Below are 486111 nucleotides of genomic sequence, written 5' to 3' on the forward strand. Positions count from 1 at the left end.
TCAGATCCCTTGTTACCATCACATTTATCAACCTCAGTCTAGGAAGTTTCAATTAACTCAGCAGCTCCTGCCTTTGGGAAAACTGCCTCGTAATTTTTCTCTTGAATTCCCTAGGTATAGTATTAAGGCCTTTCATTCAGGATTCCCTTCCAAAAACAGACAGTTTGGCAGAAAGGATCTGACAAAAGCTCCCAGCTATAGATGCAGGAGTCCTTTTAGTTCTTTTCAAAGTAGGTACATAGGGTCTTAGTCTAAAATGGTATAGCAACACCATTTTGGCAGTCTAAAATGAAAGGGCTCTGATAAAGTTTATCATATGATTGTTACTATGTACAAGTTATATTGATGATAGACATTGTTACAGCGACTAAGAGGATAGGTGTTATGACTTCAAGATCCTAAGTTGATCTGACACCAAGCCCATTACAATGGATGGTGCTTAATGTATCCTTCAGCATTAAGCCTTTCAGATTCCTATACCACCACAAGTTTTCTACTATTAATATGAATCTTATTCTACAACTACTCCATCCTCCCCAAAACACTGACTTCTCAAACTTAGACCACCTGGGGTTTCACTATTCTCTCAGAAAGCATTCTCTTCACACTTGGATGGTTGATCAGTCCCTGAGTTGAAAACTATTGGACTTTGATTCTATTCCTGCATGTGTGAGTCCTGAGAGTCCTTTTAAACTGGAAGGCCTTGTGATCTCTTGATTTTTCTTTGGGGAAGATGTCTTTCCTGCTGATAAAGGAAATGAATCCACTGCAGTATCAGGTGGTGCTTAAAACTCATGAAATTTTCTTCAGAGGGCTGCTGTTTTGTGCAAACAGGTAACTGTGTTTTTGCAGTAAGCTAGATTGATAAGCAAATTCTTCCTGAATTCAGAATCTTAGTTCTGAAGGAAATTTGTCTTTCTTCTCAATGGTGGCTTCCATGGAACAGTCTGCACAAGGTCTTCGATTTGTGTCAGCAGATTTTTATTCTCAAATTTGTTGATAAATCGGTGTTGAAGTTTGTTGCCTCTTTGCCTAAAATTGTTGTTTAACTTGGACATGGTCCTCAATTCATGGTGATGAATATATTTGAGAAACCAATGTGCTCACTTCCTCAGTTGTATTTGAGGGTTGTTTCCTGTTTAGCATGAGCTCTGTCACTGCTATTGAGGATTCTTCCTGGAAGGTAAAGAAATGAAAATCTCAACAATGTTAAGGAAGTGGTTTGTTGCATGATAACAATAATGTGCAAGTTACACTGTTGTGATAAATACTGTTAGAGAATGAGGGAGATAAGGATGGCATTTCTCACTCCCTTGTTATCCTAAACTCCTTCCATACTAAGTCCATACGACATCATAACTGTGACTGGTGCTTCAGCAATGCCTCAGCATTAACCCTTTCAGACCCTCACATGCGAAAGCAACAATATAGCTTCACGGGCACCATTCTACATCAAGCATGGGGCAAAATAAAGAACCAGATGTCCATGAATTATCACAGTGCTACAGGGATCGAACCCAAGATGGTATTCTGTCCTGCAGTCTAGCCAACTAGCTAATTAATTAAAGTGAAGGCAATGGCTTAGCGTTATTATCACTGGACTATTAATCCAGAGATCAGGTAATGTTCTGGGGATCTGGGCTTGAATCCTGCTACAGTAGATGGTGGAATTAAAATTGCACAAAAATCTGGAATTAAGAGTCTATATGATAACCATGAATCCCTTGCCAATTGTCAGGGGGAAACCCCATCTGGTTCATTAATGTCCTTTAGGGAAGGAAAATGCTACTCTTACCTGGTGTGGCCTAGCCTACATGTGACTCCAGATTCTCAGTGGCAGCTGACTTTTACCTGCTCTCTGGGCAATTAGGGATAGGCAGTAAATGCTGGCCCCGTCAGCAATGCTGTCATCCTGCAAGTTATAGAGTGATAGAGCTATATATAATGGATACAGGCCTTTCAGTCCAACTCATCTGTGCTAACCAGATATCCTAAATTAATCTAGTCCCATTTGCTAGTATTTGACACATATCCCTCTAAACCCTTCCTATTCATGTACCCATACAGATGCCTTTTAAATGTTGTAATTGTCCACCACTTCCTCTGGCAGCTCATTCCATACGTGCGTCAATCTCTAAGCGAAAAAGTTGTCCCTTAGGTCCCTTTTAAATCTTTCCCCTCTCACCTTAAACCTGTGCCTCTAGATTTGGATTCCTCCACCCTGGGAAAAGACCCTGACAATTCATCCTATCCATGCCCCTCATGATTTTTTTGAAAGTTCTGTAAGAAATTAAAATACTTCATATTAATGAGTGGTCATCTGAAGCTATAGCTGACAAAAAGATGCTAACAGGTAGATTTTGAGATTTGAGAATCCAGCAAGGGCTGCATTTTGGCTCACGTTCTATAGGCCAATTCTCGAACAGGTTTTTGGGACAAGGAGGAGATTCTTACATTCACAAACTAATCTGGTGGTCAAGCAACTCTGGTAGGGCGCTGACTACTAATCTAGCCCCATACTGATGAGAGAGTGGGATTGAGGTAAGGGGAAGCTTCACGCTCTGTCATCAGGGAGATAAGTTAACTGCTATCACGTGGTCCCCTTTCCAAACAGGTCATATTTAACTCACAACGTGAAAAATAATCTTTTTTGAGGGGGTGCCTAGATGGTGGGGCTACTGTCTGAGCACTGGGGCACAACACCCCAGCGATTTGATGAAGAAAAATGAAAAGATAGTGGAGGCATCAGAGGTGATCTTTCAGGGATCACTGGAGTCAGCAAGAGTCCCAGAGGACTGGAAAATGGCTAATGTAACACCCCTGTTTAAGGGAGGAGGTGAAAAGCAGAAAATTAAATGCCAGTTGGCCTGACCTTGGTTGCTGGTAAAATTTTAAGAGTCCATTATTAAAGATGAGATCGCAGAGTACTTGAAAGTGCATGATAGAATAGGGCTGAGTCAGTACTGCTTTTTCAAGAGTTGTGTGGGGGAAATGAGGTGGCGGGCATGCCTGACAAATATAATGGAAGGGTGGCATAGTGGCTCAGTGGTTAGCAACACTGCATCACAGGACCAGAGACCCGAATTCAATTCCAGCCTCGGGCTGTATAGAGTTTGCACGATGTGCCTGTGTCTGTGTGGGGTTTCGTCCGGGTGCTCTGGTTTCCTCCCACAGTCCAAAGATGTACAGGCTAGGCAGATTAACTGCAAGAAATGGAGAATTACAGGGAAATGGTAGGGGGTGGGTCAGGGTGGGGTGGTCTTTGGGGTGGGCGGTTGGCATGGGCTGAATGGCCTGCTTCCACTCTAAGGATTCGATGAATTCTTTGAGGAGGTAATGAACAAGTTACATGAAAGGAGAGTCAGTGGATGTGACTTATTTGGATATCCGCCAGGCATTTGACAATGACCTGCAAAAGGAGGTTGCTAAATAAGATAAGAGCCTGTAATGTTAAAGGCAAGATTCCAGTATGGATAGAGAATTAGTTGACTGGCAGAAAGCAAAGAGTGGGGATAAAGGGGTCTTTTTTGTGATGGAAGTTGGTGACGTGTTGAGTCCTGCAGGGGGTCGGTGTTAGGACCGTGTTAAACGTTAATGATCGGGACATAGGAACTGAGGATATTGTTGCTAAGTTTGCAGATGATACAAAGACAGGTAGAGGGACAGGTAGCGTTGAGAAAGTAGGGAGGCTGCAGGAGGAGTTGTTTAGGCTAGGAGAATGAGCAAAGAAGTAGTAGATGGAATACAATGTGGAAAGGTGTGAGGGTAGGCACTTTAGTGGAAACCATAGAGGCATAGACTATTTTCAAATAAGGCTTCAGAAATCTGAAGCACAAAGGGACTTGGGACTCCCAGGTCAGGATTCTCTTCGAGTTAACATGCAAGTTCAGTTGGCAACAGGAAGGCAAATGCAATATTAACATTCATTTTAAGAGGGCTAGAATACAAAAGCAGAGATGCACTGCCGAGGCTGTACAAAGCTACTCCGGATAGAGATAAGGAACATAGAACAGTACAGGCCCTTCAGCCCACGATGTTGTGCTGAGCTTTTACGCTAATCCTAAAGATCTATCTAGCCTCCACACCTACCTTATACTATCATCCATATGCCTATCTAATAGCCACTTAAATGCCACTGTGGCCAACTCCACTACCCTCTCCAGCAATGTATTCCACGCCCCTACCACTCTCCGAGTAAAGAACCTTCCTTTGACGTCTCCCCTATATCTGTCTCCACTCACTTTAAAACTATGCCCCGTTGTAATAGCTACCTCCACCCTAGGAAAGAGTCTCTGGCTGTCTACTCTATCTATATCTCTGATCATTTTGTACACCTCTATCAAGTCACCACTCATCGTTCGTCATTCTAAAGAGAAAAGCCTGAGCTGTCTCAACCTTTCCTCATAAGACCTTCCCTCCATTCCAGGCAACGTCCTGGTAAATCTCCTCTGCACCTTTTCCAACGCTTCCACATCTTTCCAGACCTGGACACAATACTCCAGATGTGGCCGAACCAGACTTTTGTATAGCTGGAATAGATATGATGGCTGTATGCTGGAAAAGGCACAAATCTTTGCCTCTTTAATGCAAAGTAAATTCCAAATTTCATGTTCATAATCTCAATTTTTCCATTCCCTGCACTTCCTTCCCTAGTCAAAAATGACAATACTTTGCATCAGTGTTTAAAGTGGAGAAGGATATGGAAACTAGGCAGCTTGGAATAGGGATGTCTTGAAAAAGTGTCCACATTGTGGAAGAGGAGATGCTGGAAGTTTTAAAACACATGAAGGTTTAAGAAGTGGAGTAGAGACAACCCTGGTAATTATAGACCAGTGAGCCTTACCTCAGTTGTTGGTAAAGTGTTGGAAAAGGTTATAAGGGATAGGATTTATAATCATCTAGAAAAGAATAAATTGATTAGGGATAGTCAGCACGGTTTTGTGAAGGGAAGGTCGTGCCTCACAAACCTTATTGAGTTCTTCGAGAAAGTGACCAAACAGGTAGATGAGAGTAAACCGGTTGATGTAGTGCATATGGATTTCAGCAAGACGTTCGATCAGGTTCCCCGCAGAAGGCTATTGTACAAAATACGGAGGAATGGAATTGTGGGAAATATAGCAGTTTGGATCGGAAATTGGCTTGTTGAAAGAAGACAGAGGGTGGTAGTTGATGGGAAATGTTCATCCTGGAGACCAGTTACTAGTGGTGTACCGCAAGAGTCAGTTTTGGGTCCACTGCTGTTTGTCATTTTTATAAATGACCTGGACGAGGGCGTAGAAGGATGGGTCAGTAAATGTGCAGACGACACTAAGGTCGGTGGAGTTGTGGATGGTGACGAAGGATGCTGTAGGTTGCAAAGAGACATAGATAAGCTGCAGAGCTGGGCTGAGAGGTGGCAAATGGAGTTTAACGCAGACAAGTGTGAGGTGATTCACTTTGGTAGGAATAACCGGAAGGCTAATACTGGGCTAATGGTAAGATTCTTGGTAGTGTAGATGAGCAGAGAGATCTCGGTGTCCATGTACACAGATCCTTGAAAGTTGCCACCCAGGTTGACAGGGCTGTTAAGAAGGCATACAGTGTTTTGGCTTTTATTAATAGAGGGATCGCGTTCCGGAACTAGGAGGTTATGGTGAAGCTGTACAAAACTCTGGTGCAGCCGCAATTGGAGTATTGTGTACAGTTCTGGTCACCGCATTATGAGGAGGATGTGGAAGCTTTGGAAAGGGTGCAGAGGAGATTTACTAGGATGTTGCTTGGTATGGAGGGAAGGTCTTACGAGGAAAGGCTGAGGGACTTGAGGCTGTTTTCATTAGAGTGAAGAAGGTTGAGAAGTGACTTAATTGAAACATATAAAATAATCAGAGGGTTAGATAGGGTGGATAGGGAGAGCCTTTTTCTAGTATGGTGACGGCGAGCACGAGGGGGCATAGCTTTAAACTGAAGGGTGAAAGATATAGGACAGATATCAGAGGTGGTTTCTTTACTCAGGGAGTAGTAAGGGAAAGGAACGCTTTGCCTGCAACGGTAGTAGATTCGCCAACGTTAGGTACATTTAAGTTGTCATTGGATAAGCATATGGATGTACATGGAATAGTGCAGGTTAGATGGGCTTGAGATCGGTATGACAGGTCGGCACAACATCAAGGGCTGAAGGGCCTGTACTGTGCTGTAATGTTCTATGTTCTAAATCCCAAGGACCTGACCAGGTGTATCCCAGAAGAGACTGCTGGTCCCCTTGTTGAGATATTTGATCATTGACAGCCACAGGTGAGGTGCTGAAAGACTGGAGAGAGGCTAACGTGGTGCCATTATTTTAGGGGCACAGGTACACAGTTCCTTCAAAGTGAAGTCGCAGATAGACAGGATGGTGAAGAAGATGCTAGGTACTTTTGCTTTCATTGGTCACAACACTGAGTATAGGAGTTGGGGTGTCATGTTGTGGCTGTAAATGCCACTTTTAGAATACTGCATTCAATTCTGGTCTCCCTACTATAGGAAGGATGTTGTGAAACTTGAGAGGGCTCAGAAAGTTTACAAGGATGTTGCTGGGGTTGGAGGGTTTGAGCTATAGGGAGAAGTTGAATAGGCTGGGGGAACTTCTCCCCAGGAGCATTGGACACCAAGGGGTGATGTTTTGAAGATTTATAAAATCATGAAGGGCATGGATAGGGCGAATAGCCAAGGTCTTTTTCCTAGGGTAGGGGAGTCCAAAATTAGACAGCACAGGTTTAAGGTGAGAGGGGAGAAACTTAAAAGAAATTTGAGGGACCGCCTTTTCATGCAGATGGTAGGTGAGTTTACAGAACGAGTTGCCAGAGAAAGAGGTGGAGGCTGGTACAATTTAAAAGGTGTATGGATGGTACATGAATATGTCGGTTTAAAGAGGCCTATGGGCCAAATGCTGGCAAATGGGACTAGGTCAGATTGGATATTTGCTCAGCGCAGACAAGTTAGACAAAGGGTTTGCTTCCATGCTGTGTAACCGTATGACTGTGATAAATTAACATGTAGTTTGTGCCTTTGGCTTAAATCGGCACTTGGCCTTTTAAATCTTCTGCAACTCTTTATCAGCAGTTTCTTTTTCCTTGCATTTCAGTCTTCAGAAAGTGATCTAAGCATTCCAGTGATAAGTCTGATCTGTCAGCTCATATCAAACCGTCTAGGAGGTCTGCTGGTTAGAATAAGGGCCCCTTTAACATGTATGCTTCCTTTCAAAAGTATAAGCAATCTCCTGGGAAAAAAGTTTCTTAGCAACCATCGCATTAAAAAGGTATCCACGGCTGAATAAGTGACCAGTTCTAAAGAAATAGACAATGAGGAAATTTTCTCTTTACAGATAAAGGAGTGGCTCATACAGCAGGAGGTCTGAATAATGGGTTTGGTAGAGGAGAGGAGCTCTAACATTTAAAACTGATATGTGAGTGTATCATTGAAATCAGTCATCATTACTCGGTGTTCTGTTCACCGAGTTTTCTAATCAACATGTTCAGAAATGTAATTACACACCGCTGGAGCAGGTGCGACTTGAGCCGCAGTCCAGGGGTAGGGACGCTACCATGGGCACCACAAGACCCCTCAGTGTTCCATTCAACAGCCAATTACTAATTGTCCTCCACTTGTACTCATTAACTCTACAATTGGGTGTTTTAGCAGCATCATAGTAATCCGATCAAACACACTACAATCTCATCATCTCCAATGTCACATTTCGCCTGGCACATCTACTGCATCAAAATGACCTGATAATGGATAACAGGATGCAAGACAAGCTTGAAGCAGCCTAATCCAGTTTACGGAACCTTGGCTCAAACGCTCACGCTAACTGGGCAGCAGCTATTTTGAATAAGCCCTTGTTTAAAATCAGGTGGAAGATGGTATGTCAATTAGGAAGACATTAGATAGATCAAATCCAGAGGCAACATATGCATGGATGAGAGTTTCAGCAGGAGATGAGCATAATCAAATTGGAAAGGAAAGGTAAGCTAGGACTGGCCAACGACAATATCTTGAAGAACTTTGGAAATAAAAAAAAGAGGGTTTTTGGAGATTGGATATGCTGTGCCATCAATGAAATCATGGCTGATCTCATCATCCTCAACTCCATAACCTTAGATTCCCTTTCTGATTAAAAATGTGTCTATGTCAGCCTTGAATTCACTTAATAACTCAGCTCTACTGCACTCTATGTTAAAGAATTCCACTGATTCACCACCCTCAGGGAAAAAAATCTCCTGCTCAATGTCTAATATGGGTTACCCATTACTCTGGAGATTATGATCTCTGACGCCTAGACCTTCTAACAAGGGGGAAAAAGAAACTCTCAGCATCTACCTTGTCAAGGCTTCTAAGAATCTTGTATGTTTCAATAAGGTCGCTTCTCATTTTCTAAATTCCAAAAAGTACAGGTCCAAACTACTCAACCTCTCCACAAGTACCCTCCATACCCAAGATCAACCAGGTGAACCTTCTCTGGACTGCCTCCAATGCCTGTATATCTTTGTTTAGGCAAGGCAACAAAAACTATTCATGGTACCTGAGGAGTGGGAGTTTTAAGAGCAGGAGAAGATGGTGTATTTGTTAAAACAAAAAGGGTAGGAGTAAGTTGATGAACTACCTTTTGCACTGTGTAGGTTAGGACAACCTGATGTCTCTGGGATGTGGTTTTACCAGTGCCTTCGTTAACATGGCCAGTACCCCTTTTCCATCAACATGGTATCTGCTTAACCACTGTGCTGGCAAGCATCCTGGAGCTGCCATTCCAAAAGATTGGCAGCACAGGTAAAGCAGATGAGTTATCTGTGTGACCCTAAGCTCAAGTGACTCGTAGCATTTGCTATTTTCTTTTGAGAAACAAAACTAAGGGTTAAATACAAAAACTTTTCACAAGGATTTAAATAATTCCATTGTACCTAATCTAGATCCCATTCATCTCCACATTGATGAGCTCACAGTCTGTAACTCAAAACCCCTGACTTTTGACTGAAGATAATTGGTCAGCATAGTGTGGATTTCTCTGACCTGGTACAACATCAGTCAGATATGCTGTATCCTATGTGAAGCCAGGTCCACTAACCTTCGAATGCAAGAAGGAAAACACACTAAAGACTATGATTCAGGTCTGCACCTTCAAAGAAAGGCCAATATGAGCTTCAAGCCTCTAATAAAAGTGGCTGAGGGGACATTTACAATTTCTCAGTTACAAAGCATCTCCTCACTCCTAATACCCCAACACCACCAAACGTGCCTTCATCATTGCCTTTCCTACCACAGATGAGCTTCACTCCTCCAGGCTCCTGGCTACCAGTGGCAGTTTAGAATGGCTGCTTAGCAGATGAGTATTGTCTTGAACAAAGCATCCATGGGATAGTCTCAGCTCAAACAACAATTCCAACAATGTGTTCAAGCCTTCCAAGCAAACATCTACAGTCTTCATGTTGGAAAAGCTTAGATTGTTTTTAATTCATGGTATGTTGGTATCATTGTCCAGGCCAGGGTTTAATGCCCAGCAATTAATTAAGAGTCAACCTATTGCTGTAGATCTGGAGTTACAAGTTGGCCAGACCAGGTGAGGACTGCAGATTTCCTTCCTCAGAGGACATTAGTCAACCAAATGAGTTTTTATGACAATCCATCAATTCACACGGCCAATAATTAGACAAGTAATTGATTCCAGATTTCTCCTGAATTTGAATTTCACCATTTACTACAGTGGGATTCAAACCCATGCCCACAGAACATCATCTTAGGGTTCTGGATTACAAGTGCAATGAGATTAACATCATGTCACTGCCTCTTAAGATTGTCTCAAAGCAGCTGGAAACCGTTCAGAGACAGCAAAATAAAAGATGGCAATAAATTGTCTTACAAACAAAAATCTTTTCCTTCACACCACCTAAACAGTCTTGGTCGGCTTTTGGTGCAGCTCTCCTTCACACAGACCCCTCCATGATCTGGCTCTACAGCTTCACAATGTAGCAGCAGATATTGAGAGGTATGAAGCAAACGAACCGCAAAAAGAAACCATTCATTCATTTAGAGGTCTACACCTCATTCAAAGGATAGAGGTGTTTAGTAAAGATTTTTTCATTTTTCTAGAAGTTTAAGTATCTGTTCAGGAATGACAAAAACAAACTCCTTCAATCTGTTCTGGCTATTTGCTTGCTAGCGAGTTTTGAGAAGATTTGCTTGCTAAAAGGTTGAACAAAAAAATAAATCCAACTAATTTGCTGTGCTAGATTTTGTAAAATGCAACCTAAAATCGCACATAAAAAATCTTAATAAATATGCACGAGCAAACTCGAAACTGGTGTCCTGACACACACCTGGCATGTATCTTCTTTCAGATTGTCTCCAGGGTATAGGAGCTCAAAGCCTGCATCCCATTTTCATTGGTGCTCTCTTTATTGTGCCATCTCAATAACAGAAAGGATTGTTTGACCACCAGATTCTCCATGGACCACACAAGGTATCTTGATGTTTTCTTATCTAGCGCTAATCCTATTTTACAACTGACATCTGGCATGAGAGTGAAGTTAGAACATCATTCAAAAGCATCTGGGATCACTTGCTAATGTCAACAACGGCTAACAGCATAAAGACCAATCCTTAAACAATACCACTGAAAATAAATCATTGCATGTAATACTAACATGTGGTCATGATGAGATAATTCTAACTTGTGCACGCACTGACAAACTACAAAATACTTGAGTGAAATTGTATGAACATGACTAACTGCTAAAACACCCAAAGAATCCTCTCTCCATCTGCATGGGGAGGCAGGCAGTTGCACTTTGTTCTGGTAATGATGAGCTACCCTGGGTGCCATTTGGCATCCACAAAGCTAATAAAAATGCCAATGAGGTCCAAGGCCCAAAATTGGGGGAACTTTTGACTATCAAATCTCTGGCATACTGTCACAACACGCCAACTATTTCCTGTTCGAAATTGATGCAGACAGATTACTGCTTTCTTTGAGGTGGTAATTGGTAGCTCTCACCTGCCTATATGGCTCTGAGACATGGACTATCTACAGCAGACACCTCAAGGCACTGAAGCGGTACCAACGCTGCCTGCGCAAGATCATGCAAATCCGCTGGGAAGAAAGACACACCAACACCAACATCCTCCACCAGGCCAACATCCCCAGCACTGAGGCACTGGCCAGCCTTGATCAGCTATGATGGGCTAGGCACATAGTCTGCATGACTATCATAGGGGTGCTGCTGCTCTACTCCCAGCTTTGAAATAGCAGGCAAGCCTTTGGGTGGATAGAGGAAGCGCTTCAAGGATACTTTTACCGGTCCCATCGCCACCTGGGAATCACTGGCCCGACGCTGCCAAAGCAGAAGAGGAGCATCTGGGAACGCGTCGAGCATCTTGAGACTTGCCGCTGGGAAAAAGGCAGAAGCCAGGTGAAAACTGTGCAAATGACACGCTGCCACACCAATACCCCACCTACCTCTTCCCATGACCACCTTCTTCCCCAAGTTTAACAATGCCTTTGATAGCAGCATCAGTCTGTACAACCACCTGTGGACTGAACCTGTAAGCAGAAGACAGTCATCCTTGTTTGTGAGTGATCACCAATGAATGAATCATGGAGAGATTTCTCCTGGTTGTGAATCCAATGAAAGGATATTCCTGAGAGGATGGTCCAGTGAGCGGTCACTCCAGGACAGGGATCCAGAGAAAGAATATACCCTGTGGTGATGCAATGAATGGACAATCCTGAGGAGGTGGCCCAGTGAAAGAACCCTTACTGGATGCAGTTCTGTGACAAAAAACATTCCTGGAGTGGTTTTTTTTTTAAAAAAGGAAATGCAAATAAGAGCTGTTGTTAGAGATAATGGGAACTGCTGATGCTGGAGAATCCAAGTGTGGGGCTGGCTGAACACAGCAGGCCAAGCAGCATCTTAGGAGCACAAAAGCTGATGTTTTGGGCCTAGACCCTCCATCAGAAAAGGGAGAGGGGAGAGGGTTCTGAAATAAATAGGGAGTGGGAGGAGGCAGACTGAAGATAGATAGAGGAGAAGATAGGTGCAGAGGAGTGTATGGGTAGGGAGGTAGGGAGGGGATAGGTCAGTCCTGGGAGGACGGACAGGTCAAGGGGGCGGGATGAAGTTAGTAGGTAGGAAATGGAGGTGCTGCTCGAGGTGGGAGGAGGGGATAGGTGGGAGGAAGAACAGTTTAGGCAGGTGGGGACAAGCTGGGCTGGTTTTGGGGCTGCAGTGGGTGGGGGGAGGAGTGATTTTGAAGCTGGTGAAATCCACAGTGATACCATTGGGCTGCAGGGTTCCCAAGCGGAATATGACTTGCTGTTCCTGCAACCTACAGGTGGCATCATTATGGTACTGCAGGAGGCCCAGGATGGACATGTCATCTAAGGAATGGGAGTGGGAGTTGAAATGGTTCGTGACTGGGAGGTGCGAGGGGGGTGGGGAGTTGCGGCCCTTGAAGAATGAGGACATCTGGGATGTGCGGGAGTGAAACGCCGCATCCTCGGAGCGGATGCGGCAGAGGCAAAGGAATTGGGAATAGGGGATGGAATTTTTGCAAGAAGGTAGGTGGGAGGAGGAGTTGTATTCCAGGTAGCTGTGGAATCGGTGGGCTTGAAACGGACATCGGTTTCTAGCTGGTTGCCCGAGATGGAGGCAGAAAGGTCCAGGAAGGTGAGGGATGTGTTGGAGATGTTTCAGGTGAGCTTGAGGTTGAGGTGGAAGGTGTTGGTGAAGTGGATGAACTGCTCGAACTCCTCTTGGGAGCTATCAGTGCCACCTCATGCCTGCCGACTCCCACAGCTACCTGGAATATACCTCCTCCCACCCACCTTCCTGCACAAATTCCATCCCCTATTCCCAACTCCTTCGCCTCCGCTGCATCTGCTCCCAAGATGAGGCATTTCACTCCCACACATCCCAGATGTCCTCTTTCTTCAAGGGCCACAACTTTCCCCCCACAGTGGTCAAGAACGCCCTCGACCATGTCTCCCGCATTTCCCGCACCTCATCCCTCACACCCCGTCCTCGCAATAACCACCCAAACAGAATCCCCCTAGTCCTCACATACCACCCCACCAACCTCCGGATACAACGCATCATCCTCCGACACTTCCACCATCTACAATCTGACCCCACCACCAAAGACATTTTTCCATCCCCACCCTTGCCTGCCTTCTGGAGAGACCACTCTCTCTGCGACTCCCTTGTCCACTCCACATTCCCCTCCAGCCTCATCACACCCGGCACCTTCCCCTGCAATGGCAGTAAGTGTTAGACCTGCTCCCACACCACCTCCCTCACCCCCATCCCAGGCCCAAAGATGACTTTCCACATCAAGCAGATGTTCACCTGCACATCCGCCAATGTGGTATTCTGCATCCGCTGTACACGGTGTGGCTTCCTCTACATTGGGGAAACCAAGCGGAGGCTTGCGGATTGCTTTGCGGAACACCTACGCTCGGTTCGCAGTAAACAACTGCGCCTCCCAGTCATGAACCATTTCAACTCCCCCTCCCATTGCTTAGACGACATCTCCATCCTGGGCCTCCTGCAGTGCCACAATGATGCCACCAGAATGTTGCAGGAACAGCAACTCATATTCCACTTGGGAAGCCTGCAGCCCAATGGTATCAATGTGAATATCACCAGCTTCAAAATCTCCCCTCCCTCCACTGCATCCTAAAACCAGCCCAGCTCATCCCCGCCTCCCGAATCTGTTCTTCCTCTCACCTATCCCCTCCTCCTATCTCAAGCTGCACCTCCATTTCCTACCTACTAACCTCATCCTGCCCCCTTGACCTGTCCATCCTGCCTAGACTGACCTATCCCCTCCCTGCCACCCCACCCATACTCTCCGCTCCACCTACCTTTTCCTCTATCTTCAGGCCCCCTCCCCCTATTTATTTTAGAACGCACTCCCCATCCCCCTTTTCTGATGAAGGGTCTAGGCCCAAAACGTCAGCTTTTGTGCTCCTAAAATGCTACTTGGCCTGCTGTGTTCATCCAGCCCCACACTTTGTTATGAAGAGCTGTTGTTGTCAGGGGCAATCCAGCATTTATTTGTCAAATTGCCCTCAAGAACTAGTGAGTGAATGTCTGTAAAATGCTGCATTCCATGTGGTGTAGGTACAGTCACAGCACAACTTTGAAGGGAGTTCCTGGATCTCACCCAATGAGTTATTAAACTTAAAAGTGATAGACTTTTCTTTTATTAACTAATGGTATCAAGGGAAATAGGCCCCAGGGCAGGCATACAGAATCAGGCCATGGATCAGCCAGGATCTTATTGAACCGTGGAGGAGGCTTGAAGGACTGAATGGCCCACTCCTGTTCCCAAATTCCTACAACTAAAACATCAAACTGAACCCTGTCGTACTGAAGAAGTTCTGTGGAAGGGCCACCGGACCCGCAATGTTAACTCTGATTTTTTTTTCTTCACAGAAACTGCCAGACCTGCTGAGCTTTTCCAGCAACTTCTGCTTTTGTTTTCATTCAAACTGAGGCTGGCACATGAAAAACAAAAAGCTCAGAACTTGCCAACAATATTTTTTTTTTGAAACAATAAAATAAAAGCTTGTTTGTGTTCCCAACTACAGTAAAAGCAGAGGTAGCAGCTCAAATGACAAGGTTTGGAATGAGGAAATAAAAGGTATCCATGTCAGAAAAATGTATTGTGGGTTGATGAACTGACTCAACGTTCAAAGGAAGTCAATAAACCATCCCATCTTCAGCATGCATGCCCTTCACCTGCGGCTGCAGTGTGTACCAGGTGATGCACTATACTATGTTACTAAGATTCAAGCCACAGCACCCTCAAACCTGCGACCTCTCACTTATAAAGACCAACTCATACAGGAGAAAACCACCTGCAAATTTGCCCTTCAGCCACATCCCAACCAGACCTGGAATTATATCCCTATTCTTCACCGTCACTAGGTCAAAGTCCAGGGACTTTCTTCCAAACTGCACTATGTCTGAACCTACCTGCTCCTCTGATGCTACTTGGCCTGTTATGTTCGTCCAGCTCTACACCTGGTCTTCTCAGGTTCTCCAGCATCTGGGGTTCCTACAATCTCTAAACCATGTCGAATGCAGCGGTTTAAGAAAGCGATTCACACTCCCCTTCTCGACGGTCAATAAATGCTTGCTCAACCGTCCGGCATGATGTGGATGCCAATCGCTTTCGACTTCAAGAAGTGCAACTTCAAGGAACAAACGTTTAACACAGAAAGAGCATCGTTTTCAGAGAAGGAAACAGCTGGTTCCCTGGCTCTGAGCTCCCTCAGGCGGTCATTCGGGAACTTTTCACTCTCATTGACCCGCTGTTGTGTCCAACACGGGGTTCTTTTGATTTAAAGTGTTGAGAGAAACTTATCAGTTCCTCACGAAACCACAAGTCAAAGCTGTTACCAAAAAAAGTACAATTTCGTTCTACTCGGTCTGAGAATGGATTGACAGCAGCATTAGCTCCATTCATGACATTAAACCAGAAGAGGTTGGGAATTCCCTCCGGGTCAGTGAATGGAATCAATGGACGATATTTCAGCTCCAGATACTTCACCAGCAAAGACTGTAACACGGGGTTATCCCTCTCCAACCGTTAACCTGTTTTAGGCACATCCGCAGCACATTAACCAAGGCTACGCCCCAACATTCGACCTGAACTTCACTCCCACATTGCACCCCAATATTCACCCAGACTACACCCTAATGTTAGACTTGAACTTCACTCTCACATCACACCCCAATATTCATCCAGACTACACCCTAATGTTAAACCTGGACTTCATTTCCATCCCGCATCCCAATATTCAGGCAAACTACACCCTAATATTAAACTCGGACTTCACTCTCACCGAAGGGCGGCACTGTGACTCAGTCGTTAGCACCGCTGCCTTACAGCGCCCGAAACCCTGGTTCAACACAACCGCCGGGAGACTTTGTGAAGTTTGCACATTCTCCCCGTATTTGTGCGGTTTCCTCCCACGGTCCAAAGATATGCAGGTTAGGTGGATTGGCCATAGTAAACTGCGCGTCGTGTTCAGGCCATGTGTAGATTAGGGGGATGGCTCATTGTGGACTTGTTGGACCGAAGGGCTTGTTTCCACACTATAGTCATTTTATGAACTCGCAGACTACACTACCATTTTCACCCAGTTCCAACCTGGTTTTTCCCTAACTCATTCATCCAGACTAAATGCCAATATTAACCTGCATTATATCCTTTCCCACCCATGGACTGTTTAATTTCCCTGCAGACCCCTCCCCGCCTTGTGACTCATCTACTTCGGTTTCAAGTCCCCCACGCTGTGCCTTAGATACACCTTCTCTGTTTCTGCAATTCCTTTAATGCATTTTCCATGACCTCACCGATCTGCCCCAATCCCCTCTCCTCCTGTGTACTTTCCACTTCTGTCTCTTTATTCATTCTCGTCTCTTCTTAATTCGGACTCCAATACGGCAGCGTGGAGGTCTCTCATCCCTGAGGGACTGTGACTTTAACTAGTAGGGGCTGTGAATTGCTGAGGTTGTTTGGTTAGTGCGGCTGTCCGTCATGCAGATCAGGGCCAGGCCAGGGGTCTTGTCCCCTCCCTATTCTCAGGTAGAGTTGAGTGCAAAGGGTAACGAGGGTTGGGGGTTCTGAATGGCGCAGGAAGGTGTCAGTCGGGGGTGGGGAGAAGGGAGAGGGTGGGGCTATGTTAATGAAGCAGGCTGATTGAAGGAGGTGATTTGAAGAAATGTGTGTTTCGGAGGTGAGAGTTTATTTAAGCGACAGTGGGAGAGAGAAGACGAGTTTACTAGCCTGGTGAAAAGTGTCCAGTCTCCCATACTTTTGCAGTTACCTCTAGCCCAGTGAGGTTCCCGGGGCACGTTTGGTATTTCAGGAATTTACGACAGGCTCTGCTTGCCTCCACGCCTTCCCCAAATCTGTGCAAAAGATTTTTTCCGAGTCCTACTGGTGATGGTTTGACCTGAGAGGTGGCGGGGGCGGGTGAGTGGATTTACATTAGACTGCGTTCCTGCACCGTCTACACTCATCACACCACCCCCCCCCCCCCACCCCGCCACGACCTTTTTTGTTTTAAATGGCTAAGGGGCTGAACTAATGTTGTCACGTAATGGTCAAAGCGGCAGGGTTCGTTTGGGCTTCCTGACTTCTCTGTTTTCTTTTGTTTGTTTTGTGTCTCTCTCTCTCTGAGGCAGGAAGTCTGGGAGCTGTGCGGAAGGAGCACGGATGAGCCAGGTGAGTTACATTGTGTTCCTCGTGCTGCCGGTGGCTCCCAAATTCCCAAAGTTTTTAGGCTTTTCCCAGTTTCGCCCCCGTTCCATTTTCCAAGAAGGAATTTCTTGCCCACGATGGATGCTCTCCTTCGGGTGCGAGAAATTAGAGGAGTTAGCAAAAACGTGGATTTCCAGGTCTTGAAGTTCCTCACATTTCAAATCTCCCCGAACGCCGGCACCTGAGAGTTTTGTTTTAACCTCTGTGAAAGTTCGTTTCTGCACCACCTTCGATTTGTGGGTTCAGGAATGGCGTGTGTTGGAGGTTTCAAATGATTTGACTTGTCCTTACAATAGACACAGTACAACATAGTTGTTACTTATTTTAACTATTGACTGTGTCGCTGGCTTCAATCCTCCATGAAAGTGCACTCTTTGAAAATACCTTAATTAAAAGCCGACAGTGTCGGAAGTACTCGAGGTTTGGAAGCATTTGGGCAATGTCAGGTGAATGAAGATGGTGTGTTTTAAGACTTCACTTAAGAGTTTGCCTCAGTCACTCCATAATACTACAGTACAGTTATAATAGTTTAGCAGGAGGAAGAATTTTGATTCTCAAAATCAATAAATTGCTAACTAACAGCTCCAGTTATAAATTAGGTTCTTGGCAGAAACTCCAGAGCCTGATGGTGCTGCATGTTTCCAATTACAAATACTTGGTTACATTTTCATGAATTTTTCTCTTTAAATGGGAGTGAGAGCAGAATGTGACTTTGTTCACCCTGGCCCCATGCAGTTATGACTCATTCAATGTACTGCTCATGAAGAACATCCCTTTGCCAGCGATGACGCCTGGAAGAACATTCCATTTGTATACTTGGACACTTGCTGGCCCTTGACAAATTAACCAAGATCCAACTGAATTTAGAATAGTGGGTACATAGCATTGAACTATGCAGTTGTGCAATTCAATTGGTCTACGCCTTTGATGTATTATGAGCCACAAGAACAAAATATTTTAACTTTTCTTGCTGTGAGTCTTGTGATTATTTTACAGCCATTAACTCATAAATATGGCTTTCTGCTTTGTGTGTTGCTCATGTGATACCAGTTGTATTGTCAAGCTTGATGTCAGTGTAGAGTTCCTGGGATATAACGCACTCTATTATAATGAATCATTGGATGTCTTTTGTGGTTTTGGAAGAAATGATTCTTATCAGTGGAATTGCCTGGCAAGAATTTCAGTAGTTTGTGGGGCTTTTGAACAAATGACACAGTCAATGTCAAAACAGAAGCCATCTATTCAGTCCCCTTAGTCATAAGATTTAATGTCTTGCCTGCAAGTTGACTACTTTTGGCCCTCCCTAAGTACTGCACTGGAATGTGCACCCAGACAGCGTGCCCTGGCATGGGGCTTGAAACTATGATATCCTGCCTAGGAGGTGAGACTTTTTCCATTTTGAGTCCTGGTTGCTTCAAAGAACAGATTGACATTCAAATGGGTATCTGCTGAAACTTTTATTAAAGCATTTTTTTCAGAAGTGTATATGTGCTGATGGGGTACTGCTCCATTTGCTTTTTTTTCCGCTTGATTGTCACTTAAAGTATCAAGAATTTGATTGTTATGCTTGAATCCTATCAATACAACTAGATTTAGTGGTGTTTACCTAACATTTCTTTCTTCTGCCGCCCCACCAGTTGTTTTTTTATTTGCTGTGATTTATGGTTCTGGAGGTAAGATGCTAAGTCCCACGTTAATTTTTGTGCACTGCTCGAAATGCCATACTGAGGAGTATTGTGCCATCGGAAATAGGATCTTTTCTAGTGAAGCATTAAACTGAGGCTCTGTCTGGCCCCTCACGTAGACGCACAAGATCCTTTGACACCGTTGCTAAGAAGAGCATGGGAGCTGTCCCTGCTAACCGAAACAATACTTACCTATTGGTCAATGCGGGACTTGCTGTGTACAAGTTGCAATATCAAAACGGTCTAGCCAATGCTGTGCCATTGAGCATTGAGAATGCAAAAGTCTTGCGGGTCTTTTTTCACTTCTACTTGGCAAAGATAAATACAAATGTTGTATTTGACCTTGCACTGTGGTTTGTTCTGGGTGACTGCACTCTGTAGCATGGTGGTTGCTTTATGAGGGCTGAACTGGTGACCTAAGAATGGGATCGATTTCCAGCAAGGCAGCTGAGAAACCCAAATCCCATGAAATAAAACTTGGTATAATGAGGTAGCATCAATTATGCTGACCACAAAAACACTGGTTTGCTGTAAATATCCATCAAGTTAATTGAAGTCCTTTTCAGGCAACGAAATCTGCCATCCTTCCCTGATTTTTAATTTGTGTGTGGTTCCTGACCTACGCATAACTGCCCTTCAGAATACTCAGCAAGTCACACCATTGTAGTTACGACGAACTCAGTACCGTCTATTTGTCTAATCTGTTTGGGTAGGTAATAAATGCTGGCTTTGCCAGCAATGCCCACATCCTGTGAATGAATTTTTAAAAAAAACCTCTGTTTATCCTTTCCTTTAGGTGACTGGCACTACAAGCACTGACTACGTTTTGGGTTACTCCTGATTCTTCAGTCGTTCGATAGACTACAACCTTAGCTTTCTCTGTTGGAGGAACTATTAAAAGAACAAAGTTTTTGACAATGCTGCAGCAAATATTGGAGACCATGTACATTGAGCCAGAGCTTCTGGCTGAACTGAATGAAGAACAAAAGCAGATTCTGTTTTTTAAAATGAGACAGGAACAGATTCGAAGGTGGAAGGAAAGGGAAGCAAAACTAGAGCCAAAGGAAAAAACAATTTCAAAAAGTAAGTTTGTTTGTTTGTCAGGTCAATTAAACACAAAAAGCTTTTAAAACAAAAGCCCACATGGAATGCATTTTATTTGTTTAATGTAGTTCTCGTGAGAGCAGAAAAGATTGATGGGAAATTTAAAATCTTGCAATCCATGCACCTCTTTTTGATAGAATAAATGAGAAGAAAGTGTTTCCAAGGATGAAGTACTAGCAACAGAGGGACAGTGGTTTAATGTAATTGTCGAGGGGGCAAATACTTTTTACACAGCAAGATGTGTCCTTGGAGCAGATTGAGTTGTAACTTCCAAGTTTAGCTAGGATCTCATCTTGAAAGGGAAACCTTTGCAGTGCTATGGGTAGACAGTGAAGCAGTGGGAGAAATGGAGGGTGGAGTGGGCAAAGCATTCACAGTGGGCTGAATGGACTTTTCTGCACAGTAAAATTCTAAGTCAACTAGCTTTCCAAGCCTTTTGTGTCTGATGGCACTCATGCACAAGATGTGCTCATCGGTTTGTCAGACTACTAGAAAATGGAGAATTGAATGATTTAAAAAATACTTTCCTATGTGCAACATTCTGCTGCCAAGTAGAGCTCTCATAAGGAAACACAACTCGATTTAAAGAATTCAAGATTTTATCTGTTCTCCTGCAAATCAGCTGTGTTAGTTACATCATTGCTCGTGAAACAGAAAAGGCCGCAATGTCTCACTAGCATCTTTTGTCTTCGTTCTGGAGCTATCTTCAGTAAAAGAATTTTTCCAGGGTCAGTATTTGGTCTTGGCATACTCCTTGTGGTCTGTGTTGAATCTCACACCAAGGTGAACGTCCAACCCCCTATTCCCTCACCATTTATTTTTGAATAGTTTGAATCAGTGCTTATACCTGCTGTCTTGCTGCATCCTTGTTTCAGTAGTTGGCTTATTGGGCTGGACTTGAGGAGCTGGATTTTTGATCTGCACCCTCCACCTGTCAACTGCCCTGTTTGAAGCTGGGGAGAGTTGTAAAAGGAAGTACATGATGGTCATGCCCAGCTCTACCTCCCAAACTACGGACAATGGCGAAGGGATTTAGCAGCCTGCCCACGTTTGTGCCTGTCAAGGCCATCAGAAAAGACCAACTAATTGCCTTGATACGCTCTGCTTCCATGCTTTTCTTTGCATGTGGCCGGAGAAGTTGGAATTGAGATGGAAGCTGCTGGTGTCCTATTTGCCAAACTGTTGTGGATTTGTTCATCCCACATTCACACTCAATGTGTTTATCCAACTATGGTTTCTTCTGCATTCCTTTATCTTGACCCAGTCGTTGGTGACCACCTTTGACCACTCTATGACCTTGCACTCAGGAATACCCTCTTGCAGGCACTTAACCTTGGATTTTCCATCTTTTTAAAATGCGTTTAAAATCCCATTTCTGGTCATATCTCTTTGTGATTGAGTTCCTGTGCAGAGGCATATTGGTATCTCTTTTAAAAATGAAGGTTTTGTATAGTTGTATGTAGATTTGTGTTTAGCAATATGGTCACCTGACTTGTGTATACCTTAATATTAAAGATACTTCAGAGTGTGGCACACTGAAGACCACCTTTTAATTTTCGAGTCATCTGAGTTTGTTGATGTGGAATCAGTAGAGAGCTGGTGTGGGACTTATGCTGCCCCTTTGGGCAGGGTTCGATCATTCAGTGTATGAGCCTGTTCTGCCACTTGATGAGACCATGATCTGACCTGTGGTCTCATCTCCACGTTCTTGTCTCCGTCTCTGTACGTGAATCCTCCTTGAATTGTCTGTGATTTTACATGGGCTGGTTTGATGTAGTTAATGTTTTCAGCTCGGTTAGTCCATGCTTCTACTTGTTCACAACGTGAGCCACTTCTCAATTCCAAACATAGAAAGATATACAAGAAAAATTGCAAATTTCAAACGCCTTTTCCCTCATATCTTTGCTTCCCCTGCACTGCATCTATGTCATTCATCTCGATTACTCCTAATCGGCGTTGTAGTTACTCTCTCTGGATTGGGTGTTTCTCCTGAATTCCTAATTGGATTTATTCATATCTATTTTCAATCTTCATATTTTTACGGATGAGTTCTGGTCTCTCATAAGTTGAAATATTACTGTATCGCACCATTTCATAATCTTAAATTTTCAACTGATGGCCACACAAGGATCTAAAAGCAGTGTGCCTTAAGCACTACCCAATAAGATCTTAACTCTGTGAAAGAACAGCTCATGTCTCAAAGGGGTACGATGTTGTGTCTAGGACCTGGTAGTCTCTGCAACGGTGTCCGTCACGTCAGTGTAACTTGCTGCTAAGGAATAAGCTACTTACTCAATCCGGATGTCTCTTCTAGTTAGACCGGTAAGTGACTTTACCAAGTGAGACTAAACAGACTCTGTAGATCCCAACACTAAAGAGGACTGCGGGAGCAAAGCTACCACGTGGTATCGTGCAGGCTTGACGTAATTGCATATACAACAAAGCCCACCCCCTCAGACTTCATACTCCTTTTTGGGAGAAAACCATTGTAACCCTTTCTCCCCATTCTGCTAATTATAACCCCTTCCTTTCCGGTTTAATCTTGGAAAATATTTTGATTTGCCTTTTCCAACACCTCCATATTTGTGTTTTTTTTAAAATTAACACGGAATCAAATCATAGTTGCTCAGCGAGATGCCTTTTTAATGACCGGGCCGGGGCTGTGACATTTCAAGCCAGTCACCTGTGACTGTCAGTTGTCTTGCAGAACCAAGGATTCCTCAATTGAATTCACACCCTAGAGTCATGCTTCACCTTCCTGCTGCTACTGTGGTGAGAGTAAATTCTCTTTTTTTAGTTTCTTTCTCACCTGTTGGTGAGTGTGGTATTGGAGCATGGAACAAATGCATTGTTGATGTACAATGTCTCTGCAATGATTTATTTGTAACTGATTATTGTTCTCCATTTTCATTTGCAACTGCTGATTTTTGAGCATTGAAGCAAAATATTACAGATGTTGGAAATCTGAAACAGACTGTGTGCTCTGAACAGTCATGTCAACTTGAAACACTGTTTCTCTCCATAGTCCTGCTGGGTATTTCCAGAGTCCACAAAGTGCTAGATTGGCTGCAAATAAGAAATGAGAAGCCTGGCAGTATGAGTGGAGAGAGGAAAAGTTCTTAACAGTTAAGAGTCCAAGAAGACTTGCTCCTTCAGAAGTGGCTTGTATTTATTACATAAACTTTATAAGTTTGCTCATTACGTAAAGCCAGAAATGCATGGCTCTCTGTCTGAGAGTTATCCAATCAGTTCCATATACCTCTGGCTTTCCACAGAGCCCTGCAAATCTCACTCCGTCAACCACCTTAATGAAATTGTAAATTGCAGGAAAAGAAATCATAATTTTAAAAAAATATATATTGACTGTAGCTGAAAGTCTTCACGTTCACTGCGTGCTAGTTTTTTTAATGCAGCTTGAGGGAAAATAAAAGCAAAGTTTGGTTTCGGTTGGAATTCTCAGGCAAAGCATTGAGGCAAATCCAGTTGCCTGTTTTAGAATCGGCAGGAAAAATGGACAGGATAAAACTTTTCAGCAATTTTGAGATCATGCTTAACAAAATTTCCTTGGAAAATTAAACAGCACAAAAAGCAAGAGCTTGAAGGCTGGAGTTGTCAATGTATTTAAAATAGGTAGCAGGCTATTCAGCTCCCAACGCTCTGCTTCTGACCCAAAGGAAGCTGATGTGGGGGAATTTGCTGCTTTGCCAAAGCTGTCGTTTTGTTTTGTAAGGTCTACCCAGCACCATCGAACCCAGTATGTGATTAAATTAGGAACTGATGCAGAATGGAGACTTGTGGCTCAGTGCTATGCTATTTTCCCTTTGGAATGAAATTGACTGGAACTGTGTGAAAATATCAGTCAAGGACAAGTGAAGCCTTCATTTAATGTAAATATGCCAGACCAGTGCCTGGTTTGTGGGTGAGCCACGTTGACACTAAATTAAATTGATTGAAGCTGATCTCAAGAGCCTCAAATTTTGAGAGTGCAGAGAGAGCAATTTAAAATTAAATAAGGTACTTTATTCCCGTGGTGTCGTTTGTGATCTCAAAGTCTCAAGCATTTTACAGCTAATGAAACATTTGAAATGTAGCCACTGTTTTAATGTAGGAAATGTGCCATCAATTTCCACCATGTTCAGTGTGATAATGTCTGGAATATCACTTCTTAACAAAAGCTAAGTACTACAAATGTTGGAAATCTGGAATTAAAAACAGAATATGCTGGAAAACTCCAGGTCTGGCAGCACCTGAGGTGTGTGAAATTGACAATTGCCTCCAAAGGCTGTTGTTCAGAGTTGTTTCTTAAATCTTGGTTGAGGAGTTAACACTATCTAGCATTTTGTTTTAAAATATTCTGGTGTCTCAACCAAAAGGAGAGGGATTCTGATTTTTTTTTATAAACCTAAGCTTGATTAAATTTTTGTCTGGCAAGGATATCGAGGAATAAATAACAAGGGTGGGTGGTTGAATTTGAAGTACAGATCAGTCATGATTGAATTCACTGAAGCTGACTTGTCCACTGTTGTATCAGAGATAATGGGAAATGCAGATGCTGGAAAATCCGAGATATTTGTCTACTCTTGTCCCTGTTTCCCCAGATCAATGGGATTGGGCTCAATTCTGTATTTCTACATCAAATATAGTCTGGATTTTGGCCACAGGGCCAAGACCTACAATGCTTGGTTGATTAAATCAGTGAATGTATTATTGTGGGTTAGCCCTGGTTGAAAACAAAGACTGAAGGAGAAATGAAAGCTGACCTGGGAAATGGGAGTGTTGGGTTGAAGGAGTTTCTGAGATCATCATCAAATCCAGGGAAAAGCAAAATGACGATGAAAATGGATGTTATTATCTGGAAATTTTATGTCTGACGCAAGTGTATATTTGATCAAGAGAATCAATAAATCTGACTATGGTGGAGGAATGAATTTAAGTGGAATACTCGTCCACCTATCCTACCATCTTTTAATATACGTACACACCAGGTCCTTCTAATTCTGCATGGTCTGTTGAATAGCACGGTTTATTCTACATTGTTTATTTTTAAACTAAAATTTATCCCTCCGACGCTGTTCTATATCGAACTTCATCTGCAACTTTCTGCCCAAACCACTAATTTTTCAGTGTCCTTTTTTGAAGTTCTACACTGACCACCTTGCCGTTTACAGTTCTCCCAAGTTTTGTGTTATCCTTAAACTTTGAAATTGTCCCTGGCACACCAAAACCCAGATCATGAATAAATATCTTTTTTAAAAAAAAACAACTGCTGGAGAGACTTGCCACTTCTAGCCTGAAAAATGGCCATTTACCATTACTGTCTGATTCATATTCCATAGCCAGTTTTGTATTCACATTGCTAAAGAGTACCTTTTTGGAAGTCCATGAACACCACTTCAACAGCCTCCCCCTCACCTATATCCCTCTGTCACTTCAAAAACCTCCAGCAAATTTGTTAGATGCTATTTTTGCATAACATCTTTGCTGGTGCTTCCAATTTAATCCATATTTTCCCGTGTGACTTAATTATATCGCAAATAATTGTTGCCCACCAACTAAATTAAACTGACTGGTCTGTAATTGCTGGGCCAATCTTTACAAACGTTTTCAATGAGGATGTGATGATTGCAATTCTCCAATCCTCCAGCACCACTCCTGAATCTGGGGAAGATTGAAAGATGTTGCTAATAGCCTCCACAATTTGCACCCTCTCTCTTCCTTCAAGAGCCTTGGATACATTTCATTCAGTCCTGGTACCTTGTCAGCTTTTAAGTTGTAACAGATCTCCTAATGCTGCCTGTGACTGAGTTTTCTATTGTCAGCATAGCCTGGAAAGCATCTGCCTCAGATGCAAAGAGATGAAAAGTATTCATTTAACACCTCAACACGTCCTCTGCCTCTATGTACAAATCCCTATTTTCATTCTTCATTTGTAAAAGGATGGCAAAAGAAGAATTAGAACAATTGATGTGCTCACAGAAGACCTTGGCTGTCTTTTTTGGTAATTCCTGTTTGCTTCTCTTATTTGATTTTTAATTTACATCTGAATCTTTATGTATATTATATAAGCAATATTTTAAAAAAAGAAGTCTCCTATGTCATTCAGGAAGCTCTTGATTTGTTTGATTCAGCTTTCTCTTTGAGGGACTATGCCTCGACCGTACTCGTACCATCTCCTGTTTGAAGGTTGCCTATTGTTCAGCTGTTAATTTTCCCCATCAACCTTTTGGTTCCTGCCTACCCTGTCCAGTTCTGTTCTTACCCACTGAAGCTGCTGTGTGCCAGTTGTTTGGTCAATTTTTTTTTCTCCATCATCCTAAACCCTATGATACAATGATCACTGTTCCCTAAATGTTCCTCCACTGTAACCTGATGTACTTGGCCCAGGTCATTACCAAGAAGCAGGTCTAGCAGAGTCTCCTTTTCTAGCTTTCATTTTGTAATCTACCCTTGCAGAGTGAGATTTGAGCCCAGTCTTAATGCCAACAGCACCTGGTTGAGACAGGATGGGATTTCTGCTGTTAATGTTCCATTTAACCCTTTCGTGAGGATGATATCTGTTGAGATTGAAGTCCGTCTCGACTCTGACATTCCTCATAGTTGGATTTTCTGTTGGCAGTGGAAGAACGGCGACTCAAACTGTGTGCTCGATGTCTGCCGGAAGTTGTGGAATCTTGTATGATTTTAAGAGCTTGCAACTCCCGGGAGAGGCAGAGAAAATGGGATTCAGTAGGAAGAAACTTTCAAATGGCTATTCTCATCCCTCTTGCTTAGATGATGTGTCTTTTTTTTAAAACACCAAAGTCTCTGCTGTGAATTCATCAGAAATCAGATGATCACCCTGCAGTTCATTTGAAGGGAAATCCTAAAATAGAGAATAGAAACTTCACTGTGTACTCGCAGTAGACAGTGCTGACCATTCAATGGAAAGCTTCTTATTTGAGACTGTGCCTTGACCTTGCTCTTCCCCAACCCTGCCACCATCCTGTAAACACACACTTCCTTTCTTTCTCTCGCCCTTGTGCCAAAAGGAGGAATGCAAGGAAGACTATAGTGACTTGTGGTGCAGAGACAGTGGGGACTGTAGGGTGGTAGGGGATGTGTAGTCAAAGAATCTCTCTTACCACCCTCTTCCCCCACGTTTCTGATTTCCAATTGCCATCTGCTGCCTTCTTTCATTATTTATTAAATTTCCCAGTTAAACTCTGCGAGTCAGTACACTTTGCACAATAGCGCACCCTTTGCATTGGCACTGCCAGTGCGCACATATCTACACTTATAGAATCCTTACAGTGTGGAAGCAGATGGTTTAGCACCTCAGGTCCACATTAATCCCTCTGAAGGGCATCCCACCTCTCTAAACATTTATTTTAAATGTTTACCAGCTTTCAAACTTTTCCTTGTTTCACATACAGAGAATGGGAAATCAGTGAGCTGGTTACTGGCAGCTGATAATGACGTGTGGGTCTGGGTAATGGGCGAGGGCCCAGGAGACAAACCATACGATCAAATTTGTGACGAAATTATTGCAGAGAGAGCAAGACAACAGGCACACAAAGAGGCAGGAGAACTGAGGTAAGGAGCACCCCTTTTAGTATTTTGCAGTAACATCATTCTTCGCTCACTAAAGGCTGTAAATATGAAAATCGAATGTACAGTGCAAAAAGGATCTTTTTAAACTGTCCTCAAAAAGGCAAAAGCTGTGTTCTCTGGCTCATATGACACAGGAGCAAGAGTAGGCCATTTGGCCCTTCAGCCTGTCCATCCATTCAATAAGATCATGTTTGATCCGGTTATGGTCTCACCTCCTATTTACTGTCTGCCCCTCCATAAGCCTTAACTCCCTGGTCTATCAAAAGTTGATCTAACTCTGCCTATTGGTACCATTCCTAATTCTGAATCAGCATGCACTGTATTTGAACTCCAACCTAGACTGTCCAGAATGGTGGAGGCTCACAACTTTAAATCTGAGTTGATAGTGAATGGGGCACTCGTGATGATTGTGCTTTGCTCCCTCAATTATCTTCATTTATTGCCCATCCCTAATTAACTCAACTGCCGACTTGGCAACCACGTTGCTATGGGCCTGCGGCCACACATAGGCCAGACCAGGTAAGGACACCAGTTCTTCCCAAAAGGACATGGTTTTGTTGTTGTCATTGGATTCTTACTTTGAGATTTAAAAAAAAATGAATTCGAACGCACTATCTGCCATGGTGAGATCTGAATGTGAACCCTTCAGAACATTACCTGGTTAACTGGATTAATAACCAGTGATGACACAGTTAGGCCATTACTTCCCCTTCTATCAGAGATTTCGTTGCAAGTTCCCAGAGCCTGTTTGAACTGTGCTGTTCTGTAGCATTAAAACTTGAGAGGAGCAGAGCAGAAGTAGGCCATTCATCCCTTGGGTCTGCATTGCCAAATGCTGAGATCACTGAAAGTTCTCATGTATCTGAGTATTTTAATATGTTCTGTGCACATTGATGTAAGCTGTGAATTATGTTGGGGGGGGGAGGTGCGGTGTCAGTTACATGCAAAGTTATGGAAAATGTCAAAAGGGAGGCTCAGCAGAGGCTGAAATTTCCACAACAACTAATAGGACAGAGTATAGACAGTCAGGAATCTAACTTCAGTCACAGCAGATAAGGGGACAACTATGAGGAGAGGGGCAGTCAACACAGGACTGAGGGTGTTGCACTTAAATGCATGTGATATACGAAACAAGATAAATGAGATTGTAGCGTGGGTTGGAATTGATGGGTATGATGCCATGGGTATCACAGAGAAATGACTGCAGGGGGTTTGGGGCTGGGAACTAAATATCCAAGGATACGCATCCTTTCAAAAGGATAGGCAGGTGGGCAAATGGGGAAAGGCTAACTTGTTGGCAAGAAATGAAATTAGCAAGAAGTGATGTAGAGTCAGAAGGCATAGAATCGGTGTGGGTAGAATTGAGGAACCACAAAGGAGAAAACATCCTGATGGGAGTTGTGTACGAGTGGTCTCGTTACACTCAGGATGTGGGAAGTAAATCAGGTGATAGCAAGGCATTCAAGAAAGGCACTGTCACATTATCTTGGGGGACTTCAATATGCTGGTGGATTGGTAAGATCATATTGATAGTGGATCTCAAGGCAAGGAATTCGTGGAATGTCTAAGGGTTTTGTTTGGGAGAAGCTTGTGTTGCAGCCCACTTGGGAACAAACAATTCTGGGTTTGATGTGTAATGAGGCAGACTTGATTAGGGAGTCTAAGGTGAAGGAACCCTTAGGGGGCAGTGACCGTGATGTGATAGGATTTATCATGCAGTTGGAGAGGGAGAAGCTAGAATCAGATGTAACTTTATTACAAATGAGTAGAGGGAAGGGCGTAAATCTGAAATGCCGACTTACCTGCCCCTTTTCTGCTGCTTGACCTGTGTTTCTCCAGATCCTCACTTTCTTAATTACAAAGACATGCCGGAGAAGATGGGGGGGAAAGCCTAGTATGGAAGATGGTGGAGTGCAATAGCAGAAGTTTCTGGGGTAATTCAGGAGGCACAGCAGAAATTTTTCCCAAGAAGGAAGAAACATACTAAGGGGAGGACAATGTAGCCATGTCTGACAAAGGAAGTCAGGGACAGCATAAAAGCAAAAGAAAGAGTATACAATCAGCTGAAGAATAGTGGGAAACCAGAAGATTGGGAAGCCTTTAAAAGCCAGCCAGGGATAACATTTTTAGAACAAAACAATAAGGGTGGGGCCAAAGATGATGAAATGAGTGAGCTAGCTAGTAAGATTAAAGAAGATTGCAAGACTGTGTTTTAGATATCTAAAACACACAGAGGCAAGAGTGAACATTGGACCGCTGGAAAATGAGGCTGGACAAGTAGTATTGGGGAACAAGAATGGCAGAGGAACTGAAAAAGTACTTTGTGATCAGAGATAATGGGAACTCCAGATGCTGGAGAATCCAAGATAACAAAGTGTGGAGCTGGATGAACACAGCAGGCCAAGCAGCATCTCAGGACCACAAAAGCTTTTGTGCTCCTGAGATGCTGCTTGGCCTGCTGTGTTCATCCAGCTACACGCTTTGTTATCTTGAAAAGGTACTTTGCATCAGTTTTCATTGTGGAAGATGCAGACAGCATACCAGAATTTGACAGTCAGTAGATGGAGGTGAATGGAGTGGCCACCAGCCAGGAGAAGGTGCTGGGGAAGCCGAAAGGTCTGAAGGCTGATAAATTACACAGCCCAGATGGACTACACCCCAGAGTTTTGGAGGAGATAGCTGAGGAGATTGAAGAGGCATTGGTGGTGATTTTTCGGGAATAAGAAGTCAGGGAGGGTCCCAGGGGACTAGAAAATTGGCTAATGTGACCTCTCCATTTTCATAGAGAGAGAGGCAGAAGACAGGAATCTAGTTAGCCTGACCTTGATGGTAAGATTTTAGAGACCATTATTAAGGATGAGACTATGGAGTACTGGAAAATGTGTTGTAAAATAGGACTAAGTTGGCACAGATTTGTCATGAGGAAGTCACACCTGACAAATCTGTTTGAATTCTCGGAGAAGGTAATGTGCAAGTTAGACAAAAGAAAGGCAGCAGACGTGATCTGTTTGGATTTCCAGAAGGCTTTTGACAAGGTGCCACATAAGAGGCTGCTAAATAAGGTAAGAGCCCATGGTGGTTCGGGCGTGGATAGAGGATTGGCTATCTGCCAGATAGCCAGAGTGTGAAGAGAGAGGATTTTCTTTTCGGGATGCTACCTGGTGACTACTGGAGTCCTGCCGGGGTCAATGTTGAGACCAAAACTATTCGTGTTAAACAAGCCCACACCAATACTCAGAGCATCCCATCCAGACCCACTTAATCTATCTCTCCCTGAACACTGTGGGAAATTTTAGCATGGCCAATCCACTGGCTTGAACAGGGGGAAAGGCTTTGAAAATCTGAAGCAGAAAGAGACTTGGGAGTACAAGTTTGGGATTTTAAGGGTAGCATACAGATTCAGTTAGTTAGGCAAATGTAATGTTAGCATTTATTTCAAGAGGGCTAGAATACAAGAGCAGAGATGTACTATTGAGGCTGTAAAAGCTGCATTTGGAATGTTGAGTGGTTATGGCCTCTGCATCTAAGGAAGAATGTGACTGGAGGCCATCCAGAGGAGGTATACAAGAATGATCCTGAGACTGTAGGACTTGTCATACGAGGAGTGGTTGAGGACTCTAGGCCTGTATTTGGAGTTTGGAAGGATGAGGGGAAATCTGAAAGTTACAAGCCTGAATGGAGAGGAGGTTTCCACCAGTAGGAGCAGCTAGGACTCGAGGACATTGCCTCAATGAGGGATGACCCTTTCAAACAGGTGAGAGGAATTTCTTTCAACCCTTTGGCACAGGTGTGATTCTTGATTGGTCAGGGATTCTTGATTGATCAGGGGTTACAAGGAAAAGGCAGGACAATGGGGTTGAAAAACATATCTGCCGTGATCAAATGGTAGATTAGACTTGATAGATCAAATTGTCTAATTCTTCTATATGTTGCAGTTTGGAATTGTTTTTTGAGTGCAAGTGAAAATTGTGTTTTGGGTTTTGTGTAAAAGCTGTTGTTTAAAAATTTTTAAACGTAAGTGGAGTATTTTGGAATTATTTTTGCTGCATGTCTTCAAATACCTGAATGTGTTCTATGTGGAGACAGTTTGTTTTACCTTACTTTCCCCTATTAATAAACTTTTTGTATTACTCGAACAAAGTCTGCAACATCCGATTATTTATGTTTCAGAAACAGCAGCACTATACAAACAAAACTGAAACCACGTGAGCTACAAAGCCAGTCTGGGATCTGACTTGTTCAGCAATAATATGTACATTGTGGACCAAAGGGCCTGTTCCTGCGCTGTACTGCTCTAACATCAGCTGGGACGATAAGTGTGGGGTGAATTTCAGGCCCACAGGTGGTAGCTGCATGTTCCCTCTCCAGGCCCTCAATGTAGTGTACAAGCTTCTTGTCTTGTCTTTTCCCCTCCTACTTGTTTTCTGAAAATGTTGACTCGGTTGGTGTTAATTTCTAGGTGTCAGATATCCATTGATACCTTTATCTGAATCATAACTATGTACTTGTTTAATGTTGGTGCACTGGCGGCTGGTCAAGGAACAGGAGCATTTGTTTCTAGCTAACTTTTTAAATGCCTAAACTATCGAGATTGAGATCAGTAACGGTCACCCCTAGAGAGGTGTTCTATGTTTAACTTGGATTTGAAGATTGAGTCTTTCCAGGATATCTCAAGCACCCAGTAGAGGCACTTGCCGATTTTAGGTTGACTTATTTAATAAGCTCTTTCTTTGACAGGAAGGTGAAGGAGAAGGAACTGATCCGAAGATTCTCGACCTCACTTCGGCTGGAGAACAAAGGTATCAGCAGACAGAAGGAGGCTGAGAAGAAAGCTGAAATGGATCAGGCCACAAAAGTGGCTGCAGAGCAGGAGCGAATCCAAATGGAACTTAAGGTAAGCTACACACCCCTCCCCTTGGTTACTCTTGTAGGAGTACAGGAGCGGCACTAGCTGCCAGTTCCGCTCTAGGCTGTAGGCCATTCTGCCTCTCAAAAATATTGTCATTTGCTTCGTCTACTTGAACTGCAGTACTCTTGGTGTATTTACAAGAAAATTGCTCATCACCGGTTTGATGGGAAAATTTGGGGTGGCAAGTAAATGCTCGTGCTATGAGAACAAAATAGTCTAGCTCCAATGTAGGCACTGTGGAATTTTGACTACGGGCAGTGAGTGTAAAAAGACTGGTGGAATATTGGGGTTTATTGCCACTATGAATGATCTTGACCTATTGTGGGACATCTCATGATGTAGCAATGGAATCTTTTTACCCACTTCTGAACCTGTCAGCCAGGATTTGTCCAAATCTGGACAACAACCTGAACCATTTAGGCTTTCCAGTTCTCTTCCACATGTGCTGATTCCTGCAGGGATAACTTGGCTGAGTAGCAATGAACATCTCAACAGTGTGGCTGTTCATGCCAAAGGAAGACAGTAGCCAAGCCAGGGGTGGTTGGTTTATTATTATTATTTTTTAAAACTGTCCCTGGTCCACTTGATTTAATAAGTAAGCAGGGCTTACTTGGGATTAACTTGAAGGTCAAGAAGCCTAACAGGAAGCACTTCCTACCTCAGTTTGATTTGTAGCTTTTATAACTGGTATGGAGACTGAATGGAGAGCGAGGCCTGAATCTAGGCCTTGACTTATGCTAATATGTCAAAAACCCATTTCTCCTGAAGTGTGTTTTAATTCCTAAACTGAGGATATTGTTTGGACAAAATCTACTTTCATTGACTTTTAATAATCTGGATATTCAGAAAGGTATTTGAAAAAATATCCCATTTCCTGGAACACAATATGTTAAGTGTGAATCGCAAAGATGTTTAATATATTTGCGTTCTGAAAGGAATCTTTCAGTTAGTAATTTGTTTCCAGTTTTGTTGATTAATCTGTGTAACATATATTTAGAACCTTGATTCCAAAATGCTTATCAAAGAATGTAACACCGGGCATCGCTTCCTTCCCTTTTTTCTGCAGTTTGAGAGCCACTGTGTGTTGTTGGCTACGTTGCTAATCTCTGTTCAGTAAAAATATTTCTATTAACTCAAACTCATAAGTGAATAAAATTAGGTGTAGATTTGGATGAACACAGCAGGCCAAGCAGCCTCAGGAACTGGAAGGCTGACATTTCGGGCCTAGACCCTTCGAAACATAAGCCGGCCTGCTGCATTGATCCAGCTCTGCATCTTGTTATCTTGGATTCTCCAGCATTTGCAGTTCCTACTATCAGCGAACAACATTATCTACTTTACACTTAATTTATGAATTTTAACCTTGCATGAAATTTGCTATTAAATTTTTATTACCTATTCTCCTGTAACAGATTAGTAATATATCTCGGTTAGTTCGGGTCTTTTATTTTGGGTTTTTGTTTTGCTTAAGCTTGCAAGTTATTTTCATTTGCGTCTAAATTTGATCAAAATGTGTCTTTGCTTATTGGCATACAACCAGATGAGTGTTTAGAACTATTTTATCTTCTTGGACTGTGGGCCTTGATTCTCATTGCTTTGAGCTCCTGTACAACCCAAATACAAAGTGAATAAAAGTTTAAAGGTTCTTTTTGTCCCCAGTGATCCCATTATAATCAAAAGTGAATGAAATTTCACATGTCCTTTAAACCAAGATGGTGATCAGAATAGCAGCTGGCTCAATAGATGCCATTTTTAAAATTGCTTGTTGAAATAGGATACATATTTAGTTTTATTTAGTCTTTTTACTAACCTTCAGTACACTTGTTACATGCCATAGGAAGTTACTTCCATTCAGCTCCCTCAAATGAAGCTTGTAAAAATTAAGCAGGGTTTTAACCTGTGTGAAATGAGCATTCCTTTGCACAGAGTCTAGAAATACATAACCTGCATCATTGCTCCCCAGTGTAGATACTGTAAATATTGACCCCCTTCAGTTTGTTTACTTTGGGAGCCAAGGAAACGTGAGCTGGAGGGAGTGTCAAGGTTTAGGGTAAAGAATTAATGCAACATGAGCCTTAGATATATTCTGCTCTTTTTTTAAAGATATGAGTCTTTTGATGAATGGATGGGTAATTTTTAGATTGGTGGGTGTGTGAGGGAGGAGAGAGAGATTTGACAACACTGAGTTAGATCAGTTACTAACCAGTGGAGTGCTTGCAGGGTAACCGAATGAGCAAGTCCAATGTATCTGGTCTAAGTCTCAGACACTGAGCTTGATATTGGACATGTTTGTGGAGAATTGTGGCAATCGGCCCATTGAAGGTTAAAACTTTCTGGGCAATTCCAGCGTGCATGTACAGAGCAAAATTTTCCCATGTGGTCCTGATGGGCATCTCTCAATCCAACAAGACACACACTGGAACATGTGGGCCATCGTTTTTTTTTGATTATTAACAAATATGTCTGAAACCCATTTTTACATGGCATTGTTTTGAAATCTTCCCCCTCACTCTTTGCAGTCTTAACAACAAAACATCTGAATAGAAACCTTAAGTTTCAGCTAACATTTCAGTGTTGTGCTCCAGATCAGCAGGTCAACACTTGGAAAAAGTCCTTCAGTCAAATCATGTCAACAAATTCTTTTGGATAGTACAATTAAATGTTACAAATCTCCTGTCCAGCACTACTTATTTTGCTTACCTGTTCAGCTTTGTACATAGTTGAGCAATGGAAGGGAATGCGAATGTGTTCTTAGTGGTTAGAATTGTTTGCTTTGCAAATAAAGAATAACTAAATGATGAGTCAAAGTGAATGACTGGAGCTCCTGAGAATATGATGCAAATGGAGATTACACTTCAGTGTAACTGGGAAATTATTATCTTTATTTTTGCACAGTATATTATGCTGGGATGTCTGTACAGTATTACTGCTTTATCATCAACTGTTTCTTAACACCAAGAACTTCCCAATCCCACCTCCCTAACTTGAGTAAAATTGTTCAAGACAACTTCTTAAAGTTAAGTTTTAAATATAAATGTTCTGAATAATTACTGAAACTAATCGATTCCTACAAAGCAAAAAGAGGAGGAGGAACGGAGGAGACAAGAGGAAGAGATTAAGCGGCTAGAAGAGGAGAGGACCCAGCAATTGTACATTAACTTAAAGGAAGCTCAAGAGATGGTGCAAAGGAATGAAAAGGAAGATCCTGAATGGCGCGAGAGCTGTAAGTGTAAATCACCCCCAGCACATGTCCAGCTTTGAGCCAACTTGTCATTGACCTGCGGTTTCGCATTGTCTTTAATTGTCTTTGTAACACTTAGTTGCAGAAAAGAGCCAATGTTATATTGGAGGTGCCTAACCCCTCAAATCATAAAGGCAAGAAAATGCTGGCTTAGCAGTCATGTCACTGGGCCTTGTAATCCAAAGATAGCAGCTGGCAAAATTTTGATGTGGTTAACGAATCTGGAATGGAAAGCCAGTCGCTTCGATGTTGACCATGTTAGATAGCATTTGATGGAATCCCTACAGTGTGGAATCGGGCCATTTAGCCCATTAAGCCCACACTGATCCTCTGAAGAGCAGCCCAACACCCCACCCTATCCCTGTAACCCTGCATGTCCCATCTCTAATCCACCTAACCTAAACATCCCTGGACACTATGGGCAATTTAGCTTTGCCAATCCACCTAACGTGCATGTTTTTGGGAGGAAATCGGAGCACCTGAACAAACCCACGCAGACGAGGAGAGAATGTGCAAACTCTGCTCAGTCTTGCGAGGCTGGAATTGAACCTGGAACCCTAGTGCTGTGAGGCAGTAGTGCAAACAAATGAGCCCATATTGATTGTTGTAAATCTCACCTGGTTCACTGCCCTTATTTTAGGGAAAGGAATTTGCCATCCTTGCCTCGCCTGGTTTACGTGTGAATCCAGACCCACAGTAACATCTGAATCTTAACTGTCCACTGAAATGGTGTAGTAGGCCACAAGGAATTAATAGGCAGCAAATGCTGGCCTCTCCAGTGATGCCCATATCCCATGTAAGAGTAAATTTTTTAACGAAGAATGTCTCTTGCAAATTCTTCGTCCTGAAAATGTTTTCCAAACGATGACCAACTCTGGAAGGTATTACTATTGTAATATAGGAAATAAAGCAACTGACTTGCGCACAGCAAGGACCCACAACCAGCAGTGTGTTTTTATGGTGTCGATTGAGGGATAGATATTGGCCATGACCTTGCTGAGAACACCTGAAACATAAGATGCATGAAGTCACATGCCATGTCCTCTGAAAGCAGCAGGTAAAGATACTCCCTTTAGTTACAACTGTTTTAAAAACAAACATGTCAGTAATTAGTGTTCTTGCTCATGTGGTGCTCTGTTGCTGGGGAATTGAAAATGCAAATGTAGACGTGTCGGTTTGAAAATATTCCACTGTGGAATTTGTCTTCATATCTGGGTTAGAGCATCTTGACTTTGCGTTGACATCTAACAGCTAACCTTTACAGCTGCTCCATTGACTCTGGAGGCTTGATGCCTTGAGGGAACTGTGAGCTGCCACAAGTCTGCTGCGAAAAAACGCAGGTCTCCTCATGCCTGAACCCAGACTCGTGCTGACAACTGACCTCCTGAACTGATGTCCAATTTTGAAGGCAGATTCACAAAATAGCAGGTAGAGGGAATTCAGTGTGTTGTGGAAACGGTGGATTGTGTAATGGATTGAAGTATCAAAGGGTTTTTTAAATTCATTCACGGGATGAGGGTGTCGCTGGCTAGGCAGCATTTATTGCCCATCCCTAATTGCCCAGAGGGCAGTCTAGAGTCAATCACATTGCTGTAGGTCTGAAGTCACATGTAAGCCAAACCAGGTAAGGATGGCAGTTTCCTTCCCCCAAGGACATTAGTGAACCAGATAGGTTTTATGACAATTGACGATGGGCTCATGGTCATCATGAGATTCTTAATTCCATATATTTTATTGAATTCACATTCCACCATCTGCCCTGGTGGGATTCGAACCTGGGTCCCCAGAACACGATCTGGGTTTTTGGATTTACAGTCCAGTGATTATACCACTAGGCCATTGCCTCCCTATAACTCCCCATTTACTACTGAGTGCGGTATTGATTTGTGAAGGAGCCAGAAGCTTGCAGTATGGCAAAAGAACCAGGCCGCGTTGGCTGGACTTGGCTCATTTTAGAAAAAGTGTAATTGAAATAACCTTATGACCATTTTATCTCTGCGTGATATGTTTTGTTTTAGAGGTAGGAATTCACCTGAAGTTCACGAGGTCTCCAATTAGAAAAGGTACCAGGTTGCAGATTGTGCTTTGCGGCCTGGAAGGAGCCATTTGTGTTTGGATAGTTTTCATTTGTAGCCCCTGTTTTGTTTTCTATGGTGCTGCTTTTAAATTTTGGTTGTGCGTCTGCCCCATGTGCCTGATCATTGGATATCCCGTGAATTATGAGATGGGCATATTTGGAGGGTTTCCTGGTGGGTCTGACTGGTGCAGGCAGTGGGCTGTGGAGGGGCTGTTGTAACAGAGTCTGATACAGTTTCCATGGTTCTGTCCATACTCCTTTCCATGGAGAAGGAGCATGCAGAGTTCAGAAACTCAGTACAAACCTTAAAAGGGCCAGCAATGCATCCTGTTTGTCTTTCTGACCTCCCCTTTGCGGTGACGTTTTAAAGAAGTTAATTGTATAGTCTTTTTTTGTGTCATTATTGTTGCTGTGTCCAACCAGGGCCTGTTTAACTGGTTGAAGGCTTATTTGAGCATACAAATGGTGTTGATATATTTTCCCTTGTGTTTGGTCAGAGATGAAAATGCCAAACAATGTGAATGGTGGTTTCTTATGTAGCAATAGGGACTTTGTGTTCCTTCTCCACAGATGGGAATGTGGTGTTCTGTTGGCAACGACTATATAATTGAGTATATCCAGAGCATTGATCCTGATTCAAATGTTAATAACTTATCTGTGAAGATATTATTTGTCTGGTAGCTAATCCTGCTTGAGTTATTTTGAGTTTTGTTTCTGATGTGACAGTACCATCAGCATTAAGAGAATCCCCCTAGTCCTCTCATACCACCCCACCAACCTCCAAATACAACGCATCATGCTCTGACACTTCCACCATCTACAGTTCAACCTCCCCACCAAAGACATTTTTCCATCCCCACCCTTCTCTACCTTCTGGAGAGACCACTCTCTCCACAACTCCCTTGTCCGCTCCACACTCCCCTCCAACCCCACCACACCCAGCACCTTCCCCTGCAACCGCAGGAAGTGCTACACCTGCCCCCACACCTCCTCCCTCACCCCCATCCCAGGCCCCAAGATGACTTTCCACATCAGGCAGATGTTCACCTGCACATCCACCAATGTGGTATACTGCATCCACTGTACCCAGTGTGGCTTCCTCTACATTGGGGAAACCAAGCGGAGGCTTGGGGACTGCTTTGCAGAACACCTCCGCTCGGTTCGCAATAAACAACTGCACCTCCCAGTCGCAAACCATTTCCACTCCCCCTCCCATTCTTTAGATGACATGTCCATCATGGGCCTCCTGCAGTGCAACAATGATGCCACCCAAAGGTTGCAGGAACAGCAACTCCTATTTCATTTGGGAAGCCTGCAGCCCAATGGTATCAATGTCGATTTCACAAACTACAAAATCTCCCCCCCCACCACTGCATCCCAAAACCAGCCCAGTTCGTCCCCACCTCCCTAACCTGTTCTCCCTCTCACTTATCCCCTCCTCCCACCTCAATCTGCACCTCCCTTTCCGACCTACTAACCTCATCCTGCCCCCTTGACCTGTCCGTCCTCCCCTGACTAACCTATCCCCTCCCTACCTCCCCACCTATACTCACCTCTCCACCTATCTTCTCCTCTATCCATCTTCGTTCTGCCTCCCCCTCTCTCCCTATTTATTTCAGAACCCTCTCCCCATGCCCCTTTTCTGATGAGGGGACTAGGCCCGAAACGTCAGCTTTGTGCTCCTGAGAAGCTGCTTGGCCTGCTGTGTTCATCCAGCTCCACACTTTGTTATCTCGGATTCTCCAGCATCTGCAGTGCCCATTATCTGTGAACACCATTCTGAGATCTGTGTTCTATGGTCACTGAGACATGTATTGAATTTGTATTTTTCTAACTAAAGTCCTGCAACTTGCATTCTCACCAAATGCCTCCTCTTCATGGGTTGGGCCTCCCAGCAGTGGCCAGCTCTTGGCACTGTGTTTGGTATTTTCATGAAGGAAAGTGCTTGAAATTCCCTCTAAGACTGGGCATGAAGTCTGCACGGTATTCATCAGCTTTGTAGAAAGAATGTTAAACTTGTATCCTGCTACTGATTCAAAGAATCCCATTAAACTTTCAGGCTTGAATTGTAACATTAGATAGGAAGCCCCTGTTCTCTCACTGTCTCCCAATCTGACTTTGCCTCCCTTTTAGCGAAACCTTGGCTCTACAGACAAATCCTGTTGGTGTGTGCACAGAAAGGCATCAGGTGTTTGTCCCGGATCAACGTTTAGCATAGGAAACTTTAAATTTACACAGCAATGTACTGCTGCTTGGTGCACTTACCGCACAAGATAAAATTGACTAATCGTAAGGCAATGATTGTAACTTTGCGTGTGATCAAGATGATGCAAACACTCAATGACTGATCCAACTTTCAGCTGTGGAACAATGCAGCTCTTGAACCTTGTCTGAAGATCGGCAATGGTCAGACTCAAGAAAGATGGAGTCCTAATCTATCTTGTCCATTATGACGGAGTTTGAATTTATTTTATGTTCTTCTTACTACTGCAGCAAATTGATTTATCATCATTATATAACAACAGGTCCCAAGGCTCTTCATTGGACCGTTGTGTGGCATGGGGGAAACCATAATGATGTAGTGGGTCACGCTACAATTGGGAATGCGAAAGTGGCCAGATCTGGAGCACTGTCTTGAGGTTGGGAAGCTGGAACATATTAGAGATGGGGAGGGGATGAATGGATTTGAACCAAAAAAGTGAGAATTTTAAAGTGGACGTTTTGCTCAATCAGGAGCCACTGTACATCAGCAAGCTCACGAGCAATGGTGGATCCATTGTGAGTTAAGACCCAGAAGCAGTTTTGAATGATCCTGAGCATACAAATTCATTGAATTCTTAGGGTTCTGCAGGGGAAAAGAAATCTTAGTTTTCTAAAACTCTCCACTTTTGAACAGAATGCGTTTTGTAACGGTCAAATATGTCCAACTTTGTAGGAAGTTGTTTCTTATTTACAGTGAGACCGGAGATTCAAAAGAATTGATTTTTCTTGTTTGCATGTTAGTGGGGATGAGATCATGCAGAAAGTTCCTTTAATTGGATAAGTTAAATAGTTTTCCTAAGCCAAAATGTACAGGCTACAACCTAGAAGAGTTAGTGTGAGAAAGAACTCTTTAATTTGTTTAGCACCTTTTGCATTTTAAGGATATTCCAAAACACTTGGCAACAGCAGTCAAAATTCAGAAATGTAATGTGGGAAAACTTAATGGCCAAGTATCCTGTTCACGCGTTCTTGATCTGTGAGCATTATGTACAAAATAGCAAAATTCTTCTTTTTGGCCAGCGTAGTTTCGCTTACTGTGGCATCTCATAGAATCATAGAGTTGTACAGTGCAGAAACAGACCCTTCAGTCCAACCTGTCCATTCTGATCAGGTTTCCTAAATTAATAGTCCCATTTACCAGCATTTGGCCCATTATCCCCCTCAACCCTTCCTATTTATGTACCCATCCTGATGCCTTTTAAATGTTGTAATTGTACCAGTCTCTATCGCTTCCTCTGGCAGCTCATTCCATACATGCACCACCCTCTGCGTGAAAAAGTTGCCTCTTAGGTGCCTTTTAAACATTTTCCCCCCCATCACCTTAAACCTCTGGTTTTGGACTCCTCTATCCTGTGGCGAGAAAGTTGGCTATTCACCCTATCTATGCTCCTCATGATTTTATAGATCAGTGCTATTTTCTAGATGCTTGTTAAAAGACTGTGTGGCCATTACTACGTCCATTCATTAAATGGAAATTCCTTATCTGAAAAGGCAGAATCTTTTATAACACCCTCCCTGATCTCTTGCAGTGAATGGAACATTTCCTGTTTAAAAACAGTTGTAAAATAGGGAGAAACAACTTTTGTTTTACCTCCCCGTGATATCCAATTTCAGAGCAGGAATAGAATTGAGTAACTTCTTGAAACCAAGAAAATGTTTTTGTTTCAGTTTCACAAAACTTGTCAAATCTTGTCCTTTTGTGGTGGGGTAGAAACCAAACCGGGGATTTGCCTGCTATCTTTTCAACATGCTGCAGTGAAGTGGGACTTGTCGTTGATGGCTCACGGAAACGTTTTGAAAACCAGAATGTAAAATGTCCTTGTTGCACTCTAATTATGAAAGGTTAACCAAATTAGTAGTAGCAAAGCCTTGATACTTGCTCTGTTCCTAACTTGTTGCCATGGTTACTTTATTTACTGACCGTTCCTGAATCTCCTCGCACATATGCGTATTTTTAAAGATGTGAATTATGTTCGGTCAATCTTCTCTTCCACCACTGCCACTCAAATACTCGAGGCTGAGTGCAACAGGAAGTGCATCACTCTCGAGCAGATTGTATTTTTTGTTTCCCAAAGCGCCCATGACTTGCTTGGACAGCACACTGGAAATCAAGCCCCATTATTCCTGGAGTTGTTGCAAAAGCTAAGAACGTTTTTCAAAGTATGCAAAATACCTAATTTGCCTGTTGGAATGATATACAGGCTATGTGTACGTAACAAGAGCTACAATTTGTTATAAACCGATTGTAGCAGCTGGTAAACAACTATACCTACAAATGTAACACTCTCTACTAGTTAAAACTCTCATCCTCCTCTTAACCCTCCTCCCCTCTGGATATGGATATACAGACAAAAACGAAATTTAGCATTATGGCTGAAGAGGGGAAATACTAAGGAAATGGTTCAATACAACCAATCTTCAGCATTTGATGGAATGTTCCTTTTTGTTTCCTCAAGTTTTTCAGTTCTCTAATCGTAAGACCAACAATTGTGGATGCTGGAGATCTGAAAGAGAAATGGCCGGAAAAGCTCAGCAGGTCTGGCAGCATCTGTGGGAAGAAGGCAGAGTTGAAGAGTCAGCAGACTCTTCATTGGAACTGTTGGTAATGAGCTGTTCCTAGCTACTAACACTTCTGATGAAGAGTCACCAGATTTGAAACATTAACAGTGCTACCTTCCCACAGATGCTGCCAGACCTGCTGAGTTTTTCCTTCAATTTCTGTTTCTCTTTTAGTCCTCTCCATCTTTCCATGCTGCATAACTGGCTGTACGAAAACAGACCCTTCAATCTAACTAGTCCCTGTTCCTAAACTAAACTTGACCCACTTGTTTGTGTTTGGCTCATATCCCTCAACCTTTCCTAGTCATGTACTTCTTCAAATGTCTTTTAAATGTTGTAACTGTACCTGCAACCCCACTTCCTCTGGCAATTCATTCTATTTGCTAATCACTCTCTGCATTGAAAGAAGTTGCTCCTCATGTCCTTTTTTTTTTAATCTTTCTTCTCTTACCTTAAAAATATGCCCCCTAGTTTTGAACTCCCCAACCCTAGGAAAAGGACCCTTGTCATTTACCTTATCTGTACCCCTTGTGATGTGATAAACCTCTACGAGGTCACCCTCAACCTCCTATGTTCAAGTGAGAAAACTCTCCACCTATGTTTATAACTCAAACCCACCATTCCTAGCAACACCTTAACAAATATTTTCTGCACCCTCTCCAGTTTAGTAACTTTCTTTTGGTAGGATGACCAGAACTGCATACACAACTCCAGAAGAGGTCTCACTAATGTCCTGTACAATGTCTACATGATGTCCCAACTTCTATACTCCAAGGTCTGAGCAATGAAGGCAAGCTGCTAAATGCTGCTTTAACTACCATGTGATACAAATTTCAAAGTGTGTAACTGAACCCTTGGGCCTCTCTGTCCAACAACACTACCCAAGATCCTACCATTAATTATGAGTTCTGCCCACATTTGTTTCACCAAATTACAATATCTCGCATTTATCCAAATTAAACTTTACCTGCCACTCATTGATCAAGATCTCTTCGTAATCCTAGACGACCTTCATCGCTGTTCACTATACCACCAATTTTGATGTCCTCTGCAAACTTACTAACCATGCCTCCTGTATTTTCATCAAAATCATTTATATAAATGACAAATGAGGACCCAGTACTGATTTCTGCATTTCCCCACCACCCCCCAACCACTGGTCACAGGCCTCCAGTCGAATCACAACCCTCTACCACACCCTCTGTCTCCTGCCTTCAAGCCAATTTTGTACCCAAATGTCCAGCTCATCCTGAATCCTAAGTGATCCAACTTTGCTAATTGGTCTACCATGCATATTTCTATCAAAGGTTTTACTAAAGTTCAAGTAAACAGTGTCTACTGTTCTGCTCTCAAAAACCTTTTTGGTTATTCCTCAAAAAACTCAATCAAGCTTGAGACCCAATTTCTTTTGCATAAAACCGTGCTGACTATCCTTAATCATTCCTTGCCCCTCCAAATACATGTAAATCCTGTCTTTCAGAATCCTCCAAGAACCTACCCACCACCAGCGTCAGGCATTCACGTCCATACTTCCTTGGCTTCTCCTTACAGCCTTTCTTAACAAAAGACATAATGTCAGCCATCCTCCTGTCCTCCAACACCTCACTTCTGGGTATTGATAAAATCAAATATTTCTGTTTGGGGCCCCACAATTTCCTCCCTAATTTCCCACAACATCCAGGATACCTTGATCGGGTCCCAGAGATTTATCCATCTTGATGTTTTCGAAGACTTTCAGCGTTTCCCCTTCTCCAATGTGAGCTGTTTACAAAACATCAATATTTATTTTCTAAGCTCTCTCGCCTCCATTTCTTTTTCCATAGTAAAAAGAAATGACACAAAATATTCATTTAATATCTCTCCCGTCTCGTGAGGTTCAACACAAGGACGACTTTGATCTTTAATGGCTGTCACTCTGGTTTCTCTTAAGTTGCATCATAGAATCCTTACAGTGTGGAAACAAACAGGCCACTCAGCCCAACAAGTTCACACTGCCCCCTCCAAAGAACATCCCACCCAGACCCATTCCCCTACCCTTTCCCTGTAACCTGGCATTTCCCATGTCTAATCCACCTAACCTGCACATCTTTGGACTGTGGGAGGAAACCAGAAGACCCGGAGGAAACCCACGCAAACACAGGGAGAATGTGCAAGCTCCACACACGCAGTTACCCAGGGTGGAATCGAACCTGGGTTCCTGGCGCTGTGAGGCAGCAGTGGTAACCAGTGAGCCACCGTGCTGCCCGTTTGTAGAATCTCTCGATTATCCTTAGCCTTGGCAGATAATGTTATCTCTTATCTCCTCTTTGGCTTCCTGATTTCATCTTGAGAATGCTGCTATACTCTTTATTCTCTTCAAGAGATTCACTTGATCCCATTTGTCGATATCTAATGTCTGATTTTTCTTTTTAATTCTTGACTGGAAGCTCAATACCTTTATTCATCCATTATTCCCTAGTCTTAACAGAACTTTCACTCTAACAGGAACAGAATGCCTCTCAACCCTTGTTTTGAAAGCAACTCACTCATCCCTTTACCTGCGAACAGCCTATTCCATTCGACTTTTGAAAGTTCTTGTCTCATATAATTTAAAATTTTCCTTCCTCCAATTGAGAACTTTGTCTTTTATGGAAGGCTTATCCCTTCACATCTCTCTTTTTAGCACTGGGAGAATTATCATCGCTAATCCCAAAGTGTTCCCTTGCTAACACTTCAGTTACTTGCCCTGCCTTATTTCCCAAGAGAAGGTCATGTTTTGTTCCTTCTGTAATAGGAACTTCTACATTTTGGATTAGAAAATTTTCTTGAACACATTTAACAAATTTCTCACCTTCCAAACCTTTAACACTATGGCAGGCCTGGTTATTGTTTGGAAAATCAAAATCCCCTATAATTACAGCTTATTAATTTTGCATATATCTGAGATCTCACTACATATTTGCTCCTCAGTTTCCAATCAGGTTCTTTAATTTCTTCCTAGGAGATGCAGGGCAACTGGGTTGCATTAGTTTCTTTTGACTTAACTGCCAAAATGCAACAACGTGCAATAATTGATGGAGAAAATGAACTGACTTTTTTAAGGTTTTAGGTATTTTTACTTGTGAAGAGGAGAGACACCTTCTTCCTTTTCCACAGTCCAAAGGCTTCTGCCAGTCTTGTGCACGCCCACAAGCTGTTCAGCTATCCAGGAGCCAGAGTTACCAGGCAAATGACCTTTGACATCCACAGCTGGTCACAGCTCTGCAAACCAATTAGCAACCTGTAGCTAGTTCACCTCTCTTTGTACTCTGATGTCCAGAGCTGGATGTCAGCAGGCATCTTTCACCACTACTTTAACAAAGTATGATGGGTATTGTTAACTTTTCAAAAAGTACACCAGCTCTTTCCCTAGTCCTATGTTGGAAAGTCTTGATTCTAATTCAGTCCACAATTAAAGTTAATGCACTTCCCTTTGGAGCGCCAGTCCTAAGTTGAACCCCCATTCCAAAGCATTCAGTACATTGTCTAGGTTCATTATAGTACTGATGGAGTGTTGCAGTGTCAGAGGTGCCATATTTCAGATGAGACATGAAAACTGAGGCTTTGTTTGCTACTTTGGGTGGTTTTAGGGAATTATTCAAAGAAGAACAGGACCTTGGACTACCCAATATTTATTCTTCAACCAACCGCACTGAAACATCTGCTACTTGCTGGTTTTTGTCTATGGGTCCTCATGTACAAATAGATATATTTTTCAATTTACTTCATTAGCTCTAAAACATTTTGTGACATGCACAGGGCATTAGCAAATGTGTTTTGAACTATAGGAACTGCCTTTAAATATCTAAATCAAGACTTGGTCATTTGAGTTCACTTTGCACTTAAGTGGCTGTATCTACAAAACAGCCAGGACGTAACCTGTGAGTGTGCATTTGGATCAAAGCAAAATACTGTGGATTCTGGAAATCTGAAACTAGCACAGAAAAGCTGGAGAAACTCAGTAGGTCTGGCATCATCAAGGTGAGTCCTGATGAAGGGTCCATGCCTGAAACGTTGACTTTCCTGCTCCTCTGCTGCCTGACCTGCTGGGTTCCTCCAGCTCCACACTATATTGACTCTGACTCGAGCACCACAGTTCTTGCTATGTGAAGCCTGGCGTCCTCTCTGGAGAGAGAAGGAGTTAATGTCAAGTCCAGCATGACCCTTCAGAACAGAACTGATTCTGAAAGTGTGTCATACTGGACTTGACATGTTAACTATGATTCTGCACAGATGCTGCCAGATCTGCTGAGTTTTTCAAAAAAAAAGGGATAGCCAAACCACAATTCTCTATTCTTGCTTTGAATTAAATCTGGAATTTTGAGGAGAAAAGGACTTGAGCAGATCCATTGCATTTTCAGCTTTTTTAAAAAAAAAAATGCAAAGTCCACACACAGTTAAGTATTCTCAAATTTTTCTGTTAAAAGTAATGAAGGGTTAAATTATGTACCCAGTTATTTTAAAAAATTTGATTATGGTGTAGGACTTCTGGTTGCTAGCGGTTTGATCTTGGCATACCATAACTCTTGATATTCAACGGTTCACATGTACCAGTGTATTTTTTTTGTCATGTGGAAAGAGTTTCATTGATATTTAAACAAAAATCAGAAAATATGATTGCGTTTACAGCAACAGATCTTCAGAGTTCAATGCGAACCATCCTAATCCAGCCTCGTTTTTAATGCACTTTCTTTGGCAGTAAGGAAATCCAAGGCAGCTGATGAAAGGCGGAGGTCAATAGCGAAGCAGGCACGGGCTGACTACAAACGCCATTCTCTGAAGGCGATTGAGAGGGGAAAAGTGTCTGCAATGACGCAGAATTTCCAAAATACTCAGCCTCCAGTGAGGCCTCCCGTCCCCCTACGTAAAAATGCAGTCAATCGAAAGGAGTGCAATGTGAGGTGAGCGGCTTGCAAAACAATGGAGTTTGATTTGTAGCAAATATTGATCACAAATGACTCTTTTGATACACACATTCTATGCTGTTCCCAACTGAATTGGTAGGATGTTTAATTTGTGCAATACTGGTAATATTTAGAAGGATGTGGTGGGTTCATCTTCATACAAAATCTTTAATCCTGTGGTGATTCAGCGAAGTAGAAGCAGGAATGTGTCTGTTGGTCCAATAACTTTTGGCTTTTTTTCCCCCCCAAAAGTGCTGTTAAAATAGTCACAATACAAAAACTTTTTTGTGAATGCCTAGTATGGGTAGGTCAAGGTCAGTGGTGATCACTTCCTCTTGGCAGGGTGACTGTAACATACAGCAGTATAACTGAACCATTCTTGATCACGAATTCTTAGGAGTCAACAGAAACTTACGTAAGCATAGCAGATTACACAGTAACATTACTGAAACATCTTAATCCACATCACAGAGCTGTTTTCGAATCAAGGTTAGGACTGAGGTGAGCAGAATGACATTCGGTGACCAAAAATTTGGTCACAAGGATGTACTTTTTTTAAAGGAGTACCTTTTCTTAGAGTAGGAAAGGAAAATGAATGGTTTAGGAAGGGAATCTGAGGATTTGAGAGCTCGTGCAACTGAAGGGAAGGTTGCTAGTGGAGTGATTATGCAATTTTCAGTATGCCCAAAATAATCAGTGGGAGGTGCAACTGGAGGAGATCAAAGGAAATGCCCAACCTGGCCCCAAGCTATGATTTTAAAAACTAGGCTGAGATTTTAAAATTACACCTGTACAGTGCAGGTTCAGTCTCTACAAAACCAGTTAAAATTTCTGCAAGTAAAGAGAACCTGGGAGTTTGGAGGTGGTGGAATTTGAGTTGCAATGGAGAGACCTATGGACCAGACCTTAAACTGAATCCATATCCAAAGCATGGGTGAATGATTTAGGATTTTGGGATGGATGGGGCTGTACCTGCTTGGTGAATTAGGTTAAAATCATCCACTGAGATTTGTGCGCCGCCACCCCTCTTCCCCCCCCACCCAACAATGTTCTCTTTAGGTGAATAGCTGAGAGACTTGCTTCTGCACCTTAACCAAACTGCCCCTCCCCAAAGTTGGACAATTGAAAACATGCCAGAGTGACTTTGGGCTGCTGTGTGTGTACATGCAAATATAGCCAGCCATATCAGACACATTTTCATTGTCAAAAAGGGGGCCCTGGTGGCTATTTCACATCATCAGCTTTCCAAACAAAGCTTAATCTATTTGTGGACACCTTTTGAAGGCCTTGTGCCCAGAAAAAGCCTAAGTGTTGCTTTTGCACTCGTGAACAGGTTGGCGGGGGCCGTACACTGAGTGTTTGCACTCCAGGGCTGTTTGCTTGGTGAGTAAAGATAAGCAGCCGTGTGTTCAGTGGAAAGGAATGCAGTGCGTGTTTAGGTATGTTTGAACATCTCAGAAAGGCCAATGAATAATCACCAATTTCCAGCAAACAGTACAGATGTGTGTCAGGGAGCAATAGGAGAAATGGCAAAATATGAAGTAAGCAGTTAAGCCCTCAAACTTCATAGCCCTGTTTTGGCTTGTGGATGCCTCACATTTGGAGGGCTTTAGGACACGTTTTCCCTGAATTGCTGCAATGCATCAGGACAGCCATTTGGCCAAAGCTTTATCTGTACATAAAGTACAAAGAGCATCCCTGATTTTTATTTATTTCTTTCATTTTGTTGGACAAGGGGTGGGGTGTTCTATGAGTGTTCTACTGCTCAAACCAGCGTAAGACTGTGAACTTTTTAAAATAGCGTTCTGCTTTTTTTTACTCTAGGAAATAAGCCTCTAAAGTGGGGAGGGGAGGGAGTGTTGAAATTTCCATCCTAAATTTACTAAGTGAGCTCGAGGAATGGGGAATTCTGACTGCTCAAGTTCTTGACCTGTTCTCAGGCAGCGATTCTGCGACCTCTGCTCCTTAGATTGAGTTTGATTGCTGATATATGGAAGAGTACCCCTGTCAATTGCAACAGAAACCTCATTGTCCTTTTGCAATGGAACACAGTACAGTGTATTGTGCAATTTCTTTATCAGAAAATTGTGAAAAATCTCTGTTGAACTTGATTTGTGTTTTAAAAGTAAATAGAAAGTGAAGCTGTATTCTTAAGACATTGATAATATTTACAAAATCCTTGGGAAAAGGGACAATGCCTCCATGGGATTATGCTAGACGGGTTAAATTTCTTGCCTATCGGTGAGCCTGTCAGGAACTATATTGCCATTCCTTCGCTATCACTGGATTGAAATACTGGAATTCCCTTCCCAACGCACCCTCACCTGAAGGTATTCCAACACCTTTACAGACTGCATTGGATTAATTTCCTTCTCTAATTGACATTAGTGAATCTGGGTTTTTTTTAAAACAACACAGTCACCTTTTAGACCAGTTTTGCCTTCTATATTTCTATTCGATTCAAATTTTGCCATCTGCTTAGCTGAGACTTGAACTTACGTTACCGGAACAGTAGAGCATGAGGCTCCAGGTTAGGAGTCCAGCACCCTGACCATGATGCCAGCACCCCTTTGATACATACAAACTGCGAACTGAAACTTTGTTAAATCTGAGAACAATGATTGAAAATGCCCTGCCGTTGTAGATGAAAAGAATGTCAGTTCGGTGGAATTACCTGTTATTGGTGTACATTCCTTGCAATCCTGGCCATTGGAAAAGCTCCAAGTCAAAACATCAATTGTATCATAAAGTGTATCAAAAAATGAGAGGAGGAAAGACAAATTCACACAGGGCCTTATGAAACCTCAATGAAATGCTTTCGAAGTTTAGTCACAACAGAATTAACAGCAGGATGAAGGGTCTAGGCCCGAAACGTCAGCTTTTGTGCTCCTGAGATGCTGCTTGGCCTGCTGTGTTCATCCAGCCTCACATTTTATTATCTTGGATTCTCCAGCATCTGCAGTTCCCATTATCTCAGAATTAACAGCAGTGTTTATTTTTCCTATTACTGCCACAGAAGAGATGCACAAACCCAGAAATCAAGTGAAAACAGCCATGAGAGAATCATCAGATGGTTCAGAGAGCAACAGATCCCACTCAGAGCAGGTTATGAGAGGGACAGTGACGTCATAGCACCCTGGTTTCATGGTAAGCTGTTGGTTAAATAGTTTGGTATAATTTAACTGTGGCATCTATTACTGTTTTGTGTTTCTATCCTATTTCCTGTCCTGGCAGTTATCCTTACTCCCCTGCCATCTCAACCCCTACACGCACTTCTGTAAGATAGCTCAACTAGCATATCCGGTTTTGGCATCAGATGCCATGTTTAGTTCACGGTTGGTTCTTTCAGTGGGATGGAGTTAGAAGTTGGCTTTATTTCTCTGTCTGTTTCTCTCTTTCCTTTTTTTTTCCCCACAGTTGCTACTTTCTTCATGAGCTTTCCATAGTAACTTATCCAGCAACCATCTTAATATTTTTTGGTTGGAATAATTCTACTTAACGTGCTTATTTTCTTAAGTTTTTCAAATTATTATTTGAATCACATTTTACCACCATGAGGGCGGGGTGGGAAAACATTTCAGTATCAGCTTAATAACTTTCACATTATCCTCTGTTCTGAAGAGAATGAGTTCCACTTAAATCCAAGTGTGTGCCATTCAGCCCATCGTGGCTTTACTGGCTCTTTTGAAGAAACACTCCAATTATTTCCACTTCCCTGCTCTTTCCTTGTCGCTCTGCATGTTATTCCTTATCAAGTATTTATCTAATTCCTTTTGAAAGGCAGATTCTGATGCACATCTTTTTGGGCTGTGCATTGCTGGACTACAATTCACTGGGATCTTGTGGAGCAGTGGTAGCACCCCTACCTCTCGGCCAGCAGGCCCAGGTTTAAGTTCCACTTGCTCTGGAGGCATGTAGCAATATCGCCGAACCTTTCGAATGGAAAATATTTATAGCTTGCTGCATAAATAAACTGCACAAATGAAATTTTCCTAATATGACCTCTTAAAACTTTGTCATCTGGTTATAGGCCTTCCTAACACTGGAAATTGTTTCTCCAAATCGATTTTAAATTTCCTTTTTTCTTTTTTTTTGAAACCGTTGCCTTAACCTGACTCACTGATCGTCATTTGTCCCACCTATGTTTCTATTCCTGTAGCAGTAATAAACTTTTTTTTAATGTGCTTTGAAATCGATCCCTTTTTTCTATTTCTGCCATGAATCAGTGTCCCTAAGGCTAAAGTACCCGAGGTATTGCTGACGTGTTTTCGCTGATTGTGGGATTTATTTGCAGGAGTTATCACCAGGCAGGAGACTGAGGAGCTTCTGGGAAAAAAGGGAGCTGGTGCATTTTTAATCCGAGTCAGTGAGCGTATAATCGGTTATTGCCTGTCTTACCGAAGCAGCGATGGGTTCAAGCACTTCCTGATTGACTCTTCGAAAGACTCCTACACCTTCTTTGGGGTGGACCAGTTGCAGCATGCCATGCTAGCGGACTTGGTGGAGTACCACAAGGTAAAGCATGAGTAAAAGTCCTTCTCAAATGTTTTTCCTCCTGTTGTTTTTTCCCCCCCATGATGCCTCCCAGTTTAAAAGTTGCTGTGACCCCGGACTCTAGGGGTTGTCCATCTAAGCCGTGAGAGCATTGATGTGGAGGATTGGCTGGTAAAACACAGCCCTGTTGCAGTGGCAGTGGTGGTGGGCAGAGAGCTGAGACACCAGGGTGTTACTCAAATGCTGGGTTCTCCCATCAGAGCTTTCTCACTGGACTTTTTCAATCAAGAATTGGTTCTCTCTGGTCTGTTGGTTGGACTGCTCCACTTCTTTTTAATAAATCGAGAATTTAGAGGGTACTCACAGCTGTGCTTCACGGCAACCTTTTGTGCCTCCAAATTCACGATGGTAAAATTTCAGCTTGTGGCCCCAGTGGGAGACCGATAGCCATGCTTTGGAAAGTTCTGCACTCCAGGTCACTCCAGGGATTCTTCTTGAGTAAGCTGCTTGTTCCTCCATGTCGGTTCAGTGGGTAAATATGATCTTCGGCAAGCGAGGATGGCTGGGGTCTCTGCTACTCGGTGTCTAGTCTATCACAGGTAGGCAGGGTCGGCTGAGGAAGAGTGGTGATAAGTTGGTCAAGGGCCTCTGCCCAGTGAATATTGCTAGTGATTGTGAGAATTAAAGGCAGGATCTTGAACCCCACTGTGATGGCGCCGAGAGGTCCGCCTGCTTATCTTCAGCTGAGGGAGGTCTTGACATTCACTGGATGTATTCTTTGCCCCAGCCTCCTCCATAGCTAAATGCTTTTGGCAGGAGATGCCACTTGTTTTTGCAACTGACACTTGTTTCGATGTGACTCGCTGAAAAGTCTAGTGACTCCTACACAGTAAAGTGTCAGAAGTTTCTGATTTTAAAAAAAAGTAATCCTGTGAGCTAAGTTTTAGGGTGGAGGGGGAACCAGGAGGTCCCTATTCTAGAGAGATCATTAATGACGCCCATCCAAGAAGCTTAGCTGCATTGTGTCTCTACAGTATTTGTGCACTTGTGCAAAAAAAATACAAGTTTTCTTTGAAATTCCCTGATGTTTGACTGAGGTTGAATCTGCTGTCAGTGACTCATCAGCCAACCTCCACTCAAACAACTACATTGAAAATTCTCATTGTCAGTGAAGCCGTGAGTAAACATTCCATTGCAGACGGCCAAAAGCAGAATTTGCCCATGGACTATCTGGGTCAGTTCCTTGCAGTAAAGACCATTACACCTGGTCAGAGTGACAAAAAATTGTCCTCGCTGTAGTTTTAGTACCTTGCTTCAAGTTTCCTTTCAGAGAGCACTTAATTGCATGTTACAACCAAAGTCAGTTACAGAATTACTTCAGTCAGTACTTGAGGTGAAATTTGACTGGAGTTCTCCACTGTTTAACAGGTCCCACAGAGGCGGTTGAAGCCCATCTGGTGTAGGTTAGCATTAATCTGATAGTCACCATGACAAGTAAAGCAAAGCGAAATCCCAGCTGGGAGCTGAGATACAATTTCAAGATCCCTACTGGGGAGATTTTTTGTAATTTGATGGGTTAGAAGAGAAGATTAATATTTTACTCTTGCCTAGGCAGTGTACTCTGAACCCGCTCTGCCTATTATCCCCTCCTGTGTAGAGTTTTTTTGATAGCGGAGGACATGGTCTGGTTGTCGTCTGCCCTTGTTCCAATTCCCCCTCCTCTTCCAACCCCATCCCTTTATCAGTCTTCCCTATATCCCACGGCATGCACATTTCCTCTCACTATTTCCTCCTTCCAGTTTTATTTTGAAAGGCCACACTCGGCTGTCATTTTTTAATTCAGCAGTCCAGAGTTTGATCTCCTCTTCAATATCTTTCTATGCTTGGTCCTCGTTACCCACTTCCAGTGGCTTTCCTAGTCACCTTGTAGCCCAAATGGCTACTCTTCTCCCCATTTTCCACACTACTTAATTTAAATTGGTGGCATGAGATGTTTTACATCAGCGTTGGAGAAGCATGATGGCTTAGTGGTTAGCGCTGCTGCCTTTCGGTGCCAGAGAACTGCATTCAGTTCCACGCTAGGGCAACTGTGTACAAACTCCACACAGACCTCCTCCCCATGTCTGTGCGAGTTTCCTCTCACAGCCTAAAGATATGCAAGTTAGGTGGATTAGCCATGCAAAATTGCCCTTGCTGTCCAGGGTATATGAGAGCTAGGTGGATTAGCATTCGGTAGAGTTACAGGGATAGGGTAGAGGGATAAGTCTAGGTAGAATTCTCCTCAGAGGGTCAGTTTGGACTCAATGGGCCAAATGACCTATTCCCACCTTTGTAGTGATTCATTGTCCGTATAATGGCACACAGGCAGGTGAACAGTGTGCCTACGGAATTTTACATTGCCCTATACCTTCAAACCTACCAGTGGGGAGATTGTGGTCCAGCCTAAGGACTCTGTATCCTAAATTCAGTTTCCTTTTGTTCCAGCCACCTAGCTGTATTTCATAACAAATGTAGAGATATGCTGTTCTCCAGACAGAACCAGTATGTTGATCACCCTAGTTTATCGCTAGTTTGGGTTTGATGCCTTTCTCAGTGTCTGCAGTTTAAAATGCATTGGGGAAACATTGAATTTTCCAAATCAAAGCAACCATAAGTGATTCGAAAGATGTGAAGAAATAACAAGCCTGCTCCAGATTTTAGAGGTGTGTACGTTGTATGTTTGATTTACTAAACACTATCTTCATGTGGACAATATATACACTGCTCTGTTTTCTAAACTTTAGCCTTCCTGTTTACAGGAGGAGCCGATCACATTAGCAGGTGCTGAGCTTTTACTTGAAGCATGCGGCCAGTGCCGAGAACCCCCAGACTATGCTCATCTCTTCAACTGAGTCTCTCCAAACCGAGATGCTACCACATTCAGTATACTCTTCCTTCAAAATGTTCACTTGAGTGGACAGTCGAGCAAGGTAGCTTGAGCCCCGGCGAAGTATTCATGACCCAATTATTCAAGAACAAATTAATTTGCATTAGGGTCTTAGCTGTTACTATTTTGCTTTGAAGGGACACAGCATTTGTTAACAAAGTTTTATGGTACATTTTTGTATATTGTAGGGTAGAAATCCTTTTTTTTTGGGTAGCGTGCAAAGTTAAACTATATCAAGTCCATTTATTTTACTAATATAAAATGGATATAGTGTAAAGCTGATCTGTAATGTTCCATTCTCTTACTATATATTAACAATTAATCAATATGTAGTGGAAGAAATGTATTTTCACACAACTGCCAAGATAAACTGTGACATTCAGATGATTTTACAAAATAAAGGACATGAAAAGAGCCACGTCTGTGTAAGTATCTGTTTTCTGATGAGTATAACTGTTGTCTTTGAGATGATGTCTGCTCTTGCTACAGAGTCTATCTATCTTTACAGGGGCCTGGAGAAAGTGTGTGTCTGGGAACACAATAGGGAAGTCTAGGGACAGCAGGAAACTGGACAGCTAGCAGAGAACCAAGAAAGTACGACAGCACCCTGTTTCAGAATATTGTGTGCATTTCTGGCCTCCGTGCTATAGGGAGGATGTTGTGAAACTTGGAAGGATTCAGAAAAGATGTACAAGGACATTGTCAGGGTTGGAGTGTTTGAGCTACGGGGAGAGACTGAATAGGCTGGGGCAATTCCCCCCTGGAAGGTGAGGGGTAACTTAGAGGTTTATAAAATTGAGGGGGCATGGATAGGGTAAATAGACAAAGTATTTTCCCTGGGGTGGGGAGAGTCCAAAACTCGAGAGCACTGGATTAAGGTGAGAGGGAGAAGATTTAAAGGGGACCTGAAGGGTAACTTGCTCATGCAGAGGGTGGTGTGTATATAGAATGAGCTGCCACAGAAATTGGTGGAGGCTGGTACAATTACAACACTTAAAAGGCATTTGGATGGGTACATGAATAGGAAGGATTTGGGCCAAGGGCTGGCAAATGGGACTAGATTAATTTAGGATATCTGTTCAGCATGGATACATTGGACCGAAGGGGCTGTTTCTGTGCTCAACAACTGTAAGAATGTGTCTGCATCAGGTGCTGTGGTGTTTTCCAACAAAATGCAGCCCACAGCTGAGGGTATTTTGCCGGTTGCCATCTAGCCCCAACGCCCCAAACACTAGAATTGTATTCTTCTTCTATTTAGAGGGGGGGTAAAAAATTCAGTTGTGCCCCTTAGGTTACTGAGCCAGCAATTTATCAGAAACATGATTCTGCTTTGCCTTCCTGTCTAGGTTGATGTGAGAATTGGAAAATAGGTGGCTGACAAAATGGGGAAGGGCACTTTTAAGGTGCATGCTGCTCTCCAACCTGGTAAGGAGGTTCTGGAATTGGGAGGTGGAGGAAATGTTACCTTGAATCACAATGGCCCCTCCAGTAGTTAAAAAGCACACTGCAATGTAGAGACAGGGTTATGTTTATTGTGAAACTTGTTCATTGTTCAGCGTTTATACAAAACACTCTAAACAGCACAACTTTAGCTTACCTGAATTCAGTTACTGTACAGTATTTTACAGTGAACTTAAATTATCATCATTAAAAAGTAAATGCATTAAAATCTACAGAACAGCAAAGGATACAAAAACTTTTTTCAGCAATGTATTTCAATAGAGCTGGGCAAAGTTCAGTTCTCTGGTCCATTTAATTTTGTACCAAGCTTCATCACGCCAGTGGCCAAACTGAAGGAAAGTTTTTGTGTATCAAGTTACCCGGCCTGAGCCTCAAATTTTGCACACTATTCTTTAGCTGCAAATGTATTTACAAAATCAGTGTGAATTAGGAAGGATTTTGAGTAGATGGAGAGAACTGATTCTTAATGGCAGGAGGGCCAGTAACTAGACACAGATTAAGATTAAAAGTAATTAACAAAAGATCCAGGGAGAATGGGTTACAGTCCTGTCAGGGAGCTGGCAACTATGGAAGATGTAGTCAATGTGAAATATGTATCAACCTGCAAATCTTTCCAAAACACCGACAGTGGCAATAAGAGTGAGTGACTCACTTGGTAGGGTGTTCTTGAACTATAGCTTCTGGCTTCAATCTAGTGACCTATTCCAGGAATCATGAGCTAAGGAAATAGATGCAAATGTGTGCTTTTTCCACATTGTACATCTGCAGCCAGAGGAAGGAAGAATACTACAGGAACTGAGATTTTCTTATACAGCAATCTATGATCTGGATTACTGACTGAAAAGGTGATGGAAACTGATGCAATAGTAACTTTCAGAAGGGAACCTGTTTAGCATTGCGTTATGGGGACGGAGACTAATTTGACAAATTGTTCAAAGAACCAGCATGAGTGTAAAGGGCCAAATGGCTGCGTGCTCCCTAGAAGTCTAAATGAATCAGTATTGAGTTGAAGTTTACAACAGGATAGCAATGTGTTATTCATATCCATAAGAAAGCAGTGGACCACAAGTCAGCAGTAATTCATTTGATCAATAGCGAGGAACTTAGGTACATTGTTTAAGTTGTGAATGCCCAGGCTCTGGTTTGAGCAACTTAAATCCAGTTAATGTAAACATTTGTTTAACACTGAAGCTCTTTATAAAAGTTCAACAACACTTCACAAACCTGAAATCCACAGATGACTGTACAAATACTGCATAGATTTTAATTAACATGTTCGGTCCAAGGTATTTTGCAGAATTACTGTAACATACCTATATTTAAAAAAAAAACCCTGGATGTATCAAGTTTATCAGATTCCACTGTTGCTAGAGGAGGAAAGGTTTGTCTTTTCCTCCTCGTTTGCCCTCACCCACTCATACCATCAAGTATGTCATTCTAGAGGAAACACAAAAAGCTGAGTGTCTGCTTGGGTCCTGTTTTGTGATTAGTGGGGAGTCCATATGTAGGCCACAGCTTGGGAAATGCGCTATCATTGGGCCTACTTAGCTGGAGCATTTGTGGTTATAAGAGTCTCAATGGAACAGGTAGTAAACATACGCCTCACCAGGAGGTCATGGATGTAACTAGTGACTCTGTCATTTAAGAAATCAGATGCCCGTTTACACCAACTTTGAGATTACAATTGTAAAGTGCAAACTAGTTTTAATGAGATCTGGTTTCAATCATGCAGCCTTTGGTAGCTTAATTTTTGTGTATTCTGCCCTAACCCATAGTCTCCTGAGAATAAGTACAAACACACACATTATCTAATATACACTTGTTCTTGAGGAGCGACTTCTCTCAAGGCAATCTTTCCTGAAAATTTTGAACCAAATTTATTTGTGATTGGTGCTGCTGGAGATAGGATCTCCACGTTAATGGGGCTATTGTGACTTCTGATCAATTGCCTGCCAAAACCCAAATCATCTCTGCATTTCTAAAGCTGCTGAGAGACCAAAGCTCCTGCAAGATATTGGTTAACCAAATGCTCGCAGCCTCTCAGCAAGACCTTCAAATGTGTAAAAAGAAACAAATGCTGGAAGTCTCTAGAATTAACCATTATTTTTTTTCTCTCTCTTACTTGATATGACTTTCTAGACATTTGCTGTTCTAACTTCAAATACTCAAGCTCAAATTCCATTTTAATCTTGACTTGCTTTGCTTCTTGAAGCCAACTCTTGTGTGCATTCACCAAGGCTACTTCTGCAGCATCTCAAAGCCATGAAATCCCACCCACTTCAAATGTCAAGGTGCGCATGGGTCATGTCAATACCAGCAGATTCCGGTCCCATAACATTGGGTTGGACATAACTTAGCTTTATGGAACCTGCTAGCTAACCTTTCCTGCAAGAACAACGAGGAGATTGCCAGTCAGAGTCCATAGCCCAAACAAAACAAAATCTCCTCTTGATAATCTATAATTCCTCTCTGCCTTGGTCAGTTACAACAGAGATACAACAGAAATAGCTGACAGTTGTTTTGCCTCTAAACAAATTACAGTGACTTGAAATAAATGGATGACTGCAGTGCAATAGTTCAACACTATCGTCAGCTTCATGATTTGAGTAGAGATGAAACAAATCATATGGTACATTCCTAGGGGTTTTCCTAATCTATTTCCTGCTCGACCTGACTGTAGAAGAATAAAAGGTGATTGTGAAATGTAATTTGTGATGGAACCTGTTGGTTCAGCTGCTGTTAAAACAATGTTTGCAGGAAAATATCATTATATCAATTGACAACTTTAAGGCAACAATGCGCACAGTTCATTACCATGTTGTTCATACATGACCTCACTAAACTGTAGAACGATTTTATTTTTTCAGTAAGGTTTCCACTTTCTACACAGCAGGCTGCCAAAAGTCAGAAAGCAAACAAACAAAAGTGCAATTGCAATAGCTTGAGTCATTAATTCACTGGAATATTCAGACTTGGAATTGCCCCTGTGTGTCCAGTATTAGCGAGAACAGGTTTGCAGAAGCAAAGCTGTCAGCCACATCTTTGGGAGCAGGCTTTGCTCTCCTGGAATCTGTTGGCCATCTGACGATCCTTTTTACTTTTGGTCTAAGCTCAACACTTGGATATGTTGCTGCCGCGTTTGTGAGGATGCAGGTCAAAACAGTCCCTCTGCTTTTATCTAAGGAGACAGAGATCTGCCCAAGGGGCTAGATACAGCAGGTAACTGATTAACCTCTGCATGGAATATTGCACATAGGACTGAAGGAAATGCAATAGCAATGCTTCATGAGTTGGGGGGGGTGGGGGGGAACATGCAAAGCAGTGAGGAATCTTCACAAACATTTAACAAGCAGTAAACAATTCTGCTGACAAAGCTGCACAGCATATTTTGAAGCAAGTCCTTCAACAGGTCTTTGAAGGGGAAAAAGATATTGTTCAACTGGCTGTAAAGGTTTGTACGGCAGAAAAATAGCTGTCACGTTTCCTCCTTAACCAGCTACTTCACAGTAAATAGTTATCCATCCAAAAAAAACCTTTGGGCCATTCAGAGACTTATGATAAGGTGCTTTACAAATTAAGCTGTTTGACAGTGCGCTGGTCAGAATGCCCCTTGACATTACGTCTGGATCACAGGGGAAAAGTGCATTTTGTTGAAGGCAATGCAGACCAGAGCTTTGAGGCTAATTTCCCCATTGTCAGAGGACTGAATTAGAAAGCGATCTCTCCAAAACTTGCACTCTTCAGGCTTGAAGGGAGGTCACTGCAGGCAATCTTAGAGTTACAAGATAGCAAGCAGAACAGAAAACGATACATTAAATTGTGAAATAGCCTTTGGGGGTTGCAGTCAAAAAAGTCAATTTAAGATGATCAACTGATGGAGTGAACACAGTATAATGGCTGGAGACTAACAAATAGGATGTTGTTGGAAGAATTAGCTGGAACAAGCTAAATAGGCTTCTTCCTCCATACTTACCGTAACATTTACAATTGACCTAAGTGACCATTCGAGCCATGAACTGTTGATTGATTCTTCAGAGCAAGTCCTTGACAAAACGAAGCCATCCTTTTAATGAGAATATTTAAGTACTATACACGTGCACACTGCAGTGTCAGTGACCCAAGGGGCCAGCATCCAATTTCATGTCTCTTTCTGAGCAATGGAATTTATCTTAATTAACCTCTGACTGACCCTGAAGCTATAGACGTTCCAAACTGTAAATCTAACTGGTAGCATGCTTGACTTTCACTTAGGTCGAAGGAGAACAGCAAACGACAGTGGAATGGAGGCGTTTCACATTGCAGGACGCAATTTGAAAACTATTTGTTTCCGGGTTGCCTGGCTATCAACATCAGGTTCCCCCCCCAGTGCTAAAGGAAATGCAGCCTGGGGCTGCTCTTACGTTTTCTTCACACTGGTCTTGTGTCGCTGTTTGCGGAGGTGAGCTTCAATCTCATGCCTGAAGACCAGCATTCCCAGCTGGGCATGGGAGGCCTCGTTCATGGCTTTCGACTGCATACACATGCGGTACTGCTCGGGGGTCAGCTCATCCACACAACGCTTCTCGTGCCAAAGGTGGAAGAGTCCGCGGACCGGTGTCCGAATCACTATCAGGTCACTGTGCAGGTATTTGCGATACAGGTGAACATCCTCACCACCCCAACCTTTTATGTCCAAGTCAAAACCACCTGGAAGGACACATGTTCAAACATTTCACAATCAAACTGAAACAAAGTTTTGCAACATGTCCCACTTGAATAGAAAATGAGATAGGCTCTGATTTAAGATTAATCGAACTATCAAAATATCAAGGCAGAGAAGTGTAAATATTAATGAAAACTCCCTTTAGCATTATACTTCTAGCTATTCAGTACTTTGAGCCAGTTTCAACATCCAATAATGTACAAGGTTTTTGAGAAGATTTGTAGCACGGGTTGTTGACTTGGTTGTCGAGCTGGTAAGTTTGTTTCCAAACATTTCATCACCGTGCTAGGTAACATCAGTGCACCTCTGGTGAAGCCTCGGTGTTCTGTCCCACTTGCTATTCATGTGTCTCCGTTTGCTGGAGTTGGTTTGTTTCTCAGTGGTTAGTACATGGGGTTCAGTTCTACATGTTTGTTAATGGAGTTCCAGTTTGAGCTCTAGGCCTCCAGGAATTCTCGTGCGTGTCTTTGCTTGGTTCGTCCTAGGTTGGCTACATTGTCCCAGTCAAATTGGTGTCCATCATTGTCTATGTGTATTGAAATGAGTGATAGTTGGTTATGTCTCTTAGTAGCTAGTTCGTGTTCGTGAATGCTAATGGCTCGTTTCTTTCCTGTTTGCCCTATGTAATGTTTTGGGCCGACTTTGCATGGTATCTTTATATAATGTTGGTTCTGTTAGTTGTGGCTGTTGGACCCTTTATTCTCGTCAGTAGCTGTTTAGTGTAGATGTCAGTTTGTGGGCTACTATGATTCCTAGGGGCAGAGTAATCTGGTGGTCATTTCACATATGTCCTTAATGTATGGTAGGGTGACTAATGGCTCTGGATGTGTTGTGTCTTCCTGTTGTGTTGGTATCAACAGATTACGCTTTTTGGGTAACCACTGTTTCTAAAGACGTTGTATAGGTGTTCTTCCTCAACTTTTGTAGGGTACTGCAGTGTGTTGCAGCTCACTTGAGCAATGTTTTGATGCAGCTCCGTTTGTGGGTTTTGGGATGATTCTAATTCGAGCTGCGTGCCTGCTCTGTACAGGTGGCCTTCCTGTGTACACTGGTCTGGAGCTTGCTGTTGGCCATATGTTCAACCAGTACATCCAGGAAGGGAAATCTGTTGTTGTTCTGCCCTTCCCTGGTGAATTTTATGCTGGTCAGAATACTGTTTATCAGTAGAGGGACAACGTAGCCATCCTAGGACGAGCCGAGCAAAGATATGCATGAGAATTCCTGGAGGCCTAGCACTCAAACTGGAACTCCACTAACAAATATGTAGAGCAAGACCCCCCACACCAACCGCTAAGAAACAAACTGGGAAGTGATGCCACCTGCCCCAGCAAACCAAGACACAAATAGCAAGCAGGACAGAACATCGATGTTTCACCAGAGGCGCACCGATGGTGTTACCTAGCACGGTGACAAAACATTTGCAAACCAACTTACTAGCTCGGCAAGCAAGTCAACAACCACAATGAATGATGTAACTTCCATCCCTCAGCAACGTTGCCTAACAAAAATCCATTAATCCTGAAAATTTCAGGCGACCTACAGTGTTGTCGTCAGCTTTTGGGAAAGAGATTTTTCAGATGTCCACTGCCCTGTGTGGGGGAAAAGTGCTCTCAACTTTCTGTCAAATGGCTTAGCTCTATTTCTGAGTTGTGTACCCTTGTCCTATATATCCCTACAACAAGGAATAATTTATTTGTAATTACCCAATCTAATTGTTACTATTGTAAATGCCTTCTCCCATTAAATTACATATCAATCTTACACAAAGAGCTCAAAGGGATTCACAAACTGTTTGTGCAGCCTTTTCCCCAGTATTTAACACCTTAGCATCTATCTGGTGAGTGTGGATTGTAGCTCCTGAACTTCAATGCAGCTTTTCTGCGGTTTGGTACATACAACAAAATATGGTGAGGGACTGAGGAGGCGGTGGGAGGGATAAGAAGGCAAGAGACTTTTTCCCCAATACTGGGAGCCTGCCAGCCTGGCAAGGTAGATATAAAATTAGATGGCATGGACACTGCCTCGCTGCTCCTTGCCAATTCAATTCTGTTGGTATTTTACCTGCTGTGTGGCCTGCTCATTCCTGGACCAATTAAGACACCTAAATGCCCACTTAGGGGGCCCCTCTCATCATTACAGGTGAGACCATACGACATAGGAATGGAAGTAGGCCATTCAACCCATTGAGTCTGCTCTACCATTCGTTTGAAATTGTGGCGAATAATGCTTGACTCCAGTTTCCTGTTTTCTTTCCCTGTAATTCTTGACTGCCTTACCGATTACAAATCTGTTTATCTCTGGCTTGAGCACACTTAACCACCCAGCCTCAACAGTGCTTTGCAGTAAATAATTCTACAGCTGCACTTCCCTCTGAGAGAAGACATTCCTCACCACTTCTCTCCTAAATGCATGACCTCTCATTCTGAGATTCTGGTCATAGACTCTTCCACACGGCAAAATAGACGTCCGACAGCCGCTCTGTCTCTGTCTCTGTCTCTGTCTCTGTCTCTGTCTCTGTCTCTGTCACTCACACCCCCTCTCCTCCCCCAATGGGGCAAAAGTCTCTGTATAAATTAACTGGCCCAGTGTCAACAGGCAACATGGCCAAGAGGTGGTCATCCCACCCCTAACACTTAAGGTGGGAGTGTGAGGCCAATGTCTCTTGGCATCTGAGTTGATCACCAACATCTGGCTTAACGTCAACTTTCAACTCTAGTGCAGACTCCAAAATCTTGATTTTTTTTTTGTCATGCTTGATGGAGTGTGGATGTAATTATATGGACTCTGCCATCTTGACTCTTGTACCTCACCCTTCCTCCCCTCCCCCCGTGACTAACAGCTTGGCCCAACATTGCCACTTTGCTAATACCTGGATTGGTTGCAGAAAGTACAGTTCTAATGAAATGTCAAACATAAAAGGGAAAATTAATGCACACACTGCATCTTATTTACATCTTTGTTTCTTCAATCTCTCTCATTCAGTTGAGTATCATGCATAGCTCAATGGTGGGATGTTTAGTTCAGAGGTAATGGAGGAGGTAATGGATTTAATTCTCACTCTGAAGCCTTGAGCACACAGTATAGGCTGGCAGTCAGTGTAATACTGAAGGAGTGCTTCAGTTTTTTTGTTGAGACGTTAAACTGAGACCGCATCTTCTCAAGCAGTGAATGTAAATGACCCTAAGCTACTGTTCTGAAAAAAAGCAGGGGAGCTCTGATCAATAGTTAGCCCTCAGTCAACTTCTCCACTGGTGCCTGTGGGATCGTGCTGTGCAAATGTGGACTGAAACATCTCTTTCGTTATAAAAATTATGACAGTTTGTAAGTATGTCATTGGCTGTAAAGTTATTTGGGACATAAGAGAATGTGCAAGGTGCTATATGAATGCTAGTCTTATCTTTTTGAGTGGACAACGTAAATGAAGGGAACATTGCTACATAGAGTATTCAGCCTGTAGGGGGAAGGATAATGTGTCGCAGAGAGGGAGGGGACAGCAGAAGTGGATGAAAATAGACCAAAAGAGACTCTCATACATTTTCCCTGCTTGTTGGCCCTACAAGTAGCCATAGACAAAATGTAGCAGATCAAATATATGGGGCTTAAAAGCAAATGCATTTGATGCTTTTCTTCCGATTTCAAATACATTCCCCTTTCTTCAATCCTCAGAAATCAATATTCTGGACTCGGTAAGGGTGGAGAGGTCTGTGAACTGTTCATGAGACTGAGACACACACTATGGCACAAGCCAGTCAAGATTACATCCTACAATACAGCAACAATGCAGTAGGTGGCAGTCTTTCAATTGCTTGAACAAGAAATTACATGCTTTGTCACAATAGTTTGTACACCTACCTATATTGATGAAGTCTGATCTATATTGGCAAGTCATTCCAAAACCAAAGTCCCTCCAGAAGCCTGAATCTTTCTTAATCACCTTTAACAAAACAAACAGTCCAAGTTAATGGTTGCTACAGACTTTCTTCTCTTCTTATTGTTCTCCCTTTTATTTTATTTCTGCTTTCAAAACAATTGTAGCTATAATCACAGAATGATCACCACAGCTATATGGCCATTTCCACTTGGTGCCTGTGCACTCCACTAGGATGATGTGAACTCTCAGTAAAAAGCTCTGTCTCCCCCTAATGGCTTGACTTGGCTCTGGAATGGGATGACAACACCGGGAAGGAGGAAGCTCAGTGTCTGCTGAGGAACTCAATTCCAGGTGAGGGCAATGACTGCTAGACCTGCCCTTGACTCCTAAAGGCAAGATAAAGAAACGAAGATTTATTGCTCCTCGTCACTGATCTAGTGACTCCTGCTCGAAAGGACATGTGGGAATATCAAGTGGGAATAGAATCAGTTCCGCTGTCATCCTGCCCTGTGATCATATTGCTGAGATTCTCACACAGCGCTGGGATATGGGAACCATGCTCTAGAAGAAGGTAGAGAACATGAGCATTAATTTTCAGCTGGCTCACCACATAATGGCAGCACTTCATGATCATTGACCCGTGAATTGTGTTGTGGATGAGATGAAGAATCCACACATTCCCAAAGCTCAGCCTGGGCAACACAATGAGAAATTACTTTTTAAAAGTGTACTGGAGGACTGATGTGACCTGTACAAAGATCCCCAGCATGTCTGCCTCCTAGTCAACGGCCACTCTGTCACATCCCTAAAAGACATGTTCCATTGGTGTTCCTGCTGTTGGCACAAGGTCAACAGGTCACTCTCGTTGGCAATACAGGCATATCAAAAGCAAGACCTCATGTTGACCAGGATTGGTGTTGATGTGTGGGGATACTTTGCTGATGACCGGAGTGCTTGGGACACAGCAGCGTGTAAGGACAAAGGACGAAACCAACAACCGAAGCAAGCCCTCTAAACTTGAAAAAAAAGTTGACCTCAGGCCAGTATGGTTGCCTTAAAACGCCAGGGACCTGGATTTGTGTCCAGCCTCAGATGACTGTGTGTTTGTGTGTGTGTGTGTGTGTGTGTGTGTGTGGAGAGTTTGGACATTCTTCCTGTGTCTGCTTGGAAACTCCTGTTTCCTCCCACAGTCTAAAGATGTGCAGGCTAGGCAAATTGGCTGTGCTAAATTTCAGATGGTGTCCAGGGATGTACAGGCTAGGTCGATTAGCCATGGGAAAAGCAGGGTTACAGGGATAGGTTATGGGAGAGGGGAGGGGCAGGTTTGGGTAAGATGCTCTTTGGAGGGTCAGTATGACTCGACAGGCTGAACGGCATATTTACACAGTGGGGACTCTGTGACAAACACCCTGATGCAGTACATCATCTCTGGAGACAGATGGAGCAGTTGATCTTACCAGCTCTGGGAGGTGAGAATATATTTGAAAAGCTGACACATTATAGCTTCTTTGGCTCTGCATAAAGACTAATTTTCCTACTTTATTCCACATCTACATACTGTACACTGAAATACCACACTTACCAACTGTTGTTCAATCAGTGGAATGGAGTCATGACCACCATAAATAATGGTAGGGTTATATTGGCTGAAGAGGACTGGGTAGAAAACCTTCTTTCCTGCAAAGCAGAAAGAAAAATGTTCAACTCCTAGCAAATGTTCAGCAGGATGCTAAAAGTGTGCTACAGTTTCCTTTACTGATGCTCAGTGCGTTTCACTCCCAAATGAAAGGCACCAAACTGTAGGATATAATGGAGACAGGCAAAAAGAATTGGGAGGGGGAACAAAGCAGAGAAGGAGAGCAACTATGTTGTGGGAAGGATAATGTACAGATTCCTGCAACATTTGAAGGAGTCCTGCCTATAAGAGTGTTCCATATGGGTTCACCCTACCAAAGCTGGGAACAACACGTAATGATTCTTATGATGGAGGGTGCAAGCTAAATGGGAGGGCAAGGGAACAAAATGAGGTGAAGGTTCAGACTGAAGAGTAAAGTAGGTAAGGGAGGTAAGAAACAGAGAAAAGACAGCCTCTGTCAGTGTACTTGGCAAGAGGATACATTAGTTCTTGGGCCCACTGAGTCTCATTCTTCCACTCAGCTGCTGAGATTTTCATGTTCTTTGAATCATAGAATCGCTACAGGTGTGGAAAGACTACATGAACCCTCTAAAGAACATCCCATCCAGACCCACCCTGCATGGGGTTTTTAAACCAGGGCCAATTCACTAAACCTTTCATCTTTGGACAGTGGGGGGAAACTGGATCACCCAGAGGAAATGGTGAGGAGAAGAACATGCATAATCTACACAGGAAGTCGCCCAAAGCTGGAACTGAACCTGTGTTCCTGGCACTGTGAGGCAGCAGTGCTAACCTCTGTGCCACTGTGCTGGCCTAAATGGTCAATTAATCCAGTTCCTTGTCAATTGGAAGAGCATGTCACCATGCCAATATGGAGAGTGTGCTCTGTACTATAAAGCAACCGAAGAACTGCAGATTCTGTAAATCAGGAACAAAAACAGAAATTGCTGGAAAAGCTCAGCACGTCTGGCAGCATCTGTGAAAAAGAAAAATCCAAGTCAACGTCTTGGGCCCAGTTCTAAGGAAGGATCACCAGACCCGAAATGTTTACTCTGACTTTTTCTGAACACAGCTGCTGCCAGACCTGCTCAGCTTCTCCAGCAATTTCCATCTGAACTTTGTATTATATTCATCTAATTTAGGATATGCTGCATCACATCAGATTTATCTTTAGATAAACTGTCAACTGACCAACTTTATAGTGAAATGGAACCAAAACTGTAATTGTTGCAGAAACTCAGCAGGTCTAGCAGTATCTGTACGAAGAAAGCAGAGTTAAAATTTTGACTCGTCATCAGAACTGTTACTGACTAGGAAAAATTGCTATTTCTGCTGAAGGCAAAGTTGAGAAAGTTAGTCTACAGTGTTCGCTGTCTGCAAATGTGGTTCACTCTGCACTGAGGAGCTGAAACACAGGCTGGGTGACTGCTTTGCAGACATCTACATTCTGGTCACAAAAATGATTGAGTGTCCAGTTGCCTGCCGTTTCAACACACCAGTGTGTTCTAATGCCAACATTTCTGTCTGTGTTCCACTGAGCCTCAGCACAAGCTCAAAGAAGAACAAAGGTCTAGGCCCGAAACATCAGCTTTTGTGCTCCTGAGATGCTGCTTGACCTGATGTGTTCATCGAGCTCCACACTTTGTTATCTCGGATTCTCCAGCATCTGCAGTTCCCATTATCTTGAAGAAGAACATCTCATTTTTCACATGGGGACACTGCAGCCTCCAAGAGTCACAGCCTAATTCCATCCTTCCATACTTTTTACCCACCCACACCTGATGCTGTTACACCATGTGTTGCTTTAAAAACAATCCACCCATTTCCATGTATTCATAGTCCCATTATCACGTTATATGGGTTGCATTCAATTGCATTTTCTCACTCTTAGTTCATAGTATCCTTTATTCAGCTTTTCTTCTGTCCTGGCCCGCTATTCAATATCTCCTTGTTTACCTATCCCTTTCCTATCTTTCTCTGTCTGGCTCTGTCGCCAACTATCAGCTCATCTCTCCCTGTTTCCCCATTATGACTCAGCATAAATGCCACCTTTTCCTGTCTGCTAACAGTTCTGAAGAAGAGTCACGGGATGTGAAATACTAATTCTGTCTTGTCTCCACAGATGCTGTCAGACCCACTGAGTTTCTCCAGCAATTTCTGGTTTTGTTTCAGATCTCTCGCATCCTCAGATATTTGGTTTATTTTACGTAGAGAAGTGGATATCGCTTTGTCTGCTTGCTGCCAAATGCCACACGTGTCTGGGAATATGTCAAGAGAAAATAATGGTTTTCAAGGCTCACAACGTCAAGAGTCACTGCAAAATGCGGCAGCCTCCTGGAATTCTCACCAGAGTTCTGACGGAACAACCAAGGTCAGCTTTTTTTGATGGCCGTGACAGGGAACCAGTAACCTTACAGGGAATTTGTGAAAGATTTTTTACAGCTGGGGCGTATCTTGATAAAACCTTGATGGAAGAGAAAACAGGTCTTTCACATCACATTATTCTAAGAAGAGTAGACGATGTAGCATCCAACACTCAATGCTCTCTGAACAAAGGGCTCAATGCCTGTTGACTTCACATTCTCAGTCTCAATCTCAGTGAAAGAACAAGGTGAGAGAGTGAGACAGCTCAAACCTACCTTTTGTATGAGGAACTCCCAAAACTTTTAATGTAATTGACGAATTGCTGGATCTGTGTTCAATAAAGCGCTAAACATGGGGATACATCATTTTTATTTCAGTAAAACATGTCTTGTTGAAATTCGCTCGTTCAGGGGACAAACTCTGCAGTCCAACAACTGATGGAGCTTCTGCACTGAACAACTTATTAATGTTCAAATCAGAGCCCCATGAAGTAGTCATACATTACCGCCCCATTCAGCGACAGCAGATGCATGAAAAGACCTTCGAGATGAAGCGTGTGATGGAAAAGATTGTTTCTACAATCACTTTCATAAAGTCCAAACGGCTGAACTTAGAGAGAGAGAGACTGCACCGAACCATGATGTTGTCATTTAACTCAGCCATACATGCTGGCTCAGCAAGCTGGCTACATAGCCAGCATCTGGATACTGCTTTTAACCTTAAAACCTTCATGACAAACAAAAGACGGTGATGAAGAATGACTAAATGAATACTTGCGAATGACTTGGAATTCCTGTTGCCATTACGAGTACCTTGCAAATTCAGTTGTGCAACTACAATGAATAGATCAATTTGGCAACATCTGAAAGAATGTTCGGACCTGCTCATATGTTAAAATTAACTGAGAAAAGGTTGATTTTATATGAAAGTTGTCCATTTCCCAAAGGTATCAACATGCCAAGCTCAGTTGGTAAGCCAAGAAAAGTAACATACACTGACTGGCAGAGAAACACCAGAAAATGGGATCTGTAGCAGATCGTTCAGCCTCTCTAGCTTGTTCTGTCTTTTAATGAGGGATCTGTGGCCTAGCTCCGTTAACCTGCCTTTGTGCCATACCCCTTAAAACTACTGCTTAACAAAAAACTTAACTATCTCAGATTTTAAATTAACAACCAATCTAGCATCAACTTCCGTTTGTGGAAGAGAGTTCCAAACCTCCACAATTCAAACAAAGATTGTGGAATTCAGAGAACACAGTGATGAACCGAAGCAGTCTGTAGATTGTGGACTGATATGTGCCATCTGGAACTAGTTGAGATCCAACCTATCGCAGAGCGTGACCTCCCGACATTTCATAGTCAATATGTTCCCTCGATGTCTTATCCCAATCTATCAAAACAGGCTCTTCAATTCTCTGCAATGTTTGGCAGCGCATTTTATTGTAAACAGCTTTTCTCAAGAATGAAAAAGCATCAAAATATAATCAATATTTTTTCTGATAAATGGACATCTATCCAGAATGCTCCATGTTGCCGTGTCAAGTGTACAAGCAGGCACTGACTGTTTGTATAATAAGCAAAAATAATGCCAGAAATCTCACCAAATCCTATTGCGATGTGAAGCTAGGCCAACAAATTAGTTGTTGCTTTTGAATCTCGTACATAAGAATGTGCTTTCCTATCATTTTGATTGATAGCAAGATGAATTTTCAATGACTTGTCTTTCAGAAATACAAAAATACAAATTAGGAGCAGGAATCAGCCTTCAATTAGTCAAATGAAAGATTAAAAATTTGAAATCTTTCCCTCTCACGAATGGGTTGGTATGCCTATTTTAGATTAGAGGTCGAATAAATGCCATGGTCCTAGAGGACATGGATGAGATCACACAGGCAGCAGCCGACTGCAGTCACAATAACAATAAGTAAATAAGTAAATTCCAAGAATCAATGATTGTTCAAGTTGCTGCAAGTATGTGAAGAATTCTGTCATTTGAAGAATAGGGCTCCACATAGTAGCTAACCTTACTTTACTGGAATTTCCTGACATCTGGGTGTACAGATGAAAGCAGGAAATGACTAAAATAAGCCACAAACCAGACTTGTCAATGAGTTCAGAGCCTGGGTCTCATGATTAATCAGCCCAGCAAACAAAACCAATTTTTAAATTTCACACAGAGCTCAACGAGCCATCTATTGACCCGATTTTGGAATAACATATTTACACTTCAATATCTTGGCTTTCATTTGTAAAGGTGATCTCCGCCACAGCCTCGCATTTTGAAGCAGCAAAGTCTTCAAGTCGATTTTATTTACTGTTTTCCTAATCTCAATGTTGTCTGGTCATCTAACTAGCAGGAATCCTGAATGCTACAGGTTATACCAGTGGATCGAGAAAACGTCCAAAAATTGGGATGGAATCCATCACTTGGGAACGTGCTCACCCTCCCAAAGTGAAGCAGACTAAATGTAAATACAAAATTAAAATAGAGAAAACTGGAGTGGGAACAAAAACGTACATTATTGCTGCATTAATATAGGTGATAGGGTCACAGCGATGTTAGCAGTATCGTGCTGGTTGAGTAAAGCCTTTTAAGATGTTAAAAAATAAATTCAGTGTGTAGCATTCCCATTATCTATTCCATTATGACATTTTAAACATGTTGGTAAATTGAACAAACACAGCAATATAGTCTTCCTCTACATCTCAGATTGAAATCCATAATGTATGCAACTTGTGATGGGGTGCCCAGCACAGTAGACTTATCGTTATATCTTCTAGTTCTGCATTGTGACTGCAAACTGTTTAACATAAAGGGAGGAAGGAGAGAAGGAGTCGGCTGCTGTTTATTCAGCAATAAAATGTGCAGGAATTTTGTGGGATCAGTCTGAATTCTTGGAACTTGCTGCTGCTCTCATGCCAAATGGCAGCTTCTCAGCAAATGCTGGAACTGTGGTACGTGGAACCACGTCTTAGTCTTAGACTTTGGATTTTGACAAGAACAGTTCAGACAGGTCCATATCAACATTGTGGCAACAAAAGGCAGGGTCAATTGAGGCTTTCAAGTAGGCTTTGGTGATTATTTGGCTAGAAATCATGTGCAGGGTTATGGACAATCATCAGGACATTGGTGCTACATAATATAATGATGACAGTATAATGGGCTGAATGGCCTCTTTCTGCACCAAAACAATTCTGTAAAAAACCAGATGGAGTGGAGGTCCACTCTGATAAAGGTGGTCCATCGTGCCATGTTAGATCCTCAACCAGGGGCTTAGTGTCAGGATAGCTTGTCACGCTTCTGATTAGATGCAGTCACCGCAAGGTACTCGCCCATCAACAGCACAGGAATATGTCTGATCAGTTCCCCTGCCACAGGAATCAATTTTCAATCCCTCCCTCACCAATGCATTGTGTACTATCTTCAGGATGCATTGCAGCAACTCTCCAAGATTACTTCAATGACATCTTGTAAGTGTGCCTTTGACGTGGCAAGAAGAACGCCCACCAAAGACTCCTTCATATCACACTATTCGGACTTGGACCCACTGTCGCTGGGTCAAATATCTCAAGCTCATAAACCAACAGCACTCAAATGTGTCAATCACAGGCTGAAGTGGGAGGGTGGGGCGATGGTGTACAAGCAATGTCACTAGACAAGTAATCCAAAGGCCTAGGCTGAAGGCTCTGGGGACACGAGTTCGAATCCCACTGTGTGAAGTGGGAGAAATTAAATCCAATTAATTGTGAAGGAAAGAAAAACTGGAATCAATACCCAGTCTCAGAAACAGTGACTGTGAAGCTGTCATTGACTATCACAAAAACCCATCCTGTTCATTCATACCTGCCCTTACTACAGCTCGCCCTGCTCTGTTTTGACACTTGTCATGTTGCCTGTTAAAGAAAAATCACATTGACTGGGAGCAAGAGACATTCACATCACACTTAAAGAGATAACTAAGATTTCTAACATGTGCAACACCACTCCCCAACAGCTTCGCCAACTTGAAGTAGTACTAGCAAACACTACGCACTTTTAGCCTTGCCCAATAGAAATTAAGCAGAAATAAATCCAAAATGCCATCCATGCTCCACCTAAAAAGCTCTAGTGGGGGTCCTGCCTATTAAGAGCAGGTTCAGCTGCACATGTATAAGAAAGGGTATTAAGTTGACATGTCGATTTGAAAAAATAGCACTGCTACTGACTTTGAGTTCTTAATCCAGTTCTACTTCACCACCCCCTACTCCAGCTGAACAAATGGCATCTGCTCAGCAGTAGAAATGTGCACATGTAAAGCGAAAGACACTTTGGGCCCAAAGCAGCAACTTGCAGTCCCAAACATACGGGTTCTGTGTAACTACTTCTATAGCCAGTGTCAGCCAGAAAGTGGTCATTCAGCCCATCGATTGTCACGTGTGTATCTTTGAAACAGCTGAGATTGTTTTTGGTTTTTGTACATAAAAATTAGCTACTACCTGGCTGGGCGTTCAATCTGCATGTGTTCAGGAACTCCGCTGTGAAGTATATATCGACGTCGCAAAAAAACAGCAGGACATTGTTCCCTTTCCAAGCCCGGGCACCAACATCCAATCCTTTCCCACGTGAGAAATCCTCCTTCAATAGAATGAAGGTGTAGTTCCTGTAATTTGCTTCTCTATATCAAAGAGATGAAGACAGGCAAAAAATTTACTTCAATTTCTTTCTTCAAACAAACATTCAGTGGTTAACTTACCTAAATTACAAGACAGCTTTGTGAATTGCAGCATGTGGGTCATTGAGACATTTTCCTGTACAAGAAGGATGGGTTGCCCCTAAACTGGAGGAGCGCCAATATCCTGGCAGGAAGGTTTGGTAGTGTCACTCAGGAAGGTTTAAACTTGTGTGGCAGGAGTGGGAGGGGGGAACCCGAGCAGCACATCAGTAAGTATAGAGACCGAGGAAGAGCTTGAGACTACAGTAAATGTAGCTAATAGGAAAAGCAGAGGTTTCTGAGCTCAATGGAACTAGAGGGATGTATTGTATTTGCATCAATGCAAGAAATCTAACGGATTTACGGATGAACTTAGAGCCTGAGTTAATGCATGCAACATGGCGTTGCTGCTATCGCAGAGAAATGGTTGAAACAGGGACAAGATTGGCAGCATAACACTCCAGGATATTGATGTTTTAGACGAGACAGTGGAGGAAGCTAAAGAGTTGGAGAAGTTGCGTTACTGGTTAGGGAGCGTATCATAGTTGTGATAAGAGATGAGAGGGATCTTGCAGAGAGGCATTATGGGGTTCAACTCAGGAATGCAAATGGTGAGACTGTGCTACAGACCTCCCAGCTGCCAATGGGAAAAAGGGATATGTAGCCAAATTCTGGAAAAATATGAAAATAACAGGGTTGTTGTGGTGGGTGCCGCTAACTTTCCCTATATTGACTGGAATTCCCTTAGTGGCAGGCATTGGATGGGGAGCAATTTGTTAGGTGTGTCCAGGAGGGTTTTTTGAAACAGAATGTGGATTGTCCAACCAGGGAAGGTACCAAACTGGACCTGGTATTAGGAAATGAGTCCTGACAGGTAATCAAAGTTTCAGTGAGGGAGGATTTTGGGAATAGAGACCATCAATCTGTAAGTTGTCAGATTCTTATGGATAAGGTCAAGAGTGGACCTCGGATGAAGGTGTTAATTTGGGGAAAGGTCAACTGTAACTGAATTAAGCAGGAATTAGACAATATAGATTGGGAACGGTTGTTTGAGGGTAAATCCACATCTGACATGTGGGAGTCTTTTAAAGGCCAGTTGATTGGAGAGCAGGACAGGCATGCTCCTGTGAAAATGAAGGATGGGAATGGCAGGATTTAGGAAATTTGGATGACAGGGAAAATGACCAGTTTAATAAAAAAAGCAAGTCTAGGCAACTAAAATCAGACAAAGTCCTTGAAGAATATAGAGAAAGTAGGAAGGAGCTCAAACAAGGTATCAAGGAGTTCTAAAAGGTGCTACGAAATGTCCTTGGCTAGTAGGGTTAAGGCGAATCTCAAGCCATTTTGTGCATATATTAGGAGTAAGACAGTAGCTAGGGGATGACTAGGTCCACTCATGGATAAAGGAGAGGGACAGGATTTGTGTGTGGACTTTTAATGAGTACTTTACATCGGTATTCAGCAATGAGGGGGACATGAGAGATGTTGAGGTTAGGGAAAGGTCAACGTAATGAAGGAGGAAGTTTTGGGAGTCTTTAAATGTATTAAGATAGTCAAGTCCCAAGGGCCAGATGGGATATATCCCAGGGTATTGTGGGAGGCAAGGGAGGAAATAACTGTGACCCTTAACAGATATCTTTGCATCCTCTTTGGCCTCAGGGGAGGTTTCAGAGGACTGAAAACAAATATAATCTAGGTAATTACAGGCCAGTGAGCCTGATGTCAGAGGTTGGGAAGCTGCTGAAGAAGTTACTGAGAGTTAGGATTTAATCACATTAGAAGCAAATGGACTTGTTTGTGTTAGGCAGCGTAGGTCTGTGTGGGGATGGTTATGTTTCACCAACAAGATTGAGTTTTTTGGAGGAGGTGACAAGAATGATTGGTAAGGGAAGGGCAGTGGACATTGTCTTCACGGACTTTAGTAAGGCATTTGATAAGGCAGACTGCTAGAAAAGGTAGAGTCTCATGGAACCCAGGATAGAGCAGGCAAGATGAATACAAAACAGGATTGGTCATAGATGAAAGAGAGTGGTGGTAGAAAGGTGCTTGTCAAAATGGAGATCAGTAACTAGAGATGTTCTATGGAGATCAGTGCTGGGACCTTTGCTGCACGTAATATATATATATAAATGATCTGGAGGAAAATGTAGGTGGTCTGATTAGTAACATTGCCTGAGTTGTAGATAATGAGGAGGATTATCAAAGGATACAGCTGGAGATAGATAGATTTCAAACAAATGCAAGCTGATACATTTTGGAAGACTAAATTCCGTGCGAATTACACAATAAATGGCAGAACCCTTAGGAGCATTGACACATAGAGGGATCTGGGTGTACAAGTCCACAGATCTCTGAAAGTGGCAACACAGGTGAATTAGGTGGTTAAGGCAGCACATAGCTCGCTTACCTTCATTAGCTGGGGCATCAAATATTAAATTTGGCAAGATATGCTACAGCTGAATAAAACTTTAGTTAGTTAGGTCAGATTTGGGATATTGCGTGCAGCTCTGGTTGCCACATTACTAGAAGTACATGGATCCTTTAGAGATGGTGCAGAGAAGGCTTACCAGGATGTTGCCTGGTATGGAGGATTTTAGTTATGTGGAAAGCTTGGATAAACTTGGATTGTTTTCACTGGAAAATTGGAGGCTGAGGGGAGGCCTGATAGAGGTCTACAAAATGATGACAGGCATAGATAGGGTGAATAGTCAGAGGCTTTTACCCCAGGGTGGAAAGGTCAACTACAAGAGGGCAAAGGTTTAAGGTGAGAGGGGGAAAAGTTTGGGCAAGAAGTGCGGGGAAGATTTTTCACACTGAGGGTGGTGGGTGGCTGGTACTGCCATTGGAGGTGGTGGAAGCAGACGCATAGACACGGGGAATGGAAGGTGAACAAGAGGAATGGAAACCATGTATAGGTAATTAGTAGCGGATCTAAATAAGGATTAGGAATCAGTGCAGACTTGATGGGCCTCTTCCTGTGTTGTGTTGTATTGTATTTAAATAATTAAACACCAAATGAGTTGCACGTAAATTAGACTGGAGCAACTTGTGCGCAAGGAAAGCTGAAAAGTGGGATATAATTATTGGCAAAAAATAAAATGCATTTCCCAATGAGAATTCATTACCAGCAAGTTCCCCTGCTAGGCAGAGCTAACTTACGCATTTATCGCTCACTTTCTATTGTTGCTGTTGATATACTGGATTCCCTTCGTAACCTTGGGGTGGGAGGGAGTACATCACCACATGCATTGCAATGATGCAAGGTAGCAGCCCACTATCAGCTTCTTCATGGTACCTTGGGATGGACAATAAATGCCACCCCTATCAGTTACACCCATATCCTAAGACTAACTATAGAACAAAATAAGGGATATCTCACACTTGGGATAGAACACTTCCATCCCTTTTGACATCTCTCACCATTCTTCTGGCCAATTCAATTTACTTTAATCTGATGGCCAGAATGCACACAGATCACAGAAGCAGGCTCAGTTAACTTGTTAGCTGTTTTTCACTATTGCCGCTTAGAATGTGCATTGTTTCAAAAAAATGTTTGCCTTTAGGTAGAACTAAGACAAAGATTAAGGAAAGGGGTTGGGCTACAACTCAATACTAAAAACAGAAATTGCTTCAGAACCTCAGCAGCTCTGGCAGCATGAGTGGAGAGAAAAGAGAGTTAATGTTTCAAACGCAATGACCCTTGTTTAGAATGGTCACTGGGTTTGAAACATTGACCCTGCTGCCTCTCCACAGATGCTGTCAGACCTGTTGAAGTTCTTCAGCAATTTCTGTTTCTCTGTTCTTTACCAAACAGATCAGTATCCATGCCTTTTCCCATTTAGTTATCAGCCATTAGCAAGGCGTGTTAAATCTGTTAGCTCAGGCAAACAGTCAACGGTACAGAATGAATTATCTCCCCTCACCAACATTATTAGGGTACAGATACTGAACCACAAAGAGTTCGATTTTCTTCCATAATTTACAAAGACACATGGCACAGTATCAGCAACCTGTCACACTTCTGTGTGCTATTTATAGAGACCTTCATTTCTATTATTTCCAATCTAGCATTGGCTTGTATTTCACTTTTTTTTAAGCCACGAGGTTTTTAAATGCAAGTTTAGCTTGCATGGCAGAAATTGTCCAGTTTCATCATGCTTTTCAGAATTTACAGAAGACAGGGACAGGTCTGTAATGATCTTACTAATGTTGACTTCCACTCCTGTCACAATCCAGTCAGTGAAGAAATTTCTCATTTCCATCAAAGATGCATTACAAACACTGGACTTTACAATCTGTCTTCTTTAACTCGGGATGAAATTGCAAATTGGGAAGCATTTAAGTTTGGAGACAAGTGTGATCCAGTTACTCTAGGGGTGAAGCTCAAGTAGAAAGCTAGTGATAATTTTCACGCCTTTCCACGACAAGTGGAACAGAGACCAGAACCAGCTCAGCGATGATCTTATTGACTGGTGAAGAAGGCTCGAAAGGATTAAATGCTAAGACCTACTCCTAAGTTGTTATGTTTGTAGATTTCTGCATACAGCATACAGGAGTAGTAAAATAATCAGGACCTACTTGCTTGCTGACAAAAATACATGGCAGTCATGGGTTTTCCCCTAATTTTGTCTAAACTTCCTTGTTCTAGCCTCCAGAAGGTTATTCAGCTTTGCTGGATACAATCTTGCGTAAGAGTCAGCCCTGCGCATGTTCAGCATCTACAGCTAATGTTGCTGGGCTGCTCAAGTGATGTATCACAAGGATCGTCAATAGTGCTTGACCCTCCCATAGACCATGCTCACCTAGATATGTATTCAAGTATGGATTTTACTTCAGTCATTTGTTCTGTCCCAAAGTAGACCACAGTGAGGTGAACTCGGCCATCCAGTCGTATACACACCTCCCTGTAAAATATATACAGAAACAGAGGATACATTCAACTCAATACACATGATTTGCTATCACCCTACTGCACGCAAAGTACAAATTAAAAATAAAAACATCAAAATGGCATACAAGAAGAAAAACACTGCTGAGGGTGGAAATCTGAAGTAGAAACAGAAAATTCTGGAAATACTCAGAGGGTCAGTGAGAATTTATGGAGCAAAACAGAGCCAATGTTTGGCATTTATCATAACAATGACTTCCTCTTCGCTTAGGAAAATCATATAACTCAACTGAGATTGAATGTAATCCAAAGCTCAATTGGTACCTCTCATGCCTATGATTGACAAGGCCAATCCCTCATGGATAGGCATGTTCTTTTCATGGAGATGTTAAGTTGTAGCCAGATGCTCTCTTAGTTTGAGATAAAAGCTCCCATGGCACTAAAGCATGTCAAGGAATCCTGCCCACGTGTCCTGACCAATAATTATCCCTCTCATCGTGAAGTCACTGGAACATGATATCCGGTCATTATCACATTGTCATTGCACACTGAAAAACACAATCTGTTGTATTTACTACCTTACAACAGTAACAGTGTAGGTTAATGCAAAGGCCCCATCTCTCAACCTTGCACGAGGTATGGTAATCCTCAGGGTTCAACAAGTCGTCTCTCTCTCTCTAATGAGAGAGCAGCTGCATGGTTATCCGGGGCTACAGCAACTTCATCATTATTCATTTGGCCATAACGTGAATTAGGACACTGAGGACAAAAAAGGTGCCACGTAAATGCAAATCTTTGCTACCATTAGAAGCTCATGTCTAAAAAGAACAATACTTTTTAACAACTTAAATAATTGTCCAAATGCCAGCCATAACTCTAACTCATTAAATCATGTCTTACTTTGAAACCTGTCACCTGTGAGATGCAGAGTAGGTACCACAGTCAGAGATGACTGGCGTTATCAGTGAAGGAAGATTCTAGAATTAGAATTTGATTTTGCTGTCATGTATACGCAAGTACAGGAGTACAGTGAAACATGTACAATGTCATTACCATCTTTGGTGCAAAGGTACCTTAGGTGCAAAAGCTTAGGCATAAGGTAGAAAAGTAAAGTTAAACACAACCGTCCTTCTTAGTATTAAGTTGAAAATTAAGGACATAAACTTAAAATTTCAACCGTCTAAACGGGTTGTACGCCCTCCAAGGGCTTAGCTATGCTGGGCATGTACGCCGTCCAAGGACTTGATCTCCTCTGCTTTAGACCTCAGGCTACCCGCTCTCACCACCACTGCAGATGGTCAGGGACCCTTCGCACTGCCCTATTGGGATGACTCTCTGACTGTCAAAGTCCCAATCCAGGCCCCCAACTGCTGCCACACTATGGGCCCAATAAAGCTGTGCTGCTGTTGCCTCCATGACTGAGCTCTCTCCAGAATGTAAGCAAGTAGGATAGGAACAAACTGAGAACAAAAAAGAGAGAGAAAAGCAGAAAAAAAAGGAGAGCAGATGGAGTGGATGAGCCTGGTCCGCCACCATCTCTGGGAGAAAGAGAGATATTGCGCGAGTCTGTAGGTTTCTGAACTACCTTCATTATGAAGTAAAATACACTGCATTTGCAAAAGTGGAAGAGCATTCAGCCACAATAAAGTTCACAGTTGGCCATGTCAATTCTTTAAAAAATATTCCTACATAGAAAATAGGCATCTTGCTCCTACGTTCTACGCTCCTATGTTAATTTTCAAGTGACTCAGCTGCTACCACAATGCCGCAAAATCTTTCATACTTAATCCAAAATAAACAAGAAATCAAACAGAATTTGAAACCAAGGAAACAAATAGTCATTGGATCCACTAGAAATGCCAGCACTGCAAGTTTCCAGTTAAATAAGCTTTAAAATCAGAATTTGGTAACAAATGGCTGGTATGTATTGCCACATGGGATTATGGCAGTGCCAAAGAGACGGAAAAGAACAGGGGAATATTTGCTTTGAGAACAGGTCGCATATTAGGCACAAAACAGAAACGGTCCAGAGATAGTAAGGACTGCCGATGCTGGAGTCTGAGATAACACTGCGTGGAGGTGGAGGAACACAGCAGGCCAGGCAGCATCAGAGGAGCAGGAAAGTTGACGTTTCAGGTCAGGACCCTTCTTCAGAAATGGGGGAGGGGGAAGGGGCTCTGAAATAAATCGAGAGACGTGGGGACAGTGATAGCAGGTAGGAAGTGGTGGGAGGAGTGGATCGTTGGGAAAGACGACAGACAGGTCAAGGAGATGGGGATGAAAGGGGGGATGCTGGTCTTTTGATGAGGTCAGGGGTGGGGAGATTTTGAAGCTACTAAAGACCAAATTGAGACAATTAGGCTGTAGGCTTCCAAGGGAGAATATGAGGTACTGCTCCTCCAGTTGCCGGCTGGCGTTGTTGTGGCACTGGAGGAGGCCCAGGATGGAGATGTCATCCAGGGAGTGGGAGGGGGAGTTGACATGGTTCATGACTGGGAGGTGTTGTTGTGTGTCGCGAACCAAGCAGAGGTGCTCTACAAAGCAGATCCGCTCATGTGGTCTATTGTATCTGCTGTTCCCTGTGGCCTCCTCTACATCAGTGAGACTAAGCGGAGGCTCAGAGGCCACTTGTAGAGCACCTACGCTCGGTTCACGACAAACATCACCTCCCAGTCACAAACTATTTTAACTCGCCTTCCCACTCCCTGGACGACATGTCCATCCTGGGTCTCCTCCAGTGTCACAACAACACCACCCAGCAACTGGAGGAACAGCACCTCATATTCCACCTTAGAAGCCTACATCCCAATGGTCTCAATGTGGACTTTATTAGCTTCAATATCTCCCCACCCCCAGCCTCATCCCAAGACCAACCCTCCCTCTCATCCCTGCCTTCTTGACCTGTCCATCTTTTCTCCCAACTATCCGCTCCTCTCACCTTACTAACCAATCCCCACCACTACCTATCTGCTATCACCATCCTACCTGTCTTTCCCAGCCCAACCCACACCCTCCCCATTTATTTCAGAGCCCCCTTCCCCTCCCCCAATTCTGAAGAAGGGTCCCAGCCCAAAATGTCAGCTTTCCTCCTCCTCTGATGCTGCCTGGCCTGCTGTATTCCTCCAGCTCCACACTGTGTTATCACAGAAATGGTCCAGAAGTGTTAGCTAGTTCTTGCTAGAGTTCATTCAACTTGAGCCTCCTAACACCCTACGTTAGCTAACCTTATCAGCATATGCCTTTGTTTCCTCTCCCTTCTGTGTTTACCAACCTCCTCTTCAATGCAGTTATGCTACGCTATTCTCCTTAACTACTACCAAGTGCACTACCAAGTTCCACATTCTCATCATTCTGAGCGAAAAGTTATGGAAAAGAAAAGCCCTTCAGGCTGTGTCAGACCCACGTGAAAACAACTTGAAGAGATGAAGGGTGACACAGGATATCTACTGTAATGAGTCTCAGTTTCCCTCTGATCTAGTCATTGAGCATGGAAACAGACCCTTCCATCCAACCAGTTCATGTTGACCATAATCCCAAACTAAACTAGTCCCACCTGCACTTGGCCATAACCTCCAAACATTCCTTATTCATGTACTTTTCCAAATGTCTTTTAAACATTGTAACTGTTCCCGAATCCACCACTTCTTCTGGAAGCTCATTCCACACATGAACCACTCTGTGTGTAAAAGAGTTACCGTCATGTCCTTTTTAAATCATTCTCCTCTCACTTTAAAACTATGCCCACCACCACAGGGATAAGACACCTGCTATCCACCTTATCTATAGCAGTTATAAGTTTAAAAACCTCTACAAGGTCACCCCTCAACCTCCAGTGGAAAAAGTCCCAGCCTATCCTGACTCTCTCTAACTCAAACCTTCCATTCCTAGCAACATCTTCGTAAATCTTTTCAGAGCCCTCTCCAGCTTAGTAATATCCTTTCTATAACAGGGTGACCAGAACTGAAAACAGTCTAAAACATAGCTCCAGTTTAAGCTTGTGATTGGATGTCCCCTTATATATATTATTTCTCTGACAAATGATTTCAGAACAAATTGGTTGAAATAGTTATGCTTTAACAGAACCTCATACTTTGACTGAGTGACTTGCAAATAAAGATTGTGCTAAGTATATGATTTATTTCATCTCACCAAGAACCAGTCTAATTCCTCTCCGTTAACATGACAATGGAATTGTCGCTAAACAAGTTCTTCAATTATAGCACAGGCAGTGATATGTTTCAAACTAACCTCTAAATAAACTGCTACTGTCTCAATACCATAAGTATCCCTTGCTTATTAACTTTTATTTTCTAAATTGGCTCCTTAGCATAACTAGCAGAGAACCAATCAAACAGCTTCAAAGAAAATCTCCACCATGTCTACAAGATCTGGGAGAATGAGATAAGAGTGAGGAATGATAAGGAGAAGAGTGCAGATGTGAGGAATAGAGCAAAAAAGAGCAATGTTGAAATGAGAGGCATGTTAGCAAAGCATTGTATCTTGCACTTATCAGGAAAATTGCAAGAATGCCAAATTTCAAGTAATCATAACAAGTTATACTTCACAAACAAAAACAAATTGCTGGAAAAGCTCAGCAGGTCTGGCAGCATCTAAAGTCAAAGAGGTCTATAGTATGAAAACAAGCCCTTTGGCCCATCTTGCCTATGCTGCCCAGTTTTCACAACTTAAACTAGTCCCATTTGCCTGTGTTTGGTCCACATCCTTCCGTACCGATCCCATCCAAATACCTGTCTAAATGTTCCTTAAACAACAAAATTGTACTCGCCTCCACCACTGCCGCTGGCAGCCCATTCCTGACACTTACCACTCTCTGTGTAAAAACATTGCCTCTCTGGACCCTTTTGTATCTCTTCCCCCTCTCACCTTAAACCTATGCCCTCTAGTTTTAGACTCTCCTACCATGGGGAAAAGCTGTCTGCGATCTACCTTATCTACATCTCTCATGATTTTACATGCCTCTACAAAGGTTACCCTTCAGTGTCCTATGCTCCAGTGAGAGAAATCGGAGTCAACGTTTAGGGTCTAGTGATTCTTCCTGGTTTTATACTTTGTGAACAATCTGTGACTTTGATTGGCCAATGGTTTCCCGCCGAGGGATGACTAGAGAATTAAAGTGACACCCAACCCCTGCCCACCCAGTTCATCAAGCTCTTGGGATTATCAAAACAGGGTGCAGAGTTTGAGCATGTTCCCACTGTTACAGGGAGAAGCGTATAGAAATTGAAAGGGGGTGACAGAATAGAGAGAGGATGAGAGAAAGAAACAGACTGAGATATGGGTGGGGGGCGGGTGGGAAAGAGAGGTGGCACAAGAACATGGGAAATAGTATTTCTGTCTTCAGTGAACAGCAGCTTCCCACCCAAAGGAAGTTAGCTGGTACTCAAAATGTCAATGATCCTTCAAACTGGGGAAAAAATGGATTCTCAAATTCAACACAACCTGCAGCTTACAGATAGGTATTCAAATAAAAATCAAATAAGATACCAGAAAAAATCCACAACAAATTTGACCAACTGTTTAATATTTTAGTCCCCATGTTTCTCCTGAAGGATCTGACTCTCTGCTCGAGTGTTGCCGACTGAAAGAGTAAATTAGGAGGACAGGTTACAGAAACTTAACTTGTATATCCCTGAGTTTAAGCGATTGAAGAGGGATCTCACTGAATGATTTAGAGCAATGAAGAATGGGAATCTGGAAGACAGAAATCAGAACCCAGGGGGTCACAATTCTGAAATTAGCCTCCTGCGATTTACAAGTGAAATTAGGAAGCATTCTCTTGCACAAAGAACAGTCAAGAACTACCTAAGTTGTTTTTACGCACAAGGCAGTAGACATTGGAGTCAGGTGAAATGAGTAAGGCTGAGATCAACACAAATTTGTTGAGGGAGGGCTCCTGCGACACAATGACAGTATCCCACTGTCTGAGCCAGGAGACCAGAGCTCAGGTCTCATCTCCTCCAGAGATATGTAATTACATTGCTGGACAGGCAGATTAAACAATATCTTAAAATTTATGGGGAGGTGTTATTCCAGTGCAGTAGTAGTATCCTTACCTTTGGGCCAGGAGGCCTGGGTTCAAGTCCTACTTCATTCTGGACATGTGTCATAAAATTGCTGAACAGATTTATTAAAGGTATTGAGGAATTTTTGATTTGATTTATCATTGTCACATATACTGAGATACAGGGAAAAGTATTGTTTTGCATGCTATCCACTCAAATCATACCTTGCCTAAGTACATCAAGGTAATAGAACAGAACATAGAATATAGCGTTACGCTATGGAGAAGGTGCAGAGAAAGGTCAATTCTAATGTATAAAAGGTACTTGCATAAGTCTGAAAACAGCAGGGAAGAAGCTGTTCTTGAATCTGTTGGTAAGTTGGTGCTTGGTTAATTGTAACAGGGAAATGACACAAAGCAGGTAAATTGAGTTATCAAACAGGTTGGTAGGCGAAAAAAAATATAATAGGTCTTTTGGCAGGTTAACTAACAGTTAGCAAAGACAAGGGAGATTTGCCAAGAGTACCGATGGACTATTCCAAGTAATTAATTGTTGCCATAAACAACAGCATGCTTTCAAGAGTTCTGGTGAATTTTTGAGAACGAACGCTCTTATCTTGAGTGATGATGGATAATCAAGAGTGATGGAGTCTTATCATAAGTGAAGCTGTGTTATCATGAGAGATCGAGTGTTGTAGTGAGTCATGGTGGATTATCAAGAGGGATGGAGAGTTATGGTGAATGATGATGAATTATTGAAAGGGAAGGAGTGTTATGGCGAATGATGGTGGGTTATCAGGATGGAAGTGTTTTGTGAGCACTGGACGTTATGACGAGCAGAATTATCAGAGCTGGGACTAATCACATCCTCTCTACATACAAACTCTTCCACGGGGTAACCAGGTAACAGTCAGTAGCAATTCCAAATGTAGGCGCCAATGCCATTGGTCCAGGGATGAAAACAGTGTCCTTCTCATCAATTGAGCTATTATTCCCAAATTCTCCAGGGATTGGTTAATTTATAAAACATAATGAACACCTGATTTATTTTCACTGCTGGATGCGATATTTAACAGAAGATGAAGTATCTTGCTGCAGTTGGTGTCATTTATAGACACAGTGGGACAGTTAGCTGTGATACAGATTGGCGACATGTCACATTTGTGAGCAAAATGTCCTCACAGGAGTCTAATTCCATCACGCAAAGAAATAAATGCATTGCATTTACATTGTGTCTTTCATGACCTCAGGATATCCCACTGCACTTTATAGCCATTGAAATATTTTTAGAGCATGGTCTAAATGAGAAATTGCAACAGTCAATTAATGTACAGCAAGATCCTGACCAACAGCAATATAATCATTGTTATGTTATGTATCCTAGTTGCTATTGTGGGATTTGCAATTGCAGCCTTTCAACAGAGAAGTAAGACTGTACTGAAGCTGAACTACAAATATATTCTTATCAAGCTAAAATGGGAAGTGTTTTTCAGGTGATAAGGTGCTTTTGGGAGCTGACAGTAGAGCGAACAGCAAAGTGATAAAGGGAGACTGAAACAGCTTTTCTTCCTTTGTGTACATTTTACAGCACATTTTGCCTCAGTGACAGGTGACCTTTATATCTCTCATGATGAACGGCTGGTTGGAAGATGAGGCTCCATGGCCTGTAAAACACAACCCTGGTGGTAAATTGTAGGCTGATGGATGAGCCCTCTTCAAACCTGAAAAGAGTAAATTTCTCTTAGCCTGTCACTCCATCCTTTATCAGGCAATGTCAGTGACCGTAGATCACTCCACAGCCAAATGAAGTTCAAGCCTCCAGTTTTGCCTTTGATGATTTTTCAAGAGGAAAAAGAAATAACTCAAGAGAGTGTCGAAAGTGGTCTTCAGGATGTCTGCAAGTAATTAAAATTAAGTAATCAACTCAAAACTTTTTTAAACCCTCTGAATACTGATTGGACACATGCGCTAAGTTAAAAATTACAGCAGTAGTTGCTTCAGTTCAACATGACAAAATGAAATGATAAGGGTCCAAATGAAAGCTGTGTTCTCAAAGACAGATGAGCTACAAAAACAGAAGTTGCTGGAAAAGCTCAGCAGGTCTGGCAGCATCTATGAAGAAAAAGAGATAACTTTGATTTTTTTTCCTCACAGATGCTACCAGACCTGTCGAGCTTTTCCAGCAACTTCTGTTTTTGTTCCTGATTTACAGCATCCACAGTTCTTTTGGTTTCAACAGCTGAGCTGCTGGTGTGGATTGGTACTTCATCATTTTAAACAGACAAGTTCCTTTAACCTTGCGACAATAATTTGATGACAATGTCATTTGACCTTCTTTTGGCATGACTGCACAAACCATAACAGTGGCTGTTTTCTTATAAAGCGAAAGGTCAGTGAAGCATCCCCTTGGTAAAAAGAACCAAACTTTAATCACAAGATGGAATCTTTTGGGGTTTGCAAACTTCAGCAGCTCAAAAGAAACTGGATAGTCTGAGTGTGGTTTTGGGGAGATTCCACAGATGTGCGAAGTATAGTTCCTGACAGTCACTTAAATGGATATCCACATTACATAAGAGGCAGAGTGGATACAGCTGTTATAGTCACAACATGTTGTTACAATTAGTGAAAACCCTGACCTAGTTCTCTGACACTGAACTATATGTCGACTAGCAGATGGTTTGCTGGATGAAGTCGTTGTATGGGGTGCTCGATCTTCAGCTCCAACATTTATAATGTTAACAAGCATCAAGAGAATGGATAACTGTTGCACCATAACTGTGGGTCAAATACTCAGCTCCACATTTAGAATTCATCATGTGCTTTACAAACTGGATACTTAACTGAAGCAATGCAGATCTCATCCTTGCTTTCAAATCCCTTTATGGCCTCACCCCTTCCCTTTCTCTGAGCACCTCTAATTTTGGTCTCTTGCACATTGCAGATTTTGATCACTTCTAATCTTGTTGACCATGCCTTCAGTGCTCTCCCAATGCTGTGAGATTCCCTCCTTCAACCTATCTGCCTCTCACTTAAGATGCTGTTTAAAAAACTTGCGTCCTTAACTAAGCTATTGATCACTTGTCTTAATGAGCTATTATAAGCCTGTGTTAAACTTTCTCTGATAACTTTCCTGTGATGTTCTTTGGAACATTCTGTCTCCTGTAAAAAAGTACTATATAAATGTGAGCTGCTGTTGCCAAACTAAGACGGGCATTAGGAAGATTAAAATTGGGAATCAATGAGTGAGAAAGCAGCAAGCAGGCCAGGATTGCTGTTCTTGTTAGCAGTCCTGTGATTATCTCTAAAATTGTGTAGATGGATTCAGTTGAGGAGTGGATCGGTCAGATTTTCAAAGCCTCAACAATGAAACAACATTCTGGGGCATACAGCCAACTCTCAGTGTAAACACCTAGCAGCAATGACTCATAGCAAAATAAATTCCTCTTTACATCGCCGTATTATTTATAGTTCTTCCAGGCTTTTTCAATTCAAAGTTCCAATCTCCTCAGTTTTCTTAATACTGTCTAGTCTTCAATCACGACACACTGTGTCCAGATGGCCAAATTGTATCTGCTCCACCAGGCCCTGTTTTCTCAATTCCTAACAGACCAATGTTCCATGGAGGTCAAAGAAAACACTTAATATGCACTTTGAAGCTCTCCTTGAAAGCACCTAGCATGAATATTGATGTCAGAAATGAACTTGGCTAGGTGTGGTATGCAATCGGTAGCATCTCTGCCTCTGAGCCATAAGCTGTGGACACAGGCCCTTCTCCAGGACTTTATGGTCAAGGACAACCCAGCCAAATAAGGTGAACATCAACAGGCAAATCCTTCCAACACACATGAATGTGAGACAATAAGAGTGGGAGTGTTCTGGTCAGCGTAAATGTTGGAAACTGTCACGATCATTCGCTTTAGGCTACAACATGCACGTAAAAGTGTCGGTTATGAAAGCAACTCCAATTCCTTGTTTTGGGGGGTTGGTTGTCCAATATGGGTCAGACTGATGCCAATGACATGGGATTCAATCTCTGTTCTGGTCTGGGTAAGATGCAGAACCTGCCTCGTTTACTACCTGCAGTGGACAGATGTGGAACAAGAACAGAAGCAGAGTTAATATTTCAGGTGTGTGTGTGCATGTGTGTTTTTGTGCGCGTGTGCGTTTTTGTGTGCATGTGTGTGTGGTCAGATGCAGATCGTGGAAGACTGAAGAACAAGGAGTGTTCAAACAAGCAACAACTTGTCCATTGAGCTTCATCACCCTTTGAGTCACTGCGTCTTGATGACTTGACAGCGCATTGGAAGAGAAGGCAAGTAAAAGGAAGCAAACTGTGCACTCTAATCCGATTGTCACATGTGACATCCTGCCCTGTGTGTGAAGATCTATAGGTTAAGTATCAGTCCAATCAATCATGTGAAAACCAGGGCGGAAACCTGTAGCCCCGAGAGGATATTGCACTCAAATTGGTGGGATAGCTAAGAATGATGAGTTCAGAATTGAACTGCTGCTTGTGCGTGGAAGTAAAATCCTGTTTACCTTTGATATAAACATTTAAGATACAAGCAGCATGTCACCAGATATATCGTGAAAAGGTTTAAATTTTTAAAAACATACTTATGGTGCTTAGGAGCAAATATTCAAGACTAATGGGCATGATTCTGATACAAAACGTTACATTTTTAAAAACATACTTCTGGTGCTTAGGAGCAAATGTTCAAGACTAATGGATATGATTCTGGTACAAAACATTTCGGATTTTAATTTATAAAATACATGGTTGACACTTCTCAGTCGTGGGATCAGAGAGAGGTGGAGAAAATACAAGTCAATCTCTGGACCCAATTTATGATTAAGTAAATAACGGAAACTCATTTTCTCACTAACTTTGTGGCGATGTCAGCTATTACTTAGATAAAATGTGAGGCTGGATGAACACAGCAGGCCAAGCAGCATCTCAGGAGCACAAAAGCTGACGTTTCGGGCCTAGACCCTTCATCAGACCTGTCTGATGAAGGGTCTAGGCCCGAAACGTCAGCTTTTGTGCTCCTGAGATGCTGCTTGGCCTGCTGTGTTCATCCAGCCTCACATTTTATCTTGGAATTCTCCAGCATCTGCAGTTCCCATTATCTCTCAGCTATTACTTATTTGTCGTTCATTATAAAAGCCATCCTCCTTTTGCGAATGAAGAAATTCATAAATGATCAGGGAGAGGAAAGAAAATTGAGGCAAACAAACAAGCTTGGGTCACAGATCACAATCGTCATACAATGTGGAAAGTCTAACAGCGGCCATCTCTAGTACATTGTAACAACATATTTATTTGTGTGGCTACCATCACTGGGAGAACAAAAAGTGTATGGGATCCAAAAAGGGGCCACTGTATGGGTTTACCCAATGTCTGTTGTTTGCAGCACAGACAATTCTGAAACTTTGTATTCATATAAATGAAGACTGATGGTGCTAAATTATTAAGTGGTTGACTATCAGACCAAGGATGCAAATTGTCAGAAGTTAGCACAATGTAAAGTTAGTCAGTACTAAAACAGGATCTGCATTCTGATTTGAGCCACAGGCCAAAAGCAACAAAGATCACAATATGTTCAAAGTTAATCCTTCTTCTGTAAATATTGTTGATATTGTTTCCCTCTCTACCCATAACCAACACCCACCCTGTTTATGTTTACCTTGCCTTCAAGAGAACCCATCTTTCAGAACTCTAGATGTTGTCTGTATACAATGCTGTGACTCTGCTTGGAAGTTAGCTTGCCATAGAGCTGCAAGCTGTACACACAAAACATCAGATAGTCAAGCCTGCTTTGTAGCTAGTTAGTATTTACTGACTTACACATAGTTGATCAAACCCTGGTTAATGACTGATTATTGCAGCATTATAATTAGTGTGACACAGCAATAGATCCATAGAATCTGTGCAGTGTGGAAGCAGGCCATTCAAGCCCAACAAGTCCACACTAACCCTCTGAAGAGTATCCCACCCAGACCCATCCCCATCCTCCTACGCTATCCCGGTAACCCTGTATTTCCCATGACTAGCACACCTAACTTACACATCTCTGAACACTATGGCCAAACCAACTACTTTGCACATCATTAGGCTGTTGTAGGAAACCAGAGCACCTGGAGGAAACCCACACAGACAAGGGGGAGAATGTGCAAACTCCACAATTACAGTCACTCGAGGGTGGAATCGAACCCAGGTCCCTGGCACTGTGAGGCACTTGATTTTGGGGGAACACTGAGTGCCCCACAGCCAGGGCAGGGCAGGGGAAAGAACAATATAAATGCCTGCAGTCTGGAAAGCAGATGAGTCAATTGAGTACTAAACAAAAATTGCTGGAAATTCTCAGTAGGTCTGGCAACATCGGTGGAGAGAAATCAGAGTTACAGGAAGCAGGGTCTGAGGATGTATAGTCAAGGTAACTGTGGGAGTCAGTGGGTTTGTATTGAGTCAGTTGATTACCTTAATGGGCAGGCTACATGAGGTAGTCATAATGAAATGTTAGATTGTCTCTGTGCACAGGTTGGAGCCTATCTATTCCAGCATTGGAGGCTATGGTCAACACCATTAGTATGTATGGGACCTGCCATGTTATAGTGAGTGATGACCAATGCCTCACTTTCCCTAACAGCACAAGCTGAAGTCGCTCTGTATTTTGGTGCCGTGGTGGAAATTTACACAGCACTTGTGAGCTTAGCTGGCTCCTGCCGACGTTTAAAAGGGCTGCCTGCAATAGGGTTAGGGCAAAGGTTATTTTGACCTTAATCCTATTGTGGCTGTGAATACCAGTGTTTTAAAGGAGCTCACAGGATGGCACAGCTGTCCAGCAATCTGTCTCCCAGCAATCAAATCTGATCACTGAAATGTGGCCTCAGGCCTTTGTAGGGTTTGAGCCAACTGTCCTCCTGGTGGATGACAGAATCTTTTCCTTCATTTCAAAAATATATTCTATTCATAAAAATATCTTTATGCACATGCACAGTCACTGACACAGTTTGGTTCTGTATAGTAGCATATGTAGAAACAAATAAATATTGGAGTTTGACTCTATCCAGCAAACAAACCAAAGGTATTTCTTACTTGTAGATGGCTATATTTAGGTATATTAGAGGCACTGGGAGGGTCTGGTAACTGAATAGACCCCCACTTAACTTCAGTAGAAAGACCTTAGGCGGCGGTCTTTCCCCAAACTGTGCCTTGCAGTGTGTCCCTCAGCACATAGTCCCAAGTCTTGGAAGGTGCCAGTCTGTAACACCTGGTCAAGGTCAACTCCTTGCCCTGGAAGACCAACATGTTTTGGGCAGACCACAGAGCATTTTTCATCGAGTGATGGTCCTCCAGGCACAGTTGATGTTTGTCTCAGTGTGGGTCCTGGGGAACAGACCGTATAGCACAGAATCCTGCGTCATGGAGCTGCTCAGGACACACCTTAACAAAAACCACCGCATCTTTCTCCAGACCTCCTTTGCAAAGGCACATTTCAGCAGGACACGCGGAACAGTTTCTATTCTACCCTACCCCTACATTCCTGTGTCCCCACCCTGCAGCCACTTCAAGGGCAGAATGTGGTGGTGCAGAGTGTCCAGGCACATAAGGAGGATCTCACAGGTGGTGCCTTTCTCACCACCAGCCAAGCAATGTCTCTGTGCTTGTTGGAAAGTTCTGGCGTTGAGGCATTCTGCCAAATGGCTTTGACAGTCTGCTCAGGGAACCACCTGACAGGATCCACCACCTCTTTCCCCACAGGGTCTCGAGGACGCCATGTGCTGACCACTTCCCGATTGACTTGAGGTCAGAGGTGTTTTCTTCACAAATTTACCACGAAGGACAGGTGACACGGAAGAGTCCAATTACTTACAGCGTTCCACAGCAATGAAACTAGTCCCATCTTTTGCAACACTGGGGACAGGTAGAACCTCAGTACCTAGTGATACTTAGTGTTTGCATATGGAGGGTCGACACAGCTTGATGCAGCCACACACAAAGGCGGCCTTCAGAATGTGGTTGGGGCTGGGTAGTTTGTTTTTACCCCTCTTATCCAGAGTTTGGAACATGGTGTCCCTGCAGAGGCAGTCCATCTCAGACCTCCAGATGAAATAGAAGATAGCCTGGCTGACTGCAATGGCGCAGGTTCTGGGAATGGGCCAGACCTGCAACACTTACAACAACAGACAGAGTAGCTCACAGCTGATGGCCAGGTTTTTACCTACAATGGAGAGGGAGCGGTGCTCCCAAAAGCCCAGTTTCTGCCTCACCTCGGCAATATGCTCTTCCCAATCTTTTGCGCGCTCCCCAGGCCCTCCAAACCCTATTCCCAGCATCTTCAAGCAAACTGTCTCGGCGGTGAAGAGGATAAACAATCAGTTGGCCCCGTCCCTCCAGAACACGGCCTTGCTCTTGCCTGATTTACCTCGGCTCCTGATGCCAGCTTGAACCGGTCACAGATGCTCATGAGTTTGCACACTGATAGTGGATCCAAGCAAAAAACGACAATGTCATCAATGTACAGGGAGGCTTGCATCCTTCCTGATGGACTCAGCAAAAGGCTCTATACAACACAAACACACAAGGCAGAAGAGAGTGGGCAACCCTACCTGACTCTGGATCTGACTGGGTAGCTTTCTGATTCCCACTCATTAATTGAGACCGCACTAATGATGTAGTGTAGAGCTGCTGGATCCAATAGCCGATTCCCTCCTCAAAGCCCACTTTGGACAGCACATCCCACATGTAGGTGTACGATATCCTGTTAAGGCCTTCTCCAGGGGCAGCCTGGTGAGGCAGGTGTCAATCCCGCTTTCCTGCACGTAGGTAATCGTCTCCCTGAGGAGCTCAAGGCTCTCAGAGATCATTATGCTTGGTACATCACAGATTTGTTCTGGGTGAATCACCAATCCTAGAGCAGACCTGACCCGGTTGGCAATGACCTTAAATAGGATTTTGTAATCTGCATTCAGAAGTGAGATTGGTCACCAATTTCTAATTTCCTGTCTCTCCCTCTTCATCTTGTAGATGAGATTGATGGTACCTTACCTCATGGATTCACATCTGCTACCTGACAAAAGCCACACTGTCATTCTCCTCCATCAGGTCTTGGTCAAAAAAGTCTCACAGAGGAAGAGAGAATCCTTCATGCTGCTAACTGAGTGTTTGGCCACGAATGATTGAGAGAGTGCGGAGCATCGAGCTCCAAAGTGGCAGAGTTGGCACCATATCAGAAGCACACTGATTTAGGTCATGATCCGTCTTCTCAGTGGTTTTCTGCCAAATATTCATGTGTACGCGCCAACACTCAGACCAACGTGGCAGCCCCAGCAAGGGGCACACTTCCAACCTGTGCCACCTGTAGCACCACAAATGGAAATTGTGCAGCTTCAGTTTCTTAGCCGAGAGTACTGCACTCAATTCTGAAGGCCATAAATTTAATCTTTAGGGCACTGCATCATTCCAACTCTACTGCCCCGACAAATCATCTGTGTCAGCTTAAACCAGGATGCTATGAAAGGCTATGAAAAGGCTGTCATTTTCATTTTGAGGGAAAAGATAGGGATTGCCTCCACAATTGAATTGAATTGAGTTCTAAGAGTTATGCAGACAGTGTGAGTGCATTAGCAGCTTTACAATGAGGTTTGGAGTGAATATATACACACAAATCTAGTCAAGAGCTAATCTTTGCTTTTTAGAAAGCATAGCATGTCAAGGCTGTATGAACATCTGGAATTAATTTAGCTCAAGTGCACATTTAATCTTCTATTATTTTCGCCTTGAACAGCTGAACAGCCAGAGGACCATCAACTCCTCCGTTGAATGATCCACAATCGTCAAGATGTTATTTATATTCCTGCCTAAGCTGGAAAGCATAAAATAAAAATATTCAGCCATCCTTGTTTGGGTAGACTCAGTGAGCTTAACTGTTGATACGGGGCTCAAACTTGAGGCATTTACAAACAATAGCTGTGGAACATTACAGTCATGGTCTTCTGGAAGCCTTTAGGAGTTTGGCACCACTTTTGAAGCTTGACCTTTAATCTTTCTTGTCTGATCGCATGCAAGGCTGATGGGATAAACAATAAACGAGGGTTGACATTCTTTTCCATTCATTCATGGGATGAGGGCTTCAATGGTTAGGCAGCATTTATTGCCCATCCCTAATTGCCCAGACAGCAGTTAAGAGTCAACCACATTGCTGTGGGTCTGGAGTCACATGGAGGCCAGACCAGGTAAGGATGGCAGTTTCCTTCCCTAAAGGACATTAGTGAACCAGATGGGTTTTTCCCCAACAATTGGCAATGGGTCCATGGTCATCATTAGACTCCAGATATTTATTGAATTCAAATTCAACTATCTGTAGCGGCAGGATTTGGACTCAGGATCCCAGAACATTATCTAGGTCTCTGGATTAATAGCCCAGCAATAATACCACTCCTCCCCATGTTTAATACCTACATGGCGTGGGCATTGGCTTGGAGTGCAACTGAAAGTTTAGTAAAAGATCTGAACAGAAAATCTATGCACAAACTCAAGTTTAATCCCATTAAATAAAGATCTATTTTAATTTTTCTCCTTGTGATTAGACTTGCCAAAAAGAGCATTATCAGGATGTGAGTTTGCTCGCTGAGCTGGAAGGTTAGTTTTCAGACGTTTCAGAGCATTATCACTCGGGGGTAGTGATAGTGTCACACATCAGCTTTCAGTACCCCAAAGCAGGGAATGGGTTTAAGTTTGCCGTACAGTTTGTTCCTTACCTGAGCCAGAATAAACAAGAGGTGTTGATCAAAGCTTGCATTATGTACTGCTTGAGAAAGAGGCAAATGCAAAGGCATTCAAAGGAGCTCTCTGGTGCCTCCTGTTGGCCAGTCAGAGGATGCGGGCACAATGCTTATATTATTTAGTGCACTGCGCCAATGCAAATAATTGAAGAAATGTGCAGAAAAGCAAGGGAAAAAGTGACCTAAGATAATGTGAATGGAAGAGAATGCTGAAGCCATTCTATTTACTGACAGGGTTTAGTGACATCATTACTCCTCATTACCTTGCTGTGTGCAGGAATGTGCAGATTAGGTGGAGTAGGTTTGGTAAATGTACAGTTAAAGGGATAGGGTGGGTGATTAGAAGTCACTGTCCTCTTCTTTAGGGTAAGTGGAGATTCAATGGGCCAAATGGCATCTTTCCACACTGTAGGTTTTCTACGATTCCTGCCTACACTCTCTTAGAGAGGGAGCGAGAAAGAGAAGGTGAGTGAGAGACAGACATACACAAACACTCAGGAAAGACCACTGAGGAATAAAGTAATTCCACCTTTACCACCATCAGAATCTAGTTTGTTGCCTACTGTGGGTGACGCTGGTTTAGGGCATGAAGTGGACTGGGGTTGATCAGAAGCATAAATAAAACTCCCTTAACCTTTCCATTTTACAAAGCCATGTTAGTTGGCTGGAGAGGAGTAGCAGGGCTCTGAGGAGTAAGGGGTATTACGAGCTTTAGATGAGATGTTAGTAGATATGCAAAAATCCCTGATTAGTGGGTCATACTCAAATGTGGCATACAATGAACTGGCTCATTGCTTTTGGCTCTGACTACGTGAATCAATGCTCCTTGTTTGCATCAACATTAATGTGTGGGCTCTAGATTCAACCAAGTTCTGGAATGGGAGAGAAAGACACAGCATTGAAAGGGCCATAATCAGAAACATCACTGTTATGGAAAAAGGTTGGAACATAACACAAAAATGTATTGATTCTTCAACCCCTTAATATACTTTCAGTGGCAAAAGGGTCATATCTATTCAAAGTTAGACCACTCTGCTGCTTAAATCAGCTAGCTGCTAAATATTGTCTATTGGGTACTGATAAACACTTTCAAACTGAGAAGAAAGATCAGTTTCTTTAGTACCTTGTTAATTCAACTGGAGCTAAACAGTTGATTGTTAATAGTGGCAGACACTGAGCCAGACTAATAGGTCCAGTGGTTTACTTTACTGACACACTAAATTCAGACTTGTGGAGACTACAACATGCCAACAAAATTAACTGGGGAAAATCTTCAGTTGTCATCTGTACGAAAGTACATCCCCCTCCCTTAGAATAAAAATCTACACATTCAGACAGCATCCTTCCCAACCTGAAGACATCTCAATGTGCCTCACAGCCAATGAACACTCTTTAATACAGTCACTCTTGGTACTTAGGGAAGCACAGTAGTTGATTTTAGCTCAGCCAGCTCCCAGGAACAGCAAATGATAGAGTGATTGAATGTTGAACAGTGACCAGATACAAAGAGGCTCTTAGTCACTGGTAAATGAAGTACTCTTGAAAGGCAGTCACTAAGGTTTTTGAGTAGATTTGTAGCTCGGGTTATGGGTGTTAAGGTTGGTTGGCTCGCCAAGCTGGTTTCTTGTTTTGCAGATGTTTCATTACCATGCTTGGTAGCTTCCTCAGTGCAGCCTCTGATGAAGCGTCAGTGAGTTTTCCTGCCTGGTTTTTAAACTCTGGGGTCTATTGAGATGGATAGCCTCACTTCCAGTTTTCCATGGTAGTAGAACATATATGGGGTCGATTTCAATTTGTTTATTAATAGCATGCTTCGTGGAGGGCCAGGCTTCCAGGAATTCTTGTGCTTGTCTCTGCCTAGCTTGTCCCAGGATTTTGGTGTTGTCCCAGTCGAAACGGTGGTTCTCCTTGTCCATGTGGATTGAGATCAGTGACTATTGGTCATGTCTTTTTGTAGCCAGTTGGTGTTCATGTGCTCTTGTCGTTAGTTTCACTGGTAGTCACTGTTGTAATGTAAGAATTACAACAGCAAACTTACACACAAACCATAATCAGTTTTAGCAATATCAGTCAATGTTGGATACATGCTCTCTTAAAGACAAAGTTGTAACACCCCCTCCCCCTCCCACTTGAAGGCTGGTTAATTGCATGCTCAAGACTCTAGAACTTGACTTGACTCTAGAACAACTTCTAACTCAGAAGCAAGAATTTTAATAACTAGACTACAGTTTATGCTAATCAATTACCTGTGCTGGTATAGCTGTGGTTTCAGTTGGCTAATCTCTAAGATAATCCTACGTCAGCGTCCTAATATTTCATTCTCCCTAAATAGAGATGATTCCTAGTATTATTTTGGAGACTCATACTCAAAACTTGGTTTCCATGAGTGTCAAATGTCTAACCGTTCAATTAAAAGAAAAATCTCCAACTCTCGCTGTCTAACTCAAACCTTTTAATCAGAGTCATAGAGATGTAAAGCACAGAAACAGACTTTTCAGTCCAACTCATCCCTGCTGACCAGATATCTTAGATTGATCTAGTCCCATTTGACAGCATTTATCTGTCTATACCCTTCCTATTCATATACTCATCCAAATGCCTTTTGAATATTGTAATTGTACCAGACTCCATAACTTCCTCTGGCAGCTCATTTCATAAATGCACCACCCTCTGAGTGAAAAAGTTGTCCCTTAGGTCCCTTTTAAATCTTTCCCCTCTCACCTTAAACCAATGCCCTCTGGTTTCAGACTCCCCCACCATGGGGAAAAGACCTTGTATATTTACTCTATCCATGTCCCACATGATTTTATAAATCTCTAGAAGGTCAACTGCTGCCTCCGACGCTCCAGGGAAAATAGCTCCAGACTATTCAGCCCCTCCCGAGAGCTCAAACCATCCAACCCTGGCAACATTCTTGCAAATCTTTTCTGAATCCTTTCAAGTTTCACAACATCCTTCCTTTAGCAGGAAGACCAGAAATACATGCAGTATTCCAATAGAGGCCTAACCAATGTCCCGCACAGCCACAAGATGACCTCCCAACTCCTATACTCAAAGCACTGACCAGTAAAGATAAGCATATCAAATACATTCTTCGCTATCCTATCTACTTTTTACTCCACTTTCAAGGAACTATGAACCTGCACGCCAAGATCTCTTTATTCAGCAATACTCCCCAGGACTTATAAGTGTATAAGTCCTGCCCTGACTTGCCTTTCCAAAATGCAGCACCTCACATTTATATAAATGAAACTCCATCTGCCACTCTTTGGGCCATTGGCCCATCTGATTAAGATCCCATTGTACTCTGAGATAACCTTCTTCACTGTCCACTACACGTCCAATTTTTGTGTCATCTGCAAACTTACTAGCCATACCTCCTACATTCACACCCAAAGCATTTATACAAATGAAGAAAGTACCAGAAACAATGGCAGCAAATGAGAAAGATAACACTTCAATAGGACAGAAGAATAGTTAAGACAGTCAGTCAATGAATGACCAAATGAGTGGAACTTGAGTCAGTCGATTGTCAGTCCCATCTCTACAGGGACAAACTCAGTCTTACTGATCAAAAGCAAAGTAGCTGGAAAAGTCCAGCAGGTCTGGCAGCATCTGTGAAGGAAAAAACAGAATTACCGTTTCAGGTCCGGTGACCCTTCCTCAGTCTTACTGATTCTCTTTAACTCCCAAAAGTATGTTGATTTATCAGAACCCTTCCAGTCTGCCTGAGGTTATCCCTTCCTGCAGCTTATGCATCCTTTCAACTTTTCCTTCTTTGACTCCATTTATCCTTTTCAACGATCATTGTTCCTTCGCTTTTCCCCAAATTTTTATTTGGGCCCCCAATATCTGTTTTTTTTAATATGTCTTACACATTTCTTTTTACAGATTATTTAAAAATGAATGGTTGCCGTCCACCTACCCAAGGTATTGCTATTGCCAAGCAATGTCATAAGTTTTTTTCTTTATTTCAAAAATGTACTTATGGATAAAAAATCTTTACATAAATACATAGTCACTAGAGCAGTTCAGTTCTGTACAGTCTTAGCATATGGAGAACACACAAACATTGGATAAAAACCAAAAGAACTGCGGATGCTGTAAATCTGGAACAAAAACAGTTGCTTTTCCAGCAACTTCTGTTTTTGTTCCAAACAAATATTGGAGTTTGATTTTCCCAACAGTTCCAACAAATAAACCCAAAGACATTTCTCACTTATGCAAGATACTATTTACATATACTTGAGGTGCCAGGAGGATTCAGTAACTGAACAGACCCCCACTGTACCTTAAAGAAAATCCTTAGACGGTGGTCTTTCCCCACTGCAATGTGATAAGTTGCTCCCAGACCATCAGAACTGATTCCAAAAGCCACCAGTGCTTCTGATGGATACAAGTACTACAGACTCTTGTCTGCTTCGGCCTGGCTCAGAGTAGGCAGCGAGTGGAGAGAAATCCCAATGTGCATTTACCACCTCTGCAACTCTGAGCTAATGCTTGTAACTGTTCTCTGTTCACACCCTCCTCATTCCCCCTAAGCTTGAATATTACCTCCCAGGATTTCTCATCGGCTTCTGGCTTGTACCATATGATTGCAGGGTATCAGTGAATAGTAGCCTCAATTCTGAGCAGAAGATTTCAGCTTCAAGTGTCAGACCAGCCACTTGAATGAAAATTTTGGCTGGCTGTGATCTAATGGAGTTCTCCCAATCTCTTAGCCAAAATTTATTTATCTGTCAACATTGTTAATGCAGATTATGAATGATTGAATTTTGCATTCAGTTTGAAAGGGAGAAGAGGAGATTTAAGGATACTATTTTAGTAATTATGTGATCTTGAAAGCCAAGAGAGCTGAAATGAACTGAGATATTAGGCTGGGGATGGATCAATGCAGAAGCAATGGCAGGCATTTAAGGGAGCATTTCAGACCACTCAGAATAAATATATTATCACTTTAAAGAAAAATTCAAAGGGGAGGATCAACCATCCAATCCATAATTAATTAAAAAAACTAAGCAAAGTGTTTACCAAAGGAAAACATATTTATTATGCAAAGATGATTGGTAGGTTAGCCGATTAGACAGAAGGTAAAGAACAGCAGAGAATGACTAAAGGAAGAAGGTATTACAGTTTGAGAGAAAGTTAGCTAGAATTTTAAAAATGAATAGCAAGTGTTGTAACAGGCATTTAAAAAGGCAAAGAGGAAGTAAAGCAAGTGTTAGTCCTCTAGAGAGTGAGAATGACGTGCTGACAGTTGATAATAAGGAAATGGTGGATGAAACGAACAAGTATTTTACTTCTGTCTTCACTATAAAGGATACAGAAACCAGTCCCAGCAATAATTGCAAATCAGAAGTTGAAGGGGAAAGACTAACTTAGTAAAATTATGAATCAGTAGGGAAACAATGGGCTGTCGGCAGACAATTCCCTGGATCCTGATGGACTCCAACCTCATTAGGTAGATGCACTGGAGTTAATTTTCCAAAATTTGCCTGGTTCTGGAAAGGTTCCATCAGACCAGAAAGCAGCAAACATAACCTTTCTATTTAAGAAGGAAGGGAGAGCCAGTTAACAAAACAAATACTTGGAACTCACTGTTATTCATCTATCTGTCAATATTGGAATGAACAGATAGAATAGGTTAAGGGGAAATTCAACATTGGATGGCTCGAGGCCAATATCCTGAATACATGGTAAGGAAACTAGCAAATCGTTATAGAAGTGCATGTCACATTGAAAACTGACTTCACACTCAAATTCAAAATCTTCACCTTTACCTGATGAGTATTTCGAGTATTTCAATTATTTCAGATTAGGCACACACCCCAACCGCTCCCTGGCACAAGATACCATGCTCCAAATGCAGGAACATGTGTAGAAACGCGAAGAACAACCGTGATTCACACAACGAGTCTGCAGGATTTTCTACTAGCTCAGCTGCCTTCCTGGGACGGCTCTAGAATAATTCTGCACACAGTTCAGACAATATGGGCATGTCAAGATTGTATCCTGACTGGGCTCCACTCCCTCTTGACAAAACATTTCAGCAAAAATTAAATCCTATTAAAGAGGGCCTTTGCTTTCTAAAGGATTCTTTAAAAAAAGTTAAAAGAGCAATTAAAACAAATTCAATATGATTCAGAGACAAAACAGCATAGACTCCTAAATGCAGCTCAAGTTGGTCCTAACTGATTCATAAGGCTGTACCTTCAAGTTCCATTCCACTAACCTGAACACAAAATCTTGGCTGGACTCCAATGCAGAACTAAATGTCCGAGAATTTAGTAATGAAATATTTAATCAAGGCTCTGTTTTCAGGAGAACATTATTGATCCCATGGAAATTTTCTGAGGAACAGCAAGAGAAGTTTCCATTTATCTCTAAATCAACATCAGTAGATCAGACCCTCCCATTATGATCTTATTAAGGTTTGGGGCCTTACCATGGATAGGCTGTCGCATTTCCTACATTACCACAGTGACTTCATTTCAGAGGTCTTTTTTTCAAGAAAAAAAATCATTAATGCAAGGTAGGCATTGGGGTATTGCCCTTCCCTAATTGTCTAGAGGGCAGTAAATGTATCATTAGGGTTCTGGAGTCACATGTTGGCCAGACCAGTTAAGGATGACAAGTTTCCTTTCCTAAACAGAATTCAAAAACAAAACTGTGATCAGAGATAATGTGAACTGCAGATGCTGGAGAATCCAAGATAACAAAGCGTGAAGCTGGATGAACACAGCAGGCCAAGCAGCATCCCAGGAGCACAAAAGCCGACGCTTCGGGCCTAGACCCCTCTCTGATGAAGGGTCTAAGCCCGAAGCGTCAGCTTTTGTGCTCCTGGGATGCTGCTTGGCCTGCTGTGTTCATCCAGCTTCACGTTTTGTTATCTTATTTCAGAAACAAAACTGTTTCTTTTAGAATAAATCAGCAACGGTTGCGCGGTCAACATTTAGCCATTCCTTCATTTCCAATTTTTTCTCAAAAACTGAATTCAAATCTGCCATGTCAGGTTTTGAACACTGCCGCCAGAACATTAACCAAGGATTTGAGATTATAGATCGAGTGACATAACGACACCGCTGCCTCCTCTTCACTGGGCAATTCCGTATTGGCACATCATGAAAGATGATGCTGGCAGATTTTCTTTAATTCTTTTAACTGTACAAGACAAAATGATAAATAATCGATATATTCTGGAAACAAATAAATATCCACACCTCACAAATTGCTGGAAAAAGAAGTGGTGTTGTTCTATGCCTACCTACATATTGTATGGACCGTATATACCGTAGGTACATGACCGGCTCCCTGCCAGCAAGTTGCTCTCTCATGTGATGAGATGACACGCTGAGCTTTCTCAGGTTTTCAACTGAGCAATTATCCAGGAGATTTTAAGAATCCCTTCATTATAGTAAGGTTAGAAATCCTCTTGGCAACAACCTGTCACCTACACAGCTTGCAGTCCTTATGGAACACATATACTGGCATCAGCCATGCAGTAAGCAACTAAGTGAGACTGGGAGGAGGAAGGGGGGATGGGGTTAGGAGGTGTCTCTATTTAGTCCATGACTCTCAGCACTGCCCCGATCACATCTAAATTGCAAAAAACTGTTCAGTCAGGATTAATGATCAACCCACGGGAGCATAAAACCACCCTCCAGCAAAACCCATCTGAAGGGAATTATATATTTCCTCATTAAATATTTGCAGGCTTTATTTATTGCTTGGTTCCATTTACGGGCTTTATTTTTCACATAGCATCAAAAACACAAAATGAATTATAATCCTTAGCTCCAATGCTTCCAAACATGAAACGCTGTACACTATTGTAAAGATGAACTTAATTTTTTATATTAGATATCAAGGAGAATCTCGGGCATTTTCAAATAAATGGTGTCAATGTCTTCTAAATTTTGACCCACAGCTGGAAGAAAATATTTTTACTCAGCAAATCCTAGCCAGGATGGGAAATAACTTATTGCAAGTAAATATTGTAAAGTGAGATATAATGGTAGGCATCAGCATGAAATCAAAAACACAGCTCCAAAGTAATTAAACCAAAAGTCTTACAGAGCCAGTCATGAAAAGTGCTGGACACTGTCCTATTCTTTGCAGTGGCAGCTAAATAAATGAATCACTGCAAAGACAAATGAACAAATTAACCCATTCTGAGGAAGGGTCACCAGACCCGAAATGTTAACTCGGTTTTCTTGTTCACAGATGCCGCCAGACCTGGTCAGTTTTTCCAGTAGCTTTGTTTTTGTTAACAATGAGAGCAACCAGGAAGCTTTCCATTTATACTGCAGAGCTGCAGCTGTCTGAAGTAGCTCTACAATGCTGTCATCCCTTGATGGTCTCAAATCCATCCCATTAAGATTGTGGACAGAATTCAAACGACTTCGGGTAAACCAAGAAAGAAGATTGTGGACAATACTGCATTCAAGAAACCAGAGGAGGCTATCAGCCTTTGCTGCTATTCAATATCAAACCATGTTAGTCACCTTTGATCCATTTCTCTGCTCACTCTTACCGAGAAATATCCATTGCCCCCAGACTTGGATATCTAACACCCACAGCCTTTTGAAGGATAGCATTCTAAGTTTGTGGGAAAAGTACTCTCTGATTTCACTCCCAGCTGGTTACCCACATTTTGAAAATAAAGATAGAGATCCATTCTTCTGGATTCATCTATCAAAAGGAAATAATTTATCTTATCTACCTTATCAAATCCCTTCATAATTTTAAGCATTACAGTTAGATGTTCCTGCTGTGTTCCAAACTCCAGCTCGCATAACCTATGTTCAAAATTTACCATTTCAAAGGTTCCTTTAATTTGTTTCAGATCATTTTCATGACATTGTTCGTCCTAGTTGAAGAACACCTTTGATGTTGGTTACATTCTCTTCCAACCTCTTCTGTTAGGTACAAAAGCTTAAACACACACACCAACAGATTCAAGGACAGCTTCTTCCCTGCTGGTATTAGGCTTCTGAATGGACATCTCAAATTTCAAATTTAGTGTTGACCTCACTCTTTGTGCACCATCTCTACAGCTGTCACATTATATTCCGCACTGTTCTATTACCCTTATGCACTTTGTATGGTATGATCTGCCTGTACTGCACGCAAAACCAAACTTTTCACTGTATCTAGGTACATGTGACAATAGTAGATCAAATCAAATCAAATACTGGGCCCTGATAATAGCACTGACGGTGCTGCTGCTTCTGGCTATTTATATACCATCCCATATACAAAACACTTCCTGATGAGTCTTGTGTCCAGCATCGAGATCAATGACTCTTCATCTGTATTCAAGAAACCAACCAGTGGCCATGCATTGAACTATCCTCAGAATAAGCCAGAAGCTGCATAGAAAATTTAAATTGGTGAGTTTTGCAGGTGTGTAAGATAATCAAAGACTTATGACCATGCTCAATCTGTGTCTCAGTAAGATTGATCCCATGATGTTTTATAGAGGAAGGCAGAAGCAAAAAAAAACTATTCCCAGGCACTGGATGATACGGAAATTATTGAAAAAGTTGGGAAAATCACACTAGAATGGCAATGACCATTCAGCCATTGGGTTCACTCCATCATTCAACAACACCATGGCTGATCTGATAACCCTCAACTCCACTTTCTTGCCTTTAACCCAGAGCCTTCGATTTCCTGATGGGCCAACCAACTCAATTTTGAATAGGCTTAGGATGAGAGGGGAAAGAAAAGGGACCGAAAGGGTAACTTTTCACACAAAGAATGGCGCTGGTATGAAATGAGCCACCAGAGGTAGTGGTGGAGGCTGGTACAATTACAACAGCATTTAAAAGGCATCTACATGAGTAAGGGAACAGAAAGGGTTTAAGGGGAATATGGGCCAAATGGTGGCAAATGAAACTAGATAAATGTAGAATATCTGGTTAGCAGGGAGGAATTGGACCAAAGAATCTGTTTGCATGCTGTACTTCTCTATGACTCTATATTTAACAGACTCTGGGGTTAAAAAAAATCCACAGATTCAATATTCTCAAAAAAAGTGTTCCACATCCTTGTGCTAACCATTGGACTCCATAGATTATGCCCTCTTGTCCTAGACTCGCCCACAAGGGGAAACAACCTCTCTGCATTTATGCAGTCGAGCTCCAAAAGAACCTTATTATGTTTCAATAAAATCTCTTCTCATTCTCTGAAATGAGTACAAGCCAAACTTATTTAGCTTAATAAGAAAACCCCTCCTCAGCTAATCAATCTAGGGAACATTCTCTCGACTACCTCCAATGCAGTATATCTTTTCCTTAGATAAGAGGATCAAAATTCTCAGTATTCCAGGTGTCGTCTGATTTGTGCCATGTACAGTTTAAGCAAGACTTCCCTATTTTTATTATGTTATTTCCCATGTTGTGTTCCATCAGCTAAGATTTTGCCCATTCATTTAACTTGTCGAGATTCCCCTATTGACTCTTTGCGGCATCCTCAACAATAATCTGCCCACCTGTTTTTGTGTCATAACTCCATTTAGGTCAGCCAGTCTTGAGTCCTGGACCTTACAGCCCCCAGGGCTCAACACAAAGTTAAATGCTTCCACAGCACAACCAACTTCCTCCATGCTTGTTACCTACCTGTGCACTTAAAGTCCTGTTCTGTCTTGCTCTCAGCACAGCCAAGCCATTTTCTACCATTCACACTCCCTGTTAGCACCTGTTCAGCATTTACATCTCTCTTGGTTTCCTATCAACATAAGTAATGAGGCAGGTTTGGGAAGATAGCTTGAGAAATCTCATGATTCTTAACACTGCAAAACCCTCCAGGAAACTTGAAAAACTGGCACTTAGAGCCAATTTCTAGTGAAATTAATTCCTTTATATTTTCTTTGAAATTTTGTTTTAAGTTGGGTCTAACTCAAAAGGCTTAAATTTGATGCTACCGCCTTAGACACGGTTTTGTTATGCTACTCAACTGGCAACAGATACATTAGTAGTCTGGGAGAACAAGTTCGAGAATCATCAAGAAAACGAACAATGTTGCTGCTGGCTTGTTGCCGAAACAGCAACTGATTCACCAACATCCTACAGGGGGAGTAACTGGTCGCTTATTAGAATTTAGCTGAGAGACCAGCCCTCCTATGTCAAACGGGTGACTTTAATCGCCATCCAAAACAAACTAACAAGCCACTTAGTTGCAGCAAAGTACTGCAAAGAATCACTAATCACAGCAGCTTAAGGTGTCTACCATCACTTTCTCAGGATAAATAAGGAACAACAATAATTGTCGTCCTTATCCATGATGCTTATACACAGAGAACAAAATATGCACCAGCGGCCTGGATTGATTTTGCTCCTGTTCTATTTCTAAGTTTTTGTCCTGCTGAACCTAGTGACTCCAGAAGGAAACAGAAACTTAGAAAATGTTTTGAAAGCAGACAATGGCACTGGCATTGACACCAGGAAGCAGATGGATTCCAGCAAAAGCCCTTTGGCTTATGACACCATAGTTACATCTGTTCTGTTGTTTAGCTACTGAAACAGATTGTCTGAGCAGAGCTTGGAATTTACACTAGAGTTCAATGCCAATCATTATTTCATTACCAGTCAATTACAATTTACAATTACCACATTCTCAAAGCTTGATTCCCCAATGCCATGATGAAATTTGAACTCTTAATCTTGCAGGTCTAGCAATTTAACCATAACATCCAATAAGCAATTAACCTTTTACTCAATTTGCATATTCAGCCAGATTTTGAACTCCTATCTGCTTCTCATAGGGACTGCTCACTCTGCAACGCCCTCGTCCACTCTTCACTCCCCACCAACCTTTCCACCACACCCGGCACCTTTCCCTGCAACGCAAGAAGTACACTTGCCCCTATACCTCTCCTCTCACCTCTGTCCAAGCCCCAAACAATGCTTCTGAATCCAACAGAGATTCACCTGTATGGCTTCTAACTTGGTCTACTGCATCCATTGCTCTCAATGCAGTGTCCTCTCTCTCAGAGAGACCAAGCGCAGACTTGGTGACCAATTCGTGGAGCTTTTGCGCTCTGTACGCTCTGATCAACACCACCTTCCAGTTGCCAGCTAGTTCAACTCCCCCTCTTACTCCCTTGGTGACAACCCTATCTTAGGCTTCCTCCACTGTCAAACTGAGGCCACACGTAAACTGGAGGAACAACACCTTATATTCCGCCTTGGGGGCTTACAGCTCATTGCCCTCAACACAGAGCTCACTTGCTTCAAAATCTCCCCACCTCCAGCCTCATCCCATGTCCAGCCATCTCTCTCATCCCTATTTCCTTGATCTGACACATCCTGTCCACCTCCCTTCTCACCTTTCCTCTCCACCCTCCCCACCGATCAATCTCTACAACCCCCTGCCTGCACCTACCTAACATCATCTCACCTAGCTTTCCTCCAACCCCACCCCACCTCCATTTATTTCCGAGCTCCCTTCCCTGTTCCCAGTCTGGATGAAAGGCCCAGACCCGAAATGTCAACAATACTGCTACTTCAATGCTGTCTGACCTGCTGTGCTTCTCCAGCTCCACATTTTGTCAACTATGTTCACCACTGTTTCACATGAAACTTACAGCAATTCCTGTTTTCCACACAGGTATGGAATTAAATGTGGATTCTTTTTAAATTCAGTCATGTGATGAGGGTGTTGCTGGCTAGGCAGCATTTATGGCCCAGCCCTAATTGTCCAGAGGGCAGTTAAGAGTCAACCACGTCCTCGTGAGTCTGAAGTCACATGTAGTCCAGACCAGGTAAGTACAGTAGTTTCCTTCCCTAAAGGCCATTTGTGAGCCAGATGGGCTTTTCTGACAATTGACAACAGATTCATGGCCATCAATACTTCACCATTGGCTGGAAATTCCAAGTGACTCTCTTGGGATATGCATAAGTTGCTGTACAGAAATTTCCACAGAAAGTACTTAAAAAAATCACTCAAGCTGATGTATACTTGTATGCTTTACGCCACTTGACTGAAAAATAACAGTTTAGAAAACCTATGTTTTGTCAAATGAGGCATTTTTGGGTTTCTCATGGTTTATTAAGTCATAATTACTAAGCAACCTATCAGGCACTGAAAAACGAATTCTAAGCTTATCGGATATTAAAATTCTCCATCACATTAAAAAATTTCTCCATCATGATTTTACTATTTTTAAATGTTGGTTTACAATATTTCAAATCCTAACTTAATAAAATATGCAGGAGTCAATCTTTAATTCCTTTTTTGCAACATAATTAAAACAGAAAGGAAAATCAGTGCTTTATTTCCCTTCTTGGTTTTCTGCCTGTAAGAAGCTGTTATGTGTTGACCTGCTCATGCTAGATAATATTTCTGCTAGTCATCAACAGGAGAGCAGAAAAGGTGAAATCCGGTTTAGAGACATCACCAAATCTTTATCAGCAGTTTTCTTAGGGATCAAAATGGTAAGTGCCTTCACTTTGCTATTGACTGGAAATTCATTATCCCACTTTCTCCTACAAGGATAACCTATGTTTTGAATTTGACCCTTACCAATATTTAATCAGATAATACTGTAAATTAGTGGAGTCTCCAGGCATAAATTAGGTACTTGAATTTCAAATACGCTGTTCCAATTGTCCCAGAAGCTCCCTAACTTCTGCCTGAAGTTACAATCAAGTGCAAGTTGACAAAGTGGCGTATTATACAACTGTTGTATAATACAATAATACTGCGAACATGCAGAGCAACATTCACAGTAAATCTCATTCCACCTTGACTTTTCCGTTTCTGGAATAAAAGACAATCAAAATGTGACACTGTGTCCCTTGCAGGAGGTTAGACATCTTTTCTGTTCAAGTATTTTACTTGTGATGACTGAGAAGGTAGCCATGCTCACACTATGACTGTGCCTCTCAATATATCTTCTCAAAACCATCATGGGCTAATTGCCCTTTATGTCCTTTGGCAACCTGCTGGAATGGAAAACCATCAATTTGACCTCTGACTAGTTCTAAATTCTCCCTACCAGTGAATCTGTATAATGCTGCTTATGGTTGTTGACCCTGCCCTTACATGAATTGGAACTTGCTGATACCACAGGGTCTCATTGTGAAGCTTCAGTAGATGATATATCTGCCCATTCCTAGGTGCTCTTCCCTCCCATTAAGAGAGATTCCACCATTGCAAGGTGCAGAATGAGTAAAATCTCAAAAGAAAGGAAGTTCAGTATTTACACAACACCTTTCACAGCTGCAGTGTATTCCAAAATGCTTCAAATCATTTATGTAATTTTAAATGAGCAAACATTGTTCCGATAAAGTGCGTATAAGATATATCTATTGATTTCACTAAAATTTAAAACATAAAATAGGGGATGATGGAGTTGGTTACTTCTGTGAATGATTTTGTTTTCTTAAAAGAAATACAAGGTCAGAGAGTCCTTTCAAAGCAGTGACTAAATCAAGCATTTATTACAAGGCATGTGTCTAGAGATCTCTGTCATGTCAATGGAAAGATGTTTATATTGTTGACAGGTAGGTTAAACATGTAAGGCCATTAGCTTTGTTTTCAGTTCAGAAGATTTTAGAATGTAATTTTATTTAAAAATTCAGTTCAGAAGACGCTAGTGTTTAGTTTGGAAGCAACTTTATTTTCTCCATTAGGACAGGTGGAGGGCAGCTCAGGGACCAGTCACCTCAGAAGAAGGGTTTAATTAGTAAAACTTCTAAAGCAAGAGAAAGTTTGGTTAGAAATTTTCAGGTTATTAGAACCAACAAAGTTTAGGCTCTCAGATGTGTGACAAGTTCATGTTAGCAGAATTGGAAAGAACTTCTTAAGCTTGTCTTCACATTACACAGCAAAGGATCTACAAGAAGTAAATTAAACATAAATGCTAAGAAGAATTGAGATGGGGTGTAATTTCTCTGAATTTGAATCTCTGTAAACACTAATGTCAGGTAGCATATTAAAACTTTGTTGTTTTGTGTAATTAGATAATTTTAACTGTCCTCTATATTCAGATCATACAATCCCGACAGTGTGGAAGCAGGCCATTCAGCCTACACCAACCATCCGAAGAGCATCCCAACCAGACACATTCTACCCCTGTAATCCTACATTTTCCATGGCTAATCCACTTAACCTAAACATCCATGGACACTGGGCAATTTAGCCAATGCACCTAATCTGCACATCTTTGGACTGTGGGAAGAAATTAGAGCACGTGGGGGAAACCACGCAGACATGGGGAGAACATGCAAACTCCACACAGTCACCTGAGTGGAATCAAACCTGGGTCCTCTAGCATCACAAGGCAGCAGTGCTAACCACTAAGCCAAGTTTTTTTTTTGTTTTTCTTATTTTGTGCAATGGTTTTCTGTTCTGTTGTTAAAGACAATTGGTAGTCTTGTTTGAATATGTTTGAGTGACTACCACCATGTTAACTAGCTAAAAAATGTGTCAAGCCAGGTTACATGCTGGGATCTGACTTGTCCAAAAGAACCATCAGTGAGGATCATAATGCTGTTGCAGTCAGCAGCCAATGTGTGTACAGCAAAGCGTTACAAGGTCCAGATCTTGGTGGAAGGATAAACATTGGTCAGAAAATGAGGGGAGGACTTCCTTATTCACCTCCAAAAGGGTGCTGTGGGATCATTTATATCCACTCTGCAGGCAGGTGACTGTGCCACAACACCAGAAGAGCCAGCAAGATGCTGTAAAGGACAGGGAAATACCCAAAGCTTATAAAGACTTGGGGGTGAAGTCTAAGTCTAACTAGATGGGAGGGGGTTTGTGCAAGACTTCCTTTCCACTTTTTGGGTAACTCTGGGCAGAGTGTAGTATTTGGCTATTGGAGTGGCTGGCTCTTTTAAGGGTATGCCCTTCAATGTGTGGCCTCCACACCAAAACACAAACAGAGGTGAACATCTGATTTTATACTCTCTGTAAACTATTTCTGTATTGCTATTTCCACTAAATTATAAAGCAGGTGCATGCAATGAGGGAAAAATTAATCACTGAGCTCAGAACAGTACTAACTTTTTTTTGTTAGTTACTTATTCTAGAAGTGGGGACCTCTAGAAACCACTTCTTAATTTGAATGGTTTTAACAAAAGAGCTTATAAATTGATGATGAAAACTTAATACTGTACCTGAAATTGTGCATAAACTGTCGGAATTTATCAGCTCTTTTCGCCAGAGGCACTATGATATTAATCAGCATGTTGGATGTATCCACTTTTGCCTTTTTCACTTTTATGATGGGGCCAAAGGGACGAAATAAAACTAAGCGTTTGAACTCATGGGCTTGGTCTCCTTTGAAAGTCAGCTCATACAAAGTGCCTTTATCTTTCTCAGTGCGATAGATACCTGCAGAAATGACAAGAAATTGAACATGGTGTGTCAGCAATGGGACTCAAGAGAGAAAAGCGCACAGCAATCCTTCAGAAACAATTTGCTGGACTATCAACATGGTCAACTACAAGCAGCACAATGAGCGTCAAATCACTACCACCATTTCCAATGGTCGGGGAGCCCAGCAAAACGAGGCATAACCTTAAAGTTGGACATAGGCCATTCAGAGGTAATGACACAAAGCAATTGTTCACATTAAGGCCAATGGAAATCCCAATTCATGCCCGTCCCCCCAAAAAAACTGGGGAACCAAAAGATCAATCGAAAATTTCAATACTAAGATCAAAGGATTTTTTTTAATGGGAAGGGTATTAAAAATTGGGGAACCAATGTGGGAAGATTATCATGTGTTTTACCCCAAAACGAACTTGCATCAATCCATTCATTTCAATGCCAAGACTTCCTCATTCAACATCTGCATACACAGACCCTGTCTCAGTTCATCTGCACTGAGATTCTCATCCATGCCTTTGCTATTCCAACTGATTATTCCAATGTTGTCTTGATTGATCTCCCATCTTCCACTGTACCCAAAGTTGAGCTCATCCAAATCTCTGCTATCCCCATTCCTAATGTGCTAATTTCATCAAATCTATCCTCATAAATGAAGTTCCTAATCCCTGGAACCATCTTGTAAACCTTCTGTCCTGAAATCTCCTCTTGTGACTCAGGGCCAAAAATGATTTGTATTGGTAGTGCCCTTGTCAAACGCTTGGGGACATGTTGCTTTGCTCAGTCTGTTATATAAATGCAGGACCTGTTACATAAACGTTTATTGTTACTGCAGATGGAGTTAAGGCATGGAAAAGCTATGATTCAAGTGATCAAATCCTGCTCCCTATGGGACTCAGCATGACCTGCTCAAGACAGACAGTCACAACAAACATAGCCTCTCCTCCCATGAAAGATACAGCAATGAATTACAATCACCTTTAGGCTCGATATCATTCTGTATCAGAGATGCACCAGCCTCTCTGAACCAACATGACAACTTTGCAGCACAACTGACAAATGTTTGACAAGATAACTGGACAGAAAGATTGATAATAGTGGCCGTTTCTGTGGTCATAGGTAATGGAAAAACAGGTCACAGTGTAGCGCTAATCGTGAACTGAACCATAACAGTACTCAATTGAAATAGAGGGCAAATGATGAATTCAGAAAGAGAAATTTACTATCAGATTTTTTTTTAAACTGGTAGAAGTCAGAAGTCCGCAACTCTTTATAAGCTAATGTACAATTTCTAATTGCCAGTGTGTTTGAAAATTTGAATACCAGCTTCCAACTGAATGTTGCAAAGCATCAAAAAAACCACATCAGGGAAACAAGGGGACCAGTCAATGTCAAAACAAAGCAACATAAATCAATGTTGAACAGTAAATGCACTGATCTCCCAGTTTTAGCATGAAGGGGCAACAAATATTTGGATGCTAGTTACGTAGCATTACATTCAACATGCACTTCCCACAGCATGGGAGTGGAGCACATAAAATTTTCCATTATCAGAGTGTATCACTTCCCACACTACCTCTATTGGTATTCATCATGTGGGCATAGCTACTTACAAATCAGAATTATGGACAAAAAATAATAATACACGCACAGGAAGAGGCAGTCCAGCTGCCACCTATTTATATATTGCCTACACTACCGCAACTAAGTGTGACTTGTCTTGCTATTCCTCTATTGATGAGCCTCGCAGGTTAGGCTACCATAAGGTTCTGAGCAAGTTGTCTAAAGACTGCTCCCTTAGACTGTACTGTCTCCATGAACTTAATAGCCTTCCTCAAGGTCGCCGCTTTATTGAGAGGGTGTACTGTCTGACATTAAGAAGTTTTAAGAAACAATCTTATTTACACAATTACGATTCATACTAATCTCTAAAGCTCATGTTCCTTTGTATTCCCTCTCCTCAGAGACTCAGTTGCTTGTGACTGCCACATCTTCTCATGCATTATGTTATGAGGATCTACATTCTCATTAGACTGCTAAGTGAACACATGAAGTAAGAACAGGAGTAGGTCACTTGGCCCATCAAGCTTGTGCCAACATTCAAACAGCATCACGGTTGATCGGATTACGGCCTCAACTGCACTTCCCTGCTGCCTAGATAGCTTTTCTCTCCCTTGTAGCAGAGAGTCTCTCACTGCCTTGAAAATATTCAGTGGCTCGGCCTCCACCATTCTCTAGGAAAGTAAGTTCACAGAGTCACGACCCTCAGAGAAACATTCTCTTATCTCCATCCTTTAAATGGTGCCCTCTAGTTTCTAATCTCTCTCAATTAGGGAAAACATCCCTCCAGCATCCACATTGTCAAATACCCTCAAAGGTAAAACACTTAGCTGAACTGGGGCATGTTTGCTTTTATATTTAATCGTTAATTGCCAGCATGGTACTAACCATGAGATCAGAGAAACGTGTAGCATGAGTAATACGTTTATCAATAGAGGTCTTCAATCTGTGTAGAGACTGAGTAAATATAATGGCACTAATGCTGTTCGAGAATACATCACTACAGTACGTCAGGAATAGTTTTCTAGAGCAGAATGTTCAGGGCTACAGAACAGACTATTTCGGATCTAATGCTATATCACAAAGAGGCGTAATTAATAATCTTGCTCTAAAAGCAACTTTAGGGATAAGTAGAGATAACAAGGTGTAGAGCTGGATGAAAACAGCAGGCCAAGCAGCATCAGAGGAGCAGGAAAGCTGACATTTCAAGACCCTTCTTCAGACCCTTCATTTCTGAAAAAGGTTATAAGCCTGAAACGTCAGCTTTCCTGCTCCTCTGATGCTGTTTGGCTTGCTGTGTTCATCCAGCTCTACACCTTGTTATCTCAGATTCTCCAGCATCTTCAGTTCCTACTATCTCTGAAATAAACTTAGAGATAAGTAACCGTTCTGACAGAATTTTGACCAAATAGTCTTTTCTACTGAGGAATCCACAAGAAATCTGACAGAATTAGAAATCTAAGGAACACAGGAGAATGAGGATTTGAAGGAAATCAGGAATAGGAAGAAGGATGTAGTGGAGGATTAAATGGGGCTGGAAGAAGAGGAAGCTGTGGAGATTATTGATGCATTCAGGATCACCTTCCAAAATTCCTATGATTCTGGAATAGGAATGATAGGAAAAAGGCTAGAATCCATTATAATGAATGTGATAAATGGTAACATGGATAATAATGATCTGATCGGGCATTGTCAACATGGATTTTGAAAGTGAAGCTGGCATTTGATTAATTTGGAGGTTTTTTGAGGACAGTATGTGGAACATGTACAAGCTGGATGGGTTGCATCTGAACTGGAATGGATCTAATGTCCTTGCTGGGAGGATTCCTTCTGTACTGTTTTTCAACTGATCTGGCAGGGAGTTGGGGCACAGTGTAGACGTAGGTCCAATTAGATATAAAGGAATACCAGGACTGTCCAGCGGGGGAAAAGACATGGAACGATATGGCCCTTGGGAGTTCCAGAAAGCTAAACTGTATCCATTTTAAGGAGCTTGATTGGGAACATGGTATTGTTGCAGTCATTAAGACATAGTTGAAGGAAGGGCAGGACTGGCAGTTCAACATTGCAGGATATAGAAGCTTCAGGCACCATTGTTGGTGGGATGCGAGAGAGATGGGACATTGCATAATTGATAAAGGAAATCATCAGTGCAGTAATGAGGAAGGATGTTCTAGAAGGTTCTTCAAAGTGAGGCCACCTGGATAGAAGTTATACAGATATAAAAAAAGGCAATTACTTTGCTGGGATTATACTACAGGCCTCCCAATAGTCAGAAACAGACAGAAGAGCAGATATATCGGCAAATCACAAAGGTGGGAGAAAAACAGGGTCAGAGTTGTTGGGGATTTCATCTTTGCTAACGTTAACTAGGATCCTCCTAGTGTGAAGTTGTTAATTTCAAAGTGCATCCAAGACAGCATTTTGTGCCAGATTTATATAGATTGTCCAACTGGAGATGGGATAGCACTGGATCAAATCCTAGACAATGAAGCTAATCAAGTGGTTGAAGTGTCAGTGGGCAAGCATTTTAGGGACAATAACTGTAATGTCATTATGGAAGGGATAAAGATAGTGCATAAATTGGATTTCAAAATTAAGGGAAAGCCAATTTCAATATTATTAGACAGGATCTGGCAAACAAACTGAGAGCAGCTCCCTGAAGATAAGTCTACATTTGGGAAGTGGAAATCTTTCATAAGTAGCACATACAGGAACATTCTAGTCCTCAATTCTCAAAGAGTTAAAGGGCAAACACAGCAAGTCTCAGGAATCTGGATGTCAAGGGATATTAAGAGTTCAATAAAGAAGGAAGCATATGTCAGGGATAATGGGAACTGCAGATGCTGGAGAATTCCAAGATAATAAAATGTGAGGCTGGATGAACACAGCCGGCCAAGCAGCATCTCAGGAAGACAAAAGCTGACGTTTCGGGCCTAGACCCTTCATCAGAGAGCTCTGATGAAGGGTCTAGGCCCGAAACGTCAGCTTTTGTGCTCCTGAGATGCTGCTTGGCCTGCTGTGTTCATCCAGCCTCACATTTTATTAGCATAGGTCAGGCACAGCATATTAAAAAACAGGGGAAGCCCTTCAAGAGTATACATTGCAAGGGTTTGTTTAAAAAAAATAAATTCAGAGGGCAAACAGAGGCCATGAAATGTCATTGACTGATAAGATGAGGAAAACCCCAAGGTATTTAATAAGCATATTAAAAGTAAAAGGATTACCAAGAAATCAGTAGGGCCTATCAGAGACCAAAGCAAAATCTGTGCATAAGCCAGAGGATGTGGATGAGGTCTTAAAATAATATTTTTCATCTGTATTCACAAAGGAGAAAGGGCTGCCAGGGATTTCATTTGGGATGGCAAAGTTCTAGCACATGTTAAGAGTAATGAGAAAGAGGCATGGGATGTTTTAAAGGGCATAAAGGTAAGATTTATCCCAGGCTGCCATGGGATGAAGGAAAGAGATTACCGGCATCCTGGCGGGGACTTCACTGGCCACAAGTGAAGTGCCAGGTGACTGCATGATAGTTAATGTTGCTCCTTTGTTGAAGGGCAGCAGGGAAAGGCCAAATAATTACAAACCAGTTAATCTAACATCAGTAGTTGGGAAAATATTGGAAATAATCTGAAGGACAGGATTAATCTTAAGGATTGACAGGGATTTATCAGCAGTAGTCAGCATGTATTTGTTCGAGAGAGATCCTGTCTGACTAATTTAATTGAATTTTGTAAGGATGGCTTAATATATTCATGAGGGCGGCGCTGTTGATGTGGTTTAATTGGATGTCAGTCAGGTTGCTTACAATGTCCCACATGGAAGGCTGGTCCAAAAGGTAAGGGTCCATGGGATCCAAGGCAAGTTGGCAAAGTGGATCTAAAATTGGCTTACAAATAGTACCAAATGATGACGGTAGAGGTTTGCTTTTGTGATTGGAAGCAAGTGATCAGCGGTGGACCATATGGGTCGGTGCTAAGACCCCTGCTATTTGTTATGTACATTAATGACTTGGATGTGAAACCAGGAGGTAGAATTAGTAAATTTACAGATGGCTCAAAATTTGGTGGTGTTGTTGCTCGTGAGGAGGATGGTCTCAGGCTACAGGTCGATATTGATCAGCTGTTAAATCGGAAACAGAACAGCAGATGAAGTTTAATCCTGTTAAGTGTGAGTGATGTGTTTTGGGAGTTCTAACAAGGGAAGGATGTACACACTGAGTACTGAGGAGCAAAGCGACTTTAGTGTACAAGTCCATAGATCTGTGAATGTGTCAGTACAGGAAGGCAGGGTGGTAAAGGTGGCTTACGGGATGTTTGCCTTTGTTAGCCAGGATGGAGAATATAGTAGCAAGGAAGTCTTGTTGCATTTTAATAAAACATTGGTTACATGGAATACTGTGTGCAGTTATGGTCGCCACACCATCAGAACGATGTGATTGCACTGGGGAGAGTGTACAGGGGATTCACCAGAATGAACACAGCAGGCCAAGCAGCATCAGTGGAGCAGGAAGGCTGATGTTTTGGGCCTAGACCTTAGTAGGAACTGCAGATGCTGGAGAATCTGAGATAACAAGGTGTGGAGCTGGATGAACACAGCAGGCCAAGCAGCATCAGTGCAGCTGGAAGGCTGACAAAGGGTCTAGGCCCAAAACGTCAGCCTTCTTGCTCCTCTGATGCTGCTTGGCCTGCTGTGTTCATCCAGCTCTCCACCTGGTGATCTCAGATTCTCCAGCATCTGCAGTTCCTACTAAGGTCTAGGCCCAAAACATCAGCCTTCCTGCTCCACTGATGCTGCTTGGCCTGCTGTGTTCATCCAGCTCTCCACCTGGTGATCTCAGATTCCCCAGCATCTGCAGTTCCTACCATCTCCAGATTCACCAGAACGTTGCCTTGGATGAAAAGTCGCAGTTTTGAGGAAAAGCTGGAAAGCCCAAGTTTGTCTCCCTTGGAGTAGGAGTTGAGGAGGAGATCTGATTGAGGTACACAGAATTATGAGGGGCACAGACAGGGTAGATCATGAGAAACATTTCCCCATGGCAGGCATGTGTAAGGCCAGAGGACATAAGTTTAAGATGAGGAGAAAGTGTTTGAGAGAAGATCTGAGAAAAATCCTTTTTTCACCCAGATGATGATCAAAATATTGAACATGCCTGAAATGATGGTGGAGGTAGATACTTGGGCAATATTTAAGTAGCATTTGATGAGTGCTTCAGGCCATAATATGCTATGAATCAAGGGCGAGTAAATGGGGTCGGTATGGTTTGGTGTTTATTGTTTGCCAGAGACATGGTAGGTCGGAGGGCCTGCTTCCATGTTGTGTGACTCCTTGACTAATTAATAAAGTAGTTTCAGTGGACATAATGTATTTGGATTTTCAGAATGTATTTACAAATACTATGTATTTTTGTTTTCTATTTTTTGAACTGTCCGCTAGAAAAAGGAAGATACGTGTTAAACCAAGGAGACTGTGTTTTAGTTTTAAAAAAATTGTTTACTGGAGCACATTGTGAGTTGTATACACAATTTCCTATTGAAGTGAGAGTAAAGGCAGACAGAACAAAACCGATGAGTTCTGAAATAAGGGATTTCTGCAAATAATGTTTTGATTGGCTCATCAGATGATCTTGGTTGGTGTGAGGGCAGTGCAACCGAGATACTTAGCCGGCCAAGAGAAAGAATCAGACGTCTCTTTTCCTCTCTCCTGTTTGGAGATGTGTCAGAAAGGTTCCCCACAGCAACTAACTTGTTTCTGATCACCTATCTCTGTGAGCTGCCTTCCCTGCAAATTCCCTGTTAAAGGAGGAATAAAGTGCCTTTAATGACATTGGAAGGAGAAACTCTCAACCAGTGAAGGAAAGGCTGAACATCGATGTGCAACTAATCTTGTCAACATCAAAGAATTGAAAGAAAACAACTCTAAAATTGTGCTCTGGATTGGTGCTGTTCAGCTATCTTTCCCTGAATTTTGTTTTCTTTCTCCACCCTTTAAATCCACATCTAGTCTGTCTTGTGTCTATATATGAAGGAAGGAATATAAGAAGTGATAGAGTTTATTATGGAGTTATAAGTTAACAATTCATATTCCCTTTTGGCCATTGGATAAAGACGTTCCCAACCTCACCCTCCCCAACCCCACAATGTTTAATTATTTCATTGTTAAATGTATGAACCTGATGTGATTGTTTTTTTTAAAACAGAGCATTGTCAGGTATATTGGTAATGTTATCTGGTTCAATTGAATTTTTCACATTTGTGATGAGTCCAGATTTTCGAGCAGATTTCCAGTGGGTTTTGGCACTTTTGAATTGATAAGTTTAATCTTAAGTAAATTCAGTTATTTTTATTGATAGTTGATCAAGCACTGAAACAGCAGATTAATAAGTAGAATAAAAGCAAGTGGAATAGGAAGTAATATATTGCATGGATTAAGAATTGGTCAACAGGCAAGAAACAGACAAAATGAATAAATGGGTTATTCTTGAGGTGACAAGCTGTGACACTTAAATGCCCACAAGGATCAGTACCTAAGCCATATGGTTCTCAACATATAAGGATGTTTTATTTTTATTTTGTTTTACAAGCATTTAAATAAATAAAACATTTCCAAGTTTGTAGATAATAAAGCTCAGTGCAAATCTACGCTGCGAGAAGGACGCAAAGTAGCTTCAAGAGAACTAAGCTTCGTGAATGTGCAAAAACATAATAGATGGAAAATAATGCGGGAAAATGTGAGGAACAGATGTGCAGAGGAAATCTTAAATGGTGGGAAGTTAGAAAGCGTAAATACAAAGGGTCCGGATGTTCCTCATCACTAAAGCACTAAGAGCTAGTGTGCAGCTGCAGCAAGCAATTAGGAAGGCTAAATGTTTGCTTTTCTTGCAAGAGAATTTGAGAACAAGAATAAAGTAGTCTTGGTTTTACTGGATAAACATTCAAATGCAACAAGACCTGAACAATATCCAGGCTTGAGCTGATAAGTGGCAACTAACATTCACACCACACAAATGTCAGGCAATGGCCATATCCAATAAGAGACAATTTAACCACAGCTCCCTTGACATTCAATGGCATTACCATCACTGAATTCCTCCACTAACGACATCCTTGGGGGTTACCAGCTGTTGCCAAGGTGCAGTGGGGAAAGACCACTGTCTAAGGGCAGCATAGTGGCTCAGTGGTTAGCACTGCTGCCTTACAGTGCCAGAGACTCAAGCTCGATTCCACCCTTGGGCGACCGTATGCGTGAGTTTCCTCCAGGTGCTCCAGTTTCCTCTCTCAGTCCAAAGCTGTGCAGGGTAGGTGGATTGGCCATGGGAAATTGCCCATAGTTCAGGGATGTGTCGATTAGGTGGGTTATACGGTTATAAGGGGATGGGTCTGGGTGGGATGGTCTTAGGTTCTAATGTCAGAAGTGCCATAGAAATTCGCTGGACTTATTACCAGGATGACAAAACCATCCCGGGAAGAGAGACTGAGGAACCTGGGCCTGTATTCTCTCAAGTTCTGAAGAATGAAAAGTGACCTCATTGAAACCTCCAAAATTCAAAGAGAAATGATTTCTAAATCAGGGGAAAGCCAAATTAGATTATGATGATGAGAAGTATTCTGATATCTTTGGAATTCTCCACACCAGTAACATTTTTGTCTCAGAGATGTAGAACTGAGCAGGAATAACTTAAAAATGAGGTATATGCTGATCAAAAGTGCTGCTTCATTTGTAAAATTTCCAAGGATGCTGTAGGTTGAGGAGAACATCAGTGCACTATAAGTTAGTTACATATCATGATGGACTCTAATGAATATAATGGAAAGTGCAATGGTTAATTCCGCTCTATGATGGGAAGTGGATTGAAGCACAGCAGCCACTCTTTTTTTTTGAAATGTAATACACTGGTCACTCAGACAATGCTGCACCTTTATTGGGAGATTGCTCACGCTGTCACCACTGTCATGGTGGAAAAGTTGCTGAAGGTACAAATCCACAGCTTGGAGTAGTCTGTGGAAGCCCTCCAGTATTGTCCAGAGTCAATGGGCCACACCATCCTGGCATGTTGTGCTCAGCACAATTAAAGGTAACAAGGCTATTTGACAGATGCTGAGGAGTGGGCCTCTCACCAATGGCAGTCATTAAACGATGTGATCTCCCTTTCAGCCTAATATGCACTGAAGTTGAAAGCCCCAATGCCTAACTGGAATCTTCCAGGTGAATAAGACCATGTTGAAACAAAAACAGACAATTCGGGAAACAAAACGGTAGAGTTTGTTGGGATTATTGGAGTTTTGCAGCAGTGCCAGGTGAAGAGTTAAGAAACATTTTGCTGAATGGCTACAGCACCACATACTCGTGGGAGGTTGTAATTACAGGGTAACAAGTTTACATACTGATTTCACACGACAGTGGAAACTGCCTAAGATGAAAACATTGCCAGGAAGCTCAAATATGCTAAGATTTTGTACATCCATGTAAGGTTGTTAATGCAAAAGAAATAGATACATATTATTCTAAACAGAGTGCCAAGTTATCTGAGACATACTAATTATACATGCAAAACATTTAAAAATTAAAGTGGAACCAGTTACTTACGACTGTGTATTTTTTGCAAGGTATTAGTGATGATTATCCGCCCACCAACACCCAGCTTGTTATTTGTCTGATTCCTAACCAGCACCTTGTTCTTCTCTGGTTTCCCAGTACAACAGAAATAAGACAGGAAATATTGCCGGCTCGTCTATCTGCTGCTGGGGAATGATGTACAAGGTCATGGTTGGCATGAAGGGAAGGGAAATAATTGAGAAGACAGTGAGGGATGGCGGTGAAGGGGCGGGCTTGGTGGACAGACACATGCTTTCAACGGGGCCATGAAGAGATGATAGTTGGGGTTGGAGGAATAAAGGAGAAAAGAAATTGTGCTAAGGGAGCAGAATGAAAGGAAGATGCAGGGCAAGAGGATAGTGGAAGGGAAAAGTGGAGAGTGTGGCAAGGAAGGACATCAGACACATGGCAGCAATTTTTCTGCACCCCACTTGCTGTAGCAGTCCACGCCCCCACACCCACATGCCCTGTTAAAAGTCAAAGGAAGGTGTGAAAGTAAAAGGAGGAAAACAGAAAAGTGTGAAGATGATCAGGAAAGGGGGAGGGGAGGTGCAGAGATGGAGAGAGAGACAGAAGCACAAGAAATGCTGACAGAAAAAGAGCAACATTAATGAAGACAAAATTAACCTATGAATAGAAATCTGTCTAATGTCTTAATCCCACACGTAATAATATACATGTCTCATACTCACACGTTGCACAAAATAAAAGACAAATTACAGCAATATGCAGCAGATCACACAATCTCTTTGGACAGGAACAGAGTAAATTGGCAGTTTTCATACTGAAGTAAAATGTATTTGTTCACAAAGGCACAGACAATTATTTGGCTCCTAGTAATGATGCCTGTACGAACACAGGGACTCTGCTTGGCCTTCTGTGTTCATCCAGCTCCACATCTTGTTATCTCCGAACATAAATAGACTGGCCTAGCAAGCTTGATCTGTTCTTAAATATTGCAGCCTAAGATCAGCCGTGACAATTCAAAATGCCTTGACCACTCCCCCATCCAGCCCCTAAAGAATCCTATGTTTTAATGAGATCACTTCTCATTCTTCAAACCTACACTAAGTAGCATCCCAAGCTGTTTAGACTTTTACTCATAAGATAATCCCTCCATCCCTGGGATCACGCTAGTGAACCTTCTCAGAACTGACTCCATAGGACATAGGAGCAGAATTAGGCCGTTCAGCCTATCGAGTCTGCTCTGCCATTCTCCCGTATTCACTGTGTAACACTCGATCACCTTACTAAACAAGGACTTATCTATCTCTGTTTTAAATAGACTCCACAGCCTTCTGCAGCAATGAGTTCCAGAGATTCACCATCTTCTGACTGAAGACATTCCTCTTCATCTCAGCTCTAAAGGGTTACCCACAAGGCTGTGCCCTCAAATCCTAATTTCTCCTACTATAGAACATAGAACATAGAACATAGAAAAGTACAGCACAGTACAGGCCCTTCGGCCCACGATGTTGAGCCGTGGAATAATCCTAATCCAAAAATAAAATAACCTAACCTACATTCCCCTCAATTCACTGCTGTCGAGGTGCATGTCCAGCAGTCGCTTAAATGTCACTAATGACTCCACTTCCACGACTACCACTGGCAAAGTATTCCACGCGCTGACAACTCTCTGGGTGAAGAACCTCCCTCTGATGTCTCCTCTATACCTTCCTCCTAACACCTTAAAACTATGACCCCTCATGGCAGTCAATCCTGCCCTGGGGAAAAGTCTCTGGCTATCGACTCTATCCATGCCTCTCATTACCTTGTACACCTCGATCAGGTCACCTCTCTTCCTCCTCCTCTCCAGAGAGAAAAGTCTGAGCTCAGTCAACCTCCCCTCGTAAGACAAGCCCTCCAGTCCAGGCAGCATCCTGGTAAACCTCCTTTGCACCCTCTCCAAAGCCTCCACATCTTTCCTATAATAGGGCGACCAGAACTGGACACAATATTCCAAGTGTGGTCTCACCAGGGTTTTGTAGAGCTGCAGCATAACCTCGCAGCTCTTAAACTTAATCCCCCTGTTGATGAAAGCCAAAACGCCATATGCTTTCTTAACAACCTTATCCACTTGGGTGGCAGCTTTGAGGGAGCTATGCACTTGAACACCAAGATCCCGCTGTTCCTCCACAGTGCCGAGAATCCTGCCTTTAATCCTATATTCAGCATTTAAGTTTGACCTTCCAAAATGCATCACTTCGCATTTATTCAGGTTGAACTCCATCTGCCATTTCTCAGCCCAGCTCTGCATTCTGTCAATGTCTCGCTGAAGCCTGCAATAGCCCTCGATACTATCAACGGCACCTCCAACCTTTGTGTCATCAGCAAACATGCTAACCCACGCCTCAACCTCCTCATCCAAGTCATTTATAAAAACTACAAAGAGCAGAGGCCCAAGAACAGAGCCCTGTGGGACACCACTCAGCACTGACCTCCAGGCAGAATACTTACCATCTACAACCACTCTCTGCCTCCTGTCAGCCAACCAATTCTGAATCCAGAGAGCCAAATCACCCTGTATCCCATACCTCCTGACTATATGAATAAGCCTGCCGTGGGGAATCTTATCAAATGCCTTGCTGAAGTCCATGTACACCACATCCACTGCTCGACCCTCGTCAACCTGTCTCATGACTTCCTCAAAGAACTCAATAAGATTTGTAAGGCATCACCTGCCCCTCACAAAGCCATGCTGACTCCCTTTAATCACGCTATACTTTTCCAAATAGTCATAAATCCTATCCCTCAGAATTCTTTCCAAAACCTTGCTGACCACAGACGTAAGACTGACTGGTCTGTAATTTCCCTATTCCCTTTCTTGAAAAGAGGAACAAAATTTGCCTCCCTCCAATCTTCCGGTACGACTCCTGTGGAGAGCGAGGAAGCAAAAATCTTCACCAGCAGCTTAGCAACCTCCTTTCTCGCTTCCCGGAGCAACCTAGGATAAATCTAGTCTGGCCCTGGGGACTTATCAATCTTAATATTTGCCAAAATTTCCAGCACATCAACTTCCTCAATCTCGATCTGTTCAAGCCTGTTTTCGTGCTCCTCAAAGTTCTCATTCACAACAAGGTCACTTTCCTTAGTGAAAACCGAAGCAAAAAACTCATTTAGGTCTTCCCCTATCTGCTCAGACTCCACGCACAAGTTCACTACGCTATCCCTGATCGGCCCTACCTTCTCCCTGATCATTCTCTTATTCCTCACGTAAGAGTAAAATGCCTTCGGGTTCTCCCTAATCCTTCCTGCCAAGCCTTTATTGTGCCCCCTCCTGGCCCTCCTCAGTCCACTTTTGAGCTCCTTCCGAGCAAGCCTGTAATCCTCTAAAGCTGTGCTAGACCCTTGCTTCCTCCACCATACATACGCTGCCTTTTTCTTTATGACAAGAAGCACCTCTGTACCCGTCATCCAAGGCTCCTTAATCTTACCTGTCTCAGAGGAACAAATTTATACATAACTCGCAACAACTGCTCCTTAAACAGCCTCCACATGTCTGCTGTGCCCTTTCTGTGGAACAATTGCTCCCAATCTGTACTTCCCAACTCTTGTCTGATAGCATCATAGTTTCCTTTACCCCAGTTAAATATCTTCCCCTGGTAACTGCTCCTTTCTCTTTCCATGGCTATGGTAAATGTGAAGCTGTTGCGGTCACTGTCGCCAAAGTGTTCTCCCACCACGAGATCTGACATCTGTCCTGGCTCATTGCCAAGCACCAAATCCAAAATGGCCTCTCCCCTCATCGGCCTGTCCACATACTGAGTAACGAAACCCTACTGGACACACCTGGCAAAAATGGCTCCATCCAAACCATCTGCACTAAGGAAGTTCCAATCAATATTGGGAAAGTTGAAGTCACCCATAACAACAACCGTGCTACGTTTGCACTTTTCAACAATCTGCCGGCCAATGAGTTCTTCGATCTCCCTACTGCTATTTGGGGGTCTGTAGAAAGCCCCCAGTGAGGTGACTGCTCCCTTGCTGTTCCTAACTTCCACCCATACTGACTCAGTCGATAAACCTTCCTCAGCCACCTCAGCCCATACCACCTCAGTAGACGAGTCCTCGTCAAAAGTTCTTTCAGCCACCGTTATACTGTCCTTGACCAACAAAGCCACACCCCCCCCCCCCCCTCTTTTACCACCTTCCCTGACCTTAATGAAAGATCTAAACCCTGGAACCTGCAACATCCATTCCTGACCCTGCTTTATCCAGGTCTCCGAAATGGTCACAACATCGAAGTCCCAGGTACCTATCCAAGCTGCAAGCTCACCTACCTTATTCCGAATACTCCTGGCATTAAAGTAGACACACTTCAATCCAGCTTGCTGTCTGCCAGCACGCTCCTGTGACAGTGAGGTCCTGACCATGTCCTCCCTACGCTCATCCTTCTGTGTACTAGGACTACACCTCAGTTACTCATCCCCCTTCTGAGCTAGTTTAAATCCACCCTAATAGCACTAGCAATTTTCCACCCAGGATATTAGTGCCCCTCTGGTTCAAGTGGAGACCGTCCTGTTTGTAGACGTCCCACCTTCCCCAGAATGAGCCCCCATTGTCCATGTACTGGAAGCCCTCCCTCCTGCACCATCCCTGCAGCCACATGTTCAGCTGAAATCTCTCCCTGTTCTTTGCCTCGCTATCACGTGGCATGGGTAACAAACCAGAGAAAACCACTCTGTTTGTTCTAGCTCTCAGCTTCCACCCTAGCTCCCTGAAATCCTGTCTGACATTCCTATCCCTCTTTCTGCCTATGTCGTTGGTGTCTATGTGGACCACGACTTGGGGCTAGTCACCCTCTCCCTTCAGGACCCCAAAGACACGACCCGAGACATCACGGACCCAGGCACCTAGGAGGCAACACACCAACCGTGAGTCTCTTTCGTTCCTGGCAAACCTTCTATCAGGGAAAATATTGTCCACATCCTCTCAATCCAGGCCTCTCAGCATTCTGCACATTTCAGTTGGATGCCCCCCCCACCCTTCTAAACTCCATCGAGTACACACCCGGGTTTCTCACTGCTCCTCATATGACAGTCCCCTCATCCCTGGGATCATTCTTGTGAACCTCTTTACAATGCCCTCCAAGGCCAGCACATCCTTCCTCATAGTCAGGACCAAAGCTGCCAACTATATTCCAAATGTGGTCTGACCAGAGCCTTTTGCAGCCTCAGCAGTACATCCCTGCTCCTATAGCCTAGCCCTCTGGAAATGAATGCTAACATTGCATTCGACTTTCTAACTGCCAACTGAAACTGCACGTTAACCTTAAGAGAATTCTGAACAAAGACTCCCAAGTCCCTTTGCACTTCAGATTTCTGAAGTCTTTCCCTTTTTGGAAAATAGTCTATATCTCCATTTTTCCCCATTCAGGAAATTCATTCCCACATTGTATTGTGTCTGAACTTCTTTGCCCACTCACCTATCTTGTCCATGTGCTTTTGCAGCCTCCCGCTTGCTCAGGACTGACTGTCTCTCCACCTTTCTTTGTGTCATCTGTAAACTTAGAAACAATGTCTTCAGGGCCTTCAACCAGATCATCAGTGCCCAACATGAATAGTTGTGATCCCAACACTAAACCCTACAGAACTACACTTGTCACTTGCTGTCATTCTGAAAAATACCCTTTATACCCACTCTCTGCGTCCTGCTAGTTAGCAAATCGTCTATCCATGTCAGTGGCTTACACTAACAACATGCGCTCTTATTTATCAGCCGCCTGTGCAGGACCTTGTCAAAGGCCTTCCAGCAATCCAAACTGATCACATACACTGGCTTTCCATTTTCTAGCTTGCTCGTTAACGTCTCAAAGAATTCCACCAGTGGGGGTGGCACGGTGGCTCAGTGGTTAGCACTGCAGCCTCACAGCGCCAGGGACCCAGGTTCAATTCCAGCCTCGGGTGACTGTCTGTGTGGAGTTTGCACGTTCTCCCCGTGTCTGCGTGGGTTTCCTTTGGGTGCTCCGGTTTCCTCCCACAGTCCAAAGATGTGCACGTTAGGTGTATTGGCCATGCTGAATTGGTGTTCAGGGGTGTGTGGGTTATAGGGGGATGGGTCTGGGTGGGATGCTCCAAGGGTTGGTATGGACTTGTTGGGCCGAAGGGGCTGTCTCCACACTGTAGGGATTCTATGATTCACCAGACGTGTCAAATGAAATTATATATTTCCTGAAAGGAAAAAAGGGGGGCCAAAACTGCTCAAATTCCCCAAATGTGATTTCATCAACACCTTGTACAGTTGCAGTAAGACTTCCCGACTCGTATACTCCAACCCCACTTTCACTCTCCAATTAGTCTTCCTGATTATCCCCTGTACCCGTGTGCTAGCTTTCTGTGTTTCATGTACAAGTACCCCCAAGTCCCTTGGTGTTGCAGCTTTTCTCTACTTAAATAATGCTCTGTTCTTTTGCTCTCCCTTCCAAAATGAACAACTTCACATTTGCCCACATTATACTCCATTTGCCAACATTTTGTCCACTTTCTTAACCTATCAATAGCTCTCCACAAACTGTTTGTATCCCTCTCCCTTCCACCTATTTTTGTGTTGTTTGCAAATGTGACCACAGTACGTTCGCTTCCTTCCTCCAAGTCATTAAAAAAGAGCCATAGAGATATACAGCACTGAAGCAGACCCTTTGGCCAACTCATCCATGCCAACTGGATATCCTATATAATTCTAGGGCATATGTACTGTAAATGGGCACAGTGCCAGTGACAATTCCTGTGAAACTCCACTGTTTACAGGTTGCCAACCTCAAAAAAAACCCATTTTCCCCACTTGCTGTTTCCTGCCCATGAGCTAATGCTCCACCCATTAGATTAGATTCCCTACAGTGTGGAAACAAGCCCTTCGGCCCAACAAGTCCACACCGCCCTTTGGAGCATCCCACCCAGACCCATTCCCCCTATAACCCACACACCCCTGAACACTACGGGCAATTTTAGCATGACCAATCCACCTAGCCTGCACATCTTTGGACTGTGGGAGGAAACCGGAGCACCCGGAGGAAACCCACGCAGGCACGGGGAGAATGTGCAAACTCCACACAGACAGTCGCCCGACGCTGGAATCGAACCCGGGTCCCTGGCGCTGTGAGGCTGCAGTGCTAACCACTGAGCCACCGTGCCGCCCCATGCCAACATATTACCTCCAACACCACAGGCTCTGAGCTTATAACTTCACTTTTTGTGAGGTACCTCGTCAAACGTCTTCTGGATTGTTCTAACCTGGTTTTCTCCAGGCAGTGGCAGAAGCCCACCATCTGACAGTGGGGTTCTTGGTCTCCCAGACCAAGACCCACACGCTAAACTCCCAGACCCACATGCTCCTTTTCAGTCCTTCCACCAGCAGAAAACGTCATCCCCTGCCCTACTGCCCTTGACAGAACAGGTCACCCAGAGGGCGTGTACATGGACTCCTCTTTGAAAATTTCTTCCAGGCTCTCACCGCAGCCAATTCCAGGATCCTGACCCAGAAACCAGTCCTGGCATTGAGGTCGGGATCCTAGAACTAAAGTTCAGCCTGATATTTCAGGTCGATGAAATATTTTCATCAGAAAGTAAAACCTGAGCACTTGAGTTGCAGCCCGAGTGTTACGGGCAGGTACCAATCATCTTCCAAATGACCCCTAGACCAACTGCACAAGGTGCCAATTGCCTGGAATGGGCCTGCCACATTCATGGTTTTAAAGGCACAAGCTGCGATAGCAGATAAATGTAACAAGAGTTCTCTGGCTCAGAAACTATGTTTGACTAGTGCTAGCAAAGATTTGCAGTGCATTTTCTTAAACTTCAAAAATCAATAAGGTAGGGTGGGGTTTAGGGAGGACGACATCAAAATTGTCTGAGTTACACAAATCTGAGTCATCATTTTCAGCCTGCAATTATTCAGTTATTTGTAGCTCAGAAACAGTAACTGATCTCTTCAGAGGGCTTCTGTTATTGGAACTAGTGGTTGGAAGCTGGAGAGGATGAATTATTCAAACTGCCAAATGGAGAAAAGCCAAAGAATGCAATTAGACACTCTTGGTTTGAAGTAAAACAAATCAGAGCATGCTTGTCTGTTGATGTGCGCGTGTACATGTGTCTGTGTGTGTGTCTGTCAATGCATGCGTGTCTATTGGTCTGTGTGTGTACATGCGTCTGGGTGCGCGCATGTGCCTGTGTATGTGTATGTGTCTTACACACCTTGAGTGTCAAGTCAGGTGACCTCACCACAATTTTAGAGCAACTTACCCAATATTACACTTTCACTGGCTTGGGAATTCCTGTTATCATGGAAGACATTACACAAACATAAGTCTTACTTTCAGCATTTTTTGTATGAGTTAAGAATGCGTAGCTGGCTCCTGTTTAAACTACGTTATCAGTTTCATACAGGGTGAACTTAGAGTGGAAGGATTAGCTATATTATATTGGGATAGTTTAGCATGGAAAATGAAGGCAGGGGTGGGGGAGTGGGGGCAATCAAAAAAGGCCCTCTGCTCTAATAATCCATTCAAGTTTCGTTTTTAAATTAAAATTTGTTTCCTGCACTTCGTTCCAAACGGGATTGTTTTATATTTTTCTAATGTGAACTGTTTCATTTTCCAGCTACCCAACCAATCCTGCAATTTGTCACAAAGTCAATTTCGTGGCTTGAGAAATTTTGGTTGCGTCTCCTCAATTCTTATGTCCCTGTCATTACTGCATGTCGTAGTGATGAGTGCCTCCTGTGAAACAAAACATGTCAATTTTACAATGAGAAACCCTTCATGTTGCTTTCTGCTTTGCAAACATTGATCAGGCAATACCAATTCTGTCTGTCTTCCTTTCTGGGTTTGTTTCTAACATTTGGAACTCTGGTACTCATAGAAGTCCCATATTCCAATTGTTTGTCCATTCATTTCATTATTGGACATAGAGGTGGTGAGCAGAGGAGCCCCAATGTCACCTCTTCTGGGACATACAAGAAGAGACCATCTTTGAAGAGATCAAGAGGAAAGTTTTTGGTTTCATTTGGAAAACCATTGCAACGAGGAAATATGAATGGAACATCATGGGAGGCAACGTCCTGGTGTCCAGTTTTCCAAATGGTTAAATGCCAAGACAGAGTGTTCACTAAATGGAAAGTGGGTGGGTTGAGTATTTCCAACCACTGCATTTCAAAGTAATTTATACTGAAATAAACATATTCCCTGGCCAAACTACAGATCAAAACAAATCATTGCAGGCAGCCAACTCCCAGAGACACAAGACGCTGTGTAGAGAATATAATCAAAGGAAACACAGCATGATTGAGACAGGAATCGAAGATCAGTAACTTCCAACTCAAGGGATGCATATATAAAAGTAAATAAGTAGTTTAAAGCACATTGAGGTGTATGATGTTAGGGTTTTGCTGAAGTTAACACACAAATCACTGCCCCACTGGGGTGGCACAGTAGCTCAGTGGTTGGCACTGGTGCCTCACAGCACCAGGGACCCGGTTTGATTCCACCTTCGTGTGATTGTGCAAACTCCACATAGACACTCTCTTCTTACCTGTGAGAGTTTCCTCTGGGTGCTCCAGTTTCCTCACAGTCCACAGATGTGCAGGCTAGGTGGGTTAGCCATGGGAAATGCAGGATTACAGGCATGGGGTGGGTTTGAAGTGGAATGCTCTTCGGAGGGTCAGTGTAGACTCAATGGGCCGAATGGCCTGCTTCCACACTCTCGGGATTCTATCATCATAAATCCCAGGCACATGCCAAACTTGAACAAGACATGGAAGAATCTGCTCTTCCAATTAGATGTGGCATCATATTGGCGCAAAATAAATACATAAAATGTTAAATTGGACATAAAAGTAAACTTCTGTTTGAAAACTGCAGCCTAAAATTTGACTCTGGATTAAAGTTTGATCAGAAAGCAAATAATATTCCAGAATGTCTGCAACATAGTGTTATGGCCAAGATTGAGGTTCCCTTGATGCCAAATATGTTAATTTAAATGTTGTCACTGTATTCATAATTTAAAAAAAACAAATATATCCTGCAGGCAGTATTAGAACAAATTGCTACAATGACATCAAAGGTATTGGTGAATACCCACTGCCAAAGGTGCTGATAAATCAGAAGTATGAAAGATCAGAATGTACAAGGCAATAAAACTGCTATTCCATATCAATCCCAGTTGAGTCTCCAAGATTTCTCATGCTGCTCATGCTCAACAAAGCAATTAAGATTAATTTTTAATAAATGTATAACTTCTTTTCCCACAGCACTAGAATTCTTAAAATGCAACTTTTAAAAAAAATTTGCATAATCTCATTTCAAAGTTAATGACTCCTAAGAATTTATCTGCTGTAAAAATAGAAGCTGCTGCAGAAACTTATCAGGTCTAGCAGCACCTTTGGAGAGCAAAACAGAGTTAAAGTTTTGAGTCCAATGGTAACCCTTCATTCTTGGCATCCTGATGGAGGGTCACTGGACTTAAAACATTAACTCTGCTTTCTCTTCACACATCCTGCCAGACCTGCTGAGTTTCGCCAGCAATTTCTGTTTTTGTTTCAGATTTCCAGCCTCAGTACTTCATTGTTTTACATCAACTTGATCTAGTCTATCTGGGCTAAAGTAATCCAATGCTACACTGCTAAAAAATATCTAAGCAATGGACAGCATGACCTGCACACCTCAACACCTTCACATAGTCCTGTGCCATGGGATTCAAACTTGTGATTCTTTAACATATTTGTTTGAAACTCCTCTCTTTGCTATTCTGGCTGGCTCATTAACCTATTTGCTTTAAGGGGCTGAATGCTGCTGCTAAATTAGCAGAAGCAGTAATCTCAGATTAAGCACAAGCAACATTATCATCATGTCCTAAACTCTATCAGTGCCTATTAAGACAGCACGCTTAGATAGAAGAGTCATTGGTCGACGCTCATTAAGTAACTGTTGAAGTCTTGTCTTATATAAATTAAACAGCCTTGTATCATTCAGTCCTGGCACACACACCTTCAGTAGCCAGATCACTCAGCTTGGCGATTTAAAGATGAGCAGTTGAGCAATCTGGTGCATGTCCAAAACCAATTATCTACAATACCTACTTAACAACATAGCACAAACTTTCTGATTTAAAGTGCTTATGTTTAGTGACGAACAATACTCTGAAAAGAAGTAAAGTTTAAAAATACGACAGGAACGCTTCCATTCATTTCTCAGTCTTTGAGTATAGGAATCAGGAAGTCATTTTGAGGTTCTACAGGTTGTTGGCGAGGTCCCTTCTGGAATACTGTGCCCAGTTCTGGTTGCCCATTTATAGAAAGGACGTTATTAAGCTGGAGATGGCTCAGACGAGATTTACCAGGATATTGCCGGATATGGAAGGTTTGAGTTATAAAGAAAAGTTGGACAGGCTGGGACTTTCTTCACTGGAGCATAGGAGATTAAGAAGGGACTTTACAGAAGTTTATAAAATCATGAGTGGTATAGACAAAACGCACAGTAGGTGTCTTTTTCTTAGGGCGGGGGAATTCAAGACAAAGGGGTACATATTTAAGGTGAAAGGAGAGAGATTTTTATAGGACATGAGAAGTAAATTTTTTACACAAAGAGTGTTTTGCATGTGGAATGAACTTCCTGAGGAAGCAGTGGATGAGGACTCACTTACAATATTTAGAAGATATTTGGATAAGTACATGAATAGGAAAGATTTGGAGAGATATGGGTCAGGAGCAGGCAGGCGGGAATAGTTTAGTTTGGGATTATATTAGTCATGGACGAGTTGGACCAAAGGGTCTTATTCCATTCTATGTGACTCCATGACTACGACTCTATACTTTTTGTTTGCAGAATCTTGGAAAATGGTGAATCCGCAGAGCTGGGTTTCAGCTGTGAGTCAACATAGTGAGGGATCACTGAGCTTCTGGCGATGCAGACCAACATGCCACTGCTCCCACATAGCACATAACGTGATGTGTACACTCACAAGACTACTAGGGAGATGGTGGCACATGATCCCAGCAGATGGGGGATTTCCAAAACTCACATTGCAGCCATTCTGTATGGCCAAAGTTAGGCTGGCAGTGAACAAAGGGACCCATTGAAAAGTAAGCACTGTGTCATCAAGCCAAAGAACAACGTAAAACACTTTAATTTCAACATTGCACCCTTCCCGAATAGAACCCTAAAAAGGTTTTGAACATACGACCACACTGAGAATTGTTTCTGTCCTCTAAAACCCACCGTCAAAACAGTACCATACACTGGGGCTTTTCCGGTCAATTCCAGCAGGGTTGCAGCACATCGCTTCCACAACAGCTTATTAGCAAAATACATCCGCTTCCCTCACTTTTATGTTATGTCCACATGACATTTTTGCAAAGCAACCGATATTCCCCACAGATAATTTGTAGCAAGCAATCTTAGACATTCACAATCCAACAATAAATTAAGCAAGAGCTTTGCCAAATAATTCACAAATCCCACAAATTGTTGCACTGCTTTCACAGCAGATGGTCGCTGCCTCTTGGCCATGTTTTAGCCCTCCTACAGGGATTTTATCTATGACACAAGACTTGTTGTTTTTCAGCTGCTGTAGGACTGTGTGACCCCATGGTGAGTTGGGGGCACACTGAGCTGGTGACGGGTGCATGTCGCAAGAAGGTGGCCAGGCCACTTTCCGTGAAGGCTACATCTTGCTCGAGAAGGTCATCAAAGAGCTGTCCCCAACAGGCACTGTCTCTCAGCCTTTCGTGAGTGACGCTCTGTTTTAGGTGTGCAGTGGATTAGGTCTCTGGGTACCCGGACAGTAAATAGGTTTGAGTGCACTGAAGAAGCAGTATGTATCGTAGTTGTTGGCTAGTTGCTGAACCTCCTGCACGGCTTCCAACTAACATTTATTCCGTAGGTCATGGGTCTGTCGTTTCATCTCATCTTCAGTTGCCTATGGGCTTGCTCGAGTTTAGGTGGAGCTGACAGTTCTGAAACAACCTGATAAATTTCTTCTCCTCAGAGCTGCAAATTCTTAATTCTATCAACAATTGACAACATCAACTTTGGTATGTCAACCATTATATAGAATTATTTTTGCAATCAACAATTTGCAGACATTTAAATAGTTTCCTCTTTATTGGTAGGATTAAAACAGCCACATTACAGAAATGGGAGAAGCCTATCTTGCTGTGAGCACTCAGAATGGCAGGCTCATGACTTACTATATATGCTCAGTTGGCAAAGTACATTATCTGTGCTTGAAAAATCTACCCTCAAGACTAAAACTAATTAATTTTCATTTGGGATAGTAGGAACTGCAGATGTTGGAGAATCTGAGATAACAAGGTATAGAGCTGGATGAACACAGCAGGCCAAGCAGCAGAGGAGCAGGAAGGCTGATGTTTCGGGCCTAGACTTCTTCAGAGAACCCCAGAAAAGGGTCTAGGCCCAAAACATCAGCCTTCCTGCTCCTCTGATGCTGCTTGGCCTGCTGTGTTCATCCAGCTGTACACCTTGTTTTCATTAATTTTCACAAGGGCCCATTTTGATGGTTCTCTGGAAGAAATTTCTAAGCAAAGGCTGAACTGCATTTGCAGTCTAAGAGAGCCTGGATCTCCTGAACATTCTCATCAAGACAGTATTCTGTGCCTGAGAGGCGAAGTGTCTCCATGCAGATGCTGACCCTGGTGCCTTTCAGGGCAGACCAGATGCTGTCAGCTCTCTGTAGCACTGGGACATTGGTGCTCCAGCTCCAGACTGTGTTATCTCTGACTCCAGCATCTGCAGTTCTTACTAACTCTTGATCCTTGCCAGGTTGGCTGTGAATCGCCACCTAGGTCAGTCATTCCTTCTTTTCGAGTCCGGCAACATTGAGTCGCTTGTGGCAGAGGTTTTCGGGCCAGGATTTGGTAGATTGGATTAATGGCTAGTAGCCCAGCAGCCATCCGTTCTGGTTCATGGTGCTTTGATGCAGACACCTTTGCATTCCTATACTCAAACAATGTAGTCTATTACCAGTGCTTGGAGTGTGGTGCTGCTGTGGTGACTTCATGTTCTGGATACTTTGTCAGAAGGAGGACTCTGCTCAAGATCGTTTTCCCTACACCTTCCCTGTCCAACACAGCTTTCCCAAAGATTTGTGACTGTCCAGACTCTGGCCTTGAAGTTGCCAAAAAAAAATCGAGCCATCTCTTCTGGGGATGTGGGACAGTGATTAGTCAAAGGTGATGCAGACTGTCTCTTTTGTCCCCTCTAGTGTTGAAATATAGGCACTGATGCTGTCATGTACTGCCTCTGGGTCAGGGTGAGCCACGGGGTCATGGGACGCTCACTTACCCAACAGGAGACGCACTGAGACATTCGATCAGTTTTGGTCTTCACACCAAACCTGATCCTCGTCAAGACTGGAGAATCTCTAGAACTGGAGTACAAGGACATCGACATTATGCTCCAGTTTTACAAAGCCCTGGTTAGACTGCACTTGGAGTACTGTGGGCAGATCTGGGCACTGCACCTTAGGAAAGGTAGATTAGCCTTGAAGGGAGTACAACATGGGTTTACAACAATGATACCTGAATTTCAGGTGATAAGTGGAGGAGAGATTACACAAATCAGGCCCATTTTCTCTAGAATGTAGCGGGTTAAGGGGTGATCTAGTTGAAGTCTTCAAAACATTAACAGGAAAACTCGAGTAGATGAAGACAAACAATTTTTACTCATTAGTTGTTTTAGAACTAGGGGGCACACACTGAGAATTAGGGCCAGGGTACTCAGGAGAGATAACAGGAAGTACTTCTGTGCACAAAGAGTGGAAGATGTTTGGAACTCTCTTCCACAAAGCAGCAGTGGATACTGCATCAGTTGATAATTTTAAATTGTTAATTTTTGCTAAGCAATGGTACTACAGGATGTGAGCCAGAGCTAAGTTAGGCCACAGAGCAGCCATGATCTCACTTAATAGCAGAACAGGCTCAAGGTGCTGAATGGCCTCCTCTTGTTCCATTGAGACGGCTTTTTTGATGTGGTTTATTGCTCAGGAGAAGGTTCAACCCTCATTCTTTAAGCTGGTCGTCTCCTGCCAGTCATGTCTCACTCAAGGCAGTGATGTCACTGTAGTTATGGAGGCCCTAGGCTATGATGGCAGTGTGGCATTAGGGTTTGTCACTGTTGGGGCTGTCCATAAGGGTCATAATGCCCCATTTGGGCAGTGGGTATGGCAGATGGCAGCACATGGATTCTTTTAATGGGGAGTGGCCGCACACCACCACGTGGACCCAGCAGGGCAAGGATAGATCCAATGGCAGGGAAAGTCCAAAGCAACTGAAGACCAGGCTTGGCTGTAGGATTAGGGTGGGGTGTGTGTGGTGATGGGGTCGGTGGAGGGGGGGGGGGTATGGGGAAAACAATATTCATTGTCCATTAACCGCTACCATTGTGAAGTCTCAGGTTAAGCCTATGGTGGTGGTGATCAGCAGTGACAGTGTATTGAAGGGGTATCCTGGGTCACCTGCATGACAGATACCAAGTCAGGATGGCACATAGGGGGCTGGGGAGATCATCTTGAGCTGTAGCTCAGGGATGTTTCGCTGAAGATTTGTCCCAAGCTGATCTTGTCTGAGTTGACTGTGTTGGTACATGTGTGACAGTCAGTCAGTCAGCAGAATACTCCATGCTTTGGCTGTCAAGCAAGATTACAACAAGAGTGTGAGCCTGATACTGAGTCGGAAACATTGTGCACGTGCGGCTCGGGCTCTTAGAAGGGTTCCCATCTCTGAAAGGGAACTTCGTCAAAAGTGTTGGCCAAAGGTTGAATGGGACAAATGATGCCCTTTGAAGACAGTAACATTATTTTTAGGCCATTAGGAGCTTGCACTGAGGATCCCTGGAACACTGCAGCAGGCCTGAGACAGAGATGTTGGCGTGGGAACACTGGTGTGTTGAAGTAACAGGTGATTGGAAGCTTGGGATCATTTTTACAGACCAGTGTTTCAGTGAGCCTCAACAACATTTATTTTCTACTTGGGGGCCCTGTAGCCTCTAGGATTCAACATTGAGTTGAATACCTTTACAGCCTGATTCCATCTTTCCATTTTTTTTATCTGCCCCACTCCCAGTCCTGTTAGGACACGGGTTACATGTGCCACAGCCAACCCATCCTCAACCACTCTCAGGCCCATTATCGCATTACATGGGATGCTTTCAGCAGAGACCTCTCATTCTCTGCTACTGTCAGCTTCTCTTCTGTCCTGAGCTGCCATCCATATTCCACTCATTTACCTATCCCCTTCAAATATTTCTTCATTTCTCTCTCTCGCTTTCTCTCTATCCTAGCTCTCCATCTCCACTTACCCACTTACCTCTCTCTTCCCCCAACACATCCTCCAGTCTTGTCTTCAGCACAAATACCAAATTTTCAAAGCTGCTATCAGTTCAAATGAAGCGTCTCTGGACTCAAAACGTTAACTCATCTTTCTTTCCACAGATGCTGCCAGACCTGCTAAGTTTCTCCAGCAATTCCTGTACTCTTACTGGTACTTCCAGACAAAGAAAGCCTTAGGGTCAGAGGGACGTGGAGCACAGGAGCAAGAATGTTTTGGCTGGTTTCAACATCTGACTTGGTTTCATTGCGAATTTCAGAAATAGTGACAGCAGATAACCTGTGTCGATTCCTTCCTGATAAATGGGAAGGGCAGCAGGTGAGGAGCTGGAATATATTCACCTCCTTTTGGAAGAAACAGATGGACATAAAAATGCTTTCTATCCCAGCTGTCTAAATGGACAGGCTACACAAGCTGAGAGCTGCTCTCTGAACAGCAATGGCGGTTAGGTCATTGGCATTATGCATTTACTTACACTCTTTTCGCTGAGGCAGAAGGTTGTAGCTTCAAGTGCGACGAGAGTGATCTACTCTCAGTGCTGAGTGAGTTCTGCACTGTCAGAAACATTCTCTTAACTGAAGCTCCGTCTGCTCTCTCAGGTAGGTGTTAGAATTCTAGCTCTCTGGTCAAAAATAATGCACATTGTTTCACTTTCCTGGTACCATGTGGTATTTGCCACATTCACCAGTATGTAGGGCAAGGTCATTTGAGGTAGGTTGCTATAAACAATTATCCTGTTATCTTAGCCTATGTAGTGATTGCTGTATTCTTAACACTACTGTAGACAATTTACAGAAGAGGCACTATTCTTAGAAAAGGAGGAGGTTTATTGAATGATGTCATGCATCATCACTAGGACCACAGGGAGCTCATACAGGTACATGTGCTCCCTCTGAAGGCTACAGTAGAACTCCGTGACTCTTTGACTGTACCCAGTCTACTGATGTCAGACAGTGAAACACGAGCATTAATCCCTTCAGGACCATTATACAAAACAGATAACATCACCAAAACAAACCAACTGACAGTTTACCCCACAAACAGCCAGTCTATATCACAGAAGTGACTAAACTTCCAAAGTACTTAATTGGTTGGAAAGCTGAAGGTTGTGAAAAGCCCATATCAGTGCAGGTTTATCTTTAATTCAATTTCCCGTCCCTCAGTGGTCTAACTCCTGCACACAGTTTCACAAAGGCAGCACTGAAGTTGGTTTGAAAATGATGACACACACGTACCCGCTTACTCCACTCCATGACATGCAATGAAAGCTTAAAAGTTTGTAGCTGAATGCAGTGACACTCCTTCCCCAGATTCCCTCAGCCACTTTGTCTAAACGGGTATCAGGTCAGTATAAATATACAGAAAATAACATATCTCCAGCATGCATTCGGTCATTGAGCTTCCAGCCCAAGTCTGAGAACCGACAGAATTGAAAAGCTGATCTGGAAATGGGCAGAATCTCATTAACTGGAACTGCTAGTAATTTTTTTCTGTGAGGATGAGTTTGGAAGACTCGATCAATAGACCATCAATAAGGCAATTCCTTGAGACTTCTCACATGTCAATCCTGCATCACTTTTGCCGTGTGCAATATGGCTGGAGCTATTGGACAGGTTTTATTATCCATTAGCAGCCCTGCAGTCACAGATTAATTTTATTAGAGTTGGACAATAGATAATTGCAATTAGACCCTAGAAATTACAGGACAGCTTTAAAAAGTAGTTAATTGCACAGAACCAGTAATTGCAGTCTTTGTTAACCCAGCTGTTTAGAAGGAAGTATCTGGTGTAAGCAGCATCCACTATGGCAGGTCCTTCTGAAAGGAAATTACACAGAACTCTCAGGAAACTCTGCAATCCATTATCAAGGTAGCACTAATCCTCTAACATATTACTGTGCACTCAGATGCTCCCAATTTATTGGACACCCAAAATCAGCCGATGTAGTTGTGGTTTGGTCCTAAGGCTTGCCCTAGCTGCCCACGCAAAGGGTAACTTGCTGGGAAGGGTTGACGAAAAAATGGCTAAACAACAGCCCCAGAAATTGGACAACATGACTAAACTGCTTCCCAATACATTCGATACGAACTCCACACCAACAGAACGGAACTATATTGCCAAAAAACAGTAAATCCCTCTTGTACTACGGGTATTTAGGAACATTTATCATTTTTTAAGATGGGGAGCCAGGGCTTTAATTACCATTACACACCCCAAATCAATACATAAAAGGACTGTGTGCAGAGACAGCAAGAACTGCCGATGCTGGAGTCAGACATAACACAGCGTGGAGCTGGAGAACACAGCAGGCCGGGCACCATGACAGGAGCAGGAAAGCTAACATTTTGGGTCAGAAAACTTCTTCAGAAATTGGGGGGGTGAGGGGAAGGTGGCTCTAAAATAAATAGAGAAAGGAGAGGTGGGGCTGGGGAAGGTAGGTGGGATGGCGATCGGTGAGCGAAGGTAGGTAGTGGTGGGGCTTGGTCAGTGAGGTGGGATGACTGGATAAGTGGGAGAGAAGATGAACAGGTCAAGGAGGTAGGGATGAGAGGGAGGGTTGGTCATGGGATGAGGCCGGAGATGGGTGGATTTCGAAAGTAGTAAAGTCCACATTGAGACCATTGGGTTGTAGGCTTCCAAAGCGGAATATGAGGTGCTGTTCCTCCAGTTTCCAGGTGGCGGCGTTGTGACACTGGAGGAGGCCCAGGATGGGCATAGCGCCTAGGGAGGGGGGAGTTGATGTGGCTTGTGACTGAGAGATGTTGTCGTATGTCGTTGCAGGTATAACATGTAGCAGTCTCCAAATGTCCACCTGGTTTCACCAATGTAGAGGAGGCCACATCGGGAACAGTCGATACAATATACCACATTAGTGGATGTGCAGGTGAACATCTGTCTGACGTGGAAGGTCTTTTTGGGGTCCTGGGATGGGGGTGGGCGGGGGGGGGAAGGTGTAGGGACAGGTGTAGCACTTCCTACAGATGGAGGGAAAGGTGCCAGAGATGGTGGGGCTAAAGGGGAGGGTGGAGCAGACGAGGGAGTCATGGAGAGAGCCGTCCCTACAGAAGGCAGATAGGGGTAGGGAGGGAAATACATCCTTTGTTGTGGGGTCAGACTGCAGGTGATGGAAGTGGCAGAAAATGGTGCATTGAATCCGGAGGTTAGTGGAGTGATAAGTGATGACAAGGGGGATTCTGTCTTTTATTGCAGGGAGAGGGTGTGAGGGCTGAGGTGCAGTCGAGAGTGTTTTTGATCACTGAAGGGGGTAGAAGTTGCAGTCCCTGAAATGCGAGGACATCAGAGATGATCGGGGGTGGAACACCTTATCTTGGGAGCAGATGCAGCGGAGGTGGACGAATTGAGAGTAGTGTATTGCATTCTTGCAGGAAGGGTGAGTGAGAGGAGATGTAGTCTGTGTGCAGATCTGGTCCTCTGCTACAGGAAGGTTATAGTTAAATTGGAGAGGATTCAGAAATGATTTACCAGAATGTTGCAGGCAGTGGGGTGTCTAAGTTATAAAAATAGGCTGGATAAGTTGGGACTTGTTACACTGGAGTGTAGGAGGTTGAAGGATGACCTTTCCCTAGGGTCTTTTCCCTAGGGTGGGGGAGTGAACAACTAAGTGGACATATTTTTAAGGCAAGAGGAGAAAGCTTTAAAAAGGAAGTGAGGGGGAACTTTTTTTTGTTTATACAGTAGTTCACGAGTGGAATGAATTGCCAGAGGAATGATAGATGCAGGTACAGTTACAACATTTAAAAGACATTTGAATAAGTATATGGTCAAAAAAGGTTTGGAGGGATATGGGCCAAATACAGGCAAGTGGGACTAGTTTAGTTTGGACAGTGTGGAGTAGTTGGGCCGAAGGGTCTACATCCATGCTGCGCGAGTCTAGGGTTCAATGCACACTCTCACAAATGTATATTCTCTGAAAGGCTGCACACTACTTAAAAGTAATAGAATAGGTCAAACACATCAAGTTCAACTGTAAATACATGAGGATGGGAAAGTTTGTGTTCAGTTGTGCATCAGCTTCTCAAGACTTTTGGAATCAAAGTTACAGTTAAATTAAGCCCTAAAGATGTGAAAGATAAGAAGATTTTCTCTGGTGTGAGTACTGTAGACGAGTATTGTTGGAATTAATGATATTATATCAGGTGTTACAAAGATTTTAAAATGTCTTCTTTTATTCACTCATGGGAGGTGGGTGTCACTAGCTGGACCAGCATTTATTACCCAACTCCAGTTGCTCTGGAGAAATTTATGATGAGTTGCCTTCCTGAACTGCTGAAGGTAGACTCACAATGTTGTTGGGGAGAGAACTCCAGGTTTTTGACGCAGGGACAGTGAAGGAACGGTGATATATTTCCAAGTCAGGATGGTGAGAGGCTTGGAGGGGAACTTGCAGGGGGTGGCGTTCCCTTGTATCTGTTCCTCATGTCCTTCTAGGTAGTAGTGGTCACGGGTGTATACAAAATATATGTAAATAGTTTGGTTTATTCTATTTTATCTTAATTTCGCTGCAATAAATTTCTGTTTTACTGGTCAAACCAAATCTGCAGCATTGCACGTTTATGTTTCACTACCTCAAATCCAAAACACGATCTGTCAAGCTGGACTTCAATCTGCAATTTGATTGGTCCAATAATAACATTAGCTGGGATCATAGCAAGATGCAGAAAGGATGGTGAGGCAGCGAGAGGCTCTCACTGAATTTGATTCCCATTCACACTGCATTCGGTCACAAATTCAAGAAGTTTTTTTTGAAGAGGCTGAAATATTCTGTAAAAAAAGACGAGCACCAATAACGTCCATTGTGACTCAAAAAAAATGCAAAAAGAAGCAAAGTTCAAGGCTTTCCTAGCAAATATTTTCAATGAAATTACAATAGCAGCCTTGAAATTGGTTTCCGCCCTTGCACAGTGTACTTTAAACAGCAACATTTTAAAGCTGCTACTCTTCTAGAGAAGTATCGTTTGAAAAATACAGGCATTTCTTGAGACTTGAACCTATAAATTCAGACTGGTAGGGTCAGTGCAGCTTTAAGTTGAATGCAGCTGTTTGGACGTAAAGATTTTGGGCTAGAAAGTAACTGAGCTTTATTGACTAATTAGTTAGACTTCCAGATTTGATGTTTTCTATATCACAACAAAGGGGTCTTTTGGCAGCACGGTGGCTTAGTGGTTAGCACTGCTGCCTCACAGCACCAGGGACCTGGGTTCAATCCCACCCTCGGGTGACTGTCTTTGTGGAGTTTGCACATTCTCCCAGTGTCTGTGTGGGTTTGCTCTGGTTTCCTCCTACAGTTCAAAGATGTACAGGCCAGGTGGATTGGCCATGCTAAATTGCCCACAGTATTCAGGGTTGTGTAGATCAGATGGGTTACAGGGGATAGGTCTGGGTAGGATGCTCAGAGAACCAGCGTGGACATGCCTGTTTCCACACTGTAGGGATTCTATGATAATGATTGTTACCTTCACCAGCACCAAAATTAGGTCAATTTATCATTCACTTCTCAGTGAATTTGCCACATGCAAAAAGGCCTGACATGTTTGAAGAATGATCACAGTGAGATGACAAAGTAATTCACAATAGACTATCAGATACAAGATAATCAGCAAAGGGGAGGACATCTAGATTTATCCATCCAGCAGAAAACTAACATTATATAATCTGATTCTGTCGCCACTCTGACATTTTTGCCTCAATCACGCTGTTCGGAAGTTTAGAAACATAATACAGCGTTTTGCCCTTCAAGCCTACTTTGCCATTCAATGTGGTTGTGGCTGATATGTCCACTTCCTGCTTTCTCCCCCAACCATTTGACTTCTTTAGCCCCAAGTTCTATATCTAACTCCTTCCTGAAAACCTTCATGTTTTGGCCTCAACCATTTTCAGTGGCAGAGAATCCCACAGGCTCACCACTCCCTGGGCGAAGGCATTTCTCCTCATCTCATTCCGAAATGGCCAAGGGCAGCAGATACATGGGAACGCCACCATCTGCAAGTTCCCCTCCCAGCCATTCCCCATCCTGACTTGGAAATATATTGCCATCACTTCAGCATCACTGGGTCAGCAGTCAGGAATTGCCTTCCTGAGGGCATTATGGATCAACCTACTGCACACAGATTGCAACGGTTCAAGAAGGCAGCTCGCGTGCAACTTCTGAAGGGCAACTAGGGACAATAAATGCTGGCCCAGCTTGTGATGCCCATGTCTCATGATTGAATAATCTAAAAGAAAACTTCCTTGGCCTTGGGTTGAGTGACTTTACTTGGGCTATTTCAGAACCCAGTTAAGAGTCAGTGAAATTGCTGCAGGGCTGGTGTAGTGTGTACGCCAGACTGGGTACAGAGGTCAGATCTCTCCCTGAGGAGCATCAGTGAACCAAATAAGTTGTTACAATGATCGATGGTCAACTTAACTGAGGTTAACTTTCAGATTCGGGTTTAGTAATTAAATTAACTTATATTAGGTGCCGTGGTGAGATTTAAACCCAGGGGCAGAGGGCATTAGCCTGGGCTTTGGAATTACTAGCACAGTGACGTTGTCATCACACCATAATCTGCCCAATTTGAGTCATTTTGCTTTACTCTTGTGGTTTAATTTAAAGCAGCGTCATGGGTTAATTTTCTCTCTGCCCTTCGCAATTTTACACATCCCTTATAAGATCACCAGTCTACGACAGACACTAATTCTTCCAGCTGCTAGAATCTAAAGGCAGCTCAATGCTCCATTGGGCTGGTTTGAATTTGAAAGCATATAGTTTAGCATTGCCAATCAAGAGATCTTCACCCTTTTAGATCAAAGGGGGATTCTTGGAGTTAAGTGCTACAGACATGCTGCCAATTCCTCAGCTTAGTTTTGGTTTGACTACAGAGCATGAAGGTAGATGCAATTCTGGGTACATGCAATTAGAGACGTGCTGCAGCAGGGACAGACCATTCAGCCCAAATGGTCAATGTTGCTCCATCTGAGCTTTCTCCCATTCTAAGGTGGGATCACCATAAATACTGCAATAATCTTATTCCTTTGTTCATTATGGAATCAGTCCAATCTCTATCTCTCCTTCTAAAAGGTACTTATTTTCAGCAGTTTTCTTCTCTGACTATTCTGATAGTTTGTCAAGGTTAACTGTCACCAAACTGCTGCATTTGAACTGTATCTTTGATTTAAAATTGGTCCCAACAGGAAAGGATAGAGGCTATCTTAAGATTAACAGTGCAGTAAATATGAGGAAAGTGGTGAGTTTAAATCATTCGGATTGAGTGCCTGCCAGAAAGTTCTCAGTACTTCCCTCCTACATGATTTTAGCCTGTTCTGCTGAACAGGCAGCAAGGACACTCGTTCAAAGTTGTACAAAATCCTGTGTCAGTGCACATCAAGCGCTTATGATATCGATGAGATCTGTTTGCAATTTCAATCCAGGCTCGAGAGGAAAATAAAATTTGCTTAAAAGCCGACCAGCTCTTGAAAAGGCTCGCACTGACTGCAATTGTTAGCAAAGTAAGGACTGTATCTGAAGTGTAATGTAGGAAAGTTAGCAGCAACATTACAGTGACCAGCTAACCATCTGTTACAATAATGTCTGAAAGATAAACACTGACCAAAAAAACTGGGGATAACGCCCTTGCTCTTCTTAAAATAATCGCTTCGGATCTTTTAACGTCCATCCGACTGGACAGATTGGATGTTGACTTAGCATTCCATCTGAAAGATGGCTTCCCCAATATTGCAGAGCTCTGACAATGCAGCGTTGGAGTGTCACCTTGACTTCTGTGCTCAAGCTCTGGAGTGGGAAATGAAGCTATAGAGTGTCATGAGGCAACAGTGCTACTACCGGAGCCATTGCTGATATTCCAATTCTTTTGGTGCCTGGTGGAGGAGGAAGCAGATTTCTCTGATATCAATGGGTAGTCTCTAGATTCCAAAATATTTTGTTGTTTCCCGTCAATCATAGACCATGTGTAAATGAGTTCAGTGATTTAAAATAGACCACCCCGCCCAGAGTTAAGATCAGGGCCAGTGTCTTGAAATGGAGAGTTGCTTCTGTATGGAACTTCATCGACGGAGAAACAGATTTTTAATAGTTTAGTCTGTTACGAGCATTGCTTGCTGTCACTGAATGTCCATTTGCTGAAGTGATGAGAGATATAATGGAAGTCTTACATCGTATGCAGTAGCAGTGAAAAGGTTCATTATTCACCCAGGGAAAATCAACACAGATTACATTGTGCATCAGGTTACTTAAACAGTTCACAGAGTGTGAGGACTCATCTATGAAAGGAAACCTTGTACATTGGCCACGAGAAATTTTCAAATCGATGTCATGAAAACATAGCAGTGTTAAGCTTGTGATCCGAAACGCTGAGACAACAGGTCCTTTTACATAGAATATACAGCATGCCAACAGGCAATTCAATACAACCAGTCAATGCCTCTATTTACATTGCACTGAAGCCTCCTTTCATCCAATTCAATCAGCATAACCCATTCCCTTCTCCGTCATCTGCTTATCTAGCTTCCTCTTAAATGCAGGTATACTATTTGCTTCAACCATATTGTGGTTAAAAAGTTCATACCATTTCTTCCCAATTCTTTTTTGGATTCCTTGGTGACTATCTGATGAGGCTACGTGACAACTGACATGATCAGTCTACAACTCAACTTTAAAGTGGATGAAACAGTTACATTGGAAACGTGGTACTGGTTCAAGCATTTCATAAGTTGCATGGTCACCTTGTAAAACTACAGAAAAAAAAACTTTGTACTCATGAAGAGGTGATACTTGAAAAGTTAGTTGAAGTGAAGGTGAATAACTCCCTGGGCCATATAAGTGCCACAGTTTTGAAAATTTGGCTAGACATAACATCACCATATCCTAAACTATCTTTCAGAATTCTATACACTGCGAAAAAGTCCTTGTGGGCTGAAAGTAACAATTGTAACCCTATTATTTAAGGAAGGAAGGAAAAGAGAGAGGGAGAGGGAGAGGGAGAGAATAAAGAATATACAGAAATACAGAGCTGTTAGCTTGAGGTCAGCAGGGAATCTGTTGGAATAAATTAGAAAGCTTGTGATAACGACATTTAGAAAGGAACAGGCAAATTATATTTATGAAAGGGAAATTGTGTCAATGAACTTGGCGTATTTTGAGGATGTTATTTCTAGCATAGATAAAGGAAAACCAATGGAAATGGTATATTTGGATTTTAAGGAGGCTTTTGATAAGGTGCCACACAGGAAGCTAGTGAATAAAATTAGAGTGCATATTACCAGCGGGTAATATACTAATATGGAAATTGAATTGTTTAACTGGTAGGATGCAAAGAGTAGGAATAAATGGGTGTCTTTCTCAGGGTTGCATAGTAAGATACTACAAGGGTCAGGGCTCGGTTGACAACTGTACACAATCTCTATAGATGATTTGGATGTGGGCACTAATTATAATATTTCCAAATGTGCTGTTTACTTCAAACTGGAGAGGAATGTAACTTGCAAGGAGGGATAAAAGGAAATTTCAAGGGGGACTTGGCCAGGCTAAGTGAATGATCCAGAACATGGCAGATGCAATAATGTGAATAAATGTGAAGGTACTCATTTTAGTATCAAAAACTGAACAGCAAAATATTTCTTAAATGGTGTCTTGTTCATGGGTCACTAAAATCTAGAATTTAGATGTAATTAGGAATGTGAATGGTCTATTGGTCTTCAGTACAGGAATGCAGCTGTATAGAGCTTTGCGGAGGTTTCACCTCAAAGTGTGTATGGTTTTGGTCTCTTTATCTAATTAAGGATATACCAGCCATAGTAGGAGAGCAATAGAGGTTCATCAGATTAATCCTCGGAATGGTGAGATTGTTTTAAGGAATTTGAGTTTGTATTCCCTAGAGTTTCAGGGAATGAGAGATAACTTCATTAAAGCTTACAAAATTCTGTGACAGAGTGGAGGTAGATGTTTCCTCAGGCTAGTGAGTCTAAAACCAGGGGACAACATCTCCATATAAGGGGTTTAGTCAGTTAAAACTGAGAAGAGGAGTTTTTTCACTCAGAAGTGATGAAACTTTGGAAGTCTCCAGCCCAGATGGTCTTGTCATCTCAGTCAGTCATCGAGCAGACTCAACACAGAAATCAAGAAATATCAAAGGACATGAAAATAGTGTGAGAAAGTGGTATTTACGGAGATGATCAGCCATGGTCTAACTGAACAGTGGAAAAAGGCTCAATGAGCTAAATGGCTGACTCTGGTCTCTTTATTCCTAAGCATCATATTCAATGGCATTACCAAACCCTCACTATCAACAGCCTTAGGGGTCACTGTTGACCAGAAACTGAACTGGACTAACCATTTACTTACTGCGAATACAAGAACTGGCCAGAGGGTAGGAATCCTGCAGTATCATCTACCATTTCAAAAGCATGTCTACCGATAATCATGGCACAACCCAATAGTGAGATGGCATAATCAGCATTTGTGTCAACGAGTGCAGCTTTAACAACACTCAAGGAGCTCGACACCATTCGGATCAAAGCATCTTGTTTGAGTGGCACCACCGTCAATATTCACTCCCTTCAGCACTGACACAAATGGTAGCCATGTGCACCATCTTGGTGATGTCCTACTGAAATTCACCAAGGTTCCTACAACAGCATGTTTGTAAAAACTTATGGTCACGTAGATGGGCAAGGGAAGCAGAGCCATGGGAACGCTATCCCCTGCTAGTTCTCTCAAAGATGGACATGATGCTGACCTTGGAATGATATCATCATCCCTTCACCATCACTGGATCAACATCCAGGAGTTCCCTTCCAAACTGCACTTTGGGTGTCTCTCCAAACCAAACTCTACAGCAGCTCAATGCAGCAAGTCAACACCATCTTCTCCAGGGCAATTAAGGGCAGGTAATAAAAGGCAGCCTAGCTGGCAATATCTACACCCCACAAATTAATTTAAAAACTTGTCTGACAGCATCAAAATAGATTTTCCAAATGGCAACCACTGGGATTGCCTCTAAATGTTTACCTGGGGAGGGTGGCTTGATTACAGCCTGACCTCACACCACACCCCATCCTACAAAAATCCCATTTCCCCACATCATTCTCCCAAGGTGGACAGGTAAAGTGGCCAATATTCCCCCAATCCCACAACATATCGAGAAGATGCAAGTCCAGGGCTAAGGACCTTCAATATTACAGAGGCTCTTTCATGGTCTGCTATATTTGCACACAAGTTATGAAGCAGTATTTGTCTTCAGGATTCATATGGCTGTATTCAGCAAAAGCAGAACTAGGGCAGGATTCACCCTAAGGCTAGCTTCAGGATGATTGGGCCATCTGCTATTATGGAGTCTGCTTGGATTGTGAATTTGAGACCCCATCCCTAAATGATAGCTTACTCATGTTCAGTAACAACATTGATCACTCCTCTACTGTACAAATAACTCTTTAGCTCTTTCCTTTAAAGGTGACTTTGGATATTCTCCAGACAAATCATTAGGTGTTTTGGGGTGAACCCCATTTCACGTTTATCTTGACTTTTGTTACTATAATAATCATGAGAAATGTTATCCATTGCATTTGAAAGATGTTGATGTAATGCATGAACAGCAAAATGTACACTGAACAGTCTTAGAGGGCGGCACAATAACTCTGTAGTTAGCACTGTTGTCTCACTGTGCCAGGGACCCAGATTCAATTCCATCCTTGGACAACTGTGTGCAGCTTGCATATTCTCCATGAGCCTGTGTGAGTTGGTACTCCAGTTTCCTCCCACAGTCCAAAGATGTGGGAGTTAGATGGATTAACTATGCTAAATTGCCCATAGTGTCCAGGGATGTGCAGGCTGGGAGGATTAGCCATGGGAATATACAGTTATTGCGTAGGGGAGTGCATCTGGGTGGGGTACTCTTTGGACGGACGGCGTGAACTTGAAGGGCTGAATGGCCTGTTTCCACACTGAAGGGATTCTACGATTGAGCTGAGGAAAAAGCTTATTTTAAAAATCCCAAAAATTCACAGCTCAAGTTGTGTCAATGAAAAGAACTAGACATATCTAGGGGGAAATTCATCACATTCCCAGTGTTTAACTAGAAATACAAGAACTGCCAATGAAAATAGAGAGGAAATGGTTCACATCAAACGCAAACACTCAAGATGCTGTCAGTCTCCAAGGCTGCCTTTGCAGCAGTACATAAACAGTTTCTTGTGGGATAGGATTTGAATTTTGTTTTTTAAAAAAAGGCCCTTTTGGAACTGATGAGACCATGCCAGTTTTACTAAATTTATGAAGTGCCCACAGCTGGGAGAACAAAAGTGGCACTTTGACACACCAATGACTACATGTGGTTTCAGGACAGCCTTCCAACTAAGCACAGCTGGATGATTTTTCATCTGGGAACATCGGATAAGATGCTCAGGTATTGTTAACAAATTTTTAATCTTTCACTTTTGGCCCCGTGTAGCGGAAACACATACCCAAGATCACTATTAAGGCTCACAAGTGGCCTGAAAGCAGCCGTTTTCTGCTATTTCCTCCTCCTACGCAGGTTCAATTTTCTTCAGTTACCTCACAAATATCCGACAGCCAAGTTTATATGCAGATTTGACGCAAAACCGTTTATCCTCCTTTTATTGCTGAATAACACTATACCCAAATCTCCTTTATTGTAGCTCAGGAGTCAGTTTAGTCATGTAAACAGTTGAACTCTTTTCAGGTGCATTCATACTGCAGTAAATGTTACCAGTACATTAAACCTATGGTCACCCTGTCATATTTTCAACATATCTCCTTATAATGAAGTCTATCATCTTTTTTCACTCCTAAAAGGGAGCAATATATTTTCCTTGATTAACATAACCTGCCAAATAGAAGTCCGCAGATCTTTCTTGTGTAAAGAAATCTTCACATTAACATCCCCGCATTGTTTTAAAAACAGAATAAAAAGCAAATTTTCAAAAGGAAAATTTGCTGGTGATGAGGAAAAAGGGAAGGGAATGGAGCTGATTGTGTAACTCTCCTAAAAGAGCCAGAATGTCCACAATGGGCCAAATAGCCTCATCACGTGCAAGGTTATACAATTGTCAGCATGTTTGCCAATTTTCCGTCAGACAACGGGGTCTAAAGAAAAAAAAACTACTGGCTAGCACTGGTAAAACAGTCAGTACACTGAATGATGGATAGATCTGCCAACCCCTGCCGATCAGTATCAAAGAAATAGAATAAGGGCACAGACTGCAAAATGAATTGCCAACATTCGAGTGAAAGCCTCTGGTCAGTGCTATGCACATGGCTGAGCTGTTATAAAGCTTTTGAGTTTTAACTGAAGTGCTGGTGTCAAGTAAGATGGAAAAAACACTTGAGTCAAGCTGCTTCATTTTGATAGAATGCTGGCATTGGGCCATGCACTGGTAAAAGTCAGCTTCATACTCGGATTTTCCTAAATAGCTACTTTGGACTCAGCCAGTCCAGCAGTGCCTCAGTTTTCACGTTCTCATCCTTTTCTTCAAGTCCCTCCATAGCTTTGCCTTTCTGTAACTTCTGCATAATCCTCCAGGGAGATCTCTCTGTTTATATCTAACTTGAACCGTCCCTGGTTTGAACTGCTCAAAATCGGTGGTGGTCAGGGTTTCAGCTGAGCGCTCTGGAATTCTCCCTGCAAACCACTATGCCTCACTACCTCTTGCTCCTGCTTTAAGATAGCAATTAAAAAGTACCCCCATAACCAAAGGCTAAAACAGAAAGTGCTGGAAAGCTCTGTGGAAGGATCACTCGCACCAATTCCTCTCCACAGATGCTGCTAGACCTGCTGAGCTTTTCTAGCAATTTGTGTTTTGGTTTCTGATTTACAGCATCCACTGCTCTTTCAGATTTTGCTTCCAAGAACAAGCTTTCAGCCATCTATCCCAACATTGTCTCATGTGATTCAGGGTCAATCTTTACTCCATAAGGACCTTAGGGCATATTACATTAAAAGCACTGCAGAATCATCCAGTGTAAATAACCTTAATTATAAAAATCCAATATTTAAAGGCATTTCAACATTTATAGTTGACATGAAGTGACCGGATTCGTTCAGAGTATGTTAGTTTCTCCCAAGTTCTGCTGCAGGCCTGGTGTTGTATGGAGAGGATCACTGACATGGTGAGAATCAGGTAGAATGTCAAAAAAATTGGTTGAATAAAGCTGGCTGATTATTAACAATGACAGACATGTCCCGTAACTTATGGCACAATAGCCGTACAGAAAGCAAGGGTTACATTGATAAAGCAGGTAGGCCCTATGAGTGGAATAGTGAGAGACAAATTGTACAAAATAAGCAAAGATTTTGGAGGGTGCTAGAAGCCAGGTAAACCTCTTGAGGTTTGGAAGGCTGTTCCTGATTCACTTCAGCTCTACTCATGTTATGTCTTATTTTCGTAAGCCTGAAAGCTTACTTAAGAATAGCTATCATTGCTCATTTTAAATATTTTTCTCTTTTTTTTTAAACACATCTTGCATTTTATGAGGCTTGAAATATTGAACTTAAATCTATATTGCTCACCGTCCTAAATGGAAAACATTTATGCCTGTCCAAGGTAAAATCTTAGGATTATTTAATTAGATTTAAATAGATTAAATTAGATCTTACACCTAATTTCCATCCATCTTCTGGCTGACTTTAGGGCTATTCCAATACTAAAAATGCTCTCAAGTGTGGCAAAAATGCACTTGGATTTGGAAAGTGATTCATCAGCAAGGTAGTAAGAGAGTAACTTTGTAAAAGATTTGCGAGACTGACCTTTGGGTTAGCAGTCTGCACTATCCTCTTTAAAGGCTGTTTTAGTAAGGGTCATTAACACAAACACTGTTCAGAAGTATATTACACCCTTATTTGAAAATACACTAATTGGAAGATAAAACTTACGGCTCATTTTTCCACTAAAACATTGGAACAAATTAATAAATGTCCCTGGGGACAGTGAACTCAAGTTACTGAAAAAAGGAAATATTAAAGGTTGGGAAGATTCTTAATTACACCTTAAGTTTTTTTTAAAAATCAGCTTATAACCGTGTTACTTTACATTCCCGTTTTAAAATTATGGTTGAAATTAACAATTTCTTTAATTTGGACAAGTAATTACAGAGCAAGGATATCAATGAGAAAAATCAGGTGGTATTTGACCTAGATTTTCAACAAATGTATTTTACGTAATTGTATTAATTTCTGATTCCATCCATGCAGTTGAATTATGAGAATTGTTTCTTCACTCCCAGTTGTAATTTGGCGTGTTTCTATCATTAGCTTATTCCTTACTTCTTTTGATGAATAAATTCCTTGGTTGTTTAATTGAGATTTGTCACTTAATGAACATGGCAATGGGGTGACAGAATTTACCTCCAACAAGTGCAAGAGGCCAAATATGCATTAGATGTATGACAGGCTGACATGTCTCAAAGTATTCCACACAGACAAGATAAAGTCTAGTTGTCAGTAGAAGCTGATTGAGAGAGCCAAAAATAGCTTGACTAGGGCTATCCTTCTAGAGGCATACATATTATCATGACGTTTGTTTATTTATTTTGTTTTGTGAATTTCTACATCCACATTTATCCTAAAAGATTCCCTGTATAATTTGATCATGCTGCATGTACACCCTCCCATCAGTGGCTACAGTGTTGGGCAGCATGTAGACTTAGAGTCATAGAGCTGTACAGCATGGAGATGGATGCTTCAGTCCAACTCATCCATGCCAACCAGATATCCTAAATTAATCTAGACCCATTTTCCAGCATTTAGCCCATATCCCTCTATAACCATCTAGATAGTACAATTTCAACATTTAAAAGCTGTCTTCCACCACTTCCTCTGGCTGCTTGTTCCAAACATAAACGACCCTGTGTGAAAAAATTTCCCCCTCTTTCCACTCTCATCTTACACCTATGCCCTCTAGTTCTAGACAACCCTACCCTGGGGAAAAGACCTCTGCTATTCAGTCTATCCATGCCTCTCATGATTTTATAAACCTCTAAAAAGTCACCCCTCACCCTGTGATGCTCCAGGGAAAATAGCCCGCGCCTATTCAGCCTCTCCCCATAGCTCAAACCCTCCAACCCTGACAACATCCTTGTACATGTTTTCTGAACCCTTTCAAGTTTCACAACATCCTTCCTACAGCAGGGAGACCAAAAATGAATGCAGTATTCCAAAAGTGGCCTAACCAATGTCCTGCATAGCTGCAACATGACCCCCAACTCCTGCACTGAATAATATAGGCAAGCATACCAAAAGCCTTCATAACAAAGTGTGGAGCTGGATGAACACAGCAGGCCAAGCAGCATCTCAGGAGCACAAAAGCTGACGTTTCGGGCCTAGACCCTTCATCAGAGAGGGGGATGGGATAAATAGGGAGAGATGGAGGTGACCGAAGGTGAAGAGAAAAGAAGATAGGTAGAGAGGAGAGTATAGGTGAGGAGGTAGGGAGGGGATAGGTCAGTCCAGGGAAGACGGACAGCTCAAGGAGGCGGTAGGTAGGAAATGGAGGTGCAGCTTGAGGTGGGAGGAGGGGATGGGTGAGAGGAAGAACAGGTTAGGGAAGCGGAGACAGGCTGGGCTGGTTTTGGGATGCAGTGGGGGAAGGGGAGATTTTGAAGCTTGTGAAGTCCACATTGATACCATTGGGCTGCAGGGTTCCCAAGCGGAATATGAGTTGCTGTTCCTGCAACCTTCGGGTGGCATCATTGTGGCACTGCAGGAGGCCCATGATGGACATGTCGTCTGAGGAATGGGAGGGGGAATTAAAATGGTTCACGACTGGGAGGTGCAGTTGTTTGTTGCGAACCGAGCGGAGGTGTTCTGCAAAGCAGTCCCCAAGCCTCCGCTTGGTTTCCCCAATGTAGAGGAAGCCACACCGGGTACAATGGATACAATATACCACATTGGCAGATGTGCGGGTGAACATCTGCTTGATATGGAAGGTCATCTTGGGGCCTGGGATAGGGGTGAGGGAGGAGGTGTGGGGGCAAGTGTAGCATTTCCTGCCATTGCAGGGGAAGGTGCCGGGTGTGGTGGGGTGTGGAAGCGGACAATGGAGTCGCGGAGAGAGTGGTCTCTCCGGAAGGCAGACAAGGGTGGGGATGGAAAAATAGCTTGGGTGGTGGCGTCGGATTGTAGATGGCGGAGGTGTCGGAGGATGATATGTTGTATCCGGATGTTGGTGGGGTGGTGTGTGAGAACGAGGGGGATCCTCTGGGGGCGGTTGTGGCGGGGGCAGGGTGTGAGGGATGTGTTGCGGGAAATGCGGGAGACGCAGTCAAGGGCTTTCTCGACCACTGCGGGGGGAAAGTTGCGGTCCTTGAACAACGTGGACATCTGGGATGTGCGGGAGTGGAATGCCTCATCCTGGGAGCAGATGTGGCAGAGGCGGAGGCATTGGGAATAGGGGATGGAGTTTTTGCAGGAGGGTGGGTGGGAGGAGCTGTATTCTAGGTAGCTGTGGGAGTCAGTGGGTTTGAAATGGACATCAGTTTCTAGCTGCTTACCTGAGATGGAGACTGAGGTGTCCAGGAAGGTGAGGGATGTGTTGGAGATGGCCCAGGTGAACTTGAGGTTGGGATGGAGGGCGTTGGTGAAGCGGATGAACTGTTTGAGCTCCTCTGGGGAGCAAGAGGCGGCGCCGATACAGTCATCAATGTAACGAAGGAAAAGGTGGGGTTTGAGGCCTGTGTAGGTGCGGAAGAGGGACTGTTCCACGTAACCTACAAAGAGGCAGGCGTAGCTTGGGCCCATGCGGGAACCCATGGCTAACCCCTTTGTCTGTAGGAAGTGGGATGTCCATTTCTTCCCCTCCCCCACTGCATCACAAAACCAGCCCAGCTCGTCCCCTCCCCCCACTGCATCCCAAAACCAGCTCAGCCTGTCTCTGCTTCCCTAACCTGCTCTTCCTCTCACCCATCCCTTCCTCCCACCTCAAGCCGCACCTCCATTTCCTAACTACCATCTCATCCCGCCTCCTTGACCGGTCAGTCTTCCCTGGACTGACCTATCCCCTCCCTACCTCCTCACCTATACTCTCTTCTCTACCTATCTTCTTTTCTCTCCATCTTCAGTCCGCCTCCCCCTCTCTCCCTATTTATTCCAGTTCCCTCTCCCCATCCACCTCTCTGATGAAGGTTCTAGGCCCAAAACGTCCGCTTTGGTGCTCCCGAGATGCTGCTGGGCCTGCTGTGTTCAACCAGCTCCACACCTTGTTATCTTGGATTCTCCAGCATCTGCAGTTCCTATTATCACTCATACCAAAAACCTTCTTCACTATCCTATCTACCTGGGACTCCACTGAAATCAACCAGTTCAGATGTGTTTAGAGAGGTCTTGGGAGCAGGTGGGTCTTGAACCCAAAGATTGGGGCACTACCACAAGATCCTGTAACATCTGCAATACACCAGAGAGTGTGGCATCTGAAGTATAATGGGTGATGTGCAATTGAAATAAATGTGGGATTTAAACTGCACAAGAGACTCATGAGAAATGGAACTGTATTTTAAGTGTCAAGAAAGTTATGTTATGACAATATAAGTACAAAAGCAAAATACTATGGATGCTGGAAATACTCAGCATGCAATGATGCTGCTCCTACTCACCACAAAATATCTCAATTATAGAAGGTTATCCATTATTGCACAACCATGACATGTCCACGTTCTAAACTGTTGAACTTCTTTCGGGATTTACCAAATCATGAGCAGTTTCATCCTGCGGGTTAGCAACCATGACAAACGAGATCAACACCAGCTTCATATCACAAGGGATGTTTAAACCAAAAAGAGGGTATGGGGGCTGGGAGATGGGGACTTTTCAATCCCACTGGTGAGGTACAACGACAGATCCAGGATCTGGAAGGACAGCGTCCCTGGACACATCAAGCTGAAAGAGAAAGTCTACTGTTTGGTAGAACTGTAAAAGTGACACACCAACCTTCAACAAAGTCAGCAGCTGCATGCATGCGCTGATTTGTCGCTCCTTCATCTTCAGGGGTGTTCAGAAATTCTAGTGCAACCTCAATAGCTTCCACCAGCTCGTCTCGTTTATCCTTTCGGACTGGTTTCTCCTCAGGGTGCCGCGTCAGGCCCATTTCCAGCTGGTACACTTTCTGTAAAGTGAAGCTCTCGAACGGTATCACTGAATATTCCGTGGGCAGTCTGACTGCAGAGTAGACTTCTGCTTTGTCAATCTGAGAGTGCAGAAATTCAAGCAGACCTGCTGGTGTCTTTTCCGGGCTGCTCCGGTCAACATGAACTCCGAGCGAGTCACCATAGTGATCCTGTGCAGCCTTCAGCTGCTCGCTGCGTTCCTGCAGTTCCTCCTTCAGTTGCGCAATTTGTCTCTTTAAACTGGTGATGTAATTACGGTGTTGCTGCTCACGTTCCTCAAGCAGCACCTGCAAATTATCCTTACCAGTTGTGCCACCCACCCTCGGCAGTATGGGCTGGCCATCTTCCACCTTTGGAGTGCATGCCAACATGTACAACAAGGAAACTATGCAACACAGTAGAACCAATACCATAGCGAGTCGCCAAATCCATGTTGGCATTCCTCTCCGCATCATTCTTAACCACATCTAGCCTATCTGGAGTGCCAGTCTGGTTAATCAGTCCAGATCGATTTGACAGTGACACCATCACTCCCTGAACTAAGTGGTTCAGTTCTTGCAATTCTCCACATTTCCAGCGAGGGTCTTCCTCTGACGAACACTGGAAGGACAGAGACAAAAAAAAATCAGCACCGACTGCACGTCTCGAAACGTTCCCTCATTTAAGTACAACACATTTTGTTCTCTTTCTACAAAAAGAATGTTTATTGCTTTTCTGTGGTCAGTATGTCCACCAGACCAGAGTTTTATTAATGCAAACTTGTTTATAATGCTGAAGAAAAACTGTTTTGAGATCCTCTTAAGTGGACATAAATCCACTTGTGTTGCCTTCACATCTTAGTTCTGGATTTCCCCTGCAGAGGGAATGGTTTCCACCCTATTGAGTGTCTTAATTATTTTAAGCACCTCAACCAAGTATGTTCTAGATATTCTAAGCACCAGGGAACATAAAGCAGCTCTATACAACACTTTCTCCTAGTTTAACCCTTTAAGCTCTTGCATCCTTCTGTGCAGTAGATCAGACAAAGGGGCTCAATCTTTTATCTGGACCACTAGTTGTTTAGAAAGCAAAGAAAACAAAACAAAGCTCCCCACATACTAAGTGAAAAAGCTGGAATTGTGTATAACCATTGCACGAATGATTACTCAGAAGTCTCATTCTCAGTCTTTCTCTTCAGTTGAACTTCCAAATAAGCTTTTCTAAGTATGGCACGTCGCTACAGCTGTTGAGAATTAAGATTGATGGAATTGAAATCTCTTCACAGTCAGTGACACTCTTCATGACGGGTTATGGAGTCCTCAAACAAGGTGAGAAGTGTTGCTTGCAGTACTTAGAAGCTATCAAAATAAATTAATATAATTTCATCTGCAAACTTTTGCACTATTTTCTTCTTAGCCTATCAGCCCATTCGTTTGACACCTTCTTTACATGAGGAAGATACATCCTTGTACTGTCTGCTGGCTGCTATTCAATTTCCACATTGTACCTCTGCAAAGTTTTAAAGGAGGCATCATAGTGTGTAAAGACTTTTTAAAACTTCATTTATAAGGTACCGTCTCTAGTCATTCTTCTGCCATACAGAGTCAGGGGATGGACACAAGAATATTTACTTTAACTTTCAATGGCAGTCGTTACCAAGTCCCTCAGGTCCTGATATTTATATTAGGCCAAACATGGCTACACTTATTCCTATCAAGCAACAAACCTCGTGTTGTCTATTTTGCATGTAATCTGATGGGTTTTAAAAATTCATTCATGGATTGAAGGCCTCACTGGTTAGCTCAGCATTTGTCACCCATCTGAAAGGGCAGTTCTGAGTCAACCACATTGCTGAGAGTCTGGAGTCATGTGTAGTGCAGACCAGCTAAGGATGAGTTTCCTTCCATAAAGGACATGAGTAAACCAGATGGATTTTTCGACAACGGTTTCACGGTCATCATCGGACTCTTAATTCCAGATTTTTATTGAATCCCGGGTCCCCAGAACATTACCTGGGTCACTGCACCAACAGTCCTGTGTTAATACCAGGGCTATCACCTCCCTTTTATCAACTTATTCTTTCTCCTTTACCCCTAATACTGAAGAAACTCAAGAGGAAACAATGCAAAAATAAAGGAGGGTTTGCAGCACAGTAGCTCAGTGGTTAAGGACCGAGGTTCAATTCCACAGCGCCAGGGACCGAGGTTCAATTCCACCCTCGGGCTACTGTCTGTGTGGAGTTTGCACAATCTCCCCATTTGTGTGTGGATTTCCTCCGGATGTTTTGCTTTCCTCTCAGAGTCCAAAGATATCCAGGTTAGGCTGACTGGCCATGCTAAATTGCCTGTAGCATCCAGGGACATGCAGGCTAGGTGGAGTTAGCCATGGGAAACGCAGGATTACAGGGATTGTACCTATCTGGGTGCAATGCTCTTTGAGGGTCAGTGTGAACTCAATGGGCCAAATAGCCAGCTTCCACGATGCAGGGAGTCAACAATACTATTGAGTTCTACGAATCCTTACCCATTACTATATACTGACGAAGGTGCCAAATACCAGAAGATACGGGGAGTCATCACCTGGGACATGTTTGTAGCTATGCGAACCTGACCCCGCCAAAACAAGGGAAAAAAACATCCAGAAGACCTAAAATAAAACTTTTCAGAAATTCAAGCAGTGAGAGAGTTTATACTTTAAGACCATCACAGGAGATACAATGGTCAGGCTGCAGCCGAAATGAAATTACTGACAGAAAGAGTAGCCGCTGCAGAAGTGAAAAGGCAAGCCTTGCACTCTAACTGCGGAACTTCATTCAGTAGCTAGCAAGAAGCACAGAGTGTAGGGAAGGAGAGAAAGCACAGCTACTTTCTGAAAATACTGAGGTTTTAATGAAGGAGGATCTGTAAGTAGCAGGCTTCAAGAGGTAATTTTAATTTACAGGAGCAGGAATCATTAATTGAATCACAGTTTTGACAGGAACATTTGTAAAGGCCATAGCCAGAAAAGTTTATGAATAAAGTTGTGATTAAGAAAGTACTTATTAAGGTAGACCATAAAATAAAGGAAAATGGCCGCTTTTTCTGGGAAGAGAGGCGAGAAAATACCATCTTGGCTGCTACAAAACCCAAAAAGAAGCTTTTAGCCACCATGTGATCATCATCAAAAAGGTAGGAATTCCCAGTCGGCCTTACATGGATATGGTATACAAAGAAACAAATTCAGAAAGCTTCCAAGCTGTCAGTTACTGCAGAAAAGCCAGTAACGTGGTTCAAAACAGCATTGCCACAGTCCTACGAGACTATAGGGCGGCTGCCTTACTGCAGAGAGTTGACTCGTGGTGGTTTAACCCGACAGTCACCACACACAGGCAAGTGGAAAGGTTGAGAAGGAGAATCCTTCAGGCTACTCTCAGTCAGTGTGGGAATTGAATTCACGCTGATAGTATCATTCTATATTGCAAACCATCCATTCAGCAAACTGAGCTCATCAATCCCAATTTACAATGTTATTGAAATAATTCAAGGCAGTATTCCAGAAACAGAGTTTTCTAACACTGGCTAACAAAAAATTTATCCAGAGTCTAGCAAATTCTTTACTCATTAATTTAAAGCAGCACTGCTGATACAGGAATACAAGTTTAAACAAACAGAGGTTAAAGTATAGCAGATTTAATATCAAAATTATACAGATTTAAAATACCTTTACAGCAATAGAGTTAATCAGGACATTGAGGAGAAATTCAGATTCAAAGTCTAAGACAGACTGTACAGAACTCAAGTTTGGAGTTATTTTAAGACAGTTCAAGATACAATGATTAATAATAAGGAAATGCCAAGTCAAAAGCTGAGCAGGTAATGCGCTTTAATATTGAATTGGGTCCACTTATGGACAATGACATTGACAGACAAAAATATAAAGAGTAAAAGACACAGATTTTGATTATTACTTCAATTTATGACCGAGTAAAATCCTTGAATGAGCAAGATTGAACAAAGTTCACAAATCCAGAAGAATGCATTGATAATTCCATAAACGTCCCCTGCAGATTAGTGGAAAACTGTTATTATGAAGCTGAGAATTCAGAACTCTTAAGAGACAGAACTATTGCTGGAATTCTTGAATGAAACTCGGTCAGATTTTTTGAAGACCGATGTTATTTTTAAGTTTGGAGAAACCTATTCAAATCATGCTGTAAGCAGAAAGCAGAAAGATTGTTTGAAGGATCCTGAAAGGAGATCAATACCACCTCAAAACAGCAACAGAGTATATTAACTTCATACATTGTGGACACCCTGGACAGACACGTGACAAGCTGACACAGAATAGCATTTACAGAGGGGCAATAGAAGTTTAAGTTTAGACATTGACCAGCCATCACTAGAGAATGCTACAATTGCAAGACTATATGTCAGCTTTAGAAGACATGCTGACGTCTTTCACTGTTTCAGAACTGAGGAAATACTGGTGGTCACACGTGCAAAATGGCTTACGTTATAGAACATATATCACCACTTGAAAAGATAACTTCATTTGATGAGATACCTCCATTGGAGAACATATTCGAGGTGTTCCTAAGGGAACCAGTTAATCCTGACAAGTCAGAAAAGATAGAATTTGTCTGGGTCAATAGATGTCCTGTTGCTCAATGCAAGAGCAACTGTTATAGTCCTACCAGGCTGGTTACCATGCCTGAAGATTCAGGAGTTACATTTTGGAGAGAAGACTCCACAGGGTAGGTGGAATAGTTAACAAAAGCACAGAAATGCTTCAATTTTACGCTAAATAATAACACACAAGTTAAAATGTGTATGCTGCTTGCAATTATCTAATTCACCTTTGAGCTCCCCTGCATGTCTCAACCTCAACTTCATCAGAAGAGTGGGAGGAGATGAACAGCCTCCCAGAGAATGAAAGGTACCAGAAACAAACAACTATCAGCACACTGGCCCATGAATAGACCATTCTTGACCAGTCAAAGGGCAGCCAGTAGAAGATATGACTGGGATCCCTAGCTTCATGGGAGAAACAAAACCGAAGAAACAATTAAGTGAAATCTGCCATGGTGGGATTCCAACCCAGGTCCCCGGATTAGCAGTCCGGTGATAATACCATAAAGGAACTAATAACCATTGTCAACAGAGAGGAAGTTACAGACTTCACGAAACTTTAAAACTGGACAGTCAACACCAATGACAGAGACTGTGCTTAGAAAACACCAATCTTTCAGTAACATGACAGAGACCAAACAACTTATTTCAACAATCAAACAACCACAATGAGTGACTGGAGATATACAAGCTGATTCACAACTCAAGGGAGATATGCTACGCAAGATTCCACGGGAACTAGACCAATTGGCAAGACAAAGAAGAACAACAACCTGGCAACTACTTGAGTCAGCAAAGGACAGTTCCCTCTGAAGGAAATTTCAGGTGATCAAGGTGCCTCCAGATAAAATAACAAACTAATGGCAACGTCTACGAGGAACGACGTTCTCTGCAAAGGATAGGAAAGATATAAAAAGAGATCCTTCGGAAATCTGATGCACAGTTCAGCACCAGGATCAACAGTCCTCAAGCCAGAGACCTATCATTTCCCCAAAGCCAAAGAGGGTAATGCGTAAGCTGTTCCAACTGACAGCATTTATGAAGTCAGAGGCTTGGGGGAATGGGATAGTGCCAAGTGCAATCTAGTTCATTGACATAATTGTATAATGGGAAAATTGGGGAGTTCGTGTTTGGGAGAAGGCATATAAAGGTAATGATTCTAAAAGGGTTAATGCTCATAAAATTGGTGCCACCCATTTTACTGATATCACACAGTCTGTAGGTGGAGACAAGGAGTTCTACTTTAAATTTTGGAGGGAGCTAAAGTACCTGTACCAGTTCCCAAAGTTCCTATTAATTATGTCTGACCAAATGTAGTTTTAAAGATTCTGATCATACAACAAACCTTCTTGTCATCTAAGGAAAGCACCTCTTCTACAGATACTGTTAAGCATTATAACATTTATCACCAATCATTACACAGGTCCAAAACAAAGCAAATACATGAATAGGATTGGTGGCACCAAATCACTTCAAGTAACTCTTATCCAATACAACATTAGGGGAAGGCAATGGCCTAGTGGTATTATCACTGGACTGTTAATCTAGAGACCCAGAGCATGTTCTGGGGAGAGATACTAGGAACTGCTGATGCTGGAGAATCTGAGATAACACGGTGTGAAGCTGGATGAATGCGGCAGGCCAAGTAGCATCAGAGGAGCAGGATAGCTGACGCTTTGAGTCGAGGCCATAAGAGTCAAATTTTATTTTCAAATTTTCTTTCTCTTGACGAAGCTTTCCTGCTCTGCTGATACTGCTTGGCCGGTGTTCATCCAGCTTCACACTGTGTTATCTCATGTTCTGGGGACCTGGGTTCAAATCCCATCACAGCAGATGGTGGAGTTTGAATTCAGAATCTAATGATGACTGTGAATTCATTGTCAATTGTTGGAAAAACGCATCCGGTTCACTAATGTCCTTTAAGGAAGGAAAACTGCCATCCTTACCTGGTCTGGCCTACATGTGACTCCAGACCCACAGCAACGTGGTTAATGCTTCACTGCCCTCTGGGCAATTAGGGATGGGCAATAAATGCTGCCTAGCCAACGAGGTCCCTCATCCTGTGAATGAACAAAGAAGAAACATGTACTGCCAGAAGTAGTAAATATCATAAGGTGACAGCAATAGTTATCTGGGAAAATATTCCAAACATCCTATTTCATGTTGCGAACACAATTGACTACCTTTATGTCTGTGCCAATAATTACTAACAGAACATGTTGCCCACAGTGAGCATATTTACTGATGAGATTTCACTGTACCTGCTGCAGAACAAAAATTGTTTGATGTGAAATGGGACTTCCATTTCAGCAACCTCTGTCAGAAGCCTATGTGTCAATGTGGCAACTCACAAATAGCAAACGGAAATGTTAAACACAAGAAAATATAAAAAGTCAATTCAAAATCTTCAATAAAAAGTACATGGTCAAAACACAATGGCCACTGCATACTGAAAAAAACAGACCAACTTAGTTTAGAAAGCTTATTTGCCAACACAATTAATAACATTCTCTGTTTTCTCAGCTAGTCACATAAATGTACACAGTTAGCCAAAGTAGACATCGGTAGTGTGCTGTAGTAATTGATGTGGAGGTACAGGTGTTTGTCTGGGGTGGAATAAAACCAGTCTGACTCCAAAGCAAAACACAAACACATTCCAAACAAGGTCTCACACCTAACATGCATTGTCTGACCTAAAATATCACCTCTTCTTTACATTGATAAAACCTTTATTTCTCTCAGGACTGTAACTTCAGAGGAGTTCAGGGATTTACATATACACATTAATCAACTAAAACTTTAACTGATTAAAGATTTAACAGCATCTTAGGTTTGTTTAATACATCCTCATCAGTGGTGTGACCCTTTGATCTTTTACTTACAAATTCTGTATCAGATACTACCTCTCTCTCTAACATCTGAAGATGAAGTAAGCCTCCAAAAGCTTGTGTTTTCAAGTAAACCTGTTGGACTGTAACCCTGTATCGTGTGATTTCTGACCTATAGCAATTGTAACCTTTCATCATCTTCAGGAATTATTTGTAATGTTTCACATACAAAAAAAAGCAATGATTCATTATGAAGACCTGAACTGTCATAACACCAGCTCTCTCGTGCAGTTTCCCAGTGGACAGGTTATACTAGAACGTGTCAGCTGAAGTGTGACATTACAAAAATACGCCATTTATGAGAAGTGCGACATTTACAGGAAGCCTATCACAAAATAAACAGCAACCTTCTGTTGCAATGGATTCATTTTTTAAAACTCAGAACATTGAATTATTCACTAAGTTCAAATAAACAACAGAAATACCACTGCAAAGTGCAAATACATTGCTTAAAAGATTACATTTATTAATAGTTTCAAATAAATAAATTCTGAACTCAGGATAGATTTATTACTGATATCCTACATGTTGACATATTATCAGTGATTTATCTTTGAGCCAAATGCCTTGCCATGAACAGCTAATGTGCACCACAACATTTCTTGAAATAGCATCTCTACTTTCAAGACTTGGTCTTGACCTACAATCCTCACTATCACCACCTTAACCATTCTTAGTCTCTAACCTTCAAATTTACTGTGCTCCTTTACTCTCTAAAACTACTCTTCTGATATAGACTGTTACTCTTAACTATGCCAGATCATGCACCATCACTTCTTCAATGCAGTTACCACAAATAAAACTATCTCTGATCACCTCATTAAAATATTTCCCATTCCTCACTGGTACCCCTTATCACCCTAAACCTACCTTCTACACTATCCACTCTTGGGAGGAAAAAAGGATCACTCTCCAATGAATATCACAACCCATATTTTCCAGCTTTTGGCCCATGATTCATGCTTGCATCTCTGTATCTGCTGATCTTCTCAGTCATACTCTTGCCTGCATTTTTGGCGGTCACTTTCTCAATGAAACCATTTCTCCTGCTTGGCACAGTCATTCTCCAGAACACCATTCATCTCTACTCTCTCAGTCAACATGTTTGGACATCTATGGCAGAAAATTGGTTCAACAGACCATTGCCCAGGTCTGGGACGAAAACAGAAGTTGCTGGAAAAGCTCAGCTGGTCTGGCAACATCTGTCAAGAAAATAAAAACAGAGTTAATGTTTCGGGTCCAGTGACCTTTCCTCAGAACAGTTCAGACATAGGGTCAGCAGACCCGAAACATTAACTCTAATTTTTTTCTTCACAGATGCTGCCAGAGCAGCTGAGCTTTTCCAGCAACTTCTGTTTTTGTTCCTGATTTACAGCATCCACAGTTCTTTTGGTTTTTAATCACCCAGATCTGGTCCAGCTCTGCTTTGATAAAAAGTCCACAATCCAAAGATAATCTTAAATGCCAAAAATAATCTCCCAGTTTCTGTTCATCATACAACATCATAAGTAACCCGCCTGAGCTCTCCCACGCTCACCTTCAATAACATGAAAAAAAGAGTTGATGCACTTTCTTATCAGAAATTAGTACTATTATTTAGTTCTCCTTCCCCTGGTCCACTAGGCCAAAGTTCTGTTAATGATGCCTACTGTCCTATTTGTGAGTTCACATCTTTCCTGAGCTTCCATCCCATCTCCAATGTGAACATGTCTTGTCTTTAAGACGCTCCTCCTGTTCCTTTGACCCTATTTCCAAAGTGCAGGCCAGCCAACTTTCCTTCCCAGCTCCCGATCTCAACAAAACTTTTAAATGATTCCCATTCATCACGTTTTGTCCCCTACCTTTCAAATCTGCAGTGACCACCCACACCAGTTCAAAATGACACAAACTTAACCTCTCTGATCTTGCAAATTATCACTGCACCTCCTGATGTGAAGTACCACCATGAAACGTTGTGGCATGACATATTGATGATCCAAACTATCGCGCTGTGATGCTTATGGTAGCTCCCATAACAAAATGATGAGACACGTTGCACAGTTCTAAAGAAAGCAGCAATTTTTTTTAGTGCAGCACCTGGTAAAGGGAAAGTTAGCACAGTTTTACTGGGCCATAGGGCTGCTCTCTCAACAGACAGAGCTGACTGATGGTGACTTAAACAAAGGGGCACCATGCCATTGGGAAAGGGGAGAAGTTAAGACGAAGAGTAACCTTGGTTAGCACAGGAACTGAACTTACACTATCGGGGTCCCAGACCAGCCGCCCAACCAAATGAACTTACCAACCCCCAGCATTTGGTATCTACATTAACAATCATAGCCTCTTGTACGTCTGGGCTCAAGCTGATCAATTCATACATATTGCAGAATGTTTCCTTCAGTGTGTCATACTGCAAGAGAACTAAGCTCAATAAGGTGTAAACCAGAGTATTATCGATAATTTTTAATTACTCTGTTCAAGCACATTATAACAAACCTCTGGAGAAAATTGGACTTAAACCTGCCCCTAAGAATCCTAGAATCCCTAGAGTGTGGAAGAAGGCCATTTGGCCTATCGAATCAACACTGACACTCCAAAGAGTATAAAACTATCCTACGCTATCCCTGTGACCAAGCATTTCCCTTGGATAATCTACCTAACCTACATAACCCTGGGCACTACCAGCCATTTATCATGACCAATTCACCTAACCTGCACATCTTTAGACTATGGGTGGAAACCCACACTGATACGGGGAGAATGTACAAACTCCACACAAACAGTTGCCCTAGGCTGGAATCAAATCTGGGACCCTGGCGCTGTGGGGCAGCAGTGTTAACCACTGAGCCACATTGCCTCTTGGCCCAGATGTAGGGGCACCACTCCTACACCACCACTGGCAATTGGCAGTAAAGATTTCAGTTATCGAAGGCTGGAAGTGCATTGCTAAGCCTCTTCACCTCTTTACCAGTCTCTTCTCCTTTAAGATCCTCATTAACTCCAATCTCTTCAACCATGAGACTGCTTCATCCCCTCTGACCAGGTGTCAGATTTTTACCAACAACATTCTTGTTAAAGTGCCTCGCTGTACTTTACTATATTAAAAGGTGCTATGTAAATGCAAGTTGTTACAGTTGATGAGCTGTACTTTAATTAGATAACAAATGGATCTTAGTGCCGAATGTGAAACGTTTCTTTCAAACAAAAATCACGCATCCCATTCTAACACCGATGATAACATTACTACTTCATAATGTTTATTTCATAATATTTGCATCATTCATTCATTGCAGACTAAACATGAAGAACGGAAAGAGAACATTACAGAATTACTGAAGCAGCTAACAAATATTTCTCTCAATAACAAAAATACTTAACAGTCAGAGCTCGGAAGCAGAACCTTCGGTCCCACCAGTCCACGCTCAACATACTACCAAACTAAACTGGTCCCACCTGCCTGCTCCTGGACCATAACCCTCCAAGCCCTTCTTATTCACATACTTATCCAAATGCTTATTAAACATTGCAACTGTGTCCGCATTCACCGCTTCCTCAGAAAGTTCATCCCACACACGAACCACCCTCTGTGTAATAAGCAGACTTCGTCAGATGGGACTCGGTGATATCATTCTCATGCCAGTCAGAGAATCACAGCTTCATGTTCCACTCCAAAGATCTGGAGTAGTGTGGAAGTGCAAAACTGTTTAAGGTGACAGAGGTTTTTAATTCAGGAATCCATCTCTCCTTTCAAATAGTAAGAGCTCTTACTCCACAATCTGGAGAATTGAAATGCTCCCCTGAACATCCTGGTCAATATATACTCTGCAACCAATCCCAATAAAATAGATTATATTTCATTTTGCTCATTGCTGTTTAATAGACCTTGCTATGCACAAGTGGATGTAAAGTCTCCCTGCATTTCATGAGTGGCTACACTTCAATAGTGCTTCATTGTTTGGGATAAAAAGGGATTGAGAACAATGGTGGTTAAATGCAAATGCTTTTTATTATTTAGTATAAGTACAGGATACAGAGTCACAGTAATTAGTTATTTGGGCAAACCATCAAGAATGGCAAAGATTCACATGTGTGTTGCGCTTTGGGACTTCTCCTTTTCTCTTTATTCTCTTGTGGGATGAAGGACTCACTAACAAGTACAACATTTGATGTCTGTCCTTAATTACCCTTGAATCACATTGGCTGCTTGGCATTTCAGACAGCAATTACAGATGTGGGTCTGGACTGCCATGCAAACAGGATTTGTGCCATGTAAACAGTTAAGGAAAGAAAACTTCCGAAAGAATATTAACATTAGACCAATCAATGGCAGATTCATGGCAATTTCAGATTTATTAATTCCCATGGGAGGTGATGGCCTAGTGATTATTTTTCTCTGCTGGACTGTTAATCCAGAGAACTAGATATGTTCTGGGGACCTCGGTTCAAATCCTGCTATGGCAGACGGTAGAATTTGAATTTAATAAATATCTGGAATTAAAAATCTAATGATGGCCATGAATCCTTTGTCGCTTATTAGAAAAACCCATCTAGTTCACTAATGTCCTTTAGGGAAGGAAACTGCCATCCTTACCTAGTCTGGCCTACATGTGACTCCAGACTCTCAGCAATGTCATTGACACTGAGCTACCCACTGGGCAATAAATGCTGCCTGGCCAGTGATGTCCTCATGCCATGAATGAGGAAAGGAAAAAAAAAATGCCCCGTGTGCCTGGACCTCCAGATTGCTAGTCCAGCAACATTACTTTATGCTGTCACTTCACCCTGAATGTAGAATCATACGTTATCGCTGAGCAGAGTTCCGCTCTCATTCAGTGAAGGAGACCATTTCTCCTGTTAAGTGGCAGGTCTTCCACAATTTTCCCATCATAAACCAGAGATCACCAATGCTCTGCTGCCTGTATCCAAATTCTCATCAGTTTTGGTTTACCTGTCAGCCCATGCCCACTGACCTACAAGTATTCCCCAGCAAAACGATACCTTGACTGTAAAATTGTTACTTTCAAATTCCACACCTTGGCCTCATCCTTGATCATCTCCAGTAGTAGTGTGTCCATGCCAGAAAAACTCCAAGTTATCTGCACTCATCTAACTGCTACCTCTTCAGCATTCATGGATTTAGTTGTTCCATTTCTCTGTGATCTCTTCTTCACCTTGTATTACTATTTTATGACACTCCTTACAACCAACCATTTCAAGCAAGCCGTTGTTCAACTGACCCAATATCTCCTCGACTGCGACTACATTTGCAGGTCAACCCTGGGTTGTCAAAGGACATCCAATTCCAGACTCCTCATATTAGAAAAAAGTGTAAAAAGAAAAGCTTTATTAAAATCAGCCATTTGTAACGTGTGCATCGTGGACCTAGAGGAACTCTCAAAAGGCAGCTCTCATCTCCACACCTGCCACCTCACTCGCTGGTGAGATTAGTAACGTGCAGGACGGCAGAGGGAGCAGAATGGTGAGCAGTAGGTTGAGTGGGGTTAGCAAATGAACCAGAAAACAGGTCAGTTGCAGGTGGTGAAGGAAGCTGCAGGCACAACAATCATACCTGTTGAACCAACCTCCGGCACTGTGGAGCGGGTGCATAATGATCTCGTCATGACACAGTGTGTCAGGTTCTTTCTGTTCCTTAATGTGATGTTTTCCTTTATAATGCTTTTGTGAAATGCATTGGGAACTTTTATCACCTTAAAGGCGGTGCATAAATATTGTTGCAGTTAATTTAATATTGTATGACCTTATACTGAGGATCAAAACCATTATTAGTTTGGTCAGTGCCATTGCAATTAATGCTTCAAACTGAAGCTATTACATCAAAATATCAGCAATGCCTCAAAGTATTTCCATGAATACGAGATGGAAATAAAAACAGCAAAGATTATTTATTTCATATAATACCCGAAATCATCCTAGACAGCCATCAGTCACTCAGCACCTTTTTAAACATCCACTTCCCTTTCAGTAATGCTGAAATCTATCTGGTCAAAAAACAAAGATTAGAACAAAAGGACTAAAAAATTTTAAAACTTAATTTCTCCATAATCAAAGCACTATGAAAAATTAAACTAAAAGCTGTCCAACTCAGATATTGTTTGAAGTAAGAACATAGAGTCAACTCCTCAGCCAGCCCATGACTGAAGCTTTTTTTTTGTTGCCAATATTTGACTACTCTACATTAAAGTCGGAGAGACCTTCGGTGTAAAAAGTGATTTTTTTAAAAAAGAGAGAGAGCAATGAAGAGAAGGCGATTGTGCACACTGTAATATGGTAAAATTGGAACTGGTCCACTTTGGTAGGAAGAATAGATGTATTCCTCAAAATGGAGATTGCAGAACTGGAAAGAACTGAGGAATCTGGGTGCCCTGGTGCAAGAATCACAAAGTTAGTATGCAGGTACAGCAAATATTTCAGAAAGAAACAGAGTGCTTTTAATATTTAATATTTAAACCATTTCAACTCCCCCTCCCATTCCTCAGATGACACGTCCATCCTGGGCCTCGTGCAGTGCCACAACGATGCCACCCGAAGGTTGCAGGAACAGAAACTCATATTCCGCTTGGGAAGCCTGCAGCCCAATGGTATCAATGTGGACTTCACAAGCTTCAAAATCTCCCATCCCCTCACCACATCCCAAAACCAACCCACATCATCCCCGCCTCCCTAACCTGTTCTTCCTCTCACCTCAAGCCCCACCCTCATCTCCTACCTACGAGCTTCATCCCGCCCCCTTGCCCTGTCTGTCCTCCCTGGACTGAGCTATCCCCTCCCCACCTACACTCACCTTTACTGGCTCCACCCCTGCCTCTTTGACCTGTCTGTCTCCTCTCCACCAATCTTCTTCTCTATCCATCTTCTATCCGCCTCCCCCTCTCTCCCTATTTATTTCAGAACCTTGTTCCACTCCCCCATTTCTGCAGAAGGGTCTACGCCTAAAACATCAGCTTTCCTGCTCTTCTGATGCTGCTTGGCCTGCTGTGTTCATCCAGCTCCACACTGCAGTTCCTACTATCTCTGTTTTTAATATTCCATTCCTCTTTTAATATACAATTGGGGTTATTTTTCTCGAGTTGTACACAACATTAGTGAGACGACATTTAAAGGTACTGTCTTTTGTTCTTCTCATTTCAGAAAGAATATCAGTGTTTTAGAAGCAGGTCAGGGAAAGCTCATTTAATCTATTCCTCGGATAAAGGGTTTATCTGATAAGGAAAGATAGAGTAGTTTGGGCCAGTGATGACTGGCGTTTAGAAGAATGAGGGGTAATCTAATGAAAACACAAGATCCTGAAAAAATCTGAAAAGCCAGACGCTGAACAGCTTCTCCCTGGTTAGGTGCAATTGGGACAAATTAATGAACCATTTAAAAAAAAAGTTCTCCTTCAGATGGAGATGAGGGGTTTTCTCAAACCCTCTTGAAAGGATTGCAGATCAATGAAATTCTCCCCCCAGAAGGCAGTGGAAGCAGGGTCATTAATACTTTTCAGGCAGAAGTAGATTGACTCCCTCGTCCATCAATTACCTAAGGGTGTGGGGAGTAGCTAAGAAAGTCAGCTGAGAGTAGCCATTCATCTTATTGAATGATGTAGCAGGCCTAGGGAGCCAAAATAACCAGTGTGCTCTTTTACACATAGAAATTCAATATGCTGTGTTAATAAAACGTGAGGCTGGATGAACACAGCAGGCCAAGCAGCATCCCAGGAGCACAAAAGCTGACGTTTCGGGCCTAGACCCTTCATCAGAGAGGGGGATGGGGAGAGGGAACTGGAATAAATAGGGAGAGAGGGGGAGGCGGACCGAAGAAGGAGAGTAAAGAAGATAGGTGGAGAGTATATAGGTGGGGAGGTAGGGAGGGGATAGGTCAGTCCAGGGAAGACGGACAGGTCAAGGAGGTGGGATGAGGTTAGTAGGTAGATGGGGGTGCGGCTTGGGGTGGGAGGAAGGGATGGGTGAGAGGAAGAACCGGTTAGGGAGGCAGAGACAGGTTGGACTGGTTTTGGGATGCAGTGGGTGGGGGGGGGGAAGAGCTGGGCTGGTTGTGTGGTGCAGTGGAGGGAGGGGACGAACTCGGCTGGTTTAGGGATGCGGTAGGGGAAGGGGAGATTTTGAAACTGGTGAAGTCCACATTGATACCATATGGCTGCAGGGTTCCCAGGCGGAATATGAGTTGCAGTTCCTGCAACCTTCGGGTGGCATCATTGTGGCAGTGCAGGAGGCCCATGATGGACATGTCATCGAGAGAATGGGAGGGGGAGTGGAAATGGTTTGCGACTGGGAGGTGCAGTTGTTTGTTGCGAACTGAGCGGAGGTGTTCTGCAAAGCGGTCCCCAAGCCTCCGCTTGGTTTCCCCAATGTAGAGGTAGCCGCACCAGGTACAGTGGATGCAGTATACCACATTGGCAGATGTGCAGGTGAACCTCTGCTTAATATGGAAAGTCATCTTGCGGCCTGGGATGGGGATGATGGAAGAGGTGTGGGGACAAGTGTAGCATTTCCTGCGGTTGCAGGGGAAGGTGCCAGGTGTGGTGGGGTTGGAGGGCAGTGAGGAGCGAACAAGGGAGTCATGGAGAGAGTGGTCTCTCCGGAAAGCAGACAGGGGAGGGGATGGAAAAGTGTCTTGGGTGGTGGGGTCGGATTGTAAATGGCGGAAGTGTCGGAGGATGATGCGTTGTATCCGGAGGTTGGTAGGGTGGTGTGAGAGAACGAGGGGGATCCTCTTAGGGCGGTTGTGGCGGGGGCGGGGTGTGAGGGATGTGTTGCGGGAAATACGGGAGGCGCGGTCAAGGGCGTTCTCAATATGCTGTGTCGCAGTTTAACTTTTAAGAACCAACGTACGTCATGTAAAATCAATGGATGAAAGTCGCATAACAAAGTGTGTGCTGCAAAGGAACTGCAGATGCTGGAGAATCCGAGATACCAAAGCGTGGAACTGGATGAACACAGCAGGCCAAGCAGCATCTTAGGAGCACTCCGCCTCCCCCTCTCTCCCTATTTATTTCAGAATACTCTACCCATCCCCCTTTTCTGATGAAGGGTCTAGGCCCGAAATGTCAGCTTTTGTGCTCCTAACATGCTGCTTGGCCTGCTGTGTTCATCCAGCTCCACACTTTGGTATCTCGGATTCTCCAGCATCTGCAGTTCCCCTTATCTTGGATGCAAGTCACATGCTATCTACGGGGAGCAAAGGAGAATGGCAATTCACACCAGGCTGGCAAAACATCCCTTTTCATGCCCAGTGATAGAGGAATAGGACTAGCTTAAGGTTGATGTATCTGCCTCGTTGCAGCATTTGCCTTCAAACAGATCATGAAGAAGGGAAAGGGAGGTGGGAGCTTTATTGTAAATATGCACTGACATAGTTAGCTACAGCCAAAGACTCCACTATGCTTCTACGTTACCTAGAGAACAATAAATCTAGAATTACTTCTACAGTTGCCAAAGAAAACTGAAAATGCAGAAGTCACTGTTTATCTAAAATGGAGGACTTCTTTCTGAACCACAGATTATATCTGATGTTTTAAAACCATTACTTGACCAAAGTCCAAAATAACTGTGAAATTGAAACCCACTGACTGCTTTTAGAGCTTCTTTACAAATAGTGAAAAACTCCTCTGTTTAAACAATATGCCACACATCACAAACATTACAATTTATTGAATTACATTTTTAAAGCAATAATGCAACCAAAATATAATGTTTCATTTCAAGATTTTCAATGGAGATGAATCAAATAACCTAATAAAAATAGGTGGGATTATACCTTTACTGTAAAGTGCAAATGGCCTCCAACTCACATCTTCCTTTAAGCTTTCCTTGCATCATACACAGGAGAGGACAACCAGTGAATCATCTGTGAGGCCCCTGGTAGGGTCAGTGGAAACTTGGCCATCGGGGTACGCACAAAGCCTGAAGTGGCATTTTCCAGCATTTAACCTGGTTTGTCTCTGCCTCAGTGCAATTAACTCAGATGTCGGTATAAATGCCAGATTCAAAGCGTCGCCAGCTCCTCATTAAAAAGAGCTCCAAACATAAATAAATGAATGATAGATGTTCACCTTCATTCTGCCATACGAGTAAATGACTGAGCTGGCACTTTGAAACGCTACACTGCTTTTCTGAGTTTCCTCAGATCACAAAATGTGTCTTAGCTCCAGGCATTTTAACTGCAGGAGCAGGGACTGGGATCGAATCCTGAAAGAAATGCTAACAAGGCCACGTGGCTTTGAGTCAGCTCCAAAGCTACAAGGGTTGGATTATGAAATGAAATGGGCTCTTTATTGCAAACTCATTTCTTCCACTTGCAATCCACCCTGCAACAACGGGCAAGGTCTCCAACTGAGTCGGCCGCCAAATATATATATTTCTCTACGTTCGGTTCTGAATGACACAAGCTCTTCGATAACTTGCAGTTCATTTGCATTTCATAATGACTTTACATAAATATACTGTCAACTTTTTAAAAGTTCAGGATCCTTTATTTCACAGGCAAAGATGTGCAGGTTTGGCAGCAAGTATTCGGCACCCACTATCTCTTAATGTGACAACCAAATATCTGCCATGCAAAACCTTCTACATTAAAAAGTAAGAGAGGTGCAATCAGAAGGCGGAATCTTAACTGTTGCCATAAAAATCAAAAAGTTCTAGAACCACACTGCAAGACCAACAGGAGTTTTGGCGAGAGAAACCATGTCATCATAGCAAGTCCATCATATCAGCGTAAAATTAAGAGCATAACCACATAAGAACTAGGCGTAGGAGTAGGCCATTCGGCCCCTCGAACCTGCCCCGCCCTTTAATAAGATCATGGCTGATCTTTGAGATTCAGCTCCACTGACCCACCCACTCAGAATAACCCTTAATTCCCTTACTGTTCAAAAATTTATCTAGCATTGCCTTAAACACATTCAGCGGGGTAGCTTCAACTGCTTCACTGGGCAGGGAACTCCACAGATTCACAACCCTTTGGGTGAAGAAGTTCCTCCCGACCTCAGTCCTACATCTGCTTCCCTTTATTGAGGCGATGCTCCCTAGTCCTAGTTTCACCTGCTGGTGGAAATAACCTCCCTGCCTCTACCTTATCAATTACCTTCATAATCTTATGTTTCTCCCCTCATTCTTCTGAACTCCAATGAGTATAATCCCAGCAGAATGCAATAGATGTTGAGCAAATGAAGTTGGGGTGGGGAACGTGGAAAGGAAGACAAAAAGCAGCAAAGGTTTGTGAAAACATGCAGGACAGGAGAGATTGAATGACCGAAGGTTATACAAAATGACATGTGAATTCAATTCTTGTACTGGCTGAGGTTACCATGAAGGACTCTACTTCTGAATCTCTCCCTTTGCAGTCCTGGGTACAGTCACCCTCTGGTTAAACCATTACCAGTCATTCTTCTCTCAGGAGAGCAGCAGCTCTGTGACCTGGTAATACTATGGCAACTTTACCTTTATCTTTTTACACGAGCACCCATACAAGATACAGGTGCAGAAGTAGGCTATTCAGCCCACTGAGTTTTCTCTGTTATTCAATGTGATCATGACTGATCTAATAATCTTTGCAATCACTTCCTTGCCTTTTCTTTATAAGCCTTAATGATTAACAATCTATCCACGTCAGCCTTGAAAATATTTAACAGCCCTCTATGGTAAAGAATTCCACAGATTCACTATGCTCAGAGAGGGAAAAATAACTCCTCTACTAATATGGAAACAGTGTTATTTTATATCTTAAAGTCCATATGTTAATATAACTTTAAGAAACATGTTCCAGATATTAACACTACTTCATATGAGGGTATAAAGCTCCATGCTACTTCCAATTGCCTGAGACACAACACTGCATTTAGAATCATAGAATCCCTACAGTGGGGAAGCAGGCCATTTTGGCCCATCATTTCCACCCCTCCAAAAGGGCATCCCACCCAGATTCATCCACTACCTTATCCGTGTAACCCTATATTTTCCCATGGCTAATCCACCTAAGATGCAGACCCCTGGACACTGTTGGTAATTTAGCATGGCCAATCCACCTAACCCACACATGTTTGGACGGTGGGAAGAAACTGGAACACCCGGAGGAAACCCACGCACACGACAAAACCCATGGAGAACGTGCAAACTCCACGCAGACACTCACCAGAGGATGCAATTGAACCCAGACCCGGTGCAGTGAGGCAGCAATGCTAAGCACTGAGCCAGTGTGCCATGCTAACAGCATGATGTTCTGTTTGTACATAATAGTTAGTTGTAATAAATATGTTGGACTAATCAATACCCAACTTTAACACACAGCTTATGTTATGTAAGATAATGCAAGTATTACTGCATCTGAGGCCACAGCCCAACAGTAAACTGAGACTTGGCCTTACCTACTTCCAGGTGTCCCCATGCCAGCACAAATTATTGGTCTCATGCACTATTTATTGGCATCACAGATTACCCTTACAAAAGATGTGTCCAGAAGATTTGTGAATGAGTAGCAACTACCTGAATGCACAAGAATTCAGAATGAAATAGAAGTGAATACCAAACTACAAAGTAATGAAACAAAATGGGGGAGAGGTTATGAACCAAAATTGTCAAACTCAAACTCAATGTTGAGTCTGGAAGTCTGTAATCTGTTAAGTTGCAAGATGCTTTCTTGGTCCTTGAGCTTGAGTTGAACTCCCTGGAACAGTGCTCCAGGTTAAGACCAAAAACATCATAATGGGAGTATGATTGTGAAGGGAGTCTGCCTCCAGCAGTATGTTACCAATGCCCACGTGAGCCTCCATAACACAGAAACTGTCCATGGATATCAAGTGAGCTATACAAACTTAGCCAAAAAACGTAAGATTTAGTCCAATGTAATATGTCAGTTTCAGCAAGTTTCTTGTATCAGAGATAATTGGAACTGCAGATGCTGGAGAATCCAGATAATAAAGTGTGAAGCTGGATGAACACAGCAGGCCAAGCAGCACCTCAGGAGCACAAGAGCTGACGTTTTGGGCCTAGACCCTTCTTCAGAGAGGGGGATTGGGGAGAGGATTCTGGAATAAATAGGCAGAGACGGGGAGGCGGACCGAAGATGGAGAGAAAAGAAGATAGGTGGAGAGGGGAGTATAGGTGAGGAGGTAGGGAGGGGATAGGTCAGTCCAGGGAAGACAGACAGGTCAAGGAGGTGGGATGAGGGTAGTAGGTAGGAAATGGAGGTGCGGCTTGGGGTGGGAGGAAGGGACGGGTGAGGGGAAGAACAGGTTAGGGAGGCAGAGACAGGCTGGGCTGGTTTTGAGATGCAGTGGGGGGAGGGGACGAATTGGGCTGGTTTTGGGATGCATTGGGGGAAGGGGAGATTTTGAAGCTGGTGAACCAGCTTGTAACTGATGTCCGTTTCAAGCTCACCGACTCCCACAGCTACCGAGAATACACCACCTCCCACCCACCCTCCTGCAAAAATTCCATCCCCTATTCCCAATTCCTCCACCTCCGCCGCACCTGCTCCCAGGATGAGGCATTCCACTCCCGCACATCCCAGATGTCCAAGTTCTTCCAGGACTGCAACTTTCTCCCCACAGTGGTCAAGAACGCCCTTGACCACGTCTCCCGCATTTCCCACAACACATCCCTCACACCCCGCCCCCGCCACAACCGCCCAGAGGGGATTCCCCTCGTTCTCACACACCACCCCACCAACATCCGGATACAACGCATCACCTCAGACACTTCCACCATCTACAATCCGACCCCCCCACCCAAGGCATTTTTCCATCCCCACCCTTGACTGCTTTCCCGAGAGACCACTCTCTCAGTGACTCCCTGTTCACTCCACACTGTCCTCCAGTCCCACCACACCCGGCACCTTCCCCTGCAACCGCAGGAAGTGCTACACTTGTCCCCACACCTCCTCCCTCACCCCTATCCCAGGCCCCAAGATGACTTTCCATATTAAGCAGAGGTTCCCCTGCACATCTGCCAATGTGGTATACTGTATCCGCTGTGGCTTCCTCTACATTGGGGAAACCAAGCGGAGGCTTGGGGACTGCTTTGCAGAACACCTCTGCTCGGTTCGCTGTAAACCGCACCTCCCAGTCGCGAACCATTTCAACTCCCCCTCCCATTCTTTAGATGACATGTCCATCATCGGTCTCCTGCAGTGCCGCAATGATGCCACCCGAAGGTTGCAGGAACAGCAACTCATATTCCACCTGGGTACCCTGCAGCCTAATGGTATCAATGTGGACTTCACCTGCTTCAAAATCTCCCCTTCCCCCACCGCATCCCAAAACCAGTCCAGCCTGTCTCTGCCTCCCTAACCTGTTCTTCCTCTCACCCATCCCTTCCTCCCACCCCAAGCTGCACCTCCATCTCCTACCTACTAACCTCATCCCACCTCCTTGACCTGTCCGTCTTCCCTGGACTGACCTATCCCCTCCCTACCTCCCCACCTATCTTCTTTTCTCTACATCTTCGGTCCGCCTCTGCCTCTCTCCCTATTTATTCCAGAACCCTCACCCCATCCCCCTCTCTGATGAAGAGCCTAGGCCCGAAACGTCAGCTCTTGTGCTCCTGAGATGCTGCTTGGCCTGTTGTGTTCATCCAGCTTCACACTTTACTATCAGCAAGTTTCTTGATGGGTTTCCCAATGCAAGACCGAGTGAGTTTTCTCACTGCATCTTACCAAACCCACCTCATTAACTGCCTACCCCTCACTCACTGCAGCCCCCTTAGCCGACTCTTGCCCCATTCTACGCCCTGCCATTTCCTGAAGAACTCTCCATTCACCGGATATCCTCCAAAACATCACCATCCCTGATGCACACACCATATTTAAAAGGCCAAGGTGTACCCAGACAAACACTGGCATTCTAAAGCTTCCCAGCTCAAATAATGGATGAAGATGTCAGGCATGGGGAAAATAGCGCTCCAATTCTCCACAGGGACCTGGGTCCAGGTGGAAGGTGACCCTCTTCCCAGAGGATTGGCAAAGGAACCCATGACAACCCTGGCCTCCTGGACCAGCGTGGTGAACGCTGTTTCCACAGGCAAGAGCAATGGTCAGCAGTGTAAGGTGACCCCCCTCTACTCTGCCAGGGCAAGTGTCACTCTCTTCCCTCTCTCGTTATCTCATTCTATCTGGATGGGTCTCATTCCACCTCCCACCAAGGCTCATGCTCTGCCACTCTCACTAGCATCTGTAATATCTTCCCTCACTTGCTCTTGTTCCACCCACAACCCCCACCCCTCACATCCTATGTGGCCTCCGAGCTCCCTCCACCCTTGACCCAAACATTTCACCACCTACACCAACACTAACAGCTGTGCCACCCTCTTCCATTTCATTCAATGCCCACCTTTCTCTCATTCCAGAATAATACAGCCCATGGACAGAAGCAGCCAGAACAGGTATAGCGGTGTTTAACACTAGGCTCATTGAAGACAGAATTCTGGCCCTGTCAGAAGACGACTGGAGGACAGGGAGAAGTTGCCAAGTGGACGCTGCACACCAGCCAAGTATCGCTCTCACTCTCCCATCGGTGCCATTCATTGCCCAATACTTGAACCTTTAGCCACAATGCCAATTTGTGTATCACAGGTGCCAGTGGGATGGATATTGCCGTGAAGATATTGGCAGGCTGCCACAAAGTACAATCATGACTTCTGGAGGAAGAGTGTTCAGAGGCCTCAGGAAATCTCAGCAAGGTGTCTCCTGCTCTGTCCAGCTGCTGCCACCTTGGAGGGGATGGCAGAGGCAGAACATTTGGGAGAACAGGCTGGTGAGCTCCCCTTTGCAACAGCTCCTCAGCTGGCTGAGGAGACCCATCCCCATACAGGAGAGGACTCTATGGACTTGGCCATCAGAGACTATGTCCAAAAGCACAAGGAGGACAGGAGCAGCAGGCAGGTATGTGGATGGCAATGTGCCTCACGGTATAATCCTGCAGCTCGTGCAACATGGGACCCAGCAACAGCAGCACCACCCTCCCTCCTTGTACCCCTACAGCTCACCTCCAAAAACACCCTCCCCTTAGTTTTTTTTCTCAAATGAACCAAACACACTGATTGTTACCCATCCCTTTGAGTGACAGAAGCAGACAGCCCAGGAAGAGGGGGGCCCAAAACCCTGTCTGATGTTTGAACATCAGACTCGTTCATACCTAACCCTGTGGACTGACCGTCAGCCACTCCCCAAACTTCCAAAGCCCAGATCGAGTGGCTGACAAAACTCTGACTGGACTCCTGACTGTGGCCAATCCCCTGGACTGGCATCAGAGGCAGCTTCTGGCTTACTGTGCCAAAAAGTAAAAGATGCTTCCCTAAACACTGGTAAGGACCATTCTCATAAGACTTTTAGACATGGCTGCACACTTTCATGCATAAGCTGCTGGCACACAGTGTAGCTGCAAGATTGTTGTGGCACGGTGCCATACAGCGAGATGCCTGGCCCCTGGGCTGACCACTGTTAACCAGTACGACAAGCTGCCAGGCTGTGTGACTATGTCAACAGTCAAAGTAACACAATGCAGGACGAGGCAGGTATGCTGTGAGCATCCAGGTAGGCAGGGCACCACAAAAAACATATCGGCAACCAGGAGATGCAGTCTGGTCCAATCCGTCAGCTACGTGTCTGACAAGGAGCACAGAGTGTCCCTGCTGGTGTCTTTTGATGTTAGTTACCCATTTGCCCTGAAGTTCAAGTGGTGTTGAACTTCAGAAAGACACATCTCTGTCTGTATCAGTGGTGCTGAGTTGGAGGTGGTCGAGAGCTTCAAGTTCCTAGCAGTGAATAGCAACAATCTGTCCTGGTCTGTCCATGGTCAGGAAAGCGCACCAATGCCTCTACTCCCTCAGAAGGCTACAGAAATTTTCCATGTCTGCAATGACTCTTACCAACTTTTACAGGTGCACATCCTATCTGGTCATATCACAGCTTGGTATGGCAATGGCTCTGCCCAAGGCCACAAGAAATTAGAGAACACAGCCCAATCCATCACGAAAACCAACCTTCTTTCCATTAACTGTCTAAATGTTCCGTTGCCTCAGAAAAGCAGCCAAAATAAAGACTCCTCCCACCACAGTTATGCTTTCTTCCATCCTTTTCAATCAATCAGGCAGAAGATACAAAAGTTTGAAATAAAAATGTACCAACAGATTCAAAAACAGTTTCTTCTATGCTGCTTTCAGACTTTTGAATGGATCTCTCATATTAGAATTGATCTTTCCCTGTAGCTGTAACACTATATTTTACACTGTTATGTTACCCTGATGTACTTACGTAAACGTATTACTTGCTTGTATACCAAGAAACAATATTTTTCACTGCATTTTTGTACCTGTGACAATAACAAAATGAAATGAAAGAAGATCCTAAGGAGTTAACAATTATCAAATGCAAATGTCCAAGGACAAAGGGGTGCATGGGGCTGGTGCCCATGGTATCGTGCCTTTTCATGGTGGCCAACATGGAGGTCTTTTGGTGTCAGCAGTGAGCTGAAGTCACCAGGTACCTGCTCTGACTTCTGTCGAGAACTCTTAATGCCTTGTTTGCTCGCAGCAGATGGAAAACTACATCTTAATGAGGTGAGATGCATAGGTAACAAGGTCATTAACGAGCAAAAGTTTGCTGTTGATCAGTGGGAATCTCACTGCACCACATGTTGCTTTGAGAGAAGATTGGCAATTACTCAGCCTAGGTTCGGTATCCCCATTAAAGAGGAGATCACGTTGTGAGAAAAGCTAAATTCAAAAATCGAAAGTCGAACAAGCAAATCTTGTTTCAGTTGGAAAGAGTTTTGTTTTTAGAGCTTGGATAGTGAAAAGGGAGAAAGGTTAAAAGAAACTGCATGTGTTACCTCTCCAATGCTTATGTGGTCAGAAGTCAGGTGATACCATGTTTATAGTCCAACAAGCTTATTTGGAATCACAAGCTTTCATAGCATTGCCCCTTCGTCTAACTTCTGACCTTGCCCAACACGAGCATCTCCACATCTATGCTTACATGATTCATTAACTTTGTTTCTACCTTCACAGATGCGACCTGGCGTACTGAGAAGTTCCTGCATTTTCACTTTTTACTTCAAAATTTCCGGCATCCACACAATTTTGCGTTTCTATTTAGCTTTGAGGAGCCTGGCAATCATTACTCACTTAACTTCACGCCAACCCAGCTGGAGATTTCAGGGTAGGCATGCCACTTGCCTTTTCCCAATCCATTATACCTGCAGCACAAGGACTGACAATTTCAGAGGTACAGAGATCCACAACAAAAGGCTGATGAAGGGTCTAGGCCCGAAACGTCAGCTTTTGTGCTCCTGAGATGCTGCTGGGCCTGCTGTGTTCATCCAGCCTCACATTTTATTATCTTGGATTCTCCAGCATCTGCAGTTCCCATTATCACTCACACTGCCTGGAGCACTGTGTACAGTACAGATCTCCCTGCCCAACAGAAAGAATACACTTGCAATGGAGGATGTGCAGCAAAGATTTTACCAGACTGATTCCTGGGATGGTAGCTTCATCATATAAGGAGAGATTGGTGTGACTGAGCCTCTGTTCACCAGAATTTAGAATGAGAGAAGATCTGACTATAACAAATTTCAAGCAGGGTTAGACGGACCAGATGCAGAATGGAGGCTCCCTCTGTCGGGGAGTCTATTAAACCAAAGGGTCACTGTTTCATTCAATGGGGTAGGCCATTTAAGACCGGAGGTGAGGAAACATTTCTTCAGTCAGCAGGTGGTCGCCCGTGGAATCCTCTACCACAGCAGGTTGTAAATGCCAGGTCACAGAGTATATTCAAGAGAGAGAGAGACAGAGACAGAAAAATACAGAGAGAAAGAGAAAATGACAGTTTTTTTTATAATAAAGATATCAAGAGGTACGAAGAGAAAGCAGAAATATGGTATTAAGAGAGGGAATCAGTCATGGTGATACTGAAAGGCACAGCAGACTTTAAGGGCTGAGTGGCCTACGCCTGCTCCTATGTAAACAGCGGTGTTTTAAAAAATGATAATCTGGCTGAAGACACAAGAACACACTGCAGAGAAGCAAATAAGAAATAGCGAAAACTGTAATCATGAAATAGTGCAAATGTGGAGCGGCTTGTTTCAATCACGGGTTTGAATCAACGTGTTAACATACATTTTTCCCTTTCAGCGTTGACAGACCTGCGAATTTATTTTCCATACAGAGACTGAGCCAACGGAGGTCACAGCCAAGGTGAACCACTCGTGAACAACGACAAATCCTCAATTTCCATCTGCAGAAATGATTCACTGCAGGTAGCTATAGATCAAACACCGCGTGTACAACTAAACAAGTCTGACTGGGGTGTATGCAAAAGCTTCACAGCTGAGAAGCATTATAAACATGATTGCAAGATTAAAGCAGGCTTTACTGAGCGAATATGCAGTTGTGTGAGGTGGATGGTACAGTTTGGCAGCTATTCTACTTGAGAGCTCTGTGTGTTGTGGCCGAGTTGGGGCGATGCTGGAGGATGATTATCACAGGCAGTTTCTCCAAATTCGTAAGATTTGTAGTGATCACAATATCATCAGAAGGAACTGTGATTTTTTTTTAAAACCAGGTACAAAAGTACGTCTGTTTGAATCATAATATTATAATAACTGTAATTAAAATTAGACATACTCTGATACAGCTGGAGATAGTAAGAACTGCGAATGCTGGAGTCAGAGATAACACAGTACGGAGCTGCAGGAACACAGCAGGCCGGGCAGCATCAGCGGAGCAGGAAAGTTGACATTTCGGGTCAGGACTGCATGTCTGCCATTTCTAATTTGCATAGTCTCTCGTTGTATCCTCAAGTGGCTCCGTTTTACACATCACCACACCTGAATGCATATTTAATACCAACAAATTAAGGTAAAATTAAAAATGGGAAACCTTCCTATCACCATCTTGCTCACCCTTGATCTGTCTCCCGTATTCAGGTAGTCAGGTAAGACCTTCAGTCTTTTGAAATCCTTAGTTGGCCAATTAATGGTCACATTGAAAGGGAGCTCCCTTTGCCTAATGAAGTGCATCCTCCTTGCTGCAGAAAAAAAATCATAAATCCTTTTAATAAGGGCTCTTGCGATGCAGTGGTCATTTCCCTTCCTCTGGAGTTAGGAACCCTAGATTGAAGTCCTACCTGCTCCAAAGGCATGTAATAACATGTCTGAACAGGCTGGTCAGGAAATATTAACTCCCTTTAGCCTTCACACTGGCCTCTAAATCCAGCACCCCATTCTTCTCCTCTGCACAGGCCACCATTCAAACTTGGCACTGCTGGCACTACAGAGCAGTCAGTTCTCTGGGGAAGATGGGCCTTCTGTCAGGTTCGGTTCAAGTCAGTCACACTCGGATCAATTTAGGCCGTTCCCAGCACCAGATAGCTATCAGGTAGCAGATTCTGAATTGGCGCCCTCATGGGAGACTTTTCTGTCAGGGGTGAGCTGCATGGGAAATAGGTTACCATGTCAAATCCACCTGGAGCTCAAATACTGAGGATTTTGGAAATGTAGCTATTCTCGAGTGAACATAAAAGATGCCATGCAACTATTTAAAAAGTAAGGTACGTGAATTAATCCTTGTATCCTGCCTAATAGTTAGCTCTTAATTGGTACCGCAAGAGTAGATGGCGACTGTTATATTAATGTTTGTAGAACTTGCTGTCTGTAAATTGGTTGCCCTGTCTCTTACTTTGAAGTGCTTTACTGGCAATGAAGTACACCAAACTATCAAATAGTCTAAAAGGTGCAACATCATACGAGTTTTTTCCTCCTGTATGGCAGCACGACAGTCAAATTCTACGCCAATGTATTACATATAGTATAGGAGGCATATAATGTTTTCAATGGCATTACGTAGATGCGATCCTCCTGAGGTCCTCTGCGCAGGTCTCAATGTGGCATGCTGCTGTGCTTTCCTCTTCAGTTCCTCATACCAGCCTCCCACTTCTACTTCAAGGAGGTAACAGAGCTACAGAGAAGAATCCACAAGGTGGTTTCCACAGCCTTCTTCACACGTCTGTCAGGGAAGTGCAAATCTTACTCCCAAAGCATCCTCTGCCTGTAAGGCGACATCGTTCCTTAGTTCAAATTCTGCCCGCATCACTAAAAATGTGCTGGTTTTGCCGTTAGGTAGGTTTTGTAAACTAAAGTAGGGAGCCGACTCAAAAGGTTGATCACTAAAGAATTAAATCTCCCACTGGGTAAAAGACAAACATTTTATGGACATGGGAAGCACTGCCTACTCTTTAGATAGTTCCTTGCAGCTTTTTAAGTCCACTTGAACAGACAGACAAAATTGCAACACGCGAACGAAAACCACATTTTCTTTTAGTGGATTTCTATTATCCGAAACTGCAGCACCTCTGACAAAGCAGTATCCCTCAATATTGCACGGGTTTTTGGCCTAAACTGTTGCGAAGTCTGCGGGACAGGACTCAAATCCCACGTCCTTCTAAATTTTCACTCAGTGATCCAAGCTCCCACTCATCAGAATTGGACAATTGCAACAGCATTGAATGCTTTTGAATAAATATATCAGATTACAATGAGCAGATCCTCAATGATTGTTGCTTTTTGAGATAGACGCAATCATAAATCTCCTGTAGACAAGGAGAAATTAAATCGGCCAGTTCAGAATGGCATAAAAGGAAAATTTCCTCTATCAATCACAATGCAGCACATTGGAAAACGGGCACTGAGTCTTTTGTGAAAAAACAAGTGCATCAACAACAGCATTGTCAGTCAGTCAAACAAATCACGGGCCAATGAATGAGAAGAGAAAACTACAAAAGAGTTTTTTCTGATCATAATGGTCTACTTCACCTTTAAAAAAAATGCAAAACACAACAGATAAATCAATCTCTCTGACAGTCATTCAGTTGACTCCACACCTCCGCACACCTACCCTCCAAAGTGCGTGAGCTAGCTTGTTGCTTGCTTGTGCACTGTTCACCTGAAGGTATAGATAAACAAGTAGGTATAGATATCCAAATCCTCATATTATTATTTCTGGAGCTGATGGACCTGTAGTATTTTCACTAGGCCAATAATCCACAGACCTCAGTCATGTTTTGGGAGTCCTGAATTCAAATTCTGTCATGATTGGATTCAATTTGTATTCAACACAAGTCTGGAATTAAGTATTTAATGATAACCATGAGCCATTGCTGATTGGTAAACCAGATGGGGTTTTTTCCCTCCACCAATGTTCTTTATGGAAGGAAATCTGCCATCCTTACTGGGTCTAGCCTATGTATGAGTCCTGACCCATTGCCATGTGGTTGACTCTCAACTGGCCTGGGCAAAAAAATGTTGGCTTGATCAGCAACGCCCACATCCTCTGAAGGAAATTTTTTAAAAACCCCACCCACAAATGAGCTGAAAACCACACCTCAGCACTGGACTAACAATGTTAATAACTATTCAAAACAACACCATGAACAAGAGATGACAGTGTTTAGAACGATATTACATCATTTCTCAAATTCCACAAATGCAATGATTATAAACCGGTTTGGTTCCATTCGTGATGAGCCTCATCTGCAGCTGAGACACTGCAGAAAATATGTTCCACTCTGGTTTAATACATGGCAGATAAAATTGAATTGTGGCTATTCAGGAATTGCTTTTTAAATCAGAACTCAGACCAAATGCTTGGTTTGTGTTGCCACAGGGCTTTTGGTTCAGGGCTCTATTCTGCACACTGGAGAGATGGCTAAACTATCCCTGTTTCTGCTTGGTAGTACGAGGACCCAGATGGTTTCCCTTCTTCCACGAGCGGTAGGCTGTCTAACGCTGGTAGGTTGCTGCAAGCTTATGTCTATTATACGTAGGTAGTCCTCTCACTGATATGCAACGTTCCATCTTTTCTTCACAGTCTCTTGCATGTGACTGTCGGTTTTACCACATGCTTTACATCACCATCTCAGTATCATATCCATTCTGATTGTACCACAACACCAATAATATATCGACTGAGCAAACAGCCAGCATCCATCCTCTGGCCAAACGTGAAACGTGCACTTGTCAGAATGAAACATACAGGAATATACAGTTGAGGTTAAAAACAGATCAGCCAAAGGGTGCAGAAGGCTCAATGGGCATAGAGCCTACTCTTGTTCCTTGTTCGGGCTGTTAACACGGGAGTAAAACTGAGCAACAAATGTTCAGATTACATTTTGTGCCTTCTTCAGGCACTTGTGGGCCAAGTACTGCTCAGAAGCAAGAGGTTATTGGAGATGAAAACAAAAATCCATACACCAGACACCTCCTGGAATAGCAGATGCTTTATATCATTTGTGGCTTTGGCCAGACATAACTCATTCATGACTTTATCATTTCTGACAATGGATCTCAGTCTGAAACATTGACTGTCTTTAACCTTCCCAGATGTTGCACATTTCTGGCATATTTTAATCATTACTTTAACCCTTCTGTGTTAAGCCACCAGTTCCACCGCAATTTGAAATATGTCACATACTAAAAACTTGGTCGTATGACGTCATTTTAATTGTGGCAGTGAGCTTTGAAAATTCAAATGCCATGCCAATTGTTTGCTGTCAGATGTTAATAACATTTCCTCTATCAGCAGAACCACCTTAGAAGAAAATGCTTTGACAATTATTTCCTCCTACTCTCCCATGAAGAGATCCGAATATTCAAAAAACTTCAATTCCGTTCCATCAACATTACCAATGCAATCTAAGTCAAGATTAAAAGCAATCATGGCTATAAAATACCCTTGTGCAAACACTGCTTCATTATATAATGGTGGTGGGGGCTGGTGGTGATGGGCGGAAAATACAAGGACCTGAATACATTTTGTTCTGCAGGCACCAAGGTCTCTTGTGTGACAGCTAAGGTTGAGTTATTACTACACATCAGTAGTCCACCAATAGAAGCCAGCACGGTGTTGATATGGTTATAAAAAAATCCTAAATGGAACTCCGAGGTTTATCACAAGATCTACAGAATACAAACACCAAGCAGTGATGATGAATTTCTATTAAATATTAATAAGATCTCAGAGTTCTCTGTACAGTATTAAGCTCCGCATTTACAGAAGGATACTAAAGTGTTTGTGAAGCTACAATACAGACTCACTAGAATGCTGCATCATATGGGGAAACACAAATAACAAAGACTTGGAAGAAGTGTTATAATAGAACACATGGTGACAGTATTAAAGTGTTTAATTATGATTAAGAGACGAGAAAGCGTTGCTGGAAGTAAACTGTTCCTACTAGTTGAGGGCTCTAGAAATAAAAAATTTGGACATCAGATTGAACGAAGAGATTTGGAATAAACAGCACACTGAGAAATGTTCATGATCATGACTCAAAGTATAAATCTAATTATAAGATTTGATTGGAAAGACAGACAATGGAAGGGTAATGGAAGGGAAATGTAACAGAGTGGATAAATGCAATTAGACTAATTTGCTTGAATAAAGGGTAAATGATGGTTCAGATTTGGCACACCAAATTGCCTGCTTTTCTGTTGTAAATTCTGTGCTATACAATAAAACATTTGCCACTGATGGCAGCATGTTCCATACTGTTCACAATGCTGTCCTTGCCCACAGGTAACAAGAATATTCAGGCTTAGGTTGTTAATTAGCACTTGCACCACATAAAACCACAGAATCCTTGCTGTCTGGAACGAGGCCATTCAGCCCATCAAGTCCACAATGACTCTCTGAAGAGCAACCCATCCAAATTCAGCCCCCCACCGTATCCTGTAACTCCACATTTACCATGGCTAATCATCCTAGCCGACACATCCCTGAACACTATGGGCAATTTCAGTATGGCCAATCCACCCTAACCTGCACATCTTTAGACTGTGGGAGGAAACCGGAGCACCAGGACGAAACCCACGCAGACCCAGGGAGAACGTGCAAACAGACAGTCACCCAAGGCTGGAAGCGAACCTGCATCCTTGGCACTGTCAGGTAGCAGTGCTAATCATTTGAGTCCCCATGCAAAGGGCAGCACTTTACTGGCACATTTTACCTGGTACATGGCTGGGCTTTAAATATGGTACCAGGAGCCCCAGGAGGTTTGATACAGGAAGAAATCTGCAGTCCTTAGCTCAGCTGTCTTGGTGTGGCGCTTAGAGTTACTGCAATATGGTTGAATACAAGTGGCCAAGCAAGCCTCTCAGATCAAGGCCAATTCAGAAATGTGTGACCTCGCACTTGTCTCATGAAAGAATTTTTAAGAACAGCACAAGTAAGTGCAATCCAGCCAGGCCATTAGTCAGTCAGTCTCTGGTAGGAGTGTCATCTTTAATGTCAACATGAATTTTATCAAATATGGGAATCAAGAAATCAAATGGACTCTCCAACCCAAGTTTTCTTGCCCCAGAAACTTGTTGCCATACACAACATCCCCTCTACCAAAAATGGCTCAAAGTGTACTCCTGGATCGGAGAATTAAATCTCAGCCGCTGAGAAAGATTATAATCCGTAGAACTCAGTCGCTACGTGCTACTGTAATGGTCAAATTAACTGATATTGCCCATTCTGCGCCACTGCCAAGACCAATTTCTGCCTCACTCTCTAAAGCATCGAGAAATATTTTCCATCATCTATCTTGGATATGTTCTATGAACCATTAAGTCTCCAAATCCTCTTTGAGTAGACATCTGAGGTTGCGAAGGTCAGACACAAGGAGGAAGAATTCAACCATGTGGAAATGAAAATAAAAGCAAAAATAGAAATAAGATATTTTTGGGCTTTGGAGACCTGGAGACTGAAGGAAACTTGATTACTTTCTAGTCACAACATGCAAGCACAGTAACGCTGCAAGTGTGTTAACTATCTCTGCCACAAAGCTGGAGTGTATTATGGCTCTTTTCTGAGATCATCTTACTCTAATGGATACAACTGTACTCTACATAAAGATGTGAAATGATTGTTAGAGAGCAGCAGAAAGATTCAAAGCGTATAAACCCAAGGGTACACCAGGAGGCAATGCTAGAAAATACTAAAGGGATAGAATTAAAGACACTGTGCTTAAACACGTGCAACATTCATGACAATATAGATGAATTGACAATGCAAATAGAAATAAATATAGTTATGCTCTGATAGTCATTTAAAACATGAATTGGCTATAAAGTAACAAAAATACTGGCACCCGAGTATTCAAGCATATTTCAAAAGAATAGGAAGTCAGGAAAAGATGGAGGTGTAGCTACGTTAACTTAGGGATGACATTGCGACAGAGAGAAATTACCTCCATTCTGGAGATGAAAGTGTAGAATCAACTTTGACCGAGACGAAAAACGGCATAGTTTCGTGGGAGTGGTACATAACACCCCACTAAGCAGCAATGTGGCAGATTAGGGTACAGAAGAATAAATAATTGGGGTTTGTGAGAAAAGTATGGTGAAAATCATGGCCAATATTAGTCTATGTGTAGAGTAGAAGAATCACATTGGCAAAGATGACTTGGGTGATAAATTCATGGCTTCATAGTAAAAGAGCCACTAGATAATAGTGACCATAACATGATTGAATATCACATTCAATTTGAGAAAGATTCAATCCAAGGATTGAGACTTAATAAGGCAATTAGGAAGACATGATAACAGACTTGGCTAAAGCAACTTGAAAACTAGGTTATGGAGTAGGTCAGTGGAAATGTTGCAGTAGACATTTAAGCAGATATTTCAGAATACTCAAACAGTATATTCCAGTAAAAAAAGAGTCTAAGGAAAGGATGCACCATCTGTGGCTGAGAAAGTTAAAAATAGTATCAAACTGAAAGAAAAAGTGTATAATTGTGCCAGGATGAGTGGCATGACTTTGACATCAGCAGAATTTAAATAAAAAAGGCCCTTTAGCTCATCATATCTGCATGAGTCAAAAGCAATCATCTAACTATTTTAATTCCATTTTCCAGCACTTGGCCCATAGCCTCATATGCCTTGGTGACTGCACATCTAAATACTACTTAATTGTTGAGGGTTTCTGCCTCTACCACCCCTAAAGGTGGTCACAAGATTCAGAAATAATATAAATGAAAGTAACAAGTGACTAAAAGATGAATAAAGGAGGGAAAACAAGTAGCGAGAAACATTAAAGTAGACAGCAAGGGTTTCTACAGCTATTTAAAATGGAAAAACGTAAAAGATAGTTTTATCATCTGGAGAGCGAGTGAGTGAGTTTGGGAATTAATAATGAAAAATAAAAAATAGCAGATGAACTGTAACAACTGTTTTGTATCTATCTCCACAATAGGAAATACAAAGAACATTGCAGAAAAAAAAACTTGTCAATCAGGAAGTGAAAGAGACGGAAGATCTGAAAATAATTATGTTCACCGGGGAAACAATATATAGAGAAGATTTTTGAACGGAAAGCTGATAAACCTTCGGGTCTTGATGGATTTTATCCTACAAATATTAAAAGAAGTGGCTGCTAGAATAATAGATTTGTCTAAAATTCCCTAGATTTGAGAAAGTCCCATCAGATTGTTAAATAGCAGATGTGACTCCTCTATTCAAAAAAAAAAGTGGGGAGATGAGTTACGGGCAACATGCTCATAAAGAAAATGTGTTGAGAATAGTCTGGCCCAGCCTCTGACAATGGTAGAGAGATGGACGTAGTCAGTAGTTCATAGAATATAGTCAGATATTATTTTACAATTTAATACAATGGCAGATACCTTTCCTCCCTCCATTCACATTTAGCAGGTTCCTGGACTGTATGTATCCTAGGAGCTGGCCTCTGCTCAAGTGGGGTATTTCGACAATACACACAGATGTACCATGACAGTACGACTGGATAATACACATCAGATTATCAAATACAGTGCAACACTCATTAATTACCTCACTGTCATAATGAGAATTAATTTTCCAACACCAAATCTTTACTATTGGAGAACTCATTTCTTTGAAACAGGGACAGTGGGACATAGCGATCGTCAGTGCAGACCTATTCAGAGGTATAAATTGCTGATGCTGAGATCCATGCTGAGTTGTAACTGATCTGATGAGGTATCTCATTTCGAATAAATGAGCTCCTTGCTCTCCATTTACAGCATGAGCAAACAATTCAGATGGAAAAAGTTATTTCAGGTGTGCAGACACTCTCAGAACTAACAGACCTGACAAAGGAAGGTAACCCTCAAAAGAATGCAAAGCAAAATCATTTCAATTTAAAATGTAAGATGACTTTTCAGGGCTTTTTTCAATATGGGCACCTAATTCAAACAATTTCCAACATCCTTCAAGATAACGACAACTTTTGTTATCCTGTCAAACACAGAACAAGCAAGATTCATTTTCAACTCCTGAGATAGTTAACAAGATCTAGCAATACAGCGGCACAGTTTAATATTTTCCCCATAAACCTTTTGCTACAACAGCAAACCTCTCAGATTTACTCGATGGTTTAAACAGCACATTTCAAGGGCAGCTTTTGCCCTTATGATGGAGCTTTGGTCAGGAGTGCACAGCAGCCATCACTGACAGAAATTTCAATAGTTAGGTAGGAACAGGAGTGGCTCAGAAATCAAACTCAGGAAACAGAACTATTTAAGAGGGAAGCAAGGTGAAATCACACCCTTCAGGACCGAAGCATTTTGAGTTTCCAAGTCAAAAAATAGATTGGGAATTTATTAAAACAAGGGAATGCAAGAACTTGCATTTGTACGGCACCTTTCACAAGGTTCCCCGTGTTTTACAGCCAAAGAGGTGTTTTGGCAGTATAGCCACTGTAAATTGGGGAAGCACGGCAGACAAGCAAAAGTCCCACAAGCAGCAATGTGGTAATGACCAGCTCATCTGGTTTAATGAAGTCAATTGGCCAGGAAACTGTCCTTTCCTTCTTGAAGTGTACCCAACTGGAAATGTCAAATGAACGTGTCCTCCAATGGCAACAGGAGACCAACAGAATCCCTGGAGAAACCCAAACCCTAACGTTTTCAGAGGGATTACAATGGGTAGCTGGTGGTTCCTGTCAGATAGCAGTCATGCTGACCCTCGCTCAGACATGGCAGAAAACCTGGTTATGTGTAATCACCCTTGTTGCCCTTTTAGTTACGCACATCATCTCGTCTAGTATTCGGTCAGGAGACCTCAAGATCAACTCCTCACCTTCATGGAGTTAGCCGACACACTTGAGGTGCAACAATTAGCTTCAGATCTCAAGCTCGAGTCAACTCATAGCAGTTTAGAAGCAACTTCACCTCAACACCACTAGGTTATGGGTAGAAGCAGCAGGGATGTTTAGAGTTGTGGCTATGATCCAGTGGCCTTTTTGACAAGTTAGGGATCATTTTTGAAAAACAAAAATTGCAGTAACGCTTTTAGAGAGGAGCCACGTTGTGGCACGAGGTCCAGACAATTCGGGAGGGATGGTAGGAAGCACTTCTATGCAAAAAGTATAGTAGATCTTCAGAACTCTCTCCCACAAATGGCAGTGGATACTTGATCAGTTGTTAGTTTTGAATCCGAGATACGTAGTTTTTTTGTTAAGCAAAGGTATTATGGGATTTGGGCCAAAGTCAGTTCTGTGGCGTTAGTTAGTCCTGATAAGCCTCCACTGCACCCTTTCCAGTGCAATCAAATCCCTCTGATAACTCAGAATCCAGAACTGCACATCGTTCTCTAGCTGTGGCCCACTCATTTTCTTTAAAAAAAACAGTTCCAGCATAACCTCCCTGCTCTTGAACTCTCTGCCTCAGTTATTAAAAGCAAGTATTCCATATGTCTTCTTAACCGTTTTATCCACCTGTCCTGTTACCTTTAGGGACTAGTGGACAAGCTCCTTCTGATTGTCAGTGCTTCCCAGGGTCCTATCATTCATCATGTATTCCCTCGCCTAGTTTGTCCTCCCCAAATGCATAACAGTGCACTTATCTGAAACGAATTAGATTTGCCACTAATCAGCCCATCTGACCAACCATTCCATATCCTCTTACAATCGAAGGCAATCTTCTTCACATTTGCTACCCCACTAATTTTCATATCATGTGAACTTACAGATTAATGCTTCTACATTCAAGTACAATATATTTAAATATTACATATATACCACAAATAGCTAACTCCCCAACTTGGCCCATGTGAGACCCCAATGGGCACTGGTTTCCAATTGCAAGAACAACCATCGACCAGCATCCCCTGCTTCCTGCCACCCTGCCAATTCTGTATCCAAGAACAGCTGAACTCAAGGGGCAAAAAATGAGTGCAACTATTACATGGCCTTCTGGGCAACTTAGAGTCTTTTTTAAAGAAAGAATTGGAATACCACTTTAAGAGAGAGTAGCTACACTGTAGTAACAGGACATTGGGCCTAATTTTTTGGATTACTTATGCCCTAATAAAACAGCCCAATACTCCTCATTGGAGCAATTGCTAAACTGACGTCAACACCAGGCCACAAATGGATATGTAAAGATGGGCAGCTGTAGTCTTACACTAAGAGATAAGGTTTTATGGAGCAAATGAAAAGGAGGAGAGTAAGAGATGGGAAAACTTGAGGGAGAGAATTCTGGTTCCTAGGCAGCTAAAGACATGGCCACTAATGACAAAGTAACAAAACTGAGATGGCCGAGGAGTCTGGGAAGGTGGTGGGGCTGGAGACTGTTACAGAGATAGGGAGGGGTAAAGCTATATATGAATTTACAGACAATTAAAAGATTGTAAACTGAGGCGTGATCAGGCCAGGAGCCACGTTACATACATATCTGGGTAGGAATTTGCTTACAGACAGCGGGGGCTCTAGTGAGCTCACACTTACAGAGGGTGCAACTGGAAAAGGAAAACGAACATAAGCCAAAAGAAAACTACTTCTAAATTCCATTTTATGCTTCCCCCAATGCAACCTTAAAAGAAGGACAAAAATTGGTCATTTTGATGAAAAGGCCAGCCCACAGCAATGACATGCTCCCAATCAGCGAGATGGTACATTGCAGACCATTCAGTCCATTGTGATTGCACTAGCTCATCAAATGAGCATCATCTAGTGCTAATCTTCCACCTTTTCCCCAGAATCGTGCACACTATTTCTACCCAAAGTCTACTTGAAAGCCTCAGTTGGGCCTGCCTCCACCACAATCAGAGGCAGCACACACTTCCATACCTTAACTGTCACTGAGTGAAAAGCATTTTCTCACTTCAGCCTTGCTTCTTTTGCAGATCACCTTAAAACGCATGCCTTCTTGTTCTAGTTCATTTTATGAGATTACAGTTTCTCCCCGTCTACTCTATCCACCCTACTCACGATTTTGAAAACCTCCATCTAATTTCCTCTTAGCCTTCTTCTCTCCAAGAAGAACACAGTCAGACTTCTTCAATCTATTCACAAACTGAAGTTCTTTATCCCAGGAGCCAATCTTGTAAATTGCATCAGCAACCTCTCCAATGTCTTCACATCCTTCCTATAGCGTGGCACCCACAGCTACACATAATTCACCAGGGGACCCCCAACAAGCTGAAGTTATGTACCTTGCACATGAGTGGACAGAGGTCCTGCCTTTAAGAGCTGCCAGCCAATAATATAGTGGGCACTGCTGAGCTGGCAAAGAGACCCCATAAGGATAATCAATAGCATCCGGACACAGGTAATTCCCAAGTTATCAGGGCAGTAGAGTGGGGAATCAATGTGGGCCTAAGGGAGGAGCTGGATTCTGGAGGCCAAATCTGGAAGCACAAACCAAGGGTTAAAAATATTGGGATGGGAGGGTCCACAGAATGCACCACGAATGATACTCCACCACCAACCCCAACTTGGTTCCTTTAATCGCCAAAAGGTGTTTTAAAAAAAAAGCCCTCTCGCTCACATCACTGCATATTATGGCAGTAATGTTGGATTGAGGGCCTTAGGGGAGCAGTAATTAACTACTCAAAGCCCTCAAAAGGGCCAAGGGCAGGAAGGTTGGGAAATCCAGCAGGTATCTTCCCCACAGCACATCGCACACACCATCTCCACACGATGGGGACTAGGTTAGGCGCAGGCAACATGGTAGCCTGTTAGCTGCCTGACATTTTTTTTAAACGTGCCCTCACACCCCAAACCAAAAACCTCACCCAAGTGGGGTCCGTAATATCCAGGTCAATATGTATAACACAATATAACCTTGCTCTGAACATGAAACATTACATTCTCAAACAGCCAGAGCAGTCTCGAATAACACAAAAGGCTTGAAGAGAGAATTTCATACTGATGGCACACATTAATAATTACGTCCCTTATGCCTCCTTTTTCCTATTACTTTGAATGTTTTACAGCAAGTTGGTTGACAAAGCAATTTGGTTGCGATGGGTTACGAACATGCACGTAACAAAGCACACTCAGAAGTAATACGAACTGCCAATGCTGGAGTCTGAGATAACAAGGTGTGGAGCTGGATGAACACAGCAGGCCAAGCAGCATCAGAGGAGCAGGAAAGCTGACGTTTCAGGTCAGGACCCCTCTTTAGAAATGGGGGAAGGGAAGGGGTCTTTGAAATAAAAAGAGGGGGGAGGCGATAATAGAAGGAGGATAGAGAAGCAGATAGGTGCAGAGAGAAGACAGACAGGTCAAGGAGGTGGGGACAAAACCAGTAAAAGTGAGTGTAGATAGGAAGTGGGGGTGGGGATTGGTCAGTGAGGTGGGAGGAGCAGATAGATGGGAGAGAAGACAGGTCAAGGAGGCGGAGACGGGGGGGGGGGGGGTGGTTGCTGGTCTTGGTAGAGAAATTTTGAAGCTCGTAAAGTCCACATTGAGGCCATTGGGCTGTAGGCTTCCAAGGCAGAATATGAAGTGCTGTTCCTCCAGTTTTCGGGTGGCATCATTGTAACACTGGAGGAGGCCCAGGATGAACGTGTTATCCAGGGATTGTGAGGAGGAGTTGAAGTGGTTCGCGACTGGGAGGTGTTGTTGTTTGTCACGAACCGAGGGGAGGTGTTCCACAAAGCGGTCTCTGAGCCTCCGCTTGTCTCCCCAATGTAGAGGAGGCCACATCAGGAACAGCGGATGTGCAGGTGAACATCCGTTTAATGTGGAAGGTTTTCTTGGGGCCTGGGTTGGGGTGAGGGGAGAGGTGTAGGGGCAGGGGTAGTACCTCCTGCGGTTGCAAGGAAAGGTGCCAAGGATGGTGGGGTTGGTGGGGACGGTGGAGCAGACGAAGAAGTCATGGAGAGAGCAGACCCTCCGGAAGGCAGATAAAGGCAAGGAGAGAAATATATCCGTCATAGTGGGGTAAGATTACAGGTGATGGAAGTGGCGGAAAATGATGCGTTGAAAACGGAGGTTAATGGTGTGATACGGGAGGACAAGGGGAATTCTGTCTTTGTTTTTATTGTGGAGAGGGGGTGTGAGGGCTATGCGAGAGACATGGTCAAAGGCGATTTTCCCCTCCACAGTGGTTAAATTGCGGTCCTTCAAAAACGAGGATATCTGGGATGTCCAGGAGTGGAATGCCTCATCTTGGGACCAGATGCGGCAGAGGAATTGGGAGTAGGGGATTGCATTCTTGCAGGAACGTGCGTGAGAGGAGGTGTATTCTAGGTAGCTGTGGGAGTTGGTGGGACGAAGTAAATATTAGTTGCCAGGTGGTTACTGGAGATGGAGGCAGAGAAGCATCAGAAATGGTCCAGGTGAACTTAAGGTTGGAGTGGACAGTGTTAGTAAAGTATCTGAAGTGTTCGAGCTTCTTGTCAGAGCACGAGGCAGTGCTGATACAGTGAGCAAAAGCAGTAACAAAGCACACCCTTAGGGAGCATCTAAGTGTCCAATAAGTAGGTTAATTTTATTTTCTTCTTGCAATATAAACCACACCCTCCAATCACTGTTTAATCCCTTTCTTCAAAAAGGAGTGGAGTGGATGTATATCAAATTATCCGAGAAAGCAAATTATCTCAAAACTATGAACAACAGCTGTTTCATGCTGTTACTATGCAGTGGCTATACAAGTGGGTTGGTTCTCCCCACTAACAAGACGCTGCTGTGTCACCCACACACACACACACACACACACACACACACACACACAGAGCAACATCACATACGAGTCTGTGTTAGTACGATGTCACATAGGCCATATGTTTCAGTAACTGACTAACAGCATGTTGCTTTGGTTGTGTGCAATAGATATGCTCAATCAGCCCACACCTGGAAAACCCAAAACCAGACACCTACTGCGAGATGCAATTCCCTGACAGTTCAGCTAGTACTGCCCAGAATACGGAATAGCCACCCCAACAACCAATTTAATATCAGTCAAGCTCATAACATATTTGGTACAGGCAGCATCCAGATGCCACTTTTGAAGTTGCATCTTAACCAAAAAAGTAATCAGAGCTGGAATCAACTCTTAAAAGATAAACAAGTTGAAAAGGGGCTCTCATGGTAAAATAGTGGTGTCTCCACTTCTGAGCCATTATCTACAAACAAAGGGGCCTATTCTTTGCACGTAAGGGGTCTGTTCAAGCCTTGTGCCTTTTTCAAATTACTGGGAACCTGAGGAACCTATAGCTAGCTCCCTGTTGCTTTCTCTGCAGACTTGGCCAATTGTTGTCAACTGGCTAGCCAATCGGCACCCTTTTGTCCTGCATAGTAAGCTGAGAGATTGTTTGAAATTTGCTTTACTTGCTTCTGTCTTAATGAGTGCAAGACAAAGCTTCCACATGTCTCACTTTGAAAAAAATACTCAATCTTGTTCTTGTTGAGCACAGTATTCCACAGGGCTCCAGCGCTACAATTTCGCGCAAATTCTGATTTCCCAGAGGTTTCATTAAGCAAAAGGTCATGAGGTCACTGTGCTTACAGGATGGCTCAAACAAAGTCCACCTATAATCAGTTATTTTGCCTTGTTCATTGTGTTATCTAATATCAACACTGAATACTTAGGGACCAGCTACATTTAAATGACAGCTGCACACAAGTAGTTTTCTGTTAATTATTTGGACAAAAGGAATGTGAACCAATAGTAATATGAGAAGTGCATTTAAAATTGGAATCTAGTTAGGGGTTAGCTTCAGAGGTCGACCTCAATTTTAGGCTCACCTTGTCATTCCCAGATGCTGATCTCCACATTCAGTAGTTCCTACCTAACAAAAAAAAAGCCCGTGAGTCAGTACTGCGTTGTATGAATTTCTCACAGTCTGCTTCGCCAATGTGGAAATTCCCAGCACAGCAATCCAATTTTCACCGAGATGAGTTGTGAATTCTGTGAATAATTGAATTTTCCCTACTCCTGATAAGTATCACGAGAGAGGCAGGAAGTTTGACCAGCCATTGGAAATGCACAAAGATATTTCATTAATGAGTGAGAGCTCATGACTACTGTTCGTGTCTTCCTCAGAATGGACAGCAAAGACTTGTTCACATGTCACTACAGCCCCACCCCTTAAAAAATATGACCAGAAATTGAGGCTGATGTATTGGACAGATTTGCAAGTTTGTTCGCAGTGTCAACAGCAAAAATTAAGTTTTCCAAGGACTGAACTAACTACAACAGATTAGTGGTTTACTGCAAAACACCACCTTTCAATTTCCTGAACAATGCCTCCTTAATGACACCTAACAGTCTCAGGGCAGTGGTATTTCTGCAGGCCTTGGTGACGTCCCAACAGAGCAGGTCGCCACACTGCAAATAAAAATGGATAAAGCACATATAGCAAAACTGCAGACAATGTTTTCACGAAGAATGCACACCAAAACATGGAAAGAACCTGCACTGCACATCCCATGAAGTAGCTGGAGATGAAGAGCTGTGCACTGAATAAAACTTATGGACAAGTAAGGAGACTTTGTGAACTTGTTCCTGTGAAAAGGGACAGAACGTGGCAGTTTACTTGATGCAAGTTTACAAAAGCCTTTTCTGGTCGAGCATCCAAAGCAGACAGACATTTAGCTTTTTCCCCTTAAAACACGCAAGAAATCCGACTGAAGCGCAGCTAGAAGCCATAGCAAGTTCGGAGATGCAGTTAACCTGCTGAACATCTGGCTCAGATGACCAGAGAAAACGCTACTGGCACCACACTCAGTGAGAAAACACAAAGAGGATGCGTCTGAGAACAGCACACAGGAAATCAGAGTATGTGAAATATAGAAGTGATTCTAACGTAGCCTGCATTTTCCCCCCGAGCGAGCTGCACGTCCATGATATTTGTTAAATCTGATTTACAAAGCTCTTTACTTCTTGGAAAGCAATAACTCTAAGAAATTTATCTAGACTGGGAATGTCAAAACTGCAGCCACAAATGACCTCTACAATTTGGACCCCAGACCTCAGGTTCCATTGCCAATCCATTAGGAAGCCTTCCCTGGTTTTGTGCCCAGTCTCGCCACATTATGCGGGTAAGTGGTAGGTCAGAGCCCTCCTGAGTGAGTCAGTGCAAGCAGGCCCCAAAAAGAGAGAGAGACTGGAATATTCCTTTGCTGATCATTTGACATCTTCAAATTTTGCTACAATCTGCAGCACTTCAGAACTGCAGCACGTCTTCTGTAATAGATGCTTGTTTTTTCCCTTTCAGTTATATTAGCACAAGAAAGGAACCGTGCCTTAAAAACACATCTCCTTCCAATCCTTCCAAGTAGCTCAGTGTGTTCTGGCAGTGAGAACAGCTGAGCTACAAATGCAGTTAGACCTCATGTTGAAAAGGGTGCTGAGTTTGGTCAAGTACAATTGGCCCCAGGCTTCCAAAGCTGAACTGAGAAAATATGCCAGAATGGGTAGGGGGTCCTGATAACTATTCAGTAAGTCCTCCTGTTAGCGCTTGGGGTGGAGGAACACATTCGGAAGTGAATCTCCTAACCATTTTGCTTGAGCCACCTGCTCTACATTAAGGTTCAGACGAGGAATGGTCACTGAGTTCAACAGCTCCTGGAACTACAAGTCAGCAGCTGAGACACTTTTTTTTCTATTCATTTGTGGACGTATGCATCGTTGGCTGGCCAGCATTTCTTGCCCATCCCTAGTTGCCCCTCAAGAAGGTGGTGGTCAGCTGCTTTCTTGAACCGCTGCAGTCCATCTGCTGTGGGTTGACCCACAAATGCCCTTAGGGAGGGAATTCCAGGATTTTGACCCAGCAACAGTGAAGGAACGGCAATGTGTTTCCAAGTTCCAAATTATTCCCTCCCTAAATAGCATTGTGGGTCAACCCACAGCAGGAGGACTGCAGTGGTTATCAAGGGCAACTAGGGATGGGCAAGAAATGCTAGCCAGCCAGCGATGCCCACCTCCCACAAATGAATAGGGAAAAAAACGGTCAGGATGGCAAGTGACTGGCAGGTAGCGGTGTTCCCATAGATCTGCTGCCCTTGTCCTTCTAGATGGAAGTGGTCATGTGTTTGGAAGGCGCTGTCTGACGATCTTTGATGAATTTCTGCAGTGCATCTTGTAGATAGTGGACACTGCTGTAACAAAGCATTGGTGGTAGAGGAAGCGAATGTTTGTAGATGTAGTGCCAATCAAGCGAGCTGTTTTGTCCTGGATGGTGTCAAGCTTCTTGAGTGTTGTTGGGGCTGCACTCATCGAGGCAAATGTGGAATATTCCACCATGCTCCTGACTTGTGCCTTTAGATGGTGGACAGGCTTTGGGAAGTCAGGAGGCGAGTTACTCGCGACAGTATTCCCAGCTTCTGGCCTGCTCTTGTCGCCACTGTGTTCATGTGGTGAGTCCAGCTGAGTTTCTGGTCAATGATAACTCCCAGGATGTTGATAGTGGGGGATTCTGTGATGGTAACACCATTGAATGCCATAGGACAATGGTTAGATTGTCTCTTATTGGTGACAATCATAGCCTGGCATTTGTGTGGCATGAATGTTACTTGCCACTTATCAATCCCTGAGGTGTGAAAGCAGGCTGTTCAGCCCATTAAGTCTAAACTGATCCTCAGAACAGCATCCTGCCCCGGCCTGCCTCCCACTTCACCTAACACTTGTAACCCTGCATTTCCCATGACTAACCCGCCTCGCCTGCGCATCCCTGGACACTATGGGCAATTTGGCATGGCTAATCCACCCAAACTGCACCTCTCTGGACTGGCAGGAGGAAACTGGAGCACCCAGAGGAAAGCCACACAAACACAGGGAGAACGAGGCTAGAACTGAACCCGGGTCCCTGGTGCTGTGAGGCAGCAGTGCTAACCACTGAGCCACCGTGCCGCCCCAAATGGCAGGAGAAGTCTAATAAAGGGCCATTTAAGTGTCCAATTTTGCCCAAGAATGGCTTGGTAGCCTGAAGGAAAAACAAATTGTCTTTTCATTGAGGGTGGGATGCAAGTTCAGCTCAGTCGATGGAATGGAAGTTTATTCTTCTCCTTTGTTAATTATATTTTTTTTCAATGTCAACAACCAAAATTTCACATTTATTCAAAGCCACTTAACTGCATGTCATTGTTTAAAAGGCATGCTCGCTCTGCCCAATGTCATGGAGTAATGATTATACGCAATCACAGGCATGTACTCATAGCCCACATACTGGTTGCTCAATATTTAGAAAGATTCCAGTTTTCCCCCACTGATCCATTAGAAGTCAAGGGGCTAGAGCAACTCCGTACAGACAGCAGTGATGATGAACAGAATGGAGCAGGAAGTGGAGGGGAAAAATAAATAATAATCTCTACACTCCTGGCTGACATCTCAGTAATAATTCTTACCAGCAAGATTCAGGCGAGCATATTCCCAGCTCTGAGGAGGTGCGTAATTCTGAAAAAGAAATGCTTGATGTATTCCTGCTCTCTGTACTTTACCTGGAATGTGCTTACAATGGCAATCACTCAGCGGCAAAAGGCAGCCAATTAGGTACACGTAGCCCCAGTTTGATATTAGACAAATTAAGTCTTTCTCCAGGGGAGATAATGGCCTAATGGCATTATTGCTAGCATACTAATTCAGGTAACTTTCTGGGGACCCAGGTTCAAATCCTGCAATTGATGGAATTTGAATTCAATTTTTTTTTTAAGAAATCTGGAATTAAGGGTTGGGCTGTGGCAGATAATAAAACCCATAAGGTTCACTAATGTCCTTTAGGAAAGGTAAACTGCTGACTTTGCTGGTCTGGCTTATACATGACCACAGACCCATTGCAATGTGCTGACTTTTACCTGTGCTTAGGGCAATTAGGGATGGGCAATAAATGCTAGCTGAGCCAGCATACCCACATCCTGCGAATGAATAAAAAGAATTGTACAGGACTTTGGGTAGATGACACAAAGTGTATCTTGCAATACAGTAAATAATTAGGAAGTCCTACAGCTACTCATATTCTTATACCGAGCTCCTCAATTCAGAGGAAACAAAATCACAGTAGGGTGGAATAAGTGCATTAAAAACCACAATGAATAAGGCAGGAAGGATCAGGACAGGGCAACATGAACTAACAAATTAATCAGAATGAAATCTAAGGCAAGAGTAACATATATAAATCCTACAGTGCGAAAGGTAAAGGCGTGCACTGCAATGAAAACAGAAATGTCGAGGAATTTGGTGAGAATTTGAACACGGTCAAAAAAGGCCCCGTTAAAGTCTGTAAGCGGAGATTTAAGATACAAGACTAAAGTTGTATGTCATCTGAGTAACAATAAGAAGGCAGGTAAAGAGATGAGGAATCAAAAGGAACAGCCAAAAATAATAAATGATTCCTTGCCTAGTGAGTACAAGAGAAAATAATTACAAATATGCTCTCCCATTAGTAATGATACTCCAAGATGGACCAAATCCAATATAAAATGAGTTGGAAGCCCAGACAGACTAAAAGGTTCAAAACAAATGAATTTATATTTAGTAGGTTCCTTCTCCAAGAGTAGCAAGAGAGCCAAAGGAGTAGATGTGTGAAATAATGTTGGACATTTCTGAGACAGTCAGGTCAATATCATTGTCAGGCTGCTTAAATCCCTTTCAGAATAGCCCTGCTGCCTACTCATTCTCTCGCCCGCTGACCCTCAGTGGATGGCGAAGATTGAAGCAGTCAGTTAATTAACTGTGACCCACAAAATTGCGCTGGAGGATGGGTCACTAACCCAAACAGACCAGTGACTCAGAAGCAATCCCAACACCCAAGAATTTTATGTTCAGAAAATTCTGGTCATCATGGTCAAACATTAAGATTAACAAGTCGCCAGGCCCGGACCAGATTTGTCCTTGGCTGCATTGGGAAACGAGAAATGCAATTGCTTCGCCACTTGCGAGGATCTTTGCATCCTCGCTCTCCACTGGAGTCGTACCTGAGGACTGGAGAGAGGCAAACGTAATTCCTCTCTTCAAGAAAGGAAATAGGGAAATCCCCGGCAATTACAGACCAGTAAGTCTCACGTCTGTCGTCTGCAAGGTGTTAGAAAGGATTCTGAGGGATAGGATTTATGACCATCTGGAAGAGCATGGCTTGATCAAATGCAGTCAACACGGCTTTGTGGGGGGCAGGTTATGCCTCACAAACCTTAGAGTTCTTTGAGGATGTGACTAGAAAAGTTGTTGAGGGTCGAGCTGTGGATGTGGTGTATATGGACTTCAGTAAGGCATTTGATAAGGTTCCCCATGGTAGGCTCATTCAGAAGGTCAGGAGGAATGGGATACAGGGGAACTTAGCTGCCTGGATACAGAATTGTCTGGCCAACAGAAGGCAGCGAGTGGTAGTAGAAGGAAAATATTCTGCCTGGAAGTCAGTGGTGGGTGGTGTTCCACAGGGCTTTGTCCTTGGGCCTCTACTGTTTGTAATTTTTATTAATGACTTGGACGAGGGGATTGAAGGATGGGTCAACAAGTTTGCAGACGACACAAAGGTCGGAGGTGTCGTTGACAGTATAGAGGGCTGTTGTAGGCTGCAGCGGGACATTGACAGGATGCAGAGATGGGCTGAGAGGTGGCAGATGGAGTTCAACCTGGATAAATGCGAGGTGATGCATTTTGGAAGGTCAAATTTGAAAGCTGAGTACAGGATTAAGGACAGGATTCTTGGCAGTGTGGAGGAACAGAGGGATCTTGGTGTGCAGAAACATAGATCCCTTAAAATGGCCACCCAAGTGGACAGGGTTGTTAAGAAAGCATATGGTGTTTTGGCTTTCATTAACAGGGGGATTGAGTTTAAGAATCGTGAGATCTTGTCGCAGCTCTATAAAACTTTGGTTAGACCGCACTTGGAATACTGCTTCCAGTTCTGGTCGCCCTATTATAGGAAAGATGTGGATGCTTTGGAGAGGGTTCAGAGGAGGTTTACCAGGATGGTGCCTGGACTGGAGGGCTTATCTTATGAAGAGAGGTTGACTGAGCTCGGTCTCTTTTCATTGGAGAAAAGGAGGAGGCGAGGGGACCTAATTGAGGTATACAAGATAATGAGAGGCATAGATAGAGTTGATAGCCAGAGACTATTTCCCAGGGCAGAAATGGCTAACACGAGGGGTCATAGCTTTAAGCTGGTTGGAGGAAAGTATAGAGGGGATGTCAGAGGCGGGTTCTTTACACAGAGTTGTGAGAGCATGGAATGCGTTGCCAGCAGTTGTGGAAGCAAGGTCATTGGGGACATTTAAGAGACTGCTGGACATGCATATGGTCATTGAGGGTGCATACATGAGGATCAATGGTCGGCACAACATTGTGGGCTGAAGGGCCTGTTCTGTGCTGTACTGTTCTATGTTCTATGTCTAACTGTACGCACAATGGGTCAACACCATTTCAATGAACGTATAGAAATTTTAACAAGGTGTTCACATTTATTCACATTCAGTACTCTTTTCCCCCTTTCCTTCTCACCCCACTCACATATCCTTCTGTTCCTTCAGGCGCATGTGTTTATCTATATTTCTGCAAGTGTGTTTTATCTCAGCCACTTCCTTTGGTAGAGAGTTCTACATGCTAATCACTTTTTGAATGAAATAAATTCATGAATATCCTGCTGAATTTATGACTACATTACACTTGTAACTTCCCCCCACCCATGGGGTAGAAACATTTTCTCCTGGAATGCCTTAGCACGCTCTGACAGGCACCTTGAAGTGGCTCCTCAGTCTTCACTTTTCTGGAGAAAAAAAACACTGGTCACTCTTTTCCGAGGTTCTGCCTACCATCCTTGCAAACTTTTAATATTGAGGAGCAACGGTGATGACTGTAAGAGAGCACAGAACAGAACTATCTTCATTAACAACTGGTGTTGGATTTATTTACAAATGGTGATCAGATTGTGCTACTTGGAGGCAACTCCAGGCCGTTGATTGGTACAGATGGTGGGATTTACCCCTCTTCTTTCTAATCCACATATCAGCGGCTGCTTCAAGAACGATGAGCTGCAATATTAATCGTCCAGAGTACACATCAATCAATCAGGACCCACGATAAGAAAGAGCCTGCAAAGATATCAAGTTGCCCTTTACTGATATGCATACACACTCAGCAATTTGGAGCCAAGACAGTACTTTTGAAACATGGTCACTGTTGGGATGGAGGGACTGCAGCAGGAATTGATCACACCCAGCCAGATCTCACAATCCACAATGTTGCCCACGCATCTTCTGTGTTCAGCTGAGTGGGCTTCTGGAGCCACAATCAAAACACCATCTAAAAGGTTGGCACATTCACTAATGTGTCTGGATTGCATGCTCACACTTGAGTTTCCACAGAAAGATGCACGAGTTCACTGGTCTTCTGATTGACATGTAAGGCACAGCTGACCATCTTGGTAAAATCAGCAGAAAATCTCAAAGATGCCACCAGTTTTTTATTACTACAAGCTCATAGTTTGGAGAGAGGCCAGATAGGGGCAAGGAGTAAAATTAAGAATATCCAAGAACATAGCCGGTAGCCTACAACACTCACGCTGTGAGGAAACAGTGAAAGCACGAAAGAAAATTGGATCCAATTGTCTCAAATCTCACTGTTCTTAGTTTTCACACCTCACCTGATGGGTGACAACCTAAACTTATCACAGGATTGCTTCAGTTCCAGGACTCCATTTGGGCAAAATCTGTTTTTGTTATGTAACGCAAATCAAAGACATTTTTCACGCTTCGCATTATTATGTCTTCCTTTCTTAATGCGCACAAACGCTTCACTTTTACTGGTTCGTCAGTACCAAGCCCAAAGCAGCAGCTGATGGTATCTCATCGCTGTGCAACTAATATAACTGGGTGCGAGTCCACACATATAAAGGTTACTTGAGTTTTAAACGTGCTGTGCTCCCATCGTGGAGAGGCTTTACAGCAAGAACAGCAAAGCCTGATTGGACACAAGTGAAAACTGTTCATGCGTAGCCACTCAGAAATTTCTCAAGACTCTTATTTTTCTGAGCACTCACCTTTCCGAATGTATACTTTTAACTGCCAGATTCCATTACTGTTAACACATCTACATTACGAACAGCACTCGAGGGCATCGGGCATTTTTAAACTGCAGGTATTCCTTTGTCTCTGAAGACTCCTGGATGGCTGTCCAAAAAGTGTGCGGAGACAAAGCAGCAAATGTAAAACGTGACTGGATCCGTCCTTTGCTGTCTTGTAAAGCCACTAGTTCCAGTACAAAAAGACGACACGAGCGTTAAAATAGTATCAGAGATAATGGGAACTGCAGATGCTGGAGAATTCCAAGATAATAAAATGTGAGGCTGGATGAACACAGCAGGCCCAGCAGCATCTCAGGAGCACAAAAGCTGATGTTTCGGGCCTAGACCCTTCATCAGAGAGCTTTCCAGTAAAGCTGAGTGGAACTGGGTGTTCAGTCTGTGGATCCTGCGGAGGATGAAAAACAGCAGAGGTCCTTTGCAGGTCTGGGAGAGGGAGGATCTGAGCTGGGGCAGGCTGGATTGCAGTGCCTGGAGGTGCCGGCACATGGCTGCAAGTGTCTGTTTCAGGACTTGCAGGGAGAAACGCTTCTGAAGGGTCTGAATATTCTGGGTGCAGAGGTGGTCACGGTTGGGGCCAAATTGGGAAGGCTGAAATGTGGACTGTAGTCCCTTGGGGATGATCTGGTTCCGTAGGCAGGTGCTGAGGAAGGTGATGTGGCTGTGGTACCTGGTTTGCTTCAGGACATGGTCGAGCAGTTTCGAGCGTTGCCTCATTAACATTGCAGCTCTGCTATCCTAAGACAGGACTACAATGCAAAGGAGTGCAGCACAGCATTCCAAATTAACAGAAAAGGATAGAAACCATTTGAAACTGCGTGGAAAATTAACAGCACCCACCAGGGTTCTGACAATTGAACGTAGATCAGCTCGGGGTTTTATTGCTGCACTTGGAAGATTACACTACATAATTTAAACGGAAACCTGGTCTGCATGAGATCATTTGCGAGTTTTCATTGTCATGTTGTTCCCTTCAGGACCCACCCCTGTTATTCTCAAGTGTCTTGGATCAATTCCAGGTCCATTTCATTGAAGGGCTACAGGCTTTTTATACAGCAAGTCTTTTTGACTGCCTCCCACATTCACGTCTACACTCTGATACTACCTTGCCCTTCCTCCTTCTGTCAATAGGCAGTTCCATTCCTTCTTTCTAAAGAAAATTTAACACCATCCACTGGAAGCTGCTTTTAGCAAAGCCATCCTGCGTTATGCAACAATTTTATTCAAAATTTTGACAGAAAAGTTCCAATAGAAAAATAATGCAGACTACAAACAAGTATGCAGTGTTGCGGTTATGATTTTGAAGAAAATTCAGTTTTTGGCTACTTAATCCATTGAAAGCTAAAAAAGTAAGCAAGGTTAGAACAGCAGAGATCTGGGAATGGGACAGATACGTCTCATTGAAAACAACTGTAAAAAATTGATACAACCTCAAGTACAAAAAAAGCATTGAGATTTATTTGTGAAAGAAAATATTAAAATTTCAGATGAAACCTTGCATGAAACATATTCAGAGTGCTGCATGCAGTTCTGGTCTCCCTGCTACATAATGTTCTTCTGTTTCATGATTCTTTATCAAATTTAATGTAACTATCAGGACAGCCTGAACTGGTGGCGGCTTCTTTTAGTGGATAAAGGACCAAAAAGGAGAATGACACAGAGCCCTCTAAAACCCTGAAGTGTTTGACAGAGTGTGGACAAACTGTTTCTCTGTGTCCTCAACCATTGGTGTAAATAAAGATGCACACTTAGCAAATCAAGTAAAGAATTTTAAAAATGTTTCTTTGCACAGAAAGGCCCAAGAATGTGGAGCTCGTTGCCACATGAAGTGCATTACATTGATGCATTTAAAGGGAAATCTCAAGGCACATGAGGGAGAATGGAGCAGAAATGAAAAAGGTTAGGATGAGAAGAGTGAATTAGAACAGGAGGAAATGCACACTATCAACTCTGGTGGACTGAATGGCTTGTTTGTGTGTTGTAGGCTCTGTGCAATTCCATGTAACATAACAATTAAGTTTACATAATTCCATCAAGTAGAGTTTCATAAAGGAGGTAATTTTTCAGCTGGATCCTAAAAAAAAAACAAAAGCCGTCAGTTTGCTTTTACCATGGTGCCCAAAGTGGAGACCTTATCTACATCTACATCTGTAAAAGGTTGGAGTTTCACCTGAAATTACACCTGAGCCAATGCCAGTAGATACATTTCTGACAAAAGATTCAATGCGGGAGGTCACAAACACTTACCTGACACGACAAATTTGAATTTGGGTGAACTTCACCTCACATCCATGGCTACAATTTATTTCAAAGGAAACCTACCAAGCAATAACTCCACACTCAGGGAGCAGCGAGTCAGTGTCAGCAGCTACTGCAAGTACTGCCTAAGTCATTAAAATTCAATCAACAAATCATCAATAATTAATGCCAGTCAATAGTAAAAGAAAAGGTCAGTTATTCACAAAGGCATCAATACACACAATTTCAAGATTCAGAACAGCAGCAAAACTCGCATTCGTATGGTACCTTGCTACATCACTCAACCCTCCCAATGCACTGGATAACCTTCACTTATTAGTCTGAATTAACTACTTGTCAAGTAGAATAACTAACAGGCAATGTCTCCTCAGCAAATTCCCCCAGCACTGTATGATTGCCAAGTAATGATTGTGGATTTGGGTGCCATAGAAGAATCTGAACTCATGGCCTTCTAGCTAAGATATTATAGCAACACCATCCAGAGCAGACAAAGCCTATGGTTTCACAATGCTGTTAACTCTAAACCATTAGAAGTCAGCTGAGTGGTAGGGGTGGGGGGAGCCTTGCCTTTAGGGTTGTTATTATGCATTTTCACTAGGAGAAAAAGAAACTAGATAACTAAACTTATTTCCACTGAAAACTTTGAAGCTCTTCAATCTGTTTTACCGGTTTTCCTAAGCTCTTATGTTAAAGTTCATCTCATGACTAGACATCGGCTAATGATTCTTGCCTCCCATGCAGAAATAACTGGAACACAGCTCTGACAGCAGAGATAATGGGAACTGCAGATGCTGGAGAATTCCAAGATAATAAAATGTGAGGCTGGATGAACACAGCAGGCCAAGCAGCATCTCAGGAGCACAAAAGCTGACGTTTCAGGCCTAGACCCTTCATCAGAGAGGGGGATGGGGGGAGGGAACTGGAATAAATAGGGAGAGAGGGGGAGGCGGACCGAAGATGGAGAGTAAAGAAGATAGGTGGAGAGAGTGTAGGTGGGGAGGTAGGGAGGGGATAGGTCAGTCCAGGGAAGACGGACAGGTCAAGGAGGTGGGATGAGGTTAGTAGGTAGCTGGGGGTGCGGCTTGGGGTGGGAGGAAGGGATGGGTGAGAGGAAGAACCGGTTAGGGAGGCAGAGACAGGTTGGACTGGTTTTGGGATGCAGGGGGGGTGGGGGTGGGGGTGGGTGGGGGGGGTGGGGGTGGGTGGGTGGGTGGGTGGGGGGGGGGTGGGTGGGTGGGGGTGGGGGGGTGGGTGGGTGGGGGTGGGGGGGGGTGGGTGGGTGGGGGGGGTGGGGGTGGGGGTGGGGGCAGAGAGCTAGTTTGGGATTCAAATCAACAACTGAAAGCACAGAAGGTACAGGGGTATCATAGGATCACACAGTACAGAACTATGCAGAAGAGGCCCTTTGGCCCATCAAATCTATACCACCAGGGAGCACATCTACTAGATTCTTAAGAATCAATTTAAAAGTGCAAAGTATATACAATTTCATCCATGGGTTAAGCTCAAAGGCTCTCCTGCCTCTTGAGTCAGAAGATTACTGGTTCAATCCTCATTACAAGATTTAAGCACATAATCCAGGCTGAAACAGATCAGTACTAAGAGAATTTTTTTTTAAAATCGAGGAGTGGGGGGGGGAAGAACATAGGAGTCACTGGTAAGGCCAGCATTTGTTGCCCTTAAACAGTGCAATTTGCCAGGCCAGGTAGCAGTTAAGAGTCAACCACATTGCTGTAAGCTTAGAATCACATGTTGGCCAGACCACATGTTGGTAAGGACCTAACCAGTTGGGTACTCACAGTAATAGTTCCATCATCATCATTAGTGAGACTAATTTTCTAATCTAGATCCATTTAAATTCCTACAGTGGCAATTGAACCCATATCCTGGGAGTTTAGCCTGGACCTCTGGATTACAAATCCAGTGACATTTCCACCAACACCAGATCATTCTCTCCTGAATGCTGCAATGTCAACAGAGGGCCATCATTGAAAGTGAAGACCCCTCCACCCAACATTCTGTCCCACTCTGGCAGGTGAGGAATAACCTAAACATGGCAGTATTGCGAGGAGAGCGGGAGCTTTCTCCAGTGTTACAGATAGCATTCATCCCTCGGCCAACACAAGTAAAGAGATCAACAGACCTTTCACACTTTTCTACTTAATGGTTCTTGTTGTACACCAAAATGGTTGCCTACAAAATCAGAACGATTGCATTTCTTATTTAATTCCCTAGTCATAAAGTTTGGAGGTGTATCCTCCCTATATCAAAGTATGAAAGTTGAAAAGAATTTCTCAGTCACCATTTTCTGCTTTTCTCAACATTAGTACGTGCAAATAATAACTTGCACTTGAACAACACCTTCGACATGGATAAATGTCTTGGGAACAAGTTAAAACAGCACAGCTTCTCAGCATAACATTCAGATTTTCTGTGCTAGTTATCTGCTTTATCCACTCTGTTGGGTGGGGCTACAACTTGTAAACACTGATGAATTTGGCTGTATAGCTTGTCAAAAGTGCTTGCAGTTGAGTAACTTTTCATTGAGTGTCTGATTCCAAAAAGTGGTGAATTGTCGGTTTGTGGATAATAAAATGTGAGGCTGGATGAACACAGCAGGCCAAGCAGCATCTCAGGAGCACAAAAGCTGACGTTTCGGGCCTAGACCCTTCATCAGAGAGGGGGATGGGGAGAGGGAGCTGGAATAAATAGGGAGAGAGGGGGAGGTGGACCGAAGATGGAGAGTAAAGAAGATAGGTGGAGAGAGTGTAGGTGGGGAGGTAGAGAGGGGATAGGTCAGTCCAGGGAAGACGGACAGGTTTAGGAGGTGGGATGAGGTTAGTAGGTAGCTGGGGGTGCGGCTTGGGGTGGGAGGAAGGGATGGGTGAGAGGAAGAACCGGTTAGGGAGGCAGAGACAGGTTGGACTGGTTTTGGGATGCAGTGGGGGGGGGGGGAAAGAGCTGGGCTGGTTGTGTGGTGCAGGGGGGGGGGGGGGGGGGGGGGGGAAGAGCTGGGCTGGTTGTGTGGTGCAGTGGGGGGGAGGGGACGAACTGGGCTGGTTTAGGGATGCAGTAGGGGAAGGGGAGATTTTGAAACTGGTGAAGTCCACATTGATACCATATGGCTGCAGGGTTCCCAGGCGGAATATGAGGAGTTGCTCTTCCTGCAACCTTCGGGTGGCATCATTGTGGCAGTGCAGGAGGCCCATGATGGACATGTCATCTAGAGAATGGGAGTGGAAATGGTTTGCGACTGGGAGGTGCAGTTGTTTGTTGCGAACTGAGCGGAGGTGTTCTGCAAAGCGGTCCCCAAGCCTCCGCTTGGTTTCCCCAATGTAGAGGAAGCCGCACCGGGTACAGTGGATGCAGTATACCACATTGGCAGATGTGCAGGTGAACCTCTGCTTAATGTGGAATGTCATCTTGGGGCCTGGGATGGGGGTGAGGGAGGAGGTGTGGGGACAAGTGTAGCATTTCCTGCGGTTGCAGGGGAAGCTGCCGGGTGTGGTGGGGTTGGAGGGCAGTGTGGAGCGAACAAGGGAGTCACGGAGAGAGTGGTCTCTCCGGAAAGCAGACAGGGGAGGGGATGGAAAAATGTCTTGGGTGGTGGGGTCGGATTGTAAATGGCGGAAGTGTCGGAGGATAATGCGTTGTATCCGGAGGTTGGTAGGGTGGTGTGCGAGAACAAGGGGGATCCTCTTGGGGCGGTTGTGGCGGGGGCGGGGTGTGAGGGATGTGTTGCGGGAAATACGGGAGACGCGGTCAAGGGCGTTCTCGATCACTGTGGGGGGAAAGTTGCGGTCCTTAAAGAACTTGGACATCTGGGATGTGCGGGAGTGGAATGTCTTATCATGGGGGCGGAGGCGGAGGAATTGGGAATGGAATTTTTGCAGGAGGGTGGGTGGGAGGAGGTGTATTCTAGGTAGCTGTGGGAGTCGGTGGGCTTGAAATGGACATCAGTTACAAGCTGGTTGCCTGGAGACTGAGAGGTCCAGGAAGGTGAGGGGTGTGCTGGAGATGGCCCAGGTGAACTGAAGGTTGGGGTGGAAGGTGTTGGTGAAGTGGATGAACTGTTCGAGCTCCTCTGGGGAGCAAGAGTCGGTGCCGATACAGTCATCAATGTACCGGAGGAAGAGGTGGGGTTTGGGGCCTGTGTAGGTGCGGAAGAGGGACTGTTCCACGTAACCTACAAAGAGGCAGGCATAGCTGGGGCCCATGTGCGTGCCCATGGCCACCCCCTTAGTCTGTAGGAAGTGGGAGGAGTCAAAAGAGAAGTTGTTGAGTGTGAGGACGAGTTCAGGTAGGCGGATGAGAGTTGGCCCATTAAGTCCACACCAACTTGCCAAATAGTGTCCCATCCAGATCACTGCAAACGGTATTTCTTATGACAAATCCACCTAGCCTGCACATCCCTGGACACTATGGGCAATTTAGCATGGCCGATCCACCTAAACTGCACACCTTTGGACTGTGGAAAGAAACCCACACCGACAGACAATTGCCCAAAGATAAGGCAGCAGTGCTAACCACTGTCACTGGGCAAACTCCTCTCAGTTCATTCTCGCATCTAAATTCGAAGTTGCTGGGTTTAAGGCCATGTTTTGTGAATTCAGCCTTGGCCAACTATTGCACTCTTTAGAGAATGATATATTGTCAGAGATATCGGTCACTTGGATGTGACATTAAACCAAGATTCATATTCGCCTGTTCAGAACGGTACAAGTGATCCCCTAGCACTGTACAAAAGGAAGAGGACAAGTTTGATCTTGTGTCTGGTTAATCCTTCTGCTTCAACTGACAACCACCAGATTATCGGGCTATTGATCTCCGTTCCTCTTTGTGGCATTATAGCTGTGTGGTATTTGTCTAAAATATAACACGCTGCATTTAAAAAAGCAACTTATAGGCTGCAATGCACTGAGAGATGTCTTGGGGATGCGAAGCGTGCTGTAAAAATGCAATTTCTTTTCTACCTCCCTGAACCTTGTTTAATATGTTAACCATTTCATTAGTCTTCACACAAGTTTCCATCTTGTTACCTGTGAGAACTACCCTATCACTCTGCAATCCCTCAAAAGGAGGGGGACACTTGGCAGCCCGTGGTACGAAACTAAGCATTCTGTCATTTACGTGCGGAGGATATTCTGCTGCAGCTAGTACAGGAATCCACCTCATCAAGAGACTCCATTCTTGACTATTTCCATAAACATATTTGAAGGATTTGTATTTTGATAATCAACCTGTCTGTCTCCACTTCAACTGCACCTTCTGTAACCACCAAGTCCCAGACTCCAACTCAAAGCTTCTGATTTAGAAATAGTGACTCTACAACTGCACCACGAGACCTCCCTATCCTTAACTACACTGTTACCACTATCAAGGTCCATCAAAATGTAATTTCTGATTCTTGTTAGTCTTTTGCTTATTTCTACTCAGAAATCCTTGGTCATCCTTTTTGTAATTTTGGTGTCTTCTTCATAATTCTCCTTACCAATCTGTAAGTTGTATTTTACATATTATTAGCAACCAACTTAACCCAACTCTGATTGACCTACGAGACTCCAATCATCTGTACTTAGTTTTTCTTGGACGTATTTGCTTTTCACCCAAATGACTCCTGTTATAATATTGCCCACTGACAATCTTCGACTTTCCTGAATCAGGTTTAGGTCTCTTTGCCCTCACTATAATTTGCTCATCCACCCACTTCTGTGTCTCTACAGTGTCACGTTCCCCTGTTATCCCAACTTGAGTTTCGCTGTCTCACTGCGGTTCCTTTGCAATGGAGTGACCTGAACTGCAATGACCTTTCCCCCTATGTGAGTGGGGAGTATCTCCAATTCTTCCCTCAAACTCAGCAGTGGGATACTAATAATTTGTAGGTCCTCCAGGTCAGACTGACTTCTCCCAACAGCTTTCCCCGGCTCTGCAATCACTTGGCTTAAAATGAGAACAGTCAAAAAGTTTGAACTACTTTCACAACAGCTACACTTCACTTTGCCAAACTCAGTTGTCTCCTCAGGCCTCTGGCCTCAGGTATGATTATCTGCACTTGTACAAACTATTGAAGGCCTTTCAAAATAATAGTCAATCCATAAGTAGGCGGCACGGCAATTCAGTGGTTAACACTGTTGCCTCACAGTGCCAGGGACCCAGGTTCAATGACACCCTCAGGCGATTGTCAGTTTAAAATTTGCACATTCTCCTCTGTGTCTGCATGGGTTTCCTCCCACAGTGCAAAGATGTGTGGATTAGGTGGAATGGCCATGTTAAATTGCCCCATATTGTCCAGGGATATGTAGAATAGGTGGATGAGCCATGGGGAATGCAAGGTTTTGGGGACAAGGAAGTGGGCGAGTCTGGGTGAGATGCTGTTCGGAGGGTCAATGCAGAATTGGCCCAGTGGCCTCATCTGCACCCTAGGGTTTCAATGATTGTGTGGTTGTAAGTCCCTCAATTGGCTACTTCATAAATGAGGGAACCCTCCCTGTGAGCCCTCAAGTGGTCATGAGGGTTTGCTTTTCAGGCTCCAGATGTGGCACATGCCCCACTCACCTTTGGTTGGATATCAGATGGCAGGAGGAGGCCTTGAATGAGCATTAACTTTCTACTGATGGACTCAATTGGTAGAGAGTTTAAAAGGCTGACCACGAGCCTTCCTTCTCAAGAAGCAGAGGCAGGAAGGCAACAGGGTCCCCACCCGGCACCCTATTGCCTGATTAAATGCATCCCACTTCAGAGAGAAGACATTAAATTCTCCCCCTTTACTGCAGACCTGATAGGCCGAAAGGCCGGTGTCAGCGCTGTAACATTTCACGGTTTGTTGAGGAGAATGGACCACTTCCTTTCCAGCTTACCAGGTTCTGTTTCCTACTAAACCTTTACTTGTTTAAAGTTAAACATAGACACTATTAGCCTGTAAACCTTCACTGTTGAGTCTGTGCTGAGGCTGGAACAATACTTGCAAAGCACTTTCACTTGGAAGTAAGCAATCAGGGCGCCTGGCGTTTCGGAAACCCAATGAAGTATCGCAGTGTATTTCTAATACAGTTTTATTGACCCATTGTGTGTCAGCTAAATCAAATTTTGCAACGTTCCACAAGCCAATGACACCCAATGTTTCTAATAATTCTCACCTCCCTGTCAGATCTAACACAGAAGTAAAAGAGACAGCCAAAGACTTCCAGTGGGTTTGCACTAATACAAGCACAGCATTCAGTTCCCAACAACATTAGGGCCAATAATTACTTTCCTCCAACCCCACCTTGGTTTTCACTGCACAATGCTGTAAATTTGAGTTCCATAGCTGTGTCAGGCAAGGCTAGAACTGCTGACAACCTTGGTTCTTTCCTCACTGGTAAAATAATGTACTCCCTGCAATGTGCCATGAGCAAAGCTACGGCGTAGCTTACAATATAATATGACTAATTCAAAAGGAGCCTGGTTTCATGGGCTGGGGCAGTCATATGGTAGGAGTTGATGAATATGTAGCCAGCTCCACAGAAACCTCAGTAAGAGTTGGGGGGAAATGCAAGAAGTTAACAAAGATGTACTTCTGCCAACTTTGCCATGTTTAATTCTGTTTGATCCACTCTGCTACCACCCTACAGAGTTTCCGACTTCTGTCAGGAGGAGGTAGCACCTGTGGCTCTGTAGTTAAAACAAAGATCTCAGAAATGGACACCCATTCCAAAGACAATTAGTCCAAGAGAAAACAACAGTTCTGAGCAGCACTGAATTTAAGCCTTTGTTAAAAAAAGCACATAAAACCAATTCACGTCAGAGTCTGGAATTCAAATCTTTCAGGACAGGAAAATTTTCCTGTTAATCATATAACTTCCTGATGGAAAAATAATTAAATATTGTTCTGTTAGCCACTGCAGAACCTGACCAACAAAAAAAAAACCCAAAGCAAAGCCGCACGGTGGCTCAGTGGTTAGCAGTTGTCTAACAGCGGACCTGGGTTCAATTCCACCCTTGGGTAGCTGCTCGTGTGCAGTTTGCACATTCTCCCTGTGTCTGCGTGGGTGTCTTCTGGGTGCTCCAGTTTCCTCCCACAGTTCAAAGATGTGCAAGTTGGCTGGATAGGCCATGGGAAATTGCCCTTAGCGTTCAGGGATGTGTAGGCTAAGTGTGTTGGCCATAGGAATTACAAGGATAGGGTAGGGGGACAGTCCCAGATGGGATACCAAAGGTGTAGAGCTGAATGAACACAGCAAGCCAAGCAGCAGAGGAGCAGAAAAGCTGATGTTTCAGGACCTAGATTTTCTGAAGAAGGGTCTAGACCCGAAATGTCAGCCTTCCTGCTCCTCTGATGCTGCTTGGCCTGCTGTGTTCATCCAGCTCTACACCTTTGGTATCTCAGCTTCTCCAGCGTCTGCAGTTCCTACTATCCCTGGATCGGATGCTCTCCAGACACTCAGTGTGGACTTGTTGGGCTGAATGGCCTGTTTCCACACTGTAGGGATTTTATAAAATAAACTAAAGTTTCTATAGTCCCTAAGAGCTTCTCACTCATTAACTGGAGGGTTACCATGCCTCGGGCAAAGATGCGAAGGTAGGATTTTTACAGTAATCTTAATTGATGTAGAATTAAACCAAAGCTGTTGGTATCACTCTGCATTGCAAACCAGCCAGCTGAGCTGACTGACACCCCAATGCGGTAGTTTGGGAGCACTGTACTGTACTGTCAAGGTACCAAATTTCAGATAGCATGTTAAGCCAAGGATCCATATGCCCTCACAGATCCATGTTATAAATCACATGGAACTATTTTAAAGTGGAACGAGATGGTTATCTCAAATGTCCTAGCAATATTTAATCCCTCACATCAGCGCCAGAAAACCAGATTATATGGTCATTGTCACATGTGTCTTTGGAAGCTGGTTGCACACAAATTACCTCCTGTGATACCACATTACAACATTCACTACATTTCACATTGTGAACTAAATGTGAAATGGAGTCAGTATATAAGGAACAGAAACAAATTCAACAGAGTCTTCAATCCAGAGACCTACAAATCTTCCAGCCCAAAAAGAATGCATGAGCTCAGTGGGGATTCTCCTCATTGGCTATTAAAGGATACCATTCTCGTCTCTGAAACTAAATGTTGTAGTTTCAAGCCCCAAATAGGGGTACAAAATGTCTGCAGAAAGCTTCAGGAGAAGACATGAATGATGCTGCACTGCCTTTCAAATGAGACTTTAAATGATAAACTTTTGATTATCAATGGTGCAGAGGGGTAATGGTGCTGATGTGGGTAAGAGGCATTGAAGTGACTGATCAACACGATCATATTAAAACAGCAGAGCAGGTTCAACAGGCTAAATGCCTACTCCTGCTCTTTCATTTTTAGTTGATTGCTTGATGAGTGGGAAGTCCAAAAACTGAAGACAATTGGCTTCAATTCTGTTCTTGACAGATCTGCAAAGTCCCTTTAAGCTAGAGGAATTGTTGGCTCGAGTTTCTCTCACCAATGACATTGCTCCTGCTAAGAAGAAACTGCCCCATTTCAGTACCTGAAATACCTTTAATTCATGAATTTTCTTCGCTGAGGTGTGGCTATCCTTTTGAAACAGGGGCTTCATTTTTAAGCAGAATCCTCAGATCTAAGCCATGGAAGTCTCTTCCCAACAGAATAATGAATCAACCATCCACTCCCAATGGTAGCGTCCATGCTGTTGATCTTCACTGTGTGGGAGCAGATTTTTATTTTCAATCTGTTAGGTACAACTTAACTGCTTCTCCCATTTCTGTCTTGTGAACATTGAAGTCTTTTTACAAAAAAAAGAACCCCTGAAAATCTGCTTGTTTTTTAAAAAAAATCTACCTATCTCTAATCAAATACTTGTGGTCCGAAAATTTCTCAAGCTAAGCATTTACACCAATGTAGCTGAACCTTCTCAGAACTGTCCTATGCTCCTTGTATGGAGACCAACTATATTTGCTTCTACCCCCAATCAGGTTTCCTTCAAAACTGACCAAAATGTATCCTACTCTGGACTTTCTTAGTCAAAAATCATTCCTTCATTATTATCCCTCGGTCATAAACCCCAGTGTATCAACAATCTTCTACTAATGCTCTTAAGGGTATTTCAGCCACCTTTTCTTTGACACAGACTGGATGCAGACATATTCCAGAAGGACGCACCGACTTTGATTTGTTTTAGAAAATCCTTCACAAACACCCACGTGCCAATCATTTAAAATCAGGACACAATACACACTGTGTGTATACATTACAAAATCACACTTTTCCTCAAACTCTAATAAATCTGCTAAAACATCATCACTAAATTCAGGAATAATTATCTTACGAATATCTTCATAGTCACATTTTCCACTAACCTATAGGAGATTATTAATGAAGTTATCTGAAGATTCTCCAAGATGCTGAACTTTATTAATCCTTACTCCTTCAAGGTTCTGAGGTTAAAGCTATTGTCAAAGTGTTCCAGTATTTCAGAAGTATCTGTTGCTTCTTTAACCTTTTTGGTGAACTATAATGTTATATGCTATAATCCCAAATCAAATACAAAAGTATATTTACTTGTTCAGCTTCTGATGTATCATTTAATTTTGAAGCAATTCTGCATCTTAAGAACTATTTTATCCAAGATGACTAAGTCATTGTTCTATTTGGCCTAGCACAAATTTGATCAACTTGAAAATATTATTTCCTTTCCTTGTCTTCCTAATATGATGATTTATTTTGTTTGTTTTCAGGACTTTTACATCTGCAGTATTGCAGTGCTGCTACTGCTGACGTACTGGAAGCTTTTAGCCAAAACAGTGGACTACCAACTCCTTTTGGCTAAAACAGCTGAATTCTACCTTCTCCATAGGTTCACTTTCGGAATCTCACCGTTCATTGCCTTAATAGATGATTGCTGCTTCTTTAATGGTTTTACTGAATAACTTCCACAGCTTTAGTAAATGATTTTAGCTTTAATCACATTTTTATAGAGTGATTCTTGCTTTATGCAATTTATCAACTGCTTATGGCCTTTACTGCATTTGAAGTGGGAGATCTTCAAGTTTCAGTAGCTGCTTCAGCCTCAAGTGTTGAATATTCTTGTTTCTTTAGATGTTGTTCGCTGCTTCTAATTTGCCTGCTTATTCGTTTAATTCTGGCTTTGTGTCATTCCCAGATCTGCAACTTTATGTTACATTGCTTCTGCAGACCTCGATTTTCACTTAATAGTACCTGTACCTTGTGCTGTCCATCGCTATGAGAGTGACTCTTAACCGGAGCTTTTCCTTAATTATAGCTTTCCCAACTAGCAGTTCCTTTTCTGAAAAAGGGTCTAGGCCTGAAACATTAGCTTTCCTGCTCCTCTGATGCTTCCTGGCCTGCTGTGTTCATCCAGCTCTTCATCTTGTTATATCAGCAGTCCTGTGGCATTTTTTAAAAAAAAAGCTTCTCCCACTAAGGATTTTAACTTTTTTAAAAATTCACTCATAGAACGTAGGTGTCACTTTCGGGGCCAACAATTAGTGCCCATCCCTAGTTGCCCTTGAGAAGGCACTGGTGAGCTGCCTTCTTATTACAGCACATATACACTCAAATGCCCTTAGGGAGGGAATTTGATCCCAACAAACAGCTAAGTCAAATTAACAGAGAAGACACTACAGTATGGAGCTGAGATAATGGGAACTGCAGATGCTGGAGAATTCCAAGATAATAAAATGTGAGGCTGGATGAACACAGCAGGCCAAGCAGCATCTCACGAGCACAAAAGCTGACATTTCGAGCCTAGACCCTTCATCAGAGAGGGGGATGGGGAGAGGGAGCTGGAATAAATAGGGAGAGAGGGGGAGGCGGACCGAAGATGGAGAGTAAAGAAGATAGGTGGAGAGAGTATAGGTGGGGAGGTAGGGAGGGGATAGGTCAGTCCAGGGAAGACGGACAGGTCAAGGAGGTGGAATGAGGTTAGTAGGTAGCTGGGGGTGCGGCTTGGGGTGGGAGGAAGGGATGGGTGAGAGGAAGAACCGGTTAGGGAGGCAGAGACAGGTTGGACTGGTTTTGGGATGCAGTGGGTGGGAGGGGGGGGCGGTGGCAAGAGCTGGGCTGGTTGTGGGGTGCAGTGGGGGGAGGGGACGAACTGGGCTGGTTTAGGGATGCAGTAGGGGAAGGGGAGATTTTGAAACTGGTGAAGTCCACATTGATACCATATGGCTGCAGGGTTCCCAGGCGGAATATGGAGTTGCTCTTCCTGCAACCTTCGGGTGGAATCATTGTGGCAGTGCAGGAGGCCCATGATGGACATGTCATCTAGAGAATGGGAGGGGGAGTGGAAATGGTTTGCGACTGGGAGGTGCAGTTGTTTGTTGCGAACTGAGCGGAGGTGTTCTGCAAAGCGGTCCCCAAGCCTCCGCTTGGTTTCCCCAATGTAGAGGAAGCCGCACCGGGTACAGTGGATGCAGTATACCACGTTGGCAGATGTGCAGGTGAACCTCTGCTTAATGTGGAATGTCATCTTGGGGCCTGGGTTAGGGGTGAGGGAGGTGGTGTGGGGGCAAGTGTAGCATTTCCTGCAGTTGCAGGGGAAGATGCCGGGTGTGGTGGGGTTGGAGGGCAGTGTGGAGCGAACAAGGGAGTCACGGAGAGAGTGGTCTCTCCGGAAAGCAGACACTTCCGCCATTTACAATCTGACACCACCACCCAACACATTTTTCCATCCCCACCCCTGTCTGCTTTCCGGAGAGACCACTCTCTCCGTGACTCCCTTGTACGCTCCACACTGCCCTCCAACCCCACCACACCTGGCACCTTTCCCTGCAACCGCAGGAAATGCTACACTTGTCCCCACACCTCCTCCCTCACCCCTATCCCAGGCCCCAAGATGACATTCCACATTAAGCAGAGGTTCACCTGCACATCTGCCAATGTGGTATACTGCATCCACTGTACCCGGTGCGGCTTCCTCTACGTTGGGGAAACCAAGCGGAGGCTTGGGGACCGCTTTGCAGAACACCTCCGCTCAGTTCGCAACAAACAACTGCACCTCCCAGTCGCAAACCATTTCCACTCCCCCTCCCATTCTCTTGATGACATGTCCATCATGGGCCTCCTGCACTGCCACAATGATGCCACCCGAAGGTTGCAGGAACAGCAACTCATATTCCGCCTGGGAACCCTGCAGCCATATGGTATCAATGTGGACTTCACCAGTTTCAAAATCTCCCCTTCCCCTACTGCATCCCTAAACCAGCCCAGTTCGTCCCCTCTCCCCACTGCACCACACAACCAGCCCAGCTCTTCCCCGCCCCCCCCACCTCCCACCCACTGCATCCCAAAACCAGTCCAACCTGTCTCTGCCTCCCTAACCGGTTCTTCCTCTCACCCATCCCTTCCTCCCACCCCAAGCCGCATCCCCATCTACCTACTAACCTCATCCCACCTCCTTGACCTGTCCGTCTTCCCTGGACTGACCTATCCCCTCCCTACCTCCCCACCTATCTTCTTTACTCTCCATCTTCGGTCCGCCTCCCCCTCTCTCCCTATTTATTCCAGTTCCCTCTCCCCATCCCCCTCTCTGATGAAGGGTCTAGGCCCGAAACGTCAGCTTTTGTGCTCCTGAGATGCTGCTTGACCTGCTGTGTTCATCCAGCCTCACATTTTATTATCCTACAGTATGGAGCTGGATGAACACAGCAGGCCAGGCAGCATCAGGGAAGCAGGAAAGTTGACATTTTGGTTTGCAACCCTTCTTCAGAAATGGGGAGGGGGAAGGGAGCTGGGAAATAAATAGAGAGGGAGGACGGATGGGGGCTGGGGAAGGTAGGTGGCATGGTGATAGGTGAATATAGGTAGGGACTGGTGGGCAGTGGTCAGTGCGATGGGTGGGGCGGATAGGTGGGAGAGAAAACAGTCAGGCTCTGTACATCACAAAGACCTTCTGTTTATTTGTAATAAGTACTTTCTAATTACCAGTAAAAACAGCTATGAATTGTGAATGTATGGCTTCACAAGATGATACTTTAAACCTTTTTTAAAGCCTGTACACACAGATAAACAAAAAAGAAAATTACGTTTATAGATGGAACGGGGGAGCTGGGTACAACATTACTGTTTGGTCACTATTTGAATATTGACTTGGGACCATTCTCAGATCTTCAGAACCCAAAGCACATCTATAACCACCTGAATATGACTCGTGTCCCAGCTCCCTGGATTGCTAGCTCACACTCAATACATGTCTCTTACCAGGTCTGAAATGGTTTTTGCTGCTGATTCTTGCCATGAGATTCTTGTTGGTGGGGTTCTGAAATCTTCAGCTCTCTCCAGTTGCTGACCATGCTGCAAAAGCAGGCAACTTGTAGCCAATTTCGGAGGTTTCAAACTGCTACTTTATGTAAGCAATCAAATCAAAACCACATTGATCAGCAGCAGTTGATCCATTGCCTCCCATATCATGCGAGGAATCAGATCTCGGCACTGTATGAGCTGTTAATTGTGATGTAGGTTATTGCCATCGTCTGCTCAAAGTGTACAGATTTATAGGATCTACAGATAGAGGAAAACATATCTACCAGTCTAATGAAAAGATGTCTTGTCTTAAACATGGTGTAATTTAATGCACAAGTGACATTGTGTGAAAGATACTGCCTCCTCATTTGTCCGTGAGACTATGTTAAATCTTAATCCTTTGAGATCCTAAACTGTTTTCTTGATAGTGTCATGGGCCAGACCAAACCCCCTCAAAATATGTTAATAAGATGGCCTGGACCCTAACCTTTTCTTATTTTAAAGAAAAATGAAAGGCATTGCATTCCAGACACAATTCAATTGGTCAAACTAATCGATTTTAAGCAAAAACAGAAATTGTTGGAAAAGCTCAGCAGGTCTGGCAGCATCTGTGGAGAGAAATCAGGGTTAATGTTTTGGGTCACCTTCTGAGGAGGGTCACTATTTTCATTCCACAGTTAAAATACAGACAAACTAAAATACAAGAGAATTGGCTTAACTGTAGCTCTACTGAGTTGTAAAATAATAGGATATATTAATGATTACTAATCAACTGTTCCAATATAGTAACATCCCATAAACACCAGGCAAAAGCATATTTAGTAAAATAGATTGCCTCACAAGCAACTCCAGCAGCAGGAAGAGAACCCCAGCTTTTAGCTGTACGAGAGAGGGGGGAGGGGTGGGGCGGGAGAGCGCGGGAGCGCGAACTTTCGCATCCAGCTTCAAGACCCCAGCAACTGCTAAGCGCTAAAACTACAAAATCTGGTTCTGTGGGAGCTTGATCCCACCCATTCAGGCTGCTACTATTCCAACTTTTACAAAACCCCCAAGACTTCATATACTGTTTACTTTACTGGCTTTCAGCAGACTGCACGTCACTTATGTCTCAACCTCTCTTCATTCAAAAAAAAAGGACAACAGCATTATCACACTCCCTCCTTTTAAAAAAAAATGAACCTGTAGTAATGAGAACTCAGGTGGAAGAGCAGAAAGTTGAGACTGCAAGATTCTCAGCAGAAATTGCAGATAATTATGAGTTTGTTCAGAAGTCAAAGTTTGACATCCAACATAATTTCAGTCTGCGAGGTATAGAAATTGGGGAGAAAGAGAAATCCTCAGGTGGTAAGAGAAAAGGAGATCTCATTGAAGATAGTAAAGATAGCTTACCACAGGGTAGAAATGTATCCCATCAGAGCGAAAGAAAAGTAAAAATGTTCAAGGTGTTTTCATTCTAATAAGTGACATGAAGTCACAGTGTTGGTAGTTTAGAAAAAGTACTGGAAGATGGATGTTGGAAAGTAGGATTCTTTATGCATTCATGGGGTGAGGGCCTCACTGGCAGCATTTACTGCCCATCCCTAATTGCGCAGAGGGCAGTTAAGAGTCAGCCACATTGCTGTGGGTCTGGAGTCACATGTAGGCCAGGCCAGGTAAAGGATGGCAGTTTTCCCTTCCCCAAAAGGACATTAGTGAACCAGATGGGTTTTCCTCGACAATCAGCAATGGGTTAGATTGTTAATTCCAGATATTTATTGAATGCAAATTCCACCATCCGTTGTGGCGGGATTCGAACCCAGGTCCCCATAACATTATGTGGATCTCTGGATTAACAGTCCAGCCACAAGGCCATCGCCTCCCCAGTGACTTTTGTTGAAGTGATAAAGGAAAACACAACGGAAGCTAAAGGCTGCTAAAGAACGTACAACCTGATCAGGGGTTGGCAGAAGGTGGTGCCAGATCTCATTAAAGAATTTACTTGAGTAGACAAGGTTTGCCAGGAGGGGTAGATGAAGAAATTAAGATTTTGAGAGATACAGGAGCAAGTCAATCTTTGATGATGAGAAATGAGGATTTACATAATTCAGAAGGAGTACTGCCAGAAAAAGTGGGAATACGTGAAATTCATGGTGAGAAGAGCAATATTCCATTATATAATAAAAGTGAGGTTGGAGAGGTTGTAAAGTCGCGAAGTGGTGGTAGCAGCAATGGAAAAAAAACTCTCAGTTCCACAAATAGTTTATCCTTGGTAATAGTATAGTTGGATCACAGGTGGGAATGATGCCTACGGTGGCTGAAAAGCCAGTGGAAAATCAAGCAACTGAAGTGTTACAGGATGTTTATCCTGGGATTTTTCCTGACCGTGGTAACATGGTCACGAAGCCACAGGTGGAAACAGGAAGAGAAATCAAAGAATAAAATGTCAGAAAGTTAAAGTTCAATTATTAGAGACTATGTTTGAGGGAAAAAAAATCCAGGACAAAGTACTTCCCTTAAAGCCTCAGTACTGTCACATCAGAGTCCATGCAGCATCATCCTATTTGGATGGTGTCGAATGCACCACTCAGCATGAACCCTATCAGATCCTGACACCCTTCTACGATACAGGAGTATGTCTTCAATACCTGACCAATTAGTCCTCAACAACATTGTCTGTTCGAACAACTTGGATTGTTATCTCATTGTTATTTGTGGGATCTTGCTGTATGCAGATCAGTTGACATGCCCTCTATTATTTTGTTTACAAAATGATTTGTGATTTACGATTACGAAAGGCATTATACAAATGCAAATAATTCTAAATCTGGAATTAAATTCTGAACAGAAAATGCTAAAGAGAAAGTACATGGGAACTATGGGCCAGGTGGGCAAGTGTCTGATGATACGAATACAAACATATTGATGACATTTATGCAGGAAACAATACAGGGTATGCTCTTCTGCAATTAAAGCGAAGGAAATTAAATTTTCAACATCACATCAGAGATACATATTCCCAGCAGGCAATTCAGATTTCTGCTTCTGAATAGGGATAAACACAGAATCCACAGGACCTATTTATCTCAAGTTAACTAGTCAGCTGACCAATAAATGTTTGACAAGAATAATTTCTTGTGCATAACAGGCTTTCATTTTGAAGATCAAGTCAGATCCTTTTAAAAGAACAAGCGTAGTTTTAAATGTCAAAAGAGCAATAATAACCTAAAGCAGCTTTGACTCTGTGACAAGCAAGCAAATTTTTTTTTGATCAGAAGTGACTTGTAGAAAAGGCACTTGATTTGAAACTGCAAACCAAAAAATGAAGGCAAAGCCTGCACTAGTGAAGTCAAGAAAGAGGGAACAGGTGAGCTGTTTGGGAGCTTCATGGAATGGGGGTGGGGGGGGGGGGGGTGGGGAGAAGAATGGAACTCCTGAAACGAGTGCAACAGTCAGCCACTTATCCTGGGATTTTTGAAGGTGGTTACATTACAAAAAGATCGCAGTCATAGAATCTTTACTGCACAGATGGAGGTCATTCACCCTGTCATACCCATACCGGCCTTTGAAATGAGCAATCCAATTGGTGCCATTCTCTGTCCTACTCCTATTTGTTCCTTTAAAGATAATGGTCCAATTCTCTTTTGAATGCTTCAGGTCAAACTGCCTCCACCACAAGCTCCAGTGTTGCATTGCAAAACGTGGCTACTGCTTGCACGAAGTAGAAACCTTTTCCCCATGTCGTTTTTGCTTCTTTTACAAATCTCTGATTTGGTGTCCTCTCACATTTTTGGTCTTTACACAAATGGGGATAGTATCCCACTATCTACTCTATCTAGACCCGTCAGGATTTGTGATTTGCCAGTAGGTTTCATCTCACTTCTTTTTGTCCAAAGGAAACAGTCCTAACTTCTCTAACTTCATCCCTGGAATTATTCTTATGAATCAGTGGTGTAGCTGTGGGATGGCTCGGTGGTTAGCATTGCTGCCTCACAGCATGAGGGATCAGAGTTCACTTCCACCCGAGTGATGGTCTGTATGGAGGTTGCACATTCTCCCCCTGTGTCCATGTGGATTTCCTACAGATGCTCCAGTTTCCTCCCACAGTCCAACAATGTGCAGGTTAAGTGGATTGACCATGCTAAAATTGTCTATTGTGTCCAGGGATATGCAGCCTAGTCGGTTATCCACCAGAAGTGAACGATTACAGGGGACATGTGTTGGTCGGTGTGGGTCACTGTAATGTCACGTAGGAGGTAAATTTGCTTCCAGAAGGCAGTAGTTTACAAAAGTGTCACATTATTCAGTTCCAAGGTAAGATGTCTTCAGTGGAAATTCCATCCTACTTCCCACTTGTTAACATCTTGTTCCAGGTGCTGGCAAGTTTAGCCAGGAATGGAAAATCAGGTATATTTCTTCACACATTGTGGTCTGACAATCTTGCGAATCTCTGCCTCCAAAATGAGGGCACACTGGTTTCACAAACTTACAACTGAGCGTGAGAATAGCTTTTGGCCGTCAAGGAAGTAGGCCTACCATTTGAGTCTCTCTCACTCTCAGTAACAACAGGAGGAATTTTTTTTTGACCATGTATCAGTTCGTAGAATCCCTATGGTGCAGAAAGAGGCCATTCAGCCTATCAGGTCTACACCAGCCTTCTGAAGAGTATCCCACTCAGAGCCAACCCCCACCCTATCCCCACAGACCTGTATTAACCATGGTACATTCGTGGACACTACGAGCAATTTAGCACAGCCAATTCACCTAACCTACACATCTATGGACTGTGGGTGGAAACCGGAGCACCCAGTTGCATCAAGCTGTTTGAGGGTTGTTTGCCTTAAGGCAAAGGACAATTTCTTGTCATGTCCTACCAAACTCACCTCATTTGGTACCTACACGGTCCCTATGGCTCCTTTCTAACAAAACCCCTAGCCCCATTTTACAAAGGAGCATCTCTAGAATAACTCAGCACTGCTGAGTTAATCTCGGAAATAACCAGAACCATCTTTAAAAGGCCAATGTGTACCTGGATATGACAAAGGAGGGAGGTGGTCAGGCACCTGGAGACCGTGCCAGATAGAATGTTCTCTTCCCATTGATACCAGCTTTGGAAGCCACAACACCAGACAGACAATGCCAGTCTGCTACAAGACTTCCATCTGGAGGAATGCACGGCGATGTAGGGAGAAGATTAGTCACCTTCTCCATGCCATGGTTTTCTCTGCTGCCCATGTAATTGATTCAGGCACCTCCTACCTGCACTAAAATGAATGACTGCGCCACCCACTTTCAGCTCCATTAATACCTGCCTCTCATTCCAGGAGAGAAACAATCCACAATAAGGCAGAAAGAGTCAAGATGGGTGTGGTGGGATAACTGACATTTGGTTAATCACATCTTATGAGATAGGATCCTGACCCTGACTGTCCGAAGTGGCTAACTAACCAGCCTGGACTGGTATCAATGGCTGCCCTTGACTTACTGTATCTCTGACTAAAGGCCAGCTCCCTTGACTTGACTGAGTGCTGCTGACAGCTATGACAACCTTCCTGACTGTGTGTCTTCATTGAAGGACAACGAGTACTGTGAGCCTGTACCTCGGTCTAAGGGGGCAAGTGGCAATAAAGCAAGGCAAGTCAGGGATGTCGAGAGCATCCAGATCGGCTTAGTGACTGAGCACAGAGAGGAAACCAACAACCCAGAGATGCAACATGGTCAGTCCATCAGTTGGGTGCGGGCCCCTTGACACAAAATGTTCTTGCTGCAGTATTACAATGACAGTTGCCATTGCAGTATCAAAGACCATAAGATTATAAGACACAGAAGCGGAATCAGGTCACTCAGCCCATCGAGTCTGCTCTACCATTCGCTCATGGCTGATATGTTTCCCAACCCTACAGGGGTTTGAAATGTGCAGGTTAAGTGGATTGACCATGCTAAATTGTCTATTGTGTCCAGGGATATGCAGACTAGTAGGTTATCCACCAGAAATGAACAATTACAGGGGGCATGTGTTGGTCGGTGTGGGTCACTATAATGTCACGTAGGAGGTAAATTTGCTTGATCCACTTACTAATCAAGAATCTACTTCTGTCTTAGATACACTCAATGACTTGACCTTCACAGCGTTCTGTGACAATGAGTTTCACAGATTAACCACCCTCTGGCTGAAGAAGTGCAGAAGCATCCTGTAAGTTGATCCAAAATAAACCATGAGGGTTCTTAGAGGCTGGAACAAGTCAGATGTCGATATCGGGTGCATGTGGCTGGTGTCCCGATAGATTAGTGCCCAGGGTTCAATACGGAAATCCTCTGGAGCAAGTGGTGACCTGAAGTTGTGGTGTGCTGCTCAGACAAACACATGGAGGATTCTCAACATTTAGATGTTGCACATGAATGAGGAAAGACGTGCTGGTAACAAGGTGGTTAAACAAGCAATAATCCCCACTTATTGGTAACTAGCCACTGCTGGTTAAGAAATTTGCTTTGATGCCCAGGAGAAAAAACACAGCAAGTTGCTCCCAACATTGAAGGTGGCCTTGCTAGACTTCTCACATGGTTCTGTCAGAAATTTCACCACAGTCCACATCATTCAGGCCCCAAGAAGACTGTGCCCAATATTTAAAATACCACTGTCACTTGTACCCAATTCCTATCATATCTTAAACTACAAAGTGTAGTTTATTGTAAGAACCTCTCCTTGGCTGGACTACCAGTTGGTTTTCCTTTATCACAACGGGCCATTCAATTCCTTCAAATCTCAACCTAGGAGGAGGATGATGGTGGCAGCAAACCTTCCTTAGGTAGCTTTCAATGAAACGACTGAGCTGTGAATCCATCATGCAACATGGTGAGCAGCGCTGTGGATTTGATCTCACTGCTCATTCAACACGTACCAGCCATGATCCAATTGAATGGTAGCATAGGCATGTGGGGCTGGCTCTTCATTTTCTCCTAACCCCAAACCTGAAAGAACCCAAAATTATGCTGCTGGCCTTCGCCCCACATCAAGGTTCACCATCAGAATTGAAAAGTCTACAGCCAGCTTTACAGCAACACAAAGTCTATGTCCCAGTTAAAACTAGCATTACTGTTGGTGGTCTCTGTTTGTTCCTCCGTGCAATGGGTGAAACCAGAATACCACCTGCTGCACTATGTCAAACAAATAGTTCACTACATTAAATCACGGAGACCTTACTTTATGGCTCGGTTCATTTATACTTATGGACTAGAGATTGTTCATCTCCAATAACACGTCAATAGGATCCTACATATTTTACACATTTAAAATTAAACAAGCCCATTTTATGGGACTAAAATGGAAAACATTAACAAGCAAAAAATATAGCCCATGTCCATTCTTCAAAGCAACTTGGGATTGCTGATAAACTGATCAAAGGCAATTCTTTATACATCACCACACAGACTCCTCTAGTCATTTCCACATTGCAAAACAGAGACATCAAGTGAAATGGCCAACTGGTGAGTGGCCTGAAGTCCACTCTTCCTCTATGTTCTACCCTGTTGTATTAGCCTCCTTTGGATGCTCCTTGCACTCAGAAGTTCAAGCAAACGGAGAAATCAAGCCTGCACTTTGGCTCTCCTCAAAACCACGTTCTGGGGCTCCAAATTGTGTGGAGATCCCAGGATTTTCTCAATTCCATCTGTGCCAAAATTTAACAAAGATGTTTAAAGCATGTTTCCACTTCAGAAATCTGATGGGAACTTACGCATACACTTTCTACAGATAAATTTGCTACAACGTAAAAGGAAACATCAAGACTAGTGGCAGTCACAGAGGTATTTAAGAGTGGGTTATGTCTCATAGCCTCTCAATTCAGCTGCACTTTTTCCATACATGAAAGAAACAGTGGGTATCCTCACTACTGAAGTCAATCCAGGTGAATGCGATTGACCACACTTTGGTCAAATACACACTGGTTGGTTTCAGAATGGGAAATTCAAAAACACAAAATATAAACTGATTTTATTAAGCTTTTAAAAATGCTGCCAAACTGCAGAAAGCTGTCTATTTCCATCTATACCACACCAATTTGCACCTTTTGTCTGGGTTAAAGTTATGCTGTCGGGTTACAAATATTAACATATTTTCAGTGGCATGCTACGCTTCAACTGATCCCAGGGAAAGATGGAAAATGAGGGCCAAAGGGCCTGTACTGTGCTGTAATGTTCTATGTTCTATAAGACCTTCATACTCACAGGTCACATGTTATGAAACACGTCTTGATATCAGGACTAAGTCTCTTAAAAGCATACTGATGATCAGGCATAATACAACTTCCCCTAGTCCTTGAGTCAAATAGGAAATTACTGGAAACTGTTTTTATGATGTTCGTAAGATTGTTTTAACTTCTGGAATATTCCTCACTGTCATGATTTCCTTCTGTTTGCTTCTATTTCACTGGACGTTCTAGATGCTGCACTGATATGATGCTTAGCCCACTTCATACTGTAAGCAGTGTACAACTTAGAGGGCAATAAAAAGAAAGTTTGCTGGACTTTGTTTCTTTTTAACTGACAGGAAAATCTTATATTCAGCTGTAATCAAAGATAAACCTTTTACTATAAAGCACCTCTCATTTTCACGTTGACCCAAAGTGCTTTACAGTCAATGAAATACTTTGCAGAAAGCACACTTGCCTACAAAGCCAACTTGTTCATTTTTGTCATGGAATAGAGAGATCACTAACCAGGTCACTTGTTTTTAGTCTTGGTAGGCAGGACAACTCTACTGCTCATATTTAACAGTTGGATCTGAACAGGCAAATGAAACTTAGGTTTAATGTCTAATTGAATGAATGATGCTTCCACAGTGCAGCAAACACCCTTGCAAAAATACTACCTAGAGTTGATGTTACTGTGTGGTGTTTGAACTCACGAACCTTTGACTCAGAACCGTGAAGGTTACTGAGCAAACCAAACTGACACCCCAGCACCAACAGACTTTCCAATAATTCATCACTGCAGAGAAGTGCTGTGGGCTTGATCCACATTGTTGAAAGATTGAGTGAAAAGAGAGACACCTGAACATACAGGGAAGGAAATGACTTAAAAGTACACCATATATTACACACAACATCACAATCACATCAAGCTAATTCAGCTTACCTGAACAAGTCTGAATAGATACACAAATTAAAAGCCAAAAAGAACTGATGCTGTAAATAAAACCACAAGAACAGAAATTGTTTCTGACAAAGGGTCTCTTGACCCAGAACGTTAATTCTGATTTCTCTCCACAGATGCTGTCAGACCTACTCAGCTTTTCCAGCAATTTCTGTTTTTGTTTTTGTTGAACAGATACACATATTAATAGGAATTTCCATGTATAAAATGTATATTTGGAAAGATCTTTATAGAATCCCTACAGTGCAGGGAGAGACCATTCAGTCCACCGACTCTGTACCGGCCCTTCGAAGAGCATCTGCTTTATACCCATTACTCTGCATTTATCATGGCTAATCCAAACTTGCATGTGCCTACACACTACAGAGCAACTTAACATGGCAAATCCGACTAACCTGCACATATTTGTGACTGTGGGAGGAAACCAGAGCACGCAACAGAAACCCACACAAACACAGGGAGAACATGCAAGTTTCACACAGGCAGTCACTCAAGGCTGGAATCAAACCCAAGTCTCTGGTGCTGTAAGGCAGCAAAGCTAACCGTTAAGCCAATGTGCCAAACTGATTGAAGACGGAAATAATGTCCTGGGTAAAGCAGACTATTTTTTATTCTGGATAGACAATCTGAAACAGGCTGATTGACTGTAAAATCACCTTGTCACATGTCGCATAATGTTTCAGAAGGACGTATTTCCCAAGAGAAGCTGCCCATGCAGGTGCCAAGCTAATCTGCTTATCTGAAATTTATTACTTACTTCACATGATAACAGGACAGAACTTTGCTCTAATAGGTACTCATCTGGAAAGAAGGTAAAGCTGAAACAGAGTGGAGATGGAGGAACACAGCAGGTCAGACAGCGTCAGAGGAGCAGGAAAAATCAACATTTTGGGTCAGGATCATCAGGACCAAAAGAAAGCAAGTGACAATCCTTCCTTGGAACATGAAGCGAATGTCAGAAAATTCTAAGACAAGCAGAACAGGGCAAGGGCTGGGAAAATGGCAAAAAAAGTAAATATTTGGAAACCATGAAGTTTAAATTATGGACAGTAAGTTTGCAGGTTATTGTATGAGTCATGAAAATTGTGCCCCTTAGTGGTTTTGAGAATAAGTGCAACAAGCTTTATTCTCCGATTTGGGTTGGGTTGTTAACTACCTTCAGAACACCTGTTACATTGATAAAATAGACTTAAGATTAAAAGGGTGGGGAGGGAGGAAACCAGCAAGGGTTAGTGTTCTTGATCACTAGCCAGCAACCCCTGCTGATAAAAGCACAGCTTCAATATTGAGTGACGAAGTTAATGCTTTGCTTTGATTTCTCCAGCCAAACAATTTGCCGACAATCTTTGCAGAACATTACAGCCACAATGCAGTATGAATCAATTAAAAACAGGTAAACTCTGGTTGCCACAAAATCAATAGAAAACATACATAAACATGGATTGAGAAGAATGCAAATCTAAACACTTCATACAGCTGTAATCTTTCTGCACTAGCACGTAGAAACAGATCAGCCGGATTCTAACTGAGCAGGGGAACAGGCTCAAGGGTTAAATGGCCTCTTTTCCCCCACCCACACTAGTCCCCATCTGGATTAAAGAGAAGCAATGGGTTTATTTTCAACCTCGCTTTATAATTTAATTATAAACTAACTGCTTGTGGTGATGCATTTAATTAATAGAGCCCAAGTGTGTCTTAGAGTGAAGTGGGATCAAAGGGCAGAGAATAATTGAGCCTAGACACAACATTATTCAGTCACCATTATAAAACCATGCTTTCTTTTTGTTTTTTGAATTCCCTTCATAAATTCCTATTATGTTCATATTCATTTATATTGAAATATATGTAAACATGTCACGCTGTAATCACAAGCCTGCTTGTGCTACTGTAGCAAGTTTCCAGCCACAATGGCTAAGTGTAAACATAAAAATAATGTGTATTGTTGAGAACAAATGCATGGAAGAATAAGATGTTTCAGTCAAAGTCTTAGCGATACAATATAGAGCAGAACTACACTGGAGGACACTGACCATACTGCTACAGTACTCAAGGCAGTGGGTCACTTTGTTCAGCTCTGCATGAGCAGGTTACTGAATGATTTAGAGTTCCCTAGAATGGCCTCATTTTCATTGACATAGCACTCACTCAACACTGTCTAAATATGAGGCAGCCCATAAATTATGACTGTAATTAGGTGGCTGAAAACAACAAAAAAAATTTTTAGGCTGATATCTTGTACCGGTCTCACTCAGATTTTCAGTAACTCCTTGAATACAATCCACGCATTTCTACAGGCCGTTTTGCAACTTGGAAATCAATGGGCTGAGAGTTCTGCAAAAGAAACCAAAGTGGAGCTAGTGACAGGCAGGATTTAAACCCTGGCTATGACTAAACCATGTATTTGTTGATGATCCAAGCTGCTTGCCACATGTAATTTCTGAATGAAATTGTGATGGCACAAAGCAGCTTAGAGTGGCATCTAATTTTGTTTTATAGAATTCTTTTGTCATGGGATGTGGGTATCACTGCCACGGCCAGCATTTGTTGCCCTCCCCTAATTACACTGGAACTGAACGTGTTGCTAAGTAATTTCAGAGAATGGTCAAGTATTGACCACATTGCTGTGAAGTCTGCCATTTAAAGGTAGACCAGAGACTGGATATGAATGGCAGGAAGGATACAGGTAAACCAGATACATTTTCACAACGATCAGTAACTCCAGGGTCGCCTTTGAGACTTGATCAATTCCATATTGACCAACTGCCCCGGTGGGATTTGAACCTGCATCACTCAGGGGCTTAGTTTAAGGCTCTGTATTACTAATCCAGTGAATAAAGTGCTCACCTTGAGGGGCGGGGGGGGGGGGGCAGCAGGCGAGAGCAAGAAAGTGTAGAACATCATGAAATCTATCCACGAGAACAAGACTCACTGTCAACATCACTAAAATGATACAAGGCATTTATGACACTCCACCTGCATGTGGCTTTACAACAAAACCCGCAACTGCGAGTCCTACGTTACCACAGTTTAGGTGCTCAGTCCAACGTGCAAACGTTTCATCATCTTTTCGCTAATATCTCTAGAACTTCCGTTTTTTCGCTCGGCAGATCGACACAGACACCACTATAGGGCTAAAGGCTGTTAACTGTTTAAAATGAAAAGCCTCTAGTAAAACCGGAAAGTTGCGAGGTCTTTAACACTGTGGTCAGGAACCTGATCTCTAACTACTGAAATTAGACTCTTGCTCTTTTGTGAGTTGGACAAACAACATTCAGAGCAAAACAGACAGCAAATGGAGCCTTGCTAATGGAGCTTCTTTACTGTGAAACACTATACCACACACACACACACACACACACGGGGTGGAATATTATCTTGTTAATCAGTTTCTCCCTTGCAAACACCAACATGCAACGACAATCGGTCAGCAAATGATTCCGTGGTTTGCCAAAGCTAAACATTGCTGGAAGGGAAGCGAAGGAAAATGTTTCGTACTACTGCCTTAACAATAGTCTATGAATTATTTGTTAAAATTCCACTGCAGTCCTGAAATCATTTTGTAGTTTGCAATATTTAATGTAAAAAAGATGTTTTAAAACGCACATTGCCCTTACCTCACTGAACAGTTACTCCAAAATAAAATCTCATGTGATTCTTGTAAACATTGAACAAAGCCCCCCTCTTGTACAACGTGCAAGAGGCTCTGAATCAGCGTCTAATGGAATATTAGAGAAAGCCTCTGGAATCGATGCTGTTTGGGTGTTTCTTAATCCAGGAGGCAGCGCAACGACAACCCGCTGCTGGTTTCGTCAGTATCTAGCCACACCTACACACAACTCCAGTACACCCTCTTCAGCAGTTTATCTGACCACTTATTTATTAGTATTTCGCCTTGAACTTCACCCGTCTGAACCCCACGCCCGCTCCCAACCATCCCACCTCCACATCTCCAAAACAAAATACACTGGGGACAACTTCACTATAAGTGTCATTCGCTCCACAGCTTAGAAGCCGGTGATTAATTTTCCACTTGTTTTTTTTAAAAAAAGCATCTTCAATGCGTCAACTGGTAAGGAAGGGAGCGGATGTTAAGCGAGAGAATTTAAAAAAATAAACTAACAATGTAGGCTTGATGGTCACTAACAAATCGATGGATGCAACTTGGCGCGCACACACACACACACACACACACACACTAGCCCTTAGCACTGTAAAAGGGGACAGTTGCTCCAGACTGAACGCTGCTTCCATCCCTGCCAAAATAAAAGACGAAGTCAACATCTGTGTGCTTTGATGACAATTTAAAGATTTTAGGTTGACCAAATAATAACATGCAGCAACTGAGCTTAATAGATCAGTAGTGCTCACAGTTTGAATGTTGTCCACAGTCACAACCACATGACAACAGATTGATTGCTAATTTACTTTACTCATTAACAAAGAAGTCATTCCTGATCTTGGAGGCTTGGAGACCGCTTTGCAGAACACCTCCGCTCAGTTCGCAACAAACAATTGCACCTCCCAGTCGCAAACCATTTCCACTCCCCCTCCCATTCTCTAGATGACATGTCCATCATGGGCCTCCTGCGGTGCTACAATGATGCCACCCGAAGGTTGCAGGAACAGCAACTCATTCCGCCTGGGAACCCTGCAGGCCAATGGTATCAATGTGGACTTCACCAGTTTCAAAATCTCCCCTTCCCCCACCGCATCCCAAAACCAGCCCAGCTCTTCCCCTCCACCCACTGCATCCCAAAACCAGTCCAGCCTGTCTCTGCCTCCCTAACCGGTTCTCCCTCTCACCCATCCCTTCCTTCCACCCCAAGCTGCACCCCCATCTACCTACTCACCTCATCCCACCTCCTTGACCTGTCTGTCTTCCCTGGACTGACCTATCCCCTCCCTACCTCCCCAACTATCTTCTTTTCTCTCCATCTTCGGTCCGCCTCCCCCTCTCTCCCTATTTATTCCAGAACCCTCACCCCATCCCCCTCTCTGATGAAGGGTCTAGGCCCGAAACGTCAGCTTTTGTGCTCCTGAGATGCTGCTGGGCCTGCTGTGTTCATCCAGCCTCACATTTTATTATCTTGGATTCTCCAGCATCTGCAGTTCCCATTATCTCTGATTCCTGGTCTTGGCCTGTGCAACGTTTCAGAATTTGCCAAATCATTTTCAGGGAAAAAAGCATCAGGTTTTTCAGGCATGGGGGAAGCGCTGATGGACCAAATGGCCTCTTCTACTTCTCAGAAGGGCCCAGACCCAAAACGTCAGCTTTCCTGCTCCTCTGATGCTGCCTGGCCTGCTGTGTTCATCCAGCTCCACACCTTGTTCTCTCATCTATACTGAATGACTCTAGAATGGGAGAGGGGAGGAGAGAAGTGGGCAAGGGGGAGGCAAAGAAAGAAAACATCAGATAGGAATTGGAAAGGAATGGAATAGTATAAAGTGAGGGAGGCAATATTAACCTAAGTAACGGAAGTGAGGCATGGAACATTCCAAAATGCAGCTCAGGGTGGGATGGGAAATGCAATCAGTGGTGACAGGTTTTCCCATGAAAGGGCAATCAAAGCAGAGTTACTGTGGACCATAAGGTGCAAATTCTGGAGCAAAGTGATTTCGAGCAGGATGCAGTGAGCAAAGAGGTGTGGACAAGATTTAGACACCTTGCTCTTAAAAGAAATAGTTGCATTTTTACAGCACTTTTCTCAACCACCAATTTCAAATTGCTTCACAGCCAATGAAGTACTTTTGAAGCGTGTTCACTGTTGTGATGTGGAAATCAGGGATAAAGACAATTAATGCTCAGCAATGACTGGGCTGGGAAATAGGTGAGGATGCAGTAGCAGGAGAAACTCAGCAGGTCTGGCAGCATCTGGGGAGGGAAAGCAGAGTTAGCATTTCAGGTCCAGAGACCCTTCTTCCGAGATGTTCTTCCTGGCTGTTATTACGTACTCACCCTGAAGGGAAAGCACAGGATGCCTATCAAAGGCTGGGAGCTCTTTGAAGAATCAACTGGGGGTGTTTTATTGGCGCTACATAAACGCACATTGTTGCCAAGGAGGATGCATTGTCTGTGACAGGACCATCGATGCTATTATGTAAATGGACCTTGTTGACAGGGAACATTATATGGGCTAGAACCTGGCACACCCATAAGCATTCATATCCTGTGTTTGAGGCGGAGTGAATGAATAAGCAAGATAGATAATTTCAAACAGTTTGACATATATGGTATATGTTGCTCTGAGATTCAAAATAAGAGCTACTCCTGACTCACCCATGTAAATAAAACAGTTATATCTGTGCACTTCTCTTCCTTTCTTGAAGCAGAAAATATTTATTCTGGCATTAATAGTTCAAGCCAGAAGGAGGCCACAGAGACAAAGTTCGAGCAGAATAAACCTACACTGCTGGGCAGCTCACCCAGATTATATTGGAAGTAAAACTATTTCAGGATAGATTCACTCACAAAGAGAGGGCCCTGATTCCTAAGGCCTTGAAGACAGGATCACGTTCAAGAGTAAGTCATGTGCTGTGTGCAATGATAATTATTAAACTTTCCAGCAGGAACCACCACTGTCGCCCTGGGTCTGTACTGGTTGCTGCATTTCCCCATTTAACAATAGTGGCAACAACTCAAAAATAATGAACCGCTGAAATCTAGTTCCCGGAAGGATCTCTAGAGCGCCAAAGGCACTATACAAATGCAATATTTTTCTTTCTTACAGTCACAACTGCACGGAAGCATGCACTTACTTACCTTAGTACTGCTGTCACAGGGTTGGATATTGGCCTCACTCACAATAAATGCTCAAAGCTGATGGTCCAATTGTCCATATCACCTGAGATAGAGATAGACAACTGGAGATTGCTCAACTTCTGTTGTTAAAGGCAACCACATTTCCTTTAGATGTAATATAAAAGGAGAAAATTCATTCTTAAAAAGCTGAACATAAACCAAATCTTAATTTAAAGCGAAAGAAAATTACCTTAGAATAGTTCATGTCTCACGTATACCGCAAGATATTCTGCTTAAATTTTCTTTTATTCCCCATTCCATCTGGTCACTGTTTATTTGCTGTTGCTAGAGATATGCCTTTTTATTAAAGATAATGGGAACTGCAGATGCTGGAGAATTCCAAGATAATAAAATGTGAGGCTGGCTGAACACAGCAGGCCAAGCAGCATCTCAGGAGCACAAAAGCTGACGTTTCAGGCCTAGACCCTTCTAGGCCCGAAACGTCAGCTTTTGTGCTCCTGAGATGCTGCTTGGCCTGCTGTGTTCATCCAGCCTCACATTTTATTGCCTTTTTATTAATTCCATTTACACAGAATGAGGAGAATTGATTAATTGCGGCCGAGGGAATGTTGGCAGGTGACCCACTCCAAGCTCCAAGCCAATAATGCCCTTGAGCGGCAGGATGTGCTGGAGAGCCATGCCAGCAACAGTTCAACTTTTCATCTTAATCATTAAGAAACACAGAGCCTCTATTCAATGCCACTTTAGTTTGTTACAATGGAGATCAGCTACACAATGGCGTGACAGACTCCAGGGTTGAACCTCTGTATCACTGCTCCATAGTGGCTGGCGTGGCATTACCCTAAGCATTACTTAAACTGTGCACCGTTAGTACCCAAACACTAGTGATATTTTAATAGTGTCTTCACAACTTTCTCTATGCCCAGGGCCTCTCCATGAATGACTATAACAGTTAACACTTGCCATGAGGGAGACATAGGCAGGAATAAGAATTGTCTGGAAGTTCCAAAAGCATGTTAGCGCACATTGAGAAGTCAGTCAATGGGTAGCACATTGAACTGGATGATCTGAAATTCTCTTTTTTTTTTTTTTCGGTATTTTTGGTCCTAGCCTGAAAAGTGCTCTATGAATACCAGGTGGAAGCAGAGAGGGGAGCATCATACTAGTTCAGAGGCTTGTAAGTGTCCAGGAGAGTTTCTGAACTTGTGCAGAATATTGAAGAAGTGTAGAGGGCTGTTGTAGGCTGCAGCGGGACATTGACAGGATGCAGAGATGGGCTGAGAGGTGGCAGATGGAGTTCAACCTGGATAAATGCGAGGTGATGCATTTTGGAAGGTCGAATTTGAAAGCTGAGTACAGGATTAAGGATAGGATTCTTGGCAGCGTGGAGGAACAGAGGGATCTTGGTGTGCAGATACATAGATCCCTTAAAATGGCCACCCAAGTGGACAGGGTTGTTAAGAAAGCATATGGTGTTTTGGCTTTCATTAACAGGGGGATTGAGTTTAAGAGTCGTGAGATCTTGTTGCAGCTCTATAAAACTTTGGTTAGACCGCACTTGGAATACTGCGTCCAGTTCTGGGCGCCCTATTATAGGAAAGATGTGGATGCTTTGGAGAGGGTTCAGAGGAGGTTTACCAGGATGCTGCCTGGACTGGAGGGCTTATCTTATGAAGCGAGGTTGACTGAGCTCGGTCTCTCTTCATTGGAGAAAAGGAGGAGGAGAGGGGACCTTATTGAGGCATACAAGATAATGAGAGGCATAGATAAAGTTGATAGCCAGAGACTATTTCCCAGGGCAGAAATGGCTAGCACGAGGGGTCATAGTTTTAAGCTGGTTGGTGGAAAGTATCGAGGGGATGTCAGAGGCAGGTTCTTTACGCAGAGAGTTGTGAGAGCATGGAATGCGTTGCCAGCAGCAGTTGTGGAAGCAAGGTCATTGGGGTCATTTAAGAGACTGCTGGACATGTATATGGTCACAGAAATTTGAGGGTGCATACATGAGGATCAATGGTCAGCACAACATTGTGGGCTGAAGGGCCTGTTCTGTGCTGTACTGTTCTATGTTCTATGTTCTATGTTCTAACATCTACAGAGACGGATTGTCGTTGGCAAATATTGATGGTTGGATTAAAGACCATTAATTCTACTGGAAGGACCCAGCAATAATTTCCTGCAGAAGGCATTGCGCCACAAATCTTTCTGCTCTCTAGTGCAGAACAGCCTTGTTTAGTCACTGCTTTGCAAGGTCTCCTATTGCACTGAACCAAGAAGTCAACTTAGTCAGCTTGCCAACAGCTTCAATCAAGGGTCAAGATTCTCACCTCCAATAATTTCTTAATAGCAATGTCAATCACTTACTTGCATTGACAGATATTGGATCAAGATAACCAAGGAGCTAGACTGCTTCACTCCTGTCAAACCTGCCAATGACTAAAAATGGACATGAGCATCTAGTTCATCTTCAGCAAATTACTTCTCAGTGAAGACATCAAGATGTATCATCCCTTTGGCTAGCTTCTTCCAAACCTCAGCTTTTGTTGTTCAAAATAAGCCCTGAATGAATGGGCAAACACCTGGGTTTTCTTACTAGAACCAGTACAATTTCGCATTCAAACAAGCAGGTCAGAGTTTCCAGCAAACAGTCAAATACAAGTTAGTGATCATTCAAACATAATTACTGTGGATGCAAACATACTGTAATGGTCATTAAGAGCAGGATGAAAGGTCATCAACGAGCAACATTAGTTTCTTTTTTCTTCCTGCACTCTTAACCTGATGAATGTTCTCAGTATTTTCAGTTTGCGTATCAATAGTCCCTTAAAATGTTGGCATGCTTCAAGGTGACAACAACATGGACATTTTGAAAAGGTTGTCTGATGTATGTGGACTCTGATAAAATTAAACTATCTAGCTGTGCCACAACAGTCAAACTTTCCCATGGATCCTGGAATGCTAGACCAGGGAAAATGAATTAACAGTCTATGACGCCCAGGAAAAATTCCATAAACATCTATAGTTTCTACATATAGCAGATTCACCCCCAAAAATGCAGTTTTTTTTTAAAATCCTGCAACCAATGTAAAACTGTGTTATAAATAAATATGAATGATGACAAATCAATTGATTGAAAGTAACATCAGATACATCAAAGAGTTGATTTGGTTTGATGCTGAAGCATCATTAATTCAGGCAACTATTCTATTTTGGGTTCATGAGATTGAATGCATCATAAATGATGCCCCGAAGCGACTTGTTGACTAGACAGTAATTGAAATGTTAAAACAGTTTCAATTCACTATGGCATTCACAAGTTTTGGCACCATTTCCAGCAACAGTATTAGTCTGTAGCTTCAGGGTTGGGCCTGGATCCTGGCTTGTGGGCAGTTACAATGCTGATTATGTATCTTTCATGGGATGTAGGCTTGCTGGCATGGCCAGCATTTATTACCCATCCCTTCTTGCCCTTGAGAGATGGTGATGATGAATCTCCTCCTTGGCATGCTAGTTCAACTTTTCTGCAGTGTTTTGGTACAACAGATGGCTTGCTAGATCTTTCAGTGGGAACTTCAGAATCAACCACATTGCTGTGGGTCTGGAGGCACATCTGGACTACAGCAGATGAGGAAGGTGAATTTCCCTCCCTGAAGGGCATGAATAAACCAGATGCTTTTTCTCCCCCCCCAATAAATGCCAATACTTTCATGGTCACCATTGTTGACACGAACTGGAATTTAAATTCCATCAGTTGCCACAAAGTGCTTTGAATTCACATCCCCTGAACATTAGTCTGGCTCTCTGGTTACTAGTCTGGTCACAATGCCACTGTCTCCCTGGAAACAGAACAGGTGGAAGTGGTAGGTATGGTGAGTATGGTGACCATCACCAAGAGGAAGGTGCTAGAAAAGCTGAAAGGTCTGAAGGTAGATAAATCACCCAGACCAGATGGGCTACACCCTAGAGAACTGAAGGAGATAGCTGAAGAGATAATGGAGGCATTAGTGGTGTTCTTTCAGGAATCACTGGGAGTCAGGGAGGGTCCCAGAGGACTGGGAAAAAAAAAAAAAAAAAATCGCAAAAGTAATGTTAGTAAGATTTGAGTCCATTGTGAAGAGTGAGATTTCTGAATACTTGAAGTCCATGGTAAAACAGGGTAAAGTCAGCAAGATTTCATCAAGGGGAGGTCATGCATGACAAATCTGTTAGGATTCTGAGGAGATAATGAGTAAGTTAGACAAGGACATCCAATGGACATTGTCAAAGACCTCTGGAGCTCCAAATAGACAAGATACCACAAGGAGGCCGCTGAGCAATATAAGGGTCCATGGTGTCAGAGGCAAGGTATTAGCACGGATAGAAGATTGGCTGTCTGGTAGAAAGGAGCGAGTGGGGATAAAAGGGTCCTTCTCAGGATGGCAGCCGATGACAAGTGGTGATCTGCAATGGTCACTGTTGGGACCACAACTTTTCACTTTATACATTAATGATCTAGATGAAGAAACAGAGGACATTTTGGCCAAGTTGCAGATTATACAAAGAAAGGCACAGGGACAGGTAGCATTGAGGGGATGGGGAGGCTGCAGAAGGATTTAGACAGGTTAGAAGAGTAGGTAAAGAAGTGGCAGATGGAATACAATGTGGGAAATGCATGGTCATGCACTTTGGTAGTAGGAATAGAGGCATTCACTATCTTCTAAATGGAGACAAAAATCAGAAATATGAAATGCAATGGGACTTGGGAGTCCTAGTGCAGGATTTTCTGAATGTTAAATTGTAGGTTGAGTCAGTAGATATGAATGAAAATATAATGTTAGCATTTATTTTGGGAGGCCTAGAATATAAAAGCAGCGATGTACTTCTGAGGCTTTACAAGGCTCTAGTCAGACCACATTTAGAATATTGAGAGAATTTGAGCCCCATATTTCAGGAAGGATGTACTGGCACTGGAGCTGGTCCAGATGCGGCTCATGAGAATAATCCCAGAATGAAAGGCTTAACATATGAGGAATGTTTGAGGCCTCTGGGTCTATGAAGATGTTTCCAGTAGCAGAAGAGAATAGGACCCAAGGCCACTGTCTTAGAGAAGACCCCTCAGAACAGAGATGAGGAGAAACTTTTTCAGCCAGAGAGTTGTGAATCATTGGAATTCATTGCCACAGAAGGCTTTGGAGGCCAGGTAACTGAGTATATTTAAGACAGAGATAAATAGGTTCTTGATTATTAAGGGGATCAAAGGTTATGAGAAGATGGGAGAATGAAGTTGAGAAACTTATCAGTGATAATGGGAAGTGCAGATGCTGGAGAATCCAAGATAACAAAGTGTGGAGCTGGATGAACACAGTAGGCCAAGCAGCATCTCTGGAGCACAAAAGCTGACATTTCGGGCCGAGACCCTTCAAGGGTCTAGACCCGAAACGTCAGCTTTTGTGCTCCTGAGATGCTGCTTGGCCTGCTGTGTTCATCCAGCTCCACACTTTGTTATCTCGAGAAACTTATCAGCCATGATTGAATGGCAGTGCAGACCTGATGGGCCAAATGGCCTAGTTTATGCTCCTATGTGTTATGGTGAAGCAGCTCACTCCTTCAATGTGGGTCTCAAAAGCATTTTTGTTTCACCTAATGTGGTACTGAGGGTGTTCTGCACTTTGGTGAAGGTGTTGCTTTGAACTAAAGTCTTGCCTATTCTTTCAGATAGATATGAGGATCAAATGGTACTATTCAAAGAAGTGCAAGTTAACCAACGTCTAATTTGGTTTTAATCTCTTCATTGCTTTGAGATCTAGCTATGCTTAAATCACCAACCGTCTTTCTCTGTCTTAAACCATGATAGCACACTAAGTACTTCGCTGGCTGTGAAGTGCTTTGGGAGCACTTTACATGCTTGAAGCTGGCGATATAAATGCAAGTTATTATCTCCTAATTGCTCAACCTTGTTTCTATCAGGAAAGATGAATAAACCATTGCTTCAGTTAACTTCAACAGTTCAGAAATGAATTGATGAAACAATTTCCTCCGGTGGTCAGATACCGTTGTTGTGAAATTAACCAGAGAGTCGCTTCTTACTTCATGTTCAACAGTGACCTTTAATCTCCGGTTAGAACCAAGTGTGGCAGCTGCTCACACTGAACCCATTCCTTAAAGCTGGCCGGGACATACATCATTAACAAAGTGGTAGATTTACATTCCTGCAATTATGCTGTTAAAATCAATGTATTCTTGTTCTCCTCCTCTATCTAATTAGTTCCTTAAAATAGTGGTTCTCAAACAGATCTGCTAAACCTCTGGCATTCCCAAGTGACTTGCTGAGTGCCCTCAAAAACATTTGAAACATAGGACAAGGAGGAGAGAGTAAAGTGCAGCTTGCAATTTCATCCTGAAGAGGAGTCTGTAAGGAGAGACTGATTGTATTGTTTAGCACGAAAACCTGCTACGTTGATATCTGTAACTAATCAGATTTTTCTTAAAAGCGTTATCAAAACATTACCTACATGCAAGTCTTCTATGTTATACATTGTTATCACTTAGATGGAATGTCAGGGATTCCTAATTCATTTGTAAAGAGGTCCTTCAAAGAAAAATGTGTAAGAACTACTGCCCTAGCTCACTCCAGATTCTTTTCCATTTTCATAATAACTGTACACCCAGCCTTTATCAATGCTCATTTCCTGATGTCAAAGTTAGAATCAAAACCCAATTAAACCTTAAGTCTCAGGTGAGAATTGATGCAGTTCTCTATGGCACATCTACTGGATTTGTTACAGTTATTCACCAAGTTACTTTGATAACAGCAAGAGAGATGCTGAGAGCTCTATCAACAAAGTAGGAGTAGAAGCAACATTATGGAAATGTCATCAACTTGAACTCCAATGCGCAATTCAGACCTTTTCACGATCCTCGCTGGGTCACTATCCCAGCTAATAACATTGCAGGAGTACCACTACCACAAGGATTACAGTGGATCAAGGACAATATATGCCACGACAATGGGTAATAAATGCCAAAATATACAGGGACACACACACACATACACCACGCATAACCTAACATAGAAGGTAGCAGCAGAACGAGGCCATTCATTGTGATGATGGCTGATCATCGAGCGCAATACCCTAATCACGCCCTCCTCCAATTGATGTTGATCCTTTTCACCACAAGAGCTGTATCTACTTTGTTCCTTAAAACACAATGTCCTGGCTTCATCACTAAAATCAAACCCCATAAAGGTACTCTACATTTTACAACAATGTTGCAGGGAGTAGGTTTGACAGCACAGCTAGAGTCAAATGAGCTACAAAATGTCAATAAAATGAAATTAGGTTTAAAATTTATATACTTGCCCTTCTGCTCATGCTCATTCCCAATGCTAAGTGTAAGGTTCAATGATTTTTTTTGCCTTTAAGCTAAAGGTTGACAATGGAAATACACAGGAGTTACAGGTAGGAATAGTCAGTTGCCCATCCATTTTGGGTTAACATTTATCTATCATATAAGTAAATAGTTCTAATTAATCTGTATACACAATCTTTATCTATATTTCTGATCAGATTGGGGTTGCTAATTGAATGGTTGAGTTCCCAGGGTCAGCACTGGGGAGGCATGATGATAAGATCTCTTTGGAGGCTGAGGGGTGACCTTATAGAGGTTTATAAAATCATGAGGGGCATAGATAAGGTGAATAGCAAAAGTCCTTTCCCCAGGGTGGGTGATTTCGAAACAAGGCAGGCTATTTTTAAGGCAAAAGGAGAAAGACTTAAAAAGGGACTTGAGGGACAACTTTTTCCCCACACAGAAGGTGGTTCATATGTGGAATGATCTGCCAGAGGACATGTTTGATGCACGTACAGTCATAAAATTTAAAAGACGTTTGGATAGATACATGAATAGTTAAGGTTTAAGAGGGATATGGGCCAAACACAAGCAAGTGGGACGAATTTAGTTTGGGAAATTTGGTCAGTGTGGATAAGTTCTGTGCTGTATGACTATGACTGCAGACACTTCAGTTAGAAAACTGAATCAGTGATGATGGGAACTGCAGATGCTGTAGAATCCAAGATAACAAAGTGTGGGGCTGGATGAACACAGCAGGCCAAGCAGCATCTCAGCTGTACAAAAGCTGACGTTTTGGGCCTCTCTGATGAAGGGTCTAGGCCCGAAACGTCAGCTTTTGTGCTCCTGAGATGCTGCTTGGCCTGCTGTATTCATCCAGACCCACACTTTGTTAAGTTAGAAAACTGATTGTTCATTGCCTAGTATGACAATTCTCTGAAAGCAAAGAAAATCAAGAAATACACTTATATACCACCTTTCACAATCTCAGAATATCTAAAAATGCATAAAGTCAACTAAGTACTTCTGAAGTTCAGTCACTATTGTCATGACGTAAGCATGCAACCAAACTCCAACTTCACTGTGATAACAGTGCAGAGCTGGATGAACACTGCAGGCCAAGCAGCAGAGGAGCAGGAAGGCTAACGTTTCAGGCCTAGACCCTTCTTCAGATACCACCTTCACGGTCTCAACTACTGAAGCCCCACAGAAGCAAAGTGAAAACGTTTAGCATGATGTATCTCTGCAGTTACAAATGCAGAATTTACCAAAAGGAGTCAGAAGTTCCAGAATCCCAATCCCACAAATTAATGGAGGAGGGAGGGGAAATACATATCTGAGTAGCAAATGCTCACTGTAGGGATTTCCATTTTAATCATTCATTTTATAGGCAAATTAGACGATTCACCAGCACCAAATATTGTGGATTTTGTGCTTGCAATAGTGTCGTTTCTAGCCAAATGCATGGACCTGTGAAAGAAAGGAAAATGTCAATGAAGAGTGTGTGCTACAGTTCACACAGGAAGTTCAAGTTGCTGTGGCAACACACATTTCTACATTGTTGGCAGATAGTAACAGTCAAGCTTCCAACCTTGTTCCCATTGCTAACCAGGAAGCTCTCCTGGCTTTTGGCATTTGCTATTGGAAACATTTACAGATTGATATTGAACAAGTTTGGCTGCATTACAAACGCATCTTCCTTGGCCATCAAGTCCTGGAGCGAGATTTGAATCTAAATTTTCTGTCCCTGAGGCAGGGACATTACCTAATGTGCCACAAGTCCTCCACTTTGCACCTTAAATAAAGAGCAGTGTTGTTGCTTTTATGCTGTTTGCTACTTCATGGTTGTGACATTTTGTAAATGTAAGCAGTTTGATTGTTTGCATTTGTGTGGGTGTCTGGTTTCTGACTGGTAAAACAGTAACTTTTCACACCTCATAGGTATTTAAAGAAATTAATTGAAATAATAAGTTTTTGATATCATAAGTGAAAACGGATATTTAAGAAATGCTGCGGGTATCACTCAATTATGATCATTAAGAATTTGCTAAACAATTCTAACTCCTCCTCATCCCTGTGCCTTGTTCACAGCTTACATTTATAACAATTCAGAGAGAACAAAAAATTAATATATGATGTGAAACACATTCCAACTCCCATAATTAGAACCCTCACATTACTGTCCATCTCCAGCAATGCTACCTGCATACCTGGTTGGGGATTTGGTGACGGTGACGGTGGTGGTGGGGGGGTGGTGGGTTGCTGGGGGTGGTGAATGACAAAAATTTATATTTAGGCGTAATATTGTAAGTTACAACCAGCTTGTTTAGGAACGATTTCATGAAAGACTTGTCCACACAAATGTCAGTGGAAATCTAGAAGTCAAACTAATTCCTAAAAGCTGCTGAGTCTAGGTCAATCCAAAATTTCAAGACCGGTGTTTTAATAGGCCAGGTATGACAGGTTACGTAACTGGGTAAGTGGAGTTAAGGCACAAATGAGTAACAATGTGGGTTTGAAAGGCTGAATGGTCCACTCGGGTTTCAAAATCCAAAGTGAGATAATTTTCCAATTCCAACTATTAATACATGGACTACTCAGAGTCTGTGCGCATGCACGTGTGAGGGTGAGTAGTGCATGTTGGGGGTGCGTGCCTGTGCGGGTGGGGAGGGGTGCACGTGTATGTGGTGTCTGATAAGCTGAATTGCCATTCCAGAATCAGCACAAGCATGATGAATGGCCTCCTCTTCTGTTATAGCTATTCTATGATTCTGTAAGAAAATGCACATAAGCAAACAAGTCAGAATCAGTGCTTATTATTAGAAATGAAACGCACGTTCAAAAAACACAAAACTGTTGGTCTAGGTTCTAAATTCAGGGCTATCCTGCCTGTGATTTTTGTAACAATATGTGTAAAGATTTTCTCAAGCCAGACTCTTTATATAGCTGCCATATGTCGTTGTTGAATCCGATTATTGTATTATTTTAAATGACAGTGATTGATTATGTGTATTAAGGAAATTGATATCAAAGAGCACTCTCTGAGAACATTTCCTAGCACCTTGAAAAATAGCCTGTCATTTTCTCAGTGTCTTGTTACATTAGGATTGATACAAAACTATAATGCTTGTACATTTAAATCAGACATTACTCCGGAGTGGAATCTTTTACAGTGCTTCAGAATATCCTAAAGCTGCCATTTATTTTATTTTTCAGATATATTCTCCACAGCCACTTTAAAATCCTATTACGCACTAAAGGAGCCAGTCATCTCACTGCTGGTGTCTTGTCTCACTGCAAGCCTTGGCATTTTCTCTCAGCTACTAGAAGTTTAAAAAAGATCCTCACTGTGGACTGAAAACAGATCAAAACTAAGGCTCAGTGCTCATAGTTCCAAGGGATTCTTCTGATTTTTGGAGTACATTTCCAGTTACAGACCCACGTTGTCCTGCCTGTTGAGTAATTTGCATGCACAAAGTGAGGAACAACTGAAAGGTTCCATACATTTTGTAATCCAATGCAAAATTCAAAGCACAGTTCATTCACCAGCTGTCCCTTATCTTATCCCTCTTAAAGTCTCTCATTTGAACAAGTCACCCATTCTCTACCCCTGAAGAAATGCTGTGGTAGTACGACATTATGACTGCAGTGATCTACCCGGGACCTCAGCCAAAAGGACAATATTCAGGATTAAGTGCAGACAGCAAGCACCAGATTATCTGGATGTGGGAGTAACACCAGTAGATGCTCACAGACACACTTGGAAGTCAAAATCTTGAAAAAAAAAAGATTTTATTAGGCTAGGGGTCAGCAAGATAATAGCCTGTTTTTAAACTTAGTCAAGAACACAATCTGCTAAAATGCTCCATAGCTGTTGCTCAAAAGTCAGTAATAATACAAGGAAAAAATGGGAGATTAGCACATTTGTATTTGCTTAAATAGGAAGATTAATGTCAAAAATAGTTGATTTAAATAATAATTTCTTTTTGATGTGTTTTCTGTTGTGGATTTCTTTGGAGAGTCATTCACACGAATTCTTAATTAACTGCGTGTGACTCCAGTGCTACAGTCTGCCAACCCTTGCACTTCGCAAATATATTTGATTGTCAATGACAGCATTAGGTTTGTTGCTTGAAGATCTGCATTATTTTTAAGTCATTCCAACCCAGGCGTACAAACAGGCAAATGATGTCAATTTGGATCTCAGCCAGTTAGAGAGACAGAAACCAATACACTTTTCTCTGAAATAACAGGAACTACAGATGCTGGAGAATCAAAGATAACAAGCTGTGAAGCTGGATGAACACAGAGGGTCAAGCAGCATCTCAGGAGCACAAAAGCTGACGTTTCGGGCCTAGACCCTTCATCAGAGAGGGGGATGGGGAGAGGGTTCTGGAATAAATAGGGAGAGGGGGGAGGCGGACTGAGGGTGAATAGAGGAGAAGACAGGTAGAGAGGACAGAATGGGGGGGGGGGGGGGTGGTAGGTCAGTCCGGGAAGGACGGACAGGTCAAGGAGGTGGGATGAGGTTAGTAGGTAGGAAATGGAGGTGCGGCTTGAGGTGGGAGGAGGGGATGGGTGAGAGGACGAACAGGTTAGGGAGGCGGGGATGAGCTGGGCTGGTTTTGGGATGCAGTAGGGGGAGGGGAGATTTTGAAGCTTGTGGAGACCACATTGATACCATTGGGCTGCAGGGTTCCGAAGTGGAATATGAGTTGCTGTTCCTGCAACCTTCTGGTGGCATCATTGTGGCACTGCAGGAGGCCCAGGATGGACATGTGGTCTAAGGAATGGGAGGGGGGGGCGCAGTTAAAATGGTTCGCGACTGGATGAAGTTTATTAGCTCTGTCTTACAGAGCTTTCCATATTTTCCCCTTTATATAGATCCAGTCAATTAATTCATCAATTAACCCTAATCACCGACCTAACAACGTGTTACGTTACTTAGGATGTGAGAAATGATCTTCATCCCACCATCTAGTAAAAAGGACCCCCGTGAACCTCTGGACCATGAGTTCACCTGCAGTTCTATCAACTTGTATTTTGCACTCAGAATAGATTCCACAGCTCCACAATTCCAGCCTTAAGAAATTATTGAACAATTACATTGGTGAGTATTTTAATTGTTTTCAATTGTAACACTCAGTGTGGTGTAGATTAAACAGGTTATAAAACATAATAAGCTATCTAAAGATCAATTATGAGGCAGTTGCTGAGTCTTGTGAGAGACATGAGCTGAAACATAATGCCTTTTAATTTGCTACTAACCATCTATAAGTGTGACACAGCATTGCTGAAGATGAAGTGGAAACAAAACATTAATCCTACACACCTACTTTTTGGATTTAAAAGGAATTTATTCTTTAACATGACACTTCTGGCATCAGAATAATTAATACTTTGGCTGTACTAGCAGAAAGAGATGGAGATTAGAGTGGGAGCTTTAGCAAATCAGAAACGTTAAATAGTTTTACTTTGCTGAGAACGGAATAAATCTTCCTCTAATGCATCAAATAAAAATTTACAGTTTATTTCAATGTTTTTAAATTAATTACTAACCAAGTACAACCTTAATCCTTCAGCCAACTCACCTTGACTGCCATTTAGGAATACAGTACAGTTAGCAGGTTGTCCACTCCCTCATGTTTCCTCCTTCCTCAAAAGACTGTCCTAATACAACACTTTTTAATCCTCCTGTCAGGACTGCCATCAGTGCAGGACCCCCTTAACTCGCTAAGCTCCTCCATCAGAATCTGCATGCATTCAAAAGGCGATCGGGTTATCACTGAGTCATTGTCACTTCTGCTCCTTCCAACCAAGACAGCATCCTAAGACCATAAGATGTGGGAGCAGAAAGAAGGAGGCCATTCAGCTCGGCAAGTCTGCTCCGCCATTCAATGAAATCATCGCCAATCTGATCATTCGCACCTTTCCTTTCCTGCCTTTGCCCCAATTCCCTTACTGATTAAAAAAATTCAGGTCCCCTCTTGTTGTTCTAAGCTCCAATGAGTACAAGCCCAACCTACTCAACTTCTCATCAGAAGTTCCCTTCATAGCCAGAATCAGCCGACTGAACCTTCTCTGGACTGTCGCCAGTATGTCAATCCTTAGATTAAGGGACCAAAACTGCTCACTATTCCAGGTGTGGTCCATGGAACTAATTCCTTGTATAGCCTTAGCACAAAGATTTGACCTATGCTCCTCAGCTCCTCTTGCGACATGACACCACCAACCCAGCTGCAGGAAGGTAAAAGAACTAGCTCTCTAACAATAGAGAGGCAGTTCCGTGGTTAGCACTGCTGCCTCACAGTGCCAGGGGCCTGGGTTCAATTCCACCCGAGGGCAACTGTGTGTGGAGTTTGCACATTCTCCCTGTGTCTGTGTGGGTACTCCAGTTTCCTCCCACAATCCACAGATGTGCAGGTAGGTGGATTGGCCATGGTCACTTTCCCATAGTGCCCAGGGATATTTAGGTTAGGTGGGTTCAACGCGGGAAATTGGGCGAATGTGTCTGCGTGGGATGGTCTTCGGAGGAGCAGTGTGGACTTGTTGGGCCAAATAGCCTGTTTTCACACTGTAGGGATTCTATGATTCTATGAATATCAGTTCTAAAAAAATCAAGTGTTTTATAAAGTAAACTGTAACCATGTGTAACAAAATAATTTGAAAGAAAATCTACATATGAATACCTTAAACATAGGGTGCAGACAGAGACATGTATCAACATCCATGGTTAACTCATAGTTGCTGTTTGTTTTCTTTGATTCAATGGGATTTGTGGGATATCATTATCACAGAAAAGACCAGTGCCTGGTCAATAGGATTAATGCAAAACACAGAGACTGATCTCTGTTACAACTGCTGCAACCTTAATGGACAAGACAAGGGAAAAAATGCCCTGGAGTGCCTTACAACCAATGAAGTACTTTGAAGTGCAGTATCATGTCAAACACTGCCTTAGAGGCTCATGCTCACAGCTGCAGAGAAAAGTATCTCACTAATTATACGGTCCCCTGCAATGAAAATATTCCTATTTCCTTCCCTCACTTGAACAGTCCCTGTAGCATGATGCTGTGGTCAGTATGCTCATCTTCCCAGCAGTCCACACTCTTGTCTACACAGCTTGTGAGAACCTCATAACTACTGCTTTATTGAAGGGGCCAAGGTTCCTTGTATACTACTGCTGGGTTCCCATAGCTGCCTCACTGGCAGTCAGACTTTCCTGATCAGAGACCAAACTTGAATTCCACAGCCTGAAGGGTGAGACTACCTATGGGCAAAATACCCAGGTAGCTTTCCCTTTTCCTGATGTGTTGTAACATCATCACTCAGATTCCTGCTCTTCAGCTCAGATCCAAAGCTCCTCAAGCTGCAATCACTTAATATAGATGTGTTTATTCCATATTACCTTGGTTTCCAGCAGCTCTTACACACTACATCCTCATTATTCATTACCAGGTCTGAAACAGCTTCATCCCAGGTTGGATTATTCTAGGAAACAGCCACAAATACACTCTGAATTCTTCTTCATGGCTAGATCTGCCAATTGGATTTTCCCAATCTACAAAAAGATTAAAATCACCCATGATTAATGTCCTGTCTTTTACATGCCCTCATTATGTCTTGATTTATATTCTGTCCTATAACATAGCTACAGTTAGGGATCATGTAAATCATTCTCACTAGTGTTTTCTTCCCTTTGTTATACCTACCTAACATTATACATCAAACAACTGCGCTAAAACAGATAATCTGTTCCATTCTTATTTTTCATGCAGACCTTTGCTACTTATAAAGTTTGAATATTCTAACATATAATGACAGAATTCCAACATTCTACTCAGTCTAAACTTGAGGTTATCCATAATTCTGCTACCCACATTCCAAATTATACCAAATCCTGTTCACCAATCACCATGCTAAGGTGCTTCCAGTTTTAAAGTTTTCTACCTTGTTTTCAAATCCCTCTATGGCCTCACCCCTCCCTTTGTCTCTAGAGAATCCTTTAAAGGAGGACAGATGACTGAAAACTTGGCTAACTGGTAGATTTTTATGGACGTCTTAAAATCTCAAAGATAGAAAAGAAGCAGAGAAGCCTAGACAAGGAATTCCAGAGTTTAGGATTTATGCAATTGATGATACAGTCATTAACAGTGGAGCAATTAAAATTGAGGACGCTCAAGAGGCCAGAATCAAATAAGAGCTTATCTTCGAGGGTGTGGTACTGGAGGTCACTATCAACAGAGAAAGTGAGAATGGTCAAGTCTAGAAGTAAGAGAAGTATGATTGCAAACTAAAGAAAAGACCAGATTATCTGTTTTAGCACTGTTGATTGAAGATCAAATATTGATGTAAATACCTAATAACTCCCCCTGCCCTTCTTTGAAATAGTGCTAGAGGATCTTACGCGTCCATATGACGACTGACCTGGCCTCAATATAACATTTCAAATTAGAAATGGCACCACAGTGTTGCACCAGACTTTCAGTCTAGAGCTCAAACCAAAGCTTGGCTGAGAATGTTACCACTGAGCCAAGGCATCCTAAGGTAAAACAGATTTGGTTGTGAGGCTAAAGAGCAGCGGATCTGGAGGACTAATTTGGATCTGTAATTTGCCAGAATATTACATTTTTATGCTAAAGATGCCAGTGCAAAGAAATAATAATTTTGGAAATGTATGATACGTAAAACACCTCCTGTCACCTTTTTTTTAAGGTATTGCCAGCATTTAGAATCAGATTGTACTTATGTAAAGGACAAATGCAAGAGGAAAATATACATAAAGAGCAGGACCAACAGTGCATTGATATCAGAGGGATCTTGGGGTGCAAGTCCATAGCTCCATGAAAGTGGCAACACGAGAGGGTAAGATGGTAAAGAAGGCACATGGCATGCTTGCTTTCAGTGTTCAGAGTGCATGGAGTATAAGAGTTGGACAGTCATGTTGCAGTGTATAAGACTTCAGTGAAGCCACATTTGGAGTATTGTATGCAGTTCTGGTCTCCACACTGTAAAGGAGGATGTGGAGGCTTTAGACAGGAAACAAAAATGGTTTGCCAAGATAGTATCAGAGATAATGGGAACTGCAGATGCTGGAGATTCCAAGATAATAAAATGTGAGGCTGGATGAACACAGCAGGCCAAGCAGCATCTCAGGAGCACAAAAGCTGACGTTTCGGGCCTAGACCCTTCATCAGAGAGGGGGATGGGGGGAGGGAACTGGAATAAATAGGGAGAGAGGGGGAGGCGGACCGAAGATGGAGAGTAAAGAAGATAGGTGGAGAGGGTGTAGGTGGGGAGGTAGGGAGGGGATAGGTCAGTCCAGGGAAGACGGACAGGTCAAGGAGGTGGGATGAGGTTAGTAGGTAGCTGGGGGTGCGGCTTGGGGTGGGAGGAAGGGATGGGTGAGAGGAAGAACCGGTTAGGGAGGCAGAGACAGGTTGGACTGGTTTTGGGATGCAGTGGGTGGGGGGGAAGAGCTGGGCTGGTTGTGTGGTGCAGTGGGGGGAGGGGATGAACTGGGCTGGTTTAGGGATGCAGTGGGGGAAGGGGAGATTTTGAAACTGGTGAAGTCCACATTGATACCATATGGCTGCAGGGTTCCCAGGCGGAATATGAGTTGCTGTTCCTGCAACCTTCGGGTGGCATCATTGTGGCAGTGCAGGAGGCCCATGATGGACATGTCATCAAGGCATCCCTAAACCAGCCCAGTTCATCCCCTCCCCCCACTGCACCACACAACCAGCCCAGCTCTTCCCCCCCACCCACTGCATCCCAAAACCAGTCCAACCTGTCTCTGCCTCCCTAACCGGTTCTTCCTCTCACCCATCCCTTCCTCCCACCCCAAGCCACCTACTAACCTCATCCCACCTCCTTGACCTGTCCGTCTTCCCTGGACTGACCTATCCCCTCCCTACCTCCCCACCTACACCCTCTCCACCTATCTTCTTTACTCTCCATCTTCGGTCCGCCTCCCCCTCTCTCCCTATTTATTCCAGTTCCCTCCCCCCATCCCCCTCTCTGATGAAGGGTCTAGGCCCGAAACGTCAGCTTTTGTGCTCCTGAGATGCTGCTTGGCCTGCTGTGTTCATCCAGCCTCACATTTTATTATCTTGGTTTGCCAAGATGTTCCCTGGATTGGAGCACATTAGCATAAGGAGAGGTTGGAAAGACTGGAAACATCAAATACCAGGGGGGCACAAGCTTAAAGCAAGAGGGTTAAAGTTTAAAGGAGATATACAAGGCAAGTTTTTTTTGAAACAGTAGTGGGTGCCTGGAACATACTGCCAGTGGAGGTAGTAGAAGCATCTTTAAGAGGCATTTAGACAGACACATGAACTGGCAGGGAATAGAGGGATTACAGACCACATGCAGGCAGATGGGGTTAGTTTAGAATGGAAGCTCAGTCAGCATGGACACGATGAGCTGAAGGGTCTGTTCCTATGCTGAACTATTCTCTGCTCTTTGTAAAACTTACTACCCTTCTGAGACATCTTTCTACTATGAGCTGTAGCACCTCCACTGTTAAGTAGGTGTAACTGCAGGATGAAAGTTTACATTGGCAGTCTGCAGTATTAAAGTAGGCCATTTATTGTCACAGGCCTATTCATCCATTCAGTTAGATCATGGTTGACCTATGGCCCAACCGTATAAATTCAATTTGTCCCTTAGTCACAATATAAATGTGGACTTAGGAATTTACAATGGATGTATAAAAATAAAGACAGCATGCGAGGCTCTAAAATGGAGTATGAATTATATCTGTCAGGCTTGATCCAATTGTCCCTCACCTGCTTGTCCTTGTTTCACCTCAAGTCTACATGATCTTGTTTATCCAAGTTCAATCCCACAGGAAATCAGCTCGTGAAATGAAATAGTGTATTCAGATAAGCAGCCAGCTGGTCCACAAGTATGAAATAGTCAGCCCAATAGACTGTCGGCATTCTGGCATCCCACCAGTAACATTTCTGGGGCTAAGAAGACCGCACGTGTTCAGTAGCATGATCCAAGGTGAACTGTATGGGTATTCATAAAGAAACGGTGGACATTTTGTTTCAAATTAACTGTTACAAATCTAACTGGAGCCGTGGTGCAATGTGCTGTCTTGTTCATTCTGCTGGCTTGGTTATACTTTAACCAAACACTGAGGGCAAATACTGTAACTTATGTCCCCTTTGAGCTGGAAGCTTCACTTTGTCAAGCATTGTCAGTTTCTCCTGGATATTACAGATACCACTTTAGCAGTTACCATCAAATGCGATGCTTGACAATGTTTTGCTCAACAGTAAAATCATTCATCAGCTCCAAGACACCAAACAGGTAATAAAGGTAAATTACCTCCCCTCAGACTATGCTGGCTTACTGTATTTAGGACAGCATTGAAAAGTTTAGTGACATCAGCCAAATTTCAAATTCACCAGAAATTACTTGCCCCCTGACAAACGTTCCCTTTGGTCAAAGCAGACACTTTACACGCTACATTTGACAGTTTGTAAAAACTACAAAACTGCCTTTGGTACTAGGCTGATTGGGTTTCAGCAAGTAAACTATTTCTTTGTGGCCATTACAGTTTTGATCTGTTGCTCAAAGCTGAATCTACCACGTACAAATTCTGTCCAACAATGACTTTCCTAGCCAGGGCTCTCCTAATGGGTTCTGAGAAATGGTCACTGGACCCAAAATGTCAACTCTGATTTTTTTCTTCACACATACTACCAGGCCTGCTGAGCATTTCCAGCAACTTCTGTTTTTGTTGTCTCTTAATGTCAGCTGATTACCAAAGCCATTGAAACTCTGACAAGTGGGTTTATCAATGAACTCGGTCACATTTGTTGGCGATAGTAAGATGTTTTGTACAGCAATGCCTTTGATTCCCATTTAAGGCTGTACATTTGACAGCGGCTTGTCAGTTCTTTTCAGGATGTTGCTCACGTTTTGCTAGTGAGCTGTCGGTGATTTTGACTCAGACTCAGCACTCAAAGCAGACCACAGGTTATTAATGGGACACAAATAAATAATACAACGAGAGGTCTCTTTGCTGCACGTCAACGGTCTGGAATGATGCGAATCCTTATAATTCACCACATTGTGAAATCTCAACCAGGGAGGTCTCCGTGGGGGCAGGGGTCCATCTGCAGATCAATCATTCCAATCTATGCAGTAGGTCTACGGAGTGAAATTCACAAACACAGTCCCTCCGATAGATGTGAATCCAATCGTGGCACGTGGCAATAAAATAAGAGGGAGCGAAAGTCATTTGGTTTAAATGGGGGGGGGGGGGGCGTCAACATTTCAAAATAAATAGATTTAACTCAATCTGCGTCAGTATGCATAAATTCTATTCCGAACCCCTCAAAAGTCCAGCCTGAGCGCGCCTGGGTAAAATTCGCTTTCACAGAGCAATATACAAGGAAAATATCACTGTCTATCCGACTCAAAGAATACTGGCATCTGTTGGGTTAAGTAACGTTCGGGTACAGCTCGTGGCTCTCCAGTTACAAGGGGCTTTTCAAAACATCTAGTGAGAAGACAGTTAAGTTCACATGAATCACTTACCTTCTCTCCACTAAACTTGACAGAATTCACACGCTTTTTTGTTAAGATGTTCTCACCGCAAAGAATAGGTCTTAGCAAGATTAAAAAAACATGAGAAGCGTTAACATACAAATACACCAGTGAAGTGTGTAGCTTACACAAGCACAAGTCTGTGCTGGTATTCTCGAAGATGTCCGGATACAGGCAGGAAAACTTCTGACGTTCTATTTTCCAATTGCTTCTTTCAAAAAAAATGGCAAAAGAGATCAAGCGATTCTCAGAGTCCAGCGGCGGTACAGCTTGTCTCGGTTTCTCAAGTGTTAATTTTAACTCCGAGGTTGCCTGTTAAAGTAGCAGCATCGAAGTAAGTGCTCCAGTCAGTGGACACAGAATGAAAGCTTCTCCTTCAGCTCAACTAGCTTCTGAAAGCAAACAATCCAATAGGAATCCCATTGCACGGCAGAAATCCTCACACCAATTTCCGGGTGGGACACAGCGTGAAAAATAACGCCACAGATCTCAGTTTGGGCCAACCTGGCAACCGATGGAAACAGGGATCAAGTCCTCCTTTCCTTTTAATGTTGCGTCAAAGGCTCCACTGTGCAGCGGTAACAGTGAATACAGTTCTCGACCTGACTTAGGCCAGCTTCAGAGCACAGCCGAGCGTCTGCGGGGACCAGCTGTGCAGTTTCACTGATGGGAAGATTACAGCATATTGTTGCCATTGAGTCTGCACGTGGAACGCACAAACATGTCTAATGTTCCTGGCGTCCTGAACGTCTCTGCCCTCAGAAAGAAACAGCGCGGTGCCATGGGGTTTGGCACTATTTGCCGCCTCGCCTCCGATCACTCCTGTAAACAGAAAGCTTCCAGTAGATTGCAACGGAGTTTACGACCAGCTCTCACTTTGCAACGCCAGAAGTCAATCCGTAATCTTTGTCACAGACTGGAAGCTATATCAGACAGCTCCACTTTTGTTTTCCAATGCCAAGAGGACTGCTTGGAGGAGTTGAGCATCTCAGATCGTAGTTAGCAATCTGTTCTTCTTTCAAATTTAAAAGCTACCCACACAGACACGTTTTACCTAGTGCATGGGTTTGTAAAATAAAAGCAAATTAAGCACTCAAAATCATTCTGGCAAGAAGCTGGGCGTTCAAAAAGGTAACGACTGATTACGTAGATCGGGCCTGTATTTTTTGGAACAAAGAAGGAGAGATGACCTCACTGAAATATACAAGCTTCTCAGATAACTTGTTTCCCCTTGCTAGCCAGTCTGGGACCAGAGGACATAATGCCAGAATTAGAGTTGCACGTTGTAGACAGAGATGAGGAGGAATTTCATCTCTGAGAGTGGTGAATCTGTTTTTTAAACACAAAGGGTTATGGAGGCTGGGTCATTCGGTGTATTCAAGATTTTTGTGGGTTATGGGGAAAAGGCATGAAAGTGAAGTTAAGGATCATCACATCAGCGACTTACCTCATTGAATGCTGAAACAGACTTAATGGGTGGAATGGCCAACTTCTGCTCCTATGAACCTGAAGATCTAATGGTCTTTTGACTGTCCCAAAGCAGTGCACTGACTGAAACCTTGCTTTCCCCATTCAAAGCGAAGGACAGCTAAGGAAAGTGTAGCCAACCAATTGTTCTTCAGTAATACAATTTCTCCTTTGAAGTATTTATCAGTGCCAGTAAAGCACTAGCTGGCTGTGTGTAAATTCTTCAAGCTGAAAATGGTCTTGTGCGGATTACGATATTCACCTTTCTGGCTTAACAGGAAAAGTCTTGTTGAGTTAACAATTTGAAGTGTGTTGCACAGTTGCAGCTATTTACATATTACGCGAACATGATCAACATTACTACAGAAATTGTCAGGAGCACATTGGCCTTTGGTCTATCTCCAACAAGCTTTTTCTTTATGTTGACCAGGTACTGCTGACATCATTACAGTAGGTGATGCTTACTGCACTTAACCAAGTATTAACTCTTTTAGACTGTACAAAATCCACCCCCCCCCCCCACCAAGTCTTTGTTTTCCTTATAGTTATTAAGTTGAAACATTATAGAATCCATACGGTGTGGAAGCAGGTCATTTAGCCCATCGGGTCCACGGCTCGCAAAAACCAGCTCACCCAGGCCCACCCCTATTATAACCCTGTATTTCTCATGGCTAATTCATTGAACCTACAAATCCCTGGACACTATGGGCAATTTAGTATGGCAAATTCACCTAACCTGTACAGCCTTCGCCTGTGGGAGGAAACCCACGCAGACATGAGGAGAATGTGCAAAACTCCACACAGACAGCCACCCAAGGCCAGAATCGAACCTGGGTCCCTGGCGCTGTGAGGCAGCAAAGCTAACGTCTGAGTCACCACGCTGCCCTAAACATTGCTATTGCTATACGTTTGTATGTATATTCTCATTTGCTAACACCCCATCTCTCCTAAGTTTTTTACTACAAATTTAAATGATCTATAGATTTACATATTTCCTCTTCCACTTCATTTAACTGAAGCACACAGGACAATATTTAAATTTTGTGCCTCTGATATCTCATGGCTTGCACCCAGAATCAGTGTTACAGGCTGAACGCAAATGTTTGAGTTCTGAATCAATGCACACACCATTGTCTGAAGTCAATCGACACAGCAAACTCATCCATCATCTAAAATTTTGCAGATGACAGAGATATATGAGCGCATGCCTTCAAGATTTAATGCGCTACTTCTTAATATCTTTTTTTTCTCCGATAGATGCCCAAAATGATGCTTATTTTCTGTTTCCAAATTGACTGTTACTACTGAATTATCTGAATCTGCCTGATCTGTATCAGCTGCAGTAGTGGTGGAATGTTCAAAGGGGAAAGTACAGATGGTAAGAAATGTTTCCAGTATTCATTATATTCACCCCTCACCTTGATGCATTGAAGTAGTTGTTTGGAATGTTCCCAACCTTCCAAAGCAGATGTTGGTCCTTCCCACAGGTATATAACATTGATTCTCAAATTCACCATGGAGCAGATTATCCATTATCAACGGCCCAGAGAATGGATCCATTTGTAGCAGACCAGCATACTATCTGACCCAAGATGTCTAAGCTAGGAGCCTATACACTTGACTAGGTTTGGCAATCTGCTCATGCCTGATGGGCTTCCTTGGTATGCATCAATAAGTTCTAGACTTCCATCAAGTAAGCATCTTACCACAGAAAATACACAACACAAGACGCAATTCAGACTATTGTGCAAAGTCAAGCTAAATTTAAAATTTTGAGACATATTCAATGAGATTACTACTCTGAAAATTCATGTTCTCATTAAAGAGCTGCTGCATATTGCATAGTCACAGTGGCTGTCTTGAATGGTTGGCTTTTGTTTAACATTTATTAGTTCATTTGTGTCATTGGCTGGACCAGTTTCTGTTGCCTGTCCCTGGTTGCCCTTCAATAAGCTGCCTTCCTGAAATACTGCAAACCTTGGGGTGTAGCTATATCTGCAAAGCTGTTCAGGAAAGTTCTAGGATTTTAAGTTACATTGAATTAACAGTGATATAGTTACAAACCAGGATGAATGATTCAAAAACAAATTGCAATATGCTGAAAGAACTAACGTTTTACATCACTTTTCACAACACCAATGAAGTACTCTTGAATTGTATTCACTGTTATGATGTATGGAAACAGGATAGCACAACAATGCCCCATAACAAATGATATGTGACCAAAGAATTTGCTTTAATGAAGTTGGCTCACAACTAAAAATTGATCAGCACATCAGGGAGAACTCTATAAGTTTTTTCAAACGTTGCCCTGCATATGTTCACATCCTTTGGGGGAAGCAACCAAGCGTTGGCCACAAGGCTCATCTGAGAATAAACTGACCACTCTCTCCTTTGCAGTGGAGGAACATCGTGTTTTACAAAAGAAATTTTGAAAAATGTTTAAAAATAATAGCAACATGCTTCCCAATCATCCATCTTAAATGTCACTGCAACAATGTTGTGGGGGATAAATGGGAAAGTCAACATGAATGCTCACCATTCCTATTTGTGACACAGAGGTGCCAGTGTTGTACTGGGATGAACAAGGTTCATCAAAAGTCACATGCCATCAGGCTATTGTCCAGCAGGTTTATTTGAAATCACAAGCTTTCATAGCATAGCCCCTTCATCAGATGAAGTGAGAGAGAAGCTCACAAAATGTAGAATTTATCAGCAGAGGTCAAAAGATCATACAAGTGGTGTGAGTGGAGTGTCAAATAATAAATCTGTACATGTGATCACAAGTGCTAGACAGTGTGAGTAAAGTGTCAACAGCTGAATAATAAGCAAAGGGATGACCTATGATCGGATTAAATGATGCAGAGAGATAATGACAAAAAATTAAAAATGAGCTTGGTTCCGGAGACCAACCAAATAACTGGAATTACATGATAGGTATACGAGTTGCATTCTGAGGGTCTAAAGGATACTAACTCCAGTTGGATGTATTCCTGGAGATTTTAATCACATGACCTCTATCTCTCAATGCCCCACCACCATCATTAGTCTAACTATACATCCATTCATTCAGCATAAGCTCTTTTATGCAGCCAACTGAGAAGCCAACATATAGGATGATTCTCATTCTTCATTCAGGCAGTCCTTTTCCCATCTCCAATGTTTTTTCCCAAGTAAATGCTAACACATAGCAATATTTTTGAAAAATACAATTATCCAAATGATTTTCTTCCATGAATCCTAGCATCCTAGGGTTCAATCTTCAATTCCAGAAACATGAGAAAAATCAGGGAAGGTTTGCAGACCTATCTGCAAAGTCCCACAGATGTGCTGCTTGGAGTCGATTTCAAACTATTTCTAGCCTCCCAATTCCACAAGGTTTCCCCTCAGTGCTCAACATCCTAATGCCAGATCAATACAAATGACTGATTTGGAGCTGTCAGAGAAAAGAGCACCTACTGCCATCAGTATTTACACTTCATTGTCCTGATTAGTCCTAATTTTGCTCCTTAACACTGTCATGGTTAATAATGTGATGCTCCATCACACCTCAGGAAACATGACTGTGTTTAAAAATATTCTGATCCATTACTAAGCATTCCAGCCAGTAAGCTAATTTAATTTAAATGAGGGTGCTGAATGGGTTTAATTAAGTTCTATCTTCGATCTGTGATGGATAGAGATGGATTAGAGATGTGAAGGACTGTAATTAGAGTGTCATGCCATTTTGTGGACAATGTTTCCTATATAAATGAATGGGATTTTATTTTTACAAAGAACATTGTTGTTATTGCTTTCCTGGATTTTCTCTTAAATACTCTAAAGTACTCTAAATTATTTTATTTATCCAGCAAATTATGTGAACTTCTTGTGAGAATTCATTCAACAGCAGGAATGGCTATTTCTCCTGACTTGTAAAATGACATACCAGAACTTTAACATCAGTACAATAAATGGTGTCTTTTAAGAGTAAAATATCTCGAAGTGCTTCATCAAGTGTTATCAAAAATAAAGTTTGACAGTAAATCATATAAGTAGCAAATAGTGCAGAAAGCCTGAAAATAAAACAAATTATTTTTAGGAAATGGCTTCGTAAGGAGAGAGAGAGAACTAGAGGAAATGAGAATGGAATTTCAGAACTTAAGGCCTAGATAACTGAAAACACAGTTGGACTGATAAGTATGAGATTTTGCAAGAGACAAGACTTGGACCTCGTGTTGTAGGGTCAGAGGAAATTACATAGTTAGGGATTTGGAAATAAGGATGAAAATGTTGAAGTTTATATATTGCTGAATTGGGAGCCTCTGTAAGCCAACTGTTTAAAAGACATTTAGGTAAATTCATGAATAGGAAAGGTTTGGAGGGATATGGGGCAGGAGCAGGCAGGTGGGAGTAGTTTAGTTTGGGATTATGTTCAGCATTGACTATTTAGACCAAAGGGTCTGTTAATTCAGTGCTGTATGACTCTATGGTGTAGCAAACTAAGGTGAATTCTCGTTCAGGAATCTGGATGTGGCCACAGAGAAGGTTTGTTGATGAGGTGGCCAAAAATGAGAGGTAGTACAAACAATTTCAGAGCGCCCTGGATGACTAAGGAGAGAAAAATTAAGCTAAAAAGGAAACATTGTGCCTATGACAGGTTTCACATGGAAAATAAAATTGACAACCAAGCTGAATGCAGAAGGTTCAGAGTGAGGTAAAAAGCAAACATGAGATGCAAAGAAGGGTTATGAAAAAAGACTGGAGCTAGCATAAAGGGAAACCCCCCCAAAGTCTTTTGTATACAAATCAGGAGTAAAATTGCATTAAAAGGAAGAGTAGGGCTGTGAATTAAAGAGGATTTTTACGTAGAGGTAAATTGCATGGCTGAGGTGTTAAATTAATATGTTACAACTTTACTCATGGGGCAGATGCTGCCAAGTAGATGTTGACAGATACGTCAGAGCTGGATGAGTTCTGTCCAAGGATGCTGAAGGAAGTTAGACTGGAAATTGCAGATGCAATTCACGAAAAGCTCTCAATCTCCCCTGAATTCAGGAGTGGTGCGGGAGGACTGGAAAATTGCAAACATTATGCCCTTGTTCACAATAAGTTGTAAAGATTGGCCCAGGCCAGTCATTTTAACTTTGTTCTGAGAGACTAAACAATCATGAACGAACTAGCTGCAGTTTTTTGAGGCAGTAACAGAAAGGATTAATTAAGATAAGGCTGTTGACATGGGCTGTCAAAAGGTATTCAACGCAGTGCCACACAGCAGACTTGTGAGAAAGGTTATTGAGCAAGGATTAAAATGGACAGCAGTAATGTGAAAACAAAATTGGCTGAGTGATAAGAAACAGAGTAATGGCCAATGGATATTTTTTGGGATGCAAGAAGCTTGAAAGTGGTCTTACTCAGGGATTGGCATTGTGACCCCCTATTTTCATGATATATTTAAGTGACCAAGATCTTGCTGTGTGGGTGACAATTACAAAATTTGCAGATAATAAAAATCTTGGAAGAATTGTAAGCAAAGAGGAGGACAATGCAGAATCACAAAAGAACATTGGCAAGTTGGTGGTATGGGCAGATAGGTGGCAGATGAAGTTCAATGTGGAGAAGTGTGACGCTATACACTTTGGACAAAGAAAATTGAGAGACAGTATAAAATAAAGGTACGACTGTAGAGGATGCGCGGGAGCAGAGAGACCTGGATGAATACTTAACTAAGTCATTAAGGATGGCAGGACGGGTAGAGAGAGCTGTTAAGAAAGCACAAAGTATTTTATCTTTCCTTAATAGGGGCATGGAATGAGAGAACAAAGAAGTTATGATGACCTTATTTAAGACCCTGTTTACTCCTCAGCTGCAGTATTTGTGTATAGTTCTAGGCATTACACTTTAGGATGGATGCGTGTACTTTGGAGAGGGTGCAGAAGAGCTTCATGAGAATTATTCCAGAGATGAGAAACTTCAGTTATGAGGAAAGATTTGAGAAGCTGGGACTGATTTCCTTGAAGAAACAAAGGCTAAGAGAAGATTTGATAGAAGTTTACAAAATCAAGAGAGATCAGGACACAATAGATAAGGAGAAACTGTTCCCATTCGTAAAATGATTGAGAACCAGAGACACAGTTTTAAACAGTTTTAAAGCCTTTTTCGTACAATGAGTAGTCAGAGCCTGGAGTGCATGCACTGTCTGGAAATATGGAGGAGGCAGGTTTAATTGAGGCATTCAAGGTCAACTACTGTAGATATAATGGACCAAATTGCCTCCATCTACAGCATAAAAATTTGTAATTCAGTAAGGGACTACCTCTGGAGGCCCAATCCAATTAAGAGCAGTGGCCACGCGCTGCCACCAGAGGAGTCAATGGAACAGTCCTAGGCTTTGAGCAACTGGTAGTCTCACAGAGAGGGATTAGTACTGGCACTGGATGTGGGAACTATTGAGATGTCAAGATGGAGGCATCGTCTAAAGTTTGTGAAAGATACAAAATAGACTGTGGCCATAGCAGCCAGACCATCATAGCAGAGGGGCAAGTCCCCCTCACAGATTGTCTGCAGGTTTGCCTGCAGTAGCTCCCAGTTCAACAAACTGACTTTATACACCCGAAGAAGTCTGCATTGCCTATATGAAATGATATCCAAACCGGGACATAGATGAGTTGAGATATATTCAGTAGTGATTTCTGCTTCGGTGACTATGCCCGGAAAGTGCATGAAGAGTGATAGAAGCAGGCATGAGCTGATGCCACCTTGGTTAAATAGTCTGCTAACACTCAATCTCAAGTTTTACACAGAAAGATTGACCAACTATCTGGGTGGGCTGCAGAACTCAAACTGTGAATTGACTGGAGTCAGCACCTGCAGGAAAGCAAAGGTGAAAATTCAGAACAAAAAAAAAGTGAATTGTCTTAGTGAATGTGAGCAAACAACACGGCAGTGATATGACTCAGATAGCAGGGGCATTTTCCAGTAAGTGATACAGCAATACCGGGGCATAGAACCGGCTTTGGAATTGAAATCCTTTTTTAATTAAAGACAACATTTATGAATCTTCCTCCATAATTAAGGCCCTGTTAACGAAATTGTGCAAACACAGACCTTCAAAACATACAATTTCTGAGCATGCCATTTTGCTGGGGCTCATTAATTAATGGGCAATCTCCTGTTCTTTGTGTGAGAGGAACTCCCACAACTTTAGACGATCTAGCCTTCAGTATATTGTGTGCCTTTGTCCTGTTGCTCTTTGTTCAGTGACAGTCTATGTGAAGTGAAATTAAGCGCACACAATACCACAGCCAGCACTGCAAACCTGGCTAAAAGCACTAAAACTATATTGAATCATTTAGTGTCATGGGTATTCAATAAAAAAAACAAACAATGAAAAATGTGTACCTTCACCGCACTTACATGGTGCCATTCATACTAACTTAGAATAAGATAAGAAAATAGATAACTTAGAAGACTCCAACTTTTCCTTCCACTGATTGTATACACATTTGTATGGATGTGCTACACGCAATCACCTTTTACAGCTATGTGCAAATCTATTCCTGCATCACAAAAAAAGGGCTTTGTTTTAAACAGTAATGGACATGCTTTGGCGCATGAAAATTGTTACATACATTAAAGCCTTCTTTACATTTGCACATCTGGTCAAGTCACCTACTACATATATTTTGTACCAATGTGCATGACCTTTGCACATGATGCATCACACATCCATAAATATGACTCATCTGTCTGCATCACATGTTACACATTTGTACAAACTGATATCAATTGTCATTAAAAATCTGCATCGCATTTCTTACTCATTTAAATCATGTTACTTGTCCCAGCTCAGACGTTAAATGTAAACTGATCCGCTCATTAAAAGCACAATACAATATGGAGCTCACTCATATCCAGAAGGTTCTGGGTTTAATTCCCAGCCTGTGCCGAGTTTGCTGATCTCCCACTGCTAAATGTACTCATTGTGCATAAGAGCAGCTAAAATTAGCTCCCAACACAAAAGGACTGAGTTATTTGATGTGCTTGTTGTTCAGTCAGTGTGAAAAATGGATAAATATAATCGGCCTCCCAAATCAATATTGCACCTCTAATGTCACATATTAACATTGGAATTCTTGTCTGATAAAATTTGTCTCTGTAAATGCAAGAACTCTGTGTAAGTCCTCCAACCTAGGGATTGTCCATAATTGTCATGTGAGAATACAAAAGACTGTCTGAGGTAGCTGCGTTCGGGAGGAGAGGGCAATTCTCTCTGATGTTGTCCACTGCTCATCAAGCTAGGAGAACAAAGCACATTTCCCCAGCAGAACTATCAAATACTTCTTGGTCAAACATAGTATAGATAGGCACAAAAGCACATAGATTCAGCATTGCTCAAATGGGCACAAATGTTATGAGACTTCACAATTGCATTTTTCTTCCTTCCATCTGCTTCACTTATCACTGCTCTTCCAATACAATCTAAACCTTTCCTTTCAGCTGTTCCATGTTGTTTCTGCCCAGCTGAGAACCACTGCCATGAGTGTATGAGAGAAATAGACTTCAGATATACATACACCTGCTCCATCTGTTCCAAACATTTTGTTGTGCTGATTTTGAGCTCTATTAATTTACACATCAAACCCGTTAAGAATCCTACATATTTCAATTAGATCACCTCTCATCCAATGAGTAGAGTATCAATCTGTTTAGCCTTTGGTCATAAGACAATCCCTCCTTTCCGGGGATCATCCTAATGAACCTTCTCTGAACTGCCTGTAATGAAATAAGGGGACCAAAACTGTTCAAAGTCCTCAAGATGTGGTATCACCAGCAACTTGTAGAGTTGCAATAAGACTTACCTACTCTTGCACTCCAACCCCCTTGAAATTAGGGCTAATATTCTATCAGTCTTCTTGATTATCCGCTGCACGTGTGTGCTAGCTTCCTGTGTTTCATGTACAAGTATCCACAAGTCTCTTTGTCTTCCAGCTTTCTGCAGGTTTTCTCCATTAAATAATATTCTGTTTTTTTTGTTCTCCCTTCCAAAATGAACAACGTTGCAAATTCCCACGTAATACTCCCTTTGTCAACCTTTTGGCCACTTATTTAACCTATCAATATCTCTGGATACACCGTTTGTCTCCCTCTTACGCCCTGCTTTTCTGCTTATTTTTAGTGTCGCCTGCAATTTTGGCTATCGTGCATTCATTTTCTTGCTCTAATTCATTACTGTGTGTTATGGTGTGCTCTGCCCAATGTTTGTGCTCTTCATGAATATCACAAAGTTGTGCAACAAGCTCATCAATTTCAGCACCTTGGTAGCAATGTCCCTCATTGAAGATATCATCCATGGCTGTTGTGTTTAATTTCTCTGTGCTGCTCCAAGTCTAAAATATTTTATGTTTCCTTCTAAAAACCAAAAGAACTGTGGATGCAGCAAATTAGGAACAAAAACAGAAGTCACTGGAAGCTCAGCAGGTCTGGCAGGATTTGTGAAGAAAAAGTCTGAGTTAACATTTCAGGTCCGGCGACCGTCCCTCAGAACTGAATCACAGAATCATAGAATCCATACAGTGAAGAAAGAATGCATTGCAGCCCATCAAAGAGCTTCCCACTCAAACCCAACCCCCTATCATATCCCTGTAACCTAGCATTTCCCACAGCTAATCAACCTAGCCTGCACATCCCTGGACACTATGGGCAATTTACCACAGCCAACCTACCTAACCTGCAAATCTTTGGACAGTGGGAGGAAACTGGAGCACCTGGCGGAAACCTACGCAGACACATCAAGAATGTGCAACTCCACACACACAGTGACCCAAGGCTGCAATCATACCCGGCACTGTGATGCATTTCCCTTTTGGATGTGATTTATTAAAGACCACTTTTTAAACCTCAAACTGTGTCAGCTGAACATCAATTGATAAACTAACCAGCTAGAAGAGAGGGAGATGATGATTAAGTTGTTATGTTTTCTCTTAAATTCAGCAACTTTTTACAGTAGGGATTGCACTACCAGAAAAGGTAACGGAAGCAAATTTGCAAGCAACAGTGAAAGGCCTTACGAGAAAGAGCAAGGAATTGGGACTAATTCTTTCTTGTTCTTTATTAAAGCTTTGCATTGGGACAACAAATCAAATAGCCTCCGTTCTGTAGTCTAAGATTCATTCACCTCTACACCAAAACTGTGTGCACACAAATCCAGTTTATGGAGCTCTGCCAAATCCCTGTCTGCAGATTGTAACCAGTTAAAACTGCTAGAAATTATATTTTGTGACGTGGAGGTGTAATGGAAAGTCAAGTGAGTGAGGTTCATGGTTGCTACGGAAACTGGGAAAAAAAATTGGAGAAAAAGATATCTAAAGAGCATTCAAAACAGCTGCCCAATTGAGGAAACAAAGGGATCAGCTCCTTGAGTAGGTATTTCCTGACACCAAAAAGGGTTATATTTATGTTGGATGCACTTACAATCATGACTGAACTGTTATGAGGAGTTTCAGCATTATTTTGCTCATTGGTTCAAAGCAGTATTAAAATTATCTGTTAAATAGTTTTGAACACAATCACTTTATGAACTGCCTCTCTCTGTTTTCTTTCCTGAAGGTATTGGCTTATTCTGGGCATCATACGATGAACTTCAGCCAGTCTCCCAGTGACTGATTCTGTTGAAGAACCAAGGCAATTTTGGGGCTTATTGCTGATGTTCTTGTTTCCCCAAACCATCTAATTAGCAAGAAACTGGAATACAACAGAAAGTACTATCTACACACCATAGGTCAACCTGCATTTGCAGAGTGAAGAAGGTCAGGCAAATAATTCAAGTCCACAATCATTTGTTAACAACCAGTTGTGATGGTAACCCTACCAGCCACTCAGCAACAATGTATTCTTATATGGTACCATTCACACAATAAAACATCTCAAGGAATTTCGCAAGTGCATTGTCAGATAAAACTTGACCACTACATTACATAAAAGAAGGTATCACATTACGCGATCAAAAACTTCATCAAAGTGTTTCCACAGACAGGGCTTTAGAACATATTTTGTTCTTATTTCAGATTCACAGCATCTCAGCATTTTGATGTTTGGCCCTGGTTGTACAGTAAAAGGTTTAAAAAATGAAAACAGGCATTTTATCAGAAAGCGCTTCACTTTGGAACTGGCTCATTTTTGAAGGAACCATCGCACAAGTGCCAGCTGAGGTCAAGGGAGAAACAAAATGGCTCAAACTATGAAGGACGATGTGGTCAGTAAAGTTCTCAAACCATTACTTTTCTCTCAGCAAGTAAACCTACTTTACAGGAAAGACTTGGAGATATGTTTCTTTGCTATATGACTCTATGACTATGATTCTATGGAGATCACACCACAAGTGAGATAAATGAGAGGCAATACCTTGGGTCTTGTAAGATCCTCATGAAGAAGGCTGATAAAACATTTCATATGCTGTATCAATTTGCCTTGTGAATGCACAAGACTTAATCAGACTGAACCACAGGGAAATCATTATGAGTTCTGCTTAATCTTATAACAATTCATCAACAATAAAACAAACCATTTCCACTCCCCCTCCCATTCTCTAGATGACATGTCCGTCATGGGCCTCCTGCAGTGCCACAATGATGCCACCCGAAGGTTGCAGGAACAGCAACTCATATTCCGCCTGGGAACCCTGCAGCCTAATGGTATCAATGTGGACTTCACCAGTTTCAAAATCTCCTCTTCCCCTACAGCATCCCTAAACCAGCCCAGTTCGTCCCCTCCCCCCACTGCACCACACAACCAGCCCAGCTCTTCCCCCCCCACCCACTGCATCCCAAAACCAGTCCAACCTGTCTCTGCCTCCCTAACCGGTTCTTCCTCTCACCCATCCCTTCCTCCTACCCCAAGCCGCACCCCCATCTACCTACTAACCTCATCCCACCTCCTTGACCTGTCCATCTTCCCTGGACTGACCTATCCCCTCCCTACCTCCCCACCTATACTCTCTCCACCTATCTTCTTTTCTCTCCATCTTCGGTCCGCCTCCCCCTCTCTCCCTATTTATTCCAGTTCCCTCTCCCCATCCCCCTCTCTGATGAAGGGTCTAGGCCCGAAACGTCAGCTTTTGTGCTCCTGAGATGCTGCTTGGCCTGCTGTGTTCATCCAGCCTCACATTTTATTATAATGAAAAGGTGTGGAGCTGGATGAACACAGCAGGACAAGCAGCATCTTAGGAGCACAAAAGCTGATGTTTCGGGCCTAATCCCTTCATCTGAAATGGGAGACAGGAAGAGGGTTCTGAAATAAATAGGGAGAGACGGGGAGGCGGATTAGAGATGGATAGAGGAGAAGATAGGTGGAGAGGAGACAGACAAGTTAAAGAGGCAAGGATGGAACCAGTAAAGATAAGTGTAGGTGGTAAGGTAGGGAGGGGATAGGTCAGTCTCGGGAGGACGGACAGGTCAAGGGGGCAGGATGAGGTTAGTAGGTAGGAAATGGAGGTGCGGCTTGAGGTGGGAGGAGGGGATGGGTGAGAGGAAGAACAGGTTGGGGAGGCGGGGACAAGCTGGGCTGAATTGGGGGGAGGGGAGATTTTGAAGCTTGTGAAATCCACATTGATACCATTAGGCTGTAGGGTTCCCAAGCAGAATGTGACTTCCTGTTCCTGCAACCTTCGGGTGGCATCGTTGTGGCACTGCAAGAGGCCCAGAATGGACATGTTGTCTGAGCAATGGAAGGGCGAGTTGAAATGGTTGGCGACTGGGAGGTGCAGTTGTTTATTGCTAACTGAGCGTAGGTGCTCTGCAAAGCAAACCCCAAGCCTCCGCTTGGTTTCCCTGATGTCAAGGAGGCCACAATGGATACAGCGGATGCAGTATACCATGTTAGCAGATGTGCAGGTGAACATCTGCTTACTGTGGAAAGTCTTCTTTGGGCCTGGGATGGGAGTGAGGGAGGAGGTGTGGGAGCAAGTGTAGCACTTCCTGTGTTTGCAGGGAAAAGTGCCGGGTGTGGTGGGGCTGGAGGGGAGTGTGGAGCAGGCAAGGGAGTCGCAGAGAGAGTGGTCCTTCCGGAAAGCAGACAAGACTGGGGAGGGAAAGATATCTTTAGTGGTGGGGTCAGATTGCAGATGGCGGACGTGTCGGAAGGTTGGTGGGGTGGTACGTGAGGACGAGGATTCTTTTTTGGTTGTTATTGCGAGGACAGGGTGTGAGGGATGAGATGCATCATCCTCCGACACTTCCACCATCTGCAATCCGACCCCACCACCAATGACAATTTTCCCTCCCTACCCTTGTCTCCTCTCCAGAAGGACCACTCTCTCCGTGACTCCCTTGTCCTCTCCACACTCCCCTCCAGACACCCGACACCCGGCACTTTTCCCTGCCAACACAGGAAGCGCTACACCTGCCCCCACACCTCCTCCCTCACTCCTATCCCAGGCCCAAAGAAGACTTTCCACAGTAAGCAGATGTTCACCTGCACGTCTGCTAATGTGGTATACTGCATCCGCTGTACTTGTTGTGGCCTCCTCTACATTGGGGAAACCAAGCGGAGGCTTGGGGACTGCTTTGCAGAACACCTCCGCTCGGTTCACAATAAACAACTGCACCTCCCAGTCGCAAACCATTTCCACTCCCCCTCCCATTCCTTAGACAACATGTCCATCATGGGTCTCCTGCAGTGCCACAATGATGCCACCCGAAGGTTGCAGGAACAGGAACTCACATTCCGCTTGGGAGACCTGCAGCTCAATGGTATCAATATGGACTTCACAAGCTTCAAAATCTTCCCTTCCCCCACTGCATCCCAAAACCAGCCCAGCTCGTCCACGCCTCCCTCTCCTGTTCCTCCTCTCACCTATCCCCTCCTCCCACCTCAAGCCGCACCCCCATTTCCTATCTAATAACCTCATCCCATCCCCTTGGCCTGTCCGTCCTCCCTGGACTGACCTATCTCCTCCCTACCTCCCCACCTACACTCACTTTTACTGGTTCAATCCCCACCTCTTTAACTTGCCAGTCTCCTCTCCACCTATCCTCTCCTCTATCCATCTCCGATCCGCCTCCCCCTCTCTCCCTATTTATTTCAGAACCCTCTTCCCATCCCCCATTTCAGATGAAGGGCCTAGGCCCGAGGCATCAGCTTTTGTGCTCCTAAGATGCTGCTTGACCTGCTGTGTTCATTCAGCTTCACACTTTGTTATCTTGGATTCTCCAGCATTTGCAGTTCCCATGATCTCTGATCACAATTTTAACCTCACTGCGAAGACTCCTCCAGGATCCCTAACCTGAAGAAGTTACCCTCCTTCCTCCAGACCAACCTCAGGGATTCTCTCTCCCACTGCAACTATCTTCTCCTCTATCCATCTTCGGCCTGCCTCCTGCTCTCTCGCTATTTATTTCAGAACCCTCTCCCCACCCCCCTCTCAAATGAAGGGTCAAGGCCCAAAATGCCAGCTTTTGTGCTCCTAAGATGCTGCTTGGCCTACTGTGCTCATCCAGCTTCACACTTTGTTATCTATTATGCAGGTTAAGTGAATTGGCCATGCTAAATTTTCCATAGTGTCCAGGGATATGCAAACTATGTGGATGAGCCATAGGAAATGCAGACTTATAGGGAAGGGGCTGGGTCTAGGTGGGATGATCTTCAGAGGGCCAGTGTGGATTTGATGGGCTGAATGGCCTGCTTCCACGCTGCAGGGATTTTATCATGGGGAAATTTAGGGAAATCCCAGTCTGAATGAACAAACTTTGGATCTTAATGTGCTGATCAAAAGTTGCCTGTCCCAGCCTCAGAATTCATCAGTAATTTGCATCTTCCTCCCATTTGGTTCCTTTGTTAGTGATTGTATGGGTCATTAAATCCAATACATCATCCCTTGTTGCCATTGTCAGGTTTAGGCAATCAATCTGAACCACTGATTTTCCTTCCCAATCTGCCCATCGAGATTGTGCCACCAGTCTCTGTAAAGCCACTTTATAACCCAACAAACTATCTTAAAATGTCAATCAATTGTTAGGATTAGATGAAGAGGGGGTCAAATTGGTTCCCTCTCTTTTTCTGTCCCCATTTGATCGTAACAGGTTATTTTGTTTTGAAAATGTTATACTTACCCATTCAGTTTATGCACTGTGATCATAAAAGTACTGACCAGACAGGTATTCTTGAAAGTAACACAGAGAGACGTTAGTTTATTTATCATCAAGTAAGTCGAAGTAAAACAAAATACACTGTTACTTTTGTACACACATGCACACTCAAGCATCGCGTTCACTCGTACACAATAAATTTTACACAGTGGAGAACACAGAACCAACAAAGAACAACACAGGAACAGGCCCTTGGCCCAACAAGGCTGCATCAACACATGATGCCTTTCTGAACTGAAAATCTTTTGCATCTACATGATCCAGGCCTCTCCATTCCCTGCATATTCATATATCTGTCAAGACGCCTCATAAATGTTGTGATTGTATTTGCTTCTGCCATCTCACCTGGCAGCACATTCCCTGCACTTACCACACTCTGTGTAAAAACCTGCCCTCACATCTCCTTTCAAATTACCCTCTTTTACCTTAGATCTCTGTTCCCTTGAAAATGACATTTCTACCTTGGGCAAAAGGCAGCGGGATGGCAATTGGTGATTAATTTGGATAAATGCGAGATCTTGCATTTTGGTAAAATAAACAGGGGCAGGACTTATACAATTAATGATAGGGCCCTGGGGTGTGTTGTAGAAGGGAGAAACCTAGGGGTTCAGGTACATAATTCTTTGAAATTTGCATCACAGGTAGACAGGGTGATTGAGAAGGTGTTCAACACACTTGCCTTCATTGCTCAGACCTTTGAGTATAGGAGTTGGGAATGTCAAGTTGAGGTTTACAGGACATGGTTGAGGCCTTTTCTGGAGTATTGTGTCCAATTCTGGTCGCTCTGTTAGAGAAAGTATATTATTAAACTGGAGTGGGTTCAGAAAAAATTTACCAGGATGTTGCCGGCAGTGGAAACTTTGAAGAATAGGGAGAGGCTGGATAGGCTGGGACCCTTCTTCACTGGAGCATAGGAAGTTGAGGGGTAACATTATAAAGGTTTATAAAATCATGAGGGACACAGATAAGGTGAATAGCAAAGGCCTTTTCACTAAGGTGGGGAAGTTCAAAACTAGGGAGCATAATTTTAAGGTGAGAGGAGAAAAAGATATGAGGGTCAACATTTTTACACAGTGTGTGGAATGAACTGCTAGAGGAAGTGGGGGATGCAGGTACTGTTACAACGTTTAAAAGACATTTAGATAGCTACATGGATAGAAAAGGTTTGGAGGAATTTGGGCCAAATGCAGGCAGGAGGGACTAGTTTAGTTTGGGAATATGGTTGGTGTGGAGTACTTGGACTGAAGGGTCTGTTTGCATGCTGTGTGACACTATGACTCCAGCTATCCATCTGTCCATGCCTCTCATAATTTTGTAAATTTCTAACAAGTCACCCCTTATTCGTCAATATTGAAGTGAAAGCAAACTAAGTTTGTTCCATGTCTCCTTATAGCTAATACTCTCCAAACCAGGCAATATCCAGGTAAACCATTTCATTATCTCCTCCAAAGCCTCCACATCCTTTTGGGGGTAATGTGCTGACCAGAACTGTACAAAATATTACAAGTGTGACCGAAGTAAAGTTCTATATAGCTGAACCAAGAATAGGTTGACTATGTGTGTGTCCATTGGAAAATAAAGCAGGGAATTGCAGTCTACCGTCTGGTGACTCAACGCACTTCATATTAAAGCAAGTCATGATAGAGTCACAGCGTCATACAGCATGGAAACAGATCCTTTGGTTCAACTTGTCCATGCCAACCAAGTATCCCAAACCTATCTAGTTCCAATTCCCTAGAGGGATATGATCCATATCCTTTCCTATTCATGCGCCTGCCAAAATAAATGTTGTAATTACACCCATCTCTACCACTTCCTCTGGCAGCTTATTTCATACATGCACTGACCTCTTACATGAAAAATTTGCCCTTCAGGTCCCTTTTAGATCTTTCCACACTCACCTTAAACCTCTAGTATTGACTCCCCTACCTTGGAAAAAGACCTTGGCTATTCACTGTATCTCTGCCCCCATTGATTTTATAAGCCACTATGAGGTTACTTCTCAACCTCCTAGTCTCCAGTGAGAAAAAGTCCCAGTATACCCAGCCTTTCCAGCCAAGAAGAAAGGACTTAAAAAACACATAGAACATGACCCCATATACACTCCACTACAAAATAAACCCAGAAGTGAGGCAATCCAGCTCAACGGACTCCAGAGTTTAAAAGCCAGGTGGGAAAACATGCCGACGCTTAATTGGAGGTTGCACTGATGATGTTACCCAGCCTGGTAACGAAATGTCTGCGGAACAACAAACCAGCTCAGTGAGCCAACCAACCTCAACAGCCTCTCCTTATAAATCAAACTTTCCAGTCCTGGCATCATCTTTGTAAATTTTTTCTGCATCCTTTCGGGTTTAACAAAATTCTTCCTGTTGCAGGGCAACCAGAATTGTACTTAATATTCCAAAAGTGGGCTCACCAATGTCTCATCCAGCTGCAACATAATATCTTAACTTATGTACTTAATGTGTGACCAATGAAGGAAAGCATGCCAAACACTTTCTTCACCACCCTGTTTACGTGTGATGCTGCTTTCAAGGAACTATGAACATTCATTCCTAGTTTCTTCTGTTCAACAACATACTCTAGGGCTCTACCATTAACTGTGTGAGTTTTGCCTTACCAAAATGCAACACATTGTAATTAGCTGAATTAAACTCCATCTGCCACTCCTCAGCCCGGTGGCCCACCTGATCAAGGTATCTTTGTACTACTAGATAACCTCCTTCAATGTCCACCATACCACCAATTTTGGTGTCACCTGCAAACTTATTCACCATACCTCTCATATTCTCATCCAAATCATTGCTATAAATGATGGACAACAGTGGACCTAAAACTGATCCTTGCGGCACACCGTTGGTCCCAAGCATCCAGTCCAAATAACAATCCTCCACCATTCTGTCTTCTACATAGAACATAGAGCATAGAACATTGCAGCACAGTACAGGCCCTTCAGCCTTCGATGTTGTGCCAACCTGTCATACCGATCTCAAGCCCATCTAACCTACACTATTCCATGTACGTCCATATGCTTATCCAATGATGACTTAAATGTATCTAAAGTTGGCAAATCTACTACCGTTGCAGGCAAAGCGTTCCATTCCCTTACTTATCTCTGAGTTAAGAAACTACCTCTGACATCTGTCCTATATCTTTCACCTCTCAATTTAAAGCTATGCCCCCTCGTGCTTGCCGTCTCCATCCTAGGAAAAAGGCTCTCCCTATCCACCCTATCTAACCCTCTGATTATTTTATATGTTTCAATTAAGTCACCTCCCAACCTTCTTCACTCTAATGAAAACAGCCTCAAGTCCCTCAGCCTTTCCTCGTAAGACCTTCTCTTCATACCAGGCAACATCCTAGTAAATCTCCTCTGCACCCTTTCCAAAGCTTCCACATCTTTCTTATAATGCGGTGACCAAAACTGTACACAATACTCCAATTGCGGCCGCACCAGAGTTTTGTTCAGCTTCACCATAACCTCTTGGTTCCGGAACTCGATCCCTCTATTAATAAAAGCCAAAACACTGTATGCCTTCTTAACAGCCCTGTCAACCTGGGTGGCAACTTTCAAGGATCTGTGTACATGGACACCGAGATCTCTCTGCTCATCTGCACTACCAAGAATCTTACCATTAGCCCAATACTTTGCCTTCTGTTTACTCCTACCAAAATGCATCACCTCACACTGGTCTGCATTAAACTCCATTTGCCACCTCTCAGCCCAGCTCTGCAGCTTATCTATGTCTCTCTGCAACCTACAGCATCCTTCGTCACTATCCACAACTCCACTGACCTTAGCGTCATCTGCAAATTTACTAACCCATCCTTCCACGCCTTCGTCCAGGTCATTTATAAAAATGACAAACAGCAGTGGACCCAACGCTGACCCTTGCGGTACACCACTAGTAACTGTTCTCCAGGATGAACATTTCCCATCAACTACCACCCTCTGTCTTCTTTCAGCAAGCCAATTTCTGATCCAAACTGCTATATCTCCCACAATTCCATTCCTCTGCATTTTGTACATTTTCTACCATCAGGCCAATTTCGTATCCAGTTGTCAATCTCTCCCTGGATCCCATGTGATCTCATCTTATTACCAAATCTACCACGTGGGACATAGAAACATTGAAGATAGGAGCAGGAGGAGGCCATTTGGCCCTTCATGGCTACTCTGGATGTTGTCAAAGACCTTGCTAAACACTGTATTGACAATGTCTGCTGCTCTTTCTTCATCTATCCTCTTGGTAAACTCTTCAAAAACCTCACTCAAATTTGTGAGACATGATCTCCCGTGCACAAAACCATGCTGTCTATTCATAATCAGTCTTTGCCTCTCCAAATCCTATCTCTCAGAATCCCCACCAACAATAACTTACTTATCAGTGACATCAGACTCACCAATCTAATTCCCTTGCTTTTTCTTTCGGAATTCTTCCTGCCACTAAATTCCTGATCTTTTCCACTTTGACAACCCAGTCCAATAACTCTTCTTCTCCCTCAATGGATATTGTCAGTCCAGCTGAGCTCCTTTCAGCCTTTTTCAGTCTTTATTTCAGATTTGCAGCATATGCAGTATTGCTCTCCTGGATCTGATTGCTCATGAATTGGATTCAGTCACACTCCTAAAAGGTGCATCTTGAAGGAGCCCAGGCCACATTCACTTCAGGTAACACGCTAGCTACATGGCTGGTCTCTGAATCCAAAGTAGGTGGAAGTTCTCACAAGTACAGAAAGTTCCACCAACTGAGGGAAAAGGTTCAAACGTCTGCTCATTAAATGAGGGGTCCACATCAGATTCGCTGGACACAGGTCAAAGTGATGACATCGGGAGGGAAGTAAAGAGCCCAATAAAGTGCACAAATTAAAGGTATGAGGTAAGAAACCACCAATGAAGACACAATGGGGGATACAGTGGATGAAATCATTTATTTAGAATATGATCAGAAGGAGCCCGTTAGGGAACAGGGTGGAAGAGATTGAGTGCAAGCATGACTGAGATATAAGGAAAGAGTGTTAGTTTGTATATCAGGTGGGAGTGGAATAGGTGAAAATGCCTGTTTGAATAAAATGCTTGAATTGTGTAAGGGGCTGGATCAATAATGGAAGGCACACCAAGTTGAATTGAGGAGTGTGGGTGATGAACGAGGGAGGAGAGTGAAATGGGGCTTTGTTTTCCTCGGGAGAGATTTTACCAGCGACTATGAATTAGGCTTTAGTTTAGAAAGTCAGAGGTTGAATTTTTTGATTTATCTTTTGCGTGAGGTAACACCCATAGCTTGAAGAAAACTTTGGGTTTCAGTGAGGCAAGTTTGCAGACACTTTGGCTGAAGCTGGATGTGTAAAATGTTAATCCTAAAGAAGAGAGATATTTTAAAACTGTTAAGAAATAGATTGCCTCAGTGTAAAGGGATTAGGTTTAAATTTCCAGATTAGAAGTGTTTTATTAAAACCCGGAAGAGATTACTTGAAGTTGAAAAAGTCCACATTTAATTGTACGCAATCTCAAAGAAGAGAAGAACAAATTCTTCAAACCAGAAATTGAAGTCACAGCTAACTCAAACCCTCAGATATAGTAAGAACTGCCGATGCTGGAATCAGAGATAACACTCAGAGAGTGGTAGGGGCGTGGAATGCCCTGCCTACCAAAGTAGTTAACTCAGCCACAATAGGGGCATTTAAACAGTCCTTGGATAAGCGTATGGATGATGATGGGATAGTGTAGGGGATGGGCTTAGATTAGTTCACAGGTCAGTGCAACATCGAGGGCTGAAGGTCCTGTTCTGCGCTGTTCTGACATAGTTTGGAGCTGGAGGAACACAGTACGTGCGGTATTGCCCTCCTGGATCTGATTGCTTGTGAACTGGATTCAGTCACTCTTCCAAAAGGTACATCATGAAGGAACCCAGGCCACATTCTTACAGCTGTGTTCCTCCTGTTCCTCACTGTGTTATCTCTGACTCAAACTCTCTGTGTGATAGAGTGGCGAAATCTCTACAATCTTGAGTACTATAAATGAGTGCTGGAAGGATTAATGGGACAGCAGTTAACCATGTGTTTCAAAATCTTTAGTTTTCTGGATGCGAGTTTGCTCACTGAGCTGGAAGGTTAGTTTTCAGACGTTTCGTCACTATTCTAGGTAACATCATCAGTGAGCCTCCGGTGAAGCGCTGGTGTATTGTCCTGCTTTCTATTTATCTGTTTAGGTGTTCTTGGGTTGGTGATGTCATTTCCTGCGTTGGTCATGTCATTTCCTATTCCTGCGATCTACCATCCTCTGAGAAAAAGAACAGGAAATGACATCACCAACCGAAGGAAACCTAAACAGATAAATAGGAAGCGGGACATAACACCAGCGCTTCACTAGAGGCTCACTGATGATGTTACCTAGAATGGTGACAAAACGTCTGGCAGGACTACATGCTGAGGGACACGCTAAAGCTTGGGGCAGCCGCCGCCAAGGCGTGGTAGGGAAAGACCACGGTATGAAACCACTCATCCAGAATAGAAAAAAAGGGCCCTATCTGGTAACTGGGCCCAGCTGGTGCCTTCCCCAACTGGTCAGGGGGCCAACTGGGACTGTGCGGGGTGACGACTGCTGGGGTATTTTCATTGTTTTGTTTTTTTTTCTTCTTTGTATTTTTTTTCTTTTAGTTGGTGTACGTACCCCCTGGGTAACCCGGAGCAGCTTGCATGACTGGGTAGGTGTATAAATATGTTTTATTTTTTGTACATCTTATGAATAAAGTATATTTTTTTCAAATAAAAAAAGGTGACAAAACGTCTGGGAACGAACCTTCCAGCTCAGTGACCCAGCTTACATCCGGAACAAAATAAAGACCCACTCTTTTGTGGACTGAGAGGAGGAGAGTGCGACTGTGTTGGACGTAGAAGGAAGACGTCGGGTTAGCTATGCACCCTTGCGACCAGTGGATCTTAATGCTGGCTTTGGCCTAACGTTGGTTCAGGGGAGCAGCCAACCTGCAACGATGGCTGCGGCAAGTGCTCGTGCCCCAGGTCAGGGGGTCTGGAACACCATCCGTGTTTCTGTAAAGAAGGTGGATGAAGGTGCACCTGTGGACCACACCTTCTTCGTGAAGAGGGTCCTGTTGGACTGTTGTGGGTTCGCTGCTGCGGACATTTACTGCCTGCAGGATTTCCCCGGAGGAGCTTTTTACGATGTAACCTTCAGGAGTGCCAAGCTTTGCGAGCGCTTCCTGGAGGTTTTCAAGGAGAAAGGAGGTGAGGGCCCCCTCTCTGTATTGACCGCTGTCCCACTGTTTGTGATGCCAGCACAGAGGAGCCGTATGGTGACTGTACACATGTACAACCCGCATGTGCCAGCAGTTGATGTCCTGACCTTCCTTGGAAGGTACGTGAAGGTGGAAGGGGACCTAACCGACATCATGGACCCCTAGCGAGTTTTGAGAAGATTTGTAGCTCAGGTTGAGTTTCTGGATGTGAGTTTGCTCGCTGAGCTGGAATGTTAGTTTTCAGACGTTTCGTCACCATTCTAGGTAACATCATCGGTGAGCCTCCGACGAAGCGCTGGTGTTATGTCCCGCTTTCTATTTATCTGGTTAGGTTTCCTTGGGTTGGTGATATCATTTCCTGCATTGGTGATGTCATTTCCTGTTCTTTTTCTCAGGGGATGGTAGATCGATTTGGAGCCAATGTGTTTGTTGATGGAGTTCTGGTTGGAATGCCATGCTTCTAGGAATTCTCGTGCGTGTCTCTGTTTGGCTTGTCCTAGGATGGATGTGTTGTCCCAATCAAAGTGGTGTCCTTCCTCATCTGTATGTAAGGATACGAGTGATAGTGGGTCATGTCGTTTTGTGGCTCGTTGATGTTCATGTATCCTGGTGGCTAGCTTTCTGCCTGTTTGTCCAATTTAGTGTTTGTCACAGTTCTTGCAAGGTATTTTGTAGATGACGTTCGTTTTATTTGTTGTCTGTGTAGGGTCTTTTAAGTTCACTAGCTGCTGTTTTAGTGTGTTGGTGGGTTTGTGGGCTACCCTGATGCCAAGAGATCCGAGTAGTCTGGCAGTCATTTCAGAAATGTCTTTGATGCAGGGGAGATTGGTTATGGTTTCTGAGCCCGTTTTGTCTGTTTGTTTGGGTTTGTTGCTGAGAAATCGGCGGACTGTGTTCATAGGGTACCCATTCTTTTTGAATACGCTGTATAGGTGATTTTCCTCTGCTCTGTGTAGTTCCTCTGTGCTGCAGTGTGTGGTGGCTCGTTGGAATAACGTTCTAATGCAGCTTCGTTTGTGGGTGTTGGGATGGTTGCTCCTGTAGTTCAGTATTTGGTCCGTACATCTACAAAATACCTTGCAAGAACTGTGACAAACACTACATTGGACAAACTGGCAGAAAGCTAGCCACCAGGATACATGAACATCAATTAGCCACAGAACAACATGACCCACTATCACTCGTATCCTTACATACAGATGAGGAAGGACATCACTTTGATTGGGACAACACATCCATCCTAGGACAAGCCAAACAGAGACACGCACGAGAATTCCTAGAAGCATGGCATTCCAACCGGAACTCCATCAACAAACACATTGATTTGGAGCCCATCTACCATCCCCTGAGAAAAAGAACAGGAAATGACATCACCAACGCAGGAAATGACATCACCAACCCAAGGTAACCTAACCAGATAAACAGAAAGTGGGACATAACACCAGCGCTTCGTCGGAGGCTCACTGATGATGTTACCTAGTATGGCGACGAAACGTCTGAAAACTAACATTCCAGCTCAGCAAGCAAACTCACATCCAGAATCATGGACCCCTTTGGCATCTGGACCAGTAAGAGGCAGGTCAAGGTGACGCTGAGGATGGGTGCGGACGGGAACATTGTACACCCACCGTCCAGCTTCGCGATCGGCGGGAGCAAGGGCTACCTGACCTACGCAGGGCAACCTAAAGTCTGCCATGCCTGTGGTAGGTCAGGTCACGTGGCGGCTGACTGCAAAGCCACCATCTGCAGGAACTGCAGGGAGGAGGGACACCTTGCAAAGAATTGCCCACAGGAAAAAAGCTGCAACCTTTGCGAGGAAGGGGCCACTTCTATAGGGCATGCCCGCGGCGGGGGACCACCTACGCCCAGGTCGCTGGCAGGGGTAATGCTGGGCCAGCACCCCCGGAGGAGAGAAAGGCACCAGGGCCCTGCAAGGACCCCACTAATGTGCAGGAGGGCCAAGCCGCGCAGAAGGGCCCAGCCCCGCAGGACAGACCCGAGGCCAGCAAAGCACCCCTGCAGGCTCTGCTCCCCCCGACAACCCGGAGTCAATGGAGGCGGCGACAGGGGACCCAGGGGAGTGGACGACGGTCCGGAAAGCGAGGAGGAAGGCGCGCCGGCGGGCCCAGGCACCGCAACCATCAGGCGGGAAGAGGCAGCTACAGGGGGGCTATAAGAGCTCCTCTGACGACGGAGATTCGGAGAGGGCCCGCCCGAAGCAGAAGCTAAAGATCTCAAGGGAGAAGGAAAGCAGCACCCCGCTTCCAGGTGACGGGAGGCATACTGAGGCTCCCTCCGACACCCAGTCACGTGCTGCTGGGGCACTGGCAGGGCTCCCGGAACTTGCAGGTGGGAAGGAGGAAACAGCGCATCCCCAGCCTGACCCAGAGCCGGACTCTCCTGCCTCCGTACCCCCGATGGGGGGATGCCACCCGGAAGGCAGCATGGATGGTTTCCTGAGCCCGGAGAGCGTCCAGCAGTTAGCCCGGGCAATGGGCATGAAGGGACAGATGGAGGGGCTGGACCTTGGACTTGGGGAGGGTACTGCGGTCACTGTACACAATGGGAGTACGAGTTGCGAGCATTAATGTGCGCAGTGTCAAGTCAACCGCGAGATGTGTGTCCACGTTGGCCTATCTGACCACCATCAAGGCGGACCTCCTGTTTCTGCAGGAGTGCGGGATACTGCACCTCGGCAGGTACGGGAAATGGTCCGGCGCCTGGACCTGTGGGCCTTCGATCTGGTTGGGGGGTAATGACTGTCGCTTCTCAGGCCTGGCTATTCTGCTGCGGGGGCATAACTTCACAATCTCTCAAATTCAGGAGGTGGTGGAGGTGGGGGGGGGCGCCTCCTAGTGGCTGACGTCACCTACAGGAACGCTCCCGTGAGGCTGATCAACATGTACGCCCCAGCGGTACAGAGTGAGCGGTTGGCCGTCCTGCAGCGGCTTCCACCCCTGCTGGCTACGTCCAGGCCGGTCATCCTAGGCGGAGACTTCAACTGTATCATTGATGCAGATGGAAGATCCGGCGTGGGGACAGCGGGTGGGTGGAGTTAACTGGACGTCACGTCCAGATTCCTGATTGGCACGGTGAAGGACGCCAAGCTGCTCGACGTCTTCAGCACCCCTGCAGACGGAGTGCAGCGGAGATATACCTGGTCGCAGCCAGATGGGTGTATTCGCTCAAGGATAGACTTCCTGTTTGTGTCATGGGCGTTCTCGGTCACGTCCACCGGTGTTGAGCCGGTGTTCTTCTCTGACCACTGCCTCCTGCTGGCCGACTGTCACTTACAGGATGACCAGCTGGCCGGCAAGGGGACGTGGAAACTCAACACGACTCTGTTGACCCCAGAGAACGTCGAGGAGCTTAAGAGGGAGTACGCCGGTTGGAGAACCGTGAAACCTCTCTTTGAGTCTCCGGGCGACTGGTGGGACACGGTGAAGGAGAACATCAAGAGGTTCTTTGTCCTCAAGGATGTTTGGAAGGTGAGAGAGAGGCGGGGAAAGCTGTCGCCACTCCAGAAAAGGGTGCAGAACCTGCTCCTTCTGCAGTTGATGGGGGTCGAAGTCACGGAGGACCTCCGCAAGGTGAGGGGCCAGCAAGCCTCGCTGTTCGCCGTGGAGGCCTCTAGGATAATCTTCTGGTCCAGGGTCCGCTCCGTGGAGCAGGACGAGACGTGCTCGCGTTTCTTCTTTCAGAAGGTGCACAAAGAGAGCTGTGTGCTGAGCCGGCTGAAGGAGGACAACGGCTCGGTGACGTCGTCTCAGCCCAACATTTTGAGGATCTGTACGACGCGAAGCCCACGGACAGCACGGTCTCCGAGTCGTTCCTGTCGTCTATCACGGAGGTCTTAGACGACGGCACGAGGGAGTGGCTGGACCGGCCGATATCCCTGGATGAGCTGACCAGACCCCTCAAGTCCTTGGAGAGGAATAAGACTCCCGAGAGCGACGGCTTACCGGTCGAGCTGTATTCCGCTCTGTGGGACCTGGTCAGCCAGGACCTGCTGGAGGTGTACGACAGTGCGCTTCGGGCAGGGGAAATGTGCAAGTCCATGAGGAAGGGCATCATCATCCTCATTTACAAGAGGAAGGGGGAGAAGGAAGAAATTAAGAATTGGCGTCCCATTTCACTATTGAACGTGGACTACAAAATCCTGGCCAAGGTCATACCCAACCGGGTCAGGTCTGTCCTGGAGTCAGTGATTCACCCTGACCAAACCTGTGCTGTGCCGGGCAGGAAGATCACTGAGAGCCTCGTGCTCATCAGGGATACGATTGCCTACGTACAGGACAGGCGGGTGGACACCTGCCTTGTCAGACTGGACCACGAGAAGGCCTTCGACAGGGTATCTATTGCCTCCAAATTGGGGTTCGGGGAGGGCATCCGCAATTGGATCTGGCTGCTCTACACCAACATCGTTAGCGCAGTCTCGATCAATGGGTGGGAATCAGACAGTTTTCCTGTTAGATCTGGAGTCGGGCAGGGCTGCCCGCTCTCTCCTGCCTTGTTCGTGTGCTGTGTGGAGCCCTTCGCCGCATCCATCGGGAAGGACGTGACCCTGAAGGGCGTGACTATCCCAGGCAGCGGAGGCCTTCAGGTCAAGACCTCCCTGTACATGGACGAAGTCGCCATCTTCTGCACCGATCATCGGTCGGTGAGTAGGCAGTTGGACATCTGCGGCCAGTTTGAACTAGCCTCAGGTGCCAAAGTCAATTGGGGTAAGAGCAAGGCCATGTTCTTCGGGAACTGGGACGACCGCTCCTTCATCCCTTTCACCATCAGGACAGACTACCTGAAGGTGCTGGGTGTTTGGTTCGGTGGAGCTGGGGCGTGCACTAAGACTTGGGAGGAGCGTATCACCAAACTGAAGCAGAAGCTGGGCAGGTGGACACTCCGGTCCCCCTCCATCGCGGGTAAGAACCCTGGTTGTCAGGTGCGAGGGGCTTTCGGTACTGTTGTATGTGGCGCAGGCCTGGCCTATTCCCTGGACCTGTGCCGCTGCGGTCACCCGGGCCATCTTCCACCTCATTTGGGGGTTGAGGATGGACTGGGTCCGCAGGGACACCATGTACAAAGACCTGGAAAATGGGGGAAAGGGCGTACCGAACGCCACCCTCGCCCTGATGGCTACCTTTGTGTGCGGCTGCATCAAGCTGTGCGTAGATCCTCAGTACGCAAACACCAAGTGTCACTACTTACTGAGGCTCTAACTGTCCCCAGTGTTGCGAAGAATGGGCCTGGCCTCGTTGCCGTGGAACGCTCCGAGTAGTTGGACCGTCCCCTACCATCTGTCCTTCGTGGAGAAATTTTTGAAAGGAAACACCTTTGACCACAAGGCCGTCAGGCAGTGGTCAGTGCATTGTATCCTTGAGACCCTTCGGGAAAAGGAGAGGGTGGATCCCGTCGTGTGTGGTTCCCCACGCAGACTGCCAAAGTTGTTTGGCAGAATGCCTCATCGCCAGAACTTTCAAAAAAGCACAAGGACATTGCTTAGCTGGCGGTGAGAGGGGGTCTGCCAGTGAGGTCCTTTATGCACGCCCGGTTTCTCTGCACCACCGCACGCTGCCCTCGAGGCGGCTGCGGGGGGAACGAGACTGTCGATCACCTCCTTCTGGAGTGTGCCTATGCGCAGGAGGTCTGGAGGGGGATGCAGTGGTATTTGTTGAGGTTCATCCCGAGCAGTTCCGTGACACGGGACTCCGTGCTCTACGGGCTGTTTCCCGGGACACACACCAAGACCAACATCAACTGCGCCTGCAGAACCGTCAATGCAGTGAAAGACGCTGTTTGGTCTGCCCGCAAGTTGCTGGTCTGCCAGCTGAAAGAACTGACCCTGACCGAGTGTTGCAGACTGGCGCACTCCAAGGTCCAGGACTACGTGCTGACGGACGCGCTAAAGCTTGGGGCAGCCGCCGCCAAGGCGCGGTGGGGAAAGACCACCGTATGAAACCCCTCGTCCAGAATAGAAAAAAAGGCCCTATCTGGTAACTGGGCCCAGCCGGCGCCTTCCCCAACTGGTCAGGAGGCCAACTGGGACTGTGTGGGGTGACAACTGCCGGGGTATTTTCTTGGTTTTTTTTCTTCTTTGTTTTCTTCCTTTAGTTGGTGTACGTACCCCCTGGGTAACCCGGAGCAGCTCGCATGACTGAGTAGGTGTATAAATATGTTTTATTTTTTGTACATCTTATGAATCAAATAAAAAACAAGGTGACAAAACATCTGAAAACGAACCTTCCAGCTCAGCGAGCAAACTCACATCCAGAACCTCAACCTGAGCTACAAATCTTCTCAAAACTCTTTAGTTTTCTGTTATAGATAAATAATTTATTTTATTATATCTTCATTTCATTTCTGTAATCAACCTGGTTCATTGTTAAAGACAAATCTGTAAAGTTGTGTGATTATACTTAAGTGAAAGGCCATCTTGTTAAAACCAGGAAACAAGCAAAATTTAGTTCCATCAAGTCAAATTTTAGTCTGCACCTGACTTGTCTAATCATAAAATCATGACACAGATGAGATCAAGGACCTCCTCAGAAATTGCCCTAATCCTCCCACGGGACATGTTTCATTCTGAAACGCCCAGTTGAAAAAAATAAGGGTTACAATTTGCAATATTCAATATATTAGTCAATAAACATGTCATGTTCATTATTACCTCATGCAGTGTGCCTTCTTTCCAAAGCATCACTCTTCAGACATTGTAAATTGATTGAGCTACCAATTTTAGCAGTTATGTTTCCGGAAACAAAGCGCATATTAAAAGCATAAGCTTTCAATATCCTTCACATTAAATGCGTCATGTTTTTGGTGCTGTACCAATAATGCTAGCTCATTAAGGTACTCAAATTTAAGTGCATCATTAGGAATGATGAGAACTCATTTGGTTTCAACAGTGTCAGAAACAAAAGAATCAAACAGAAAATGCATTCAAGATTTGAAAATCCTAATGCAACATTTTAAATGCAAAAAAATTCTCTAATTTTCCAATGCACCATAATTCAGGACCCTTTAGGAATTGTTTCGTGGCAGTTTCTGGAAGTTTTCATGACTATCACTGAGGAAGTAAAACCTCTGCACTGATCTGAGGAATTAATATTCTGGTACATTATGGGGTAAAGAGCCTACTAGAGCAAGGTATGACACCACCTTATAATCTTTTGTGTGTGGAGCTATGTCATACAGACATAAGAGTTATAGAGTCATACGAAGGAGAACCAGACCCTTAGTTCCTACCTGTCCATGCTAAATGTAATCCCAAACTAAACTAGTCCCACCTGCCTGCTCCTGGTCCATATCCCTCCAATCACCGCCTCCCCTTCTCTCTATTTATTTCAGAGCCACCTTCCCTTCCCCCATTTCTGAAGAAGGGTCCAGACCCAAAACGTCAGCCTTCATGCTCCTCTGATGCTGCCTGGTCTGCTGTGTTCATCCAACTCCACACCTTGTTATCTCACACTCCAGCATCAGCAGTTCCTACTATCCCGTATCGTTCCAAACCTTTCTGATTCATGTACTTATCCAAGTGTCTTTTAAACATAGTAATTGTGCCCACATCCACCACTTCCTCAGAAAGTTCATTCCACACACAAAGCACCCTAGTCTTGAAATCCCCCATCCTAAGGAAAAGACTCCTACCATAAACACTATCCATATCCCTCATGATATAATAAACTTCCATAAGGTCACCTCTCAACCCCTTATGCACCAGTGAGAAAAGTCCCAGCCTATCTAACTTTTCCTTATAACTCAAATCTTTCATATCCAGTAATACTCTGGTAAATCATCATGGTATCAGATCACACAGGGTTGAAATCCAATGGAAGAAAGCACTAAGAGATATCTACCATTGCTCTACAATGCCCATGTTCGTAGTAAATGCTTGGTTTGCCTCAATTTTATGTTCAGGCCTCTAATAGATTGAGGTTCTAGAAGCTCCAAATGATATTTCTGCATAATTGACTCTTGTAAAAACTATAGGTATGCTATCACTCCCTAAACAAACTACTACAGCTATTATCATGAAAAAATTATTAAGTTTTGTATTAATTATCCCTCAGAAGTAAACAATAGACAGGGAAATGTTAGTTGCCCTTTGCTTTTTTCCTGTGATGTTGAATCAATTAAAGAACATGGGACTGGAGTCACACATTCCCTTCTTTGTGGGATACTAGTGAATTTTTGAGGTGTTTGCTATAATCTGCAGATTTCATGGCTATTTACTTTTGTGCCAGTCCACAAACTACCAGACCTATTGAATTCAGGTTTACAGGGTTAGGTTTAAAGTAGTAACGTTAATCCATCATATTAACAACCCGCCTCCCGAAAATGTGGACCTTCCACATCATTTCAAATTAGGCAATGAATTTGAAAGGCCTCAAAATAATGACCTTAAACAGGTTTAATTTTCTCTGTAGTGAATTGGTTGATGTATTTGTTGTTGAAGATAGTCAGCTTATGATATCCCAAAAAGAGTGTCAAAGCAAACTTTGTAGAAGCATACATATGGGCAATAAGAGATACTCTCCAGGTTTTATGTGTTTCCAAATCCAATGTGACTTTGCTGATGTAAAAGTCCTAAGCAATAGCAAAACCCAACAAAGTAAACTTCAAATAAACATAATACTCCAAGTGACTAACTATCAGGGGTAAGTGATTCAAGTAGAGCTGAAGTTCAATTGATATCTGCAATAGTAACATCAAAAAAGCAGGCTGTACATTAAAAAGATATACACTTTAAGCTTCTCTATTAACTAAATATCCAATTATTTACATTACACTGTGGAATACTAATGTGCCTCATGCAAACTCAGGTCCATGGAGACTGGCTATCCCTACAGATATCATATTTCTAACATTAAACCAAAGTCTAATCCATTCGGCAGAACGGTTATGACTGAAGTTTGGTTTGTTTTGCTTCGATTATTATTGCTTATGAATACCCGAGTTGTCAATTATTGTACTGCCAGCCACTATGCGCTGACTCCTGTGATCAGCACACACAATCTTGGTCAAAGCATTCATACAATACAATGACAGATTCATGAGGGAATATGGCGGAAAGGGAATGAAGTTGGTACCAATATGAAAGAGAAAGGAAATTATTTTGAGCTGCACAACAATGAGAGGTTGATGGATAGGAAACCCTCCTCCCATTCCTGTCTTATTAAACTTATAACTGTTTGGACAGTTTTCCTTTCACAGCCTAGTCACAGTCAACCCTCCCTTTTCACTACTTTGCCTAACGCCATTGTTTCTCCCCGGCAAATATTCTGTCCAATATCATGTCTTATTAATAGAGCACTGCATAGACTGAGGCCACATTTTTCTTCAGTTCTTTACAATAAACTCTATTCCCTTGACATTTGGTTGATTGGCCCCTTGCCCAAGCTGAAGTGTGTAAAGTCTGGGAATGTGTTCAACTCAGAGCTGAGTTTCTGCAAGATTCCAATAAAATTGTGTGAAGTAGATTTGTGAGGAGACTTTGGAGGAGCGTAAATACCAGCATCGACCCAGTTGGGCTGATGGTGCCCTTCTACACTGTAAACTCTATGTAATTCCATGCAAAGGCTCACTTCCTTTCCATCAGAAAGTCTACACTTCTACTTCTGTCTCACAATCATCCCTGTCAATACCTAACTCAAACATGCCTGAGCCCCAACAATTTCTATTTGGTTTTCTATTTTCCAAACTCTGTGTAGGAAATAGTTTTGCCAAAAAAAACAGTTGCCAGCATCCTCTCCATCATAAATGGGTGCATCTCAATTCCAATCCTGCTGACTGGATCACAGCCCCTAAATACTGTCAAATTAATATCTTCTTCCTCCCTCCTTACATCCATTTCTGCAACTTTGGCTTCTCCAACTCCGGCCTTGTTTGGCTCTTCCTGTCAGCAGCAGTAAAGCCATCAGTCACTTCAACTCTATTTTCTAGAACTCATCCCCTAAATCCCTGTACATCTCTTGTGCTCTGTCCTCCTGTAAAAATAATCTTGTAGCAACAAGCCCAAGATTTTGAGCTGCCTTCAACTAAGTGTCTGAATCGCTCACCAAGATTTATTTTTGGTGTGGTTATTTATCTGTCATGTGCCTTTGGACATTTTGCACATAGCATTGTGATATTTAAATGGAAGCTGTTGCATTCAGCATTTTGCCTGTTTAAGAGAATTCAAGCACATGTTAGTGATTTATATTCATTAACTGAAGTGCTTGCAGTTCTAGCCTCTCATCCAAAAGGCAGCATCTCTGACAATGCAGGATTCCCTCTATGTAGCCGTGTCAACCTTTGTGACAAGTATAAATAATGTCCTCCTACTTCTTGTAATATATGTAAGTCTAGGCAATAAAGGGTTGGGAATGGGGTGAAAAGGAGGGGTGAGCAGGAAAAGAGGAAGAGGAGAAGAAATTGACAAAATCTGAAGTGAAGTGATGGCGCAGTTCTAGCGTGAGATGGAAAATTCAAGCCAGTGAATTCGATGCACAAAATAAAATGTGATTCACATTTTAAAAATCAGTTTTAAACCTTCCCCGCACCCCGCTTCCCCACCCCCAAGATACTTCATTTATTTCCTTCCAAAACAAACATGAAATGTAGTGCTACATTACCCATTTGGGAGCTGCTTAAAGATGATGTCATGTCTGAGTAATGCCTACAGAAGTAAATATAGCTCCTGACACCCATCGCCTTACAACTCTACCCAGTTCCCCACATACATTACCCTCCACCAACACTCCCTTCCCCCCACCACCATCCATCCCCTCAACCCCTCTAAGGAATACCTCTTTTAAAAGGATTGATTGCACCTAAGTGTACCTAACGTTCGTGGCTATAGCTTAACAAACATAGATGGCTCTGCAGTTTGTGTCCAGAGGTCGACGTGTCTGACTAATTCATCGGAACAGCTACAGCTTTGGCCATTTCCAAGCCAAAATGCTGGATGAGGTGTCTGACATGAATAAAAATGTAGTGAAAAGAAAAGGACATGGAGAAAGCTCCAACTGACGGTGCTATTCCTCTCTGTACCTAGTTGTCTTCCTTCTCCCCTGCACTTTACTTTTCATTCGTTCATGGATCCACTAAATCATAAACTAAGTTTGCATTTATTTGGATGCTTTAAGACAAAAAATGTCCTAATGCTCAATTAGGAAAATATGCAAGTACAATTGATATAAAAACAGAAAATGCTGGAAAAACTTAGCACATCTGTCAGCATGTGTGCAGCAAAAAATAGAGTTAATGTTTCACATCATATGTGACTCTTCCTCTGATGCTTTTTTTCTGCGCTGCAGCTTATGCCCGCAATCAAAATTCATGAATGCTTGTACATGACAGTTGCTCACCATAAGACTGTCATCTTGCAATAAATGTATTTTTTTAGGGTTCCTAATGAAGGAGAATCGAAAAGTAGAGATTTTGTGCTTCTATTATATAATGCATTGGTATGGCCGCATCAGGAGCACTGTGCACAGTGTTACTCTTTTTTCCATTTGTTTGCAGGATGTGAGTACTACAGGCTAAGACAGTATTTGGTGTCTAGACAGCAGTTGGTGTGGAAGTGGAGTGACATGAAGGCCACACCAGGTAAGGATGGCAGGATTCCTTCACCAAATGGATTTTTAAGACAATCAATAGTAGTTATATATTGCCATTAAGCTATCTTTTTATTTGATTATTACAGGGTTTGTTTTATTACATTAAAATTCAACCATCTGCTTCAGTAGGATTGGAACCCATGCCCTGAGAACATTGTTTGGGCTTCCAGACTACTAGACCAACAGCATTCCTACGACACCACCAAATCCCCTCATACAAGGACTCATGGAATCCCAACAATATGGAAGCAGGCCATTTAACCCATCAAGTCAGTACCCACCTTCTGAAGACCTTCCCACCCAGACTCACTCCCTTATCCTATCCTTGTAACCCTGCATTTCTCACGGCCAATCCACCTATCCTGCTCATCCCTGAACACTATGGGCAATTTAGCATGGACAGTATACCTAAGCTGCAAATTTTTGGATGCGGGAGGAGACCAGACCATCCAGAGAAAACCCACACAGACACAGGGAGAATGTGCAAACTCCACACAGACAGTTGCCTAGGGTTGGAATTGAACACAAGACCCTGGTGATTTGGGGCAGCGGTGTCACCCACTGAGCCACTGTGCTGCAGTGGAAGGATATATATGTGCTGGGACCAGTTCAGAGAAGATCTACCAAGCTAACACCTTGAATGTGGAGATTGACTTCTGAAGAAATAATCTACAACTGGACTTGTAGCACTAGAATTTAGAATAATAAGAAACAATTTGATCAAAGCCTGTAAGATTGTGAGATGTCTTGGAAGGATAGATAGAAAGAATGGTTCCTGTTGTCGGAAAATCTAGAACTAGGTCTCACTGTTTTAAAATAAGGGTCACTCATTTAAGGTAGAGATATATAGAATGTTTTTCTCACAGAGGGTTGTGAGTCTTTGAAACACTCTTCTTCAAAAGGCAGTGAAAGCAGAGTTCTGTTTCAGTCAGAGTTAGATTCTTGTAAAGTAAGAGAGTCTCAGGTTATTGGGGGCAGGTGAAATAATCATGATCAGCCATGACCTTATTGAATGATGGAACAGGCTCAAGGAGCCAAATGGCCTATTCCTTCTCTGAATCCGTACATTCATATCCAAATAATCTCATTACAGTTTTCAGCCTTGACCTTGTATCTGATCAAACATACACTTGAATGTATCCAATTATTTAAAATGTTTGCTGCTGTCACTACATCACAGTCAGAATGCCACAATTATTCTCAAAGAACCAAAGTGCCTAAACCGGCCTGTGAGAACTGGCTGTCAATGCAGCAGTTTCCAACTCTGGCATGAACCCAAAGTTAAATCTTACGATTACAATAAACTCCCTTCACTGCGAGGAACCCTCTGATTCATTTCATCATGGAAGTAGAAGAACATCACTAGCTTGGAAAGAGCAATACAGAGTCACAAAATTGTCACGGTGCAGCAGGAGATGACTCCAGGGCCTCTCTGAGTGGATGCATGAAATTCTTAAGGGGGAGGCTGAGCAGCCAGAGATCATGGCACACACTGGTACCAATGACATAGTTAGAAAGAGGAATGAGGTCCTGCAAAGGGAGTACGGGGAATTAAAAAAGAGGCTGAAGAACAAGACCTTGTGGGCAGTTAAGTCTGGGTTATCACCAGTGCCACGTGCTGTTGAAGCAAGGAATAGAAAGATAGGACAGATGAATGCGTGGCTAAGGAACTAATACAGAGGGCAGTGTTTCAATTTCTTGGAACGTTGGGATATCCTCTGGGGAAGGGGTCACCTATACAAGAGGGACAGTTTGCACCTAAATGGGAGGGGAGCCAAATTCCTCGCAGGGGGGTTCACTAGTGCGACTCGGGAGGGTTTAAACTCGAATTGCAGGGGACTGGGAACTGGAGCAGCAGGCCACCAAGTAGAGGAATTGAGGGCAAGGTAGATGTCAAGATTAGAAAATCAGAAAGACAAGACAGGTAACAACAATTAACTTAACACAATGGTACTAATGGGCTGAACTGTGTTTATTCCAGCACAAGGAGTATGAAAGGTCAGGCAGATGAACTTAGAGATGAGCTGGATCAGTACATGAGACTATGGTGTTGTGGCCATTACAGAGACTTGGTTGAGAGAGGGACAGAATTGGCTGCTCACGTTCCAGGGTTTTGATGTTTTAGATGAGATAGAGAGGAAGATAAAAGAGGTGGAGGAGTTGCATTACTATTCAGGGAGAATGCTACATCTGCACTCAGAGAGGACATGCCAGAGGGCTCATCCACTGATGCAATATGGGTAGACCTTGGTAATAAGATGGGTGCAATCATTCTGATAGGGTTATACCACGGCTCCCCCAAAAGCTACCGAAAAGAGGAACAAATATGTAGGCAGATTATGGAAAGATGCAATAAAAACAGTGTTGTCATAGTGAGTGACTTTAGGTTTCCCAATATTGACTGGGACTCACGTAGAGCAAGAGGCTTAGCAGGGATGGAATTTGTTAAGTGCATCCAAAAGGATTTCTTAGACAGTATGTGGATGGTTCCACTCGAGGAGGGGACATATTGGGCCTTGTATTGGCTAATGAGCCTGGATAGGCGACTGACCTTTCAATGGGAGAGCATTTTGGAAACACTGATCACAACTCCTTAAGTCTTAAGATAGCTATGAACAAAGGTAAGTTAGGATCTGGCAGGAAAATACTATATTGGGGAAGGACAAATTATGCCAGTATTAGGCAGGAACTAATGAATATTAATTGGGAGGAGCTTGCATCAGGTAAGTCCACATTTGACAGTTGTGATCTGTTTAAAGAACTGGTGGGGAGAGTTCAAGACCGGCATTTTCATGCAAGGAGGAAGGACAAGGCTGGCAAGGTAAGGGACCCTTGGATAACGAGGGGATTGTGAATTTAGTCAAAAGGAAAAAGAAGTATATGTAAGTTTGAGGAAGATAAAATTGGACAAAACCTGTGAGGAATATAAGGAAAGCAGGAAAACCCAAGCAAGGCATTAGGAGAGAAGAAGGAGCGATGAAATGACCTTTGCAAGTAGGGTTAAAGAGAATCCCAAGGCATTCTATAGATACATTAAAGAAGCTAACTAGGGTGAAGGTAGGACCACTCAAGGATAAAGGAGGGAACTTGTGCTTGGACGCAGAAGAAGATGTGGTTGAGACCCTGGGTGAGTACTTTGCATTGGTATTCACACAGGAGTAGGATATGGAGGATAGTGAGATTTGTGTGGAGCATGCTAATGTACCAAGGCATTCTCAGATCAAGAAAGAAATGGTGTTGGATCTCTTGAAGAGCATTAAGGTGGGTAAGTCCCCAGGGCCCAATGGTACCTACCCCAGGTTATTGAGAGAGGTAAGAGAGGAGATTGCTGAGGCCTTGACCAAGATCTTTGTATCCTCACCAGCTACTGGAGAAGTCCTGGGCGAGTAGCTCATGTTGTTCCTCTGTTCAAGAAGGGAAATAGGGATAATCCAGGAAACTACAGAGTAGTGAGTCTCACTTTGGTGGTTGGGATAGGATTCATGCACATTTGGAAAAGCATGGCCTAATTAGGGACAGTCAGCATGGCTTTGTGCAGAACATACCATGTCTTACTAACTTAATTGAATTTTTGAGGAGTTGAAGGAGGTGATCAATGAGGGTAGAGCAGTGGATGTTGTTTACATGGATTTTAGTAAGGCTTTTGACAAGGTCCCTCATGGTAGGCTCATCCAGAAGATTAAGATACATGGGATCGATGGTGACTTGGCCACGTGGATTCAGAATTGCGTTGCCCATAGAATACGCGGGGTAGTGGTGGAAGGGTGTTTTTCAAGCTGGGTGTCTGTGACTAAAGGTGTTCTGCCAGGATCCATACTGCTGTTTGTGATTTTTACAAATGACTTGGATGAAAATATAGATGGGTAGGTTAGTAAATTTGCAGACGATACAAAGATCGGTTGAGCTATGAAAATTGTAGAAGGTTGTCAAAGGATACAGCAGGATATAGGTCACTTGCAGATATGGGCAGAGAAATGGCAGATGGACCCTACCCCGGGTAAGTGTGATCTGCACTTTGGGAGATCAAATGTTAAGGAAAAGTATACATTCGATGGCTGGACTCTAAGCAGCATTGATGTACAAAATGATCTTGAGGTTCAAGTCCATAGTTCCCTGAAAGTGGTCATGCAAGGAGACAGGGTGGCTTATGGCATGCTTGCCTTTATTGGTCAGGGAATTGAGTACAAGAGTCAGAATGTCATGTTGCAGTTTCATAAGACCTTGATTAGGCCATACTTAGGCCACTGTGCTCAATTCTGGTCACCACATTACAAGATGAATGCGCAGGTTTTGGAGAGGGTGAAGAAGAGGTTTACAAGGATGCTGCCTGGTTTAGAGCGTATGAGCTGTAAAGGGAGGCTAGAAAATCTCAGGTTTTTTTTCTCTTGAGTGGTGGAGGCTGAAGGGAGAGTTGATAGATAAAAGATGAGATTCATAGATAAGGTCGCTGGTCTGAATCTTTATCTCAGACTTGAAATGTCTAATGCTAGGGGACATGCATTTAAGGTGAGGGGGGAATTTCAGAGGAGATGTGAGGGGCAAGTTTTTTACACAGAGAGTGGTAGGAGTCTGGAACGCATTGCCAGTGGCGGTCGTGGAAGTAGATATGATAAAGGCATTCACGGGACTTTTAGATAAGCACATGAATGTAGAAGGAACAGAAGGATGTGAACCAAGGGCAGGCCAAAGGAATTAGTTTCATTTGGTGTCATGTTTGGCACAACATCTGTCCTATACTATTCTATGTTCTATGAGACCATTCAGCCCATCATGTCTGCATCAATACAGACGCAATGCAATTTCTTTTCAGTTAAATTCATCATGGGATGAGTTTGTCCTGTGGCACTCCCTTTCTTTCAATGTATCTTGTTGATCACTGGTGTAATCGAACAATTGGTGCAGGAATAATGAGATGTCTACAACTGGTGGGATATGCAGAATCGCATTGAGTTGGCTGATCTCAACCATCTTTGGGGATACAAAGGAGGCAACCAGTGACCTTTGCTGAAAAGTGTATGCATCAGGTATGGGGAAGCAATGGCCTTGTGGAATTACCATCAGATTCAGGAAATATTCTGAGTGTCCAGGTTCGAATACCGCCATGGCAGTTGGTGGAATTTGAATTCAATAAGAATCTAATAATGACTTTGAATCAATTGTTGATTGTTTGGAGAAAACCCGCCTGGTTCACTAATGCCCCTTAGGGAAGAAAACTGCCATCCTTACCTGGTCTGGCCTACAGGTGACTCCAGGTTCACAGCAATGCGGTTTATCCATAACTCCTTTCTGGGCAAATAGGGATGGGGAATAAATGCTGGCCTGGTCAGTGTGCCCTTATCTCATGAATAAATTTAAAAAGAGAATGCTTGTCTTGGCAGACCCAATGGCTAACCCATGATCTGAGTACCCTTATGAAGCATAGCTAATTAGATGAGGTACAAGAGGGGCAATGCCTATGGAGCTACAGGTCAGCACACGTTTATAGCCTGAGCCAAGGAGGCCAAGAAGATCATGGGTTCACTCATGGATTTGTGGTGGAGTTAACTGTTCTCAATTTAAGCAGCAATATGGATGTATGTATTGGCCTTCATGTATCTGATTCAGCAGGTGTTCGAGTTCCTAGTGCCCGACTAGAAATACGGAAGATAAATATCTGTATTGACTGGTAGTCATTGGCTTATGAACAGATTGCATGTATGTATGCAAACATGTGTATATACACGCACGCACACACACACACACACACACACACACAGACACAGACACACACACACACACACACACGCACACACGCACGCACGCACGCGCACACACACACACACACACACACACACACACACACACACACAGACACACACACACACATTGCAAACCATCACCTTAAAAGATACACTTTATTTCTCAGCTAAATTCTAACCTATTCTCAGAATGACTTTTTGGCAAGTGATGTAGTTTGCTTCTGACTTTTCTAAAAATATATTTGTATGCTTATGAAGATAAAAGTGCAGCAAAACATGATCTCACACACATTCAGTCTTAATAAGGCATAGAAAATTGCCATTCTAGATTGTGGCTAATGGTGAGTAACTCATGATGTTGTAACCTATCACAGTTCATGAAGACCTGCAACAAACAAGTACTGTGATTGCCACCATTCTAGACAGCAGGATTCTTGAACAGAAACAGTTCAAAATGGCAGCACGACGGCTCCGTGGTTAGCACTGTTGCCTCACGTAACTGGCGACACCACTTTGATTCTACCCTCAGGCGACTGTCTGTTTGGAGCTTGCATGTTCTTCCTGTGTCTGTGTGGATTTTCCGGTTTCCTCCCACAGTCCAAAGACGTGCAAGTTGGGTGGATTGGCCATGCTAAATTGCCCATAGCATCCAGGAATGTGTAGGTTAGGTGGTTTAACCATGGGAAATGCAGGGTTATGGGGTGGATTTGGGTGGGATGCACTTCAGAGTTGGTGTGACATGAGGGGCCAAATAGCCTGTTTCTGCACTGTGGAGATTCTATGATTATTTATTGTCTACAGAAATGCAGACATGGATTTGTAGAAGATCGCAGTGAGTTAAAAATCTGTACTTTATAATATCAAAGAATTAAAGATCATAAACTGTTGGATAGTTACAGTAATCCCTTGAAAATAATGAGACCTAAATATAATTATACTCATTTATGCTTCTACAGTTCCAAATGCTGGTTAATCAACCACATAGTTTCTCTTAATTGACTATAATTTAACATTGGTAAAAGCTCCTTCTAAACCACTGAAAAGAGTAGCAATATTTTTAACAGCATAAGTCTCAAATTCTGGTTGTTTAACGTACTAAATATCACCAGTGACCATGAGCCACTATTATTTTTACATTACAGAATTCAATCACTGATCACTACATGAGGGAAATAGGAAGATTCTCAAATAAGGACTTTTTAAAAACCATATATATTTTTGAAGATAAAAGACAATGGCAATGAAGTAAGCTACAGTGTTAGAGATAATGGGATCTGCAGATGCTGGAGAATTCCAAGATAATAAAATGTTGAGGCTGGATGAACACAGCAGGCCAAGCAGCATCTCAGGAGCACAAAAGCTTTTGTGCTCCTGAGATGCTGCTTGGCCTGCTGTGTTCATCCAGCCTCACATTTCATTATCTTGGAATCTCCAGCATCTGCAGTTCCCATTATCTCTCTCTCCTTAAGCTTTTGCATATCTTTGGTTCCTGTTTGTGTTTGCAAGATAACAGAAAATTTAAGCCTTCACTAACCGCGTTAACCTCTTCAGAGGTCAAACAAACTCACAGCTGCATTCTCCTTTGATACTCAGTTTAAAAGTCAATTACTGTGTTTTGGAAAATGAAATTGATAGGTTTCTATATACTAAAAACTCAGAGGACTACAGGGCTAGTGTAGGTAAAGAGACTTGAAGTAAACTATGATCTAACTGATTGGTAGAACAAGTTCAAAGGGCTGAATGGCCTATTCCTGCTCTTAGTTCCTATTTTATAATTTTTCATGGTTTTCAGAGGACTGTAAGGCTTGAGGTTGTAGGGAAGGGCTGGATAAACTGGGACTTTTCTCCCTGGAGCACAAGAGACTGTAGGGTGACCTTGTAGAGATCTGTAGAATCACGAGCAGCACAGATAAAGTAAATAGCGGACAGCTTTTTCCCATGGTAGGGGAGTCTAGAACTAGATGGCGTAGGTTTAGGGTGGAGAGGAGAGATACAAAAGGGTCCAGAGGAGCATTTCTTTCACACAAAGGGTGATGAGTGTCTGGAACAGGCTGTCAGAGGTTTTGCTGGAGGTGAGTACAATTTTGTCATTTAAGAAACATTTAGACAGGTGAAATGGGATCGGTGTGGAGGGATAAGGACCAAATGCAGGCAAATGGGATGAGATTAACTGTGAAAACTGGGCAGCATGGACAAGTTGGGCAGAAGGGCCCATTTCCATGTTGTAAACCTCTATGACTGGATGACTGTATGAGTGAATTACTTGGATGAATTCATACTAATCTACATAAAAACAATCATTCCACCCACTCATTTATGTATTAATGCAACATTATAATTTGATGTTCCTGTCCACTTTATTGATTCCAACCTTTGCATCAACAGAGAGATTTGATGCACAGGTCTCTTTTGTGTCATCTACGTCATTGCTAAACATGAAAAGTAGTTGAGTACCGAAAGGAAGAATCAGTAAGGGAATTGCGAGGTCGGCCTAGATGCATTTATTACAGAAACTTGGACAACATCAAGAAGAGAGGAACAACGATGAGTTACTAATGAAATGCAAATGCTGAGATGAATATGAGGAGTAATAAGGAAGGATAGAATTAGAGATGAGCGCGTCAGAGGGTCAGTGAAGATTGTAGAAACTTCAAAGAAAGTAGCCAGGAAGAGATTGAAGTTGTATGGTCGTTCCTGGCAGAGGGAGAGAGGGGAGGAAAAGTTATGAGGCAAGTAATGGAATAAATGTAGAAAATGCTGGAGAAGCTCAGCAGGTCTGGCACCAACTGTGTCTGCAAAGTAAAGAAGATTCAAATAAGATAAGCACATTTTCATCCTTCCATTCTTTGATTTACACCCATTTACATCTCTCTTTCTGTTTCATCCCAAATAGCAACTTCTGCATCTGTTCTGTGGAACCTCCTCCAAATCTGTTGAAAGTATGAAAAGCACAATTTTTGCAAACCCATTCAGTAATGAAGAGGAGTCATATTGGACTTGGAATATTAACTCTGTTTGTCTCTCTACACATGCTGCATCAGCATGTCAGTTTCTGCAGAATTTTTTGTTTTTTATTTGAGATTTCCGCATTGGCAGTGTTTTGCTTTTATTTAGGCAAGTGATGGAATTTGGAATGCCGGGAAGAGGAAGAGGAGGCCCTAAGACCAGATTGAAGGGTGGGTTGGTGAGACTGAGAAAGGAATGAGTGCCTAACTGCAGGAAATGAAGAAGGATGCCGTACCAGCATTGGGTAATGCCAACCAACATGGGAGATCCCAAAAGAAGAAGTTGAAGCTGCAGTACAGATCCTTGTGGGACATCAGGAATCACGTCCTTTTATTTCAGGTTACATTCCCATCATCCCTACTCATTGTCTTCAACTGCATCCTAATCAGGTCATGTGCCTTTAATTACTTGAGCTGGCTAATTGTTATTGAAAGTCAAAAAAACACAAGAGAATGTCTGTTTCTCAACGCTCCAAACGTTTGTGACTTTTTTCTGCATTATCCCCTCAGTAGCATTACATTTCAGAGCATTTTTACGTACGTCAGCAAGGAAAGGATATCGCTTCCGAACAATAGCAAGACCAAGATCTAACATTACCAAGTGGTTAAAGAAAGACATAGAATATCTACCAGACCACATTTGAAGCATTCTCCTTGTTGTCTTCAGAACCTGATACTATCCTAATTCCAAACGTCTGTGGAAAAGTGTATTAGAGGGAAGGAAGTAAAAGTTCTCAATGTGAGCTTTGTAATCATAGAGGCATCTGACGTATGTGGCCAAGGAAAAAGATGCAACCTTCCAATCTTATCTGAAAGCAGATGCAATTGATAAATAGTTCTAAACATCCTATGCGGTAATTATGTTCTCTACTGAAATCAGATTTTTCATTTCCACAGGAAATATTGGAAGTCCAAGTTTTCTTGCATACAATGATACTTGCACTAGAAAGAATCACAATGACTAGACATGAGAGACTTCAGCTAGGCTCTTGGCTGAGACAATGGGAGGAGTTTAAACCAGACCATTGTGAAATGAAACGTGGCAGTCATGCCCACTATATTATGAGATATGTCTCACATGATTAAGTCAGAGGCAGGAAGTTGCCAATGTACAAAATTGACCTACTCACAGTAGAACAGTCAATTAGGGGCTCTGGTAGTGTCCCTACGAATGTACCAGGAGAGCCTTGGTTTAAGTTCCACCTCCTTCAGAGGTGTGTAATAATATGGGGCTCCTGTGATGCAGCTGAAGTGTTCCTACCTTTGAACCAGGAGGTCCAGGTTTAAGTCCCATTTGCTCAAAGTGTGTGTCACAATATCTCTGGGGGTTTAATTAGAAATTATCTGCAACTGTCAATTATGGTAATTAGTGAACCACATGAAATTTATTATCACTGAGCCCAGGAGAATGTACTGGCAGCCCGTGGAGTCATATGGCTTTCCCATGCCAACATTGAGCAATACACCTGTCAGGTACTTTAAACCCTGGCCATTATAATGAAGTCTTAACTGCCTGTTTAGGCAGTTGCAAAGGCCCTAAGGCACAATTTGAGAGAAGACAGGGAGTATACCAGTGTAATAAAATGTGAGGCTGGATGAACACAGCAGGCCCAGCAGCATCTCAGGAGCACAAAAGCTGATGTTTCGGGCCTAGACCCTCGCTCTGATGAAGGGTCTAGGCCCGAAACGTCAGCTTTTGTGCTCCTGAGATGCTGCTTGGCCTGCTGTGTTCATCCAGCCTCACATTTTATTATCTTGGAATCTCCAGCATCTGCAGTTCCCATTATCTCAGTATACCAGTGGCCTGCTCAACATTTAACCCTTGGCAAGACTTGAAAAGTCAGAGTAACTTTGATATCTTCCCATGCACAAATTGGCTGACCCATTTGCCTATAGTACATTTCCATACATCTCAAATGATATTTACTGAAATGGTATTAAAACTGAGGAACACCAATAACATAGAAATACTGAAGTAGCTAAAATTACACTCCTCAGAGGAAAAGAGACCCCACGGAGATTTAATGGAAGTGCTCTATATCCTGAAGCATTTTAATGAAGTAAATGGGAGAAGCTGTTTCTACAGGAAGAAATAAAAACAGAAAAACACTCATCTGTGAAGAGAGAAACAGTGTTGATGTATCAGGTCGATGGCCTTTCATCAGGCTAGTTTACTGATTATGTAGGCAATTTGATCCACCCTTGAGATGAATCTTTTGTTTCATTCATTCATGGGGTGTGAGCATAGTTGGCTAACCAGCATTTATTGCCCATCCCTAGTTGCCCTTAAGACGTTGATAATGAGCTGCTTTCTAGAACTGCTGCAGTCCATGCGCTGCGATAAACAACAATGTCCTCAGGGATGCAATTATCGGATTTTGACCCAGTGACGCTGAAGGAACAGCGATATATTTCCAAGTCAGGATGGTGAGTGGTACAGAGGGGATCTTGCAGACAGTGGTGTTCCCATGTATCTGCTGCCCTTGTCCTTCTAGATGGAAGTGGTCATGGGTTTGAGAAGTGTGATCTGAGGATCTTTGGTGAATTTCTGCAGCGCATCTTCTAGAAAGGACATATTGCTGCTACTGAGCGTCAGTGGTGGAGGAAGTGGATGTGATGCCAATCAAGCTGGCTTAATTGTCCTGAATAGTGTCAAGCTTCTTGAATCTTATTGGAGCTGCGCTCATCCAGGCAAATATTTTTATGCTGAGAATGTTACTTACCACTTATCAACCCAATTCTGGATGCTATCCAGAGCTGTTGCATTTGAATATGGACTGCTTCAGTTTCTGAGGAGTCATAAATGATACTGAAAATTGTGCAATTGTTGGCGAACATCCCCACTTCTGGCCTTATGATGGAACTAAGGTCATTAATGAAGCAGCTGAAGACAACTGGGCCTGGGACCCTATACTGAGGAACGCCCGCAGACATGTCATGGACCTGAGATGACTGATCTCCAACAACCAGAACTGTCTTCATATATGCTTGGTATGACTCTACCAGTAGAGAGTTTTCCCCTATACCCAATGATGCCAGTTTTGCTAGGTCTTCTTGATGCCACTCAGAACAAATTTGGCCTTAATGTCAAGGGCTGTCACTCTTACCTTACATCTGGAATTCAGCTCTTTTGTCCATGGTTGGACCAAGGCTGTAATGAGGTCAAGAGCAGAATCTACCTGGCAGAACACAAACTGGCTGTGAGTGAGCAGGTTATTGTCAGCAGGTACTGTCTGATAGCACTGTTGATGACACCTTCCATCACTTTACTGATGATCAAGAGTAGACTAATGGTGTAGCAATTGGCCAGTTTGGATTTGTCCTGTTTCTTATGTATAGAATATACCCAGGCAATTTTCCACATTGTCAGGTAGGTGCCAGCATTCTAACTGCACTGGAAGAGCTTGGATAGGGGAGCAGCAAGTTCTGGAGCACAATTCTTCAGCATTATTGCCAGAATGTTGTCAGGGTCCATAGTCTTTACAGTGTCTAGTGCCTCCAACTGTTTCTTGATATCACATGGGCTGAATGGAATTGGCTGTAGACTAGTATTGGTAATGCTGGGAACCACGAGAGGAAGCCAAAATGGATTATCTACTTTGCACTTATATCTGAAGATTGCTGCAAATGCTTCAGTCTTATCTTCTGCACTGATGTGTTGGGCTATTCCATCATTGGAAAAGGGGATAATTGTGGAGTCTCCTCCTGCAGTGAGTTGTTTAATTGTCCACGACCATTCATGACTGGATGTGGAAGAACTGCAGAGCTTAGATCTGATCCAACTCTTCCTCTCATCCCCGCCTCCTTGAGCTGACACAACCTGTCCATCTTCTTCCCCACCTATCCACCCCACCCTTCCCATTAACCAATCCCTGCAACTCCCTACCCGCATCCCCCATCCCTATCCCACCCACCTTCCCCCACACCCACTCCTCCTTCCTTTATTTATTTCCCAGCTCCCTTTCCCCTCCCCAGTTCTGAGGAAGGGTTCCGACTGAAGCATCAACTTTCCAACTCTTCTGATGCTACCTGGAGGGTATTCCCAATGTGAAAGCAGAATTTTGTACCCACAAGTACTGTATGGTGGTCAATCTTACGAAACGTCATGGACAGAGGCAGTAGTAGCCAGCCGATCAATAAGAATGAGATCAAGTATATTTTTTCCTCCTGGTGGTTCCCCCACCACTTGCCTCAAATCCAGTCTTGCAGCTATGCCCAGCTTGATCAGCAGTGCTGTTGCTGAGCCGGTCTTGGTGGTGGACCTTGAAATCTCCCACCCAAAGTATATTTTGCACCTTATCAACCTCAGTGCTTCCTCCAAGCATTATTCAACGTGGATGAGTACTGATTCATCAGCTGAGGGAGGATGGCATGTTGTAATCAGCATAAGTGGCTATACTTTACACTACTGATTTTTTTAAAATGATTTTGGATACAAGGCATATGTGAATCACATTGCTTTTGAAAATGGACATTTGAAAGGGAGAAGACCATGGGATGCCATCATAGGATTCGGTCATAGGTATGAGATCTCTGATCCTCTCAGCCATAGAGAGACCGAGAGAGATAGAGAGAGAGAGAGAGTGTGTGTGTGTGTGTGTGTGTGTGTGTGTGTGTGTGTGTGTGTGTGTGTGTGTGTGTGTGTGTGTGTGTGTGTGTGTGTGTGTGTGTGTGTGTGTGTGTGTGTAGGAGCAGCAAGTCTTCATTGTTCATCACATCGAATCAGGGTGGAGTTTCACACTCAGATTGAAGGGACCACCTTCGTGAGGATTTAAGCACGACAGGAAGATTTGCCTAACATTGGCTAGAGAGAAGAATCGCCAGGGCACCGTTGAGATAGTTATCTTAGAGATTAGAAATTACCTGATTGGAAAAGTGTAAAGCAAACAAACCACTCTGAGCCCAGAATAATTTTAGACTCATTCCCAGAGAATGTGTCTAGCTAAGAATCAAAGTAAACCGTACCTGAAGAGAAGGATTTTTGGATATTTTATAAGGTAAATGTGGAAACTCTTTTGTCATTGAGAGAAAAACATCAAATCATATTTAGTTATTTTTATTTAGTTTGTTACAGAAAAATCTCAAGATTCTCAAGTCACTGGAAATTTGAATATCCTTTTATACTTATTGGTCTTTACAGGGATTGTGATATGCAGATTCAAATGCATTACATCCACAATGTCCAAAAAGTCATGCTGATCCATGAATGAACTAAACAACGCTCTAAAATTCTGTACTTCAGTGAACCCTACAGAATTGTGTTCATCTGAGGAAAGTGTAGCACTAAGAACCTGCATTTATAGAAGATCTTTGCAATAATGGAACATCTGTAAGTAATTAGGGCATTATATTTTGAAGTATTATCAGTGTTGTGTGGAGAAGGAATGATATTTAATTTCAACCATCATCTGCATTGAGTGACAAACACAAATTTCATCATTATGGTTGAGGCTCTGAGTTGAAGGCTGTAGTAATTTGCAACAAAGAAGTCTCTTAAATTGAGAGATGAAACAGACTGAAATAAGTAAGTATGAAATATAGAAAGACGTCAATTGTGTCACAAAAATAAGTAAATGTCTAATTTATTAATATTTGGAAACAGCAAATTTGACTTGCCCTAGCAATATAATTAATGCCTCTGAATAATACTGCAATTATTGAAGGTAGAAAAATTAAAGGATGAAGATAAATAGTGGAACAGTACATATCATCAAACCATTGCAAACATGGCAAGATGCATAACAGGGTGCATAAGATGAGCTAAAACAACCTAAGGCACAGTTTGAAACACTACAAGCAGAGGGTAACAATGCAATCCATAACAACAGAGAGTTTAGCATGAGACTTCAGGCACAATATGAAGCACAACTAGTCGTAAGCACAGTGTAGCCCAAACTCACTGACTGGGCAGCGTGAGCTATAGCTGTTATATAGACAGAACAAACCTAGGATGAAATTGGTATCATACATAGAACATAGGAGCAGGGGTCAGCCATTCAGCCCCTCAAGACTGTTCCACCATTCAATGACACCATAACTGTTGTATGGCGTAGCTCCGTATACCTACCTTTCACCTGAAACCCTTGATACCTTTACTTAACAAAAGTCTCTCCATCTCACATTTAAAATTAACAACTGATCTGGCACCAGCTGCCTTTTGTGGAAGAGAGGTCTGAACATGTACCATCCTTTGCGTGTAGACGTACTTCCTATCTTCTCTCTTGAACTGTCTGGGCCTAATTCTTAGGCTAGGCCCTCGAGATCTAGAATCTGCAACCAGTGGAAATAGTTTATCTTTATCTGCCCTGTCTTTTCTTGTTAATGTCTTGAAGACTTTGATCGGCTCACCTTCTAAATTATAGAGTAAACAGGCCTGGTTTGTATAAGATCTCCTCATCACTAATCCCCTGAAGTTCAGGCATCATTCTTGTACATACTGTTCTCTTTGTCAGTGAGATTGTTGTTTTATTATTGCTCTTGCCTTTCTTTTCTCTTCATTGGCTTTCTTTCCTTTTTTCACGCCGTCTTTACTCATTCATAAAACATGACCAATTCTCCTCAATGATCCATTGTACACCATGACCTCACCATTTCTGAATGTGTTCATTCCAAACACAATGTCATTCTGTGATTGGTTTTGACATTGACAAATCGCCTTGTGACCTCTGTCACTGTCGATCACAGCAAGCTGACATTACCGTCACCAGCATTGATCCCACTTCACTGTGGCAGGGAATAACATCTTATCAGATTTCAAATACCAAAATAGAATCATATGAATAGGTCAAGGAGCACAATAATTACATTGATACACATCACCTAATGTGCAAAATCGGGAAGAAATGATCTCTTCAAGAACAAAGCTGTAAATTTAACTCTCAAATAAAAGCAAAGCAAAATACGCTGAATGCTAAAGACCAGAAAATAAAAATTAGAAAGTACTGGAAAATCTCAGCAGCTCTGGCAGCACCTTTGAAAAGAGAAACAGAATTAATGTTTTGAGTCCAACATGACCCCATATTGCATTCAAAACAGCAATATGGTCTCCTTTACACTGAACAGATGAAACACAGACTGGGTGATCATTTTGTGGAACATTTACATTCTGTCCATAAAAATGAGCAGGAGGTCCAGTTGCCTACCACTTTGACACACCAAAGTGTTCTCGTCTCAGGACTACTTCAGTGCTCCAGTGCAACTCAATTCAAGCTGGGAGAATAAAACCTCAGCTTCTGCTTGGGGACATCACAGCCTTCAGGACTCAACACCATGGTTAACAATTTTCCAGCGTAAATACCCCTCTCCATGTCCAATACCCACCTCCACACCCCAGGTCCTGTCCTGACAAAAGTTGCTTTCAGCACAGCCAGCTCATTTTCAACTACTCATAACCCCCATTATTACATAGTGAGCTCATCTTCTTCCCTGGCTTACTATTAACAATCTGTTTGCCTGTCCAACTTCCTTTCTCTTGCTCTCTCTGGGCTCCATCTCCACCAATCCACCCACTCTTTTCTCCTCAATCACACCCCCTGCCCCGTTCCACTTCATCAGTATAAATACGTCCTTTTCCTAGTTGTTACCAGTTCTGAAGAATCACTGGACTGGAAATGACAATTCTGCTTTCTCCCCACAGACGCTACCAGATCCTGCTGAGTTTCTTCAGCATTTTCTGTTTTTATAATAACGTTAACACAGTTTTGTTTTTTTTAATGTTCTTCTGATTCCAAACATCACCAGAAGATTTCATTGGCATGAATTAAAACTAATTGGAATCGATGGAATATAAGAGATAAGGCAGGTATGTGGAATGCTGAGGGTATTAACTGCTGAGTGTCACTCATACAATTGTTGCAGCGAAGGACTGCTAACCAGCAATTAGAAATTCCATTGGAACCCTAGAATTCAATAGCAACATGAAATTCAACAGCAACCAAATATTTAACAGCACCCTGAAATTCAGCAGAACCCTACAACTGAAAAGCACCTTACTACTGAACAGCACTCTGAAATTCAACCACACCCTGGCATTCAGCAGCACCCTAACAGTAAACAACACGCTGAAATTCAACAATGCCCTAATAGTTAACAGCACCCTAAGACTGAACAGCACCCTGAAATTCAGCAGCGCACTTATAGAACATAGAACATAGAACAGTACAGCACAGAACAGGCCCTTCAGCCCACAATGTTGTGCCGACCATTGATCCTCATGGATGCACCCTCAAATTTCTGTGACCATATGCATGTCCAGCAGTCTCTTAAATGACTTATAGTGAACAATACCCTGGAATTCAGCAGAACCACGAAATTCAGCAGCACCCTAATAGTGAACAGCATCCTGAAATTCAGCAGCACCCTAATAATGAACAGCACCCTGAAATTCAACATCACCCTAATAGTGAACAGCATCCTGAAATTCAGCAGCACCCTAATAGCGAACAGCATCCTGAAATTCAACATCACCCTGTTACTGAACAGCACGCTAATGTTGAACAGCAGACTGAAATTCAGCAGCGCCCTGACATACAAGAAGACCGTTATACTGAACAGCACCTTGATTTTCGACAGCACCCTAATAGTGAACAGCAGCCTGACATTTAACAGCACCCTAATAGTGAACAGCACCCTGAAATTCAACATCACCCTGTTACTGAACAGCACGCTAATGTTGAACAGCAGACTGAAATTCAGCAGCACCCTAATATTGAAGAGCACCCTGAAATTCAGCTGCACCCTGTCATTCAACAGCACCCCAATATTGAACATTCCTCTAAAATTCCACAGAACCTAGATGTTCGACAGAACCCTAATATTCAACAGCACTTTGATATCCAATAGCACCCAAACATTGAATGGCACCTAGCTATTCAAAAGCATCCACATATACAACTGCACCTTTAATTTCACCAGCGACTAGATATCCCATACCAACCTGATATAACAGTACACCGAATTTCAACAGTACCTAAGAATCAAAAAGTCCCTTGCTAACCAGTATTAAATTGAAACTATTATTACAGCATTGGAAAGAGATGGTGTCTGAATAGAAACTCCGTTCTGATCATTGAGGCAGCCTTTACTTGGTATTCTCATCAAGGTTTTCTTATCAACAAACCTGCAAAAGCCTTCAAATTGAAGTGGCCTCTGGTGTACATAAAACGCTGCTATACACAATCATTGAAAGTATAAAATGCAGCAAAACGGGAAAAGTGAAAGAAAAAGCATGGGAAAAGATGAAATCTCAAAGGCCATGTTTTAAAAGGACCATCTGGTGAATACAAGCCTGTTATAAAAAGAACATACAGTAAAGCAGGAGAGGCAGACAAAAATAGATACAGAACCATTGGAAGAAGTTTTCAATGTTGTGAAAAGGCTCCTTCTCTTTCTTCTTTGAACAAATTCCTACACAATTATTTCCAGGAGAGAAAATAAATTCTTCCTTGATATCCAAACCCAAAAGCCATGCCCCATTCTTAAGAGTTGAAGATGTATTATTGGCTTGAATGTAATTTAATCTAAACCAACTGTATGATCTCTATCCAAGCAGGCAATACCTTACTGAATTTCATAGAGAAATATTTAATCGTCATTTCAAAATCTGCCTCTTCTGCAATGCAGTAGCAGAATATTGAAATGTTATTGAGGATATATGTAGTATGGATAAATCTTTAAGGATTTTCATTTCCTATTTTGTCAAGAGAAATCCTTATACATTGGCATTGGCTAGAGAATTGAGGAAGAAACCCTTTTCATGTGCACAAACAGCTCTATTTGGACAGTTCTATAACCTCTTCCATATCTTCAGGAAATCTCACTCTTCCACATGTCTAAATGTCATACCTTTGGAGTGTGAAATTTCAAGCTCTGTGCAATATCCCTCGGAAGACAATGAGTGAGTGAGAGTGAGTGAGTGAATGCATGACTGAGTGAGTGCATTGTGAGTGAATGAGTGAATGGGTGAGTTAATGAGATATCAAATGAGATAAGGTAACTGATAGCTGTAGATTTTTCCTTGTGTAAGAGTTGCATTTTCAAGACCTCACATCATATCCAGAGGTGTCCCATAAATTAGATAGACTTTTATGGGAATTGAAACTTTTTGCCACAAGTCTTTCTTTGTGCTATGAATTCTCCCTAGGATTCTTCAGTACAATAACTAACAACTCTAACTTCATCATTCGACAACTTAATGAGTACTGTCTTTGTCTGAAAGCACAATACTTTGCTATCCATCAATGTCATCCTCCTGCACATCAGCATTCATTAATATGATGACTGGATTGATCTACAATAGCACAAATTTAATGGGCCCAATGGCCCCCATCTATGTTGTGATTACTGATAGAGGCGAGATTTTCCACTAGAGGTAGGAAGCAGGACTCGTGACTGTTTACAGGTGCCAAACTCACTCCTGTAGGGAACAATCACTGATTAAGGATTGGCAGAGAGGCACCCTCTTAGTTACTAAGTAGACAGCTTCCCTAGCCAATTAACAGCAGCAAGCAGGCTCAAAAGCTAAAAGGATCAAGCAATAACCTTGCAATATGAGAGGAGCAGCTGGCTGAGAGCGACAGCAAGCAACTGAGACAGGGCTTCAACACCCTTTCACTAATATTTTCAACATTTGTAGAAAGGAATCTAAAACAAAAGCCAGAAGATCATCACCGTTGTGGTGAGCCAATGCATTTGCCTGGAGCAGTGGTGAGCCAGCTTGCTAGGAATCCCTGTTACCAAGCGGTTAAACTACCCCTAGCAAAATCAGCAACTGAAAAATCCCAGTCAGCCTCCTTTAAACGTTAATTGCCTAGCTCTTAACAAGATTAGTGACTACACTTCCAAATGGGAATGGGCAATTCTGGTGGCCCCTTAACTAACTCAGCAGCTTTGGCCAGAACTGGGAATGGGCTCAGGAAACCAGCAGCCAGCCAGTTTCTGTTCCTCACTTCAGCGTTCAACTCTATAATTCTAATGTTGGCACCTTGACCCCTGTTGAATCTATCTATTTTATTCAGTTATCCAGAAAACAACTTCCACAAAGTATTGGAATGAGCACTGCTCTGCACCAAATAACCATTTCCACAAAGTTCATTCACAGTAATGTGAAAATAGTGCTCTTGAAATGATATCTGAAAAAATCTGACATCAGTAAAAGTGACCTAGAATTGCTGAAGCAAACCATCTGGTTTCCTCATGTCCTTTAGGGAATGAATTCAACATACCTGATCCATGTGCGACTCCACTGGCGCCCATGTGTTGGTATATATGTTTGCTGTGGTATATCGGTTTGATAGCTCCTATGCTAATACCTAACATGCATCCTCAGCGATACTGGTATATTGTCAAGCCATATGGAGTTGGAACTTGAAGGAAGCAGGTTCTAATGGAATCCTGCTAAATCTTGTCTCAGTCAATACTGTTAATAGGCAATAATTATCCCTGAGTTTACATAAGCCCTCTTTCCAGCCCTCTTCTGTCAAAGACTCCCAGAATGCAGCTGTGATGTTTATTCATGGTAAAGGCAGAGGTGTGAATCTTTTGCCCAGGATTCCAGCCAACACTGACAACAACAGGAACGTGAAAAGCCTTTAGCCCCGGAGAACTTCCCAGGGCAGAAATGGCTAACACGAGGGGTCATAGTTTTATGCTGGTTGGAGAAAAGTATAGAGGGGATGTCAGAGGCGGGTTCTTTACACAGAGAGTTGTGAGAGCATGGAATGCGTTGCCAGCAGCAGTTGTGGAAGCAAGGTCATTGGGGTCATTTAAGAGACTGCTGGACACGCATATGGTCACAGAAATTTGAGGGTGCATGCATGAGGATCAATGGTCGGCACAACATCGTGGGCTGAAGGGCCTGTTCTGTGCTGTACTGTTCTATGCTCTATGTTCTAGAACACATTGGAGAAAACATTCTCGTCAATGATCGGAACATCTCATCATCACAAGACCCTTACTCTTCCCTGACCCCCTTGACCACACGGCAAGAAAAGGTGGGACAGAGGTACACCAAGGATGAAGGTGACCAGCTGAAGGATCATAATCTACCTCTTAATTTTCTCCTTTAGACAAGCGATTAAGCAAAGATGATAATCAAAATGTGCTATTGATGATTTGTTGCAGGAAGAAATCCTGGAGGTTGCTTTCCTCCTTGAAGACAGGGTAGAAAAAGTTAGCTTTGTTGTCTTTGCTGGGAAGGGTCACAATGGTCTTCCCAGGTGACAAGCTTGCCACTCTCTCAGTTCATTCTCCTAAAGACACTGATGACATGTAATCAGAACTACCAGATATCAAATCTGCAATGAAGTCTGCAGATCAGAAAACTAAAGAAGAATTTATTTCAAATCTTAACAGTGCCATAGATGTAAAAACAAGAGTAATTTTTATGAATCCTTACATTTTCTCTTCTGCTGTTTTTGGTTTCACCAAAAATCGAGTTTAGGTTTCGTAGATGTTACTGCTGCTGACGAGCAAGTTGTGAAAAGAGAGTTTGAGAAAAAGAGCTACTACCCACAGAAAATGAAATTCTTACAGTATGAACAAGAAAATCATCATTCCTTCACCAGAATACTTTTCATTCAACAGACTCATTCATGGATGATCCATGACTTTTTGCTTTATTCTTTTCAGTAGTCAAAATTACAGCAAAGTAAATCTTCACAGGAGCTGAGTAAGCTTCATCCATTCAAAGAGTAATGGCTAAAAGATTTACCTTTCTCACATGAGCTAGAAAAGAAGAAGAAAAGAAAACAGAGAGGATGAAAATCTCCATCAACCAGCTTTATACAGTGATTAAGAACCAGAATCTCAGAATGCTGATTTCAGTGCCATCTAAGGAGAAGAAATGGGGACCAGACAACCTACACATCATCCAAGAGAGCTAAGAATATGGTTAACAATCAACATGATTAGCACAAGGGATGGAGAGGCAATCGACAGAGATTGAAAATCTAAACAGGTTATGGGTAGATGAAAGACTTATGGGGAGGGAGATGTAGTATATGAAGTTCATAGGGAGTGAAAGCTGTCATACCCACCTGATCTGATGTATATTTGACTCCACTGGCAAAGTGGTGGTGTAGTATATGTGTTTGCTGTGGTATAGCGGTTCAATAGCTTTAACCATAGATTCCCCTCTGTGCAGAAACAAGCTATTTGACCTATCAAGACTGCATCAACCCTCCAAAGGGCATCCCACCCACATCCAGCTCTAGCCCCTTATTGTATCCCTGCAATCCTATAATTCCCATGGCTAATCCACCTAACCTACACATCTCTGGAAACCACGAAGCAATTTAGCATTGTCAATCCATCTAACTTTCACATCTTGGGACTGTGGGAGGAAATCCGCACAGACACAGAGAGAACTCCACATAGACTGTCACAAAAGGCTGGAATTGAACCCAGGCCACTGGTGCAGTGAAGCAACTGTGCTAACTACTGAAGCAATGTGTCACCCGAATGTTTATCGCTAAAGTGCATCATCAATGATATGTCAGATGATGTTAGATCACATGGAGATAAAGCCTAAAGGAAGAAAGTTCTTATGGAATCCTGCTAAAACCTTTCTCTGTAAATAGTATAAATATGCAATAAGTGAAAAATAGTTTGCACTGGCAGAGCTCCCAGCCTTCTTCTATCAAAGACCAGGTCATTACATGTAGAAATAAAGTTTAAAGAATGTGCAGATGAGCTTCTGAGGAATGTTGCGATTAACCAATGACAACGGAGTGACATGAAAGAGACTTCTGTATAAGTTTACAATCAAAGAAGCTTAAGACAGAAATGTCACTGCAAGATCATCATGGAAATAAGTACTACATGAAGAAACACTGAGAGTTCTGTCCTGAGCTTACCTGAATAGACAAACCCTTACGAAAACATAATACTTCTCCAACTGCCTCTTAACTGACCTCTGAACTGGCTGCCAGCTGTATCAAATCAGTTCAGATGCAAAAGCTATCACTCAGGCCAAGTTTGGTGGACAGTAAATGCTGATCTTGCCAGTGGTTTCTACACACCAAGAAAGAGCTATTTATACATAGAGGTCACCTTAACACAGTCATAGAGTCATAGAGATGTACAGAACAGAACAGACCCGCCAGTCCATCTTGTCCATGCCAACCAGATATCCTAAAGTAATCTAGTTCTATTGGCCAGCATTTGGCTTATGTTCCTCATTCTATTCATGTACCCATCTAGATGCCTTTAAAATGTTGAAATTCTATCAGCCTCCACCACTTCCTCTGGCAGTTCATTCCATACACTACCACCCTCCGCGTGAAAAAGTTGCTCCTTAGGTCCCTTTTAAATCTTCCTCCACTCACCTTAAACCAATGCCATTTAGTTTTGGGCTCCCCTACCCTGGGAAAAAAGACCTTGATTCTTCAGCCTATCCATCTCCCTCATAATTTTATAAACCTCGAGAAGGACACCCCTCAGCCTCGACACATAGCTCAAACCCTCCAACTTTGGTATCGTCCCTTTGTTTTAAGTAACCTTTGCCCCACCAGCTACAGCAAGGAAGATATGATTACATGAACACATTGTGTTATGTATTGGAATGTTTGGTTAATTACAAAAGGATTTTACTTTCCACATCCTTGATTTGTTTGTATCTGTTTCTTTTTTCAAAAGCTCTGGCACTTCCTCAGTCTCTTGGCATGTTCCCAGTGTGACAGGCTGGCCAACTGCTGAGCTAAAAGGGTTTGTTGCTGGGGGCACTGTGATCATGTGAGACACTGCACGCACTTTTCTCTCTAAAAACAATGGGAGTGCGTGGAGTCTGCTGCAGGTCATCAGAATGTTGACATTGGGATGGAGAGGGAAGTGAACAGGAGTTAAAAATATCACATGTGTGTCAATACCCTGTTTCCTCTCTATTCAATGTACGCATTTATGGGTGTATGTATAAATATATTCTGTCGAGTGAAAAAGGATCCATATGAGTTAATAAACAGCCCATTCCACTGAGCACATAACATAGGCAGGCAATGTAGCACTGTTCAGAGAGAATGTTGCACTGTCAGTGATGCTGTCTTTCATCTGAGGGAAAGGCATAAAAGATTCTACTTCATCAAAGAAGAGCAAGGATTTTTCCCAGTATCCTGACCAACACTTACCAGTTCACTCATTTCATTCCATTTTGTGAGATCTTGCTGTGTGCAATGGGCTGCTACGTTTCCTACTGTACAACAGCGACTTCACTCCAAAAATGCTTCATTGCTGTCAGGGCTTTGTGACATTCTGAGATCAGGCAATAAACAGATGCGCCCACATACACAATCATAGAGGCTAAAGGGTAGCCTACCTCTGGTTCCTTTGCTTTGAGACGTTTCTTGCAGCCATGCCAACCTTGTTAGCTTTTCCTGAGCGAGACTGTCAAGTAAGCTCAGAATGTTTCTGTAGTGCTCTCTTCAGACTGTCCACACTGTAAACGCGATTGAAACTACCCAAACATATTTCAGTTAAAACAGATATGCATCTGCAAGCTAGGCTTGATTCAAACCCTGGCAGAGCAAAGGAAAACAGTTTAAAGCACTGCATCCCTACAGGAAATTCTGATTAGAATTACTCAGTACCAACGTCATGGCATCAAATCCTATTTATTTGTTGAATGCCATAGCAGCCAGACTCAAAGCAGGGATATTAAGCGTCTACTGGGAGGTAAGGAATTGCCAACCAGACTTTTAGCAGCATATCAGAGGGAATATTCTGTTCTGCATATGATAAACTGCCCATAATAAGGACATTTGAGTTACACTTATGAGTATAACTTTATAGGTTACCTTCTAAAACCTCTGCTCTCCCTCCCCATTCATGTATTGTTTCCTTGCACCGATCTTTTTTCTTTAATGAGATGTGGACATCACTGACAAGGCCAAAATTCATTGCCCATCTCTAACTGTTAGGCCATTTCTGAAGGCATTCAGGATTCAATCATACTATATTGATTGGATCTCGGGTTTGGAATCATGTGCAGGCCAAGCTGGGTAAAGATGGCAGATTTCCTTCCCTAATGGACATTAGTGAACCAGTAGAATAGAACAGCTTGAATAAGCCATTCAGCCCCATGGCCTGCTTCACAATTCTAGATATGGTTGTGAGTAACTCACAGGGGCCCATCAGCAAGTCATCCTTTATTTACGCATGCACAGTTTTTGGACACTGGTCCAGCTTCCTCAGAACCAGCTCCTAGAGTGAATAGAACCTCTGACACTCCTGTTTATATCTGTCAGCCAGGGCTCCCTGATTGGACCATGTCAACAGCCCCAATCAGGGAACTCTTTTTCTGAGGTTCACCTGGCTAACTTCATTACAATCACTACATATTGATCATTTACTTCAACTGCATTTTCCAACACTATTTCCATATCTCTTGATGTCATTAGTATCTAGAAATCCATCAATTTCTCTTGCACGTATACTGTTTAACAGTAACTACTGATGGTTGTCATAACCACCATTGCTAAGACTAGCTTTATATTCCAGATTTATTTATTAAATTTAAGCTCCATTAGCCGCTGCGGTGGGATTCAAATTGTGTCTCTGGAACTCTAACATGGGCCTCTGGATTTTTAGACCACCATCATCATGCCACTGTTGCACACTGTATTGGGCAAGTCGTCATAGCAATTGTTAACAGAACTGATTTGTCTGACTGATCACCGATCTCCCTGAAACAGAAGGCTAAGGTTAAACCAAACTGCTAACCCAGCATAAATGTGTGATCAATGCAGGGGCATTCATCTCAGCTCTTCACCTGATACATGATATAACAGCTCAGATATTTGCAAGTAGTATCTTGCATTAGTACGAAATGCCTTGGGTTTGTTGCAACTGCAGAGAAAGTCAAACTCCAATGTTTATTTGTTTGTTTTCTATACGTAAAGACTGTACAGAACTGAACAGTTTCAGTTACGGTGCATGTACATAAAGATTTTTATATGAATAAAATATATTTTTGCAAAAAGAAATCTGGAGAGATTGGGCAAAGGGGTCTACATCTCCTTTGAGCTCTGAAGAGACATATAGATGGAAATTCAGAAAGTTTCATAGACAGACGTGAGAGAGAGAAAAAATAAGGGGGAGGGAAAGGGAATTTGGAGGAAAGAGAGGAAACAAAGAGAGCATGTTAGGGAAAAATAGAGGGGAAAGTGTGACCCATTATTGGCCAAAGATTAAAACAAGGATAAAGAAAACAAATAGCATAAAAAAAGGAGAATGTCAAGTACAGTTACAGTTGTTGACTAAAGTTATTGCTAACAGTTAGTGCAATGTGCACTCTGTTTTATTGCCTTGTTTAGAGGGTTCCAGTATGTTTAGATGGACCCTTCATTCCATGCCTTCCATGCCTGTCTAAATTCTTTCACCTCCTGCTTGCACCCACCTCTTCCCTCTTCTAAGTAACTTTCTTCATACAAACACATAAACAAAAACTGTTGATTTTGCATTAACTATCCGTCAACAAACAACCCATGGAAAATGATTCTATCAACTGCAAGGCCAAACTCCCCTTGTGTGTTCAGTTCAAGCGCTTTATTCAGAATTACAAATAATTGTGATGGTGGAAAATGGGAGAGAAAAATACTGAGAGATTAGGAAAATGTTTTTTAAAAAGTTTACATTTAAAAGGATAGCAGTCTGGAGTACTGAAAGAATGACCTCAAAATCTATATCTTGCACCGCATTCTGTCACTTTGTCGTACAAATGAAATTGTGATGAACGCAAGAATTTTAATGAAGAAGTGAATGAACAACATCACAAACCACAAGCCTTCCTTGTCATTAACGTCATGAAAAGTGGCGGCAAATGTATGAAGTTTTGGTGCACAATGGGTTTTAACATTAGAAACTTCTTCTAAACTTCATATCTGTGCTCAACAAGCTGAATTTAATTGACTAAGTATGGTTAGCGCGTTATGAATAAGACTTTGATGGAGCAGGGGAAGGAGGAACTCACGAATTGCACTCCTGACCTATCACCTTTGGGTCTGACTTCTGTCAGACTAATTGAATCAAAGTCTCCTCAGTCTGCCAGCTGTAGGATGGATGCCATGTGTAACGTGTTTAGCAGGCTTAGTAATTCTTACATGATACGACATAAGAGCCTATGAAATAGAAGCAAGAATAGGCCATTCAGCCCCTCAAGCCTACCCCACCATTTAACAATGCCTCAACTCCTTTCATGCTAGTTGTGCACAATCTTCAAGTCTGTGATATTTCAAACATCTATCAACCTTCTTTTTAAATATGTTCTTTGATCTAACCTCCATAACTCTCTAAGATAGACAATCCTAGACATTCTCTATCCGTTGGGAGAAGAAATTTCTTTTCATCTTAGTTTTAAATAAGTGTATAAAATATCATGTAATTCAATTTAATTTCAATATAATTTATTCTGTTACAATTCCTATATGTCAAGATGCTCACATTAATGGAAACATCTTCACAAAATCTACCCGCCCAGAATCTTGTACGTTCAATAAGACCACCACTCATCCTTCTAAACTATAATGAATAAAGGTCTAACCTGTTTAGTTGTTCTTGATAAGTCAACATCTTCATCCCAGGAATCAGGCTGAGTTAATCTCTGTTGAATTGCCTTCAATGCCAATACATTCTTTCTTAAACTGGGGAGCAAAACTGAACACAGTTCTCAAGATGCAGCATCACCAACACCTTACATAGATGTAGCAAGACTTCCCTATTTTTAAACTCCAACATCCCTTGTATTAAAGGTGAAAATTCCGTTTGCTTTCTAATTCTTGCTGCTTCTAGACCCTTCTTCAGAAGAAGGGTCCAGGCCCGAAGTGTCAGCTTTCCTGTTCCTATGATGCTGCCTGGCCTGCTCTACTCCTTGTTATCTCTAAACTATAGGCCAGTTATCCTAACATCTGGCATTGAAAGATCGCAATTTCCATTAAGGAAATAATAACAGGACATTTAGAAAAGCTTAATGCAATCAATCAGAATCAACATCTCAAGCATCATGGTAACATTTTATGTTTCATGCAATAGGACACCCAAGTCCCTCTGTGTTGTATCATTTTTGGAGCCTCACTCTTTCCATTGAAGCGATGGTTTGCCTTTCAACTTTTCCTACCAAAGTGAATGATGCCTCACTTTCCTACATTAAATTCCATCTGCCAAGTTTTTGCCCATTCACTCAATCTATCCTTATTCCCTTGCAGATTCCTTAAGCCCTTATCACAACATTGCACTCCAATCCATTTCTGCATTATCAGCAAATTTGCATACATTACACTCAGTCCCTTCCTCCATATCATTTAACAGTAAATAGATAGTAAACAATTGAGACCCCACGACCGAACTGTATGGCATACTACACGTTATATCTTTCCAGTCTGAAAAAAGACCAATTAACTTCAACTGTCTGCCTTCTCTTGGATCCTCAATCCAAGTTAGGAGTGATTGTAATGAGGCCAGCCAGGTGCATCTCACAGAATATGCATTTCCTGATTGGGACTGTTAATCTGGTCCAATCAGGGAGCCCAGGTTGACAGATATAAGCAGTAGTGTCACTGCTCACTCTAAGTGTTGGTTCTGATGATGCTGGACTAGTGTTGAGTACTATGCATGTGTAAATAAAGGGTGGCTTGATGTTGGAGTTCTAGCCTCTGTGGAGCTACTTCACCCACAATAACATGGGGTCCTAGCTTGTGCAATAAACTTTTATATGGCACCTTATTGAATGCATTCTGGAATCCGAACACACTACATCTACCATTGATAAAAAGGTGTAGAGCTGGATGAACACAGCAGGCCAAGCAGCATCAGAGAGGCAGGAAAGCTAATGTTTTGGGCCTGGCCCTTCTTCAGAAAATGACACCACACCTGCCAGCTCCTCTTTACCAAATCTATTTTTTGTATCCTCAAAGAGTTCTAGCAAATTTGCGAAACATGATTTCCCTTTCACAAAACCATGTTGATTCTGATTGATTGCATTAAGCTTTTCTAAATGTCCTGTTATTATTTCCTTCATGGAAATTGTGATCTTTCTATGCCAGATGTTAGGATAACTGGCCTATAGTTTAGAGATAACAAGGAGTAAAGCAGGCCAGGCAGCATCATAGGAACAGGAAAGCTGACACTTCGGGCCTGGACCCTTCTTCTGAAGAAGGGTCTAGGCTCAAAATGTCAGCTTCCCTGCCCCTATGATGCTGCTTGACCAGCTGTGTTCATTCAGCTCTACTCCTTGTTATCTCAGATTCTCAAGCATCAGCAGTTCCTACTATCTCTGGCCTATAGTTTCCTGCTTTTGTCTCTCTCCCGTTTTGAATAGGGGCTTCAAAATAGTAGTTTTCCAGTCCACTGGAACCCTTCTGAAATCTGGTGAGTTCTAGAATATTACTACCAATGTGTCCATTTTCACTGCTGCCACCTCTTTTAAAACCCTTGGATGCAGGCTAAGGCCCAGGTGTCTTGTCTGCTCTGTAGTCCCATTAGTTTGTCAAATACTTTCTCTGGCACAGAGTCTGTTCCTGCTGCTCAGAAAGGATGGGGGAAGAGGAGCAGAGCAGTAGTCATTGGGGACTCCATAGTTCGGGGGACAGATAGGAGGTTCTGTGGGGACGAAAGAGACTCACGGTTGGTGTGTTGCCTCCCAGGTGCCAGGGTGTGTGATGTCTCTGATCGCATTTTTGGAATTCTTAAAGGAGAGGGGGAGCAGCCCCAAGTCGTGGTCCACATAGGCACCAACAACATAGGTAGGAAGAGAGATGGGGATTCAAGGCAGAAATTCAGGGAGCTAGGATGGAAGCTTAGAGCTAGGACGAACAGAGTTGTTGTCTCTGGTTTGTTGCCCGTGCCACGTGCTAGTGAGGCGAGGAATAGGGAGAGAGAGGAGTTGAACACGTGGCTACAGGGATGGTGCAGGAGGGAGGGTTTTGGATTCTTGGATAATTGGGGCTCTTTCTGCCATAGGTGGGACCTCTACAAGCAGGGTGGTCTTCACCTGAACCTGAGGGGTACCAATATCCTGGGGGGGAAATTCGCGAAGGCTATTCAGGTGGGTTTAAACTAATTCAGCAGGGGGATGGGAGCCAAAATTATAGTTTGAGTATAGAAAAGCTTGAGAGTAGGGAGGTCCAAAATAATGTTTCAGGGATGCAAGATGGCACTGGCAAGCAGAAGTTGGTTTGAAGTGTGTCTACTTCAATGCCAGGAGCATCCAGAATAAGGTGGGTGAACTTGCAGCATGGGTTGGTACCTGGGACTTCAATGCTGTGGCCATTTGGGAGACATGGATAGAGCAGGGACAGGAATGGTTGTTGCAGGTTCCAGGATTTAGATGTTTCAGTAAGAACAGAGAAGATGGTAAAAGGGGTGGAGATGTGGCATTGTTGGTCAAGGGCAGTATTATAGTTGCAGAAAGGATGTTTGGGGACTCGTCAGTTGATGTAGTATGGGCTGAGGTTTGAAACAGGAAAGGAGAGGTCACCCTGTTGGGAGTTTTCTATAGGCCTCCGAATAGTTCCAGAGATGTAGAGGAAAGGATAGCAAAGATGATTCTCGATAGGAGTGAGGGAGACAGGGTAGTTGTCATGGGGGACTTCAACTTTCTAAATATTGACTGGGAACACTATAGTTTGAGTACTATAGACGGGTCAGTTTTTGTCCAGTGTGTGCAGGAGGGCTTCCTGACACACTATGTAGACAGGCCAACAAGGGACAAAGCCACAATAGATTTGGTACTGGGTAATGAGTCCAGCCAGGCATTAGATTTGGAAGTAGGTGAGCACTTTGGTGATAGCGATCACAATTCTGTTATGTTTACTTTAGTGATGGAAAGGGATAGGTGTATACCACCGGGCAAGAGTTACAGCTGGGGGAAAGGCAATTACGATGAGATTAGGCAAGATTTAGGGAGCATGGGATGGGGAAGGAAACTGCAGGGGATGGGCACATTAGAAATGTGGAGCTTATTCAAGCAAAAGCTCCTGTGTGTCCTAGATAAGTATGTACCTGTCAGGCAGAGAGGAAGCTGTAGAGCGCGGGAGCCGTGGTTTACGAAGGAAGTGGAATTTCTGGTCCAGAGGAAGAAGAAGGCTTATGTTAGGATGAGATGTGAAGGCTCAGTTAGGGCACTTGAGGGTTACAAGGTAGCCAAGAAAGACCTAAAGAGAGAGCTCAGAAAAGCCAAGAGGAGACATGAGAAGTTGTTGGCGGATAGGATCAGGGTAAACCCTAAGGCTTTCTATAGGTATTTAAGGAATAAAAGAATGACGAGAGTAAGATTAGGGCCAATCAAGGATAGTAGTGGGAAGTTGTGTGTGGAGTCAGAGGAGATAGGGGAAGCACTAAATGAATATTTTTCGACAGTATTCACTCTAGAAAACGACAATGTTGTCAAGTAGAATACTGAGAAACAGGCTACTAGACTAGGTGGGATTGAGGTTCACAAGGAAGAGGTATTAGAAATCCTACAGAGTGTGAAGATAGAGAAGGCCCCGGGCCCGATGGGATTTATCCTGGGATCCTCTGGGAAGCTAGGAAGGAGATTGCCGAGCCTTTGGCATTGATCTTTAACTCGTCATTGTCTACAGGAATAGTGCCAGATGACTGGAGGATTGCAAATGTGGTTCCCCTGTGCGAGAAGGGGAGTAGAGACAACCCTGGTAATTATAGACCAGTGAGCCTTATCTCAGTTGTTGGTAAAGTGTTGGAAAAGGTTATAAACGGATAGGATTTATAATCATCTAGAAAAGAATAATTTGATTAGGGATAGTCAGCACGGTTTTGTGAGGGGTAGGTCATGCCTCACAAACCTTATTGAGTTCTTTGAGAAGGCGACCAAACAGGTAGATGAGAGTAAACCGGTTGATGTGGTGTATATGGATTTCAGCAAGGTGTTCGATAAGGTTCCCCACAGTAGGCTATTGTACAAAATGCGGAGGAAATGGATTGTGGGAGATATAGCAGTTTGGATCAGAAATTGGCTTGCTGAAAGAAGACAGAGGGTGGTGGTTGATGGGAAATCTTCATCGTGGGGACCAGTTACTAGTGGTGTACCGCAAGGGTCGGTGTTGGGTCCACTGCTGTTTGTCATTTTTATAAATGACCTGGATGAGGACGTAGAAGGATGGGTTAGTAAATTTGCAGACGACACTAAGGTCAGTGGAGTTGTGGATAGTGACGAAGGATGCTGTAGGTTGCAGAGAGACGTAGATAAGCTGCAGAGCTGGGCTGAGAGGTGGCAAATGGAGTTTAATGCAGACAAGTGTGAGGTGATGCACTTTGGTAGGAGTAACCGGAATGCCAAGTACTGGACTAATGGTAAGATTCTTGGTAGTGTAGATGAGCAGAGAGATCGCGGTGTCCATGTACACAGATCCTTAAAAGTTGCCACCCAGGTTGACAGGGCTGTTAAGAAGGCATACAGTGTTTTAGCTTTTATTAATAGAGGGATCGAGTTCCGGAACCAAGAGGTTATGCCGCAGCTATACAAAACTCTGGTGCAGCCGCAATTGGAGTATTGTGTACAGTTCTGCTCACCGCATTATAAGAAAGTTGTGGAAGCTTTGGAAAGGGTGTAGAGGAGACTTACTAGGATGTTGCCTGGTATGGAGGGAAGGTCTTACGAGGAAAGGCTGAGGGATTTGAGGCTGTTTTCGTTAGAGAGAAGAAGGTTGAGAGGTGACTTAATTGAAACATTTAAAATAATCAGAGGGTTAGATAGGGTGGATAGGGAGAGCCTTTTTCCTAGGACGGTGACGGCGAGCACGAGGAGGCATAGCTTTAAATTGAGGGGTGAAAGATATAGGACAGATGTCAGAGGTAGTTTCTTTACTCAGAGAGTAGTAAGGGAATGGAACGCTTTGCCTGCAACGGTAGTAGATTCGCCAACTTTAAGTACATTTAAGTCATCATTGGACAAACATATGGATGTACATGGAATAGTGTAGGTTAGATGGGCTTCAGATTGGTATGACAGGTCGGCACAACATCGAGGGCCGAAGGGCCTGTGCTATGCTGTATTGTTCTATGTTCTATGTTCTATGCCCTTCATGATACCGCCTGTTGCTTAGCTTTATCTTTGGAACCTTTATGGGTTTTTCACTGTGAAGACTAATGCAAAATATGTTGTTTAAATGTCCTGACATTTCTCTATTTCCTGTTACCAATTTCCTGTTTATATTTTCCAAGTGGCCCACACATACTTTAGGGACTCTCTTTCTTTTTAAATACCATTCCAAAACACTCCAAAGTTTTCACAGGTGCAACGAATTTGACAGCACAAAAGGAGAATGTTGAACCTATCTTTGAGAGAGCTACCTAATTAATCTAATTTCAGTGCTTCTTCCAACCTGCCCATTGCCCTGCAATTTATTCCCCCCAGGTATCGCTCCATTTTCCTTTTGAACATTACTACTGAATCTGCTTCCATCACCCTTTCAAGGTATGCATTTCAGTTTGTAAATTCATGTGCAATTTTTGTGTTTTATTCATATTATTTATTGTTCCTTTGCCAATTACTTTAAAGTTGCATCTTCCAGTTATTGACCTTTTATACCTCTGAAGATAATTTCTCTGCATTTACTTTATCAAACTCCGTCAAGCGTTTTGAACACCTCTTATCGTTCTCTTTTTTTCCTCGGAAGAAGGGTCCTGACCCGAAACATCAACTTTCCTGCTCCTCGGATGCTGCCTGCCCTGTTTTGTTCCTCTAGCTCCACATTATATTGTCTCTGACTCCAGCATCTGGCAGTTCTTGCTATCACTGAAGGATGCCCAGTACTTTTTCGATCTTCACCTCCCACCTTCAAAAATATCTGCATGTAGACAACGTCCTTTAAAATTGTAGTTTAGTTGATCTGGCCTCTCCTCATTCTTCCTATTGAATAAATCACTTTTCTCCACACCAAATTTCATCTAGCTTTTTAAAAGTTTATTATTTAATGAGGTATGGGCATGGCTGACTGGGTCAATGTTTAATGTTCCTCCTTAGTTGCTCTTGAGAATGTGGTAGCGAGCCACTTGGGGTGTAGGGAACACCAACAGAGCTGTTAAGGAGGGAGTTCTAGGATTTTGACTCAGTGACTGTGAAAGAATGGCAGTGTAGTTCCAAGTCAGGATAATGTGTGGTTTGGAAGGTAACATCCAGGTGATGGCGTTCCTATGAGTCTGCTGCCCTCATCCTTCTAGATGTTGAAGTTTTGGAAGGAGGTCTCACAGGAGTCTCGGTGAGTTACTGTGGTGTGCTTTGTTGACGATATGCATTTCTACCAGTGTGTGGCTCATGTACCATTCAGATAGGCTGCTTAGCCTTGCACGGTGTTGACCTTCTTGAATGTTGTTGAAGATGCAGTCATCCAGGTAAATGGAGAGTATTCTCCCTTCTTACTGGCTTGTATTTTGTAAAAGTTGGTAGGCTTTGGGAAGTCAGGAGGTTTGTTACTTGCCTCAGAATTTCTAAACTCTCAATAGTTATGATACTGAAATGGTTGATAGAGTTAGGCTTTTGGTCATTTGGTATTCTTAACCAGCTAGTCTGCCCACGTTTTCCTGAAGTCTGCTTTGAAATTGTGCCTAGCATGCCCAAATGAATGAATGAATGAATGATTTTATAGTCATGTGAGAAAAACAGTAAAAATACAGTGAAAAGCTTTTTCACTCTTTCCACCATGCAGTGCAATTTTGCATGGTTTAATAAATGAAAAGAAAAGAAAGAAATAGCTTGGAGAGTCCATTAGGTCATTAATGCATGTCAAAAAGAGCAGTGGCCCTATTAATGGGCATGAGAACTCATCATAGCAAACTTCCCTGCAGTTTCCAAAAGAACTATTCACTATTCCTAGATAACAAGGTGCAGAGCTGGATAAACACATCAGGCCAAGCAGCATCAGAGGAGCAGGAAAGCTGCCATTTTAGTTCTGGAGCCTTTTTCAGAAATGCCTCCATTTCTGAAGAAGGGTCCAGACCTGAAACGTCAGCTTTCCTGCTCCTCTGATGCCACTTGGCCTGCCGTGTTCATCCAGCTCTACTTCTTGCTATCTCAGATTCCCCAGCATCGGCAGTTCCTTCTATCCCTATCACCAGTCCTCTCCTGTTTCTGTCTCTTTGTAAAATTCCTATCTGCTCAACCTTTAATTTTGCAGAAAGACTTTTGGAAAATCCATATATACAACATCATCTGCATTACTCTTATTAACCTGCTTAATTATTTTAACAAAGCATTCAATCAACTTAGTCAAATATAATTTACCTTTAACAACTGCATGTTGGCTTTCATTAATTAACAATTATCAACTAATTTGGTCCAGATTAATATCTCTGAACATTTTCTCTCATCACTAACCTTGCCTTACCCGACTGGCTTGTAACTGCAAGATTTATCCCTCTCTCCCTTTATGAACAGAGATGTAGCATTTATAGTCCTCTTGTCCTATAACACTATTGCCGTATTGACAAAGAATTGGAAGAATGTGGTCTGAGCCTCTACAACTACCATCCTTACTTCCAGAGAGACAAGCGTGGAATAGATGACTTTTATGCTTTGAAGTCCACCCAAACTTTCAAATACCTCTGCTGCATATAATTTTATCCTGGACAATTTCTGTTCTAACTTCTTCTTCTTTAGAAACAGTTTCCACTTAGAGGAGGGCTTGTAACCAGAGGTCACCAATTTAGAATCACTGGCAAATTAGCCAGGAGGGATAAGGATCATGTTTCTACACAGTGAGTCGGATTCAAGGGTAATTATGTAAAGAAAATTGTGTATATACTTAAAAAGGAACAATTTGCAGAGGAATGGGGAAACAGCGATTGACACAGGGTTAATTGAATAGCCTTTCAACAGAAGCAACCACAGGTATGAGGGGGCTGAATGCATTTCCTGTGATGCAAGATAATTCTCTGACCAGTTTTCTGTTAGACAATATAATTTTGACATTGGGTCTGGAAGTGTGCATCACATCTAATCTGGCGCCAGCGTGCAACTATACAGTTCTCACCTCATCACATTTATATGAATCTTGGGGTGGGAACAGGCAGGATTTTAATAGTCTCACATTACAGGGCTGAAGATGTTGTCCCCATATTTGAAGCCCCCCCAAGACAGGCAGGGACTAACTGTAAGCCAAGAGAATCACTTGAGTTCTTAGAGTAGATGCCTATTGTTAAACATTCCATTCCTTCCACCCTTGCCCCATTAGGTTGCCTTTCTTGGCCAGGCAGTTGTCTGCCTTTGGCCAACTTCTTTGACCATGCTCATTACACATTAGCCTGGCACCTTGTTCATCCTCTATGCCCCATGCAACTTAGATGACAACCACCAGATCTGAATCACAACCAGGAATGGATGAAATTTCTCAAACTACAAACTCTTGCGGGTTCAGCACCCTGCCTGCTACATGCCTCTTAAATGCAGTTGGAAATTTGAAGGCATGTAGTAATCCCTCACCAGAAACTTAAAAGGCAAAGGAAACTTACTTATGGGGAGCTGGTGTTTTAATGAGTTGCACGGCATGCAAATAGACTTCCCAAGGCCTAGCATTGGGCGGCTTGACCCATCTTTAAAGTTCCAACAACTTGATTGCAATTGTTCATCCAGCCTTTGGAAAGCTTATTTTTGACCTTGCTCAAGTAAGCTCCCATCTCCTTTGCTTTCTGATTCAAACAGGAATGTACTTCTACCCTTTATTAGGAAAAGCACAAGATTCTGTCCTAAATGTTGTTTGTATGGGAAATGGAAAAATTCCCATTAATATAACAACAAACAATCATCTGAGGTTGGGTTGTGACATATTTTTGAAATGAGCAGTGGGACTCTGTATAAGGCCTGTGATAAACCTGGGCTGGGAGTACATGAAGAGAAAGGGAAAGTTGCCATAGTAACCGAGGAGTTTAGGCTGCTCTCTCATTAGAGAGGGGAGATCAGTGTTGAGTATAACCTGAGGGTCAGGCGAGGGGTGAATTTAAGAAGGCAGAGCCTACGTATAGACCTCAGACCAACCTCAGGAAACTGAACCTACACTATTGCCATAACTCTGGAATGCAAACCAGCCATTCAGCTTGGAGGCTAAAGGGAAAACAGTTCATCTTTTGATATGTGCAAAAAAAAATCACTTTGAAATATTAGAGATAATGGGAACTGCAGATGCTGGAGAATTCCAAGATAATAAAATGTGAGGCTGGATGAACACAGCAGGCCCAGCAGCATCTCAGGAGCACAAAAGCTGACGTTTTGGGCCTAGACCCTTCATCAGAGAGAGGCCCGAAACGTCAGCTTTTGTGCTCCTGAGATGCTGCTTGGCCTGCTGTGTTCATCCAGCCTCACATTCACTTTGAAATATTAAATAGCTTATGAGATCTTATGAGAAGATGTCAGACAAATTCAGGGTTCCATGCAATAAGCAGCTGTAATTGTTTTTAAGTGAACGCTACAGTATGAAATTTCTGGAAATACTTCCTTTAATAATTAAATTAAAATGATCAACCACAAGAACTTATCAATGTGCACTTTCTTAGTTATAATTCATCAACATAGCTTATATAAAACTACATTTAGTTGGAATATGCTATGTTGGGAAACTTGCTCCTTTTGCTATATACCTTAGAAATGTAAACATGTTCTTTATCAACACAGTTTTGATTTCACTGTACATGATGCAAAACAAGAGCTATTCCATGCATCGTGATCTCCCATTGATGTGATTTGAGGCTTGAAACATTCAAGCTCCAGGCTTAATTAGTAATGCCAACAGCAGAACTGGTGGTATACTAATTATATCACTAATGCTGTGCTAATTAAAAAATATAATTTATAAACTAATTTATTTTCAATTGGATTAACGCACCTGCTACCAACCAGAACCATTCATATGAATATGCAAAGGAAGATCTGACCACAGCTGTGTTTGCCACACCCTGCCCCTTGGCCATTTTCCAGGCAACAGGAGGCCTAGGAACAAATGTGACCAATTCACCATCATGCTCTGTCACTTCCAACTAATTTGAAAGGACCAGCTGTACCAGGATGATGCCAGAAAGAACCATGAGAAGTTATTATTGTGGGCAGGAGGACTTCCACTGTAAACTGTTCCCTTGTTCAGCTCTTATAAGAGACAATAAACAATCAAAAGATCCCCTCCCATCAGGCAGTCTTGTCTGAAGTTTCAATAGCAGAAGGGCAAAGCCTCCCAAACCCTAAACAAAGCTGTCTCCAGGCAACAGCAATAATCACCAATCTTCTTAAGCCCTTAAATGCTGCTCAAAACATAGCAAACAGCAACAAAAAATAATTGGGTTCAGCTTATTCTTATATGATTAGCAGTTCAAAGGCCATTATCCAAGGCTGCTGTAAAGCCCAATCTCACCAATAGGTTGAGAATCCTTTTTGACACACAATGGCTCCTTGCTAGTGTTGATGGATAGTGTAAGGATTCAATCAAGAGATCAACTTGGCAGATCAGAGAAGAAAGCAAACTTGTGTTTAAGCTACATAGGTATAGGGACTGGCTTGATAGGAAGTGGTTCCATGAGAGGTCATGAACTTCTGCAATTCATTCCGTTTTGGGGACGAGTATGGAGTGCAGTGTGGGATGATAGCTCTCCCAGGGGGAACTGGATTAATCCTTGGCTGAGGTAGAGATCTCATTGCAAGAAAGATAAGTGGATCAACTGTTAACTTGTGTGTTACCAATAGGGTAACCTGGGCTCATTTCAATTCTTGAGGTGTAGGGGGGGTGGGGAGGGGGGGCGGAGGTCAAACAGGAATGTATTTCTACCCTTTATCATCCCTGGATTTCTTTTCGTGTTTTATGCTCACCCAGCAGATAACATGGCTGGGGTTTTGGAGAGACGTTGCCATAGTGAGAGAGATAGTAAGAACTGCCAATGCTGGAGAATCTGAGATAACAAGGTGTACGGCTGAATGAACACAGCAGGCCAAGCAGTGTCAGAGGAGCAGGAAAGCTGACGTTTCGGGTTTGGGCCCTTATTCAGAAGAAAGACCCTTTCTGAACCTTGCCAGAGTGAACCTTGTAGGCTTGACAAAACAGATGTTCTCTTCCCAACCGTCTATTCCCTCATGTTTGTTTCATGTACTTTTTGCTTTCCTGAGCAACAGATGCCTGCAAAGTATACAGAGAAATGCAACCCAACAAATACACCCACTGGGGAGTTTAATTGTCTCTATCTGCTGCTTTAGCACACTGCATAAGACATGTGTCAAGGCAACCCAGTGGCTAACCTGTTTAAAAATTAGCCCCTGCAGATGACTGGCTTAAAAAAAACACAGAGGACATCTCAAACAATGCTCTTTGTTCAAAATAATTTAGAAAACGAATACTTGGTGAAGGGATAAGGATGCCCAGTATTTGCATTTTCCAAAATGTTTCTTTAAGCTGCCTCAGTCATGAAGCCTTTGATCTGCCTGGTCCTGTCCTCGGGTGGCAACCACAAATGGCTCTGTGGGGTTCTTGATTCACATAAAGGAAAGCACAACTCTGAAAGCAAACTGGCATTACGTTCTGATGGGGGTCGGGCTGAGTGGAAAGAAGACAGGAGGCAGTTAACATTAAAATATGCAATCCGTAAAGCTCTGAAAGGATTATTTTCCAGCTACTCAGAGGGTTGGCTCAAATTACTACGATCAAACGCTTTGATTAATTTAGTACTCCTAGCTTATTGGGCATCTCCATCAAAATGCCTTGCTCAGCTTATTAAGATTGCCTGAGACTCGTGAAAATGGCCAGTATATTAATTTATGTGTAAGGAAATCATAACTAGCTCATCAAGTTCTTCCCATGCACAAAAAGGGAATGCTTATCTTTTGGAAAATGTAGACAGTGACATGTATTTGCCTGTAGCTCTCTGTACATCACTTTGCTGGGAATACTGAAATAGCAGCCAGTTTACAATGGAGCAGTGTGTTTAAAGTGAACATCAATGTTGTCTTTCATTGACTTAAAGAGAAAGATGCATTATCTCACTTCAACAAGTATTGCTTTTCAACTGAAGCAGCATTCCAGATTTTATTTAAAAGCTTTTTTTTCGGTTTTACAGGAAACACTTCACTGGAGATGTGGTATAATTAGCTTGTGTGCCATGGTGTTTTATCCTAACTTTGAATTATTCTCAATTTAAAACAAGACCTTGTCAAATGGAGTTCACAAACGCAATAAAATCTTCACAGTTTGGCAAACAGAAACACTGATCCTATCCTAAAAAAATAGCTTTCATTTGTGGAATCAAAGCACTCTGGGTTGGCGAGGGAGACGAGGAGGTGGGGGTATGCAGGGAAGATGGTTACAATTTCAGTGAGAGTACTGGGAATTTCGAAGTGCTTGTGATTAGAGCCACTTTCCCTGCCACAACGCCAGCTTGTTCACCCATTTCCCCGGAGCATCTGTCCACAACACTTGATGAGCATAAGTGCTTCTCACCGCCATCTCCACTCCATCAGGCAGGCATTGCACTGCATCCCGGCAGCATGCAAAAGGAATAAAATCTTCAGCTGCCTTCACGTGAGTGGTGGTTTGAGTTGGGGTTCATTCTAATCAATCTGATTTTGCAGTTATGATAATGTTCCTCAAAAACTACAATACCTACAAAGCTGTAACTAGCAGCCCATGGGGTAATATGGTGGCTCAATGGTTAGCACTGCTGCCTTATAGAGCCAGGGACCTGGGTTCAATTCCAGCCTCAGGGTACTGCCTATGTGGTGTTTGCACATTTGCTCCATGTCTGCATGGGTTTCCTCCAGGTGCTCCAGTTTCCTTCCCACAGTGCAAAGATGTGTAGGTTAGGTGGATAGACCAGGCTAAATTACCCATAGTGTCCAGGGATGTTTAGTTTACATGGATTGACCATGCTAAATTGCCCATTGCGTCCAGAGATGTGCAGGTTAGGTGAATTAGCGATGGAAAGTATACGGTAGGAGACTGAGCCTGAGTGAGATGCAGTTCAGAGAGTCAGTATTTGTTGGGCTGAATGGCCAGTTTCCACACCATAGGGAATCTATGAATAGACTGGACATTCCTAGGTAACTCCCCATAGCGATATGTATTTCAGGTCATAGCACATATGTTATAACATAGATTTCCTGGTAAAGAAGGACAGGTGGTTTGTCAACCATCTGCCTGATGGTAATTATTAATTCTTCACTACTATCATACATTAGTATTGGACACTGACAAAGTAAAACAAATGAATTAAACATTGAAAGAAAACTAAACATGCTTCAGAATCGCCCTTAGGGATTTAATATGCTTTCTTTAATTACTCCCAGACATTTAGAATAGTGAATAGTCAATTTAAATTGAGAATAATAGAGAATTCCATCTAATAGGATAGGTGCAATCTGTGCTGACTACAAATCAACTTACTTCATCAAAAGCTGTTGGCCATCTTTATTCACTTGCATCTACATTTTTAGGAATTTACAAATTGAACCTCTCAGCCCCTTTACTCACCCACACTTATTAGAGTTTTGTAATTTGAACAGAAAGAAAATGAAAGCATAGAAATCAAACTGCAAACTGCACTGCCTTCACACACCAAACTGTCTCTTTAGAGTGAGGTTGCAACACTCATATTTTGGCCATTTGTAAACTGCCTGGTCGAGCCAGTGAACATGTTTAGAGGCAACATTAGAGAGGTAATGAACCTAGGAGTACTTTGAGAGGCAGAATGCCAGTGGAAATGCTGTTGGAGACTGTCCAGTGAAAGCGTGGGACCAAGAGGAGGACCAAAGATTTCAACAGGAGCAGCAAGAGTTGGATCAAAGAAATAAAAGACTTGCATTTACATAGTGCCACTCAAGACTGCAGAGTATCCTAAAACTCTTCATTGTCAATCAAGTATATTTGCAGTTTAACTACTTTTATAAATATAGGAAACACAACAGCCCAACTTGCATACAGTTGACTCCCACATATGATATTAACTGGATAATCTGCTCTTGTGATGTTGATTGAGGATAATTATTGTTCAGGATACTAGGGATATCTTTTCTACTATTTGAAATTGTTCTTTTTAATTTGTATTGATAGCCATTTCAAACTATTCATCCAATTGGCGTCTATTAAATGTATTATACGCTTATGGATGAAGGTTCGTTGAACTTAAATTGTGAAAATCAACTGAGGCGAAGAGTAAAGTTGTTGACATCCATTTTCTTTGCAAAGCTTTCAGCTTTCTGCATAAAATCTTTTTCAATAAATGCTACACTCTGGTCAGCTATAATTGCATCATTATTCCCAGTGAAGAGCACCTTCTCTAATCCAAGATTTTTCACAAATTGCACTTGTTTGGTATTAACAATCCATTCTCCATTCTCATGTTCCTTTTTTATTTTTTCTGTATCCTTTATCTAACTACTCAGCATACTATGTTTGACATTAAATTCTGTTTGAATGTCTTTGCATGTTCTTCATTCGTCAAAGTGCCTTCTATTCCTTGTACTTGGTTTCAAGCTCCTGAAATTTAAGTTTCATTTATTTAAGCCATTGTATTCAACAGCAATAATTCCTTAAAGTGCAGCCTGAACCTCAGTCTTAATAGGATTGGTGTTCCTTTTTGTTTTGTATCCTTTTCATTTGAAAGATTAAATTCTGAAAATGTAAAATGTGCGAGCTGTTTCAAATAGAAGCTATCAGGGTGGCGACAAAGACTACTTGACGACTCATCAGGTTACCCCTCTACGTCAACACTGAGATGTACATTGCAAAGGCCAATAGGAAAATGGACTTAGACCTTATTTTCTCATTGACCAAAGTGACATGTCAACTGATATAGTGTTGAGATACGTTGGTAGCCCTTTGCTCAAATTCATAGCTCGCAACAGGTGAGCAGATGCTGAAGTGGAGGCAGTTAAGAAGTGGCGAAGATTATTGAACTCACAAAAAAGGCCCATGGACAAGGAGAAGATTTTAGTTCGGGCCACATCTTATCCAATTCAGATTGATTGATTGATGTTATTTTTGGGGTTAAATGGCTCTCCTAAAGTTGAGCTTTGGATGAACATCGCTGTGGACTGTGGCTATGCTTCCTTTTTCCTGCAATGATAGTACAGATCTTTTTTCTCATTCCTGAGCTCCAGCCATAATCTCAGAAGAATAACTTACCATAATAATGTAGCCATTTTGTGCACAATGCCCTTTTGGCCTCTTGTCATGAGGTGGTCCCATAAGTACCAATTGGCACAAAATTACAGACAATTTTGTGCGATAGACTTATGTCCACTGGGATTTAGAAGAATTGCCTGAGCTAACTTTAATTAAACTTCTAATTTCTTGGCCAGGATTTTGATTCGAATCATAGAGATGGAACCAAGATAGAAAGTGAACTGATGACAACCTCCGGCCAGTCATTAACTAATCCAGTCTGTAAAGAGATACTTTCAACTGGAGACACAATTGCAACTGGTGTCCTTATAATGTTGGCAGCTCTTCCTTCTAAAATCTGATAGGTGGGATTTTTCAAGAGAAGTTCAGATATTTAGAATTTATCTTCTCAAACTCCTTTAACTATTCATTCCTGTAGAGCCTGCACAGGGGAACTAACTCTTCTAAAAGTTTGGGTTTCTGTAACTATACAGTACAACTGCTCAACTCATCATTTTCAGCAACTGCATTAAAGACATTAAAGGTTAAAATCAAATTTTCTGCATAAGTTGATCAAAGCAAACACATAGGGTGAAATCTTATGGCTTTTCACATTTGGGGACAGCGAAGGTATTAAATCGCGTGGGAAGGAGGTGTGCAAGCAATATAAGACAACAGTAACAACAATTAAATAACAATAACAAATATTTGGAGAGAACTGTCTGCACCCTCCTCCCAACTTTCTCCAAAGATCACACATTATTCTTAGCGGACATACATTGCCATTCATTGTTGTTATCACTGGGACAGAATTCTGAAATTCCATCTCTAACACTCTTTTGAAACAACATTCCCCACAACATGGTTCAAGGGGAAGACCCAGGACCAGCTCAGGACAACTAGAGGTGGACATTAAACCTGGCCTTGCCAGTGTCCCCAGATGTGGAGCACAAATTTTTAAAAGCGGAAAAAGTTACAAGGATGTTGCCAGGACTGCGGAGTTTGAGTTATAAGGATAGGCTGGAAAGGTTGGGACTTTTCTCCCTGGAGCATCAGAGGCTGAGGGGTGGCCTTATAGATGTTTATAAAATTATGTGGGACATACATAAGGTGAACAGCTGTGGTCTTTTTCCCGGTGGGGGGGGTGAGTCCTAAACTAGAGAGCATAGGTTTAAGGTGAGAGGGAAGAGATTTAAAAGGGACTTGAGGGGTAACATTTTCACACAGAGAGCGGTGCTTGTATGAAATGAGCTGTAGAGTAAAAAGTGGTAGAGGCGGGTACAATTACAATATTTAAATGACAATTGGACAGGTACATCAATAGAAAAGGTTGAGAGAGATATGGACTAAATGCAGACAAGTGGGACTAGTTATTTTTGGGATACTTAGTTGACAAGTTGGACCAAAGGATCTGTTTCCATGCTGTACGACTCTATGATTCTATGATTTTATGACATACTTCTGGCTAGTAATTGGTGATGATTGAATTCAAGTAACTGTCAAATGAATCAGAAGAGAAATGGCAGAAAGTGTTTGCACACAGAAGGTTGTCAAAATCTGGAATACACTGTCCGAAAGATAGGTGGAAGGAGATTCCAAAGAACCTCACTCAAGGTCGGTTTAGGAGAAGGCACTACATATTTTCTATTGTAATCAGCTTGTAATGCCACTGGACTATGATCAGAGTAAAACAAACGGGAAATGTCCAGTGATTTTCACATTTAAATATTGTTCTACTTTCTATTGTTTTGAAAAAAATGATTTTCATTAATGCAACTAAATTGCCCCACACTAGAGAGACATGTACCTGAATTTGCTGTTTTATGGGGTAAATGCTGGGGCCTGGGATGAAAGTTAGCAATTCTTTCAAAGGACTGGTACAGACATGATGAGATGAATGACTCCTTTCTGTACTGATGAGAGATTGCCGGGGTCAGAGATGCAGAGGGATCTGAGTGACCTTGTGCACAGATTTCAAAAGATTGGAATACAGGTACAGCTAGTAATTAGGAAAGCTAATAGGATTTAATCATTTATCATGAGGGAATTGAATACAAAAACAGGAGAGTTATCCTTCAATTATACTGGACACTGATGAGACCACAGTGATGGTCTCCTTATTTAAGGAAGGATGTAAATACATTGGATGCAGTTCAGAGAAGGTTTATTAAGCTAATATCTAGAATGGTAGGGTAGTCTTCTGAGGAAAGGTTGAACAGTATAGGTTTATATGAGTGAGAGGCAATTTGATTGAAACGTACAACATTCTGAAGGGTCTTGAAAGGGTAGTTGTGAAGAGGAATATCTTCTCATGGGAAAATTTAGAAATAGGCATCACTGTTTCAAAATTATTGATCATCCATTTAGACTTTTATAAAATGGTGTGGGGCATAAGGTGAATAGCCAAGGTCTTTTGCCCAGGGTTGGGAACGTCCAAAACTAGAAGGCATATGTTTAAGGTGAGAGGCAAAAGATTTAAAAGGGACCTAAGGGGTAACCTTTTCACAAAGACAGTGGTGCTTTGTATGGAATGAGCTGCCAGAGGAAAAAGTAGTGGAGGCAGGTATGGAGATTAGGCAATTCTTTTTCTTGCAGAGAGTCGTGAGTCTTTGCAACTATGCAGTGGAAGCAGAGTCCTTAAACATTTTTAGGCTGCAGTAGAAAGATTCTTGTTAAGATAATAGCTGAAAAGTTATCAGGGTAGATTTTGAGGTTAAAATCAGATCAGGCATGATCTTATTAAATGGGAGAGCAGGGTTAAGGGGCTGAATGGTCTACTCCTGCTCCAATGTGTTCAGGCAGCTACGATTCAACATTGGCCCAAGCCCAGACACCTCATTTAATTATTTTCCCCTCAGGCTCATCATGCTTTTGAAGCAGTGAGAGGAGACGGTAGATAGATATTGGTGCAATGCTGCGGCTTTCTCTCAACTTTCAACAATGTAAAAGGAATTGCTGATCATTAGAGTTGTATGGTGAAGGAGAAAGTCCATAAGGTCAGTTGAGGAGTAGGCACCAAATATTTTATTTTTTAAACAGCTATTAACGCCACTGAGCTAGTGTTCAAAGTAAAGCAAAGGGGCTGTGCCCAGATGGGTGATTTTTTATTATTTATTGTGGTTCTTCTCTCTAAGCTCCAGTTCGAAAGAATCAACTTGTGCTGTGCATCTAAATTATGCCACTCCAGAGAGAATGTAAGAATTGAAATAATTATTAAATTGGACATTAAAATTCACTCTGCCTGATAAACAGGAATCTATTTCTCTGCCTGCAGATGCTGTACAAGTAAAGGGGCTCAGTGAGATTTTGAAAATGATGTAGTCAGTAAAATCATCTGGTAAGCAGTCAACAACTGTTAAAGACTTGTTCTTTTTCAGGTCCTCTGCTAATTTAAGAAAAGCTGGGCTCCTACTAATTCATGGCATAAGACACAGAACCCTTTAAAACCACAACTTAGGCTTATATTTATGAAGAATCTTCAATATAATAAAATGTCTCAAGACATTTCACAGCAGCACTATAAAATAATTGACACCGAGCCACGGAAAAAGGTGTTAGGACAAAAGACCAAAACCTTGTCTAAAGATGTATGATTTCAGAATGTCTTAAAGGAGGATAGTGAGGTACAGAAACATGAGAATCATCATAGAATCCCTGCAGTGTGGAAATTGGCCCATTGAATCTACACCAACTCTCCAAGGATCATTCCACTCAGACCCACACCCCTACATTTCCCATGGCTAATCCATCCAGCCTACACATCCCTGGACAATTTAGCATGACCTATCCATCTAGCCTACACATCTTTAGATTGTTGGAGGAAACTAGAGCACCCAGATACAGGGAGAATGTACAAACTCTACACAGACAGTCACTTGAGGCAGGAATTGAACACAAGTCTCTGGCACTGTGAGGCCACAGTGCTAACCACTAGGCCACTGTGCCACACTAAATAGTTTAGTTTTTGATCGGCTAGTGATACCATTGAACTTGTGATCAATGTAAAACAAAGATGATGTGTCCAGCATGGTTGATTTTTATTGTTTAGTTCTCCTCTCTACTTTTCTTTCTTAAAAAAAATTGCATTACACATATTAAGCAAGATATTCCTGATCTTTGGGCCCAGGCAGTTGAAGGTGTAATGCCAATGGCAGACAGATTGGATGCTCAAAGGGCTCGGCTTAGAGGGAAACATATTTCTCAGATGGTTAAGGGGCCAGAGTAAAAGACTGTGGAGAATTTGAAGGCAGAGATGAGAATTTAAAAATAGAGGAGATGTTTAAGTTGGAGCCAATGTAGGTCAGAGAGCTCAGGGATGAACAGGATGGACGGCAAATTGGAGCGTGGGCAACAGAGTTTTGGCTGACCTCAAAGTTGTACAGTGTAGAAGATGGGAGGCCAGCCTGGAAAGTATTTAAAGATATTCTAACAAAGAGTCGGGTCCTGAAAGGTTAACTCTTCTGATGTCTTCATGGATGTTGCCTGGCCTGCCGACTGTTTCCTGCATTTTGTACAACTTCTAAATCAGGTCCGTCTCTAGGGTATGCTAAGCATAAACAATGCAATTTCCTTATCAGAAAGATAGATAGTTAATGGATTTCTTCCGTATTACCCTCGTCCTTTTGACAACACTGTCTGTAGATAGTCATAATTAAATACAAAACTGTCTTTCTTGGGAAAACAAAATAAGAATGCTGCTGTAAATTTATTGCTGTCAAATCATTCCAAAGTTACCATTAATTACTCTTAATTATAACATTTATGGAGACGGTTAATTTATAACCTCTGCCACTAAAGGTGGGTAGGCATGATGTTTTCATTCCTCTTTGTTAACCTTGTTGGAAACAAGAGATCTTAAAACTAATGGACGGATTTCAACAAAACATGACACCAGATGGGTTATACCCAAAAGGAAAGAGTAGTCAATCTTAGACAAAATTGTGGAATATGACACAGACTCCGAATTTTTAAAAAGATCCAATCGCATTGGGAAAAGAAAACTGGATCAAACTTGGAGTGATATCAAAATCATTAAACTGTTGGGGACAAGGTGATCATGAATCAGTTGCAATGAAGAAAAGATTTATAAATATATTGTCAGAATTGAGAGAAAACAATTACCTGAAAAGATTGAGCAGGCTGAAGCTTTTACTTAACTCAGAAAAATAGACTAAAGTAGGTTAATGGAAGTCTTTAATGTAATTTAGTGACTTAGTAGGACTTACATGATAATTATGACCTATTTCTTTACTCAGAGAGTGGTAAGGGCATGGAATGCCCTGCCTGCCAATGTAGTTAACTCAGCCACATTATGGGCATTTAAACAGTCCTTGGATAAGCAGATGGATAATGATGGGATAGTGTAGGGGGTTGGGCTTAGATTAGTTCACAGGTCAGTGCAACATCGAGGGCCGAAGGGCCTGTTCTGCACTGTATTGTTCTATGTTCTATGTTCTATTTGCTCTCACAACGGATACCATCATTTGTGCTGCTCAATCAGATTGTTGTATTGTGATTACCTCTAAGTGTTTCTCTTTTGAAGTTATCCCACCATGACCAATTACCACGTAGCTCTGACTTTTTGCCATGATCCGGAGAGTCCCTGGTTCAGCCAAAGTAGCATCAGAAGCCTGAACCTGGAAGTTCTAGCCTCAAACATGGCACCCACTATTTTTTTGCAAGGATGGGAACAAGAGTAGGTTGTACTTACCCACCCACAATTCTTTGATGTAACTGCACAGTGCAGCTGCCTTCAGTCAGATCCCGTTTCAATTCTGTGTTCAAAACACGATTTATACACTTTCGGGATGTCAGGAGAAGGTGCTACATTTGCAGAACGTTTTGCAAAGGTGGGATACCACTTTGGAGAGGAAAGGTACCCTTTTCGGATATATATAAGGAAACCTTTGGGAGAGGTGATATTCAATTTGGAAGAGGTTAAATGTCCTTTGGAATTGTTAAAGGTAGGAATGATTGCGCATTAAAAGTGGATAAACTAGTTAGAACTGTCAAGCCGTCATGGGAGCTGTCAAGGAAACAAGGAAGGGAATTATCAAAGGATATGTCAAGGTGCCAAAGCATTTCAAATATCCTGGCTTATAAAATTTTGGAAAAAAAACTGCAGTTTAAAAACAATCAGCAATTGCTATTTCGCTCTGTCATGATTACAACAATGTCTGCCAGCTGGACTTCACAGAATATGAGCTCCCTTATGGGGGCTGTTAACCTGGTCCAATCAGAAAGCCCTTACTGACAGATAAAAAGAAATGGTGACTCACACTCCAGTGCCTGACTCAATATGAGACAGTACAATAGTAAAGGACTATAAATAAAGGGTGGCTTGGTGATGGGATACTGGCCTCTGTTGACATAAGTCCGAGGGCTATCATATTAGTATTTGTGCTGCATGACTGATGTCGTGACCTATCATCACAGTGGAGTGCCTAATAGTTCGCAGTCCGATTGACAGCTCCAATGGTTGTAAAATCATTTTTATAGAACCATTAATACAAATATTTGCTTCTTTTTTGAAAGGTTTAATGCTGGAGGTAGTAAAATGCAGTATTGAGGTTTTTATAATGAATGACTTCATGTAATGACTGATTTAAAGATATTTAGAACTTTATTTTATTTGATCTCAACATGGATCCTGAGGGTGGGATGGTAGCTCGGTGGTTAGCGCTGCTACCTCATAGCATCAGGGGCCCAGGTTCGATTCCAGTCTTGAATGACTGTCTGTGCAGAGTTTGCATGTTATCTCTGTGTCTGTGTGAGTTTCCTCCAGGAGCTCTGGTTTCCTCGCACAGCCCAAAGATGTGCAAGTTAGATGGAATGGCCATGCGAATTTGGCCACAGTGTCCATGGATGTGTAGTTTAGGCAAATTAGCCATGGGAAATGCAGGGTTACAGGGATAGGCTGTCGGGATTCTCTTCAGAGGGTCGGTGCAGATTTGATGGGCTGAGTGGCCCTTCCACATGGTAGGGTTCTATGATCTTATAATGTCTGCCATGATGTAGGATATGCTGTCATGGAGGGTCTAGGGGCAAAGGGTGGTGTGTGGTGTCATGGATAGTATGAGTCATCACTAATTTGGCACAGAGGCTAGAAGAAACTAGGGATCATAGGTTCATGAGACAATTGTTAAAAAAACATGAAAGACAGCTAGAGGGGGCATGGGTTAGCCTGAATGCAGCATATTGTATCAGATTTGAGGGGCCTGGGATTTTCCCGAGTCTATGCTTCCAAACTCAGGAGCAAAAGTCCAAGCCTACATTGTTTCATGATCAAGATTTATTTTACTGCTAACTTTGTTTGATATAGGTAGGTGTAAGTTTCTCGTGAGAATACAGCAATGATTTTACAACACTTATTGTAAAAGGTTCCAGAATGAATGTTCCAAACAGATCGTGTAGCATTTCTATTCATAATATTAAAGTGCTTATACTTTTATTTCTCCACACATCAATAATTTATGACATTCAAGTTTTAAAAATGCACATAAATTTAGCCAAGAATGAGCAGCTAAATGCTTATCATCTGTATTAATGCTCATTAATTCTGATTATATATTTTTCAGACATAAGTGAAAATGCTTGAGGTAAACCAGTGAGTGGGTCCTTTGCCCCAAATACATAATCAATGGATGAAGCATTTTCACAACCAGTAACATATGCTATATGCTCAGCACATAAGTCGAAAAGTCAAAGCATTTGTTTCATCATATCTTTTTTCTGCAGCACCAGGCGTACAATGGGATACTCCATTAGTAATAACGTAAAATGTGACTCCTTCATTCAAATTTCACATGCCTACAACACAAACTAATTCTGGGCTATTCACATCTGTGAAAAATATCACACTACTCTGAGACATCCTCTGTACTGCAGCTAAAGGCTTTGGATTTTCCAGATACTATAGTATGACTTTTAGCAAAACAGCCCAGACTGCCACATGAAGCAACTAGCATTGTGGCCTTTAGAGTGTTGTTTTGGCTGATATTGACAAGTAACAGCAGAATTCGCTTTACTGGGCCGGATGCTGCTGAATGAACATATCTCACAGCATGCAGCATAAACTCAGGAACTGTTTCACATGGCTCAGGGCATGCTATTTGTGGGGTTAGAATTAGGTTTACTATCACGCATACTCACATGTGTGCAGTGAAAAGTTTACAAAGTTGCCTCTTACAGCGCCATCTGCGGTACAAAGGTACCTAGGTATAGATTATTAGGAATAAATTAGAAAAATAAAGAAATAAAAAGTTCAGCTTTACAGTCCTGCAAGCAAGTCTAGCCTCCAGCCTGTGCTGGACCTCTCCTCCAGCCTGTGCTGGACCTCTCCTCCAGTCTGTGCTGGGTCTCTCCTCCAGACTGTGCCAGGCCTCTCATCCAGTCTGTGCTGGGCCTCACCTGCAGTCTGTGCCAGAACTCTCCTCCAGTATATACTGGGCCTCTCCTCCAATCTGTGCTGGGCCTCACCTCCATTCTGTGCCGGACCTCTCCTCCAGTCTGTGCCAGGCCTCTCCTCCAGTCTGTGCTGGGCCTCTGCTCCAATCTGTGCTGGGCCTCGCCTCCATTCTGTGCCGGACCTCTCCTCCAGTATATGCTAGGCCTCTCCTCCAGTCTGTGCTGAGCCTCTCCTCCAGTCTGTGGTGGGGCTCTCCTCCAGTATATGCTAGGCCTCTCCTCCTGTCTGTGCTGGGCCTCTCCTCCAGTCTGTGCCAGGCCTCTCCTCCGTTCTGTGCTGGGCCTCACCTCCGCTCCACACTAGGGCATACACTAGGGCATACATCCATTCCACAACAAACACAACCTTACAAGGGATGCCTTGTAACAAGATCTGCTGCTGACAATGACCCGCCAAGTATTGAGCTCCGCTGCAGTTGACAGCCCATCGAGTCCCCACCATAGACCTACTGCATACCTGCACCAGGCTCCGAGTTCTTCTGCAGCATCCGACCCACTGAGTTCCCAAATCCAGGCTCCAGGCATACCAAAGCCAGGGTTCTTGATGCAAGCATGTTCACTGCTGCTGCTGATAGCCCTCGGCTACCACTCCAGTTTCCACATGATGTCGGAATATGAAAGAAATGTGAAAGAAAAAGATGGAAAAGGAGAGAGAAAGAGAAGGATGCAGGCTGCCTGGAGCATACAGTCTCGGGAGCCCTAACACTCCCTAGCATTCTTGGACTACAGGCACCTTGGACATCATAGTAGCAGAAGTAAACTATTCAGCCCATCGAATCTGTTCCAGCAATCAATGAGATCATGGCTGATCTGTTAATCCTCCAATCCACTTGTCTGTCTTTTCCTAATAACCCTTGATTCATTTTCTGATTAAAAATCCACCGATCTCAGCCTTGAATACATTTAATGACAGCCCTCTGCAGTACAGAATTCCACAGATTCGTGACATTCTGCGACCATACAATCGCTATCCTAAAATCGGTGACTCCTCATTCTGAGATAATTATTGCTCCAGTAAACGGATTGCCTTTGATTTGATCATATGGATAATTGATTAGATCAGTACTTCACAGGAGTTAAATAACTAAAGAATTCACAGGAAGTTATTTAACTCTAGAAAATAGTTTAAGCAAATGTTTAAGGGTCAATGCAACCTCAGTGCTGCATGTTTGGATATATTTATAAGTTCATTATCTTGTTTGATGTTATGATCTGCTTTTTGAAATATCTCCAAAATTTGAGTCCTTTGCCCTGTTTCTTGAGTGTTAATTTCCTCATGTAGTTTTGCCACATTCTGCTGCAGATGGTCTAATTGAATTTGCATTTTCCACTTCGCTGTTTTGATGAATACTGATTGGAATGTCACTTAGGTTTCTTCCATATTTGCAACATATTTAGATTCAATATACAATGACAATCTATCTATTAATATATTGTGCTTCATTCTGACATCCAGCGTGATTGCATTTATTTATCAGTGTGTTGATATATTCAACTAGATTGTTGTTCTTTATTGGTAGCATTATTAGAAGAGCTGCAACCTGGGGTGGTGGGTATGCTATTATCTGATTGAAGGCTGCAGCAAAAATTGATTGGATTAATGTTGAAGAAAGTAATAGAGATTAGCATTATTTATTTGTTCTCGGAATGTGGGCAGGGCCACAGCTGTCACCTCCTGACAATCAATTCCATTTTTTAATAAATGCTGTCAAACCCTCCATTCCCAGCAACATCCTGGTAAATGTTTTCTGAATTCTCTCCAATTTAGTTATATCCTTCTTATAGGAAAGGCGTTCAGAACTGCACACAGTACTCTCAAAGAGGCCTCACTCAAGTCCTATTACTACCTTAGCATTATAACCCAACGCTTATATTCAAAGGTCTGAGCAATGAAGACAAGCATGCTAAACTTTTGCATCCAACTCTGAAAGCACGATGGCAGTAATAAACAGGAGTCCAATAAGCAGAATCATAAATGTTACATAACTAAATGCTGAAGAATAATGGATCATATAGAGTGTTCTTCTGCAATATTTCATTGAAGAAATCAATTGCTTTGTTAGTTGAATTTTGAAGTTGCTGAAGTGGGATGAGGCTTACAGTCCTGCGCAAATTAGTTCTAAGAACTGATCTACAGTGTGTCGAGGAAAAGATACTCAGAGTTTGCTCGCAGTCTGACCATCTGCTTTTTATGCCAGCTGATCATATTTTACTTCTTACAATGCATGAATGAGAAATTATCAACACCTGTAATTTACATATTCCCTCACTCATGGAAACTCACATGACAGTTTTCACCCCAAATTTGAAGATTATTGGATCACATCTAATGGTCGTACAAATGTTAGGTAAATACAATGATTCTTTCTTTTAAACTCATATGTTCAAGACTGAGGACATTGGTACTCAGCAATATGCACTGGGCAGATAGACAAATTGTCCAGCATTTCCTAATCAACTATACGATAGGTTTATATAGCTTTGTCCTCTCTGCCTTACTTTAAATATTTTCGGCCCTCCACCCTCAGAAGTTCATCACATCATCGCGTGTGTGATTTGTCTACTTACAATGAATTAATCATTGTGGACTCTACAAATAGGAATAGAAATTAATTATGTATTAGGAGACAGTGCCATGTCCATTGAAAGCTGACCGGAAAAGTCAATAAAACAACCAAATGTAGGATTCTCAACATCGATCATCAATGATAGGTTTTCATTCCACAAGTAGGGTTTCAGAACTAAAAGGATAATCTATTAACATTAGCATCCTACAATTTCCTCTAATTTAATGCATTTCAAAATTAGCCCAGCATCTAAACAGGGAAGGACATTTAAGAATTTATGCCTTGCCCCAAGGTTCATCTGTTGTCTGTCTTCATGCCATCTAGTGATTTCATATTGCCTCTGCTTTCCCCAGCCTTCCAGACTGCTTTTCTCCAGTCATTCCAGACAAAGGAAAGGAATTCCCAAGACTCCAGTTCCAGGTTATCTAAATTCTCACATACAGACATCCTCGTATCACAGACCTTGAGGACACATTGACCTTGTGCCGATAGCAAACTCAACTCCAGAACATGACTTTGGAGATGCAGACATCTTCCCCTTGGGCTGACTTGAATCCCTGACTCTAATGCAATTCCAGAGCTATAGGGAACTTACAGCGCAGAATAGGCCATTCACCCCACTATGTCTGTGCCAGCCTTCTGTTAAAAAAAATTCTAGAACGAATCTCCATTTAATTTTCACTTTTTTCTGCTTCAAATATCTATGCATTTTTCTTTTCATGCACTCTGCCTGAATGGTTTCAAGTATCAAAAATATTCCCACTATTCCTCACATGAACATTTTGTTTCAAACTCCTCATCGCTATAATACGTTGAATTGAGGATCTCCTTATCACCAACTCCACAATCAAAGGAATAGATAACACCTACGTAAGACATCAGACTGAAAATAATTATTGGAGCAAGTGCCTTTTACACAACTTCAACTCTCCTGCCATCTTAGCCATTACATTAACCCCATTCACACTGATGTTTAATGGGAATTACACTGTTCTCATACTCCCTTGCTCATATTTTTCACTTTCTGCCACCATTAAAATGAGTTGAAAAATTACCTACAACATTTTTGTCGTACATCTTTAACTGTATAGCATGCAACTGTAAGGCCTTGTGGTGCATTGATAGCATCACTAGCTCAGGTCAGATGGTCCAGATTCAAATCTCACCAGCCCCTGGAGGAATGTTGTAACATGCCTGATCAGAACAATTTACAATATACATATAAACAATTAACAACTTTCTCTCTGGTCTCCAAAGTAGAAGAAGTCACCTTGATAGCATTCTCTACTGTATTCCAAAACAAAATGGAAATTATACAATAATTTGAACTGAGCGAAGTGAATAACTCAACAAAAGTTAAAGTTAACTGTGTAAATTATTAAATTGTCAGATAATTAAAACAGTTTTGGATTAAAAGAAACTGTACTGTCAACATTGCTTTCATTTCATGGTTTATATTTCCATAGACTCCAGACTGTCATGTCAGCAGAATAAATTCCGGCATTGGATGGATTTCCCTGCCTTGAACTGTAGGTAATCAAGTGGACTAAGAGTTACTGGAACGGATGCATCAATGGCTATATATTGATAATACTTTTCCCATGAGCAGTGCCAAGGATGTGAGTAACAGTGACAGGGCTGCATTTATGCCCCATGTCTGTTTATTCTGAGGACATCAAGAGATAACTTGTTAGGCCGAAGGTCTTGTTTCCACATTGTAGGGAATCTAATCTAATCAAAACTCATTGGATGGGGAAATGTGTAAGCCCATTGGTTCCCTCACCTGAAGGATATTAGTGAACCAGTTTCAATAATCCATGATCATTACCTGGTGCCAACCCATAAACTGATCAGACTTTGCTGTCAAAGGCATAGAAACAGCACTTAACCCTGACCACGAGGTAAACCTCAAAAATCCAATGAAAAAATGTTCTCTGACCTGGATTTGTATCAGAGATAATAGGAACTGCGGATGCTGGAGAATCCAAGATAACAAGGTGTAGAGCTGGATGAACACAGCAGGCCAAGCAACATCTTAGGAGCAGGAAAGCTGACACTTCGGGCCGAGACCCTTCATCAGAAATGGGGGAGGGGAAGAGTGTTCTGAAATAAATAGGGAGAGAGGAGAAGGCAGATCGAAGATGGATAGAAGAGAAGATAGGTAGAGAGGAGACATACAAGTCAAAGAGGCGAGTATGGAGCCAGTAAAGGTGAGCGTAGGTGGGGAGGTAGGGAGGAAATAGGTCAGCCCAGGGAGGACGGACAGGTCGAGGGGGTGAGATGAGTATAGTAGTTAGGAAATGGGGGTGTGGCTTGAGGTGGGAGGAGGAGATAGGTGAGAGGAAGAACAGGTTAGGGAGGCGGGGAAAAGCTGGGCTGGTTTTGGGATGCAGTAGCGGGGAGGGGAGGTTTTGAAGATTGTGAAATCCACATTGATACCATTGGGCTGCAGGGTTCCCAAGCGGAATATGAGTTGCTGTTCCTGCAACCTTCGGGTGGCACTGCAGGAGGCCCAGGATGGACATGTCAACTGAGGAATGGGAGGGGGAGTTGAAATGGTTCGCGACTGGGAGGTGCAGTTGTTTATTGTGAACCGAGCGGAGGTGTTCTGCAAAGCGGTCCCCAAACCTCCGCTTGGTTTCCCCAATGTCGAGGAAGCCACACCAGGTACAGTGGATACAGTATACTACATTGGCAGATGTACAGGTGAACATCTGCTTGATGTGGAAAGTCTTCTTGGGCCTGGGATGGGGGTGAGGGAGGAGGTGTGGGGGCAGGTGTAGCACTTCCTGCGGTTGCAGGGAAAAGTGCCGGGTGTGGTGGGGTTGGAGGGGAGATTGCAGCCCAATGGTATCAGTGCGGATTTCACAAGGGAGTCACGGAGAGAGTGGTCTCTCCGGAAGGCAGACAAGAGTGGGGATGGAAAAATGTCTTTGGTGGTGGGGTCGGATTGCAGATGGCAGAAGTGTTGGAGGATGATGCGTTGTATCCAGATGTTGGTAGGGTGGCATGTGAGGATGAGGGGGATTCTTTTTTGGTTGTTATTGCGGGACGGGGTGTGAGGGATGCATTGCCAGAAATGTGGGAGACACGGTTGAGGGCGTTGTCGACCTCTGAGGGAGGGGATGTTATGGGTTTCGAAAAATGAGGACATCTGAGGTGTATGGGAGTGGAATGCCTCATCCTGAGAGCAGATGTGGCTGTGGTGAAGGAATTGGGAATAGGGGATGGCATTTTTGCAGGAAGGTGTTTGGAGAAGTTGTATTCTAGGTAGCTGTGGGAGTTGGTGGGCTTGTTTTGGTGGTATACTGCATCTGCTGTACCCGGTGTGGCTTCCTCTTCATCAGGGAAACCAAGCGGACGCTTGGGGATTGCTTTGCAGAACACCTCCTCTCGGTTCGCAATAAACAACTTCACCTCCCAGTCGCGAACCATTTCAACTCCCCCTCCCATTCCTCAAACGACATGTCCATCCTGGGCCTCCTGCAGTGCCACAACAATGCCACCCGAAGGTTGCAGGAACAGCAACTTATATTCCACTTGGGAACCCTGCAGCCCAATGGTATCAGTGTGGATTTCACAAGCTTCAAAGTCTCCCCTCCCCCTACCTCATCCCAAAACCAGCCCAGCTCATTCCCGCCTTCCTAACCTGTTCTTCCTCTCACCTATCCCCTCCTCCCAGCTCAAGCCGCATCTCCATTTCCTACCTACTAACCTCATCCTGCCCCCTTGACCTGTCTGTCCTCCCGGGACTGACCTGTCTGTCCTCCCGGGACTGACCTGTCTCCTCCCTACTTCCCCACCTACACTCACCTTTACTGGCTCCATCCCCGCCTCTTTAACTTGTCTGTCTCCTCTCTACCTATCTTCTCCTCTATCCATCTTCTATCTGCCTCTCCCTCTATTTATTTCAGAACCCTCTCCCCCTCCCCCATTTCTGATGAAGTGTCTAGGCCTGAAACATCAGCTTCCCTGCTCCTAAGATGTTGCTTGGCCTGTTGTTCATCCAGCTCTCCACCTTGTTGTCTCTGACGTGGATTTTACCTTTTTTGTGCTTAAGACATTTCACCCTCAAATTTCACCGCTACTCACACTCTATATAAGACATATTCACCTTTGGGAGACAGGATGTGCTAGAGGTGTGCCCTCCGCACTGAGTAATATAAAGGTAAAGTTAGACGACAACACCTTAAGATATCGCAGCAGAATAAAGCCATTCATCCATTGTGTCTGCTCCACCATTTGATCATGGATGATATGTTTCTCAATCCCACTCACCTGCCTTCTCCTCATAACTTTTCATCCCCTTTCTGATTAAGAACCCACCTCTGTCCTGAATGACTTGGCCTTCATAGTCTTCTGTGACAATGAGTTCCACAGATTCACCATCTTCTGGCTGAAGAAATTCCTCCTCATCTCACTTCTAAAGGATTGTCCTTTCACTCTGATGCTGAGGTTTCAGGCCTTAGGCTTTCCGACTTGTGGAAACATCTTCTTCACATCCATTCTATCCAAGGCTCTCAGTATTCTGAAGGTTTCAATGAGATTCCCGCTCTTCCTTCCAAACTGCACTGAGTAAAGGCCCAGAGTCCTCAGCTACTCCTCATATGACAAGCCCTCCATCTCCAGAATCATTCTTACTAACGTCCTTGGGACAATCTCCAACACCAGCACACCCTTCCTTGGATACAAGGCCCATATTGCGCCATTGTCCCAGAAGGTCATAGAGCTATTCTGTCATTGGAGGGAGATGATTGCAGGTGAGATTAACCTGACCTGCACTGTTTGTGTTACTCTATATCAGAAACCAACCCTCCAGCCAACTGAACTAACCAATTGCCAAAAGTGTAATCATGAAGGCACCAAACCCAGTGTAACTCTTTAGAAATTGCAGTCAGATTGAGCAACTGATTCAAATGGATATGACCTTTTTTTAAACTGAGAATATCCAATCAACATTACCATTCAGAAGGAAGCCACACAGCCCATCCGCTAGCTTTTTTCATCTTTAGCCAATCTATTCTCATTTTTCAGCTTTTTTTGCCCATTAAATTGAAAATTAAATCTCTTCAACTACATTGTCAAGTGTTTTTTAAAGATTCCTGTGCAAGCTGATTCCATCACCCTTTCAGCTGGTGCAGTCCAAAATTTACAACTCACTGAGTGGTTATAACCAAGTCAGTAGAGGTGAGCTGCCTCTATTCCATGTCTTGTTCCTTTAAAAGGCAGGTGATATTGTGAACTCAATCTATACTTAGATAACAAAGTGTGGAGCTGGATGAACACAGCAGGCCAAGCAGCATCTCAGGAGCACAAAAGCTGATGTTTTGGGCCTAGAAGAGTCTAGACCCGAAACGTCAGCTTTTGTGCTCCTGAGATGCTGCTTGGCCTGCTGTGTTCATCCAGCTCCACATTTTGTTATCAATCTATACTTAATTGTGTTTAGCTTGGTGTTAGAAATCAGCTAGCCAGGTTGCATAAATGAACAAGTAGAGGCTTAGCCTTATTTTCAAAACTTATTCAGGTTAAGAAATTGTCAACAGAAGACTAAAATGTACCAATATGTCCAAACACCCACTAATGCAAAATCAACACAAGCCGAAACATGCAAAAAGAACAACAAAAAGCTCTCTCCGGACCGTGACTCCCTTGCTCGCACCACACTGCCCTCCAACCCCACCACACCCGGCACCTTCCCCTGCAACCGCAGGAAATGCTACACTTGCCCCCACACCTCCTCCCTCACCCCTATCGCAGGCCCCAAGATGACTTTCCACATTAAGCAGAGGTTCACCTGCACATCTGCCGATGTAGTAAAAAATAAACGCCTGGCAACAAAACGCTGCAGTGAGTCAAATCTGCGACATACAAGTTGATGAAACTATGGCTTTATGGGATGTATATTGTCCTGGTTTCTTTGGAAGAGAGATTTTAAGTCAGACATATGGAGCTGTCTATTGAAAGACCATATAATAAACCGCTTGTGAGTTTTTGGATTTATTTTTAAGTTGGAACAATGGAAGCAGCCTGAATGAGTGGGTCAAGCTCCTACAGAACCAGGACCTTTAGTTTTAGTTTTTCAGTAGCATCTGTTGCTGATGCCTTGGAGCTGGATAGGGAAGCTCCTTTTCTTCTCTTGGTTACAGCTAAAAGCTGGGGGTGCTCTTCCTGCTGCTGCAGTTATGTATTAGGTGTCTGTTTAACTGAATATGCATTGACTGAAGACAACAAAGTGGGGAGTTGGATGAACACAGCAGGCCCAGCAGCATCTCAGGAGCACAAAAGCTGACGTTTCGGGCCTAGACCCTTCATCAGAGAGGGGGATGGGGTGAGGGTTCTGGAATAAATAGGGAGAGAGGGGGAGGCGGACTGAAGATGGAAGGGAAACAAGATAGGTGGAGAGGAGAGTATAGGTGAGAAGGTAGGGAAGGGATAGGTCAGTCCAGGGAAGACGGACAGGTCAAGGAGGTGGGATGAGGTTAGTAGGTGGGAAATGGAGGTGCGGCTTGAGGTGGGAAGAAGGGATGGGTGAGAGGAAGAACAGGTTAGGGAGGCAGAGACAGGCTGGGCCGGTTTTGGGATGCGGTGGCGGGAGGGGAAGAACTGGGCTGGTTTTGGGATGCAGTGGAGGAAGGGGAGATTTTGAAGCTGGTGGAGTCCACATTGATACCATTGGGCTGCAGGGTTCCCAAGCGGAATATGAGTTGCTGTTCCTGCAACCTTCGGGTGGCATCATTGTGGCACTGCAGGAGGCCCATGATGGACATGTCGTCTAAGGAATGGGAGGGGGAGTGGAAATGGTTCTCGACTGGGAGGTGCAGTTGTTTGTTGTGAACCTCCGCTCCCTCCGCTCCAACCCCAACCTCGCCATCAAACCCGCAGACAAGGGTGGCGCAGTGGTAGTATGGCGCATTGACCTCTACATCGCCGAGGCCAAACGCCAACTCTCCGACACCTCCTCCTACCGCCCCCTCGATCATGACCCCACACCCGAGCACCAAACCATCATCTCCAACACCATTCATGACCTCATCACCTCAGGGGACCTCCCACCCACAGCCTCTAACCTCATTGTTCCCCAACCCCACACGGCCCATTTCTATCTCCTTCCCAAAATCCACAAACCTGCCTGCCCTGATCGACCCATTGTCTCAGCCTGTTCCTGCCCCACCGAACTCATCTCCACCTATCTGGACTCCATTTTCTCCCCTTTGGTCCAGGAAGTCCCCACCTACGTCCGTGACACCACCCACGCCCTCCACCTCCTCCAGGACTTCCAATTCCCTGGCCCCCAACACCTCATTTTCACCATGGACATCCAGCCCCTATACACCTGTATTCCATGGAGATGGCCTCAAGGCCCTCCGCTTCTTCCTGTCCCGCAGGTCCGACCAATCCCCCTCCACCGACACCCTCATCCGCCTCGCCGAACTCGTCCTCACCCTCAACAACTTCTCTTTTGATTCCTCCCACTTCCAACAGACAAAGGGGGTGGCCATGGGCACCCGCATGGGCCCCAGCTATGCCTGCCTCTTTGTAGGTTACGTGGAGCAATCCCTCTACTGCACCTACACAGGCCCCAAGCCCCACCACCTCCTCCGTTACATTGATGACTGTATTGGCACCGCCTCTTGCTCCCCAGAGGAGCTCAAATAGTTCATCCACTTTACCAACACCTTCCACCTCAAGTTCACCTGGGCCATCTCCAACACATCCCTCACCTTCCAGGACCTCTCAGTCTCCATCTCAGGTAACCAGCTAGAAGCTGATGTCCATTTCAAGCCCACTGACTCCCACAGCTACCTAGAATACACCTCCTCCCACCCACCCTCCTGCAAAAATTCCATCCCCTATTCCCAATTCCTGCGCCTCCGCCGCATCTGCTCCCAGGATGAGGCATTCCATTCCCACACATTCCAGATGTCCACGTTCTTCAAGGACGGCAATTTTCCCCTCGCAGTGGTCGCGAACGCCCTTGACTGCGTCTCCCACATTTCCTGCAACACATCCCTCACACCCCGCCCCCGCAACAACCGCCCCCAGAGGATCCCCCTCATTCTCACATACCACCCCACCAACATCCGGATACAACGTATCATCCTCCAGCACTTCCGCCATCTACAATCCAACCCCACCACCCAAGCCATTTTTCCATCCCACCCTTGTCTGCCTTCTGGAGAGAACACTCTCTCTGCAACTCCCTTGTCCGCTCCACACTCCCCTCCAACCCCACCACACACGGCACCTTCCCCTGCAACCGCAGAAAGTGCAACACTTGCCCCCACACCTCCTCCCTCACCCCCATCCCAGGCCCCAAGATGATCTTCCACATTAAGCAGATGTTCACCTGCACATCTGCCAATGTGGTACATTGTATCCATTGCACCCGATGTGTCTTCCTCTACATTGGGGAAACCAAGCGGAGGCTTGGGGATCGCTTTGCAGAACAACTCCACTCGGTTCGCAACAACAACTGCACCTCCCAGTCGCGAACCATTTCAACTACCCCTCCCATTCCTCAGACAAAATGTCCATCATGGGCCTCCTGCAGTGCCACAATGATGCCACCAAAAGGTTGCAGGAACAGCAACTCATATTCCGCTTGGGAACCCTGCAGCCCAATGGTATCAATGTGGACTTCACCAGCTTCAAAATCTCCCCTCCCCCCACTGCATCACACAACCAGCCCAGCTCTTACCCTCCACCCACTGCATCCCAACACCAGCCCAGCCTGTCTCTGCTTCCCTAACCTGTTCTTCCTCTCACCCATCCCTTCTTCCCACCTCAAGCCGCACCTCCATCTCCTACCTACCACCTCATCCCGCCTCCTTGACCTGTCCATCTTCCCTGGACTGACCTATCCCCTCCCTACCTTCTCACCTATACTCTCCTCTCCACCAGGGTCTAGGCCCGAAATGTCAGCTTTTGTGCTCCTGAGATGCTGCTTGGCCTGCTGTGTTCATCCAGCTCCACACTTTGTTATCTTGGATTCTCCAGCATCTGCAGTTCCCATTATCTCTCTCCTCTCCACCTATCTTGTTTTCTCTCCATCTTCAGTCTGTCTCCCCCTCTCTCCCTATTTATTCCAGTTCCCTCTCCCCATCCCCCTCTCTGATGAAGGGTCTAGGCCCGAAACGTCAGCTTTTGTGCTCCTGAGATGCTGCTGGGCCTGCTGTGTTCATCCAGCCTCACATTTTATTATCTTGGATTCTCCAGCATCTGCAGTTCCCATTATCACTGATGCATTGACTGAACTTGCCTTTGCCAAGGGTATGTTTATGGATATTACTATCTTGGAACTGTTTAGTGGTTAAATAATCTATTATTCTGTTAAGTGTTCCAGTACAGTTAAATTATTCCAATTTGTTTTTTTCTTTTGTTGTATTTAACTACAGTGTTTTGCTTCAAGTATAATCGAATTGCATCCAGAATGCAATGCCTGGCACTTACTTTTAAAATTAGAAAAAGTTAGGGTCGAGATTATCTTCTGAACTTTTTGAGGAGCTTTGGTCTGGTTCAGATAACGGTGGTTCCTTAAGAGAATCTTCATCCACAACACCCAAGTACAGCTTTGAATTGTTGGCCTTACCCATTTTAAGACTTAAATCCAAAATTTGCAGGTGAGAAATTCTGCTTGAAGATTGATGTTATGAATGGTTTTGACAGCACACCTTGTGGAAGAATTCCAAGAGGTAATAACATTCTGAACCCCATTTCCAAGGTGCTGTTTTCAACAATTACCCTTCTGGCTATGTACAACCAGGATTTCTCCTAAGCTCATACAGGCTGCACAATATCATTGTATCAGGATGTACCTTTATCATTGATGATATTTCTACGCCAGGAAGAACAAAGCAAAAACATGACAATAATCCACACTTATTGGTACATGCAACGAACAATGAAGCATTGCAGTTGTGAAGATCATGTTGTTTTATTTTCTTTCATTTATTTGGCTGTGGACTAAAATGGAAAAGGATTGCTTCTAAAACCAAGGGCTAGGGAAGAAATTGCTGCACTTTTGAAAACAAGTTATTTGAAGTCTTTTTAAGTTGTATTACATTGCTGCCTTGTAAGTAATGTGGGGCCCAGGAGGCGGGTTGAGTGACTTCAGAGGTCTGTGCAGAAGAATTAAACTAGGGGAAATGCAATACACAAGTTTGTGTGTGAGTAAATGTGCCTGTGTATATGTGGAGAGTGATTCGGACAGAAGCAGATAGCTATTGGATTATGCAATTGTGTCCTGTTGTGGACACCAATGATCGATCATCAGCCTGACAACAACTCTCTCATTGGTTTCTTGGCAGTCAAACAGCGTGTAGGCGTGAACAATGCAGAGCAAAAGTTTTCCAGACTTAGCGAACCTTTGCACTGCTGAAAGTATAGGCTTTGAGTCTGTAACAGTCTACAGTAAAAGCGCCTGAAGCGTCCTTCAGGAGTCCTGAAGAAAGCTTACACCCAAAACCAGCCCAGTTCTTCCCCTCCCCCCACTGCATCACAAAACCAGCCCAGCTCATCCCCTCCACCCACTGCATCCCAAAACCAGCTCAGCCTGTCTCTGCTTCCCTAACCTGTTCTTCCTCTCACCCATCCCTTCCTCCCACCCCAAGCTGCACCTCCATTTCCTACCTACTAACCTCATCCCGCCTCCTTGACCTGTCCATCTTCCCTGGACTGACCTATCCCCTCCCTACCTCCTCACCTATACTGTCCTCTCTACCTATCTTGTTTTCTCTCCGTCTTCAGTCCGCCTCCCCCTCTCTCCCTATTTATTCCAGAACCCTCACCCCATCCCCCTCTCTGATGAAGGGTCTAGGCCTGAAATGTCAGCTTTTGTGCTCCTGAGATGCTGCTTGCCCTGCTGTGTTCATCCAGCTTCACACTTTGTTATCACTCACTCACCCAAACGTTGACTGCTCCTTTTCTCCAGATGCTGCCTGGCCTGCATTGTTCTTCCAGCCTCCTGTTTGTCCACCTCGTTTCCCTGCCCCTTTCATATCGCTCTTACTGTGGACTCTGTCTCCACCTTTCTGCTCACCTCTCCCCTTCAACTCCCTCCCCCATTTGGGCTTCAGCATAAATATCGCTTTCAGTTTGGATTTGAAATGTTAACTCTGCTTTCTTCACATAGGTTCTGCCAGACCTGCTGAATTTCTCCAGCAATTTCTATTTTTTGTTTCAGATCTGCAGCATCTGCTGCTCTTTTTTGATTGAAACAAGAATTCTTATTAAGAAGGGATTCTAGTCAGTGTTTTCTGTTAACATTAGCCCATCAGCTACACATATTAGTATCTTTGTGAACATTTTTTTTTAATTCACATGTGGGACATGGACATCGCTAGCTGGTCAGCATTTATCGTCTGTCCCTAGTTGTGCTTGAGATGGGATGGTGAGTTGTCTTCTTGAGCTGCCACAGTGCATGTGGGTTGACCCACAACGCTGTTAGGGAGGGAATTCCCGGACTTTGGCCCAGGGACAGTGAAGCAACAGTGACGTATTCACAACTCAGAGTGGTGAGTGGCTTGGAGAAGAATTTTCGGGTGGTGGTGTTCCCATGTATCAGCTGCCCTAGTCCTCCAATAGGGAAGTGGTTGTGGGTCTGCAAACTGTTTTCTTAATGATCTTTGGTGATTTTCTGCAGGGTACCTTGTAGATAGTACGCACTGCTGCTACTGAGTGTCAGTGATGGAGGGAACAGACTCTTGTTGATATGGCGTCAATTAGTGGGCTACTTTGTTCTGGATTGTGTCAAGCTTCCCAAGTGTTGTTGGAGCTGCAATTATCCAGGCAATCTCAGTAAATTGATTCTGGTCCTTCTCCAAAGCCTGCACACTGCCCCTCATTCTTCCACAATTTTTCCCATAGTTTTCTCTAATTCCTCAGCTGCCTCCTCATTTCTGGTCCCTCTCACAATTTGGAAGATTCTCCACTATGTTTAAGTCCAAGACGAAGACCCAGGACCAACCCTTGAAGTCCACTCTCAATACTGATCTCCATCCTGATCTGAGTCCTCTAACCAACATTCATTGTTTCTGATCCTTCAGCCAACTTCTTATCCATTCCTAAAGATTCTTTGAATTCCTGCAGCTCTGAGTTTAATGAGTAACTTTTCATGCTGAATTTTATCAAGAGGGCTTGATATGTCAGAGGGCTGACCATATTTTGCTGGAGCTGTCACTCCATGAGAGACTCTGAGGAGGCTAAATGTTGAGGCCCAAGCTGACAACACAATCAAGTGTGCCCTCAGTAACCAAACCCTAGGCTCTGGAATTCCCTCTTTATGATTTTCCTTGAGGAACACTGAGTCAGTCGGCTCGCTTCAACCAGGTTGAGCTATTGCACAGTATGGGTCTAGGCATAAATGCTTTGCACTGGTGGCTATCCCAAAGAATATGTTGCATGAGAGATGAATGGCACATACAAAGTCGGGAGCACATCTTTGTTTAATTTTTTCTCACAGGCGTTTTCCAGATTTCAAGATCATCATGAAACCTCTGAGATGTTGGCAGGCTCAAGCTCTCTTTAGAGATAATGGGAACTGCAGATGCTGGAGAATTCCAAGATAATGAAATGTGAGGCTGGATGAACACAGCAGGCCAAGCAGCATCTCAGGAGCACAAAAGCTGACGTTTCGGACCTAGACCCTTCATCAGAGAGGGGGATGGGGTGAGGGAACTGGAATAATTAGGGAGACAGGGGGAGGCGGACCGAAGATGGAGAGTAAAGAAGATAGGTGGAGAGAGTATAGGTGGGGAGGTAGGGAGGGGATAGGTCAGTCCAGGGAAGACGGACAGGTCAAGGAGGTGGGATGAGGTTAGTAGGTAGATGGGGTTGCGGCTTGGGGTGGGAGGAAGGGATGGGTGAGAGGAAGAACCGGTTAGGGAGGCAGAGACAGGTTGGACTGGTTTTGGGATGCAGTGGGTGGGGGGGAAGAGCTGGGCTGGTTGTGTGGTGCGGTGGGGGGAGGGGACGAACTGGGCTGGTTTAGGGATGCAGTTGGGGAAGGGGAGATTTTGAAACTGGTGAAGTCCACATTGATACCATTAGGCTGCAGGGTTCCCAGGCGGAATATGAGTTGCTTGGAGGCTTGGAGACCGCTTTGCAGAACACCTCCGCTCAGTTCGCAACAAACAACTGCACCTCCCAGTCGCAAACCATTTCCACTCCCCCTCCCATTCTCTAGATGACATGTCCATCATGGGCCTCCTGTAGTGCCACAATGATGCCACCCGAAGGTTGCAGGAACAGCAACTCATATTCCACCTGGGAACCCTGCAGCCTAATGGTATCAATGTGGACTTCACCAGTTTCAAAATCTCCCCTTCCCCCACCGCATCCCAAAACCAGCCCAGTTCGTCCCCTCCCCCCACTGCACCACACAACCAGCCCAGCTCTTCCCCCCCCACCCACTGCATCCCAAAACCAGTCCAACCTGTCTCTGCCTCCCTAACCGGTTCTTCCTCTCACCCATCCTTTCCTCCCACCCCAAGCCGCAACCCCATCTACCTACTAACCTCATCCCACCTCCTTGACCTGTCCGTCTTCCCTGGACTGACCTATCCCCTCCCTACCTCCCCACCTATACTCTCTCCACCTATCTTCTTTACTCTCCATCTTCGGTCCGCCTCCCCCTGTCTCCCTATTTATTCCAGTTCCCTCACCCCATCCCCCTCTCTGATGTAGGGTCTAGGCCCGAAACGTCAGCTTTTGTGCTTCTGAGATGCTGCTTGGCCTGCTGTGTTCATCCAGCCTCACACTTTATTATCAGGCTCTCTTTACACTGACGAACCACACCCTCTGCTGGCCTTTATTGATGTAACAGTTCTATCCTGCTAAAACAGTCCAAACAGTTTAAATTAATTATGGATCCTAAGATGCTAATTACAAAGCTACTTGCATTTAATTAGCACCTTTAACAGAGTAAAATATCTGAAAATGCCTTGCAGGAGGGTTGTCAAAGGTGACTTGACACAAAGTTGTTGAGGAAGACAGATGATCACAATCAAATAAACAAATTTAGTGAGTTTCAAGAAAGAGTGTGTTGGAGAGTTCCGAGGAAGGAATCCCAGACCTTATGTGCTATGCAGCTGAAGGTATAGTCACCAACTGTGAACCAATCAAGATGAAAAGTATCAAAACACCATTGGAGAAGTACAGAATTGTCAGAGGGTTATAGGATCTGAGGAGTTTAAGGAAAAGGGGAGTAGTTTGGTGATGGACACATTTGAAAACAGGATTAAAATTTTATAATTGAGGTGTTGTTGAACAGGGAAACAGTATAGACTGTCAAGTCCAGGGGTGATGTTCTTGGTGTGTGCTCTGATGCTGTAGAACGTTTCAAACTTTTCTTTTAATGTTGTATCAACATGAGCTACATGATGTCATGCATCAGTATGAATGTCTCTACTTTGTTTCTAGCCTGGTCTCTTCTTAGTGAAGATTTTGTTCAATTGTTGCGAGCTAAAATAAAACATAACCTTTTGTGAAGTCATGGATTGCAAAACACCCATGGATGATGTTCCACCACATTACTCTAGGAACAGTTCACCACTTCATTAAATGCCAAATTTTTACATCAAAATGTCTCTTCATTATATTCTTGTATCATTTATTAGTCGAATTGCCCTGTTTGTAATGAATAGTATCAAATAATCCCTCACCCAGATCTCTCATGTCTAAGTATGAAAAGCTGAGGGAAAGAAAGAGGAAGGAAGAAATAGAAATCCAAAAGAGGAAGAGGCAGATAAGAAACTGAGGGAAAGTGAAGTTGGCAATGAAAGAGGGAAAATGACGAAGAGAATATAGAGGAAGGGAAACAGACTGTAAAGAAGAGAGACAGAGAGATGGAAGAATAAAAGACATGCAGACCAAGAGACCAGGACAAAGAGAAAGAGGAAGAAAGTCAGACATACAACATACATCTGAGAAGAGACAGAGAGCAAGAAAGAGAGATAAAGATATAGCAAAAGTGAAAGTGGCGAAATTACATTTTATAAAACATGAGACCGCAGTAAGGAAAGAGAAAAAATGAAAAAAGAGGGAGTTAAAGGTAGAACAAAAAATGGAAACGAGGAAGGTGGTCATTAAAAAAAAGTGATACAACAACTTGTATTTCTGTGATAATGGGAACTGCAGATGCTGGAGAATCCAAGTTAATAAAATGTGGGATAGGTCAGTCCAGGGAAGACGGACAGGTCAAGGAGGTGGGATGAGGTTAGTAGGTAGATGGGGGTGCGGCTTGGGGTGGGAGGAAGGGATGGGTGAGAGGAAGAACAGGTTAGGGAGGCAGAGACAGGTTGGACTGGTTTTGGGATGTGGTGGGTGGAGGGGAAGAGCTGGGCTGGTTGTGTGGTGCAGTGGAGGGAGGGGACGAACTGGGCTGATTTTGGGATGCGGTGGGGGGAGGGGAGATTTTGAAGCTTGTGAAATCCACATTGATACCATTGGGCTGCAGGGTTCCCAGGCGGAATATGAGTTGCTGTTCCTGCAACCTTCGGGTGGCATCATTGTGGCAGTGCAGGAGGCCCATGATGGACATGTCATCAAGAGAATGGGACGGGGAGTGGAAATGGTTTGCGACTGGGAGGTGCAGTTGTTTATTGTGAACCTCCATCTCCTACCTACTAACCTCATCCCACCTCCTTGACCTGTCCGTCTTCCCTGGACTGACCTATCCCCTCCCTACCTCCCCACCTATACTCTCCTCTCCACCTATCTTCTTTTCTCTCCATCTTCAGTCCGCCTCCCCCTCTCTCCCTATTTATTCCAGTTCCCTCCCCCCATCCCCCTCTCTGATGAAGGGTCTAGGCCCGAAACGTCAGCTTTTGTGCTCCTGAGATGCTGCTTGGCCAGCTGTGTTCCTCCAGCCTCACATTTCATTAACTTGTATTTCTATGATGCTTTTAATGCTGCTGAACCAAGTGCAGCAACAAAACCAGAAACTACATTTTCTCAATGTGTGCACTTCCGTGATAATTGAGCAACATGCAAGGGGTTTGACCATGTGTAAGTAAGAGTATAGTTCTGCATCCCTGGAATACTGACTGAGTGACTGGTGTGTAAACCTAATGAGGAGCACAAGTGAATGTCACAATTGCACAAAGCTTTTGTTACTGATATTACTAACAACCTAATTTTCTGTGTTTGAAATAAATTTGGAGAATTAAGAGTTAAATATTGTCCATGTGACAATCTATAATTTTATGGCTGCATTACAAAATCTTGTGCAACACCCTGTGCCTCATTAGTATGTTTTTGAATGCAAGATTCCTCCTCATTCTTCCCCACCCCAACACTTCTTTGTAATCACGCAGATGGTAGCGTTGGCTACTTATAATAAGGTGGCTCACATCGAGAAATGTCACTTTTACACAAGCAGGTTCCTATTTGTTATAAATATTTTGTGCATGTACGGTATATAACTCTGCTCCTCAGCTTCCAATCAGTGGTGCATAACCTCCTTCATTATCCTGTTATTATGGATTAAATTATACATTTCCCATTTCCGCTTATGCCCACTCACCCATCCCAGAGTAGACCTGGAACTTACGACCCAGCCATGTGCACTGAAACTTATAGAACCAACAGTCTCTATTATAAATGTAACAAGCACAGAAAACAGCTTGTCACGATACTTGGTTTTGTTTGAAGAAAGTTGTTCCTAATTAAAGATAATGAAATGTGAAGCTGGATGAACACAGCAGGCCAAGCAGCATCTCAGGAGCACAAAAGCTGACGTTTCGGGCCTAGACCCTTCATCAGGGAGGGGGATGGGGTGAGGGTTCTGGAATAAATAGGGAGAGAGGGGGAGGCGGACCGAAGATGGAGAGAAAAGAAGATAGGTGGAGAGGAGAGTATATGTGGGGAGGTAGGAAGGGGATAGGTCAGTCCAGGGAAGACGGACAGGTCAAGGAGGTGCGATGAGGTTAGTAGGTAGGAGATGGAGGTGTGGCTTCGGGTGGGAGGAAGGGATGGGTGAGAGGAAGAACAGGTTAGGGAGGCAGAGACAGGTTGGACTGGTTTTGGGATGCAGTGGGTGGAGGGGAAGAGCTGGGCTGGTTGTGGGGTGCAGTGGGGGGAGGGGACGAACTGGGCTGGTTTAGGGATGCAGTAGGGGAAGGGGAGATTTTGAAGCTGGTGAAGTCCACATTGATACCATTGGGCTGCAGGGTTCCCAAGCGGAATATGAGTTGCTGTTCCTGCAACCTTCGGGTGGCATCATTGTGGCACTGCAGGAGGCCCATGATGGGCATGTCATCTAAAGAATGGGAGGGGGAGTGGAAATGGTTTGCGACTGGGAGGTGCAGTTGTTTATTGTGAACCTCCATCTCCTACCTACTACCTCATCCCACCTCCTTGACCTGTCCGTCTTCCCTGGACTGACCTATCCCCTCCCTACCTCCCCACCTATACTCTCCTCTCCACCTATCTTCTTTTCTCTCCATCTTCGGTCCGCCTCCCCCTCTCTCCCTATTTATTCCAGTTCCCTCCCCCCATCCCCCTCTCTGATGAAGGGTCTAGGCCCGAAACGTCAGCTTTTGTGCTCCTGAGATGCTGCTTGGCCTGCCGTGTTCATCCAGCCTCACATTTCATTATCTTGGATTCTCCAGCATCTGCAGTTCCCATTATCGTTGTTTCTAATTAGCTTTCTTTCGGTTGCTTACATAAGACAGGTTTATGATACTTCTGTACTCATTTGAATTTCAGCCTCATGTAAATTACAGTTCTGATCAAATCATCTCTGCAATAAATCTACTAGTCTAGAGCCTACAAGCCCCAAGGCAGATAAAACAGGGCCACAAACATGAAAACAGAAGTTGCTGGAAAAGCTCAACGGTTCTGGCAGCGTCTGTGAAGAGAAAATCAGCGTTAACATTTTGGGCCCGGTGAGCCTTCCTGCCCCTGGTCCACTCTTCCTTCACCCCCAACATACCCCCACCCGACCTTGCCCTGCAACTGGCAAAGGTGCAACACCTGCCCATTTACCTTCTGCTTCCCCACTATCTAAGGGCCCAAACATACCATCCAGAAGAAGCAAAAATTCGGGCGGCACGGTGGCTCAGTGGTTAGCACTGCAGCCTCACAGCGCCAGGGACCCGGGTTCGATTCTAGCCTCGGGCGACTGTCTGTGCGGAGTTTGCACATTCTCCCCGTGTCTGCGTGGGTTTCCTCTGGGTGCTCCGGTTTCCTCCCACAGTCCAAAGATGTGCAGGCTAGGTGGACTGGCCATGCTAAATTGCCCGTAATGTTCAGGGGTGTGTGAATTATGGGGGGCTGGGGCTGGGTGGGATGCTTCAAGGGGTGGTGTGGACTTGTTGGGCCGTAGGGCCTGTTTCCACCCTGTAGGGAATCTAATCTAGTCAATTCAGCTGCACTTCCCAGAAACTAGTCTACTGCTCACAATGTGGTCTCCTCCACACTGGGGAAACAAAGTAGAGATTGGGTGGCCACTTCACAGAACATCTACGTCCTGCTCACAAAAAAATACGCTGAGCTACCCTGAAAATGAAGAAGGGTCCAGGCCCGAAACGTCAGCTTTCATGCTCCTCTGATGCTGCCTGGCCTGCTGTGATGATTCAGCTCTACACCTTGTTATCTCTGACGCCAGCATCAGCAGTTCCTACTATCTCTGATATGTAAATCTGTTTTGTTATGAATGCTTTATGCTCAATAATTTTTTGAACGTGAGTTTCAAGATTATGAAGGCCTGGATTCTTTTTACCAGTTCAATGAAAGTTTAGTCGAACTTATTTTGAACAAAACATTTCTTGAAAGACACATATCTTGTGAAAATTACTTGTTTACTGCTTTGATTTATGACTGTCATATTACAAGTTGGCTTTTCAGATTGTTTGAAAGTTTTAAACAGTGCCCGGTCTGGCAGTTTTCCTGTTTCTGGAAAATAAACTACTTCTTGTGGGTACATTCTCCATCTTGTTCACTCCAAACCCCGATTGCCCTCTTAATGGGCATTTGGATTAATCCGCAATAAATCTTGAGCAACTGTGTTAGCAAAGATCCCAGAGACAACTACCGGCATTTGGTGAAATCCCTCTCCTCAGTGTGTCAGAGCATGAACCATCATCATTTTTAGCCATATAGAACTAAAACTTATTGGCCAAATGTGTTTTCCTTCCAAAAGTGAACCTCTAAAGAGGAGAATCTGATTTCTTTTTTCACTTTAACTAGTGTGTGTGTTCAGCGCAATAAACATCAACTTAAATGTGCAAGCATTTACATTTTCATATTAGAAACAAAATGTGTTAACTACTTTTGCATTGTCAGTGAATATGTTAGCTTAAAATAAATCAATAATTTTCCATTTGTGAAAGAAACTGGACCTTTTTTTAAAGTCAATATTGAGAAAGTAGACAATTAGTCATATAAGGAACACAGTAAAACAATAACATCTGTGTTGTCACTCTCGAGTAGTGGGACTAGAGAACTCAATCATAACATCATCATCATCACCATCATCAAGTCCCTACAGTGGGGAAATAGGCTCTTTGCCCCAACAAGTCCACACTGACCTCAGAGCATCCCATCCAGACCCATCCCCCTATAATCCACAAATCCCTGAACACTACAGGCAATGTAGCATGGCCAATCCACCTAGAGTGCACATCTTTGGACTGTGGGAGGAAACCCACGCAGACACGGGCAGAATGTGCAAACACCACACAGACAGTCACCTGAGGCTGGAATTGAATCCTCCTCTCCCTACCTCAGACACTGCTGGGGATGCTACTGAATTTGATCCTAGGTTGTTGCTGAGAAGCAGGTCAATCCTGTCCATAAGCAGAGAGTGGATGATTCACACAGTCATGATTGGGAAGGGAGTGAAATTTTTTTAAACTCTTCAAACAGAATTATTGCTTAGAAGGTATCCTAAATGGCTCTGGTTAAGTCGCCCCATACCCACTGATCAAAAAATTATACTGCTTAAGCCTTCTAAATTCCAAATACATCTGGTCAGGCTGTTTCGTAAGGGTATGGAATTTTTGACAGTATGTCTCTGGCACTAACTGATAAAAGACCCTTTTTTGATGCCTGGTAATCAGTGGCACTTTACTTGGGTAAGACAGAGTAAACTTCATAAGCTTTATCTGAAAGTTTACTTTGCTGTCATTAATAACAGTGGTGGACTGCCCACTGTAATTGCTGTGTTGTGTGCTTGAAAGAGATAAAGAAGGCTTCCAACTGTTTCATCAAACATAAAGATTAAATGAGCACACTGAATTTTCTCTGTCCATAGGTCTGTCAATATCTGTGGATTCTTGATGTTGCAAGTTAATTGAAGTCTTTAGCTATTTTTCCTTTTGACGCTGTTTGGTTGACTGCACTCAGAGTGAGAGAGTCCTCTTCTTGTCCTGTGTCATTCAGACTTGCTGGGTACCCGGCGCCTAACTCTTAGAGCGAGAGAGTAATTCACCTGCAATACAGGGGCAACTAACATAAGAACTAGGAGCAGAAATAGGCAGTGATAATGGGAACTGCAGATGCTGGAGAATCCAAGATAATAAAATGTGAGGCTGGATGAACACAGCAGGCCCAGCAGCATCTCAGGAGCACAAAAGCTAACGTGCTCTGATGAAGGGTCTAGGCCCGAAATGTCAGCTTTTGTGCTCCTGAGATGCTGCTGTGTTCATCCAGCCTCACATTTTATTAGCAGAAATAGGCAGTTCAGTTCAGTCCCTCGAGCCTGCTCCACCATTCAATATGATCATGACTGACCTCATCTCAGCCCAACTCCAATTTTCTGCCCACTTTCCATAACCAACCCAAACCATTACTAATTTAAAAATTCTGCCTCCTCCTTATATTTACTCAGTGTCCTGTCTTCCATCACACACTCTGGGGTAGTGAATTCCACACATTCACAACCCTTTGGGAGAAGTTATTTCTCCTCACCTTAGTTTGAAATCTGCTACCCCTCATTCTAAAGCTATGAGCCCTTGTTCTAGATTGCCCCAAAAAAGGAAATATCCTCTCTTCATCTACTTTGTCAATCCCCTTTAGCATCACCTATACCTGAATCTGATCTCCTCCCATTCTTGTAAACTCCAGAGTATCAGCCTAAGCTGCTCAATCTCTCACCTCTGGAATCAATCTAGTGAATCTCCTCTGAAATGCTTCCAATGCAATTACATCGCTCCTTTAAGAGAGAGGATCAAAACTATCTACAATACTCCAGGTGCACTCTCACCAATGTCTTGTACAATTGAGCAACACTACTTACATCTTTACTCTATTCCTTTTGCAATAAATGCAAAGATGCCATTTGCTTTCTTACATATTGCCGTTTTGTGATTCCCGCACCAGTGGGTAGTTCTTCAACTGTGAATTACACAGCACACTAGCACTCAAGCCAGACTAGCACTCACAAGTATCTCAGCTCACTAGTGCAGCTTCTTTCAGTAGCATAAACAGGTCAGGGTTGAACTGGCTTTGAACTCTTGTTCTTGTGTATTCATGAAAGGGAAGACACAAAACATATCTCTTGTCCAGACTGCTGTCTGTTCACAGTGTGAGTTAACTCCAAGGAGAATACAATTTGATTATCCTGCTTTTTCTCCCTTTTAAATCCATCAAATTAAAGTTTCCTTGACTCCTTGTTGGTTGTGACACTCCAGGGTGTCTCTTTCTCTCTCTCTCTCTCTCTCTCTCTCAAGATAGCCCACTGAAACTACATCCATAGTAATTTTAATTGTATCAGCCCATGTTTGAATCAAGATTTGATTTGTTCGTTGGTGATCTGGGTTTACGAACTGTAGTCATAACGATGACCCTTCTCAAAAATTAAAATGAGACACCAGTATACCCGAACTATTATGGACATGGTTACTCACTTCCCTGAGGCCATAACCTCAAACAACTACTACTAAGGTAGTGATAGAAAAGCTAAACAAGTTCTTCACTTGATTCAGATTACTTGTAGAAATCCAGTCAGATCGAGGATTCAATTTTATGTCCACACATTTGCAGGAAGTTATGAATATTCTGGATATAATGCAAAACTTTCAGTATAACCTTCACATACATAAGGAGCTTAAGAAAGATGAAATCAAACCTTCAAAAATTTGTACAGGATAAATTGTCATGAATATATGTGTGATTGGTGCAATGCATTGGAATTTCTTTGGTTTGCCATGTGAAGGTCATCTAATCAGTCTGCTGGTTTTCATTCATTTGAATTAGTGTGTGGGCATGATATAAGAGATCCTCTAAAAATTATCAGAGAAATATGTTTAGAATAGAGGGATGAATCCTCCATGTTACTCTGTATATATGTGATTCAGGAGCAGCTCAAAGAAGCCTGAAAAGTAGCTCAATAACATCTTACAGCATCCTAAGCCATGAGGAAATGGGCCATTAACTACATCAAATCCTGAACATTCAACAGGGGATGTTTGTATTTCTGTCTTCACAAGATGAATCATTTTAAAAAATGGCTCAGCTCTTCATACAAAATAGTCAAAAAAGGTTGGTAAAGTACATTGGTTCAGCTGTGTCACATTTATATGTTGAAGCATATCACCATAATGAAATCAATTGAAAAATGCAAATTAAGGTGGTGGTTAATAGATGAAAAGAAAATAGCCCAGGCTGTTTGGTGATGGGAATAAAAGAATATCCAACTGTGTGGAAGAGCACTTTTGGATAAAAAGGAAAAAAAGAGAAAAAGAATACCACCATCATAAGGAGGATAAGCTAATGCAGGTATGTCAGGTAGTAAGGACGGTAAAGGATGCAATGGATGGTGAGAATAAAGCAGAACAATGACTGGACAATTGCCAAAATAAACTGTTTGCTAGCTAACTATGCTTTCCTATGTAGAGATAGAAAAATGAAAAAGACTTAACAAGGATGTTCATAACAGTTAATGTACCAATCTTTGTACTATTACTGTTCCATTGATGGATTTAATGCAAAACAGAGCCAACGTAGTCTTGTTAGTTAGGTGCCAAGCAGCTGTTGAGGCTGAAAGCAATTTTGATCAATGAGCCAGTGTTAACTGCTCCTAATTTTACAAAAACTTCAGAAAGCTTTATTCATATAACTGCTTTAGCACTCAATTCAAGGTTTTTTTTTCATTCTCTTCACTAAATTGCCTATGGTATTTTCTTTTCATCTATTAACTACCACCTTTATCACCCAATCCAAATGATTACATTTATGGAGATGGTATTGCTTCAACATATAGATATGACACAGCTGAACCAATGTACTTTACCAAACTTTTTGACTATACTATATGGACAGCTGAACCATTCTTTAAATAGAATCCCTGCAGTGTGGAAGCAGGCTATTCTGTCCATCGAGTCAACACTGACCCTCCGAAGAACATCCCACCCAATCCTGCTAATGCCATACTTTACATGACTGATCCACCTAACCTACACAACCCTGGACACTTTGAGCAATTTCGCATGACCAATCTGCCTAATGTGCACGACTTTGGATTGCAGGAGAAAAACCAGAGCACGCAAAGGAAACCGCAGACTGTCGCCCAAGGCTGGAATTGAACCCGGGAACTGTGAGCCACCATGCCATCCCAAATTATTCATCTTTTGAAGACAGAAATACGAGCATCACCTGGTTTTGCTCTTCAGGATTGGAGCCAGTTATTGCCCCATTTCATCATGGCTCGGGATGCTCTAAGATGTTAATGAGATAATTTTCAGGCTTCTTTGAGTTATTCCTGGATTGCATAAATACAGTGTAATATGGAGGATTCATCCCACTATTCTATTTCTTTATTTCTCTATTTCTGTAACAAAGATTTTATACCAAGGTAAATCTTACCTAAGATGGTGTCTTGCGTGGCAACATTGTGTGATTGTCACTGCGCTCTTGAATGCCGTACTTGAGTACGTGACAATAAAATCTAAATCTAAATTTAAATCCAATGTTGCAATTGATACCAGTGACTTAGGGTAGGTAAGGTCATATTACAAGATGAATTGGGTTTAGAGAAGTCAGTGGGATATGTTTCCAACAACTTAAATCCACATCAACAGAGACACTCTACAGTAGGGAAAAAAAAGGGATTACTACTCCCCTTTGAGCATTTTGAGGTAAAAGTCCATCATGGCTGCAGGGAAGTGGGAAAATTTTCAAGAAACAAAATGCCAGGCTATTTCTGTGGAGTTTGCTATTACAGGCATATCACTTAAGAGTCATTGACACTGCAGCAAGAAATAACGTCATTGCTGATGTTCTGTCAAGAATGTAACTTTATTCAAATTATCAAATAATTAAGTATCGAGATAACCGCACAAGATGCAGGGAAAAGTGACTGAGAATGCGTGTAAATTTGTCTTAAGTTTTTGTATATTTTATTCTTGTTTAGACTGTGTAATTTCAAATCACTTTTCAAGACAGGTGATGTTATGGATGCTTTAAATCTAATTATTTTTGAAGGCTTTATGAATACTTGGATTCTTAAAAGTGGTTAATGAAAGTTGTAACAAAAATAGAAATTGTAGGAAAAGCTCAGTATGTCTGGCAGCATCTGTGAGGAGAAATCCGAGTTAACATTTCGAGTCCAGTGACCCTTCCTCAGAACGGATGGTAGCCAGGAAAATGGATGTTTATATGCAGGAGAAAGGGTTGGGGGAGAAGGTTGGGAGTAAACAATAGGTGGGGATGAAGCACAAAGAGAGAGAACAGTTGGACAGAAAGTTGTATTTTTTTTCAATAAATGTCTCTTGAAAGCCACATCTTGTGAAAACTGAGATAACAAGGTGTAGAGTTGGATGAACACAGCAAGTCAGGCAGCATCAGAGGAGCAGGAAAGCTGACGTTTTGGGTCTGGACCCTTCTTCAAAAATGAGGGAGGGGAAGGGGACTGGAATAAATAGCGAGAAAGGCGAGGTGCTGATAGAAGGTGGATAAAGGAGCAGATAAGTGGAAAGAAGACAGACAGGTCAAGGAGGCAGGGATGAGGATAATAGGTAGGAGGTGGGGGCAGGGGTTGATCAGTGAGGTAGGAGGAGCGGATAGGTGGGAGGAAAGACGGATAGGTCAAGGAGGCGGGGACGAGCTAGACTGATTTTGTGATAAAGTCCAGTGTGGGGAGATTTTAAAGCTTGTGAAGTCTACATTGAGACCATTGGGCTGCAGGGTTCCCAAGTGAAATATGTGGTGCTTGTGAAAACTGCTTGTTTACTGCAAACGCTCTGCCTGTGTTTACAACTGTCGTATTGCAGAGTCTGCCTTGGAGATTATATAGAATTTTTTGTTGACGGCCAGCCTGGGGAAGGAAATGAACTTCCCAGACTATCTCTCCTGTTTCTGAAGTGACATTTTATTGTAGGTTCATTCTGGAATGTGGAGCCCCGATCCAGTCTTAACACTGATTGTGCACCTGACAGTGATTGGAAGAATCTTCAACAGTGTTTTTCTGAGCAAGCTACATTGGCAAAGAAACCAGATACAATCACTGGACTTTCTTGACTGTCCTCTGGATACCAGAATGTCAGTTCAACGTTCCACACCTTATCTTTTTTTGTAGCCATCAACAACTAAAACCTAATGCCCAAAGCACCTTTGTTTCCCCAAAATGCATCTCTACAGCGTGCAATGATTCTTTTTCCCTTACCCAGCATGTTTTTGCACTTTTCCTTCCATGTTTCATTATTTCAGAGGTGAATTTTTATATTTTCAATTGCAAACTAAGTCTGTTAACCAGTGTTGTAACAACCTGAATAAGTTTGTTTATAAAAATCAATAATTTTGTGTTGCTTGCTTGATTTTAAGTTTAATATAGAATAAGTGCATGACTCATCATTTAAGGAAGCAGGAAATAATTAAATTTATGTTTGATGCAGCAGGACTAGAACCACGTCCGAAATAACAGGATTAGTGGTGCTAGATAATGGACACTTCCAACAATACTTTCAGGAACTAACCAGGAAATATGCTATTTGAGACACTAATATATAAGGTAGGATTAATTAATAACTTCATTGTAAAAGATCACTTGGGCAAGAATAATCATATGATAGATCAAGAGTGATTAAACAATAGAGAAACTAAAATGACGAATGGTTGATAAGTCTCTAGGACCCATTGACCGGCATCTTAGCTTCTTAAAACATGTAACTACAGAGTAAGTGTTGGATTGGTTATAAACTTCCAAAATTCCACAGATTCTGGAACGGTCCCAGAGATCGGAAAACTGCAAACACAAGAACTCAATTTCAGAACAGAGGCTCAAAGAAACCAGAAAACTATGGACTTAGACTGTAGTTTTTCGTCATCTATTCCATTCTCCTTTTATTCCCTCCTACTACCTTCCAACCTGCCCCTTCACTATCCTACACCCTCCACACTGCCTGGCCACCTCTATCCCGTTCCCTGGACACTCTTCAATCCCTCCTACTTCACTCCTTTACACATTCCATGCTGCCTGGGCTACCTCCTCCCTGCCGCCTAAAGATGCCTCAAACTGTCCCAGCTCCCTGACCCTTCACTACCCTAGACCATCCACAATGCCCAGCCACCTGCACCCTCTTGCTTCTCACCGCCCTGCAACCTTCCACCCTACACTCTCCTGCCTCTCTGCAACCTTCCACCCTGCACTCTCTATTCCCGCCACCAGACTGTTACTTAGCAACAGTTCAAACCAAAAGTAACAATCCGGGTAGGTTCTCGCGAGATAATGGGAACTGCAGATGCTGGAGATTCCAAGATAATAAAATGTGAGGCTGGATGAACACAGCAGGCCAAGCAGCATCTCAGGAGCACAAAAGCTGACGTTTCGGGCCTAGACCCTTCATCAGAGTCTCTGATGAAGGGTCTAGGCCCGAAACGTCAGCTTTTGTGCTCCTGAGATGCTGCTTGGCCTGCTGTGTTCATCCAGCCTCACATTTTATTATCTAGGTTCTCGCGAGTGCGGTCCCTGGGGGAGAGGGGGCGGAGCTACGTCTGGCGGGATTTGGCGAGGACGTTATCGCGAGAGCCGGGCAGCGGCGGAGGTGGACGAGTAGGCGGTTGAGCGGAAGATCGGAGCCGGCTGAGGGGGTGGGGGAGCCGGAGGAGCCGACCCGGCGGCAGAGTGGTGTTGGAGGGAAACGGTGTGAGAGGTCGGCTCCGGTGAGGCATTTTCAATTCAACCGTGGGGAGGTGCGGGAAAGGAGAACGGAACATGTCGGAAGCCGAGGAGAGGCCGAGCGCCAACTTGAACCTGAACCCTAACCCGGCCGACGGGCAGGTGGAGGAGGCGAGCTCGAAGCTGGGGGCGATGGCGGCCGAACCCCAGATGCAGACTCCGGGCACGGACCAGGTGAGAGGGAGAGAGATCGGATCCGTCGACAACCCCGTCCTGCCCGCCGCGAGAGCGGCCGGTTACCCGCCTCGTGTTCATCTTTATCGGGTCCCCCGTCATGTAAACAACCCCGTTCCTTCCATCCCCGGTTTACCGCCCAGGTCCTGTCTGCCCTGATAACGGGTGGTGGGAGGGAGGATGGGGTCCGGTGAAGAATACGGTCGCCGGCACTCGGTGTGTGTGTTGGGGGAGGGGGAGAATAGACTTGGTTCGTCGCTGACGGCGCACGCGCAGTCCGCTTCCCCTTTCCCCCTTCTTTGTCTGATCCTCGCCCCCTATCCTCAGGAGGAATCCTCCACCCGGGATCCGCTACGCCAACCCGCGGAAGGTCCAGAGGAGCCCTGAGGGCCTCTGGAAGCCACCGCGAAGAAATAAACGGAGGGTGGGGAAGGAGGAAAGGATCAATGAATCTCCATGGCCCTGCTTCGTTCGCTCGCTTCACTTTTTCTCAAACACACACACTCCAATCACCTCTACCTCCCACTCCCCACAGCTTCTACCCTCCAAAACGCCCCCTCATGCCCTGTTTAACCCCTTTACACTCTCTCCCTCCCTAACACCCCCCTTCGTATACCTTGTTTAACCCACATTTTTCTCTCTGTCTCTTTCACACTCTCCCTTTGTCCCTGACACAGAATCCTTTCACGTTCCTCTGTCACCGTAATCCCTTATGTCCCTCGTTTGCCCTATCCAGCATTAGCCCATCCCCAAATCTCCACCTCTCTTTAAAGAGACGTCAATGTCTCGGCCAGTCACCTCCATCTGCTAACTTCAGAAAGTACTCATTAACGTTTTGGGGCCAACATATCTGATAGGGGCTAATTGCAGTTTTAATGCATTTTATTCTGGGTCTGATTGCTGGTCAGCAGTGAGTAGTTTTGTTGGTGCCCCGTTGTCATTCTTCTGTTATTGCTGCTCTTGGTTTTGTAGAACTGTCTGTTCATTCAATATTTCCTGATTCCAATTTGGAATATGACCCACTTATTCAGCAGGGCTGGTTTTGGTCTGAACCCCAAATGTCACTTTACTGTCGTTCCTCCGTGCTAGTTAGCTGTGTAAAAGGTAAATTGTTTAACAGTTTTGGGTGAACTACTGGCTAAGCTATTTGTAGCCAATCAATATATTTACTTTGATGGAAGAGAATCATCCTACAAGGTATTGTTTCCAAGGCAGAATGTTCATTATGCCAGTTTCCATCTCAAGATGGTGTGACAGTGGTTTGATGGAGATCAGGCAATTTGTTTTTTGTTTTAGTTAGAAATGGAGAGAATAATTTTGATCAAAAGACGTGACTCCTTTAATAAACTGGAAAATTAATTTATTGGTACATGAACCTCAAATACAAGGAGTTACACTTTGAAGGAAAATTTAAAAGTTTGCACGATGCTAGAAAAAAATTGCAACAAAGGGATCTCGAGTCCATCGTTGTAAATATAAATGCACATTAGGAAGACCATTTTAAAATTGTAACCTAAGCAGTTGGGTTAATTTCTTGGTGGCTTACCTGACATAGACTGGATGAGCACAGGTGGCTCATCATCTCAAGATTTGAAATACTGAAGGCAATTGTTTCTAGGCCCCACTGTGAATTCTGTTCCCTAGCCACCAGATGCTTCCCCCTCATGGTTGCTTTCTGAGAGTGAGCCAGGGAATTTAAAACTTTTTGACCTCTGACTGTGTATTCACACTGTTACTAAAATATTCCACTTCCACTTTAGTAGCTGAAACCTTTATTGACATCATAACTGTCCCATCTTTATGGCCACCCTCCCATTTTCCAAACTTCATAAACTTGAGCGTATTTAAAATTCGATCTGTATTGGCACTCAATATGTTTGCTGATTATGCTGTACCCTAATCATGCAATACCTTGATTTTTAATATCTTCATCTTTGTTTATGAATGCCCAGTACTTTTTCTGTAATTGCCTGCAATCCTACCAGGTCACTCTGCTGTTCCATTTCTGGCTTCTTGCACATCTCTCATTTTAATTATGTTTAGCTATCTAAACGTGAGCTTCTGAAATACTCTTTCTAAAATTTTCTGTCCTCTAAACTGACCTGTAGATTACATTGATCCTAATACTTCTATCTGTGGCTTATTCTCAGTATTATACGGCAATGTTCCTGTGAAGTGCTTTGTATGTTTTATGTTAACATAGTTTAATCACCAATTTTGTATTTATACTCTATCTCTCAACCTGTTGCACAATTCTGGTTTCTATTTTGTAAAGAACTATGTAGGCCCTGGAAATGATGTAAAAGAAAAACCCACAAAGATATACCTCAAGAAGCTACCCTCTGAGGAAATAGCTGGAGCTATTTAAGCTCGGAGAGGCTGGTGCATGGCCTAACAAGTATGTATGCATACATGCATGCATGAGCTAGTTGGACTACATTTACCTTTTGTGTGCTTCCATGTATGACTTACGTAACTTGTTTTGGACCTAACTAGCTACAGCAGTTAGTCTGAAAGATACTTTGACCCCTTATGAACTGTTATAACTTCCTACTTCTTGTGAGCCCTAACTCTGTAGTCTTTGGTTCTCAGTCAGAAAGTGATTCAATTAGCACATGAACGTGTTGAGAACTGAAATTGGGCCTAACTCTACATTGTCAAGTTTGTTACCTTTCAAGTGAGATGGAATGGAAGGGTATTATTAAACTAGAGATGATTCAGATAAGACTCATTAGGATTTGTTGAGAATGGAGGGTTTGAGATATAAAACTAGACTAGAAATGCTAGAACTTTTCACTGATGTGCAGGAGGTTGAGGGGTGACCTTTAATGGAGGTTTATAAAATCATGAGGGGTATAGATGAGCTGAATGGCAAGAATTTTTTTCCTAGGTTCAAAACTAGGAGTGTATTTTTAAGGTGAGAGGAGAAAGACTTAAAAAATGTCAGGAGGGGCAACTTTCTTACACAGTGGTCTGTGTGTGGAATGAACTGCCAGAAAAAGTGGTGGATGTGGGTACAGTTACAACATTTAAAAGACATTTGGATAAGTTCACAAGTAGGAACAGTTTGGAGGGATATGGGCCAAATATAGGCAGATGGGATAAGTTTTGTTTGGAAAATTTGGTCGGCGTGGACTAGTTGGACCGAAAGGTCTGTTTCCATTCTTATGACTGACTGGAGGTAGATGGTCCCAGCTAACTACTGCGAAGGAGCATAGGAGTCCAGGCCAATGTTTGCCTCTCAATTAACATCATAAAAATGGAGCATCTAGTCAATAATTGCTATTTATGAAAGAGTTTGTGCACGACTTGGCTGGTTTATTGACCATGCTTTGGCAGTAACCATGATTGCAAAATGCGCTGTGCTAGTTAACTCAGCAATCTGAGATCAGACATTTGGCAACCCAGGGTATTGAGTTTTCAATGGCAAAAGGCTGTTTTATTGCCTTCACATTTTTCCAAACCTGTGTATGTTATCCATTTTAAAATGTTTGCTCCCAAATTACATTAGAAATGTTTCTAAAATGTGTAATGCAGTTCAACTTGCACATCTGCTTCGATGGTGCCTTTTGTTTTACTTTTGTTCCTGAAATATCATGAGGCTTGACATTCAATGTAGTGTTCGGGTTCAATAATACTGTATATGCCAAGATCCATTTTTTAAACCTTTTATATTTTTCTTTGTCTTCTACTAGATGGATAGCGGTGATGCAGCGTTTATATTCAAAATGCCTAAACCTGAAGTCAAAGAGGAGGATCCTGCCTATGAAGAGAAAATGGTAAATACAATGAAGGAAATATTTGACTAAATTGCTTTCATTTGTAGACATTATTACAGCACATTCACACATGGAAAGACAGCTTGCTTTATTTATGTAGATGATGGTTACAATTGACCAGAAACTTAATTGGACATAGTCATAGAGCCCAGAAACAGACCCTTTGGCCCAACCAATCCATGTCAAACATAATCCCAAAGTAAACTAGTCTTGCCTACTCCTGGCACATATACCTCCAAACCTTTCTGATTCGTGTATCTATCCAAGTGTCTTTTAATTGTTGTAATTGTACCTGCATCCACCATTTCCTCAGGAAGGTCACTCCACTCATGAACCACCTCTGTGTAAAAACATAATTGTGTCATGCCTTTTTAAAATCTCTCTCGTCTCACCTTAAAAATGTGTCTCCTAGCCCTAGAGAAATGACAGCTGCCTTTAACACTACCTATACCTGTCATTATTTTATAAACTTCTATCACGTTGCCTCCCAGCCTCCTATGCTCAAGTAAGAAAGTTCTAGCCTTTCTTTATAACTCAAACCTTCCATACCTAGTTACAATCTGGTAAATCTCTTCTGATCCTTCTCCCGATTCATAACATCCTTCTTCTAACTGGGCAACCCAGAACTAGACAGTATTCCAGAAGAGGTCTCACCAATGTCCCATACAGCCTCAACATGACTTCCTAACTCTCATATTCAGTGATGGCAAGCATGCCAAAAGCCTTTTCAACCATCTAGTTAATATGTGATGCAAACTTCAAAGAATAATATTCCTGCATTCCAGGTCCCTTATCTCTATAACACTACACAAGGCCCTACCCTTGTTTATTGTACCAAATTGTAACCCCTCGCATTTATCTAGATTGAACTCCATCTGCCATTTTTCAGCCCATTGACCCATTTGATCAAGATCCCTTTGTAATCTCAGAAAATCATCTTCACTGGCTACTAAACCACCAATTTTGGTGTCGTCTGCAAACTTACTAGCCATGCTTTTTATATTCTCATCCAAGTCATTTATGTAAATGACAAACAAAAGAGGACCCATAACCTGTCCTTCTGGGACGCCTCTGGTCACAGGCCTCCAGTCTGAAAAACAACCCACATTCATCTTTCCTGCTCCTCTGATGCTGTTTGGCCTGCTGTGTTCTTCCAGCTTCACACTGTGTTACCTTGTTCATTACTCTGTCAGCTTTTGTTTTGCCAATTATGTATCCAATTGGCAAACTCACCCTGAATCCCATGTGACTTTACTTTACTAATTAGTCTACCATGTGGAACTTTGCCAAAGGTTTTACTAAAATCCACATAAACGATGTCTTCTGCTCTGCCCTCAGCAATCTTTTTGGTAACTTTCTCAAGTTTGTGAGGCATTTTTCCTCACACAAAGCAATGCTATCCCGAATCAATTTTTGTCCCTCTAAATGTCCATAAGTCCAATCTTTTGTAATCAGCTCCAACAATTTACCTAAACCGAAGTCGCACTTTCAGGTTTATAGTTCCCCTGTTTCTCCTTACAGCCTTCCTTGAAGGTACAACATTAGCTACCCTCTAGACATTGGCCTCCTTACCTTCAGTTGTAGATGATGCAAATATTTCTGTAGGGGCTTTCATAATTTCCTCCCTAACTTCCTATAATGTTCTGGGATACGTTTGATCAGGTCCCAGAGATTTATCCACCTTTAAATTCTGAGACCTCATGAATTTCCTCTTCTGTAATGTGAACTGTTTTTAAAACATCAAGGTTTATTTTTCTACATTCTCTAGGTGTCACTTCTCCTTCAAAGTAAAAATTGATGCGAAATGTTTGTTTAGTATCTCTCCCATCTCCTGGGTTTCAACGCAGAGATGACCTCCTTGATCTTTAAGAGGCCCTACCCTTTTTCCGATGACCCTCCTGCTCTTAATGTATTTGTAGAATCTGTTTGGATTATTCCCTAACCATATCTGTTAATACTATCTTGTCCCTTCCTGATTTCTCTCTTAAGAATACCCCTACATCCTTTATATTGATTAAGGGATTCAATTGAACAAAGTTGTCTTTATCTAAAATAAGATACGCTTTTATTCTTGACTAGAATCTCAATAACTTTATTTATCCATTATTCCTTAATCTTTACCAGCCTTACTTTTCACTGTAACAGGAACCAAATGCCTCTGAACTCCGGTCACCACACTCTTAAAGACCTCCCACTTGTCAGACATTTTTTTTGCCTGCGACTTGTCTACTCCAGTCAACTTTCTGAAAGTTCTTTTCTTGTACCATTAAAACTTGCCTTACCTCAATTAAAATCTTTAACTTCTATGAAAGGCATATTCTTTTCCATAACCATTTTGAAACTAAAAGAATTGTGATCGCTAGACCCAAAGTGTTTCCCCACTGTTACTTCAGTCATTTGATAGCCCAAAAGAACGTCTAAGTTTGCTCCTGTAGTTGGAGAATTTACATATTGATAAAGAAAATTTCTTGAACACATTTGATAAATTCTTCACTATCCAAAACTTTTAACATTATGGTAGCCCCAATCAATGTTTGGAAAATGAAAATCCCCCATTATTATGACCTTATTATGCTTAAAAATATCTGAAATCTCCCAGCACATCTGTTTCTCAATTTCCCTCTTACTATTGGGGGGCTTATAGTAGAATACCATCAACGTGATCTTTCCTTTCTATCTATATATTTTTGGCTGGATGATTTTCAGGAATACCTTCACTAGTAACAGCAATAGTGTATCCCTTAATCAAATCGTGCACACCCCCCCCCCCTTACTTTCTATCCTTCCTACAGCATCGAAAGGCTGGACTATTGAGCTGCCAATCTTGTCCATCTCACAAGTTTCTGTAATAGCGATGATGTCCCAATCCCATGTTCATAAACGTGCTTTGAGTTCATCAGCCTTTCCTGTAAGATCCCTTGCATTGAAATAAATGCAATTTAATTTTTCAGTGTTACTGTGTACTCTTAGCGCTCTCGTCTTTTTTTTAATTGACGTGCTCTCCTCACATTCAGAACCTTCCCATTAATCCTTCTGTTTACACTGCTACTTAGAATCCTCCATTTCCTCCTATCTATCAGTATAAAGTCTCCCTTAATGGAACGAGCGTATCTCCTTGCAAAGATCTTGGTCCCTTTCCAGGTTAGGTTAGACCCATCCTTTTTGAACAGGCCAATTCTATCCCTGGAGACATTCTAATTGTCCAAAAAACCTGAACCCCTGATCAATGCACCAGCTCTTCAACCATTGATTTAACCTTTTGTTCCTTCTCTCATTAGAGTTGGGCATTGGGAGAAAACCAAGAATTACTACTTCCAAGATTCTACTTTTGAATCTTCTACCTAATCTGTTAATTCACTCTGTACTGGTTTACTCTTTTCCTTAAAAATGTCATTCTTACTAATGTGTAGGATAATTTCTGGCTGTTCAATCTCACCTTTAACAATATGCTTGAAATGTTTAGAGGCATCCTTAACCCTAGCACCAGGAAAGCAGCAAACTATCCTGAATTTATGCTCACTGCCACAGAATCTCCTGTCAATGCCCTTGGCAGGAAAATCCTCTATAGCATTAATTCTATTAAATCTTGTCAAACACTGCCTAATATAAGAATCATTCCAAGTGTCCAAAAGTTAACTGCCCCTTCCATTTGTCTCACGGAAACAATGCCGCTTATCTTGTGCGTAAACAAGGATCAGTTTTATTTTGTCCGTGGGAAGGTGCTGTTGAAGGAGGTTTGGCAGCTTGCTGCAGTGCATCATGAAGATGCTTCACACTGCAGCATCTGTGCACTGGAGGTGACTGAAGCAATAATCAAGTGGTCAGCTTTTCCCTTGATGTTGAGCTTCTGCAGTGTTGTTGAAATTATGCTCATGCTGGCAAGCGGAGGACATTCTGTCACACTCCTGATTTGTGCCTTGCTCGTGAAAGGACAGGCTTTGGGTAATTACTTTGGTGTTGCTGTATCCTCTGAGCACATGGGCAATTTTGGGAGAATGGTAATACCTGCAAACCTTTGGAAATAGTATCAAATAAAGTTTGTTAGTGATTAAGCAACTAATTTTGAGACAGCGGAGGATAAACTATTACTATTACCTTCAGACGTTAACTACTAAGTTACTCTTTTTTTTTCTGTAGTAACTTCTAGTTTCATTTTACAAAACATGCCACTAATGCATGCTTTCAACAGTTCCATAGTGAATTAATCATGATATCTGCTAAATTTGAGGCCACCCTCCTTAATATATGTATTGAGCTTGTCTATCATCCTGTTGTGGTTCAAAGGAAATATGTCTTTAGGCATATATTCAGTAAAGTGCAATGGCCATAATACAGATTAAAAATAGGACTACTTTATGCAGCTTTTTTAAGTAAAGAAAAGCTAATATGATTTGCACGGGCTTTGGCTTTTCGAAACATAGATCGTGTTTGAAGACAGCGTTATTGAATTTAATATCACAATGCAATCTTGGTTACACTGGGAATAGGAAAAAAGTTTTTTTTCTTACCCTGCTCTCCCTCCTTCCACAGATGTTATATAATGGTCCAATTTGCAAAATAATTCAAGGAGAATGCAAATCAGTTTACTAACAAAAAAAGAGTTTTCCAAAGACATCTATTAGCTTTTATTAATAGTAACTCTGCATCTCCCCTTTAAGACAAACTTACTATTCAGCATAAATTAATTGAAAAATGTTTGCACATTGTGGTGTCACTTTTTTCCACTATTCATCAGTGAACATTTTTTTTTCTTTTTGCTTTACAGAAAGCAGACAGAGCAAATAGATTTGATTATCTCCTGCAACAGACTGAACTTTTTGCCCACTTTATCCAACCTGCTGCACAGAAGACTCCAACTTCCCCTTTAAAGATGAAACCTGGGCGTCCTCGCATTAAGAAAGATGAGAAACAGACACTTCTATCGGTTGGAGAGTAAGATATATTACAGGCAATGTGTTTTTGAATTCTTGATGTCAATTCTATGTGATTTCAAGTTGGAAAACATTCCACATGTTCCAAAGCCAAAAGATTGTTAATAGTTGATTAAAATAGAATAATGGAATTTTCTTTTCTTCTTGAGATTTTGGAGCCTTTCAATACCTTAGATACTACATTATTCTTAGTCCACGTTTTCATGAGAGACAAATTTAGGAGCGACCACGAGTTGTGGGAATTACATAATGAAGTTGCAAAGTGACACAGATCATTGGGTAAAACTGTCTGATGAAGTTCAGTATGGGGAAGTGAGTTCCCCGTTCTGGGCCTCCTCCAGTGTCACAAAGATGCCAACCAGAAACTGGAGAAGCAGCGCCTCATGTTCCTCCTTGAGACTTTAGGGGTCCCAATGTGGACTTTACTAATTTCAAAATCTCCCCACCCTCCGGTCTCATCCCATGACCAACCCTCCCTCTCAACCGCCTCCTTGACCTGTCTGTCTTCCCTGTCTCCTATATGCACCTCCCACCTCACTGACCAATCCCCACACTTCCTACCTGCACTCACCCATCATCATCCCACCTACCTTCCCCAGCACCCTCATCCACATATTCTTGACCTGTCCATCTTCTCTCTTACCAATGTCCCTTTCATCCCTGCTTCCTTGACCTGTCCGTCTTCTCTCCCACCTATCCACTTCTTCACCCACCTATCCGCTCCTTCCATCTCGCGGACCTCACTGCCTACCTGCACCCACCTACCACCATCCCACCTACCTTCCCAACCCCATCCCTCCTCTCTCTCTCTTTATATCAGAGCTTCCTTCCCCATTCCCCAATTTCTGAAGAAGGGTCCCAACCTGACATGTCAGCTTTCCTGCTCCTCTGATGCTGTCTGGCCTGCTGTGCTCCTCCAGCTCCACACTGTGTTATCTCTGACTCCAGTATCAGCAGTTCTTACTATCTGAGTTCTAAATGAGACAAATTTGAGCTCCTGATTTTTGTTACCTTGTCAGGTGCGCAGAAATGGTGAAAATTCAGCTCTGTGAACCTGGTATTTAAAAATGGTCACTGATCTTCAACTTTTGATCTGGTTGTGGGTCTGGTGTAGAAGTGGATCAGGAGGCCCAATGAGATCCTAATATGCTGCCAGTTTCTGAGATGGACTTGGTGGGAAACGTGCATCAAAGCTCTAGCACTGCGATGAAAGTTGTAGAAATGAATAAAACATTCCTCCTGCTCAGTTCCCTTCAATCCCCCACACTTTATACACTATCAGTACCACCTTATGATACAGTATCCATCCTTACGGCTTGTCATAACCCCTATGCAAGTCTTTGCCCATATCCCATAGCCATCAACTCTTGAGTCCTCATGTGCCACCGATCATACCCATGGCCCTTTTATAGCTCCTATTCCAACTATATCAACTGTACCAACCCCAAACCGCCATCCTATGCCCTTCTCTCCATGTCACTTGGTATCCAGCATGGTGAAATCTCAGGAAAAATCCCTGACCTTCACCACCGTTTGGATTGTATCCAAAGGGGCATGTCAGTTCTGAAATGCACATATATCAAGTAAAGCAAATTTTTTGTAATCTAAACACTCTAGGGTCCTGACACCAGGGATTCCAGAATCCCATTTCGGTGGAGGTGGCTGGTCATTTGAATGGCCATCATGCTTGAGGTAACCATGTGTGCAAATTATGGCCTGCCACCAATACTATTTGATGAAAATGAGAAATGCTGGGACAAACTTGGCCTTGCAACATCTTCCAACATTTCACCACTACAGTGATGCTCTCCATGGAGCCAGGATGTTTTCGACAAGAGACATCATTTCCTGTAGAAGAGCAAGAGGAGTTTGGCTGTGCATGTATACAAATCACTCTCAATATTGTTGCATGGTTACGAGAAGTAATTGAGGCCTAAAAGAAAGCTGACCTTGTCTCACAGGGATTGGAATGCAAAAATAAGGAAGTTTGATTGAGCCTTGGTCAAACCACCACCACCACCACCATCCCCCCCCCCCCCCCCCCCTCCAAGCCCCCAACAGAATGCTGTCTTTGTTTCTGTGCGCCAGACTAAAAAAAAGTTATGTTGGCCTTGTGAGGAGTTGGAGTACAGATGCATTAAGATTATACCTGGGTTTCATGTTCAGCCACAGAAACAGGTTACATAGATTTATTTTGCGTTCCTTATGAGAAAGGGTTGTAAGGTCTGTGTGGGGTCTGGGGAGTTCAGTATGCTCACTACAGAGAATTATTTCTTTTGGATGAATCCCAGACTGAAGGGTTTCATCTTCTGGGGGGGAATTACAGAAATCCCCCACAGCTGTTCAGCCTTCCTAAGCTGAGATCAATGATCATTTCCGTTAAGCGATGGAAAGCAATAGCAGATAAATGGAGTAGTGGTCTAGATTAGGTATGATCTAACTGAGTGTCTGAACAGGTACCACAGGCTCTCTGGTCTGCACCATTAGCTCAAGGTCTAGAAGCAGTATCGTTGTCCCTGGTGTAAAACAATTTTTTAGAATTGATTTCAAGTTTCTATTAACCTTGCATTAAAAGCCTACGGTTCTGAAAATCATCACAAGTGAGATTCATTTAATATATTAACATGTCAGTTGAATGATCTATTGCATTAACATTTTATCCTACATTGATTTTATGAAATATGAATATGCCCCGCACATAAGGACCTTGGAAAAATGCAAGCATTTGAATGATGACAGATTTCAGAATTGAGATTTTGAAGTCAACTTTAAATTAAAACTGACCACCTGCAAATGAAATTTTGCGTTTTAATTCTGTAACACATCATACATGTGCTAAGCCTGATAACAAAGTCAATGCGCAAATCTATTGTTTATTCTGGCATGACCAGTTTTGAAATTAGCTTTAGTGATACATAACTCAGATTGGCAAATAATAGTAACTCCTTGCACAAAACAATTCACTTTTAATCCTTAGTTATCGGCATCGCCGTACAGAACAGGAAGAGGATGAAGAATTACTGTCAGAAAATAGCAAGACAACCAATGTCTGCACAAGGTTTGAAGAATCCCCATCATGTATGTAAAGCCATTTTATTCATTATTTCATACATGAGTTAATGTAGTTCAGACTTTTCACTGTATTTCCAGTTGCTTTCATATTTTTAGTCACCATTCATTGATTTGCAGTATTCAGTTTATTAATATAGTCAAATCTATACTTGTCATTTGGGGCTGCTGTAGTTTAGGTTTTCAACTTATGAACAACACCTCTTGTTCTTCCAACTTAATTTGCAATACTTGATAGCCTAAGAAAGAACAGTGTGAATGACAATTGGCACGCTGACTCTATTTAGCCTAGCTTACATTTTAGTGTCTTTGAACTCTCAATTGGATTTTGTCAATTTCCACGCATTTTGATGTCAAGTCCAACACAGTTGAAATGCTGGGTGATGTTGAAAAATCATCTTACTGCAAGTATAAAATAACTGCTTCATTACAGTGGCCTTTGACATGTTTTGTATAGCTCTGTGCTCACAGGGACCCAACTTGAAACTGCTTCAAATTATTTTTCATCGGACCCTAGTAACCAATAAAAGGATGAAGACTTTATCTTAGTCCAGGCCATGTTGAATTGAGCTTGTTTTAGTAAGGAAAATGAAATAATTATACTGATTGCAAGCACTTGCTCTGCTTTTTGTGAGCATCAGATATGACCACTTTCTTTATCCTATGAAATGGTGAGCATAATTATCTGGTTCTCACCTGAAGATGTTTCTCCAACCGTAGCGTTTAAAAAAAATCCCTGCAGTAACAATAAATAATTGTTTGGTACTACCCACAGTTCAGTTAACTGGTTTTCCTTAACATCATGCCCTCCATGGCCACCCTCTTCTCACCCCTAATCCTACAGTTGCCTACTTATATGAAGTTTTGTACTCTGTTTGACTGTTTGTCTCTGTATTATTTGGCCTTGTTTAATTAGCTGCTATAGAGTGGCTATAGTCTGTGAAATATGCCATCTTTGATTTGGAGTCTGCGTCTGAATGCAAACATTGAGACCCTGATACCAGTTTGATTGAGCTGCTTGCTTTTTGTTGTCTCAAGCTGTCACGGTGCTTTCAGTTAAATGGCTCCTGATATAGAAATATTTTTCTTTTTGGCCATGCTATGGTTTCATATCCACTTAAGCCCAGTTCTCTACAAACCTTTACGGCGATTTCAGACTCTAAATGTTTGGGATCTCTTCCACAGATATTAAAGGAGGAAAACTCCGAGACTATCAGATCCGTGGATTGAATTGGTTGATTTCTCTGTATGAGAATGGCATCAATGGAATCCTAGCAGATGAGATGGTATGTATACATTGGATTGTAGGAAAACAGTTGTTCATTTAAGGTATTTGAGATTAAGAGGCGTTGATCACTAAGATGTGGAGCCGAGGTGTGGAAGGGAGTTAAGATGCAGATATATCATGATCTGATTAAATGGCAGAATATATTTGATGGGATGAATGGTTTATTTCACTATGATATTCAGAAATGCCTCAAGGCAACTTGGATTGAAAAGCATTGATGGCTTACAAGAGGCTTAATTCTGTACTTAATTCAACAGGGTCTTGGGAAGACTTTGCAAACTATTGCTCTCCTTGGGTACATGAAACATTACAGAAACATTCCTGGACCTCATATGGTTCTAGTCCCTAAATCCACACTGCACAATTGGATGCTTGAATTCAAGAGGTGGATACCGACTCTTCGTGCCATTTGTCTAATAGGCGACAAGGATCAAAGGGTAAGGAACTGAGTTTTATTTTCCTAAAAATACTATTGGACAATACAACTAATGTCCGGAGTTTAATTGTTGAATGCTACCCATTTGTGCTTGTATGTTGTGCAGTGGTAGATGGATCAGCTGATATGTTTTAGCTGACCCAAATGTGCAAATACCTTGGTACCCTGTATTGGAAGAGTTATCCAGAATTCTGCTGTCCTCTCATCCTGTCACACTTGCAGAATACAAATTAAATGGTCTGCTAGAATTTTCGAAGAAGACTGGAGAAGAATAGCTACTTAGGCGAGGAATTGAAAGGTATCAAGTATCTATCAGACCATATCAAGAAAATCAGTACATTTAGGTGGCGAAGAGGCTTTTTCAACAGTCTTTTTTTTAAACTGAATACAGACTATTCAACCCTTTCAGCATATTTCTGATTTTTCTCTTGTTCCCCAAATAAGTAACAACAATTTTGCTACATCTAACCAAACACTTCATGAAATAAAACTACAATAACTGAAGGACGTTTAAAACATGGGACAATTTTAATGCAAAATTTGAAAACCTCCCTTGAAATCTTGCTTTGAGTTATTATTCTTTTGACATTGGTCATATATTTTGCTTTCTTGGTTCTGTGTTGTATTCACCTCCCTCAAAATATGTTTGCAGAACGAAAGTTGATCTGTTAACATCAGCTCTCGCGGTACCTCAAGACTAGCTAACATAACCTGCTTTTTTCTTATGCATGAATAAAATCAGAAATTTGCCTCAATCTCGTGAGTAAAAATGCCCAAGTATGTTGTAGTTTATTGCTCACTGTCACATTAAGGAGAAATCATACTATTATTTAATGTTAATGTTTTTCCCATTAAATTTGGTTATTTAATTTCCACAAGACCAGTTTCCACTGTATTTGTGTTGCTGGAAAAATGATCGTCTGGTGTTCAGGCAATTGAAACCTAACACTTTTACGTTATCAGGCTGCCTTCATCAGAGATGTACTCCTACCTGGAGAGTGGGATGTTTGTGTGACATCATATGAAATGTTGATCCGGGAGAAATCTGTTTTCAAAAAGTTTAATTGGAGGTATTTGGTTATAGATGAAGCCCATAGGATCAAAAATGAAAAATCTAAGGTAAGTTTCTCTCTCCTCCTCCCTCCCCCCTGCCCCATCACTTGCTTTTTCGCTCTCACACAACGTGCTCACTTAGTTTCTTCTTCCCACCTCCTCCTGGGTTTCTGGGAGCAACACTGCTGAATGAATTTTTGTTGGATTCTGAAACTTCCTGGTTTTTCCCTGAGCTTTGAAACTAATAAAGAGAGGGGGCGTCAAAGATTAGTCCTGCCTTTTCTGGCTTTTAATCATTTTTCTTGATTCTTTCTTGGCAATATTTTTGGAAGAGTCATAGTTTCATGTCACTATTACTGTGACTGGCTTGCTTTATTTCCAGATATATTGACTGCGTCATTTGCCAGGCGGGATTTGAACTCTTGGCCCTAAGACATTAACCTGCGTCTCTGGTTTAATTGTTTTGTGAAGTAGAAATGCCCCACTATTCCTCTTGTGTTCGTGAGATTTCTTATTTTAAAGATGTTTTAACCAGCTTTCACACTGTGATTTGAAGAAAAAGAATCATTGGAGGATCTAGGAAGTGCCCGTACTGTATTCTCTTATTTTCAAGTTTACAGATGATCATTTGCAGTATTCTTGTAGTGTTGCTGGATTTATCTCTCTATTTTCTAAGAATTTGTAGTTAAAGAAGTGGTACCTAGTTACTGTGGTTCCTAAGATGGCACTGTAAGTTGCGTCATATAAACTTCACTGTACTCATTTGAGCACATGTGACAATGAAGCTAATTTTAATTTGCTTCAGCTTCCAAATGCTTGGCATTTGACTTCTGGTATCAGAGTCACACTTACAAACAAATTCAAGTAGTTCAATGATATTTTAAATTCAGTCTGAATTTAGCATAGTGGTATAATTTAAATTTAGTAACTTATACAGTAATGTTTTTAATATGCTAAATTTGCAGCTATCTGAAATAGTGAGAGAATTCAAAACAACAAATCGGCTGTTACTCACAGGTACACCACTTCAGAATAATCTGCATGAACTTTGGGCTCTGCTTAACTTCCTTCTCCCAGATGTCTTCAATTCATCTGCTGTAAGTACAAGGAAAGTAAATTCAGTGACTGCAATATTAGTTTATGTTAAGGATCAATCTGAAGCTTTCTTGTACAAGGAATTCTACAGCTTTCTGTCCCATCAATGTAAGGTTAAACTCTGTCTCAATTGAGAGGTATTGTGAGATGGGATTCCTTGCATTGCACAAAGCTAGGTAACCAGTTCCAAATTCCCTGAGGATCATATTCACCATCTACAAGAAAAAAAGTATGAAGCCAAACTGGTAGTATCTAGTCCTCACCAGACACAACTGTCATGCATATTTAACAGTCTGTATAATCACCAGCCTCAAAGCGTATTGAATCTTTGATATTTCCTCAGTTGACCACTTGAACACCTCTGCCATCTTGTGTCATGAATAAAAATTACATTAAGAGCAAGATAACAAAGTGTGAAGCTGGATGAACACAGCAGGCCAAGCAGCATCTCAGGATTTTGTGGTCCTGAGATGCTGCTTGGCCTGCTGTGTTCATCAAGCTTCACACTTTATTATCTTAGATTCTCCAGCATCTGCAGTTCCCATTATCTCTGATACATTAAGAGCAAGTTGGTTCTGAGGAAGGCCCACCAGATCGGAAACGGTAACTCTGTTTTCTCCTTCGCAGATGCTGCCAGACCTGCTGAGCTTTTCCAGCTACTTTGTTTTTGTTGTTGTGTTGGTTTAATAAAGTCAGGTTTAATTATTCAACAGTTGCCGGTCTTATTCTTGCCTTAACTAATTTACCTTTATCATACAATTGGTATTGTAACAAAAATTACATTTGAGCCTCAGTCCATGCCTAAGTGATCATTTTGCTTGTTTGAATCTTGCTGTGGTTGTACAGAGTATTTCATTTATCCTGATCCTTTTTTTTCTTGCAGCTCTGCAAGGAGCTGAGGCATGGCAGGTTTGGGAATATGCCCTCTTTACTTCCCTTCCTTTTGTCCATGTCTTCTACTGAACAGTGAAAGGTGCCAATTTAGATCATTGCTCATAGGTGATTGGTAAACAGGTCTTGGCGCAAGTTAGGATTGGAGTAGCAGGGTTTTGAATTAGCTTGTTTATAGAACTTGGGAAGCACACTGAGAGCATCGGAATTGTCACATCCAGTGGTAATAGAGGCATTGGTTGAGGATTTCAGCAATAGTTAAGTGGCACATTGAGTTCAATCATGTTTGCCTGCTTCCATCTCTAGCAATATAAAGAATAAAGTTTGAATGCTTTCCTTGTCAAACCGTTTGCCTGCCTACCAGAAGAAAGTGGACAGTAAAAGTTACGAGCTGTGTGTCTTCATTTTACGATAAACTATTTATGAACAACCAAATTTGGGTGCTACTTGTATTTGTTGCTGTTCTTGTGCTTCGAAAAGCCAATTTTATTTGACACCATTGAATCAACAAGTATAATCAAACTTAACAGATTAAAATAACCAAAGCATGCTCTTTGTCTTTTGCAGGACTTTGATTCTTGGTTTGACACAAATAATTGCTTTGGAGACCAGAAACTAGTTGAAAGGTTGCATATGGTAAGTCTGTTTCCTTCAGTTTGTGGTTGGTGAATTATTAAGGTGATAGTATAATTTAAGCCTCATTGTCATTAGAATCATTATACTGAAAATAATATTTGTCTGATATATGTAGTCTACCATGAGTGGGAATGAGGCTATTTTGAACTAACAGCAAGATTCAACAAAATATGCTACCATATCCTTGCTTTGTTAAATTGAGTTATTCTACAAAGTGCAAATTAATTTGCCTGATAAACTTAATAATAGACAAATAAAATAAATACACTCAGCACTACTTGCAAGCATAGTCATGCAAACATCATTGCAGCAATCACATTGTTGTTAAATTAAGTGGCTTCACTAAAACACAACGAGAATAGGTTTTCTGAGTCTTGGATCTTGTGCCTAGTGTTGTCCCATTTCAGTCCAACTACTTAGAAGGGATAAGAAGTGTTTAAGGCATGGGCTAGGTCGACCCAAAGGGTCTGTTTCTGTTCTGTATGACTCCGATTTAAAAGCTTATTGAACGTTAACAAGGTGTTACATACTTGTTCTTTCTTTCAGTACACGTTAATTGCTGCCTGAAATAAACACGGCATTAAAAGTTCCATTATAGACAGTTTCAAAGTGGGTGCAAATAATTACGTTTTGGCTGATGTATGCAATTGTTAAGGATGGAGTAGATGTTCTCTAACCAGATCTGAATCTCTTCACATATTAAATGTAGTAAAGGGAAGTTTTTTTTTAAACATCATCTACTCCTAAAACTATTTTGTTCGATCTCCATCTATTGAACCGTCAACCGAATTTAGTGATAAGACCCATTAACATCTCCGTGGCCTGTTTTGATTTCTGATCCTCTGAGTTATTCAAATAAATGCATTTTTATTGTTGGATTTCCAGAACTGATTACTAATCAGGAAGCATATTTAGTTTGAAATGGTCCGTAGTAGTGTCTTTGCTTCCTGAGACAGAGGGCTGGGTTTGAGACTCACCTGCTCCAGAGGTGTATAGCTATCTCTGAATAGATTGATTTGAAATATCTAGTTTCAGATGTCAGGACTTATATTTTCTCTTCTGTGGAGATACAAGGAAAGGGAAGTAAAATGACTTGATTAATAACTATTGTGAATCCTTTTCTTCCTGCTGTATTTACTCTTGCAGTAGCCAAAATGTGAGGTTTGGGAAAGATGTTCAAAGTTGCTCTTCTGTGGACACTGCAAATTTTATTCTCTAACCTTTCCATTACATCTCCCTGTCTAGTCAGGCTTAACCAGACTGTTCGGAACCATCACAACCTAATTGACCCTGAGCTGAATTTCTGCCTTCATGTTCTCTTGTCTACCAAGACCACTGTTATTTTCTTTTGCCCATTACTGTTTGACTTTGTTATCACTAAACTCTGTTTCGACTTTGCACCACATTAGCTTGATCTCATCCAAAACTGTTAGTATGCATCAAACCCTGCCTGCCCTGTGCTCACTGATCACCTTTTCAGTCTGCTAATGCCTATTCTCATCCTTATCTGCAAATCCTTCAGTCAGCTTTGCCCTCCCTATCCCTAACTCTCTTTATAACTACAATCTCTGCACCCTTGAAATTTGAGCCATTTTCATGTCACTTGTCAACCTTCAGCTGTTTTAAACCGCACAGCTCAGGGATTTTGTCATCAGTTTCTTTACTTCTGTCCTCCTTTTAAGGCACTGCATACAATCTGATTTGATCAAGGTTTTGATCATCTGTCTTTGGGTGGTTGATTTTGTGATTTAACGATTTAAGATTGATTTAATTTCAACTGTTATTGACACCAACTCTGCGTCACAAAATGTGGATATGCTCTGCTTCAGATCCTTTGACCTAACAGGAACGGTAATTGCATCTAACCTGTCTGGAAGTATTTTTTAATCTGAATTACACTGTGGCTCTGCAGATGTTCATACTTCATTTTTAATTTGAACCTCTGCTTCAGTCCACAAAATATGTCTTTTGGTAGCTGCATTCTTTTGCTTAACTTCCATGGGCACCGCCAGTGAGTAAACAGCATGTATTCTAACCTGATTTAGGTGTTGCGGCCTTTCCTCCTCCGACGTATTAAAGCTGAGGTAGAGAAGAGCCTACCACCGAAAAAGGAAGTTAAAATGTATGTAGGCCTTAGCAAAATGCAGCGGGAATGGTAAGTATGCAAAATGTGAATATTAATATGCCACATTGTTTGGCATGGCATAATCTTGCAATAGTTTATTGAACTTGGGACTGCACTCTAAACATCAGTTAGAGCATTTGTACAACTAAGAAAATAACATTGATTTAACCAAGGCAGTATGCTATCAAATATTGACTTGATACCATGAACGATGTTGCTTCCTTGTAATCTGCATGGCTTTGTGCTTGAGAATCTAACATGTCTCAGTCACTTGAATGACTGTTGCACTAATTCAAAGAAAATTAGATTACTGTTAAATTTATACTGGACTGTTGCTAAACACATGACTATTGCAGTGCTTTAAAAACCTTGCTGTCATTTCCAAGCTTTCTTTTCTCAGGTTCGATTCCAGCCTGGGTGACTGACTGTGTTGAGTTTGTGCATTCTCCCCGTGTCTGTGTGGGTTTCCTCCAGGTGCTCCAGTTTCTTCCCACAGTCCAGAAATGTGCAGGCTAGGTGGATTGGCCATGCTAAATTGCCTGTAGTGTTCAGGGGTGTGTGGGTTATAGGGGGTTGGGTCTGGATGGGATGCTCCAAGGGGTGGTGTGGACTTGTTGGGCCGAAGGGCCTGTTTCCACACAGTAGGGAATCTAATCTAATCTCATCTCTTTTATTTTCCACCCAATTTTTTATTTTTAAAAAATAAGTCCACTTGGCTGAACATAATACTCCTGAAATGCCACTGCGGCATTTGCTCAAAATTCATAATAGTGATATCTGTCTAATAACTCAAGGAAAGGTCAGTAATGTTGTTTAAAACTACTGTTTCTGTGGCAAAATAAGAGAGCTGCCAAAAACAATCTAATAGGAATTTAGAAAAAACTTCACAAGATGGGAGAGTGATTTCTATATTGAAGGGAGCTGTTGAGATGAGTAGCATGAATGCATGTTGGGGAAGGCCGTCAAAATACAAGGGATAGGAATAAGAGGATATGTTAATTTGGGTTCGATAAGAGTAGGAGGAGGATTACATGGGTCATACCGAGGCATTGAATTATTAATCCAGAGGACTTGTTTCTGTGCTACTTTGTCAAAGGTACTTCACATTGGTTTTGTTAGTGTATCTATCTCCTTAATGCTCCCATTCTGGCATGTAAAGTGAGATTTTCTTACTCGCATAAAACCCTGGACATCAGATTCCTTTACCCTCAGTAGTTAATGGGTCATACTTCCTGTCAAAGAGCGAAGACCTTTTGTGTTGAATGTCGGTTTGCATCTGAGTCTAGATCGAGCACCATGTCTAAATGTGCTAGTAGGGTAGTGTTTCTAGGCTTTGATCTATAGAGCAATCTAATAGCGTTGGGTAATAATCACCTTTTTGGCTAAGTTACATAAAGTAATTTATCTTCAAATATGTCTGACCAGTTTTAATTCTGGCTTGCTCACAGGTACACCAGGATATTAATGAAGGATATTGACATCCTGAATTCCTCAGGGAAAATGGACAAAATGCGTTTATTGAATATACTGATGCAACTACGCAAGTGCTGCAACCACCCCTATCTGTTTGATGGAGCTGAGCCTGGCCCACCTTACACTACTGACACTCACTTGGTAGTTAACAGTGGAAAAATGGTGGTATTGGACAAACTGCTGCCAAAAGTGAAGGAACAAGGTCAACTGCAGCCCTGTTTTTAAGGCTCCATTCCATTTCTGTAGCGATTAAAAGTTGTCTGGTTCTGAGCCATCCAGGCTAAGACACTGTAGAGATTACAAATGTGGTTCCAACATGCCAGAAGCATGAAGCACGTATTTACAGTTGACATAGTGGAACAGAAATGGAATGAAACTATTCCAAAGGATTACATAAATTAATTACCAATGCCAGTATTTGTTGCAAATGATTTTAGACAGAATGGGATTTGAAAAGATGATTGCTTGAGTGAGTGGCTCAATTAAAATACAAGGATATCCTAGTAGCTGATGATTGAATTTTGAAAATGTGTTCAATAACATTAAGATAACAACAAAGATATGGCTTGTGAAATAGATGACGCAATCTCAATGAATTGAGAATTGGATTGGCATTAAATTTTGCAAACCTGTGTGACTGGATTCAAGTTTAATTGATAATTCAAAGAGCAAGTGGATTACCCAAAATTTAATGAAAGACCAAATTAATTTTGACTTGTTGTCAGGAGAAAGGGGTAGCCCATTTATCCAGACACCCAGTGGATTGTAAACTACTTAGGATCAACTGTAACAAGAGCCCTGGTCATATTCTAAGTCACATGACAATATTTTTATCAGGCTTCAGAACACCACTGTGCTTATACTGCAGGCTGAATGTTCAAAAATGAACCGTTAAGCGATGAATTGCAGGGAAATGAACGGGACCCATAACATATGGCATTGATAGTCTGCAAGGGTAAAAACATGCAGTGGCTACTAAGAATTTGAGAATGGTTACTAGTGATACTGTAGTGGCAAATTGCACACTATTTGTTTTGGATTAAAAATCACTGTGGGTTGTAATGAATTGAAAACAGGGCTGGAAATAATCTGTTGGTTTTTTTGTAGAAGAGAGGAACAGGATTACAAGTATGCATTGTCTTTCAACTTCTCTCCTCGTTGCTAGATTTGCTGAATATTAGCTGTATTCGTTTCTATTTCACATTTCCCTACACCCACCATGTTTATTATACAGGTTTAAAGACGTTGTTCACCGTGTCTGCTTCTGAAATTACTTCCAGTTTTAGTCACTTTATTGAAATAAATGTAATTGCATTGAAAAAAGTTTAAAAGAAACTGTTCAGGAAGGCTTGAGTAGTTGCATAGTTTTTCTTTACTGAAGAAACAGCAGGTTTAACAAACAGACAGATTTAAAATGATGAAGGATGTGGGTGACATTTAAATTAGCAAGGTGTTTAATTTGGAAGTAAACTTATAACCAGAGAATGAAATTTCAAAGTTTTGTAAGCTTCAAGGTGATTGTCCTGTTGCATGTCATTGAGGCTTGGAGGGTTCTTAAAAAGATGACTGATTTAATCCCATTAAAATATTGGGTTAACAGCTTGGTGAATTAAGTAATTATGTGCTTTGTGTGTATTTCTTAAACTGGGCGATAATTTAAAGCCCTTCGAACTTTACGTCACAGATCATGGGCAGTACATGTTGCTTGAAATAGAAACTAGGAGCTGTGTTAATTTATGATTCCTGTTTTGAGGCTAGCTTTTTAAATTACTATAAACTTTTTCACAGTTGGAGGGGTTTGATTTTCGTTGTGCACTTGAGAACAAGTATAGTTTCGAAGCATTTTGTAGCTGTTATCTTAATATTGACTAGTAGATTACTCTGACATATAATCTTCAATTTCATAGGTTCTCGAGTGTTGATCTTCAGCCAAATGACCAGGGTGCTGGATATCTTGGAAGATTATTGTATGTGGAGAAACTATGAGTATTGTAGACTAGATGGACAAACCCCACATGAGGAGAGACAAGTATGTTTCTTATCCTGTGCTTTTGAAGTTAATGTTGGTCTTCTGAAAGTTTTCACTCCTTAAACTTTTTTTTTGGGGGGGGGGGGTCTGCTGATCAGAGTCGTATTGTCTCATGTGATAATTCCGTATTTGAGTTTCAAAGCTGACTAGCTCTTCAAACACTTTGAATCTAGCTCTTTTGAGAATGGAAATCCACAGCAACTTGTAGCAAGATTTGGTCTTGATTATTTGTATACTTTTCTGCTTTAAGTTTTTTGTCTTTATTTCCTTCAGGATTCTATTTCTGCTTTTAATACTCCTGGGAGCTCAAAGTTTATCTTCATGTTAAGCACACGTGCTGGGGGTCTTGGTATAAACCTAGCTACAGCAGATGTAGTAATTCTGTATGACTCTGACTGGAACCCTCAGGTTGACCTGCAGGCAATGGTAGGTTACTGAGCAAAATTTGAATTTTAAGTCTTGTATCATCGATCTGGGTATTTTGTGTAACTTGAGTGTTTAGTTTTGACTTCTGAGTGTGCTAATAAAGCAGCATTTTGTTGTGGTAATGTTTTGATGTAAATGCAAGGACGTACCTTCTGTTTTCCATAGAACAAGCAAGCCACTGATTTCACTTGAGTAATTTCATTTCTCCTTGTATGCAAGGGCTTTGGAGATTCAAATCCCATTCAAATCATGAAGTTTAAATTTAATGTAAAAGTCCTGGCTGCCAGCAACTGTTGGGAGTCTGGTCACTAGTTGTCCAAGTGATTCACTAATGTCCTTCCACAGTGCACAAGCATAGTGGCTGACCCTTATTCCACAGTGAAATGAGCTGACAAGCTGCTAAATGCTCTTTTTTTAAAAAAAACTTCATAGACCCACCTACTGTGTGCTTTAATAAATGCACCCGAGGACAAATATTTAAATACAGGTGCTGCTTTTTGACTTGGTTTTTGCTGGCACGTCAATTCCTGGTAATAACTGGGTAATTGGAGAGAATTAATAATTTTTAGGAGATGGGCCTATTATGCTGTTTAACACTTTTTTTACTGATCAGGATGGAGATAGCTGGGACATTGCTTTATTTGATACCTCTACAAAGATAATTTGTTTATTAGGATTGAAGAGTTTTTGTTTCTGTAATTACAGAGGCGGTTTGCCAGAAAGTACATTAATGTGCTATTTTTACAACTGTATACATAGAAATAAAGTTATTGCTTGGTCATGTGAATCTGCTAACTAACATGTAACATTGTTTTTTAGGATCGAGCCCACAGAATTGGTCAAACAAAAGTAGTCAGAGTCTTCCGATTTATAACTGACAACACTGTAGAGGAAAGAATAGTAGAACGTGCTGAAATGAAACTTAGACTGGACTCTATTGTAATTCAGCAAGGTGGGTATTTTGGTGGGGTGGAAATTGCACAGGGAACGATAGAACAGTTGTCCAATTATGTCTCAAAGCATTGAAATATATTACGTTTAGATGAAATACAAGTCAACCACAGCTTTCTTTCCAAACCTTCGGCTCATGCTCTTAGATTTTCAGAGGTATGGCACTGAACGAAAATTTGCAATTGGATATTGTCACTGCTATTCAGTTTCTAATGTTCAAAACATGTTCAAGTTAAACATGTTTAGAGAGCAATAAAGCTGTATTTTCTTCTGTTTTGTTATACAAATAATGACCTACCTACTGCCCAAAGGAACCTGAAGTTGCCATCTTGTACAAATTCCTACTGTTTTGTGAAATAGCCTTAATGCAATTTCACAACCTCCTAAGGAAAAATATGCCCAAACCTTCTCTACCACACAGTAGGATATGAATAGTCCATGAATGTGCACTCCACAGCAACTGAGTTCAGTAGTTTCTGCTTTGTTTTTATAGCCTTATGCCTTTAATTGTGGAACTGAATTCTTTTAGGAAGGTTGGTCGATCAGAATCTCAACAAACTGGGGAAAGATGAAATGCTGCAGATGATTCGTCACGGTGCTACCCATGTGTTCGCTTCTAAAGAGAGCGACATTACAGATGAAGATATTGACGCTATATTAGAAAGGGGTGAAAGAAAGGTAAAAGTAATGTGACTGGAATGGGGAAAACCCTTTTTCAGCTCGTTCAGTGCTGCTGTCTTCTGACTCACTTGTTCATTATTGGTCTTACTGAGCTGGCAGTTTGACTATGGTAGGTATCACGTAACCTGGATCTTCATAAAGTTCTGCAGACTTAATATCAAAAGCAGATTACATTCAAGGGATTGCAGTGTGATCGTTTTGTGCGGTCTTATTCAGCATTTGTACCATCGACTTGGGGTCAAGAGAGGAGGGCTTAATTTTAAGTAATTGGAGTGAAGAGACTCTTAAATTCACCTTTTTAAATTAGGTATATTGTGGAAAGATGATTGTCTTAGTCATTGCATTTGTGGTAAGCTGTTAAAAAGAAGTTTTTGTTTGCAAAGTGAGTTCACAAATCTCAGTCAAGTTGGGACCGTTGCACCAGTTTTGCCACACTGATGTAAAATGTGCAGCTGGCAGTTACTGAAGTGCAAATGTCCAGTCTAAAATGGTTATCATGGACCTTTTACATCAACAGTTTTTTTTCTATTCTGCAAACAATTCTGCAGTATTTATACACACTTCACATCTCTTGGAAGTAGTTTTCAGTGTAATAGTAGTTAGCCTTCTGAAAGCTAAATTAAAATTACATTATTTCGACAAGTTAGCTTTAAATGTGATGCTGTTCCCAACTTCGTGTTGGTTATGATCTAATGCCACATATGAAACACAAGCTGTGAGACGTCTTATAAACCCATTTGAGATATCATTGCTGATTATTCCAACCTTGTAAACTTGTGAATTTTAAACGCGTGCGTTTTTTCTGGATGTTGGATTTTCTTAGCACTTCCGTCCCTGAAATGTAGAGGGACAGGATCCTGTGAAGTTGTATCTATTAACAGTCACCATTCAAACTCTGACAATCCTGTCTGTCTGTCTGTTTTATCTACAGACAGCTGAGCTGACAGAAAAGCTTTCACATATGGGTGAAAGTTCACTTAGAAACTTCACAATGGAAACAGAAGTCAGTGTGTACAACTTTGAGGGTGAGGACTATAGAGAGAAGCAAAAGGTAAGTTTGGTTTTGGCTGGATATTTAGGTTGATATATAAGTTGACGAAATACTAAATAGTCATTTTATCCATAGTTGGCTCTAACTGAATGGATTGAACCCCCCAAACGAGAACGTAAAGCAAACTACGCTGTTGACGCCTATTTCCGAGAGGCCCTTCGTGTCAGTGAGCCCAAAGCACCCAAAGTAAGTTTGGATCAAATATTTACAATGAGATGCTTTCATTCCCACAATGTTTAGTAACCAGTTTGGACTTTAATACCATTTCAACTGAAAGAATTTTACAGTACTTGTATTTCAGCAATTATTGACGATTTATCAGAAGATCAGTGTGAATACAATCTTGTATTAGCGTGCAGTTGAACAGAGTGCACAGTTCTTTTTTAATCTTGACCTGAGAATTTTTTTTGAGTTATTCATGGCATATGGGCTTTGCTGGCTAGGCCAGCACTTAGGGTCATCCGTAATTGCCCAGAGGACAGTTAAGAATCAACCAGATTATTGTGCGTCTGGAATCACATGTAGGCCAGACCAGGTAATGATGGCAGATTTCCTTCCCTGAATAACATCAATGAACCAGATTGCTTTTCTGACTATCAACAGTGGTTTCATGGTCGTCATTAAACTCGAAATCCAAACTCCTCCATCTGCTATGATGGAATTTGATCCTGGGTCCCTAGATCATTACCAGGGTCACTGGATTTAACGGTTTAGCGATAATACCATGAAGCCATTGTTTCCACCTGAGGGAATTCTCTATAATCAGTTATCCCTTTCATTCTGAACAAAAAAGAATTAGGAGATCAGCTGCTGGTCTTATTAAGGCTTATATTTGAAACAAACAACATCTACAGTGTTCTCCAAATTCAGACGTAGCTTAGGTTAAATTCCTTAACTTCTATAAATGAAGGTGAACAGAAGCTCTTGTGCGTTTTATGTTCTCATGTGGATCTGACATTGCTTGTAAATATTTAGCTTTGTGCTTTTTGTTTTCCTAGGCTCCTCGTCCACCAAAACAGCCCAATATTCAGGATTTTCAGTTCTTTCCTCCTCGATTGTTTGAACTGCTAGAAAAAGAAATCCTGTATTACAGAAAAACCATTGGTTACAAGGTGAAGTGTTCATTATCTGAAAGTTGATATATGTGAATTAACTAGAATGAACTGTCCAAATTTTGTACTAATATTAATATTCAAACAGAGTGATGAAAGTAGTCATTGAACTCTAACACCAAGACACCAGTGACTGGAAAACTATCAGTTTTTATTTGCATGTGTGTCTTTGAGCCAACAACATCCACTGCGTTTCTATAAAGGTACGCCGGGAGGTACACAGTATTGAACTGATGTGTCTGATCCTTTGCCGCCTTCTTTTTTTTTTCAGTGTTTGCCCGAAGTTCCCCACACCAGCACTTTGCTGGTTCTTTGTTCATGAAAAAGTATAACAAGAATATTAAAAGATGTTAAGCTGTGATATTTTTCTTAAGATGCAAAATAAAGTGCATGAAATTTGGGGAAACATGGATTTGAAGCAGTGACATTTCCTTTGGGGTTAATGGTTGAGACAGGAAATATGAACGCTAGGTTGGATAGCTGGATTAAGATAAAGTTAAGAACTTAATGGGCAAATTGTTTTTGGAGCTGTTTGCCAAGATGTAAACGCTGCATGGCCTATTTCAATGTTGCGTCTCTGGATTTTCTAGTCATCAATGTGCCTTAAGAGGCATAGTGAATTTGTTGTTGGAACATTAGCCATTGGTTGTTCGGTCTTTATCTAATGAATGTCCAGCAGTGTATTTTTAGTGTAATTGAGTTGGTTGGTTGGTTAGCCAAGGGTGAGGGCGCATTGAACCAATGCATCAAATAAAAAATATGAATTTCACTCTAGGTACCACGTAACCCTGATCTACCAAACTCAGCTCAAGTACAGAAAGGAGAGCAGTGCAAAATTGATGAAGCTGAACCTCTGAATGATGATGAGCTTGAAGAAAAGGAGAAACTGTTAACACAGGTAACATTGCTATTTCTGAATACAGGGAAGTCCCCAGCAGAACTTACAAGTGAAACCTAAGAATACAGCTGTGCATGGTTCTGGTCTCTTATTATCAAGAGTTTATGAAGCCACTGGAGTTAGTTTTTTGTATTTTATGAAGTATGATTGAACAGTTTTAGAGCTTGTTTTCTTTATCAAAGAGAAAACTGAAAATGACTTGATAGAAGCCTTTCAGATTCTGAGAGGGTTTGATAAAATGGACTGGATTTTGGGAGAGGCCATAACTGAGATGTGTTAATTCCAGTAGAAAATTCAGAAGAAGCACTTTTCAAGATTTTTCAGATGATTTGTAGTTTGGGTTGTTGACTTGCATATCAAGCTGGTAAGTTTGTCACCATGCTAGATAACATCGTCAGGGTGCCTCTGGTGAAGCATTGTGTTCTGTCCCGCTTGCTGTTTGTGGTCTCTTGGTTTGATGGAGTTGGAGGCATCAATTCCAGAAGTGATGCCATCTACTCCAACAAATCAAGACACACAAAAAGCAAGCAGGAGAGAACACTGACATTTCACCAAAGCTGCACTGATGATGTTACCTAGCATGGTATGAAACGTTTGTGAACAAACTTACCAGCTCGACAAGCAAGTCAGCAACCACAGAAGCACTTTTATTTCTGCCGTGGTTGGGATGTGGCACTCTACCACAGGAGCAGTTCTGGTACTGAGTTAATCGGAACTGCCATTGGATAAGATATTAAATAGATTTTTCATCTGCCCTGTCAGAAGCCAGTGAATCCCATGGCAGTATTTGAGGAGAAAGAGGAGTTCTTCTGGTATGTTGCTAGTATTTATTGTTTAGTTAACATGAGTAAAATGGATCGTATTACTTAAATAATTTCTCTCAAATTTCCTGAAACTCTCCTTGGATACCAAGAAGGGCACCAGTGTTTCAGAAGTGCAATTTTTATTTCAAACAATGTTGACTTTTAAAAATGTATAATAAGTTCTAACTATGTTCCCCATTACTTGGTTGTGTCGATTCTGCAGTTTCCTGCCATCTTCTGTTGCTTGTTGCTGTCTTCTGTAGTTGTGTGCCTGTTTGACAGTAAATGTAATGTTTGACAGGGATTTACCAGCTGGACAAAAAGAGATTTTAATCAGTTCATCAAAGCAAATGAGAAGTGGGGTCGTGATGACATTGAAAACATTGCCCGTGAAGTAGAGGGGAAAATTCCAGAAGAAGTGATTGAATATTCCGGTAAGATTTTCAGCCTATTTCAAAGTTTATGTCTACCTTTTTCTGATTTATGACCTTGCTTTTCAAAGTCTCCGTTCTCCTGTTGTTTTGTTCTGATTGTTCTTATCACCTGCACCATTTGTATTATGGATTGCCCTTGTTGGAGATTCTCTATTGGCTACTGTTTCTTCTAGCTGTGTTCTGGGAAAGATGTAATGAACTCCAAGACATTGAGAAGATTATGGCACAAATAGAAAGGGGAGAAGCTAGAATCCAGAGGAGGATCAGCATTAAGAAAGCACTAGACACAAAGGTAATGCTCAGCTATGTTCTGATTCTAGAAATAAAAGTGCATTTAATGGAAGTAATAGTCAAATGTTGTGCATATCACAATTCTCATACCAATTTGCTGTCTAGCTGTGCTGTTTTGCCTACAGTAATATTTTCCTATCCTCCAACAGATTGGCCGTTACAAAGCACCTTTCCACCAATTGAGAATTGCATATGGTACAAATAAAGGGAAGAATTATACAGAAGAAGAAGACAGATTTCTGATCTGCATGTTACACAAGCTGGGGTTCGACAAAGAAAATGTTTACGATGAGCTTAGACAATGCATTCGAAACTCTCCACAATTCAGATTTGACTGGTTCCTTAAATCAAGGACTGCTATGGTAACCATCTTGCAACTTGGCTAACTAGATTTTCCTATTTAAGAATTTGTTCCAGGTCTAGTCAGTCATAGTTTGTTTATATATCATATCTAATATTCCATCAACATAATGTAACATTAAAAAGAATTACATGCATTTGTTGCTTCACATTTAGGAGCTGCAAAGACGATGTAATACTTTAATCACTCTAATAGAAAGGGAAAACTTGGAACTGGAAGAAAAAGAGAAAGCAGAAAGGAAAAAGCGTGGACCAAAAACTACATCGGTAACATTCTTATTCATTATGCTAAGCTGCTTTTAGGTGTAATGGCATGAAATATGCCTTCCAGTTGTACTTCCTGTCTTCCCCAGAGATTGCAGTACCTGCAGAGCAAAGCATATTTTCTGTGGAAGGGGCAACATTAGGTTGAATATTTGTGCATAGGTCTTTAAAACGTCACAAATTGAAGCAGCACAGGGCTGGCACATAGGTTAGCACTGCTGCCTCACCTGGGATCAATTCCAGCCTCGGGCGACTGTGTGGAATTTATGCACGTACGTCAGCTTTTGTGCTCCTAAGATGCTGCTTGGCCTGCTGTGTTCATCCGGCTGTACACTTTGTTTTCTCGGATTTCTCCAGCATCTGCAGTTGCTATTATCTCTTTCCACATGGTGTTCCAGTTTCTCCCACAGACCACAGCTGTGTAAGTTAGGTGGATTGACTATGCTACATTACCCATATTATCCAGGGACGGGCAGGCTAGATGGATTAGCCATGATAAATGTAGGGTTACAGGAGTAGGGTAGAGGGTGGGTCTGGGTGGGATGCTGTTTGTGGGGTTGGTGTGGATTCAATTAGCCAAATGTCCTGCTTCCACACTTTTGGGGTTCTCTGATTCTGACAATGAATGGAATGCTGACCTTTACACCTAGAGGACTTTTTAAAATCTCGTCACTTGTGGGCATTGCCGACTGGCCAGCACACATTGCTTGTCGCTAGCTGCCCTTGAACTGAGTGGCTTACTAAGCTATTTCAGAGGACAGTTGACAATCAATCACATTGCGGTGGATCTCAAGTCACGTGTAGGCCAGACCAGGTGAATGAGGTAGATTTCCTTCCCCCAAGAACATCAATGAGCCAGATGGAGTTTTTCCAACAATTGGCAATGGTTTCCTAATCATCGGTAGATTTCAGGTTTTTCCTTTTGTTTAATTAAATTCAGATTCCATCTTCAGCAACGGCAGGATTTGAACTCAGGTCCCTGGAAAATTAGCTGAGTTTTTGATTAATAGTTTAGTGATAATACTACTAGCTCATCACCTCCCCTTAGTACAAAGATGCAAAAGTTGTTTTGTATTTGTACAAAACTGATTAGTATCCCACTGAACAGATCTGGTACCATATCTTACAAAGGATATACTGGCTTTGGAGGCAGGACAATGTAATTTTACAAGAATTATACTAAATAAAAACTGGAAGGACTGTGAATGCTGTAAATCAGGAACAAACAAGTTGCTGGAAAAGCTCAGCTGCTCTGGCAGTATCAGTGAAGAAAAATCAGTTCATGTTTCGGGTCTGGTGACCCACCCTTAGAACCCAGTTCTGAAAAGGGGTCACTGGTCCCAAAAAGTAAACTCTCTGATTTTTCTTCACCCATGCTGCCAGACCTGCTGAGCTTTCCAGCAACTCCTGTTTTTGTTACAAGAATTATACTTGGACGTCAAGAGTTGTTATGTGGAGAGATAGTACGAATTAGACTGGTTTTCCATAGAATTTAAAAGATTTGAGGTGATCTGATTGAAGTATGCTAAATTGCCCCTAGTGTTCAAGGAGGTGTATATTAGGTTGGGAATGGGTCTGGGTGGGATCCTCTGAGGTTCAGTGTGGACTTGTTGCACTGAAGGGCCTGTTTCCACACTAAGAATTCTATGATCTGTAAGTCTTCCAAGATATTATCTGGAAAAGACAAGATAGATAATTTTTTTTCCATTTGTTGAAGATTCGAAAAGTAGGGGGGTGTTGCTTGAGAATTAGAGCCAGAGTTGCTCAGGAGAGCTGATAGGAAACCCTTCTACATGCAAAGACATTTGGAACACTTCCACAACTAGCAGCGCATGCTTCAGTTAATTTTGAGATACGGTCCAAAGGCAAATGTATGGAGTTGGAAATCATGTCAGGCTTGATGTCATTGAATGACAGAATAGGCTTGAAGGGCTGATGGCCTATTTCTATGTTCCTAAAACAGCTCATATGACTCCTAATGCTTCAATTTTACTGGCTGATTTTGGAAGGAACAGGCTTTGAAAAGGAATGTAGGAGTGGAGTTAGAAAACCTGTTTACAGATTATATGTTGAGAAAATGCTGTCATGGACTGGGTAGTCTAAATGCAAGGAGTAGAGTGAAGTTACTGGTTGACATGAGTTCTGGAGAACAGTTGCTGTCTTGGCTGTATTAGTTGATTCTGTTAATGTTCTGACATAAGCAACTAGCGCTAGAAGACTGAGTTTGATAGAATGTAGAATATTATCTTCAACTTAAGAAAATTTTCAACTTTTATTATAAAACTAAATGCTTGGTTCTTGCCCATCTTTTACATGATTGCCAGAAAGCAAGTACTTCATGAAATTAATGTCAGAGCCTAGCCTATGTATGGTAGGCTTATTCTTAACGGAAGGAAACCTATCTTGTTTTTGACTGCAATCCAAGGATTCAATATTGGTTGATCTGCATGTTTTTTTAATTCACCAAGTATATCAAGGATTTGAGTACCTAAATTATTAGCACAAGTGGTCAAGATCGGGATTCCCGGAAGGTATGTCGCCTCCCTGGTGCCAGGGTCCGGGACGTCTCCGATCGGGTGTATAAGGTTCTAAAAGGGGAGGGCGAACAGCCAGAAATCGTGTTACATATTGGCACAAATGATATAGCCAGAAATAGGATTGAGGATATAAAAAGTGATTTCAGGGAGTTAGGATGGAAGCTGCAAAGCAGGACGAACAGAGTAGTGTTCTCTGGTTTACTACCGGTGCCACGAGATAGTGAGGTGAGGAACAGGGAGCGGGCGCAGCTGAACACGTGGCTACGCAGCTGGTGTAGGAGGGAGGGCTTCAGATATGTAGATAATTGGGATGCCTTCTGGGGAAGGTGGGACCTGTACAAGAAGGACGGGTTGCATCTGAACTGGAAGGGGACCAATGTCCTGGGTGGAAGGTTTGCTTGAGTAGTTCGAGAGGGTTTAAACTAGTATGGCAGGGGGGTGGGAACCTGAGCTGTATACCAGAGGTGAGCGTTGATGCAGGTGAGGCAGTAGCAAGAGGTAGACCAGCTAGTGGGAAGGATTTTCCTGGGAAGGAACCAAGGGATCGGTTAAAGTGTGTTTGCTTTAATGCAAGGAGTATCAGGAATAAAAGTGATGAACTTAGAGCATGGATCAGTACCTGGTGCTATGATGTTGTGGCCATAACAGAGACATGGGTTTCTCATGGGCAGGAATGGTTGCTGGATCTTCCAGGGTTTAGAACATTTAAAAAGAATAGGGAGGGGGGAAAAAGAGGAAGGGGTGTAGCACTACTAATCAGAGAGGGTATCACAGCTACAGAAGCTTCCATTGTCGAGGAAGATCTGCCTACTGAGTCAGTATGGGTGGAAATTAGGAACAGCAAGGGAGCAGTCACCTCGTTAGGGGTTTACTACAGGCCCCCCAATAGCAGCAGGGAGATTGAAGAAAGCATAGGTCGACAGATTTTGGAAAAGTGTGCACGCAGTAGGGTTGTTGTAATGGGTGACTTTAACTTTCCTAATATTGATTGGAACCTCCTTCAAGCAGAAGATTTGAATGGAGCTGTTTTTGTAAGGCGTGTTCAGGAGGGTTTCCTAACGCAGTACGTTGACAGGCCGACGAGGGGAGAGGCCATTCTAGACTTGGTGCTCGGAAACGAGCCGGGGCAGGTATCAGATCTTGTGGTGGGAGAGCATTTTGGTGATAGTGACCATAACTGCCTCACATTCTACATAGCTATGGAGAAGGAGAGGATTAGGCAAAATGGGAGGATATTTAATTGGGGAAGAGGAAACTATGATGCGATTAGACATGAGTTAGGAAGCATGGACTGGGAGCAGTTGTTCCATGGTAAGGGAACTGTAGACGTGGGGACTGTTTAAGGAACAGTTGTTGGGAGTGATGAGTAAATATGTCCCTCTGAGACAGGCAAGAAGGGGTAAGATAAAGGAACCTTGGATGACGAGAGCGGTGGAGCTTCTTGTGAAAAGGAAGAAGGTAGCTTACATAAGGTGGAGGAAGCTAGGGTCAAGTTCAGCTAGAGAGGATTACATGCAGGCAAGGAAGGAGCTCAAAAATGGTCTGAGGAGAGCCAGGAGGGGGCACGAGAAAGGCTTGGCAGAAGGAATCCGGGAAAACACAAAGGCATTTTACACTTACGTGAGGAATAAGAGAATGATCAAAGAAAGAGTAGGGCCGATCAGGGATAGCATAGGGAACTTGTGTGTGGAGCCTGAGGAGGTAGGGGAAGCCCTAAATGAGTTTTTTGCTTCTGTCTTTACGAAAGAAACGAACTTTGTAGTGAATGAAACCTTTGAAGAGCAGGTGTACATGCTGGAATGGATAGAGATAGAGGACGCTGATGTGCTGAAAATTTTGTCAAACATTAAGATTGACAAGTTGCCAGGCCCGGACCAGATTTGTCCTCGGCTGCTTTGGGAAGCGAGAAATGCAATTGCTTCGCCACTTGCGAAGATCTTTGCATCCTCGCTCTCCACTGGAGTCGTACCTGAGGACTGGAGAGAGGGAAATGTAATTCCTCTCTTCAAGAAAGGAAATGGGGAAATCCCCGGCAATTATAGACCGGTAAGTCTCACGTCTGTCGTCTGCAAGGTGTTAGAAAGGATTCTGAGGGATAAGATTTATGACCATCTGGAAGAGCATGGCTTGATCAAATACAGTCAACACGGCTTTGTGAGGGGTAGGTCATGCCTTACAAACCTTAGAGTTTTTTGAGGATGTGACTAGAAAAGTTGATGAGGGTCGAGCTGTGGATGTGGTGTATATGGACTTCAGTAAGGCATTTGATAAGGTTCCCCATGGTAGGCTCATTCAGAAGGTCAGGAGGAATGGGATACAGGGGAACTTAGCTGCTTGGATACAGAATTGGCTGGCCAACAGAAGACAGCGAGTGGTAGTAGAAGGAAAATATTCTGCCTGGAAGTCAGTGGTGAGTGGGGTTCCACAGGGCTCTGTCCTTGGGCCTCTCTTGTTTGTAATTTTTATTAATGACTTGGATGAGGGGATTGAAGGATGGGTCAGCAAGTTTGCAGACGACACAAAGGTCGGAGGTGTCGTTGACAGTGTAGAGGGCTGTTGTAGGCTGCAGCGGGACATTGACAGGATGCAGAGATGGGCTGAGAGGTGGCAGATGGAGTTCAACCTGGATAAATGCGAGGTGATGCATTTTGGAAGGTCGAATTTGAAAGCTGAGTACAGGATTAAGGATAGGATTCTTGGCAGCGTGGAGCAACAGAGGGATCTTGGTGTGCAGATACATAGATCCCTTAAAATGGCCACCCAAGTGGACAGGGTTGTTAAGAAAGCATATGGTGTTTTGGCTTTCATTAACAGGGGGATTGAGTTTAAGAGTCGTGAGATCTTGTTGCAGCTCTATAAAACTTTGGTTAGACCGCACTTGGAATGCTGCGTCCAGTTGTGGGCGCCCTATTATAGGAAAGATGTGGATGCTTTGGAGAGGGTTCAGAGGAGGTTTACCAGGATGCTGCCTGGACTGGAGGGCTTATCTTATGAAGAGAGGTTGACTGAGCTCGGTCTCTTTTCATTGGAGAAAAGGAGGAGGAGAGGGGACCTATAAGATAATGAGAGGCATAGATAGAGTTGATAGCCAGAGACTGTTTCCCAGGGCAGAAATGGCTAGCACGAGGGGTCATAGTTTTAAGCTGGTTGGTGGAAAGTATAGAGGGGATGTCAGAGGCAGGTTCTTTACGCAGAGAGTTGTGAGAGCATGGAATGCGTTGCCAGCAGCAGTTGTGGAAGCAAGGTCATTGGGGTCGTTTGAGACTGCTGGACATGTATATCGTCACAGAAATTTGAGGGTGCATACATGAGGATCAATGGTCGGCACAACATTCTGTGCTGTACTGTTCTATGTTCTATGTCTCCATTCTCCACGATGATTGCAGTACCATGTCCTTCTGAAACCTAGGGTGTTCTATCCACAAGCTGACAAGGATGCCTATTGGTACAGATCCAGTGGTGTTTCTTTTTTGTATCTAATTAAATGTTTTAAACTAACCATGTTACATACCTACAACTAAGTGTGCAACCGTTAATACCTTTGTTTCAGGCACAGAAACGTAAATCGGATGGAGCACCAGACGGACGTGGCCGAAAAAAGAAACTAAAACTTTGAATTGTCTATGCTCATCATGTCTGCATAGTTAATGTATTTCAGTTCTACTGAGGATGTATAAAGCTTTGATAGCAATCTCGTATGTGGTATTACAGCATCATTCCCACTGTAATAGTAGGAATTAATGTAGTCTAGAGTTTATTGAATTTTAAACAGCTGTGCTGAATATTTTTTTCTACCATGTAATAAAATGGGTCCCATTAAAATCCATTATTTCTACACTTATTGTTTTATAAATGAGCTCAATACAACTTTGTTCTGTTTCTGGATGTTTGGTTTATTTTCCCTTAAACTCTAGGATGACATAGTTAAGCTGCTCCCAACTGGTGGTAATCCACAAAAATTTTACAGATTGTTTCTTTCAGAATTTGTGACAAATACCGATCCTAAGCTACAACTATGTATTTTTTTTTTAAAAATTATTCTTGCATGAAAGACTTAAAGCTTGAGAAGGAGGTGAAGACCCCCCCCCCCCCCCCCCATTAGAGACTGATTATGTTAGTTAATGTCAAGACAGGTGTGGTTGGTGGGGGGTCTGTCATCTTGAGTGTTCTTCAGGATAGTGTTCATCAGTGACCTTCCAAGATAATCAGATTTTGAAGCAACTCACTGAAGCTATAACCACTGTTTGGGCTGACAACTTATGTAACATTTGTACTATAAAAGTGTCAGACCATGATCATTTCGAACAAGAGGGAATCTACCATTCTTGACCACTTACTCTCACTGAAGCCCCCTGCCAACGGCTATCCCAGGGGTTACCATTGACCAGAAACAAAACTGGACTTGTGGTTCTAAGCATGGAGTCAGCAGCTAGAAATCTTGCCGTGAGTAACTCAACCGATGTCTGGAAACTCCACTACTTGGATGTGTGCAGATACAATAACACAAACATTCACTATCGCTGCAACCAATGGTCAATAACAGGTGTACCATCTACAAGATCCACTGCAGAAATTCAAAGCTCCCTGGATTGCACATTTTTGATCCCCTGACCACTACCAGCTAGAAGCACAAATAATCTCAAACACATAGGAAGACCTGCAAATTCTCTTCCAAACCAATAACCGTTTTGACTTGGAAATATACTGCTTTTGCTTAAAAAAAAAACTTGTTGGGTCAAATGGCCAGAACAACCCCCAACTGCAGTGTGGCATATATAGTACACCACATTACTGCAACAATTCAAAAAGACAGCTCAGCCAGCAATGCTTACATCCAAGAACAAAAAGTCCACTGTCCTACAATTTTAACTTCATGTATACTCTCCAACAGTCATGCCTTTGAAATTTGCATATTACTACCCCTCATCCCACTTGGCCTATTTGCATATGGTTGGTCACGTCAGCTTCTCTCTACTGTAATCCAGGTCAATGGGACTATACACATCTGGTTCCATTCTTTCCACTACTGCAGCCTTAACTCAGATATGTGAATTTATCCAAGTCATGTTCACCTTTCTTCTTATTTTAAAGTTAAACATTCAAAAATCAATAGACTATTATTTTTAGTGTTAGATACATTTAGCATATTGTTAAAATGCAGAACACAATACAATGAAAGTATAATTGAATAATAATGGATGAAGACCGCAAGAAAAGGAGTTCCGGAATGCTAGAAACTGTATTCACAAGGATTTAACTGGTGACACTCACTGACACAACCATAGCTTTATTCTTAGTAATAATGGGATATGTTAATACATGGCCATTGATCATACTGCATTGCATTACCATACAGAATTAAATAGAATTACAACCACAAACTCCATTGCAGTGACTGAACCCCAATTTTAGATGCTGGTAAGAAATCTAAAATCTCTTTCTTCAAATAAAATCCCATTTAAACTAAACTAAGGTGAGTGACAGCAATCAAACTGGGCTATAAAAGAGATCAATACAAAAGCTTTACATTTTGTCAAACAAATATTTTTTAAAAATATTACAATGTCCCTTTTGTAGTAACAAATAATTCAGATCTAAATAATGAGCTCCAAAGAACTTGACAATCCATCAATACTTTGCTGACATGACGAACTGGCCAACAGCGAGCAAGGCAAGTGTCTTGTGGGCATGGTGCTCAGGTGATATAGATACCAGGTGTGAAGCTGGTAGCACAGGTCTACCGAAGTAAAATGCACCATGCTTCATTTACAGGTCAACTAAATCAGTAGGTTTCAGACAGACATTTTAAAAATAGTTCAATGTAAATATTCAGGGAAAGGTTCTCCCCCCCCCCCAAATCAAAGCAGTTTAAAAACATTTGTTCATAACTTCCACAAGCTTGAAGTATGTCAACATTAAGTTTCCCCAATGAGGTATCTGAAAAGTGACATGTGCTTTAGGTGACTACCGCATTAATAGTACAGGTTAAAAGCATCTTAAGTACAGAAAAACACAAATTATTTCAGGTTGCCAGTGAACAGTGAACATTCTCCAACATTAATAGGTGGACTTGACTTCAAAACCCTCATGACCCGCTTTTAAATTTCAAATGTGAAGGTTCCAGCTAAAAACAAATATTACACTCCCAATCTTTGCCTGCATTCAGTAATCATTTACCTTAATTTGATAAAATTTATGCCAAGGAACTGGGGGCAAGTACCTGCACATTTCAGGCACCTGGTATAAATATCAAGCTGCAGGTCAAATACGGCACTACAGAGTAAGACACAACTGATCAACATTCTGGTTGAGACATTTCAATTTCTCTCACCATCTTTGGAGCCTGCAGGTGGACATCACTGACAGCAAGTAATGAATTGGGAGGAAAGGAAGAGCTTTCCCCATCCAACACTTTATACTCAGCAATATCCTTAACATGCATCAGAAGAAAGTTTTTGTCCTTTTACTCAGTGCTAGTCAAAATCAAACCTCAAAAAGGGACTGGCAGGGTGCTCAGCCACCTTGTCTAATTTTTGTTTATCGACCTGCATCAGAAGATGGTGCAAATAGATGTTCTGGTCATTTCAACAATTTGTTCACAAATTTTGAAACAATAAGTCAATAATTGAATGCAAGGCAAGACTGGGAGCAACAAATACAAATTAGGTACAATTGTCAAATGAAGAAAATCAGTAAACAAGTCAAAACTTGATACAGGAAGTAGAAACTGTCATTTGATAGTACAGGACTTGAGCATCACAGAGACATAATTTATCAAAACTTTAGAGCATTCATCAGGGCAACTTGCAAGAAAACCAATTAAAGGCGAAAACCAACATTTATACTACTGAGGAGTGCTCAGAGTTTAGCAAATGAACTTTGGTAGAGGCACAGAGAATGTATCAGTTAATGACAACTACCAATTAATGGTCAAGTTTAGGTGACATTTTGAACCAGGCAGACTGACTGATTTCTCAGGGTAGCATCTTGACCAAAATAGAAAAGGCTTGTCACCTATTTTATTGCATTGAGACAGGTGTAGTGTATACATATTCTGTTTGCAAAGAACAGGGCCCTTTGTTGTGGACAGGTGTAGCATGCAGTACATGTAAGTGAATTATATTGGGTCTAAGTGCACCAGCAAATGCTATCCAATCATGAAATCACATCTAAATGTTGCCCCATACTTAAAAAAACTCAAAACAATGTCCAACAGTAAATGTGATTCCAGTAATCAATTGCATTTGCTAAACAATCTTGACTGTGAAAGAACTGCACAGACAACAGTTTGGGATTGACAGTTAGACATGCAGAGTGGTGCACTTGCATGTACTGATAAACTGTCAAGTATTAATATACAGTGCCCCATTTTTGTAAGCAAATATTATGTACTCAGCTTGCCTGTTTCAATGCAACAAAATAGTTGACAGTCAGTCATTCTCTTGGTCATGCTTCAAGACAATGCCTGACCGGTCAACCTGCCTGGCTTAATAGTTAAGCAAAGCCCTAACATAAGTTAGTCATTATTAACAGCGTGCATTTTCCTTGGCAATGCCTCAACCAGAGACAACTTGCCTAGTAATCAGCAGTCTCATGCAGTATAAACCATGGTTCTCCATTCAGTTTGGTATTTCATGCACACTGTTCTGATGCTTGCAAAACAAATAGACATTTTGTCAAAGCTTTCTTTTCAGCAAATACTAATCTGATCGGTGAAACTGCAATGTAGCACACAAGAATTTAGTATGATTGTATGCAATTGGTAGACACCTTTCTAAAGAGTCAAAAACACATGAAATTTAATTTCCCAGTTAACACAAATAAGTTAAACAATTTCTTTTTCAATGCCCTGGTTTTCAAATATCTGATCAAAAGTCTTGAATTGTCCAAGTCAGCAATATTTAATACCTGAAATAACACATTAATGATAATCTCTCTAAAATGTAATCAAACAGTCCATTTTCCCATTCTTGAATGAGCATACAATATCTCACACTGAGCTCTTCACAAACTCAGCTGTTAAGCAAAGAGACAAATTTTGAAAGCTGCCTTTATGAATTCACACATCCCAATTTAATTGCTATCTTGAAGTTAGCCAACTCTTTCTTGCTTCAAGTGGTTTAAACGATTAGAAGTCCGCAGTCATATCTTCATCAAGAGGTCAGCTACATCACACAGAAGTGAACAAGGGAATCCTAATCAACATGCAAAGTTCATGTCACAAGTAAAAACCCACTGTGACCAATTTGCTTAGGTGAAGTTTCAACCTGGATTCGGCAGTTGATGTGCAAACAAAACCAAAACACTAGTGATGAAGTGTTGAATAGGGTAGAATAGCGAGTATATATAAAATCTAGGATATTGGCATAGCAAGGGGATATAGGAGCAGAGAGCTTGTGCATTAATGCTTTGATCAGAACATCACTTTTATACAAGTCCAAATAAACCAGTTGGCAGTGATGGCACATATCAGTTGTGAAAGTTTGCAATAAGTAGGCCTGGCTAAGGACTAACAGAAATTGGTCATACAATCATTAGTTTACTGGCCATTAGACAACTTAAAAACTAACAGACTTGTGTTTCCACTATTAATACAAAATGCAAATACATAGTGTCCATTTATTCATACATTTAGAAAAATATACTCCTCTACGCCACAAATTTGCCAAAAAAATTTGATCCCTGATCAAATTTTCCAAAATATCTTCTTTTTGTAAAGAATGTAAGAAATAAAAACCCAGATGGTGGTAGCAAGGAGATTCTGGGCCAAGTGTTCACCGTGTGAACGGTCATCGAGCATTTTCCATTTGAAGGGGAAGTAATGCTTAAACACCTCATGTCCAACGTACAGTAAAATGGAGTTCATCCCTGAAGAGTTAGAAAAAAGAGTGAATGTCAATGTTCACCTGATTCCTACAATCTGTCTGCATCAATATATTTAACAATAGCTGGATCGCGTTGCTACCACCCTATATGGGCAGTTCACCTACAATTAAACTGGATATCAAACAACTAAGCTGTAACATCACAGTGTACTGCTGAGAAGCAATGAAATGTCTAATTGAGATTCTTATTAATCTAGTGAATTAGGAGACTATGAAACACAATCCAAGTCCTGAATATCTGTTCAGTTAACTCCCAATCATGTTCATTGTCTATTTTGGCAGAGAAATGTTTCCCTAGTTCATGCTTTTCCCTTATGGAAGTAAACGCACCCATTAACCAGGGCAGTGTGACTCAAGCAACTGAGAAACTAACCCGGCTTGCTTCTTCCAGACAGCCATTCATGTCTGGATTCAGGCATGAAAACAGCAGCTCTCTTTCTTGAATTCAGTTAGAGAGGTAAAACCATCATAAGAATCCTTGGCACAGGTATTATTGTTAACATCAGTGTCTCATCAGTTTTCAGCTACTCCAAGAGAGGAGGACCACACAAATTGGGAAGGCTAAGCATACCAATTGGGTCGGCCCAATATCAAATTTAGCAAGGTTTCTCAATATTTGAGAGAAATATGTATTTCTACTAAAACAGTATCTATGGCAAAAGAAAAAAAAAGTGTGAACACTCACAGGAGAAGAAAAGCTCATGAGTGCCAGTGCATGCTACATGAAGACGTCATTGCTATGACACCGACTGCCACCTCTACAGCAAGAGGAAATAGCCTCTTCTCCTCTGTTGAACTGACATTTGTGCTTATCACACCATCCCCTAATTGAAGATACTTTTCCAGAGTGGGAGGGAGAAAAGGGAATAGTACAGTGGGAAAGAAAAACTGAGAAAGGGATTTTGGAATTTTCCATACCTGGATAAAAAAGGGGAGCTCCAGTCCAATGTTTCTTTATATCTACCAGAAAATAGATCAGCAAGAGGAGAATGTAAGCGAAGCAACTGAGTGTCGTAACGTAAGAGATGGACCTGTCCATGGAAGATAAAATTGGAAGGTTAGAAGACATTTAAGTGAACCAACAGCTCCATGAAAAAGTTTAATAGTAACACAATTTCCTTAGTTCTTTCTATCATCCTAGAATACAGAACAAAAGGGAAATGGATTTGAAGATCAGGTGAAAACACAACTTGGCTCAAAACATGGTGATAAGTGCTGAAAAACTATTTCATTACGGCCGCGAGAGAGGTTGGCATTGAGGAGTGAATTGCTGTAACTCAACTGGTTCTCCTGCAGACTTGTATGACATTGATAGTCAAATCATATTCCAAATGCAAAACATTAACTTTAGAAGTGTCACATATGGCAGCGTCCACGATTTGCGCGTTTAACTCCCAGTAACATTATCCATAAGCTTTACCGTATCAGCATCCCAAACTCCACATCTTTGTTACTTTATCCAATACTAAATCATGCAAGAAAATTCACAGCACAATTTGCTTGCCTCCTTTTTCACCCTAGCGAAACTCTGTCCCACTGTCACTTTACCCTTTTCCGGATATCTCAAGCTTAGTTTTTATCCCCATTTAGACCGAGCTAACAAAAACCACTCTGTACCTCAATTTCAAAAATGAACGCCTCAGTGACTTTATCCGTCCCCAATCCAATCATCCACCTACTTCCAATCCCATCCTAGACTCATTGTCACTTATATCATCATGCTCAACTACATCTGTACCATTGGCCACCTGAACCCCTTGCTGACTGCCTGTGCTCCACACTACAAGGTTCCAGTTTACTCAGAACCTTTGCTCACATCTTTTCCTTTTGAAAATCTCAATTGTCATCTTCTCATACTACAGTAACAAAACAGAATTTTGAAATTCTGATTATTGCTAAACCGCTTGCTTCTGCAGCTTTATCTCACCATCTGCTTTAATCATGGTGTTCTGTTACATAACAATCCACTCTCCCAAATAGAAAGAACCTTCAGCCAGCATTGCTGCCAGAGTTAGGAACTCAATTTCTGTTCCACTTTCCTTGCACATCTCCCACCATGATCGTTGACCTAAAGATTATTTTTAAACAATTGTTTAATTGGGCTTTACAATTGTAATTTGCTGTTTAGCCAGCTTCTACCTAATGGCTCAGGCATTCACACTCCCAAGTGCAATGGCAGTGAAGGGAACATTGGATAGCACTGTGTCACAGTTTGTAATAAACTTACACCATGACCCATTTTACAAAAATCCTTTACAGAACTAGCTCTCTATGCAGAGACCCCTGATCTCCTTTGTGATGCTGCGAAAGGATTTCTCATTGCAGAAGCAGACAACTTGGAGATATAGTTATAATTAGTATGAAACAGCCATTTATCGGTGATAAAACTACATTAGTTCTGCAACACACAGTTACATACAGGCCAGGTTTCATGGGGCTAGAGGAATATCTAACATTTCAGGTTGACTGCAGTGCTGTACTAAATTGCCAACACACTTCATGGAGGACATACGCACCACAAATTCTTGTTGACTGGAATGAAACCACGGTCTTTTGAACATTTTGTCAGGATGGCTGAAACAATACCCTAGGGTCAACAAGCAAATCAATGGATTAGACAAACTAGGAACATGTTCACCAGGATGATCTTGATCTATTAAAAATTCACTCACCAGCAGTGCACTCCAAGTAAAAAATCGCAGTACAATCTGTTTATTTTGACCTTTGTAAATAATGAAAATCTTCCCAGCCTGTAAGGGGGAGAAGATATAAGGAGCTATTTCTTGTCTGATACAAAGTTGTAACAGAGGTTCTGAACACAGCCATTTACTTCCATGTATATTTGAATCATTTGTATGAAACAATACAGACCACACTTAAGTACTTAACTGGTAGATAAGTATTTATGGATGCCCAAAATCAAAAAAAACTATATCAACATAAGTCAGCATTTCTTTCTTAATCCAGTTAAGTGCAGGCTAAGGCTATGCAGGTATACATCAAACAGTATAACAAGGAAGAAAGGAAAATAAAAATCATTTGATCTCTCTGTCATTTGTCATTAAAGACCACTCTCCCAGTTATCTAGCAACACCCAATCGCAAAAATCAATTCATCTGTCAAGATTGCATGAACTGGGAAGAGCTTCTTTTTCTCAGACTTAAACCTGAAAGAACACAACACAGCCCAAACAAACGTTCATCTCACTTCCTCAGTACAGTCAGCACAGAAATATCACTACGAATTTGTATAAGTGGATGCTGTACATTCACATCCAGACATCATGTATTATGGTTATGTACTGTTCAAAAACCCTCATTGTTACTCAGCAGCATTTACCTGTAATCCCAGAAATGCCATCACAATTGAACTGATTAGCCCCAGCGAGTTCTCTGGATCAAATGGCACTGTAGTGTGATAAAGTATCTGAAGAAACAAAAAGATGCAATTTATTGTAGCTCAAAAATATTTTAAAGCAGATGGAATAGATCCAAATAGGAACAAAATAAGGATGGCAAGCATTTCTAAATATGAATTTGCTATTAAAAAATCCTTTGATATAGTGTTTAAATGGATTGTTATTTTGTGACATCGATGTTCCTGTGGAAGCTCAATCATTTGTCGTCATTCTGAAGGAGATTTGTTATTTGCATGCATAAAGATCAAAAACCACATTTGTATTGATTCCCCTCATTATCTGTGTTGTACATTCTAACTGAAGCTAAATATGAGGAAAAGTATCTTAACACTTTGAAAGCTTTTTCACGACCTCTTTTTCATTGTGTATTTTGAATAATCCCAAGGTGCTTGCTTCTAAATCTACTTGGCAGGTCATTCCAAATATCTGCCCCTCGTGCCTCTCTTCGGTCTATTTTCTTCTAAAATTAGAAATAATTCTGAGTTTACCTAACCTATACTAATTAATATTTGATTTATTTCCAGAGAACAATAGGTATTCTAGTCTTTCATATAACTCATCCTTTCTACTGTTTTCAAACTAACCGAATGTGTTTGGGAGGTAAACGGCTGTTTACTATAAAGAGGGTTAAGTGGATTATTACAAGTTGATGTTTCCTCCTTTTGCCCAAATAATCAACACTAAATCTCAACCAAGCACAGTTAGCCGATTGCATTGCATTCAGTGTTTAACAGGATATTTGAGGGGATGCTGAGTAGTTTGAACCCATACTCATTGGAAATTAGAAGAATGAGAGGTAATCTCATCAAAACATACGAGGTCTTGCGGAACTCAACAGGGTAAAAACAGAAATGTTGCTTTATCTTCTGGGAGTCTAGGGCTGGACAGATTAAGGAGTCATATTTTTAAGACACACGTGAAGAGGAACTTATTCTCAGTCATGAATCTGTGGAATTCTTCACAGCAGAGAATCTGTAGATGCTGGTTTATTAGAACTGCTTATCTCAGCCTTGAACATATTTAATTAGTAAGGAATCAAGGATTATAAGCAAAAGGCAGGAAAGTAGAGTTGAGGATCAAATCACTCATGGTCTGACTATATGGTGTAGAAAGGCTTAATGAGCTGCCGGCCCTGCTTCAGCTCCTATGTCTTATTGTTTTATTTAAAAGAAAAGGTGTGGCTGCAAGAGAGGGGAGGACAGATGAGAAACAAAAGGAGATTCAAAGAAGCTGACACAAAATGTTGACACTCAGTTCAGTTAAAAATGACATGCCTACTAGAATGGATTTCAAGCCTACAGTCCTCAGGTATTGGACTTATACGTAGAGAACAACGGGGTTGTAGGTGGGTGTGGGAAGACATGATTAAAATCCAATGCATTAATGTTTAATTGCTCTAGTGTTAATCAGTTCATTCAAATCCAGCAACTTTAAGATCAAGGCTGTGCCAAATTTTGGCTCCTTCTGAATTTCAGATCAGCTGGATCGGTAGCAGTCACTTCAGCTGAAGTCGGGTGGAGTCAGGGCTACCGTAGGGTCAGGATACAATGGTAAACGTAGATGATATCTGGAACCACACTGTGCTCATATAGCCCCTAGCTGAATTGTTCAGGGAAATTGTTTTTTTAAACTTCCACACAACTAGATTTGGACAAATGGAGTATTATAAAAGTATCTGGATTCAAGATAACTAGTTTTGGACAACCAGATATGCAGTACTGTATCTGCCCAAGGGAATCATCTGCCTTTTAAAGGATCACTTCTTTCCAGTAAGAACCTCACGGTACACTATTTGATTTCTGCATTGACAGTGGACTGATTACTCTGGTTGCTACGAAGTGTCAGCAGAGTACTTCTTTCCTGCAAGATCAACCACTACTTACAATGGACAGTGGTGTTGACAGTGGTAACATCCTCTCTTCTGTATTACAACAGGAATTAAACAGTTGTTCTGGGTTTTATAAACACAGTTTGTGATTGTTTTTAATCACCTTGGCATTCTAAGAGTTTGACGTCATGTCTTAAAAATGAAAATTTCATAAAATTAGCTGCCAAGTCTGTGGTGCTATTTTATTTGATTTTTGTTCATACTCACTTGTGGGATATGGGTATTCTGGCTGGCCAGTATTTATTGCTAGTGCCTAGCTCCCTTTGATAAGGTGACAGTCAGCTGCCTTCTTAATCTGTAGTCCACTTGCTGTTGGTTGACGCATAGGACCATTAGGGAAGGAATTGACCCAGTGAAGGAAGGTGATACATTTCCAAGACAGCATTACTACTTGTTGTATGGGACTAGCTATAAAGGACTGATCAATGTAGGACACTACACAGAGCAGTGGCTTCCCTTCCCCTCTTCAAAATGTTATAAACAAGTCCTATTCTGAACCTGCTAATTATCTTTACTGTTTTTCTCTCATTGCATCTTATGATGATATTTATCAAAATTAGTCACTGGACACAGTCATGAGAGATATGGACAACCTCAGCCCACGATACTAAATCAAAAATATACAAGTCCGGTCCTCAATTGTGAATGTTTCTCCCAACCACATTGCACAGCAGCATCAGGGGATTTCAATAGGAATCCCTTCCTTATCACAAAAACACAACCTGTAACTTGAGCTGAAGCTGAAGTTACACAGGGTACAATCTGGGATGAGCCACAGGGGAGCTGATAGTTGATTGGGAATAAAGATTGCTGCACCTAACTTGCCCAACTATTCTGTTTGATGGTGAGTTCTGTCATTATAAGAAAACCAAATTGCAGGATCTTATCTTCATCCTATTTAATCCAGGAAAACAGAAAACTCAATGCCATTATCATCTTCATAATTTATTTCTGAATAACCACTATTCATTACAGATGACAAAAAAAACTATTTATAGCATGCCCAGTAAAATTCAGCAGCTTACTTTGCAAGAAGGGTGCTGATAAATGTGCTTCTCTCCAAACAGCCACCGATCAATGTATCCTGCTGCTCCTCCAGTACAATTAACAAATTGTCCAAAGTCTCCAATTCCTCCAGGACCAAGATAACCTCTGAAATGCAATACAATCACCTAACTAACAGCTTTTAACTAGGGACAAAAAAAACAACAACAGAAGTAGCACAGATTTGATAACAGACAGAATACGATTGGTCAATGCTTCACATCTAGGTGCAAGCAGAGTTTGCTTGTCTCAGGCAGGGCAGGAATGGGGGCCAATGCAATTCTGGTATTGAAAGGATACACCACCCATTCCTTTGGCACCATAAACGTTACAATACACAGCACTGTACAGTCAATGAAATATGTTTAAAGCCTAGTCTACTGTTGCAAACTACAGAAGTGTAGCAGTCACACAGCAATACTGTACATGGGGAGATGTGAAGGTTTTTACAAAGGAGGTTGAGAATATGACATCTTCAGACTGTCTTTAAATTAAGGGTCAGGCAATCAGACATTAATGGGGATCTGGATTGTTTTACTCGGAAGAGGGTACAAGGTATTTGTATTTGGAGTCAATGGTAGCAGCTTGTGCTAAAGCAGCTAGACGGAGTCTCCAAAGGTGGTAGGAATAATTGGTAGGAGTAAATAGATTATGGTCTATTTGAACCCAATGGTTTATTTACTTCAAACTGTGTGTTGGGCTCTTAAAGAAAATGAAACAGCATTTCTACCCGAATACAAGTCCCATATGATTCTCAATACCATGGAAGTGAGTCAAGATCTAGGAGCAATTCTGAATTACTTCAAATTCAAAAAGTCAAAGATGGAGGGTCAGTCAGGAGGTGCATTAGAACACTGGGAGGTAAATGAATCAGGTACTCAGCAGAAGAGTTGAGGCAGAAGTGGAGACGGGTGAAACTACAGCAGAAATTGCTGACAGAATGCTCATCTTGAGGTCTGAGAGTTACAAATAAAGTGGTTCAGCATCAGACAGTTAAGGAGAGGTACAGAGTAGGTGGCAAAGGGAGTGAGCTCGCGGTGAACCCAAAGACCATGGTTTCCTGCTTAACATTTATTTTTTAAAATCTGCTCACTTAGCACTGGGTGCCAGCAGTAGTCTGAAATTCAGATACTACTGAGGGGTCATAAGACTTGGTGGTGAGAAAGCGGTTAAGGGAAAAATGTAGAAACTGATAATATTTTCATATATGATCAAGGGACTGCATGCGGATGAGAAACTGGAGGAGTTCAAGCGCAGATCATCAGGAGGTCAGAGGTAAGTGAGTGGGAAAGAGGTCACAAACCAATAAGAATGAAACCAGTGCCATCTGTCTGAATAACTTTGGAATGTCTTAGAGGTGGGGTAGTGCGATCAACTGCATCAAATGCTACAAACAGATCACGAATGACAAGGAAAGATAATTTCCCTTTGTCACAATCACATAAGATCCCATTTGTGACCGAGAATAACTATTTTGTTTTCGTAGAATTGGTGGAAAATTGTCACCAAAGGAATTCAAATGTGGGAATTATGGGAAAGATGGTTACAAATTTGGGAGGTGATATCACACTCAAGGATTGTTCTGAAGAAAAAAGGAGGCTGGAAATGAGCTGATCATTTTCAATAATGAAGGGGTCATGGGTTGGCTTTTTGAGGCGTTGAACTGAGGGGGAGAGTGTGTCCAAAAATAGGGAATTGGTAATAACTTAAAACTAACATGGAACATAAAAAACCTAATCTGGTCAGTACATTGATGAATATAGGGTCAACAGAGAATGTGGATCTCTCAGACAGGATGAACTCTGTTTGAAAAAGGATAGGCGAGAAACAAGAAACAGGCAATAAATGCCAGCAATATTAACATTCTGAAATGTGAAGCTTGCAAATGCTCATGCCAAAACCACACTTCAAACATCAGTTCTGAGAAAATCATTCCTGGCAAATGTCAAGAAAAAGAGATTTAATGAATGCAAATTTAAATGAAAAGCATTTACAAAACCTTAAAATATCAAAAAATGCCTCAAAATACTCATCTTGTTTGAGGACAGATTGCAGTGGTAGACTACTGAACAGTTGCTCAGGGGCACCTCCACCCATCCTACTTATTACGAGCTTCCATTAATCGTGGTATAAATCACAGAGGTGCTGTCACTGTTGACGTGATTTTGAGTAACCACTTCAAGCCCCAAGATCCCTCCCTGTTTGGAAACCAATTGAACATGACCCTCCTTTCTTCTCTCCTTGCTGGACACTATATTTATCTCCTTGGAAAATAAGTCTTTTGTTCTCCCCTTGGCATCACAGGAAAATGAAGACTTACCGTGGGCAATTAGGTACAGGCAAAAGGAAAGTCAGGCAAAGCCAAGTGCACTCCAATACTAGAATCATGATCCACTGGGGCCAATAGATCAAAATATCTCTGACAGGAGACCACCAGCTATCCTACAAAAACATGAACAAACGTCAAAATAATGCAAGGATATTTAGCAAATCAATGACTGATCTGGCCGTGGTCTCAATTCCGTTTTCATCTGCCCCCATAACTCTCGACTCCCTTGTCAATCAAAAAGGTATCCAATTCAGCCACAAATAAATAAATTCAGTGACCCAGTCTGCAATACTTTGAGGAAGAAATATATAGTTTCGCAGTTCACTTTAGCAAATCTGTTTTCATATTGCACTTAGGTTTAGGATATTAGCTTTTGACCCACACTTCTCACCTTCAAAGTGAAAGTGAAGTTCTGTCACATTATAGTCACTGTCACCCAGATGTTCCTTTATTGCGAGGTTATAAATTAATTCTGTCTCATTGCAGATTGCCAGGTCAAGAATAGCTTGTCCCTGTTTGTCTTTAGAACATACTACTCTAATAAACTGTCCCAAATACACTAACGCATTTTCCAGGAAGCCCTTGCCAATCAATAAGAACAAAGTCATTCATGATTACTGCAGTATCTTTTCTTACCTGTCTCATTTATTACATCCTGTATACTGTACACATTTAGACTACAGATGGAGGCCTGTAAACTATTCCAAATGACTTATCTTTCACATTTCTTATTTCTGCACAAGTATTTGCAGTTGGAAATCAATAGCAGAAATTTTAAAAATAAACATGTGGCAAGAATTATAACTCATTTAAGTTACCAAGGATCTTAAGTTTACACCATGAAGGAGCCAAACTAACCATTAACCAGTTAATTGAGAACTTGTAGAGATTATTATCCCAAAGATATTTATTATGCCACATTCACAGATCTGATGGAAAACGAGGCACTGTAAAATTTATGTCAATTTTTTTTAGGAAATGAATTCTAGAGATGTGTGCATCACTAGCAAGGTATGAATTTATTCTCTATCCTTTGTAACCCAGAGAAGGTGGTGGACCATTATCTTGAACCACTGGTTGAAAAGAAGCTTTTATGCCAGAAGCCAGTTAAGAGTCAAATGCAATGGCAAGGAGCTGGAATTGGACCTGTTCCAGACCAGCTAAAGATAACAGGTTATCACCCTGAAACGTGACCACTAGTGAATCGGTCGAATTTTTAATGATAACGTTATGAAGTCATCGTCACTTTTACTAAAATCAACTCTTGGGTTTTTCTTAGTAAAACTGATTTCAAATGCTCAGTGGAATTTGAACTTACATTCTTTGGAATAAAATTCAGGCCTCTTGATTATTAATCCAGCAACTACTACACTAGAAGCGCTTCTGCAATATGAAAAGAAAGGCAACTTGCAACTTAAGAGCGAGTCCAATATGTCTACACAGCTCAATCTGTGCTCAATTTTAAGGCACAGCATATCACAATTGGCCAAAAGTATTAGAAGGTAATCTTAATTTCTGAAAGCCTAACAGCATTTGCTGACTGAGCAATAGGTAGTCCCAATTCCTCCAACACCCAGTCCAAATAATAACAGCAAAAATATTCAAATTACTCAAGTGTAAATAGAGGGTGCAGAGAAATTCAAAGTTTATTTACCAAAAAGAGAATTTCAGGCCAACATTTTCCACACAGCAGTTCCATGGCAGCAACCACACCATAGGTAAGACCCAGCCTCTGAAGTACACCAGGGATTCGCAGGGTATCCCAGGAAACTACACAATGAAAGCACAGAATCAAAAATGGCTCATCAGTTCATCAAGCCTGTAAATTCCAGAAATAACTCCCTCAATTAGCTTCAACATCCCAAAAACAAGATCTGGTGAATGCTGGCTGTCAGTGCCCGAAATTTTACTGCAGAATTTAGAACAAACCTGTTTCATCTGGCTTCATGTGAAATCTTAAAAATGTCATCTGCCTGCAGAGTTTCTCTAACTGGTTCCTTTTAGGAGACCACATTAGCCTGCCGTAGAGTCTGAAAAACATTCAGAGCTCATGCCAACTTTGTAAACATATCCAGTAGCGGGCATAATATTGGAATGAGACCCATGGACTCAGGGGCTTATCAAATCTGCCTTTTCGTAGTTTGGCCAGCTCTCCTCATTCTTAGCTCACCTTCAAAGAATAAGGTGTCTTGGGGCTCACTTATTCCATTTCACTTAGTCATAATTTTTTTTCCTTATTCATTTAAGGGATGAGGGCATCACAGAACCATGTCGCATTTATTGCCCATCCCTAATTGCTCAGAGGGCAGCTGAGAGTTACATTGCTGTGGGTCTGGAGTCACATGTAGGCCAGGCCAGGTAAGGATGAGAGACTGCCTCCTCTAAAGGTCATGACCACCATGAACCCATTGCCGATCGTCAGAAAAACCACCTGGTTCACTCGAGATTTTTTATTCCAGATATTTTACTGATTTCAAATTGCACCACCTGCCATGGCAAGATTCAAATCCAGGTCCCCAGAACTTTCTGGGTCTTTCGATAAACTGTCCAGCAATAATACCACTAGGCCAATGCCAAACTTAGTATGTTAGACACCTGAAGAGCCCCTCTCATTTTTCTGTACAATGAAGATTAAAACATCTTTGAAAAATTTAATTAACAGCTTGTCAAAAAGTTTGGGGTCTTTATGCTAGATTCCCTGGCACATATTCAAGTTGGGCGTACATATCGCGAGCTCATAATTACATTTGATATTTTGCACAAAACTTCAGGAAAAATTCTCTCATTCAAAACAGAGAAATGGAAGGCAATTCATTTGAGAAAAGCAAACAAAAGGGACTGAATGCACAATAAGTTAAGAGGACTCAAATGTAGAGGTACATGGGAATCTTAGACTACAAATCCACAGATTCCAGCAGTGGCAGGACAACCAGTTAACGTTAATAGGGATACTTATCTCTTCAGCTTGATCAAGCTAACAGTAAAGGGGCGTGTGTTAGATTAGAACAGTGTAAAGACACTAGTTATGCAATAACTACAATAGTGCGTCCTGCTCTAGTCACTGCATTACAGAAAAGACACGAACACACCAACAAGGATACAGAAGAGAATCAGGAGAATGTTATCAGGACTGGAAAACTTTAAATATAATGAAAAATTGCATGACCTGTTTTTGGTTTCTTTCGCAGAGGTAGTTTTACATGCAGTGAGAGATGCAATCGAAGGGTATTAAATTAGATGGACTCATTTCCCTTAGAGAGATGTCTTTAACCTGGGTGAATCGATTTTAAATAATTGCAGCAGAATTGGAGGAAAGAATTTGCATCTGGAGATGGGCGATGGTTTCTGAAATTCATGGTCTGTAAGGGTGGCAGAGGCAGAAACCATCATCAGCACATTAAAAAGATGATAACTGACTTTGAAGTATTCCAACCTACAGTGTTATGTATCAAGAGATGGAAAATGGAATTCAGAATAATTCTTTCACAGCCATTTTGTATCGAGATCATTTTAGTACTTCCTCGTATTTAGCAGATTCAGAAAACTAAATCCATCAGAATAAATTCTTCTATTTTCTAAGCATCAGGAGCAAATTCATTATGTATGCATTTGTTGCTTCACAAGCTCTCTACTTCCAGCCATGTATCTTTCAAAAGGATGCAAGAAACCTAGTGCTGGACTAATATCCCAATAGGGAATTCAAGTCGGCCATGTTAAATTCAACAAATACAGTCACTTGTTGTGCCAGAATATCACAATGCTAATTTAGGTGTCATAAAAAAAGTTGATTCATTAATGTCTATCCAGTAAGGAAACTGACACTTTTCCCAGTCTTGTCTATAAAGTATGTGAGATCTGTCCCAACATGTGGTTGACTTTTAATGCTCTGTGGCCGATAAATTGATTGTGCTTGCCTCATCCATAATCACAGGAATGTATATACATGTCTGTAAAATGACCTTTGCTTCTCAGTCCTGGACAGAAATATGTCTTTTAAAAAAGGTGCACATACTATTCCACTTAGTGTATGCAAGACGGGTTTTCACTGGAGACACAGTAAAATGGAGTTAAGAGATGGATATCTCGTGAACAAATATCACTACTTAAAGAAAGCAAATTGTCAAACGTTCAAGCATGTGCCGAAATAAAGCACTTACTTGGTCCCCTGCAATAGTTTGGGTTGATGATAAAGATCCCTAGTAGTATTAGGGCTGCAGTTCTCCAAGCAATTTTACCCAACAGTCTCCACCTAGAGTAGTTAGCCTGCAAAGCTGAGTTCAGGGAGAGGGTAATCGATGTTCCCATGATAAACACAAACCTAGAGCAGAAACAGCCAGTACAACCTTGGTTAGACACATTCAAAACAACAATCAGCAGGTCAACTTGTTTTTAAATTTAGCCACAGTTTCCAGTTTTCAGAAACACCGTGCAGGCATAAACAGTGGGAATCGGAGATATACAGCACGGAAACAGACCCGTTGCTGCAACTCACCCGTCCTGACCAGATATCCTAAATGGATTTAGTCCATTTGCCAGATTTGGCCCATACCCCTCTAAACCTTTCCTATTTATACACCTATCCAGATGCCTGTTAAATGTTGTAACTGTACCAAACCTCCACCACTTTCTTTGGCAGCCCATTCTATATATACACCACCCTCTGAAAAAGTTGCTCCCTTTGGTCCCTTGAAAATCTCTGCCCTCTCATCTTAAACCTATGCCCTCTAGCTTTGGACTCCCCTACCCTGGGGAAAAGGTTTGACTATTCATCCAATCCATGCCCCTCATGAATTTATTTACTTATGTATTTTTAAGGTCACCCCTCAGCCTCTGGCATTCCAGGCAAATTAACCCCAGCCCATTCTTCCTTTTGCCCAATAATAATTGTCATGCTTTCTTAATAAACGGCAATGGAAGTATTTTTCTACTGCCTAAATTTAAATAAAAATCTAAACTGCTTAAAGAATGTTCTGAAGATATGCATTTCAAATTTTCCTGTAAAATTTCAAGTTGCTTAATTCATCTCATCCATTTAAATTGAATAATTAAAAATCACTCCTGAGCTGTTTAATTAAAAATGCATTTCTATTTCTGAAGATTTGAAACTGCTATGATAAAAATGGCTAAATTCACAGGAAATCATATACAACATAAAGGGTACTTCGCAGACTTTCACTTCATGTTCTATTATTCACATGTGCCACAAACATTTATATAGCATTTTCCATACTTCTGGACAGCTCCAAGCATTTTTACACACTATGTAGTAAAGATGTAATTTAGGAAATGTGATTGCCAATTTGCACTCATACAAGCATGTTAAAAAGAGCTTATTTGGTCAATGTTAGCTGAGAGATAAATGTTGGCTGGAATGGCAGAAAACTCCACGGTCTTCACATTGTGCAAACTTTATACCCATCTGGTATCTTGTTTAATGGCTATTCTTGAAAGATGGCATCTTTGACATTAATGCATTTCCTTAGTACTTTGCAAAAAAGCGTCAGGCTAGAATGTGAACTCAAGTTTCTGATGTGGGACTTGAACCCAGAACCTTCTGGCCCCAAGGTAGAGTGGTACGAACTAAATAATGGTTAACAGCTTATTGGCAATTACAGGGTAATTGGAAATCTAAGACTGAAATCTATTCTATAGCACTATCCATTTTAAAACTAAAATCACAAAAGATGCTTACCATGGAAACACCAAATCTGCTACTGTTAATCCTACAAAATTAGAAATCAGAAAACAAAGCATTATAGATCTAGACAGAATTTGCACAAATTGCATGATAGAAAAGCTTTTTAAAAATTAAACTAAAACACATACATGATCTAGACAGACATACCAGAACTAGACATGTTCATGGTTTCTCTCTTTACAGATGTTAGCAGACCTGCCAAGTTTCTGTAGCATTATTTTTATTTCAGATTTCCAACACCTACAGTATTTTGTTTTTATTGTACATTTTCCTGTGCTGTGTCCAAATGAAAGTATTCAAAATTAGTGAATGAATAGGAGTAAATCAGCACGTACACAATGAATTGAACAAACAAGAACAGTTTTTAAGAAAACGGCCCTCTGAACCCTTACTGCAAAGGGCAAAATATTCACCGTACAACAAATGGTAACAGCAACAGGGACCAGGTTAGTATTTGTTAATTGTAGACACTGATACACAAAAAACATCTGACTTACCATTCCAGCTTTCATGTTTGAAGAACCAGTATCTCCCACCTCCATAGTTAACAAAGATCATGATCACCAAAGCCAGCCTAGAAGATAACACAGAAATCCAGTTAAATTCCAATTATTACATCTCCCTTCAAGCAGACTCACTTATAATCCAGACTACAGAGAGCTACACAGACATACAGCACAAAAACAGGCTATTTGAACCAACTAACATTTGCAGTTTTCCATCCACAGCAGTCTCCTGTTATTCTACCTTACTCACTTCAGATTTCGGCAAAGCTTTCTATTCCTTCTAATTCAGGGAAACTTTTCTGGTTTCTTTTCAAAAGCACTGATGTTATTCACATTAATCACTTCCTACAGAAGACAGGTGCATATCCTAACCATGCTAAGTGAGAATTTGATCTCCCCAGTTGGCTTTATTGATAAGTCGCCCGTATTTATGACCACCAGTTTTAGATTCTCCCAGAACAGGCAAAGTTTTCTTCACATTTATCCTGTCCAACTCGCAAGAATTTTTAAAGACCTTTCCCAGGTCACATGCACGTCTTCTTTCCCCTCACCCCCTCCAAAAGAACACTTTTCCCATTGTGAGACACTGGGATATTACAGCATTGGACCAAAATTAGACTGCTTTGCAGCAAAGTAGCAATTCAGCACGTGTGGAGCCCAGAACATGAAGATGCAATCTTAAAATTAGTGTTTGATTATTCAAGGGTGATGATTGTCCTTCACCCAACAGGGTAGTGGAAATCAGGATCTTTCACTCAAAAAAGGTTAGAGGGGCTAGGTCATTTGAAAATATATTAGGTCTTAAGGTTACTAAGACTATACAGCGGAGATACAGATCAGCTGCAATCCAACTGAATGGCTGATTGCAAAAGGAATAGGCCAGAGTCTGCAGTACTTTTGATTGCTCATTGTTCAGCAGTAATGTGATTCCATATGCTAGGCATCAAACCAATAGGGAAGATGTCAATTTTGTCAGCTATTCTCCAAGTGAACTGCTGGTACTACAACTTTACACTGATAGAATTTCTCCACTCCCCCGGTCCAAACAACAGTGTAAACAGAAGGAGTGATGGGGAAGGTTCTGATTACAAGGAGAGCACGTGAATTAAAAAGACAGACAAGAGTGAGTCAGGGTATGTAGCAGTTCTAAAGGACTAAACAGTGGTGAGTGGAGTTCCACAGGGCTCTGTCCTTGGGCCTCTACTGTTTGTAATTTTTATTAATGACTTGGACGAGGGAATTGAAGGATGGGTCAGCAAGTTTGCAGACGACACAAAGGTCGGAGGTGTCGTTGACAGTGTAGAGGGCTGTTGTAGGCTGCAGCGGGACATTGACAGGATGCAGAGATGGGCTGAGAGGTGGCAGATGGAGTTCAACCTGGATAAATGCGAGGTGATGCATTTTGGAAGGTCGAATTTGAAAGCTGAGTACAGGATTAAGGATAGGATTCTTGGCAGCGTGGAGGAACAGAGGGATCTTGGTGTGCAGATACATAGATCCCTTAAAATGGCCACCCAAGTGGGGGGGGGGGGGGGGGGGGGGGAGAGCTGGACTGGTTTTGAATACCTTAATCATTATAAAGACTGCAGGGGCATTCTTAAAGAGAAATCAGGAAGGCAAAGAGGGGATGAGGCAGCAGTGATAGGTAAAGTTAAGAATTATTCACAGAGATTCTACAAATACATTAAGAGCAAGAGGGTAACTAAAGAGACCGTGAGCCTCTTGAAGATCAACGATGTTGTCATTGTGTTGAACCCCAGGAGTGGGAGAGATAGCAAGTGAATATTTCACATCAGTTTTTACTGTGGAGCAAGGAATACAGCCCGGAGAACACAGAAGAAAGATAGACTAATGTTTTAGAAACAGTTCACATGATAGAAGAGGACGTTCGGGAGGTCTCAGAGACTATAAAGGAAGACAAATCTCCAGGACGTGTTCTTGTGTATCCCAGGTGTTGTGGGAAGGAAGGGAGGAAATTACGAGACCCCCTTGCAGAAACATTTGTCTCATCTGTAACTACTGGCGAGGTACTTGATGACTGGAGGGTGGCTAATGTTGTACCTTTGTTTAAGGAAGGTTGTAAGATGAAACTATGGAATTATAAACCTGGAGGACCTGACTTCGGTTGTGGGTAAGTTGTCGGAGGTGGTAATAAAAAAAGATACGACATATGGACATTTAGAGGGGCAAAAAATGTTTAGGGATGGTCAGCATGGTTTTGAGAGAGGAAAATCCTGTCTCACAAACGTGATTGAGTTTTTTTGAGGAAGTTATCAAAAAGATTGATGGCAGAGCAGTAGACATGTTTATTTGGATTTTAGTAAAGCCTCTGACAAGATTCTGTTAATTAGTAAAGTTACGTCATGTGGGATATCGGGTGAGATTGCAAACTGGATATGTAATTGGTTTAATGGCAAGAGACAGAATAACGGTGGAGGGTTGCTTATCGGACTGGAGGTCTGTGACCAGAGGTGTTCAATAGGGTTCTGGGTCCTCTTTTGTCACAGATATAAACGTTTTGGATGAGAATATAGTAAGCATGGTTAGTAAGTCTGCAGACAACACCAAAAGTGGTGGCACAGTACACAGTGAAGAAGGTTTTCTGAGATTACAAAGGGATCTTGATCAAATGGGTGAAGAGGCTGGACTCCATCTGCCATATTTCAATCTGGATAAATGCAAGCTATTGCATTTTCATACATCAAAGGGTAGGGCATATATTAGTAATAGTAGCGCCTTGGGTAGCGTTGTAGAATAGGAGGACCCCAGGGTGTAGGCTCATAATTCTTTGAATATTGCATCACATACCGACTGCGTGGTTGAAAAGGCTTTTGGCACGCTTGCCTTCGTTGCTCAGTCCTGAGTGTGGGAGTTGGGAAGTCATGTTGAGGCTGTACAGGACATTGGTGAGGCCTCTTCTGGAATACTATGTCCAGTCCTGGTCACCTCATTCTACAAAGGATACGATCAAGCTGGAGGATTCAGAAGAGATTTAGCAGGATGTTGCCAGGTATGAAAAGTTTGAGTCGTGAAGAAAGGCTGGTTAGGCTGCGGCTTTTTTCATTGGCGTGTAGGAGGTCGAGGGGTGACCTGATAGAAGTTTATAAAATAACGAGGTATAGATAGAGTTAATTTTCTCTTCTCTGAAGAGGAGTTCCAACCCAAAATGTCAAATTTCCTACTCCTGATGCTGCCCGGACTGCTGTGTTCCTCCAGCTCCAGTGTTCTCTCTAGATAGATAGAACGGTAGTTGTCATTGCCCTAGGATGGGGAATTTCAAGGCTAGAGACCACATCTTTAAGGCGATAGGAGAGACAGATTTAAAAGGTAGACTGAGGTAATTTTGTTTTTAAAAACACTGATGATGGCTTGCACATGGCATGAACTTCCTAAGGAAGTAGGAAAAATATGGGTACAATTACAACGCTTAAAAGACATTTGGATAGATACCTGAATAGAAAAGGTTTGGAGGGATATGCGCCAAACACAGGCAGGTGGGATTAGTTTGGGATTACATTCAGCATGGACTGGTTGGACCGAAGGGTCTGTTTCTGTGCTGTACGACTATGATTTTATAACAGGAAGTAGCAGGGAATCAGGAAATGAGAAAACCCTAGACAGGGCTCTGATACCCAGAGAGCAAAAAAAAAATTTCAAAATAATATGAAACAGCAACAGTAGTGCATTCAGAAATAACCCAAATGCTGCACACCAAGATTAATGAGACTCTGGTGGCGACCGCCTCTTACAAAATCAATTAGGCAGAGTTGTCCTTAATGTCTTTGTTTCAAGAATTGCTCAATTCTAACAGCTAGAGGAGTTGGCAGGCATACACTAGCATTCAATAACAGCAACAGCTTTGAAAGAATCCAAAATCAAAAAGTTACCCTCGGAAAGTATCCAGTGAACGAAGTCGGTAGGGCCCCCGATTGCGTCCTGGCACCAGATTACTTTGAGGTGCATTGTCCATTACACGGTTTGTTGATCCCAACTCCTTTTGAAGCAAGCCACAAACATTTTAGATTTTTAAAAGAGAGATGCTCTAATCAAACTGTAGCAAAAGCTTAAAGAGGAAGAGGAAATAAAGATAATAAAATGTGAGGCTGGATGAACACAGCAGGCCAAGCAGCATCTCAGGAGCACAAAAGCTGACGTTTCGGGCCTAGACCCTTCATCAGAGAGGGGGATGGGGGGAGGGAACTGGAATAAATAGGGAGAGAGGGGGAGGCGGACCGAAGATGGAGAGCAAAGAAGATAGGTGGAGAGGGTGTAGGTGGGGAGGTAGGGAGGGGATAGGTCAGTCCAGGGAAGACGGACAGGTCAAGGAGGTGGGATGAGGTTAGTAGGTAGCTGGGGGTGCGGCTGGGGGTGGGAGGAAGGGATGGGTGAGAGGAAGAACCGGTTAGGGAGGCAGAGACAGGTTGGACTGGTTTTGGGATGCAGTGGAAATAAAGAGCTGGTTATCGAACAAAAAAAGTTAAAGACACATACTTTCCTCCCACCAAAAATTAAGGTTAGGCTCTCATATTTCCTTCCCTGGCTGAAATGCTTGTGTCTCTCCAGTCTTTCCCCATTATCCAGAGTCCCAACTCTGGGATAAGCCTTATGGCCCTTCTCTGCACTACATCTGGAGTTTGAGTATTTCCTTTGTATCTTAGCAATCAGAGCACAACTGGTGATGGGGTCTGACCAGCACAGTTTACTGTCAACCTCCTCTTGACTAGTCCTTTACCTGCGGTTCAACATTCTAGTTGCGTGGTTGAGCACTGGTTAGGTAGTCTACTCAGACAATAGATCTCAAATCTGCATTCTCGGCTAGTCTAAGGATCCATGTAGTAAATGTTGCCCATTTTTCTTACTCACATGCATTTGAAACAATTAATTCTGATGTGGTTTGTTACTTACAGAATTAATTAGCCGTTCCATCTCAACCCGATACGAAAGGCTAGACATCAGGTTCCTGACAGAATTAAGCCTGGACCAAAAAACAAGATTTTTGATTAAAAGACCATTCAGCCCACTCAAATCACCTCTACCTCTCCACGTTATCTTGAAGGTTCCTTGGTTTCATTCTACAGCCAATCACAATTGATAATTTTCCAAAATAATCAATTTTCAACGTGTAAGTCTGGATAACATTAAGCTATTTGATCATAGGACGGTCGAACCCATCACCGGGGAGCTCCTGGTCGACTTTCATCCTACACTCGAACATCTGCTTTTAAAATTTTGTCTTGAGATTTGGCAGCATTTATAATCACAGTAATACAGCATGGAAACAGGCCCTTTAGCCCAAACTGGTCCATGCTGACCACAGTATCGACTCTTAGTTCCTACTGCCCACATTTGGTCCATACCCCTCTAAACCCATCCCATCCATGTACCTATCCAATTTTTTTTTTTAAAAATGATATTACTATTGTACCTGCCTCAATCTTTCTCTCTGGCAGCACATTTCATTTACACACCATTGTGTGAAGAAGTTACCCCTCAGGTCCTCCTCAAATCTTTCCCTTCTACATATGCCCTCTAGTTTTCAAACTCCCCATCCCTGGGAAAAAGACTACATGCATTCATCCTATCTATGCCCCTCGACAGAATCAATCATCATTTCCCTACATTCCAATAAATGAAGTCCTATCCTGGCCAACCACTCCCTATAACTCAGGCCTACTAGTCCTGGCAACATCCTTGTAAATCCTCTGCGTGCTTTCTATTTTAACTACGTCTTTGCTATTACTGTGTGACTAAAGCTGTACATAATACTCCAAGTGCAGACTCACCAACAACTTATACAACTGTAACATAACATCCCAATTCCCATACTCGGCGTCTCGACTGATGAAGGTCAGCATGCCAATTGCCTTCTTCAGCACCCTGTCCACCTGTAACGCCACTTGCAACAAACTATGTACTTTACTCCTGGTCCTGCTGTTCCATAAACTCATCAGGACTTTATCATCTACTGTGCAAGTCCTACCTTGGTTTGACTTTCCAAAGTGCAACACATCACACTTATCCTGTATTGAATTACTTTTGCCAATCCTTAGCCCACATCCCAATCTGATCAAGATCCCTCTTTTGATAACGTTCCTCACATTCAACAATACTTCCTAATTTTGTACCAACCACAAACCTACTAATCATGCCTTATACAGTCACATCCAGGTTATTTAAGTAAATTATTGCCCATCTTGCTTCAGGTGAGTGGAGATGAGGTGTCTTCTAGTGCTGCACTCTATGGGATGAAGTGGCAGCCATAGTGCTGTTAGGAAGAGTGTGGCAGGATTCTGAATGAATTAAATTGAAAGAGCAGTGGTACAGTACCAAGTCAGGATAGCCTGTGGTTTGTAAGGAGAATTGCAGGTGTTGTTACAATAAAACAAGGAACAGCAGATGCTGGAGGCCTGAAACAGAAATTGCTGGAGAAACTCAGGTCTTGCAGCATCCGTGGAGAGAAAGCAGAATAATACAGCGAGGCCAAGGCAAATGTTGGCATGGAAACAGTGGCATGTCGAAGTGACAAGAAATTGGAAACTTGGTCACTTTTACAAACAGAATGTAGGTATTCTGCAGAGTGGTCATTCAGCCTGTATTTAATCTCCCCAGGGTAGAGGGGAAGAGGAAACCACATCAAGAACAGCAAATTGTTATTGTAACCTCCTGGCTGTTAAAACACAGATTGCCAACTTGGCTGAACAGCAAGGGGTGAGGGGTACATTAGCCAAATGAAAATCAAATCACAAAACCAATGCACCAGACAGTGTGAACACCAGCCAGGTGCTAATGACATTAGCATAATGTAAAGGCAACAGTTATCTCTGCACAGGCACCCACAACAGCTTATCCACTAAACAAAAGACAGCTCCAAGCAGAAAGGCACCGGGTCCTGCTATACAAAGAAACTGATAATGGCATGCCATCTCAAATGATTAACTCACGTTTCAAACTATCTCCCCGATTGTCCAGGAGTAAAGAACTTTCCAGAAATCTAAAAGGTATGAAAACGGAGTTCACTGCAGATCCCTGATAACAAGGTGTAGAGCTGGATGAACACAGCAGGCCATGCAGCAGAGGAGCAGGAAAGCTGATGTTTCGGGCTTAGACCCTTCAAAAATGGGGGAGGGGCAGGGGGTTCTGAAATAAATAGGGAGAGAGGGGGAGGTGGATCAAAGATGGATAGAGGAGAAGATAGGTGGAGAGGAGACAGACAATTAGAGAGGCAGGAATGGAGCCAGTAAAGGTGAGTGTAGATGGGGAGGTAGGGAGGGGATAGGTCAGTCCAGGGAGGATGGACAGGTTATGGGGACGGGATGAGGTTAGTAAGTAGGAAATGGGGGTGCAGCTTGAGGTGCAGTGGTGGGGGGAAAAAATAGGTGAGAGGAAGAACAGGTTAGGGAGGCAGGGACGAGCTGGGCTGGTTTTGGGATGTGGTAGGGCAGGGAGATTTTGAAGCTTATGATATCACTGCAGATCCCTCTTATCCAAGTTTTGAAACTGCTCTCGGAATCGTCTGAGGCCTTCTGAGGAGACTAGCATGGCAACAGGCAGCAACCAGCTGACCATCCAGAGAGGGGAGGGGGAAAAAGCAGCTTAGCAGACCCAGAGCCAGAGCAACCGCATAAATCTACGTGACACTCAGGAAGTATAATAATCTTAAGGGGCCAAATAGGTTTAGGGACAGCATGTTTAGGATTAAAGATTTTTGCAATGTTGTTCCTAATAAAGTGGGAATGTTTTGCTTTGGTACCGGCTTGTGCTCGTATTGATTTGACTGCTTTGGTACTGTGGGACACCTCGGCAAATTTATTCATAACATTCTGGTCTGAGTTGTTTGCAACTTGTTTAAAGAGGAATGAGATGACACAGTAGACAAGACTGAAGTAGTCAGTGGCTGCTTCGCCTGAAAGGTATGTCCGGGGCCTCAGATGGTGAGGAGGAATGAGGTAAACATGCAGATATTACACTGTCCGCGGTTACATGGAAAAATGCTGTGGAAGTGTGAGGGGATGTTGGGAATAGTGAAAGAATGTACTGGGGTGTCGCGAAGGTAACAGTTCCTGCAGATTGCTGACAAGAGAGGGGAAGAGCATGTGTCTGATTGTGGCATCGTGTGGGAGGTGATGGAATTGGCAACTTACAGGTGGCTTGAAGGTGCTGTTGCTCCTGCTGCTTTGTCCTTCTAAACAAGACAGGTTGTAGGTTTGGAAGGAACTGTCAAAAGGGTGACCAGACCCAAAACATTAACTGTTTTTGTTGTTCTTCACAGATGCTGAGCTTTTCCAGCAACTTCTGTTTTTGTTCCTGATTTACAGCACCTGCATTTCTTTTGGAGATCTCCGGAACATTGACCTTGTCGAATTCAGTAATGGTAATGTCATTGAATGGCATGGGGAGGCGTTTAGATTCTAACTTGTTGGTGATGGTCAATATGCACCACACAAGTACCAGGAAGTGACAGAATCTAACCATCTCGCTAAACATTCAAATGCACTATTACTGAAATTATAAAATGCAAAAAAACAAGCTGCTCAGCTTATTTATTGGCAGCATTGAGCCTTCATTTCTGTAATTAGAACATGGCTGGTCTATAAAGTTTCCTTTGTCCCATCTCCCTTAATTTTTAATAAGCTTAAGGTTAATTTAAATTTTGAAATTAGCAATTTATCTAACATCAACTGCAGCTACAGAAAAATTTCTAAACTTTTACCACTCTTGCTTATCTCTACCAACTTTAACTTCTGATTTGTCACTTTTTATATCCTCTTCATTTTCATTAAGAGCAAGTAATTTCTCCCAAACTACCTTGTCAGTTCCGCTCAAACTTATTCTTTAGCCTTCTAGGTGCCAGGGCATACAACCACAGCTGTTTCTCCTCTCCGTGTAACTTAAAATTTGCAATCCTAGCATCATTCTAACAAACCAAGATTATACTTCAAAAAAGGTGTGGTGCCCAGAACAGCTCAGTTCTTCAGATGTGGTCTAACTGGGGTTTTGTACAGATGAAACAATTTCTAACACCCTCGTATTCTGTTTCTAGATAGATACAGCAGCATGCCGCTAACTTTTTTGATTATTCTCTGCACATGTTCATCTTAATGTTGTGCCAAGTCTCCTTCAATCTTTACTGTTTCTAGCTCTGCACCACTTAAGAACTGTTCTAACCTCATTTGATCCAAAGTTGATGGTCTGATGAATCTACAGTGAAATTTGTTTCCAGCAGTTTTTTGCCACTTGTTTGGCCTTTAAAATGTTCTTTTATTCATTTGTTTCATATCTGTATCATCAATCTTTACAGCACACAACTAACAGTCTTATTCTCAAGCTTCATTGACCCACCTTTCCTTCAAAATTTACCAAACAAACAGTCTTAAAAATATGCAACCACCATTTCAATCACTAAATCCAGCAGCATACTTCACTGCATTCTGTGCACAAAACAAACTGGGGAAACTGATTTCAACTTAAACAAATGAGGGCATCCACTTTAGAACTAAGGGAGATACAAGAGGGTTCATTTTAACTGGGCAAAAAAATAGTTGTGACATTGCACAATGTCAACGTCATAACTTCTACATGTACCTATATGCCCTTGTTCTAGTCCATTCGCTCACTGTGTACACACTACTGCCTCATTTCTTTAGAATTTTAAATATAGCTACAAGTTACCCTCAAATATCCTGCTCTGTTCTCAAATGTCAACCATGAGGTGCTTGGACATTGAGAAAGGGCTGAAACTCTGAATAGTGTCCAGACTGGGAAGAGAACTCTGGAGATTTACTGTAACAAGCTGGATGAGAGGATTTCGTTATGATGGAAATTCTAGGAAAATTGGGACCTTTTTTAAAAACCATGCCAGTGTCCTCCAGCAGAGGAACCTAAAATTATGCAATTTTGATGAGGTAGAATCATTACTCGGCAGGTAACGAGGGCATAAGTGATCAATAATTATGCCAAGATGGTCAGGAAATAGGTCATCGGGACCAATGCTGGAAGTAAAATCATTGAACTTTTGAACATTTACTGGAGACAATGAATTTCAAAGAGTTTATGAAACAAGCAAAGTGATGTAGCAGGTTCCTTCTCTGCTTTTGGTCTGATGCTTATGCAACACTTCCCTCTCTAGGGACACCAAGATCAACCGCTGATGCTTGTCAATATTCTGCAGGAATTCTGTACGGTCTTCCACCATTCCCATCATCCCCTCACACTCCCATAGCACCTTCCCACATAACTGCAGAACATATAAAACCTGCACGTTTACCTAATCCCTCCTCACCATATGAAGCCCCAAACATCTTTCAGGCAAAGCAACGATTTACTCCATTCAACCTAGTCCTCTGTATTTGCTGTTCATGATGTAGGTCTCCTCTACGATGGGGAGACAAAAGACAGGCTGTGACTCCTCTGCAAAGCTTGTACACTGACTGTAAAAGTGACCAAGTTTCCAATTACTTGTCACTTACCTCCTATCCCTCTATGGCCTGTCCATCAAAAATGGAGGACGGATGGTGGACTGACCAGCAGCCTAACCCTATCCACATTCACGTGGTTTTACCAAGAAGTGGTTTAAAACTGTAATTTAATTGATACTGAATAACATGTGTTATGGCACTTACCCCATTATTAACTGTGCTAAACACAGCAAAACGGCTAATGCACCATAGGCAAGGAACGCATATAAAATAGCTGCAGAGAAATATGAAAATATTTTCAAAATTTTGAGATAGTAAAGCATTATGCAGCATTTCAAAACTAAAATGGGAGGAAATAATCCAGAAACCTAACAAAATTAACAAGAATTTGCAAATCCAAACCACAGTCAGTGCTTCGATCCAATATTACTTAGCTTATCAGTTTGACATATACGTCATAGACACAGTACAGATAAGGCTTGTAATGATAAATTTATTCCACCTCATGTGAAATGGAAACATTTTGCTGTATCACTCATGGACAGTGATAAAATGGTTACTAATGTTTTTCAACTTCTTAGAACATTATCCTTTTGACTCTGAACAGGTCAAATTGCAGCAGCTCTTCACAAGTATACATACGAAGCTTGTTGCTAACGGGTTCTTGGTCAATGATGATTTTACAGTTGACTGGTCCACTTGCATTACTCAGGTTTGCCTTGGTCACCCATAAAGAATAATGTCCAAATTCACCAAAGGTTTCATGCACCCTGCAAGAAACACAAAAATAGAAAGTTTACAGCAAGGAGAACTGAAGACAGAAACTTTTTAGGCACTCCATCAAAACAATTAAATCATTAGCTTAAATGTTTGGATTTGATTGGTGCACATTATTCTTGGGATATAGCTTTAGGTGCCGTACACTCATTGGTTTAGAAATTCCAAACAGCAGACTAGAGGCTTTTTCCATGAGACACAAAACAAGTCAGGTTTCAGATATAAAACAGAATACTGCAAATATTTAGCATGTGGAGACACAAACAAAGAACGTTTCATGACCATTCTACTCAATGACTTAACATAAGACATCCTTCTCATCACAGGAATCAACCTGGTAAACTTTAATGAATCTCAAAGAAAAATATATTCGTAATTAGGTATGATGACATAAAACTGTACAGAGTACTGCAAATGGTTTCACCAAACCCCTGTATGATTGCAACAAGATTACAGTGACTCTGCCTAATTAGTGGTTTTTCAAGTTCTTTGTTACCACATCCTTAAATAGATTAGAGTGTTTTTCTTTATGACTAATCCTTGGCTAAGTGATCAATGGCTCTCCATTTTCAATTTCCAATGTTCAAAAATAGAGTTACATTTACTACCTTCCAAACTATAGGAGGCACCTCTAGGATTTAGGACATTCTGTATGATAAAAGTCAATGCAACTCATAATTCTGAAATCATCTCTGAAAACCCCAAAGATATAGGTAATCAGATCCAGGGGATTTGTTGGTTATTAGTCTCATGAGATGTCTTCAGGGCTTTTTACTTAAAAACTAATATTAATTACTTCCAGTTTCTCACTCTCCAAGCCTGCTTTCCCACTAATTTTTAGTAATTTGTCACCTCTACTGTCACAATAAACAAATATTTAACACTCACCTTTTTCTTGTTTTCTATAATGTCACCATCTCCACCTTGAGGGTGCTCACATTTACCTCAGAAATACCCTCCCTTTAAAACACTTTTGCAAAATCTCTCATAGTTTACTTTTCTCTTCCCCCTCAAACTGAGTCATTCCTTGCTGATATTAATATCCACCTCACACTCAAACCTGCTACTCATTTGGCAACATTCATTGTATTAGATTAAAAGAAGAGATTTACAATGTTTAACTTCTCTAGCTAGCCAGGCTATCCCATGTTTCCATTTGCTTTTAATTCTTGAGCATTTTTAAGAATCAACTTTCACTTGCTCAATCTAATTCAAACTGCTTCACCAAACTTCTACAACTGACTGTTTAAATTTATAATCCCAGTTTCAGGTTTTATCACACTTATTATGGCACTCCATATTATGGTCCTATACAAGATTACCATTTACCTACTTTTAACAAGTGTATATAGCATCGTTCTTGATTGCAAGACTTCCTAAAGTGCTTTAAGCCAAAGTACTTCTAATCTGAATTAGTGGTATGTAGAACATAGCAGACAATTGACACAAAACACCCACAAACAGCAACTTCTTTTTGTAGTGTTAACCACGGGATTGATTTAACTTAATAATGACCTAATGCCTAGTTGTTTCCTCAGTTGGATTTCTCTGAATATATTTTATAAACTTACCCTCCGAGTTACTTTTGCAACTTGATTTGGCCAGTGAACATTAAAATCGTAAACTTCAAAATGAAAACGTTATTACAATTATTATTGTGGTATATGCCCCTCTAGCTTTCCCTGTCCATCACGATGGTCACTATTTACAAGTTTATAACCTACTCTTGCAAGGACTTCTGGACCTTTCCCACTTTAACTCTATCCAGATTGATTCTGCATTCTAAAACTCAGGGTTGAGCGTTCTCTCTTACTACCTTTGCCACATCATGTTCAACTGAGCCACATCAATTCCTAGTTTGCCCTTCTCTAATGTCCAGTATCCTTGAAAGTTTAGTTCTGAACCTTAGTCATCCTATGCAACATCTCACTAACGCACAGCTCCTGAGATGCTGCTGGGCCTGCTGAGTTCATCCAGCCTCACATTTTATTATCTTTATTCAAACCCTTGTGTTCATTATTTCACTTATGTTACAAAAACAATAAGCATTCAAATATAGTACTTTATATTACATTTTTATAATTTTTCCTGTATGTGGCCTTAGCTGCTATGCCTTAATACAATCAGGCAGATCTAAGCCCCGACAAGTCAATGCAGCACAGTGATTCATCCATATTATTAGTCACTGTTTGAAGACGGTGGACTTAATCCAGTTTAAATGCAGTTTCTTTCAGTGGAACAGTTTCTCAAATTCTAGTGCTAGTACCTCATGAACTGAAATCCCAACCTCCACTCTGTCAGTTAGATATTTCAAATGTTTAATTTACACTTGAGCTTAAACTCCCTCAGCAAATCATCACACCTAACTCTACCTAGGGCACTGGTTCTACATGGACGACTAGATCCTTCACCTCAAACTACAAGATACCTTTAAAGCTGGGCTTTACGACTCTTGAGAATAGAAAACAGTATCTATCCCTTCTTGAATGTTTTACCTCCAAAACATTCTTTTCCACAGCCAGAGTTGATTCTTGTACCAGCATCATGGTTTACTTCCCCATCCTCTGTGCAATCTCTATTCTCATCTCCAATGATAACAAGCAACACAGAGGTTGATTCCTCCACCACCGTACCTGTGGCTCCTTTATCTACGAAGTTACATCTTCTCTTGTCCCTGATTAATAACCAGATCAAAGGATTGTGACTGCTGCCTGAATCAAAAATGTCCAGCTGACTCTCCGTATTAACCAGGTCGCACAGCAGATGCTCACACTCTTCCAGTAAATGTACGAAGTAGCACAAAATTTCTCCAAATGCACATACCTTTCATTGCAGTAGCAACAATGAGGAAATATATCCACTAACCTGCACATTTCCTTATCGACACTACTGTTCACCTGTAATGTTACCGGATACTTTGTGTCAATGGCAAATGTTGAATTCTTAGGGTGCCCTGGATGTTTTTCTGCAGGTACATTTCCAAGTTCCTGGTACAGACACTGAGAAAATCAGGTACACAGAAAAGAAAGAGAGAGAGAGAGAGACAGTTAAATAAACAAAATCAGCTTTACATTTAGCCTTGCTATTTAGCTTTAGTGTTTTCGAACTAGCGTGCAGACCTTAAAATAAATGGTTAAAAACCATTTATCCTGACTGGAAATTCAGTGACTGGTGCACCAGAAATCAATCTAACCAGCGCAAAGACAAATTACAAACAATTTCTGCCTGCAGCAATCTGTGCTTGAGTTTGTCGTGTGAACTATTAATGTGTAGTTTAATTCACCCAAATCAGGCACCACCCAGAAAACTGGTTTCACCCCCAGGTGGAAAATGAAAGATTGGAACCATTCAACTAGTCTGGGAACACATCTCACGTTGAACACACATGGAATAAAATACATGCAAAACTCATTTTTATTACAATTATTTACAAAGCCAAAACAGGTCATTTAGTGACCAGGTCCATGCCAATGTTTAATGATCCATATGAGCATCCCATCCTTCATCTATTCCAATCAATACTCCCTTCTATTCCTTTCTCAATCTGTTTGTTCAATGTCAAAAAACACGATTCACTACAAAAATAATTTGTTCATAGCAATGAAGGTGTTTAATGGTTCAGTTTAATGAAGTAACTTCCAACAATTTAAAAATCAGGTTGCTCTCATTGACCATGCTTCATTAAAATGCCTATTTTAAAATGCCTGCTCTTGATAAAAATTGAACCAGGTTAGCACTCCAAAATACATCAAGGTATACTTTCATGGAAGGAGAAAAATTGTTATATACTAATTGAAATGCTATTACTTCTTTGTGAATAATTTTAGTCTGAATTTGAAGCACAACCTAACCAGAACAACTTTCAATGAATTTGTGCCCAATATCCAGAGAAAGAATATGCACCATTTAAAGATATGCACACATAAATATCTTTATTGCATCTATATTATGTAAAGAGCAGCTGTCTTAACAGAATTGATTACAGGCAGTTAGGATTTGTTTTCCCATTAAGAGTGCCATCTCTCAATGCTGCATCAATAATGGATAGAAAATATTGTTCAGGTTTTGCAATTGATACTACTTTTCTACTTCTGCCCTAGTTCCAATTGCACCATTGTGAGCATGGAAGACACACTGGTACCTACACTGGTGACAAAACACAACTTTGTTGATCTGCACTACTTCAAACCCACCTGATAGCAGTGATCTGATAGCCAGGAAACTACCAGGCCTTCATGAAGCTCATTATAAACTTTTAAAATTGCCTGATCCATCTCAAGTTTTGGTGGTCTTCTTTCCGGCAATTCTGTTGTGAAACAAAAAGAAAACAAGCACAAATGCTTAAAATCTTTATCCATTAATGAGATGAGGGCATCACTGTCTAGGCAGCATTTACTGTCCATCCTTAATTGCCCAGGCCGCAGTTAAGAGTCAATCAGGAACAAAAACAAAGTTGCTGGAAAAGCTCAGCAGGTCTGGCAGTATCTGTGGAGGAGAAAGCAGAGTCAATCACATTGCTGTGGGCCTGGAGTCACACATAGATCAGACCAGGTAAGAATGGCAGTTTCTTTCCCTAAAAGAACATTAGTGAACTAGGTGGGTTTTTCTGACAGTTGCCAATGGACTCACGGTCATTAGATACTTAATTCCAGGAATTTATTGAATTCAAATTCCACCACCTGCCACAGCAGGATTTGAACCTGGGTCCCCAGAACGTTACCTGGGTCTCTGGATTAACAGTCCAACAATACTACTACTAGGCCATTGCCTCCCCAATAAGCAATAAATCTCAACTTCTGTCAGCCCTCTTTTCTTCTGGTACAGTTTTGATTGGTACATTCTAATTAATTGTAAGGGTCTCAGGATACTGAGAACAGTTCAGATTTTAAGAAAACGTACAGAATGGACAACACAAATTCATCATATTTCAACAATTTAACAGCAGCCAGATCAGAAGCTGCAGATCAGATTCCTTTACCACAGTCTCAGCTCACTTGCCCATCTTCTCTGCAATCTTTACTCTTCCAGCAAGTTAGCAATATTTGCATCATCTAGCTTCAATTTAGCTTAATCAATCGCTAAGTGGTTACCATGAGACATGTTAGCCACATACATTCATTTTGGTACAAAGCACCCCAGTTACTAGTGGTAGATACACAGTAAATCTACACAGAAAACAAGCCACTCAAAAAAAATCTACTTTTTCATCTGTTTTTACAAAGCATAAGTAAAAGATTCAGTGCAATAGATTGCAACCATATGCCCAAAACTCTCAAATTATTTAACGTGTTAAATCAGAAATATAATTAAATAGGTTCCTAATCAGACTCGTGGGGTTAATATACTGGGCAGTTAATGTACTGGATGGCATTGCTTTTCAAAGTGCCCTCATGATAATACTCAAAGACTTGCATCCAAAGCAAGATAAACCCACATGCAAAGTTCTCACATCACTTCACACCAGGTGAAACAGAAGCTGCTTCACATTGACGCCAACAGTGATTCAAATCCTAAAAAGTTGCCAGTACAAGCTTTTCCTTTCTTTCGAATTACGAGCAACTAGCTATTATCAGATTTCACTCGAGGTGAGTGAAAGAAATATTTACATAAGCAATTTGGATTATGAATCAGATTCTATTAACAAACCCCCATGACTCTGGCTTCAGAACTTTGGATTGACAGGTTGACTTTGATATATATTGTGCTGTAAGTCACGTGATATTATGAACCATTATCCTTCCATGTATATTTTTTAAAATCCAGTCAGAGGCATGGGAGATGAGCAATCAAAATATTTAAGTCTAAGTAAGACATTTTTGTGACAAGAGTTAAAAGGTTATGAAGAACAGAAAAGGAAGTAGCGTCAAACCCCAATCAGATCAGAATTCTTACGAAAGAGTAAAGCAGACTTCACAAGCAAAAACCTTTTGCACCCAATGAAGCATCTTCTGATGTACAGTTACTGCTGTACTTTGAAAGTGAGACAGCAAATTAATGTACAGAAAGCTCCCACAAACAGCAAAGCACTGATCAGATAATCTGTTTTAAATGATTTTAATTGAGGGATAAATATTGATGAGGACAGAGGGGGTAACTCCTGTGCTCTTCTTCAAAATAGTTGTGGGTTATTTTGAAGCTCCACCTTAGAAAGCACAGCAAGGTCTAGTTTAACAACTCATCCAAAACTCAGCACAGCACAGGAATGGAAGACACACCATTGGTACTACAGTGGCCTCTGACGTGCAACTAAACTACCATATAATTCAAAAACCTGAGTAATCTTTTGGCATAAACTATTGCTTATAAACAGCCAAGTTCAAAATGAACTACAGCTTTAAGAAGTTGCTGTGCACTTACAATTCCTTTTCCAATTGTATAACTTGAACAATACACTGTATAAAGCATATCACGTTCAGGCATTGATCTTGCTCCAAAAGCCTTATTAGTGGGGAATGCAAAATTATTTTTCCTCACATATTAGGTAGAAAGTAAATAAAACATTATTGATTGTTAAATCAATCTTTTCCTTCAACTGTGGCAGAGGAAGTATAGTGTATCCCTATGTTCTTTATCCAGCATTTAACTCCATTCAGTATGAACCAAGCTAAAGTGTTCCAACTAACAACCGAGTCTTCAATTTAATTTCTACTTCACAGCAGCCAGTACAATTCCCGGTGCACTTATACAAATTTTAGAGACATATTCCTCTCAATACTGCATACTTTTTTGAGCAAGTCATCAATTTTTTAAAACTTCATTTACTGGGCCAGCATTTATTGCCTACCCCCATTCACTCTCAAGGAGGGTGCAAAAAGTTGCTTTTTTGAACTGTTCCTGAACTTTGGGAGTAAACATGGTACCAATCAAGTGGGCTGCTTTGCCCAAGATGGTGTCAAGCTTCTTGATTATTGTTGAAGCTGCACATGAGAAGCAGTCTAATTTCTCCAGGTGCATTTAGATCTTATTAAAAAGATATTAGACTTCACTCCCAGACTGAAGGTTATTTAGGCAGACAGACACAGTCACATTAACAATTATTGTCCATCCAGGACTCATGATCGAAAGACAATCATTAAATGCTACGTGCAAGATTATTGCAACAATCTGCTAACACCATCACTACATCCCACCCAACTATAATATTGTAAACCTAGAAGCTAATTTAAACACAGCAAACCAATACAAATGGTCATGGGATAAGCACGTAAATAATCTATACCAGTTGCTAATTGTAAGATATTCAGCCCCAGTTGAGTAGATGTGACTCTTCCATCAAAGTTAGAAGGTTTTTGATTCAATTCAAAGGGAGAAATACATACATTAAACAGCATCTTTTAAAACTCTCAATTAGCTCTTAAATTGAAAAGGAGAGATCGGGTCTATTTTCCCATTGCATGGACTTACTGTGCAAAAGTTTGTCGTCATGACCTACACTACAAGGGTAACCAATCATCAAAATGTTTAACAGGTTGTAAAGCATTTTGGAACACTTGGGGGAGGGAGACTCTGACAGGCACTCTATAAATACAAGGCAAAGTGGAAGTGGCAGCAACACAGTTAGTGAAGCTAGACTGGCAGCAATCTGGGAACATGGGCTCAAATCAAACCATTGCAGGTAGGGAAATGCAATTTCAACAAAAGTCTGGAATATACAGCTGCTCTGACGGTAATCGTGCAACCACTGTTGAATGTTGTAAAAACCCAGCTTGCTCACCACCACAGTTTAGGAAACATAATGTACCATAAGATCCAAAGTAAGGCAGCTGATTCTTAACTGTGTCCTCTGGGGATTATAGGGATCAGCAATAAATCCTCAGCTAGCCAACAATGCTTCATCCCATGAGCTATGGATTCTTTTAAAGTACGTTCTATCCAAATATCAGCCAGCACATTTACGCATATGCAGCAGGCCCTCAGATCTGAAAAAGCAGCCTACATTATTAACCTCACCCTCCACAAACTCAACCAATAGCCAGATCCAACACAGTCTCACCTATGAGCACAATGCACAGAACTTCTAACACAGGACCCCAACTGCACCCACCCAAGTGGGTAAAGAAACCCTTTCTGCCAATCTTCTCCTCACCCACCCACTTAGTCTTGCAACACCAGCGCTGTCCACCTCATTGCCCGCCCTCAAAAAACCCAGGAAAACCCCCCTTGTCCCCAAATCCCCCTTCCCCCACTCCCCGAACCGCAACAAGGCAGGCCCAGACACGAGCACATCCCCGCAATTCCTCACTCAGCCTGGGACGGACCCGACCCTTCTCCCACACCCTCGCGCCTCGGGGTCCCTCCAGCCTCACCTTGCGACATGGCCCCCGGAAGAGTGAGGCCGCCCACCAGCAGCACCGCCAGAGCGGACAGCAGCACAGCGCCGAGGCCCAGCCTGACACTCAGGTCACCCGGCTCCATCGGACCTCCTGCGCCTGCCGTTGAAGTTGAGGCTGCCCGGTTCTCCTGCTGCAGCTGTCTCTGCGCTGAGCTCCGGCCCGGTGAATCCAGTTCCACCTTCCTTCTATGATCCTCCTCCCCTTCCGCCCTCTGCCGCACTCGGCGCTTCATCCAAAGCGACAGGCCCAGCTCCTCCTCACGTGATCGCTGAGCGGGGCGTCACAGAGGCGGGGTGCTTTGTGGGCGGGGCTTAGGTCGGTGGGCGGGGTTTATTTTGATAGTAGTCAGGTTGCGACGGACTATGATTGTCTCGATAGACGGAGTTTCTCTCGAAGCGCGGGCTTGCCTCGATAAATGAGACAAACCCCCCCAATGTAATATAATAAAATGTGAGGCTGGATGAACACAGCAGGCCAAGCAGCATCTCAGGAGCACAAAAGCTGACCACGTCAGCTGAAACGTCAGCTTTTGTGCTCCTGAGATGCTGCTTGGCCTGCTGTGTTCATCCAGCCTCACATTTTATTATCTTGGAATCTGCAGTTCCCATTATCTCTGATACTATTTAAACCCCCCAATGGGCGGGGCTTGTTGCTGGTCTCGACGGGCGGAGCTTGTCCCACCACATGAGCTGGTCTCCATGGGCGGGACTTGTGATGGGCGGGGCTGACCGTAATGGGTAGGCTTATCTCACAAAAAGGGAGCCGGACCCTGTGGGCGGAGCTCGTTTTGATAGGTGGTGGTTGTGTATATGGGCGGGGCTTGCTCAACGGGCGGGATCGAGCTCAATGGCTGGGCGTGGCTATAGTTCGGTCGGTTACGTCAGAGGGCGGTGCGAATCGTGGGTTGGTATGGTGGCCTGGAGGTATTATCGGTGGACCCAAGTGAAGCCTTGGGATTCTGAGATGATAAAATGTGAGGCTGGATGAACACAGCAGGCCAAGCAGCATCTCAGGAGCACAAAAGCTGACGTTTCGGGCCTAGACCCTTCATCAGAGAGGGGGATGGGGGGAGGGAACTGGAATAAATAGGGAGAGAGGGGGAGGCGGACCGAAGATGGAGAGCAAAGAAGATAGGTGGAGAGGGTGTAGGTGGGGAGGTAGGGAGGGGATAGGTCAGTCCAGGGAAGACGGACAGGTCAAGGAGGTGGGATGAGGTTAGTAGGTAGCTGGGGGTGCGGCTGGGGGTGGGAGGAAGGGATGGGTGAGAGGAAGAACCGGTTAGGGAGGCAGAGACAGGTTGGACTGGTTTTGGGATGCAGTGGGTGGGGGGGAAGAGCTGGGCTGGTTGTGTGGTGCAGTGGGGGGAGGGGACGAACTGGGCTGGTTTAGGGATGCGGTGGGGGAAGGGGAGATTTTGAAACTGGTGAAGTCCACATTGATACCATATGGCTGCAGGGTTCCCAGGCGGAATATGAGTTGCTGTTCCTGCAACCTTCGGGTGGCATCATTGTGGCAGTGCAGGAGGCCCATGATGGACATGTCATCAAGAGAATGGGAGGGGGAGTGGAAATGGTTTGCGACTGGGAGGTGCAGTTGTTTGTTGCGAACTGAGCGGAGGTGTTCTGCAAAGCGGTCCCCAAGCCTCCGCTTGGTTTCCCCAATGTAGAGAAAGCCGCACCGGGTACAGTGGATGCAGTATACCACATTGGCAGATGTGCAGGTGAACCTCTGCTTAATGTGGAATGTCATCTTGGGGCCTGGGATGGGGGTGAGGGAGGAGGTGTGGGGACAAGTGTAGCATTTCCTGCGGTTGCAGGGGAAGGTGCCGGGTGTGGTGGGGTTGGAGGGCAGTGTGGAGCGAACAAGGGAGTCACGGAGAGAGTGGTCTCTCCGGAAAGCAGACAGGGGTGGGGATGGAAAAATGTCTTGGGTGGTGGGGTCGGATTGTAAATGGCGGAAGTGTCGGAGGATAATGCGTTGTATCCGGAGGTTGGTAGGGTGGTGTGTGAGAACGAGGGGGATCCTCTTGGGGCGGTTGTGGCGGGGGCGGGGTGTGAGGGATGTGTCGCGGGATATGCGGGAGACGCGGTCAAGGGCGTTCTCAATCACCGTGGGGGGGAAGTTGCGGTCCTTAAAGAACTTGGACATCTGGGATGTGCGGGAGTGGAATGTCTTATCGTGGGAGCAGATGCGGCGGAGGCGGAGGAATTGGGAATAGGGGATGGAGTTTTTGCAGGAGGGTGGGTGGGAGGAGGTGTATTCTAGGTAGCTGTGGGAGTCGGTGGGCTTGAAATGGACATCAGTTACAAGCTGGTTGCCTGAGATGGAGACTGAGAGGTCCAGGAAGGTGAGGGATGTGTTGGAGATGGCCCAGGTGAACTGAAGGTTGGGGTGGAAGGTGTTGGTGAAGTGGATGAACTGTTCGAGCTCCTCTGGGGAGCAAGAGGCGGCGCCGATACAGTCATCAATGTACCGGAGGAAGAGGTGGGGTTTGGGGCCTGTGTAGGTGCGGAAGATGGACTGTTCCACGTAACCTACAAAGAGGCAGGCATAGCTGGGGCCCATGCGGGTGCCCATGGCCACCCCCTTAGTCTGGACTCCATTTTCTCCCCTTTGGTCCAGGAACTCCCCACCTATGTCCGTGACACCACCCACGCCCTCCACCTCCTCCAGGACTTCCAATTCCCTGGCCCCCAACACCTCATATTCACCATGGACGTCCAGTCCCTGTACACCTGCATTCCGCATGGAGATGGCCTCAAGGCCCTCCGCTTCTTCCTGTCCCGCAGGCCCGACCAGGCCCCCTCCACCGACACTCTCATCCGCCTAGCGGAACTCGTCCTTAGTCTGTAGGAAGTGGGAGGAGTCAAAAGAGAAGTTGTTGAGTGTGAGGACGAGTTCCGCGTGGAACAGTCCATCTTCCGCACCTACACAGGCCCCAAACCCCACCTCTTCCTCCGGTACATTGATGACTGTATCGGCGCCGCCTCTTGCTCCCCAGAGGAGCTCGAACAGTTCATCCACTTCACCAACACCTTCCACCCCAACCTTCAGTTCACCTGGGCCATCTCCAACACATCCCTCACCTTCCTGGACCTCTCAGTCTCCATCTCAGGCAACCAGCTTGTAACTGATGTCCATTTCAAGCCCACCGACTCCCACAGCTACCTAGAATACACCTCCTCCCACCCACCCTCCTGCAAAAACTCCATCCCCTATTCCCAATTCCTCCGCCTCCGCCGCATCTGCTCCCACGATAAGACATTCCACTCCCGCACATCCCAGATGTCCAAGTTCTTTAAGGACCGCAACTTCCCCCCCACGGTGATTGAGAACGCCCTTGACCGCGTCTCCCGCATATCCCGCGACACATCCCTCACACCCCGCCCCCGCCACAACCGCCCCAAGAGGATCCCCCTCGTTCTCACACACCACCCTACCAACCTCCGGATACAACGCATTATCCTCCGACACTTCCGCCATTTACAATCCGACCCCACCACCCAAGACATTTTTCCATCCCCACCCCTGTCTGCTTTCCGGAGAGACCACTCTCTCCGTGACTCCCTTGTTCGCTCCACACTGCCCTCCAACCCCACCACACCCGGCACCTTCCCCTGCAACCGCAGGAAATGCTACACTTGTCCCCACACCTCCTCCCTCACCCCCATCCCAGGCCCCAAGATGACATTCCACATTAAGCAGAGGTTCACCTGCACATCTGCCAATGTGGTATACTGCATCCACTGTACCCGGTGCGGCTTTCTCTACATTGGGGAAACCAAGCGGAGGCTTGGGGACCGCTTTGCAGAACACCTCCGCTCAGTTCGCAACAAACAACTGCACCTCCCAGTCGCAAACCATTTCCACTCCCCCTCCCATTCTCTTGATGACATGTCCATCATGGGCCTCCTGCACTGCCACAATGATGCCACCCGAAGGTTGCAGGAACAGCAACTCATATTCCGCCTGGGAACCCTGCAGCCATATGGTATCAATGTGGACTTCACCAGTTTCAAAATCTCCCCTTCCCCCACTGCATCCCTAAACCAGCCCAGTTCATCCCCTCCCCCCACTGCACCACACAACCAGCCCAGCTCTTCCCCCCCACCCACTGCATCCCAAAACCAGTCCAACCTGTCTCTGCCTCCCTAACCGGTTCTTCCTCTCACCCATCCCTTCCTCCCACCCCCAGCCGCACCCCCAGCTACCTACTAACCTCATCCCACCTCCTTGACCTGTCCGTCTTCCCTGGACTGACCTATCCCCTCCCTACCTCCCCACCTACACCCTCTCCACCTATCTTCTTTGCTCTCCATCTTCGGTCCGCCTCCCCCTCTCTCCCTATTTATTCCAGTTCCCTCCCCCCATCCCCCTCTCTGATGAAGGGTCTAGGCCCGAAACGTCAGCTTTTGTGCTCCTGAGATGCTGCTTGGCCTGCTGTGTTCATCCAGCCTCACATTTTATCATCTTGGAATCTCCAGCATCTGCAGTTCCCATTATCTCTGATACTATTTTAACCCTTGGGATTCTGAGTTCGAATCTCGGCACGGCGGATGGAGGAACTTGAATTCAATAAATTGTTGATTGTTGGGGAAAAACCCATCTGGTTCACTAATGTCCTTCAGGGAAGGAAAACTGTCATTCTTACCTGGCCTGGCCTACATGTGACTCCAGACCCACTGCAATCTGGATGACTCTTAACTGCCCTCTGGGCAATTCAGGATGGGCAATAAATGCTGCCTGCGATGCCCTCATCTGTGAATGAATAAAAAAAATGTAAAGGGTGAAGGGCTTTGTGCACTAAGCTTCTATGCTCGTGGTATCTCGTGTATGGTAATTGAAAACTTCTTGTATCACGCTGGTAGTGTACTTGTCTCTGGTTGAGTTGATGCAGATTCAACTCAGAATGTGAACATGCTCATATAAGCTCAATGTGTTACAGAAGATATTTGACAGATGGTTAGGGCAGGTTTCATGTGGCAATAAATGTGCTTGGGTGCATGGATTGAATGAGGGGCGCTATGTGTCTCAGTGGTTAGCACTGCTGCCTCAAAGTACAGGGTTTGTTTCCAGCCTTCGGCAACTGTCTGCGTGAAGTTTGCATGTTCTCCCTGTGTCTGCGGGTTTCCTCCGAATACACTAGTTACCTTCCACTGTCAAAAGATGTGCAGGTTAGGTGAATTTTCCGTGCTAAATTGCTTATACGGTCTAGGGTGGGGAATGGAGGAATAAGCTAAGGGGTGCGCCTGGATGGGATGCTCTTTGGACAGTCAGTGCGGGCTTGATGGGCCGAATGGCCTGCTTCCACACTATAGGGATTCTATGAAGAAGTCTTCTATGAAGAATTTCTGAAATGTCAGGAATGAGAGACACAAGAGGTCAAGCAGTAATTTGGAATTCGTTGTGCTATCAGGGACATCCCAAGGTGTGGGATCTCAGAGACTGCTGTGCTGCAGCAGTAGTAAGAGGATGTACTTGGCTCATGGAGCACAGGGAGGATGAGGACAGGAGGATGCCATAGTTATAGTCATAGAGATATACAGCACAGAAACAGACTCTTTGGTCCAACTCGTCCATGCTGACCAGAAATAATAATATAATAATGATATAATATAAATAAATCTAGTCTCATTTGCCAGCATTTTGCCCATATCACTCTCAACCCTTTCTACTCATGAACCCATTCATATCTCTTTTAAATGTATCCCCTCTCACCTTAAATCTATGCCCCCTAGTTTTGGACTCCCTTACCTGGAGAAAAGACCGTGTCTATTTACCCTATCCATGCCATCTTTATAAGCCTCTATAAGGTCACCCCTCAGCATCCGATGTTCTGAGGAAAACAGTCCCAGTCTATTCAGCCTCAGCCTATATCTCAAACCCTTCCACCCTGCAACATTCTTATAAATCTTTTCTGAAGCCTTTCAGGTTTCACAACATCCTTCCTATAGCAGAGAGACCAGAATTGCACACAGTATTCCAATATTGGCCTACCCAATGTCCTGTACAGCCGCAACATGACCTTCCAACTCATACTTAATGCACTGACCGATAAAGGCAAACGTACCAAATGCCTTCTTCACTATCCTATGTACCTGCAATTCCACTGACAAAGAACTATGAACCTGCACTCTATTCAACAACACTCCTCAGGATGCTACCATAAGTTTATAAGTCCTGCCCTGATTTGCCTTTCCAAAATGCAGCTATTCACATTTATCTAGATTAAACTCCATCTGCCACTCCTTGACCAATTGGACCATCTGATCAGGATCCTGCTGTACTCCTCCTCTGTAATATGGACATTTTCCAAGATGTTGCTATTTATTTCCCTACATTCTGTATCTTACATATCCCTTATTATCCTCAGTCATCTCTGACAATTAATGAGAAACAGTTGGTTATTTTGAATTGAAGGCAACCATGCCACATTAAACATGGTGAGGCAAGGAGGCAGCAATCCACGAATTACACAGCCAGTATAGGGATTGAACCCTCACCATTAACACAATTCCGCAACACACTGTAGCCATCTAAGTTAAATGACCCCACAAGAGTTCAATAAAGCCTGGCAATATTCTCAGGGTGGAAAAGGTGGAAGATCCTAGAGTGTGAGTACACTGGTGTGATAATTGTTCATGAAAGATTATCATGATATGGATGTACTGCAGTCTGGAATAAGAGGTAAAAACTGAAGGAACTGTGGATGCTGTAAGTTAGAATCAGGTTTCTCTCCACAGACGCTGCCAGGCTTGTGGAGCTTTTCCAGCAATCTCTGTTTTTGTTTGGAATAGAGGTTCCTTAATATAGTGGGACAGTGGACTCAGGCTGTGGGAGTAGCAGGGAGGTAGCAGAGAAAGGTTCTCGAAAAAAGGCACGCAAGGAGATGGAATGAATGCCCTACAATTGGCAGCTAGGAGATCATTAAAATCAGACATCTGTGCTGTCAAAGCCTTGATACGGGTTGGCTGCTTTTTGAATAATATGAATCTGATCTTCCCACACCAAGATAATGTTAGCTGTTGCTCAATACTGCCATGATAGTTGCGCTATCATGGTACCAGCAGATTGACAAAAGCTGTCAGTTTATTAAAAAAGGTTTTATTTGAGTTGTTATGGTAACTGTAAGGACATAATCTCACCATTAATTACATATCATGGGATGCACTGCTGTAACTACCAGACAGTTCTGACTCCTGTGTAAGTGAAGTATAAACAGCTTTATAACTCTGTAGAACCATCAATGCTGAGGGTCTTTGCTGTGGCACACTTCTCTTACAGTCTTGGTGCAGTTGAAACAAATGGAGTCTGACGACATCGCTTCCTTCAACCTGGCCCAGCAGGAAATCAGTAACATCCGGAATCTTCCACACGTCTGTTCTCTCATCATATGGAGGCATGAGGTCATCAGAAAATGGGAGGTCATTGCCAAATGGCCAAAGCTGCTCTGGGGCCACAAAGTCACCCTGAAGTTGCCGGACACCACATTTTACCAAAACACCAGCGCTCCGATTTACTAATGGCAAAGCATCTAAATCATTAGCTATCACATGCAGGTCTGTAGTTAATAAATACTGGGACAAGGTCTTCCTCAGGTCATTGGAATCACACATAACTCGGGGACCCAGAGGGCTGTTGTGTAGAAACTGCAGGAACATCACATAGTCAATGGCCAAACGAAATCGATTTTCCCATGTATTGAAGACTCGGAGTCCTTCTCGTTCCAAGACGGAATTAACATTGACTAATGATCCAAAAGGATGATACTCTGTGAGAATGGTATGATCTTCTTCGCAGTATCCCAACAGTTTGACCACATACACACTCTGCAAGCCTTTCAGCATCTCTAGTCCATGAAAGAAGTCATTGCTAAATTTGGAGACAGCAAGTTGAGAGAAAGCCACTTTGTGCCCTTGCCAATGTGCAAGGAATACCTGCAGAGTAAACAGAGGCATTGGTGAACATACAGATCAGTTAATAAGACAGTAGTCTAATTTGTTTCCAAATTGCAGCAGTACAACTGCAATATCAGATGTTAGCTAACCTTTGTTTTCAAATCAGTACACGATTTTGCCCCTCCTATCTTTGTAATCTCCATCTACTCTGCAACCCTGTAAGAACCCTGCATTCTTCCAAATCTGGTTTCTGAGGCACCCACTACTTCCATGTTTTACCAATGGCAGCTCTGCATTCAGATGTCTGAGCCCCTTCACTAAATCTCCAACCCTCTTACTCTCTTCACGTTCTTTCAAACCTACTCCTGGGCCAAGCACGCAGTCACCTATCTTGATGTTTCCCTTTTTACTACAGCGCCAATTTTTCTATTTGCTCATGCTCCTGTGAATTGTCTTGGAATGCTCTATCACATTAAGGACTCTTGGTAAATGCAATCTGTTATTTCACAAAGGTGCGCACCTATCCTTGGCAGCTGGACACTCGAATAGAGTCATACAGAATGGAAATAGACCCTTCAGACCACCTAGTCCACACTGACCATGTTCCCAAACTAACCTAGAATCACCTGCCTGCATTTGGCCCGTATCCGTCCAAACCTTTCCTATTTATGCACTTAACCCAATACTTTTAAACATTGTAACTGTATCTGCATCCACCGCTTTCCCGGCAACTCATTCCACACGCAAACCAGCCACACACAAACCAAGCTCTGGGTAAAAAAGCTGCTTCTCATGTCATTTTTAAAATTTTCTCTGCTCACATTAAAAATATATCACCCAGTTTTGAACTTTCCACCCTAGGAAAGACCTTCAATAACAACTATACTGTATCACAGTATAGATCTGTCATTACTAGCAGTAATCATCACCTTTGAATCAGAGTACTCACCGATTGCCCTCTCAAGTGACAATCATTTGTATTTTTCTGACTTTTCTTTTGCTTTCCTTAGTAACAGGACTATTGAGTTGAATAGGAAATTATTATCCTTATGGATAAAAATAATTTGTGGATTTAAATGGTATTACTTAGCTGTTGCAACTCAGTCAGCATCAGGTGGTTGGACAGCTGGTTGGTCCAGTGACACCAACAGTGTGGGTTCAATTCCTAAACCAGCTGAGGTTACCATGAGGGCCCTGCCTTCTCAGTCTTGCCCCTTGACTGTGGTATGGTGACCCTGAGGTTAAACCCACCAGCAGTTATCTCTCTCTATTGAGAGAGCAGCCCTATAGTCCTCTGACCACTTTACCTACAACTCAGAAGAGGACCGTTCTGGACAACAGGTCCATTTTAGTGTTAATGCTCGACATGAACCTGCTCCCTTCCACTCTACTTTAGATAACCTCATCAGCATAATATTCCACTGATTTCTCCCTAATGTGTTGATCTTCTCCTTAATGGATCAATGCTGTTTGGATCCACCTCCCCTTGTGGCAGTGAGTTCCAAATTCTCTTTCCTATCTGGAACAAGCTCAAAATATGTGAATCAACCTGCAGAAGCGAACTTAATAAATGTGTACAAATCTGAGAAACAGAGAGCTTTGCAGCCTACACCTTCATTTGAATGTAGGAGATGAAATTGTGCTTCCTTCTGTTTGAGGTCAAGTTCCCTTCTGGTCGGTTGACACTGAAGGTGTCATGCTTTAGAATGGAGGCTTAGCACATTTTTTGCTTCAATTACTGAAGTTTCTTGTGACAGAAACCTTCTATCAAATGGCAAGCTTTAAACTACCATGTTGAGAGTGGTCCTAAGGTTGTAGACATGTTCGTCGAGCTAGTGTGTTTGCTTGTAGATGTTTTATCACCCTGCTAGGTTAACATTGTCAGTGCGCCTCTGTTGAAGCATTGGTGTTCTGTCCCACTTGTTACTTGTATGCCTCGGTTTGGTGGGTTGGTTGGCATTTCTTCTGGTTCCATTCTTCAGTGGTTTGTGTATTGGTTCCAATTCAATGTGTTTGTTGATGGGAGTTCCAGTTGGAATGCCAGGCCTCCAGAAATTCACTGGCATGTCTCTGTTTGGCTGGTGCTATTATGGATGTGTTGTCCCAGTCGAATTCCTGTCCTTCTTTGTTAGTGTGTATTAAGACCATTGAGAATTGGTCATGTCTCTTGGTGGCTAGTCGGTGTTCAAGTATCCTTATTGTCAGTTTTCTTCCAGTTTGGCCTCTGTGACATTTCTCATAGTCTTCGCATGGTATTTTGTATATTATGTTAGTTTTATTGGTTGTAGGTATGGGATCCTTTAAGTTCGTCACTAGCATTTGCAGAGTGGTTCTGAGTTCTGCGGAAGGGTCACCGGACCCAAAACGTTAACTCTGTTTTTCCCTTCACAGATGCTGCCAGACTGGCTGAGCTTTTTTAGCAATTTCTGTTTTATTTCGCATAGTGGTTGTTGGTTTGTGGGCTACCCTGATACGTAGGGGTCTGAGTACTGCACTGAAATCTCAGCCTTGGTCATCGTTCTCAAATCTTTGCTGTAGGGCTTGAACAGACAACCTTCAATGAGACTCCAGGCAAGCTCAAGAAACAACATCTCATCTATAAGGATTTACAGCCTCTGGACTCAACAGTGAGTTCAGCAATTTCTGATTATCATGTCTGCCCACATTTTGTTACCCTTTCTTTGTACGTTTGTGCTTTACTTTTGCTCTCGGGTGGTAGCTGTTCATTATCCCAGCCATTCATACCTCATTTAGTCACACTTGTTTCTCTTTCTTTACTTGTTCTATTAACACCCCCACTGGCTCTGCACCACCAAATCGTTTGTATTTGATAGATCAAGTTTTCCATCTTACCATGTATTCCCTTTTGTTCTTTTTTCCACCATCTGGTGGGGGCTGCCTTTCACTACAAAATCCACTACATTTAATTCTTTTCCCTGTTCTGAAGATAGCTGAGGAATATCTTGTGGTGCAGTGGCTGTGTTTCTATCTCTAGCTGAAAAACTCTGCATTCAAATTTCACACAAAGACTTCTTGAACATGGGAAGGAGTATTGGTAACATGGCCTAACAGATTGATTGTCAGGATAAACAAAGAATCAGAAAGCTGGAAATCATAAACAAGCTCTGCAGAGCAATCTGCTTAAAAGAACACCTACATTCTGTCCACAAAAATGATCCCAGTCTTCCTCTCGCCTGCCACTTCAACACACCACTATCTTCCCTGGCCAACTTCTCTGTCTCAGACATGCTGCAGTGCTCCAATGAAGCTCAGCACAAGCTGGAAGAACAACATCTCATTTTCCACTTGAGGACCCTGTAGCCTTCCTGACTGAATAATTTTAGGGCCTGAGCACCTTCTTCTGTGTCATTCCCACAATCTCATACGCCAGACCTTGTCATCACAGGTGCAGCTACCACAAAACACCCACTGTCAGCCACTAATACGTCCCATTAGCAGCTATTGATTCTCCCAAGCTGAACCTTTACCCATTTCTTTGCCCAACTGCTGTTATTCCCTTGGTTCCATTTCCATCCATTGTTTACTCCTCTACTATCCCCACCCCATCTTCAGCATGCATATCAAACTTTTCCTAGCAACAATCAGCACTGAAGAAGGGTCAGTGGACCCAAAACGTTAACTGTGCTTTTTCTCCACAGATATTGCCAGATCTGCTGAGTTTTCCCAGCAATTTCTGTTTTGTTTCTGAGGTTGATTGTCAGCCTGTAAATCCTTCCCAAGTCATCTGAAGGCAAGGAATAAGAGCAGGACGGTTTCATGTTCAAGACAAAAGCAAACCACCGCACAGCATAGTCCAAAGAAGTGGCCAAAACAATAGAAGCCCATAGGTCACCCTTGGAAATGAGAGTGGGAGAGAAAGACAGATGATAGGTTATTGTTCTGTCACATTAACTCTGTTTCTCTCTCCACATATGCTGCCCAACCTTCTGAATATTTTCAGAACTTTCTGTCTTAATCGAGGATTGGAGAGGGAAGAGTTTACCTGCTTCACAGCACCTCGACCAATCAGCTTCACCACAGTAACCTCATTCTGAATCACCTCGCAGGACAACCAGGAGAGGCAGTCCTTCATTCCCCCCAGCCGGAAGTGACCATACGAGCATGAATCTGAACTATTGTCTACTGGTCCCTTTGTCCATGGCAAATGGTGCAGGAGTTCCATCCGGAAGAATGTGGTGACTGAAAGCAGAGCCGCAACAAGAGATATGAGAGCCAGCGTCACTCTCAGTAGCATCGGAGGGCTGTGGTTACCAACCGTTGCCCTCTGCATCTTCAAAATTCTTGGTCACCTGTATAGAAATGATTCATATTGCAAAAGAGTGAGTCCATGATAGCTTCTTACTCTAAGGCTAAGAATGATGATGTATGTCCCTCCTGAATGGGGATATATGGGCAGATCTTGACTGGGTGGGGAGGTTGGGAGTACCAAAGGACTATGTGAAGCCTAGCTGATTGCTGCAGAGGGAAGGAAATTTGATGAGTGTGTGTGTGACTGGAACCGTTGCATTGCAGATGAATGCATTTTTAAAGCGGGTGTATATATACTCATGTGTATATTGTATTTTACACAAAATGTAAATATGAACAAGGTTTCTTCCAACATTAATGTGCTGAAGAGACTAATGAGATTCATGTGGTGAATGCATCTTTCTTTAAACGGGAAGGAGAGTTTTATATTGGACGTTTCAGAGATGAACATTAATTAAGGACTATGCATGAAATGTTGGCTTCACTGACTGGGTTACTATTTATTTCCCATCCCTATTTGCCCTTGAGAAGGTGGTGCTCAGCTGCCTTCATGACCATTGAAGTCCATTTGCTGTAGGTAGACCCACAGTGCAGTTAAGGAGAGAGTTTAAAGATTTTAATTCAGCAACATTGAAGGAACAGTAATATACTTCCGAGTCAGGACGATGAACGGTTTGGAGGTGAGCTCACAGGTGATGATGTTCCCATCTGTCTGCTGCCCCTGTCCTTCTTGGTAGAAATGGTCATGGGTTTGGAACCTCGGTGGGTTTCTGCAGTGCACCTTGTAGAAGACACGTACTGCTGCTACTGAAAGCTGAGAGTGGGGATGTGGTACCTGTCAAGTGGGCTCATTTGTTTCTGGATGATGTAAAACTTCCGAATGTTGTTGAAACTGCACTCATCCAAGCAAGTGGGGAGTGTTCCACTCCTGACTCGTACCTGTAGATAGAGGACAGGCTTTGCGGACTCAAGAGGTGAGTTACTTGTTGCAAGTCTCCAAGCCTCTGACCTGCTCTTGTAGCCACTGTATTTGTATGATTGGTCCAGTTCTGTTTCTGATCAGGGGTAGCACCCCCACCCCACCCCCAAGGATGTTAATAGTGAGGAATTCAGAAATGGCAATGCCATTAAATGTCAAAGAACAATGGTCATGTTGTACAGTTGCCAACTCTGGGTAGACATTCCTTGACCTTCAACCTTTACTTGCTTTGCCCATGCAAAATTGCCACCTTCCCCCCAGTATTTCTATAATCTGAAGTGTAAAAATGATATGAAAAGCAAACACGGTTTTATTAGTACCTCTATCTATCCTAATGAGGAACCTGGAGGTTCTCCTTTAATTCCGGGAGGGTTGGCAGGGCTGCTTCAGTCCACTGTTCGGTCGCTCTGTTGTCGGCCTGCAGGGTCTAATGTTCAATGTTCCGTCTTCTCCGTCTGACACAGGATGAACCGAGGCCGGATCGAGCCTCTCCCGGAGCCGAAGCGGCCTCTCAAGCCCGCCGTGTGTCTGGGAGGAGCAACCCGAGCCCGAGCCGGCCCGCTCGCTGCAGACAGACCGGCAGCAGGGATGAAGAGCTGCCCCCTCCGCCCGTTAACCGGCACCCGTCCCCGCCTAAAGATCACGGACAAGGCGCTGTACCATCGCCCGGAGTCCACCGCAGCCAGTGACGAACTCAAACACACGCACAGAATAAAACAGATACAAGGCTATAGACACAGAATAAAACAGATACAAGGCTATACACACACACACACAATAAAACAGATACAAGGCTATATAGAATAAGATAGATACAAGGCTATACAGAGAGAGAGACTAAGATAGATACAAGGCTAATACACACACACACACACACACACACAGAATAAAACAGGTACAAGGCTATAGACACAGAATAAAACAGATACAAGGCTATATAGAATAAGATAGATACAAGGCTATACAGATAGAGAGACTAAGATACAAGGCTAATACACACACACACACACACAATAAAACAGATACAAGGCTACACACAGAGAGAGAATAAGACAGATACAAGGCTATACACACAGAGGAAATAAGACAGATACAAGTCTAACACACACAGAATAAGACAGATACAAGGCTGATACACACAATAAGATAGATACAAGACTAACAGAGAGAAAATAAAGACAGATACATGCCTAACACAGAGAGAGAACAGGATAGACGCAAGCCTGAGAGAGAGGAATAAAGACAAACACAAGCCTAGCAGAGAGAGAGAAATTGGAAACCCCAAACCCTGACTGAGAACAAGTCAGTGATAAAACCCAGGCACTAAGGGATAGAATCAGGCAAAGACACGGACTGAACCAGTGAGAGACACAGCCCCAACCACATACACACATACAAAATAATAAACACAAGCCTAACAGGGAGGCAGTGCAATTCAATTCCAAGCCAGTGAGAACAGAACTAAAACATAATGAGAAAAACAGAATTACAGTCACAAACTGAGAGAGGCACAGTGAATTACATAGACAAGACCAGGCATCGACTCATTCAAGGAACATGACGTGAAGATAGGGACCAGAGAGATACAAGCCTATTAGAGACAAGTCTGAGAAAGAGACACACAAACCCAGACACCATTCCTGAGTCAGACAAAAAGACTCAAACCTAAGCATAGCGAATGAAAGAGGCAGATGGACGCACTTGGGCAGAAAGACAATAATCCAGAGGGAGACGTAGATACAGATACAAACCCAGACATAAACAGAGGCACAACTGAAAAAGGCAATCTCCAGGCCATGCAGACATAAACCCAGATAAGCAGTCAGAAAGATCCAAGGCGGCACATTAAATTGGATTTTAATGAGCTGTTGAGCTCCACAGAAATAAAGTCACATGCTGTAAATATTTTGAGAAAATGTGAGAGGTGATGGTGTGCTAAATCAGGACCATTTCTGTGAAATCAAGCACCTAGATTATCAAAGGGAAAAAAGACAATGGAGGACAGGTGGATAGGGAGAACAAACCATTCTGGAAAAGCAAGGAAAGAATGCATTAGTGTCTTTTGCCATAAGTCCTCATTTCAGCTGCAATGGTGTAATGAGAATCAACAGGTAAGAGCTGCTTAGGAGTAAGGAACAATTAGAACTAGATTGACTGCAGTGTTGATCAAATAATGAGAAACAAAGTAACAAATAAAAGATATAGAAGAATGAAAAAAGCATCAGATGAGTTTTCTTTTGACCTGTCCAGGAATGTCTGATGATCAAAATTTGGGCAGATATGAGTTTTATTGAGAGGGAAAATTGAGATAGAGGCAGCTATTAGCAATAGAATTGTGAGGTGCATTTAGAGTCAGAGCCATTCAGAGTGTAACTAGACCCTTCGGTCTAACTTGTCTGTGCCAACCATACATCCCAATCTGACCTAGTCCCATTTACCAGTGTTTGGCCCATATACCTAAAACCCTTCCTGTTCATATACCCATCCAGATGTCTTTTAAATGTTGTAATTGTACCAGTCTCCACCATTTCTGGCAGCTTGTTCCTCTGTGTGAAAAATATTATTCCTCAGATCCCTTTGTAATCTTTCCCCCTCACCTTAAACTTATGCCTTCTAGTTGTGGCATTCCTAGCGAAAAGACCTTGGCTATCCATCCTATCCATACCCGTCATGATACAAGGAAGCTGAAAATATCAAAAGAGAAAGAAGAAGGAGCTTTCACACAAACTGCAATTGTCCAATTCACATCCAGCTTCTCCTGTCCAGCTGTCCAGATCCAAACACTGCAAGACAATTACTGATGTTCTGCCCTCATTCATACAGGACAATGCCATATACGTGAAAAAAGAAGCAGAACTGAATCAACAGCTACTAAGGATACCTGACATGTCCTGTGCACTACAGACATGATCCAGTACATCATGGGATTTGCTGGAGTGGAGCTTGTATCATCCTGTGTCATTGAGACTAAGGGCTCATCTAACATCTCAGTGAAGGCACAATGGGCTGAATGACCTCTTTTAGCAACTTGATTCTTCTAAGATTCTGAAATTGTCCTCCCTTCTGAATTAGCAGCTTGACTTTATGCTGCTTTCTGGAGCTTCAGGTGGTGTAGTCACAAACTTCTTCCTTTCCAACTGAGCCCTCTCCCCTCACTCCACTGGTTTTCTGCTTTCATTCACACAACAGCTGTCATCAACTACAGTCCAAAAGTGAATGGGCTCTGCCACTTTACTTATCTTTATCTCTGCCACCAGTTCAGATATTAGTACTGAATGTACTTCAGGTGCCCACACAAAGTTGGAATCTGCATGTTAAGTCAACGGGCTTAAGTGAGGCTATCACCAAATAAGAGGATAGTTTGTGTGGGAACTCACTGAAGGGAGAACTTGGATAGATTCTGTTGCAGGGTTTTCGGATGAGGTAGGACAAACACGAGGGAATGTTGATGAGAGTGCTGTCAGCCTCTTGTCACTGCTAAGGAGCAGGGAGGTATGCAGTTCTGTTTGATGGGGCTTTAAAAGAGTTTCCCCCTCTGCAGCTTGTGCTCCATTTCCTTGTCATCTCTTAGACCTAGAAGCAACTGCAACTGCTGTTTGCTACATGTTGCATGTATGTATAGGTCAGTAAAACTCTGCCTGCCTTTTGAAGATGCAGCAATACTGTTAAATTCAGGAGCTCCATCAACACAAAACATAGGGCCAACACTCATTGCAGTACTGAGTGAGTACTGTGCTTTTGGAGGTGCTGCCTCTCAGAAGATACATTAAACAGAGGCTCCATCTGTCTGCCTGGGTAGACAGAAGATTCCATTAGGGTTCAGAAAATCTTTACAAGGATGTTGCCAGGGTTGGACCTCTAGGGAGAGGCTGAATAGGCTGGGGCAATTTTCAGTGGCGCATCAGAGGCTGAGGGATGACGTTATGGATATTTATAAAATCATGACAGGGCATGGATAGTGTAAATAGCCTTTTACTCAGGGTGGGGAGTCCAAACCCAGAGGGTATAAGTTTAAGGTAAGAGGAGCAAGATTTAACAGGGACAACTTTTTCACACAGAGGGTAGTGCAAGTATGGAATGAACTGCCAGAGGAAGTGATGGGCACTGGTATAATTACAACATTTAAAAGGCATTTTGATGGATACGTGAATAGGAAAGGTTTAGAGGGATATGGGCCAAATGCTGGCAAATGGGACTGGATTAATTTAGAATATCTGGTTGGCATGGATGAGTTGGACTGAAGGGTCTGTTTCCGTGCTGTACATCTCTATGACTCTATCAGAAGTGTTATCCCCAATGACTCAGTCAACATTTGTCCCTCAATAAAATTCACAAAACAAAAAAAGTGTCTGGTCATTTTATTGCTTTTTATGGGACATTGCAGAGTGGAAATTGACTGTTACCTTCCCTATGTCACAAAGATGACTACACTGTGAAATGCTTTGGGATGTCAGATGATCACTAAACATACTACATAAATGTAAGCTGGAGTTACTGTGATCACTATGCAGAGGGCTTCTGCCTTCAACGTACTTGATGATTTGAATTTCACACAACACTTTCTGACCCAAACGGCAATGCAGTCACTAATTAATACTGCCTTTTTAATTAGTGAATGATTTAAATCAAATAGCTTCATGCATTCAAAATCAGAAATTACTGGAAAAACTCAGCAGGTCTGACAACATCTGAGGAGTGAAAGCAGAGTTAACATATCAGGTCCAGTGACCCTTCAGAACAGTCCAAAGGACTTTGATTCTGAAGAAGCGTCACTGGATGCAAAACATTAACTCTGCTTTCTCTGCACAGATCTGCTGAGTTTTTCCAGCAATTTCTGATTCTGTTTCTGCTTTCCAGCATCTGCAGTTCTTTATTGTTTTTGTTTCATGTATTGTTTTTAAATGTAAATGACATGAGAGAAAACACATCACTTCACAAGATTTTATTGACGGACAGTAAAATCTGTACAACACTGTAGCTTTGTGAATATTTCACTGCAGTTGTGACAACTAAAAAAAGTAATTTTAAATAAGTTCCAATATCCCCCTAAATAAAGCTGATTTAGTAACAATTATGTTCTCTTGCTTTGTATTTAGTTTATAAGTGTGGATTAAAGGCAAAAACGTGATAATAACATTGTTGTAGAGTTGCTGTTTATTCCTTAGCTTTGTGCTTCAATATATATACACGTACAAAATGTTATGTTTTTACACATTTACATGCACAAGGGTGCGGTGTAGATTGATGTTAAGAAAATTAAAGAGGAATGTGAAAAAAACAACCACTTTTTGCCCTTTTAACTAGGAGATACAAACTACAGAAATAGTTTTCAGTTATTGCAGCCTTCCTGAAGGGGTGCTTCACTTTCCGTAGGTTCAGTATCTTCCTGCTTAACACCATACTTCTCTTTCAGGCATCTTGCAAAGTATCTCCAGTACTCCTGCCGGATAGTGTCCTTTTTTACAGCAAGACACTCACACAGCTGAAAGAAATCAGAATCAGAAGATTTAAAAAAAATAAAATTTTATCCATTTCCTCCCCAAATTCATTAAATCTTAACTTCCCAAACTCATTTCAATAACCTTTATTAATGCAGGGCCTTTAACACAGAATTATTTCATGGCAGTTTCTAGGAGGCTCCTTTGTCAACACAATACTAAGCTGAACTAATTAATGAAAGACTTACTTCCTTGGCAAAGCTGATGCCTGCACTGTAATCAATTAGGACCTGCTCTGCATCGTTGCTCAACTTAGTCCTATCACCCCATCCCACAACCAAGTAACTGACCTCCAGTGCTTTGTTAAGGATTTCTTCCTTGTTTTCACAATTGTTCTCCATGAGATCTTCATATATGTCAATTAGGAAAGCAATCAGGTAGGGGGAACTAGACTGTTCCTTCAATTGCAAAATCTGCTCCAGCAGGTTGGGATATTTGGAGAGAATCTGGTCCTGTAGAATTCTGCAGGAAGGAGAGGCAGAAACAAGTATTAATTTTTCAAATGATAAAACCATTGATTTCAAATGAACAGGTTAAATGAAATGCCACTAAGCAGAACTGCACTACATTCACTGCATAACTAGAATTGGCTTCTCTGACCAAAAGCAATCTATACTAACTGCCCGATTCCAAAAGGTGTCAAAAGTGATAAGAATATTCAGGGGCCAATTCTTGGAAACCTATTTGACACTATCCACTTGATGTATCAAAACATCCAATAACAATCAAGAGCCAACTCTAACCAACAATGACAATCATGTATGATCTTTCCAAAGCCTACTCACCACAAAACCCAAGCTAGCTTCAGCCTGCTCAATGCTGCAGCCATTCTAAAAGTCTGATGCCAGATGACTTTCTTTGCATGAGTACCCAACAGTTACGTTGAGCAGTGACACCATATTACATTTATAATAGTGCATTGTTTATAAAAGATGTAAAATTATTTGCCAAAGTATACAGCCACTTCAAGAAATATATATCCTGAACATACTCTCATAATACAATTCCCTCATTAGATGTGTGAATTATACCACGTTATTTCCTGCATGTGAGTATATATGAATGCACAACCACATAGGTATCAAGATTTAAAAAAACTACAGAAAATAGAAATCTGCTTTTACACAAACTTAAAACGCTGCTGCAACTGCAGACACAAGTACAATTTTAACACTGTGGAAGTATCTTGGAGATTTGGTTTTGCAAAAACCCACTTATACTGACAGTGATTAATAATCTGGCAGTATCATTACGGATCAATGATAATTTAGGCTACAAATTTCAAATTGTTGACTGATATGAGAGTAGTTTATAAACTATTAAAGGGACCGGATAACACAGACTATAAGAACAATATCACCCTGTCCAGATCAATAGAACACAAAATTACAGCCTATGATTGAAGATGAGAAGGGAGGTAAATCCAAATTAATTAGTGGAAACATTATTTCAATAATTAAGTAGTCAGTTTATTCAACATGTTCCTGAGGAGACTGCAGAAATAGACAATATTGATACATTTAGATATAAGACAGTTTTCTTCAAAAAAAAATTATTTTATCTTCAATATGGGAGTGGTAGGTTTATCATGCTTGGGAAGAAAAGGTGACTTTGCACCTCTGCTTCCCAAAAAAAAATGAGGAGTTTTCTTCTGGGTCTGCTGTACAGTGGCTGATGGAAATTTATTGCTGTGATGAATAAAAAACTCCATTATCACTATCATGTGACTGCCAGGGTGATCAAAGAAACAAATCAAACTAATAATTCGTCCAGCAATGCCTTTGATCCTATTTTTAGACTAACAATAACCTTTAGGCAATTTCCACTCTCCTTAACAAACCCAAAGACAAAATGGCTCAAAGCTTTGATTTCTCTGATGGATTTACACCAAGGTTCAGCTCTGAATTAATACGATGTATGATGCTGCAAAAACTGAACATTACCCTTTTAAGTAATTCCATGCACTTTCATTATGAGGAGCCAGTTTGATCATCTTCAGGGTATACCTGTAATATAGTATGCAATAATGTTAGAGATCAGGAACAACAAAAATAAGGGTTTCATTTACAGGGAAAAGTTCAGTGGCCCATCACCACATGTAACAAAGACTAATGCATACTGTTGACCTAACTCATAGGTAATGATTTGTTCAACTTTCTTTCAAAGTAATTCATACGTATTATCACAAGCTGAAATTGCACAGGTTCTTTTTTAAATTGGATTGTTTTCAGTGACCTTCTCAAACATGATCATTTGCACAGGACAGGAAACATAATTAACCATCATTGTCACCTCCCCCACAACATCACCACCCCTCCCCATCTGATTTTTTTCTGGAATGTATAATTATGGTGTGAAATATTTACACTGTTGGTGTGATGTGCAAACAAAGGAACTGTGCAGTGTTAATATTTCCTATACTCAAACATGCTACAACATTCTTGGTTACTCCAAGATCAGTTAAAACAGGCCTTTGACCCCCTCTAGTGAAAGCCATATCTAATTCAACCCCCAACGTTCACATGGGGAAACTGAACTTTACTGAGGAATTTAAAATGAAGTACAGCTACTGGAAGATGGATCATTTGAAAATAATGTGATAAGTCTAACACTTCTTTCCCCAAACATCTCAAAAGCAGTGATTTGAAAATAATTCGACCACACTCTTACGTTTTAAGTTAATTTTTGGGAAAGGAAATTATTCTGCCTATTAACTGACACAAGAAACTTAATTAGCTCTGATTCAAATTAACCCAGAGTGTGATATCATCTTGAGAAGGAACTCTAATTACCTACCAGATTGTTTTATATCAGTGGATGCTTATTTTGGAGTGTTCCCATGTCCTTTGCATTGAAAAATAATCGATGTTCACAACTAGAAGTCTGATAAAATATCCTTCTACAACCTGTTGGATCATCAATCCAGACTACTAAATTTCATGCCTACTCATCAAGTGACAGCATGCTTCAGAGTGAGCACTCTTGAGCATTAGAAATTCTCTGCTTCTAAAGCTCAGCCTGACCCTTAGGTATAGCACAGGGAAATGAGACATTTAACTGAAGAGCCATTTACCCTTTCAAGTGAAGATCAGTGAAGTTTTTCCACTGGTTAAACCAGTATTTATTTTCCTGTGAGCATTATTAAATCAGGTCATCCAGTCACCACCACAATGCAGTGTTTGAGAACCTGCTTAATGATATCTGGTTGCTGTGGTTGCAAATTACAACAGGGACTACACTTATATAAAAAATATCAGTCTTTGTAAACTGTTTAGGTACAGACCAAGTTAGTTCTTTTTCTTTTCTGTACTAAATAAACACTTCCTGACATCAGGAAATACAAACTACGGATGCTCTCTTGTATTAGAAATTATTTCGATTCACTGTGCAGGTATTCCACATGCTATTTGAGCAGCAAGCTTTAGTAATTTCAAATCCTCCTAATTAAACACGAACTTAACTGGAAGCAGAACTTTTAGCATTAATTTACAAGAGAGGATAATTTAAAAAGTTGAAGACTAACTCGACTTCACGATCAAGTACTGTAGGATCATCAAAACCAGTGGTATTTGAAATGACAAAATATCGCTGGTTCCACGCAGAGTTGTTTCGCAGGTCGTCCTCCAGCAGCTGATCCACATATGCTAGCTCATTATTCCAAAGGTTGAATTCCTGTAAAATGCAGCATGACAACAAAAATTAGCAACGTACACAGCAGGACCTGAGCCATGCTGTGAGCAGGTTTTTCAGTCAGACCCAATCCCTTGCCCATAGACAACAACTGAGCCATATCTATATTAAGAATGTATGCACCATATGAACAAAAGCAGCACAATTGAAAAGCTGTAGGGTGCACTTCAAACAAAAAAGACAAATCTTCTCAGTCGTTAATCTATCATTCACATACTACTAGCATCCTGACTAAAGAGAGCAAACTACACAAAATGAATAAACCAAAGAGACAATCTAAAATAAACTAACCTAACGATGGTCAAAAGATGTATATCTTCTAGTAGCTGAGCTGAATAATGCAACAGGATTGAGTCAAACAGAAGATGACGTCCACTTCAATCTTCACCACCATCCTATTCCCATGCCCATATTACACAGACACCATGCAGCCCCTTCGTCCACCATTCGTTAAGATCACAGTTGAACTACATTACTTCCATGCCCATCTTTAATGGCCCATCCCTCAGTGCTTAAAAATTTATCAATCTCATTCTTGAATATAATCAACAACTGAACACTCAAACCCTCTGAGATAGAGAATTCCGAAGAATTACCACCCCGTGAATGAAGAAATTTCTCTTCATCACAGTCCAAACAGTGAACTTCCCATTCTGATATCAATGCATCATCTCCTATGTTTAGTTCACTCTTTCCATGCAATGAGATCTGTCGAATTCAGGAATGTAATTGCTATACTTAAACTAGGAATCTACAGGGAATGATAGACCAGTTATTTTAATATCAGTACTTGGAAAAACAAGCACAGCATAGAAGAAAATCTAAAATATCAAACATACAATATCAGGGGGCAGCACAGTGGCTCAGTGGTTAGCACAGCTGCCTCACAGCACCAGGGACCCAGGTTTGATTCCAGCCTTGGGTGATCGTCTGTGTGGAGTTGGCACATTCTTCCCGAGTCTGCGTGGGTTTCCTCCATGTGCTCTGGTTTCCTCCCACAGTCCAAAGATGTGCAGGCTAGGTGGATTGGCCTTGCTGAAATGCCCAAAGTGTTCAGGGATGTGTAGATTAGGTGGGTTACAGGGAAATGGGTCTGGGTGGGGCGCGCTGAGTGTCATTGTGGATTTGTTGGGCCGAAGGGCCTGTTGACCCACTGTAGGGGTTCTATGATTATAAATAGTCAACGTGGATTTCAAAAGGAAAAATTTGACTTGACCAACCTTATTGAATTTTTTTGGAAGAGGTAACAAACAGTGTCGACATTGATAATGCAGTGGACACAATTTATCTAGATTTCAAAAGGCCTTCAATACGGTGGCCCATCACCGGTTAATTAGGGTTTTTTTCCAGGAATAACAGGGTGGCTATTTATTACTTGGAAAGTGCAACTGAAGATGGGTTGGAGCAACAAAGGTCTTGGAAGCAAATAAATCAATTGCTAAAAAGATCAGCAAGAAATCAAGCAATAGACTTCATTTCTAGAAGAGCAGAATTGAAAGTAAAGAAGTTGTACTAAGCCTGTGCTGAAGCTATATGTGGTATAAAAAGTTGCAAGGTTATCAGACAGTATCCAGAGATGATTTACAAAATGGTATCAGCATAGGATTTAAAGTCTGAAGCTTGTTTCCTCTTGATAAAAAGTTGAGGGTGACCTAAAAGAGGTTTTTAAAATTACAAAATTATAAAATAAATTATGAAATGATACTGAATGATTCCTTGTGTGTGGAAGAGGAAAATGGAGGCCATCAACATAAGATAATCACCAAGAAATCCAACAGAGAATTCAAAAGAAACTTCCTTACCTAAAGAATGGTGAGACTGGGAAACTCTATCACAGAATAGTTGAAGCAAATACTAATTAATGGATGCATTTTAAGGGGAAGACGACCAAGGATTTGGAGACAAGCATATAGATGGTTATGATGGCAGATTTGAAGAAGTGGAAGGATTGGTAAGGTTGAATATCTACTTCTCTGTCACATATCCTATGTGATTACTCTTTCCCTACAACTAGTTCATTTTAAAACTCAAGCCCAGTGTCTACATGTCCCATCTGTCTCATCCCAACTCACCTTTCCAAATTTGCCTCTACCCTTTTCTCATCTACATTGTTAAAATAGAGAAAAAAAAAGACCTCTTGACTGGGTTAATTTTCAACAGAATGGAAAGAGAATAAGAATTAAGTGGAGGACCTTAATCACCCACTGTCTGTGCTGCCAGGCATGGTAGTTTTTTGCATCTTGTTTGAGGATTCCAGAAATAAATCCCAGCTCCTGCGAAGGGTCTTTTAACCATTCTACAATCTTCTGTCTGTGATACCTAGAAAGTAAGAAAATAAAGTTTTCTTTTTCCAGTTCCATCATTAATCACCCGTGTTTTTATAAACATGGCGAGCAACGATGCTTTTACATACCAAACTTGATAGTTCTTGGGTTGGTCCTCAATGATATCAGAGATGTACATTAGTTCCTCATTGAGGTCCTTGTTCAAAGACTGCAGCACCACTCTACGGAAGTGCCTGAGGAGAGTAAAGGTAATTACAAATAAGCAGTCAGTTTTTGACGGAAAGAAATCTGCATTCACACAGGACCAGGAGGCGGCCATTCAGCCCACAAGCCTGTTTCACCATTCATCTGATCAAGGCTTAAGTGGAACTAAACTTCATTTAACTGCATTTGCTCCAAATCCCTGGATATCCTTACCTAAAAAAAAATCTTTAATTCTTGACAGCTCCAGAAGTCTCAGGATCCACAGCCTTCCACAGACAGGAGTTCCTGGGGTAGCTGATGGTCTAGTGGTAATTTCGCTGGACTGCTAATCCAGAGATCCAGTTAATGTTCTGGAGACTAGGGTTGGAATCTCGCCATGGCAGATGGTATAATTTGAATTCACTTTAAAAAAAACTGAAATTAAAAGTCTCACGATGGCCATGAGTTAATTTCAACTGTTAGAAAAACCCATCTGGTTCATTAATGTCCTTTAGGGAAGGAAACTGCCATCCTAACCTGGTCTGGCCTAAATGAGATTTCAGACTCACAGCAATGTGATTGCCTCTTAACTGTCCCGTGGGGAATAAGGGGTGAGCAATAAATGCTGGCCTAACCAGTGAATGAATAAAAAAAAAATCCTGCCACAGCACTGAAGAACACTCCAGGGCATTTCACAACCTTTGGGGTACAGTCACTGTCATGATATTAACAGCCGAGTCACATCCAACAACAGTCACATGAATGACTTGTTAATCTGTTGTTCCAGTATTACTGGAGAGCCGTGTTGGATTAGGACAGTAGAGAAACTCCTTCTCTTTTTACAGTAACATGAGATCTTTGACACCCACCTGAGCTACTAGAACAAACAGATCAGGCTTTATCCAAGATCAACACCTCCAACAAACATCGATCTCTCAACACTGTAGAGAAATGTCACTTTGGATTGTACTCAAATGCTACAGTTGAGTTAGATTCTACCTTTTTAGAACATAGAACATAGAACAGTACAGCACAGAACAGGCCCTTCAGCCCACAATGTTGTGCCGACCATTGATCTTCATGTATGCACCCTCAAATTTCTGTGAGCATATGCATGACCAGCAGTCTTTTAAATGACCCCAATGACCTTGCTTCCACAACTGCTGCTGGCAACACATTCCATGCTCTCACAACTCTCTGTGTAAAGAACCCGCCTCTGACATCCCCTCTATACTTTCCTCCAACCAGCTTAAAACTATGACCCCTCGTGCTAGCCATTTCTGCCCTGGGAAATAGTCTCTGGCTATCAACTCTACCTATGCCTCTCATTATCTTGTATACCTCAATTAGGTCCCCTCTCCTCCTCCTTTTCTCCAATGAAAAGAGACCGAGCTCAGTCAACCTCTCTTCATAAGATAAGCCCTCCAGTCCAGGCAGCAACCTGGTAAACCTCCTCTGAACCCTCTCCAAAGCATCCACATCTTTCCTATAATAGGGCGACCAGAACTGGACGCAGTATTCCAAGTGCGGTCTAACCAAAGTTTTATAGAGCTGCAACAAGATCTCACGACTCTTAAACTCAATCCCCCTGTTAATGAAAGCCAAAACACCATGTGCTTTCTTAACAACCCTGTCCACTTGGGTGGCCATTTTAAGGGATCTATGTATCTGCACACCAAGATCCCTCTGTTCCTCCACACTGCCAAGAATCCTATCCTTAATCCTGTACTCAACTTTCAAATTCGACCTTCCAAAACGCATCACCTCGCATTTATCCAGGTTGAACTCCATCTGCCACCTCTCAGCCCATCTCTGCATCCTGTCAATGTCCCGCTGCAGCCTACAACAGCCCTCTATACTGTCAACGACACCTCCGACCTTTGTGTCGTCTGCAAACTTGCTGACCCATCCTTCAATCCCCTCATCCAAGTCATTAATAAAAATTACAAACGGTAGAGGCCCAAGGACAGAGCCCTGTGGAACACCACTCACCACTGACTTCCAGGCATAATATTTTCCTTCTACTACCACTCGCTGTCTTCTGTTGGCCAGCCAATTCTGTATCCAGGCAGCTAAGTTCCCCTGTATCCCATTCCTCCTGACCTTCTGAATGAGCCTACCATGGGGAACCTTATCAAATGCCTTACTGAAGTCCATATACACCACATCCACAGCTCGACCCTCATCAACTTTTCTAGTCACATCCTCAAAAAACTCAATAAGGTTTGTGAGGCATGACCTACCCCTCACAAAGCCGTGTTGACTGTATTTGATCAAACCATGCTCTTCCAGATGGTCATAAATCCTATCCCTCAGAATCCTTTCTAACACCTTGCAGACGACAGACGTGAGACTTACTGGTCTGTAATTGCCGGGGATTTCCCTATTTCCTTTCTTGAAGAGAGGAATTACAGTTGCCTCTCTCCAGTCCTCAGGTACGACTCCAGTGGAGAGCGAGGATGCAAAGATCTTCGCAAGTGGCGAGGCAATTGCATTTCTCGCTTCCCAAAGCAACCGAGGACAAATCTGGTCCGGGCCTGGCGACTTGTCAATCTTAATGTTTGACAAAATTTTCAGCACATCAGCGTCCTCTATCTCTATCCATTCCAGCATGCACACCTGCTCTTCAAAGGTTTCATTCACTACAAAGTTTGTTTCTTTCGTAAAGACAGAAGCAAAAAACTCATTTAGGGCTTCCCCTACCTCCTCAGACTCCACACACAAGTTCCCTATGCTATCCCTGATCGGCCCTACTCTTTCTTTGACCATTCTCTTATTCCTCACATAAGTATAAAATGCCTTTGTGTTTTCCCTGATTCGTTCTGCCAAGCCTTTCTCGTGCCCCCTCCTGGCTCTCCTCGGACCATTTTTGAGCTCCTTCCTTGCCTGCGTGTAATCCTCTCTAGCTGAACTTGAGCCTAGCTTCCTCCACCTTATGTAAGCTACCTTCTTCCTTTTCACAAGAAGCTCCACCGCTCTCATCATCCAAGGTTCCTTTATCTTACCCCTTCTTGCCTGTCTCAGAGGGACATATTTACTCATCACTCCCAACAACTGTTCCTTAAACAGTCTCCACATGTCTATAGTTCCCTTACCATGGAACAATTGCTCCCAGTCCATCCTTCCTAACTCATGTCTAATCACGTCATAGTTTCCTCTTCCCCAATTAAATATCCTCCCATTTTGCCTAATCCTCTCCTTCTCCATAGCTATGTAGAATGTGAGGCAGTTATGGTCACTATCACCAAAATGCTCTCCCACCACAAGATCTGATACCTGCGCCGGCTCGTTTACGAACACCAAGTCTAGAATGGCCTCTCCCCTCGTCGGCCTGTCAACGTACTGCGTTAGGAAACCCTCCTGAACACGCCTTACAAAAACAGCTCCATTCAAATCTTCGGCTCGAAGGAGGTTCCAATCAATATTAGGAAAGTTAAAGTCACCCATTACAACAACACTACTGCGTCCACACTTTTCCAAAATCTGCCTACCTATGCTTTCTTCAATCTCCCTGCTGCTATTGGGGGGGCCTGTAGTAAACCCCTAACAAGGTGACTACTCCCTTGCTGTTCCCAATTTCCACCCATACTGACTCAGTAGGCAGATCTTCCTCGACAATGGAAGCTTCTGTAGCTGTGATACCCTCTCTGATTAGTAGTGCTACACCCTCTCCTCTTTTTCCCCCCTCCCTATTCTTTTTAAATGTTCTAAACCCTGGAACATCCAGCAACCATTCCTGCCCATGAGAAACCCAAGTCTCTGTTATGGCCACAACATCTGTTCATAAGGTGGGCATGAAACCAACTGAGCCAAACCAAGAAGGCAGGCAATCCTGTTACCACATTTACTGTTTTTTGTTCTCATGTGCCATGTTAAAACAAACCAATGGTATGCAGGAGACTTGGAAAGGACGAATTCCTAATTTGCACACAATTCACAACAAAATCCTCTCTGGCCTTAGAATGTCATTTTTGTATGAGATTACCTATTGCACTTACACTACACTCAAAATAATTTCTTTTATGTTTATAATTCAACATCAAAACTACAGTAGATTAAAAGCCTGAATTACAGAGGGAATTTTAATCCAGAGCTTTTCTTCATGTCAATGCTACTTCAGAAAGAAATCAACCATGCACAAAAGTTGTTCATTGGTAATGTAATCATAAAATCAAAAATGCACATGATTATAAGTGAAGGATTACTGTAATCCTTGTCTGCAGTTTTTCCAACAAAAGAGAACTGATTGCCGATTCAAACTGCCTTACCATACTGTGTAATTTGCAGCATTCAGTTCTATTGCATCTGTCGTCAGACTGAGTGCTCGCTCACTCCTTTCATCAAGCTTCAGAACAGCCCTGAAGTAATCATACACATCTTTAACTGGAAGAAAAGAACAACTTCAGAAAGCTAGAGTTCACAGATCTGGAAATTTTTAAAAAGATACACGTTTTGAAATGATATTTTTCAAATGGGCATTCTGAGCGGAGTTAAGACAAATGGAACATTTACTTTCATAGATAATTAATTAATTTAGATAACACAAATCTGGTTTGAATACGTGATTCAGAAGTTTCAGGGATATGAAGAACGAATGAACGACAAACCAAAGAGTAGATATTAGGACTGGTGACTGAAGCTTAGTCAAACAGGTGATCATTAACAGAAGGTCTTAACGGAAACGAGGAAGGTGGAATGTAAATCTAATGTGATGGAGGCCACCGTAATGAATAGTGAGGTGGATGTCAGAATTGGAGGAGAAGCACAGCTTTACAGTAATAGGAAGGGGAGATGAATTTAAATGCAACGTTTGGGCCCAGGAACTAACATTGGTCACAAAGGACAGGAATAACAGATGAGTGGAACTTGATGACAGTTAGGCAACAGAATTATGGATACTATGGAATTCATGGCAAGTGTAGAATGGGAGGGCAGTCCAGGATACACTGAAAGAGTTCAGCTGGAGATACCAATGATATGTTCAAGAGTATCAGCAGCAGGTAGGTTTAGGTTGTGGCTAGGGTAGGTGGTGCTAGCAATCAGTTTTTCCTTAAGAACTCAAACCCATCATTTATAAATAACACTGACAGCACAGTAACAGAGACAAAACTTTTTGATGCTATCAGGCTCAGAATTAATTCATGCACAAAACAGAATAGCAAAGGTCTTTTCCTTATGGTAGGGGAGTTCAAAATTAAAAGGTAAAATTTTAATGTCAGAGGAGAAAGATTGAAAAGGAACCTGAGGGGCAACCTTTTCACACAGAGGGTAGTTCATATGTGGAATGAACTGCCAGAGAAAGTGGTAAATGTGGGTACAGTTACAATATTTAAAAGGCATTTGGACAGGTACACAAATGGGAAAAGTTTTGACGGCTGTGGGCCAAACAAAGGTAAATGGGAATAATTTAATTTGGGGAACTTGGTTGGCATGAATGAGTTGGACAAAAGGGTCTATTTCCATGCTCTATTACTCTATGACTCTATAGCCTCAATTTGATACTTACAGTTCTCAGAATAAGCGATCTGAACAACTGGATTGGGGCCATCATCCTGTGGAACCGGCTTAATATCAGCCCATTCCTTCCGATCTCTGAAACAAAAAGAGAGGCACTTTTAGAGCTTGCTACACAGCATACACAGACAGCCGAGGCGCTGAACATTTCACTCAAACCCTTACCTGTTGTCCACAGGTCACTATCTAGCTACCAACAACTGGTTATTTCCCCCTTCTACAGCCAAGGGCGCTGAGCATAGCTGACCTAGGCTGGTGAGGCTACTGTTGTGTCATACCAGACAAAGAGGGCACAGCAACGCCCGGGCTCCCTCAAGGGACTAAGGAAATTCCACATGTCCATAAATGCTCTGACAAATTTTTACTGATGCACCATAGAAAGCATCCTATCTGGATGCATCACAGCTTGATAAGGCAACTGCACTTCCCAAGACTGAAAGAAACTTCAGAGAGTTGCGTACATGGCCTAATCCATCATGCAAACTTGTCTCCCATCCACTGACTTCATCAATACTTCCCAATGTTATCAGGGAAGCAACCAATTTAATCAAACCCTCCCACTCTTGTTATACTCTCTTCCAAACTCTTTCGTCAGGCAGAAGTTTGCACGCATATATGAACAGATTCAAGAACAGCTTCTTCCCTGCTGTGAATGGACCCCTTTAATGTAGATCTTTCTCTGCACCTATAACATTGTATCCTGCACTCTGTTCTGTTACCCTGATGCACTTGTATAGTACAATCTGCTTGTAAAGCACCTAAGACAACATTTTTCATTGTACCTTGGTACACGTGACAAAATCAAATCAAACCAAATCATAATCAAAAGTTTAAGGCAGTTTGTTTTATTAGACAATACCACCCCACATAACCAGTAACTGCACTAATTATTCAGGGAGTGGAAGAGGAATGAAAGGCATTCTTTACATTTTAAAATAATTTGCTTAACATTTCCAACCTCAGATTCAATATCACTCCCAGGCAATGAATTGTGAAAAAATTGACTAGGGAATTTACAAACGACTGCTAGAATGGTACTGCAAAGCAGTTAGGTAATGAAGAATAATACAAATAAAGGTTTGCCAGAAATCACCAAAGACCTAATTAAAATTCTGAAGGAAAATCACGTTTACCTGTAATTAACGGTGAATAAAACAAAGAATTACACATATTTACAGTAACAGCAACAAAGAAAGAACAGCTCCTTATCACAAACTGTACAGCACTGAGGTAGTCTATTGCCTGACTAGTCTCTGCTGCTGAGTAATTATGATATCCTGAGTACAAATTTGAAAATCATTACATATATCAACTTAGAACACAAATTTTCCTTTAGTTGATTTGGACAGTCAGCAATGTAGTTTGTGTTGATAGTGCTACAATTTTAATATACTGGCAGCTTTTCATCGCATGAGGTATGGTTTGCTCCGTGTTGACCACTGAACATCACATGGTGCAGTTCAACAGTCCCATTCAGACATGGCTGCATCTTCTGCTTTTGTAAGAAGACAGTTCGGGTATTGGCATTTTAACCCAAAAATAGTAAGAACTAGTAAAACTTATCAATGACACAATCATCAGATGAATTTGTGTGCTTCAGAACAGAACTTCAACACAGCCAGGAGGTACATTTCCAAGTGTTTAATTTTTTCAAAATGGTCTTACCCCTGGGTGCCCATGGATCCCCGTGACATGCAGGGGTGGACTTGAACCAACACCCCATTCCCCGCAACTGATTCACGTCAAGAACTCAGCCTGACCTCAAGCCCCATTTTCTCCCCCACAAATAGATCTTCTTCCCAATTCCATCTTCCTCCCTCCTATTGAACCTCACCTCTGTCTCCAAGGAGCAGAAAGTTGACGTGTCGAGTCGGGACGCTTCTTCAGAAAGGGTCGTCCCAACCAGAAACATCAGCTTTCCTGCTCCTCTGCTGCTGCCTGGCCTGCTGCGTTCCTCCAGTTCCACACTGTGTTAGCTCTGACTGCAGGATCGGCAGTCCTTACTATCTCAACTGTGACCCCACCCCACAACTTTGCTTCCCTCATCCCATCTCTATCCATTGCCCCTCCCGCTCCTTTACCCGACTCCCGCATCACTTCAATCACCAACCTACTCCCAAGATCCCCAAATCCAAACCCCATTCCTTCCCACTGACCCTATTCCCCTCCATCCTGCTCTTCCCCCATCCCCCTCACTGTCCTCCTCCCATTCCGTTCAAACCCACTCATTCCATTCCCCTCTCCCTTCCCTCATTCCACTCCCTCCCTTTCCCACTCCCCTTCCCCACACTCCCTCCCCCAATTCCATTTCCCACTTTCCCACTCCCCCGCCCTCCATTCCATTCCCCCCTCCCCCACCCCCTTCCCCCTCCCCACATTCCATTCCCCCCTCCCCCACATTCCATTGCCCCCTCCCCCACCCCCTTCCCCCCTCCCCCACCCCCTTCCCCCCCATTCCATTCCGCCCTCCCCCATTCCATTCCACCCTCCCCCGACCCTTTCCCCCCAATTCCATTCCCCCACCCCCTTCCCCCATTCCATTCCACCCTTCCCCTCCCATCCCCCATTCCATTCCCCCACCCCGTACCACACCCCTTCCCACTGCCCCCCACCCCATTCCACCCTCCCCCACCCCCTTCCCCCGCACATCCATTCCATTCCCCCTCCCATCACCCCCTTCCCCTCACCCCCCAATTCCTTTCCCCTGCCCCCACCCCCCTTCCCCGCCCCCCATTCCATTCCCCCCTCCCCCACGCCCTTCCCACTGCCCACACCCCATTCCCCCCTCCCCAACCCCCGCCCCCATTCCATTCCCCCCTCCCCCACCCCCTTCCCACTGCCCCCACCCCATTCCCCCCTCCCCAACC

The 486111-nt window shown here is 42.7% G+C and overlaps 6 protein-coding genes and 1 long non-coding RNA gene across 22 annotated transcripts; 3 read left to right on the forward strand and 4 right to left on the reverse strand.

The window, feature by feature from the left end:
* The first annotated feature begins 10449 nt into the window (after window positions 1–10449).
* sh2d4a (SH2 domain containing 4A) lies at window positions 10450–55461 on the forward strand. 8 transcript variants are annotated; one of them, XM_048543343.2, is made up of 10 exons: window positions 10450–10468; window positions 17208–17247; window positions 19765–20051; window positions 27485–27644; window positions 32400–32556; window positions 35647–35794; window positions 47428–47629; window positions 50649–50779; window positions 51927–52147; window positions 54925–55461. In XM_048543343.2, the coding sequence occupies exons 3-10, from the start codon at window positions 19886–19888 to the stop codon at window positions 55015–55017; spliced, it is 1278 nt and encodes a 425-aa protein (XP_048399300.1). In that variant the 5' UTR covers window positions 10450–10468; window positions 17208–17247; window positions 19765–19885; the 3' UTR covers window positions 55018–55461. The 8 variants fall into 8 exon arrangements, with proteins under 8 accessions (XP_048399300.1, XP_059509422.1, XP_048399289.1 ...); XM_059653439.1 differs by lacking the exon at window positions 10450–10468 and adding an exon at window positions 15989–16007; XM_048543332.2 differs by lacking the exon at window positions 10450–10468 and adding an exon at window positions 16436–16605.
* A 1103-nt stretch (window positions 55462–56564) lies between these two features.
* On the reverse strand, window positions 56565–320045 carry LOC125456780 (chondroitin sulfate N-acetylgalactosaminyltransferase 1-like). 9 transcript variants are annotated; one of them, XM_059653586.1, is made up of 10 exons: window positions 260437–261435; window positions 255290–255442; window positions 163963–164076; window positions 157255–158030; window positions 111602–111818; window positions 78579–78680; window positions 73562–73740; window positions 66669–66763; window positions 65068–65149; window positions 56565–61199 (listed from the first exon to the last, which is right to left on the reverse strand). In XM_059653586.1, exons 4-10 carry the CDS (start codon window positions 157895–157897, stop codon window positions 60910–60912), a joined length of 1608 nt encoding a protein of 535 aa, XP_059509569.1. In that variant the 5' UTR covers window positions 157898–158030; window positions 163963–164076; window positions 255290–255442; window positions 260437–261435; the 3' UTR covers window positions 56565–60909. The 9 variants fall into 9 exon arrangements, with proteins under 9 accessions (XP_059509569.1, XP_059509606.1, XP_059509535.1 ...); XM_059653623.1 differs by lacking the exon at window positions 255290–255442 and having other exon boundaries at window positions 260574–261435; XM_059653552.1 differs by lacking the exon at window positions 255290–255442.
* A 56645-nt stretch (window positions 320046–376690) lies between these two features.
* LOC125453906 (SWI/SNF-related matrix-associated actin-dependent regulator of chromatin subfamily A member 5) lies at window positions 376691–413476 on the forward strand. Its single transcript, XM_048534048.2, has 24 exons — window positions 376691–377022; window positions 380718–380801; window positions 385567–385733; window positions 388710–388810; window positions 389987–390087; window positions 390347–390526; window positions 391489–391644; window positions 392544–392675; window positions 394132–394200; window positions 396246–396355; window positions 397774–398000; window positions 399706–399827; window positions 400101–400253; window positions 401073–401205; window positions 401734–401882; window positions 402817–402936; window positions 403012–403122; window positions 403935–404048; window positions 404824–404946; window positions 406051–406183; window positions 406357–406475; window positions 406624–406836; window positions 406991–407101; window positions 413186–413476. The coding sequence occupies exons 1-24, from the start codon at window positions 376885–376887 to the stop codon at window positions 413249–413251; spliced, it is 3132 nt and encodes a 1043-aa protein (XP_048390005.1). The 5' UTR covers window positions 376691–376884; the 3' UTR covers window positions 413252–413476.
* A 1430-nt stretch (window positions 413477–414906) lies between these two features.
* On the reverse strand, window positions 414907–453202 carry hgsnat (heparan-alpha-glucosaminide N-acetyltransferase). Its single transcript, XM_048529608.2, has 18 exons — window positions 452902–453202; window positions 448789–448901; window positions 447461–447594; window positions 444461–444588; window positions 444023–444092; window positions 438309–438378; window positions 437291–437397; window positions 433395–433471; window positions 432892–432922; window positions 431357–431517; window positions 428854–428969; window positions 427191–427312; window positions 424852–424978; window positions 421860–421946; window positions 421193–421270; window positions 421037–421107; window positions 419439–419551; window positions 414907–418503 (listed from the first exon to the last, which is right to left on the reverse strand). Exons 1-18 carry the CDS (start codon window positions 453158–453160, stop codon window positions 418322–418324), a joined length of 2046 nt encoding a protein of 681 aa, XP_048385565.2. The 5' UTR covers window positions 453161–453202; the 3' UTR covers window positions 414907–418321.
* On the forward strand, window positions 452158–465083 carry LOC125451891 (uncharacterized). The gene is made up of 3 exons (XR_007247414.1): window positions 452158–452210; window positions 463365–463453; window positions 464788–465083. It is a non-coding gene; the product is annotated as an uncharacterized LOC125451891 (long non-coding RNA).
* Window positions 460075–467762, reverse strand: pomk (protein O-mannose kinase). Its single transcript, XM_048529609.2, has 3 exons — window positions 466395–467762; window positions 464830–465136; window positions 460075–460865 (listed from the first exon to the last, which is right to left on the reverse strand). Exons 2-3 carry the CDS (start codon window positions 465115–465117, stop codon window positions 460080–460082), a joined length of 1074 nt encoding a protein of 357 aa, XP_048385566.1. The 5' UTR covers window positions 465118–465136; window positions 466395–467762; the 3' UTR covers window positions 460075–460079.
* A 3239-nt stretch (window positions 467763–471001) lies between these two features.
* Window positions 471002–484733, reverse strand: fnta (farnesyltransferase, CAAX box, alpha). Its single transcript, XM_059650995.1, has 9 exons — window positions 484638–484733; window positions 483237–483342; window positions 481999–482113; window positions 477676–477780; window positions 477455–477581; window positions 475096–475244; window positions 473516–473578; window positions 471863–472034; window positions 471002–471556 (listed from the first exon to the last, which is right to left on the reverse strand). Exons 1-9 carry the CDS (start codon window positions 484731–484733, stop codon window positions 471404–471406), a joined length of 1086 nt encoding a protein of 361 aa, XP_059506978.1. The 3' UTR covers window positions 471002–471403.
* Window positions 484734–486111: the final 1378 nt, after the last annotated feature.

Source organism: Stegostoma tigrinum, chromosome 1 (assembly GCF_030684315.1).
Source record: "Stegostoma tigrinum isolate sSteTig4 chromosome 1, sSteTig4.hap1, whole genome shotgun sequence".
Lineage (NCBI taxonomy): Eukaryota > Metazoa > Chordata > Chondrichthyes > Orectolobiformes > Stegostomatidae > Stegostoma > Stegostoma tigrinum.

What these genes read in the sequence shown, in the direction of transcription:
- sh2d4a (XM_048543343.2), top strand. Translation starts at nt 19,886, where the DNA reads ATGCTGCAGCAAATATTGGAGACCATGTACATTGAGCCAGAGCTTCTG. An exon ending in AAAGAGGCAGGAGAACTGAG is followed by an intron (nt 27,645 to 32,399) that starts GTAAGGAGCACC and finishes TTTCTTTGACAG; the next exon opens with GAAGGTGAAGGAGAAGGAAC. An exon ending in CATAGCACCCTGGTTTCATG is followed by an intron (nt 50,780 to 51,926) that starts GTAAGCTGTTGG and finishes ATTTATTTGCAG; the next exon opens with GAGTTATCACCAGGCAGGAG.
- LOC125456780 (XM_048540207.2), bottom strand. Translation starts at nt 157,897, where the DNA reads ATGTGGTTAAGAATGATGCGGAGAGGAATGCCAACATGGATTTGGCGA. An exon ending in ATACTTGAATACATATCTAG is followed by an intron (nt 73,741 to 78,578) that starts GTGAGCATGGTC and finishes TCTTTGATATAG; the next exon opens with AGAAGCAAATTACAGGAACT. An exon ending in CACTGATTGAACAACAGTTG is followed by an intron (nt 65,150 to 66,668) that starts GTAAGTGTGGTA and finishes GTTTTGTTAAAG; the next exon opens with GTGATTAAGAAAGATTCAGG.
- LOC125453906 (XM_048534048.2), top strand. Translation starts at nt 376,885, where the DNA reads ATGTCGGAAGCCGAGGAGAGGCCGAGCGCCAACTTGAACCTGAACCCT. An exon ending in TCAAAAATGAAAAATCTAAG is followed by an intron (nt 391,645 to 392,543) that starts GTAAGTTTCTCT and finishes CTAAATTTGCAG; the next exon opens with CTATCTGAAATAGTGAGAGA. An exon ending in TAGTTGAAAGGTTGCATATG is followed by an intron (nt 394,201 to 396,245) that starts GTAAGTCTGTTT and finishes AACCTGATTTAG; the next exon opens with GTGTTGCGGCCTTTCCTCCT.
- hgsnat (XM_048529608.2), bottom strand. Translation starts at nt 453,160, where the DNA reads ATGAAGCGCCGAGTGCGGCAGAGGGCGGAAGGGGAGGAGGATCATAGA. An exon ending in TCCGGGGGCCATGTCGCAAG is followed by an intron (nt 448,902 to 452,901) that starts GTGAGGCTGGAG and finishes GTTTCACAACAG; the next exon opens with AATTGCCGGAAAGAAGACCA. An exon ending in TTAGCACAGTTAATAATGGG is followed by an intron (nt 438,379 to 444,022) that starts GTAAGTGCCATA and finishes TTTTTGGTCCAG; the next exon opens with GCTTAATTCTGTCAGGAACC.
- pomk (XM_048529609.2), bottom strand. Translation starts at nt 465,117, where the DNA reads ATGCAGAGGGCAACGGTTGGTAACCACAGCCCTCCGATGCTACTGAGA. An exon ending in GTCGAGGTGCTGTGAAGCAG is followed by an intron (nt 460,866 to 464,829) that starts GTAAACTCTTCC and finishes TTTACTCTGCAG; the next exon opens with GTATTCCTTGCACATTGGCA.
- fnta (XM_059650995.1), bottom strand. Translation starts at nt 484,733, where the DNA reads ATGCAGCCATGTCTGAATGGGACTGTTGAACTGCACCATGTGATGTTC. An exon ending in CATGCGATGAAAAGCTGCCA is followed by an intron (nt 483,343 to 484,637) that starts GTATATTAAAAT and finishes AAGCTCTAAAAG; the next exon opens with TGCCTCTCTTTTTGTTTCAG. An exon ending in CCCAAGAACTATCAAGTTTG is followed by an intron (nt 477,582 to 477,675) that starts GTATGTAAAAGC and finishes CTTACTTTCTAG; the next exon opens with GTATCACAGACAGAAGATTG.